This window comes from Ammospiza caudacuta, chromosome 5, assembly GCF_027887145.1.
Source record: "Ammospiza caudacuta isolate bAmmCau1 chromosome 5, bAmmCau1.pri, whole genome shotgun sequence".
Lineage (NCBI taxonomy): Eukaryota > Metazoa > Chordata > Aves > Passeriformes > Passerellidae > Ammospiza > Ammospiza caudacuta.
The window spans coordinates 5,758,023-6,256,426 of record NC_080597.1 but is presented as its reverse complement, the minus strand read 5'-3'; the positions used below and the strand labels follow the sequence as shown (position 1 = coordinate 6,256,426).

The window sequence follows — 498,404 nt, the reverse complement described above, 5'->3', positions numbered from 1 at the left end:
CTCCCCAGCGCACAGCAGAACTTACAGATGAAAAACCAAAAGGCGAAAAAACAAAATCCACAAAAGTTGTGTCTGCCAGTTCACTGCAGAACTTACAGATGAAAAACCAAAAGGCGAAGAAAAATCCACCAAGTTTTGCCTGCTAGTTGCTGCTGCTGCTAAGATAGTGTTACATCTCAGAGAAAATTTATTCTTTTAACAGTCCCTTCTTCTCCTTTTTCTCCCCAGCCAAAATGCCCTTCCTTTTCCCTCCCCAACATTTTTTTTTTTTAAACTTGAATTTGATATGTCTGGTTTTAGCTGAAATGAAAACTTGCTTCTCGCTGAAGTTAAAAACAACTGTGAATGACACTGGAATGGAAATGTGTGCAGCCAGAATCAAGTCACAGTGTGGAAAAACATGTTGTTATTATTATTAGGTGGGTTCCTCAGGCAGAAATATCAGCAATAATTCTCTAGATTTTAAAGAAAGTGCTACTTTGTGCTACTTGCAAATCAGGTGGGCATGTTTGGCTTTTGAAGGAGAATTTCTGTAGTTACAGTAGCATAGAAAATTTATGGTAAGGAATATATTCTGTTTAAACAGCTCAGCCAAACGTGTGTTGTAATACTCCAGCCTGCCTAAAAGTGCTGACAAGTCTGTCAGTAGATGATCCTGTTGCATTGATGCTTCCCAGCAAAAGGCCTCATTTTGCAGTGAAAATACTAGTGCTTAGTACTGCAAGTTCATTTCAAAGTGCTGATGAATGTAACCTCTCTGCATTCCTCTTATACAGCTTTTTTTTTTTTTTTTTTTTTAATGTATGGATGTATGAGCTGAAGCAGTGAGATATGTTTAGGGACTGGGCTAGTGTTACACAGGAAAACAGGGCTGGGATACAGCTCATTTCATCCTGAGGGTTTGGCCTGAGGCTGAAAGCCCAGCAGGAACCATTAGGATGATTCTATAATCAAAAGCCACCACCAAGGTTCCTATTTTTGAATGAAAATTGAGGTCCCTGCTTCTTGTTATCACTGAAGTGATTGTTTGAGTTCTGCAGGGAAGTGCAGGTGAGGGGAAAGAGATTACTCACTGCTGCTCTCCAGCACATGTTGGCTTTTGCCTTTTTATTTTTCCATGGTATAAAGAGCATTTAACCCCAAATGCAGCCATCTGCTGCTGTTGTTGACTTGCTGGCCTGCTAGGAACCTATATGTTAACTAAAATTCTCTGTGAATATACTATTGCGCAGATGCTGGTATAGATAATTACCTGCTTTAATTTACTTTTTTTAACTGTATTCTATAAAAAGATGTTATGGTTAATCAAGTTATAAATGTATGTTGTTTATTAATAGATAATTTACCCTGGGTGGGTGCCAACAGTGTACATTAAGGCATTCCTGGGAGTTAAAAGGGCTTCATCTTGTACAGGTCCTTTGTGAACAGGCTTCCAGCAAACAGCCATGAAAGCTGGCCAAAGATTTTTTGAGTTTCTATATAGCATAAAACCAACTACAAAATATTTTCTAGTGGTCAGACAGGAATGAAGTATCTATGATTTCATTTAGTAGATGAACAAATATTGCCAGTGCACAAATTTCAAGCAAGACTGCATGATATATAACAATGTGTCTTTTTGAAGCTATTTTTTCTGACTATATCTAAATGCCATGCTAAGAGCTTTTTCTTTTAACACACTTTCCACAAAGGTATTACAAAGAGCAGTAATCTTCTACTGTGCCCTCAGAATAACTACAGAAATCAATCAAAACTTATGGCAACCCTTCTAAGTCCTTCAATCAAACCAGGTCCTCACTGCCCTCTCCCAGGCCAACATGAGAGAGGCTTTCTGCCTCCCTGGAAGTCTCAGGAACCAAACACATTAAAATGAGAGAACTCCAAATAATAAAATTACTCGTGGAAATGCTTTGTCTATGTCATTGATAGCAAAGCTCAGAGCCAAAAAAAAAAAAAAAAGTGAGGAGAGAGGGGAGTTTATTTTAAATTGGGTTATAATAGCTGCCCAAGAAAGGAGTGCCTAAATGAACACAGTTATTTAGATATCCTTGTTTCTGAATGTGATTACAAAGAGCCACATTTTCCAAAATATCTTTCCAGTAACTGTTAATTATGATGCAAGAATGCACGATTGTAATGGTCCAAAAACTCAGGCACAGAACATGCAGCCCAGCTTGCAGAAGGGATTGTGTGACACGAGGAGTAGCACTCACCAGTTTTAGATTAAGCAGCCCCTGAACTCCCTTCTTTTGCATAACATAAGTGGGACACCTTTGAAACTAGGCTGTTCTAATGGGTGTTAATTGATTGATTGGTTGATTGGAGAGTTTTTCTGGTGCAGCATGCTGGAGCAGAGATGGATGGCTTGGAGAAAGAGCAGTGATCCCTGAAAGGAGGGTGGGGAGTATCTGGGGCATGACGGAAAACAAGTCCATGGTTTTCCTTGTGAGATCAGCCCAGAGCAGAGGGGAGGCTCAGAGGACCAGCCCCACTCACTTGGGAGCAGCACACAGGGCAGAGTTGCTCATTTCCATCCTCCTCCTCTCCCCTCCCTTGTGCCAGCCCGAGCGCTTGTGCAGCCACCCAAGCAACCAGACAGAACTTCTTCCAGCTGGAAGGGAAAATAAAGTTGCAGGCTATTTTTCTGGCTGGGATCAGCTCCCTGACCTGGTTCTGCACATAAGTGAGCAAACACTTCCACTGGCAGCAGGGAGGGCGTCCGGTGGGAAATGGAAAAAGCAGCTGGGAGTGGAGGAGGGTGGGGACCTGGATGTGAGAGCACAGCCCTGCATGCTGGTGCCCCTGTGGGGCTGCCTCTCACAGGCAGCATGGGGAGAAGAGCAGAAATCCGTGGGCTGCAGGTTTATCCAGCACAGACACCCAGCAGCAGAAAGCAGTCATGCTCACGAAGGCTGAGATCTCTGCAGAAATGTTCTCCTCTCCACTCTCAGATTTGTTGCAGGACTTCAGAGAGTATCCAAGATGGAACGGTTTCAGGAGGATAACTGCACTTCTCACAGGGAGACTTCTTAACTCTTCAGAGGCCCTCATCTTGTATTGCAAAAGTGGGTTTGGTTTGGTTTTGGGACACTCTTTCTCCACCCTGTAATTCTGGGTGACCTCTGCTCTGTCTCAGGAAACAGGAGTGCTGAAACAAGTGGGTGCATTCACCTGACTGCCTGGGAGGATAAGAATACAGCCTGACCTGTTCAGCTTTCAGAATGAAAACCAAGAGGGATCCTGATGCCACTTACTGAACCGGAAAACTCCAGAGAGAGGGCAATGCAGCAATAGCACAGGAACTAATTAATAAACTCGCCAAGAAAAAATGCTGGGTTAGAAAGTACAGGAAGGTTCTTGGCTGCCTAAGTGTTCATGTTCTGGAGAAACCAGTAGGGACAAACAAGTGAACCAGACTGGGATGGAGTTTGCAGAGTTTGCCACAGGGATCACCTGTGACAGCCAGGGAATGCCCCTGCCAGCCCTTCTTGTCCCAGCTCCTCTTTTATGTGTTTCAGAACACAGAAATAAAGCAAAAGCTTGAAAAGGTGGAAAAGCAAAGCTCAGCAGAACTGCAGTGCATGCTACTGTAGCGTAGGCAAATACCTAGGTAGGCAAAGGCCCGTTTTCTGTGGTTTCTTTAGGAATATTAGTCCCTTTAATTATTGGTAGGCTTACAGCTCCTGGTTGGCCAGACTAGCTTCACCTGTTGGAGGAGAGAGCCACAGAGAACAGCCCAGTGTTTGCAAGAGTAATTCATAATCTCAAGGAAGGTTCTGGAGGCAAGGAGCACACATGTGCAAGCAGTACTTCTAAAATTCTCCCAGAAGGTGAAAAATGAACATATATATCTCCAAAGAACCATTAAATTTTATGAAAGCAAGGCTAGAAAGGATATTAAAGAGCCACCCATCCCTTCTCCAGCTCCAAGAGCACAGCAGGTCAGGGGTATCTGCCCTGTTCACACAGATGTTGATCCAGCCTGCTTTGAAAGTGCTCCAGACATGTTGATTTCCAAGGCAACCTATCCCCGTGCTTCAGTAACACCATTCTGACAGCTACAAGTGGTTTTGGTAATACTTAATTTAAAAAAAAAATGTCCCTGCTGCAATTTTAGTCTGTTATTCTTATCCTCTCCACGTGGGAGAGAAGAGATAATTTCCTTCCTCTTTGCTACAGTTGTTTACATTTTTGAGGACTGTTATCATGTCTCTGTTCAGTCTTCTCTGTATTTAAGAAAACAAAAATTCTTTTGCTGTCTCCTCATAGGTTATATTTCATAGGTCTCAGAGTGCTGGTGCTGCTATCTGAACTCTTTCCTGTTAAATTATCAGAGAGTTTTGGGCTGTTGGGAGTCTGCACTAACACAGGTGAAAATGGTCATAGGGGGTGCAAGTGGGAGAAATAATAGAGGAATAATCTTCTGTGTATTTGGATTGATAATGGGAGACAGGGCAGAGACTGTAATTTTTGTGGGCTCTGACTGAGTAGTAGTTTTCTGTTTGTCCTTGAGAGAAAAATCACTATTTTTTCCTCCAGAAGGCCAGGACAGATTCCAGACAAGAAAAATTCTTTTAGCGCTCTTCAACTTTTTAAAATGTTATGGCAAACCAGAGTGAGAGTGAGGATAAAAGTGGATCAGGTTGTAAGGAGCCCAAGGTCACCTCCTGAAGCTCAGGTAACTGACTATTGATGATTCCCAGAAATCCTAGCAGCCCACACTTGCTTTGTCTGACAAAAGAAGAATGTGTCCCATTTGGAGAAGAGTTTTTAAGGGCTCAGTGTTCTTTCCTGGTTGCTAGACTATTGGATTTTTTTCTGCCTGAGTCAAAAATCTGCACCTGGAATGCAGATTAAGAATATTAATTAACTCTGGCAGAAGATATCACTCCAGAAAGAGGGAGTTTAGTTTGACTACAGCCTGACTGGAAGTTTCTTGAGCTCTTTGAGAGCTTGAGTGGACAAATAACTCCCGTGGCAGCCCTTATCTCCAACAGGGGAAGGTGTGAGAGGTTAGAGAAGGGTTATGTGCATTCCAGCACACACCCCCTCTTTTTAGCAGCTCAGCCACAGCCTACAGAAATTACAGGTTGCTTCATGCTCTCTTTTTGTCTCCTTAGCTTGAGACAGACTGGTACCTGAAACTTTTTCAGCCCCAGTGGGTCAGGAGGCACAGAGGTGTGCCCCCTCCACACAGCCCCAGTTTCATGGTCACTGCTAACATTGTCTGATCTTTTAGTGAGCCACACCACAGACTTCTGAGCTCTCCACTGATTACCAAATCATTTTCCATTTCACTTCTACCCCTAAAACTTGCTGACACCTCAACTCCCTTGTGGATATTTCTACTGACTGCAGTGCTCATGGCCTTGGTCCCTATCTGAGTTTGGCCTCAGCAGTGTTTCCCAGCCTTGCAAGCCATTTTCCAGGGTAAATCTTGGAAAACTCAGCTAATTAAGACTCCCTCTTATAACCTTCTTTAGCTTTTTTCTTTTTCTGAAAATCCCTGAATCTGGCCCTTGGGAACTGAGCAAAATAAAACTTCCTCTCTTCCCCCTTTTTTGCTTGAGTAAAGTCTTCCCTGGCTCTGACCCTGGCAGCAGATCTCCCCAGGAGCACATTCTCCGTGCTGTGAGCAAATGCTCCCTGTGTGGCATTTCACCTGGATGACATTTAACCAAGGACCTAGAATTTGAGGCTGGAACAGAGCTGGGGTGTTCACACAGACTAATTCCCATTATTCAGATCCCTCTGATGTGCTTCAGCTGGAGCTGAAAGCATTTTGAAAGCAGGAAGGGAATAAATCCTCTACAGTGAACAAATCCCAGTTCATGCTCCTTCTCTTGCACCCTCCTTCCTGGGCTCACCCCCATCTCTCCAGAGAGAACTGACCCAGCAGCCAACCAGAATCTGGAAATGGTGTTTCAATGGCATTTCCTTCTGCCACCTTTGTTTATCCCCATCCTGATGCCACACATTAAATACAAAAGAAACCCTCAGCCTTGCTTACTCTCTCCCTTCCCCCATCTCTGCCCTCCTGACAAAGTTTCCAAATAAACCTTGAAAGCCACTATCAGTTGTAAAAGGTCTAATCAATGAAAGACACCGGAGTCAGTAACATGAAACCCTTTGCCTCAAGATCTCAGAGCTCCTTGCTGAACTGCAGCCTTTAAGTTCAGGCATTTTTGCTGCTGTTTGGCTCCATGTCCATTGAATGCAAGGGGCAGCCCTGAGCAGGTTATTCCTCTGTTTACAAAGCAAGCAGCTCACTGAATTCTGGCAAGGCAGAGTTTAAAAGGCCATCCTCACCTAGAGGGACAAGGAGAAAAATAGGGAGAGGTTTTGTACAGCAGGACCTGGAGCATCATTTTCAGATCCCCTGAGTATTGATGAGCTGCAGGCAACAGAAGCAGAGTGACTGCAAGGCACTGAAATTGTAATTTGTAAATAAGTGTTTTAAAAGAAAAGCGTGTGGAGGATAAATAAAGTCATTACATCCTACAAAGCCCCTTTAAATCCACAAAAAGTCCCCTTGACTACAGTTGGCTTTACAGCAGCCCTGAAGGGAGACGGGGAGATTCCATCAGTGCTTGAAAGAGGAGGGAAGTTATTTAACAAGGTACAAATATAGGTACAGTGGGTGAAATAAAACCAGCAGCACCTGACAGTGACAAACACAAAATTTACTCATGTTTTGGCATCATGTCTCCAGGAAGAGGAAGACCCATGTTTTTACAATTGTTCTTGATATGATTTAGCTCTGAGAAGTGTACAGCAATCAGGCACAATAGGGTGGTGGAAGGTGGGATTAGGAAATTCAATGCAGTTATTGGATTTGTGTCTTGAATGTGCTTTTGGGTTTTTCCTGCGGGGTTCTGAGGGCAAACAGAATTTTTCATGCTCAGAAGTGGTTTCTGTACAGACATTTGTGCACACATTTTTCTTCCCTGCTAGGATCTCCCTACAACAAATGGGGACTGAGAGGTTTTAAAGTCGGATGTCTTCAAACAATTTTGTCAACAAGCAGCTGGGATTTGTTTACATTTTAAAGACAGTCTGTTTAGTTAAATTGCCAAGTGTTACAAGTGTTGAGGTTATGGCAATTCCTCAGGTCGGGATCAGAAATACAAAGTGCAATAATGTATATTTTTCAGAAGGTTATGTTACTGAGGAGAACCCACCCTGCAGTCAGTGGAAAGACTTTATCTTTCAAGGGCTTAAGAGGAAACAAACACATACTGATCCAATAACTACATGCAAAATATATATTTATTTGCAGTCAAACTCCATTTTTTGTGCTGCAAATTGCAAATCAAACACTTGTGCTGGTTTGATGGGTATTTTACAGTACTTGGTGCAGACACAAGTGCTACTAAAGCCTTTCTGCTGGACTTTGTCACTTCCTCAGCATTTGTGATATTTGTGAGAAGCTCTTTTAAAGATATTTTGCAGCAAATTTTCCCAGTGGAATGGAAGAATTTCAGGGCTGACAGTGAAAATCACTGGTCTGCACAGTTTTGATCCAGAATCAGACACAAGTATTTCACTGGGGTGGTTCCAAAGGCTTTGCTGGAATCCCTCTGATTTACACCCATATGAGATCAGCATTAGGCCCCAGTGTTTTCATTTTTCATTTGTTATTCTTGGCCCTAGTGTCCTTTACCACTGTTGAATACAATGTTCCTAAAACACCAGATGTGCTTGTGAGATGAGGGAATGTGGCAAAAAAAAAATGAAATTGCAGTGATTCACTAAACAACACATGATCTTCTTTTGCCCTGTGGTCTGAATCCTGGGCTTTTACATGAGCATAACTGCATTTATTTCTACAAGACTGTTTCTGATTACCATTGGGAAATGAAGTTGTAAAATCCTCCCTGGCCTAAGCACTTAACAGGATCATTGCATCATGCTCAGTATTAGCTGGTACAATGACTGATGCTTAGCATTATTTTGTAAAAATTCTGGATTTCAGATCACTCTGACAATATTTCAATCACTATATTACTGACTGGTTTGAAAGCTTTATGGGGTTTGGTGCTCTTTCATTACTTGCACTAATCAAATTAGGTGCTTGGAGATCTTAAGTAATATAGTTATTACACACAGCTCAGTTACCAGTTACCACACAGTTGATACCAGTTAAAACTGGTGGGAGATCCAAATCTGGCCCAGGACCAGATTCCTTTGATGTGGTAGGAAGAACAGGTTCAAATCTGCAGCGTGCTGGCCACTCCAGCCTCAGACAGCAGAGCATTAAACAAAGTGCTGAGCTTCAGCTGAATGAGTAATGTGACCAAAGAACCCATCTGCTCCTCAGCCTGCACAGCCAAGCCCTGGGAGCTCAGGGAAGCTGGGATCACCTGCATTATTCTGTGCTTGAGTATGAGACTTGGCTGCTGCAGCCAACTACTCACAAAGTCGTCTGCTTCCAAGGTCTGATTGTGGAAGTTACAGAGAATTGTTTTCTCATGCAGGCAGCAACAGTAAATTTTGTACTTTAGAGTAATGTTTTGTTCTCAGTTATACTGCAATATATTTGGAGCAGGGCACTTGGAGTCAGAAATTCACCTCAAATTAATGCTGGTACAAAGGATGCCAGCATCTCCTCCAGTGAGTCTCCTTCTGCTGCACCCACTAAATCACACTGAAACCCAGCAGTGGGAGCAAGGTCAAACCTTCCCCTGTGTGTGCATGAATAAAAGCATTGGTGTGTCTGAGTGTGTCCATCCTAGCTGAGCATCAAGCAGGGGCTGCCAAGACACAGGAGAGGAGTCAAAGGTGCTGTGCTTGATCCCAGCCTTGATTGCCAGGGCTCCATAATTGACTCATCCTCTGGCAGAAAGCAGAGCCCTTGTGGTAGACACCAACTGGTGGGATTACATCTGCACAGTCATCCATTATGTCTGTTTCTATGGGCACAAGTTCTTCTTACAGGGTACTCAAAATGCAGGCAGGGTCAGTCCTTTTTCTCCTAAAAATATTAGAGAATAGTGTTGGCAGCATTTTCCTCTGAGCCAATCTCCAACATGTTATTTAGCAGGCAATGTTTTATACGACTTAAAGTAAAATGAGGGATTTGGCTAATTGTGTCTGGTAAAATTCTGCATAATTTTCTTTGTAAATTTTTTTGTTTACTTCTGTCCAAAGCTTATTAAGAGCATGATATTCAGTACTTTATGCTTAGATCCCTTGTGTAATACTTGCTCTCTGCCTGTCTCTCATCCCAGGGGTGGCTGAAATGCAATGATGAGCAAAGTGCTCTCTGTGGCTGCAGTAAATAACCAGGTAGTGAGCAGCATTAGGTGCGTGGAGGTCTTTGACCAGAGGATACAGCATAAAGTCAGCTGCTCCTTGGCAGGAGTATGTGGGGGCACTGGATGATGGGTAAAGTGAGAAGGCCAGGTGTGTTGACAATCTAACAACATAAGCTGAAGATTTACAGTGATTCACGTTTTCTCCTCTTTTCATATTCAATTTTATAGGGTCACAAAAGAAATTACATTACTTAATTTTTTTTAAATGACTTTGACACCTTTATCTTAGGTAAGGGTATGTAGTAATCTCTGTGGATTGAAAAATACTTCCTATTTTCACTGTCTTACCCAGTGCATCTCACCTGTGATGTGAGGGTTTAGTTCAAGGAATAAGACACCACATCATATTTATGTTCATGCTTAAAAAAATCCTACTACTGTGATGGTTTTGTGACACAGATTTTTTTGACAGATGACCAAATACCTCTCCTCCAGAAGTGCTAAGGGCTTGATCAAAACACACTGAAAGTAATGGAAACAATTATTGTAAGATAGCCCCAGAACTTTGCTTGTGCCATTTCAAATGTCTGCTCTTTATGCTGTAAATCCTCCATTCCAGCAGGTTCATTATGTGTCAGTATTCAGTATTCCTTTATGAAGTGATTGGGATGCTCCTCAAAGCAGTAAGCAAAGGCAAAATAAATATATGTTATTTTTCAGTCCACCATCCCATGCTTAGTTCTAAGTGAATTTCATGCCTGGAAAAGTGTCAGGTTGATGGCCCAGGCTCCTTTCATCTGCAAACACTTACTCCAGCAGCAGAACAAAAGCCTTCTCCACACTGATCCCTGACAGCACATCTTCAAACTGCAGAGACTTCAAATGGCAGGCCCTTTAAGTCCTTGATCTGTCTGGCAGCCTCTGCAACAAAGGGGCAAATCTGTGATGGGGCTTTTTATGGCACACATCTCTAGCAGAAAAACTCGACTGGGAGTCTCAAATTGTCTCAGAGATCAGTGCTGCCTAATATTATTATGCACTGCTGTTCTAAAAATAGTTCTGATTAGATTGTGATAGATAAAACCCCACAGAAATGGCTTAGAATGCTAACAGTTTATTTTGGAATAAACAGAATTTTTTCCTAGTGAGATCTATCATTATGCTAGAAAAAAAAATTCCTCCCACAGGAATTTTTTTTTTCCTGTGCCCATTATATAATATGAAGTGTGGTTTAGTTTGTTGTAATTTTTACTCAAAAAACCCCATGCAGTGGAAGCCAAGAAATATGATAACAAAAGCATTTCTCACAAACTTCTCCAATCTTGTGTAAATGATGACCAGGCTACCAAATCACACCAGGCATCTGTGGCTGCCCATCATGTTGGAATACAAGTTTACCTTGATCCAAGGCAAAAGAGAATCCCAGTCTTTCCCAGTATATAATCCATAGCAAATTGAAAGCATACTGGGGATTATGAGTTAGCATGAAAATGCATCCATCTTGCTTTTGGATGCCTGAAATAGGATTCCAAAATCAACAATTTATGAGTAACTAACTTCATCCTGACTCACTTGGGGTTTTTGAAATTCTCATCATAGTAGAATTACTATTTGAAGAATAGTTCTTCTAAAAGTGGTAGAGAAAGGAATTTTTCCTGTCAGACAGCTCCTGGCCATCTGAATGAAAACAGCATCCTTGGAAATTGGTGTTTTATCCAGGTCACCTGCAGACAGAGGCTCTGAGCCTGCACTGCCTGCTCCCTGGTTTGGAACACCACCACCAGATGTTTTCCCTCAGCACTCAGGGCTGCTGGCAGTGTGCTTCCCTCAGTCAGGAAGGTGAAAATGGGGGAAGAAAGCAGAATAGCTTTACAAGCAGCTTGGATGGAAAGATGCTGATAGAGGAAAGTTCCTGTTCTTTACCATCTCAGGACAGTCTTGCCTCCTGCCAGCTTATGATAATGAACACCAAGGGCACTTGCCTGACAGCATCTCAATTTAAGACTTTTTCCCCATAATGAATCAAAGGGTAGGACCAACTCAGCCCACCAAATATGAAAAATCCCTGTCTTGCTTCTTCCCAGACAGAGGCAGCCTGTTGGATACCCTAGAGGATGGGCTGCCTTTGTGCTGGGCTGTGTCTGTGTGCATCCCCCTCTGAAGCACTGCATCTCCTCTCCCCTATTTACATCCCTCATCTGGGACCCGTGCCCTTGGGCGAATTCCCAACACCTGTGCACTTGTCATCACAGAGCTGGACCAGCTGCTCCTGGCAGCCCCTGAGAGGGCAGCACTGCCTGCTTCCAGCAGGGAAAAGGACAGCCTGTCCTTCTGCCAGCCCCTCCTCAGCCTTCACCTTTCAGAGCACACAGCGGTGGGGACTTTGCCACTGGGACATGGAGCATCTGTGTCACTGTGAGCTGTGTGCTGCCTCACAGAGTGTGCACCAGGGTGTGACAGCTATCAGCTTTTCTTTGGAAGCAATGGGAAGAAAAAGAAAAATTCCACTCACATCGCAAGGTTTTATTTTCAGGGGTTTTTTGGCCATGCCTTACTGTATCTGTCTGAGGTGTGTTCTAGCGAAACAGAGATCCAAAGGATAATAAAAACAATGAGAAAATGGAACCACAGAAAGGTAAGGAAACAATATAAAGCACAACTGAAAAAAACAATCGTGTTTTTACACTTACAAATTCCCTCTCAGACTAACAGCTAGCCGGGAGTACTTTCAAGGAATAGGCAGAAAGCAATTAAATTAATTGCTATGACCCACAAGTACACATCATGTTGTAATTGATAGGTGACTAAAAACTGGCAAACAGCATGAGGACAGCCCAATTTTCCAAGGAAGGGATATAGTAGTCAGGCCTTTGATTTTGAAAATGCTTTTTATGAGTTCTCTACCCTGTGAGCTGCATGGATTTACTTCAGAGGGTTACACCAGCCTGAAAGCCTTTGAGCTTTGAACTGTCTGTACCAGAGTTCTGAAAACTTCTGATTGTTTCAAAGATCCATTTTGTTTGAAATGTTTTGTATATTTCAACTGGTTCATACCTCTATAAAATTTCTACTCTTTGCTCAGTTCTTTCAGTAGAATTTAGGAGCAACTCCACAGAAGTCAGTGGTGCTTGTTGTAAAACCTGCCTCACTGAAACACTGGTTTTTTTTTAAAAAAAAAAAAAAGTTGTTTTTCCAGCAGCATTGGTATTTCCTCCTCCTCCCCAAACCACCTCACCTTTTTCCAGTCATCTATTCTTTGGACTATTATTTTAAGTACACCAGTAACAATATTGATGTAAGTTCAGTCCAAAGCAATTAAAATCATAGAAAACCACGGGCAAAGGCTCTGGCTCCTTCTTTGTGCTCCACGAGGAACTGTTAGCACAAAAGCTGATAGCTGATAATGAGCAACCCTATGGAGAGGGATGCTGGAACACTGAGCTGTTTTTGCAGGCTGATCCAAAGTATAAGGAAGTTAATGAATGGCTTTATACTTCGGGCTCCAAGATGATGGGCTGGTGTCAGGTTTTAAGGGGATGGATAATAAGCTAATTGTTCTGAAGAGATAACAGCAATTTGCAGCTGGATGGGTATAATAGGGCATTCATTCTAGAATGTGTTTTACGTGCAGTAAAGCTGTATTCTTTTTTTTTTACTCTTTATAAAGCTATTTACCAAGGAATTGAATACAAGAGAAAATTAATAATTTTGAAAGAACTGAATTTCTTAGCTGGGATATCCTACCTGCACACCTGACAGCAAATTCATCAGCTGATTGAAAGAGTAGGTATATTCCAAATGGCTTCAGGATGTGCTGTGGAGCATTGTGTGCTGCAGAATTATCTACAAAGATAAATACAAATTTAATCAGAATGAGGAAAGATCCCTATTTTAGTAAGAAGTATCTATGGCCATTGTATTTGTAAAATATAAAATAACTGAAAAAGAAGGTAATTTGATAGCCTTATGGAAATAAGAGGCTCAGATATTTGAGTCATTTGTGAAGCCAGAATGGCAAGCCTGAGCCCTGGCACTGGCTGCAGCCTGAGCTCCCCTGCAGGCAGCCAAAAGGGATCTCCAGCTGCAAGGCCAAGAGTCCAAGATAACAATCTCTTGGAAATGTTTGTGCCAAGAAGTGTGGCTCCATTACTGCTCTCCCACTAATGCAAAGGATAATAGAATCAGAAAGAAGCAGGTCTGGAAGGGGCCTCAGTAAGTCCTTTAATTGGTTTCCTGCCCAAAGGCGGAATGAACTCTACTTATGCTATTTCTGGTAAATGTGAGTCTAACCTGTTCTCAAAGGTCTCCTCTGATGGAGGCCTTGCAGGCTCGGGGCAGAGGGCAGGTGGTGATGATACCCAAGGTGGGAATGCAGGATGGAAAGGCAGACAGGGGTGGAGAACCAGTTAACCAGGAGGAGCTGGGTGCCAGAGCAAGGGAATGTGATAAAAAAAGCAAAAAAAAGGGGGAAAATCTCAGCTATAACATCTATAGGAAAAATTTAAAGAATGTGGAGCATAGGACACACAAAAGCCAGAGCAGGGCTGTTTGTCAGGAATTAATTGAGGAAACATGGATTTCATATAAGAGGGAGTTAGGTAAGAGGAGGAGGACTTGTGCAGCAGGAAAAGTGGACTAGTGCTGGAATCCTCACACATTTTATTATTTGAGTTTTTAAATAATTTTATTCTTCTTGTTGCTTAACCAATGATTCTATGAACATTCATGGAATTGTTACCTTGAATTCTCTGCAGACACCCAGAGCACACTTCCTGAATTGCTGTGATCTAGAGGTGATTGCAGTGTCTGCTATATCCATGAATAAGGGTCTCATTGTCAGCACTGAAGTGTTTCCATAGAAAGGTGAGAGCACATTATGGTCAAGTGTGAAAGCCTAGCTAGAGACATAAAGTTCTTTTCTGAACATCTGCAAAACAATGCTGCTGCTGAGAAGCTGCTAGATCATTAGGGAGAACTTCCTTCTAGGATAAAATATTTGATATATTCATTTTCACCAGCAATTTGCATCTGAAAGCAGCAGACCAGAGCCAGACGAGGAGAGGAATGTAGAGAGAGGAGGAGGAAATGGAGGCTGAGCATTTCATTTGATATAAATTAGCTTGCTGTCTGTACTAGATGACATGACATTCTCCTCGACAGGCTGGAGACAAGTTGTAGAGGGCCATCCTCAGGACATTGTTGAGGTGCTGAATACTTGTACAGTTCTAATTTGGATCAGCCAGCACATTTAGGAGAGGAGAACAGGTGTGATTCCACAGCAGAGGTTAAGCAGGGTGTCTGGTCAAGATCCCTTTTGGTCTGTAAGGCCATGTATCCCAGAAATATCCAGAATGGGTGACCCCATTCTCAGCCTACACCTGCAATGGAAATTTCCTCACAAGAGCAAGTGCTGCTTCAGACACTTGCATCCCACCTAAGCAGAGCCTAGGTGGCTCTGAGGAGCCATATGGCCTTTGTTAGCACAGGAGGCAGATGGAATAGGGAAGAGATTAAAGCTCCATAAAAAGAATTGGAGTTGCAGCACGCAGTATGTGGCTATTCATTATCACCAGACATACTGTCTTGACACTGATTGCAAACAGGGGTGAAAATCTCTACCAGGTAGGATAAATTAAACAGGTTTTACTTAGTAATATGCTTTTCAAGTCAGCAGAAATGGAAGCTACATTTACATTTTAGAGAAACCTCTCTAAGTCCCTTGTCTTAAAGGGACTGCAGCATTATCTGTGCAGAACTGAGATGCATTAGAGCTGCCCCAGGTGTTAGCAATGAGAGAAGCTTGATATCAATGCTTATCTTGCTTCCAAGTAAAGAACAGTACTGTGCTACATCATCAGCTCTAGACCAAATCCCAGATTCCTTCATGGAGTAATGCTTGAGCCTGGAGTGACCCTGAGGAGCCCTGAGTAAGAAAGGAGGCTCTGCAATATCCCTGTGAGGGGCTGGCTGTCTCACATGTAAGGGGCTCCCTAAAACAGAGCTGTGCTCTGCACAGACAGGATAATACTGGTGCCTTTGTGCAGTTGGGTTGTGCTACAGAAAGTCAACATCTGGCTCAGGTGTCAGGTGTTGAATACATTAAATGAGTGCAGCAGAATTACTCAGGAGAATATTGCTGAAATAATAAAAAGCTTCAGCAATGAGGCAGGAACTCGAATAACTCTGATGCAAGTATTGCTTTCCTGCCTCTTTTCTGTGCCACGCTGAAATGTCACAGCATGTTGGCCAGCAGGCAGGTACACCACCGCCGCTCGAGACCTTCTGTCCCTGTCTTTCCTAGAAAGTTTTAAATTAAATAGATGAAAAGTATAACTCTGGGTTCTCCTGGCATGAAAACAGATTTAGTGGTCATTCTGGCCACCACAAACAAGGGGTTACCTGTTTGCAGAGCAGCCAGGGCAAGCCTGCAGTCCCTGCTGGTGAAACCCTGCCTGGATTCCACCCACATGACTTCACTTGTGAGACAACTCATGGTTGCATGTGTTGCTCCGAGGCCAAGTTTGAGGCAAGAGATTCCTTCTGTGTCTCCAGTGTTATTTTGGTATATTTTATTTGGCCCGGGATTTGGGAAAACAAAGGGGAGGTTTTCCATGGGGAGTGGAATGAGGAGGCAGGAAGGGCTACCATATTTCTCCAGACGGAAACTCCTACAGTGCTCGCGTCCAGCACTGCTGCAAGTGTCAACAGATCAAATGTGATACAGGAGGCCCTCTGCCAACTCTTTGCTACTGCAGCAGCAAACTGGGAAGAAAGCAGGAGCTCATATCCAGCACCACTGAGCGAGGTTCAGTCCCTGCTGCGCAAGGATGGAGCAGGAAGAAGTTAGAAACCACCTTCTCCTTTCTGCAGTGTGACATTGGCTTGCCCAGGGCCCCAGCAGGACAGGGCTGACCCACAGAGGCTCACAGCCAGGCTCTTCATGCCATCTGCTGAGTCAGGCATGCTGGCACTGGCAGCATCTTAACATGTGCACTTCTTGTCCCAACTGCTGCCTCCCAAGGAAGACCCCAAAAATGAAGGTGCCTCCACACACAAACCGTGCCCCCTCGGTGCCAGTGGGTGTGATTCACACCAATAGCTGCTGAGGGCAACAGATTGAGCAGTAATTAGCTGCTGTTAGTCATCCTCTTCCCAAGCACGAGTGGGACAGCATTTGATTATTTCAACACAGTTGGATGTGGGAGGGAAGGTAGGCCTGGAAACATTTTCCTGACAGCATACTTCTCAGCTCTTTTAAAACACCTCTCATGTTGACACTCAGCACAGCATTTCAAATAAAATGCTATTTCCTCTTGTACAGCAGCAAGGAAAAAATGCTGTCACAGGTTTTATAACAAACATTAGGTAAGCAGCAATCATCCCCATTGTGCAATCTGGGATTCAGGTAGGAAAACAATCCATACATGGCTAAGAGAGAAGTACTGTGTGTCTCAATAATCTGAATAAGGAGTGAGCTACTTGAGGACCAGAGAGAAGGGACAGGGTTGAATGGGTTAGTGGGACAATTTCACACAGCTAAGTGTGAAGAACAAAAAGGTGTAGTTTTGAGACTGGAAGTGAAAACTGACTGAAGGAAATGTGTGTTATTTGTGTTCAGCTGACTTCTTGTTTCTCTCTCATGACATCACAAGAATGTGCTGTGGTCTGCCTACAGAAATTGCGTGTCCTTCTGTCAGGTCTGATCCAGCATGTAGCGTCACAGGAAATGTCTATTTGTGCTATAAAAAACCAAAACCCTTATGAATGAGCTTGTAACCTTTTTTTTTTCCTACCTTCTGGCTCAGTACTTCATTTTCCTCCTAAATTCACCGTGCCCCAGAAATCTGAGAGCTGCCTTTCTCCTGCTTTGCTCTTGGGCAGACATATCAGAACTTCCCACTCAATTGTACCTCTCTCTGAAGGGCTTTGTGTTGGTCCTCTCAAAATCCTGCATGCACAGAACTCCCTTTGGAGGGAAGCATTTAGTGATCCTGAGCAAGTGTAAGGTTCTCCAAATCCACAGAGCAAATCTCTGAGTGGTAACAGAAGATTTGACAAGGAAATTATACATATACAATTTCTGGCTTACTTTGGCAGAGATTAATGGGATTCAAACAAAAAGTAGTTAGGATTGTGTTAGGATCATGATATTTCTAGCATTCCTAATATCATGATATTTCTAGCATTCCTGATATCATGTGTCCAGACTAAGAGTGTTCCCTGCAAAGGTATAGCCTGTATTGTGTACCACAGGTAAATAAATACAGGTAAATTCTGTCTGTCTATGATCAGCTTTTTAAAGGCAAGAATATTTCTTTCCTACCAAGCGAACTTGAAAGAAAAAGGAATCAAGACAGCAAGCTAAACATGCACTCTGAAATTGCTTAGTCCAACATTTAGAGCATGTTGTTGTGAGCTTGCATTTTTAAAAACTCTGAACCAGCCAGCTGAGTTAGGTTGGTCATGAACCACACCACAGTGGTGGTTACTGTCCTCCCCTGCACAGAGCTCTCAACAGCATTGATAAAATGATATGAACAGATTAATATCCTGGTGCAGTGTACAGGTGCTACCAGTTTTACAGGCACTGAAGAGGGTGGATGTCTTGGTTTTGAAACAGGAGGGGTGGATGACCAAGAAAATTTCTATATTCAGGGTGGGTATTTTTTCCTCAACCAAGTGTTTCCAATGATGCATTTTACTGACAATGATGAACTCAATACTCTTCAAATCAGGGTGATGAGTTCTGTTTATAACAGTTTGCATAAGTAATCAGTTTCATGTTCTAATGCATCCCTCATTTTGCATGTTTTAACAGAGTAGATTTTGAATGCTCTTCAGGGATTGTCACTGAAACAATGTCAAGTAATACAGTACCAGCTTTGTCTTATTGGGACATTATTCCACATTCAAATATATTCAGACTTGTTCATTTTTCCATTCAACAATTCACCCAAGTAGTTCTAATGTTACTTTCCTGTGTTACATTAACCTTCTCTGGGGTTTAATGATTTAAATATTTATAGACTGCTCTAATGCCCAAATAATCACATTTCTAGTCCTGAATACCTCCTGCATGGTAATAACACCTACATTTTAACAGAAATTAGGCCTTTTAAATTAATGTAATTAAGCTAAAAGAAATTAGTCCCTTAAAGGAGATAAATCACAGCATAGTTATAAGCCTTCTTTTTCTTGGTTTTTGTTGGTTTTAGTTGACTGTCAGTACACGATCAGTCACATGGAGTGTTACATATCTGGTAGAGGGAAGGGATACAAAAGATTCAGATCCAAGGCACAGTCATAATTTTTCTGATGTGTCTAATAATATCATTGATGTTTGAATTTTGGACAAAGAAACAATTTTTTTTACAGTTAGGAAGAAAGCTCGTGCAGATGTTGAGCACAGAATTTACACAAACTCAGACATTTGTGTGATTTGTGCACTTTGTGCCTCATGCTATCTTGGGCTGCTGCCAAAAGTGTAAGCTGCTCAGAGACTGTTTGTTTCCCCTGAGATTGAATATTCCCTGTAATGCAAGATGTTTTTAAAAAGTAATTTACTCACTGTGATATTAGAAGTCCTAATGAGTGGATCTATATTTCCTTCTGTTTTTTCTTTCTGCTGGAAAATCCTGGCAAACCTTTAAATGAATGTTGTGTAATCTCTGCCACTTGTTTGTGGATCTAATTTTAGGCAATAGTGTTTGATTTGGGGGATTTTTACTACTTTAAGAGAGCCCAGAATTATTTGCCTTTGTATGACCAGCATTGTTTTGAAGCTGAAGTGACGTACCTGTAAATCACATAATCACCAAGAGCCTGATCCTGCAGACACTTAGTGCTGTGTGCAGTGTAAAATGTCAATGGACTGTTCATAGGGCTTGAGTGCTGCTTCCCAGCTGTAGTGTTTGCAGATTTGGGTCCCAACAATCCCATCTCCAGCACAGTGGAGAGGCCACTGATGGGCAGGGAGAAGGTGCTGGGAGCAAACAGCTTGTGGTTCAGGTTCCAGCACCCAGGGAAGTTCAGCACTGCGTCCCAAGTGGATGCAGTGAGCTACAGGGGATTACTCTGACTCATCCAAAAGTTTTAATAGTTTGTCCTTTATACTGGTAGTGCTGTAGAAAATTTGTCTACCTTATCTTAGTGTAGATGCAAGTTTTGATGATGACTGCATCTAAATATTTCTATTTCCTTGGGCTCTGTCCTACCTGCCTGGGGCAGTCAAGGAGCTGTCTGAGCAGAAAGACATTGCTCCTTCTATACCTCATAGTCTGGTTTTCCTGTGACCTAAACCACAATTTCTTGTGTCCCCAGCAGGCAATGTCTTTGCTTTCCAGCTATCAGTGGCAGTTAATAGTTCATGGATGAGAAGGGGAAGTTGTTCTCAGAAAATGAGAATATGAAACAGAAACATCTTAAAAGACTGACATTTCAGGATTGAAACAGCAGAGCCACTGTGCTGGTATCAGAGGAAGATAAATTTAGCAAGCTGTTTCTCAGAGAAAGACATTGAAATAGAGGTGTCTTATACACACACACATGTAATTGAAATACTTTTGAAAACATTTTGTCATATCTTAAAGGCACTATTGATTTCCATTCTGCTGTATTTGAGGTTACTTGATGTTGTCTTGGGTATCTGAATTAGTTTGGAGAGGCTGATGTTTTGGGATGGAGTCAGTCATTAACTGCAACAGATTTCTTGGAGCATTTCACTTAAGATCAAGCACAGCAGAAGATCTAGTGCTATCTGCAAGGCAGCTGCAGCTCCCTGATCCTCTTCCCAGTCTTGGGCACAGATTTGAGCAACATGAGAGCTGCTGTGACCTGTGTCATCTGGCAGTGGCCCCCAAGAGCTTGTTTACCCTGGATATTTTTTCATTGGATTATAATTACACCACTGGAACCACATGAGTGGGGAAACTCTGCACGTGTGGAGCAGGGGTCATTCAGGTACAGAACCCTGGCCCTTTTAATGTCACTGTGCTTATGTTGTCAGTAAAGCCTTTCACTCCTGACAAACCACCACAGCAGCCATGCCTCAGCTGTGTGGAGTTCCAGCTTTGTGCCTCTGCTCGTGGTGCTGGCAGGCTGCAAGAGGAGCCCAAGGCTGGGAGTGAACAGCTCTGTAATGTGCACAACTTGCCAGTCACTCCTCACACTGAGTACTTGGCAAGGAGAGAAGTGGTCTGAGGAGGGTACTCCAGGTTTTTATTGCTCCCTTCAGCCAAATGATCCCATGTTCCTTTTTCCCTTCAGGAGTCCTGCCTTGTCAGGGGCTCCATTCTACATGGTGTTGAGCCCCACTGTGAGAGGTGAGTGCTCTCTCTCTCTTCCCAATGTCAGTGGCCATGGAGAACACTCATCATCTTTTGGGAATGTCCAACACACTTCAGAAAAACCCCTTCCAGTAGTGGATCTGGCAGAAATGGCACCAGAGCAGACTAATGTTTTGCATTTGGACCAGACTGTGCATTTGAAGGACACGAGGAAGTTCATTATGCTGGATATGAGCCTGCTCCTGCTTTGACTGAAGTGAGTAGTATTTTATTTTTGTGCTTTGATGTAAAGAGGAGCAGGACTGGACCTGCTGTGAGAGTGATTGATTTTCACCAGCTTGTGAGTGGTGAGCAGAAAGCAGGGCAGGTTGACTGCTGCACAGCATCAGTCAGTTACAAACCCAGCATCACCATCTTCTTCACACTTCCCTCCACCCACCTCCATCAAACAGCTCCTCTTCATTAAAGTAGTGCCCCTGCCTCTGTGCCTGCTTTAGAAGTGTTATGACACTGCTGTGAGGCACAGAATTCCCTAAAGCCTCAGAGAGAGAAAAGATAAATGAGGCATCCTGAGCAATTGACTAAAGACACAAAAAAAGGAAGAACACGATGCTGATTTCAGCAAATATCTCTGCTTCCACAACACTCACTCGCTGTTTGACTACTCCATAAACTCCTTATATAAGGAAACATTGCAAGAATAGCCAGGAAGATGATGAAGAAAGGAGTGAGCCATGTTTTGCCTCTGCTCCCAGTAGCACCAATGTTGAATTTGGCCACAGCCATTATGGCTTGATACAGTTTGAAATATACATGAGTATGAACAATCACTGAATCTCATCTCTGATAAAATTCAGCATTTGGGTTATTTTAAATGTTCTCCTATCATGTTCTTGCTGTTCAAATTTATCTGAATGGATTCTGTTTGGAGAATGTAACATAGATACATATGCTAATAATAAACACAATGATTTATTAACTACATTCAACAGGGAGCCAGCAGCACAGCCTACAATGAATTCCAGACTAAAAGTGGTTACTAATACAGTGTAAAGTTGTGCTTTGTTCCTTCAAAAGCACAGGTATCAAACCAGTGATGCATTCCTCTGCTGGCTCTCTCACTGGTTTGTTTTCACACCCTTGGAATCCATTTGTTAATGTAGCTCAAGAGAATGGTGAAAAAAAAGGAAAGAAAAGGAGTTGTGCTTTCTATTCTAGTAGCTGGAATGGGGGTGGATGGGTGGGTGAAAGGGAAATGAATGTTTCAATCTGATGAAGAAGCACATGCTCTGCTACTGTTTTATCGTGCAGGGTTGTTGGCATTTTCTGAAGCAGTAAATAAGAAATGTCACATAGTTCATCCATCCTGGATTTAGTCCTTCTTATACAGTCTGGCTGTTTCTCCAGTCCTTTAGCTGCACCTCAGACTCTGCCCAGGTGTTTTGGCTGTGGAGTGGACCTGTCCTCCTGCAGGACTTGCAGACTCTGTAAGCCAGGACAGCATAAAGAGGGATGTTTGGTTTTAAGGCCTGTAACATTTGTAATCCTTCCTCTTTCCAATTCCCATGGGTCCTGCCTGTGGAGAGAGCACCCAGGTCCAGAGGTTTGGGCAGGACTCACCATCCAATGCCATCTGATGGACCACCTATTACAGAGCCTGAGGATTAAACTGCCTACAGGTCCCAGAGATGGTTACAATGATTTCATAACCAACCCAACCTCCAGAGCTACTTGCAAGTACAAAACCTCACGTAAAACAAATGCAACTGACTTCCTAGGGGATAAAACAAAGCCAAACAGAATATCTGGCAAGTTAAATGGTGTCATTTCTTAAGCATGAGGTCTTGAAATATTTTATTTCATTTACTTTCAAGAAACAAGAGTGAACACTGTGGCAGAGGCCTGGATTTAAGAAATGCCAAGGAAAATGAAGAAGCTGCTACAGAAAAACTTGTACTGTCACTGTTGTAATATGGCACTGAAGCTGCAATCTGGTAATGGGCAATAAAACTGAGATGAGGAGTTTGCTTTGCAGAGCACTTAGGTTATGGAATAAAATCACATGCATCAAAATTATGGCATAGCCTCCTGCATTGCATAACGTATTGCATAAGTGAAAATAGAGAATAGCTGCTTCCCATTAAGACTTTGTCACATGGACAGGTCATGGATGCCAACAGGGGATGAAATTTCATGGAGAAAGCAAAACTGAAAAAAAATTTTGATTCAGTCAACATCAAAATCACACTTCATTCAAAGTAATTTTTTAAAACTGTTATTGTTGCAACCAGGATAATTGTAACTATAAAAGGCTTGACAGAAGGATATTTTTATGATGTCAAGTGTAAGCCCTTTGGATTCTATCAAAAGATCATTTAAAATCTCTTTGCCTGTAATTTCTCAAGTGTAGTCAGGCTCCTTCTTTCTGTGGATTCTTCTTAGAGCAAAAGGCAAAAGAAATATTTTTAATTGGTTGAGGAGCTCTGGCACCAAAACTATATTAATTAATTGTTTCTAAACATAGAATACATATAGAATTTACTTTAGGCTTATTAAATCTTGCTGCAATACTGAAATTTTCCATTTAGCCTAAACAGAGTTTTACAGATTAAAAGAAATAAAACTGAAGGGAAAGCAAGCCCACACTCTTTATTACATCCATCCTTTTTTAGAATGACAAAATTAAATCAACACCCACATAAAATATAATTGCCAATATCATACCATTTCTTTTTTCAGAGCCAAAGAAGACAAAAATCCATCATTCCCACCTCCAGGTCAGCTGCTCAGCTCTTTTTTCCTGCCAAGATTGCTCTGGCTGCCTCTGCCCAGAAGAGGAGCCAGTGAGAGGAGCCGGGTGTTAGGGACCTCTCACTGAGGACCAGCCTCCCTGAATTTCAAGAGTGCTCAGGAATGTGCTGGATCAGACACCGGGGAGGTGCCTTTTTACATAATTACCACGATTTTTTAGTCAAAAACCACCTCGGGCCCCCTGTGGCTGTGCTGCAGCCTCTTCTGCAAAGTTTTTGGTTATTTAACAGAGGGAAAATACATTGAAGAAGAATGGGTGAGAGGCACTTGGGTGAGAAGGGGCTACAAGCGAGGTTCCCATGTGGTTCCCAGCTGCAGCCCACCCAGCTGAGTGGGAGATCTCAGGGATGGGGCTGGGCACACACCTGGCACTGCCTGCCAAGCCCACAGGTGGTGATGCAAGTGGAATTCACCGAGCAGCTCCGTGGCCTGGCAGCACACAGAGGGATTTATCGCGCCATTGCTTCAGGTAATGCCACAGCAGTGACATCAGGCACCCAATGCAGCAAGGGTTGCTCTCCACTCCTGCTGGTCCTGTCCAAAGGGGTGCCAAAAATCCACAGGGCAGGGGATTTTGGCAGATTCCTGAAGGCAGCCACAGCAGCAGAGGGGAGGGAATGGGGCCTGCATTGTCAACCCTGCTACTGTGTCCTGCTGCTCTTAACAGTATAAAGGCAGCATGGATACACCTGCTGCTGCTGCTGCTGCTGCTACACAGGAATTGTCTTTCTGCTGGCCACAGATACTCCCAGTCCCAGCAGAGGAGCTGCTGGTGCTGGCAGTGCAGCAGGGATGAGGCAGATTGAATTATGAGTTAATCAGTTTCGATCCAGCCACTCTGCTGCTAATCAAATTACCCTGTTCAGCCCAGCACTGGTTGGGAGCGTGTCTGCTCCTGGTGCCAATGCAGCTCAAGTGGCACCCTGATGAATACACAAACTAAATCCACCTTCTCAGTGAAGGCAAGCCCTGGAAGGCTTAAGCCACGCAGAAATCTTTACTGTGGAGCTGTACAGCAAAACACTTCTGGTCCTATTTGTGAAGACTGTACCATTATTTTGTTGATATTACCAAGGCTAAAAAGGATGTACAGAAAGGACGCACAGAAGGATGTACAGAAAACAGCAGTATGCTGATTACCGTGTCAATTTTTCAAATTTTATTTGTGAGGAGCACAAGCACGTGAGAATTGCCTAGGTTGATGATTTGTGGAACTCTGAAAAGGGCCACTTGTGCTACTTTTTGCAGAAGGAGTTAAGGCCTCGCATCAGCAACACACAGCTTCCTCTAAACTGATGGTTTAAAAGTAACTTTAAAAAAAGTATTTAAAACAACACTGTGTTTGCTGGGAACATATTACTTACTCAGGGAATTTTCTTAGTTTTCTTTTCCTTCCTCAATGTAACTTTTGCTTTGTAGCTGCCTGACAGCCATGGTACAAAATCATTTGCTCCTTCTTCAGTACATTCCAGTTGACTTCAAAAGATTGCTGCCGTAAGAAGGAAAGTGCTCGGTTTTGGTTTATTCATACAAAAGAGGAACATGACATAAATAATTTAGATGACACATCTTTGCCCAAGCCTTGTTAACCTGAAAGTTCCCAATTCATGTCAGGGTTCATGTGGGCCCTGTACAGCCAAGGTTCAGCTGCAGCAGCCACAGGCATGACTGAAGTGGCCACAAGATAACACTTGTGTTAAGGGCAGAGGCTGCAAATTCCCTTTCTTTTCAATAATGACATTTACAGAGCAGTTAATTGCATTTCAGGTTGCTTGGCCACTTAGTGCCTCTTCAAATTGCCTAAATGGAGGAAAAACCCACCCTCCTACTTGTTTGTACAGTGCTCACTACACAGAGTCATTGTGACCCATGATTTTGAAGAATTTTAGAGGCTGTTTGAAAACATGACCTGTGAAAAATGCATATTTTATTATTGGCATTTTGCAAATATTAAAATTAATATTATATGTGTTATGTTAGAAAGTTATGCTGTATTAATTTTCTTAAGTAGTGTGTTAAATATAGTTTTAGGTTATAACATAATGTTGAAATAGAAGCTATGGTATGTAAGATACTTTTTTTACAAAAGAGAGGAATGAGGCACTTGCACCGAGGTAGCAGCCACAGGACACCTAAATCTTTCACAGAAAAAGAATTTATTGCTCTCTTATCAGAAGAAATGAACTTCGTCCTGCCTTGCTCAGCCATGAAGATGCTGTCAGGATTAATAGGAAGAAGTTGACACTGACTAGACAGAATCCTGTGTTTGAATGGAATTTATGCATCATGTATGAGATGTATGAATATGCAACACGATATTGCTGTTCGGGGTTAATCCTCTGTTAATGTGTGTCCTTTTTTGGGCTTATTTTGCCCAGAAAAAGGTACCTGGACCATCCATAACTCTTTGTTTTTATTGTCTCCTATTGTCCTAAATCCTAATTGTCCAAATTTTTATTACTCTAATTATATTACTAATTTTATAACTTTTAAAATTTTAAAAACAAGTGATTGGCGTTTTTCACACGACTTCATTGCTGTTTTCAGCTTCGCAGGGGGAAATGGAGCAGCAGGCACTGATCTCCTCTACCTGGTGACCTGTGACAGGACCTGAGGAATGGCCTCAAGTTGGTGGAGTTTGGGTTGGCGATTATAAAAAGGTTTTTCCCCCAGGGGTGGTTGGGCACTGAACAGCTCCCCAGGGCACAGCACAGCCTGCCAGAGCCCAAGGCGAATTTGGACAATGCCCTCAGGGACACGGTGCCTCTTGGGGTGCCTGTGCAGGGCCAGGAGCTGCACTCTGTGATACCTGTGGGTTCCTTCCATCTCGGGATATTCTCTGAGATATATTTATCTACCTATAGACAATATCTAAATAAATACATACATCCCAAATATTAACGTGTGGGTGTAACACAAGACTTGAAGAAACGAGCAGCGCAAGCAGACCCGGTGCGTTTTGACCGGCCGGGCGTGTGGAGGAAGGGGCGGCCGTGCAGGACGAGCTTCCCCACAGCACATCGGGCCCCTGGCCCTCGGCGCACACCGAGATCCTCCTTCGTCGTTCCCTTCCTTTCCCTCCCCTCCTCCATTCCTCGCTCCTTCCCTTCCTCCCATCCCGGGAGAATCCACGGGCGGCTCCTCCGGTGCGGCTCGGCCGCTGCAAACTACAACTCCCATGGTGCCCCGCGCGCGGCGGGCGCGGCCACCTCCCCCGGCTGCGGGGGGAGGGGACGACGCGCTGCCCGGGCTCGGGAGGGGCGTGGCCGGCGTCGCGGCCACTCCTCCCCCCCGGACCGTGTGTCGGTTCGAGCTCCCGCCGTCGCCATTTAGCGCCGAGGCGTCGCCGGGCGGCCGCGCTCGGTCCTGCCCGCCGGGCGCCACCCGGACTCGGCTCGGCGGCGGCCCCGGGGAGCGGCAGCCCCGGGCAGCGGCAGCCCCGGGCAGCGGCGGCGGCTGTGGGCCGCGGGCAGCAGGAGCAGTAGCTGGAGAAGAAGAAGAGGAGGAGGAGGAGGAGGAGGGTTTCCGGCTCCGCGCGAGGCGGCCGCGGCTGTTGGAGAGAGCGCGGCCCGGCCGCGCGGGCGGTGGCTGCGCCTGCCGGGCGGTGGAGAGGCCGCGGCCGCCATGGGCGCCCCGGTGAGGCGGGGCTGAGGCCCCCCGGACCCCTTTCCCTGCCCTGGGCCTGCCCGGGCCTCTGCCGCTCGGAAGCGAGTGACTGAGCGCGGCCGCTTTCTTGGCGTGCGGGCCTGCGCCCCGCTCCCTCCTCGCGTCCCGGCCCCTTTCCCTCCCCTTCCCGCAGCCGGGCCGGCCCCGCGCTCTCTCCATCGCCGGGAGTAGCTGCGGCCGCCGAGGTACCGGCGTCTCCCCGGTGCTCGGGCTTTCCTTTCTCCCGCCGTTCCCCGCTCCAAGCCGGCGCCCCGTGTCTGCTCCCGGTGCTCCATGTCGGCCCCGCTGCCCGGCTCCCCGCTGCAGGATGGATGCATACGCTGACCGGGGATCCACCCCGCCGGCCCAGCCTCCCAGCTCCGCCGAGAGGAGCCCTTGGGACCCTCCTCTGTTGCAGCTGCAACGGCAGCCGCGGCCGGGCGCGCTCCCCGCTCAGTGAGCGGCCCTTCCCTCGCCTCCCGCCGCCGCCCCGCCACAGCCGCGCTCCCCCGGGGCACCATGTCGGGGGACGCCGCCGGCAGCGGCCCCCCGAGCCCGCGCTTCCTGGTGCCGCCGCCGCCGCCGCCCAAGAACGGTTCCAGCTCGGACAGCTCCGTCGGAGACAAGCTGGGAGCCGCCGAGCACGGAGCCTCGGGCGCCGGCGGAGCGGGCGGCGGGCCGGGCAGCGGAGGCCGCAGTGAGGAGTACCGGCGCCGCCGCCACACCATGGACAAGGACAGCCGAGGGGCGGCCGCCACCGAGCACCGCTTCTTCCGCCGGAGCGTGATCTGCGACTCCAACGCCACGGCCTTGGAGCTGCCCAGCTTGCAGCCCGCGGCGCCCTCGGCCCCCGTGTCGGGAGGCAGCGCGGCTCCCTCGGTGTTCCCCGCCTCGGCTGCCGGCCGGACCCCGTACGCCCCTGCCAGCGTCACCGAGGCCGACTCGCGGCCGCCGCCGCCCGCCCCGCTCCCGCTGGAAGGACAGGCTGCCGAGGAGCCCCCGGCCGCCAAGGATGCCGCCCCGCTGCTGCCCAAGGAGGAGGAGGAGGGGGATGAGGCGGCTGCGCTACCCCCTAGCAGTGTCGCTGGCAGCCTGTCAGCTGCCAGCCGGGAATTCGAGGAGCGGAGAGCGCAGCAGGAGGACATCGAAGAGCTGGAGACCAAGGCAGTGGGCATCTCCCCGGATGGCCGCTTCCTGAAGTTTGACATCGAGATCGGAAGAGGCTCTTTCAAAACTGTCTATAAAGGACTGGATACTGAAACCACTGTGGAAGTTGCCTGGTGCGAGCTACAGGTAAATTAAATAAATAAAAAAATGGGATTTATTACAGTACAGTCACTCTCCCAGGTGCTAGTCATTGTGCTTGAAGGGGATAAAACCCATCAGCTCGAGGTCTGCTTGATTCCAAAGGAGCTGCAAACCTTACCTGAGGCAGTCCTTTGGAAAAAAAGTGCATCCTTTCCATGGAGGCAGTTTGCCTTTTAATTATTTTAAATACTGTGCTCTCTGAAGAGTCTTTTAGCTTTATCATCACAAAACGTGCTGCAGTTCTGTTTTGTATAGCATCTTGCATTTTATGCCTCCAAAAGGTAGCTTGGAGGATTGTAAAATCACTTGTGTGCAGCTTCAGGGAGGCTGAGGGAAGATATGTAAGTGAATGTTGACTTGAGCTACCCTAAACGTTTCAGAATTTGTTGAGGTGCTTTTCTTAAGAAAAAATGTGAAAACATTGATTTCACAGACATTTCGTAGGTAGTGGCAGTGGGTTCTTGTGGGATAGAGTATACACAAGCCATGCAGCTTTAGAAAGCACCCTAAAGTTTAGCCTTTCTGGATGGCTGGTGGGTTAAACTGGGCTAAGACACTGCTCTTTTATCAAGTTTCTAGACAGGGTTCTGTAGGAGCCCAGTCTGAGGATGGCAAGAACAGCCTCAGTTCCCTGCGAGTCACAGCTTGTGTAACAGACACAGGTTGCTGTGCAACAACCTGGAAAGGAGTGGGAAGAGCTTGGAGTACCAGGAACAAATACCTGGTGTGCTGGTTTGTTTTCAAAGCCTCAGAGTTAAGTTAAAAGGTTTAGTGTTTGTTTTTTGGTGTTGGGTTTTGGTGCAGTTCATGGAAGGGCTCATGTAGTACATCTTTATTGTTGTTTGTGTTCCCATCCAATTTAGGGCAGACAAAAGAGCAATGGGTGAAAGTCCCAAAACTCTTTGTAGGGTTTTTAAGCAGTCAGTGGCTCACAAAGATTGGTTGCAGTAACTTTGTCAAAAGCACTTGTGTATCTGTTCCAGTCAAGCTGAGGGAATTTATTAAAAGATTTCTTAATTTGAATTCATATTTGCTTTTGGATGGTTACTCAAGCATTCTACCAGTACCTTGGTTCATTTTGTTATTGCCATTATTCTGTGCTTATCAACTGTGGAGGAAAGCTTCCAGTTTTCTTTGTGACCCTTCAGCATGACCTGCTCCTCCAAGCTAGCTGCATCCTTGCTGTGGTGATCTGTTTCAGCATTGATTTTTAAATTAAAAGTAAAATGATCAATTGTTGGGCTCTGAAGCTTTACTTGTGCAATTTGAGCTGTGAGGAGATTAATAACCCATCAAAATTGTATGGCTTTTATTTGAAATTTTCATCTTTCCAATTGTTGAGTTCTGTGACTTCATCTCTGGAGACTGTTTTAATCTTCACACTTACTGATCAGAAACTAACATCAGCTTGGCATCAATTGCCTTTCACTAATGTTGCCTCTTGAAGTGTCTTCATCATCATCAGTACCATGTGGACAAACTGTCTGGAGAAGCACCAACTTTGAAGGAATTTATTAAAAAAGCTCATTTTTAAGGGACATGTTGCTGGGCTTTCAATTGCTTGGTGAATTTCATGGGTAACATTGAAAATGACAAGTTGCAAAAAGCATGAATGAAAATATTTGCAAGGGGGAAATAGTTGATGTGTTGCTCAGAGGGGAAGTGCATTGCAGGAGTGCCTGGTGGGTGAAGCCAAGCCAGATTCCAAAGGCTGTGTTTTCCTCTCAGGAGTCACTTGTGACAACTTTACCAAGTGACAACTTTAAAACAGGAATGTACATTTTATAGCTGTTAAAAGTATTTGCTGAAGGAGCTAGACTCTACAGCTAATAGAATATTTTAAGATTAAATCCTGTTTTATTGTTTGTGGCTAGAAAGAAAAGGAGGAACTCGGTATTTATTGGGATGGTGGGTATGTCCTCTTATATAGGAAAATGTAGTTCTTGATGGGTTGATATTTGTTATGACTGACTTGTATCAAAATGCAATCTGCATTCACAAAGATGGACAGAAACTTAGATGTTAGTGGTTTTCCAGGATGCCATGATTTGATAATTGGTGAACCTTCAAAGCATAATTATTTTATTAGGGAAATGTGAATAATTTTTTTCCATGCTGTGTTACAGTAACCATAACTGACTGATGGTTACTTTTAATTATCTTGAAATAATGTTCCTCAGCAACAGCAGTTTTTCTCAGGCATCCGAGGTGTCCCACCTCCCCAGAGTCTTCTGAACATCACTACTGAAGATTTGTGTTGGTGTCTGGCAGAATGACTTTTTAATTCTGAATAATACAACTATGCCTAATTTTTTGTATGTGCTCTGTAGTAATGAAGATCAAAACCTGAGACTATGACTATGCTTCCTCTCAAAGGAAGTTTAGATGCTGTTTATGAAATGCAGCTTGTGTTTCCCAGTTAGTGAAACTGTGGAGGATATTGCTCATGTCCTCCAGGCTCTTGAATTGCCTTATAATTGAATAGCCCCTTCTGCTTGATAAATTGAGCTATGGAGGAAGTGGAAGGGGGAAGAGCTGAAATTCACTGGGTCACTTACTGGTGCTCTTAGAGTGTCCAAGAAGCCAAGGTCATGGCTCTTAATTTTTTCTGCATCTGTGAGTCAATTTTGTTGAATCTAACAAAACTTAACACAGGTGTGACTGATGGGCAATCCTAGTTTACTTTGTGACCTGTCCCTGTGAAGCAAATTGTTACTGAACCTACTTTAAAATATTGTGTGCAGGTGTTCAAAAGTGAAATAGCTGCCCTGCTGTGAGTGTAGTGGAGCTGTGAAGAGCTCAGCAGCTTCTGCCAGTGCTCAGCTTGAGTTGCTGCAAGGCAATTGTTGGTGTAGTGTTGGCCTTCAGACACTTTTATTCCCCTTGTGTGTATTCATCTCAGCTAGAGTTATTCTGAGTCAAGTGTGCCTCCTACTGTTGTCATTAGCACATCTCATAAATTGACTAAAATAGTAGTTAGGGTTACTAATTAAAGGGTTTTTAAGTAGGTAGACATTGACAAAAGGGATCTTTGTAAATGATGTTTGAGCAGTGAGTTTGTCTCCTCTGTACAGTTCAGGTAGTGTTGTGGCTAAAATGTGGTGCCTTCCCCTGATGCTTTAAGTTTGCAAAGTAATACTCATATGCCAGAAGTAGCAAGTCACATTGCTGGCTGCAAAAGCCAAATCTTAGTGCTATTGTGTCATCCCTCTGAGCCCTGTGTGAGTGGTTTTAAATCAAAACTGTAATTTAACTGCTGATGTACAGAACAGTCACTTGCTGGACTGCAAAATCTTCTCCCTACAATTATTGCTCTGGGTTATTCAAATTAGCAACTTTTCACTTAGGGAGGTGCTGGATGGTGTGGAGATAACTTGGGTTCTTTTGAGCTGTGTATTTGTGAGGCATTTGAAGACTTACCTTCATTTGGGCAGTGCTCTCTTAAAGGAGGGTGCACCTTCCTGCTGGTCTGTTGCTTTGCCATTCTTACTCTGGCTTCGGTGCCAGGTCAGGTTATTCTGCTTAACACCTGAGCTGCTGGAGGATTAGGAAGGAACTGGAGGGCTCTCCCTAAGCAATGCAGTGTCCAGGGGTAAGAAATGAGTTGGACAGGTGATAATGGTGCACAGAGTTTGTTGTAGTCGTTGCTGCTTTGAGGGAAAGCTGACTGGAATTTATTGCATCTGAGTAATAAATTGGTGTAGGTTACATGTGTGCACTTCTCTAGCAGATGTCTAACTACAAACCAAGTGTGGTGTGCAGACACTCCAGCTTGTAAATGGATTTTTCTTGCATAGGAAATAGCAATGAAAAACTAGCTGGAACAAGCATAATGCCAGAATTGGATGTGAACCATGATTTTCTCTAGTGCACTCTGGTAAAAATGATAATTCAAGTGACACTTTGTAGCAGGAAGCAGCGAGGTACTAAATAATATTTCCATCTGTCAGTTTTTCTGAGTCTAACAATGTTAACTTGAAACTCGCAGTGCAGGAAGTCGATTGGATGTGATGTGTAGCTTCATTTTTACTGACACTTCAGATTTAATGATGCCTATCTTTATCTTGTGGTCTTAAAGCTGTATTTAATGGTGATTTTAGGTCAGCAGACAGCGGTGGAATGCAGTTTCTGTTCTCTGAAGTATAGACTCCATTGCAGACTTATCATGACAAATATCAGCTTGTTGAGGTCAATGTATAATTCTTAAAATTCTCTATTCTTTCTGGACTGGCAGAACTGAAAATGTTTCAGAAGTTGCACATTCGAGTTTGACAACCAAAAAAGGTCTTGTATCACATAACTGTGGCATCCTGTAGTCTTTTAGTATTTTTTTTTTTTTCCTTTTTTAAAAAGGTTGCATATTGCTCACTAGGAGTCCTGATTGCAGAGATGCTGGCTCTGATGCACAAGCATGTAGCTACATTAAAGCAAAATGGAAAACCAGATCTAGACCTTTCTGCAGTGAGAGGAAGCTGAGAAGTGTGGACCTGGAATTCATCTGTCAAGCACTGTTGGAAAACAATTACGCTCTGTTAGTTCTGGAGAAATAGTCAATATCCCTAAGCAAATATGCATTCTTTGAAAGCTCTGACTGTGATTTAATTCTGATTATTTGAAAAGACATTTTCTGAAGCTTTTACTGGAAGATCAGGGCCAAGTCTAATGCTATGTGCTAGCTCCTGTGCCTACTCTGTACCTCACATCAGTACAGTGATAGTATAGACTCCACAGAATTATCACTCAGTGATAATTCTGTTCACAAGCTAGTAAAGCATTATGTGGCTGCAGCAGCAGTGTGCCTCCTGTTGGGGACTGCTTCTGGGCCAGCTGGGTCATTGTCACAAACGTAGATTAATCAAGGTATGTGACAATCTGTCAACATCATGCTGTCCTTATTATCTCTTCTGTTTTCAGCTTTACAAATTGTGAAATACAATTTGTGAGATTTTACTTTCAGTATACAGTGGGCTTATGGCACTTTCAGGATGCTGGATTTACAAGTGTGCATATGCAGGGAATTTGAAATTTAGTGCAGTAAAGTCTAAATTTTTGCTGGTTTTCTGTGTCATAGGGCAGAACAAATTACTGTCTTCAAATCTCTGATGTGAAATCTCCTTTAGCTAAAGATGACAACCCAGCCATATTCTTGAGTGTTTGTGCTGTAATTGATACAATTGACAGCTTGATAAATGGCACGGGAAAGGGGCCAGACTAATTACCTGCAGAAGTATAAACAGTGGTCAGGCTCCCTCAGACTTGACAAAGGTGACCCTGAAAGAGAGAAGGCAGCTTTTGAAGTACATTCTGGAGCTGCAGCTGTTAGGAGACCTCTACTTAAGAAAATAATCTTAGCTCAAAGGGATATCACTTTTGGAGATGGCTGTGGGTCAATTTGTAACTGTCTGGTTGTGAGGCAGTAAGTATAATCCAGCTAAGTACATTGTGAAAATGCAGCATTTCTCATGGAAATAAACAGGCTTTTATTTGTCAGTTCGTGTGGGTTTGAGAGGTGCAGAATTAAATCTCTTAAATGAGATTTGTTTTGGGCTGTTGTGGTTTAAAACACTTAGCTTCATAACAAAACTTGTGAGGGCTGAGGAAAAGTACCAGGTCTATAATCTTTCTTTGTAAGGGAAAAAAACCCCACCTGATAAAAGCTCCCTGGAGATATCCTGTACAGAGTCCTTTGAGAGCTGTCGAGCAGAGTAATAAATAAAACAAGCAGTAATAGATCTGTGCTATCTCCATGGATGCAGTGCACAGTACAGTGCAGTTTTCAATGCCTTTTGGTTAGCAACATCCCTCTAGGCCACATGTTCTTTTTCTTAGTTTGTCTTTGGTTTTGTTTCATGCAGCAGCTTGTTAAACATCACAGCTCTGACTGACACTCAGGTTCTCCACGCTGCATGTGACAAAGCTGGTGCTAAGCAGTGGCAGTCTTGGTGCTTCCTGTCATGCATTTCCTGTAAAGATTACCAACCTTTTTTTGAGACTACAGATTGGTTCTTTCAAATCGTGGTTGAGTTGAAATAAAATTTGAGTGGTTTTCTGTTTAGTTTGTCAGCGTACATAATGGATGTAACATTTAAGTTAAAGGAAAGATAATAAATATCATGTAAATTTGCAGTGCTCCTGCAGCTGGGCATAGAACTTTCTCTTGACTTAGTATGTGCCTGTGGGTTTTGGTGTTGGTGGTGTTAATTTTTAATAGCAGATGGTAGGAAGTTACTGGTTTTGACTCTTGAAACTTCAGATAATGATACTGCGGTTTTAACTAGATCATGATGTGTGTACGCCACACTTGGAAAAATGCTCTTCCAGTACACTTGGAACAGTTTCTGTTCTAAATAGCAGGATTTGTCATGCTGAAAATTGATTTTTTGGAGTAGTTAAAGGCTTTTATCTAATATGAACCATCTGCATATCTTTTAAAATCTGTTATTTAAATTCTTGTCCAAATGAACAAGACTCAGTTTTTATGGCTTCATAAATATTTTTGTGGAAGCTGCTTCCATTCCCTAGGACTGTCTTGTAGGTCATTTTGAGAATCATTTAGAGTGTGTGTTGGACCTTAAAGAGTGTTAGAATGTTTTTGGTCAAGATACTATGGCTGTCCTTCTTTCTGCTTTATTTCCAGTTTCCTCAGTATATCTACAAATTGTCATACCAACACTTCTCAATGTGAGGTTTTAGTTCCCCTCATTCCCTTTGGGAGAGCTGTGGGAAGTAGAGGAGGGATGAGGATTGAGTCTGTGCCTCACCTGAGGTCATGTTAGGGAGCTTGCTCACGTCTTGTCTTGTGGGCACAGCCTGCAGAATGCCCCTCAACTGCATGCTGCAGAGGATTAACTTTGTGTTAATCATGTTTTGTGCTCTGCTGTCCTCTTAACCCAAAAGGAGATCCATGCACCAGGTTCATCACAGGTGTTGGCAAATCTTTTTTTCTAAAAAGTCAGAATAAAGTAATGGCTGGAATGCAGTGACCAAAATTCAGATTCAGTTCTTAGGCACACTTCTGGACTTCATCCCCCTTGTCGTTTTCAGCTGGTGATGGCAGGTGCATTGCACATATCCAGATTATTCTGAAGTGCTTCAAGATTTGCTTGGGGAATTCCAAGCAGCACTGCATTACTTTGACTGGCTCAGGAATAATTTATCATGTTCTCAGGTGATTTTTTGGCAAAGGAAATGGCAGCCTGATAAAAACTGGACTGGTAGTGTTATGTTGTTATATCATAGCCTTTCAGAGGCTGTGTGAGTATTAATATGTATCTAAAGCAGTAAGCAGTTTTTACAAGGATATGGCATTCTGAATCACTCAAACTGCTACATTTGAATTTGTCATTTTAGGTCAAAGCAGAATCTTTGGGAACGCTGCCTTCACACTTAGACTCTAGAAGTCCTTTAGAAAGGATGTTGCATGCTTGATGGCCTTGTAACTAAAATATCCATGAGCTTTCAAAATGATGTGTCAATGACACCAGAATAAATGTGCTTAAATGCAGGTGATGCTATTTTTTTCCCATGATCTGTGTGCCCCAGAGCATGGTTCTGAAGTCACCTGGTTCATCTATTGGGAATCTCTGGGCAGCAGTTCTCTGGAGTCTGTTCTCAGGACAGGATCACTGTGGTGCATTTCAAGTCTTCTAATTTTGCAAGTGTTTAGCAGGCCTCCTCAGATGCTACCAGTAAGATTAAAACAAAGAGGAAGCTTTGGAGATTCCAGTAGCATCCACATCACAAGTTGTGTTTGGAGCCATAGCCCAGTGTGGTTCTGGTCCTGTTGCCTCTGTTAGACAAGCAGTCACTGACAGAACCTTTCAGCAGGTCCCTGCTGAGCTGCTCTCCTCCTGCTTTAGCAGGCACTGTGGGAAATGAGCTTTGTTAGACCTCTTAGGTGATGTAGGAGTTATATTGTTTCGATTTAGCTGTTCTGGATCATCCCTTTCATCTGCATGTTTCAGCCATTTCTAGTTTCACTGCCTGAGAAATTGAAGATAGTGGGTTCTGATAGCAGGCTTGGGGCTGGTGGCAGAAAGCAGAAAGGTCAAGGTGGAAAAACCCAATTGTGCAATTGGTAGAATGTGAAAAGCATAGGAATGGCAGTCTCTTTGTGTGTAGCTGGGGAAAATCTGAAACAGCTTTGCTGAGGTAAGTGAAGGGTAGTACAAAGCTGATGCCAACAGCCATGTGCACTTTGTCTGGTTTTGGCCAGTTATTGCAGCCTTGTGATAGTTTAAAATACCCAGTTGATGGGGTTACCCAGCTTTCCTTGGACATTTTCCTCTCTAAGGAGGACCTGTGACTTTCCTGTGCTGATTTGTTGGTGGCAAGTTTGTGACCCCAGTCTGAGTGTATTTTGACTGCTTCTATCCTGGGGGATAGACTGATGACATGCAAACAATAACACCCAAAAATTACTATTAAAAGCTTCAGCAATCCAGGCTGATTATCTTAAGGATCTGGGAATCTATGTGAGCTTATGTAATATGCATCTGTTAATGGCAATTTCTGAACAGTTAGCAGGTTTTGCTTAAATGTTACAAAATGTTACCATGTCTGTTTTCAAATCTGCCTCTTTTTAAATGAGACTTTTATTCTAACAAATATTTTCCAACATAGAACTATTTTTGGTTTCTCTTGATCTTTATTCAGCTGCTTATGGTATGCTTTCATTTGGGAAATGTAGGTTATCTATGTAAAAATGCAAGATGTTAAGTTAATGTGCTTTGTTGTAGCTAATTTGAACTTTGTCTAAGAGTCCTCCTTAAATTAAGAATGTCATTATGAGGCTAAACTTGATGTAGAGAGTTCTTGCAGCAGTCCAATCAGATAAATATCCTACTGTAAGAAATACTGTCTGAGAAGTGATTGATTTTTTTTTTTTTTATTTTTTTTTAAATATTGCCCCTCTAGATGTAGTCAAGTAGAGATTGACAGTATGTAGAATGGCTTTTGAGGGCAGGCTTTTTATTTGCATTTATCATGATTTGGGGCTTAGTCAGTCATTTGGTTTGCCAGGAAGAGTATGCTGAAAAGGGAGAAACAACAGAAGTGTCTGATACAAAACTAAGACTTGAAGTTGAGTTTTAGAATTATTTTTTTCTTCCTGTGGCTTTCTCTACTTCCTTTATGTGCAGCTTGAGCTTCTTTCTGCAGACTCAAAAGCAGAAATGAATGTTGGGTTGTGCCAGGAGGGGTGAATTGCACAGGGTGTTTGAATTTGAAATGTTTTGCCTCTTGATGGCAGCAACTGTGAGCCAGTTAAGGTGATGGTGTGATTTCTTCTGCTGATCTCTTTATACAAGCCTGAACATATCTGAGAGCTTCAGTGTTCACCCTCAGGAATAAAAAAGGAAAAAATAAGTGAAGAGCCTCAAGGTTGCTGCTGAAGACTTAAATGCTGTAGCACCCCAGTGTATTGTGTGTGTTCTGTACTTGAAGATTGGTCACAAATTGTCTTTTTTACTCAGGTTCCCTTCCAGCATTTCAGTGCAACTGAACGTGACTAACTGTGTATGATAACACTTCAGATAGAAAAACAGCCACTTGCCTTGATTTTATCTTGGGATTGTGGTTCAAAAAAAGTGGTGTTCTTCCTTCCATCCAGTATGCAATCTTATTTCTGAAAGTTGGGCCAGTCACAGAAAACCTAGCAGGACTGAAGTTTGATTTATTTGTGTTGGAGAGTCTGAAATCTGTTTTTATTATTGATCTAAGTGCCTTTTTTTCCCCCGATAAACTTTGAGAGTTAAATAGCGTTTACAAGACAGAGGTGAGGAATTCTTAGGATGTATGTGACATTTCAAAGTTTTAGGACCAGGCAAGTTTAAAACTATGAATTGATTCTGAGAGTTCCTATTGCTATGAATGGTTAATTCATGAAAGTATTATTTTAATACTTGTACTGAAGCTTGTGGATTTCTTGCCCACTTTTTGCCAAAATGCTTCCTTTTATAGTAATCTCTTATTGAGTAAGCTACCTACTGTGGATATACATCAGTTGGTGTTTTCTTTACAGATTAAATATTTGTGTAACTTTCATGAACAGGTAAAATTATTTTTTGGGTGCATTCAGGCTGTAAGCTCCACAAGCCCAGCAGCCTTTAAAGCTGAACATTTTGCTGCTATTTGTTGTGGGTTTTTTAGTATTGTGTAGTCAATTGTGAATGTGCACATTTCGTCTTTGAAAAGCTTTGTGACCATAATTTAAGTGTTTGAAGGAATTTTTTTTGGAACTGGGGAGGCATCTATCCCAAACCAGCATCGGTGGCCTAGTTGGTGGGTAGATGACTAACTGCTCTGGAAGGTCTTCTGGGTCAGTTTTCTGAGATACATAGTTGAGTTGGTCTGAAGTGTGAGAAAAACTTTATAGTCTTGCTGCTCCAAATATCGAGGTTTTGTGAAAATTCCCAGTGTACCCACGATATAAATGGTTTCTGCTTGATAAACCTGTACTGCAAAAATATGTTATTTGTTGGCCTCTGGGAGAAGGCATCCTTAGATTCTAAACCATACGAATGATTGGGTTATGAGTTGGAAATGGGTGATAAACTGATTTGGAATACAGGAAAACTAACACTAGTGTGAACAGTGATTATGTCAAATGGGAAGGAAAGAAATGGTTCAGTTTTGTGAAGAAAAGGAGCTTTAGATTAGGTTGGGCTAACCAAAGGGAGTAAGCCAGGATCAGCTGTGCTAGAGCAGTTGGCTGTACTTTCAACATGAGCAAAATAATTCCCCAAATTCTTTTGTGGAAGGCTCTGTTATTTACTATTACTGCAGATTGCTGGTTTTTGTTCTGAGTTGTTCAGCTGAAGGTTTACTTTGCTTTGCTGAAGGTTTGTAGTGGTTTGACCTCTGTCAGAAACCAGTTGTGGCTTTTAATGTGGCAGCTTATAAGATAATACCAAATTTCTGAAGTATGCTTGTGATGTGTGATTGTGCTGTTGTAGCATGTCCAAAACTGTGTATTGCTCAACTTCTGCTCTTGATAACTTTTTGCAACAAACCACATGGTTTGGGTAACCGTAGAATTTGAAGGAGTGCAGCTACTTTAAATAAAGAGCTGATAACTAGCAGGTAATGACGCAACTGATAAGTGTTAACTAAGTCGGTGTGCATGACTGCAGTTCCAAAGCAGCAGGCTGTGAATGTAGCCATGTTTTAAGTATAATTTGTCACTTAAGAGGGGTATGAAATCTGAGGAAGTTGGCATTGGAATTTAGAATGGAAAGAATGAGTTGGTTGATGATGTAGAGAGCTATTTTCCACTTTCCCTTTGACTTCTGTCCTTATCTTCTCTGGCAATAATATTCAGGGAAATGCTATCTTTTGTTTCTCTTGTTCCTGTGTGGGAATGGTAATTGTTCTTGCTTTTTACCTGTTCAGGAAATATCCTCATTTCTTCCCCCCCCTCCAACACAACAGTGTATCAGTCATTGCCAATGTCATTTTTTGCTTTATTTTCTAACCTTGGCCTTCCTGAATCCTTCTATGGTCCCAGTATAAGCCATCTGGCAAAACAAGGGTTTTATTTTCTCCCCCTGCTCCCTCTTGCACTCTGGAATGAAGCAGATTTTGTTATCTGTGTTCAGCTACCCTATGTAAAAGAAGAATATGTTTAAAACCTGCATCTAAGCTTTGACTCCTGGAACTGCCTCATCCAAACTTAGATTTTCCAGCTGGTAAGTCAATCTTATCCATGGAAATGTGCTTACTGTTCTCTTGGGAATTTGCTTTATGCTCTTGCCTTCTCCCTTCCCCCTTCTCAAGCCAGATTTCTTTCCAGGAAGGGAAGAAAAATCCATGGACTAGATTGAGCTTCAGCTGAATAGGGTGTCTCATTTCAGATATACTTTCTGCAGCTACTCAAATGAGCAAAACACAAGTGACAGCTGAGTGGTCTGTTTGCCATGGGTCAAGGGCAGTCCAGCTCAGCAGTTTCCCTTTCCTCTTCCCCAGGTTTTGTTTGGAAGCAGTAGTGATTTGCCATTTTATATAGTCATCCTCTTGTCATAAAGACCAGATGGAAATACATCAGTTGTTTCATGTATAAATATTCAGTCCAACAGCTGTGAGTTTATCAGGAGTCACTGGGATCACAAGCTGGTGACCAAATTGTTTGTTTAGAGGGCTGTGAGCATTACTCTCACTTGAAATAAACCTGTCCCATGAAAATTTTAGAAATAGTCCAAGGCCTAATTAAAGAAGAAAGAATGAATGTGAGGCATTTGAGTGCAAAATCTTTTTGTTTTTGGATGAAATTTTAACTTTTTTCTAATTACAGTTATTTTCCTAGGCTGATGAAAATGTTTCATCCAGTGGTCCTGTACTCTACTGACACTGTTTCTAAAGTAGCTAAAGGATTGCTCTGAATTCTAAATCTCCTTTTCTTTTGTAGTTTTACTAGGTAAGAACATTTATCCAGAATATCACCCCTGGTCTTTTGGCTGGTTGATAATCCTCAGTCTATGCTCCAATACCTATTTCTGGCAAAAAAGCTGTGGTACTGTGTGATTCTGGCTAGCAATGAATTGAGTGTAATGAAAGTTGTAATAAATCTACTTGACACAGATTATTAAGGGGGTTAACCTGATTTTGCAGGTTGCAGAGGGTTTTTTGTGCAAATAAGCCTATTTGTTCCAATAATATTGAGAAAGGGAAGGGTGGGGAAGTTTGCCAATGGCCATTGGCTATTTGGTTACAAAATGTCATGTGTTCCATGGGCTGCTGAGCATAATGTGAAACAAAGTGCTGTAAAAAAAAAATGTTGAGTGTTAAGTCCATGACTGAAAAAGCACTTTAATGGGAGAATGGGCATGGTCATTAACTTAAAATAGCTTCTCTGCAGAAAACTATTGTAAAGCAAGATTGTAGTTCTTGACTAATGAAGACTGCATAGGACTGAAACTGAATTAGAAAGGAAACAAAAATTTGCAGTAACTGCAGACTGTTGAAAACCATAAACAAACGGAGAAATTGACCATGATTTAGTGAAACCACCTGTTTCTCAAACCTTGAGAGGAATTCTGCCTGTTGCTCTGAAAAACCTTCTTGTTCAAAGGGGTAGCTAAGACATTTTTCATGTCTATGCTTTTAGACAACAGAACAATAAATACAATTGACCACACTGCTAGTTCCTAGTCTCTGCAGGGCTTCAAGAAATAACCCCTTGAAACAACCCACCAAAAAAAGATAAAAAGAAAAGAAAATGGTAAAACACTGTCTGGTTAAGGTGCTGCTTACATCTCACTTTTGCCTCCCAGTACATTGTGTTTCAGAAATGGTTTCCATCTTGAATTCATTAATTCAGTGCCTCTGCAGTAGAAGCCTGTGCAGCCACTCTAAAACCAGTGATTGCAGCTCTACAGATTTGGAGAGTCTAGTGGGAGTTAGGGAGGCTGAAGCTGTGTTGGAGACTTTTAATGTGGATTTTGTGGCCTTTGAAGCGCGTGCTTTCTTCAGTGGAAACCTCCTCTTGTGTTTGAATCCGTACAATTGGCCTAGACTCAAGGAACAGAAAACATGCACCTTGTAAAAACTGTGGACTTTTTCTCCAAAATCATGAGGGACTTCAGTTTTCCCTGTTCTCTGACTTTCTATGAAATAACTTGTCTGGAATAGTTCATATTCTGATAGATGTTGGTGTTTTTTCAGCTGCATATTGGCACGTGATCTCTTGCTTTGGTGACAGCAAGCTAGGAAGTCTTTTATGTGGAGCCTCATGTGAGTGGTTATTTTGTAGTTTGGTGTCAGGTTTGCAGTTTGAGAATCTGGGAGTCCTTAGTGTGTGCTCCCAAAAGCAGCAAGTGCAGCAGTGGGCCTGGCTGTGTTTTGTGGGCTTTGAGCAGTCTGTCACACATCCTGGGACAGCAAAATATCTTGAGCCTTGAATGATGGCTTGTGTCAAGCAGAGATCAAGGGTCGTGGTGCTGTGCACTTTGGCACATCCTGGGACACATTCATCAAAGATAAGAGGGGTTGACTGTCTTATTGGGGAAACAGAGCTGAATTAATTTCCCTTTTTATCAGTTTAGTTTCACTTTATTGTAGGCATCTGTGGCTGTTGCATTGTTAGATTTTTAGTTCTTCCTGAATGGTGGTAGTACAGAGATTGCTCGTATCCAGCCACATGCCCAACAGGACCATGACTGGTGATGGTGTAACTTGGAGACTCCAAATAATCACACTTGGGTTTTTTGTTTGGTTGGTTTTTTTTATCCTTTTCCTATTGAAATCCTTGTCATGAGTTTTGTTTACTTCTGTGTTCCTAGCTATTCCTGTTGTAGCATCTATGGAAAAAAGTTTGATTGGATGAGGAATCTTGATTTACCTGCTTTGTAACTCTGTTTCTAATTCAGTGTCTGACTAGCACTAATGATGGTGTAAGTTAACTCTAGGGAACTATCTGATTATTCCATGACAACTATGCCAGTTTGCCTGAAAAAGGGATGCTGAGTAAACTTAACAAGGCTTCCCAGTAGAGGCACTGCAGCCACTTTCCATAGTTATTACTGATTTGGGATAACATTAGGTTGTTATGCCTTATAGGTTATAGGCATAAAGTGTGGTTTTCTGTGATTCTGAGGGTTGAGGAGATCATATGTGTTGTCAAGTTTCCCACCTTGCTGTTTCCTCATCTTCTCCTAAGCAGTGAACTTATCTTTCTGGATCATTGTGGATCCAGTTTGGATGTTGCAGCTGTGGAGCTTTGGCTGCAAAACACCTTCTGGAGGTCCTAAAGGGTACTTAAAAACATGGAATTTTAGATGCTGTGTTTGGAGTGTTGGCCTTTAGAAAAGGCAAACTCAGTGCATCAGTAGTTTTCTGTTTTCACTCAGAAAGGGATCTGCAAGTGAAGCAATAGCTGCTGTTAGGTCTTTTCAGTAAAAGCATTAGAGGGTTGTGCTCTCATGCTGAGTAACTGGAAATGCAAGCATTGGATGCAGTGAGATGAAGCTGCCAAAAGGAAGTTGTTCTAGGGACTTCCTTGGGTCAAGTGATATGAGGTGACACCTTGCTTACTTTTGCACTCTCTGTGTGTTGCTGTCAAAAATCCTGCTACAACAATTTAATATTTCAATGTTCAGTCTGAGACTTGGTGATGATGCCTAAAATGTTGGTTAAAATTATTGATAAGCTCCATATGACTGAATTTTGTTGCATTACCACCCATCAGTTGCATAATGTATCAGTTGATACTCACTTTACTTCTTCTGAAAGTATGAAAATTACCATCTTTCTTTAATGTTCATTCTGCAGTTCAGCCCTGTAATGGTCTGTAATTTTTCAAGCTGTCTTTGGAAGAAGTGTGTTGGTAATGCTCTGCATTTACACAGTGGTCATCTGCTTTTGAGTTCTTTATTGGTACACATGGGACTAATACATGAGGCAGCCCCACTTCAGATTGAGTCCTGTCACAAGGGCCTGCTCTCAGTTCCCAGCTGGTGTGTGCCTTCACTACCTGGGCTGCAAATTTTCAAGCCAAGTGTCTGTCTTGAGCTTAACTGTTTAAAAAGCTTCAGCCAAGCTGTTACAGGTGCTTCAGAGAAAAATGCTTGCTTTATTGCATCCACTGGCACCTTAAATTTTTTGCCCTTGAGAGCTGTGAAGCAGGGATCTAAAAGTAGTGTTGAGACAGGTGTGTTGTCTCTATGCTGAGGGGATACTTCCAAGTAGAGTTTTCAGATCAAAAAACTTTGAAAGAAGTGACATTTTCTAGATTAGACTTACTTGGTAACTACCTTTTTTTTAAATTCTGAGGACTTGATCCATGTTCTAACCTGTGAATAATCTGTGTCACCATCTGTATGATGCTGTATGAAGCAGTTTGTTGAACTTACTCAATGTGTTGGCTTTGTTTCACAAATATATAATTACCTTTTGTACAGGATGTGGCAGTCAACCCCTCAGGATGGGAAATGCAGGGTACAAAGCTGTACAATGTAATTCAGTTCACTCTTTTGTGTTGCAACTGTTTAAGCTAGGAAATTTTAATATCCTCAGAAATGGCTTGCTTCATCATGTTGTGAGTTTCTCTGGAGAAATAGGAATTGAAGTTTTCAAGCAGAAAATCTTTTGTGGAACAGCAGCCTCTTTATTTGTACAAGCAGCAGACTTTGCAGCTGTTAATCTCAGCAGTCAGATATGGAGAAGCAGCTTTGGTACCAATATGTTGTAATTTGTCATAAGGAAGCATCTGTAAAAATACACTGCTCAAATTACTTTGGCTGTAGTCAATTCAGATCTTGAAAGATGAATTTTGTGTTATTTTAAAAGCAAATGCCCTAATAAAAATGTCTGCTTTCCTATGAGCTCTGAGGGGGGAAAATGGTATAAAATAATGGAATATATATCTTTGATTTTTACCAGATTTGGTAAAAATCCTTTTTTATTCTTTTTATCCAATGTGTTCTAAACTGTAGAAGTTTGTCTATTTGTACTTTGTTCTTTTAAAAGCCTTGTGGATTTTTCACCTTAAACTGGACTCTTGATGTTCAGGATTTAAGTAAAACAGCTACCAGCAAACAGTGTTGTTACACAGATGGCTGAGTTAGAGAATTGTTTGTGGTGTGTTATTTTTTCCCTTTTTTTTATGCTAGAAGTCATGATTGTACAAAAGGAGAGGAAGTTAAACTCCAAAGCAATGTATATAAATGAAAAAACTGCAAAAATCTATTAATAATCTGAACATAGCTATAATCAGAGTACTACTTGACTGCTTTTAGTTTTGTTTTAGTGTTTAGTGTCTAAAACATTGGATGGGAATTCCTTTTAAATTAGCTCAGAGCCTGGTCTGTGCTTTGTCTCATGTTGTTTGCCTTTCCTGGGAAGTGAAAACTTGAAATTGTGTTCTGGAAGGAAGGAGTTGCAGGAGGGCATAACAGGAGAAGGCAGTTATCCCCTGGGTTGCCTGAGTATTATCTTCAATTTTAAAAATGAAATTCTGGGTATAACTCTGATAATTTTGGTATGAAGCTACAATCTCTTCTATGGTCTTAAGATTTCAGTGTGTTCCTACAATACCATTCCATTCCACTGCCTGTCATGGAAAAGCATCCTGTTTCCACAAGCCTGATGATTGCCAGTAGATCTCTTGTGAAATCCTTATTTAGGCACAGGCATACTGAAGTCGTTGAGATAAGAAGAGTTCATAGTGGCATAAATTTCAGTTTCCACCTCACATCCTCACATGTGTGACTAATTGTGAGATGGAGCCATTTGCACTGAGTCAGCAGTTCAGGATGGTGAGTGTGCTCCAGCTATCTCACTTTGGTCTCCATTGAGCATTCATTTGCTCTGCAGACAGAGCCAAACCAAATGGCTGTGGGAAACTGCAGCAAAGTGCCTGGAGTATGGACCAGGTCTCTCTGAGAGAGTGTGCTTTGAAATGGGAAATTACAAGAAAGATCTGTGAGATCCAGTGTGTGTTGGAAGCACAGGAGAGATTAAAATAGCATCAAACCCTGTCAGCCTGTGTAGGCAGAGTGCTCAGGGCAAGAGCAGGCGAGGGGGGAACTGCAGCCCTTTGCAGAGCAGTCTGGATTTTATTACTTGCAGAGTGAAATCACAAGGGGAATGTCTGCTTCTGATGGACAGATATGTTGCAACTCATTCTGAAGATGCGTGTTCGTAAATTTTTCAGCCTGCTAACAGCTTTGAAGATAGGACTGTAACTCTGAGACTGTGATTCATCTATCCAGCTCCTCCTTGTTGCTTTTGTCCTTCTTTCACAATTCTATTGAAGATGGTGCTGTTAATTATAAATTTTGAGTTTTAACACTTGCTGCTCTGTACTGTAATATTATTTGCTGCCTACTGAAGCCTCTTTCCAGTAATTCTGAGGTGCTGCAAACACAGGTTCTTCCATTTGGCCCTTGCTTTTACTAAACAATTAGCAAACAAGGATTAAAAGGTCCTTGTCTTCCCTCTGTTTCCTTTGAAATAATTCAGTTTCAGGGGCCCAGACTAAGAAACAAGATATAAACAAAACCCCCTGTGGTAATAGCAAGAACATTACCTTAGAAAGGCTCTTAAGTTTTGAGGATTTTAAAACTGCTTAATGACACTTCCACCTTTCAAGCCCCTGTGAGAAGAGGCTTTAGAATTGAGCTCTCAAGAGATTTTCACACAGCTGTCCCTCCAAAGTACTGAGATCTGTGTTTGGATCACAGCCATTCTGTGGAAAAATCGTTTTATATTGATAGGGTCTTCAGGAGGAAACAATTACGAAGCTACCTGATAGTCTTTAAAAGGAATTGGTGAGGTTTTCATCAATGTCTCTAATAATAAGCATTCAAACATTAGAAATTTTTTTGAAAGTTTGTTTTGGCACTAGGATTGGTTTTGAGTTAATTGAAGAAAACGCTGGAGTAGTAACAGAACTGCAAAAGAATTATTTCTCAGGTGCTTCCAGTGTGCTGCTTATGTGGACTTGTGGTGCCTCTGTTCACATCCTGTTTGCTGGGAGTTGGACAGGAGGCTCTTATTCTGAAAATGAATATGGCTGCTGTGTGAGACATCTGTTCAGAGATCTGTGTCCTGTCTCTGCCTGTGAAAAAGGGGGTTTGTGTGGCCTTTGTTATCTCCAGACTGGGGGCTGACTCTGTGGCAAGAGCAGGCCTGTGTACTTGTTAAAGTACTGTTCAGTGGACTCAGACTCAAACCAGATCCAAGTGTCTGTTATCTTTATGATACTGTCTTGAGCTTAATTAAAATGGTTTTGGGGTTGTGTGGCAGGGCAAGGAATTTAAATTAAACAGAAATATGGACTATCTTCAATCCACTTAGCCACTCTATCCCCACAGAAATGTACTTGTTGCCATTGAAAGAAGGGATGCAGTACCAGAGCAGCTTTTCTCACAATCTGCTTCCCTTTAATTCCAGCTTCCATAGCTTTTTGTGTGTGCATACTGCCTGAACACATGGATTGTGTCTCAGAGCCATTTTACTAAAAACATTTTCATATAGCTTTTTGACTAAGGGAGCTTGTTCAATGTTAAACATGACCACTAGTTGCTAGTTTTTGTATAAGATGTACAGAATATTAGATATTTCACTGTATGGATACATTGTTTGAATATTTTGAAGGTGGTTTTTTGGATAAAGCGCTTTAGTTTACAATTAAACTGAATTCTGAACTGCATGTAGAATTCTTCAGTAGGACAAAGTAGGAGGTAAATTGAAAACAAAGAAGCCTGTTTGCAGGTTGTGATGACCCATTTAAGGCAGGCCCCTTGAACCATGGCATGCACAGGCATTATAGTTTGTCTTCAAGAAATTCCTTCCAGTGTTCCTGTTCAAACAATTGAAATGAAGTGGCACCAGACCAAGGACAGACAGTATGTGACTAAAGCACAATGTAATGAGAAACAGACTTTTTGGATAAGCTGTGGCATTTTGAATAGCTGATTCATAGATAACATGTTGAGTATCTGAGGCCTTCTAGGTCATGGTTGGTCTTCTGGCAGTGTGGGATATTCCCAGTAGTGTTCTTTGGAAAAAATGCTTGGATTAATACGGGATAGCCTTGCCAGTGGGAATACTGTGTGTGTAGTTCCCAAATCCAAAGGGAAAAGAAGTCTTAAACTTCATCTGTTCATCTTAAACTTTATCTAGTGCTTTTTCCTAGCTGTGTGTTTTGTCTCCCTTTCAGGATTACTCTCTTGATGCTTTGATCTCACCTGTTTGACAACATTGAATTTTAGTTGCCAGTGGCTTTTCTTGCAGGCCAATCCAACACTTCAAGGATTTGTGTGGATTTTTTTTCCCTTTCATCCTGTGTAAAAATAGTACTTCTGTGTCCAAGCTGTGCATGTTATTACTTCCATTCAGAACACAGCAAAAGCCTGGCTGTTTTTACGTATTGTATCCTGTATTTCATTAGATAATAGGAGCTGAGTGATCCCTTCAACTGCATTTCAATTACACCTTGTTTTCTCTTATATTTTAATGTCTTTTAAAATCGTTCAGGATTGAATTGCAAAGCAAGTTAAGCTTCTGGATGCAGAGTATGCTTCATCATGCCAGTTTACTTAGTTGTTCATCCTACCACTATTCACTGTTAAAAATTGGAGTGTTGTCTCTCTCCTGACTCAACTCTACTCAAATTCCTTGCTCTGTGAAAGATAATGATATTTTTAAATTTACATATCAGTAAATTAAAATATTAGTGGTTCATTTGGTACTGTCTGCAATATTTGTGACTTTGAGTAATTTTTTAGAGGCAGCCCTGGTGGAGTGTCTCTGATGTATATGGTGTTATTGTGGAACTCTGTAGTAAACATGCAAGTGATGCAAGAAACTGATTTCATAAGTCAACCTTTTGGGTAAGCATGGAAGAGTTATTAATGCTTCCCTTTATGAGAACCCTGAGGTGAAGATGGGCATTCTGGAGATCACAGGTGCTTCCCCAGTGTGTTTTAGGACTTTGTTTGTGAAATGCTGCTGCTAATACTGGTATTTATGGGAAGTATGTCTGAGTTCTCATCTAGGACAAATTTTGGTCACCCCTTTAAACTCATTGTTTCTGGATCTCTTTAGTCTTTCCCTACAGGAGATCCCTTTTTGATTTCTTCTGTTTTGCAAGAACATGCAGAACACCACGTTATTTGTGGTTTTTTTCTTGGATCCCTGAAGGATCTCTGAATGAGAGATCTGTCTCTGAATGAGAGATGTCTGGCATGGAGTTTTTGGTGATTGTTGTAAGGATTTTCTCTTGGCTACCAGTACTTGGCCTACACTTCATATGTCATCCTGTCATAACTGATAGTAATCCACAGTTTTGTAAATTAAATAAAGTACTTTTTTGGATGTGTTTGCAGGAAAAGGAGGGAAGCTGGGAAGAGCAACTGTTGTAGGGTAAGCAGGCTGCAAACACAGTGTGTATAGCAGTGTTAAAGCCAATGTGTACTGTAGGCTGATGAGAGTTTGGTTTACAGCTGGAGGAGTGTGGAGCCAGGGAAGGCTGATCTGATACTTGTCTCTGGGCTTTATGCTGAGATCTTTGGAAGGGAGCTGCTCAGAGGCCCCAGAACATTGCTAGTTCTTCTGAACCCTTACTGTGCTCGTTATTAGTGAATTCTTGCAGTCATCTTGATACTCCTGGGAGTTTTCCAGCCAGCATATTGATGCAACTTTCCAGCATGCTGAAAAGTGGCTGTAGCTACCTTCTCCTGTTTGCCACTAGCTTTGTGAAGAATATGAGATGACGAATTGTAATATGTGTTTGATTTTCTAAATTGAAGCAGTGAAGGGTTTACCCTAATGTTTTAGACATGGAGCTACTCATGAAAGGACTCTGAGCCATACAGAAATACATAAAACAATAAAACTACAATTGCACTTCTAATGCATTGAATTAATAAATCTGTGAGGTCACCAGAATGAACTGTAGAGAAGGCATTTTTTACTGAAGGATTGTCACCCCTGAGTGGAGAACTGGGTTTTCATAGTAAAATAAAACTGAGGTGATTTGATGTAACTTCTCACTGATAAAACCATCAGTTCAGTGCAAAATGTGAGCTGACACACACTTTGAAACTTTTAATGAGGCATCTGAGCCAAGTGACTTGATGGTCCAGCTGGTTAATAGCTCATCAAGGATTCAGTTCAGCCAACACTTCAGTTCTCTAATAAGCTGTATGTAATAAACATAAGCCTTGTTGAGAACTGCTATCAGAAAGCAAACCTATCCATTTATCTTCCATGGATCAAATAACAATTTAAAATTCCAAGTAAACAGATGAGCTCTCTGTTCTTTTACTGATTATTTTTGTATAGCCTAGCATTTTTATTACTGTCCCTTAATGTTCAGCCTCTCAGAATGGATAAATTGAATTAATCTTTTAGCCATCTTTTTTTTTTTTCCCCTCAAGACTTCTACGTAAGGAAACACAAATGCTGCCTAGAGCAACCCTAGAATAGAAATGACTGAAGCCTAAACAGTTGCTTGCCATTCTTAGTCCAGATTCTTGAGGACCTGGAACATTCCAGAAGAGGTCATGTCTAAGCTTTAGATTTCATATCTGCTGTTTAAATTTTTTTTGCTTTCTGATTTTGTGGCGAGCAAAGGAAAATATGTAATTGGTTTGGTAAAATAAGAGTATGGTATTTAATGTACTCTGATTAGATGATGTACAGCTCAGTCATTGTTTTCTTTGGAAGGGGTATTTGGCTCAGGTTTGAGTTGAGCCAACTTGTTTTACCTAAGGATAGTGCTGCTGATGTGAGAGACTGGGAGAGGAGCAGTACAGATGTTAATGTGTATATTCACATATAACACAGATCTGGAAAGCAATCATCCAATAGAGACTTTGTACAAATTATGAATGCTTCTTAAACTTTTAGGAGTAACTTAAAAATCTATACTGGCTGAGTTTTTGGAAGCTGTGTGTTTGCACCTCTCTGTCTCTGGTGAGCACTGGCCATGAGCCTTCCATCTAATCCTGCAAATGGCATCCAAGTGCAATATCCCAGCAGTGTGGTCACCTTTGGCATTGCTGAAAAGAAAAATCCCCACACTGCTGCTGTAACAAAGATAAACTTTGTTATTGGGAAGTGTACTTGCAAGACTCTGGTGACCTTATATAAAGAAGAAACGTTCTCATCTACTGTTAGTGTTTTTCTGCTGTTGTGTTTGTGATGGAGATTGTATTTGCAACCATGCCAGAACTCGGTGCGAGCAGGCAGAGAATCAGCTCTGATCCTTTTCTGTTCCCAGGAGATTGTTGCTGAGGATGTCTCTTCAAGCATAGGTCAAAAGTCCATGACATTACTGCCACCAGGTGTCTTAGATGCTGCTACTGCTACTGGTGGCACAGGGGCTACTGGAAATGTAAAAGCAGGAAAGTGAGCACAGAGGAACAGAATTCTTGGTGTTCTGTCCCCTTGGCCTGTGGTGGTGAGTCACAGCTTCATCAAAACTGAGACAATCACAGGATAAAATGGGGAGTGGTGCTGGAATCTTTTGGTCACATATGTGGGCTGGAGTTTGCAGATATTTCCCCTTCAGTGTTGAGACAAAGATGAAGTACAAGTTCCTTCAGGATATGTATAATTGACTTACTCAGACTGAATTGGTGACTGATGAAGACTTCTGTCCTCCTTTTGTTTGATCATTTAGGGTTTCATTTCCCTCCTTTCCCTCCTCCTACCATCAGTTATCTGTCAGATGATGTATAATTTGTTTCATAGTTTCTAACATTTGAGCTGCATAAGTAAAGTTGTGTACATTTGCTGTATCACTCAACTGCAACAATTCTAAAGGAAAGGACAAGAAGCACTTGTAATTTTTGTGTTTTTAACAAATTACTTCATCTTCCAATGAATTTTCTACTTAGTTACTATTGTAGTGCATTGAAATGCCAGCAGAGAGAAGAGAATTATCAAATAAATTACCCATTTTCCTTTGCCTTCCACGTAACCAGTGGTGAAAAATTTAGAAAGCAGGTGCTTTTCACCAAGAAACTGACAAGCAATGGGAATAATCCCTCAATGTCTTAGGTTGACTACTTGTGTACTTTCCTGAAACTTTAAGTGTTTTTAATACCGTATGTAAGAGGAAAGCTACAGCAAATATTTACCTTTAATCAGGAACCTTAAAATGTGTAACTGTTTCAAGCCTATTCTCTTCTATTGTGCTAGATATATATTTTACATTCAGTGTTATCTTTCTTCAGGTTATTTCCATGCTTCATGAGGATTGTCTGTAGCTTATATAAAACTGATTCTTCTTGTGGAGACTTGCCAAGGAGCAAGGTGAAATAATTCTTTCAATAAGCATTACCTTGGCCTTGCATAGTATTTTGCTACCTGTCAGAAGTTTTGTCTTCCCTCTTTAAACGAAGGAGAGCAGGAAAGTGCCTGGGAAGTTCTGTGCCTCACCAAGAGAAGAGCAGTGAGGTGCTGGAGCATGTCATGAAGAGCAGCAGAGCTGGCAGGGGCTCCAGAGCACGAGCCTTATGAGGAGTGGCTGGGGTGTTTTTTACCTTGGATATGTACTTTTGGAACAGCAGCTGCTCAGCTCTGTTTAACCAGTTTTTTGCGTTCAGTGGTTTGTAGACAGTAGAGTGATGGAAGGATCTGTGCAGATCTTTGATCAGTTTTTTTTGTCTGTTGCTGTGCAGGGATGCATTTTGAAGAGTCCCTTCCCTTTTATCTCTCTACCTAGTCTTTAATGCTGGAAAGTATTAAGTGGTTTATGTGTTGACGCAGAGAAGTAGATGCAGTGCTTGTGCACTGAGACTTCCATTTCTAGGCACCAACTGTGTGATGCTGGGTGATTTTTAAGCTCAGTGGACTCTTTGTTGATATTTTGTTAATCTAGCTCAGTGGTTACTGTGCTCTTTTTTCCTCTTAACTGCTAGATTTTTTCAGGATGAGAACACTGCAGCCCACAAAGCCTCAGTTCCATTAACAGTGCTGAATATCAGAACACAGTCTTGCTAGCTTCTCCTCTGATGACCCCTCATTAACCTTGCTTAAAGGCTTGCAAAGCCTTTCTCATATGCTGCAGAAATGCACACAGAAGAACATTTGTCTGTTCTGTATGCTACTAATTCCTCCAAATAATAGGCTGGGAGCTGCAGTGTCTTCACTCAGATTTTCAGACATTTGAATGCCTGACAAAGTGCTGCTCAGTGTAACCCCAGCAGAGATAGATAATTCACCTTGCCTGTGATTCAGACTATGTATAATTCAGCAGCACTTTGAAGTCTCTCATGGCTGTACATTTACAGATCACATCACTTGAAGACAGTTCATTGCTGCTAATTTTTCTACTGCATGTCTGGATGGAAACTACATACTGTTGCTGTAGTCTAGTTAACCCTCCCTGCAAAACAACTGTCCCTGCACTGTGTATCATTTCTGGATCTAGTGGTAGAATATGCAGAAACCTAGTAAAACCTGTAGTATATGAAATATCCAGTCTTTCTCTGTTTACTGCTTATCTTCCTAATATTTGTGGAAGATGGAAGAGTTCTAAATTGTGTAACAGCTCATCTACTGAGTTTGGTTTTTTTTTTTGAAAACCAAAACCCAAACAGTTTAAAGTTGACCTATATTGCTTATGAGTCTGCTTATTTGTAGGTGGAGATCATGGGAAGTTTTCTGAGTCTGGTTTATTCTGCTGTGCATGAAGGTTCCCCAGCACTTGAGTGATGTAAATTGTCCTTCATGTTAAGGATGGAAAATCACCTTGGAGGATGTATAGCAGGAGTAGTTCCTGTCATGTAGAGTATTTCTCTTGGTGGCCACTTGCTTGGTATCCTGTAGTGTGTGAGGGTGAGGTGCAGTGTGCCACCAGTGCAAAACTGTGTCTGTTTAATGCCAGCTGAATTGTCCCAGACTTCAGCTGAGGCCTCTTGGTGTCAGTAAAAACAGTGGGAGCCTTGCTTGAGCTTGGGCTGGCTGAAGAGATCAAGGGATGTGAGCAGAGTGCAGTGCCTGGCTGAGGAGGCTCCTCTGCTGTCTGGGCTGGCTTCTGTGACTGCTCTGGGCACTGGGATGTGCTCTGCACATGTGGCATTTCTTGTCATTTCTTGTCCTCATGTGAACAGGACAGAAGTCAGAACTCTGTCTGTGGACAGTAGAAAGGAAAATACATGGGAAATTACTCCATAGGCTCAGTGACTGTGTGAATCTCCCAGTGGAAATTTAATTTAGGTGCTAGAAATGTATTTTTTTTTTCCTTATTAAGGATGCTGAATAGATTGTAAGTCTTGGCTGAAACAAACCACCAGAGGACTATAGGCATTTTTTGCTTACTGGCTTGGTAGAATAGCTAATCTTAGGAGGGGAAAGGAGTTGTTTTGGGTTGGTTTGTTTTTTATTTACATAAAGCATGTAGGTACCGGGGTAGAAAGAGGGTAGTAGCAATACTGCATGTAATTCATGCTGCTGTACATGAAGGAAATGAGTGGAAGAGTAAACCTGTACCTGGTTTCTCATGAATGCCCAAGATCCCTGTTTTACATTGAAAAATGTAAACACCTCTGATAGCTCTTTCCTGACCAAAACAAATCTGATGGGAAGGACTTGGGTAAGTGGAAACAGCCAAGAAAAAGCTTATTGAATCCTCTGAGCTGAACAATCGTTTCATTTGCTGCTCGTCTCCTTTCAGGCCCCTGGCACTGCAGAACCACAAATCACGTGCTGGGACGCCTTGCTGTGTGTCCTGGCTTGTCAAAACAACTTAATGTAGGTGGAAAGGAATGAATGAAATGAACAGAGTAGGCTTGATGCATCTGTTTCAGTTTGTTCAAAGGGCAGCCCAGTGATTGGGATGTGACACTTAGGTCCTCCAGGGAAGCTATCAGTTTAGGAGGAACAATGCTGTCTATTTTATAAGGTAGTTAAATCCATTTTAGAAAGCAAGCTCTGCTATAGTTGGACAGCTTTGTATATTTTTAAAAATATTTGGGCTATATCTGCTCAGCATGTGCCAGCTGAGCTACTACAAGAATGTGATTTGCTAACTTCTAGATTTAGGACTTTGTCTTGTCTGCCTCAGGTTGCTTATGGTAAAAAAAGAACAAGAAAGGAGAGAGTATGTCCATTTTTAAATTTTATTAGTGGGAATTCCAAAATTATTTGGTCCTTGAAGGATAGGATATCAGGCTGTATATTACTAACTGTTCTAAAGTGCTGGCTTCTTTATAAAATTGTTTAAGTTTCCTAGGCTTATGGAAAACTACTTGTGAGTCCTTCTTCTACTTTTAGTTTTTGGCTGTTTGATTAAAAAAAAAATAAAAATCAACAAAAACCATTAAAACTGTCTAACCGATCTTGTACTTGGTGAAACTGGAATGTTAATCTGTGAAACCTATATTTCTGCTTTCACATGAAAACAACAAATACGTGTGGAAATGGTCCATCTATGTACATATTAAGACCATGAATTATAGGAAAAAGGCTGCAGGGGATAAATCTGCTTATCTGATTCACACTTGCAATAATTTAAGCAAAAGGAGGGCATATTTTGGGTGAGAGGCCACAGATTTCATTACATCTTTAGAAGTGGAGATCCAGCTGAGGGTCCTGCAGTTCTGCAGGTTCCTGCTCAGAGGCCACGATGGATCCTGAGTGCTGCCCCCAGGAGCTGCCTTGGTGGGAAAACACATCTGGGCTTGAGTCTTTTGGAGTATGCAGCTGTAACTGAGGGTGGTGGAAACTGTTCCCTTCCCAAAAGAAAGCACAAAACACTCTTTTTAATTTTCACTAAGTGGTGATGGCTTCTTTCTCTCTGCCCCAGTATGCTGTACAGCTACTTTCTGGATTCCATGTGATGCCAAGATACTCTCATTCCCCTGCTTTTCCTGAGCTATTTATACCTAACATGGCTGGTAACAGCTCAGTCTCCCAAATTACATACAGTGCTCTATTTTACTTGATTATTTCAATATTTTAGTAGCTGCAGCTGCTTAAGTTGCATTTTTTGTACAAGAACAAGCATGAGATGAAGTTGTCACTTTTGCCCATGCTAATAACTCAATGGATGCCAACATGCATTTGGAATAGGCTCTATTTTAGTCTGTGTCTATGCAGCCTGGGAGATCTTGCTGTCTAATATTTTTAATTACTCAGGTTTTGAAAATGGACTTGTCATTTTAAATTGTATTTTGGCATACAGGCCAACTGTTTGCAAGTTCCATTAGAATGTAATATGTACAGCTAAAACCAGTCATTGTGTATACAGACTTTGTTGGTATAATTGTACAGGAGACTCAGTATTTTCCTCAATGTTTGGGTTGTGGGTTCTTTTAAAGTATATTGGCAGCGTTCTGTAACCTAGCATTAGTGTTCCTTTAGGAGAAGAATATAAAAACCTGTTACAGATGAGGGTGTGGGTTGTGTGTCCAAGGAAATGAGGGCAGTAAAAGGTAGTATGCACTGCTGGGCTTAGGGAACAAGTGGCCTCTCTGTCTTTTTCTTCCAGCTCTGTTTAATGTTCCCTTTTGCTGCTGCAGTTATGTACTGAAGGGTGCAGGGTTTCCTTGGTTGCAAAAACATAGCTGTGTTCCTGGGTGAAAGTTTTTGGCCTGTGCTTTGTCCAGACTTGTCCCAGATCACTGGGGCACTGTGACTTTCAAAGCAGTGTTGTTTTACTCAGACTATTGCATGGTCTTGGTGGGGTTTTAATGCCAGCACTGAAGTGTTGAGTGTCTGTGCTGGACGTCACAGCTGTGTTTGCAGGAACATGATGCTGCCATGGATGTGAGCAGGGAGAGAAATGAGTCCAAAGGGGAGTGAGTGCCTCTTAGGACTCTGTTCATTGATAAGGGTGATTAGCACTTGGTAGTTTCTATTTGGGGACAGTAGTACAGGGGCAGGGAAAACTGAATAAAGCCCTGAAGGGAGATTGGGTTATGTGGGTTAAAATGAGACTGAAATGAAATAGCCTTGACTTGATATTAAATGTAGGTCTAAAACTGGTTAACAGTGTTTGTGGTAGATAACTTGTTAGTATGCACCCAATAAAGGAAATGTAATCCAAATGTGTATCAAAAATCTTGGATTTGGACAAAAATGAATGCAGGTTTTCACATTCACTATTTAAAAGTGATAGAAAAGTAATTATTGCAGCCTTCTTTGTATAATGACCATATACAGTAGCTGAATTTACAGCAAAGTACAGTGGCTTAGAAAAGTGAATTATGAGGGTCAAGAGCAGAGGCTGAGAATACTGCTTTATTTTTCTATAAGAAAGATGATGCTGTGATTGTGTTGTTTGAAGCACTGGTGCATGTGTGTGTGGTCAGCTGTACCTCTTGCAGCTTACTGCTTTTCTGTCTCAGCAGTTTGAATTTGTTAAAATCGAAATTTGCACCAGAACTTGTGCTGCCTTGTTCATTGTAGTGAAAGGAAGGCTATTAGAGGGGTAAGGCACCTCAAATGACAGTACTAATTACATGTAAAAGCTCCTGCAACACCTAAACAGACATGGATGCTCAATTGTTGGTGGAATGTTCCTTCAAATGTCACATCAAAACTTGTGCAAATATGCTTATGAAAGAATGGGAAGAGGTGGTAATGCTGATTTCTGCAGAGGGAAGTAGTTGTAGGATTGAATGATTTTTGATGTCTGTGGATTAAATTAGTCATACATAAGGATTTCGCATTTTCCTGAGAATTGTAAGGATGAGTAACATTCTAGGCACCAATAGGAAACTGATCCCTGAGGTGATTTCAAACCTGTTTTCAGACTTTTACCCAGGGAAATTGTATACTTCTGAAAATTGGAGCTTCACCTGAAAAAGAAGTTTGTCCACGCCTGAAGATACTCTGTGAACCTTTTAGAAAAAGTTGATGGTCTTAGTGAATGTAGGATGGTTTAGATATTACATGGCTGAATTATATTGAGAAAACATATGACCTGTAAACAAAGGAAGAGGAATTACTGTCTGGAGCACAATGGGAGTATAAGTAAATCCTGCGTGTTTTTACTGCCTCCTTTTAATGGAAAAGACAATGTGAAATCAAGTGACTTAAAATTATTACTCAGATCTGACAAATAGGTCTTCAGTTATTGCTAAATAACTTAGAAACAATGCTTCTGAAATTCTTGGCTATAAGTACATCCTGAAATATTTGGGTTTTTTAATGCAAACTGCATATGGATCCAGTTTGTGCCAGTCAGTCAGACTGGTGTGAGCAGTGCAATGGTCATGCTTTGGTAAACTGAGAACACTGCATGGTACAAGGAGACGTCTTCTCTTTGAGATGTGCTGCTCATTCAGGTAATAGCTGCTCCAAGTCCTGGTCATAGCTGCCAGCCAGCTGCAGCACAGCAGCCCAGGAATGCTGTTTTGTGTTCTGCCTCTGGCCAAAAGATGGCTTTCTGTCTCTACTGGGAGTTACAAAAGTAACTTTTTGGTTTTGTTGACATGCGATTTCAGGAAACTTGCTCAATCATGAGGTTCTGCATTTAATCAAAGAAAATCCAATTCATTCACTTGATGGTCTACAGCTACAGGAACATACTGGATGTTAACAGAGGTTTAATGCTTAACCCCTCTATGGGTGGCTAATCCCATCTGTTAACCAGTGGTCTGAGCAGACATCTAGGAATAATGAAAAGTTATTGCAATGTACAACATGAGGGGGGTTAAATGATCTGATTTCATTCTCAAACATTCAAGTGTTCAAGACATTATATCCCCTTTTCACCCCAAGTCAGGCAACAGCTAAATTTATTAGGAGTAGTAAAGCAAGAGAAAGCAGAAAGAGGAGTTAATCTGCAGCCGTGCAGCTCTTAACCCTGAGAGCACTATAATTATAAAAAGCAATATATTATAGACTGTAATAAAATGTGTTCAAAACAGAATATTTAAAGGAAATTGCAAACCAAATGGCATTTAAGACGTGATTCTTGTGTGTACCTAACTGTTTTCAAGTTGCTGCCCCTCAATAAAAAAATCAAGCAAAACTTTCTGATGCACCTTTTCTTTTTCATTAGGATCGGAAGCTGTCCAAGTCAGAGCGACAAAGATTCAAAGAGGAAGCTGGGATGCTGAAAGGGCTTCAGCACCCCAATATTGTCAGGTTCTATGATTCCTGGGAGTCTACAGTCAAAGGAAAAAAGTGTATTGTTCTTGTGACAGAACTCATGACGTCTGGAACATTAAAAACGTAAGTAAATTCAGACAAGTCACAGCATTTCAGTTTCATTAGCACAACACTAGAGCACTAGAAGTAGGAGAAATTTAGATGAGAACAGAGCCCTTCCGCTGAGGGATAACCTCCTGTAGGAACATTCTTGTTTAAGAGGAGCATTACTAGCATTGCAGGGCATGGTAGAACATCTTTTAAGTTAGCAAGCTTGTGATGTCCCATTAAACACGTGCACAAGATTTTTGGATTTTAAGAGCTCAGGAGGGCAATACTTAATTTTCACTTCTCAGAATTTCTTTGGTTTTTTTTCTCCAGCTGCTTTCCATTTAGGATGAGCCAGTTCATAAAGTTCAAAGCTCAAATTAATTCACCTCTTTTGGGAGGTTTTGGCTGTTACCGCAATACAAATAACATGTAAAAAAGAAAAAATTCACCACCTATTGGTTTATCTGAAACTTGCTGAAGCTTCAGATAAAAATCCTACAGTTTGGGCCTGTGAGGCAGCCGAGTGCACCTCGTGGTGTGCTGAAGGCCGAGTTAAAGGCAGAGTGCTGGGGCTGCAGCTGCTGTGAGGGTCTCTAGTGGTGCATGGGGCTTGTGGGGCTCTGCTCTCTGCCCCGATGGGAGCCTGTCCTGAGCTCCAGCCACCATCCCTCTGCTGGGGTAACGCTGCCAGCTCTGCAATAAAGGGGTTCTGAGCTCCAGCCACCATCCCTCTGCTGGGGTAACGCTGCCAGCTCTGCAATAAAGGGGTTCTGAGCTCCAGCCACCATCCCTCTGCTGGGGTAACGCTGCCAGCTCTGCAATAAAGGGGTTCTGAACTCCAGCCACCATCCCTCTGCTGGGGTAACGCTGCCAGCTCTGCAATAAAGGGGCTCTGCATCCCTCACTTTGTTCAGTGCCCGTTTCACTCTTGGAGAGGCATTCACACCCTACATGTGTAAGCAGGCTGCAGGAGCTGGAAACAGTTTGCCTTTGGCTGAAATAGCCTGTGAATGTCTTGTGTTTTTTACCATGCTTATTGATAGCTACAAATGGACATTCTTAAGAAGAAAAATGGCTCTCTGGGAGTCTGGGCTGCAGTTACAGCGAAGTGTTTGTCTCTTGAAATAGTACTGGATGGCTAAGGATGCAACAACATTCTTTAGGTGTGTGTTCAGTGGAGACATTTCTCAGGTTAAGATATTTCAGGTAAAATAACAGATGTGCTGCTTAATGTGCTGTTTTCAGACAAGTAATAAGTTAATGGTTTTGCACCTCTGTACTGATGCCTTTAAATAAAGTTTACCTAATTTTCTGCTAAATGGTAGTGCTAAATTTTTTTCTTCCTTTTTTACTCCTTTATCCCTCTCACAGATTTTAATATTTGGATTGGTTTACATGGTATCATAAGCAAGATGAAGAAGTAATAATAGACAATTATAATGTAGGCTGTTGGTAGGAAGAAATAGCCCAGATTTTCTGTCTGTAGGATTATTTTCTATCTTGAAATAAGAAAGTCTTTTTATTTAATCCAGAGAAAAGTAATAGGCTCTTTAATTGAGAATCCTTTAAACTTTAGAGTTCTGGCTAGAGTTTTTCTCTACTCTTGTACAGCTGGTGTTATAACTGGGATTTAGTTTATTCTAGTCCACTTTGCTTGAGACTTGAGGTGTGAACTGTATGGGAGATTTCAGGTGTGCCTTAATTAAGTACTTCATGCGCTTGTGGCATTTTCCTGGATTTACACTGTACACTTGTGTTTGCATATATTTGACATATTACTTCCATATCTTTTTTCAATGTTTACCTTACCTGCATTTGATAAAAGTGATGCTTTCTTCTTTTGGTACTTGGGACATAGACATTCTTGTCACTTGATGTAAAAAAGTGAACAGAATACAAATATGGTGGTGTCTTAAAGGAAATTTTCTCATGTTTTATTTTAGTAAGGATTCCTATAGCTCCTTCAACTCTGTGTAATTGTAATTACAGAAACTTAGACTGGAAACCTCCCAAGGTCTCTTCAAGCCCAAGTTCTTCTATGATAGTAGGAAAAGTGAAAACATACTGCCTAGAAGGCTTGTCTATTTTTGTGTATTTGTATGTGCTTCCATTTTTAAATTGTTTTCTGCACAAAGGGACATGTGACTTAATTCACTTAACGTTATGGGACAGTGACCAGCCACACTGCACAATGTTGGGTGGTGGTTGGATCCAGGTCCTTTAACAGTGAAAAGCTGGCAGTGGACTAGCATATTTGTAACCAAGAATGTAATTAGGGATTCCAGATGCTGAACTGAAGTGCCCCCTACCATGTGATCTTTGGAACAGGCTCAAGAGAGATGAATGAGGGTTGTGTCAATAGCAGGAATTCAAGTGGTCGCTGATGCGATTCAGAACCTCCTTCAGTTTGTCTCCTTCCTTGGCTTGGCTTTTTCCCTGCTTTCCTTTACATTCTGACACCTGATTTCCTTTGGAACTGACTCAATTGCTTTTACAGATTTATTTTCACAGCAGGATCATTGCTAGCAACTTGATTTTCCAGATCTTGTTTTGAACTGGAGAAATTAAAGTAAAAGGGATGAATACACTGCATTTCTGTGTTGGAGCCGATTGATTTCATCGGGACTGTATCTCCTAGTTAAGTGAATCTGCATAAGAGACTGACCACTACCATGGAATAATTGAACACAACTTGCTTTTAGTTTTAAGATTGCAGTGGCTAGACTCCATGCTGGTCACAGAATTTACTAGCAGTCTTTGTGTAGTGTGAAACTGATCTTTATCTGAGACTCTGACCGAACAAGAATAAAGTCCTTGCTCTACAGAGCATGCTAGGTCCTTTCTCTACATGCAGTCTGGCCTGTACTTTTTCAGAAGGAATAGAACAGCTCTTCACTTCAAATTGTGTTACCCAAATAGAGGTTGGGAGAAAACCCTGCTGGAAAGCACTTGAAAACTGTCAGAGGTTATTCACCTTGTGGCATCTCTAATCTGCTGAAGTTAAGTAACAGAATAAGATGTTAGTCTTTCATGCTCATTGAAAAATATTTTTGGTATGAAATTTGACTCTTCCTACATGGGGTTTCAAGGAGTGGCAAAGATAGAACAGTTAAGGTTGGATTACATCCTACCTGCAAAAGGAATACAGACTTATGTATGAACTCTTCCACCTCAGTTATTTGACTGAGCCTTTTTAAAGATTTCTCTGCCCTGTTTCCATCTGTCCATAGTACCAGTTGGATTCAGGTGATCAAACCCTGTCCTGCACCAGGGAGGGCATCTCTAAGAGTTTCTAATTATCTTGCTAACTCCACAGGGTAAATTTGAAGCAGATGTAAAATGTAATGTGGAAACCTTGAACAGAGTGCTTGGTTACTCTTGTAAATGAGAGAGAAATGATTTGATTTCAGAGCTCTTGCAGTTTTCCACAGCTCTGTACTTTGTTGGTTATTAACATTTTGGATCTAGTGACCCACCTTCCCACCTTGTTATAATTAATCAAGGTAGAGGTTGTAAGTGTTGGAGAAGTTAAATAGGTGAAGAACTGTAATTAATGAGTCTTGAGTTATTTGTCATTGAAGCAGTGCCTTGAAATTTAGCAATCCAACTGTCTAATTAATGAAGAATGATTTTCTGTGTAGAGGTGTTATCAGCTATGTACACCAAGCTTTCACATTTTTGTTTCATCATTATAGTCTGCTGGCTAGAAGAAAGGGGATAGGTTTTGTAGAGGGGAGCCATCTTTAGCTCCTCTGAAGTAATGAAATGCTCAGGTGGATTTTAAAATAGAAGTTTAAATTTATGCATGTCTTTAATTGCTGTTTCTTTGCTTCCAAACAGCAAATGGTACCATTTAATCTACTGTTTGTTAGCAGAATCTGTTTAACCTATTGCTACTTTTTTCATTAGGTATTTGAAAAGATTTAAAGTGATGAAAATTAAAGTGCTACGAAGCTGGTGCCGTCAGATACTGAAAGGCTTACAATTCCTGCACACACGTACTCCTCCCATCATTCATAGAGACTTAAAATGTGACAACATCTTCATTACTGGCCCCACTGGATCAGTCAAGATTGGAGACCTTGGTCTGGCAACCCTGAAACGAGCTTCTTTTGCCAAAAGTGTGATAGGTAAGCCTGTCCTGTTTTGGAGGCTGCTGAGCCAGTCTACCTCTTTGGAGACTTGAGTGTTTTAAGAACTTTCCTAGAAAACATGCTTACAAAAATACATGGTCAAAGCCTGAAAATATGTAGGCTTTGTCTCTTGCTTGCTGAGATCATTCTGTGTTCCTAATGCCAAGACATGTTGAAATTTTTGGTTGTCCTTTTGTTATTTATATATTTATAACTCAGAATATAGAGTTCTTGTCCTGCCCAAAAATCTAGTGCAACATTGCTGATAAAACCACTCTTCACTACATAAAAATCTTACCTTTGATGTGATGCTGCTTCAAGAAATGTACAAATGCATTTTGATGACCAAACAACATTTTGATATTTAGTGTAGCATTAGTTCATATGGCCAAATTTTTTTTCATTGTGACCAGGGGTTTATGTATGAGAAACTGAGGAATACCAAAGAAATTCAATATTATATTTAAATAATAACACAGACTGTGGTATAACACCTTACTCAGGGAGTCTGTAGAATGTGGATTTGTGTGAGTTAGGAGGGTGCATTGGGAAATAGTGCTTTATTCTGGCTCTGTCCCTGTGTATCCGTTCATAACTCTTTCAGAAATTGGTTTGGTGGAACTAGTATAATCTTTCTTGTGAATTCTGGAAAGAATTGGTTTTATCAGCTTTGTTCTTATAGTTGGGTCAGTAGACTGCAGGGAATAAAGTTTCTTTCGCTCTCAGTATTTAGAGCTTGCTAAAATTCAGGTTACTCAACAGTCCTGTGCCAGATTCCTAGCTGGGATCAATGGCATATACCTGTAAATTTTCTTGCAAGCTGTCACTGAAATATTTCCTGCTTCTTAACCAGGTCAAAATATTAATAGGGAAGAAAAGAATGGTGTTAAAAACCATAGTTTCTTAAGCATATTTGTCATATCTTCAAATTTATCACTGGAAAACTACCATCTGTTACATAGTTATTTGTTAATGATTAGCCTTTGGATAAATGACTGCAATTACATTTTTTTTGGTTTAGCCTGGTGAAAACAAGCAATGGGCTGTAGAATGATCTGTAAATTTTCTGGAATCTGGTGTCTGCAGGAAATAATTCTGTGCTTAAATTTACAAAAAGCAAACTTGCATCTCTGGCTTGAAGTAAATCTGATCTGATCATACAATGCAGTCCCTTTGTTTGCAGAGGGGATCTGTGATGCTTCACTGGGCAATAATTTTCTGCACACTATTTAAATGGGACTTGTTGAATCTCACGCTCTATGCCTGTAACTCAATCTCTCTGTATTTCTGAGTATTTTTGACTGTAGGATGTCCCTCACTAATGCCTGTATCTGCAGTAGGCCTATAAATATACTGCAGGTGGGAAGGTAAGTATATGAAGAGAAGGGCTCTGGTGAGTGGCCTTTGCAGAAAATTACCTCTTATCCTCTTTTCACGGAGATTTTTGTTTGTAACAACAGAGCTTTTCATTGCAAGGCCTTACCTGAACCATTCTACTTGAGCAAGTAGATGGAGTGCACCAGGTCAGAGACTAGCTGTGGGCTCTTACCAGTACTACTTCTTTTGCAGCAGAGGGCAGTCAGGTAATTTATGAAACAAGGTTTAATGTGCTCTTTCCTTACAGGGAGAAAAGGTAAGTGCCTTAACTCTCCTTAGTATTTGGTTTGCAGCCTATGGCTAGTCTACAGTTTTTCCCTCTTCTTATCCCCTCCCTTCCTGTTTGATTTCAGGCTAATCCAGTCTGTTCTGATATTTGTATCAACTAACATACCTAAACAGGGAAATGCATCACTTCTCACATGCCATTGTTATTCCATAAAGGCCTTGCAATGGAAGACTCACAAAGTACATTGGTGCAACAGAGTCACTAAGGGTTTCCTCCCTCTTCTTTTTGCCTCCACTTTCTCTTGTCTCACAGGTTTGCCCAGCTTGCCCCTGCGGTGAGTAACGCCAGCAGCAGCCTCTGCTCGCTTTGAGACATTTAGAGTCTGAATCGTTCTTTTAATTTAAGGTACCCCAGAGTTCATGGCCCCCGAGATGTATGAGGAGAAATATGATGAGTCCGTTGATGTTTATGCTTTTGGGATGTGTATGCTAGAGATGGCCACGTCTGAATATCCCTATTCCGAGTGCCAAAATGCCGCGCAGATCTACCGGCGAGTCACCAGTGTAAGTCCCTCCTCACTGCTGAGCCTGCAGCTGCTGCTGCTAGCAGCAAAGGACTACAGCTGGGTAGCACCAGTGCTGTGTGGGGAAAAAAGCCTGAAAAGATATTATTTTGGGATGAGTGCAAAGTTACAGGGTGGTCTAACTCGGTAGCACCAGTGCTGTGTGGGGGAAAAAAGTCTGAAAAGAGATTATTTTGGGATGAGTGCAAAGTTACAGGGTGGTTGAACTCATTGAACGTCTGTCAGAAGCTTGGAAAATATGTGAGTGGAAATAAAATTGTTTCTACCAGGGTAGCACCATCCTGGGCCTTGAAAAGAGTCATGGTACCCCTGAGAGGATGGAGTCAGGCAATGGGACTCATTTCAGGAACGGCCTTATCAACACCTGAGCTAGGGAATGTGGCATTGAGTGGGTGTACCGTATCCCCTACCATGCAGGCAAAGTGGAGAGGTACAATGGACTGTTAAAAAACACCTTAAAAGCCTTGAGTGGGGCATCTTTCAAAAACTGGGAGCAGCGTTTAGCAAAAGCCACCTGATTGTTTTAACACCTGAGGCTCTACTAACTGAGTGGGCCCTGCCCAATCTGAGTCTTTGTGTACAGTAGATGGAGATAAAGTTCCAGTGGTACATGTCAGAGGTTTGTTAGGGAAGGCAGTATGGATCAGTTCTGCCTCGAGTTCATACTCTTCTGTCAATATATAAGAAAAAAATATGAAGAAACCAGCCCTCCAAACCAACCTAGAAAAAATAAATGCACTAGAATAATAAAAGATTATTTTCTAAGCCACTTGGGGGATGGTGGAAGTAGTTCTATCTTGAAGAGGGACTGGTTCTCTGCAATAAAGCTGGATAACAGATTTGAGCACTGGCTTAGCTGCCTGCCAGTTGCCTAGAGTGATTTTAATAGTTCATTGAATCCTGAGTGGCCCTTAGCTCCTGTGTTTTGGGGGCACTTCTTATAATGATGAAGTGGAAGCACTTGATAAATAGCAGGAAGCTATTCCACCCTGGTAAGTACTGGGCAAGTGTAGTGGTGGAGGTGGGGGCATTGTGGGAGAAGATAAATAAGGCTGAGAAGGCAATCAAGGGATTAGAGCTGGCCCATCTGACCAGACTGAGAGGAACATGCAGGCCTGAGTGCAGGAGGCAGAACTGCAGTGCTAGAAATGTGCAGCATGGTGTGGCTAGATTTAATCTGTGATACCTGTTGTGAAGACTGTACCAGTACAGTGAAACAAACATGTTCAACCTTGTGACCTAAGCATTCAGAAACAATAGTGAGGTGGCTGCTTGGGGAAGTGAAAACTCATATTGGATTTCTCAGAATACCTGTGCTTATGTGCAAAGAAAAAAAAAAAAAAAAACAAAAAACCCAGACTTACCTCTTTGTCCATAAACAAATGAGTTCCTGTTAATTTTTTTGAGCATGTTATCTCAGAGAAGTTGCAGATTTAATAAACACCTTGCCTAGCTTTGAAAAAATAAAACACTCTCTTATTCCTGATGCCTCACACTGCAAAAGTCAGATAATTCCTGACTTAGAGTTGGAGAAGAGTCTTCATGTCAGAAGCAATGGATTCTGAAGAGAGACTTGGTGAAATAAGACTATCCCTTTTTTTCAGGGAAATATTGGAGGGGCACAGAAGAAGGAGGAAAAAAGGCATAAGTGGTCACTTCAGTGTTTTGCACAGATGCTAGAATAACTTTTTATATTCATTTATATGCATACAGAGTTGGGGTTTTTTGGTTTAGTTTTTGTGTGTGTGTTGGCAAACTTACCTGTAATTTTCTAAATAGACTTTAAGGACTAGACTAAAGTCTAGTTTACAGCACAATCTGTCCTGGAAGCAGTTGGGATCAGTGAAAGAAAGCTGTGTGTCTCACTAGAACAGTCTCAGTGGTGCCTTTTGCTGTGCTTATGGATGTGTCTTGGACAGAGCCAAAGCAGCAAAATTTGCATGGACATTGCCTAATGTCACTGTCCTAATGTAACTAATGTCACTGTCCTGCTTGTTCCCCAAGGACACTGCTAGGAACTGGGATGTTGCTGAGAATCAGCTGTTGAGACAACCTCAGGCTTGTAAATTCCCTGCTCTTTGAAGTACATAACTGGAAAGCTTTGTAGGGACTTGCCAGCAGCAAAAGTTACCTAGAGACTTACCAGGGTTCCACTTACCACTTGTTTTTTGTGTGTGGTGCTCCTTTGTCCCCATTGTTATTGGCTGACAGTGGAAATTCTCAGTGGATAACAAACACTGGCAATTTTTTGGCTTGTCCAATTCCACCTTCTCTTCTACTCTGCTGATGGTTCACAAATGAAGTTTATAGGTCAATTTTTTTCCCCAACTATTTAATTTACTGCTTGAGAGCTCTTAAGATACACTTTGATTTGAAATCCAGCAAATCTTATTTTATTTCAGAAGTAGCAAAGGACAGGAAGGTAAAGAAAGTGAAATGCACATTTGTGTGCTTTGGTAGTTTTGGGGTTATTAATTTCTGTGTAGTTGCAAAGCAGTTTTTTCAAAACAAAACCAACCAGAAACAAAATGTGAAGAATTTCTAAGGAAAGCTTTCAATGAAGGCAAGACAATGTTACCTGGAAATAAAGCACAATCCTGTCTTAGCTGATAATGGAGGATTGGTGTTCCATAATGTGCAAAGAGATCTATGTTATGAAGGTGAAATTAAATACTCCTGGCATTCTTTTTACCACTCCATGAAAGCTCTGTGATCCAATGTGAAAAAGAGCCTGGTAGTTTTAGATTTAGAAGATTTTAGAGATTTTAGAAGTTTAGACCATGTGTGCAGTTGTGGGGTGAACCATTTGCCAAATTCAGTGCTTGAAAGGACCGTGAGTGAACTATCAATAACAGAGTGGAGGCAGAAAACTCCCTCCTGCCAAAGTGACTTGAGCAGTACTTACCAACACATCTCTTCTAGTGCGTGTTGGAAGGTGGGTGTGCTTTGTGGAACATGTTTAGCATCTCCATTTCAACCCCTGCATTGCTACCTCCCTGTAAATGTTTAGGATGCTTTGAAGTAGCAGCTACAGTCCTGCTGTGCCTTAAACTGAAAGGATTGTTTTATCTAGGTGCATACAGAGAGCAGAATGAAGGACAATAGGAATGGTCTGCTGTGAAAGTCATGAAAGGTCATACCATGTTGGAGCTTAAAAACCACTGAAACTCCAAAGGCAATAAGATCAAAATGTGCAGCCACTCACTGTAGGCCATATGTATTTAAATTACTTAATTTCTCTCACCCTCTTTGCAGGAACTATTAGGCTTAGTAAAAGGCAAAGTTGTTCCATTTTCTCAAATCCTTGCTATTGCTTAGGACAGAATCCTGTAAAAGATCTCTTAATGCCCAGGGTGTCCTCTCAGAACCTCTTGGTAATACCAGCTTATGTTCTTTCCTACCATTTTGCTGTGCATTGGTCTCATTTTTAGGGGGCTTTCAGCTGTGTTGCATTTTGACCTGACACCTTTTGTGGTAAGGATGGCTCTAGCTGATGCCCAGATACTGCAGCTTTGCAGTCCTGCTCAGAGTGCTCAGTCCTGTCTTTCCTCATGGCTGGAAGCAGTTTTTTGTTAAATAATACACCTTGGCAAGCACAGATCTAGAATTTGGATCTAAAGGCTGAAGTTTCTCTCTGAGATGAGACATTTTTTGGCCCAGGCAGAAATTGTTGCTTCACATTTTGGACAATAGCATTGCTGCATAAGCCTGCTGTTCCTGAGATGCTCGTTTGTACTGTCTACATTCTCTCACTGCAAAGTTCCTGTAATTCCTTAAAACTGTCCTAGGATAAAGTTCTTGAATTTTCTCTGGCCCAAGAAACACAAGTGCAATTAAATTGTTATTCTGGATTACTTTATCTAGAGGAATTCTTTTAACAGGGTAACCTGGATATGTACGTGGTTTAAAAACCAAAACTGTGCAGAATTTGTAGGGCTCAAGGTGTTATGCCAAACTTTGTTTCACCATTCTGATAAGGAAACCAGCATTTTAACACAGAATAATAACCTCTGTTTGTACTTGCACCCTTTAGCATATTCAGTCCAGACCCTTTCACTAGCAGTTTCTTTAGAAAGGAAAGACATCTGCTTGGCTTGTCACTCAGGCATAAAGGAATCTAACCTTTATCTTTGTTTTCATTAAATCATAGTGTGGCAATTTTGTCTAAAAAACCCTGTTTTCTTTATTGAAGCCATCCTCTGCTGTTCTTTGGAAATGCTTCTAAATAAATTTGTAGTCAGTGCTTAAAGAATTGCAGCTCTTTGGATTTTTACCTTCCTGTGGGATGGGGAAATCTCTGAGGTTTAAGCAGTACGTCTCCTGAGCTGGGACTGAATGCATCCAGTGAGCACTTACTGATGCCTGGTTGGCCTCAGAAAAGAAATAATCTAACTCTGCAATGAATTGATAACAGGCTGTACTATAGTTAAAGTACTGATTGCCTCTCCTTTGTCATTTTTCTTCCTCTGTCCTCTCGTGCAAGCACAGTTGTCTGTGTGGAATGCTACTAGATTAGGGAATGGATCCCCCTTTTTGGTGGTTTTACTTTTCTGTTTGTTTTTTTTCCCTAATGTTTTCTATTTTTTGCAATTCTGCTGTGTATCCAAGTAATGCAGAGAGTTACAATGCAAAATGTAATCAAGATATATGATAATTTTATATACTTGCTTACATAAAAAACAAAAGAAAGTGTAAGAGCTTGGTTAAATTCAGGAGGGTTTCCCTGTCTTTGTTCTTTTCAGGAGACTGGTATATTTTCTTTGACCTGTTCCATGCATAGTGCAATTAAACACTTTGTCACAGGAGATACTTAAAATGGACTACACGTGCATTTAAATGGAAAAAGAGATATTTATAGAACAAATATCTTAAGTATGATTTCTTAATTTAGTCTGTTTGGGCATCAGTGCAGTGAAGGCATAACTAACTGCAGTAACTGCAGCTGCTTTGCCTCAGCCTCTGGTGAGACTGTGGAAACCCAGGCTGTTGCCTCAAAATCTAGATCTCTAATACTTGGATGTCCCAAAGCTTAAATTTGCTAGGGGATTGACTAGTCCCAGGACTAGTAAAAAGACAATTATTATGTTTATTACGGAGATTTTTCTCCTTCTTGCATATATATCACTAACATAAAAATCCAGATATGTTCATTGCAAAAAAGTTAATAAAACCATTCTCAGTTTCAAATCTACTAATCATCTTTGAGTATGAGCAGAAAACCCCCTTGTTCTTTCTCCCCCCTCCCATCACATAAACTTACCTTTTACATTTTCCTGATGGACTTGTGCTCTCTAGTTGATTTTCTCCATGCTTATTTTGACAAAGTGAAGTTTTGTATTTGTTCATTCTTTCACCAGAAGTCCAGTCTGTTCTCTCTAAACAAATGTCTGTTGTCTGAGCTGGCCTTAAGATGAGAAGGGGGGGGGAAAAAAAGCATTTTGCATTTTTTAAGTTTTAAAAAAAAAGGTTGTTCAGTACTAAAATGTTCCACAGCAAGCACAACATTTTTCTTCTCTGTTCTCCAGAGCTTAAAAAAGGGCCTAAGGGAACAAGGCACATAATGAGTAACCTGACCAGGCAGTGTCTAACTGGTTTAAAACTCCTTAATCTCCCTAACTGGTGGGAACTGGAATTCACTGGTTAGGGTGAAGGTCATTCTCTTTGCTGGAAACAAGGCAGCTACAAAGTGCTGTAGTTTGGTTAGTTGAGGTAAAATGAATCTTTTCTTTAGTGTCCTAAAAGTTAGGTGTCATAGCTGTCTAGACCAGTCAATTGCTTCATTTTCACTAGAGGTGCAGTGGACAAAGTATTCCAGCTCTTATTTTCTTCTTCTTCCTGAGGGATCTTAAGTAGTAAATAACAAATACTAAACCTTTAGACAGATGATTAATTTTACCTGAAGTACTTAATGAGTGGTGATTAATTTCTTCTTCTACTTCCTGGAAGCAATATCTAGCATTTTTTAGGCATGAATAAAATTGTTTTCTTTACCTTACATGACTTGGTTTCTTGACCTGGTTTAAATAGATATGGAGATCTTTCGTATCAACCTTTCTAGTGAAAAAAAACTTGGAAAAAAAATCAGTGGAAAAGTAGGGGAGGAAACCCTCCAACAGAGAAGGTGATCTTTTGTGAAAGCAGGTATTGAAAGGCTACAAACCTTCAACCAAGCACAGAAACATTAATTGGAAGAAAGGGTAAACTCTTGTATTCCTTCAAAGAAGAAACTCCTGGCAGTAAAGTGTGAAATGTAAAAACAATATTGCACATCATGTTCAGCCGTTTGAGAAGACTGAGAGGACCTTATCAGTGTCTGAGTATCTGAAAGGAGGGTGCCAGAGGATGGAGCCAGGTTTTTGGTGGTGCCAGACTATAGGACAAGAGGCCATGGGCAGAAACTGATGCACAGAAGCTCCACCTGGACATGAGGAAGAACTTCTTTCCTGTGCAGTGATCATGCACTGCACAGATTGTCCAGAGGGGGTGTGGACTCTCCCTCACTGGGGATATTCCAGACCCCTCTGGAGTCAATCCTGTGCCCTGTGCCCTGGGATGGCCCTGCTGGAGCAGGGAGGTGGGACTAATGACCACTGTGGTCCCTTCCAGCCTGACCCCAGTCTGTGATTTTGTGCTGTTTGCACAGCTAAGTCAGGTGCTGCTGAATTTGGAAGGGAAAAGGCTTATTCAACTGAATTGTTTTCTAAAAGTAGCTCACTGTTCAGCATCAAAAGCTTTAAGATCACAGCTAAATTTTTTTTTGTCAATATTGATGTGAAACAAACTTGGTTTGAACTAAAGAGAGCTGTTTCTTTCTTACCTTGCTCACTGATGGGCCTGGATTGTGTCTTGGTAGTTTTGAACAGGGTATGGTTTTAAGATCATCAGGAATTGAAAGGAGTGGAGGATTGTGAGCATTTTTTGAGCTGCATAAAATCAAGTGTAATTTAATTTCTGAAATGTAGTAGTAATGCAGAGTTTCTAGATGTATTTTTAGAAACCTAAGTAAGTTCGCGGAATGTGGGTGAAACACTGTATCTTTAAAAATTTGGAAGTTTAAAAGGTATCTTTCAACGATCAGATCTCTTAAAACTATGATCCTAGCATTTAATATTCTATCCTGTACTGACATCCATTTAGTTCTTACATTAACTGAGGTTAATTTAACAAGAGATGGGAAGGTGGCTCTTAAGAACAAGGAGGTGATAAGTGTTTTTAAAATGCCTGGCTCTGCAGTGTGGTGAGAACCATTATAATTCTGTGATTGGTGAATCACTGAAACATTCCTGTGGGGAGACTGATGGTTCAATGTTATTTGTCATAGAGTGCCACTGGTTAAAAATACTGGCACTAAGAATGCATAGGCTGCTATTTCTTGTCCTGCCAGCTGTACTGCTGTAGTTGCAAGGGGTAGGAATGGGATAACTCCAGCAAAGTCTTCACTCCTATTAGAATGAGTCTGAAAATAAAAGGCATGGTGACTTTTGGTGCATTGTTGGAATTGTGCGTTATTTTTGGTGTGTCCAACATTACCTTTAGGCCTTTTAAGTAGAAAATCCTTTCTAAAGGCTAGTTCTGGTACCAGAGGGGTTTTATGGCCCATGTTACATCATTATTTAAATTCAGTTTGAAGTCCAGTGGAACTAATCTCTGCTTTTGAGTTACTGTACATGAACTTAAAAATGAGTGCAGAACAATGATTTTCTACCAGAGCGGGAGCATATTAAAGCAGAGGGTGCAACTAATGCAATTTTATTTTTCAAAAACATGTTTTCCATACTGAAAATAGAAGACAGACACTTCTAGTATTGTGTCACTGTGGCATTTCTAAATTTATATAACTGAAATGTATGTCTAGGCATGTCTGGTTTTGGTTTTTTTGAAAGCCATTTTCAAGCTGAAGTCCCAAAAAAGCAAAGGGTCACTGAGCTAGCTCAAGGTGTTCATATTAGAGGCAGCATCTCTGCTTCTAAGGGTTAGCTGAATGAACTGTATGTGACAGGTGAAACTGGTCTTACCTTTATGCTTTTGTGCAAGAGTGAAAGAGTTAATACCCGATCTACTTGTCCAATCAGACTTTGTTTCAGAAGAACCTCTGTCCTCATACTGTGGGTTTCTTAACAAGGCTCTTTTCACTGTTGCATGCACCAATATGGTAATTGTTAGCCAGATGTGCACTGAGAAACTGTCCTAGTTACAAAATCTCCTGTTCTGGAGCTTGATTGATATATTCTATACATTAGAATTGCTGCAATTACTGTTGTAATTAATTAATAACTTTTTAAAAAACTGAAACAATATTCTTAGCTTCACATTCTTTGGACTTTTAAAATAAGCAGATACTTTATTTACCTGGTGGCTCTGAAGAGCAGTGGACTTCCATGTCTTGAGTAAAAACTGATGTTAATTTTTTTGCTGGGCTGGATCACTTGCCAGGGGGGTAGCTCTGAGCTGTAGTATATATTCTGAGTAGTATATATTCTGCAATAGTGCATAGCATTTTATTATCATCACAAATACAGTGGGTTTTGACTTTAGTAACTGTCTTTGTCTTGAGAGTGCTGGAAAGGCTTGCAGCCAGGAATTTCTAAAAGAGTTCAAAGTTAAGCATGTGAAGTAACAGAACTGTACCCTACTGGAGCAGTCTTGTAAGGCTTTGAATGCTGTAAAGTCTCTGGCTTTAGTAGATAAAAGTACAGTATTGAGACACTGACAGAGAAGTTGGTTGAGTAGGCAGTGTCAGTATTCTCCAGTTCTTAGACTAGCAGATCACCTGTAGGATATGTATGTGAAGGTGATAGTGAGCAAAGACTGCTCATGGAAATGAGGAGTCTGTTTTATCCTTTTCACCAAAACTTATCTCGTACAAATTCAACTTCAGGAAGAAGCAATTAGTTTGAGTGTGTAAATGAAGATACATCTTGTGTATATAACAACTTGAGTTCTGTACATCTGTCAATTTGTTGTTGTGATTGACCTCTAATTTTTTTGTTAATGCCTCAAAATGTTTTTGAAGTTAGGTGTTAAATGAAAGAGGAAGAGTATCTAAATTGCAGCAAGCAGGCCTGTATGAATTCTACAGCATTGCCATTGTCTTCACAGTGTGATTCTGAACTCGGGGCACACATGCTTACCTGTTGGTGTGGAAAAAGTTAAGGATCATGAGACTTAAATAACTTACACACCTGCACTGCAGAGGATGAAGGCCAGTTGGTTAAGGTGTTTCAGTGGCACAGAGCTCTGAAATAGATGAGATGGGAAATTTTGATGTGGGTGATGGTAGATCTGTCAAGTTCAAGAGGTGTTGGGTTCCAAATATGCAGTTGTTGTTTTTGATCAGAAGGGGAGAGGGCAAGGCCTGTCCTGGCCTGAACAGTGCCTCGTGAGCTGGCTCTGGCTCACTAAAGCTTTCATCTGCTCCCACTGCTTGCATTGCAGTAATGCTGTTTACTCTGCTAGGATACTGATCTGGTACGGAGTTTATTCTGCAGGATTTACCAATTTAATCCTTGGCAGAATTATCAATTGTCCAGAATTAATTGCTATGAAAACATTGACATCAGCGAAAGTAAATTTTTACTTCTGTTTAATATGTTGCATTTCTATTTCTTTAAAAAAAAAATTACTCTAGTTTGCTTTTTAACCAGAGCAAGAAAATCCATCCTCTGTAGGCAAACCATGTGTCTCTTGAGCTGAGTAAATGTTAAGCTGAAGTCTTTGTTTTCATTCTATGTATTCAGTTCAACTGGGGTGAGAATTATCAAACAGTTTCAGGTATATTCTGTGTGAAATAAGGAAAGAAATAAATCTGAAAGATTGTTCCTAGAACAGGCAGCAGGATTGAGATGAATGATTAGAGGTGGTGAAAGGGTTAAGCATGCAGGTTTTGAGGGCTGGGTAAGTAACTAATTGCAGGTAGTGAAATTTAGGAGATCACGGGGTAAACCAATTTAAAGGCTATATATACCATAGCCTGAGGGCTTCTTTGGGACTGGGGGAAAGAGGTTGTATCTTTTTTTTCCACTGCAATCATACTCTCTCTAAATTCCTGAATTAATGGTTTGTGGCAGCCTGAGACTGGCTCAAACTAGAGTGGTAACAGCTTAGCAGAAAGGAAATATAGACATTTTAATTACTTTGTTTGTGTGATTTGACTTTGCTGCTGGTGCTATTAGCTTCTGGACTGCACTGTTAGAACATTTTGTTTGAGAAGATCAATCAGTTACTGTAGAATTCTTTCCAGGCTCTTAGAATTACAGCATCTTTGAAAAGAGCCAAGCAGGGGTTATGGTTCTGCTGGGACAGGTAGACTTGACTTGTCAAAAGCTGAAATGTTGAATGTTCTTTGCAGGTCATGCTCTGTACCCCAGAAAAGTGTAGCCTTAATTGTGTGGAATGTTGCTTTTGCAACACTGATGGTGTATACTATAAAAACATCACTGGTATAATTGTGGTATACTTGAGGAACTGAATATGTTATTTTAGAGTGAAAAGTGATCTTGATAATTCTAAATTGCATTTTATAACAGTTCATCAGCACTAGCTTGTCAAAGTTCATTTGCTAAGTTCATCTTTAAAATTATATATGTGATTTTTCTTAGCATTGCTCCTTATGTCCTTACAATAAAAAAACCCAAACCCTGAAGCTATGGCCAGCTCATTTGATGAATAAACAGGTTTTACAATGGTTGCTTGGAACTGGGTATCAGAAGAAAAAAAAAATTGAACTTCAGGTTGAGGTCTGAAGTCTAGCAAGAGATACTAGAAAATACAACTCTGGATTGTTTGTGAGCATGTGGTGAAAACCAAGCAACAATGCAGCTTTCTAATGTTGTCCAGCAGTTTAAAAATCACCTTCAAATCTCTGTGCCCTTACATTAAGGACAAAAGAGAAGGAAATCAGATGTTGTTGCCACAGGTAGCAAAATGCATTATGCTGTTGTGGTTCTGACTTGTGTTTAGTTGGGCTGAGTGGCAGTCAGCTGTGTGTGTGCTGCTTGTAGCCCCATGGAAGGGAGAGGAGGAGCAGCAGCTGCCTTCATTCCCCTGCACAACACACTGACCAACTTGCTTGCCCTGGTCAAAGAGGAGCTTGTGCAGCAGCAGGAGGGAACTGCATGATGATCACACTGCCAGCCTTAAACTCCTGCAGGAAACCTGGGTGGAGAGTAGGCAGAGCAGCCAAGTGGGTGGGTGGGGACAGGCAGGAAGGAAAGGATCCCTCTGCTGTCCCTTCTTCCTCCTCTCACAGCTGGCTGGGCAGGCAGGAAGGGACCTGCTCACCTCTTGCTCTTATTGATTCTTTCTAGTCAGTATTAGAGTGACAAAAGCAGATATTGAGCTCAAATCTCTGCAGCCTCATGTACTGGACTTGGAAAATAACAAGAGATGTCAAGGAGAGAACAATGCTCCCTTCTAACCTTGATCTCTGCTTTCCTTCTGCTGTGCGTTAAGTCCACAGCCCAGCGGAGTGCCATCGGAAAATAGCACCTTGCTAACTGTGGTGTGTGTGGCTCTCTTTTCCTGATGGATTTCACAAAAAGAGAGATCTGTCCCATTTTTGTAATTGTTAATTCCCACTGTTGCTGCTCTCACAAGGATTGTGCTAAAGAGGTGAGTAAGAATTTCAGCTCTGTCAAGTGCGTGTAGCCACAGGAAAGTATTTTGGAGGTGAATCAGAGTTCTCTACAAATCTTTTGAACATTTGCTTAGCTTGGTTCTTTAGCTTTTAAACTGACTTTACTTTTCCCCTTGTAGTTTTTTAAAATGTAAATTAAAATCCTGACCATCAAGGCTGGAACATTAATTGATTCTGCTATTTTCCACCTATGGTTTTGTTCCAGATCTAAGCATTTTTTATTAAATTTAGAAGGTCTGAGGGTGTGTAATAATTCACCTGCCTTCATTTTGATTTGTTGTAGAAGTTATACAGCATTGATTGTACCTTCTCTAATGAAGAAAACTATATTTTCAGTTCTCTAATGAAGTAAAAGATATTTTCAGTATCTCTTGCATTACAGCAAGATGTTAAGCTACTGACTCAGTAATCTGGTGATCTAATTAATGCAAAATATTATGTATTTCTAGGCAAAAAATTATGCAAGAGTTCTAGATAGCTTATACTTTGGGGTTTCAAAGTTTCCTGGAAATTTAGTGTTTTTAAGAATACCTAACTTGCTTTTAGTTCATCAGGTAACTTTTGATTATGTTGAATTTTGGAACATATTTTTTCACCTGGTTAAAATCTGATAAAATCACAAACTTTCACATCTAAGATAAGTGAAACATGAAATCTCTTTTATGCTTAACATGCAAACTGTCAGTTTTTAGTTTTGTATCTTTGGCTACCTACATAAGCATCCATATTTTAGAGGTATTCTCAAAATCTAAGTGTTGAGTGATTTTTTTTTTTTTTTTTAATTGGTGCTTCTTTCAAAATAAGCAGTTGTGCCCTGACTGTTCTGTAAGCCCGAGAGTTCAAGCAGCAGTGTAGGAAACTTCAGCTCACTGGAAGCTGCTGCTACCTTTTTTGGTTGGATTTGTTTCAAGTCTGATACATGCTGTGATTTGGTTCATTATGCAGCTGTATTAATGTGTTTGCTGGCAAAATAATGGAAATTACACTGGTGTGGGACTGGGAAATGGAGAAAAGGACACTGTTGCTTTCAGCAGCACTGTCAGCTTGTGCAATTTTAGAAAGAGTAGCTTGAGAAAATGTTGATTTTTCATGTGTGCCTGTTAGACCTGTCTATTCTTTTTTTTTTCTTTTGCAAGGGCTCTTTCTGCTGTTTCTTTAGCAAACTTGTAAATAATGCTAGTGGGATTTGGCTGTTTAATTCTTAATGAACTGCCACTGGGAAATGGGACTAGTAGATTAGGATTTGAGTTGTCCTGTGGCTGTTCTAAGGGGCCCAGGACCAGCACACAGCAATGTGACCATTTTTAGTGTGGTAAATGCAGGAAACACTGCATTTCCTTGAGTGCCTTTGGGTTCAGAAACTGCTGAAGGTATGCTTGGCTGCCCAGCTCGTGCAGTCTGAAGAACACATCAAGGTTATGTGAACTTCAGGGCCTGGTCTCCTTTGAGTTTCTGTGTGATGGCAGATTAAGGTGTGGAGGCAGCTCTGGTTAGAAAAGATTTCACTGATTTATTGAGTTTTAATCATTCATAGAACCCCTGTCTTGTATAAAATAGTTTGACACTTCTGTTGGTGCTTGCAGAAGGGAACAAAAGGGTTTAAAAAGCTGATGAACTTCAGTATCTGGAGAGTGCTTGTCCAGAGCTGGAGAGGAGGCTTAGGCAGCCCTTCTCATGGACTGTGGAGCAAAGTGAGAAATAGGGAGCTTCTTGGAGGAGCAGTTGGAACATGGAAGCTCTGCTAAAGGGCTGCAGGAGCTTCACTTTTTAACTGTACTCTTGGTTTGGAATTCAGGAGTATTGTAAAATGGTCCTCATGGTAGGGCCTGAAGATTTTGGACAAGTGTTTAATTTCTTTCAGCAGTGAGAAATGCAGGGTAGCAGACTGAATTTCTTATTTTAAAATCTATCCTTAGCTTTAACTTTCCAGGCTCTGTGCAAGAACAGAGCATGTGGTACAATAATTAACAAGAAAAATCAAATCCTGGCTTTGTTATGCTGATATTTTTCTGTACCAGTTGTCTTCCTCATGTTAGCTTTTAGTTTTCTGAAATGAGATTGTCACAGATCTGACATCATCCTTCTGCTGCCACAGTGTGAATGAATGTCAGTGCAGGCTGGTATGTCTGAGGCTTGAGCTATTTAAAAGACTTAAAAGTGTTAAACTTGGGCAAATTTAGATGGGAATGTATGCAATAAGGAGTTGAATAATTAATGCATAGATTACATGTGTCATACATTTAATTATATTAAAAAAATCTATTCTTAATTATATATAGAAATATCTATATTCCATATTTAAACCTGAACTTCTGGGACTGTTTTAAGTGTGGTCATAATGAAAGGTGCCACCTTTGACAAGTCAACTGTATGAGCAGAGTTTTATTAATCCCTTTACAGTGGAGAGCTCTGTGTCCTGCTTGGAAGCTGGAGGTGTATAAGGCCTGGTTACAGTCTGAAACCTTCCCATCCAGACTTGGGTCTGATGTTTTATCACCTGGGGCATTGATTTTCTTAAGGCTTAATAATCAGCAAAGCTTCTGAAAGTGTTCAGCTAATTCATTGGCAGACTGTGTTTCAGTGCTTATTCTAGTCACAGTGTAGTCTGCAGTTCTGTGAATTTCAATTGCTAGAGTTTCACAAGGGCAAATTGTAGACCAAAGAAATAGATGACCTTCCTGTTATAACAGCATACTGGTTCTTATCAAATCAGTTGTTTTCTTTCTACAGTGTGGGGATTTTGTGTTGGCTTTTTTTTTCTTTTAAGAATTCTGACTACAGGGTCGGTAGGTGCAGAGACTGGGATTTAAACTCAAACTTTTCTGTTTCAAGGGTTGTTTCCTGCTCACAGTAGAGGAATGGGGAAAGATCATGTCTTGATGGAACCAGTGTTTTCTAGGATATTGGGAGAAGTTTCTGTTTAGGGCACGAATCACAGTGCTTGTACTGCTACTTCATTTATTTCTGTTCTTTAGAGCTGTGGTTTTCACTTTGTGTTCAGTTGTCATTCAGCAGTGACACAGGGTCAGATGTATCAGGTGTATAATTTCAGGATTGTTTAGCTTGAAAACACTAACTCTGTTCAAACATTTGAACAGCATGTCTTCATCCTCTCTCATTCTGCTGTTTTAAATACAGAGTTTGAAACTAAAGGCTGAATCAAGTAAAATTGGGTGCCAGATTTTGTTGTGGACCATTGGCCCCAAAATACCACTTTTGGCTGTGATTAAGTGATGAAGCTTGGCTCTCTGCCTGAAATGTTTTTCAGAATTCCCAGATGGTCACATCTCATGGCATGTTTTACAGCTTTGGGTGGTTAATCTCATTTAGGTATTGTTTTCCTTTCCCCCTGTAGTTTAGAGTGTATTGGAAAAAGGGTTGCTGTGTATTGTGGAAGGGCTTTTGTACAGCCTGTATTGTAAGCTCATTTTCCTGAGCTCACAACAGCAGTGATGCAGGAGTGTGGGTTGGGTGTGGTAGGGCTTTGGGGGAGAGCTAAGATGCTGGAAGGTTTTTGTTTTTTTTTTTTCTTAAACATTGGACGAGTTATTTAATGATCCAGTCAGATTATCCTGGGCTAAGGTTTTTCCTGTAAAAACCTTCTTCATATAATGGCAGATTGGAAACATTTTGGGAAGCAACAGGATGCTTTAAAGACTGTCAAATTAATGCTGTGGTTTCTGGCATTCGTGTCACATAGGAACCATTTCCTTCCATTCTCAGTCCAGTCTGTGTACTTCCCTCTAACCTGCACAACTTCCATGGAAACTAAAAGGTTTCCTTTCATACTTCATATGAAATTCCTATCATAACTTGAGCACCCAATTGCCAGTGGCTTGTGTTGCAGAAATGTAACTGGGAAATGGAAAGGGGTGTGTGTGGAACATTTGCAAAAGTCACTAACAAACAAATGAGTACTGGGGTCAGACTTTGCCTTAATTTGCCCTAGTTACTTAGGTCACTTACCTAGAGAGTAAAAATAGGTGGTTTGTCAGCACAATCAAAACTTAAATCAAATGGGCCTTGCAGTTTCTCAGTTGTTGTTTGTATGTTTCAGGGTGTCAAGCCAGCCAGCTTTGATAAAGTAGCAATCCCTGAAGTGAAGGAGATTATTGAGGGATGCATTCGGCAAAACAAAGGTGAAAGGTAAGTACTTGCTTTGCAGGTAAAGGTACCAGCTGCTGAGGCCTTTCTGTCCTTTTGATGATACCAAATCCAGTTAGTTCCTGGGGTCTTTGTTCTGGTGAAAGTTGGGATGCCAGTGTTATTTCTGCAGATTCTGATATTTGGTAGATTCCTATTCAGTGATTGTTTAAGAGGATTAAGTGTCAGGAAAAGTGCAAATGCCATAGTAACCATCCATGTCAGTTTATTCAGAAATTCTGTTGCTTTTGTTAAAACTGACCTAATCAGCAGAGTAGTGGGGGACGGTCCTTCTGGGTTTCCAGGTGTTTGGATTGGTTGGTTGTTCCGTAATCCTTTGGGGTTTTTTGTCCCTTTGATTCTTTTGGTATGATTGATCATTTTGGCGATTCCAAGTTAAAAGTTCTTGTTGCTCATTTTTATCCATATTTTCTGCAAGATGACTTCTACTTCAGGTGGCTAACTTGCACTATTATAAGAAATCTGTAACTCTGCTGATGGCTTATTTGTGGGATTTGTTTTGTTTTCTGCTTTTACATGGTTGTTGCTTACTGATTGTCAATTTCAGACTGTTTCAGCTTTGTCCACCCTTTAGTTGTCCTCTGTTCTGTTCAGAACTGGTTTTGTTCATGGATGTTTATTCATCCCATTTTACGAACTTTTGAAGTTTTACATCTGATGGTGGTGTTGTGTATTTTTAGTTTCAGTTCTTTTTCTTGTTTTTAAACAATTTAGTGGTTTTTTCTCCTTTGAAGTTAATTTTGTTGTTGCACATCACTTATTTTTTGACATTTCATTTAAGCTGTTAGCTACAATTGTTAATGATGTGTTTGTAAATCTCTTTTGTACCTTCAGGACAAAGCTTCTAATTATGCCAACAGAATGCACATAAGGTGGTTCAAAACAGCATAAAACTTAGAGAATAAATCAGGGGAGCATCTGTCAAGGTTATTCCTTAGTATTTTATGAAATCCTGAGAGCTGAATGTGCTTTCTACATTCTTTCCCAATATCTAGATATGCTATTAAGGACCTTTTGAATCATGCTTTCTTCCAAGAAGAGACCGGAGTACGGGTAGAACTTGCAGAGGAAGATGATGGAGAAAAAATTGCCATTAAACTCTGGCTCCGAATTGAAGACATCAAAAAACTCAAGGGCAAATATAAAGATAATGAGGCAATAGAGTTTTCATTTGATTTGGAAAGAGATGTCCCAGAGGATGTGGCACAGGAAATGGTAAGTGCTGGTGGTCTGACAAAGCTCTGGAAGTAGTGTTGTTCTGTGCCAGTGGGTTGTGGTCTGTCAGCCTCTGCTTTTGCTGTTCCTGTCTAGAAATAAATGAGTTCCCAGGTGTGTAGATGAGTAGTGCCAGAAAGAGCTTTGCTGTAGCACTGGGGCAGGGGCTGTCTGTGGCAGTGTGAATTCTGTGATTGTGTCCTCCCTCAGGTGGAGTCTGGCTATGTCTGTGAAGGGGATCACAAGACAATGGCGAAGGCGATCAAGGACAGGGTATCTTTGATTAAGCGCAAGCGAGAGCAGCGCCAGTCGGTGCAAGAAGAGCAGGAGAACATCCTTCAGGAAGAAGGCAGTCAGAAGCAGCAGCTGGAGCAGCAGCAGCCATCAAGTGCTTCCCATGCAGGGTCAAAGCATCCCCAGTCTGTCACTGGTACTACTCCTGTCCCTACTGCTTCAGCGTCGGTTTCCACACAAGTGGAGCCTGAAGAGCCAGAAGCTGATCAACACCAACAGCTGCAGTTCCAGCAACCCAGTATATCTGTTCTTTGTAAGTGCCTCAGTCAGTTCCTTGCACTTACAGTTTTACATTAGTTTTATGTTTTTGGTGAATTTAGCAGTAAATGCACTAAAATTATGCTGTCTGCCATTGCAGTAGGACACGAGAAAGCACAGCAACATAAGATGCATTCCTGGGGCTTAGGTGAGCCAAGGCTTGGCACAATTCACAGCTCAGTCTTAGCACAAAATGGTTTCTCTTTGTTTCAAGGCAATGTACTTAATGAACTGGGGCACCTAAAGCATGAGCAGCAGCCCTTGGTTCTGCTGCCCTCCTGCAGGGACAGTGTATTCTGGCCCTGCAGAAGGCTGTATGCTCCTGCACCAGTGCAGATCAGGGTATTAAAACCACTTGTTTGAATCCTTGTTAACTTTTAAAGTTGAAATGAGATTAATCTACAAGTAGTTCAGCTCATAATTTCCTTTCTGAAAAGTCTTGATTTTCTGTTTTACATACTGTATGTAAAAAGATGAATTTATAATCCTATCTTTTCTTCTGCCATCCCAGCATTTGAATCAGTATTTGAATCAAGATGGAAGGTGACAGCTTCTGTATTAGAATGATGAAGTTAAAAAGCAAATTACTGTCGGCTCGTAAATAAGCAGGATTTTAAATTGGCTGTTATGCCTAGTTCGCTACTGTGCCTACATGGTGCATCTGCCAGCCAGCACAGCACAACTGTTTTAAATGTCTGCATAAAGTTAAATAAAAACAATGATTAATAAACCTTGAAAGAGCATTCATAACAATGTGGAATTTAGGTTTCTATTTCTAGTCTAGACTTTTGTAGGAAATACAGTTTGTTCTTAAATATGCTCCCAAAGAACTCCTGAAATAAGTAATTTTTTCAGGGTTTTAGGGGAAGGCATAATGGAGGAAAAAAAGATTTTAAAATCAGCTTAAATATTACAAGAGGTGAAATGATAAAGGTCCATGTGACATGGCACAAAAATCAATTTAATATTTGATCAATTATAGAATATTTGAAATTTTTAATCCAGACCACAGTTCTTAACAATGCATATTTTTTCCTTAACTTTTGCAGCTGATGGAACAGTTGACAGTGGCCAGGGGTCATCTGTGTACACTGAATCTGTGGGCAGTCAGCAGGCTGTGTCCTTTGGTTCACAGCATGAGCAGTCAGTCTCAAGCACTGGAGTCCAGGGATACCCAGCTTCAGTGGGCCAAGTGCAGTCCCAGCAGCATGGAGGTTATCAGCCACCTGCAGGGGTAAGCCACACCTCACAGCACTGCAAATGCATGGGGTTACTTGGTTTTGTGTGTCTGTGAAAGGTGAGAGGAATCTGCCAGGCCATCTTCCATGTATGTTTTGTTTTGCATAGGATACAGATTCTGCATGGGAGGAGTTCAGGGGTTTTGTTTTTGCAAGATGACTGATTTTAGGGGAGGAGGGGAAAGTGCAAGAATGTCTTTGCCTTTAAAGCTTTTGTTTAAACTTGGCTGCAGTTAAGCAGAATAATGGGTTAGTCATTTTTGTGAATGGAAGTAACATCTCAGAACAAGACTACCTCTTGAAAATAAGCATTTAATCTTGCTTGGGAAGGTGGTGTGTGTATGTGTATATGAAGTTACCAGGGATCAAGCTGCTGGTTTAGTTTGAAGAAGGGATTAGAGTAATTGAAGTCACTGTATGAAATTGCTTTGTGTGTTCTGTGAGACTTTGATTACAGATTCTGCAGGTAAGACTTTTTAAACTGTTACAGAATGTTGCATGTGAGAGCTCCAGACTGAAAAGACCCTACATCCTTGTTCCCAGTTTTATTTCTAGCTTGTGTTGATTTGCTCATCATGTGTATTCCTTTTCCCTGGAAAGTCTGCACTGGGCACAAATACTTTTCCTACTATGTTCATTTGTGTTGCCCTTTTATTTTGGTATGTTTTTTCCTTGGTATGTTTTTAGATCTGAGTAAGAGAGTATGCAGAAATCTATTCTAATTCTGGAGTAGAACTTCTGCTACTTTTATATTGTCTTCAATGGTTGCCTTGTCGCTTGTTTTTTACACAAATAAAAATCCAAGATTGAGGCAGACATTATGGTATAATCCAGTAACACCAAAAAGGAGAAGATTGAGGGTCCTCACTTCTTCTGGTACCTGTGGTTGTAGGTTTTATTACAGAATCACTGGTGTAACTAGGATTTTGGCAAACAGGCTGCTATCACCCACAATCAAAGCATCTCCATCTTTTTCAAAGACACTTAACTGAGGTGTGTGGTACTGTTAGTCCTTGATGGTGAGTTCTTAATCCCTCTAAATAAGCTGCTCTTCTGGGTAAGCCATATTTTGGAGTGTGGGCACATACTGGGCCAGAAGCCATGTCACTCTCTTGGGATGGCTGGCTTCCAGGTTGAAAGACCAGAATCTTTTGGGAGGAGGAGGGAGAGCAACAAGCACATGATAAAGGAACAGCTAAGCTGTGTAGTTTGCTGCAAAAATGGGCTCAATGCTGTGTGGTGACAACAATGGCACCAGGAGGCTGGCAGACTACAGGGACTACTGACCCTTTGTTGGGAAGGGGCTGACAGGTCTAAATTACATTGACAACTGAAGAAATGGCCTTAAAAAGAAGCACAGAATTCAATTTGATCAGGACAAGAACAAGGTTGGTGCTTAAACTGGAATAATCAGCTACACAAGTACACAATGAGTAACCACTGGCTAGGCAGCCATTTTGCAAAATAAAATTTTGAAAAGTCAGGGATTACATTGGACCCATAAGCTGGACATGGTCAAAAACATCATGCTGTCATGAAAAAGGCAAACATCCCATTATACGAAATAGTAGTTCTGCTCTTGGCTATTGGTAGGTCTATCCTGGACACCTTGGTTGAGTGAATTGGAGGGTGGCTGGGGAGAAAATTCAGAGGAGACTGTTAAAAAAAACCCAGGAGAGATACAAAAAATGTGATTTATGTGGGAAGACTAAATTAATTGAGTCTATATAAGAGAAGCTTGAGGAGAGAGAAAGCTCTAAAAGGCTGCTATGAAATAAGGAGAGACTGATCAGATCACAACATAGTTGTTAGATAGAATAAGGAATGATAAGCCTAAATTGCAGCATGGAATTATTGTTTGGGAGGGGGTTTATTTAATACTTAACAAAGATAGATAAGTATTGTCATTTCCATCAATGCAGATGCTTCTGAACTATTTGGAAAAATTAGAGTCAGGAATGATAGATAACTACTCCTGCCTCGGAATAGATGAAGATGTATTTAGTTAACTATTTGAGTTCTTTTCTACCTCTCTCTCAAATTTGTAATCAATTTAGCAAGATTTCTCACAACAGAAATCTTGGAAGTCAGATCTCTACTGAATATCTTGATATTTTCTCTCTGGAGGTCTGTATTTCATTTTATTTAGTTTAAGATATTGTGGATTACCTCCATATGAAGTGTATACTGCCTCTTTGAAAATATATTTCCATTCACTTAAACCCACAGCAGAACACAATACAACCCCATGCCTGAAAAAAAAAGCAATAACCAAAGCCCCTGAACCAAAAAATGCAAATCCCACTTCAAAACTTTATTCCTTCTGATTTGCTTGGATTTTGATCTATGGCCTTCTGGATTGTGGCAAAATTACAAAATCCAGATGTTTTTATTGGCCCAGCATCTGGAAGATGCTTGTCTAAGTCTAATTTTACTGAATTTTCCACAAATTAAACTGAGTGTTTTCCACAACTCATGTTGTAGAAAGTGTAAGGTTTAAATTTTATGGTGAAGTTTCAGTTAATAAAGAGCCAGCTGCATACATTTAATTCATAATTTGGGCAGAGGGACTGCTCCAGTAGAAGAACAGGGTGACACCTGTAAACACACATTCACTCTAAAAACTAATCAGTGTTTGAAAGTCTAAGTTTTTATTTGTCAGACTATCAGGTGCTTTGAGTACACACACTAGGGCTGTCTTGTAGTCCAAGAGAAAATATTCTCTGTCTGATGTTCCTTCCATGTGTTTCTCATGAGGGTTCTAGGGAGCTTTCCACCCTGCTCAGTAACCTAAGGCAAGCTGGGCTCCTCAGAGGTGCACACAGCCTGTTCCCAGTGTGTCCTGGCATTCATTCAGCATTCTCATATCTTGTGGTACCACATATTAGTCAATATTGGGCCTTCCATTGTATGTCTTCATTTCTTTTCTACCTCATTATAGTTTTTGCTGGTTTTGTTATTACTTTTTTTTTTTAAGTGTTCAATTCTTAACTTTTGTTTTCCTCCTTTAGCCTCAACGTGGTCGTAGCATGTCAGTTTGTGTCCCCCACCTTCCTGCTCTTCCCTGTATGTCCTGCATCCCTCTCAGTGCTCCTTGCACCCCACCACCAGCGCTGTCTGCACCTCTTTCTCCTTTCTACCTTCGGACTGTCCCTGAAGAAACCTTTGCAGAAAAGCTTTCTAAAGCCCTGGAAAGTGTCCTGCCCATGCACTCTGCCTCTCCACGCAAGCATCGACGCTCCAGCCTGCCCTCCCTCTCTGTCAGTCCTGTATGTGTTACCATTTGCCTCCTGGCACAGTAAGATAAGTTATCATTAAATACATCCTGGGCTCTGGGCATTTTTAAAGGGAGAAATTGAAAAGTCAGTTCCTTATACTGTGCTGCTGGAACGTTGATTTTGTTATTTTTATTTATTTCTATGAAGCAGTACTGGTAAACATTATCAAACAGTGGCTGACTGCTTGTATCTTTTAGAACAATATAAATGTAAATTACCCAGTTGTATCACAGAAGGTAAAGGGAAGACTAATTCTTAATACCCAAAGTCAAAAGACTTTTTATTTTTAAAATTCTTAGTAAACACTGAATGTTAATTAAGCCCTTCACAAAACAACAAGCTTTTAAAGCCTGATTGCTGTGGCTGCTTATTCTTAAAGCTTTGGCTAGCTATGATAGTGATATTAGATATTTAAAGTATGAATAGTTTTGAGGTATTTTTTGTAAATTCTTATCAGAAATGCCACTTCAACTTCTTCTTAATGGGAAGGAGGAGTAGTTTCATATTTCTTAGAAAGTCAGGTGCAAAGATAATGTGCAATAGAGGAGGAAGATTCCCTTCCATTTTGAGCTTCAGTTTACACAAGATAAATTTTGAGAAGCATTTTTATGTAAATGAAGTAATTGGAACCAGGTTTAGAACATAGGAAAAGTACTTAATCTGTAGGATCTTCTCATTAGCATCAGTCAATATGGAAATTTGCTGCTGCTTTTCCGGACAAAAGAGGCTGGGGAGAAAATAAACAATGTGGAAACAGCAACTTGAAAAGCTCATAAATGCCATTTGTCTTGAACAGTACACTTACTACTGGCTCCTGCAATTTTTTTTCCATTAGGGAAGAGAATACATTGTCTCTGGGCATACTGCAGGCAGAGATGAAAAGATGCAAAATTACTAAATTGTTCGATGTTCTTACATAGGACTCTCTTTAGTGAAATATTATCTGCAACTCTTAAATAAGATGAGCCTCCTCTGAAGTAGTACCTCAGATGGAGTGGAATTGCCTGAGGACTCTGCTGTTATTAAATCTATCAATGTTTTATTGTCTGGGCAAGAGTTAAGTTTGTTTCAATGAATGCTAATTTTTTATATGAACAGGTATTATCATAAGCAATTAAATGATGGTTTTGTCATACAAAATATGGTATTAAATGATATTTTAAAATTATAAATTATGATTAATTTAACCGACTTATTATTAATTGAATAAACTTTAATGATAGTTTGTCTTACAAAACATTTCCTTTAAGCTTTTTGGATAGCATACAGGACACTAGCACTGTGGTGTTTGTATTGGAAAGTACTAACATCTAATGTCATCTTCTGAGTGCAAATTAGAGGCTTTGCATTGTTGCTGTTCTCAAGTTCTGAATTTCATATTCCACATATGGCAGTGACCTCAGGGGTTTGATTGGATTTCAAGCACTGATCACAATGGATAGTCCATGACAATAAGTCTCATTCCATTGTCAGGAGCAAAATGGGTTTCTTTTTGTGAACTATTGGAATTGACCTGGAAAAGCAGCTCTAACACCAGCAAATGTTCCCAATTGTAGCTATGCCTGCCATGGATGTATTTAATGGATATTTACAACTCACCTAAATTTCCTAAGTACTGTATGTTTTTGACCATGAATTGAGTATAAATTCTATAAAGTTACTTCACAGAACTGCCTAGTGAACTGTGCATGTTGATGTGCTTTCACTTTTAATGTATGAATTACCTGTCTTGTTCATGTCAATACAGCCTCAGCATCCTCGTGGGGGAACACCACCGTTCCCAGATTCACAGATATTTTTCCCAACCGTTCATGAACGGCCGGTGTCTTTCTCACCACCACCTGTCTGCCCGCCGAAGGTGGCAATTGCTCAGCGGCGCAAGAGCACTTCATTTTTGGAAGCCCAAACTTGCCACTTCCAGCCATTGCTGAAGACTGGCCAGAGTTTAGTTCCACCTGGTGGTAGTCCCACCAATTGGACTCCAGAGGCATTTGTTATGCTGGGCACAGCAGCTCAGAGAGTCGCTGGAGAGCCTCTGCATGTGCAAGTTAATCCCGTGTTTGAGCAAGCTCCTGTGCACAGTGACTATAGATCTGGACCAACACCTCCAGAGGATGCTCACTACAGGATGCATCCAGAAGCTGTATATTTGGTGGGCATGCACTATCCATCACAGGTATCGGAGCAGTATGATCAAGTAGCTTATAACTCTCACGTGACTGAACAGCATTTGAAGCAGGTCTCTGAGTCAAACCATGGGCAAGGTGGTCCTCCACAAAGCTCTGTGTTCGACTTTCAATCGGGGCAGACATATCTGGCACGACACGTTCAGAGCCTGAGGCTGGATTCTGGGCTGGGTCCCCTTTCTCCATTATCCAGTGTTTCAGCTCCCCTGAGCACAGAGGCAGCTCAGATGACGTTCCACCAGGTGTTTGTTCCGCACTCGGCCCCGGCCGTGCTCTCCCACAGTGCCGATGGCAGAGCCAGCTGTGTCTTTGAGTTCCATGTGCACACGCAGAGCTCTGCTCCGGCAGAGGGGGCGGCTCTGCCCCCGCGCGCCTACAGGAGTCGCCGGGGCTCCATGGAGAGCAGCCATGAGGAGCCCAGCCAAGGCGTAGGGTCGCATGGCCGGCTGCAGCCTGTGACAGAAGAGCAGTGTCACTATCTTGGCGCTGGGGTAGCGGGTCCCAGAGGGGGCCCTGCCAGGCGCAGCTGGCCAGAAGGAAGCCCAGAATACTCGAGTGATTCCTCACAGCTGACTTCCTCTGACACTGGTGATTTCCAGTCTCCTCCCCCTACAGGGGGATCATCTTCTGCTTTTGGTTCAGACTTCTCATTGCCCATTGTTCAGCTGCCTCAGAAGGTGTTGCAGGAGTCGCAGCTCTTCATCTGCTTCCCCCAGGGAGCCTCAACTCAGCAGGCCTTGTCCACCTCGCTTTCATCAGGACCACCTGCATCCTATCCTCAGGTTACAGGAGCAAACCCTTGCACAATTTCACTGCTTTTTATAAGTTATACTAAAAGGGAAACCGTGCTTTTAGACCTGCTCCATGTGGTTGTAAGAATTAGCATTCATGGGGGTGTCTTTCCACCAAGTCTATACTAGGATCTCTTTAACTTAACTGGGTTGCTATGAAGTAATGAGGTATTAGCAACCATCTGGTCTGGGTTCAGATGTGGTTGAAATATTGGTAGGGCTTTTGTGTTAAAAGTAAAAAATGGTCAGTGTTCCTACTGGGACTAGCTGTTCTTTTGATGAGAGATTGATGGAGTATCAAACTGGCTTTTAAACACTGGTTTTAATGAAATGTATCTTCTCCACACTTAGAATCAGCAGTGGTAGTACAACTTGCTTTGTGTTTCTCTTGATGGTCTTTTGCCATTTTAATGTATTGCTTGAGGTTGAACTTTGATACAAATAATGTTTCATTAGACGACAAGGTTATTTTGGTGACTGTCCAAAATGCAAGAGCTTTTTCTAGACTTGGGGAAAGAAAGTGGGAAGAGAGGAATGGAATGAGCTGTGTTATGTACGTGTACATGGATTTGGAAATGTACTTGTTGAAGAAGTATTTGAAAAAGCTAAAGAGGCTGAGTAGTTAATTAATGGCACAAACAACTGTTGCTAGTTGGTATTGCCACCCTGTAAGCCTTATGTGGTGTCCTTTTAAATAGCAAAATTTGAGGCCTGAAGCTTAGTTTGGAGATGTGTGTTGTATCAGCATATGTGGTATCTGCCTTTGCAATGGTCACTTTTCTGTACACTGTGAGGTGTGTGTCTCTATACATTGTGTCTGCACTCCTAGTCTGAAGTCTCATAACTTTCTGTGAAAAGAGAGGATTTACTTTAAGTAGACTTCTCTCTTACCTCTTTTGTCCTTGGAATTAGGGACTGTGACGTTTTAGTTACTGGAGTATTAGCAACTTTGGGATTTGTGTGAAGGGGAATCATTTTGCTGTGTGTTTTAGTTCAAGAACTAAGTATTTAAGGCTTTCTGTAAGGGATATTAAAGGTGTTTTAGTAGAGCTGGAACGGCTTTCATCACTAGTTAATAGGTAGTAATTGCAGTGCTGTAGAATTTGCTAGAGTGAATCTCCTACTCAAGAACTTTGAAAACTTTTTTCTTCATAAACGTTTGTTAAACTCAGGAGGTAAATTTGGATGGATATAAAATACATTTGGAGAACAAAAGAGGTCACTTCTTTTGCAGAATATAACTTCTGGGATCTTTTACCTAATTCTTTAGAAGATTAGAATTTGAAACCCGAATGGAGCCAGTGTGAACATATTACAGCAGTGAGGTGTAGCAATGTGTAGATCCCAGCCTGAAGCTCCTAAAACAGCAAAGAAAAAAATGTTTCTCTTCATTGGTAGTCTGCTTTCCCCAAAGTTTCCATAATTAGAGAAGTATGGAATTTTAACAGACACGTTCCTAATGAGCTTCTGCAAGCTGAATGATCACAGCATTAAGGAATTTTCATGGATATTTCTGATATGATACATATGCACCAGATGTGCTTCTTCCAAAGGCAGTTCACCCAAGTGGTGCATGCTCAGGCAACTCATCTGGAGGTCTTTGTCTAGTTCTCTCCCAGGAGCTGATAAAGAAATACACTTGTCACAAAAACAATAATGCAGATCCTGGGATCTGATAAAAAAAAATTCAGCCACAAAAACAGTAATGAAAGTCCATTCCATTTTCCTTTGCATCTTCCACATTCATTTGTATGCCACTCATCCATTTTTTTCGTTGCTTGCTCAAAAATTCTGTCTTAGCTAGAATGTTAACCCTCACATTCCTCTATATCCAGTTCTTGGTAGCCTTTGAATGGCAGTGACTCTGAAAATTATTATTAGCCTGTGTTTTGACATGCCTCTCAAAGGAAATTCATGACATTTATGTATACTGGGTACTTTGTAATTGGTCTAGAATTCTTTATATATTCTTGCTTGGTTTTTTATGGATAGTTTTATTTCCATGTAGCCTCCTTTTATTGCCCCACCTGTCTGCGTTTGGAACACATGTAAAGGTAAAACCTAATGCATCTATTTTCAGTTACCATACCAAGGCATCCTGCTCTTAAAGCATCACCAGTGGAAGAAGAAGCTGGTAGGCTGATCTGTCTCATGTTGAGGGGCATGTGGGTTGCAGAGTCCTTCTGTATTAGTTATTTTGGAAGACTTCAAATGACGTTCAGAACTCCTCCAGATTGCTCTGCTTAGTTCTGGTTGTCGTAATGGAATTTGGCCAGAAGGTCTGCTTGTCCAAAAGGACAAGCTAGAAACCTATTCCAGCCAGATAATTCCAGGCAGAAATGATTTTAACTGCCTGCAGCAGAAACCATAGAGTTTTTCTCAGCTGATTCTCATATTTTTTCCCTGCAGACACAGGTGCAAGGCCAGCCAGCCTCAAGCAATGCTGTGGTGCCATCCCAGCCTACTCAACACACTCAGCAGGTAGGATCACACCTCCTAAACTCAGGACTAAAGTACTCATAGTGTAGAATTTTGATGGCTCTTTAAAGAGCAATTGTCTACCTCTGTCATTTGACCCATAGTTTTGCAGCAAAGGAGTGCTTTAGTTCTCACCCAGTCTAACATGTTACGAGATAGACATTGTATTTCTGAGATTTATTTTAAAAATCATGTTAATGTTGTTTTCCCATGCCTGTCTTCCCCAACCTCCATCTGAGCTTGCAGTGGTGGTCCTGTTCAAGGGGAGACATGTCAGGACTTGCAGATTAGACTGTCTAGACAGGCAAACTTCATTCTCATGATTTCTTCTAATTGGAAATCTGATCTTCAATATTCTCTTAACTGCCTTGTCTTCCTTTATAGAGTCTCCATTCTTGGTTTCAAAGGAAAGAGTTCTCTTGCAAGATTTGGTGTCACTAATGGAATTTTATTAGTAATGCTAATAAGTAATTGTTAAAGCTTAACTGACTTGCCGTATTCTGAAGAACTACTGATATCACTTAGGAGGGAGTAAAAAGCAGAATTTAAGTAGGATATGCTTTAAAGAAAAACTCTGTTGGGGTGTAATAGAGCTTCTCCCTTTTTCCTGCTACAGAGTGCACAGCAGCCAGCCTCTTCCCAACAGCCTGGACAATACCAGCTGCAGCAGCCCTCAGTTTCTGCCAGCACCACTCCTGCACCACCTGTCTCTCAAACTCAGACTTCACAGATCATGCCAATGCCTCAGGCAGCAGCTGGGACACAGGTAAACAAAATTCTTTCTAGCAGAATATTTTTTTTCTTCTTCATAGCTGGTAGATTCAATACACTGCTGCTTTCACTTTTGTCATCATTTCTAATGGTTTCAAAACATTCATACAAACAAGAGTATTCTTATTGAAAACTGGCAGTTTTGTTGAAAATGTGTTGGAAACCCTTTTACACATGGCAGTCGTGAGTAATTTGAGGGAAGGAGAGCACTTCCATGCACAAAGATCTTTAAATTGTCAAAAATATCAGGAAGCATATTGATGAATGGTGAATTGCGAACAGATTTTCAGGAACATGTCATTTCTCTGTTTCCCATCCACTATTTATCTTCTGCACCATTACATGTGTAAAACATACTCACTTATTTAGGTAGTGAGCTGTAGGACTCCTTTCTTCATTCTGTCATCTTTCTTACTCAGCTCTTCTCCTTTACTTCCTGATCAAGAAGCTTCTGTTACTGAATATTGCTTCATTTTGGCTCATATCTCTGTTGAATGTGTGAGCCGCAGTTTTGTTTTTAAAATTATTGTTTTGTTGCTTGTTCATCTAAACTGCCTTTCCAGTTGCATCGTTTGCTGGCTTTAATTGACATATCCCCTGCCATTCTCTGAATGCTGGCACAGTGGATTTTAATTCTCCTTTACTTTAGTCCCCATACTCAAAGCTGACAGATTTGTTGTAGGGTTTGCACTTCTTTGCTATAAGAAGGCAGGCTTGGGTCTGGGGACTGAGTTGAGGAGAATTTGATTCTGTTTATGCACAAATCAGTGCTTCAGGGTATTCAAATGTTGCTCTTTCACCCTCTGTGGGTGTCTGTTTCAAGAGCCTGTTGAGCTCTTCAAGGGAAGTGTTGCAAAGTGAGGATGATTTGGAACTCCAGCCAGCTTCCCGGCCGCTCTGCCAACTGTGCTCCCCAGCCACTTTAACAGAGTGCTGTAACTTGAATAATGCTTTCTTTGACTAATGTGTAAAACTCTGCTTTCCGCAGCCCTGCTTTAAAAAAAAAAAATCTATCTCTATTTTTCTTTACCTCCCCAGCTTCCTGTTTCCCAACCAGTGTCGATCATCCAAGGCGAGCCTCAATTACCTGTTGCAGCATCTTCTCTCCCTCAGCCTTCAGTTGCCCCATCAGTCCCCATTGGCTCTCATTTCCTACCCATGGGCCAGGCCTTGCCAACTTCGGTGGTTCCCCAGTTCCCAGTGTCTCAGTTGCCTGTAGCAGCTCCTCATGTGACAGTGGCTCAGCCAGGTTTCCAGTCGCTGCCCATTTCAATGGCAGCTGGCATGAATCAGCCCCTGCTCACGCTGGCCACGTCTGCTGCGGCAGCTGCTGTTCCTGTAGGACCCAGCGTTGTCCCTAGCCAGCTCCCCACGCTGATGCAGCCTTTGGCTCAGCTGCCCAGCCAGGTTCTCCCGCAGCTCCTGCAGCCGCCTGTCCAGGCCGTGGGATTGCCAGTCAGCATTGGACAAGCTGCTGAAGCTTCACTTCCTGCTGGAGATGCTCTTTACCAGGTATTGTTGCAAGCCAGCAGACCTCTTCTCCACATTTTTTTGCCCGTTCCTCTAAGGTACCAGATCTGAGCTGCGTGCCCTGGCCAGCTCACTTCTCACATGAGAGCCATTAAGCCACTAGGATCAATTTTGTTATATGGTAAATAACCATTTTAAGGGGGAGAGAAGAAAAAAAGTCCTTGGACAACCATGGGTTTTGAATTTTTCATATTTGGCATTGGAGTTTGTCTAAAATGACAGAATCATAGTGCAGGGCTTTGTTCAACCACAGTATGAGAGAGGACAGCTATATATTCATGAGATCTGTCAGCCTGGGGAAAAAGAAAATAGGAAATTGTAACTTTAAAAATAGGAGATGTGTGTTGGAAAGAAAATCAATGGCAGCATATTCAACAATGTCAGTATTTCATTCCAAGTCTGGGAAGGGGTGGGACAGGGAATTCATAGAAATCAGTCAGGCAGCCGTGGATCTTGGATGTGACGTAAGTACCTGGTGCTGGTTGTGAACTGCTGGACTGGTGGGCACAGACTGCTTCAGCAACTTTATGTGATCACTCACTGTTAAAGTGGCAACCTGAATAATGATGGAAGTGTTCCTTGTTTCTGGGTCAGCTCATTATGGGAGGACAAGAAAAACACAAGAGTGTTTTTGCTATTTAATCTCAAGAATCAGCAGCAGTTGTATAACATCTGAGCCGTAGTTGTTCAGCCTGAAAATTCTTCAAGCTCATTTCTAATCTCAGGCTTTAAAATCTTAAGCTATATAGGCAGCTGCAAGAGTTGGGAAATAAAGATTGTTTTGCCTAAGATTTGGGACTGTGAGTGGGAATTTGCTTGTTTGGGCGTGGTGACTTACATGCTGGCTGCATGAGCAGTTTGCTCCACTTCTTTGGGAAGATTTTTGGGAGTGCTTGAACAAGTACAGAAGGTTGGAACGTGTCCCTGGAACTGATATTTTTTTTATCACTGTTTTGTTTCCTAATTAGCTCTCCATTCACTGACTTGGTTCCCTCATTTCTGTTCCAGAGCTTCCCATCTCGGCTGACACCTCAATACCCAGGGGACTCGAACGTTGCACCTTCCTCAGCTGTGGCCTCTGCCAGTATTCCTTCTGCTGTGCTGTCCCCTCCCTTGCCCACAGATGCAATGGCCCAGTCAGGGTACCTTGCTCCTGTCGTGCAGCCCTATGGGGAACAGAATGTTTTAGTTTCCATGGGCAGCCTGGGAGGACAGGCTCAGGTGGCCCAGCCTCCTGTGAGTTTAGCACAACAGGCCTCATCTGCCTCCTCACAGCAGGCAGTTGTGGAGGTAAATATATGGAATATAATGTAACAGTAGATTTTGGATGTTTGACTCCTGCAACAGTGTATCTCTGTGGGGAACTAATCCCTTCTGTGCTTGTCTTCAGTTGGAAGTTAATATTTCAAATTGCCTTTTTCTTACAGCAGAATGTCATGCCAATGTGGGGACCTTGTTGCCACTGGTTGTTCTGTTGGGAAGTGAGTGTGCATCCTGCAGGCAAAAAGCAGTAAAACACTTCACTTCTTGCTAGTACTGTAGAACATTTTTGCCATACCAAAGACAAGCTGCAGTCAATAGCCTTTGAGAATCTGTCATTGTGCCTATTCTCTGCAGCGTGGTTCTTGCAGGGAGAATTGGAATTGTCTCTGTTCTGCATTGGCTTGCCTTTTGCACATTCTGTTAGTAAAACTGTGACTGCATGGCCAGCTGTAGTGACATGTGGCAGTAGAAAGGATGTGTGGCTGGTTTCTTCTCCTCACCCCTCCTCAGATGACATTTTGCTTCACTGCAGTTTGCTCTAGAGTATTTTGTAAACTAAAGCTGCCCTAGATGCCAGCTGTTTAAACTTCTAAAAAGGCAGAGCTTTCAGCTTTACAACTGGTTTGGGTGAAAACACTGAAGATACTGGGTTGCTTGAAGAGGAGCTGTACTCTTTGAGAGGGGTTCTTGATTGTAGGTTTCCATCCATAGGGTACTCAGGGAGTCTCACAGACTGCTGCTTCAGAGACTCTTCCAGCAACACAGCCTGCTCAGTCTACCCCTCTGGCTTCTTCTATGGATAGGTGAGCACTGCTTCTTTTTTTCACTGGGAGTGTTTTTGAGGATGAGAAGGACTAAAGTTGCTAGAGGAGAACCAGGGTCGTGAAGGGTGGAGTATATTATGTGGGGTATTTTATGGAGGGAATAAGTAAGGTTGTGCATAGTGATTGACTTTGTCATGTCAAATGGATCGTAAGTGACAAGTTTTTCGTCCTTTTGGCACTTAAGCAGAATTCAAACTCGAAATAGCTTGAAAACATAAGATAGATTTGTACAACTCAGCTTTCAAGAGGTGTACCAAAATAATTACAGGTAGAATTTCTGTTTAAGCAACATGAAGTGTTGACAGGACACTTCTACTTGATTAACACACGTCTACCACTTCCCAGAAGAGAGTCTCGTGGTTGGTTAGAGTATTGTTGCACTTATGGAATGCATGGAAGCTAACAGGAAGTTGTCTTTTCTTTCTAGTGCACATTCTGATGTTGCTTCTGGGTTGAGTGATGGCAATGAGAATGTCCCAGCTTCGAGTGGAAGGCACGAGGGGAGGACAACGAAGCGTCACATGCGGAGGTCTGTCCGCAGCCGCTCCCGCCATGAGAAGACTTCTAGGCCAAAACTGAGGATTCTAAATGTGAGTATTTTTTGTTTTAGGGATAATTCAGTAGTAATGATGTATTTTTAAGCCTCTACAGGCATTCCAAATATCATCTATTAAGAGATTTTTGGACCATGAGATATGATAAAACTGACTTGCTAAGCTACCAATGGTTGCACAAACTATTCCAGAATATTCGATGTATCCTCAGACAAAGCTCATGCTCTACATGGCACCATTTATTAGACTGGAAAGATAGAACATGTTTGTGTTATACCAGTTACTGTTAGTTTGTCTCAGTGACCTTAGCTTCTTGTGCTTTTGGTTTGAAGTATATTTTCTTTGTTTTAGGTTTCCAATAAAGGTGATCGGGTAGTGGAATGCCAGCTGGAGACACACAATCGGAAAATGGTTACTTTCAAATTTGATTTGGATGGTGATAACCCTGAGGAAATAGCTACAATTATGGTAAGATATATTTTAGAGATGGAGACTCCAGGCAGCTGTATTTTTTTGTTTATGGTTTGGAATTCGTGTCCCACGTAGTATGGTGTGTGTTCACCTTATTGGTACACAACCACAGCTAGAAATTTGGCACAGAGTGGTTTAGCTGATTATTAATTTATCTTGCACACACAAGTCACATGAAAATTTGTGTCAGTTTTTTACCTTAGAATTGAGGTTTTTATCAAGTGAAAAAACTCCTTTTGGTTTTTTGATTTTTTTTTGTTTTTTTTTTTTTAATCTGATATTTTCAAAACTGCAAGCAATCATCTGGAAGTGCCAGGTTAAAGAAATTGTTTGCTTCTCTAAGAGCATGCATTGATAAATCTTCTTATTCTTCAAGCATTTTACCATCATTGTCCATTAAAATGGAAAGATTCTGCCTTTAAAATAAGAAAGGATAATTGTATTTTGGTTTTTGAAAGTACATAGTGAGTGATGCTGTTCTTGCCTTTTACTAAAAGAAAAAACTTTTCCATTCAGTGTATGATGGCTAGGCACAGGAAGGAATTTGTCCTATGAAGATACATTTAAATAAGAGTATTGAGTAGCATAGAATAGAATCCCCATTTCTTTTTTTTAAATTTAAACTCTTATTTATGGTCTGGTACAGTCTAAATGAGTCTGAGATGGTTTTAATGTTACTGAAGCTGGGGGTTGTGACAGAACACAGTATCTTTTGACACCTTCTTGGGCACTTGTGCAGTGATTATCTTCTGCTTAGAGAGGTGGCAGCATCTGAATTGGTGTGTGCTTGGGTTTGTACTTGTCAAAAGGAACCAAACCAGTCATATCGGAGAAATTCTCTGCCACTAATGGCTTTCTGAGAAAGAAGAAGAAGTTGGTTCTTGCCTAAGTACAGATATTAGCAAAGTCAATAACATGAGGTTGTGTGCCAGGGAATACAGAGAGTACACAGATGTCTTTCTTCACCTTAAACCTGAAGTGATCATACGAAGAAATAAGAGTATGTTTGATGAAAACTAAACAAGCAAAGTCAAAACTAAGACACACTCTCCAAGCAACAAAAACCAAAAATATTTGAAGATGAGTAGAAGCAAAATAAGTGAACTTTGCATCCAGAATGCAGTCACACAGTTAAAAGTGTGCAACCTAATTTAAACATCTGAATCTGGAACATTGTGCTCATTGATTCCTTGTTGAATATTGAGCAAACTTTAGATTGCAGGACTTTGTTTCCTTTAAATCATGAGACTGTTAGGCATACCCCATATAGTTGCCTGTTGGTCCTAAACTGAAAGTACTGAAGATTTCTTGAACTAGTATTCTGCATTGCAGAGGCTGATATAAGCACATCATGGCTGGCTTTCCTTTTCTTGACCCAGCATCCCAGGAATTTGATGTAAAGCTCAAGCTTTTCCTCTAAGGCACTTTATTTCTCTTTTCCAGCAGAGACTCCATGACTGGCAGCTTTACTTCTGTTTCATGGGCTGTCTCTGTGAGTTTTTCCATGCATAATTTCAGGAGACAGAATGCTCTCATGGATCAGACCAAATCAAGAATATGATTTGGTCTTTCTAACTACCGAGTATGCTTGTTTAAACCAGTTTTATCCAACATAAGCAAGACAAGTTATTTTCATAAAGCAATACAATATATTTGAACTAGACAGGCTGAGCTACCTTTCTTTCCCTGTATTTGGAACATAATTCATACTGGCTTTTATGTACCACAGCCAGACTTTAATCAGTGATGTGCAACCTGCATAGAGGAGAAATTGTGTATGGCATGGAAAGAGAGAAACACAGAAGACATCTTGCAATACAGAATTTTCAATTTCTTTGATGTTATAGTTCTCTTTAAATGTGTCTCTTAATGCACATTGCGTTCATTAGACAGGAGGAATTGAAGTAAGATAAGACTGCTAATTTTAAATTTCCCTGTGCTAAGCAAAGATTGAGGTGACAATTTATGAAGAAGTGAGATTGAATGTTCTCCACAGCAAGGATTAAACCAGGGCACACACTTCCATGCTGGAGATGGTTTGAGAAACAATTGTTTTTCTCTATGGTGTCACCACTTTCATCTTATTCAGAAGAACAGGAAAGGGAAGACAGACATCAGCACCAAGAGTAAATTCTGGTTATTCAATATATTGCTTTGAAGTTGTTTGTGCAAAATCAATGTTGCTTTGTTCTTTTGCAGGTGCAGAATGAGTTTATTTTATCAACAGAGCGAGACTCATTTGTAGAACAGGTACGAGAGATTATTGAGAAAGCAGATGAAATGCTGAGTGAGGATGCCAGCGTGGAGCCTGAGGGCGATCAGGGCTTGGAGAGCATGCGGACAAAAGACGACGGCTTCTTCCCGGGGTCACAGGTATGTGAAGGACAGACTGCCTCAGCTCTTGCTATCTGTCTTCCATTCTGGGTGGTATGGCTTTGTGAGTAGGGTAGCTAGAAATAGAATCTTCCTGTCATGAGAGATATCAAAGATCAATAATTATAAGATAAAAAGAGAAAGCTTCATATCTGAGTGCCTAAAATGAAGTTAGAAAGCTAAATAACAGACCTCTTTTTGATGTGTTTGAAGACTTCCGAAGCTGCTGAATCTCCTAACAGTCCACTAAACAGACAGTCTTAAATGCTGATGCTTCTTGGATTTGAGATTATTGTGAGGTAGGACAGTGAAACCCCAACCCTGTGCTGCTCACTAAACACTGAGAGCCTGGTCTCAGGCCTTCCACCCAGTGAAGCTCTAAGAGATTGGATAGCTTGGTTAGGAAACACATGGTTTGAAACTGTTTGCTGGGTGCTGAAAGTAGAGACTTTGCCTGAATCTCTGCCTTAATTACACCCAGAACTAGTTTGGAACATCCATTTATTTGTTGGATGTTTAAGGAAATCAGTTGGATTTCCAGAAGAATTTTTAGATCAGTCTGTTACATTGACGGTCACTAAGCTGAGAGTCTCTAAGAACACTGTAGCTGACATTTATATGGGCAGAATTCCTCTAGATTGGTGATGGTGCTTGGGTCCCACATACTGCTTCCCTTAAATGCCCACGTTTCAGTAAGCTAGCGTTTTAAGAACTATCTTGTGGGATTCTGTTTCAGAATAGAAGTTTAAATTTTATCTTACTTTACAGAAATTAGAGTTCAAACAGCCAGATCCTACATCTTCCTTGCCACAAAGAATAGGTAAGTCTTTTGTGATTTTTTTCAACAGTTACCTTTTTCTGTTTCAGCGGATGGGTGCAGCCAAGTTTTTTATTTTGTATGATGGAGTGCACATTCCATATTGCAGGTTATGTATTTAATTGCAGCCCTGTGTCACTCAACATCCACCTTCTTTTTGTTTAGGGGTTCCCTCTAGCTCCTTTACCCAGGTTGTTCATTCTGCTGGAAGACGGTTCATTGTCAGCCCCGTCCCCGAGAACCGACTGAAAGAACAGGGCTTTTTCACATCTGCTGTTCTTGGAGGAAACGAAACTTCAGATATGGGTGAGTTCTCCAAAATCTTCAAAGCTGATGCCTAAGACATGTTCTTCAAAACTGTGAAGTTAGTGAACTGAGCTGTTCCTGAAGACCTCTCAAAGTATGTGGGGAAGTAGGGAGCTGTCTGTGCTGATAAGAGATGACCATAATTTGGGTCATACCATGCAGGATTCTTGGAGGAAAACTGCTCATGTGCTGTCTGCAAGACTCTGAAACCTTAATTCTGTATTTTAATGTAAGCCTGGATTTGTCTGTTTTGTTTTGGTATGGGGTTGTTTTTGTTTGTTTGTTGTTTTTTTTAATGCTAGGAAGTAAATGTAGTCTTAGTCTAGCCGTAGACAATAATACCGTAATGAGCTTTTTCAGATGGACTGATAATTTTCTTTTCTTCCAGTTGCAGCATCTCCTGTACATGGTCCTGGAATGAATCTCTCCCACTCAGCATCGTCACTGAGCTTGCAGCAAGCTTTCTCTGAGATGGGGCACGCTCAGATGTCAGAAGGACCTAGCACAGCTCCTCCAGTGTTCAATCAAACAATACCACCATTTCCACCTGCACTTTCTACCATGGCGGGCAGTGGTGCAACTCCTGCATCCGTGGCTACTTCTTCAGTATCTGTTTCCTCCAGCACTGGTGTTTCTGTTCCAGGATCTGTTACTTTGCCTTCAGAAAGTGCAGCTGTTGGAGTTGCACCAAGCACAAGCGTGCCAAGCTCTATTTCTCCACCTCCAGCCTCACAATCTGCACAGCAATCGACCGGTGTCACTTCCAGCGTGAGCGCCCCTGCTTCTTTCTCCTTATCTGCCACATCCCAGCCTGCTCAGCCAGTGACTGCAGACATTGCTGCCAGTGCCAGCACACCATCATCTTCAGCACTGCCACCTGCCCAGGTTCCTGGGGTCACTGCTCTCGGTGCTGCTGCACCAGCTGTGACATCTCAATCTACTCCTCAGACTGTGAGTAGTATGGCAGCAGCACAGACATCTGTTGCCCTGTCTGTGGCTCAGAACGTGGCTTTGCAGCTTCCCCAGCTCAGCAGCAGTGGCTCAGTGTCCAGTCTGGCAGAAACAACAGTCGTAAGTGCTCCACAGTCACTGCCTGAGAGCGGGCACTCTCTGGACAAGTCGCATTCCTGCAGCGCAGCTGGCTTATCTCTGCCCATTGGTGCACCTTTATCATCCTCAGTAGCATCAAGCATATGTGGATCAGTCTCTCAGCCAGTGATCCATCCCTTACTTGTTCCATCAGGAATTACATCAACGCCTGTCCTACCCCAGATTTCAGGTGCAACACCCATGTTACCCCAGGTTCCCTTACCTGGTGTCTTGCCACAACCAGTCACTAACTTGCCTGCAGTACAGCAGACTTTGATCCACAGCCAGCCTCAACCAGCTCCATTGCCCAACCAGCCTCATGTTCACTGTCTGGAGGCTGATGCTGATGCTCAGTCTAAAGCCCCTGGTATTGATGATATCAAGACCTTGGAAGAAAAGCTGCGATCTCTGTTCAGCGAGCACGGCAACGTGGGAACGGTGCATCCGTCAGTGTCTCTGGACACCTCTCTGGTAATGGAAACCACAGTTGTTCCTGGCATCCCAACCACTGCTGTTGCACCAAGCAAACCCCTGACATCCATTAGCACTTGTATACCTCCAAGCAGTTTGCCTCTTGGACCAACTGGCTTGCCAGCGCTGACTCCAGTTGCCACTCCTGGGCAGGTGATCACCCCGGTGAGCTACATCTCTGCCTCGAGCAGCATGGCCACAGCAGCAGTGAAAGCAGGGACCTCTCCTTCCAAGCCCCCCCTCAGCAGGGTACCGGTAAGAGATGCAGCATCAGTGTCCATGGTCAGCTCTGGCTGGAACACCTTCTTGGGCAGCATCCTTTTTGTAAAGCAAAATAGTTATTCAGGAAGAAATTTCTTCATTTAATGCAGTATTGAAGGTTTATTCTCTGATTGTTTTTATGTGTCCCAATAGGTGTTCTGTTTTGTCCCTAATGGGTAAAAAATGTTCAGTTCTCTTTTATGCTTCTGAGAGATGTCTCTTATGTCACTGTTAGTTTTTCTTCTTAAAGAGTGAGGCAACTGTGGTTTGCTTTTTGTGTTTGTTTAGTTTTTTTTATTGATACTGATTTTTTAAAAAAGAATTTGGATGTCTTGCTTTAAATAGCTTTTTATCTTGTACTTGACCACTAGGCTGAGATGGTTGGCTGTATATTTCACAAAGTAGTAGATTTGAGATGGAGGAATTTTGCTTCCTGTCATAAACCTGTTCCTTGCAGTCAAGGGTGAACCTGACTGGAAGGGTTTGGGTTTTTCTAAGTTCTCTGCTACTTATTTGATACCTGGATACTGTTTTCTTTTTAAATGTTAGATTTATGAGAGGAGGATTTTGAGAGATTTAGAAGATGCCTGAAAACAAACTTTTTTTTTTTTTTTGTTTACTGACTCATGTTCTACAAGCAAAACACTCTTTCACAAAGAAATAATGACTCACAGTAACAACTTGAAAGGTGCTGTGGATGTTGTTACCTGCTCACCAACCAGATATACCAATACGTGACATTTTCTTTTAAATGTCTGCCTGTGTGGGGGCACAGCACTTTTCAGTATTTTAAATATTTTGGTAGTCCTTTCCTTAAATGGAAATAAATTGAAGAAACTTGCAGGTATTTAACAAACCAAAAACTTTAATATTCTCTTCTTTTTGTTTCTGTCAAGTTTTTTTATACTCATCAACACTTTGTGTTGGCTGTCTTTAACCAGCCTTCCTATTAACCAGTTTCAGGCCAATTCAGGCTGAGCCAATGCTCTCAGCATCTCCATTCATTAGTAGTCTTTCCCATGTACTCTTTGTTGTCAAAGACAGTAGAAAATCTCTGCTATGGAAGAGTGGGAATATGTGCCAGAAAAGTTGATAATGAAATCTAGACACAAAGACATCCATTAATATTTCAGTGAAATTGAAAACTGGAAAAGAAATATTGGAAAAATGGAAACTGGTATTTTTTCAGCAACAGTCAGAGCAGTTAGAAATTTGCTAATTGCAAACCTGTAATTACAGAGACTTGGGTTTAAATGTAATAAATGTTATAGGAGATTGATTGTCAGTTGTAGAAATCCTACCTCCTCTTTGAAGTTTTCCTTTATAAATTAGTTTTTTTACAAGGTTTAATTTTAGTTTCACTTTGTGCTGTTGCTGAGCATTAAGGAGCTTATTGCTTTAGTCTTCTGGGGTTTGCTAGACTCTGTGTCTGTGTATTCATTTTGTTTATGGCCAGACAGTTAAATGTGTTTCAGCTTGTCTTAGCAATGTATTTAAAGTATGTTTTGCCTCTTATTGATAAACTAAATGATGAAGTTACTACACCTTAAAAATTCATCATGCCTCAGAACAGGTAACAACCTCACACGTGTTCCTGCTGCACAGAGAAGTTGAGCTAACACAACTCAGCCAGTTCCTGCTGAAGTGTTATTGGCAGGATAGATAACTCTGGGGAGAGCATCTTCACTGGGCAGCTGCTCCTGCAATTTAAAGCTTTACTTTGAGCTGTGGTGACACACTGCAGGCCAGAACTGGTTCTGGAGCAGGCTGTGGCCTGTGCCCCTGTCCTGCAGAGCTCACGGCCCTACGGGGCACTGTGCTGTAGCTCATGGGCTGTGTGTGTGCTCAGACTTCATGGGCACTGTCAAACCTCAAGATGACAGCTGAGAATAAAAACTGCAAATTGTGCAATGGGTTGCCTAGTTCCTAGAACTTGCCACTTCCCTAACAATGGAAATGACTAACTGGAATGTGCTGTCTGACCTGGTGAGGAGGCTTTGATGACTCCTTCTAACCCCTCTCTAACCTCCTCTGCATAACCTGGATACTTCCCCCTACCCAGTTGCATGGCCTAATCACCTTCTGTGGGTCATCAACACCTTTCAGGCTCAAAAAGAAGTGATGGATCAAAACATTGGTGTGAGAGCTCTACAAATCTGTTTCTCAACAAGTGGAGACATCCTCAGGCACTGACAGTTCCTGTTCTCAAGTCAAGTTGCTTGGAACAATTTGCTGGAAGCATGCAGCTTGCAGTTTCTAATGGACAGTTAACATAGAGCTATTGTAAGGAGACTGAGTACATTCTTGCACCATTTTAGAAATTAAGCTTCTTGGATTAATTATTTTAGCATTTCTTCCAGACTTGAAAATAATATCCCCAAGATACTCTGTTTCTGGATACTCCAGTTTGTTTAAACTGGTAATTGTGGCTGCTCAGGGATAATCTGGATTATAAAATAAAAACACATCCAACTTTCCCCAATTTGGTTGTAAAAGTCCCTAAAGACTCTATGCTAACTGTCCAGGAAGGAATTCTCTACAAAAAAAGAAAGTTAAGGCTCCTGTTGTATGACATGAGTGACTGTAGCTGGTACCTGATGCTGCTGTTGTTCCATGTCTGACGGACGCGCGTTTCCTCTCCGTTGTCCATAGGTGCTCCCAGTAGGTTCTGACCTCCCGGCTGGCACTCCATCCAGTGAGCAGCTGCCTCCTTTGCCAGGACCTTCACTAACTCAGGTGCTACACAACTTGGCAGATTCTATCTGGTTCTTTTCCCTTCAGAGAGCATGTTTCAATTAAACCCTCCGTTGCATGTTATTAATGTTCTTGGTTTTCTTCTCTTTTGACTGAGTAACCTCTTTTGTGTAGCTGTAGCAGTAGCCTGAGTGGCTTCAGCACTGGCTGTGAGTGACCTTTTCTAGTGGAAGGTGTCCCTGCCCATGGCAGGGCATTGGAACTGGATGGTCTTTAAAGTCTTTTCCATCCCAAACCATTCTGTGGTTCTCGTCCTTTGGGGTGCTGTACCCAGTGCCTAATCAGGCTTAGGGGTTTTAGTGTGTTAATCTGAACATGAAATGTTTTTTTTTTTTATATAATGCAGTGGAGTGTGTGCATAAAGCTTGAACCTGTTTTCTTCTTGAAAAGAGTATAGTAGCAAAATAATATGAAAAATTATATATTGCCTTGAAATGTTTATAAAAATTTGTGAATTCCTTATGAGGTTTTGGGGTTTAGTTTTTTTTGATGATTGCTGTTTTGTGTTGGTTTGGTTTTGGGTTTTTTTTTTGTTTTGTTTATTTTGTGATTATTACTGCATTCTGATTTCACTAGACTTCAAGATTTTCAAAAGGTATTTGAAGTTCTTTATCATAAACACGACTTGAAATGCAGCAGTGGCTTCCCCTGCTTAGTTTCTGTCCTTGTATGCAGTAGTTAGCTGGGATATCTTGTGTTTAAATGGTGGTGCCAAGCAATAGAACAAGAGGTTATTGGCAGAAACTGATGGCCAGAAGCTCCACCTAAACATGAGGAAGAACTTCTTTGCTGTGCAGGTGACCAAGCACTGGAACAGTTTGTCCAGAGAGGGTGTGGACAAAAGGGTATCTCCTTTTTTGGAGATAGCCAGGAACCAGCTGGGTGCAATCCTGTGCCCTGTGCTCTGGGCTGGCCCTGCTTGAGCAGGGAGGTGGGAGCAGGTGACCCACTGTGATCCCTTCCAGCCTGACCCCAGTCTGTGATTCTGTGTGGTTTGTACAGCTAAGGCACATGGCATCTGAAATTGGAAGAAAAAAAGCTTCTTCAGCTGAAATATTTTCTAAAAGTAGCTCGTTTTTACATCTTGATCTTAGAACTATAAGCCATATTCCTGCCCTGTGAGTAGCAAGGCATCTTCTTCCTCCAAACTGAGGAAGAAAAAAACACTTTTTATCCCCCAACTTCAGAGGCAGAAGCTGTTTTTTCTTTTTTAGTTAGTTCTTTCTGAAGCATGGTTTTACTGAAGACTAGAATAACTTGGTGATAATTGTTACCTGCACTCTTCCCATGGTCAGGTATCAGATGGATCAGGAGACAGCTGGTGAAAATCAGTCCTATGGAGTTCATAGTCCTTTTCATTGCTGGAAACTCAGTATATTAGTAGTATTTTCCCCTAACCTCAAAAGCATTTGTAGCCACTTCTATGACTCAAGCCACAGTACCACTGCAAAAGGCTGCTTCCTGTTTGTCATAGGTATTTCTGGCAGGATCTGTAGCATGGAAGAGTCACAAATATAGATCCCTTGCTTCTTGTCCTTTGCAAACAACTTAGTGAATTTCACTTCTCATTTGAACTCAGAAGGATTGTCTAGGAGTGAAACAAAGTTGGAGGAAACCAACTGAATCAAATCTAATTGACTGTTCAGAGCATTTGCTGCTATCACATAATACTATCTGGAAAATTACTGGCTTGTCTTAAAGTAGACAGGCTTGCCTTCTGGGCTGCTTCTGTCACCAGTAGGTGATTACACAACTTTTCCCCTTCCCTTAGTAGCACACTTGTAATTTGCAGACAGAATACACGTCATCTCAAGACCAGTTTTGAACAGTCTGTTCTATACTCTTAAATACCTGTTCTATTTATTCCTTAATTGCTTTTTAAAGTGTATTTAGGTTAATCTCTCAAGCTTCATTTTGGTCCCCTTGTTCCATAAGGAAATCTTTTATTTCCTGATCATTCTGGTGGCCATTTGTTTACTTGAAGCAAATATCTTCTTGAGAGCATAAGTGATGAGAATTTTTTAGTATTTCAGGTAACATGTCCCCTCTATTTTACAGTGTTGGATTAAATTACCTCACTTGTCACTAAGCAGTTGGGTTTCTAAATGGAGCCATACAAGTCTGCATCTTCTGCCTTTTTTTTTTTTTGTACAATGGAATTGATACAGGCTTTATGGTTCCTAGGGCTTTGGTTTTGTTTTGAAATCCACATGTCAGGAAGAATGTTATCCTGGCAACCTTTTGAAAGCATCTTTATGCTATTATGTACCTCTAACTTTGAGTGGAAAGTAGTATTATTTTTATGTTGTCATGATCCCTGCTTCAGTTTTAAAAACAGATACAGCTTTTCTTTTTGTACTTGGGAAAGATTAATGATGTTCAAGTGTGGATGAAAATTTCTTTTCTGTAGGGTCAGAATTGCAGCTTAATGGTATCTGACAATACATTCTTCTTTCAGTGTATCTTATGGGCATGGCCCTCATTTAGTCATTTTGAGACTTTGGGACTTTTTTTATCTTCAAGATATTTTTAGGTAAAATATTCTTCTCTTCCTTTCTCCAATCCAATTGGCCAAGTTTAAAAACATCTTGTATTCTAACTGAAATAGCTGAAATCTAAGTAATAAGCATACTTGAGAGATTCTGCCCCTCTCCATCCTTTCCAAGTCAATCCATCTATATAGCCTCTCTGAGGGAACTTGAGGGTTTTTTCTTGCTTCATTGGTTTTGAGTGGTATTGTAGAGTTTATTTTTCTTTAAGTTCCAGTTAATTTTTGTGTTTTGTTGTTTTTAAACAAGTATGTTGCGTGAGTTGTTTCCAGTCTTACCATGCTATACATGTTAAATCTAAATGTGTAGGAAGGAAGCTAGACAGAAATATGCAAGCTGGAATGATTGCTTTAAATTTTAGTATTGAATATGTCTGTTTCTCAACAATGCTTTTGTTTTTCCTGAGCTGGGACACTGTTTTACTCTTTTCTTTCTCAGTCCCAACAGCCACTGGAAGATCTGGATGCTCAGCTGAGAAGAACCCTTAGTCCAGAGACTGTGCCAGTGACATCTGCTCCTGCCTGTGTATGTTTGCAATGTTGGCAGTTCAGTAGTCTTGGAAAACCTCAGTGTTTTTCCAAAGTCATACTCTTAGGTCACTGCCTTTAATATCACTACACCAGTATTTAGACCTTTAAAAATAAAAATTCAGAGTCATCTTCCAGTTTTTGGGACTGAGTCAACCAAAATCGGGAAAGTCTGTATATTGCAATAGATTATGTCATTTCCTGAGGCTGTTTTTTGGTATTAGTTGTTATTCCAACTTTCCTGGTGATGTCAGCAAACTAGAAATGGATGTGACAGAGGAATAAAGGGAAAGAGAACTAAAAAGCAATATGTGATATGTCAGTCTTAATTTGGGAGGGCTGTTTCCAGTGTGGATCTGAAATTTTAAAAGCCTCTGTTAAAGAGCTTTGGATACTGAATGCAGACAATGACTGACAATACAAGTGGCTATTTATGCCACTTGTATTATTTCTGCACAGGCCAAGGGGTGGTCTGCTCACAGCCTCAGGGTTATAAGGCCTGTAAAATCTCTTGTCTTGCATTTGTCTTTTCATGTATCATACTTTGTTGGAAGCAAAAAAATTACGTAATATGGAGTATGTTGGGTTTGTTGGCATTCAATGAAACTGCTAAGTATTTTAATTTATTTTCTTTTCCTCCCTGAACCTGCAGTCTGTGCCCTCAGTAGCATCAACAGTGGTTACTGGGCCGGTGTCCACAGCAACACAGAGTCTGAAGGATGGTAAGACAGCCATGATTACTTTAGGTGATTCCTCAGCACGGAGATAGAAATCAAAATGGAACAGAATAACCACTTGGAAGGTTACAGCCTTTTCTACTGAGTTATGGAATGGCAGTTCCTTCAGGGCATTTTATTAGTTTTTAGTAGCCAGACTGAAGTTTTCCCCTGTGGGCCATGAGGAGGGGGACTGATAGATACTTGTGTATTGTAGTGACTCATTTAGGAGTTAAAGCTTTCCAAAATGCTAAATTAAGAGTCAAAAAGAATCTCTACTCTGCTGCTAGGGTACAGTATCAGGACTTGAAGGAACTGTTTTCTGTCATGTGCTATGTTCCTGGCAACAGCAATAGGACCCATTTTGTGTCATTACACTGTGTTCTGCATGTAGGATACCTCTCCCTTACCCTAAGGGTGTTTCATTTCTGTTTCAACAGAGAAGCCAAGCTTAAACTAGTAAAAATTTAAGTAAGGTAGTAAGAGACCCAGACTTCTTTCTGCTTTAGAACAACTGAAGGTTGGCTGGCTGATCACCAGTTCAAGTCTGGATGATCAATGATTTTCAAATCTGTATGGATTGAGTTACTGCGGGGGGAATACAAACACTTGAAAAATAATCTGAGATTTTCCTATCATTATTCATCTATTTGTTTTCATTTTTTTAAATATTCTATTTTTAAAAGAAGCTGTTAATATGGTGCTGAAATTTTTTCTTGAGCTGTCTAGTAAACACTATTTAACATGTGTGGGCTTCTGAAGTTGAATAACAAACCTTCAGAAGCCAATAAAACTGTGAAGGAAAATAAATTATATACTCTAATTTTGGGACATTGGTGAACTATAATGTGGAATGCATTAGTCTGCTATAGAGTTAGTTGGATTTTGTCTTTTAAATTTAGAAAGTAAAGGTAAACATACTGGGAAGTTGCTTAATAAACAGAGCAAGCTGTCCAATAGAACTGATTTAAAAATAGAATGTTATTTCTCAGCTTTGTAACTTTATACTGCCAGTGCACAGAGCAACAAAATTAGGAGCTGACACCTAAAAATCCAACTTGGAGAGCTTCAGATAGACTGCTTTGAGTAAATGTGGCTTATAGCATTTCTTCAACTTGCCCCTTTTTGGTGAATAATTTGTCCCCAGTGTTGTGAAATTTAGGTAGTCACTCTGGGTATTGAATCAAAATAAGTTTTTTCTTTCATAAAGCTCTATTTTTATTAGTTGTCTATTTCACATCTCTGAAATGAGTGTGCTTTTTTTTGTTGCCTGAAAGTGTAGTTTTGCCAAATACACTGTGCAGGGAAGGTTTGTAGAAAAATGCTTCGACTTAACAATAATTAACATTTTAATGTGGTGCTTTGAGTCTAGAAGCCTCTTTGGAGTTAACAGCTACTTGAATTTGAAGTACATAAAAAGAAATGGTTGGAGTTGAAATAATATGTTGCTCATTGTTGTTTTAATCCCATTTTCCTTTTCCTCAGCTTTGGCAGCAGGTGATGGAGAGGGCAATGCTGTGTGTGCTGCAGGAGCCAGTGTGCTGAAGATGGGGCGGTTTCAGGTACCAGCTGCTAAACTCACTTGGCTCTTGGTGCAGCTTCTTTGGGTGCTTCCTGGCAGTGCCAGCTCAGTGTGCCATGTGCAGCACTTTGCTGTCCTCGTAGAGATTGTGAAAGCAGGTCTGCAGATGCTGTTTCCATTCAGGGCAGAGATTGCACAGTCTGTGCAGGCCTGGAGTTGTGAACATGGGGTTTCATCAGGTGTTGGCCTTGGTCTTTAATGTTGGGCTGCTCTTTCACTATCAGGGCTGGGATGTTCACTGTGTTCTGTCCTGCTGGTGAAGGAGGCCCCATCTGAGGCTGCTGTTTCTTGGAGTTAATCCTCCAGATTACAAGAATGCTGCTTTGTGGCAGTGTTTTGCCTGGTGGGAAGCAGTGGCTTGCTTTGTGGCATACCTAGGAAATGAGTTATTTTCCCCTCTCAGATGCGTCTTACCATTAAGGGAAATAAAAGCAGCACGTTAAGGAAAAACTAAGGAAGTCTGCATGATTGTATTTCTATTATAGGTCTCGGTGGCAGTGGATGATGTGCTAAAAGAGGGTGACAAACCTGACGCGAAGCCAGTGCAATTTGAAACCACCTCCAGTGATTCTTCAAGCCTTTCTGGCAGTAGCCCAGAGAGCACGCTGGTGAAGCAGGCTGGGAAGAGCGGGGCTGTGGCTGCCACCCCCTTGGATGTGGTGGATGGCATTCCTGGGGCAGCTCCCGCGCTGGCAGACGCTGCTCAGGCCACCAAGGTTGGGCGCTTCCAGGTGACCACGGCCACGGACCAAGTGGGGCGCTTCTCCGTGTCCAAGGCTCGGGATGAGGTCAGCTGTGCGGAGAAAGAGCCGGTGACTCTTCCTCTCTCTGTGGGCTTGGAACAAGTTGCTTCTTCAGCTGCAGCTCCGAAGAAAGAGTTGGAGTCCAGGCAGTCCCCACAAATGAATGGTCCATCCTCTGATCCGGAGGTCGCTTTCCTCAGTGGCATGGCTAAGGATTTGGATGATGGCTCAGGGAGCCCAGACTCTGTCCAGCACCTGGGATCAAAGATCAGCCTCCCTGTTCAGAGCCTCAGCAACTCCTTCAACTCCTCCTACATGAGCAGTGACAATGAGTCGGATATTGAAGATGAAGACTTGAAGTTGGAACTCCGTCGGTTGCGGGAGAAGTAAGGGTGGTTTTTCTTTGGGTGGTTGTAATGGTTGGATGGAAGTAAGGCTTCTCCTTTGGGTGGCTGTGTATGGAATAGATGTAACAGCATTAAAATGAATTTCACCTGTTCTTCCCTTACGCTTTGCTAAGTGTCAGGAGCCGTTGTCAGCATTTATGTGGGAAGCAAGGTTCTTTAGTGGGAAAGCAGTATAACTTATAACAAAAGAGCCCACTTGTTTGTTGGGCTGAATTTTCTACCCTGTGACCTTATTGTGTGTAGATTGCCAGCTGTACTATGGATAAGACTGTAGATCTAAGAAAGATTTGCATATCACTGGAGTTAGTGGGAAAAACCTAGTGTTGTTTGAAAATGACACACAAGTCTCTGCATTTCTGGCATTTCTAATGGTTCTTTTCCTGAAGAGACCTTGTTGGCTCAGAAGAAGAATTTAGAAGTGAAGCAATGTGACCTACTAATTTATTTATACTGAAAGTTGTACTATTTCTTAGAGTAGCTGGCAGTTTTAAATCCTGTGTATGCAACTGCTCTGAAACAAATTGTAAGGCAATACTAGTGTAGAAGTCTCCAAGGCCATATGTTTGAGAAAATGAGTAATCTAGCTATTCCTGTAGCATTTGAATGCTTTTTTTGTACTTCTGTTTATTCTGGTTTTGTGATTGCAGTGTTGGGAACATAGTTTTGGAATTCTAGCCAGGGCTAGAGCACACTGGAAAATGGCGAGTGTTCTGTGGTTATTATTTAGTGGAAAAGATTTATTTACTTCTTTCTTAAATATTTGAGAGTTTGACCAAAGAAGCAGCTCTGGCTCGACTGGAGGGGAGGAATTGTTTGCAGCTCTGTGTATACATAGAATTCCTGTAAATCCCACTGTTTTGTAACTTGTTAGGCACCTTAAAGAGATCCAGGAGCTGCAGAGCCGCCAGAAGCAGGAGATTGAGTCACTCTATGTGAAGCTGGGCAAGGCTCCACCTGCAGTCATTATTCCCCCAGCTGCACCCCTGTCAGGAAGGAGGAGACGACCGACGAAAGGAAAAGGCAGCAAGTCCAGTCGAAGCAGCTCCCAGGGACATAAAAGCCCTCAGCTATCAGGTGAGGCTTCCTTCAATATTGTTAGCAGATAAAACAGACCAAGTACCATCTCTCATTCTCATTCTATCTTTGTCTTTTCTTTTGAGGAAAGTGTGTGTGTGTCTGTGTAACAGTTCCTCCCTGAATTTCTTTCATAATTTTTGAAATTACTTTTGCCGTTTGGTAGTCTTGCTTGAGACTTTTTCAGTCCACTGAAAGAGCAGTTTTAAAGTTGTGGTTTGTGTTTTTTTATGTCAGTCATTGGGCTCTGACTAGGAAGAAAAGTGTAAATTTACAGTATGGCAGAAAAGTTTGGTTTTTAAAGATAAACTGTGCTTGTTCCCTCCTGCAACTGATTTTGCAGAATGGGTCTGGTCTCTTTAGTCATCTGCAGAGAATTTTTTTCTAATTTAGTACCACTTAAGCATGATATTACTGGTGTCCTTACACTGCAGCAACTCCCAGTGGATGTGAGTTAATATAGTGGTGTTTTTTCATGGAATTGAAGATTTGTTGTACTTACAAACGGAGAACCAGTTTCAATTGTCAAGGCTTCCTTTCTTACTAAGACCATTTTTCTGATAAACAGAACTCAGGAACTAATTCTGTTTACTGATTGAGTGATGTGGGTGACGGATACTCTCTGGGTAATTGGAGATTCTCCAGTCCTGCAGCAGGAGCAGTGTTGGAGGGCCAGCAGTGCCAGCAGAAATATTTGATACTGCTTCTTGTGTATTCACTTTGGTAATTCCACGTCATGCTGAGATTTCTGTATCCACTCACCCTGCTCATTTCTGCTTTGCTGTGTGATAGAGAAGCTCTGTGAGCACATAAACCACAACAGAGTTGTCTTAAAACTGGGGATTTTTTCTCATCTCACTGCTTTCTCAGGAATTGGAGTAGTTCTCTCCCCCTGCCTCTCCTACTCTTGCCTGGATTGTCATGCTTGATCAGGTTCAGAAATATATGCAAACCAAAACTTTTTGCCTTCCTTCTTCCTCTAGGCAACCTGTCAGCTCAAAGTGCACCATCAGTCTTGCCCCCTCAGCAGACCCTTCATCCTCCTGGCAGTGTGCCAGAGACTGGGCAGAACCATTTGTTACAGCCCCTGAAACCTTCACCTTCCAGTGAAAATCTCTACTCTGCCTTCACCAGTGATGGTGCCCTCTCGGTACCGAGCCTCTCGGCGCCAGGCCAAGGTAAGACTCCAATTGCAATTGGTGTCATTAGCAGTGAAATTTAATTGTAGACTTTATGACACTTGATTTTTAATTCCTGGAGTAAAGTGGCTCTGGGGTCCCCAGCTTTTGTTGGAGGCTGATAAGGATGTTGTTGGCTAGTTTGTAGCTTCTCACTCAGGTCAAGTGTGAGGTGGTTGAAGGTCTGACAGCACAAGGGAGGGCAGTGGGGTGGTGGCAGCAGCCAATTCTGCTGACCTGGGAAAGGTGTTGGCTCAGAGACCAATGAGACTGGGGGGTTGGAAATCAGACCAAGGAAGGGGCAGGACAGGCTTGAAGTCAACAGATAACTGAAATGGTTGGAGTTTGCAAAGACTCAGAGTCATAGTCCTTTTAGACTTCCTAGCTGGTTTGGCTGTTGCTGTCAATGGAGTTTTTAACAGTAAAAGGTAAAAAAAGGCTCATGTTCTTTAATTGTGCGTTATCCTGGAAAGAAGAGTCAGTGTAGGAGCATGAAATGGTGGGAGTAGTAAATTGGTCATGTAGTCAGGTTTCTCAGGTAGTGGGTAGCTTGTTATTAGTATGTTATCAAATAATTTCTCAGGCACAGCTCTGATTTAGTCAGTAAAGGAGGGGTTTTTTTTCTTGTCGTTAGGGGATGATTCCTTTACTTATCTGAACTTAGCTGTTGTAGGTTTTTTTTCCTCTCTGCACATCTTTTTGAAAAGCTTTGCCATAGACAGTTTGAATACATCAATTCTAATGTGTGTTTTTGCTGAAACTGAAGAAGTGCATACAGAAAATGGAAACAGACTTTAAGGAAGAAGTTTTTATAGAGTTTTTTATTAGGAAATATTTCAGGCCTTTTGGAGCTACTTGAATCATCTCCCTGCATCCAGAGTTGTGCAGTACCATTTAAAAACTGGGTACTTTTGCCAGGATTTGGCTTTCCTATAGATTGCAAGTTTAGAGTTGGGTTATGTCCTGGAGAGGAGCAGTGCAGCCCTGGCCTCGTGTCTGGAGGTGCTGGAGGGAGTCTCTTCACTCCGTATATTGTCTCTGTACTCCTTGGTCTGCACTTTGAGACTTATTCTTGTGTGTCGTGATTGCATTTCATCCTTCCAACTTCAAGTTGCTAACATCTTGTAGTGGTGTTGTGTCTCCTCTCCTCTCCTTTCTCTGTTCTCCCTGTTCTTGTTTTCTCACAGGCTGTGCGAAGTTTAACTGTGCATCTGAGAGAGTGACCTTCAAGCCTGGTGGCAGGAGGACCCGATTTCTGAGTACGCCCTGCTTGGCTCTTTGTGTGTAACACCTTTACTCCTTCCTTGTCTGGTTTTTGTTTTGTCTTTTTGGTTTTTGTTTCTGCTGCTTGGATCTGTTTCATGCAGCCCATCTTCATCTGCCACCTTGTATTCCCTCCCATCCCATGGCTCAGCTCAGCTGCTCTTAGCACACCTTTGGAAGTTTGGGTTCTCATGTTTGGTGTTCTCTGCTGTTAAACTCACTATAGCAAGCACTGATTTTCTCTAAACCTTGAGAGGAAACTTTCAGGATAGGTCAGTGAAATGACACAAACTGGGGAGACTTAGCAAGGCCCATTGGTAATTTTGCTTCAGCAAAATTAAATGACGTGAGACTTGTAGGGGGGATAATCTTTGTAGTGGAAGATGGAGGAAGATTTGTTTTCCAGGTTATCCCTTAGCTGGACAGTTCAGCAGTGGTGGGGGGATTGTTGCCCTCCCTGGCAGTGTGCTTGCAGCACAAGTTGGATGTGTGTCCCCAAAGCTGGTGGCAGTGGAGAGCTTTGATGCCACCTGTAGGCAGCTTGCAGTGATGACTTGTGTTCATTACCAGATGGCTGGCTAAAGATCCAAGTGTTAGAGGGGTTTTAAAATAATTAGAGAATAAATCCAGGCAAAATCAAAAGAACCTTACCTACTAATGGGCTCAGGTTTAGAAGTTTTTCCTGTGAGTTGGAGATAAATTAAATATAAAACAAGTAGCATTAAAAATGGGTAAATAGACATTTCTAGACATCCTGTCAGCCCTCACAAGCTAGCTTGCAGCTCTTTTCAGAATCCTCTCATTTGTACTTAGATTAGTCCAGACTTACAAGAGAGCCTCAAACTTCTGATGTGGCTGAAATAACAAAATGCTTGAGCCAAGGCTGCTGGTGTGACGCTTTTTATTGGGAGTGCTGCAATATCTCCCATGCTGGACCCTTTAAATGTCCTACCTTTGTTTCCCACCCTCTGGAATGACTCGGTGTGAGGAAGTTTGGGGTGCTGTCAGGAGCCCCCTGGCTGCTGCACTGCATGGCAGTGCCACACATCTGCATCCTGTGTCTTGCTGTGCTTGGCAGGGCTGTGTGTGGGAGCTGGGCCTGCCCTTCTGCAGAGACAGCTGCAATGAACAGCCCTGTCCTCTGAGAAAGGAAAGGAGGGAAACCTCTTCCTGGCTGTTCAGTTTTGCACTAACCAACCCACTTCACTGGGTTTGGGATCTAAGCACTGAAATGATTTAATTTTTCAAATTTAGCAACTTTAAATGTTTTTGCTGTGTATATTAAAGTGCAAATGTGCACTGACATCTGCACTATCCAGATTTAACGTTCCTTTCTTGGAAGAAGTTAAATTCTTACCAAAGCTAACTTAAAATTCTTTTTTGGGGGAAGGGAACATGAAGAACAGCCAGTCTGTTTCTAGAATTGACATTGAATTGAATAAATGAGAGTATAATTTACTTCCAAGGCCTAGGCTTGCTGTAAATTGGCTCTCATCTGGCTATAAGAGTCCTTTGGCATGTGTGTCTCGTGCTTCTGGGACTGATGCTAAGGGAAGCAGATTCCTTTTGAAAAGGGTGTTGTAGCTGTCCTGTAAAAGCAGGTAGTACTTGGCATGGCTCAGCTTGGCCTGGCCCCTGGCTGGCTGCAGGCTGCTTGCTTCCTGGAGCCCTGTCCTTGAGGTGCTGTTGCTGCTGTGGAGAGTGACAGCTGGAGAAGATACTGGCTTGGAATCAGTGCTGTTGAGGAAACAGTGCAGTGATTGATGCTTTTAACTGTGCAGCTGGAGAAACAGAGTGGTACAGCTTGGCAGGGAATGCCTGAACTGTTTTCACACATCTGAGAAAAGAGGGTGACAAACTAAAAGCACTTGACCTATCAAATAAATCTGTTGCTGGTTGAAATTTGATAGTTCTAAAATGCTTCCTAGGTCCTGGCAAAAATTGAGTATGTCCTTGCTTTTCCTTCTGTGATAACAGCCACAGTTGTGACTGTTTGATAACAGTTGTGACCTCAGTGTCTCCTGCCATTCTTCACAATGGTTTGGGAATTAGGAAGAATAAATGTAGGAGGCTGGGCCTCTTCTCTTTGTGATTAAACTGTCACACGAGTCTTTGGGTTTGTCTGGATTGTCCCAGTAGTGACTGTTAAAGCCCTGCTGTGCTGTGTCCTCTGTTTCTCACCAAGCTTTTTGTAATGTTTCCTGATACTAAACATTTCTCACTGTTTCTCTTATCTTTAACAAATTACTCTCTCTTTGTGCTTCAGGGAAGATGGTGAAAAAAGTCTGTCCTTGCAACCAGCTCTGTAGTAATTATCTTATTTCTGTTATCTCCAATTCCTGATTGTAAATCTATTCATCAGCTTTTCCTGGTCACTGAAGCCTTATGTCCCTGACTCTGTCTCCAGCACAGCATCTGTCTGTCTGTGTTATGCCCTCTAATGTGTGCTCTGTCCTTAGAATATTGGCTAGGCTGGTGCTGCCTTTGCAGCCAGGTGGAGGCAGGCAGAGCCTCCCCTTCCCTGTGGAGCTCTGCTCTCACTGGTGACAGTGACATCAGGGTCAGTTGCTCATTGTAACCCGCTGGAGCTGTACTCAGAGCAGCTGCTTGGGTTGGGATTTGATGGGGCTTATCACCTCAGTGATGGATCCAATTGCAGACACCCCTCCAATGTTTTAAAAGCCTCAGAGAAAGCCATCAGAGATCTCCAGTGTGTCTCCCAAAGCAAGAGATGTTCAGAAAAGCCTGTGTGTGCACATGTCATATAAGACTGTTTTAAAGGTGTCATTTGACTGTGGTTTATGGGGAAAAAATCCAAGAGCAGAATGAAGGCATTATAGGTAGTGGGCTGGAGAGAGAGAGCCTGTTTCACTTGAGATGCCTCATGTCAGAGCAGAACTGGGGATGGCTGCTGTGACCGAGCAGGAATGTGGGGGTTGTTTCCATGAATGCCACAAGTTGAAGCACTTGCTTTTCAGCCTCTTCTGGATGGCACTTTCTGCAAGCACTGAGTGTCAGAGCTCAAATGTAAAATTCCTGACAAGTCAGTTGTAAATGAACCTTAGGTGAGAGCTCTGCTGGAGGCCATTGTGTCTTTGACTTGAGACTGGAGCTCTCTGACTAAGCCACTCTGGGAGGCAAAGCTCTGGCAGCCTTTGTCACCCTGAACCAATCTAGTTCTTTGGAAAACTCTTGAATTCCCCTAAGGGATCTTTCATCTCTTCAGCTGAAAGTGCTGTAGTCTATGCCTTGATTGACTTTCCCCCTTCTGTAAGCTGAGGAAACTCTGGTGTAGGTCCAGGATCCAGAGTACCTAGTGATTAAAGTGGAAATGTGAAATGGCACAAGTGGATTCTGGCCATCCTGAAGAGGATGAGAGCAAGTGTGTCAATTCCTGCATGCACCTCATGGTGGAGTGTGGTTATTACTGGTTTTGGCAGTGTTCCCCCTCCCACAAGTAACCTCTTCCTTGCTTTTGCCTCATTTGTATTTAACTTTACCTTTCACATCATTGTTCTTATCAAATGGTTGTATCCAGAGCCCTTCCCACACGGTGCATGCCTGAGGTTCTTGTTATTTCACAGCACTTTCCTTGCAGCACCCAGTGTGTCCCTGCTCCTCTCACTCTCTGCTCAGGGAACCTTTCTCCTCCCTTGCCCTGTGTTCTTGCATGTCTGCCCCCACTAACAACTCCTGTGGGCACCAGCCCAGGAGCCACTTCCATGCTTGAGCTGGAGCTGGTGGGATCAGTGTCCTTCCCTCCTCAGCACTACTAGAGGCAGTAACACTTTATTTGTCCTGCATAGTAAGTATGTCACCTTCCTAATCCACTCCTCAGTACGAAACATTCCTGCAGGGCTTTGGAACCAGTTCTTTCTTTGATACAGTGGTGGCAAGGAATGTGGCTGATGGCCAGGGAAAGTGGGACAGATGAAGGAACTGCCAGGCAAGAGACAGGGATTCTGTCATTGGGCCTTTGCAGTAGAGATGTGATGTTCATTGCTGGCATTTCTGTGATCCCCCTCAATGGCTTCCCTTCAGAAATGCCTGCCATCAACTCAGGTGTTCATGGATTTCCCAGGTGCAGTCTCCTCAGGGAGCAAGTAGAAATATTTGAGGAACTTGAGGAATAGGTCAGGGTGAGTGCAAGCAGTGCTGTCTTTAGCCCTGCTGATGCTGATTTTGTTGCTGGGTCTGCTGTAGTGATAAACTGGCACTTGCACAGCTGTGAATGAGGATACTTTGCAGTACTGCTGGGAATTTAGGATCCTAGGTGATACACCACTTCTTTGCTTTGTGTTATGAGCTCTGCCTTTTAAAAACCTAGATTGGAGTGTAGTTACTTCTTTATAAATGAGTGGCATAGGAAATCTATGCAAAACAAACCTTCTAGGTTGGTTTTCCCCCCCCACAGGATAATGTTCAGCAAGCTTTCTAGCAGAACTGAAACCTGGCATTTATATGAAGGGGTTTTGTGTTCTTGCAGTGAAAAGAGAAACCTGTCAGCTTGTCTGAGGAATACCCTCACTTCAGCCTTCTTTAAGCTGTATTAGTTGTTTGGACCTCAAATGCTTATTCTTCTGACTTAGGAAATCTGAACATAATGGCAAAAAAATGCTTTTAGAGGCAAAAAGCAAACTTTAATGCAGTGCAGAACTTTCCTGCAGATCCTGGCTGTTTGGTGGATGAAGACAGTCCCATTTGGTTATCCTCAAGAACATAAGTATGGCAGCTGTGGGAAACAGCAGTTGCTGTTTGGCTTTTTTCTTTTTTTTTTTTGTAAACTGGGTGAATTTTTCTCTTAATTTCACAAAGTGGAGATAATTTGCTACAGAGCAGCTGGTGATGCTGATTTTACTGCTCCTTATTCAGCATCCAGCATTGTCCTCCAAGATGGAACTGACCTGTACCAGTAGTGGTTGCTGCTGGTTAAAGGTGTAGGATGAGAGAGCGACGTGCCTGTACCATCACTCAGTGCTGAAATCTAATGTCCTTTTTCTCCTACAAACACCTGTAGGCTGCTGCCGCTCCCCTCTTAGGATGACCACTTGCAGCCCTTCTTGCAAAGTAAACCCATCTGTGAAACATTCTGAGAAAATGCCTGTAGGAGCCCTTGCAGTTCCCACTTCAGTGTGTCCTGGAATTGAAGCTCAGAATTAATTTGCATGGCATTTTAACTCCTGGTGTGCCATTTCCACAGCTGCTGAATGCACTAGAGGCAGGCCAGCGCCGAGCCCAGTGTGATGGCTGTGTTTGTGTTTGTAGGGACCAGCAGCACCAACACCGTGGGGGCTGCAGTGAACAGCCAGGCTCCCCAGAGCCAGCCCCCGGCCATCGCCTCCAGCCGCAAGGGCACCTTCACCGACGACCTGCACAAGCTGGTGGACAACTGGGCTCGCGACGCCATGAACCTCTCTGGCAAGAAAGTTGGCAAAGGGCACAGCAACTACGAGGTGAGCTGGGACCCTGAGGGGTGTGGTGGGGGTCCTTCTGTCTCCCTGGGGTTTCAAACATAGCTGGGACAGCAACAACAGCCCTATTCAGCAGCAACCAAACTGCCCTGACCTTGTGCCTATGCCTAGGGGCCCTATCCACGCTATTTGCGGCCACATGCGCTCTTACCCAAAACGACATCAAAAAAATCATTGCCTTCTCCCCTTCAAACCAATGAGGACTAATAATAGCCACTGCTGGCTGGCTCTTCTTGTGGAGGATGTACTGCCTGCTCTGGAAGGGAAGGGGAAATCTCAAGGGGAGGGTCATGACCTGGCCTGTGAATACCCATTGTAGACCAAGGGGTGGACTGATGGTTTTTAAAGTTCCACAGTTAAAGTTTTCTTGGTTGTTGGATTCCCTTTCAGGGCCCTGGAATGGCAAGGAAGTTCTCGGCACCAGGTCAGCTCTGTATCTCTATGACATCTTCCCTGGGTGCTACACCCATCCCTGCAGCATCAGCTACCTCTTTAGGTCCCTTCAGCAAGGCCATGTGCCCCCCGCAGCAGTACGGTTACCCGGCAGCGTCCTTCCCCCCGCCCTGGAGCGGGCCGGGGACGCCGGCGCCGCCGCAGCTCGGCCAGTTCCAGCCCGTGGGGGCCGCGTCTTTGCAAAGCTTCAACATCAGCAACTTGCAAAAGTCTGTCAGCAACCCTCCAGGCTCCAACCTGCGGACCACTTAGCCGTGCCCAGAGACCCTGCTGGCTACACCTCGGGACAGGACATGGGGAGGGAGATGGGGCTCTGTATCACTACTAGTGCTGCAATGAACTGGTAGCTTGCCAGACTGGGAATGAATTTCTCTTTTCCAACCATTGCTGTCGACTCTCTGTAGCGGGAGTTTCCCCACACATTTGGAAGGGGGAGGAGGATGATCGGCATCCTTGTGATGGGACAGTGCTTTCCACCGAGGGGGGCTGCTCTTGTGTGCCACGAGGGCTGGGAGCAGAAGCCAGGGGGTCAGTCCATACAGTCTTGCTGTTAAATATTTCTGGTTGGAGGCTGAATCCACACGTGTGGAGGTGGGAGAGCTGAACCCTAGCATGAGGCTTTAGCATGCTTCTCGCCTCTTCCTGAAGAACCAAGATCCAGAAAAAGCTGTCCAAATTCCCCTCCTCTCCCTCTCCCCAGTCAATAGTATCTGGCTCTGAAATGATGGGGCACACGAATGGACTTGTGGTGCAGCCCGTGCTTGATAGGTCATTACTGCTTTAAGTAAGATATTAACAGCTTTGACTGCAGCATTAGAGCAATTTAAATTGTTAAAAAAAATTTTTAAAGTTCCCTGCGGACATGTACTTACCATCAGTTTTGATGTGGAAACACTGTGATTATATAAATGTTGTTGGACAACAGTAGTTTAAAAATGAGTGGAATATAGAGGGTTAAAAAAGTTAAAAAGAAAAAATGGGAAAAAAAGCTAGCTATATCCTTATACTTATTGGAGACACTTTAACTTTTTCCTTTGTATTTTCATTGTATTAGATAAATAAATGTGAATGTAAAATTGTATAAATTAATGTACTTGAATACTTGTCTGTTCTCCCAGTATGCTTGCTGGATATTTTAGTGCCTTGGACTTCTCTTGCTTCTGCAGTTTAGCGTCGTCTTCCCAGCAGAGCCCAGGCGGGCAGAGGGCCAGGCGAGGGCAGGATGTGTGTGCCCAGCGCCCGGGACGTGTGAGCAGGAGCGCGCGAGGAAGGGAGGTCACCGAGGCCGCGGGGCCGAGCAGTTCTGTGTGGGGGAACGCTGATCCAGGTGGGCAGAGCTGAAGGTGAGGGGTGACAGGGGCCAGGTGGGCTGGGACGGAGGGATGCAGGTGAGGCTACAACGAGACTTAACCAATATTGGCTCTGGAGGCAGGAGGGCTGGGTCAGGAGCGGAGAGAGGATGGGGAGAACGTGTATCTTTGGGAAAGGCCCAACTTAAGATGCAGTTTGACTCCAGCTGTGAAGTGGAAAAGGTGTTTGGTCAGGATGTGACTTGAGGGAGAGGTGCCATTGCTCGTTGGCTTGGGCTTGTCTGCTGGGATTGCTTTTCTTACCTTTTTTTTTGGTAAAATTCATTTAAGCCAGGAACATACTGTCCTGGTGCAACGTCCATTGCCGGCAATGGATGTACTTGAAGCAGCCGGCATCAAGAAGTTTCCTCTGTCTGTCTTGGAGGATTTACAATTTTGTTCACTTAACAAATTTCAAGCTGGTACCAGGACTGTCACTGTCTGTCACTTGTCACCTCTTAGTACCCGTACTGTATCTTCTGCTTTGGTCATTCTCCCTTTTTGCATTTAAGAAATACTGGTTTCCTCTTCAAAGTCAAAATAATACCAGCCAGTATTTATGTAGTGCTGCGAGAAGCTGTGATGGATGAGGGTGTGGCTTCCTGGTGCTTGGCAGGATGTCACCGGTGTCCTGGAGGCTGCTGCATCACAGGGCTGTTACTTGTCCACGTTTGTTTTAATCTCTGTTCCCTGCTGGGGCCTTAGTGGGGAGTTTTGGTGTCTGCAGCTGTTCTCATGCTGTTGTTTTCACAAAGAAACGTGCGGGATGCTTTCGGTCCCTGTCCCCTGTTCAGCAGCAAGGTGGGCACAGGCTGAGGGGGACAGGGCAGGCTCCGGGGGAGCAGGAGAGCAGCGGCCCCGGGGCTGAGGCCAGGTGGGAACCCCTGAGAGGATGGATGCAGGGGGAGGCTCCTGAGCACACCCAGGGAAGCAGGACCGGGACAGAGCTGAGGCAGCAATGAGACAAGGGCAACACTCGTGGCAGAGGAACTGGTCAGCTGGATGCAGCACATGGTTATTTAAATTTGATCTAATAAGTTTGAGGTCGTTTTTTCACTTAATGTTATGCAAGAATTGGTTTTATTTACCATTGATTTTTTTTTCTCCCTCCCTCTCCTCCTGTGGATGAATAACTGAAGTCTAGAGGAATAAACTAATGCTACTGAACTGTTAAATTATTTTGTTTAATATTACACTTTGAGTATCTTTTTCCACATAAAATCTGTTTCTGAATTACAAGCGTTTTCTTTACATTATTTAACAATGTACACTGTAAAAAAATAAAAATAAAAAAAATAAAATTAATTGAAACTTTGGGCTTCCCTGGCCGTAGTTAGTTGTGTTTTGCACTGAAACCTTCTCCTATGACTGTGCCCCGTGCTGCAGTTTGTTACCTTTGTAGAATATTGAATGAAGCCATTCAAATAAACCAAACCTGCTTTGGTTGAGCTGTGGGTGTCCTTGTGGAACATCAGGTTCCAGCCCCTCTGTCCTGGTCCTGCAGTGATGGAACTGTTACCCAATTTACCAGTTTGTCACAGGAAATACAAGAAACCCAATTTAATGAGAATTTTAACTGCTCAAAAGCAGTGACCAGCCTTTGGCCTTGAACAGGATACTCCGAAACAAGGTACTGCAAAGAGTAATTCCTAAATGGATCTTGGGGAGTGGCCTGAGGGGGGGAGAAGGGATCAGCTGTCACTGCTTTCGTGGCTGAGACTGTCACCAAGTTGCCAATGCACACAGCTGTGGCGCACAGGACGTGGTGGCTGTCCCCGTGGAAGCAGAGGTTGAGGGAGGGCGTGCCATGGTGGGTCCTGGGCTTGCTTTTGGCACTGAGGGATGAGCACGGTGTCCTGAGGGCCCTTCCCGGCTCTTGTGCTGTCCCGTGCCTGCTCCTTGGGGCTCCCATCCTGCAGGGCCGGGAGAAGGAACCGCAATAACAGCACCTCAAAGCTCCTCCTCAGAGAAGGACTGACTGACGAAACTATGGGAGGGGCTGAGAGTATAACAGGCAGAACACCCAGAACATCCATTTTGCAGGAGGGCACGTGGCTGCTGGTCACAGAAACTCTCAGCGCTGTAATTTTTCCTTTTTCAGTAATTTGTTGTGTTTTTGTTAAGGTTTAATAAATCTTTGAAATTTTAAAAGTGAGCGTCATTTCTCGCAAGGAGGAATTTGGAATTTCTAAACACTAATTGCTGCTGCATTTCTTTCCATTTTAAGAACGGCTTCTGTTATGAGTCATGCTGCGCAAGGCTCGAAGAGCAAAAAAAGCTCCCAGTGTAAGTTTTCCTGCCCTTTTCAAAGGGACCAATCCCAGGAGACTCATTGCAGGGACTGTCAGAGGAGGCACAGCCTTATCTGCTCTGTTTCCAGAGCCAAGGAAGCTGAGGCTGTTACATTTCTGTTACAGACTTTTGAATTTTTTTCCTTGTAAAAGTTTGGAACAGTTTTGAATTCGGTAATTTGGAAGGCTGCACGCTCCCTTCCTAGCAGGTATATGGTTTCAACAGCGAGGGCATGACTCAAACATGTGGAATGTGCTGCTTCCCTGAGCTGTCCTGAAGGCAGCACATCTGAACTGGCCAGAAACAAGGAGGGTGAAATGTGGAACTGTTTTCTAGATGTAATCTATAACCGTTAGTTACAGCTTGTCCTGTCTTTCCACACTGAAGTCAATTCCTGTCCTTTGTCCTGTTCAGGAGGTAAGAGGATAGTAAAGGATCTTTTAAGGGAAAAGGACTGATTAAGTGATGAAGGCAGAGTAGGGGGAAGAGGAATAAATGCTGAATATTCCAAATGTCTTTACAGTTAGAGCAGTGAGGCAAACCATGGGAGTAAGGTCCTGTTTGAAGCCTGAAATTGATTCCAGGGTTGGATTAATCCCAGAGTCTGTGTAAATTTTCCTGGTTCAGTCCTGTGGCATCATTGTGCTTGCCTCCAGCACTGCAGCACCAGGCTGCCCCCACGGACACCTGGGGACGGTGGCACGGCAGGAGCAGCGCTGCCAGCACGGGCCCGAGCCCTGCGGGCCGTGCCTGGAACTGCAGCCGCACCCAGGGAACAGACCCGGCCGGCCCGGCAGAATCCTCCCTGTGCTGCGCGGAGCTGCTCGAAATGGGTAAGGGAGTGTTCTTCCAGTACTGCTTACAAATTCTTCTTTGGCCTGATAATTGGACAGACTAATCTGCGTTTGGCTTTGCCATGACCTCTGAACCCCAGTGAGGTTTCTGTTTGCCCATCCTAAAGCAAAGGAGCTGTGCAGGTGCAGCACTGACAGCTTTAGGACACGGTGCCTCCTGTGAGGCTGCTCAGCAGGGCAGAGAGGCACCAACAGCTCCCAGCAGGGTTTATTAAATTCATGTTTATTTAAAATTAAATTCATGTTTTATTAAAATTCATGTTTTATTAAAAGGGGTTGAAAGCTTATTTAAAAACAGCAGTGCAGCACCTCAGACACCACCAGTGCCACCCCGGGTGTGCAGCCACAGCTTGCAGCTTCTGTCCCCTGCCCACAGCCCCCTGCTCCCCCTTGCACTGGAAATCTCTGTGCTGGAATGCAGCACTGAGGGAGAGACAAGCTGTGAGCTGCATCTCATTTTCAAAATCCATTCTGTTACTGCTTAAGGCAATTCACAGGTAATACCCAATGTAATATGGCCACAAGTCTCGTGCTGCAGAAGCACAAATAATGGTGTGGTTATAGGGAAAGGCATCTGAAGTACATAATAACCTGAGAGTACATGAAGTTCTTTTCTGTTGCTTCACTATAATGTGCAGCAGAGTCCATGTGACACAATTTGGAAAGGCAGCTGCAGCCTTGTGCTGTAATCCATGACAGAGGCACAGATCCCTCACGTGGGTTCCAGTCTCCTTTTCTTCAAGCTCTGACTTCTCCTGATGGGGCTGCACCCTGCCACACAGGGAGAAAGTGAGAAATGGACATTTTTTCTGACTCTAAGTAGGTTCCTCAATTCTTTTTCTAACTCTTGATTGATAGGACAGTAGGATGGAAAAAAGCAGTTTTCCAAGAGCACTGTCCATGTTCTGCAGCCAGGTCCAAAAGAAAGGAATGTTTCTCCCACTGAATTTTCCCAATCTCCCAAGAGCCCCAATAGTGAACCAGAGCTCAGTCCCTGGTGGCAGCACGTACCTGGGGTGTGCTGGGGGGCACAGCTGGTGCAGGGGGCTGCAGCAGGGCCCTGCAGCTGTGCCAGCCTGGCAGCAGCTCTGTGCTGGTTCCCCCTGTGGGGTGTCCTCTGCTGCTGGCCACGGGGTGTCCCAGGTGCCAGCTGTGCAGCCCCTGAGGGCTCTGACATCTTGGCACCCGTCACCTTCAGGACAGTGCTCTCCAAGGAGATGTCCCAGAGTTCAGGATCATCTGGAAGGAATGAGAAGGAGATCCATGACACAGTAGTGTACTGCAGGAATGGCAGTAGCTCTAAGACCAGCACATTCTTCTCCTACAAGCAGTGACCACTATAAAATTTAAACTGCAAAGCATCTCTTATGTCAGTGTATTTGCAGGGACCTCCATGGCAGGAAGGAACAATGAATCTGACTCCATGTTCTCAGCAGGCTAATTTATTGTTTTATGATACTATATTATATTAAAGAATACTAAACTAAACTATACTAAAGAATACAGAAAGGATACTTACAGAATGCTAAAAAGATAATAATGAAAACTTGTGACTCTTCCCAGAGTCTTGACACAGCTTAACCCGGATTGGCCAATGACTCAAAACAACTCACACCAGAAACCAATGAAACAATCACCTGTGGGTGAACAATCTCCAAACACATTCCAAAGCAGCAAAACACAGGAGAGGCAAATGAGATAATTACTTTTTCCCTTTTCTCTGAGGCTTCTCAGCTTCCCAGGAGAAAAATCCTGGGCGAAGGAATTTTTCAGAAAATATGAATGTGACATCAGTGTGCAGCAGGGTCCTGCCCCTGGTGCCCTTCAGCAAAGTGCAGGCACCACAATGTGTACCAAAATATCCATGGTTATACTGAGAAAAGACACATCCCCCAGGTTCTGTATTGTGCAGTATCACCTCAGGAAAAGGATTTATCAAACAGGAGTACAACTCTACTGAGGAGCCTGCGTGAAACCCCAATACAGATGGACATCATCTCCCTGCCACTCAGGCAAAGTTTGTGTTGTTAAGGTCAGAATCACACTCACACTTCTGTTATTCCAGTTCTTCAGAGCTTTTACCCTTCCACTGTACTCTGAATTAACCTGGTTTAAATGCCAATGATTTAACACTTTAATGCTCATCACTCTTTGGCTGACCTGCAAAGAACTCCTCTTCTATGGCCAGCTCCTGTTGCACTTCTGTTGGAGTGCTGTGCTTCACAGGAGCATCACATTTTGCTGCAAGGAGGCAACAGAGGAAGAGATTAATACCAGAAACAGACACACACCCTTTGACTCCTTCTTAGCAGAGCACAAGTCTGAAATGACAGCCAGCACCACCACCAGGTACCCTCTTTTGTCCTAGAGCTAAGGCCTGGAATGTGGGAAGTAACATTGTGTAGCTGATGACATGAGGAGCAACTGTGCTACTTCAACATGGCTTTAAGCTTATCACCATGTTCCTGCTACTTCAACATGGCTTTTAGCCTATCACCATGTTCCTGCTACTTCAACGTGGTTTTTAGCCTGTCTATCACCGTGATCCTGCCACCACACGGCCCCAGATTCCCCATGAGCCAAGGGCAGTGTATCAGTAGCTTGGGCAATATCTGTTTGCTTGCAGCCACCACAGCCAGTGCTGCAGCCTCTGCTGGGATGCACCAGGTTAATGGTGCTGGCAGCAGCTGCTTTAGGGTGGCTGGAAAGTTGCAGATTTAATGATGTAGGTTTAGAGCTGACATTCCTGACACTTTTGGAGCACAGAGGGGGAAGATATGATAATGCTCCTGCCTTTGGCCTCAGAGGTGTGTTGATGGCACAGCACATGAAGCTGGCCAGGCTCCTGTGCTGTGGGTAACCTTGCCTGCTCTCTCTAGCAGCTCTGATGGAAAGTGCCAGGTCTGAATGCCACTACTCACCCTGTTTGCTGCTGGCAGTGACTCCTGGGACCTGCTGCTTTTTCTCCATCTGCTCCCGGAACTGCTGCTGCAGCCGCTTCTGGCGCAGCTTCCTCTGGTAAGTGGCATCACACTCCATGGCCAAGGAGTCTGTGCTCCTGCTCCCACCCACAAACACAAAGTTAAACAGCACCTCAGCAATTGCATCTTGTGAGGAAAAAAGTCATTAAGAAATAACAGCAAAGAAAATCCACTCAGCTAGTGCTTTATGGCATCTTTGGAATCAAGCTGTCTCAGTAATTTCTAATACAGCTTAAAAAATACATTTATAGCAGCAGTCTCACCTGGGAGCATTGGGCTGTTTCTGATCTGCTGTCACAACAGCAGCCTCTGTCTGGCCAGGCTTGCAGCCAGGTGTCACCTCACAGGGCTGTCTCCCTGCTGCACTCTGCCTTTCCACATAGCTGCTGTATCTTGCTTGCTCTATTTCAGGCTCATAGTCCTGCATTTTAGCTTTGACCAAGTCTAACTCAGGGGGTACCTGGTCAAGGAGAAAGAAGAAAAGGTTCAGAAATTTCTGTCATCAACCTAATGAAATAAGCACTGGTTAAAAATCTATTTTGTTTGCTCTAAGCTCAAGTAAGTTAGAAACCTGAAATGCTCTTTCAGTACCCAGTAATTCAGTCAGTTAATCATTGAGTTCCTGTGACTTTGTGTTGGTTTAATTGTTCAGTGCTGCAGGGCAGATGGTGAGGTCTCCCCACATGCTCTGCAAACGAGAACAGGATTTTACAGCTTCTCACAGCCCCACAAGGCTGTTGCTGAGTGAGTTTGTTTTACCAGTCCATTTTTGTGCTTGTGCTATAGGGCAAGGCCAACCTTTACTGAGTTCTGAGGAAGGTACACCATTCCTGTTTATTAAAGATGGGATGTTTTGGCTCTGTCACCTTACAAATTTGTGGCAGTGCCTCTAATAGATGATGTCCCTGGCAAACCAGAGACCTAGGCCATCTTTACCTTGTGAGGTGTCACTTTGTATCTGCTCCTACAGTGTTTGACAGGCCTGCCTTGCAGCTCTAGGCCTCTAGCAGAGCTTGACAAGTCCTACTGTGACTGAAGGCAGCTTTGCTATGGAAGTCCATGGATCAGCTGCTGCAGAAGGCTTCCTTTTCCCTCCTTCCACTGCCTGGAAGCCTCCTGCCCCCAGCTGGTGCACAGCAGGAGCAGGCAGGATCCATGGAGGTGCCACTTGAGGAACAGCCTGCCCTGTGTGTGGTGAGCTGTTTGCTAGGAAGGTCTGAGGAACCCTCAGGAATGAGAGGCACTGCCAGCAGCACTGACAGCAGCAGTGACTGACAGCAGCACTGCCAGCCCTGTGCCTGCAGCACTGCCAGCCCTGTGCCAGCAGCAGTGACAGCAGCAGTGACAGCCCTGTGCCAGCAGCAGTGCCAGCCCTGTGCCAGCAGCAGTGCCAGCAGCAGTGCCAGCCCTGTGCCTGCAGCAGTGCCAGCAGCAGTGCCAGCCCTGTGCCTGCAGCAGTGACTGCAGCAGTGCCAGCCCTGTGCCTGCAGCAGTGCCAGCCCTGTGCCTGCAGCAGTGCCAGCAGCAGTGCCAGCCCTGTGCCTGCAGCAGTGACTGCAGCAGTGCCAGCCCTGTGCCTGCAGCAGTGCCAGCAGCAGTGCCAGCCCTGTGCCTGCAGCAGTGCCAGCAGCAGTGCCAGCCCTGTGCCTGCAGCAGTGACTGCAGCAGTGCCAGCCCTGTGCCAGCAGCAGTGCCAGCAGCAGTGCCAGCCCTGTGCCAGCAGCAGTGCCAGCAGCAGTGCCAGCCCTGTGCCTGCAGCAGTGACTGCAGCAGTGCCAGCCCTGTGCCAGCCCTGTGCCAGCAGCAGTGCCAGCCCTGTGCCTGCAGCAGTGCCAGCCCTGTGCCAGCCCTGTGCCAGCAGCAGTGCCAGCCCTGTGCCTGCAGCAGTGCCAGCCCCTGTCCTGCACCTGCCGGGGCAGCTTGTTGACGGCTCGCAGGTAGTCCTTGTCCAGGATGCAGTTCCCAAGGGCATTGCCAAAGCACCTGAGAAACAAGAGGGCTCACTGAGACTGGAAACTCTTCATCCCACAGAGCTTCTGAACATGAGCAAGTGCCCATCTTCACTTACTTGAGGGCTCTCTTCAGTCCATCTGTTACTGCCTCCTTCCTTGCCTTTTCTAAGGATAAGGCTTTAGACTTCAGGCCTTCACTGACTCCATACCCCACATCTTCGTGGTATGACCCATCCTGCAGTACAATTTCAAATACAAGAGGATTTTATACATGCAGTGCTGTGCTTTCCCAGGCCTGGGTGCCTGCTCTGGGCTGTTTGTTCCACAGCAAGGTCAATGTTTAGGACACCAGCAGGTTCCCTAATGCAGGGCAGCACCTGAGGACTGTGCTCTGACCCATGCAAGGACTTTCATCCACAGCTTCAGGCAATTGCTCAGCTACAGTCAGAGCCAACAAAAAAACCCATTTACCTTAAGCTGAACTCTCACAAAAGCACAGACACCCACGTAGAACCTGCCATTGTTGAGGTCAACGAAGTCTGGAAGGAGATATTTGAAGTGTTAATGTATAGAATCAATAGTGGAAAAGCAACTGTTGTCTATGAAAGAAACTTCTTTTTTACCATCTAGTAGAAGTCTGCAGAAAGCCTGAATTTCTAAGGAATAACTAGTTATGGCATTATCTGAGAAAGGCTGAAGTTTGAAGGATGTCAGTCCTTTCTTCACTGAAAAGGGGGAAAGAAAACCATGGTGCAGAATAGATGGAAAGCAATGAAGTAAGTTGTTCTATTTCTAGAATCTACCAGCCTGGGTTAAGAAAAGATTTCTGAAGGTGGGGGAGAAGGAAGAAGGTAATTTGAGCTGCTGCTTTGACCTACTTCAACAACCAGTCTTCAGCATAAGCACAGCAGATCTGCAAACAAGGACAACACTCCTCTGGCAGGCACCATTTCAGCCATCAGCCATCAGCGGCTGAAGCTTTAAGATCACCTGAACATGTTATAGTTGAAAAATTGTCCCAAACTTTTCTGTTGTAAAAACCTCAGTACTGGGTATTAGCTAGAAGAGAAATCTGCAGAAAAAGATGGGTCCCTAAAGATTAGGGGAATATTAACTAAGAGTATCAACTGGTGAGAGTCTAAAAATTACAGGTGAGTATGAAAGTTGGCTTAGGACTGCTGAGTGTTAAATGTTTAATTGTAATTACTCTTGACTGAGTGTACTCATAGAGATCAGAGACTTGATTAGAATAGCTCAAGAATAACCATAAACACACTCAGAATAATGACTATGACAGAGCTAAAATGAAAACAGAAGCTCCATTATTATTCAATTTCTCTCATTTTTACTAACTGTTAAGACACCTGGAAGTTGCTCATGGCTGTGCCCAGCTGCTCTGATGTGATGAAGTTGTAGCAGCTGAGGGTACTTGGTCTGTTCAGCCTGGAGGAGGCTGAGGGGAGACTTCAGTGCAGTTACAGCTTCTCTGAGAGAGGGAGAGGAGGGGCAGGCACTGATCTCCTCTCTGTGGTGACAGTGACAGGACTCAGGGAATGGCCTGAAGCTGTGCCAGGGCAGGTTTAGGTTGGGTATCAGGAAAAGGTTTTACCCACAGAGGGTGGTTGGGCTCTGGAACAGCTCCCCAGGGCAGTGGGCACAGCACAGGCTGCCAGAGCTCAAGGAGTGTTTGGACAATGCTCTCAGGCGCAGGGTGTGACTCTTGGGGTGTCCTGTGCAGGGCCAGGAGCTGGACTCTGTGGTCCCTGTGGATGCCTGTCCCTTCCAATCATGTTCTGTGATGGAAACTATGAAGCAAAGACTTCTTTGCCCCTAAGAGACCCTTACCAACATTCTGCTGAGTGACTGAGTGAGCCCAGCCATTGAAGCCAAACATTTCATTGGCCAGACTGATGACCTTGTGACCCTCAATGTAACAGACCTGGAAAGAAGAGCACATGCACATAAATATATATATATAAACACATAGCCTTGTGCACACATCTGTGCACACTTTATTTTTAACAGAGATTTAACTCATACCATCTTACACTGAGGAAGCCCAGCTAAATTCAAGGTTCAGATAATGTGAATAAAAGGCTGATGGTGCAGCTACAGGTGCACTCTCTTCCAGGAAATGTGGTGGGGATTAATATAACAACAAATATGACTTAATCAACAGAAGGCAGAGTGGGCACTAAAGATGGTAAATGTAGCCACTATTATATAATGTTTCATATATTCCAATTCTGGGAAAAAATAGGGATAACATCTCAGTGTTGCACAAGTAGATAAATATTCCATTGTAAAAGATGAAGCACTGAAAAATTAAGTCTCTTTTTAAGTGCAAAAGGAAAATCTGTGGCTGAATAGAAGCCAGAACTTATGCCATGCTCACTTTGCATCCATATCTGCGTATTAAACTACTAGAGGGAAATTAACTTAAAAAGAAAATAAGGACTATTGTAACATTAATCCCTGGTTTTCCTGGGAAGAATGGAGTTGAAGATCACGTTTGCTCCTACCTTCTGCCCTCCTCCTGCCTGCCTGCTGCTGATGTAGTCGGGGCCCAGCCTCTGGCGCAGCGCGTGCTGGATGGCTCGGTACTCGCTGGCCGTGTACTGGTACTGGCAAGAACAGGACAGCAACATCTCTGTCACCTCCTGTTTCAGCTCCCCTCCTCTGCCAACGGCACTGCTGCGTCCCACTCCCTCCCACATGGGCATGAGCCAGTGCTTGAGTTGGTGTAACAGGCCAGGAAACACCTCAGGGTGTGTACATGCCTTAGACTGGTCTTTTTTCAATTTACTCTTCATAGATACAAGCATTAATTACTGAGCTGCAGCAATTATTTTTCATTAATAATCCTAACCACAAACACACATAGAAATTTCTATATTACTGCTCAAAACCAAACACAGTATCTCTGTGACCAACAAGAAACTTGTATTTAAAGACTCCAACAGAACTGAAGATGAACCATATTCCACTGCCACGTGTCACCAGGGCAGGGAGGACAGCAGCTCAGGAAAGCTGAGCTAAATATAGTTTAAATAGGAGTTTCTTGAGTTATCCAATTTCTTTGGATAACTCCAGCATCACTGGTATCATTGGAGAACACCACAGGAAGCCTGAAGTGTTGTAAGTTTAGGTTTGTCTTAGAAATCCAATTTACAAAATGTAGCGAAGCCCAAATGTATATTTAAGGATTTGAGAAATAAAAAGCTTGTGTTGTTATGGTCTGAAATGGGACAGAACAGAGGTTTCACCACTTAAATCATATATATTGTGTATGCATGTACTGGCTGCCCTAACAATTCAGCAGAACACAGGATTTTATAGTGTGTGTACCATATAAAATCCAACTCCTGCCAAACTGCTCTAATTTGTATTTAGTTCTATTTAAACTTAACAGTAAAAACTATATCTTTTTCTGACTCTCTAGAGTGCAAGCCTGTAACCAAAAAGCATAAGGAAAAAGGCAAAATACACAAGCTTGTGCCACATTCAGGAACTATGGAGAAATGCCTGTCATGGAGAAGAGAATTCACCACCAAAAGCTCTGCTCAGTCCAGATACAGTTTTCCTCTTTCAAATTATTTTACAACATTTCAAAATTATTTTTTAATAGCTGAAAGCAGTTGGCTTTTCTGAACCTGTGAATATGTGTAAGCATGACTCAGGCCATCTGGGAATAAGAGAGAATAAAATGAGACCCACTTTTAAGGTACAAGATGTAAAAACCTTTTGAGAAGAATCCAGACCAACTCATTATAACTGGGGGCATGCCAAGACTATTGCAGAGAAAAAATGTGAATTACAGTAGGGTGCAGCACAATTCCAGCCTTTCTGTACCCAAGTTAAAAAGGAATAAACATGCAGAGCAGATTTCCAGGAGTGTGAGCATGCAACTTGCATTTCCCTCAGGGGCAAAAGGAACTGACCTGTCCAAAGGAAGCCACTGAGTCCCCAGTGTTGGAGCTGCTGCTGCTGCAGCTCTCACTGTCCTTCCCCTGGCTCTCAGGCATCCCTGGAGGTGAGAGAAAATAAAATCACTGAAGAGGACACGACTGACAGTCCACATGAACACATGGCACAAAGCTTATTCTAAATATCACACTGGTAAAAAATTATAAATGTGGGTTTTTTTTCCTTTTAGGTAAACGTGAAGGCACTGTACCATGCCAGGGTAGAAAAAGAATTCCATCTTTCAGATTCTTCAGCACTGTCTTTCTGGACCACTTTCAATATCCATTCATACTTTGATAAAAAAGTAGGGACAGCTTTACTCAGCCATACCCTGACTTATCAGTTTTATTTCAGATTGCTGTTTTGACTGTAATCACTCTGTCTGGTGCCACACAAATCAACCATGCAGAGCTGAGAAGCACAGAACCTGTCAGAGCTGTCAGAAGTGGAACCAATAACTCAGTAGATGGCACCCTCTTCTAAGCCAGCATCCAGCACAGCATCCAACACCTCCCAGCACTGCACAAACACTCCCCTGCTCTGGAGCCCTGGGCCTGGGGAGATTGTGGATCCAGCTGTGCCAGGGGCTGCAGCAGCACTCCCAAACAACCCACAGAGAAAATCTTTTATTGTGTTTGCACTAATGCTGAGCACAACTGATAGCCCAGCACTCAGACTTCTGTAGGCAATACAAATACAAGAAAAAATTGGAGATGTCAAAAGTTTGAGAAAGCCTAAAATCCTCAGCAGATAGCATGATTTGCCAGTCAGTCAGCACCTGGCTAGTACTCTGCTTTGTTAATGCATTCCAGGTGTGGCACTTTTTAAATTAAGTTGTTTTTCCAGTCTCTAAACAAGAAATCCAAAGTTCATTGAGGACTTGGCAAACGATTTTCAGAAAAAGGATACTGATTGTTTCCTTGGCAAATGTGAGCACTGGTAATTATGGCAAGTGTAGCTAAAATTCTCCTTAATTTTGGTTGGCTAGAATTATTCCTTTGTGGTCCCAAACTTTATAATTGTACAGAGTTCATACACCTGAATGCATTTCCATCAGAAGTTAGCAGCAATTTGTAAATACATTTGGCTTTGGAAAAGAGCAAATAGAAAGCAACATTACCAGGAGAAACCCTTGTGATTTAAGCAGGCTATTTCCTCTGCTCAGCAAAGAGAGTTCACTGCATTGGGAGGGAGACAATTAGAGAGACATAAATAGTGTGTGTGGCCAAGGGAACTGAAATTTGAACAATGCTGTTGCCTCCACTCACACCCCCAAGCTGCCTCAATCAGATCTTAATCACTCTGAGCCCTTGGGAAGAAACAATGACCAAAATGTCACTTGCCTACAAACACTATGACCGATTTATGCAAAGTAGGTGGGTGGCATTTTGATGCAAAATTGCTTAATACCAGTTTTAGTTAAAAATCCTTCAAGCTTTTACATGGTGTGCACCATGATCAGTCTAAATTCAGTTGTCAGTGGTTTGTATTCAAATTATGTGTGGATCCAGTGTGAGTGAAGGAGACAAGATTAGTTTAGTTTAGTTTAGTTTAATCAGTTTAGTTTCAGGTTTTACCTGCAGGAGCAGCTTCAGCTGAGCCTTGTTTAAACCAAACCCTCTATCAGGGCAATGTGGGGGGTTTTGCAGGTGGGGAAGTGCAGCAAAAGCCAAGCTCTGTATCTCAAAGCAATTGTCGGAGCATTTCAGAGTGACAGAAGTTTGACTGAATATGGGGGGATAAAATGTCAGAGAATAGAGATAATGCAGAAGGCAGTCTCACCCCTGAGGAGTTGCAGCTGTAGCAATCACCAAGGATTGGGAATAGCCCTGCCCCTAACAGGCCACAGCTGTGCCCAATAAGGGTGAGTGCTATAAAAGAGTGGGTTAGCTAAGTGAGGAGAGCTGGAGTTTGCTGGTTGTGTGGTGAGGAGGATGGAGTCAGTGCTATGAGGAGCTACTCATGAGACATCACTCAGAAGGTATGGAAGTTTTGCAATAAGATAACAACAATATAAAATATTATTAGAGTAGGGGCTGGGAAGAGAGAGAAGTTAGTTCTGCACATGGAGCTATAAATCTATCTTGGTGCCAGAGCCAGGGAAGGCAAGGTGCTTCCATTCCTCACTGGAGTCTTGTTTCCTCACTGCCCTGCCCTCCCCACAACATTTTAACTCACATGAAACATTAATGCTGAAGTAGATAATGAACCATTCACTGGGGTGCCCAAGAGCCTTGGACATTCTCTGAGGCCAGGGCTGTGGTAGGAGGCTGCATGACTCATTAATCAGTGTTAAAATATCTGCTATTTTTAAACCAGAAAGACTAAAAATTAAAGTTGAAGTATGTGTTTGAATATGCAGGATGATACAAGCAGTTAATCAGTTTAAAGGTGCCCAGGAATTATAATTTGCTATCTCTGTGGCAATGGAACCATTGTTTATTATTTACAGGGAATTCTTTTGAGTTTAGCTGGTAATGTTCTCAGGAAGTTTTCTTGTCACTGAGGAGTAGTCCACATAAGAGGTGCTGCACTGTGCTCCAAAATGTTGCCTTGACACAATGGAACAGGTAAAGAAACTCAGCAGCTTTTACTATTACTTATTTTGGTCTTGTCTTTCCCAATTTGAACACATCAGGTATATAATCAGGAAAGAACAATCTCTGTTTTGGGAAACTGGCTATGAAATAGTAATTTTCAACAGCACTCTACAAGTAGGTGTATTTGCATGGTAGTGAAATTGAACACTGCTGAGAAAAACGTGTGTGTACACAAATTCCTGTGCAGGAAATAAATCAATCTTCCAGAAGTGATAATCCCGAAGCTAATCTCTTCAAGTGTATCTACCACTGTGGGGCTGCAGCAGCAGCAACACCTTTACCTGCCATGAATGTGTGGACAGAACTTCTAATTTTCTGACTTCCTCACACACATTTCTATCCCACTGTCTGTTACCCCCCACAAATTCATTTATTAAATCATGTCTTTTCCTACCAGTTCCACTCTGCCTTGACAGACTAGGTTTTGAACCATGCTCTGGGCTCTAACTCTGTGGTAGGAGTGCCAGTTCCCAGCTCCCCTCACCTGTGAGGGGGAAGCAGCACTTTTCCATTGCTTCAGAATAGTTTGCATACCAAGCATTGTGCAAGCACCACAGCCTGGGCAATGCTCAGCTGGAACATGGATGTTCCAAGGAATTCATCCCAGCATCCACAAGCTAAAGCAGGGCTTCAGCACAGATTGAACATCCAGAGGGCTTTTCATTCATCCCTGCCCTCCCTATCTGGTAAGCTTCCCTCACAGAGAGGCTGAGTAACAATCTTCAGCATTCTTTCAATAAATGCAATTCCACTGAGCCCAGCAAGAGCAAACAGCTCCACAGGCAGCAAGTGGGAATCAGCAAGCACTAAAGATAATGCCACATACTCAACCTAAGGTATTGCTCTAAGAAAACATTCAAAAAAACTTTACAAATTTTATTTTTCTGTGGAGTTTTCTTTGCTCTGAGAACCCCAAAGTATTTTACAAGCTGATTTACCTGTTTTTAACAGAGCTGAGGTGTCTCTTTCAAGTGTAATGGGGCAGATGTTCCTAATCAAGACAGGCCTGTGCCACTCCACAGTTTAAAAGGAGTGGAAAAGAGATGATGCAATTGCTTGTGGACATGCTGCACACAATAGAGCTCCCCAGTTTAATTTCTGATGTCTCGAGGTAAACAACCTTGATGGCTTGAGAAAAGTGAAGTAATGTCCTGCTAACTTCAGCAGGAGGAAAAGATACTCACTGAGGGGTTAAACATGGGAATGTTTAGCTCAGCTCAGGAGACTGATCTGCTGCACACCACAGCTGCCTCAGGTGCTGACAGTGCCTTCCTCATGCCCCCCTCTCACTCAGGCCACCTTCTGTAACAAGAGAAAAAAGGTAAAATTCATATAGCATGGTTGAGCTCCCTGCAGTAGTTCAAATATCTTTGCTTTTTTCACTGAGACAATTCCTGCTCAGCTCCAGCACAGCTGGGCACCTCCATGCAGTGCCACTGATCCCACTGGAATCTGTGTGCTTCCAAAAGCACAGCTGAACTCTCTCATTTGTCAGGCACTGCTGGGTTTACTCTTGGCATGTCTAGGCTCATGATCCTCCCTGCACTGAACAGAAAATGCTATTTCTGATTTTACTTTTTAACATTTTAATGAACACAGGGTAAAGCTCTTTCGTCCTTTTTTTTATACAATTTTGGAAGAGCAACAGTGCATTTGTGGGGGTGTGTTTCTATTTCAGAATTTTTGGATACACCTAACATCTGAAACAAAGCTTACCTGGTCAATTCCAGGATGAGAAACTCGCCTCCCTGTGCTGTTCCCTGCCATGGCAGCCTTTCCACAGCTGCACAAGTTCACTGAACATCAGTGACTGCTGCAAGGGGCCTCCTTTCCCAATAATTGCAAATCCAGCCCAAACTGCTTGGTTTAGCAGTGTTTGCTGTGTTTTAGCCTGCATATTTTTCAAATTTTTTTTTGCTGGTCATGGCTCCAAACATTTTCTTTAATTAGCAGTGTGTCAATTGCTTCTTTGCTGTTTCACTGCCTGCTGCAATTTTTGCCTTAAAAAGGGTCCAAAAAAGTTTAATTATTTAAAAATTCACCAACAGCATCCTAGGAAACAGGTCATCCCAAACAGTTCTAAATTTGAAATACATTTGTTTTCCAAAAATAGAAATCCTGTTGAATTTCTCACATTACTTAATTCCTTTGCTTTTACTCACTACCTGTTTAAAAAATATTTCATTAAAGGGATTGACTGGTACCCCTGCACAAATCATTTTTGATATTATAAAAAAAAATTCCTTATAACAATAAACAGTGACCAAGGGGTAGAACTGAAAGATAAGAGAAATAATTCTGTCGTTCTAGTTTTTTTTCCAGGTGTGAAACAGTAACACCTCACAGTCACAAAACCCAAAGTGAACCATCTGCTCTTCAAGAGGTTTCACATCCATGCAGGCAGAGTAAAAGATCTTGTTCTGGAGACCAGAGCAGGCAGGAATATTACTCAAATGTCATCAATTATTTACATGGGTACTCCTTTCTAAAAGCCTCTGAGGTTGATTTATCAGCACATCGTTTATGTACCAGTCCCTCCAGTCCTTGCAAGGCAAAGGCAGCAGGGTTTTTAACCCAGGAGTGATGGTTTGGGGCTTGCAAGGAGAAGCAGCCTGTCCAGCTGTGAGCAGGGAGCCTGCAGCTCTCCCAGATACAATTAGCAGGCAAGGAATTAATTAATCCAGCCTGGAAATGAAACCTCTGTGAGTAATGTGGGAGCTCTGTCAGACTGTGCAGCACAAACCCACGCTGATCACAGGCACGGGTGACACCTCTGGCAGCAACACCCCATTAACATGACACACTAATTAAGCTGGGATGAAAAACTAAAGCTCTTAGGCTCTGTTTTGCTCCAGGTTGACACTTATTGGAAAATGGAAAATCATTTATGCTTGAAATTGGCAGGATAACTGGGGCATGGGCAAGCCTGTGTCTATTTCCATCCTTCTGCCTTCTTAGCCAGCAAGATAAGTATAAATTATCTCTTTTTTGGGGGATACCTTAGGCCTGACAGAAGGCATTAGGTACTGTAGCATGCACTACATGAGTCTACAGAAATTAATTTAAAACGGACTCTGCTTCCACAGTAGGAAGGGAAGTTCAGGTTATTGAGATCTCAGTGGATATCAGGCTGCCAGAGGTCTGAATTGTAATCTAAATGGCAATTAAATAGAATAATACATCAAATATAGGTAATATATACTCTGATGAAATAATAGAACATAATTACAATATTACCAGTATTCAGCAAGAAGGTACTAATTTAAACAGTGATAGTTTACACGTCAGTAAATGTCATTCCTTGTGTAGTCTGACAGACCTAACCCATTTGCCAAAATCTCTCAGTTTAGTGTCCCCTGGGAGTGGGGGCTAAGGAGGTCAGCGCTGTTGGCTCCTCACGCCCTGAAATCACAGCAAACCCAACCTGGGAGGATTCTGGATGGGCTCTGTTGCTCTCTGCCCGGGGCTCCCTCAGGGCCCGCCGGGCGGGGCCGCTCAGCAGCCGCTCGTAGGGGCGTGCCCGGTTCGGTTCCCGGTGCTGGTTTCGGTGTCGGGTTCGGTTCTCGGTGCTGGTTTCGGCGTCGGGCTCGGTTCCCTGTGCCCGGTTCGGCTCCCGGTGCTGGTTTCGGTGTCGGGCTCGGTTCCCTGCGCCCGGTTCGGCTCCCGGTCCGCAGCCCCGGCCGCACCTCGGCCCCGCCGCGGCCTGTTCGCACTTCCCGCCCGGAGCGGCGGCTACGGTGCCGGAGAGCGGCCAAACTTCCCCGGTGGGCGCGCGCGGGCGGTGACGTTCGCCGGGGGCGGGGAGGGCCGGGCCGAGGGAAGCCCCGCGCGGCGAGCGCGCGCGCCGGGGGGCGGGGCCTGCGCGTGTCTCGCGCCGGGGGCGCGGGCGGGAGCGGCGGAGCCGAACCGAGCGGAGCCGAACGCGGGCAGCGCCGCCCCTGCCCTGCCGTGCCGTGCCGTGCCGTGCCGTGCCGTGCCGTCCCCTCCCCGCGGGCTGACAGGCAGGTGAGGGGCCGCGCTCGGGGCGGGAGGGGTCGGGTTAACGCGCCTTGCCGTCCGCTGGGGGGAGCCCGGGGCGGGGCGGGGCCTGCGGGCGCCGGTAGCTGCGGGAGCAGCCGCCGCGCTGGGCAGGGGCTGCGGCGGCGGCCGGGCAGGGAGCGGCGGTGGCGGCGGGGGCTGTGGGCGCGGAGCCGCAGCGCAGGTGGGTGCGGGCCCGCGGGGGTGCGCGGGCTGTGGCCGGGCGGACGGAGGGAGGGGGCGGCCGGGGGGGTCGGGGCCTCTCCCCGCCGGGCCCCTCACGCTGTCACCGCCCGGGGCGGGGCGGCCCCGGTCCGGCCCCGGCAGCGCGGCCGCATCGCCCCGCGGGCCCGCGTCCTGCCGGGCACTGCCGGCGCCCGGACGGGGTTCGGCCGTGCCTCGCACGGGCGGTCATTCCTGCTCTGCCCATTCGCCTTCCCGGCCGGGCTTTTCCGCCCCTCCGCAGTCAGCCTGTCCTTGGGAAGCGCACGCTTTTGTTATCGCGGTCACCTCACCGAGGTAACGGGGAGCCGTGTCTGCTGCCCAGACCTTGTGCCGTGCTGGGTTTTTGGTGTTTTCTCTGCGAGCGCTGCCTGGTCAGTTTCATGTATTTTATTGCATCTACTACGAGGCGGCGTCAGCTGACACGGTGCTTTGTTTCTGAGCGTGCTGCCATCCTGGAGCCCGTGTCAGGAATTGCTGCCCTTCCACATCTGTCTCGTTGGGAGTGTGGGCTCTGAGGGTTGGTTAGGAAGCACACGATTTGTTGAACCTGGAATGTTACATGCTCTGTGTGAGTTTCATGTTATGGTTGGTGCTGATACCCTGTGAAATGGTTTAAAGGGAAGCCCCGGTGGAAATGGGAGATGCAAAGATGTGAAGAAACACCTATGGAGGTGCTGCTGGTGGTGGGAAGCAGTGCACAAGCCGAAAGAATGAAAGCAAACGGATAAAAATAGAATTGTTCTGAAGAGCAGTGTGTGTTTTGCATTTTGTCCCAGCACATTTTGGGGGCCACGCTCGATCGTGGAGCCTGTTAGCTCAGATCCAACAGGCTGTAACCACAGAAAGTTGTCTGCTTTTGGTTGTGATTCTCGAACAATGGCCAGGGGTGTCTGCAGCAGTCACCTCCACCAGCTGCCTGCCCTCCTTTGCTCCCTGAGATTATTGCGTCTGCAGCCGTAGGAGGCTGCACACACATCCATCCCCTCCTGAGCCACTGCCTGACACGGTCCCGGAGTTTGTGTTGGAGCCTGCAGCAGCTCGGGTGTGAGCCCCAGTTCAGGGTCAGCTGTGAGTCAGCACCCTCAGAGCCATTCCAAATGGAATAACATGAGAGAAATCACCACCTTGCCTCTGGTACTGTGATTAGAATTGGTAGTAAAATAAGGGATTTTTTTAGTGATTATTTAGTTAACAGCTGTACTGAACGTAGTTCAGTTCTGGAAGCACAGTTCAGAACTTTTATCACAGAACAGCAGTTCCCAGAACAGTCAATCTGTGCCCACTGTATCATCCAGAAATTTGGAGTTCTCTGAATCCATCAGCCAGTAAAAGGTTGGGATCTGCTGAATGAAATGTGAGTTCATAATAATCTTTGAATAATTTGAACTTCTTCCACCACTTCTGGGAAACCAGTTGAAGTGTAATTAAATCACTGTTGGGATGTTAGCAGAAGCCTGAACTGTAGAAAACCTGCTCTCTGGACTATATTAAAGCATCATGTTTTTCGTAATTTTTAGCATTCTTTTTGATCCTGTCATGAGCTTTTTTTTGAGATTCCGTTCACGTAACTTTTCATCTGTAATATGTGGCTAATGGACTGATTAGCAAAAAAGGCAAGTTTGGGATTTATGTGGCCTATTCCCTTTTACTGAATTGCAGATCTTGGTGATGAGAGAAATCCTGACTGGTTTTTGAGGGGTCTTTGGTATTTAGTGGGTTCTTACTTTCTTTTTTTTTCCCCTTTCTTCCTTTGAATCTGCCGCTTTCTTGTTCCTGGTAGCAGTTGTATGCTGCTGCATGAATAGAAATATTTCACCGTGCTATTGTCACCAGTGCTGGAATTCCTTGCCTCTATTCCTTACTTTGTGAAGCAGGATACCCTCCCATTGTTATCTCTCATCCCCTCACCCCCTCCCTCTTTTCAAGCCTGAAAAGCTCTTTAGAGAGAGAGTTTTGTTCCAACTCTCACCTGGCTAAACCACTGGAGAATTTAAGTTATATTTGGAAGATCTGGCTTGTTTTAGCTGAGTATGGTTTGGATAGAAATATAAGTGTGGAGGGATGCATGTGGCTTTTAAAATAATAGAACTGAACCCACAGTGAGGGTTTTTGACCCTTGCTGCAAGAGGCTGCTCAGTGAGGTGAGGAGGGTTTTACCCATTGCTCTTTAAGCCAAAAGTTTAAACTCTGGCATGCAGGAGTAGAGCAGGAGATCGCAGGAAATGCAGTGCTGGTGTAGCAGTAGTGGTGTTCTGCAGCACGTGGGTTATGTCAATATGGTTGTTGTCAGGGTGAGATTATGGTGGAATTTCTGGAGCTGGAGCATGCTTTGCCTTGCACTGTGGTGTTGCCCATGGTGACTTTGGGCTGGCTGGCTGCACGTGCTTCTAGGCACTTCTGAAATATCTGTAGTGCTTTGAACATTTTGTTTCTGCTGTTAAGAAGAGGGTTGTTTGTTGCATGCCACCCGTGGGAAAGAGAGAAACAGCCATGGATAAAAACACAAAGTATTTACTGACTTTGTACCCTACAATGAGCCTATAAACTCTTTAGCCATACAGTGACCGAAAATCAACATCCACAGGACTTCAGTCTTTTACATAATTTGAGGAGTTGGGGTTAATTTAATCAGTTTATCCCTAGGAAGTGATATGTGTGATATAAATGATATGTTGGAGTTCTGATACCTGTTGCTTTTTGTGTTTTGCCTTTAAAAAGGGCACATGATGGTTTTGTTTTCTTCACATCTGCTTTAAATTTAGAGACTTATAATTACATCCCAGCCATTGCACAAAAGAAATCCTGGTACACCTAGCCAGACTCCTTACACATGAGTAAATAAAGGTTTAACTGAAATATATGTATTTATTATAATACATATATACAAGCCTTTTTTGTGGTCTTGTTTGTTTGGGAAAGGAGATAGAAAGAAAACTGGGATGGTGACAGCAGACCCTTTATGCTGCTATCCAGACCTATGGGTATTATAAGAAACAAAATTTGATTTTAAATTTTAAAATTTGAAAGTTAAAAGTGCTTTTGCAGAGAAAGTGCTGCAGAGTAGGACAGAGCATGTGCTGTGTTAGGTCTTCTTTGCTGAGTAAGTAGATGCCCTGAAAGGAATTGTGTACGTGTGGGAAAGAAATTAACTAGGAAACTGATGAAAATGAATGAATGAATGAATATTTCTGGCTCTCATTTACAGACTTGCAGGTGTTTTTTGCTGAATGGGATATCTTGTAGGTGTCTAAAAAGGCCAGGGAATCAGGATGTTTCATGTTCTGTGGTGCCATTCCTGCCACCCTTTCAGGTGTAAGAAGTGTTTAACAGGAATGTCACTTCCTGTTTAGAAATAAAACGCTCCCTTGACAAATGAATGCTGGTTTTTTTTGTTTTTTTTTTTTTTTCCCTAAAACTGTTTGGGTCAGGTTGATGACCTGCCTTTTACAAAACATATTTTTAAAATGTCAGAGTCACCTGAAGAATTTCAGGGGTTTCTGAGATGCTTTTCTGGGAAGATTTCTCTGTATGTGTGGGGGAGAGTGTATCAATTCACATCTCGTGTTGGGTGAGACAGAACAAAGGCTCTGTTACACCTGGCAGATGTGGAAGTAGGTGAATTTAATATAAAAAATCTAAAACAAGCACCACCACCACCATCCCCCCAGCTTTTTAAAAGGATTGGATATAAACAGATGGCAGTGCTTTAACATTTATTTATGTGCTCTTTAGGAATGAGAGACAGTTCTAATATAAACAGTTACTTTTTGTCTTATTTCTGTCTTAATTTAATAAATCATTATTGCTTTCTGGCTGTCAAGGCCACAAGGATATTTTGATAAACAACCCTGAATTCCATGGGTTCAATGCCTTGTGTCCTGCATTGGCTGGATTGCTGCTTCCAAAGTAAACTTGCTTCTGTCCTTTTTGTGTGTAATAGTAATTAATTTAACATGAAAAGTAGTGAGCCTTTTTACCTTCCAAAACTAGGCAAACCTAAAATCTACAAGATAGCCTTGAAAGACAGGGGCTTCACACTTTTTATATAAAGTAATGTAGCAGACAAAGGTTTTTAAAGTGTGAGGTGGGCTAGGAAATAACAGGAATTCATTTTTTCTTGATTGGTACACCTCTAAGTTGTTGTGAATCATGTCAGTTCTCTCATTATACCCTCTGTTTGTACTCCTGGCAGGGTTTTACTGGAATGTAAGCTTTTCTTTGTTTGGAATGCCATCTTTTCTACCTGCCCTCCCCTCTGCTCTGTCTACTCTGCAGTCTCTGTCCTACTGTGTAATCTAGATGTAGTTACTTGCCATGAACTATTCGGGTGTGAATTATGTAAATGGGAACAATTACTACCTCTGTTAATGAAGTCTAATGAAGTCTGCTACAGCCCTTTACCAGATTAAGATGTTTCTTGTAAAGGCTGACTTTGCTTTTATTGTGAAACTGGCATTCAGAGCTTTCCTTGTGCACGCAGCAATCGGTGTGGCAAGGAAATTCTGTGTTCTGGAAGTTGGATGTGTGGGGTCCCTGGGCTGTGAGATGCCCTTGCCTGCTCTGTGATCCCACTGCCCCACTCCTGACCATCAGGCAGTGATGTATTAATTAATTGTCTCCATAGATGTTGCAGTTTGTCAGCTGGTGTCAGTCCTGAACAGAAATTGCAGCAAAGAAATTCACAGGACTTGCTGGAGGCTGCAGGAGTTACTCTGAAATTCTCTGTGTTTTGAAAAATGTAGGCTGGATTTTCCCTGTGTTTCTGCAGCATGTTTGTGTGTGTTTGGTTGCTTGCTTACCTGGGGGTAGCTAATGGGCTATTAGTGTTTGTCTTGGAGTGGTGGGAGACATGAAAGGCATTATTAATTTATGTGACAGAGAGATCTTCCAGAAGGTAGCAGAACTTTTTTTTAAATGAATCTTCTGTGTTCTGTCAGCTGCAGACAGGAGCACCTGCCCTGTGACCCATTGGTTCACACGGAATAATAGGTGTAGGGGCTGAGTGTGACAGCACTGCTGAACACATCTCATTTGATTTGGATTCTTCATACTGAACTTTGATATTCAAGTGATCCTCCCAGAATTTCTTACATTTCTACTATGTCCCAATATAGCTTTTATTGGAACCACAAGACCTTTTGACAAGACTCATGTTCCTGTTCCTGCCCTCTCTCATGCCACAACTGCCTTCAAGTAAATCTCCATGAAGTTGTGCAGGTGGCTTTTTCTTGTTCTTTTAGCATGCCAGCTCCCGATCCTGGCATGTTCTGAGGGAAGCTGGGTTCTCCAGTGCTTTTCACTGCCTAGGACTAGGTTGTTGTAATGAAACAGGTGGATTTTAGTTGCTACAGGTTGCACTGCAGTACATTTAAATGTCTGCTGCGAGATTATAAACATTTTCCATGTTAATGATGTCTGTCTCTGAGTGTTTTTGGACAGTCACCTGAAAAGACATTTTTCTTAGCTGGCACTTCAAGCAGGATGTGCTGGTACCTGTTTTAAAATTTTTATACAGAAAATGTGTTCATAACTGTCCTTTTCTAAACCTTTTTATGCAATATTGTGTAATTCTTGCCTGTTCTTTTTCTGATAGTCTTTCTTACAAGTCTTTCCATAATCACTAGATAGCATTTTCAGCTCATGTGAAAGCAGGTCAGGTCTTTGTGTCTGCAAAGGTGCTCTGCCAATTTAAATACATATAAAGTTTTACTTGGGCTGATATGACACTTTAAAAATTTTTTTTAAATTGGTTTGCATATGGGATGCTCTTTGAAGTTTTTCTATTCTATTAATGAACAGTGAACAAGAGAATTTTCTTTCATAATTGTAAAGTTCTGCGAGCTATCTTGAGGAAAAATGGTTTAGCACTTGCTTTAGTGCAAAACCAAAACCAGTGCTAAACCAAAACAAAAACTGTTTTGTTTTTTAAGCTTTTGATGTTGAGAGTCTTTTTTGTTTTTTGTAATCCTGGGTAAGGGCTCCTATATTGGCAGAAAAACCAAAGTTTTTTGAAATCAACAGGAGAATTTGCCAGGGGAAGAGGGTTAATACATTTAATCCATCCACAGTTGGACATTGTTCCTTGTGGTTATCACATCTTGTACAGTTAAGGGATTATTTATTTGTGACTAAATTTAGGCTCAGTAGAAGAGGAAAATAGTAACAGTGCTGCATGTTGGTCCCATGGAAGATAAGAGGCCATACTTGTGAGACTCCCAGTAAAATACTAGTGTGAGTCAGAATATTGAAAAACTAACTTTTCTGGTTGTGATGTTACCTGAAAGAAATCTTCCATTTACCTTTGCTGAGGCTCTGGGAGGGAAAATGAAATTCTTTCTTCTTCCTGATTAGTTGGTTTTGCAAAAAAGAAAATATTGGTTTTTTTATTTCCCTCACTTTGCTGGTTTCATGGTGAAAGATTTTTTCCTAGTGTGAACTGTAATATCTGTGAAGTGTAATATCTGCTTTTACAACAAAGTGATATGGCCAGTGATAAATGCTACTGGGAAAAGATAGGGGGAAAATAAAAGAGTTAGATTTATCTTGTAATTTCTTTTTGATCTTGAACTGTGACAAATCTGTGTCAACGGAAAAACTGAAACTGCATGTGCGGAAAAATGTATTTAGTTAATATTGGAATATTCACAGTTTTAAGGTCTGGCAATGGTGTGGTGAAAGTTGTCATTTCAAGGAGAATACTGGAGGGTTATGTTTGCTTGTTTCCAAAGACAACTTTTCATCTCAATCTGCTGCTTTTGAGTGAAAAGTGAGTGCAGTGTAATGCATGGCAGCAACAGCAGAGTTCTTCTCCCTGAGTTTTGGCTGTGCCAGCTCTGGGAATCCTTCCCATTACCCTGATCAACAGCTAATTCTGGCCCTTGGCTTTCATGGCTTGGGTTATTTGATGTTTTGGAGTGGCAGAGGGGATGGTGCCTGCCTGTGAATAATCAAAGCTCAGAGCTGGGTGAGCACAGGGCTGGAGTTTGCAGCTGAGGTGGTGAGAGCTCCTGAGAGCTCCCCTGCCTGCCCAGGATGGCTGGGGATGGTTCCTGCACAGGTATCAGCTCCTCTCTGCTCCCTGGAGCTGCTTTAGCCCAAGGACAGCAGCCACTCCCATTTAACAAAATGTTTGCTGATGCAAGGAGAAGGCAGCTCTGCGTGGCACTTTTTCATGGCATTGTCCATGTTGAGGGTGAGGAGCTCTTTAGAAATTATCAAACACCTTTTGAGCTCCTCTGGTGTCTTGCTAAGGACTTCACCAGGTGATTCTTCTGTGTGCAGCAGTGAAACTTAGTGGTTTTGGGGTGAAGTCCTTTAACTGAAACACACATCAGTTTAATATTTTGGTTTGATGTAAACTCATCTAAAGCTATTAATGAGTGTTTGCCCTGATTTACTGTGGTGAGTTTCCAGCAAGTGAATTAAGTGTTGTGATTTGAATCAAAGCTCAGAGCTGGGTGAGCACAGGGCTGGAGTTTGCAGCTGAGGTGGTGAGAGCTCCTGAGAGCTCCCCTGCCTGCCCAGGATGGCTGGGGATGGTAACTGCACAGGTATCAGCTCCTCTCTGCTGCCTGGAGCTGCTTTAGCCCAAGGACAGCAGCCACTCCCATTCATTGGAAAGTATTCAGAGTTTAACAAAATGTTTGCTGATGCAAGGAGAAGGCAGCTCTGCGTGGCACTTTTTCATGGCATTGTCCATGTTGAGGGTGAGGAGCTCTTTAGAAATTATCAAACACCTTTTGAACTCCTCTGGTGTCTTGCTAAGGACTTCACCAGGTGATTGTTCTGTGTGCAACAGTGATGTAGATTTTAAACTTAGTGGTTTTGGGGTGAAGTTCTTCAATGGAAACACACGTAAGTTTAATATTTTGGTTTGATGTAAACTCATCTAAAGCTGTTAATGAGTGTTTGCCCTGATTTACTGTGGTGAGCTTCCAGCAAGTGAATTAAGTGCTGTGATTTGGATGAGTTTTCAGGAGGATCCTAATGAATGCAAGCTCTCAGTGGAATGTACTTTATGCAGTGTCTAAGAAATCATATCTGACTTGTTTTGAGTGCTCAAGTGGTGTCACAGCAGCATTTTTAGCATTTTGATATCTCAAAGAGTGAGGCTGGTCTGAAATAGCCTTTCTGTTTGGAAGAAGTGTTTTTCTTCTAGATCTGGGGCACAGTGTCTTGCTTATTGAAGCAACTTCAGTGTAACACTGTGCACTTTGTTGCAGAGTTTATATTTCTGTACTGTTTTGCATAAGGATATGTAGTTGAAATAGAAGAAATGTAACTTGGATTAAAAAATGCATCTGTAGGTGTTACTTTGGCAGATAATTTCAGTCAATGCTGGTGGCTGTTTTTCCTTGGCCAGTTCTTTATAGATGTGCTCTAAAATATTCTGTAGCAATATTGTTGCTAGCTTTTCTTGTAATTTTAAAAAAACAGAGTGAGCACTTGAACATCTTGAGAACTGCTCATAAAGCAGTATCAATTTCCATAAGCTTTGTAAAATTCCTCATGCCATTCTATCTTCTACGAAATTGTGTGAAACTGATGAAATGCTGGCTTACCCTGGCCTTCTTTTCCATTTAAAGTTCAAGATTAAGCTAAACATTTTGGAGCTATTTCTTGTTGCATCTTTTCCTATACTGACTTATTCAGAAAGGTAAAAAATACTCTGTCTTTTCTTCCTGGATTTTACTTGTTTTTCTTTCTACCCTTTTCCAGTATTTTTTGCACTATTTATTTTTTGATCACTTCCTTCCACCCACTTGCATTGTTTCTACAATTTCTTTTGGAAGTGTATTCCTGTTTTAAACTTAATCTTTACCCTTTTTGCCCAGTTATTATCTCCCAAACATGCTGGTTTGGAGAAATTAATTCCTAATATCTGGCAAACCTGACTTCTGAGCTGAAGGGCAGGTAGATGAGAGTTGGTGGTAAAGGCAAGATGCTGGGATATATTAGGTGCTGCTGCTCCTTGGACACTGGCTGGTATTCCATCATCAGTAATGTTTCAGTGTTCTAATTTTGATTTCAGTTGAGCCCAGCAGTAACATGGAATAGTTTACAATGGGAAAAAACAGTGGAGAAAAAAAAGTGAGAACTGTATAGTGGGATAATTTTACATTTTAGTTACATTTTTTGCTTCTCTGCTAGATCTTGGCTATTGACTTGATCCCAGCCCAGAGTCCCTGTCCTGAAGAGTTTCCTGCCAGTGCTGATGTATTACAGCATCATATTGCACTGCTGAAATAAGGAATTGTCTTGCATATGCCAGCAGAGTCTGTATTTAAAGAAAAAGCAGAGGGGAGAAGGAACAGCAACAGGATGATGTCAAACTGTTCTGTGTTTTAAAAGGTCCCTGCTGTTGAAATATTATTTGATGGAAATAATCTCAACTGGTTAATGAGAAGTACATTTCAATCAAAATCTTTTCTTAACCTGAACAAAGATATAAGTTACATTTAGTTTGGGGGAAAATAAGAGTGTAGAACCAGTTTTCAGTGGAGCTGTGATTCTTTTGTTCCTCTTAACCTCATTGGTCTCATTGCTGGGTCATTGCTCCTATTTCAGATTTGCATCTGTGCTTGCTGAAGTTGTGTGGTCAGTAATGATTTCATGATTATTCTTAGTTTTGGTTCTGATTTCTGCATTTGAAGTGGGGCTGACAGCAGTGCTAAGGAACCTTCTGGTTGAGGTCATGGTCAGAGTCACTTCAGTCTGTCCTGCCTTCCCATGTGCAGGGTGATTTCACAACACAAGGGTTTAGAAACTGTGTCCTATGGAAGCTGGCAGTGCTTGAAGCAAAGATATACTACTGAGTGGTTTTAGAATTTTGATTCTCTCACTCAAGTAACAGGTAAAGCATTAGGGCCAGTTAGAAATAGGAAGAAAGATGAGATGGCATCTGAAGGTTTTGTCATCACCAACAAAATTATGGCTTGAAGATTGATGGATTCTCTTTTCGTTTCCTCTTTGTTGTGATAATATAGCAATAGAAAAGCAAGAATAGAGGTTTCTTTTTGAGTTTAAAGGTTTAAATAAAACATTTCTTTTTTTATTAAGAGGAATTGAAAAATACTGGAGAACTGTAAATATAGGGGAATAGATACTAATGTGGAACAAATATGTGGTGATAAACTAGGTATTTAATGCGTTATTTTTATTGATGTAGATTTTAATATGTCATTCTCATTGACACAGATATGGTCCTGAACACCGTGCGCACGTGACTTCAGAGATGGACAACCAGCTCTGTTCCAAGTTGTGATTGGCCTTAAGTTGACTTATAACCATTGAATAGCTTACCAGGAATTCAGTCATTCCTGCGTTTTGCCTATCAGATTGCCTGGCAGCACCAGCTAACCATGTACGGGAGCGCTCGTTCCGTGGGCAAGGCGGAGCCCAGCGCGCAGAGCCCGGGGCGCTCGCCGCGGCTGCCGCGCTCGCCGCGCCTGGGCCACCGCAGAACCAACAGCACAGGGGGCAGCTCGGGGAGCAGCGCTGGCGCTGGCAGCGGCAAAACCCTTTCCATGGAGAACATTCAGTCCTTAAACGCCGCCTACGCCACGTCCGGCCCTATGTACCTGAGCGACCACGAGAACGTGGGCGCCGACACCCCGAAGAGCACCATGACCTTGGGCCGCTCGGGAGGGCGGCTGCCTTACGGCGTTCGCATGACTGCCATGGGCAGCAGCCCCAACATTGCCACCAGCGGAGTTGCCAGTGACACCATCGCGTTTGGAGAGCACCACCTGCCCCCGGTGAGCATGGCCTCCACCGTGCCTCACTCGCTGCGCCAGGCCAGGGACAACACCATCATGGACCTGCAGACGCAGCTCAAGGAGGTGCTGAGGGAGAACGATCTGCTCCGCAAGGACGTGGAGGTGAAGGAGAGCAAGCTGAGTTCTTCCATGAACAGCATCAAGACCTTCTGGAGTCCTGAGCTCAAAAAGGAGAGAGCTCTGAGGAAGGATGAAGCTTCAAAAATCACCATTTGGAAGGAGCAGTATAGGGTTTTGCAAGAAGAAAACCAGGTATGTCATCTAACGTCACTGCTGTGGTAGTGTGGTAGCATGATTAAATGACTTTAATAAGCTTGCATGCTACACTTAAGCAGCTAAATTAGATTGGTGCTTTTCTTGGGTAATTGATGTGGGTAAGATGTGTTTTCAGCTTGCAAGCCTGTTTGTAGATGTTTCTTGCCACGCTTGTAAACTACCTTGAGTGCTCATTTTTCCTTGGGTGTCGTGTGTATTTTTCCCCCTAGGACTGATGGTAACCACTTGGTTTGCTTTTGGGAGTATTTATTCTGTTCATAATTAATATTTTTGTGCTGTTTACCTCTTGAAGTGTTCTCTTAGATGCAGAATGTACTAACTGCTGACCCCCAGGATAACTGCACTGTTGCTGAATGCTGACAGACTGCCATTAAAAAAAAAGTTAATGTTACACTCACTGGTATTTAGAGCTAAAACGTCCAGACCTGCAGTTTTCACAAACAGATATAAATTCTGTTCTTGGCTACATTTAAATAGCACTGTTTAATACATGCTTGCTATTCTTTTTTTCATAAACTGTGCATATTTTGTTATGCAACTATCCTAAAGCACCCTACAGTTTTGGGGCTTTTTTTGTAGTGGTCTGGCCAGTTACAGAACAGGGAGAAGAACAGATTCTCAGGTGTCTAGGTCTTAGGTCTTGTGCAACTTGAAAGCATCTCCAAATGAAAATAAAACTCAGAGGCTGATTAAAATTGAGGTGTCTTTGTAGTCAGTTCTACTGATTAAAAGCTTTGTAAAAGTTCTCCCACCTAGAGCTCCTTTGTCCTGAAGTAAATATTTGTCTTTGAGTGCCCTCCTGGTTAGTTGTTTCTGGCCAAATGTGGGTTCAGCACCTCTCTGGACTGTCAGGTAAAAAAACCTCATTATTCTTATGGAAAATAGACCCAGTCCAACTCCAAAAGTTCCCTGAAATCTAAGTCAGCTTCCATCATGACAAAATTACTTTCCCTGTTGAGCTTTTAAAGTATCCAAGCACGTTTAATGAAAGTTTCCATAATTCAAATGTGACCATGTTCTTGTAGCTTTTAAGGTATAGGTGCTATTTTAGGCAATGCTTTTTGTAAGATTTCTTTAGAAGGTGAAGGAGAGAAGGAAATGCAAGAAGAAAAGGCTACAGCTTGTTGTACTCTGCTTTCAGGTAGCCTGTCCTAAGTAGTAAATTATTTTTGGTTAGTGATTAGTCTACTACACTGATCCTGTCTGCAATTTTCTTTTCACTTTTTAAAGAGCTTGAGTTGAAGAAAATAAGTTGCTTTTCCTGAGATAGTATGAAATAATTTAATGAACTTGTCATTTAGCTTTACAGCTGTATTCTTACCAAATGGCAAGAATCACAACATTAACTTGTTAAGGTGTGTGACACTTTGTCTTCATTTACTTATGTCATCTTGGAATGCAGAAAGCCTGAAGTAAAATAATTTTTATTGCAAAGGCAGGATTTCTTTAAAAGCAGTAATGTTATAAAAATTTTAGTTATAATGTTGCAGTACCAGGGTAGCAAATATCTGGAATACCAGTCACTCAACTTTTCTGGTGTTCTTTGTATTTCAGTTGCAGGTAAGTCTTTTAATTCTTAAATTCTTCTCATTTTTTGGCCCTGTTTTCATGTTGAAGAGACTGTCTTGGAATACAATAATATTTTTTCTGAAATCAATTTTGACATTTGAGGATGCTTTGGAAATCTTGCAAGAAAAATGCCATGGATATATGGTTTAAAATTGATTAAGCAATTACTAAATATGAATACAGTTGAGAATAGTGATATCTCTATCTTAGATTGTTTTTTCTTTGTCTTTCCTTTATCCCCTAATTAAACATTTACAGATATTTCTAGGCTGCTGTTCTCAAGGCAATCACAGTAATTACTACCACACTGGTAGAATTGTATAACTTTGGTCCAAAAGTAAGAAGGGTGCAATTTAAAAGTAAATGGATATTATTGCATTGAGCTGTAAAAATTAAGAATGCTAATTAATAGATTATAGTTAGCTAGCAGTGTGTTCTAATTAAATTCTGAATTCAGTGTGTCTTTTATACCCTTTTGGAGTTGGTCACTTCAGCCCTTCATGTGGAAGATCAGTTTAATAGGATTTTCTCTAATTAAACAGACGTCTCTGTTTAGACTCTGAACAAGGAATTTCCCAGATGTGTTGGGGGAGCAGCAAATATCTTCATTACCTCCTCAGCCTCCTTCTGAAATGAGTTCCAGTATAATTGCAGGAACAGGAGTTTTAGACTTAGTTATGAGTATTTCAGCACATCACTTTTTAAAAAAGATTTCTTGCACGTGTAGTACTTGTGCTTTATATAAAGTTTATCTCACACCAGTTGTATTGTTTAAAATCGACTCAACTCATGGAGCCAAGATGCTGGCTGACTCATACCATTATCTGATAGGCATCTCAATCTCTTTCCTGTGGTCATGGCTCTTTATTCTGCTGCACACACTTGATTGTCCCTGATTGTATTGCTGTTCTTGTCACCTCAGCTTGAGTGACTGAATTGCCCCTTGGGTTTGGGAGTTGGTAAAAGTACCTGGAGATGTGAGCCCTGGTTGGTTGCTACCTCAGCCTTCTATGCGTAAATGCATCAGTGTCTTTGAGTTTTGTTTCCTGTCTCAGTAATTGTATTGCTTATTGATTTCCAGGACATTTTCCAGGTTCATTAAAGCTCAGAAAATGAGTGGGGAGATTAAAGAGCATGCTGCCTGTCCTGAGGCAGTCGCAGCCTTTTGGTTGTCCTCTGGGCGCACTAGGCAGGAGGGTTATCCTGGATATAATCCTGGGAATGCCATGCACATGCTCTCTGGAGCTCTCACCTGGGTGGGCATCCTTGCCCAGCTGTGTTGCAGCACATCTGGATTTATCAGATGCTCTGAGCAAATGCTGCAGCTGGCAAGTGGAGCTTTATTTCCATCCTTTGTTGCTGATCCTGAAGAGAAATCCTTTCTTTACATAAATGGGGAATGCCATTGAAAGCTCACTTTGAAGAGCTCAAAAGTAAACGTGGGAAAAACACGACAGTTTTCAGTGCAGTGTGGATGACTTAACCAGTCATTCTTCACAAGAAACCCAGAGGAAAGTGCAAATGATTGCTCAGTTATGCAAACCCATGCATATTCAAGGAGAAATTGATGAAACCACTAAACAGGAGCTTGGTTTTGGCATGGTGTCACTCTCCTCTAAATGCTTTAGTGGGAGCTGTATTTTTCTGAGTTGAAAAATATTTTTTTTTTAGTGTGTGTGGTTTAAAGGTTCCCTGGAAACCTCTTCATCAGAGGAAAGGAAAGACAGTCAGTATGTTTTGCACCACAGCAGAAACAATTTGCCTAGAACCTGGGCAGTGGTGGGGTGATGTGAAACTCAAGGACAGAGGAGTTCTTCTCAGTTGAGACTTGCTTATGACAAGGTTGATTGTGCCTTATAATAAGTAGTGCAATGCAAATTTGATGTCTAACGCCCTGCACTGAAATTTCCACATTTAACTGATCTACTTTTAAGATCAGATTTATGTTTCAGCTAAAATAGCGTGGTATTGCTGAAAACATCTTTTTACTTTGATGCATTTCTGTGGCCTTTTTGTGGTTAGAGGCCTTGGATGTCTGAGTCAGAGAGTTTAACCAAGAAAATATTTCTGAAAGGAGTTTCACCTGGCTTGGGGTAAGTACTTGAAGAAGATTGTACTTTATTGTGATGGATATATTCCAGCATCTCACCAGCATTCCCCAGAGTCAGAAGTATTTTCCATTTCTTGGTAGTCTGTAATGAGCATCTCACTTTCAAAAATGTGGTTGTCCATGTGTTAACCTCTTAAATGCATTGGGTGCTACTGTTATGAGACTGAGCTTCTAATGGGTACATTCTGTCTCTGAAAATCAGATTGATTCTCATTTCTTCATTGGTTTATTTTTTTAAATTATGTATTAAAAAATTGGTATGTCTTAGTGCTGTGTCATTCTATTACTGTCCCCATTCCTGAGCTGGTTATTCATTGATAGAAAACGAAGATTTTTCTTCCATTCTGGGTGTTTAATTGTGCAATATATGGTTCCATAGGCATTGCTTAAAGGCATTCTCTGCATCCCAGAGCATTGCATTTAAATAATTCCTTCCATGGCAGATTGAAGGAATTGGCTCTCTAGATTTCTGCCAGCTTTAAGGTTCCTTCTGTCACTCCCCAGCTGCAGCTTGAAATTATAATTCAGTTCTCTTTCAGAATAACTCAAATCTCCATCCTCAAGAGTACTTGGTATCTGAAGCATTTATCAGGTCACAGTACTTCATAATGACCTCAGAAATTGTCATGTGGCCACCCAAGAGAGCACCCTGTGTTCTGTCTTTTTTTTTCAATTCTGTAAGGAAATAAAACTAGACATTTTGTGGTTATCTATATTCCCCAAGGCTCCCTTTGTCCCATGTTTCCTCTTCAGGTAGGATCTAATACCCTGGCTTGCTTTGAGCTGTAGCATAGGCTGAACAGCTGCTCTCTACTTGATCCATTAAACGTACAAGGGGAGTACTACCAACTTAACAGCAGCTTGGAATAAAACAGGTGACATCAGTGGTGCTGTTGAATTTAGTAGTTTAACTGTGCTTTTGTTCAGCTGGAGCAGGGATTACTCAGAATTCTGCAGAACTTAGAGCAGATGCTTTCTGCTATAATTCTTTCTCTAATATGTATTGAGTCTGTTCAGATATTAGGCCCCTAACTAGGGTGGCAGTGTGTTATTCCACCATTTGGTGTTTATATTCCTGGAAAGTCTTGTCTGTAATGCTGTGTTTCTCTAGAAGCCTTTGTTCCTTCCAGCACTGTTCTATTTATGGTGTTTGAGTTAGTAATTTTTTCCCTTAAGTGTTCTTGCTTTCTAAAATATGAACTAAGTATCTTGAAACTGTGTAAGGCTTCCTCTTTCTTAGTCACCGAGTGAACATTTAACAGTGACAGATGATGGCAATAGTGCAGAGGTGCTCCTCCATTACAGTAATTTCTGCTGATGTTACAGCTTTACCCTGCCAAATCCACCATTCTCATGTGCCTCATACTCTGCCTGGTATTGATTTGAGTAGAAAGGAGAGGAGCACTTTGGGTGGAACTGCCAGGCCATGGAAAAAAGGTTGTAGTTGTGCTGGTGTTGTGTCCATCTTTTAGGTGTGCCTCAGGAGCAAAAACTGAAATAGAGCTTTTTAAAACTCTTGATTCTAGGAAGCCTCAGAGATATAAAGATGGTCAGCAGAGTGGTGCACCCTGACTAAACTGTTAGTTGGAAAGAATAGGTTTCATTTCAGCAGAGTAGATTTCTAGGATACAGTTAACAGTCCATTTAATCTTCGGACATTAGTAAGGCAGAGGGACTTTTGTATTTAGGATAGATATTTGTGTATACGTATGCTCTGAGATGAAAGCTAGAGAACCTTTGTTCTCTGGTTAAGAGGGGACATTTCTGTACTCTGAAAGTAGTAAGTGTGTTTGATAACTTGTAAAGAGCAGTCATGCCAGCTATCTGAACTAGTAATTAAAGAAAACAACATTGTGAAATGACAATTTAGGCTCAACTGGTAGGAGAGGAATAAGGGAATAAACTTGGTCATGCTTGAGATATTCCAGTATAGAACTCCTTTGAATATATTTTCTGTATACACTTGTGTTTAGGGGACACAATAAAACAACAGTGTTTTCAGTAGTGATTTGTGGTGATTTGAGATTTTGACAGAAATCAGATTACAACTGCTTGCCAGCAGGTAGCATAGCTGTTGAGGATTACACTTTTTTTTTTCCTTGATTGGACAATGCTTTGTAGTTCTTCTGTATAATTTTTTGACATAATCTATTGAACACATGGAAAAATGGCTGCATCTGTTAAATTCAGTGGATCATAACTATATCTCCATTTTTTGTCTGAGGATAACAAGCAGTAGACCTTGAAAAGAAAGTCTTTTCAGCAAAACTTGGTTTCATAACCCACAAGGTCTACATAATTACGTTTTGCATGGTATTTTCAGATTGATACTGGTTCTCTTGGAAAGGTCAGAGTCACCATCTGTAGTGGAAAAAAATACAAGGACAAAGTGTATTTAGCTTCCTTCTGTGGTGATACCAGTTGTTCTAAGTGATTTGCTTTGTGCTTGCAGTAGCATCCCCTTGGACTGTGAAGCAGGAGGGGGTGTTTGGTTCTATTGGCAGCCTTGAGAAGCAGGTAGCAAATCAAGGTTTTGCAAATTGCCATTGGAACTGAGAGATCTTTGTAAATCACAAAAAAACCTCCTTGATTTAGTGATGATTTTGCTTCCAAAGAATATTAAATATCCTAAGAGAACTCTACTTCTTTTACCTATTAATAAACCTTGGACTAAATACTAAAACTTTCTGTACTGTTTGGGGGAGATTGAGGCATTCCAATATATGTCATGTTTTGCAATTGCTAAGGCAGTATTGACATTTACACCATAAAGAAAAGAAAGGAAGGATCTTCTATCAATATCTAGATCGGTATTTGAGATCTTGTGATAATTCAGATTTTTATCAGTTGGCCTTCATTAAGAAAGCCTTCTTAGGGATTCACCCTAGGAAGAGATTTTGTTCTTTAAAGAAAGAACAACCCACAACACCCCAAACAAACTACCCCCCAAAAAATCCCCAACTCAAACCCCAAAACCAACCAGTCAAAAAAAAAGAACCCCCAGCCCCCCAAAAGCAGGAAATAGTCCTGTTATGCATGTGTGCTCCCCAAAATGAGCATGATCAGATGCCAGAATTCTGGCACAGAACACCATGATGGCTTTTTCTAGAGATCATTGCTTTAGAAATCAGAGGAGTTCAACTTGTATATAACAGTGACAGGAATAAATACCATGTGACTGCCTTCTTCCGTTTAATTTTAGCAACTTGGTTTGTAAACTGGAATGCTAAGTAATGTACAATCATCAGTAAACCTAAAGAACTTGTTGCTTTTAAGCTGTTTGTTGAGCTGTGTACAAGATTTTAAAATTAATTTTTGTATTACTTCTTAATCCTGTTGCTGTTTAAATGATGAAAGTGTGTGAGGAGTGGGCTGCTTTTGCTTGTCCCTGGGGTGGGAGCTAGAGGGCCAGGATCCCCTTAAAACAGGGAAAAATTAAGTCCTGGCTGCTTTGTGCTGCATGCAATTCCTGTTAAGGACTGCTTTCAAAATCTAATGATTGTTATCACTGTTTTGGAAAATCAATAGTATAAGCAACAAGGGTGAGCAACTGGCTGGAGGCAGTTAGGTTCTTCCAGAATTTGATTTCACAACATCAAAATTAATTTGAAGGCAATGTGTAAATTTCTAACCATCCTGGGCAGTTCATTGCAAGCACGCAAAATAACACCAGGTCATGGGGTGATGACTTTTTCAATCTCAGGTGTAACACAAAATACACTTTTATTGAGGGAGGAAGGAAGTGATGGAGATCAGCTGCTTGGGAATAAGATATTTTTCAGTGCTTTGGGGATAAATTTTACTTTGGGTGCTTTGTTTAATGCCTGTTCCTCTATGATATCTGCATTGTAATCAGGTTCTGAAGTGTGTTGTTACACGTTTCTGTTTCTGCACTGGTACCCCCTCCTGCTTCTTCCATTCTCCTCCCCCTTCCCCTGCTTTAGTGGGCTGGAAAGAGAAGCAGGATGACAGCAAGCAAGTAATAAATGGTAATCCAAAATTAAGCCTCACTGGTATCTGTATCAATTGCATGTTTTCTTGGCCAATACATTAAGTGTCCTCGAGTTCTCATGAGCAGCACTGTGCAGGAGCAGGCACTTCACTGAAGAGTTTTCCACTGCCTAAAACATTTCACTGTGCAGCCTTGCACACCAGACAGTAGACTTGGCATTGACTTTATGGGTTTGTTTGATCCTCCTTATCAAATGATCAGGTACCAGCTACCTTGGGTGGTTAAACTTTGTGAACAGATGGTCTTCTAATTATATGTGGATTCCAAAGAATGCAAGGCCATGCACTCCTTCTGATGCTTCTTGTCACTTGTTTCTGAACTTGTTTCTGAGATTACAACAAAGCAGCACATGAAGTGCCATAATTCAGAAATTAAAATCCTATTTCTTCAGGTACTTTGTACAGGATCTGTTTCTTCCATAGTAGTTGTTTGTTCCTTGTAGGGGGATAGAATATAAAATAAAGAAAATAAAGATAGTGTAGAAAGTAATCTCACCCCTAAGGAGTTGCAGCTGGGCCAATTATCAAAGATTAGAACAGGCCTGACTTTAACAGGCCACAGGTGTAACCAATGAGAAGATGATGCTATAAAAGAGGGGTTGGGAAGCAGAGTCAGTTGGCTGCTGTGTGAAGAAGGAAGAGTCAGTGCTCTGAGGAGCTGCCTGGGAGAAACACCAACAAGGTATGAAACTTTTATGATGAGGAGACAACAGTATGGAATGCCTGCAATAAGATGATGACAGCTACTAATATATGAAATATGTATGTATGTACACCCCCACACAAATCCTACCCTTTTTAATGCAGTGAGATGAGAGATGAGGTGTATATACCTTTTTTCCTTACAGGAATAATGAAATTGTCTGAGTAGTGGTCTGATTTTTAGTGGAATTGTGTCTCAAATGACAAATACTTGGCTTTTCCCTCCCCTCAGTCAAAACTTCCTAAACATTTGTGTTGTAGCATATTGTCTTTGAGCAACTTACAGCTTCTTGTCTCAGGCTTAACCTGTTGTTAGACTTGTTCTTTTAAATTTTTTTTTAATTTTACTATTGGCATAATTCATTAGACTCCATTAGACATGTTATAAGTGGGTATTAGTTCTTGCATGAACAGAAATAAACCATGAGGCAACAAAAGTAACTTGAGATAAGTGGAGCTTTCTTTGTTAGCGCTTCCCACGCAGCCCATTGCAGCATCTGATCTCACAGCCAGGAGCTTCCACGAGGCTGATCTTGTGTCTCTGTCTCTTTGGAGACATGGGAACGTTTAAAAGTAAACATTTGATTTGCTAAAGGATTCAGGGCATCATACCCAAGCTCTTAAAAATGCTATAAATGTCAAAATCAACACAGCTAAGAAACACCAACCTGTTTGGAAAATAAAATGTCCCTGTGGAAGATGCTATTCCTCCATAGTGGATTAATGCCTTGGATCTGATCTACAGAAGCCTTTGATTGATGAGAAAGATGCATGCTCTTAAAGGGTGGTCATAGTTTTGTATTTGACTAAAAATTTACATGGCATGGACTAAAAATTTTCATGAAGTTCTGAAAGTGTTTTTGGCCTCTGTGGCAAGAGGTTTCAGTGTTTCTTTGTTGGATGGGAGAAGGACATCCATGAAGAGGATGACAAAAGCTTTAGGCTGAGAATTGGTGCTGATAGGTGAAATGATGGATCTCAGAATTATCCTGGAAAAAGGAAATGGGCACAAAAAACAAGCAGAATAAAGGCTTCTAATAGGTTGTTAGGAAATGTTGTGCCCTGCCCTGGAGACTTAGGAAGTAACTGCCTTATTTCTCTCAGTTGGGTAAATGTGGAGAATAAGGTTCTTCAGTGATTCATTATTCATCTCTGTTCAGTTTGGGAGTGCAAATGACAGTGTTTTGGTTACTAGGTACAGCTTAGTTAAATTCCAATATTCCAGTGTTTTTCTGATTGTGCAGCTCAGTAACTCTGATGAGAACAGAGGGAACAATTTTGGGAGAGGACAAAGGTAAAAATCTAGATATTTTTTTGATCTCATCAACTGTGGCATATTTGTGTGGCTTCCATTAGCATAACACATTTATGTACTTTTCTGAAATCTTCCTTTGGTTTGCACATAAGTTAATTTTAACAGATGTTGCTTGTGATGATTAATAATTTATCCAAAGTAATTGCACAGAAGACCTACAACCATAGGTGTGCTTTTTTTTTTTTTTGAGGGTAGAGGGATTTTCCAGTCTTCATCAGCCTGTGCATCTGTTGAGTAAAGTTGAATTATTCTGTTCACGGAAGCTTTGATTTGGAGGACAGCATTTAATATTTTTTTTCCCTCAGCTGGTGTCTGATGGGTCAGGTTTGGCCATGCAGTTGTGAGCCTGTTAATGTGTAACCATTTTAATAGATCTGAGAGCTTGGTTACTCAACAAGGGACCTCTCTAAGAAACCATAGGTATACTTTAATATGAGAAGGTAAATAGTGTGCTCTATATGTGCAGTCAACAGCACTTTTTATGGGTGAAGGAAAATTAACTCAGCCATTTTATGGCCCTCTTTGCAGGGATGTGTTTAGACTTTCTCATCACTTCACTATGACTGGAATGTTCCAAAATATGGAATTATCTGCAGTAACTTATCTTGAGTGAGGGAAACTGAAAAATCACCTTGCAATAAAATGAGTAATATAGGTTTTTCTTAACATGGATTTAGTTTTGGTATGAACTAGCAGATGGTTTTGAGAGAATGACAGAAAAATTTTAAGAATAATGCTTTGGCCAGGATTTGTGAGGAGGTCTGTGCACGTGCTTGACCAAAGAGTTGAAGTAGGTGTGGGTACTGCTGTGTGCACTCAGGTTATGATTTATAATGCTGTTTTTGCTGTTGTGTAACATCCTAGTGGATTATTATACTAGTTCCTCTGCTAATTACTTCTTTGTAAGCTATTTTAGTTGGAAATTGTATACCTTCAAATTGCTTTTACAAAATCCATCTCAGTTTGTTTGGTTCTTGGTTGTAAAGCCCTAAATATTTTTACAACTTACTTTAAAGCTGTGCTTTGCACTTAACATACAACTGTTGAGCAAGTGGTTGTACTGCTGTTACATTCTCTCTCCTCCATCTTCCACGAGTAAGATTCAAAATCCAATGTTTGTGACTTAAAGAGAGTTCCAAGTTATGGTTTCTATCCAGGAAAAGCTTTTTCCTTTATTTTTCTGCTAAAGCTGGGAATGCATTCAAGACTTGCCTTCTAAAACTACATGCTGTGTTTTCTCAGTGCAGAATCCGTTTCATGTGTAAATATTTCAAAAATTATTCCTTTCCTCCTTTCCGTTTGGTTGAATTAGCTCAGTTCTGTGTTCCTTTGAGAGGCCTAAGGTCTGTCTCCTTTCTGTGTGAGAATTGTCATTCGTTTATATTTAGCATTGCTTTTTTGTTAATTAACTTTTTCTAGTGTTTTATGTTGAGCTTCTTTAATTTGAAAGTCTGGGAATTTGTGGACGAAATCATTAATTCACTTTCTTTTATACTTAATACAGTTGTTAATGTTTCTTTGCGAGTTGCTGAATGCTAGAGAGTCTTTGAAGATTGATCTGGGACAAGTGGAGCTGTACTTCACAGGTTGAGCTTGTTAGCAGGTGATTTGGTGCAGAAAGACCTGATTATTAAATACAGTAGTCGATGCTGTGACACCTTCATATGCACTGCATATAATTGTGCTCATCAACACTGGAGTGAAGGCACTAATTTTAGTAGTGTACCAGCAATAAGAGGGTCAGTATGCTATGAGGCTTATACATAGCTGAAACTGAGGGTTTGCTACCGAGCACTTAATTTTCTGAAATTCTACTCTGTCCAGTAGAACTTAATGAATAGCAGACTTCACTACAAAAATGCAGAAGTAATTTTTTTTCATGAAAATGGGTTATTTTAGCTCAATGTTCTTATATTGTCACTGCTTTTTCATTTTAAGGGGGAAGATGCTATATTTTTCTTCTGTTTTTTTTTTTTTTTTTTCATTCTCACTGGATATTTTTGCCCTTAATCTTCCATTCAGCCAGGCTTCTTTTGTTGTTGAAGCTGTGAAAATCAGTGGTGCCTACCTTTTTATTCATATTTATATATATAGCAAACAGCAGTGGTATTTAACTTGCAAAACTTGTTACCATGTGAATGATTTCATTTTAGTCTTCACGTTTTTGGAGTTATGGAGGGCCTGGTAAAAAGGCTGCCCTTAATTTATAGAAGTCACTTTCTGGACTGGATTGGGCAGATTTGCACGCAGCAGAGTGACTGTTGAGGTGTTTTGTAATTGAAAAGGCAGAAGATTTTGGCTACATGAATTTGGTGGTTTATGATCTCAGCTCCAGAGTAACTGGAGGTTCTGGCTGAGGTTCTGCCAGGTATAACCAATACTTTGCATCCCTTGTGCACTGCATGATAAACCTGAATTACAAGTAATGAAGGACATGTCTTTGTGCTTCCAAGTTGCAAAACTGCTGTAAATGCCATCAAGAGATTTAGTTTCCAGTAGGAAACATCCTCCATTTTAACCTGTGTTAACATGCTCTGCATTAACATCTCGGTTATTTTCAGAACTTTTGCCTATCACATTAGGATTTTTATCATTAAGAGGTGCTATTAACCAATACCTGAATAACTTTTAACATGTGCTATTACATCAAGATGATAGGAGCTTATCTAAAACATGAACTATAATGTATTAAAGAAGTATTGTACATGATAGTACAATAATTTACTTCTAATTAAAATATTTAATTTGTAGCTAAAATGGTTACTTTATCTCTTGTATTCTTTTGTGCTGGTTTCCTCTTGCTTAAGCACATTTCCTTTCTTTTTGCCCTTCAGCACTGGCTGGCTGTTGGGAGATGAGTAGCATAATTGTTTTTGTCATTTTTGATGTTGGAATCATTTAAATTGCACAAGTTCAGTTTTGTGCAACAGGTTGTGCCCTAAGGCACAAGCTGATTATGTATCCAAGCTACTTGTTTGCATGGCTAACATGGAAACAAGAAGGGCCCTGTTTTTTGTGGAGTTCCTATAATACCTCATATTCAAAACACAGTTTTATATTGCCTTCATTGTAACAAATTATTTGTGCATCTTCTGAATGCCCAACAGGCAGAGCAGCAACAAGAGAGTGTGGATATCATAAGCTGTAGGGAAATAAACCAAACTGACAATCAACACCTGACAGAAACTCTCGGTGGAAAAAACATTTAGCTGTTGTCTTAATTGTTTTTCCCCATTAATCTCAGTTTTCTGCTCATTACTGATGTATCATTCTTTTCTGCAGTGAAATTCCAGATCCATTGAGAAGTATCAGTAACATACCCACAGGTTTTTTTCACCATCAGTGTGTGCACCAAAGGAGTTGCAGTTGGTGTTGTAATAATGCAAGCACACAGCATATGGCAGAGTCAATTCAGTATGAGTCAACCCAAATATTAGGAAGTCCTGAACTGTACAAATGTTTTTTTAATGTAGTTCTTGGATGGAATTTCTTTTAAAAATGCTGTATTTCCACTGTCATTAATCTCAGATAATTTGTCACTGCCCCCTTTTGCTGGTGCTGCTTTTAGAGAGTTGAGTGAAATCTTTGGGGGAACTGAGTGTCAGGGCACTGTTCTAACTGAGGAGTGACTTGGCAAGAGGTTGATTTTCACATGACGTGTTCCTTAAGCAGCAGAGCTGAGGGAAACAAGATTAAAATGTATATCCTTAGAACTGTAAATGTATTTTTATTACATAGAACATGTTTTTTAATGTACTCTAGAATGAAATCAGTCTTGCTTATGCCAACACTTGTGAATCATTTACTCTTTGCTCACAATATCTGTGTTCAGAACAGAGTTTGGCTGGAAGTAATAAATGAGTATTGAATTTTCCTTTTGATTTTATAAACTCATTAATTTATGCTTTGGGTTCTGAAGGTTCCCATTCTTGGGCATTAAGGAAAGGCATAAAGAAGGCTGGTTTTGGTTTGTTTGTTGTTTTTTTTTTTCCCCAACTCCTGCTTGTGGAACTCGAGAAATTTCACTGTGAAATATAGACTACTGTTGATCCCCCAGACAGATTACTCAGTTTCTTTATCCTTCCCACTTGGCTTGCCACAGTCTCCCACAGTATGCAAATAGAGAGAACACATTTGAACAAAATGTTGCATCTTTCTGTGCTATGCCCGTCTGCTCGGGTACCAGAGATTTCCCAGGCCTCTGTGATCAGAGATGAGGTTCAGGGAGAGCAGCTATCAACCATGAATTGAATGAGGGTAAATTATTGTATGCCATGAATTGAATGAGGGTTGTCTCAGGGCTTCCTTGGGAAGACTTGATCCCTGCAAGACCACAGGATGGATGTGAGGGTGAGGAGATGGCTTATTTCTACCATTCTTAAAAGACTAAAGAAACTGGGGTGGGGTCTCCTTTGTGGAAATATGAATGCTCCACAATCTTCAAAATCCTCCTAAGGACAAGCCATGGGGTTAGAGGATGGTGCTGCCTGCCTCAGTCCTTGTGGAATGAGTCCTTTTGGAACAAATTTCTGAGCATGTCAATAACAGGATCGTGGTTGGGCACAGTCAGGATGGATTTGTCAAGGATTAATCATGCCTGATCTCACTGCCTTCTGTGATAAAATGTCAGGATCTGTGGGTGAGGAAGGAGCAGTGGCTGTCCTTTACCTTGCCTTTAGTCAGGCTTTCATCACAGTTTCCCACAGCACTCTTGTCATTCCTAGTTAGGGTGCCTTCCACAGTCTAGGTGGCAGCCAGGTGGGTGAGAAGCTGCTTGTAGGATCAGGCTCAGGGTGTGATTTAGGGTTTGATCACTCCCAGTTGCCTGTAAGAACCTGAGTTGTGTTTGCTAGGAATGCCTCGATGAAGGCCGGAATGATGAATCTGACTCCATGTTCTCAGAAGGCTGATTTATTACTTTATAATACTATATTACATTAAAGAATGCTATATTATACTAAAGAATACAGAAAGGATAGTTACAGAATGCTAAAAAGATAATAATGAGAACCTGTTAGAGTCTTGTCACAGCTTGGCCCTAGTTGGCCAATGAGTGAAAACAACTCACACCAGAATCCAATGAAACAATCACCTGTGGGTGAACAGTCTCCAAACACATTCTACATGTGAGCACAACACAGGAAAAGCAAATGAGATAATTGTTTCTTATTCTCTGAGACTTCTCAGCTTCCCAGGAGAAAAATCTTGGGTGCAGGGATTTTTTCAGAGAATGTGAATGTCACAGGCATCTTTCTCAGGGACCTGGGTGGAGGTGGCAAGGTCCCATGCATTGAGATGGCACCACCCTGAGTTGTTCTGCTGAAGGACAGAGCTGCTGTGCACAGGGACTCAGTCTGCAGGAATGAAGGAGCAGGAGGCTCATGAGATTCAGCAAGGATGATGGGGATAAAAAGCTCTTAGGAAAGATAAAGGTTAGGGTGTGACTGGGTGGGAGCAGCTCTGTGGGGCCTGGTGGGCAGCAAGGTGAGCATGAGGCAGGGATGATGCATTGTGGCAGCAGAGAAGGTTGTGCAGTGATTATTTCCCTCAGCTTCACACTTACTCAGCCACATGCAGAATACTCTGTCCAGCTTTGTCTGCCCAGTGCAGAAGATGTCACTTGGTGGCACCTTGTAGGAGGGTGCCAGAGTGACTGGTGGGCTGAAGCACGGGCCCTGTGAGAAGAGGCTGATGGAATGGGTTAATTTGGTGAAGGGAGAGGATTAATAGCAGCCTTCCCAAACAAGAAGGTTGTTTTTGAGAAGAGGAACTGCACTGGATGCTGCATAGTGGGAGGAATAATGGACATAAACAGAAGATTTTCAAGATGTGACTGAATAAATTGCTTGGCAAATTGATTTGATCTCATAGAGAACTATGCCTTGAGTAAGAGGTTAAATGAGATGACCTTGTGCTGTCCTTTTCAATCTGAATTATTGTATAACTCTGTTTTCATAGATTGGCATAATGTATTGTGTGTGTATAATGTATTAATGTATTATGTGTGCCTGGGTTTCCAGTCTAAATAATATAGCCCAGGTTTTCCAGTCTAAGCCTTGATAGCAACCCAGGATTTTGTTCTTCCACAGTGACTGGACTTGCCCTGTATGTTCAGCTGCATAAAATGCAGTAATGCAGAGTGGGCTTTGAGACAGCCAAGGCACTGCCCCCCAAGCTACACTGAGGACATTGGCAGTGCTGAAGCTGGAACCTCTCTGTGTTTGTTTCCAGTGTTTCTGACATCTCCTTGCTTGAGGTGCTGCAGAGTGTCAGCAGCTGAGCTCTTCTCTCCTGCCTGCCAGTGCAAGGCACCAAGAGCTCACCTTGTCTGCTAGAGATGGATGGAAATGTCAGGGATGGCAACTGCTCTTGTTCCCTTGCCAGCACTCTGTTCTTTTCTTCATGAAGCATGCAGGCTTTACAGTGAACAGTTGCATTCAATTGCATTGGATCCAGATGACTTCCAGGCTCATGACTTCAAGGCTTATGTTTGACAGTATTCCCACAAATTCAAGGTTATTTATAAAATTCTAACTGTTATTTTTCCAAATACTGTGTTCAGGGTATAGATCTTTATTTGCTTTGCCTCCTACCTTTTCTTTAGCTTTGATTCTATTGCAGATTTATTTTTAAATATTTGTTGGTTTCTGTACTAGACGTATTTTCCTTTTCTGTAAGTTTAATGTAAATTTCTATGAACAGAGTTTTCTGTTTCAAAGCAACTCAACTAATGGTCATGACTATCATTTATTTTTAAATATGTCTCTGAGAGAGGAAGTTACTATGTTACAGATGGTATTTGGTGCATTTGAAATATTAATCAACATGTAGGCATATCTGTATGAGAGTTTTGTGGTGAGCCTTATGTTGTCACTTGATCTTTTTTTAACTTCAAGAACTGTTTAGTCTTTATGACAGTTCTGTAGCTGCTCTGCCTTTGGCTCACTGTTCTGTTTCAATTCAGGTCAGACCATTTTAGTTTTTTCAGTAATCTTGCCATCCAGGTCTCCTGAGGGTTTTCTCTAGCCTTACAGTTTAGTTTTTCGGAGTATAGTTAGCCATTTTATTCTGTTCTACACTTTAATTCTTTGTGCACTGTCTGTTTAACCAATTTGTAAAATGCATGCCTACAATCAGTTTTTAGAAGTTAAAGACCTGATTTAAAAAAAAAATCTGGTTTATATCAGATATAAATGTTACATGCAAAAGAATCCATTACATATAGTTAAACATGTAATTTTTAATTCAGGATTTGTATTTTTTCTTTTGCAATAAATTGATTTAGTTGAGTTATCACTAACTTAAATTGAGTTATCGCTACATTCTTCCTAGGTGTTAGGACTAAGTCTTTCTCAGTGCCCCTGAATGTACCCATTATGTACATTATGATGTATGGTTATGATTACATTATGATTATGATGTATGATTTAGCTTGTCCAGTGACACAAGCACTTCACAGCTTTTTTGGGGCTGACCCTGACCAGCTGGCAGATGCTCACGAAGCCCTCTTCCTCAACAGAACCAGGAAGAGAAAATAAATAAAAACTTTCTGAGATAAGGGCAGAGAGATTAGTTATCAATTACTGCCACAGGCATAACAGGCTCACCTTGGAAAATTAATCTAGATTTTTTTCCAGTTAAAAACAGTAGGCTGATGAAGACAAACCTAAAAAACACCTTCCTGGCCCCCATCTTCCCAGGCTGGCCTTCACTCCTTATTTCCTGGCTCTTCCACCTCTCTGGCAGGGCTGCAAGTGCTGATTTCTCCTCACAGAGGCCACCCTGCAGCTCTGAGTGCCAAACCCTCCCCTTGTACACACAGAACACCTCCACGTACCTGGGAGTGAGTGCTGGCAATGACTTTGGAGGGTGCAAGTTCATTACAGAATATTTGTGTAATGCCTCATTACAGATTTCAGCAGCCTCCTATTACTTTCCAGATTGAGCATTCATGTTATCATAAGCTCTTCCAAGGTTTGTGAAGTGAACATGCAGCAAAAGCAATCTGACTTTTTCATCTTTCACCACTAGTTTAGATTCCCCATTGGTTCATCTTCCTTATTGCACTCTTTTAAAATGCTAGTTTGTGTGAGTACCTGGCAAATGTTATACCTTTTGTCATTTTAGGCTGTGAAAGATCTTTATTTGGTCACTTACTTTCATTTATTTATATGGGTATCTTCAGCTATTCAAGTCTAGCATTCACTTGGATCTGGAAATCCTGATGTTGATCAGGAGCTGCTGTCCTGATAATTTTTCCCCCTTCTGTTTTATTTTCAGGCTTTAAAGGTATTTAATAGGACTTTTTCACTTCCCTTATAAGTCTGAATCTCAGAATCTGTTTTTTCTTTGGGATGTGTCAGGACATTCCTTTCTGTTTATCTTCTATTAAATATGTTTATATGTGAGTTTGTATATGCCCATGTGTATATATAAAAACATACTTTTATTTAAAATACTTTGAATCTCTTCACCATGTCTCTGTTGAAAACACACAACTGATTTACCACTGTCTGGCTGGCTCATTTTGGATTTTCCCCTCTGTAGTTTCACTGTCTGCTGGTGAAATTGCTTTTTTCTCACAAGTTTTGTTGTTCTTTCCTGCATGCCTGAATTCAGTGTTTGATTTGTTCAGGTGATCTCTCACACCTGTGTTGTTGATATCCATCTGCACTCAGGTGCAGAAACACTGTTGCAATCACACCCTGCACGGTGTGTATTATTGCCTGTACCTGTCTGCACCTGCTGAAATGGTTACAGCTCTGGGTCCAGCTCAGTGGATCTCTTCAGAGAGCCTTCCTCCCCCCTCACTTCACTGCTGAGATCATCATGCACCCAGAAACTTGGCTTGTTCCTGACCAGAATTTAATTTTTAGTGCCAGGGATTCTTACGGTGGAGATGCTCGGTCTTCTAAGCTCTCTGTGTGGAAGCATTAATTATATATATTTTTTCCCCTTTTCAAATTTATTATCTCTGTTTGGGAAATAAACTTTTGTTTCAAGAAACTAGACAGTTTTTTAAAGAATTTGCTCAATAGAGGGAGTGTTTTTGTAAGGATTTGACACTCCTGTGTAGTTTCAGGCCCTTCAGTTCTCCACCTCCAGGGACTTTTCTCAAGAGATGAGATGGGATTTGAAAGTCTTCCTTTCTTAACCATTTCTTGAGAAATTAAAATTTGTTCTTTCACAACTGTTTCTAAGGGAAGTGTCATTTTTATTATTTCAAATACCACAAAGAGAATCAGTGGTGGATTTCTGTTGCTGTTTTAAGAGGATTTAGTCCATCTTGCTTGAATTTCAAGTTCTTAATGATAATATTGTTACCTCCAATGCAAGTATTGATTCATCTCTCTTAGCTTGCAGGTAATTTATTCATGCAATCATAGAGTGGTTTGGGTTGGAAGGGACCTTAAAGGCGATGTGGTTCCAAGCCCCTTGCCACGGCAGGGACACCTTCCACTACACCAAGCTGCTCTAAAGCCCCATCCAGCCTGGCCTTGGACTCTTCCAGTGATGTGGCATCCACAGCTTCTCTGGGCACCCTGTGCCAGTGCCCTACCACCCTCACAGTGAAGAATTTCTTCCTAATATATAATCTAAATCTGCCCTCTTCCAGTTTAAATCTGTCCCCACTTGTCCCCTCACTATATGCCCTTGCAAAAAATTCCCTCTCTGGTTTTCATGCAGTCCCTTTAGGTTCTGGAATATACTGCAAGGTCTCCCTGGAGCCTCATCTCCAGCATAATGGCCAAAGTTGTGCTAAGAAAATATTGGCAGTTGTTCAAGATTGCTACTTATCAACTCAAAGTATTTTCCTCCATCCACTCTGTAACAAGAAATGTCTACACTAGGACTGCTGAGTTGCCAACCTGTCTTCTTAGGGGATGATACCTAAATTGTATGAATTGTAATTGTATGAATTCCAAAAAGGGAAACAGCTGATTTTATTCTGCCTTTTGCTTTGCTGTTGTTTTATCTACTAGGCCTCACAGTCAAAAGTCAGTGCCATAATAATATTTTGCATATAATTTATGCTTGATTACTGCTTTATGTTAACCTGTCTGATGTTAAATATAAACACTGCTACCACCATGTTGTGTGTCAACAACTGTAGAATCCCAGTCTCCTCTGTGGAGAGAGCATCTATGTTGAATATAGTGTTTCTGAAGTGTTTAAATTCAGATGTCTATCTGCCAAGACTTCAGAGTATCTTGTATTACTCAAAAAGAAATGATCAGTGCCACATGAAAGACACTGGTGGATATTTTGACATTTTATGTTTATTTTATCAGTGTGAGTATATGTGAGTTATTCAAAGCAGAAGAGACATTCACTCTGTAAGTAGATGATGTGTATGTAGCTATTAACTTCCCTTTGATCTTGGTTTGCAACCTTAAAATTCTGAAATTTGGCTTTGAGGGCTATCTTGTACCTTATACCACTTTCTGAATAATTGTATTGTATTTGCTTAGCGTTATTCTACCAACTGTATCCTACCTTGCTATCCCCTTTTGTGCACTTTGAAAAGAATGAGTGGGACAACTGGGACAGTCTGACAACTGCAGAAGGGCCAATGTGTGGCTGCACTGGCAGGTTCCAAGGGTGCATTAATTATTTGCTTACTGATAATTTTGATGGGCCTTACATATGTGAACACATCCAGAGTACCGTGCCCAGTCTCCAGCTCTGCAGTACTCTGGTGTTCTGGCATGAGTCTGTAGGTAATGAAATTATGGGGGGACTGGATATATGGCAGATAAGGAGGGGCTGTCCGAGCTGTTTTGGCTTAGTCTGATGAAAATGAGTTTCAGGGCATTTTAGTGTGGTTCCCACCTGCCTCATGGGGAGGTGTGAAGATGATGCAGTTGGACTTCTCAGAGATGGGCAGTGGAAGAGACGTGGCAGTGATCACAAGTTGTAACATGAGAAATTCATTCTTACCAGGCACAAGGAGCATAATTTTCATCATTAGAGTAATTAAAACTCTGCAAGGTTTATCAGCATCTCTGATCCTGGAGATCTTCAGAGCTTGGCTGTGGAAGCTGCTGAGCAAACTGATTCCACTGCCCCTGCTTTGAGCAGGACACTATTAGAATAATTCCAGTTGTCTCAGCCTATGTTGTTCTATGGCTTCTCATATCTGTATTTCCAAAATATGTGGGTGTCCTTTCTAGATAAACTATGGTAAATTCTGACTTCCAGTTTCCATACCCACAGTGTGCCTGGACATAAATACCATTTTTCTCAAAAGAAACTAGTGGTAAACAATATCTTTATTTGACTCTGTGTTAAAGTTGAATTCATTCTTACATTCACAGTATTTTATGTAAGTGTTTATTAGGTGACACTTAAGTTTGTTGGAATTTTCCTCTTTTGGCCTTTTTTATGGCTTGTTATAGCCGATACCATAAAACTCTTGAAGAAATTGTGAAACAAGATACTTGTGTGTTTATGTCACTGGTTGAAGTCAATGGCCAACTGGTGAAAATGTGGAGCTGCCCAGTGAGTTATTATAATTATTTATTTATACTAACAATAAGGTTAGACTGGTTGACAGATTTCATTCATTATGGATAGGTATCTTGTAGGATTTTTTTTGGAGATATTTGTCATAGGCACTTGTCCACATGCAGATCTTTTCTGTGCCTCTGATACTCTGTACTTCCTGGGAAGAAATAAGTGTTTAAATGTACAGGCCCTTGGAGATGTGGCTCAGGGAAACAAAGATTTCTTACTGAGTACAAGCATGCCTGGTTATCTGCTCTTCAGCTTCCCTGCTGAAGAATATCTCCTCTTTAATGACACTACTTTTGGTAATGAATTAACACAATTCTAAGGATAGTAAATGAAAATTGGGTCAAGTGTAATGATGTTACTGTTATATTTTACCATGATAATGCTGTTACATCCCTGTGGTGGGATGGCCCAGGCACTCATACAGCTTCTTCATTCCCTGCTGCAGTGGGATGGGGAGAAAAAAGGGAGAACAAGGCTGAGAATGCTCCAGGGTTGAAATAAAGCCAGGGAAATCACTACCCAATTGCTGTCATGGGTAAAGCCAACCGAACTCAGGGAATTCAACTTAATTTACTGCAGATTAACATAAATATTGAATTACTGGGTAACAAAAAAGATAAACATTAGAACACTTGGGGGAATTCATCCCTCCTCCTTTCCCAGCCTCAGCTTCACTCCAGACACTTCTCTTCTCTGCCTTGTAAGCACCACAGGGTGCACTGGGTGTGTTCAGTGAGGCAGGATGTGATTCAGGGGTTGGAGGCAAGCTGTGTCAGTTTTGCTGCTACTCTGGTTTTGTTTTCCTTGGCTGTGGTGTGGGTCCTCCATGGGCTGCTGTCCCTTTGGGTCACCTGCTCCAGGGCAGAGCATCTTCCCTTCTCCTACTCTTGTCTTCTTTCCCCGACTTTGTGCTCTCATGCCCTCTGTTGGTTCCCCCTTTTCTGGTGTTCTTTCTTTTCTTCTCTGCCCTTCCTCATACTTCCATTAAAGCACCCACACATGGCTGAGAGCTCCAGTTGTGCCCTGTGGTGGATCTGCTGTGAAGCTGCTGGAGCAGAGACCCCCCTGCCAACACCTGAACAACACCTGCAGAAATACACTTAGAGCTAGAACTTCATGTGTTAGTTAAAAATGTTCTGGAAATGTGCAGAAGGAAGTGCTGGGCTAAATATTCCTACTAACTGCTGATGAGTACTTTATTATTAGATGCTCATGTTGTCTCCTGTTTTGTTGCAATTCCATGTGAGACTGGATTGCTTCCTCAATCAAACGTGGTTTTGGTGAGCTCCTTAGTGGCTGAACTTGTAAATGTTCTGTTTCTAAATAGAACATTTCTATTTCTAAAATACTTTTGATGGTTTTTGTCTACCTGACTCAGAAACATAGGAGTAATTTCATTGCAGTCAATATTGTTGTGGTAAAATCATGGAATAAAGTGATACATCCAAGCAAATGTGAAAAGACAGAATTTGGATCTTTCTGTAAGCAGTTAATTGACCAGTCTGGAGCTGAACAAGATTAAGGATTTTTAAGGGGTGGTATGAGTATACTGAGAAACTGCTGTACAGTATCTTCTGGTCTAGATGTTATATTCTACAGAAATAGCGACCTTTTTGTAGTTAATTTTTGACAGTTTAGCAGTATAAATAAAATGAATGATATATTTAGCTAGGATGGGCAGGTTTTTGGTTTAAATTCAGAGATACTTTTGAAATTTTAAAGGAGAAAAAAATTCCTTAGTAATAATAGAGTATCCTGAAAAATATCCGTATACTACAGAACATTGCTTTGAAATTATACTTTAGAATTCTGAAATTATAATGTAAGAAGAAAAACATTTCTAGCAAATATTTTTCAGTTATTTTTTTAATTCTCAGATATACAGAGAACTTAGTTCATTGTTTAACCTCCTCAGAGGCATATATGATCTCTTAAAAGTAACAGTTGTATCTTACTCACTGAATGTTTCACAGCATTCAAGATACTTATTAAAAATTTGAAGGTAAAGATATATTTACTCTCCTATTGAGAATATTCAGATATCTCTGTGGAGGTCCATCAGAGCATCTTTGTGGATATACACTTCCCTTTGTCTAGGTCCTGCTGACTTGCTAATTCTGTATTTCTTTAGCTTTAAGTACAATTTCTGCTCTTCAAGTTCTTAAAAATTTAAGATGTATGTTAGGTTAAGCAGAAATGAAGATTTCCTGATCTCTAGTCTCAATTTACTGCATAAGGACATGAAACTTGAAGGGGTAGAATATTGTGCCAATTTATGCTCAAGGTGTCAGAAGAAGTATATGTGTGAGCTTCAAATGCCTGAAGTGTTTACCAGCTAATTTACAAAGCAACAATAAAATTCCAGTATTTATATAGTCAGAGCAGAGGCTTTTTGAAAGGTATTTGTTCTTTAGAGTCTAGGCAATAGATTGATCCATTAGCCTGATGCTGGTGCTTATTTGGGAAGGAGGGCTTCTTTCAGCAGTTGCCTCTGTAATTATGTTTCATTGCTGTCAAATAATGCTGCATGCTGAAAGTCAATTTGCATTTTTAGCAGACATCCTTTTACCTCTGTGAATGTCTTTCTGGGGGAGGAACTCATGGTCAAGAGGCAGAATCTTAAGTTTTTGTAACAGCTAAGTCAGAGTGTGTTCCGGAGATGTAGCTGAGTCAGAGTCCTCTCCAGGTCTCAATAAATGCACCTAAAACCCAGTGAAAATTGACTTATTCATGTCAGGGGTCTGTGCTATTTCCACTTCTTACTGTTCACACCAGTACTTTGAACTGCTAAATATGTCTTACTGAATTAAAAGTTAATGTTTCTTTCATGTACCCCTTGCTCTACCAACTTAGTGGAAAAGGAGAGCAAGAGGTGGCAGTAATTACCAAAAATCCACAAAAATTAATGATTAATTGATAGGTAGGTAATTAAAGGTGTTTACTTTGAGGATTTCAATGCTAAATACAGTTTATGAATTATACAGATTTCAGAATATCCATGTGAATTTTAAATAAATATGTAATCCCATTAGTGGTGTGACACTATGAATTCTATTACAAAACTAAATGTTAAACAAAATGTACAGACTTTTCAGTTGTTACCTTCTGTCTCTGGCAAATTAGAGATAAACTGAGCACATGTTAAAGTTTAGCTGCTGAGGGGCAAATGATCAAAAGCTTCGTGTCCTCTTCTGACTTTTGTGTGTCTAACCCAGTTAGAAAACAGAGACCTGCGCTGAGTTGTGTGACTTTTGGATAAGGTCTTTAGGGCATGTGTCTCCCCTGAGTTTGTGTGATTTGACTCTGAATGGCATTTTAAATTCATGAACAAATCAAATTTTGTTCTGCTTTTTGATGTAAAGGCGTTTTCCTAGCATGTAGAGGCATTTCCTACTGAGTGCTAGTCTGAGTGGTGGGCTTTTCAGCTGGCACCTGGGATCCCTGGCAGCCTTGGGAGCTGGATGTTCCAGAAGATCCATATGCAAAGAAATGGATTATGCCCTGCTTTGTGGTTGTGGGTTGGGAGTATGCAGCTGCTGCAATTCAGGCACTAGCTTGCTAGGGTTAGAATTGAAGCTATGAGGGCTTTTTCCCCCCAAAACATAAAAAATAATGCTAAAAAAATCCTATCAGCTGAGTACTTAATCTCACAGAATCAGCTTGACTCAGAAATACCACAGGCAGTAATTCTAAGTTAGTGCTTATAAGCAAATGAGCCCCAGCAAAGGTTTCTTGTCATATCTGTTAGTGGAAGAAATAGAATATTTCTGTAGCTACTACTTCCTTTGCATAAGCTGTGGAAGAAAGAAAACTTCCTGCTTTATGGATAAGGTTAGAAGAAATTAAGGTTTTCAGTTTCTGTCTCTGCATGAAATAAAAAGCGTGTGAGATACTACTTGCCTAATGGCAGCACTGAAAACTTAATGTGCTTTGGAAGATAATTTTCTTAGTAATAAAACTTCTCAAATTATATTGTTAGTAAGCGTTCTTTAAACTTTTACTTCATATATATATGTGTGAATTTTTATATATATGTATGTCTGTGAAACTGGCATAGAGATAAAGAACTCTTAGAAGGGATATTCAGGACAAGCAATAGATGGTGTAAAAAGACTAGGGAAGCAATAACAAATGCCTTCACTGCATAGACCAGCTTCCTTCAGTACCATGTGTCTCAGAACAAATGTTCTGAATTTGGAAAAACCAGTTTTTCTTCAGGATCACAGTGGTAGCGAGAGTCAGACCCTTCTCAGGATGGAACAATATTTTTAATGTGTTTTTAATTGCTTATTGCTTCCTAATCAGTTTCTCCCTGGTGGAATTTAGGCAGAGGATATTTACCTTCCATAGATGAGCAGCTGCTTTGAGATCAGTTTTATTGCACTCAGTGTGGGCTGAAAGATTTTTTTTAAAGAAGTCAGTTGTATGAAATGTGTTGTCCTCAATAGCTGCTGGAAATAGCTGTGCATAGCCTGGCCTGCTGAATTTCAAGTCAGTCTGTCATGCCATAATACAAACTCAGTTACTTGCTGTATGAAAACACTTCTTGAAAACCAGTTTGGGCTGAGAGAAAGGGAGCAGCCAAGTCTTAGGCACATTATATTAATCTGTAACAAGATGCCTAAAATATTAGTTGAAGGAAAGCAAAGGTCCCTTCTGATTTCTGTGCAAATTACTTGATTTACCGTATTGAGGCTTGTGTGATTTTCCTTTTGCACTGTCTGATTTATGGGCAGGTACTTTCCTACAGATCCCAATGCTGCTGATCCTTATTCTAGTAAATTAATGATTTTTTTTTTCTTTCAGGTCCTCTTGCCTGTTAGGTTGGTTAAACCTGTCTTTTGCTAAGCTGGTTCCTGTTTTCCATTGCATAGAAGTTGGCTGTGTTCAGAACAGATAAAGAGAAAAGGAAATGAGGATGCCTGAGGGTGTGCAGAGGCATTTGCAAAAGTAGGAGATGGTGCATTGAAACATGTTGTACTATTGATCTTTGGTGAAAACTGCAGAATTGTTGTGGTCTAGGAAGCATAAATATTTATTCACTGATTTTTTTTCCTAGCTTTTTATTTTTACTTGGAAACTGCTGTTGTGAGAGCTTGAACATTTTTACATGTAGTAACTTTGCTCCTTTTGCACAGGTTTGGTTTTGGTCAAGGTAGATTGTGAAAAACACTGAGGTAGAAAAGCAGCTGAATCTGAATACTCAGTATTCTTATGTTTTGCCACTTTCATACTCTCTATCATCTGTGAGAATTCTCATTTTTTTTTTTTAAAGATGAAGGCACTTTTGCCATGTAATACAGATCTGTAGGCTAAAACTTTACTTTATTACAATTAACTTGAACAGTTCCAGCCAAACAGAGATGCTCTGTGGTTAATATTAATACATATATGCAGTACAGGCTTTGGAATTCTAGCTTGAAGTACTGCATGTGTGTATGAGTGAGCCTGAAATATTTGACTGTCTCTGCACAAATGCAGTCCCAAGTTATTTCCAATTTAAACAAACTAAAAGGAAAGTTCTGCTAGTGTATGTTAGGCTTGAAATATATATGAAGTTGCTAACCCATGGGTTCTGGCACAAGGATAAATATTTGGGAGGAGCTGAGCTGATCTAGTGGTTCCACTAGCCCTGCTTGAAGTGAGAGGTTGTACTAGGTTCCAACCATTTTTTTTATGAATCTGTAAATTGTAAAAGAACCATGTAGTGCACCTCTCAAGCACACAGCTGGCATGGTACCGTCAGTGGCACAGGGCTGAGCAATAGCTTGCATTGCACAGACCTTGTTTTTATGCTGTTTAGCTGGTTTTAAGTCATTCTTTCTCTTTGCTTTCATGTGTCTGTCTCATTTCCTGAAGCTGACTTATTTTAAATGGCAGCCATTATGCCTTTGCCCAGCAGGAGTGCTAAATACTTATGTTTTCTTGGAGGACCAGATCCCTGAAGAAATATTTGGTTTACAAAGACTTCCAGTCTAATGCCTTTCAAGTAAGGGAAGGGACACTACTTAATTATTTTCTGGACACATCCATCAGCTTTGGCCTTGAATCAGAGTCATCTTTAATGTTTCAGATTGTGTAAACATTCAACTCGTGATCCCTCCTCCAGCTTGTAGGCAGTGAATCTAGCATGAAGTGTAGTCTCTCCATATGCTCCTGTTTCCAAGACTTGCTTCAGGGCATGAGGGGAAGATCCTTCCATCTTGAAATCTTGAGCTCCATCCTGTAGGTGAGCAAGCGCAAGAGCTGGATCAGAGAACAATAATCTGTGGCTATATCACCTTTCCTACCTGGTGTGATGACCTTGTTAAATGGCTGAGACCATTTTTCTTCTGTCCTAGACTTGGGAGATGCCTGCGTCTCTTATGCAAGATTAGACTACTTGATGGGCCTGTCATGACAGGGGAACTCTAGTTACATCAGAGCCTGTGCAGAACCCTTCCTTTGCTCCCTCCATTGTGCTCTGGCCTGTTCCATTGGTTTTCTTTAAATTGGCTGCTTTAACAGATGATGCTGGATGGAGCTGGCTTTTTTTTTTCCTGTGGGATATTGTTGCTTCTCTACAACCTTAAGTGGGATCAGTGTGTTTAAATCTTGACATGGAAGCAAAATTCCTTTTTTTCACATCTGCCCTTGAATTAATTTGTTGCAGTGCTGAGATTAGAGGGAGCTCACCAGCTTTTACAAGTCTTGTTAGTATAAACCATAGGAGGATTGGATGGATGGATGGATGGATGGATGGATGGATGGATGGATGGATGGATGGATGGATGGATGGATGGATGGATGGAGAAGCCTCTCTCCTAGGGATATTCTGTGCAGGACTGTAAAACATATGAAGCTCTTCACACCTGTTTATATTTACTTTCAACTGCATCAACTCAAAGCACTCCTGGATGATTCCCCTGCCTAGAAAGCTCCTCATAAATAAGCCCAAGCTGAAGGCTTGCTCTCATGAAGGGTTTTGATGAGCTTGCTGCATAGAGGAGTCCATCATATCTCATACTCTAAATATTGGGCAGACATCATGGTTTACCTGAGTGTCATCTGTTGATGATCTTTATATGCAGACTACCAGTTACACACAATCACTTGCTCAGTTTGTGTTCTCTCACTGGTGTGTTTTGAGTGTTCTTTGGGAAGCATATGACTCATTTTGCCTCAGTCTCTTTCCCCTTCAGCTGTCACTTTTGGTTAGTCATGTTCCTGGCTGAAATGCCTTTATCTTGAATTTCTGTCTGCAGGATACCAAGAGTCATTAATGTAACATCCTGCTTCTTGCTCACCCTCCTTTTGGTGGCCCCCTCGTGTCAGTCTGCAGGAGTACCAGACAGGCAAGCTCACACTGTACATCTGGTAAAAGGATTCCACATTTTGCTGATGTCCAAGGTCAGGGTTTAGGTCATGCTACTTGGGACTCTTGGTCTGCTCAAGATGCCTGTCTTGCATAAATGTTCTCAAGGCACAGGGCATTCAGAAAACATGTGATGGATTTGTCTTACTGTAAGATATCAATTGCAGGTGATAACTTGACCAAAGCAGTTTCAGTAAATAAAGAGACTGTAAAATTTCCCTTCTTATAACACTTGGAAGTTCATAGTTACTGACTTAGCTGTGATTGGAACCAGTGGCCAGCACCCTGCTTGCAGGAGACACTGGTGATCCTTGTTGTACAAGACATTTTAGTTGCTCTGTCATGACTGAAGACTCAAGGGTGCAGGGTACTGGCTTTTTGCCTTTTGTTTGTTTTTGTTGTTGGGTTGTTTTGTTTTTTTTTTTTTTTTTTTGTTTGGCATTTAGGAAGGACCTGAAATCAGCCTCTTTAAAATCCAGAATAATCTTGTCCTCTTCCACATCAAGTCTGTTTTCAGGGCTGCCTGGAGTTTTTGTTCTGTTGTGCTGCCCAGCTGATGTGTCTGTCTTCTGCTCACAGGGTTTTGCAGAAGGTAATGCATGGTTTCAGCTATATTGGCATGACTGAGATACTCATGGATTTGGAACCTTCATCTCTTCATGCAGATGTCTTGACTATAGTTTTTATGAGGAGCTTGGAGTGCAGGAAATATTTCCAAAGGTAGAACATCTTTATCTTATAGTGTATTTACTTATAGTAGGACTGTCTCAGAATCCCAGAGAGCCGCCTCCTTTCTTTATGAACAACAGGAAAGCTTACATGGGTGTAATATGAAGTGGTAAGGTTTTCTTTAAGCTTTTAGGCAGGTCTGTTGCTCTTCAGAAAGTTCCTCTCTGTATGATTTCAAAGTTAGTCTCAAGAACGTTAGCCTGTTAGCTTCATCCAGGTTATGTTAACAGCCTTTTTAGGACTTCAGTTTTCTTTCATTCTTGTGTCCAAATGTTCTTTCACAGTGTTTCTGACTAGAACTTAGGAAATTTCAGTGGTTGTTAGTTAGGTTTTGCTGTGCTGTGCCTTGTGCTGAAGAGCCTTCATTGTTCCCACTGCTGGTTGGAAGACTTTTCTTCCAACCCTCTGCCTTGTGTGTGCATGTTCTGTGGATGCTCAGAGCAGTGTGCTGAGGGCTGAGCATACTTCAGTTTCCACACAAAATAGTGTTTTGTTCATCAGTTTGTTACAGCTTAAGTGGGAATGATCTGTAACTAAGCTCCCTCTGAGACTCACTTCACAAATCCTTTGTTAAAAGTAAATAAACACTGTGACTAAACATGAAATAACACCATTATAAATGGCTTATGAAAGAGCAGTGCACAGAATTAGAAGAGAAACCTCCTTAATCCATTTATGCCCAAACTGAATCTCAGAGCATTTCCACCCCACATCTCCTTGGCAGGAGATGCAGCTGGTACCCCGAAGAGCTGCCTCCAGGTGACATGTGCTGCTTTGGGTGGTTTGTCTCTGCATCCCCCATGCCTCAGTTTGTGTGCACTAAAGAGAAATTCATCCTGGTGTAGCACTGGTATTTATAATTGAGAGTCTTGTTGAAGTCTTTTGTGCTGTCCAGACAAATTGAAATTTTCCTCTTGCTGATTTTCATTCAGAAATTTAATTAGAATGTCTAAAGAAGTTCTGCTGCTCCAACTGAAATAAGCACCTTCCTGAGGATGTAAGTGCTGCATTTCAGACCAGATGTTGTCTCTTGTTCTGGGTTGGTTGATCAACTGATTGACTCAGTAGGAGTCCTACATGTATTTTTGAGATTTAGCATCTGGTAAATGTCTCCATGCCCTGAACTTTTTAAAATTTTAATCTATTCATTAGCAAATGTATTTGCTGCAAATATCTAAATTGTGCTAAACGAGTGTAGCTGATTACTAACTCTTAATTACTATCTGGATGAAATGCCAACGGGCTTGGAGTAAATAAATAACCTTTGATATTTGTCTTCTTCAGAGTTGAACTTGTATATACCTGAAGCCTGAAACACAGGTAGTTTGAGTTGTACTTTTTGTGAAGGATTTTTCTTTGCCTCTATCAAAATATCCTGTTTATCCTTACCAGACACAGCATTGCATGAGCTACCTTCTAATGAGTTTCATCATCATATTTATATAAAACTTGATCTTTTTAAAAACATGCCCCCCTTTTTTATAAATTATTATTGTTGGTTTTTGCCCCAGTGGGAACACTCTGGGTTAGACAATTCCTCCTCAAGTCAGTTCTTCTGGGTCACTGGGGCATGTTGTAATAGAGCAGAGAGAAATTTGTAGTTTGGGGACATTTCAGAAAAATTACCCTTTGGGAGACCTGCAGAGCTGCGAGTACTTTCATTCATACATTTGTTAAGCATGGCAATAAAGGAAGTGTCCCCAGTCTTAGGAGTTTCTGGTAATCCATAGAATATTCAGGTACTGCATGCAGCCACCTCTAGTGTGATGATACACGTGGACAATCATTTAAAGAAAAGAGGAACTATGAATTGAGAGTATCTGAAATGTTCATTCTGTATTTACGTTCACCTCCTGGAGCTCTTGTTCTCACAGTATCCCTTTAAAATGAGGATATCCACATTATTGAGGGGAAAGTGGTGACTGGGAGAACTGTGAAAGCTTTTCATGAGCAAGTGGTGGAAATTGAGTTTTTGGGGAGTACTTGGAGGTTCCCTTAGGGTTAGCAGTGTGTGCCTTGAGTGCTTCAGACAAAATGTTGCTAATAGGGATTAGTCATCTCTTTAACTTCACATGCAGAGCTGTGTTGGCAAGGAGAATAAGAAAGCTCCCACTACTAGAAAGAAGGCGTAGCTATTAAATAAAAATTTTAGTGTTGATACGTTTTCCTGGCAGAGGAGTGGCGCAGTGTTTTAGCTTTTGCCTCTTCCCTGACAAAGCAGAATCAGGCAGGGAAGTACTGAACTCTCTGTGTCTTTACCCTCCTGGGACACTGCACGGGAGTTCAGCTTTGAGAACTGAGCTGTTTCTTCTCTTACACTGCCTGTGGGCAGTTTCCTTGCATCATTCTCCTGTGAATAGATGCAAACACGTGGTCTGGGATGGCTCTGCTCTGACTGACCATGCTGTGCAGTTAGTAAACTCACTGTGAGTAAAAGGGGGGTGACTGGAGTCGCCCATGCAAGACTGGGAGGTGATTCTTTCAGGAAAGCCAGCCAGAAAGCCTAATTCCAGTGTGAGGCTGATATTTCTTGTTGGTTTTCCAATATAATCAGAATCCATGAAAAATGAGCTAACTGGGAAATTCTGTTTTCATACTTTCTTGACCTGTGTAGGAAGTCTTCTCATTATTTCCCGTAAGAGAATCCTGTTCTTTCAGGAGCTTTACTTGTGATTTCTAGAGTAGATTTTAATACTGACATCAAGAAATTGACTCCTCAACACTTTGGTATTTTCTCTAGATTTTTGTTCCTCTCAGTTATAGCCAGTCTTGCCAGTGAGGAGTACTGCTTATACATGGGCAATGTGCTTTAGAAGTATTACAAATACTTCTGAACTATATGGTGAGACTCAAATACATTTTTTAAGATTTGGTAGGTAAGCAGGAACTGAGGATATTGAAGCACCTTTTCCCATGTAGTAGAGATGCTTCCAGATTTTCACAGTCTTGCAGCACATCTATTATTATTTTTAATTTTTTTAAATAGGTCATGTTTTGCCAATGTATTTTTACAGTAACTTGTAGTGTAGTTTTGATTTAATTTTACTGTAATTGGTAATTAAATTTATTTTAAAGTTATTTCTAGCTTAATTATTTCTGTCTTGGGAAAGGAAATGCTTTATTCATAAATTTTAGAGTTCACTTTTGTAGCAATATTCAGAAGGTAATAAATGCATTGAATGGATCAGTGCAGTCATTGGCTCAGCTTTGGCTTCGTTACTCAGCTGTTACCTATTGATATTGTATATTTAAGTCGACCTGTTTGTTTTGAAGGGGTCAAGGTTCTTGTGTTACTTTTTTCTAAGTAATAAAAGAAATTTTTCTGTCAGACTAATTTAACATAACAGTGTTTTTTTCTATTAAAATAGCTTATGAAGAATACTTCATTTTTCATTTAAGACACTGTGTCAGCACTGTTGTTTATTTTTAGTTGACTTACTGTTTGTGCTATTCTCCTTCACTGAAAATGCTTTTAGAGCAGACATGATGATGCAAAATTGAAGGTCTTTGAAACTTCTCATTAGGAACCTTAAATGTGGTTGGTTAAAACAAGTGTTTTGTCTTTTGAACTAAGGTCCCTAATGCAGATTCTGCTTGTGAGGAGGGAGAGAAATAAGAGGATCCATAAATATCTTCGTTGTAAGATTTAATCCCAAGTTGTGTTTATTTTAGTAGTGTCAGAATGTGCCCAGGGCTTTGGTTTGGGTGGAGTACAGTCTCTTTTAGGGCAGGATGTGGGGTACCATGGCTGTTACCTGGGGATGCTGCTCTCTGCTGGGCACAGAAGCTGCATCCCAGGAATTCTTGGCCTGAGTGGAGCCTCTGGTGAGTCACTGCCAGTGCCAGCAGCAGAGAGGCACAGGAAGGTTATTGTGTGGCAATTGGTGACAGCAGTGACTCACTGCTGCTAGGAGAGTGGTGCACAGAGATTTGGAGGGTTAAATTCTTCCTCCAGATAAATTATCAAGTTTTCCAGTAAGGCTATCTGTCTGTCTTCTGGGAAGATTAAGGTATGTAGTGTCTAGGCTCCATTGTGTCCAAGTGCTGTTCATTATTATATCAGTAATGCACAGATTTGTTTCAAGGAAATTATTTGTGTTCTGGAAGACAATTCAGATAGAAACCTCGTATTAGCAACAGGCTTGACCTGTTTTATTTTCTTTGTTACAACTAGAGGTTGTTAGCAAGTTGTACCAGTCCTGTCCTACCTAGCACAGCTTTTTCAGGATACAGTTAAATATCCTGATTATCCATGTGGCAATACCTACTCCTTTTTGGGAGGGACGAATCATCTCCAAGGAGAAGCTGGTGACCACAGCAGGGCTTGTAGAAAAGTAAAACATTAGAAAAAGGACATAAGCAGCAACTTTCAAGCTGAGAGCAGAATAAGAAATTTTGCTCTGACAGTTTCAATAGGAAATAAACCTGGCTGGCAGCTGTAGGTAAGGGGGATATTATGGAAGGACTTTATTCCACCAACTGGCTCCTGTGAGTCAGAGTTGTCTGTGGGATACTGAGCAGAGCTCTGGGTGTGGACGGGGAAAAATATAATATGCAGTAAACCAGTACTGAATTATAAAAATCACAGACTAGATAAAATACATAACCACTATTGATGCACTGTAGTTGTTATTTGCTGCTTGATAGTTTCAGATATTTAATACAAAACCAGCAAAGCCTAATGAAGGACAAGTGTGCTCTGAGAGGTGTTTCCTGTTTATCAGCTGGTAGAATTACCACCTCTCCATACAAATCTTGTGCTCAGACCTTTTAGACCATGGGAATGGTAATGGTTTCTTGAAAGCTTTTATTCATTCATTATTTATTGCTCTCAGTCCTTTTCTGCTGAAACAGTTGGATTCACTGTTGTGGTTGTGTTTCAGGGTTGATGGTGTATTATTCTGGTTGTCCTTGCACATGCATAAACATGACAGTTGCTGTCCAAAGGATTTGAGGGAAACAGTAGTTAGAAAGTGATAGGATGGTGATTTTTGACTCAAAGAAATGCAATTGCATTATTTGCTTGGCTGTTCTCCAGAGCTTTTAAAAAATTATTTTAATCTTGACCAAGGAAAGATGCAATTTTTAATGTTTTTAGTCCCCATTATATCTTCTCCTCTGACAGTGGTTGAGGTTTGAGTTTATAAATCACTCTTTACTAGCTCAAGTAGTGATTTTCTTTTTTAAGAATGCTTTTTTCCACCTATTCTATGTTAGATTTAAAATAATTTAATAACTAGCTGTTTTTTCCAACTGCTTTTACTTAAATTAAAACAGTTGAATTGCTGCTTCATTTTCTCAACTTCATTTTTTCATTTCTTGAAGTGTTTGTGGTAGTTTAATCAAAAGGATTGGCTCTGTCCTTTTCTGGTAAAAATAACCAAATAATGGGGTTTTATTTTTAGCAGAGTATATTATGATACCAGTTGTCCTTTATTGAACATGGTATATTAAGATTTTTAATGAGGTTTTCCTCAGAAAAACAAAATCTGAATAAAAAAGCAAACAAATTACTGACTGTGACTACAAAACCCGTAACCCAGCACTGCCAAGCCCAGCTCTAAGCCATGTCCCCAAATGCCACATCTATACATCTTGTAACCTCCTCCAGAGATGGTGACCCAGCCCCTGGCTTGGGGCACCCCATTGCAATGTGTGACAGCGTTCCAGTGAAGAAGTTTTTGTAATATCCACCCACAGGACTTGTTCTCAGACCCTTCATCATCCCCACTGCTCCTCCCTGGACAGCGCCGTCTCTGTTTCTGGTGTGACCATTCTCAGATGCTTCATCATGTGGTTTCTAGCACATCAGGAGCCTGCATCTTTGCTCCTGTGTGGATCTCCATCCCATCCCTGCGCCGACAGCAGACAGAACCTCACCAGTGCTGCCCCTGGCTCATTTCTAGTGAGCTGCTTTGTTTTCCCTTCCCCCTTCTAATGTGTTTTGGAGCTCTCAATGAGCCCTGCTGGCTCCTGTGCAGAGATCCTGTTTCCCCTTTGAGACAGGTGTACCCTGGCTCTTGCCAGCAGGCCTGCTGTCATGTAAACTGATCTATAATTAAAAAAGGCAAAATGCTGCCAGTGACAGCAGGCTCGCAGCCAGGTATTGATCTGCTGGCTCTTCCTGTTTCGTCCTCCTCATTCCCTGAAAATGAAAGGAGAGAGAAGAACACTTCATGTGCTTCTTATCCTTTAACCAGTCATGAATCTGTACAGCAAAAGTATCTCAAAAAAGCCTTGCCAAGAGAGTGTTTTAATGATGAGTAAAACATATGTTAATGTTAAATGCAATCTAAAAGGAGTGCAGGGATTATGAAATCCAGGATTGCGGAGTGGTTTCTTAGTAATGCATTCAGGGTTTCTGTGTTAATTAGGTGTATGAATCTTCTCTCTAGTAAACCTAATCTACGCATCCATTTGAGTGATAAAAAAAAGCTCTGCTTTTAATTGACGTATGGGTTTATTTCTCTGGGAAAGGACAGCCAAGTGCCTTAAGCTTAGCATTTAAGTAAGAACCACCATTGTTTCTTTGGCCTTGCATTGAGATGGATGAAGAAGAGAGTCCTTTCCCTAATTCTTTCTAGGTCCCAGAAAATACCCAAGAGTTGAGTAGAATTTGGGTCTTCAGAGCCAGCTTGTTGTGTTGCCCTGAAATGAAATGTCTAACACTAGACAAGTGAGTGTTCCAGATTTTCAGTGTTACAAGCCCTTTTCAGTTTTTATTTTTAGTTCTGAATTACCAGACTCTTACAAAGCCTGTAGCTCTGAGAGGACTGCCTCTGTTCAGACAAGGGTGAGCTCTTGCTACAGTTGATGGATTGATGCCTTGAACTCAACACAGGAATTCCATTCTCCTTTCTGTCTTGACAGTTGCTCATACAGATCTATCAGCAGATTGAAATATTTCTCTGAACAGTATTTAAATGCAGAGCAGTTGGTTACAGGATGACCTGCATAAAGAACCAAAAAGACACTACTGCCCAGCATTTCTATCCATTTTTGCAGATCTTTATTATCTATTATCTGTCTCTGTTATTGCAGACCTTGAATATTTATGTATTCTCCACCTGGTCTATAAAGAAGCAAGAGTTCAGTCATTGCTCTGCAAGAAGCCTGACAGCATGACAAACTGCTTGAGTGGCCATGTAGTACTAATTCATGAATAAGCAGCTTCTGAAAAGATTTATTAAGAGCCACTATTTGTTCAGTGAGAAATTCACCCTAAATGATTTTATCTACGCTGTCTGTACCAGCTGTCCATTTTGATTCATGGGCAATGCAAGAATATTCAGTGTTGGATAGTTTTATGTTTATTGCCATGAAGTCAGATCTCCTTTATGTTCTTCTCTATTCCCTCAATTCCTGGAGTGATGTGCAGGGTTAGACAGGACAGTACGAAAGCTTTTCACTGACAAAAGTAGTTTTAGCTGTCAGTCCTGTTGTAGGTACTCATTTTAGCTTTTCTAGCTCACATTGTGAACAGATGGATTTCTGGTGCCTACTAGGAGTTTGAGCTTACTGCACCTGATGTCTGCAGTGGTGGGTGACTGAGCACTGCTGCCAGAGGGAATTGCCTCCTGCTCTGAGAATCCTTGTACCTAGCAGGAAGATGTCTGTGGCAAAGAACCAATCTCCTGAATGCAAAAACTTTTCTGTTTGGGTATTTTCCATCACATTGTAGCATTTAGTGCAGATCTCAATAATGAAGATCCTTGAATTTGTACTTGCAAAGCTGCATCCATCACTGCATCTACCACTTCTGTTGAGGTGGGTTGTGCTAGGCCTTCCCATTTCCAGAGCTACTCAAGTTATTAATGCTTTTCTGTTGCTTATCTCTTAAAGCTGCTTAGCCTCCTAAAAGTCACACAAAGCTCCTTTAGATCTCAGTGTAATGTGCTGTGTTCTGCTTTGCTGTCAGAGGTGCTGCTGTCATTTCAACATGAGGGTAAGTGCCAGAACATTTTGATCAGAGGGTTTTTTGCTTGTTCTTTCACAGGGACAGTGATTGCTGCAGCCATATTCTAAATTTATCCTGAAATTCTAGTAATTCATTTGAGCTGCCTGTCTTCCCAGAATGGTACTTGGTGAGACTTGACATATCCAGAAAATATGATTTCAAATCTGTTCCTTTGTGAATGTAGCCAGTAGTTCATGGCAGAGGGCTAAAATACCATGTATCATGTCAAAAGCCACAGGTTTAGTTGAGTTTTATCCATGATTGTTGCTTCTGTAAATTTTGTTGAAGAGATTCCTTAGTTTCTTCCTCCTTACATTTCAAAGAAAATGAAAAGAAGGTGCAGAGGTGGAAGGGATGCATATCTTCTGTCTGGCAAGAACAGGCCTTGCAATGTTGCCATCCAATCATCTCAAGGAAAATTGTAAGTAAGGTGGCAAAGCTTCATTGCACCCATGGGCAGTGCAGCTGTTTTGGCTGGGTTCTCTCTGTCTTGGTTGAACATTGGGCAAAGACTCCACTGGCAAGAACTTTACATGTGTCTCAGTACAGCCAAATGTTGTTTATGAGACCCTGAATATCAGGTGCTCTCTTGCTTCAAGTCCTGTGTGCAGTATTCTCACATTTATGGCCGTATCTGATCATCTGAACTCTTCCCTTCTCAAGAAAATGCATTAAAATAGCCAGCAAACAAACCATCAGTCAATTTCAGTGTTTGCAGATTGGTGGTGAGCTGCTGCCCAGGTTTGATAGTTCAGTGTGATGGGGCTTACAAATACTTAATTTTTGCTGAGAACTCAATTTCTGGAGGCACAGTGTGGAAAGAACACTTTCTGCTCTAGTCACCACTCCACAGTCTCTGAGCATTGGGTGGCTCAGGTCTCCCACTGTTGCTTGCAGGTGAAGGGCACATTCCAAATTGACAGGAAGAACAAGATATTGTATTGCTGTGGGCAAGCAGAAGTTCAAAATCTGCTGTTTTACATAGAAACTAGTTATTTTAAATATTCAGTCCTAAGTCAAACTATTATTTGAAATGCAGCAGTCACAATCTTGAACTGCTCAACAAGCTTTAAAGATCCAGCCTACTCCCAGCTTTATATTCTTAGATGAGAGGTAGTTAACCTATGCATGCAAATGCAGTTATTCCAGGTATTTTGGTCAAAATATCTTTGTGTAGCACATGGATATGTACATTGAGATTTATACTGTTACCTCTCCAAACCAACTAGTGTAGAAGGTGGTTTAAGTCTGGGTGTGATGGGTGAGGTGGGTAAAGTAATCAGCAGCTTTCTTATGCATTGATTTTTCATATAGTGCTCTCTGACTAGAAATCAGCAGCTATTTTTCCTTTTTAGAGCATGTTGTTGATGTATGCTGCTATGTTGGAAAGTACTGAGCACAAAATCAAAGGTTGTGTAGCAGAGCACCTTTTATCTTGGATTGATTCCTTGCATCAGCTAATGGAGAGATGGATTTGCTGACCTCCCTAATTGAGGTGACTAATAATACATTTGTGCAGAAAAGCTCCTAATCTATTAACAAATGAGTCATCTTTCATATAGATGCTATTAATTTGAAAATATTAGACTTTCATACATATGTAAATGTTAAAATTCTCTTTCCCATAAGTGCCATAATAATTTATAATTACTTTCATGGGGTGAGAGGTTCAGAGAAGCTGAATTTGGCACTTTAGCACCTATTTAACAGATGCAATTTAGAAGTAATCTGTACTCTGGGTGAAATTGGTTGTGTTTTATACACATGGAAAATGGGATGAGATTGAACTCCTTAAGTTCTGTCATGGCTGGCCTGAATATAGATTAGTTTGATGTTTGGGTATTGGCTTTTTATTTTTTTAACAGAAACCTCATGCACCAAGATCCATTTTATCCACACAGTTTGTGACAAAAGAAACTTATGCTTGCCAGGCAGGGGAGACAGAATCTGCAAAAAGTTATCTTATTGCAGTGTATGAAACTGCAAATATGCAAATATGCTGTTTCTTTAGCAGCATAAGAATAAAAAAATCAAAGCTCATATTTGTAAATAAATAAAACATGGTGTTTAAGTAATGTAATACTAACCCAATTTGGACAGCCTGGTGGGAAACAGAGGTTAAAGTCAGTATATAAATTGTCAATTCAGTGAGAAATTCCAGACATTTGCCCAAATCCCAAAATGCCTATTCTCAAGAAAGATGAGGGGCACTTAAAAAGAATCCAGTTTCTTAGTTCCAGGATCATAGCATGCTGACATTCAAACAGTGTGAAATGTAGATTCTTGGAAGATTTGCATGAGCAAAAGCTTTTGAAGCACAGTAAACTACTGATGTAGAAGTACCTAGCTTTGGAAATGTAAACACAGAGTAGCTGGGGCTTACTGATATGACTTCAAAAATAATTTTCCTTTGAGTTCTAGTTGCCTACTAGACCATTTCTGGTGTCTGACAGCTCAAATTCCCTTAGGAAGTCAGAGAACTGTCAGAATTATATTTATAGCTAAAAAACTGATAAATGTGTGGTTTTTAGGATTTTACAGGTTTGCCTATGCCTAATCAGAATTTTGATTCTTACCACACAGGTGTGTGCACAAATTTCTTTAGAATATTTAGAATGTGCACAAAATTCTTTTTAGGGTAAATCTTGTTTTTATTGTGCATGAGTTATTTTATAGAAACTGGCCACATCTATACTTTGACCATAGAAACAGCCTATCTTTATCCTTGGAAAGCTGCTTCATGTTTACCACAGATAAAATCTTGCATGTGGACATTTAGCACTGAGAGCTGTGTACTGCACTTACTCTGTTTTACCTTGCAGCCTTTTCATGGATGTGCTTGTACACTGTGTATGGGCTGGTTGCATTGCAGGTTGTTTCTGATCTGCTTCCTTTAGGACTCTAAATTCATTCCTGCAGGCTTGTTTGGGGTTTGTTGGGGTTTTTTTGGTACAAACAGGACTAAAGGAATTAGGCTGCTGCACGCTGCCCCCTTAAATGGGTCATTTTGTGTGAGTCTAGTTCAGCTGACAAATGTATTACTGACAACTTAAACTCTTTATCTGTAGCACTTTTTTACCATCGTGCCCTTGTGCTGTCTCAGAGATAATGCAACATAAGGTTGTCTTTAAAATACAGGTCCCTTTCTTTGACTCTCACAAATACGAAATCCTATTAAAATCATAGCAGTATTTTGTACCTAAGCTCAACACTATAAAAATCACCCGCTCATTTCCATTTAAATTGGGTTCTGAAGCCCCTGATCCATCTTAGAGGGAATATGTAGCATTTCTGGACTCAGCAAGTTGTGTTTGTTCACAGCCCTGCTGGACACCTGACATTAGCCCTTTTCCCAATGCCTTTGCGTGGGCTGCAGCTGAATGTCAGCAGGGACTCCCTCAGACAGCCAGGCCTTTGCTTCTGCAGGGCATTCAGCAGAACCCATTTCCCAGAAATGCTGCCAGAACTTTAACTCTTTGGGCATGGGAGGGAGTCATTTCACACAGTGACCAAATCCTCTCCTCTACCATCTTCCATGTGGTCTCTTTTGAGCTGAGTGTGTTTCATCCTCCTAGAAATGTTTGAAATGCCTTTGTTGTAAGAAGTATGAGAGTTATTGTCATAATGCAAAAGCTTGTGCATGTGGATTTGCTGGCAAGAAAAACACCGTTTTTTTTTAATTTACATTCTCATTTTTGGTGATGTGTATTTGATAAACAGACCTTACAGAATTTTCCTTCTGAAATAAAATATATCATCATTATTGTACCTTTCCTTTCTACAGAAATAGCATTTTACTCATGGTGAACTAAAAACAAAAATAAGGCAGTGCTTATAGGTACTACAAGTACATTTCAGACCTGCAATGCCTTTTGTAGCTAAAAGCTTGTGTACCTTGTCTTTCTTTGCAAGAAATAAAAATAATTGGCTTAAGGACAGTAGCTGTAAACTGGCATCTTCCAAAATTTAGTTTTTGTTTCATTAACAAATTACATTTGTCTGTTTTAAAACAATTCGTGTTTTTTTATTCCTGGGTTGGATCCTGAAAAAGAAATACAGAACTATGTGATATATAATAAAAAAGGAAACGTGTTGTTGCGGTTTAACCACAGCCAGCAATTAACTACCACACAGACACTCATCTTTCCCTGGTGGGTAAAAGTGGGACAGCTTGTGGGTTGAGATAAAGACAGTTTATTAGGTAAAGGGAAAGCATGAGGAATCAATTTCCTCGTTCCCATCATCAGGCAGGTGTCCAGCCCATTCCTGGAAAGCAAGGGCTCCATCCTGAAGCGATGGTAACTTGGGCTGTCAGGTGCCATAAATCCAGTATCCCATGCTCCTCTTCCTCACCCCAGCTTGTACTGCTGAGCACAGCATCGCCTGGTCTGGGGTGTCCCTTGGGTGGGTTGGGATCAGCTCTCCTGGCTTTAATCCCCCCCAAATCCCTGAGCTCCCCCAGCCCACTCGTGGCAGGGTGGGGTGAGAGGCAGGAAAGGCCTTGACTCTGAGCAAGCCCTGCTCTGCAATAACCAAAATATCCCGGAGTTATCAACGCTGTTTTCAGCACAGATCCAAAACACAGCCCCACACCAGCTGCCAGCAAGAGAAATAACTCTGCCCCAGCCAAAAGCAGCACACCTATCCTGTGTGTGTCCAAGCACACAATGTTTAATACATGAGGAACAGCCTCATGGCTGAGCAGAATGGCAGTAAACTGCCAAATACATGTGCATCAGAAAGTACAGGATGCACTGAATGTACTGGCTTTGTGGGTTAACAGTAGAAGTGACCAAGAAGTTTTCAGGAATATCCTAAGTTTCAGTAATATTTTTATAAGAAGCTTTTATTAAATCTGCTGATTTCAGCAAAACTCTTGTTAGGGTGTTTGTTGTTTGTTTGTTTTTTTTTTTCCTGTGGAGTGGAATTTCTGATTAAGAATTTGGTAAGAGTGAGATGAGATTACCCTAAGCAGGAAATAGAGTGTGAGAGTTGCTGAGGGGTCTCTTGGCTAATTTGAACAAAGTCCCTGACAGTCTTCCCTTTATGACACAGACGTGTGAGGAATGCAAGCTTGAATTTTGAAGTCAGTCAATATTTGTGCAAAGCAGAAACTGTCTTAGTCCTTTCTGTAAGAATAACTTGTTAGACATCCACCCAAGAACATCTTTTTTGCTTCCTGACTGGAGCCTCCTTTGAGTCATGTGAAGATGAGTAAGAGCTTGAACCTCTCTCTTCCAGGTGGAAGCTTTCACACCACTAAATATTTTAGTAGGACCCCTCTTTTTCTCCCTGTCCTTATCACTTTCCTACATTCATTTGCTCATGATTGAGTCTTCAGTGTTCTCCCAGTGTCAGAGAAATTTTTTTTTAAGTGGTTGAGTTTTGGAGAATGTAAAAATAGTTCCCCACCTCATTGTGACACATTTCTGTGACATTGTCATATAATTGCATGTTATGTTTTTCCCTTGTTTCTGGGAAAGAGTACATTCTGTTTCTTTTTGCTGATTTTTTTCAGGCTTCTCTTGAATGTACTGTATTTTTTCTTGGTGTTCAAAAATGAAAGGAATTTTCTTGGTTTAACCTACTTAGAATTTAAATAGAGGAGATTAAGAGGAACTTAACTATGGAAGTGTTTGGTGACTAGGTGCTTTGCAGAACCCAGAAGTCTAATTTAGGCATTTAGACTTCTTGAATAAAATATGGGATAAGTTGTATGTCTGATTACAGTAGCTACACAGACATATCTGCAGTATGAATAATCTAAATCAGGCACCTAAACCCAAATGAACAGATGCATATTGGAATATTAAAGTCTGTAGCTTGGTAGGTCAAGCTCTGTCTTGCAAAGATGAGTTTAGAAATCCTTTTTTTTAAAAGCATATAACAATTTAATCCTTTCTTTCAAAATCATGGTAGTAGCAGTGGCTGCCTCCTTTTGATCTAAAATGTAGGGTTAGAATACAGGTCTTGGCTGTAGAATATCAATTAAATTTCTTTGTCTGACTGAAAATGTTAAAATGCACATCCCCCATTTCCTTTGGAACGGTGAGATGATAAACATTTAAGTTAGTTGGAAGTATTGTTATTCAGGTCTTTCTGTTCTTATGTGTTCTACCAATTAGAATAAGAAGCTGTGCTCCCTTTAATACTTTCTGTCAGGCCTACTGAATCTTTAAATATTTTATGCAAAAAAAGAAAAGCTTCAACAGAGAGAGATGAAAGGAGCTGCCTGCAGCTCTCACCAGTACAGCTGTAGGTGCAGTCCTGGCACTGATTACCCCGAGACTGCAGCAGCAGGACAGCTTTGGGAGCCAAACACCAAGAACTTCTCCATCATGGGCTGTACCCACCCTGCAGGCTGGGAGCTCACCCATCTGCCAGGGTGTGGGAAAGGTGAATTTGAGTCCTGGTGGCTGGAGGCAAAGATTGAATCGTGTTCTGCTACTTAGAGATGTAAATTTTGGGCTGCTGGATAAAAGTCAAACTCTCTCTGGTTGGTAAATTGACCCGTGGAAGTAATAGAGGCAGAGGAGCACCTGGTGCAAGAGGTTATGTGTACACCTTGTCCTTTTAGGACTTCTGTTTGAGATGATCCTCTAGGTGCTTAGCTCTGTTAAGAGAAAAATTCATTGGATATAACCATAACTAGACAACTGTGCTCACAAAAATGCCTTTGTGATTTTTACTGGTAGTTATAATTTCTAGTGAGGCTTAAAGACTAGTTTTCATTACTTGAAAAAAACAGGGAATCCTCAAGATCTGAGATGAGAGCAATAAATTTCAAGCAAAATACAGGTTCACAGTAACTGCTTTTACTATAATTACGTTGCCAGCATTAAACTGTTTCCCAAAAGCTTGATTGTTACTTAGTAGAGTATGGCATAATGAAGCTCAGTGGTATTAAACGTATTTTTACATGTTTATTTCTAGGTAAGACTATTTCAAACAGTATTTTTCAATTTTCTCTAGTCAGATCTTAGAAATTAATTATCAGTGGCTAGTGTTGCATAAACTTGGAAAATATTTTGCCTTTCTAGGATAGTTGCTGATATAAAAGTAAAGTCTAAAAAATGGATGAGATGCTCGTAATGCTTGCCTGCACCTTCAGGAGGAAAATTGTTTTCTTTAAAATTATATAGAAGACAAATTTTAACTGAAGTAGTAATTTAGTTATGATACCAGCTAGTAAAGAATATTGTTTTATTATTCTGAGAATCATAAAAAAATTTGCAAAGCAGAGAAAAGAACCCATTTTGCATGTTGGAAAAGAGTGGGTGTCAGAAGCACAGAATAATTTTCTGTAGTGTGCTTTCCAGATACCTTTAATAATCAAGTTTGTTCTAGACTGAGCAGCAGTTCAGAGAACAGTGGTAGTTACTCCTAAGCTCAAATCTAACTTGTCTGCTAAATCCACCTCCTAATTTTTCCTGGGAAACTGAATCACAGGCAAGTGCTGACCAATTGTCAGGCATTCCAAACTGCCTTGTCTTTATTTCACAGACTGATGGACATCAGTAAATCCTGTTTGTCACTGGTATTAAAATTTATTTTTCCACATCATATATTTGAATCATGTAATAGATTTTGGTTCAGTGACCCAAAAGTTCCAGGGAGGCATTTCCATGTTTAGGGGAAATAATTTCTGTGGGTCCGAGACACAATTTTTGTCTATGTAACCTGAAATGACATTTCACAGCAGATCAGATGGTAGAAATGTAAGAATTTGGTTGGGTGATTTAGGCCATTGATGTTTATAAATAACCCAAGTTTGGTTCCGAGACAGCATTGAGTAGAGGAAATAATTTCATTGAATCGATGATGTGGTTGTTCAGAAGAAGCTCTTTCCTCCCTGGGAGAAAGGAAATGCTGAAGTGGCAGAGTGTGGAGAGCCAGGTGGGAGCATGTGGGAATTTGTTTGTTAGCTGGAGGAACAACACACAGCTGGGCTGTGGATAAGTAGGGCTTCTCAAATACAAATGGAATTAACTCGTGTATGGAATTGTAAATTTACATCTAGTGAGGTTACTGTTTAATTGTAACAAAAATTGAGGGCATTTTCTCACTACTGCTGTTTTAGTCCTGCTGACTTTATTGGTGGGGTATAGGTACAGAGTAGGCAGATGTTTTAATGAGTTAAGCAGGTTTTCTCTTACAGCTCAACCAACATGCATTAATTGAACATAGTGGTTAGTTATAGTAGATATAGTGGTTTTGGTTGCCTACCTGTAGTGCCTCAGTTTCAAGGTTTGGTTGTGGTTCTGGCATTCTCACTTTGTAATTTCTCCAAACCACAGTCAATAGCTGAAAGTTGAGATCTTTAATTAAAAAGAAGGTGATTTCTGAAAACATTTTTAAGTCCATGTTTATTCCCTTCAGATATATTTTCATCTCTTACTTGAAAATAAATCTCTAAGTTACTCAAACAGAGTAATGACTTGTTCTCTCACCTAATATACCTGTGCTATGTTGTCACAGATTCTATAACCTGAAGTGTATTTGTAGATTAACCAAATTACTGACTTCCAGATACTGTGTTAGTGAAGTAGAAGAAAAGGCAATTACAGCACCTTAAACCAAACACATTTAAGCTGATTTCAGTTTACGCTGACGCTGTAAAGGATGTTTCCATTTTCTTCTCTGCCAGCTCCTTGGCAGCACCTGCCACCCCTGCCTTGCACCAGAGTCAACTCAGTTGGAGATGTGTCTGCTAAGGCCTTTTGTTTGGTGTTTGCTGGGGCTGATTTTCAGCCATCAGGTGAAGTTTTGATCCTGCTGTCAGTGCCAACCACCTTAAGGAAGGACAAATAGCAAGACTGTTTCCTTTAGTGGCCTTAGGTGAGCTGACAGCAATTTTGGTTGTGAAAAGCTCCTCTTAGGCCAGAACACAAATAGAGGGAAAGCACTTGTCTAAAATACTGACTTCTGCAAATAAAATGGGTCTGAATTACTTTTATGCACCATTCTGTGCAACCAAACTAACTCTTTGTGTTTCTAAAATAGATGAAAGTTAAGTAACTCTGCTGTAAATGCTGTCTGCTGTCTCTTCATAGAATCACAGTGTGCTTGAGGTTGGTGGGAGGTCAGCTGGTCCAATCCCCCTGCTCAGGCAAGGCCACTTAGAGCCTGTTGCCCAGGGCCATGTCCAGACAGCTTTTTAACATCTTCAAGGCATTTCACATAAGAATTGTGATAAACATAATATTGGAGTAATGCTTAAACCCAATCCTCTTAGTTTCTCCTTTTACAAATACTTGTAAAATGAAATAAAATGAAGTACTTTGATTTATAGAAAGCATGAATTTTGCACCATCTTTACATTTTAGACCTCACCACTGTGTGTCTGCATCAGGTTTGATCATAGAATATAACTTATTCTAGTACTTTAGCCTAGTGAATACTGGAAATAGCAGTATTGCAGACACTGGTTTTTGTAATAGAAATGTAGACCCCAGGGATCAGTGCATCTGACTTATTCACACTCAGACTAAATTGCAAGAATTCCTCATTTAAGGGAGATGTATCACTCAGTGTGCATCTCATTTCTGGTAATCAAATTTTGTGCAGTGTTTGTACTTCTCTCTTAATGGCGTGATACTTCTGTCTTACTGAGAAGAAAAACATATTTATTGAAATATAAATGAAGACACTTGTGGGCAAACTGTGCTTCTCCTGTATTGTCCCATTACATTAACCCACTGTATTCAGTCACTGAGACAGGATTTATTGTCTTGCACAACAACAAATTGCTGCTGATAATTTGATTGATTTCATATTCCTGTTTGTGAGGTGGTAACTTCTCTTCTGTGCTAAGATCCTCATGCATTACATTTTGTGGCCCTTTTCCCTATGCAGCATTTATCCAGATTTCTGTAGTTGTGTTTCTTCATTACAAGCTGAAGTTTCTTTTCTGAGTCAAAGGGGAAATCTGTGCTAGGTGTAGAGTTACTGCTGAAGAGCTTGGGAGCCTTCACAGGTGATTAGGTTTTGTGGCTGAAATGTAAATTCTAATAGCACTGTGCCCCTCTGCTCTGCCAAGATAGTAATTCTGTAGTAGTTCTGGGTCTTCCTCTGCATAATTGTTCTGTAGGGGAGGTGAACATTTGGAAGGGTAATGATATAAGTTGCTGAAAGCTGCTGACATTTTCCTGTTTGAAATTGTCGCTCTTTCAAGTTGATGCAAGTGGAAGAGTCACTCAAGCAAGAGTCTTCTAAGTGTCAAGCAACCTCTGCCAAGCATAGGAGGAGGAACTTGAACCTTCTGTAGAATAACCCAGCTCCACCTCAATTCTGCTTTAAAAAACCCATTGTTGGTCTCTTGACACGGTGGTTTCCTCTTGGCTGGTGGTTCAGGAGGTCTGATGTGGCTCATACTGTTTTCTTTCTTTCTCCAGTGGAGGGAATCCTCTGATTTCATTTATTTGTTCTTTCAGCATATGCAGATGACTATCCAGGCTCTCCAGGATGAGCTGAGGATCCAGAGGGACCTGAACCAGTTGTTCCAGCAGGACAGCAGCAGCAGGACCAGTGAGCCCTTGGTGGCAGAGCTGACAGAGGAGAACTTCCAGCGGCTGCACGCGGAGCACGAGCGCCAGGCCAAGGAGCTGTTCCTGCTAAGGAAAACCTTGGAGGAGATGGAACTGCGTATTGAGACACAGAAACAGACCTTGAATGCACGTGATGAGTCCATCAAAAAGCTGCTGGAGATGCTGCAGAGTAAAGGTCTGTCAGCAAAAGCCACTGAGGAGGACCACGAGCGGACACGACGGTTGGCTGAGGCGGAGATGCACGTGCACCACTTGGAAAGCCTTCTTGAACAGAAGGAAAAGGAAAACAACATGCTGAGAGAGGTGAGTGATCATCTCCAATCTTAAACTCCTCTCTGTCTCCTATCCATTTGACAGTTCTAAGGAAAGAATCTTCCATTCTCTCTATAAGCTGTATTTTACATTAGATTTGATTTGCACACATTTTAAAATTTCTTTGTGGCTTCCTTGCACGTACCTTTTGGGGTTTTGTGCTGTGGGCCCCACTTTCCCTGTAGGCCCCATAGGAAACTCTGGAGGTGAATTGTCCTAAAGCCTGTAAAATGAATTATGAATTCTTCTGTTCTATTGTTGTTAGAGAGGAAGTAGCTACCTGTATTTAGGTGAGAGCAGAGAGAGAAATCTTTGCACGAGTAATGGATGATTGCTCAACAGTTTCCATGGAAACAGTCATCTTGCTGTGAAGGGTATTTGATAACACTATTAGCTGCCCTGGATGCACAACCAAAAAAGAGATTTCTTAAAGGGACACTGCTGCACACATAGTAATGCCTTCTCATCGTCTTTGTGAAAAGAGAAAAACTATTGTTAAGTCTGTATTGTACCTTAAAAGAGTACAGTGGCAGACATTCTTCACTATTAATAATTTTAGACTAATTATAACAAAATATAGTCTATATAGAATACAAATATTTTAGTAAAACAAAAAAAATGCGATACTGTGTAGCCAGTACATTTTTTGTTATTATTAAATGCATTTTCCTGTTGTCAACTGGCCTCCTAAAGTAATTAAATATTAACTTCTAAAAGGCTGGTAAATCAGCATGGATTGTGTAGATGCACAGATAAATATGTGTATGCATGGATTCATGAGTGCCAAGATTCTGTTTAAAGATTATTTTACATCTGTCAACTGAAGGCATGAATTCTTAGCTATCCATGTCTACCATGTGTATGAATGTAATGACCTGTTCTGCACATTGGTATCTATCTCATGGTTCAGCATTTTTTGGGAAGCTCTGTGGGTATACAAGATTTAAGGCCCCTCTTTAAGAAGTCAAGAAAGCAAGGCCTGGAAGAGTTTTTTTGAGATGAGTGTATGCAGCACATAAATACCTCTTAATACCTCTTATTCATATGTTTCCAGGGCCTGACCCATAGGGCTTGTGTTCTTGCAAGCATTTATATAAGAAAGCTGGAGCCCATTGCATTTTTGAGCCAGATTTAGGCCAGATTTATTTTTTTAGAGCAGTAATCTCTTGAGTGTCTGGAGTGAAGATAATATGATTCCAGAGTTTCTGCACTACAGTTTTTCCTTTATTTAGCAACCAATGATAATTCTGTTCCAATTCTTGTAACTATTTCAGGAAGAGCCTCAAATGGCTTCCATTTGTTTCTGCTCTAAGTCCAGCAACATAAATGAAAAGCTGGCAGGAGCTGTGCAATTTTGGAGGAGTGCGGTTGCGTTTGTTCCTGCTGAAGATGAGTAGATGTTGCAAGATAAGAATTCTTGTTCCATTCATACATATTTGGAAATCATCAGTCATTTAAATGCTAGTCTTTATGGTAAGGTACTTCCTAGAGGAGGTGGAGATGACCTACTGACTTGAAAGGCCAAATGTGATTTATCAAATGTTTTAAAATTAATTACTTCTTGCTGCTTACCTGGCCGTGATTAATTGAGAAGTGTAAGCTGGGTATAATGTAATTTGTAGCTCAAACCACGGATATGATGTGGGATCCAGCTGTGAAGCTGAGCACCCTTGTAGCCTCAAAAATGTGGTGCCATTTTATCTCCTTATGGAACTGGGTGACAACAGGAATGGTTCTGTTTGTACCTGTGTGTCCTTGAGCTCTGAGCAAGGCTGAGCTAAGTGACCTCAGACTTACCTGCATCAAACTCAAGTCTCATGCCTGGGGCTCTGGCAGGCTGGAGGAAATCAGAGGAACTTGCAGCTTACTGCATGTGGCTGCCTGAGCACCCAGATGCTCTGCAGGACGTGGTTCACAGCTGCTGTCCATGTTTCACATGTGGAAATTCTCTCTTAGGTGTGTCACCTGCTAAGTGTGTCTGCATCACCCTCCTCAGCTGACCTTCTGTTATGTCCATCTGTATTTCCATAGTTGTAGGTTATTTTAGCCCTTTGCTGTCCCAAATACTAATGATGGAATTTTTGAGCTGCTTTGAAGAAATGAATCTACTTTCTTGATGGTTCTATATCTAGCATTCCCAGTATCTGGAAAGGCATGCTAGACTCTTCTTTAAATACTGCTGTTAAAGGAAGCTTTAGTATCTCAAAGGGATTCTTAAGAGTGTGGAAGGTCAGTTTATATTTCATTTCCTGACAGAGTAGAAAATTTTAATAGCAGTCCTGACCATCTTAGCAAAAGAAGTTCTGAGATGTCAGAATCCACTGTTTCTGACTCTGCAAGGGTGTTAGATTTCTGATAGAATATTTGCTGGAAATTAATATTAAAGATCTGCATTTTGAAGCAAAAAGGTATCCCTCGTTGTCCAACTTTAAAACCTACATGTAATTCAAAGTGTGATGTTGAGACTCAAGATCATCAGACAGTTTTTTGGGCAGGCAGTGTGGTTACAGTGGTCAGCAGTATGACCTTGAAAATTAAACCTTGAGAATTAATTTATTTCTTCAGCTTTTGCTATTAACAATAATAGCAAAAAGATTGCATGAATTTCCTAAGGAAAATAAATTCTAAGAGAGGTCCAAGTTGTGGTTCTGATAAGATTACAACTGTGTGCCACCATTTTAGGTTGTTATATCCATTCTGAGTTATCCCTTTTTCTAGTCTGAAAAATCCAGTGCTGCTTAATTTTTCCTCATATAAAAGACATCAGATATTTTTGATCACCTCCCAGGGCACTGTCTCAGAGTCTCCCAAAGCCAGATTATAAAATGGATTCTCTAGCAGCTGCTGAGAGGTATTTCCATAAGCAGTTTGACTCTCTTGGGCTTTTCCCAATTGCCCTGACTTCTGAGAGTCTCAAGAAATTATTCATCCGAGTCCATGGGAAAGTTACTATATCCAGCAGAGGAGGTATTCAGCAACTGATACAGAGGACATTCTCTCATTAACACAAATAATTAAATATCTCATTGAACATCAGAATGCCCTGACTTCAGCAGATAGCAGTGTGGCTGCATCACATTCCTCTACCCTGGAAAACAAGCTTAAGCCTCATAGCTTATTAAAAGACAGCTGCTATTTTGAATACCCCTTCTTCAGTCTTTGTGACAATTATTGTTGTTGGTATTCTAGACTTAACTTTCAAAAACAAAATGATTTTCATACCAGGAGGAAATACTTGATGAAATCCAGCAGCTGAACTACAGCTTCCAGAATAGCTCCCAAGCTGCCTCTGTGTTCCAGACTTGCCTGTTGCAGAATTATCAGTGGTGGTCCATAGCTCCAAAGATAACCAAGCTTGCTGTGCTCTTTTTGACAGCCTCCCCACTCCCCAAAGTGCTGGATGCACTGGTTAGAAATGGATTTTTCTCAGTTACATAGATCAATAGCCCAGATATCAGAGCAGAATATGATGTGATCCACACTTGAAGTACTATGGACAGACTAAGGTTTGTAAGGACAGTCCAACAAGGACTGTAAGTATAGATGGCTGACTACAACCATTTATTTGAAAACAGAAAGAAGGCTGTTTATCCTGAAGGTTTTTTTCTTCAGAATGTAGTTCTAGAGTCAAGGCTTGCATGTTACAGCAGTGTGGAATGAGGGAAGAACTGACAGGAGCTTTATACTTTGTGTCCAGAAACTGTTTGGTAGTAAATTACAGTTTTGACTGTAATTTATTAATTTATTTTTTAGTAATTGGGCCCATTCAAACAAGATGGATTTTTATTCTAGCTGAGTACAAAACTGAATGAAGGAGTTAGGGATGGAGTGCTTAACAAATAAAGGAGGTTTTGTATGTAAAACAGGCACTGAAATGGGTGATTCATGAGGACACTCATCCACAATGAGCTTAAGGAAAGAGGCTGTGGCAGAAAAAGCTATTATTTCTTCCCTTTTTTGAGTGTTTGCTGAAATGGCAACCCCACAAAGTGCTGTTTGTGAACCTAGGATGGCTTTGTTGCAAGGACTGACCCCTCTTTGTGGCTGTTTGGAGTCAAGCTGCCCACTCCATCCCAGGAATCAGCACTCATTGTCTGGGAGCACTCCCTGCTCTGTCTCCCATGGGCAGAGGTCTGGCACAGCACACCAGCCTATCTCACAGGTGTGTTTAAACTGAGATTAGCCAAACGTGATGCTCTGGTGGCCAGAGAGCAGCAGCAGGGAGCTCAGTGAGGAAGGAGGGATGTGGCATCCACGTGTCCCATCCCTGCTGAGCTGTGCCCAGCGCAGAGAGCTTGGTTCTCTTGTCTGACTGGATTTTAATGAGCTGTGACAAGTTTTGCAAACAAGTTATTTTTCCAAGGGTGTGTTAAAATTCTTACCATTTTCTGCTCCGGGCTCAGAGGAGGATTTAGAAATTTTAATTGGAGCAATTTGAGTTAACTCAAAGAACACTTTTGTTCCGTGCCAAGATTTTGCAACATAAATAAGATACTTCAGGAGAGAAGTTTTGTTTTTCAGGAGTAGATAGATTCAGTAACTGGAACTCTTACTACCATCAAATCTTTCTGATGAGGTAAAAAATGAAGTTTCTGCTTTTTTATTGCTGCTTCATGCTTTTGACCTTTTAGAAGCAAATGGCAAGGGGAGAAGTGATTTCAATCAAGATATTTTAAATAATTATGTCTTTATTAGAATTGCTTTCTTGGTCTGCAGGTCATTTTAAAACATAGGTTTTATAGGTCAAAATTTGAGAAAATGGGCTATTGCAACTTGAATGCATGCATAATGTATTTTTTATGCATTTAAATTTTTTTAAATACCATTTTAGTTTGGAATATTCTGTACATCACCTTCGGTGAGAATGACAATTAAAAATGTTCAAACATATATGAAATTGTTTTCAGCTTTCTCCAGTGCAGAGATTGGTAAATTCATAATTCTTCGAAAGTTGAAAAATTAGGTTGGAACAGAATGTATTTGTTTTCTGTTTTTCCAGACGACAAAAAAATCTGAAGCACCTTATTCTAGCATGGCAAATTTCTGATTTTTATACAGTAGTTAAATAATGTGTGGGTATTAAGTAAATGGAAAAAAAGTAGAACTCCAGTCATCTGTCTGGATGCTTTTTCTGTATTATAATTATGGTCTCATCAAAGTGAAATAATTAATAAAATTTCAGTAGGTTTCCTCATATGCTTTTTCTAGCATGGGGGGGTAAATTAATTAATTAATTCTTGTGCTTATTGCAAAACAATTTTTTTTCTATATGAATGGGCTGTTCATCAACATACAGGAGGATTTCTTACTATTTCATTTTAGCACTTTCATACCTTTCAAATAGGATTTTTAAAACTATGTGAAACAATGCATAAATCTCTCTGGGGATTAAGGGTTTAAAATGCTTAAACTTCAATGTCTTTTGATGTTTTGTTATATTAGAAGATTTTCTTTGTCAATACATGTTACATGCTTTGCTTTGTTTACAAATTATCTCCTAGGTATGCTTTCCTTGGAGATGTTCACATTGTCCTGCACTTTTATTCAGAAGTGAGATTTGTCGAAGTTTGTTTCCACAAATGTCAAACTTTGTAGTGGAAGGACAAAAACCTAAGTTGGAAGCTAATTTAAGTACAAAATGAGTGCTTTTGCACCTTAAATAAGAGGAAAGAGAAAATATAAATTACAGCACACATGTAAATGAAGTTCTACAAGACTAAGATATAATTTTTAATTGACTTTTCTTCAGCTTTTGAATTCACACTTCTGTAGTCAGATTTCATCACAATGCCTTGCTGCTTACAGCTAATTGGATGGTTTGAATTAGTTCTCATCTTACCTTGCTTTTACTCTAATTCCCAAGTTTCGAGGGATTTTGCTTTTGTTTCCTGCTGATTGAAATGCTGAGATGAGCAGGAAGCTGTGCTTTAATTTTCACTTTAGTTGATGCCTTAGTTAACAAACTTAAGTGTCCTAATATCTGAGGTTTTAATTGGATTAAGAAATAATCGTCTCAATGGATTAATACAATTGCAAAAGAGAGATGACTTTCTTTAGCCAGGGGTAGCTGAGCTTCAAAGCACCTGGCACCCTCCATTATCAGTGTGTGTGCAATTGCCAGCACGTCTTTCAAAGTTATGTTCTTTGTGAATACAATCACTTTGTTTTTTTCAGGGAATTATGTTGATTGGGTTTGCAAATGCAGGAAATGACAAGTGGAAAAATGCAGAAATAATTTCCAAAGGAACTGCCATGATTACTGCTTCCAGACTTGTATAACTATATAATTTTAGTAGCAAAAACTCTAATAGCAATGAAATAAATTCTACAGGACTCTTACATGTTCTTTTTTCAGTTTGTTTTTACATCTTGCTTAAATAGAGGTTAAAATTACTGGTATGGAGCACTTTTTGAAAAAAATGCGTAACAAAATCCTGAAACTAAACAACTGTGGTACTATCCAGTCACCTTCTGGCACCAGGTAGTAAAGATATTTATATAAATGAGTCATGCAGATTGAAGGGCTCTCCCACAGGTTATTTCATGCAACCTTCTGCTCAAACCAGCAATTTCAAGCGGCGGGGGATTCCACAGCCTCCCTGGGCACCTGCTCCAGCATTTGGTTGTTCTCCTGGTAAAATCTTTTTCATGTTAGCAGTGAACTCTACATTTTCAGTGCTGGAAATTCTTCCTGTTGCCTGTCATCCTTCCACTTCTGAGAAGACTTTTGTTTTCATCATCTCTACAAGCTCCAGTTAGTTCTAGCAGGCGTCAAGTTTCTCCCCAAGCCTTTTCTTTTCAGCTGAACAAACACTTTTCTCTCGCTCTCTCCCCTTGCATCTTGTGCCTGTCAGATTCTGTTCAGGTTTTCAGTGCCTTTCTTGTACTGGGGAGCCCAAAATTGGGCACAGTGGTCGCAAGGGCTGCACAAAGGGGAGCACCTTCTTCCCACCTCCTGCTCCTGCACGCCTGCTCACTCTCGCTCAGCCCAGGGTGCAGTTGGGCTGCTTGGGGGCTTTTTTCCACCTCAAGCACACATAGCTTGGTCCAGTTATTGTTTCCCCAAATTCCATAGATCTGTAAGCTGCTGGGAGTGCTCTCTGTCCCATTGCTCCGATCATGAAGGCACTGAGGGTTGTCAGGGGGAAGCTGCTGCCCTCAGTGCTCATCAGCACCAGGCTTGGAGCCTGAGAGCCCAGCTCGTTTGCTCCCTGCTTTTTTAACCACTTACCCAGCCTATGGCTCACAGGTTTGTCTGCAGGCATGTTTGGAGGCCCTGGGACATGGAACACCCATTGTCCCTCACTTAGTCACACAGACAAGTAGAAGGAAATCAGGTTAGTCAGGTATCATTTGTCCTTCTACACAACCGAAGACCTATTTTATCTTATATAGCTACTAAATAATTTTTTTAATTAACAATGATCATTAATACTGAGCTGATGGGTGCTCCTGAAATTTTCCTTTTGTTGGAACATTTGCATTTTATTGTAATTAATTGGAACTAGGTTGCTGAAATCTAGGTAGGCAGAAAAGCCATCTGGGAGACTAAACTTTAAGTACAAAAGATATAACATTCATTTAATAATGAGGTCTGGAGGATAAGGTTGGAGAATTAAACCAGTTTTTAGTAAAAACTCTCCAGTGAGTGTTGCAAAGATCCAGCACAGGACATCATGATTGATTACTCAAAGATAGGAATGGTACAGTTAAAATTAAAAAAAAAAAAAAACAGAATCATGACTATGCTTTTAATTATACATAATATTTTTTAGTGATTTTTTTTTAAATTAATGTATGAAATGGTATGTTTTTGTTACTCTGTGTGGAATGTGCTGCCTGATAATGCAAGTTTGGCAGGAGATGGAAGGCATGTCCTCTATGGCTTGGGAAACTGCTTGTTTGTGGCTACTGAGAGATAAATTGCTGTATTTTTAAGCATATAGCCTCCCCCACTATAAAAACATAATTGTTTGCAAGTGCACCTTCACATTTGTCCTGAATCCTGTGCAAAATCAGACACAGGAGCAACTGAGGAGATAACAATGGCCAGGTTATGAAGGAGGAAAAGGTTTGGACTAAATTCAACCCTCATTATTATGCACTTGTGTATAATTCATAGTGGTAATACTGCTCAGTATTGAGGACTCATTCAATTCTAAACTATATTCTCTAATTTTGAATTATTTAAAAAAAAAATCCCATGGACTTTGTAACTATTTATGGTGTGTTCAAATCACTTTATCACAGCTATTCTTTACATATTCAGTGTTCTCAGTGTGTTTAATCAGCTATTCTATGTAATTATGCTGACCAGAAAATTAGAGTATTGTTCCTCGTAGGGACACTGTGCTGCCTTGCAGGACTGCTTGGCAGATGTAATTATGATACACACCTTTAGTTCCTATCTTCATATGTGGTAGATTTTCTTGAAAAGGAAGATAGATATTCTTAATTAAAAATGAAGATGAAATATAAACCCCAACTCTGGAGAAGGTGCCCACCTTGTTTAGAACTTCTGACTATTTCTGGCCTTCAGTTTCTAGTTATTGAATCTTAAAGATTTTTTTGGACAGCGCAACCCATTTTGGAATTTTTTCCTATGAATGTACTTTGGTGCAAGTTGATTGCAACGCTATAATTTCGTTTTTCCTTTTTGCTATTACTTTTAAATGGAGTTATTGAACATATGAAAGCAATCAAAACATAAAAAGTGATTTATATGAGCCACCCTCTTTTATAATAATTTAATATGCACTCAAAGGTGCAATGATGCTAAATTTTACTAACCTGTTAGGAAACAATAGTAGTTACATAATAAAGTTCCTAATGTGTTAAAGTAAAGGAGAATTCCTGTATTACTTTATCAGAATGGATAACTTGCAAGGAGTGAAAGACTGGGTTTCTGTTTTTCTGATCCTGATATTTTTGTGGCCCTGTGTTTTTAACTATTGTGCAAAATCCTGTTTCACTGGTTCAAATCTTTATTTTCATCCATCTATGGGAGGTGTGTCCACAACAGAATCTGAACACATCAGAGATATGATAGATTAGTATTTTTCCATTCTGCCACATGGATGCAGCCTGTATTTCCTAATTAAGAAGGGGATGTGTGCAGTGCCTTCCTTCAGTCTGTGTTCCAGAGAGGCTCCGTCTGCCTGTAGCTTTTTTTTCCAGGCTCTTCAGGATCACAGGCATGTTGCCAAAATTAAGCCCTTCCTGTGCAGTCAGGGGCTGGGAGGTGTTATTTTTCAGCAGGTTATGTCATCCAAATCACAGTGGAATTACTTCAGGCAATAGAAGTAGGACATTTCCTTTGCTGAAGTGCAGAGCATCACTTCACACAGAGGGGATAGAGGCATTTCTCAAGAAGGAGCTTAGGAGAATTTTCTCTTTGGGAAAACACTGAGCAGTGGTGGAAGCAGGCACTGTTGTGTCAGCATCCCTTTACAGACATGCAGTTCTCCTGCTGTGTATTCCACCTATCCCATTTCCATTGCAGCAGCTGATTTTATATTCACAGGTCAGAAACAGTGCCTCTGCACAAGTGGAAATTACCTAACCACTAAAATAAAAATAATGCAGTGTCCAAAATACATTTATGACATGTTAATTTTTGACCTCCTTATCCTTTTTTTTCTCAGTTGCTAAAAGCTCACAAGAGTTTGCTTTAATTTCTTTGAGTAAATCTATTTTGGCAATGTAGGTACAAGTAAGTAGAGTAATAATGGTATTGCTCCACTCTGGTGCCAGTAATAGTTGTGCAGAGGCTCTCAAGTTTTCTGTTGACTCGAGGAAAAACAAATATGTTTAGAGGGATTTTCAAGTTTATTTTTTCAGGAGGATTTTTTTTTTTAAATTTCAGAGAATACCAATGTACACTGCAAACATGCTTGTAAAAATAGCTTCTCAGAAAATACACAAATATAATATTTACAACCAGAGAAACCTTCTATTGGATTCTCTTATTCCATTCACGGGCATCAACTTATGCCAATGGTCTTATGCCAGACTTATGCAAGGTTCTTGTGGCCCTTGGCATGTTGCAACACATTTCAATCTTGCTCACTTTAAAGCTTGTAGGAACTTCACAATCTTACAAGCAGTGTTCTCAGTATTTTTAAAAAGCACTGTGCAACTCTACCCTTTTTCATTCAAATAATTAATCTTCTGGACCTAGTTGGCATGGATGACTGCCATACAAAATTTTAACTCTTCACAATTTCTGTTGAAAATACCAATTTGTGAATGGCTCTTGGTATTTGTTTTTCAGGTATTTGAGGGGAGTGGATGGATAAACTGTGTGTGTGGGCACATGACACAATTCATTGTTAGGTTAACTGGCATCACAGTTTGTGCTCTGTGGGCACTAAAGTATTTCTCTGGTGTATAAGATGAACATTCCAACAGAATTCACATTCCTGCAGTTAACATGAGAGTGTGCTGTAAGGACAACTCTGTTTGAAGGCAAAGAGTCAAAGAGTGTTAATAGTTTCTCTGTTGCTTCTCTTTTTACATGTGCTGGCTTGAAACCCCAGCTTTATACGGTAGTACAAGTTGTTTCAGCTTTCTGTAATTTTATCCCTTAGCAAGCAGTTTGATGCATGATATTGATGTGAATTTACATCAACAGAAATATCACTGGACTTTGTTTCCTCCTGTCTGCATCCCCTGAGCCTCCTAGAGCAGTGTGCTGTACAGTCCTGTATTTTCAGCTGTGCTCAAGGCCAAGAGCCTTGAGAAAGATTTTTCATCCTCTGTAGTTAAATGTTGCCACTGTGGGGTAAAAAATGCTGGGAAAAGAGAGTTAACAACAGCTGTGCCTTATAACTTGCTGAAATAGAAACCTAAGTGTTGCTGTTTTCAGTAAGCCTCCAGTGAAGTGCATTATGTGTATGTCTTCCATGAGAAACTATCAAGAATTCAGATAAGTTTAGCAGGGAGATGATGGAGCTTTGTAGTAGACCCAGCTGTCATTTCAAGCCTATGTTGAGTAAGAGGGGAGTCAAAGGTGCAGAGCCTTTTTACCCGTGGCTGGGATTCTGCTGAATGAGCTTTTGGCAATCCTTTCTGTGATATGACAAGTGATAAAATGCGTGGACTGGCAACATCAGAAAGCAGCATTGAGTTATGCTGTGTATTAGAAAGAGAAGCTTCTAGTAATTATGTTTTTATTGGGGCCCTGCCATTAGTCTAACTCCTGCTTTCATTTCTGCTGGCACAGGAAATCCATCGTCGATTTGAGAACGCTCCCGACACGGCCAAGACAAAGGCTCTCCAAACTGTTATTGAGATGAAGGTAAATGGTTGTGTGTATGGGCAGCAGGAGAGTTTGTTCTCTGGAAAATGGGTTTTCATCTGAAAGGTGACTCTACCAAATACCATATGCTTCTACTATTTTATTCTCCCTTATTATTGTTTTATTTGTTGCTATTGATCACTGAAGAGACAGACACAGTAAAAACTTGTCTTCTGTCTGCCTGCAGCAGCAGATACAGATTTCTTGCAGTTAACCCAAAGTTCATTATATTACAAGAATGAGAATGATAGGTTAATATGAAAGATTTGTGGGATTTTATGATGTGGGTTCTTTTCTTTTTATGTTATCAACGTTTGAAGTACTGCTCTGCATTCTGTGTATTAGCAAACTCGACACCCACTTAAAGAATGGGTCATATAGCTAGAAATATATCTGTATGCCATCATGAATCTAACTTTTCTAGATGAATTTGTGATTGAATTCTTAAGCCATTAGTGTAAGTATTTAATGGACTGATGGCAATTGGCCAAGAGCTCAGGAGCCATAATCAAGTGTGTGGTTTACACAGCTTTATGCAGTCATATTTCATATTGAATTGCTCATAAAGTACATCAGACAGGGTTTGGACAAATGGAGTTGAAAAATTGGAAACTGTCTTTGCAAGCTGTTCTTTTCCATTTTGCATCCCTCCTTTTTATTTTCCTTTTTTTTTTTTCCTCCTGCAACTTTTTCCATTCTATATCAGTGTTTTCCGTATTTATATCCCATTTTTCATTTGCTATCACTCTTTTATTAGTCATCTTTGTGGTCCATAGTAATGGAAACTAGTTGACTATGTGGTAACATTAGGTGTCTTTGCTATCAAAAGAGAAACACAGGGACATTTCTGGGAAATGATGTGAGCACTGAAGATAAATACTGTTATCAATTTCAGCATATCATTTTGCCTTACTAGCTCTAATTTTTTGCTGCAAAAATCCATTTTATCAATTTTAATATAAGTATCAAACATTAATCAGGAAATCCAGTTAGATCTTCATAATGATGCTTTTAAAAATATCATCTCATGAATGAAAACATATATTTAAAAAAAAAATAGTTCCTGAATGCATATCCATGATCATAAGAGTATGCATGGAGCTCTGTGTGCTGTATGAATCTGTTCTTGCTGTTCTAACACAAAGACTTCTAAAGAAACAGTAAACCAGGTACGCAGAATGAATAGCTCTGATCATCCTGTATGAGGATAATGATTAGATTGACTTTGTTTTTCCACATGGCTATTTTTAACCCACTGAAATGTTTTATACATTGTACATATGAGCCAGAATTCTTTACTGCTTTATCCAGTCAATAATGGATTGTTGCATGTTTTCCTTGCTTATGGGGCTTTGCTGTTCCCCATTTGTGACCTCACTTAATTAACTAGTGGCACAAACCCAATTTCTTACCATTCTTGCAGTCACATTTTGCTGTCCATTCAATTAGAATTAAATTTCTCTTTGAAAAGGCAACATTTCCTCATGTTCCTTTATTTATTAATTTATTTCTTTCTTTCATCATACATGGGGTTTCTGCCCTGAACCAGGTTTTATTTCAGTACTATACTCTTGCTTTCCTTGAAAAGTAAAAAGTAAATTGAAAAATGAGTATCTGAACTCTCATATGTAAAGACTTGAACACTCATTTCTCTAAGAACTTCCTAAGTAAATTTCAAGGGCAGGTAATTTATTGGACACGTATCTCCTTTTGTTTTGCCACAACAGTATGTTAACAAAAATCACCTGTGTGTGTCTTTACCCATCTCCTCTAATCACTTTCAGGATTCAAAAATCTCTTCCATGGAGCGTGGCCTCCGGGATTTGGAGGAGGAGATTCAGATGCTGAAGTCCAACGGAGCCCTGAGCACAGAGGAGCGCGAGGAGGAGATGAAGCAAATGGAGGTGTACAGGAGCCATTCCAAATTCATGAAAAACAAGGTACTGGGCAACAGCTGACAGCCCTGTGTTAAACTGAGCTGGGGGAACAGGGGAGAGAAATGGGCATGCTTTAGTTAAGAGTTATGGTCTGGTTCCCAGTCAAATGCTGGGAAACAATTGATTTAGTACCTGGCCATGAGGCCACTAAAATAACTTCAAAATATGTAAGAAAAGTTTGAATTGAAATATTTTGAGAATTTGAAAAAAATAATTGAAAATATTATAATGGTTTTTCAGTAAGATCAGTGCCCCAAGTTTTCCTTTTATTGTCACACTGATTTTTCCCCCCTTTTTCCCCCCTTTTTCCCCCCTTTTTCCCCCCCTTTTTCCCCCCCTTTTCCCCCCCCTTTTTCCCCCCCTTTTTCCCCCCCTTTTTCCCCCCCTTTTTCCCCCCCTTTTTCCCCCCCTTTTTCCCCCCCTTTTTCCCCCCCTTTTTCCCCCCCTTTTTCCCCCCCTTTTTCCCCCCCTTTTTCCCCCCCTTTTTCCCCCCCTTTTTCCCCCCCTTTTTCCCCCCCTTTTTCCCCCCCTTTTTCCCCCCCTTTTTCCCCCCCTTTTTCCCCCCCTTTTTCCCCCCCTTTTTCCCCCCCTTTTTCCCCCCCTTTTTCCCCCCCTTTTTCCCCCCCTTTTTCCCCCCCTTTTTCCCCCCCTTTTTCCCCCCCTTTGTGTGGAATACAGGACAAATACAGCACTGAGAGAGGTTGATCCTCAGGTGTAAAGATGGACAGTGGCTATTGAATTGTCTATAGGCAGAATTCAATCCATTCTCAGTCTTTTAGTGGGTCCTAACATTCTTTAGTGAAGGTTCAGGCCCTCTTGTGCAGTAAATTTAAGTATATTGTAAACAGTCCTGCCTTTCTTAATTAGCTTATGTGCACTCCCTGCAAGCAGTATACAAACCCTGGAACAGAGGTTGAAAATTACTAGGTCCTGAACAATTGTAACCCACTGCATTTGTTCTACTTGAAGTTATTGGTAAAAAAAAAAAGAATGCTGGGTGAAATGTGGAAGCAGAGTTACTTGCACTGAAATGGATATGAGTACTAAGTGAGGGTTCCTTCCTCTTGCCTCACACCAGTTCACTGAAACACCTCGAGATAACCACATCTGTTGTTACTTTTGCTCCTTATCCCACTGGGTTGCTTCTAGGAACTGAAGGGCACCTTGTTCAAATTAGGAATGGAGGAGGAGATTAGAGCACCACTTCCTTCTTTCCTGCCTTCCTTTCCTGCCTTCCTTTCCTGCCTTCCTTTCCTTCTTTCCGCCTCTTCAATTTCCCCTTGTCCTCTCCCTCTGTGAATCTATAGATCTACTCAGCTACTTGATTTCTCTTCTGTCTCCTGGTCTGCTCACTTACTTTCCTGCAAAAAATCTGTTTCTTTTTGGTATCTGTTTGCTCATGACTCATGGCCATCTTCAATCCTCACATTTTGTTCTGTAATTGCACAGCATTTATTTTTTCAGCATTGTATTGTGTAAGTAATTTGTGGCTGTAGCTTGAAATTAACATTATTTCTCTTAAGCTGAAGTATGTATTTTCCTGTTGTAATTTCCTTATGAGCTGCAGTTTCAAAACCCTTGGGATAAGTGTCACATACTTGACATATGTAAACATAACCATAACTGTATATCTTCTGTTTCATAATCAAATTCTTGTCAGGCAGCTTATATGAAATTACACAGACATTAAACCTTTGAGAGGATTCACTGAAGAATGGAAGAGAAAATGAGTGACCAGTGTTGATCCTTCTGTTCAGTTCTTTGTCACTTTCAGTCAGCTGGACTGCAACAGGCTGACTGGGAGCTGACAAATAATAAATATTTAAAAGCGTAACGATGTCGTGACAGGTAGAGCAACTGAAGGAAGAGCTAAGTGCCAAAGAGGCTCAAGGGGAGGACCTGAAAAAGAGAGTGGCTGGTCTCCAGACTGAGGTCTCTGCAGTAAGATCTCTCTTTTGTGTGCAGTGGCCATTCACTGGGGCTTGCTAGCTCTTCTGGCTTTCTTCTCCTACCTCCTTCATGGCTTGATATAACAAGTAGAACTAACAGCCTGCTCAGCCTTGTAGCTGCCTTTTTGTTCACATGGGTTTGGTGTCCATAAATAACATCACTCTCCAGCTGAATATCTGTATTTGTTTTATTGCTGTTTTTTAATGGTATGAGCCGTTTGAGCAATAACCTACTCTTCTCTACTGAAGCAGATTTTCAAAAGCATTCAGCATCCATTTTGGGGACAGACTTTGAAAGAGATTTCCTTTTCCTAGTTAAAAAAAACTGATTTGGAAACTTGTGTTGAACCCTCTTAACATTTTTTCACAAAAAAATAATGAAATCTGGATGCTGAACGCTTTTAAAACTGATTGCTGGATTTTAGCAGCATGAATTTAGTTTATTTGCTGTGAAGTTGGAGTTTCAGTCAAAAGAAGTGAGTATGGTTTCTCATCAAGAAGGAAGATGTGAGCACTTGATGCTGTTTTTACTTCTCTTGCAAATGTGGATGGTGTGTGCTGCATTCTTACTAAAGAGCTCTGGCACATTGGCAGGGTGGGCTTGCAGCTCTGAAATGGGAGACAAGAATCTTGTCAAGAGACAGGAATCTCACAGGGCTGCTTGGGAATCTTTACCTAATAAAATGCTGTAAGCATCTCTTCTGAGATGTGCCCAAAAACAATCTGTCTTTTTGACAAAGTTTTACTCTGATTCATCTACTTACTAATTGAAAAAGTTTGTGTCATCTGAGATTTTTTAAGGAGGCTTTTTTTGTTTAGATACTCTAGAAAAGATAACCAGTAAATAATTCAGCTCTTTGCAGCAGTTCTGTGCCTGGCAATATTGTGCAACTGGTGGCTGACAGCAGAAATAGTGCAGCTGACATCAGTACCTCTGTGGTGAATTGAAATAGGTGGCAGAATCATCCTCTGGGCATATTTGCTTTTAGTAAAATATTAAAAAAAACAACCTAGCAGGTTTGAATTAGTGAACAACAAACTATTGAATCGTTCTATAAATTCTTATATACCCTCTCAGTGTTACATTTAATAAAAGGAGTTTGAGAGGTTTTTAAGAGATGGATGTTCTCCTGCACTGTTTCACACTGGAACACGGGAGTCCTGGGTTATCTATTTTGATACTATTTTAATACTTTTTGGTAAAGAGTTTTCTTCCTTTAATTGCCCATTTTTGAAACAATGTTGTCAATATAAAAGTGCATTTACCCAAGCTTCTTTTTTCTCAGTTATTTCTACAAGTACATGCATATATTCTAATAAAAAACTTTAAAAAAATTACAAACTATACTATTATTTTGTTCATGTGCCATGTTTCCAAATATGGACAGTGATTTGGACATTTTTTTTAATCTTGTGGTGTCCTTTAATTTCTGTTTTGAAGCACTGGACAATGCACTTTTGAGGCTAAGGAATTTTTTTTTAATGTCACAAACAGAATTGTTCAAGTTTAGAAAGACTGTGAAGTTTTTAGAAATGCATCCACCTGTACTATATAATATGTAGCAGTAAAATATTGCTATTTTGTGAGACAGGAAGCAAACCAGAAAGTTGGTTACAAACTTGGACTTAAAACTACATTTAGCTTTCTCTGTCATCTTTTATTTTTTTTTCTGAGAGTTAAAAAAATTGTGTTGAGTGATGATTGCACTTAAATTAGGATTTTAGATAACATATTTTTTAAAAAACATTTACTGTTTTTTTCTTAATAAAAATCTAACAGTCATTTGTTGAAATAAATTCGCATTTTTGTACTGATACAATTCACTACAATAAATTTAGGAAATTGTTCTCAACAAAATGCAGTTCCACAAGCAGTTTTCATGTTGTTTTGATGAATATTTGCATCTGCCTTTAGAAGCTTCCACAAACTAAACTATGTTTCATAGAATAAAATACTGATTTTGTAAATAGAAGGAAAGGTAAAGGTATCTTCCAGTCCTCTGTAAGCATGAGGCTGGATTGATAGGCGAGGAGCTGGAGGGCAGCTTACTGATTTGACATTTCAAAGCAAATGTTGTGCTGCTGAGAGCCCTGCAGGTGTCTCATCTGCCCTGATGTTACAGGCCTGGGGTCCTTTGTCATTACACTTCTGCTTCATCTTCATTAAAACCTTGTCCCTGTTACCTGTCTGGGTTTGGTCAGTCCTTTGGAAGATGAATAACAGCAGACCGCCACTATTAAAAAGAACCTCCCTTGAAAAATGGATGACATTGCTCCCCTTTCTTTTTCCTTGTATCCTTTGCTCATGACACAAATTTTTTGCCAGCCTTTCACTCAAGGTAACTGAAGGCTTCATAGTTCTGTGGGATAATTTCAGAGTTGGTTGATAGTTGTGTGTATTTATAGTAATTTTTGTAAGGAAGGCACGAATGATTTGTCCCTTTGCCCATCCTTGCTGTGTGTTGCAGATTGGGCAGGTGAAGCAGGAGCTGTCACGCAAGGACACGGAGCTGCTGGCCCTGCAGACCAAGCTGGAGACCCTCACCAATCAGTTCTCTGACAGCAAGCAGCACATCGAGGTTCTCAAGGAGTCTCTGACAGCTAAAGAGCAGAGAGCTGCCATCCTGCAGACAGAGGTGAAGTGGGCAATCCTGTACTTGCTGAGTGTGCACAAAGAGAGAAAACCCGTGGTCTTTGCTGAGTGTGCGCACAGAAAGAGAAAACTCATGTTCTCTTTAGTTCTTAGGTTGTACAGCCCCACAGCTGCCATCCAGTGCTGCTTTATCTTTGATTATATGTTTGGTTCTCCAGGCCAGGGGATTGATTTAAAGGCAAATATGTGTGCATAAGTGCTTGGCTGAGTTAAAATTTGCAATGTCAGAGCTGGGAGGATTTATTTTCAGTGAGGAGAGAAGGGAAAGGAAGATGATTCCAATAACAAACGCTCTGCAGAGGCTTCACCATTACTGTCAGAATGTCCAGGAACTCTTGCTTTGCTTACACCTAAAATATGGACTTTCATGGTTTATGATGCTTATTCCAAGGTAAAGGAAAAATATTTTTAAACTGTGTTTTGATGACAAATGCTTAATAAATTCCCATATTGCATAAGACCCAGATGTATAGCTGAACATCACACAGATAATGAATGCAGCAGAAATGGGTTGCTTCTGGACATTCTTGAAGAGCAAGCATGAAATGTCATGTGCAGACAGCACGCACTTCAGTCCCTGGCTTGGAAAATTGTAGTGTTAGTGGAAGTCCAAAAGATGGCAGTGATGCATCAAAAACTTTGTGTTGCAGCTGAGAGTCAAAGCCAAAGGAGCTGAGAAAAAGGCATGCAAGAAAATTGTGGGTCACACTGCTGGAACATTCCATATTGTCAGAGCATAAGAGAATTAGTCTGAACTTTTTACCCTTATTTAGCTTCCCTTTAGCCAAAATTGAATCTGTGAATCTGTGGGTGCTCATGGCCTTGTTGACATGCAGTAATGAAGCTACATAGTAATTTTTGGATGTTCCAGGATGGCTTTTCTGATTATTCTCAGATTTATGTAGAGGTTGAGATTGCGTTAGTGGGTATAACTGGGAAAGTGTTAACATTTACATTCATAAACCTCCTGTTAAATTTGTTCATTCCTTTTTGCTAGTTCATGGATGTACCTTGGATTAGTACATGTCTATTTAAAAGAAATATTTAAATTTCAAAATATCATTAAAGCAGGTGTTAGGTGAATAAACATTTTCAAAGGTAAAATGCAGGCTTTGATCCATTGCAGTGATTGCAAAGAATATAGATATATTAAATGTGCAGTACGGTGACAAACCTACAAAACTAGAAACACATTTCTCACTGCTAAGTAATAATTAGTAGTACTTTTCTACCCATGAGAAGTGAAGTTCTTGAACAAATTTATTAACAAGCTAAAAGACTTCAGTAGAGGATCATATTTTCAGCTGGTACAGTAGATAAACATATTTATTCAATTAAAATGTCCAGAACTGAAACACAGTATTTAAAACCATGAAGACTTGATTATATACCATTGATAGATACTCTTGACAGTTATTCAGAACATCTTGGTTTTAGTTTACCTAAAGACCAAAATACTTTAATACAGAGAATTATTCTACTCTCTAACTTGTAATATTACTAAATAATCATTGAGTATATTTGTTCTTCATTGGCTGCTTCCAAATGAAATTCTCATGTAGCACCACAAAACCAAACTGGATTCCTCCTTCCAAGAAGATAGTTATACTTTTTGAAAGGTAATCTCATCTTTTTCAGCCTTGTTGGAATTCTTGTCAGAAAGCTCAACAATTAAATTATCACAGAGTCACCTTTTTTCTGTGTTCACAGGTGATCCTCTTAAGTAGAGGATTGAAACATGCTGAGAACATACAGCTGAGATGTTTGTTTTTGCATCCTGTGATGATTTGGGGTTTTTAAAGCAAATTATAGCTTTCCATACAAGGGTTTTCTTTGGGAATGAGGTAGGAATGTGAGATCCTGCTTGGCCTCACTTCTTGGCACTGGTCAATGTTAGAACCCAATTAGCTTCTCTCAAGACACCTAGAGAGAGTGTGAGGAGGAAGAGAGCTGCAGTTTCTGACATGCATTGTCAGACATCCTCATAGGGGATCAGTTTTTTAAAGTCAGATTTAAATAAACATTTTAAAAGCAAAGAGTATACCTCTGCAAGCCTCTACCTCTTATTTAGTCTTCTGTTAAAGAGCCTGCTCACAGGTGGGGAAAAGTGTTGATAGAACATCTCAAAAATGGATGTGCCACCTGCCACACTAGAGCTACAAGCAGCAGTGAGCTGTTTGTGGGGTGTTTGTCTTGAGGGCTGTTGGGTGGAGAGGATTTTGTGGTTAACTTTTCAATTGGTGAAGAAACCTTTAAAAATAGCTCTAAAATTGTAGAGTCACTTTGTAAACAAAACAAAAAATAAGTCAGTATTTATGTTGGAATTAAGGCTTTATCCATATAAAGTTTTCACCCAGTGAGCCCTTCAGCTTAGATCAGTGCCAGAAGTTCTGTGGCTTCAGTGGGAAGTTGCATTAACCAGTGAGAATGCTCTCCTTTATTTTTGTACACTGCCCAAGCTGGCATGGGTCTGTAATTGGTCTGTTCCTATGGTAAATTCAGATTAATACTCAGTAGAAAAATGAATCTAATCATGTGGAAGTTTTTATTTGCTTTGAATATCTCATTAGAACATAAAATTTTCTGAGGATTTTTCTCTATTGAGGCTTATGCTGGCATTTTGAAACTGCAGTAGATTCTGCCAAATCAGAGACAGAGGAGTGGATTATATTTAGTGAAGAATGTCCAAATGGGAGCTGGGTGTTTCTCACTACACTTAGCAGCAGCAGCCACCTGAGCACCCAGTGCTGGCACCTGCAAACACTCAGAACTGACTTCACTGGATTCAGGTGTTTGATGTCCTGTGCTAGAGCTTGTGGAAGAGCATTTGAACTCTTCTAACTAACTCCTGACACAAGCAGGCCTTGGGAGCTGCACATCTGTCCTGCACTGAGTTTGTAACCCTGGCAGGAGCTCAACACCCTCTGCACAAAGCCAGGTGTGAGCACCTCTGCTCCATGGCGTCATTGTGTAATCTAAGTTTTCTGGAAAACTGGGAGCTGAATTTTCAGGAAGAATTCACTCTCATCTACTGACCATCCTGGATATGCTGCAGTTGGTATAAGGAGGTGAAGAGTCAACTCTAATCTAGTTAAAAAGAAAAATCTGTGTCAAAAATAGAGAATTAAAATCAAGTCAGTCAATAAACATAGCTTTAAAGTCTTAATTACAGATATGCTATCAGTAAAAAGGCTTAACTCCTTCTTTAGATTTATATGTTTGGATTTATATATGTTTGCCAGTTAGTAATGGAATGTCACAAAACTGATCCTTTTAAAAATGTACTCATACTTGGAAACTTCACCTAACAATAGCTACAGTAGGTAAAAAGCAACTCTCACCTCGCATACCAATTTTAATTTCATGTCTCTGTGCATTTCTCAATTATTTTTAAATCCTGAATGCTGACATAGAATTTCTTCAACATCTGTTTTAAGAAGTGGCTGGCTCCTGTTAGAAACTTTGCAGACTTTTGAATGCACATTTCAGGATTGGTGTTCCACCTGTTCCTTCTGCTGTCTCTACTGTAGTCACACCTACAGAGAATTAAACTTTAGATTTTTGCTGTTACAGAGCAATTGGGGCTTGGATACAGCATAGGGGAGGTTTTACTTTCTGATACCACTGGGTAAAGTATGGTTTTGTTCACTGATCCAAATTATGGTTCAGCCAGGGTTTGAACAGGTATCAGGTAGATGTGAAGAATCACTCAGGAAAAGTGAGTGCTGTTTTTTCTAGGTGTCCCTGACATCTTCTTAAACCTGAATGGGAATCACCAAGGTTGGAATAAACTGCTTGCCTCTGTACAGTGGAGATGGTGATAAAATTCAGAAAAAAACTCATGTTTTCAATCTTAGTCCTAGTAATGCAAGCTCCTGAAACTCAGGAGCACAGTGAGGTTCTGAAACTCACTGCGGACTTCTGAAAATTTAAATGATTTCTCTGTAGTTTGAAAATATTCTGAAAGATAAAACTGTCTTTACAGAATTCAATATTCTAAAAAAGGCTGAAGATGAGATTTATATTAAATGTAATTTCATTTATTGTGCTTATTCTGGTAGTAATTGGAGCTACTAATGGATCAATTTTCCTTTGAAATTTGGATTTCTACATGTTTAATACATGGCTAGACACATTAAGAATAGAGACATAAAATGTTGTTTACAGCTACTGGAAAACTCTTTGAAGTCAAATCAGTGGTCCCAGCACAGTTTTTCATATATATCACCCTTAGAGCGAAGAAATGTAAGTGTTGTGTGTGGTATCCACCTGAAGAGAGATCCCCTGTGCCTGGGAGGGTTAAAGGTGTGCTTGTTTTGCTGCAAGCCCCTTGTGACAGGAAGGACTGGCCTGAGCTGCACTGTAGGGTTTAATTAAAGAATTAAATGACATGGCAGTCCATTACTGGGAAAGCAGTTAGGTTAACACAGGGTTAAGACAAAACCATCCGAGACGCAGAGTTCAGGAGAAGGGGTGTCAGCACCTCAGTAGTGTTTGCCTGATTGTTTCCGTGTGCTGAGAAAATCCTGAGCTGACTCTGCTGGAGCTGGCATCATCTGTCTCCCACACACCTCAGTTCTTGTCACTGTGGGAGGATGCCGTGCATAAACTGAGCTGACATGGATAAACAAGTGCAGTGTTCTGCCAGGAGTAGTGCTAAGGTGATGATTGTGTGTCCTGCCAGCCTTTGAAAATACTTCTGAAAGTGTATTTTATGGTTTCCTAGGCAAAGACCTCACACAAATAAAACCAGGAATGCAATTTACCCCAAACCATAAGCTAATATAGAGTTCAAAGAGAATAATCAATCAGAAAATGGAAAGCGTTCTGTGGATAAATTTCTGTTTGCAGATGTTCTCTGTTCACTTACTGCTGTGCTGTAGGCATCTGGACTGTCTCAAATATTTTGCAACACAACTGTTGAGAGTATTATCTATTTTCTTGTGAGGGAGATTTTCGGTTTCCCTTGAAGAATTAATGAAAGTGACTCTTAGCTTTGATATCAAAGATTCCCAGGGAAGAACATACCTAATCAATCTATGGAACTGTATGTTTTTAAAAAGAAGACAAAGCGTGATCCACCTGCTAAACCTTTCATTGCAAATACTATCCCATCCTCTAAATCATATTTGGGTAAGACCGGGTACTCTAATATCCCTGCAGATCCCATTATATGCCCCATTTGCTGGGTGAGCAGTGAGGAATGTGATTTTAATAATGTATGTGTAAATGAGAGGGCTCCAGACACAGGTGGCAGTGGGATTGCAGTGCTGATGGGGAGAGCAGGGCAGCTCTTTCCCTGCAAAAGAGGAAAAGTCCTTTCTGTCTGTGTGAAAAAAGGCAGACAAAGCACCAAAGGGTTTTGAGGGTGGAACCCTGGAAATGCAGAGCCTCAGAGACAACTTTTCCATTAGCAATGCAAAGTAAAATGGAATTAGAATAATAGGTTAAAACTAAATGTTGCACAAAATACCATAAACAGAGTAAATTCCTAAATTCTTACCCTAGCTGGGGCTGTCCAGTGGTTGTCATCCTTTCACTTCACATCTCTGCTAGTCTGTGCTGTGCAGAATGACCAAGAAATTCATTGATCCGCCTGTTTACTCTGTGTGACTGATGTCCTGTAATGGATTCAGCTAACAGGAACCAAATCTGATACTGTCAAATGAGATTAGCAGCCAAGCTGGCAGATTTGAGCTCTGGCTGAATGCGGAGTGGATAAGGGTCAGTGGGTTTCTTTTGGATTGTGAACAGGTTGGTGGTGTTGGATTTCTTATTCCACAATAGCCTTTGAGATTAGTCTGTGCTCTGTGGTGACCTTACTCTTCTCAGTGAATTTATATTCAGGTAGCTCTGATTCCTTCTCCCATTTCCTTTGTCTTGGGAGCTCTGTTTCACATATGGAAGAGAAACGCAGAAGGAAAAGCAAAAGATGCTCAACATGCAGTTTTCAAGTTTGAGGTCACCACAGAGTTCCCAGAGTGTGTTTCTAAATTCACTCAGGCCCTGGGAGCTCTAAGTGTGTTTGTGTGTCCAAATTGCACCCACAATATCCTTTACTGTGTCATTTGTTCAATTTTGCCTTTAATATAAAACCATATGCTGTGGAAAACTTGTTATATTTAAACAATTACTTTGCTTTTTAAGCCAAAATATTCTTAGCCATCCTAAGGTAACCTCTTTCCAGTTGTGATCTGCAGTAGCTACAAAGAGCTCTGCTTTAATTACCGTCAGGCTCAGCTACTATTGTGATTAAAATTTACAATATAAAGTGACTGTCTGGTACAACAAGTCTGTGTTTATTCTCTGATTATTAGTAATGTTTCAAATAAAGGGCTCAGTTTTTCTGTATGTGAGAGAACTTCTACACAACACATTATGTTGGCTTCTACTTGGAGGAAAAAAATTCTAGCATTGTGTGACACAAGCCTGAGTTATATGAGAAATATGATTTGAGGTTTTCCAAGAAGGAGCGTTATTCACATATTGTTGGGAATAACATGGCTGGTTATTTTTAGTATTTAGTCTCCTGTCACTTATGATAACTGTTTTATCCCAATCTCATGTATGCTGAATTCATAAAGAAATTCAGAATTCTTAAAGAAAGGGGTGTTCAGTTTCTGAATCTATTTAATATTTCCCCTGTGGAAGTGCAGTTTCACTTCCCTGAGGTTTCTCTCCTTGTGCTAAACAAAGCTTGTTCTGCGTTTCTGAACCCAGGTGGATGCGCTGCGGTTGCGTCTGGAGGAGAAGGAGACCATGCTGAACAAGAAGACCAAGCAGATCCAGGAGATGGCAGAGGAGAAGGGCACTCAGGCAGGAGAGATCCACGACCTCAAGGACATGCTGGAGGTGAAGGAACGCAAAGTCAACGTTCTTCAGAAGAAGGTAAGGTTGGAGAGCTCCAAGTCACATAAACACCTCTGGTGCATCCCAGTTTCCAAGGCTGTCAGAAAGTCTGAACTAGAATGTACGTTCTGGAGATTAATGTTCCAGTCCATTGATGTAATGGGAATGTTATGGATGAATTTTTTTGAATTTTTGACAAAAAATTGGAATTCACAACAGAGATTGTTGCCTTGCTGTGATTGCATGTGCTGCTTCTGCTTCCATTTTAATATTACCAGTGGCTGAGGCATTTTTATAAGGGCATATCATCTGAAAAATCAATCCTTTTCCCACCCAGCACCTTACCAAAACCACACTGATTTGAAGCACAGGCTGATCATGACTTCAGCATGTGACTGAATGAATGAGAGGTTAGATCAGTAGAAGCAATTAGGATGGTTTCTCTGTAACTGATCTTGTGAAGAATTTTGTGTAACTTTTGTTAGAAATGCTGTGTTCTCATACTTAATATTTCTTGGGAAGTGCTAGAATAGGATAATCAGACTATCCTTCATATCTTTTTAGATAAGAAAATGTAGACCTTATCAGTGAACTGGGTGAGGTCTGGGTCAAAAAAACATGTAGACTGTGTCAGACAAATTAGAGAGGCATCCCAAAGGGCATTGAGGCCTAGGGCAAGACATGTCATTATGGATGATTGGTGGCAAATTGCACACACAGTATATCTCAGTTTATATCCCAGTTTTCCTATGCACAGGGTAAAAAGAGAGAAATGCATGTACTGCAATAAATTTTAATTTGAAGAACATTTTTTTTTCCTTAATCTTTAGAGAAGCTATTCTTGGAGCTCTTATTCACTGTATTAGGCTGAGGATGTGGGGGTTAGTTCTATTTCTTTTTTTCTTGGACCTTTAAACAATTTTACAGAATTCTTGTGATATAAATAGTTCAGAATATTGATTAATTTTTGATGCCTGGCCAATGCCTTTTCTTCTTGCCTGTAACCATAAATCATGAGGGTTTAGGTCATGTTCAGTTCTGTTACAGCAAATGTCATGCAGGAATGGAAGTTCAGGCATGGACTTCAGCCATAAATAAGTAATTAATAATTCTAAAGCAGACCCCTAATTCCCAGTCTTCATGGTCTCATTTTTTTGGCTGTTCATATTTTTAGAAACACAGATTTCTGATTTTTTGTGCTGTGTTGTTTTGTTTTACAAAACTGGTCGTGCACCCTCCAGACACAGCTTGAGATCCCAGCTGAATGTTTAACCAAGGGGTGGGGAGTCTGACATTTGTGTAAGTGTTAAATGTCACTGAGGTTGTTTTATTTCCATTCACTCTTACACTGCTTTTTCACACAGTTTTTTGCTCTACTTGACACTTGAGAAGGATCTTTCATTAGATCATTTATAGGCAGCTCTAAAGGCTCTTTTTTTTAATACTTGTTTTTTTTGAGACCGCTGTAATCCATATTGAGACAGTTGCATTTTGTGTCTTCATGCATCTGACCTGGTTTTTCAGGACTGTTCCTTCAAGTGAATGTACCTGGTCTTTTCAGGTTGGAAAGAAAGGACCCAGGCTTTTAAGAGTGAAAGTTTTGAGGTCCTGTTCTCTTGGATAGCTCCACTGAGAATAACACTGTGATTTGTGGTGTTCTGTAAACCTGTCTATGAACTTCTTAAACAAGAACAAGACAAAACCCACTGAAACAAAGCACCATAAAATGCTTTGGGCTGAAATGGACTTACTTTAAAGATCATCCAGGTCCACTTCCCCCTGCCATGGGCAGGGATTCCTTCCACTAGACCAGGGTGCTCCAAGCCCTGTGCAGCCTGGCATTGAATGCTTCCAGGGATGGAGCATCCTCAGCTTCTCTGTATAAAATACAAAAACCTGTCTGTAGAAAAATGTCTATTTCCTGCTGCTAACTGGAATGTCATACAGAGATTTGAATTTGCTTTAGCCTTGAAGTTGCTGGAGGCATTTTCTTTAACATCAACAGTTAAATTGTGAGAGTTGTAAATTCAAAGTGTAACTAGCTAACCTAGAATATTCTTGTGGAGAATCCAGGTGACAATTCTTTTATCTGAGGTTTGTGGTGCAATATGGAATTCCTTTTTGGTTTTTGTGTAGCCCAGGATAAAAAAACTGGAAGTTCAGGCCTTTAAAGTTCAAGGATTGATGTCTTCAACTCAGATTTTTAATTACTTGTCCAGACCTGGAATTGAAGACTAGGTGTGGGATTTTCTATAGAAAGGGATTTGCATTTTCTTGTTCTCTTTAACATTTTTCCAGAAAAGCAGAGCTTGAGAAAATATCTAAGGGCGGACTTGTCTGATTTTTTAATATGTATTATTGTGGAAGGTATGAGAACTTGCATAAAATCTGTTTCAGGTGCTAGGGAAAAATTATGAAGCCTCATTTTTATCTGGTATATATGGCTGTTCTTTTTTGACTGCACAGATAGCTATCTCTGCCCTCTGCCTGGAAACTCAGAAGCCTGTAGCTCCTTTCATATAAATATTTTTCTCTTAATTCTTGTAAACTGGGATTTGGTTTTTTTAGTTGTGCATTTCTAGAGTGCATCTTATTAAAGTGCACATCTTGTTTTCTGCTTTATCCAAGTGCTATCTTTCAGTTCTTCCAGGACATTCAGAATTTTATTGCAATTTGAAAAAAAAAAAGGCAATTTTAAAACTTTTACCTCCATGCATAATTGTATTTTTATTCCTTCCTCTGATTACAAATTGCTATGTTCACACAGATCAGGTTTTAGTCTTAGATTCTAGTTGAAGATCTAAAGTGTAGCTTAAAGTATCTTCATAGGTCATAGGTATTATAGATAGCAATTTGTCTGGGTTTTTCTCTTTCTGGCTTAGTTATCTGATAGTAAATGTTTGTTTTGAGTTTATTGACATGGTTTAAGTGCTACTCAGGCATTTCAACTGAATAGAGTGGAAGATCAGCGAAAGGCACGTGGTACAAAAAGTGCTTTTCTTGTATACTGTTAATTACTATTTTTGTATGGAAATAATATGTATTTGGAAGCAGCAGTTATGAGAAGGAACAGGGTAAAGATGTGGCAAGTTGAAGGAATTTACCAAATCAAGAATTGGATTAGTATTCAATCAGTTTTCACCAAGTACTCTTCCTTCAGCATTTACTCAGACATTTTTGAAGTTAGATATTTTTGAAGTTGTATTCTAATCAACTCAATTTTGCACACTAATATTTTTTAATGCTAGGTACAAAGAAAATTTGCAACAAAAAGCTAAAGTGATAAAGATCTGAAAATAACAGAATTTATTAAAAATTAGTTACTTGAATAACTTGGCCATTTAAGAAGAGTTGCTTACTTCTTTTGGAATTTAGAGATTGCCTGTACTAGAATGTAGCCATAGTTGAATGGGTATTTGGACCTGATGATTTTTTTGTTTTCTGTGAGTGTTTTAGATGTGCAATCTCCTTTTCTGATGACACTGGCAAGGAATTGTTTGGCATGGTGCCCATTTCTGCTATCCTAAATTGCTTCTGTTGAAACAAAAAATTATTTAAAATGCACCCTTTTTTTGGGGTTTCTATTTGGATTAATTGACACAGACCACCTCTTTCTTTGCTTTACGAACCATTATTTTTTTTGTATTGAATGAAGCTGGTGAGCTTCAAAGTCTACTTTTTAGTCATCCAAAAATCAAGGTGAAGAAAGTAATGGAAGTTTACTGGCTGATCAGAGATCAGTTAAATGACACAGAAGAAGATTATGAACAGCAAAGATCTGAAAAATTAACATGACAATTGGCATCATCACTGATACTCAGTAGGCACCAAAATAGATGTTCTGGGTTGCTGAGGAAACCAGATGCTTCACATTTTAAATCCTGGAGTTTTTTTCCAGTTCTAACCTCATACAGTGATGCTGCTTGATAGTACCTTTATTTTAGACAAAAGAATTAGGGCATATGCTAGAAATTTGGAAACTTTGGCTTTATGTCTGAAAATGTAATGCAAAAACTAAGTTTTATAGAGCTTTGGGATTATTTTTTTTCTCATTTCATTTAAAATGGATATTGCATAAAATCTCATTTTAAACTGTTAGAACTGAAGGCCGGGGAGAACATCTTTGAAAATAAAATAGGGACCATGCTGAGCAAATTTGAATTCTGAACCTGAAAAACATTAAATGGTGCTTCATTACTCTTTTTGATATATCTGTATATCTGTGCTGGTAAACAAGGATGAAAAGAAATGAGAAAAAAAATCAATATTTTGCAATCAAAGCATTTTAGGGAAATGGCATTTGGGACAAAAGATAAGTAATAATACACTGAAAGAAAAAAAATCCAACAGGGAATCAATCACCTCTTGTTTTGGGGGTAGGCCGTGTTTTGTCTTGGGGAGGGGGGTTAACACTCCCTTCTTTGTGCAATGCAGCTGCAGGCAAATAAAATGCAAGTTTTAGTGTCTGAACATAGCAGTGTTTTCGGCAGCTTCCCATGCTCTGTGTGATAATTGACCTGTGAGAAAGGAAGAACACAGATTTTTTTTCTTTGGTGGCTGTGCTGACTTGTTCAGCTAGAATTTGGGAAGGTTTCAAATGTTCCTGCACTTTTGAATAAGAAGCGTTGCCTTTCTCCACAGAAGATTAATGTCCTCTGCTTCCCAGAAATCGTGGAAATCAGAATAAATATCTTCTGCTTAATGATTAGAAATACTGTGTGGCAGGAGAGGAGGACAGCAAACAAAATGTGTAACTCAGTTGTTTAAAATCAGTGGTGCTTATATTTGGTTTAGTATTCCTGACTTTGAAGTGCAGTGTTTGTAGTTTAAAGTTTATTTTCCTTCTATTCCCTCGTCTCTGAAGTAGGTTTACCTTCTCAGACACCTCCTCTCCCACAACCCTGAGGAGATGAGAGAGCTCAGAGAAGGAACTGCATTTTCAAAGATCTGATTCAGTTTATGGCAGTTTCACCCAAGGTGTGACCTTGAACTTGCCAACCAAGCTAATGAATATCTGGTTTTCTAAGAATTCATGAAATCCAGGCTGGACTTTGAGACATGCCTTTGAGCTCTCCCAGCGATGGCATTTAGTGCTTAAAAGTGCCACAGTGTCCACACTGTGGGCAATGGCTTGGTGATACCTGCAGTGTGCCCGAGTTTCCATTTGTGTGAACTCAACAGAGAATAACTCAGCAGAAAGGGCAAATGCTGGCACAGCAGAGATGGGCTCATGTTCATTTACAAAGTGGGTGTGCATGTGCCCTCCTGTTTCAGTCTGGATGGTTTTTTGCCTCTGTAAAACTCCTGTGGGCGAGCTTATCTATTGCTTTTGAGTTAGAAATGATACAAATTCACTTGAAGGCTGGTTTGTAGGAGGAGTGTGTTAAATACAAAAAATTCTCTCTTTTATAGACAGATTTGACACATTCTGCTTGATTGGTTAACTAACAAAAACATCTTCCTTACAGTCTTTATGAAGAACAGAAAAACAGTAAGAAAACAGATTGTACTAACTAGTTATTATTGTTTCTACAACTCCTTAAAAAGTCTTTAAGTCTTACCAGTCTACTGTGAGAAAACACAACCTGTTTTTTCGCTCTCTGACCAGGCTGTTGTAACCACATTTATCCTCTGTTTTTAATGTGCTTGAATCATGGGCATTTAAGGAGGAGCAGCACACAGGCTCAGCTCATCAGCCCAGACCCTGGAGGGAGGGCCAGGTGGATGTGCTGCACTTTCTGCCCAGCTGGAGTTGATGAAATAGTTCCTGTTTGTTCAGGAGCTCAGGGCCTTACCCAGCCCAATTAGGGGAGTGTTTCTGTACGTCTCTCTCAGAGCTCTACTTCTGCTCTTTTTACTCCAGGTCTCAGGTCATGCCACTGAGCTGGTTCTAAACCCAGTTCAGAGATTTCAAATGCCACAAAAAAGACCAAACGTCCCCACAGGGTTTGTGTCAGCTTCTTTATTAAATCTGACAGATGTGACCTCAAAGATGTGTCCTGGGGGGCCGTGGGGAACTTGTTTCTCTGTGTCCCTGAAGGGATATCAAACCTCTTGTGCTGCTGCTTTTTGTTTCATTCAGACCTTCCTGTCACAGGCCTGCTGATGACCACTGGACAAGACAAAATTGAAATTTTTGCCTTTTAGAAATTTCTAGAAGTTATTCTGGTTTATTGGTTACCCTTTGTGTCCAAGATGCTAAGTAGCTTCTCTTTTCACCAGTATACTTTTAGAATTGCTTTACCATGGGGGGTGGGATTTTTATTGACATTCATAATGTCAATAGTATTATCTTCAGTTAGAAGAATAATAAGAAAAATTAGGCAGGCTTTTAATCCCTCATTTCTCTCAAAATACTACTTGTGGTAGCAATGAAAGTACCAAAGAAGACTGAAAAGGCTTCATTAAGTAAGTTCAAATTCAGCACAATTTTCCTGTGAGATTTTCATTCCTGACATCCAGGTAGATTAGTTGTTTAATTTCCAAGTGGAAAATTAGGACACGACAGAGAATTTATTTTCATTTTACAGTGAGCCATGACCACATTCAGAGTAGGATTCTTACCCCCCCATTTTGACTTTCCAGTTCTCTGACATTCCATTAAGACCTTTCAGAGTAATTGCAGCCCAGCTCAGGTGACATGGTGTGTTGTGGATTTTTTTTTTTCTTCCATGAATATGCAACTAACAAGATTATATTAGGGCAGGAGAATAGCACAGTTTCTTCATATCACTTTTAAGCTCTTTGCTAGTTCAGTTTTAAAGGTGGCTTATTACCATACAGAGTTTGTTACAGCAGCTTCAGGAACATCCCAAAGATTTGGTGTCTTTGATTCCTTTGAGTCATTTAATAACATACATTTTTCGGATTAGAATATGGATCCTAAAAGGTCTACAAGCTTATCTTGAGACAGCATTTTCCAGATAGTCCATAGTTTGCAGGTGCTGGTAGAGATGGCAGTGTGTTCTCCAGGAATTTACCCGAGGAAAATACTACTTATGCTGTTATTTTTAATTTTTAGTGCTACTGCAGCATCTATGGCAGAAAAACCTACTGGGTTCAAAATAAGGTTTTGTGTCTGCCTATGTTATAATTTAGAATTTTTAAAGGGAGAATGTGCTTCTTTATTTCTATATTACTTTTTTTTTTTTTGTTGAGCATTTTGTGGTGCCACAGTAAAAATAAAAACATCTGTATTATATATGTACCTATATTTCCAGATGTATGCTAATGCTCTTTTAGAAAATCAGATGTTGCTCTGTGTGAAAGATAACAAGTCAGTTTCTTATTTTGAGAACTAATATAAGGAATACTCTCTCCATTTACATTGATGCTATTAGAGAATCTTGCCTGTTGACTTTAGTAGCTGAAGTGCTTGTTTTTTTTTTCTGAAGTAACCCTTGTAGATGAGTCGGCTCACACAAAGAAGGCAAGCAGGTCTATGAGGTTGGTTAATGAGGTAGTTCAGCTATTGCATCTGGGTTTTAAACTGATGTACGCTGCTCTAACAGTGTCACACAAGATTGATAGCAACAGCTCAGTTACAAGAAACCTCAACTGCAGGGTCTGGTATTATCTGAAACCACAACTGAGCAAATTTGGCAAATCTGTCGTGTATATGGAAGGAACTTTTCTAGTATCCTTCAAGGAGAAGAAGTCACTTAATACTAAGTTCTTCTTGGGCCTAGAGATAACCTCTTGATTGGTGAGACAGGGCATTACTCATAGGTAATTCTGGTTTCTTGGAGGGATCTGGGAAGCCAGCCAGCTCTGGGGCCCCTTGCCTTCATTATGAGTTAAAAGTGTAGTTTTTCTGGCAAGATAAAGCTAATAAGCTTTGTTGGTGCATTCACTGTTGTGCAAGACAAACACAAACTTCCCCGTGATTGAAGAGGCAGGAAAAGCAAGGGCATGTGCCACTTTTGAGGTTGCTTACTTCATTCATCCTCACGTGGCTTTTCACTGCTCTCTGGGTTGTGAGGCTTCACAATTTCCAGGGCTTTGGTCACCAGGCGTTTTGTGCCCCTGGGAGTTTGGTCTGAGCTGTGTCTGGAACAGACATTAGTGATTGTGTTAGTCAGCTTAGGAATCTGCACTAGAGCAGGGAAAGAGTAATTTGGCAGTTTAAGTCAATAGTTTCCTGGATTCAGGAGTGAATTTTGAACCCATTGTGCTAAACAGTCTGCAAAGTTAGGTCTCTACACAAATTTATACATTCTTTAGGACTATCATAAGGCACAAATATATTAACATCTTTCTAATCTGTGATTTCACCCAAAGGGTAAGAAAGCTGCTCAGCAAGGAGTAGAGTCAGCAGAGAAACTAAGTTCCCTTTGTCTCAGGACAGCATGCATTTGCTGCTTAGGATGCTCCTCTGCATGATGAAGAGGTCCCAGCAAATAATGGTACTAATTTAGTACATTAGGTTTTAAAAAATTTTAGGGGTTTATGAGTATGGAGCACTAACTAATGTAGAGTTTGATATTTAGTCACCTATCATTGTGTTCTGAAGTAATTCTGTAAGAGCAGTGATAGCTAAATACTGAAAAATACACACACACATACACATACTCATATTTACTATTTACAGTATGAATTCCTAATCCCTTGCTATTCATCAGTCCATATCCTTTCCAAGAGAATGAAGCAGGACAATCACAGCTGACTGGCCGTGTTGTACACTGGGATTAGAAGCATCCCTCCTTTCCAGAGGTCTTTCCTCACTTTTACCCTACAGTGTATCTTTGATCATAATAAATCAGTGATTTGGGCAAAGTAATTCAGTGGCTGAATCATAATTTAATTTAAAGTCTTTGTTCAAGTTGTATAGCCTTCTGCTTGAGTGAGCCTAAATGATAATGTAAATGGAGTTTAGTTTGCTGTGAGGATTTCCTTTATAATCAGCATTAAATCCCATGTTCCCAACCTATCCATTGCTCTGCCTCAGTGGTTGGTCTTTTCTGCTCCCTGATTTCCATTCTTGGCTCTCTCAGTGCTCTGAGGAGTTCAGCCTTTCCTCTCTTTGTGTCTTTTCTTGATCTTTTTTCCTGCTGTGAGTTGATATGTAGCACTGTACTGTGTGTCTCTAACCAGGAGATATCAGTGTTGCAGTGTCCTTACTCTGTGTAGAACCAAAATCTCAAACAAGTCAGGAAAACATCATCAGTATTGCTGAGTAACAGAGATCAAGTTGCCAGAGGGTGAGGACTGTTTGTTTCACACTAATTATCAGTGAAATATGGCACATGGGTTATCCAAGCAAAGAAGTTTAATTGTTAGTGTAAAAACTTTTTCACTTTACACTTCTAAAATGTTACTTTAAGTGTAAACCTTATGAACCTTGAGATGTTCTAAAAGTAATGTCACAACTTGTTAGTTTTATTCTGCTTCTTACAAAATCAGCTCTATCTATTACAAAATCTTCTTACAATATCAACTCTAACTCAATGATTACTAGGTTCAATTTTCCCACTTGTTTATCAGCCTTGCACAATAAAGTACTTCTGATTTTTCTGTCTTTGAACATTTGGGATCCATCAATATGAAATTATTCCAATTTGTACTATTTATGTTTTCTCTGTAATGAGCTTTCCTAAGTCAAATCTGTGCACATTTTTGTCAAAGCCTATTCAGAGACTTGGAACAGGAGTGAGTAAATGTCCCCAGAATAGTTGGGTTTTTAATCCTTTTGTGTTTGGTAGGTCGTAGGAGTAAAACTTTGGTAAACACAGCCTTAGAGATTGCTTCATAATGTCAGGACACAGCTGAAATTAGCATGATGTTATTCTGTGTGATCAGGCCAGGATTTCAGCAAAATGGATGTTATTCATAATTAGATTTAAAAATTAAATATTAGATTGGGAAATTAATTACCAGATTATTTCAATTATGATTCTCAGTATAATGACATTTTAATAAATATGAAATAAATGAGTAATATCTAAATTTCATTGAAGAGGAACAGCAGAGTTTAAACTGTTTTGTTTTGGTGCATGTGATAGCAGTGTTTTGTTTTGAATTACTTGTGGAATGAAAGTATCAGACTCAAGTTGGAACCAACAAATTGCCTTGATGAACAGCTGAGGTTGAAATCTTGGTGGTGGATAATGGCTGCAGTCTCTTACCTGATGAATACCAACAAAAGGGGTCGCTCAGAGGAGCTCTAAGATAAACAAATTATACAGAATTTTAAATGGATTATGTAATTAACCGTATGTAAACAATCAACTGGCCAAAATATTGCCAAGTCAAATCTCTTATGATCAGGCTTTATACTTCTGTTATTTGATGGCATTTTACATAAAGTGTTGTCCATTCATACTGATATCTGTATGAGACACAGGCAGTGTCAGTGGGCTGCAAAGACCTGCTTTGCTTTCCCTCTTAGCTCAAACCCTGCCTTGGACTGACCAGAGCCCATGGTGGGATTTTGATTCAAACACTCTGCTTTTAACTGGGTCAGGCTATTGGTATTATTGAACCTCCTCAGGATGATGCAGTGCCACTACTAAATTTAACTGGTTTACAGCTGTCTGAGGATGTGAGTCATTGCTAATGCATAATATTTTCTAGGCAGTGCTTTGGAACTGAGACAGTGCTTAAGAACAACATATACATTGGCTCCCCTGACAATATGAATTTCAGTACATTTACCAGCTCAAAAATCAGTTGTAACTCTTGGGTTCCTAATTTTTTTCCCCTGGTTTGAATTGTACTGAAGTATCTTTAGAAGCTTGTAAGAAAAACTTCTCTTAGTTTTCAGAAGAAGCAAACTTTAATGACAGGATTGTGCTAGGTTTGAAGGAAATTCAAGGTATTTATTAGCAGAAGAGAAGGTTTGCGAACATGGTAGTAACATTTTGACAACATGATTTGAAAGATCTGCTTTAAATACTGCTTGTTATAGGGATTGTGACAGTACAGTAAAAACCTTTACTGTTTAGAAGATAGTAGAATTATAATTCACTTTATGCTGACTGTTTTTCTTAGTTCTGCTTTGCAGTGATCTGTCAGCAAACTGGTGCTACTAGAGGTTGGCTGGGCATGCAGAAGAATGGAGGACAAAGGAAAACAAATAGGAATAGAGATTATTTACATAAACATAGATTAACTGTTGTTCTGGCTGGTATAAATATACTTAAAAAACACCCTTGTGCAAAAAGGCAATGGAAAGAGAATAGTCTGTTTGATCATTGTCAATTCTTTGTTGCAGGTACAAAAAATTAACTGTCTGTACAAGTTAATATTTCTTGAATCAGCACAGCACTTCTTCCTTTTCTCAAGTCAACCTGATTGTGAGGTCAAGAATAAGGCATTAATCTTATGAAGTGTCCTTCTAGTGAATTCCTAGATTTTTTTTTCCTCTGCCTTCAAGTTGCTTCCTTTTGAAGCAGTAGCAAGGTGTCTGTTTGTGAACCATTTATTTATTTGACAATTAAGGTTTTGCTTTTAAGTAGACATCACAAACCTTAATTTGTTGTCCTTTCTAAGCTGCATAGCAATGAAGTATTTTATTTGTAAGCTAAACTCTGTAGAATTTTATGCTAATTTCAAAGACTTTGAAATGTTACAATATCCCTCCATTTTCAAGTCAGCAACATCAGGACATTTCCAAAGTGCACAAGATTCCGCTGTGATGCTGCAAAGGCAGTAATGTTCCAGGAAAGCATTGAAGTAGAAGAGGAGTAAAAAGAAAAGTTTAGTGGGAAGCAAAATAAAAATTAATCCAATGTTCCCTGAAATGGCTTTTAGTATGATAGTTCAAGAACAAGAATCTCTGAATATAAATTGACAACAATGTGATTATATTCATATAAATTGGTTGGATCTAAAAGTTAAAAAAAAAACCAACATACTGAGTGCAGCTGAACTTTGGAAGAAACTCTCATTTGCATTTGCCAAAATCTTTTGAAAAAAAGGGAAATTGTTTGATCTGTCCTGAACTTCAAAACAACTTAAAAATCTCACCCTTGCAAGGAGACATGCTTTGCCTAAAGCTTCACATTATTGCTAGTCTTGGGAATTTAACCTTTAAAATTAATAGCAGGAATGTTACTTTCAGTGAAATCATTCAGTGAAGTGCTGTGAGTGCTATTCACTCATGTGACAGACCTTGTTTCTCACACTCACAGAATCTGTTATTGCTAAATTAAATACACACTTTTGTAGTTCATGCAGGACTGTTCTAATGGTACTTTTGCAGGATTTGCAATAGTAAGACAATTATAATGGTGAGGTTTTCAGTGTGACATGGACAAAACTGGAGCTTAATCTGAGAAAACTCCCCAGTAATATCTGCTTATATACTTCCATTATGTTCTCCAAAACATGACTTTCAGAAATACAGTAACAATTTTAAATCCAGTAATGGAGCTTTCTTGAACAGTCTCTGAGTACTTAGGGTGATCTCTCACCAACCTCTTTCCTTTTTCCCCTCAGCAGTATTTTTTAAAATATTTTTTTATGCAGTCTTGTCTGTTTTAACTGTTATGTTGTCATTTTGATTTTGATGTGAGCCCATCTTTTTCAGCTTCTCACATACTGTGGGAATCCAGCAGTTCAAGTATGACTGTAGTCTCTCAAATTTTTATTATTATATTAGTAATTTTACATTAAAGGGAGTGGCTTGCTTGACCTAGACAGAGCTGTAGCTGTTCTATCCTCACATGCCTGCTTACTCACCCACTCTCCCTTCCAAAAATGCATCTTTCATCCCCATGTTAGTATTCCTGATGTGAAAGAAACATTTCTGCCTGTGGTTGGTGATAATCCATCATCTCCTTGTGGTCATTTGCCCTGGAGCTGAGGAGACCAATAGTGCCTTTACAAAACCAAGGAAGAGCTGTTTGGAAAAGTAACAGCTTATGTGAAGTTGTTGTTTATTTGGATGGCTGTGCCACAGGAATGGGAGCAGAAACCCTCTGAAACCCCTCTGATTATTGAGATCCTGTTTGCATTGCTGCTCCCCTAGGGGAAAGCTGTGATCAAAAGAGTGGAAGGCTGAAGAGAGCTCTGAGATGCTCCTCTGCACATCTGTGCTACTCTGCAGGAATACTATCAAGTGTTAAGTTGATTGTGGAAGGGCTTTAATGACCAGTTCACAAACCCACCTCATTTATTCAGAAGTCACTGATAGAATAGAAATTGGTTTTGAAGAGTTCAATTTCCTCATGCCCCAGGGCATGGCAGGAGGGTGGACACTGTCTCCATGGAAGAATTTCTTGGCTGGAGCATGATCCACAGTATCTTGTAACCTCTAACTAGAGGAATCTGGAAATGCAGTGGCCTTGATGGATATTTAGCTAGATGTATTTCCTTTGAACCCCTGGGCTGTTTTTAATTTCATCTGCATGGGCTTTTCACTGAGTCTGCATTTGCAGGAAGTAAAATGCTTCCTTGCCTTTGGAGCAGAATGCCAGAGGAAGCTTCTCTTGCCTCTACTCTGTGCTTCAGGGCTCAAAGGCAAAATAATTAGTTCCACACAACTAAGAATAAATCACCCAAGCTGAAACATGATAGTGCCTGACAACTGGTAATGTTGGAAAAAATATTCCAGTAAATCATTATTGATGGGAAAATCGGTGTGCAGAGCAGATGATGCCAGTGTAGCCTTGTGTACCTTTACACTGAGGATAATGTTGCTAACTTAGCCATAGATTGCTGGCTTTACGCTGCAAAATAAGTAAATATGGCAAGAAAAAAAAGATTGTTTAATTATTAAAAATAGTATATACTTTTCATTTTTATTTTTTGGGTTTTTTAGAAATATGATACCGTTATATATATATATATATATATATATATATATATATATATATATATATATATATATATATATGTATATATGAAAGGAATGTATAAGGAATATATATCCTTAGGTTTTTGGAACATTTCTGAGGAGGTTTATCAATCCTTGTGCCTCTGTGTGTTCCACAAGCCTTGGAGATTCCATTAAGGTCTATTTCATCTTTCTTGGGTAGAAAAAAGACCCTGTTCTGGTTACCTGTTTCATTTTCATCAGTTACTTGAGAATTTGTTCAGAATTGCTTTTTTTGTTATTGTTTTTAGGAATGCAATGTCTATTCTTATTTGGAAGGATTCTCAAACTACTTGCAAGGACATAAGAGCAAATTTCTTCATTAATTAACTGTATGGACAGAGTGGAGACTATTTGCTTTCTTCTTCAAGTTCTTCAAGTTATATCATTGTGGAGGGCCTCTACTTATTATTTGTTATAGTACTGCACATTTAGGAGAAAAACTGAATAAAGGCGATTTAATGTTGAGTGTGCTTTCATAGGGAAATTTTGCATCTATTATTACAAAAATATTTCAGTTTTGACCCATAATGCCAGTTGCAATCTTCTGTAGTGTAAGGGCCAGGTCCTTCAGTTACCTGACCCTGCAAAAGGCACAGCTGGAGCTACAGTGGGATTTTTAGGCAGTGCCTAGATATGACTGGGAATATTTTGGAATACCTGCTGTTCCCTCAGTGATAACAAACCCCACCATTCATTGCTCCAGATTGAAAAATTTGCATGTAGACTGAAGGAAAAGACAGGTTCACACTTTATAAACATCACAGTTTTTGTTTGGGTGTTTAATACCAGAGGGTGCAGCTGCAATGGGGAGGTGCAGCAATCATAAACAGTGCTGTCACCTTACTCTGGCCCCAGCAAACTGTGCCATTGAAGCATTGAAATGCACACTAGGCTCGTGCAACCTTGGTAAGCACGTTAATGTGTGCTAAAGCAGAATTATTTAGCTGCCCCTGGTGTGTGGTTTGCTCCCAGCAGAAAGTCTCTCTGCACTGTCCCCTCTTCAGCCAGCCAGAGCCTTTGGTGAGTGCTTCTCCTCCAGAAGTAAACAGGAGTCCAAGAATAACTCAGCCTCCTTTGTAGAGTATTTTCATGGTTAGCTCTCCAAACAGCCAGCCTGTCTAGACAGCTGATGGCTCTGGGAGCTGCTGAAGTCAAAAGCAGCCTCTCTTGGGCATGCTGTTCCCTGGGCAGCCCTGCGTGTGGGCACCAGAACCTTTCAGAACTAGGAGGGTTCTTTTTGAAGCTCTAAGTGTGTGCTAATAAGGCATTAAACAACTGAGATGAGTGTATAAGAAATGAATTTTCAATTCTTGCAGTTATTGCTGACTGCCATGATATGTCTGTGGTTGTGTTTTTTTGGTCGCCTTAAATTTTGTTTTGTAGTGTTGTGCCCAAATTCAGTTTTGAGCATAACTTTGAGGTCTGATACTTTTTTCCTAATAGAAACAAATGATGAATCTAAATCAATCCCCACATTCTACTGTGTTCCAGATGTAATTTCAATACAGATAGCAAAGGTAGTGGTGCATGTGTCACAGAGCCATTTGCTCTGTAATCACAGAAACTGATTTCCAGGGTTGAAGAGTAAAACCTGATATAGTTGCTGTATTTCTAGTAACCAAGCAGCTGCTAACTGTTGTCCAACAGGTGAAACCAAAGGCTAGTTAGTGCTTTAGTTTATCAATATGAACATGGTGCTAGGTAGCCTTTGGGGTTGTCTGGTTGCAGCATTTCTTGCAAATGTCTTTGAAAGTGTATTGCTGCAAGTGTTTTGGAGTTGGGTACCTTACAGGTCATTCATTAGTTTATAATGTGCATTTGCTGATGCAAGAAGAACTTGTCAGAATAACACAAGAAGGAGGCAACTGAGAAATCTGTGTACACTTTACTCCTTTGTTGATAAATTTGTTTTTGATATGTTATCATCATGTTAATGTGTCTGTTTCTTTTGATGTGTATATATGCATGAAAGGAGGTTGGCATTAGGTCTTCTGAGTGTATCAAAAGATGTATTCAGAACTCCTAAACAGATGAAATCCTATATCCACAGAAAACAAGGCTGATACATTTTCCACCCAGGGAATGGCACTTTGTGATACTCCATCACAAAGCAAGCCACCATTTAAGATGAACACACAACTTGCCAGTGTAGCAAAAAATGTGATGATACCAAAGAAAATACCTAAAATAATACTTCTTCACCAGTTTTTAATTATCAAGTGCCTTTCTTAGTTTACATATGCAGTAAGGTTTTTGTCTATTTCTTTCCTTCCTTAATGTGTTTCTTTGTTAATGTGTTGGTCATCGTTCTATGACACAGTGCCCAACATTCTCAGAAGTTTGGAATAATAGCTTTTCTTTATGCTCTTCTTGTGAATACTGTTCAGACTTGCTTGCTCTGAATTTACTGCTGACTCTTGGGAAGTTTACTTATTTCTTGTTGTTATTTGATGGGTCTGGTGTTTTGAGGCAGGATTCTAAGAACTAGGCTTCATTTGCTTTAAGAATAATTTTAATCATTTGATATACCCTAAGATGATTATGGATGGTTTCCCTTGCTGTTGTCTGAAAATTGATTTGTTTTATTCAAGATCGAGAACCTTCAAGAGCAGCTGCGAGACAAGGAGAAGCAGATGAGCAGCTTAAAGGATCGGGTGAAATCCCTGCAGGCTGACACCACCAACACGGACACTGCCCTGACCACGCTGGAAGAGGCGCTGGCAGAAAAGGTGAGCGTGGGGAGCGCTGCGGGTTCCCTGGGGAGATCCGGCCGCTGCTGCGCTGCGCAAAGGCGCGGTTCCCGATCCAGTTACTGTTCCTGATCTCAGTCCCATTCCTGTGCCAGATCCAGTGCCCAATCCCAATCCCGTTCCTGTGCTTGTTCCTCGTCCTGTGCCCATTCTTGATCCTGCGCCATTTTTGGATCCATTTCCCGGATGCTGCCCATTCCTGTTCCCAATCCCTATCCAGTTCCCAATCCCGTGCCCAGTCCTGATCCAGGTCTCGATCCCGTGCCTGATCCTGATCCTGATCCAGTTCCCAGTCCCGTGCCCAGTCCTGATCCAGGTCTCGATCCCTTGCCTGATCCTGATCCAGTTCCCGTTCCTCATCCCATGCCTTTCCCTGATCCCGTGCCACTGCCCAATCCCAATCCTGTTCCCCATCCCATGCCTGATCCCAATCCAGTTCCTGTGCCCAATCCCTGTCCCAATCCCCATCCAATTCCCAATCCAGTTCCTGTGCCCAATCCCTGTCCCAATCCCCATCCAATTCCCAATCCAGTTCCTGTGCCCAATCCTGATCCCGTTCCCCATCCCTTGCCCTGATCCCGATCCAGTTCCTGTGCCCGTTCCCATTTCCTATCCCGTTCCCGTTTCCAGTCCTGTTCCCGTTTCCAATCCCGGTCTTGTTCCCCATCCCGTTCTCCATCCCGATCCCGTTCGCCTGCGCGTCCCCGCTAGAGGGCGCTGCAGGACGCGCCGGTGGGGCGGGCGCGGCGGCGCTCCCGGCGTGGGACCGCAGCGATGATCCCGAAAATCGGAGTTTTTAATGCTCCGTTTTCGGGAGGTAACCGCCTCAGAGACAGACTGCCCCATTCTCTTTGGTGGCACAACTTCTTGGGATAACTATATACGTTTTTGCATGATTCCCAGGGGAGCTCCTTTAGGCTATCAGACTCTATGAAATATGGTTAAACTTTCCCTGAGGTTGGGGAATTGGCTTGCATCCTTTTAGAATCCAAGATATCTAAAACTCCACTGATATCTAGTGTACCAAAAAGTTATTTTGTTGCCTTTTCTTACTGTGTATAAATCCCAGTGTCACATAGGCACTAACACCCCTTCTTCTCTGAAGAAGCCCTGATTTAACTGTACATTTTAGAAAAATAAGATTTCAGTGAATCAGGAAGCAATATGTAATACATCCTAGTTTAGATTAATTCTGATGATCAGAATCAGATTAATTGGATTGCATTGAAACAGCACTGTGAGCATTCAGATATCCAGACATTCACAGTATTGAATCCAGTATTAACAGTGCTGGTATTTCGCAGCAATGATTCCACAGATTTCCCAAGTTCTCTCTTTCTTGAGGATCTTTACAACCGCAAAGAAAAGAAATGGCAATACACTCCTTCTCCTCGTTTCAAGTGTATCAGAATTGTTGTGATAGGCACCTCAGAAGCTGGATTGACTGAGAGGGATTTCCTTCACAGAGTGCTTTCTTTTGTCAGGAAAAGACCATTGAGCGTTTAAAGGAGCAGCGTGACAGAGATGAACGAGAAAAACAGGAAGAGATCGACAACTACAAGAAAGACATTAAGGACCTGAAAGAGAGAGTCAGCATTTTACAAGGAGATCTCACAGAGAAAGAGGTTGACCAGCAGCACGAATCTATTGTGATGGAATTATTTGTTGTCTCTGTTTGTGTTACGTTTGAGTTGAAGGAAACTGTTCCTTTATAGTAATTGTCTTCCGACAAAGCTGATCTGGTGCATCACTGGAGAATTTGCAAAGCATCGGTGTTTCAGAACCACCTTTTGAGGGATAGCAGCCATCCCCTTGTTTGCAGCAGTTAATCTTGTTAGTGGTGGCTGGCTGCTGGTCAGTGTGGCACTGACTGAGCTGTGCTGACAGACAGGGAAGGCTGGGATCAAGCTTGGCCCTGTCTCAGTGTAGGGAGGAAGGAGCAGAATTGATCAAAGCTGTGGGTGCCAAAGCATGAGGATAATGTTTGTTCCTTTATGCAAGCAACACAGCCAGTTCTTTAGACTCTCAAGTATTTTTTTGATTAATTAGGTTGATTGTTGGTAATGAGCCAGTTGGCTAGACAAATTACCTTAATTATATTGGAGAAATATAAATGTTCTCTGTTCCTCTCTTGTGTATTTGCAATCTTTTTTCAAAACTCAGTCAAAGTAAAGCAACACAAAAATATGTACCCAGAAAGAATACTAAGGGTTTGTCTACATGGAAATCAGCATTTGACAGCAAAAAAAAAAAAAAAAAAGCAAGCACAAAAATAATATAGAAAGAAAAGTTGAGATATCTTTTGTAGTAAGGTGGCATGAATCAGTTTCACCCTGTGGAAACCATATACAGAAATGCTTTCAACTGTCTCAGTGGCTAAATGTTCTAACCACAAGATTTTAATCTTAAATACAGTTTTAAGAGTTTAAACTGATTTTAAATACGGTTTTATTGAAAACCAGTTTTTCTTTAACATGACTCTCACTGGAGCACAAGTTCCAGTTTACAGAATTGTCCATCTTTAAAAACAATTTTGAAATTAATTTAGACAAGGTTTTATTTTTATCCTGAAAGCCTGAATTAATTCAAGCTGTCTTAAGTCAGAGACACAAACAACCTGAAAAAATGGTTTTAAATTAGATCCTGAACACAGTGTGAAAAAATAGGAGGAAAATAAAGACAGAAAAGAAACTAACTATTGCACTTACTTGATAATTATTTCACATCTTTTAATTTAGACATCATTACTGGATCTTAAGGAACATGCTTCATCATTAGCTTCATCAGGACTGAAAAAAGATTCAAGACTCAAGACACTGGAGATTGCATTAGAACAGAAAAAGGAAGAATGTTTGAAGATGGAAACACAATTGAAGAAGGTAATCTTAGTGCATGTTTATGTATGTGTTGTAAGCATACAGTTCTAAACACATTGCCCATGTGTGCAAAGAGAACTTGGGGTCTTAAGAGCAAATTCTTTGAATTTCTTTTCAGCAGTAACCATGAAGATGTGTCCATGCAAATCATATTGCAGGCTAAGCCTATCAGAAAGTAACTTTCAGACACTTGTGCTAAATTTGGATTTCACTTACATGCAGTAGCAGTGCAGTTGGCTTTTTTATTTACAGGTACTAAGAGTTTGGGGCTTAGTCTGCTTCAGTGCAGCTTGTAGCAGCTTGTGGTATTAAATTGATGTGACAGCTGAAAAAAACAACAGCTAAACATTTCACATACCAATTATCAATGCTTATAGGAGTTAATGTGATAAATTCAGGTGCAGGGTTGGCCCTGCAAAAAAGCAAAAGACAAATGAAAAGAAGATGCCACCTGTGAAGTGTGTGATTTTGAGTCATCAGTTCAGACCTGTTTAGAGTTCCTGTTGTGTTGGTGTTACTGCACCTGAGAACAGTGTAAATGAGACTCTGTGCATGCATATATATAGACCCATGTTTGTCCTGCTTCATTCTGTCTATTTCTGAAGGATCTTTCAATTCTCTGCCATGAATTGCAGTTTCACCCTGTGTTGCTGGTAATGAGTTGACAAATCTATTGTAGCTAAGTTTTGCCAGAGATGGTTAGAGCATCTCCTCATCCAAAGAATCTACCTAAGTCATGGTCAGGATGGTTTCAGTTCTACAACCAAAATAATAACTGGTAGCCTACCAATACCTATGTGGAGTAACTTCAGTTACTTGAGAAAAATAGTTAACATTCATTTAAATATGTTTTATACCTATAGTAAGTTTACATATTTCTTTAATAACCTCTTTTCCAGCTGTTTCCAATTCTTTTGTGGGTTTTATTGTAGCTTGCACAGAAGCAAAAAAATTATTTTTAAAGGCTTTCACTTTTTAAATGCATTGCAGATATTTATTCAGGCAGTTTGACATTTTCAAGACGAAATAAGAAATAATTATGACAGATAATCCAGCTCCATTTTAAGCTTCTAAAATCTTGTTTTTACACCTCTGCACTGTTACCGATTGCAAATAATTTTCAAATTGTCATAATTAACCTTAAAACTAATGGCTACATAAGAGCATTCAGTATAAAACTAAATTAGAGGTTCATTCTGTTGAGGTTTATTACATTATCTTAGTGCAGATTTGCATGAGACACATGCAAGAAGGAAGCTCTCCTGTAGCTCCTTAGGAGTAAATGACTAAAAACCTTTTTTTTTTGGGTTCTTCCCTCACAGTTTGAATGGAGATGTGTCTAACATCAGTCTTGCTTCCCTTGCTTCCTATTCCCAGTGAGCACTTTGAGTACTTCCAGTCAGATCTATGAGCCCCAGAAGTGAAGAAGCTGCAGGAGAGGCTGATCTGGACTACTGTTGAGCCATTAAATAAAAAAGACTTTGGTAGTCCTTGCAAAAAACTCTTTCTAACCTGCAAACAGTGACCCTCAAAGGAATCATGAACCATGCAAGCTTCCCTTTCTTCTGTAAAAGGGAATTAACTTTACACTAAACAAAAATATTAACCGAGCAGAGTGCAAGAGTGCTGAAAAGTTGTTGATAATTTATTTTAGTTCCATGTTACTCTCATGTGTCTCCCTTGAAGTACTCACTTCTTGCTGCTGTTCCTCTTTTCAGCAATAAGGGTTTTACATTGATCTTTGGCTTAGCATCTAAAACTGCAGTGTTTTTCATATTGGGGTTGTTTTTTTCAAATAATAATACAATGGTTATGCAAATTTGTGTGCTTAATGTTCTGATTATTCTGTATTCACTGCCTCTGTGCTCAGTTGTTCATCCTGCTGCCAGCAGGAGATGCAGTGGGAGATTTTGAAGGCTGAAAGCAGCTCATAAATCCCCGTTGAGTTTACATGGTGTCCTGTCTTCATTTTGGCTCAGATGGAATCATTCGAGGCAAATAACACACAGGAGGTTCTTTCTGTGAAGTGCTGTTATGCTCTGTGGTGCTTTTTCTTTTCTTTAGGAAAATCTTTGTCCAAGCTACTATTTTAATGTATTATTTTTATAGTGAGAAAGTTTTCCTTTAGTTGTTCTTCAGGAGACTCTTTTCCCAGCATTTTCTGTCTTGTCTTTCCCAGCCAGTATACTTTGTTTCATTTTGTTTTTTCTGATCTGGGAGAGACCAGCTAATATTAGAATTTTTTTCCAGGAAAGATGAGTGGACTTTTGTCCGTCTTCATTTCCAGTGCATAGTTTTTCTCCCTATAGATATACTCCTTATTTTTAGGGAGGAAAGTCAAAACCATTTAATAAACTTCCCCTTGCTGCAGTTCTAGGAACTTTTCACCAGAAAAAGTTAGCAGTGATTCCCTGCCAGGAAAATACCTCTACCTTCAACAGGCATACTCAGAGGTTGTTTTTTGGGGTTTTTTTTCTGCTGTGGTGTTCTTTCTTCAAATTCAGGAGGATAGTATCTTTCAAAAAACAGGAAGAAAAGACTTAATGAAGTGTTGATCCAAATTCTGTCTTTCCCAAGAGTTAGCCTGGCTAGTCTAATACAGACTCTGCTGCTTTTTATTTTGTGAACATGGATTTTCTCCCACAGCTCAAAATATTACTGATAATATTGATAGATAAGGCTGGCTTTTGTTCTCAACTGATATTTTTTTTTTCCAAGAAGGGACAATAAATGATGCATTCCACACAGAAAGAAAAAGGCTGCCAGGGAAATCAGGATTTCTTGTTACAATAAAAGCAAAAAGGAAAATTGTGTTCAGCATTCAGATAGTGTCAGTTACTGAATTAGTTTTCTAAACCATTCAGTTGACTTGAAATTGATACAAAGGAAGCACTAGGAATTGAAGTCCTTCTCAATCTGTGGAACTCATCTGTAAACCCAAACAAAGAACTGCATCAAATATGTGGGGGCTGGACAAATCTGTTAAACTGAAAAATTCAGGATAAAATTTGGGACTTGCATGAGGGTAACTCTCCATGTTTCTCATGTTCCAGAAGCTGGTTAGTAATGCATGCTAAAACCACTAATTAAGATTCTGTCATCTTAGTAAATTAATGTTGCAGTTATTATTTTAAATTCTTTTCTTGTTACATCTTTTCTTTTTCTCTCTCACACTGTTCCTATCCCAAATTTTCTCCATCTTTTCCTATCTTTTCTCCCTTTAGCACCCTGAAGTTTTATTGAGTCATCCATCCAAGCTAGTAAGTTCCCTGGCAATCTGAGGGGCTGTTGCCAGCACATTTAATTTTTTGTGTTGCATGTGTATTCACCTCTGCTTTTATAGTTGGGCCAACACAGAGTGTATTGGTGAATTCCTTTAGTATAGTGGGTATGGACAGCATGGATGCAAACAAAAAGCAGTGGGATGTCAGACCAGTCATGTTCCAAAAAAGCTTTCTGAGATGTTTTCACTGTTTGACTGCCTTGGCCTAACTGCATTTTTGTTTGGACAGCTTAATATCATGTCTTGTGTTTTGTTTCCCTTTGCTGCTGGTGCTTGAAGTGTCCTGTAGCTTTTCTGTCATCTCCATTGTCTGTGCATTTTCAGAGCAAGAAGGTGGAATTTCCATGCGAATCAAGCTTCTTGTGTGAACGCGTTCTGTAACACTGGGCACAGCAGCACAGTAGAAATAACAACTGAGTTGCAGCGACTGAAAGATTGCTTCAAATCTTGTGTAACCATTCAGCTCACTGGTACTATGTCAGTTTAATTTTGGATCCTATTTCCAGCCTCCTGTTTGATGTCAAAGAGCACTCCTGTCAAGGAGTGTTTGTGTAATATCTTGACACTGTAAATTACGTAATCCAAGGTGGTTTTCATCAGAGATTTCTTTTGTGGCTCTGTGCATAAAAAATGGTGTTACAGAACTTTTCTGATACCTGTGTTACTCTTGGCAATGTTCAGGGTAAATGGAGTTGTCTATCCTGACAATCATTGTCTGAGAGTCAGAAAATTTCTGGGCTTGCAATTGTTCCATTTTTGTGGCATCCCATATCAGAAATTCTTTTAACCTGGCTAAATAGTGTCAATAAGGAGTTGAGAAAATGAGATATAATACAAATAGATTGTACTTGGTGCAAATAGGTAGAAGAATTCGTGTCAGGAGAGCATATTCTCTACAAAATCTTTAATAGCATGCAAACTCATTACTCTGAAGTCAGAACACAGAAGATATTGAAGAGACTTTGTATTTTATCCTCCAGTATGATATAGCAAACACACAGGATCAGGTACAAGAGGTTTTATGAAGACCAGGTTGGATGGGGTTTTAGTGGGAGGTGTCCCTGCCCACAGTAGGGAGGTTGGAATGAGATGCTCTTGAAGGACCCTTCCAACCCAAACCATCCTGCAATTCTGTGGTGGCTTTTAAAGTTCCTTTCTGATTACCTCACCTCATTTCATTTCAGCGTACCTCAGTAGTGGAAAGTTGGAGATGCTTTCTCCTTGATACTCTTATAGCTGAAAAAAAATTACCTATTCTACCCCTCCCAGAAAAACTTTTGAAGGTAGCACTCATTTTGAAAAATGGAATATTCAAAATTCAGGAAATGGCCAATGTCACACTGTGTGGTCTTTCTCATTTTTCCTTGTGAGGTAATTTGTATAGCATTTCATAACTAAATTATTGTCTGCTAGAGTCTTGCTGTTTTCAATATTGCATGACAAATGCTCCAAGATTGAGCCAGATATACACGAGAGATGATAATCATCCAGAGAAATAAGCTAGTAAAATGCTTTTTTAATAGCAGGAAAGCATTGAGTGAATAAGGCAGGATACATTTCCATTTTGCTTTTTCCCCTGCACAACAGGTTTAATAATGCATCCTCATTTCCCACTGGTGGTGTTAAGGAGTGATTAGTTGTGATTAGCATGACAGAAAGTGTCGTGGTGGGGGAGACAGAAACACAACAGGACACCAGGGTTTCATGGAGCAGGGAGAGTTTTTTGGTACCCACAGCTCTTTATATGGGCTGTTCCAAAGACTCCACATCCAAAATTGGTTGGCTGTGATCGGTTACCACCCAGCTCACCTGGCCAGTGGATACCTGCTCATGTTCATGGTAGGGGTTGGTTCTCTGTAGCCAAACCCCTCCTCCTCTTATGAGGCATACAGACCATCTGTGTGCTGTCATAAGAAAGAAAATTGGGGAATTATTTCTTTTAATGTCATGTTGCAGACAAGAATAAGCAGCTTATAGAGCCGTACATTGAATATCCAAAAACTGGTACTAAATGTCTGTTCATTGCTTGTGAACTGATTTTGTAAAGCAGTGGTCAGGTGAGTAAGGGCCAAATCAGAGGAGGCAGGTGGGGGGGTTAAAAGGGATTTACAAAGAGAAATGTTCTGTGGGCATTTCCCTCCTGGCTTTGCCCACTCTGTGCTGGGCTGAATCCAAAGAGAGCAAGTGGTTTGTGTTTAATGACATCTCTGGGAACTTGTATATCTCTGAAGAAATCACTTTTTAAAGTAATGGAAATTGGCTCTCTTGAGTTGTCTTCCTGTCTTTGTGATTCTTCATAAAGAAAATAATTTCTTTATGAATCAATTCCAACTGAACACTTGCTTATTCAGTGTCGAAAATTTGCAGATCCATTAACAAAGACCAACCATGTAGAGATGGTTAAAAGACAGCAAATAACTCTCTGTGACAGTCTCAAGTTTACAGTACATAGTATATCACAGAATTTCCTGAGCCTTTTACTTCCACTACTGCCTTTTCAAAAAGCTTTTTTACAGTTTGGGGTGTGTAAAGCCTTGGAACTAAAGGAGGAAAAAGCCTGATGGTTTTTTAAATTTACAATTCTGTTAAAACTAATAAAGGCATGATAGAAGACAGCACAAATGTTTTATCAGTTGAATTTCTGCCTTTAGTACAGAAGATGGGTAAAGTGTTTGTCTTTTGCAGTAAATAATCATAATATATTTTTGTATTTGTGTGTGCATTTACTATTTTTAGGAGACATGAGGCTCCCTTGGAGGTAGGAGAGTGGATTAAAATGGGATTTCAGGTTCTTGGGAACTTTTACTTCATGGCCAAAAGTTCTTGGCAACACTTGTATGTGAAATGTTAAACTGAATTTACTGTCTCAATTCATAGGTAAAAGTAGAAAGTGTTTGCTGTGAGTTATTTGCTGTTTGATTTAGTTAATATTTTAGGAATATTGATTTGGAGTCTTGGTCATAATGTTTGGAATTTTTATTTACATTTTAGAACCTTTAAATTAGGTCTGTGCTATTGTTATGTTCCCTGTCTCTGGCACACTTTAAGCTGTGTAAGATTATCTTACCTCTTAAAAAAGAGGGTTTTGGCATGACAAATATCAACTTAGAAAATTCTTTTTAATGTGTTTTGTCTTCCACTCCTCTCCATCTGTAAATATTGGTTATTTCTATGAAACATTGGTCATCTTTGTTTTAGCTGTAGAAGTTGGCTTTGTCAGCTGATTTTCTGTGGAAGCAAGAGAAGTTGGAGTACATTTATTTTGTTGAGGAACAATCACTCTTTTTTATGTTCTGTAGGTACCTGAAGCAGTCACCCTATCACTTAGCACTTTCCAGATGGGAAATGAGAGCAGGGAAGCAGAAAGCTGTTAAACCACCTCTTCCTTTATAGTCCCTCTTAAAAACTGGGAGGACATAGCCAGAGTAGTAAACTTAAACTATTCTCTGCCCTGAGCCACTTAGAATTTGAAACTGAATTCACACTGGCAAAGATTAATACTGATCAGATGAGCTTTGCTAATAAAAGCAGAGCTCAAGAGGGTGCTGCTTTCCAGAAATGTGTCTGTTTCTTATGCATCAGTGCAGAGTGAAATGTGTGAGTTTGGCTGTGCTCTTTAATTCACCTGTTTGATACCACACAGGAGCACAGAGAGCTAATGCCAGGGTCAGGAGTAAAAGCTGAAGGGTTTAAATAGCTTCTGATCAGGTAATCTCAGTGATCTGCAGAGATGAGAAAGTGCACTGTTTCCTTCACCCTCAGCAGGCTGCTTTCTACATTTATTTAATTTTTGTCGTACTTCTTTTATACACTATCACATTTGTTTGTAACTATATTAAAATTACAGATTTACAAATCCTGTGCCAGGCAGAGATGGAAGTCAAACCTATGAAGTAGACTTCTTATAGTCTCTTAATGCAGGAGAAACTATTGGTGCATTTGTCACTTTAGATGTTGATTCTGCTTCCAAAATGAAATTACTACTTATTTTGGAATTTCTCTACACCTTTGATGGGTGGGGCAAGTTGTATATGTATTTTTTTTACTGTGAATGTAGGAATTCATTATTTGTGTTTTGCTTTTTGGTTAAAGGAAAAAAACCCAAGATTAATTATTTTGCACAGGGAAGGTAGCCAGTTTCATCTGTTCCAGATCTTGATGTGAGTTTGTGGGAAAGCTCTGAATGCATTGGTTTTCTCTCTTATACAATAAATGAATCCAGTAGGATTTTAGATACAGTCATGAAACACGTATTTTGTACAAAACCCACAAAATGGACCAAAGTCACTCAGTCAGTAACTCACAGTGCAGGAAGTGGTCTCCAGTTTACAGCATATCACATAACATTCTCTTTGTGTTAGGTGAAAGTATCCATACTTATGTGCATTATATACAAATAACATGTGTTACATGTCTTAACCAATAATTTATGTCCTGTAAATAGCCCTTTGGTTCTATAAGAACCAGACACACTGACGTGTTGGCTAATTCTCTAGAAAAGAAAATTTATTTCCTCTTCTCAGTAGTGTCTCTTGGGTTGTTGTGGAGATGCTTTTATTAACAGAGTGAAATAAATCAGGACTGTTCTGACAGTCAAATTGCATTAGGTCTTATAACTTCTTTTGAATTAGTGAGTTTAATAAGCCAGGCTAACAGCCTAACTTTGTTTTCTTTGAAAAGAAGTTTCTTGATTATCTGATCATGTATTTTGGATGACTTTAAAGAGCCTGGAGGAGTATTTGTTAAACAATTTGAGATGTTGGAAACATACCTAAGTCCAGTACAGAAGAACTCAGGCTCTGTCTAGTGAAAACCAGACTTGACTTAACTTATACTCAGTGTCTCTTAGGAGAATACTGATGCCCTCAGTTGATGGATAGGTGACCCCAAAAACAGTATTCCCAATTCCCTGTATTTGGGAAGGAAAGACTGGAGGAGGTTTTTGAAATTTAAGGTGTAGTTGAAAAGGAAATGAAATAAAATATTTCAGATTTCCTCAGGCTGGAAATCCCAAAAAAAGCATTTCAGAAACAGCCAGCAATGCTGGTTGCAAAGCTAAGTGTGTCCCCTGGTGCTCCCAGCTGCTCGTGGGGCTGACACACTTGTCAGTCTCCCTGCTGCCACCTCCTCCTGGAGTCTGCATCCTCCTGGCAGGGCATTAATTGCACTTCCACTTGCTGTGGGGAGCCCTTTCCAAGGGTGTATGATTTGGGGTGCTCATGGGGCAGCAAGGAATCTGGAAGCAGTGACAGCCCTAACTCCAAAAGGCTTTGCGAAGCCTCACAGGGATGCACTTGTAGCCAGAAGCCCAAATGCAGGGTTTTCTGTTTCACAGTTCAGTGGCACAGGAGTGTCAGATTTTTCTAGAAAGTCACTCAAAAGTAGGGAGCCTTGTTAGTGTTCCTAAATGCATTACCTCAGGAAAGGGTTGGTTCTACTCTTCCATGATTTTTGGTTATTGGGCACCCTTGCTGACATCTGCCTGGGAGGCCCGGGGCATTTTTTTCTAGGATAAAATACTGTCCAGCCGAATCAGCTTTCTGGAATTGTTGTTTTTAAACAAAAGAAAGCCACAACAGCTTATTATTGACCCTCAGACAAGAGCTGCAGGGCTAAGGCCCTGGAACATAAACCTTTCCTTTGTTTGGGAAAACCAGATCCATCCCAAGGTCAGTCCCATTAAAGACAGGCATCAAGACTTTCCACAGTCCCATAATATTCTGCTCCACAAGTCTCCTGGATTCTACTAGAATGTGGCCTTGGCTCTAAAGAAACTAATTAAAAACTAGACACTTCAAGGCAAAAATGTTGGAGTCAATGAATGGATATTTTCCTCCAGTCTTGTTTTACTGAATAACTAAACAGATTTAGCCAAATATAATTTTGCTATTTGGTTCTTTGGAAGCAGCAGCTTTCTGCCCTGAGTTTTTTACTGCTGTAGTACTCTCCAATTACCTTTAAAAGCAACAGAGTCCCATACTATCAGATCTAGACTTAGTGTGCTTTGGAGCAGAACATTGGCAGCTTGTAAAACGACTTTCCACAGCTGCACACAGAGAGGAGAAAAGTCTGTAGTCTTATTTTCTGGTGTAGGTTTGTTTTGAGAAGAGCAAGGCCTGCAGGCAATCCTGATGAGCTCCATCAAACTTGCCATTCACTGAAGCAATTTTGAGCAATTCTGAAATAGCTTTAATTGATATCAAATTGCAGTTCAAGATCCAAGAACAGAGGAGCAGCGTGAGAGAAAAAGGATAGTCCTTAGTCTGCTGGTTTAACTTCCAGCACTAAAACTGCATTCTTCCTGTCTCTTACATGCATGGGAACTATTGAATTAGGTTTGCTAATAAATTTGTGATTTTTGTAACAAATCAAGCCATTAAAAAACCTCCCCAAACAATCAATTCATTGGGATCATTTCGTCCTCAGTCCAGAGGTACTTTTTGTCCCAACAGCCTGACTTGAAAAATGTATTTCCTAGGTAACTAAGCAAAGATAATTTCAGTAGCCATGCTCGTAAACCCTGGTCTGTGTGGCTCACAGAACTGGCAAGGGCTTGAGCACATCAGCACCATTTGTGCAAAGGTCTGACACTTTGCAGAGTGATGTAGTTATTGAAGGCTGTTACCTGTGATTTATTTTTCTGTTTCAGATTAAAAGTCATGTGTTCTTTTAAGCTGAATTTAAAAAACTATATTTGTTTTCCTGCAGAGTATTTCCCCATACTTAAAGATAGCATAGGCCTTTCTTATTCCCGTGTAACAGTTAATCTTGCTATTTTGAAATAGCGATCTAGATAGCACTTTGGAACTGTGACAGCTGACATTTTGGGGTTGTCAGAGCTGCATGTGGATGAAGTGGTGTTTCTTGCCCCTTTTTCCCCCAGGCTCACGAGGCCACCCTGGAGGCCAGGGCCAGCCCCGAGCTGGGCGAGCGCCTGCAGCAGCTGGAGCGGGAGGTTGCGCGCCACCGCGAGGAGTCCGGCAAGGCCCAGGCCGAGGTGGACCGGCTCCTGGAGATCCTCAAGGAGATGGAAAACGAGAAGAATGACAAGGATAAGAAGATAGCAGAGCTGGAAAGGTGAGGATGGTGTAAAAGTTAAAAGAGGAGCAAAAAAACCCACATTAGTATGTTAGCGATAAGTTGTTTTTCTTGACTTAAAAACATTAAGGTGCCTGTTTTGGAAAAGTCTTTTAGAGGCTTTTAGTCTATTTAAAATTTTTCTTTCTTTGGTCCTTTATTTTGCTACATTGTTAGGAAAAGGGTGTCTTACCATCTGCTTTTTCTTACCTGGCTTCTCAAAAATAGGGCTGATAGATAGAGCTAGAAGGGTAGATAGAGATATAAAGGAATGGCGAGCGTAGGAAATGCTGCAGAAATTTTGGTGTGTTTGCAAAAGAGTTTTTTGTTTTGATACAATAAATTCCTCAGGCTTGGCTTTCACAGAAACAAATAAGAAAAATGCCTTTTGAAAGCTTGTGTTACTATTTACTGACATTCTTCAGGCATTGCTTTCACAGAAACAAATAAGAAAAATGCCTTTTCAGAGCTTTTGTTACTGTTTACTCAGATTCTTCTGACAAGTGGCCTCATAACTCAGTGCTGGTAGGGATACAGGTAAACCTCGGCCCAAGTGAAGCCTGATGAGCAGATTTGCTTTTGTCCAAGCAAAATTTGATTCACCACTTTTCAGCATTTTCCATCTTTCTCTGGGAGCCAGGAGGCTGAAGACTATGTCCCTAGAAAAAAAAATGAAATTTATTGTGATTCCATGATGTTTGAATCACAAATATAAGTAATAGATCTTGTGAAAAACCTGAGTTAGATTCTATGTTCTGTCATTTTCTCATCTTACTGTGGGCCAAGAACAAATTTCTGGGCAGTAATACCTGTTTGGGGTTTTTTGTTTACTTTACCACTCCCAACTTGGAGCAGCAAAATGGAAATTTGATTATTCCCACTTGCCTTGTGCCAGAATAGTCCTTCTGTCTTTTCTCTACTTAATTACTCTACAATTTAGTGTCAGGAAGATTAGGGCAACTAAGTGGAGGACATTTCAGGTTCTGCAATCAGTGGTTGTTTTTCATGGCTTGCTGATTGTCAAATTATAGGTCCCTCTGAATGATGTGAAAAACTCTTTTCTAAGGAGTCCATTCTCTTTTCCTTGACACGTACAGAGCTCTGGAACAGTTCAGTTTGCTAGCTGGGCTTCTTCTCTCTTTGTGACTGTAAGCAGCATCCTGATGGTTTTCTTTAAGTTGTTTTATGTAACCAAAATTCCTCATACCTGTGGCATAAGCTCAAACACCCAGGAGTGAGGATATATTCTTTTTTAATGTCTTCCCGTTTTCCCTAAGTGATGCGTTGTTCAGCCCATTGGTATATAATGTAATCAGCAGAACATTTAGGTAATAAGTTGATATTGTTGAGTGAGTATAGACATGAAAAAGCTAAAAGTCATTTGTTTGTCTGATTTTTTTTTTCAGTCCTCTTTGGGTCCCCATCTCTGGTGTGATATTTCCCGTGTCATCCTCTTTAGGACAAGCAGGTTGACTAGGGAACAGGTACAAGCAGCAAACTTCTATCAGAACTAAGATAGGGGGAAGGAATATATTCATTGTGTGCCTTAATTGGTTTTTTTTCTTTGTGGACAAGTAACTACTGTTTAGGAAAAGAAAGTCAGAAATAAGCATCATTCCTCAGCCTGATTCCTAGAGGAGATTAAAATGGCAGGAAGAGAATTCTCTTAAATATGCTTTTAATGCAAGCTGACTTTTTTATTACATTAGCATTCAGGAAGTAATCATGATTTGACTTGCAGCATCAAAAATTGAATAGTCACAAGTGTCCTATAAACAAAAAAGTTTATAGTCTATGAAGGAACAATAACAAAGAAAAAAATTAGGATGGATCTCTTTTTATTGATAGAGGCAATTGCACCATCGTCAAAGAGTTAGAAAGTTAGTTTTTTCTTGGAAAATATGCACTTCTAGACATCTGCAAAGCAGTTATTGTTTTTCCTGTTACATGATAGTTTCTTGATGTTTCAGTCACAGACTAAAGTCCTACCATGAAAATGTAGAACCCCCAAATGAGTAGACATCATTCTGTAACAATTGGGTAAATGCTTTGTCTATTCAGTTTTATCCATTCCTTCTTACCACATGATTGTCAGTCTTACAAAAAATCAAGTGGTCCTCTTCTCTTTTTAACTTATCTTTTCTTCCAATACTGAGATAAGATAGAATATGTTTTCTCTTATTTCTGTTAATTAGAATAGGTATTTTGACTATGTAAAAGAAAAGACATCTTTTGTTATCACGTGACTGCCAGCAGCCAAATAAATCAAGGGGAGGAGAAAAATCTAAGAATATTCATTAAGTGGAAATAGAAAAAGTCTTCATGATCTAGAGATCTAATGGTGAATTAGCCAAGTATCAGCACCTGAAAGGATTTTTCAGGTGGAACTGTAATATAAACACAGGGCTGGAGAAAGAGATAGAAACTTCCAGATACTTTATGGTGAGGTTTTACTGATAATTTCTCTTTCTGAGTAATTGTATTTGACCTTTGTTGTTTTCAAGTGCTCCCCCAAAGAACTATTCCCTGAAAGCTTGCTTTCTTTTTGGGAGTTTTTGCACAAAGCAGAGGTTTTTTCATGCCTATTTCATGTATAGGTTGGTCCTGTTTTTATCTACAATGCTTGTTTATAAAATATTCTTTCGTGACTGAACCTATATATCGAGGCATGTTACATGCATGTTTTAGAGCTAGAAGAGTCCTGGTTTTAAGGGGAGAAAAATAGATAATTTTGCCGTTTAAAAGACTTTCCTGAACTGTGGTCCATGCAGAGTGAGGTAGAAATTTTCTTGTCTTTTAATGCTTGTACAGCTGATCAAGCTGTGTTGTGCAAAGAAGAGCCTTAGTGCCTGCAGAAGCAATTGTCAGCAAGCTAAACAGCAAATATTGCTGTGCCTGTCAGGAACAGTCAGTGTTCCATGTGTAGCAAGGTGAGAAGAAAAAAGTCCCATACAGAGAATAATTGTACTAAAAAAATGGGATTTTTTCAAAAGAGAGTTTCTCCTCCCTGTAGTTTTCCCTCTTGCTGGTTCTATGTGACAGCTAGACCATATGCTGTCAGGGAGAGAGAAAAGGTATCACAGCTTCATCCACAGAAGAGATGTGTCACCTGTTAGGGAGGTGTGCACAGAGGAACAGAGAAAGAGAAAGGACAGTAAGGAGAAGAAGATGAAATTAAAAGCAGAAAACTGTTCTTTTCAATGCAAGCAAAGCTGCCTTGTGCTTAAGGTAACATAATGAGGAAAATGCTTCCACTCTTCAGTAGCTGTTGCAATTACTGACTGGAGACATTGCTTTTCAGATGAAAGATGTTAAAAGAAGTGTGTTAATTATGGTGCATGCTATACATATATTTTGATATGAGCTCATATATGAGCTCGTGGAAAGCACAAGCTCATTGGTGTATATACTCTGTGGGGAGGATTTTGCTTTTTCTTATGGGAAGGTGGGCCCTAAGTCCACATTTCTTCTGTGGGTGTACAGCCCCATAAGTTTTATTTGTGCCCCCTATTGTGGTGGCGTAGAGGTTTTGTAGCTGTCTGGTTATTCACTTCCTTTGTAACTAACTGTTTGCTTTTTGTACTGCCATCCCATAACCTGCTGTCTCTCTGTAACTTTTCGTTTTGTGTTCTGTTTCCTCCCTTGCTTCTTCCTCCCCTGTCCCCCCTGCTCCCCGAGTTGTGTTGTTTGTTCTGTTTTGTTCCCGGGGGTGTTTGTGACTGCGCCTTTCCTCAGAAAGCGCGGCTCCCGCACTCCGCACCCTCCCTGCCAGGTGTCGGTCCCCGCACCGCAACACCTGGGGGGGTTTGTGTGGGACTTCCTGGGAAAGTGAGTGCCCTCAAGGCTTCTGTTTCCTCCTCTGGGCTGCAGTGTGGCCTCTGCTGCTGCTGTTTGGGGCTGCTGCAATGCTGCTTCTTTCCCTAGGTCAAACAGCACCTGCTTATGTCCAGTGCAAGCGCTGCTCGTGACCGCAGTCCTAAGGAAGTTTGCTGCTGTTCTCCCTGATTTAAACTTGACAGAAGCTGTTGCTTTTTAATTGTTTTTCTTGCTGTGTTTTGGCTTTGGTTCTAATCTCTGCTACCTACCTACCAGCCTGAACCAGCTAAAAGTCAGTGTTCTTCAAGTATTCTAAAATGTGTCATTGATAGAGGTCAGTATTTATCGGTTTCTCTGGGTCTGGGTTGAAGGCACTTGAGACATTTATTCATGTTCAGACTCAGGTGTTGATTATTTCTTATCAGTAAAACAGTCTGTGAGTTCAGCAGCAAGGCACAAAATGGCCAACAATCTCTTGTTACAAGGTCTTTTAAGACTGAACTATCCAATGAAGAACTGACACTGAGATTATTTTCCCTTTTAACCCAACAACTGGTCCCAAAGAGCACACAATGCAGAATTTCTGCCCAATTACAAAATGCCAACCCAACTGAAGAAGAAGGATGAAGAGGAAACCCAGGACAAAACCCTGTGCCCTCCACCTTGCTTCCATCCACAACATACTAAAAATCCCAAACCCTAAATTTCTCACCAAGTGATCACCTACACTACTCTCTATAATCTATTTCACACTTTAGTGGATTCCAGTCTATCTTGAAGTCTGGGAAACTTTCTCCATGAATGAGGGTCAGAGTCAGTGCTGCCCTGGGGGTCAGGGCACCCCAGAGCAGACAGAGAAATATTCCCTGTGCCCTGGGTTTATACAAGTATTGACTTATTATTGAGTTTTATTGTGATGATAATTCATACAGAGAATAATTTATACACAGCCTATACAGTAACACATCTCTATTGGTGTGCACATATTGTGCAAATGAGAAATTTGTCCTTGAAAGGTGGCAAGAAGTATATCTGTATATGTTTTTTCAGAAGAGAGCACTGAGTGAATATATATGGAAGTGCTAGTTCCAGTTGTAGGCTTAAAATTGATTTTCATTTGACACACTCACTAGATAAGATGGGTAGTTCTTGCAAGGACACAGGGCTTGTTTTTATTCCTGAAGGAGATTTTGCTTTGGGAGCAAAGGAAGACAGCACTCAGCTGTGGAATACCAGCAGTCCTGCTAAGGACAGCTGGAATTAGTGGCTATTTTAAGAAAGAGAATTTGGAGAGTTTTCCTGAAAAGAATTTAAGGATGCCCTTTTGAAGAAGAAACCTTCCAACTTTTGATTTGTAGCAGCCAAAAGGTATAGTCCTCATCTTAACTATTTCTTCCCAACAGTAAATAAAAGATTAAAAAACATAGGGGGATCTCAAAGGAGTGCTGAAAAATGTGAACAGTAGAATGCAGAATATCTTATTTTGTCTGTCTTTAAGACAGATATGTTTGTGTAGTGTTCTATGAAGGATAGATGGAGAGAGAAATTAGCTGTATTTTCCATCAACTTTACAGTTTCCTAGAATAGTGTAAAGGAAACTGCTAGTAAATTATGCCCTAAGCTTAAGTCAACAGTTTGAAGGTGAAATACTTCTTTTCAAACTGCTACTCATACCTTGGAATAATTGTCCTTGGTTTTCAGGTTTGTTGTTTCTGTGAATTTTTAAATAGTTTTTTATAGCATTCCTAAGCAAGAACCACATCAAGGCATATAAATAATTTAAAGTAAGAGATACGGTGTAAAATTAAAGAAAGGTGTTTATAAAGTCATAATCATCACCATTAAAGTTAGCCTTGAGAGATGGTGTGGCTATAATTCTTTATGTGTCTTAACTGATTATAGCCCTCCAAAAATAAATTGAACTCTGATTCAGGCATTAGAAAACCTGAAACAATTAAATATTATTTTTAAATGCTTCAATCTATTTTGTTGCCATAAAACATAAAATCAAATGTATTTATCTTAAAATTGCATGGTATTATTACAAGGCAGAATCTGTAGAATTTCATCTACTTCGCTCAAAAATCTGTAGCTTAAGTGAACATTAAAATTCTAAGGTAAATCATTCAAAACTTAGGATATTCTGAGATTGCCTTATAATTTTAATTCACATTTTATGTGAAATGATACACGCTTTACCATATATGAACAATTTTTTTCTATAAAAATGCTGCTTTTTGTGAAGGACACAGCTGAAATTTTCCACAAAAATCCCTGGTTAAGTTGAACCTGTCATGGGAAATAGCAGCACAGCTTCTTCATATTTGGCAAGCAACTGAGAACTGGGTTTTGTAATGGAAAGAAGTGGTCAGGCCCATAGTTAGTCCAGCTCCACCTCTGAGCACACAGATCTGTTGAATATTAAGATTTTCATAATCTCCCAGCTAGGAAAGGAAGAAGTAATTTCTTTCTTCTCAGTCTTGCTTTATCTTCATACAAGATCAGTGTTACACCTGAAGTCCTGTATCAAGTTTCAGAGGAGGAAAACACAAAACATTTCATATCAGCATAACTTCTTTAAACAGATTAGAATAAAAGATGCAGGCACATTTGCTTACAGGTATTTAACTTAAGGCATTTGAAAGCATGCTGGTTTTCAGAAAGTGTCTGCCCTCTGGAAGTCAAGCTTTGTTACCAGACTCCCTAATCACTTTTGAAACCTACATCTAAGCAAGGAAAAGAAAGGCACAGGGACGCTGCCAGTAATTGCAAATCCATCTGTAGAGAGCAGCAGATAAAAACCCCATCACAGTGATTTTACGGTGACTCCTCAATCCATCCTCACCTTTTTCTTATAATGGGATATTCTTCTTCAATTTCTTCTTTGTTTAGCTGTCCTTTATTTCCCATTCTTTCCCCCTTCCTGTATCATTAAATCAAGATGGTTTTCAAGCACTCCCTCTCATGCCTGTTATCTGTAATGAGTATAGGAGTTGTCATCTGCCTTATATTGTAGCAATAATGGATTTTATTTAGCAGGTATCTCCTAATCCAGCTGCTAGATCATTAGACTGTAAGAGCTGTGATATAATTAAAATAATTATAAATGTGAGGAGGAAGAGCATCGTGGAAATAATGAGCCAAATCTGCATATCAGTTTCATTGTTACCTGCCTTTACTACATCTCTTCCAAAGCTGTTTTGTAGCTTTGTTTCAGTCAATATATTTGAGCAATATGGGAGTATCTATACTCACAACCTGGTGTGGAAGGAGTCAAAAAAAAAAAAACCAAACCACCAAAACTGTCTTTTATACAACTAATATAGTAGAACTAAAAGTGTCAGATCCTAAGCATTGTCTTGGAGTACTGAAAGAGCAAAAGGAATATGCAGTAATTGCCAGTAATTCAGTGAAATCGTAATTTTAGTGCTCCATTGTGGCCATCTGTGGCTGGGTTTGTGCTCTTAGATCCATGCACACAAACCTTCTGTCTGTGCCTCTCCATCTCTTCCCCATCCCTCTAAATACCAACCTAAGAAAAAGACCAGCCATCATTCTTTTATCAAGAAAATCTGTCAAAAGGGGTAAATAAATAGCCTCTCTGCTTTGACAGACACAAGGAAGATCAAATGCCTATTGTTCCCTGTCAGACTGCTTTGAAGGGATGACAGGGTAATAAATATACACAATTACTCACTGTCAAACAAGGGGAATTCAAAGGTTGACTGAAAATCATTACATAAACTACATCCTAAGTACATCTGAGACAAATGTTGCAGGCTCATCCCACTCCCTATAATACACAAGCATGTGGAAAAAATTGTAGCTGGAATAACCAACAGCTTTTAAAATAGAGATTTCTTAATTAAAATGGTTGAGCATTCACATCTCATTTTTTTGATATGCACCCAGTGATCAGATTAAAGTCAGCTCTACCTTTACAATTACCAGGATGGTATTTTAAGAGCAAGTGGGGGGTTTCTCTGGGGCTGCCAGCTGGCATTACAATTGTCTTGTCTCCCTGTGTGACTGTTGCACCGGAGCACACAGTAAATGGGGCTGGGCAGGAGCGCTGCTGCTGGATCTTGTAAGGAATGCTGCAAGTGTGTGTTCTGGCTTGAAGGGAAGGAGTGCAAACTGAAACTTGTGGTTCTGCTCTGTAACGAGTCTGTCTCGGTGTGTATCTGGTCCTGCTTGCTTGGGGCTGCTGCCTGGGGCAGATGCTTGCTGTGCTCCTCTGTTCAATTTCACTGATAGAGCCCCTGCACTGAGGCTTCAGCTCCAGTCCATGGCACGTCTCCGTTGGCTTCCCAACAGCTGGCAGATTGAGGTGTCTGCCTTGGTTTTAGTTTGAGTGACAGCACACTTATAGATTTTCTCTAATGTTAATGTGCTTTCATACATAGTCCTTATTTTCATTCAGCTAAACATTGATTATTCTAAAAATCCACACTTCTAAAAAATACTTTCTGCCTCTGTAACAAAAACTTGGAAAAGGGGCTAGCGATTACAGAAAATGTATTTTTCTTTGGGAGAAAGAATTATTCCATAACAAAATGGAGATGTAGCAATAATTATTATTCTCTGTTTAAAACCCATGCAGCTGGTTAAGTAATACTTCTGTAGCACACAGAAAATTGCAAGTGACCTCAGCATAGTGTTGTACATGCTGGTTTGCCTTCATCCTGTGCCAGCAAAAGATGCTACCTTTAATAGCAGATGGAAGAACTGTGTGGTTCATTTAAATTCCTCTGGACTCTTCTGAGTTGTAGCCTGTATGCTTTTCACTGTTAAAATGAAGAAACAATATCACATAATTACAACACAACCAAAGGATCCCTGAAACACAAAATGAGAATCTTAAATTTTTCACCTTTACTGTATTTATTCCCATATTTAACCAACTGTTTATTTTCAAATTTTTGTTCCCTTTTGTTAAATTTGTTTGTAGTCTTGGATATCAGTCAGAATTGTTACTTACATGTTTTTCAGTATGAATTAATCAAGGCTTTTGGAACTTTGTAAGTTACTTCAAGATCAAAGACTGAGATGTGGTGTTTGGCACTTTACAAGTCTCATATTTCCCCAAATCCCCAGATAATACAGTCTTTACAACAGCTGTCCTTGAAGAGCTTGATTTGAAGAATGTTGGTTGAGAAGCCAAAGAAAAGTAATTTTGCATTAGTTAAATCTGTTACAGACCAATAACAGCTGCTTGTACAAATTCAATACTCAGCACAATTGATAGTAAAATTTATGTCATAAATAAGGACTTCAAATTTTATTTACGTGCCTCCATATACCAAGAGTAATAAAGAATATAGCAGTTAGCAAAAAATATAAAAAATGGAAAATATAGAAATATTTTTATCCAGCCCATATCCTGCCTTTTTAGAGTGAAATTTTGCCACGGGAGAAGTACAACAAATGTTGTCAAAGCCAAATTGCTACTTTGGACAGAAGGACATTTCCTTTGCCTCTTTTCTATTGACTGAAAATCATCAAATTTAAAATCAGTTTGAAAATATCTATATTTATGATACCTTGGACTTACCTTGCTGTTATCAGTGAAATTGACAGCAGATGCCTATGAAAGATACTGGAGACATTTGAAAAAAAAAAAAGGCAATAATGAACCTATGGGACCTCATGTTACAAAGGGGACTCCAGCATTTTGTCTTGGTCGTTCTGCTGTTGAGCAATGTTGGAGAGAACTGTCAAAAAAATACCTGTTTGGTCATTATTGTTCTTAGATTGCACCTTATACAGGAGAATTCTATGGCAGGAGGAAGAGGCAGCTGCTTTTTTTGTTTCTCTTTGGAAGGGGTGACTTCACTGTCAAAATTAAGAAAGATGACCTTTTAGCTTTGACAAATCTTCAGGTCTCAAGGATTTCACTCAGTGGTTGGGGGTTTTTTCCTTTCTATTTAGTCCCTTTATACAAGTTGACATCATCTGCAGGAAAAGTGAAAAAATTGCATGTCTTGCTCATGGGGAGAAAATAAGCCCTTAGAAGATGTCATAAAGGAAACATTAAGTTTCATCTCAGATAGTCAAACTGTATTTTCAAAATATTTGTTAGAATTCTGGAAGAAGGACACTTGATAATGATGTGATATAAATCCAGAGTTTTCTTAAAAAATGGCTTATTTTCTTTTTCCAAGAACTGTTACATATTGGAGACTATTTTCTCTACAGCAAGTTGCCTCTAATTGAAATGGTGTAATCTAATCTAAAGGTCCTTTTTTTCTCTTATTTCTTTTTCTTGGTTTTTGGTTTGGTTATTTTTTTTTTTAATTAGATGTCTATAAAACATGCAGCTCTGTGTTTGTGAATGATTGTGTGTCTGTGTGTCATTACCTGATTTATATCTGCTTGTTTTGTCCTTTATTCTTGAACTGCTTTATCTCTGGACTCTGTTTTCACAAACTCTAACTCTTTCTCTTTCGCATCTCCTACTGGATTTGCTGCTTCCTTCAGCCTCACCTCAAGGTCAGTATCTGCTTTTAAAAGGGTGTTTATGAGACTGTCTATTCAGCTAAAATTGAGATCTTACGGAAGATTGCCCATCAAATTACATGATTGCAAAATAAAAGATCGGAGATTTGGTTAAGTCTGTGTAGGAGGATGGGTTGAAGAGGGTGCATGTTTAGAAGGAAAGAATTTGTATCAAACCATTGTAAATCAATGCTGTTGTGCACTGGGAAGAAGAGGGACGACTAACCAATGCAAGTTTTAAAGGGAAAAAACTTCAGGAACAGGAAGCTGAAGGAAGACAGTTGAAATATTTCTGGTTTTATCTGTTACTTTAAGAGAAGAGATTGGCCATTAGCCATGTTCCACAATACATACACATGCTGTGGAGTGCAGAAGTGGTTCCCTTGAAATACTGGTGGTACAAACTTTAACTGCTGGATCTTTATCATTGCCTCTGTGCCTGAAACCTTACAGGGATGTTGCAGAAACAGTTTTGGTGCAGCTTGAATGTGCTGTGCTGTCAGAAAGAACCAAGGGCTGTGGGTTAAAGAGAAGTGAATTAGCAGGAGGATGAATTTGTTGAAAACACAGTGATAAACCACTGAAGAAAGCGTACTAAGAAACAATATGTTTAATTTGGAGTCTTGCAGCCACGGCTTATTTTTCTGGTTTTATATTTTAAAAGCTGTTGCTAACCTTAGATTTTGGGATTTCAGTAGAGTAACTCGGAGCAAACATCTGTGGCCTAAATAACTCAAGTAAGAGTACATTACCTAATGACTCTCATTTCCCTTTGAAAGCTCTGCAGCCATGTTGGATTTTAGTCTTTGCTGATAAATTCTGTTGCTAGAAACCATCTGTGACTCCTGAAGAAGGAATGATCATAATTGTTCCAGGCAGTGTCTTTGCCCAGAAAGCCACTACTTAATGACTAAAATTCTGAGTTATCATGGACCAACATCCAACTTTGCTGTTCATGGTTAGCACTGAAAAATGTGGTGGTGGCTGGAATCCCTCAGAGCTGTGGTGCTGCTGACGCCTTTAAATTGTGTCAGTGCTGTGACCTTGGTTTGGCACAGGCCCTGCACTTGTGGCCTCGGGTGAGTGTTTTTCTTCCTCCCACAAACTGGAAAAAGATTGGAAGTTAATCGCGTTGTTGTCATCCATCAATACCTTCCATGCTCAGTGTGTCATACTGGCATATTTGTAATTACTGGGGAGAGGAGGTCTGGCCTGGAATGACCCCTTCATGTCCCAAAAAATGTAACTGCCAGGAAGCTTTTCCTGCCCTGTGAACGTTCTCCTCTGAAATATCCACTCTGCCTTTTGCTGCAGGAGCAGGGCTCTGTGGGCCAGGCTCTATTTGCCTGCTACCACCATCAAATACTTGTTTGCTTGGTGTGCTTTGGCTGATGGAGTCCTAGATGCTATGGAATTCAGCTGTCAAAGCTGCTTTGACTTCAATCCATATGGCTATAGGTTTTTTAAATACCTGTGCCTATGCTGGAATTAATGATAAGAGGGGAAACAATTTTAGGGTGCTGTTTGGTTGTGGTCTTTCTAAGACCTGGAGTGATTTCTCTTTTCACAAGCAATGTAACCATAACTTTTGTTTCTCACATTTAGAGCACACTGTAAAATTTGGCCAGATAAGATATGGCTGTGATTTGAGGTGACCAAGTGTTAGGATTAGGAACTTGGAGGAATTTTCTAAGATGTTAAAGACATTGCCCATTCTGTCCTCACAGTTTCTTAGTTGGTTTATTGATTATTTTGGATTACTTTTTTTCCATTTTTTAAATTATTGTGGCTAGTCGCTGAGTTTTTAATTTATTTGTTAAAATAAATCAAGAGTGTAAGGAAGTAGATGGAATGACTGCTCTTGGAACTACAAAATCTGCTGGCCAGAAACAAAATAAAAAGCTTCTCCTCAGGGCAAACAGGAAAATTAGTGGTTGAAATATTAGTTTCTTTCCTAAGCATTTCAGAGTTTGCTAATTACCATTGACTGCAATATATGAAGAAATATCTGCTCTGTGAGGTAACATTCTACCTTGGAAGCTACTATAGGAAGCATAACTTTATATATCTCTGAATGATGTAAAGCAATTTTTTCAGACATCAGAGCAAATGTGTCTCCTGGAAAAGAACTCAGTATGGGAAAAGTGTGTTAGGTATGTCTGTATCCTAACAGGAAGAAATTCTCTGATTATTTCTGTTCTCATCTAGAACAGCTTTACTTACATTAATCAGTACCTCTGAATTTTCTGATCTATCCATGAAACTTTCATCATCTCTCTCCTGTTGACAAACTCAGTGAATCAGAATAGAACCATGTAATCCACATCACTGTTGCTGTGACCTGTATTTGCTGCTCAGAAGTCTTAAGGATCTGGAGTGCATGTCATGCTGATTCATAGTAAATAAAATTGCCTTGGAAAGCACGAGGATTAGAGCAGTTTTCTGTAAGGATTTCTTTTGCTAAGCATCTCTGCTGATGACAGCTTCCCATAAAGAACTCCCCAATGCTGGCTGAGTTCAAGAGTAATAAACCAAATAACACTATACTGATGTCATTACCTGCAGCAGTGAAAAAAAATAGAAAAAATACCATAAATTCATATGCTCCAGTTTTTCTAAGCTGTTCTTTTGAATATGTGTCACAAAAGTTGAGACAGATAAAGATAAAAAGACAATCAGGTGCTGTAACAAGCAACTGCAGGTTTTTTGAGGGAAGAATGAGCAATATTGATAATGCAGAAATAAGATTTCCAGCCTCAAACTAGATAACAAACAGCTTAACTGGACAGGAGATATCCCACAGAAAGTGCTCTGGTTTTAGTGCTCTGCTTTCTACTGTCAGATTTTCTGCTAGTTTAGATCACATAATTGATTGTACTGTCTGCCATGTTTTAAAGCAAGTAATCCACTTCTAAGAATAAATTTTTCCAGGTTATTTTGCTGTACCAAAGAGAATTTGATGCTCTAGGAAGTAATAATGAAATTCTGTAAACCTTATTTCCCCAAGCAAGGTGGCTTGGTGATTAGATGAGTACAGGCTGGTGGCATGAATCCAGGTAAAAGTCTGCTGAGAGTGTATCCATGTAAAATTAAATGTCAGTGTAGCAACTCAAGTGTAGCCTTATAAAATAAAAGTAAAAACAAAATACTAAATCTGAGAGGATTATTTCAATCCTTCTTCCAGAGTCCTAAATGTATATTAAACAGAGCATGTCTAACCACTGAAGAAATATTTAAAATGCCATCCTTTTGTAAGAAAATAGAAGATAATACTGTATAAAATGTTCAGAGTGCAGGAAACTCAGGGTGCTATTCAATAATTATTTTTAAAAGCCAAAACAGCAGAGTACTTAGTGGCAGGCATGTAGTCTGTGGTACCTGTGGGCTTTTCACTGTGCTGGAAATGCCTTTGCACACTGCTGGACCTCCAGGTAGCCATGGATCTGAGCACTGACAGCATGCCAGGGCACTCAGGAGAAATTTTACTGCAAGTGTGGCTGGCTCTTCAGTTTTATACCTTCAGGAGACTCCAGGTCTTCACTCTGCCATAATGTTGGTCATTAACCATGTCAGGAAGTGATGGAAATTTGAAGTGTGTTGAGTTAGCAGTGGTTTTAGCTCAGCAGAGACAGAAATGTTATCTTCAAAGAAGTTTACATTTATATTTCCTTGCCTGTCTCCAAAAGACAGCAATCTGTAGTAGTTGTTTTCTATGCAATATATGTTTCCTGTAGTTCTACTTAGAGCAAAAATGGCTTTGGAATTTTTTACACTAAGAAGTACTCTTTTTTAAAGAGTTATCTGATCCTTTTGAGTGAGGAGAAATATGGCTTCTTAGGGATGATAGTGGGGAAGGAAAAAAATTAAGGCAGTGTAGGTCTCAGAACTGTGGTTTTCCTTAAAAGAAGTTGTTGGCATAGCCTTTCAAATTTGCTTTAGATATAGTGATTATCAGAGCTTTTCTCCTCTGTTGGAAGTGGAATCTTTACCTACTCTATGTTTTAGAAGGTTGAACAATTGTTTTATTAAAACTATACCATATAATAGTAATATTATATTTAAGAGATAGTGAACTATACCAAACAAAGAGACTAAAGAATATTGAAGAAAAACTCATGGCTGTTTGAGATAGGACACAGTTTTGACTTAATTGGCTGAGGAATCAAAACAATCTCAGTAGAATCTAATTACGAAATCCCTTCAGGTTAACAATCTTGCTAACATAGTACACACGTGTAAAAACAACAGGAGTAGCAAGTAGAGATAAGAATTTTTTTCTCTTTTTCTCTCTGTGCTTCTCTAGGAAAAATCTGGGGAGAGAGAATGATCTCTCTCTCTCTCTCTGTTCAGAGAGTGTGAGTGCCACAGTGTGTTGAGGCAGCATTTTTCTGCTGTGAGATTCTCAGCTGCCTGGGAAGTCACTGGTTGCACGTTGAGTCTGTGCCAGTGCCTGAAGTGGAACCTTTTGTTCTCGTGCTGCTTGTGGAGTTCAGGTTGCACTGCTGACCTGCACACAAGGTGTGCCTCAGATGGGAGCCTTTGAGCCCTGGTGTTTCAGATGTGCCTTTCACTGCCTCACCAATTGACAGCATTACTTCACTGCTCGCTGAGCTCATGTTTTCCATCCTCATTCCTGTGAAACCAGCTTCCCTGACAGGCCTATGCATCATCTCTGCAAATAATTCCTCATCTTTTGCATGAAAAATATGTTAGATAAGCAGAGATATTTATTACAGTCATACAGCTTATAGATTCTGTGAATATTTCTGTTGCTATCAGTCAGTTAATTGGAAATCATTCCTAATCATTTTACTGAAAAATGAAAACAAAATTTCTTGTCCATGAAATCCCAAGTAGGCTATTAGAGATACTGCAAGATAAAGACATGCTTAACATTCTTAGACTAAAATTAAATTAGAAAGCTCTTTTTCCTCCCTTTCTCTTCTATGGCTCTCTTCCATTTCATTGTTCTTGCAGGGTGGTGTATTCAAGCATTCCCTCCTTCTGCATAATGTGTTCTTCATCTGCAAACAATAGAGGGCTCTTTCATACTGGAATATGTCAGCTTTTCTAGATAGTCTTCTTGAAGTACCCCAGGCAATTCAGACAGATTTAATCAAGCTCTCAGTAACTTACTTAATTTCCTGCTTATCCAGCAGATAGGCCACTCTTCTTAATTAAGAGAAATGGGGTTTTTTTCACTTCCTTGGAGAACAAAATATTTCCAGTTGTCACTTTCTGTTCATGGCTGAGTAATTAACTCCCATCTCCAAGGGGTAAGGTGCCTCCTCTCCCTTTAGTGACCCAGCACACTCCTCCCAATGTAAAGTGCTTTTACATGGAGCATTCCTATGTATCTGTTTACAACACTGAACAGATTTGATAGAAATTGGGATCAAGCATGTTGATAGTTTTGGGGTGGCCATGGGGTTGGAATGATTCAGTTCCAGCTTCCTTCCTCCAAGCACTTTGGAATGAACTTTACAGGTAAATCTCCTTTTTTTTACCTATTTCTTTTTATACAAAACCAGAAGTGATCAAGAATTACAAACCTGAGTTGCAGAATGCTCTCTGTAAATGCACAAAAGCCTCATTTCAGCCTAGAAATTACAGCTGCCAGCAAGTGGCAATTGCCAAGCTGGAGTGCCCAGGGCCAGCCTTGACAAAGAAAGGAAAGGGTGCCAACCCAGCAGAAAAGTGAGGCTGCTTTCCTTCCAGTTCCTCCTCTCCTGGGAACTAAAAGAGAGGTGACATAATGCAACTTTACCCCATAAATATCTGTAAGGATAGAACTCTTATTATAGTGGGGATGCTGTACCTTTGAAAATGCATTCCTTTGGGAGCACCACTATTGTGTTCATCCCTGGATCTTTCCTTAAGCTTATCCTGTTCTGTAATTGTCTGCATTTTATTTTCAATTTAGTTCCTTGAGTCTGCAGAGTTTTAATAAAACAAGTGTATTCCTGGTTTTCAGGTGGTAGCATTCTTGGTTTTGTGGGATGCCCCTGATTTCGTATGTTATTGTCCCAAATTTTTAAATGTTGTTAACTTAAAATCAGCTACTAGATACATTCGTTTCACTTTTCAGTGTGTGATTTTTCACTTTCACAAATCAATCAGAATATGTTAGCAATTTCAATTAGTAATAAATAGCTTAGAAATAGGTTTTTAAATTACTTACTCCTAGCAATACATGTAAAATACATGAGAGCAAACACATTTTCAGTATTTAGGATATCAGCATATTTTAAAGGATTGATACCTCAAATCAGTGTAAATTGTCATTTCTTTCAGCACTTGCTCCTCTTGCTCAATTTTTTTTTTTCATCATTTACTTTAAGGACATCATGTATGAAAAAAAACAGGAGCGTTAAATGAAATTAATTATCAAAATTTTAGTAGGTATACTGCTTAAATGTGTAAGACATATCTTGCTTTTTTAACACACACCTATCAAGAGGACAGAATAATAATGTTCAACTGTTATCCCAAATTCCTGCAAATTTTTGGAAAGGAGTTTTCTCTCTTCATACCTTGTTTACATACATATAGATGTTTAAGCTACTCTACTATGGTTTTTAAATGCCTAGTTTTAAAATTTCCTTCTCCTTACAATAATTTTTTGTTTGGTTGCAATGGCTAATTTTTATGTTTGATTTTTATTTTTGTTTGTATGGGTGTTGTTCTAGAAGGAATTAAAAATATTTGCCCATCTGAAAGAAAACAACTGCTGCATGGGGTTTTGTTTTGTGTTCTGGCTGGTGGGATTGCAGTTAAAAAAGACTTGTGTTGTCTTGGATCACAAAATACCCTCTGAAATGTCAATAAAATGCCGTTCAACACTTTTTTCAGCCAAGTGGGGCAGGTCTCTTGAGCAGAGAGTGGCTGGGTGTGTGTGATCTGTTCACAGGGCAGTTGGTTTGTGAGCTGGAATTGAAGGTGAAGAGAACAGCACCTGTGGGACTTCTTCCCACACTGTTAGGGCCAAATTCAACTAACCCAGCATGTTGCAGGGCAAAGGAATCCACACCAAAGCCTAATCAGCCATTTTATAAATGTCATTTTTGGCTTTGCATCTGTTTGCTCAATTAACAAAAGCAGGAAAAAAATACAACAGAACAAACTTATTTTTGAACGACTGAATGCTTTTATTAAGGTCCTTAAAGTATTAGTATTTTTCTTAACAAAGGAACACCCATACCACTATGTTACAGGTTTATTTCAGAATACACCTGAAGTTTGTGTTTTTAATTTCCTAGCAACAATCAAAACTAAAAGTTGCAAGATTTTACAATTAAGGTTTCTTTTTTAGTTCAATTGCTGTCAGCTTACAAAAATAGTTATCAAATGTATGATTAATTTGCTATTTAATCTCTGAAGTTTGAGTTAAAATTTTACACCAGTTATGAAATTATGGTAATGTATTCATTATTTTCATCACAGAATTTGCTTCCAGAAAATAGGTGATGAGAATTTAAGTAGTTGGGAAGCTGTATATTCATTTATTAGTCTTTTTTTTTTTTAGCTGCACATTGGCTGGACAAATAGGTGCAAAGGATTCTATCTACAAAACTGTAATTAGAGATTAATGAAAACATGAGTTGCTATAGATGTTTACCAGAAATATTTAGTGCCTTATTGTATTTGGCCCTGTCTAAAAGCAAACCTTTGGTTTGCTTGATGTGATATGGACTTGTTGCACTAAAACAAAGACACTTTGTTTAATCTCTGCTGATAATCCATCAATTTCAGCCAGTTGATTGGAGCAATTTTTCTTTTCTTACTTTTTTTTTGATAATACTTAGAGAGCAGCATTTGACTTTGCTATTGTATGTAGCTGGGCTTCTGTCTTGTGACTGGAGAGCACCCTGGTTAATTCTGGTTTTGTTTTTTTTAATTCCCTCATGAAATATTCCATCTAGCATTAATACTAATTTATGCCACCTTATTACTTGGTAGCCCTCATCTGTTGCTAATGAGTCAGGTGATAGATTTCTTTTCCAAGGTGTTTCTAAATTATAGGAGGGTTGGGCTAACATTTTTTTATTATATTGAGTTTCTAGATTCATGTGGCGTGTGCTCCCCTATCTTGTATCTTCCCATCACCTGTTTCTAGAAGAAAAATCTTTGTGTTGTTTCAGCTACAGGGAGAGGTGTGCTGACTGCATCAAGAAATGTGCATTATATTATGTAAATAATTCTTATCACTCAAGAAAGTCAGTGGTCAGTGTAAAGTCGATATGTGCTTGAAGGCTTGACTTTAACACCTCTTGATTCAGACATTGTTGAGCTCCTGTCCCTAAAATCTGGGGCAAGTGAGTTTCCCACAGCCTTCACCCCTTGCCTCCTCCAGTGCTGACCTGAACACACACTTTGTTTTCAGAAATCAAAGTTTCCTAGCCTCAGGAAATGAAGTGCACCCCTCATCTCTTAAAGCCACCATGGGACAATTTGACTCACATGCAGCAGCCCAGTCACATTTTCAGGATCTGCTAATATTTTCATTGGCACTCCTTACCTTGTCATAGAAGTGGTGCAGAACAGCAAGGAGCAGTGTAACAAAATGATGAGAGGTTTTGGGAGAAGTTCACAGGCAGGAGAGGTGGCTGAGTGCTGTGCAGTTGAACAGGAACAGTTCAAGTGTGATGTTTGGTCTTTTAGCTTGGATGCAATGACCAACAGAAGTGGTAATATTAAACCAAGTTTCTGAAGCATAGTGAAATTATTGTTTCTTTTAGGTAGTAATTTAATGCACCATTTTTGATGTTGGAATAACATTGAAGGGCAGTCACAAACTAGTTGAGAAGCTGGAACTGCTGTGTACAGCCAAAGCCCAGGAAAAGGCCCAGATAACACTTAAAAAACCCAACCCAGCAATACAAAATTCCACATAGATCTTCAGCAGTAACTCCCCTAAGCCTAATTTTTTGAATGTGTAAATTGAAGAACTTTGTTCAATCCTTGGCAGCTGTCAGTCACACTCCCAGTTGTGGTGGTGGGGCTGTGTGGTGTGGTCAGTCCTGTTTCCTTCGTTGCTGATGTATCTTCCCTTTATCACTTGGCTTTTTTGTGAGGTTAAGCAATTAGGCTTTCCAAACACTGCCATTATTCTTCATGATTTGGTGACTAACCCTAACTAAGGTAAAGTGAGTTTTGAGCAACTAAAAGCCAAATCAAAACTTTTAAAACAGTTTTTTTTCCTTATTTTCAAAATATTTTTGGGAAGAGTTTTTCCTTGGTTTCCTTCTGCTGCATGCCCCAGAATGTAAATATTTTTCTTTGTGTACCAAAACTACAAAAAAAACCCACAAAACAAAGCAAGAAAAGCCAAACAACTCACCTATATATCGCTGTATTCGTGATCTTTTAAATTCAGAAGTTATGGTTAAGGATATGGCCAGCTAAAATATTTTGCAGGGGCAGACCTTAAAAACAAAAAAGTGACAAAGGAAATTTTTGGGGTAAATATTGTAATTTGGACATTTAGGACTACAAAAGTGTTTGGAGATCTTAGGCAATGATAGCACCACCCTCAAGGAGGGCAATGGAAGGTGCTGATCTGTCTCTGGGACCAGTGATGGGACACAAGGAAAAGCAATGAAGTTGCATCAGAGGAAGTTCAGGCTGGATGTGAGGAGCAGACTCCTCACCATGAGGGAGCAGAGAAGTGATCACAGCTCTAAGACAGAGTTCAAGCAGTGTCTGACAGTGCTCTCAGTGGTGTGGTTTAGGTTTAGGTAGTCATGCAACAAGCAGGGAGCTGGTCTGAATGATCCTTATGGGTCCCTGCCAACTTGAAATATTCAATAATTCTACACTATGTATTGTAGAACCTAATATTTCATAACACAAGACACTGTGACAATACAAAACTAAATAACACAGTAAGTCACTGCATCCAGTTTTCAGTGTAGGCTTTTTCAGTCATGTTGACTATTTTATCAATATAAGTCATGTTGAGGAGCAAAGTGTTCTTTAAAGCATCTGAAGTTCATCTGTCCATCAGGATTAGCAGCTGCAGCAGCAGTGGAGTGTCCTGTGGGTGGTGGTAATGCTGCAGCAATGAAAGCTTGAGCTCAGCAATCCTTCTGACATGGCTGACAGACACATGGAAATATTCCTGAGTGCCTAAGTCAGATGAGTAAAACAAGCTGTTTCTATAGCAGTGCACAAGATGTGCATGTTTGTTCCTGGTGTTTTAACCATTGTGTGAAATGCAGCATGTATGTGTACACTTTGTATTGCAGGGAAGCTTTTGTGATGGTTCAAAAGCATTCTAAATGTTTGCTTAACCTGCATTGTTCTCAAAACACTGCTGTGTGTTAGCCACATAACTGTGAAGGAAAAGTATGTTAAAATATAATATTAAAATCAAATTAACTTATTCATATTTTCAGTTAACATTTTATCAACTTCTGTCTTACAAGAATAACATCTGAAATTATGTCAGAAAAGATAACCAGATGCAGATAATAGCTTACATTACATTAATGTGTAGCATGAAAATCCATGTGAGGAGAGAATTAGCAGCTGTATGTATGCTGATGTGCATTACAGTAAAAGATAATGAGATCAGTGTCAAAATGAAAAAAATATTGACATTAACGCAGAAAAAATAATTTCATAAAAGCCTTTAAGAAATGGCCTTTGTAGCAATTGGTCTTCTTAGTGAGGAAAGGTTTTCCCAATGGCTGATGGGTAACAAAGGGATTTGCCACTTTTCAGGAATGCCTGATGCTCCACTGATCTTCTGTTGTTTATAATTGTCTTCCTGTTTTCAAATAATTTTAAAATGTAAAATCTTCTAATTTGAAATTTTTTATTGCTTATTGTGATTGTTTGACTTTATTCCTCATGGTGTTGGGCTATATTTCATCACTGGAAATGCAAGAATTTCATAGAGAAGTGGAAAGGTGGAAAGACTTCTCTGGAGAGCTTTACTCTTTCATTAAAAAAAGAGTAAAGCCATTGATATGAACAGTTGGTTTCAGTGTCCACATTAGGAAATCTTAGGGGATTTTTTCGTCAGCCACATGGACTAAATTGGGCACCCAAAATGAAAGGATGTGAAATGTTTTATTCTGAAAATCTTGGCCTGTCTTTAGTTGAAAGACTTTGGGATTTGCATTTTTAAATCAGAAGCCTGAATTTGATTCTACCTCCTTTTATCTAATTCATTAGTCTGTAACAGTACTTGGCATACTGTGAAATGGAGAAAAATTCAAAATAATGGATTATTCAAAAAATTCAAAATAATGCCCTCAAAACTTTTGAGGGCAAAATGTTGTAGGAGATGGACTTTCAAAAAAGATAGTTATCTTAAAATTGCTGTTAAAAGTGCTAAAGAAATTGTTATTTCCAAAATGAGTGGGATTCTTCATTGTAATTCAACATAAACATTCTCAATGGGTTTTTCTTCTTTTATATATGACTGTAATATTTTTAGTATTTGATTTGAGGTGACTTTGAGGATAAACATCTTTTGAGAGGAGGTACTTATGCTTTTGTTAGTTTTGTTGTTTCTGCTGGTTGCAGTTGGTATCTTCTTCAAAGTTTTATCTCAGTGAACATGACCTGACTCTCTAGCTTTAATTAGAACCACCAGAATTCTTTCTCTCTTTTGTAGCCCTGTTTTGCAAAGATATTTCTGTAGGAATGTGTGTTTATGGTAATATTTAATGCACTGCATCTCTCAGAAGTTCATCAGCTCTTTATTTTGTGATGAAAGCCCACATGCACGTAGCAAGTTGCTGTTTGCTGTTGCTGTACATGCCGACAGTGGTGCTTTCTAGAAAACATTCTTAAACCTCTAAGGTCTTGCCATCATTACACAAAACTCATTCTCTTTTTACTATCTTTAATCTCATGCAAGTTTTTGCAGTTTTAATCAAAATACTCTTAGAGATTAAGGATTTTATTTTAAACTTTGCTGTCCCTTTGATAGGATATGTGCTCTACATATGTGCAATTCATCCAAAATAGTTAAAATAACATCAACCTTACAAAATTAAGCTCTGAAACTGAGGGAGTTGCAGAGCTTTGTTTGTTTCTTTGTGTTTCTTTTTTCCTAATAAGCTTCCTTGTGCACATATATTATGAAAAAAATTCCTCTTGACTGTCTGCTCATAAAATGTACCAGTTGCAGTGTGCTCACTTAAGTCATATTCTTTCTGTAATTTTATTTTATTGTTCCAGTTCAGTATGTGGTCCAGTTCTGCACATTGTTCAGTGGTGGTGTGAAGATGAAATTGAAATCATCAGTAGTACTGCAGTGTTTAAAATAGCAACAGAACTGACTTATTGAGCAGTGAATGGGGTGATACCTAATGAGCAAGCTTTTGAGGTCTGTTGATATTAAAAATATGAGTACATATTTAAATATTTTAAAAGATGATTCTCTGACTGGCTTTGAAGACTGAAAGTTATTTGGCAGAGAAGGAAGATCATTCTTTACAGAACCACAGTATGAAGTCTTCAGAGCTTCACAGAACTTTCATGGTATAAATGTCAAAGGGCTGTGGACTTGTAAATGCTGAACCTTTTGCATGATTATCTGCATGAGGTATTGCAAAAGTGAGAATTTTCATTTGGTACCATGGGCATTAAGATGAGATGAAATGTGTATTCATCTATCAAATGACTCCAAGCCTTGTTGGGTTTATAGATTTGGAGTTTCATGTAACCTTCCCAGATTTATACAATTAAACAGTTGGGGAAATTCTAGTTACTGCCACAGATGCCTGTATCATTTGAAAACTTTATAGCCCAACTTTTGTTCCTTTTTCACATCAGAGATATGGAGGGATAGTTGTGTCTTGTACGTGATTCAAAGCCAGGTTAAATGAAGCTTTGAGCAACCTGGTCTAGTAGAAAATTTTATGGAGATTGATCTCTGGATTACAAGCACTAGGTAATTTCAATTTAACTTTAATAAAGCTTGTCTTTGTCTCAAAGCATCTACCTAATATATTAGAATGTCATTGATTTTGGTTCACACCAAAATTAATGTCAATAGTACATGTCCTTGTAATTGCCCATCTCTTTGAAATACATATTTTGTTTGAGAACACTTTGGACCATGTAGGAGATTATCTATTTCAGATAGATAATCTATTTTGAAGAGGGTTGGGGCTTTATTAATATTGTTGTCTCTTATCTAACTAGTTGGTTATAATAATAAAGATCAGTTTCTCAATATGTGAATCTAGCTTTGCACATTTATTTTAAAAAAACTTAATTCCTCTAATTTTAATTTTAAAATTGAGTAAAAATTCTCATGTGGAATTGAATGTGTTGGGCTGACATATTTTCATTTTCTGCATCGCCTTAGCTGTACTTTCTGTGTTTATTTTATTGGACAGATAGAACCGTGTATTGTACAAGCTGAGCTGGTGCCAGCATAATATTTCCAATAAGTTGTTTAATCACTGAGCAAGTCTGCTTTCAAACTGGGCAATGAGCCCATTGCCAGTGTGCAGCATTGGGTTAGAATAACTCAACAATTACACTGGTGGTGTTTAAAAAGCATCCTGACTCAAATCAGCTGTAACTCTTGGACAGGGTAGTTAAGTACACCAATAATTTTTTAACATCATCAGAAAAGAACTTTCATTTTTTATTGGTCTCCAGAGGCCATCAGCACTTTTTCACCCTAAGAGTTTGTTTTAGCACCAAGGAAAATGTGCTGTTTTCACAATTTTCCCAGCCTCAGTTGGCTTACATAGGAAAAAAGCAGAGCTCAGAGTTGAACCTCAGAGCTCAGAGTGTTTTTGGAGGAACTCAAAACACTGACTGGTCATATGCCACGTAATTTGAACATAAATATATCACAAAGAGATGCGTTCTTGATCATACTTTTGTTAGGAGTTCTGAAGAAAATATTAAAGAAGGGTTGTTTGTGATCTGTTCTAAAAGTATTTCTGAAATACAGAAGAAACATTCTTCCCTGTCTGTGTGGATAACATACCAGATCTGAAGCTGGTATATCATTCTGTTTTCTAAACAGTAAATTAAAGAGCCGCCTCTACTACTTGCATGATGTTTTGGGGAAATCTTGCAACCAAAGAATCTTTTATTCCAAAATCCAAACTCCAGATATAATTATGGAGAAAAGGGCTGAGGAAGCAAAGCTAGCCTGTTTTGTTTTGATTGGACTAGAAGTTTAGACTTAAGTTCTCTGTGGTCAGGAGGCTGAGATTAAAGGGTCTGTAATTAGATTCAATACTCCATGTGTCTTAATGCCCTGAAAGGCCAAACCCTGTCTGCAGGCAGTGGTAGCTGCCAGGATCATCAAAAATAGTCTATAAATGCAAGTGAAAAGGAAATGATGCACACTTTCTCAAATAGTTTGTTCTTACTTGTTGTGTCTTGTTTGTGTAAAAAGAAAGGATAGGAAATTCCTCAAAATATCAAGAAAACAGGTAGATTTTGAGGTTGAAAAGAAATTGTTTTACCTCTGGAAACAGTTTGCTGAATTCTTGTAGGTAATCTTCTATGTTCAAGTCATGTTTCAGTAGTTTTCCTGTTTTTCTCACATTAGATACAGTGGTACCCAAAGCAAAATGGGTTATTAGGTTTCTGTGCTTTTATATCTACGTTTGTGTGTGTGAAGAGAGAAGAGTTTTCTTCCCCAAAGTCAGAAGAAGACAGGTGCATCTTTTGATTAATAGTTTATTAATCAAATTATAATTACCAAATGCTTTTGTTTCAGGAATTTTCTAGGTCAGGTTAATAGTAATGAGCAAAATGAAGTCTTCTTTTGGCTGAATTAATGGAGGGTAATGCTTGAGGATGAGTTTGGTGACCTTGTGCAAAGGAAGTGGTGGCACTTGATGGTGCCACTGTTCCCTGGCCCAGCTCCTCACTGATGGAAACTGCTCTGGACCACGCTCTGAGTGCTCCTCTCTTTTGCAGGCAAGTTAAAGATCAAAACAAGAAAGTAGCAAATCTGAAGCACAAAGAACAAGTGGAGAAAAAGAAGAGTGCACAGATGCTGGAGGAGGCCAGGAGACGAGAGGATAACCTTAATGACAGCTCCCAGCAGCTTCAGGTAACGTGGGAATTGGTTAATGCAGCTGGGGTAATGAGCCAGGCTGAGCTGCCTGGCTCTCTGCTCTACCTCCTGGTCTGTTCTCATAGCTTTTACCTAACAATTTTGTCCCTGATTGTTTAAAAAGACACATCTATCCTACAGCATTTCAAAGAAAGCAGCCTCTCTCAATTGCCTTCATATCTTCCTCAATTTTCATAAGAGGAAAATGTACTTTTAATTGTCAACTTGGTTATGAAGTGCATCGTTGAAGTAATTATATCAATTCCATATTGAGATTGGGTGTGACATTTCTTTCTTCTCTGCTCTTCTAACAGCCTTTTTCTTTAGCTGTTTTGTCTGTTTTCACCTTATATGGGTGTCCTTTCTTCAGCAAATGAAAGATAACCAAGTAAGTATTCCTAGAGAAAGCTGGAGTTACTGTAGGGTGACTGGAGGACCACATTTTGTATCGTAGTCATCCTTGTTTACCTCATGAATTCCTGGTGTGCTTTCTGGTCAGTTGGCTTTATTTATGAAATGATCATGCTGCTGCCCCACAGAGTTATCTGGTTACCTCAAATCTGCCCAGGCATAAGAAAGTCACTGGTATAAAAGCAAGTCAAATATTTCTCAGTGTGCTGTGTATTGAGATTAGCTGCAGAAGGTTTATCAAAAGGTAAGTTTTCAATTGCTGTCATAAAAATATTAAACTAGTGGCATGGGGTACAACAAAGATACCATGATGCTAAGTGTGGAGATAATAGACGTTTTGACTGTGTTTTCTTTAATTTACAAAAATAACTTTCTTTTTGGTGAGTGAAAATAAACATGGAAACTGCACCCTACCTTGTAGCCTTTCACTCTGTTAATCTTTAAAGAGCAAGCCTTTCTTTGTTTTCCTTTGTTATTCTTTTTATCAACCACATATCTTAATACATCTACAATGAAGACACAGAATACATCCTAAAGGTTTCCTAGTAAAGATAAATTCTTTCCTTATGGGATGATGGGGGGATGTTTTCAGCTAAAACTTTAAAAGAACCACTGAAACCTGTGTCCATGGAATGCTCTCAGATGCACCATTTTGTGGTTTTCTCCATCAACTCCAGTCCTGCATGTACTGGGCAATGAAATAGTTAAGTTCCACGTGTATGAGAATGATTTCATAACTGCAGACCTTTATAAAAGGCGGGAATGTGGGATTTCTACATCTGCTAATGGGTTTTGTGGCTGTAGTGCTATGGCAATTCACAAGGCTCTCGTTATGTGGCAGCTATGTTTGAATAACACAGTCCTCCTGGTATTGGTGAAATGTCTTTAAAAATTCCTGAAACTACTACAATATTTGGTTAGATTCCTAATTTGCATTTGAGTAAATCTATATTTCAAGTGTGAAAAGACAGCTGGTGCTTCACATTTTCCTTGCAATTACATGGGAGGTATATTTATTGAATGACACCATTCCATCAGACCTTCATCTTTATTTTTATGTAGCAGTTCAAGATTTTAAAAGGAATGGCTTCCTTTTCTGGCTCTCCCTCCCCAGTTGTTCTTTTCTTTCCCTTTTCATTTTTCTATCTTTTTCACATATGTAATGCACTGAAAAAAACCTGAAATTTGTTTTCTCTCAGCTTCTATTTGTATACTGAAACCACTTTTTTTTTTCTTTTAAGAAACAATAATATATGTGAAATATTTGTACTATATAGCAGTGAACAGAAAGTGATACTACAGTTGCTAAGAACTTTAAGTTCTGCTGAAACTATTTAACACCAGTTTCTGGTACATCAAGGAGATGGTACAGCTTTGGTGGTAGCAGTGAAGCAGCTTTTACTCAGAAAAAAATGGTGTTGCTTTACATCAGAGTTCTTTAAGAATGTATAGCTTCCCTTACAATTTCTTACCCAACTCTTTACTTATAAAGTGTTTTAAGCAGGTGAGAGATCATAGATATAAAAATATTACCTTTTCCCATTCAGATTTTCCAACTAGAGATCTCTGTAGGGCAGTACATACTTTTTTGCAGTTTGCTTATGTTTTGGTTTATTCTGCACTGGTGTCTTTGTTTCTCTGTAGTTATATGCAAGTTTTTTTGACACTAAAAATTGACGTTATTAAATGCATTATTAAATTAAATAAGATTGAAGTGTGAGGTGATAGTCAACATTGAAGTGTGCAGGTTATCATGGTATTAATGTAACTTGATTTTCCCTAGTGCTTTTCCTGCTTTTGAGAACATAATTGTCCTGTTTGGGTGGGCTCTGTTTTAGAGAGCCTTTCCCCATATTCAGCACAAGGCTGAAGGGAATGCTTTTATTCACAGATGAAAAAGGTCTGTATGCTCTAATGAAAATATCAGGTTAAGGTAAAATATGGAGTGTTTAATGACAAGTGACAAGTTCAATAAAAGCTCCTTCCTTTAGAAGAGCCCTCTGCTTACAGCCTCCCTCTCTCAAGGACTGCAACATTTTGGTTTCCTGGAAGTAAAATTTACCCAGAACCACATTTCAGTTTGTTAGTTGTGGAGACCTGTCTTCTCTCTAGGCTCTTAAAGGGCACTGCCTTGTAATTGATTTTTAAAAAGTTAAACCTGAGAGGACTGTAGATATTTAACTACTTTTTTTTTTTTTTTTTTATGCAACCATTGTTGGCTTTGGGGTCAGGACACACAAGCACCAATTTCAGATAATTTTGGTCTTGGTGGTTTTGGCTGGAATTAATAATAAGCCATTATGAAATGCTTAAAAATATATGATCTGCATGTTCTTGGGTTGACTGTCTGCAATCTAGTCAAATAAACAGGGTCCCAAGCACACAGTGCCCTGCTCTCCTCTCTGTCCCTACCAGGCCTGTGGTTTCTTTCTTCCTGAGGCCAGTCACAAAATGTTCGTTTATTCACAGAGCTCTGATGATGGAAATTTGGTATTTTTGGGAGTGGGGGAAGAATGAAAACCATAATGTCTCAATTCTAGTGAGATGGATAAATGGCTTTCCAAATTTGTCTTTTCCTCCTGGGTTCCCTTAAACCACAACTCTCCAGAGATCTGAGAGGCTGATGAGTGTCTGGTCTATAAGCAGGATAAAAAAAACAAACAAACTGTTGGGTTGGAGTAGAAATTTTTTGCTTGAAGTGACTAAAGCTTGGCTATTGTGAAAAATAATTGATCTGCTGTTAAGTCCAAGAAAGGTAACATTTACTGAAATTTCATTGTATTTGAATGGATACTTCAAGCTGGCTTCTTAAAGAGAGTATGCATATTTTCTTGGTTTATCACTCTAGCATCTTCTGAAGTTTTCCCCTAACTTTCAGAATATCCATGCTGGGGATTTGTGTGCTGGTGAATCTGTGTTGCAGCAGGTGTCCATCAGTCTCCAATTGCTGCTGACAAACTCTGTGTCCAGATGATGTGTAAGATGTGTTTGAGTGCTTTAATGAGCAACTGTAGAGAGCAAGTAAACTTATTAGTTCTTTTTTTTCTTTTTCCACACCCAAGTTTAGATTATGTAATGTATATTCCTAATCCATGAACTGTAGATGCAAGCATATGCTGTTTGTTTCTTGTGATAGTGTATTTCTTTTACCATATTGGAAAAACCTATCATTCCAGGAAAGAGCTCTACTTTTAATATAGACAAATATGCAGTTTTATGTTCAGTAATGTTTTTACTGTGATCCAGATGAAGCTCAGTGAACTGGACAGATAAGCAAATACCTTCTAATCAAATGAACTTTATAAATTCATTAAATGTCAGCCACAATGCCCCAAGGCTGCCAAGGGTATTAGAGGCATTTGGACAATACCCCCAACAGCATGCTTTAACTTTGGCCAGCCCTGGGCTGGGTGGCTGCTGGAGTAGCTTCCAGTTGAAGTAGTCCTTTGTGGTTAACTCTTTGTTATGAGACATCCCTGCATGTGCACACAGTCAGTGCCAGCACTCAAAAACCTGAAAACCCCAGTGGAGCCCAGTCCATCTGAGCTTAAATCACTGAAAAATTTCCTCTTGATATGCTATGATGGGATCTTGAAAGGGGGGGGGGGGGGGGTGGATGAAGTTTTTTTCATCTTATCTCTTTATAGTAATATTATACCATAATGAAAATTATGTTGTGTTCTCTTTTGGCTGTTACTAAAGCCAGATTATGCTTTCATAATTAATCTTTGAACTTGCTTTTGGATAGTGAGTACAAAATTTCTGAATAAATGGTTAAAGGAAAACTTTCCAAGCTTAAAGTTCAAGATCTTCTCGAAAACTTGCATCAGATTTGAAGCAAATTGGTTATGCTGGTTAAATATGTTAGGTGCTTTCCTGGGATAAGTGACTTTCAAGTGTGGAGCTCCTGGCGAATTTCTCTTCCATAAAAACCATTGCTATATCAGATTCCAGACTTGCCTGCCAGATGAGTGCAGCTCAGCATGTTACAGCCCAGAGAACACTCAGCTGCTCTATTTCAGCCTGGCAGAAATCTGTTCTTTAAAGCCATCTTGCATCTGCAGGGTTTGTTCCAGAGCACAGTCTGACATACCAAACATGTGTCTGCTCACTGAGCTCAGATGCACCTTTGGGAATTACTCAGATCTAAATGTTCTTTTCCTCTCACTTCCTCTCCCAGTGCTTTTTAGACATTAATTACATCATGGAGAGGTTTTGGCCTCCCTGTCCTGGGTAATTCCCTGTGCTGCCCAGCCTTGGGGTGTCAGTGTTCCTTGGGCCTGACTGGTGCCATCAGCACTTAGGCAAATGGCTGTAATTTCACTTAAGGCTGCATTCAGGTCTAGGTCATTCTCATCCTGTCCTCCAGGACAGAGCTCATGGCATCAATTGCTGAAAGGATACCAATTCACTTTGCAATTCATTTTTCAGTATTTTTTGAAAGGATGAGTTTTCTTGTCAGTTAACAAATAGGATGAAATTTAATATTGTTACATGTTCTCAATAATTTAGCTAAAGATGGTTCTGAGGTAATGTGAATCAGTATTTTACTGTCTGCTTCAGTGTTATGTGGGACTTTTGTTAGTGAAAATACAGCAAGTATGAACAAATACAGGCTCTAAAGATCAATTTTACCTCACAAAAATGTAACTGAAATAATTGTATGCAAATGTTTCCCCCTATTTTCTTGGTCAGTGGTAGCCAATAGGTGGTTTTGGGATCAACTTACCCTCCAGCTCTTTCTCTCAGAGATTCTGTGACAGCTGGCTTCTCATTACAAAACAGGACATACATATGCAGTAGAGACATCAGTATGCATCATGAGTCATTAGTGATGTAATATTCCAGTAGGAATTTTCGTTTCCATCAGCTTTTACAATACATTACAGCAAATACAGTGTTCACAAACTTTTCAAACTGTGTGTATTTGGAGGGTTGTGATTTTCAGCACAGTGTGTTGCAGTTAGTGTAAAAACAGGCACATCTTTAACCCTGGCAGATGCTTTGAGAAAAGCTAGCTCTTGTTCTGATCATGTCATAGCCCTCTGTCAAGAGAGCTTTTTCTTATCTTTCCTGGATGTCTGGGAGAAGTTCCAAAAATGTTGACCTTTTAGCTACACATTTCATCACTTAGAGTAAGGGGAGATTTCTTGAGGGGAGGTGAGGAAGAATTAATTTGAATTGTAGCCCTTTTTTGGGAATTAAAAATCATATTTAAGCCCTTCTGGATGCATCTACTTTTACAGCATAGATATGATGTAGAAGATAATGCATGAATGAAAAATAGCCTCACTTCACTATACATGTGTGAAATAATGCAGTAATTGTAGGCAAGACTCAGTTATTGTTCATTTGTAATGCTCTTTAACTGAAGAAAGGCTTAGATATTTTTACAGAGTTCATGCCTTAATGATTTTTATCATTCAGCTACACAGAAACAGGACTGAAAAGTTCACTGGACAGTGGAGGAATATTGTACAGTGCTAGAAATCAGTGCATGATATGAAATAGCACTATTGTGACGTTATATTTTCATGTAAAAGTTGCACTGTTTGATTTCCATCCCAGCAAGACAGTAGAGCACATAAAAATGAGCTTCTGTCTTACAAAAAAGGTTTCTCCTCTTTTCTGTATTGAAATGATAAAGTACAATGTGGATTTCAAAGAAGGGCATGAAGATTTGCTAACAGATTGCCAGAAAATAAGCTCAACAAGGTGAGAAAAGTGTCTTGACAAACAAGAAGCCCCATAGCATCTGCTCAGATGAGATCCTGTTCCTGGAGAGATCAGTCCTTTTTATCTCTTATGCTTTCACATAAGTGTGCCTGGCTGACTCTGCAGGACAGTAATTCTCCTTTTGCTTAGAGTAAGCTCATCAATACAAGCTTTCATGCACATTGAAACTTAGGAATATTTACCTGGTCCAACTTCCTATAGAAATGTGATACCTATTTCTCCAAACAATTGCATACAAAGTATATGGTAGTAGGGATTGTTATTGGAAAAGTTTATATTTACCTCTCTCATTTCTTAGGTTTTTTTTATTTGTTAAGTTTTGGTGCATTAACATTTTTAAATGTGATCTGTGATCAACAGGCAGACTGTGGGGACAGTCATGTCTCCAGTTTTATTGAAGCCATTTTTCTGATGAAGATTTACAAGGTCTAACTAACTTGATTTTTGCTTTGTGTGAAATATTGCACGCTGAAGAACCAATGAAAAATATACACTTTTTAACATGGAGAACTATTTGTCTCAAAAATTAATTGTAGAAAGAAGGTGCAGCTTTTTTCTCTGTCTAAAATAGAGTATCAGAATAAATACATGATCTTATTCTTAATTTGATGTGGCAGTTCTGACAGAGTCTGTCATTCTACATAATTGACGTTTATGACATTAAATCTGTTGTTAAGGAACTATCTTCTCTTGTGTCTGACCAGGAGAGAGTGCTGCATTCAGAATCCTTGTTACCATAACATTTACAGAAAGGAAGTTTGAAGGGCCCTGGCAATTGTAATGGAGAAGCATTTCCCTGGGTAGACATTTAGCCATCTGCTCTATCAGTTTTCACTTTATGGTTCGCTTTAGTTTACCCTACATTTATTATTCTCAGGTTAGATGAATTCATTGCTTTCACATCTTTAGAAAAGATGAACCATTTGACTTTGTCTTCCTATGTAAAGTAAATTTGGACAGGTCTACAGTTTTGAAGAGACAGCTGGAAAAGTTTTGTGGAAATCACTATTTACAGCTAACATTAGGCAGTCTCCCAGTTATCCCAGTATTTCCCTTAACTGCAAATTGAGATTTGTAGTGAAAGAAAGCCATTATATGGCCTGAGAGTTTTTAACAGAGGAAAGAAGACTCCCTGCATCCTAAGATTTTTTTGGTGATCCATCAGGAATATTATTCCCCAGGCACACTTTCACCCAGTGTTTTCTGGCGAAACACGATGTGTCAGTGGAAGATGAAACCTGCTATTTGTGCTCTTTCCTGTTTGGCAGAGGGAAGGCTTGGTACCCTTCATGATATGCCAGAAACTGAGTGCAGTGAGGGCTGCACAGCTGAGTGTGTGCCAGCAGCCTCAACCACTGCATGTTTTTTGCATAGGCTTTTTTCCCCAAGATTAGTATCTGAGTTCAGACTGCTTTCCTAAAAGCTGTCAGGGAGATTAATGTATCTGTTGACAACATGGTGTGGTTCCTGTGAGGAGGTCTCTCCTGAGAGTAGGAAACATTGAAGGCCAGATTTAAGCAAAACAATAGGAGCACATTGGAGGGGAAGAACAGCTCTCTTTTCATTTTGGTGTCTTATTTCATGAGCCTGAGAAATGGTAATAAATTTGCATTTTTTCCTCCTTCTTGGTTTTTTTCTCTGTCTCTCTCATAAGGTTTGTTTTTTTTGTTTTTTTTTTACTTGCTGTGTTGAAAGTGGTTTCTAACTCATCTCTCCCCAAGAATAAGAATGCCCAATTGCCATGGCTCATTTCATAGTCTCATTGTTTAATAAAATTGCTATTCTCTTTTCTTCTTCTTTTGCACAATAGAAAAAGAAAGGGAGATGGGGTGATGATGGGGACCTCAGAAAGAATTCAGAACTTATTTATAAAAAATAATACATGTGGATTTTTTTTTTTTTTTTTTTTTTTTTTTTTTTTTTTTTTTTTTTTTTTTTTTTTTTTTTGTTCTATACTGTGGGGACAAATATTCAAGCATTTCCTTAAAAATATTTCCTCTAATTCATTTCAAATAATACTAAAACTAATTAAATTCATTCTAAATCAGTATTATTCTTAAATCTTGCTTACTGAAGTGCCCAAATTGCTGTCACCCTTACTTTTTTTCTATATAGAAATCAATGTAGTCTGTCTTAAATTCTTCTCTTTGTCTAAAATTTACACATCTTAGCAGGTATCAGAGCAATTGCTCTTACTGTGATGTGCAAATATTAACTGGAATTGAGACTTAGGCTGCAAACTGTGTTCAGAACTGGCAGAAGGTTGTAACACACTAAAAGTCAGCACCAGTCCTTTCATCTCCTTAGTTTGGTTTGATGTGCACTCAGATCTCAATGCAGGCATGGGAAAAACTTAACTATATTGGTATCACTTAGTCTGTGACTGAGGATTAAAGGAGGATGATATTAACATTCTAGAAGATGTCTGTAGTCAGTTAAAATTCATCAACAAATTCACTTAGACCATTATGTTGCTTTCCTTGCTTGTGTTTGAATTCGTCCTAAAGTTTAGTAATTTTGGGGTCAGCTGATTTTCCAAAGCAGGGCATGAAAAGTAAGGAAATAAAAGCTGAAGGAAAACGGTGTCTCAACTACAGTGATGTCCCATGTCCTTCTAGAGCAGAGCTAAAAAATGGCAGATACAATATTTTCTGTAAATGAGACTAAATTTTTTTGCAATTCCAAATTATATTTACTGATTTATTCAGGATATTTAAATGAAAGATAACTTATATAGCTCCACAAATACCTCATAAGTGGAACCCATGGATAAAAGAGCAGGTGAAATTCAGCATAAGTAGATATTTATATATTTTCTCCTGACATATCTATGTCAGGAGAAGCAATCTTAAATATATGTGCACAATGGTGGGTTCTGATTTGTTCTATTACCATAGGAGAGCAGTCTCAGAATTAGAATAAGTAGTGTTATGAAAATATTATTGGTTAGGAGGACTATTAAAAAGCCATTTGAGAGGTACCAAACAGCAAACCAGAGAATGCTGCTGTGCAGTGATGCCAACCATCCACCACAGAAAGGATGTGGCAAACACAGGAGAGGTAAAGGCAAGGAAGGAAATAGTAAACACAAGGACAGGCTTCTCTTCAAACAGATATTAAATAAAATTAAATTCTTGAATGTGGAAAAGAATGAGTGAAGACAAGAGCCAGGGAATGCTTTTCCCCACTTTGCAGACTGAGAATAACAGCGGATCATTTTGGAATATTTGGGGCTAAAGGGAAACAATAACTGGTTTTCCCATTCCTTTGGACTAGTTCAGGCTTTTATAGAAACAATTGGAATTTTCATACAAAGAAGTGAAAATCTCTCAGAATGTGAAATGTTTCCATCTTCTCATTCTTTTGGCTTTTAAGACAGTTAATTTTAATGGTGACTTTTATGAATGTTATATGCTAAGTTGCCTGTTTAAAGCTACTGTCAGTGTAATGCTGCAAATACCCAAATGAGTATCATTCATAAATGAGTCTCAAATCATCTTCAACCACCTTAATTCAGTATTTTTAAGCTCACTGTTTTCTGATTATGTTACTATTTAATTGTCAAATTTTTACATTTTCTGTACTGTATTCTAATAATCTTTGAATGTATCCTTATTCTCTGGATACAGTGGAACAGCAGATCAGGCATTTACTAGTAAAGATATTGAGAACAACTTTTAATATTTTAAGTCAAGCTTTTGCCTAAATTAATATGTTTTTTTTCTGGTTTGTAGCTGAATCCATGTTGTACCAAGGCAGATCTTCTCCTTGAAATTACCTTCATTTGGTGCATCTGACTGTCAGGGGGATTGTGGGTGCATTGGGGTGTTCCTGAATGGCATGAAAAAACTGTGATAATTTATTTCTGATGGGAAATTGTCTTACTGATCTCTAGTTTGAAGATGGGGAGAAAGGGGAGTATCTACATGGAGTGAAAGGGATTTTTTTTTAATTTGTGTTAAAATGTTTTGTGTTTAGGAGTAGGATCTTGATAGATGGCTGCTTTAAAGGAAGCAGTTCATAGCACAAATACAAAAGCTGCTCTGCTAAGATGCCCATCAAGGAAGAAGCATCAAAGGCAAAAATCAAAAGCCAGAGATGATGATTGCAGGAATTCCCTTTAAAATTGAGGGAGTGGATGAGATTCAATGTGCTAACTGCTCAGTAGGCATTTCCTCAGTTGTGTTCTTATCAGTAGCAATTTTTGTCCTATGAAAAAGAGGGAAAACAAGAGAAGTGTTCTTTTATGGCTGTCCATGCTTGGTGCTCTGATGGTTTTGTCTGCTGAAGGATTAAAAATGAGCAAAGAAAGGTAGATCTTTTGACTTGTGATATATTAGTGCAATGATGATGACAGGACTGACATTTACAAAGAGCGCTCAGGCAAATAAGGCTGTATCAAGGGAATAGCATGAGTTTGAACTTCATGTTAATAGTGCAGTTAGTTAGAACTGCTGCTGGCTTTTTCTCTAATTCCCTATCAGTTTAGGAGCCTTGAGTCATTGTATTGATACATGAGAGAAGAACAAATCTTGTTACAGTAGCATTTCTCCAATTAGCCACCCCAAAAAACACGACATGTCCCCAAAAAAAGAAAGACAAACCAAATAAACAAACAAACAAAAAAAAAAAAACCACAAAGCCCCATAACAATTAGAGATATCTATTGCTTTTGCTCACTTCAGATCGTTTTCTCAGCTGTATTGTCAGCTTTGGGTCTCATTTCAATAGTCCATGCAGTGACCTGCTGTGGTTTGATAGAAACATTGTCCCTCTAGGTTTTAAAAACTACAAATGTGGTAATTTGCAACAGCCAGAGCAAAATGTTAGAACTGCTGGCACCCCGTGCAGCTGCTAAATGGTAAACCTGGTTGTTAGTGTTGGCAAGGTGCTTGAGCCTGTCTGGGCTGCTGCTAATGAAAAGTGTCTGTGCAAGCCCCAGATTTATAACTGATTGCTGTGCTGGGAGCACCGAGCTTGCAGCAACAGGAAAAAAGCGTCAAAGAGATGGCAACTGTCAGGAAAGGACATTGCCTGTTTCCCACAGGAATAACCACTGCTGCCTTTCCCTTTCTGGGCCTGTAACAGTGTCTGGAGCTGTCCTTTTTCTCCTCCTTCTTTCTGTCCTCCTTCAGCTAGTATTGATTAGGATCCTTTCTTACCATTATCACAGAGTCTGTGTTTCACTTTGCTCCTGATGTTGAGCAAAAGTGCTGCCTGTTCTGGAAATGCTTTTTGAAAGTAGCACACCTAGGTGGTAAGATGTTGTATCTTGGAAGGAAAAGTGCGAATGGCTGGAGTTATTCACACATTTTTGTATACAATTCAGCAGTTTTCAGGCAATAATAATAATATGCATGACTTTTATTAAGGCTTTTGTATGTATATAAGAAAAAGACAATGTGAAATATTAAGCCTTTCTTTTCATTAAGTTTTCACTAGGGTTTTTTTCCCCTCCTGTTTCACTTCCCTTACATTTAAATTAGATCAACTTGTGGTAATTTGTATCTATCTGGTTATTTTCTATTGCACTCTATCACTAGAGTTGATACATTTCTTTTCCAACTTGCATGGGTTTGGGTGGGTTTTTTACCATGTAAATGTATTTTTGTGTGTCCTTCCCGTGTGCAGAAAAGCATGTAGTTTTTTGTCTTGCATCGCTCCTGGGTATTTTCAAGGGACAGTGTAGTCGGAACTATACTCCAGGGACAGTGTAGTTGAAACATCACTGCATTTTCTACCTTTCTATTTAAAAAGAAAATTTTCCCTGGCCATTTCTCGTGAAGTGTTGGCTTCCATACAGTTTTTTTCACCATGCTAATTTTAATGGGTTGGTTATATTAAACCTATCATGTCTAGAAATAATATTTATCCATTTGTTCTTTTCACTGTAAATATATTTTTGTTCTTCCTGCAAGTGGTGATCCACAAGTGTATACAGACTCTGGATGTACACATATCCTCTTTTTCCACTGTGGTATTCTCAGAAAAATGTGCTCATAACCTTCTGCCATTGCTCATCTTTTCAGTACAGCATATGCAGTGCTGTGGCCAGCTTTGGTTGCACTTCCCTCTCAACTCCTACTGGAATTAAATTCTTCTACTGCAGTCTTTCTCCTTTTGTCTCTTGTAGTTATTTTTCTGTATTTATGTAACTTGTCAGGCTTGAGTTGCAACCCATGTGTCTCACTTGGCAGATACAACCTTCCAGATGCTGACACATGTTGTTCTAATGACATAATCGTCGTGTATCTCAGGTCTGATCTCCAGAGATGAGGAAATGTTGATCAAGGAGCTCCTGCTTGGCAGTTTGTGCCTTGCAGCTCTCAGACTGCTCCTTTCATTCAGCAGCTCTTGATAATTACATCTGCTGTTGCTGTGCTTACAAAAATCCCTCTTCATCTCACTCTGTGAGAAACAGGGACTTTATATAAACCTAATACTTGGATATACTCAGCTTCTGCCCAAGAGCCAGAGATTTCCTCATCACAGATAACCCAAATACATGAGGTCTTTAATTTTACCAATTGAGAGCACCAAGACAGCATTAGCATCCATGGTTATTGTAACTCCACTGCTCGTTCATGCCCAGCAATATATCTTTTAGCAGCTTTACATGGTTGTCTCTCTGTTACTTTATTTTCAGAGTCTTTAGTGTTGGATCTGTGTTCATTTGGGGTTTATGCTACATCTTAGTACCAAGCTATACTCTATCCTAAAGGCATTTCCTTCTTCAGGAGTTTATAAACTCTTCTTTCCTTCCACTTTTCAGGCAAATATGTTTGTAGAGGTTTGGGGTTTTTTTTATATTGCCACTTTCTTCAGGAAATGGTAATGAATGAAATTATTTTTTGTGGAGATCTGTTACTTTGGACGAGTTGCAGGAGGACCCCAAACACTCCTTTTGAGCTAGATTCTGTCATAACTACCATTTGGGTTTTGTACCATGGGGTTCTGGCCCTCAGCATTACCTCATGTATATTCTTGAAAACTCCAATTAGAGGTATTTCCCCATTTGTGAGTGACAATTTTGTGTGCTTTTCTTGTTCAGAGACGTGAAGTAGTTGATCAGCATGTGGAACTGAATGAGGGAGACCCACCATGCTCACCTGAGCTTTAAGGCTCTATGTTTGCTCCTGAAATCAGATAAAACTGTAATACCTCCTTTTGGAGCACCACATATTCCCTTAGGACCTTCTTAGGAAAACATGCAGGTTTTTACAGATCTCTTTCAGAGAAAAGAAAACATTATTTAACTGATTTATTTTCACCAATTGTCCTTTTGTGAAGAGTAGGTATTTGGCATATTTCCTTCTAGGTTCAGTAGTTCAACCAACACTGCAGAAACTCACCTTCAATAATTTTGTGAGTCTTTTGGTATATTTTGGTAGATTCCTGTGATTGCAAACCAGAAGTCTTCAGTAATGGGTTGACTATAAGTAGAAGCAATTTTTCTTCTTCATATTTGGTTCTGATTATGGCCAAAAAGAGGAAGCAAGGGAATTTTATGGAAGATTTTGAGAAGTCTTTGAAGAAGATTTCAATTTTTCATATTAGTTAATAATCAGCATGCACTTTAGAGTTACAGTTAATGAGGCCCTCATATTTTAAACTAGGAAAAAACCTTAACATTTGTGGATGGACTGTCTCCAACTGTTGTTGAAGAATTTGTTATCTCAAGATCTAAATGACTGCCTCCATGAGGAAGCTTTAAGTAGCTGACAGTCCTGAGTTCCCTCGTTCCACTTACTCCATGGAAGGTCAGTTCACAAGGAGGGGTTTTGCTAGGGAGAGTTTTATTCCATCTAGGATGGACTGAGGTCATTGAGTTCTTTATCTGGGTCATGTCTTCTAGAGGAAATACATGATAAGCAAAAGCAATAGTTCAAAGGAGTAAGGGCTTGTAATGATGGAATGATGGTTTAAAAATTGATTCCTAGTGCAAAGCATATCCAGTATTCATTCTTCTCATCTGGTCTATGCAAGTGCACAGGTAAAATGTCCTATTGCATTATTTACAGGGTTCTATGATAAAATTCTTTCCCTGCCTAGGTGATTCTCTACTCCTAGAAATACTTTCAGCAGTTGAAAGAATCATTTCATTGCTTTCTCAAACTGTTAACTAATCTTTCCCAAGAGCTTACTAGAGAAATCTACCTTAATTCCAAGAGTGAAATTAGGCCATAAAGATCTTTATGAGTGTAGTTCAAGGCAGGGTTATGAAGTTTGCCAGGATACCTCAGATTTAATTGAACCTAAATGTCTTGGTGAAAGCATGTATCTTATTTCATGCACTTGCATAAAACTTGATGGCAGATTACACATCACATGAATGCAGGATAGATTAAATTGATACATCATTTTAACATACATCACTTGGCCATCCCACCACTTCCTGAAGTGAAAGGAAAATTCCAGAAATGTGTATTGGTCACACCACCTTTTCCTTTCAGGCTTTGGAATTAGTTTTGCATGTGAATCAGCAACTGGATCACAGCTTAGGTAGCAAAAATTGTGCCTGAACTCTTGGCACTCCCACAGTGTCAAATGGGTTTTCCATTTTCTGTGTGCTGCCACCAGTGAGCATAAAGGCAGAGCTGCCTCCTGTACCCCAGTCTGATTCCATCTCTGCTGTGCAATCTCCTGCACATGGGATGCAGCAGGGCAGGGGAAGGAGGGTCATGGAGGTATTTGGGTAGATAATACACCTTGAAGAATGCAGCTGCTGCACAGGTAAGTAATTTTTTCTTTCTGAGTATAAGATTCCTGAAAAGAAGATGTCACTGTTTATCATTCTGGTATTTTATCAAAATACAGGAAGATTTGCCATTGGTGTCATGCTCAGAGATATGATTGCTTCAGAGGAACAGTCACTGTAGGAAACATGTTTTAACTGCAGTTAAAATTAATAGAAGATTTTTTCCAGAGTTTAAATCTTATCACAATAAAGGTAGAATACTTCATGTAATTAAATGGAGGAAAGCAGCAGCACAGGTCAGCGTGAGCCTGTCATGTTTTAGAGTTCAGAGCCAAACAGTTGGAAGAACATGCTGCTGTGTCAAAAGGTTCACTTCAATTTTATCTACTAATACAAGACAGCAGCTTATATTTTTTTAAAGTCTTTCAAATACTAGTCAGTCACAAATCAATGAGCTAGAAACAAAATCATTCTTTAAGAGTGTTTTGAAACTATGCTGCACTAATGGATGTGCTACCTGACTGATCTGCTGCTCCTGCCAGTCATTTGTGTGGTTTTGTCAGGTGGTTACACACATCATGACACTGTTAGAAGAGTAAAGTTGCACATCTTTTAAATAGGTTTGACTGAGACAGAAAGGAAAAACTCATGCTTTTCTTACTGGGTGGGTTGTGTTAAGGTTCACCATTTCTAGGCAATTCATTCTAAGCCTGGATTTTTAACTTGTGACCCTCTATCATATATGTATAAGTTTATGTATTATTTCAGGAAAAGTAATGATATATGAATATAGATTTTTCAAATGCAGGTAATGTGGCTCTGTATTTTTGGTATCACCAGTTTTTCTTCCTCCTGTCCCTCAAGCATTCACCTGTCTTCTGAATAGAGCACTATGTAGTGTCATGTTTAATACAGTGTTGAATTCACTCTGAAATGTTTGCCTGGAATGAAGAGTGGATATACCTATGTGTTAGAATGTTTTATTCTGCATTCTTATTTTAAAGGAGTTTCCATTTTAAATGCTGCTGTTCAAATGTACAATTCCCACTTCTGTTAATTGACACAGAAAACTACACATTCACCTGGCTGCCCATGAATGATATATCAAGGAGTAAAGTTCATAATTACTCTGTAATGCAGATAGTCAAATAAATATTTCCTATATCTGAAATGGGTACTATTCCTTGCACAACTTTTTGTAACCTTGTTATTCATCTTTTTGATGAGACTTCATTTACGCTTATCATAACCATAAAGTAGTTTTGGAAGATGTTATCAGTGTTCCTAAAAGATTCTGAAAATGTGGAAACATGTTTCCACTCCTGTTTTTGAAATGCAGATCTCTCAGTTTGTTTCTTTAGAAAACAGCAATTACTTGCCCTGTGAATCCATCTTGCAATGTAACCATCAGCAGGAAGCTGCTCTCCTTGCAAACCTAACAGCTCCTGCTGCCTGTGCTGGTGCTGAGCACCAGCTTTGCTCTCTACCTGGGCACTGGTGCCACATGTCCTGCACAAGTCTGGTGAAAAGCTTTGCATCTCTGCTTGAGCACTCTCATTGAAAGTGGCAGTTCTGAGACTGCCAGAAATGGTTTTCATACAACTGTCTTTGGGGATATGGTCCTTGGTCCTAGAAAGCAGCAATCAAGGAATAAGTCAGATTCATTTGTTAAACTCCAATGAGTGTGTTTTTTCATTATGGAGGTTGCAAGGACAATTTTTTCCCAAGTCAGTCTTCTTTTTCCTTATTCTTTATATGGTACAAAACCTTTTCAGTGTAAGTGGAAAATTACAATCCTAAATACAAAAGGACAGAAGCCAAAGGGGTACATCTGACAAAGAGGAAAATGCCAACAAATAAAAGCATTTTTGATTCTTCCACTGCTACTGAGATGGCTAAAAAGCCATATATTAACTTCAGTGTGCATTAATATCTCATTGGAACCCTGTGACCTAAACCAATCTGCAAGACAAGAAATGCAGAAATCTTCCATCCAGCTGCTCCCTTGTGGTGGATTTGTTAAGCAGCTGTGGTCCAGGGCATTCATGTATGTACAGCCTGCTTTGAAGCTTTCCGTGAAGCTGCTTCTGCAGAAGCAGGAGAGACATATTTATTTTCCTTGCAAGAGTAAAGTTAGGAGAGTCTCCTTTAGAAATAACAATACCATTATTGTGTATAGATATATATATATTAAGTTATGCTGCTTGTAGAAACCAATAAAACATATTTTTTGAGGAGCAGTAAGTTTTCTTCAGTGTTCTGAACATATGAGGCACATCTGAACTCACAGCTGTGAAGATGCTCTTAATCAAAGAATAAGTTTTTAGGGAGTCTTAATACTTGAATGTCTGAGATTCAGACAACCCAGATGAATCCTTCATATTTCCTAGCAGGCCTTGGGTGTAAAACTTTTTTAAGACTTAACTGAACAGTGGAAGACTCTGTTGGGTCAATGTTTGCTTTTCTCCCCCTTAACCTGGAAATGCAAATTCCAAAGTGCAGTGCTCTGTTTCCCTTCTCACCACTCCTGCTGCTGAATGTGCGAGCCAACGGGCAATTCTGAATGCCTGCTACTTTCCTGCCACTTCTGGCTTCTCTGCTTCTTCAGAGCTGCTTACTAATCCTTCTTTTCCAACAATCCTTGCTTCTCTGTGCTGTATAATCTGACAGGGCTGTGGCACAGCCACACCAGACAAGCAATCTTGCTTTGATGTCCTGCTTTGCTGCCTTTCTCCTTCTCTTTACTGCCATCTTCCTCTTACTCCTGCATCCCTTCGTCATTCTTTCCTTTGCCTGAAGATTATTTGCCTGCAAATTGCACCTTGGGAGGGAGAAACACAATTTTGGTTGGCTTAAAAACTTGGTTGGTTAAGAGGCTGTACTTCCAAACAAGTGGTCTTCACCTCATCTCCCATCGTTTTCCAGGACAATCTGCGTAAAAAGGATGATCGGATTGAAGAGTTGGAAGAGGCACTCAGAGAAAGTGTTCAGATAACTGCAGAGCGAGAAATGGTGCTAGCACAAGAGGAGTCAGCCAGGATCAATGCTGAGAAACAGGTCTGCAATCTTGTAAAGTCACTGGTAGCCCTCCTAGGGAAGTAACCAGACACTAAAGTACTAATTTCCCTGCTTTCCTGCCTGAAACACAGCTGGCTTTCTTTGATCCTCTGTGTCTGTTCCACTGTTAGGTAACAGAACTCATAAAATCTGCAAAACCTTCATTTTAAGTTGTATTCCATAGGTAAGATTTTCTTGAAATTAAAATCAAAATCTAAGGTATCCTGAGCTTTTGAAACATTGGTTTAAGCAGTAACTCTTCTGATCTCTCTTGCCTGTCAAAGCTGCCTTCCTGTGTGTAAGGTATACTTAGATTTACTATCTTGTTCATTGAATTTATTTGAAAGACAATGGTTTTTATTAGCCTGCTTGTGTTTATGGACCACAGTCTCCTTGCACTTGCAAAACAACTGGTTAAAAACACAAATCCCTTGGCTTGAGCCAAGCATGCGCACAGAAAATACACACTTGTGTACTGAAGCCACAAGAAAGTTTCATGCATTAATTGATTTTGTGCCACTGATACTCTGAAGAATCATGGACATGCCTGATTTTAGCTCAGGTAAGTAATCATTGAGAAAGCATACCCTAAGTTATGAATAAATCCATGAGATTTTGATAAAGCTTGTGAAGCAGTAGCTGGAACTGGCACTCTTAATTTTGTGAGCACTCTTAATTTTTTGTGAGTTTTTCACTGTTCCTGAGGACAGTAATTAACAAACAGGAGCCTTTGGTCAGTTGCATTTCAATGGAGAAATCTCCTTGTCTGTTGTTTACTTAACAACATTTCTGATCAAGTGCGCTTTAAAACATTTTAAGAGGTTTTTCTTATCATGTATTCTTGTATCACAGATGTTAATGAGAAAGAAGTAGAAACAGAAGTTTTTACTTTTTACAACAATTGAAAATAGCAATTGTTTCTCTATGAGCTAGAGTCAAGCTCAGCTGTTTGCTGATAGATGTATTGAGGGTAATTCTGGTTGCTTTATTTTAGGATTGTACACAGTGAGATGGAACTCACTTTCAGGAATGCATTCTTTCCAAGCTTCTTGTAGCCTTTAAAAAATTGCATGAAATAGAAATGTTAACTGGTTAGTGAATGCCACTTTGACGATTAGATCTCCTTGAAAGAAAAAGATACTTCACAAAGCATTGGGTTCAATGATGAGGCACAAAAGTAAAAAAAATGGTATATGATTTGATGCCCAGGATGTTGTTACAATGTTTTAATTAATTAGTTACAAGACAATGTGACAATTTTTATATTCTTTGAGCTGGTGCTCAAAGAATATAAAAATATATCATTATAAAAATATATTATATACATATAAATATAAAAAATAGATTGTTGGAATTGGGTGTAACATCTTAAAAATGAGGCAAGCGGGGAAATGCACAGCCAGAAGATCAATGAACCATCAGGGTCAAGAGAGAGAATGAGAAGAGAGGAAGAGAGCCAAGATGAGTAAGATTTGTGGGTAACAGCATAAAAAAGGAATATGGTAGGTAACAGCATAAAAAAGAAATTAATTTGGATGTAGCAGTGCATGCAGAAGTGAGGAGGAGAAAGGAGAATGGAATGAGAGCAGCAATATTGGAAGAAAAGGAAGTTGACACCTATGACAGCAGTGGCTTACTGCAACAGAGCTAAGCTGCCACCTCAGACCAATTATGGTTTTTAAAATATGAGCAACAAATCAGCACAAGGGAAAAGGATCTGCAGAGTCGTGTTCTAGTCCGCACTGGGAGACCTGACAAACACAGGTAATATTAGAGTTTTAAAATGCAAGGCTCCATGTTCCATATACTATCAGTGGCAAATCCATTGAATTTCACAAACCATATGGTAGGTTATTAATATTCTTAAGCCAAGTGTGAGTGATGTGTGTGATTTTTAAAATGTTGATGTTGTTCAAACTGTCTGTAATTTGCTTTTAATTGCATGCTTTTTCTTTCCTCTCTTGTTTATCTTGTTTTCTACCATTCTGCCACTTCACTGCCTGTCTGAAGCTTTTTAATGAATCAGTGCATGAAGTCAACCATTTTGGCTTTAGGTGGTTCAAGGTATGAGGATATCTCGCCTGTGTGTGCCTCTGCCCCAATATTTTGTGTTGTTACTGTAGCCTTGTCTTGTGCAATCCTGCCCTCCATCATCTCATGTGTGGTGTTGTGCTATTTTATAGGCTTTACATTTGAATTACAGTGTCCACAAAGCCACCCTGGATTTCATGGTTCTCATATATCCTAAAATGTTGCTCTCTTTAATCCAGTGTTTGAAAATATCCTGTCAGTGTGTATCAACTGCAACAGTGTTAATACACAGTGTATGCAAGACATCTCCTGCTGACTAAAAACTTTCTGTTTATTTCACCATTTCAGACCTGGTCTTTCTTTCATCTTTCTCAAAAATAAAATCAGGCATTTCCTGCTGGGAGCAGAGCCCCCACTGAATTGGGCAGAGTTTTATTATCCCCACTGATCTGTATAGCAGGAACCCTGCCATACAGAGAGCAGATGAAGCAGTCTTGCATAGATGGGAAGGCTTGAAAGTTCTTCAAGCCTTTCTTTTTACTAATAGTCACCTGGTTTTGATGGTGCACCTGCTGAATCCTCTGTGTAGATGCTGTTGTGAATTCCTCACAGCTGTGGGGTTATTTATTTAGTACTGTGGCTGGGCCCAGTAGTTCAGCCCTATGTGGAAGGTCAGAGGATGTATGCAAACTTCCTTCTCAGTGCTCCCATAAGGCTGAAGGTAGGATTTCTCAGATAAACTTCAATCATAAAGTTTTTTTTTTTTATTAGACATGGTAAGTGTAGATTCAGACACTATTTCTGCAATAACCAAATCTGAGTTTATTTTAGAAAAGCTGTCATTATGTTCCTCAGGGGAGAAAAATAGAACTGCATAGAAGTTTTTCCCTGCTCAGAAATACAGCAGTAGTTTTACTCCCTAAGAAAAACTGTTGGAGGTTTTATTTGAAAAGAGGCCCTGTGTTGTTCACAAACCCTTTCACAGTCCTGGTGCATCTTACCTTCCTTTCTCCTGCAGCAGGAAGCAGCAGGTTATCCTTTGTATGAATTGAGTCCTGATCAGCACCATTCCCAGGACAGTGCTGGAAATGGGCTTTGATCTTCATGAGAGAGTGGGATCCTTTTTGTGAAATAAAGTGAAATACAAGTTTAAGTTCTGTGACTCAGTGTTGATCAGTAATTAGTGGCAGGTTCTTGTCTCCAGGAGCACAGTAGCAGGATTACTGGCATTTTTAGCCTTCCTTATTGAAGGGCACAGTTCACAAATGTTTTCTCACCTGAAATACTTCATGCTCTCCCTTTCCTTGTTCACTTTCATGCCCAATCTTGAGTGCACATCCCAGCCATTTCCCCAGCTGAGGTTGTTCTGGGGCTGTGTTGTGAAATGGAGCAGACCTGGAGCAGTTCATGGTGACATCTGTCTTACTTTTTGAAGGGATTTTTTCATTTGAAGCTCTTCACTGCCCTGGTTCATGAATCCCCATGCACAAATTGAGGTTCATCTGAGGAAGTGTTGACCTGTGTGGGCAGGACTGAGAAGTGAAGGCAGGAGGTGCTTAGTATTATTACTAAAAATGTTTTTACCAGAAACTTACTGCAGCCTTTGCAATGGGCTCCTATTTCTTTGAGTGAGATGGTGCATTACCTGACCACAACATACATTTCTCTAGGTTATTTTATTTCCTTCGAATTTAAAAAGCAGAAGAGTTTAGAAATTTAAATAGCATTCCTGCTGATAGTAGTGCAGCTCTGTTCTCTCATGAATACCAACTCCTGCTTAAATGCACTCTGTGTATAGTATCAGCTAACATTTAACTCCTTACTCTAAAATGTAATGGCAAAAAAGCACATTAAATAATGGCCATTACATCATCATTGCTTCCTTCCTTAAGTAGGTATTTAAACTGAAATTTTTAAGTTGGCATTGTGATCTTGACACCTTCCATAAACTTTTTTTGAAGTTATGGTTCACAGTGGGACACTTTAAATGAGGTTAAGTATGTCAACCTATAAATAGCTGTATCTTTGTTCATACACTGTCTTTTTATCCTACATAGGGCAGATTTTTCTGTTTTCTTTTTTTTATGGAAAATATAAAAGATTGAATATTGTAAAAGTAATGTATTGATTAAATCAATTTTCTTACACTCATTCCTTTCTCCCACTGTCTCTATAAATTATTTTAGAAGGATTTAATATTATTTCAGGTACACATTACATGTAAAATATGTTGATAACAAGGCTCCTGAAATTCTACATCACATATGCCTACTTCAAAATTGTTATCTGTTTGTTAAGGAAAAATAAAGATGAAATAGGTTAATAACTCAACCAGAACCTCCTTCACAGTTCTCTGCCATTTCCCTGCTGTAAATACAAGGTCTGCAAGAGTTTGAATGTAGAGTAGAGCCTCCAAGAGTGTTTTGTCTTATCTATAAGTTACTGTGCTGAAATTCTCAGCAAGTTTTGAATTGTATCTGTCATTTGCACTTCTGTCAGAACACCATTCTGGTTTTAACTTTCAAGGAAATTATTTAGACTATAATTCATTGTAAGAATAGAATAGAAACTACATTTACAACAGATTTATCATACATTGGATGCTACCCTATCAAATACCTTCTAAAAATGCAAGCTAAATTAAAACATGTCTTTTTTGCTGAGCGTTTTGTTACTGAAATAGATCTGAAATATTTTCTCACATACGTTGAGAAATAATTGGAATTATTTCACAGCACAAATTCTGACACACTAAGTTACTTTCTGCAGGTCCCTGTAAATGACAGATATGAAGTGGAATTTCTCAGGAACCAACTATCTGTAGATGTTTTCTGAGCAGAAGTGTCAGAGTTCTGACTGCTCTGTGATACATGCTGGACACTTTGCTTTTAATGAATGTTTTTGTCTCTTCTTCTGTATCTCCTGGTGAGAAATTTGATAAACTTAGAGATAGGGGATCAAGGCAGTCCAAGGTATGGCTTGGGGGTGAAGGTGCTGGAGGTTTTCTTAAAGATTTTTCTTGGGAGTTTACATTTTTTTGGCTGAACTTCCCTTGAATATCTGCTGAAAAGCTTTTTTCTGTAAAAGTCTGCCAAAATCATTTTGGCTTTTGAGTGTGTGTTTATATGTACGCGTGCAAAGTAATTTGAGTACTTAGTTCATATCAAGTAAATTTCTGTGCTAAAAATTTGTATTTTACTTTGTTTTACTGATAAAAAAATTTAAGAGCTTTTTAAGTCAGTGTCATCCCAAAGTATAATCTTACCATTGTTTTCCAAGAGATTTACTTTATTCTTTTGTCTGATTGTTCTGCTTTGGTAGGAGAAAGCATTTTGGGTAACTGAAGTTCACTGGGCCCTGTCAGTGAATATGTTTGCAGTCATTTTTAGGAGCACTGCATCTCCCTAATGTTACTTCTTTTCCCCAGATATTTTAATGGATTACATAACCTTTTCCTTTAAAAATACACAGATTTGCACTGAGTCACTCTCCCTGCAAGGGAGATGTAATTTGGTGTGTAATTCCCTCTGCATTCAGTAATGTACCTTTTAAGAGGTGGAAGAGTGGAATTTTTTCTGTCTTAGTTGTGCTCAGCTGTGCTGAGCTGGGGGCTTGGGAGGGTTTTTTTATCTCCAGATGGGAAAAATGAATAGAGAGAGAAATGAATAGGAAATCATGCCTAACAACTTTGAGGCAGAGATCTTTTTCTATCATTATAGACAAAAATCTTTAAAATCTTTTAGAATCATGGAAGTGTTTAGGTTGGAGAAGACCTCTAAGATCGTTGTGTCCAGCCATTAACCTGATAGTGCCAAGCCCACCACTAAACCATGTCCCTAAGCACACATCTACCTGTCTTTTACATTCCTCCCGGGATGATTACTTTGTTTTTGTTTAATTTGTTGCTCTCATTTAAGATTGCAAAGTAGTCAAAATTTGATGACTTTCAGGAGAACTGGGGACACTGAAAGCATAATTAACCTCTGTGCAAAATATGCATTGAGCATTTCTCCATGTAACTCACCTTTTCATGTAATGAAATGAGAAATACTGATGGAAAATGTTATCTAGAAATTTGGTGCAAGTGCTGATTTTAAGATCATTTTGTCTGGATTTTTATCTCTTTTTATTGTTTAATAGATAAATCCTGATTTCATGTTATGCCTTTTGCTAAGCCAGGTATCCCAGACAAAGCTCTATCTTGGCATCTTTCTGCCTGTTGTATTATTTTCTTAAACACCTACTTCTGGACAGCATTTTATTTGTTGTGGCTCAAGAGAAAATCAAATTCTTGCAGACTTGGTTACATTAATGGTTGCTTGTAATTGTGAGGACCCACACAAAAGCTTGTGTTAATATTTGTTTAAGCTAGTCCTGTGCTTTTTTCATTTTAACTTCCTCTTCTAGTTGCATTCCCTGTGGTCTTAAATGATGGTGTAATACAATAAGATGTAAGTTAAAGCATTAGAAATACTCATTAGACTTGAACATTAGATTCAAATATGTTCTTTTTCTGGCATAATTGATTTTTCCTCCAAATCCATGAAGTACAAGAAAATAAATTGTTTTCCTTTCCATAGCATTCTCCTGTATAGAAAAGGAGAAGCCTGACAAGCTTGAGGTTCATTAAATTGAGGATGCCTCTTCATTTGAATCATTTCCTACTCATAAAAACTTTCTGACTTCCCTGTACTGCTGCTTCCCATTGGATTCCTTCACACCCTTCACTGAATTTCAGCCTGAATTCAGTTGGCTCCGAATAGTGGAAGTTCTTTTTATTTTTTGTAGTTAGGTTCTGCTACTTGCTTTCTGTTACCTACAATGCTGAACATCTGCTTCCACCAGTTTGTAGAGGTGGAAACTTTGCTGAGTTTGCCAGTGAGACTGTGCTTCTTCAGTTGCCACATGTTCAGCCTTCACATGGCAGTGCATGTGCTTTCATTTATTTATGTTCATGATCCTTAATGTCTTTTGGGAAAAGAGTGTTAAAGTTGTATATGGAATCAGCATAACATTTTTCACTGCTTGTAGTGAGTTAATCCATCATACCAGAGTTTTTCTCTTTGGAAAATCAATCTGTGCTATATAAATTGACAGTCTCTGCTGTGTAGCACAGCATTAAATATTTACTTTGAATATTGTTCAGTTAGGTCTGAACTGTCTGCCATGGTGACATATCCTAGTTAACCTGAAACTGTCTAAAATGCAGCAAAATGGAAATCAGCATGGTCTGCAGAAATCTGGTTAAAACCTGCTGAAATCCTTGGGCAATTAGTCTCACTTCTACCTTAGCAGCAGTAGATGTAACCTAAGAAAGGGCAATTTATTTTGAAGATGGCCATGTTTAGAGTTCTGGCTGCAGTATCATGATTTAATCATAGATCTAGAGAATTTTGTTTGGATGTGATAAATTGTGCCAAATGAGCCCAACATGTGCAGCACTGCACAGGATGTGCTTCTAGGGTCTCTTCAGGGTGTCTGCCTCTGAAGAGATTTTTAAAAGATGATCAAAATCCAAGTTTTTTCAAGGTAGATTATTGTTCCTAGTGATTGCTGCTGTATTTCCAAGGGTTGGGAATTGCAAGTCCTGGAGGATGAATGCAAGACAGTTTCCTGAGACTATAGATCCATGTAAAGTAGAATAGGACAGCTTCCTTTGGTATGATGATATGGATTAAAAAACATGAGAATGTTTCGTTGGATAATGATTTTGCTTGAGGAAAGTGTGGAAATAGAATTGTAACTTGTTACACTCTTCAGATACCAGTGACTAAAACAGATTTCTTTTCCTCAGTAGAAATCAGAATTCAGTTTTCACTTACTTTTATTCAAGGCCTGACTCAAACATTTTGTTTGTGTTGAGCAGAGGCAATTATTGTTTCCTTCTCAAGAGCTCTTGTCCCAGCAGTAAGCTGTTGCTTATTTGTGTAGGTTATAGCCCACATTTAGGAGATAAAACTGTCAAAGCTACCTCCAAACATCCTAACAGGACACAGCTGTGACTCACTGAGTCCTGAAGACTTTTCCAAACATCTGTGAATCCTGATTCCTCCTTCTTCGTACAAAAACTCAGCCCTCTCAGAGTATGAGTGTAAAAAAATTCATGAATACTCAAGTAACAAAACCCTTGACAGAGACTTCTTTGTTGATGTTTGTGTGGCTTCTGCAGGAGGAACATGGTAATGTCTGATGTCTGGTAAATCTCATAAGTGCTCTTCCTTGCCTAGAGCCATCAGTGGAGACAGCGAGGAGCAATACAGAGCATTAACTCCTTTTTATTATCAGATGCTCTTTTTATAATGAAGTTTTTGTGGAGAGACCAGCTCATGGAAATAAGAGACATCAGCTGTCTAAATATCTCAGTTTCACAGTGATAAGAAAAATTGCAGTATCCTGCAGTATCCTGCAGATTTTCTGACCATGGGCTTTTGTTCTCTTTATCTTGCTCCTCTCCTTTTTCCCATTTAATAAAGTAAGAATGGAACAGTGGCACCAGTTCTGTTAAGCCACCAAGACACTCTATTTTATCAGGGATGCTGAATGTACAAAATCCAAACAAGCAAAAAAACAAAGGCACAAAGACTTAAGAAAGCCACACAGTAATGTCAAGAAAGACAAAGTTTATCCCTAAGATGACTGCTGTATATTACAGATGATGAAAAGACCCTGCCTTTCTCTGGAGAGCTGGTAATCCACCAGCCATTTTCAGAGTTCTAGTGCTCACTCCCCTCTTTACTGCAAACAGAACTCCTCCTCCATGTGCAGTCTGCCACAGTCCTCCAATGCTGCACACAGCTGACTTTGGCAGAAGGGTGCTGCAAGTCTGGCACCCCCTTTGAGATGCAGGTAGGAGTGATAGAAACATCTTAATTACTGCATGCTGTGCCCTGGTGCTGAGTAAGAGGGGCTTGAACTGAAGCCAGAGCTCCAGCCTGAGTGGTGGGACAGAGCCATCCTGCTTTACCCTCCTGTGCTGTCAGTGGGGCAGAGCTTTCTGCTGTTCTGTGGATGAGGGCTGTCCTTACCTTACAAATCAGACATTACAATATAATTTTAATGAGGGACAGGAAAAGTTTTTTTGTTATTGTTTACTGATTTCTCCCCTTTTCCTAATGATAGTTTTAGCTCTAAAGAGGCTATACCTAACAGTTTTCCCAGTATCTATAGGAATTTGAAGTTCCCTTAATTCAGAATAGCCAAGAGTTTAGTTAAGTGTCTTGGATATAATCTTTAAGAGTACCTTAAAGCTACCCTACTGCTTTAACAAAAATGGGGCTATGATGAAACCATAACTCATTTCCCTCTTATTTTGTGTAAAGGTTTATTAGCTTGTGATTTAAGCAAACCATCTGGTCCTGCTGGCAATCCAAGTTATGTCAGACTCAGTGCTTTCTCCCTGTAATATGTTACTGGAGGCAGTTAAATTACATGCCTAAGTCCCAAGTCTGGCCTGTGCTTTTTCCATGTCTTAACATCTGTTCTAGGAATTTTTTCTGGGACCCAAACAAGTTTACACGGAGCCAGATCTCTTGTCTTTGTGTTTCTTTTCATGTCTATTTCTTTTCCTTCTCTGCAGTCCTATCAGTTCAACTGAGTAAAAGATAATGCAGAAATTTGCAGACTCTTTATCATTTCAGCAGTGTACATAGTGATATAAAAACATACTTTAAAAACTCAAGAGTTGTAGATAAATGAAAGACTGTCATCTGAGAGTGACACTTTTAGAAATGTTAATTACTTTTTCAGTCCCTCTGATATTCTTTCTACTGACTTTTAACTGCAAGACTTTTTGTTTTGCTTGCCTAATTAATTTTGGGTAAAATGACAGATTTTTATTACATTTTGTCTTGCAAAGCTAATTTCTTGTTTATACAAAACAGGTCTGTTTAGAAAATAAATAATTTTTAATATACTTGTTAACCTGCTGAGATGGTTTTGAAAAGATCTCTAGTGATTGATTTATACACAGGTCATGGAAAATGACTTTGTGTTGGTATTTGTACTTGTGTGCTCTGAAATGCCATCATTTTGTATTCTGTCTGGAACTTTTGAGACACAATAATGAGTATTAACAGCTGTCCCATGGCCTGCTGTGTCTGTATGTATATTGAAAGAACTAGAATTTCTTTCCTTCAGTCAGAAGCATAAAACCAACTCTGATTCCAAGTATGTAATTAAACATTGAACTGTTTGACCTAAAAATACTGTATCTCCAGCTTAGGAGTAAGGATCTTAGTGTAACAGTCAAGTACCCTTGTCATGCCCTTTGAGACTTTTTATTACAGACTGGCAAGGTTGAGGGAGGGGATTCTCCCCTCTTTTTAGTTCTGGAGAAATCCCACCTGGAGCATCCAGCTCTGGGGTCCCAGCACAGGAAGGACACAAACCTGCTGGAGCAGGTCCTGAGGAGGCCAAGGTAATCAGAGGGCTGGAGCACCTCTCCTGTGAGGAAACCCTGGAAATTTGAATTGTTCAGTGTGGGGAAGGCTCTGGAGAGACCTCATGGCAACCTTGAGGTATAAAAAGGGGACTTGGAAGAGAGAGAGACTCTTCACCAAGGTCTTTATTACAAGACAAGAGTCAATGGCTTTAAACTGAAAGAGAATAAGTTTGGACTGGAGATGGGGAAGAAGTTCTGTATAATAAGCATGGTCAGACACTGGAACAGGCTGCCTTGAGAAGTTGTGCATGTCCCATCACTGGAAGTGTGTTCAGGGCTGTGTTGGATGGGGTTTTGAGGGGCCTAATGTGGTTAAGGGCATGGCAGGAGGATGGTACTTGAAGGTCTCTTCCAACCCAAACCATTCTGTGAAAAAATTAAAAACAAAAGACGATACACAAAGTGTTCTGTAAAGATTGATAATCTACAGGTGAGAAAAAGCCTTACCTAACATAAAATATTTTTTATATAGTGTACCAGTGATTTGCTAGTTTTAATGCCAGTCATATACATCTGAATTTGGATACATTAATAGCCTATCACTTAAGACTAGAACATTTTCCTTTTTGGTGTCTGTCTAGGGCATTCTTTAGCCTTTTCCTCATTCTTGGTATGCACATAGCCTATAAACATGGGTTATGTGGGTCACCATGTCAGAACAGAGCCTCTGCCCCTGCAGGTGATTTTTCAAGTGTATGGCATTGTGCTCTTTTTTCCCCCCAGACTGATGACTCTGCCATTGCCTCTCTAGAGTTGCACAGTCCCACTGTAGTGAATTTCATTGTGTTACCAGCATTCATGATGCATCTGTGGCTCTGAATTTGTGCCTCTCAGAATTGCTCTGCTTCTCTGAAAAGGTGCAAGCAGAAAATTAAGCTCTAGAGCTATCTTCCTGAGAGGGCTCGAGAAGCCTTTTCCAATGTTCTGTGCAGTAGAAAAGTTATCTTCAGGTGATGCTTTATCACTGACGAGAGCTCACAATGGGAAGAAAAAGGGGTAACTGCCACTACATTGTAATGTAAACAATCTGAAGTGTTTGGGGATGCTGAGGTTCTGTCAGTGAGTTGTCTGTCTGGATTGACCTCAGGTGTTGGAGTCTTTGGGCTCTGATTTTTCGAGGCAAACAATAACAACCACATCAGGTGATGTGAGCGTTCTTCCTGGCCTGAAGTATCAGTTGTGTCTCAGGAATTCTTAGCAGTGCGTAAGTTCTCATGTAACAGGTGAGGAACTGGAGCTTCCCTATCCTGATCATCTGAAATCATTCCAAGAGTAGTACAAAGGTTGGAAGGATTTCCAGACTCAGTAATATTTTGTGTATACAGTCCCTTTCTCAATTTTTGTGTCTTTTTACTGGCTTTTGGGGAACTTGACCAAGCTCTTTGCAAGTCCCTGGCTTCACATTACCCAATGGCCAGAAAGGTTCACTGGAACCACTTAATATTTGGAGGTGATGTGGTATCTCTGTCTGTGCAAAAGCCTTTTGGGTTTTGATTTGCAGTTGCAGGAGGCTGAAATAACAGTCTGTAGGAGCAGGGAGGTTAGAATGGTAGATAGGCTCCTGAAAAGAGCCTCAGGTTTTTTTGTTATTAAATCATTTCTTTACAGGCTGTCATTGACATAAATAAACTTCTCCTGTTGCATTGCCATTTCTCTCCACCTTGCTTTCATGTTTCTTAAGGAAATGCAATACTATGCAAAGTATTTGTCCTGTCTTGACATTTCCCTTTTCTGCTGCTGTGAATCTCATCCTGATCTAATTGACATTCTTTGCCTTCTTTGTTCAGTCTCTCAGGAAATCTCTCCTCTAATGGAAACTTATTTCAGCTTCATATTCTTCCTTAAAGATAAGCTGTCACTTGAGCAGGTCACTTAAGGCCTGAGAACAATGAACAAATAAGTCTCCATTTAAGTTCTCTGCTCAGAATACATGAAGATTTTCTGGCCTGTCTACAGATAACTGAATTGGAGCTATGTCCTAGACAGTCAAAGATACATCTTACTTTATATACTGTCATTGGAGCAAAGAGTAGCAGGAGTTCACTCTGCATCTTCTGAAATGGGTGGAAACTTTCTAGTACAGCTCACAGGGCACGAGCTTACCCACAGCTAAATTGAAAATGTCAACAGCATGTCTGAAAATGTCTCAATGTGCCAAGAGCTCTGGTTTTGGCAAATATTTTTTCTTTATTATGTAATTAGCTGCTCTCAGGGGACAGAAATCAAGGGCAGATGTGAAGGTTTTGTGTAAGCTAAATTAGATGTGCATTGTAATTAGTTTACTTCCCGTGAATATTCTGTCGTTTCTCGCGGGACTGCTTACTGAGATAGGTCTGCATTAAGATTCAGAAGCTGCCAAATAAAATGTTTTGTTTTGTAGAAGTTTAATTGTAATAGACCCACGGACTATCTACAACCTGATGAATCTGAACAACAAAGTCTTTACTGTGAATACAATCATCACTATTTTGGTGAACTTTGTGTGACAAATGGCCCTTGCTGGGGAGCTTGGAAGGTAATGACAGTTCTGTAAACCAAGCTGTTGGCACCGTTTAAAAGCTGCTCACATTCCAGCCATTCCTAATACATGATTAGGTCAATTTTCTGTTGACCTGCAAAAATCCAAAATATAACTTTAGAATTAAAAAGTTAGCAAACAGAGCAATGAGAAAAGATAAAGTACCTGCAATAAGCACTAGTAGGAGATACTCTTGCAGAGTTAGCCCTTGCCACCTCTCCCTAGGAGAGGTATCAGGCTCCAGTTTCCTCTTGTCTTCCAAAGAGCTCAGAGTTGTCACACTGCAGATCTACACCAGGCAAACCAGTCCTTCAGTGTCAGCATCACAGACCCTGATGGCTGGCAGGGGGAGGAAGCCTGTCAGAAACATTTCAAACCTGATTATGGAGGAGATGTTGCTTCAGAGCTTGTTTTATCTTGGCAGCTGACAAATTGACACAGGCCCTTTAACTGCTGCAGTTGGCTGGGGGCTTGCTGATTCCAGGTGCTTTTCTGTTCAAGCCCAGGGGTTTATAGCTGGAGTGCCTCTCTTCAGTTGAAAGGAAAATGTGCACGAAGGTATTTTTGATCCACCCACAGGAAGCAGAGACTGATATCCTATAGCAGCTGATGCACAAGTGCACCTTCATTACTCCACCATTTTTCTAAGAATCAGTTTCCATCCTAGTAGTATTATTTCTGCTGTTCTTTGCATTCTTTTCTGATATATTTTCTCTATTTCACTTTATGGAGTTTTCTCTTAGTTTTAAAAAATGACAGATTTCCTGATCTTGTTTTGCGTGCTAAACACTAATAAAACAAGGAAAGTTTTGCTTTTATATTCATGCTTTCCAGTTCGGACTACTTGTCACTGAGGTTCTCCTTTGGCCTGTTAAATACTAGATGAATTCTTGGCTGTACATTTTGAATAGTTTATGATAATTGGATATTTTAATTTTTTTTATTTAGTTAGCTAAGCATAAGAATACCACCTTTTGGCAGCTGCATTTGAATGGGAGTAGAAAGATTTTCTGCAGTAAACACTGCACAATGTCTGTGCTGGATTTTATAAATCTCCTAATTCTCAATTACAATGTTTCTTGCTCTGTCACCATTGAGGATGAACACCAGTCTTATTACCCATGTTTGTCGTGAGTCATTAGCTCTACCTTTAGCAGTACAGGACTTATTAATGCATCTTACTTCCTTCCCTCCTACAGCACCTATATAGCAAATTACATACTCAACTCTCCTTGTAAAAACATGTAAGCAGAAATTGAGCTTGTTGTAAATTGAATAATTCACTTCCAGGATGGATCGCAAGTTGACTGTTATGGAGGGATATAAAGGCAATGTATTGCTGTGATTGCATACTAAATTTATACAAATGTTTGATTTTGTGCAGCAGTAGCATCTGAGTTTCTCCCTTTGAAAGCACATTATAAAATCATTTATGAACACTTGGTTTGTGATGGAAAGAGAGAGCCTACATGGAAGAAGTCAGTGAAAGTAGTGTGTGCCTGTGGTATTTTCTGAGACCCCGACAAAGGGAGGAAATGATGAATCTGACTTCATGTTCTTAGAAGGTTAATTTATTATTTTAAGATACTGTAATATATTAAAGAATGCTATACTAAAACTATAATAAACTATACTAAAAAATAAAAATATATACAGACAGAGAACTAAAAAAAGGAAATTAAAAACTTGTGACTCTCCAGAGTCCTGACACAGCTGGACAGTGATTGGTCATCAAGTAAAAAGAATTTACTTGAAACCAATGAACATGAATCATTGTTTACTGATGGTAAACAATGTCTAAATACATTCCAAAGTAGCAAAACACAGAAGAAACAAATAATTATTGTTTTCCTTTTTCTTTGAGACTTCTCAGCTTCCCAGGAGAAAATCCTGGGCAAAGAGATTTTTCAGAAAATATAACAGTAACAATGCGCCATTGAGCTTTATTATAAAATTATTAAAGCACGTCCAGAGGGTTTTGAATGCTATATGTAGCTAAATTTAAGCATGTATTGTGATTTTGAATGTTAAATAGTGACAAATTTTACCTAAGACAGAACCTGTTCCGAGTGCAAAATAAAGTTACTCTTAATTTGTGTAAAATATATGGCAGAATTTATAATTATGTTGTTTCTGAATCTTTCCAGTTTGCTGAAGATAAGAGCATTGTTCTGCTGTACTTCTCTGCCGTCAGCAACTCTTTGAATGTCTTACATTGCTAAATCCCAACATGTGCCTAAAAGCATTATTCAAATGGTGTTTTGAGGGAAGTAGCCTCACATCTTCATGGGAACCCATTCCTCTCCCTGCTTCAGAAATGATACCTTTGTTCCTAAAGTGCACGTGTAGTTTCTCTTTAGGCATCATTTCCAGTGAAAGTGTTTTATCCTTTGGTATATTATCAATGTGTTTCCTTTAATACCTTGCATTTTTGTGGGCCAGTGTTAACATATGCAAGCCATCCTCTTATCCCTGTGGTACACTCTCTGAAACAGAAATACAGAACAGTTGAAGGTTTGTATTGTAATGATTATGTGACCAAACTAAGTTAACTCACAAGCTGTAATGCTGCTTTGGTCAAGTGTAGGCATCCTTTGCACAGCACTGGATGGTGCCTCCAGCCTGCAGAAGTGCTGAGTATTCTATTCCCTGGTAACATTGGTACTCCAGTTCAGTTGTGGCATTTAATAAGTTCCAGCTGGTCACACTGCATAATTTTTCTCTCCTCCTGTCTTCTCCAAAAATGTTTTAGGTAGAGGAGCTGATGATGGCTATGGAGAAGGTCAAACAGGAGCTGGAGTCAATGAAAGCAAAATTGTCCTCTACACAACAGTCTCTGGCTGAGAAGGAAACCCATTTGACCAACCTACGAGCTGAAAGAAGGAAACATTTGGAGGAGGTCCTGGAAATGAAGTAAGTGTCTTTTATTATTTGTAGGCTTGTTTTATTGATTGTCTCTGCATTCCTTTGTGATCCTTGTTGTTCTGAAGACAGCCCTGCCTGGATAGGTCTCTGCAGATAGCAGTTATCTGTAATCAGTCGAGCCTTCAGAGGTGACTTCTGACCAGGGATTACTTGCATCACTTTCACACTTCCTCTAGAGCTCAAAAACATTTCTTCCTTTTGATTGTTTGCCATAGACTTCTATTATTTGCACAATAGCATCTTCAAAGATCCTAAGCAACTATTGAGACTCAGTTGTTCTATGTCCAATGAATGTACCAAATCTTGCTTTGAGCAGCCTATAACTACTTCAAGGTAAGATGCAAGGCAGTGTAGCAAATGACCAAAAAAAAGAGGGAGAAGATAAACATAATGTGAGTTGTTTGTAATGGTAAAGTCACACTGCAGATTTCTGGTCTGCTCAAGTATTTTTCAAACTCATTCAGATGATTCATTAGCACTGCAGCAGTTTGAAGTTCTCTATCAGTCAAACTTTTCTAATCATCCTTAAACAAGGAAGCCTGGATAAAACCAGGCTTTGAGGAGGTGGGGAGAAGAGAGGGATTAGACTTCCCAGGCTTAAATACTTCCTAATTTCTGACTGTGCATTACAGATAAATAGTTATCCTTGGTTTAGGGAGACATGAGTCCATTTAGTGCAATGATGGATAGTGCTGCCAGCAGTTCATTAGAAGCACTTTCAGTTGTTTAGCCAGCCCTGAAGAGAAGGAACATTTTTATTGGCAGGACTAGCAGTGGTTCCTCCACTGTGGTTTTGTGAGCCATTATTTATTTATTTAACTGTTCTACACTGGCCTCTTTCCTTTCCTTTTTTTTTTTTTTAATGAAAGGATAGAAAAACAGCTGTTACAAAATGGAAAGAGGTGGCTTAGATCTTGAAACTGTAACTTAGAACTGCTGTATAAAGCAGGCCAAGCCTCCCCAGCTTCATATTCAGCTACAACAGTTTGATCTAGACCTGGCATAAGGATGTTGGAAGACTGCAGTACTTAAAAGCCACACTTTTTATTTTTAATAAAAAAATTTATTGAGCTATAAATTTGACTGCCTTGAGAGTTGCTGTATGGGGGGATGGGAAGAATAGCTCTTTAGGTGATGTGGGAATCCAAAGCAACTGGAGATGTATCCCATTTCCAATCACTTGAGAGTGCTTTCTTCTGCCAAACTGCTCTGCCAAACCTTCTCATTAAAATCCACACGCAGTGTAGTCTATATCCTGAAATGTATTTGGAATTGTGTAGATCCTTTAATATAACTACTCACTTCTGAATGATGACCTCTCTTACCTGTGTAAGTTATTGTTGGAACGTTTTTGTACTGAAATGTGGTATCAGGTACTGCATGAACTGGTAGATCCATTGTGCCTCAGAAGGAAGAAGAACACTGGAGAGAATGGTAATGCTGTCAGCACATGGAGAGAAAGATGGAAAAAGCATTACATTTGTATAGTTAACTAGCTGAGCATGTTTTAGTCATACCTGGTCTGTCTTAAAGTTCTATAAAGCTGCCAAAGGCATCCAAACTTCAAAACCTCGCCCTCACCATGAGGCTCTGTTGCAAACAAGTCTCTACTGAGGACTCCCAGTCAATTAATATCTTATTTTATATACAGAAACTCCAGTATATTCTTTGTTGCCCTGCTTTCCCTATGTCTTTTATGAAAAGCACTCATTTGTTTTCTAGTTTTGCGAAAAATTTCTCATGTTGTTGGAGTATTTACTACTATTTCAACTGAGAAATGTCAGTAATTGAATGAGTGGCCAGTTTTGTGAAGCAATTAGCTGCTTTTGGAGTTCTTATGGAGGAAAAATAGTTGTTGTACAGGTAGTGTTCAGAGGGATGCTGAAGCAATATTGTTTCCTATGTTCTAGGGCATGCTTCAGTGGGAAAAGTTTGAGGTGCTCAGAAGCAGCACTGATTAAATTTGAGATTTGTTAGGGGTGTAGATTTAACAACCTAGGCCCTGCAGTCAGCTGATGGGGCTGGGGAGCAGACAAGAAAAATATCTTAGGAAATGCTGCTTTAGGAGATTCCAGATATGGAGTGAAAGAGAGTGTTAAAGCAACAAGGGGACTCCAGAAAGTTACCTCTGGGTTTTAATAGGAAGTTGTTAGATATAATACTAGTGAAAATACATGTTTAAAATACTGGTTTTTAGAGTAGAACTTGTGTTTACTACTGACTCTGTAACCCTGAGAAGATCATTTCACACTCCTTAGGGAATAGTGTGGCACTAGAATAGCTCAAGTGTGAAATATTCCAAGAAAGAAATTTCACTCCTTGAAGAAATGCTATGTATTTTGAAGCTCTCTTCCTTTAAGTCTAATATTTTCATTTTCTTTAAAAAAACTTTATTGCGAATAATTATGAGAGAGGCAGATAATGGTCTCTATTTATATCACCAAACCTGATCTACTGTAGAGAAATACTAGTGAACTGCTAGGATTTTTGTTTTGTTATGTTTTCTTTAAGAACTTCTAATGTTTCCATCATTCACAGCAAATCTTTTAAATTAGGCAGGAATAAAGTGCTGTCTACAGAGAAATCTCTGTTCTTTGTCCCATAAAAACCTGCTTAGGCTGAGCTGAGTTATAGACTGTTGAAAATCACCAGTTTTACTTTCTTTTTTTTTTTTTTCCCCTGGTGTTGTCAGCAAATTTTGGCAGTGTGTGAAAATAACCAAGCACAAACAGTCTAATCTGAGGCCGAGCTCCTGTAGTTGCCAAATCTGCAGCAGAGGACGCTGCACTCACAGGGGAGGGGAACAGACACTCTGTCTGCATGTTTGTTTTCTGTTTTTTTTTACTAGACAGGCCTTTTGTTGTGGTCAGAAGGACCAGAAAGGTCTATCCAATCATGTGCTCCAGGGTTGAAAAGTCCCAGTTGGGGCATTTCTCAAGGTGTTCTTTCAGACCTGGAGAAGGATCCAATAGCCCTTTCCTGAGTTATGCCTTCTCCTGCTAATTGCAATTGCTGCTAGCCCTATAATTCAAGGTATGCAGACTTACATAACATAGTTGGCCCTTCAGAGTTGGATCTTTCATCCTGCTGGCTCACAACAGAAGGATTATTACTTCTCTGAGAATAATTTACTATGCTCTTGTTTCTTGAAAACTAATCAAAGATCTTGCAGATGAATTGTTAGCACAGAAAATAATTTATGTTTCAAAATCAAGCTGTCAGAAAGCATATTTGGATTTCTTGTCTGACTGTACATGAGTAGTAATGTACAAAAGCAATACTTTTGAGTATCTATCACAGTAGTTTTTAATGTCATGAATTCATCCCACAGATAGTGTTTCTTTCATACAGAGTGGAGGCAGTGATCAGGAATGAACCAGGCCTGGGTAGCTCAGTGTTTATTGTGTACTTTCCTTTCTTCATCTCAGAGCTGGAAAACTTCAGAGAGCTACAGAGGATCATTTATAAAAATGAGATGCCAGCCTAGGCAGGGCTGTGCAGGAAGACTGTTCACCCATATCTCTGCTTCAGTTTTCCAGCATGGTATGACTGAGAAATATTTGGTAGATGGAGAAGTCCACATCTTCATTTTCTGGCTCTCAGATAAGAAAAAATACAAAGGCCTTCACATGACCACTCCCAAATAAAAATTAAGTCAGTGGAAGATGAGGTTGTTCATCTTGTGAAAAGTTCATCTTCCCAGCAATAAAGCAGCATTGTCTGGAGATATGAGTATGAAGCTGAAGTTGAAAGTAATCCAAAAGAAACTGATTAATTGACACAGTTTATTTGCCAGAAAACAAAAATCAGTTGATCCAAAATGAGGTGTGAGGTGATTTGAAGGCCTGCAAACAGTTTAACCAAACAAAAATACTTTAGGTTGTGTACACCCATGGTGAACAGAGCTAAAACAAAAAGAAAGTATCAATATCCATTCAACAGTAGCTTGTTGGCTCATCTACACCTGTCTTCTTGGAAATTCAGGAATTTCCTGGTCTTTAAAGAAGTTACGGTTTATGCCTATGGAATAACAACATCCTCCAGAGCAGATGAACAGCTGTCTCCATAGTTTAGAATCCCTTTGGGTTTGTTGTCAGTGCCCCAAAGCAGAAGCAGCATGTTACTGTCACATCAGCAAGGTGTGGCTTCCCAGGCCACATCACACTGAGCTGGGCTTACAGGCTTGGGGGCGTTGGTGTGTCAGACATCACCTGATGCAGCAGTGGCACCTGAACTTCTCCTGTGATTGCTTCGTGTGCGCTGAAATAAGCTGCAGTCCCACAGGGGGCACTCTGTGTCTGTAGGATTCACAGTCTGGGGCTAAACTGAGCAAGTGCATCCCTGTCAGTCCCTCTTTCCCTTCTGTTAGCTTTGGAATTTTCTTTTTGATTTTAATTTTCAGGGCACACAGGGAAAATTAACATGCTAATGTCCTGTTACCATTGTTTTGTCCTTTTCAATTTTAACCCATTTTTGGGCAGCACTACTAAACTGGTCAATCAAATGTCAAATCTTGAATCTCAAAGTATTACCAAGTGATAAAACTGCAAAGCAAAGACATGAAGCTTTAGCAAAGCCTATGTAGACAAAATGCTCCATGTGAGTACACACAGAATTGGATTGTTCTGGTCTACTCTGTTTCTTTAAGTATTTGGAAGTTGTATTTACCTTTTCTAACTGGTTTGTTGTTACCCTTCACTTGTCTTGAAAGTCTTTTCCTTCTGTAGCTTTTCAGATACTAAAACCTTGGCATGATATGTCACAGTCATGTTCTGTCTTGTGATAAAACCTTCTGTATCTCATTTTATCTCAAATTCTATGGTCCCTGAGAACAATCTTGCAGACAGAGAGTATTGTACTATCTTAATGAGCCATGACAGGCCTGGAAGCAAAACCAGCTGCTGGAAACTACACCAGGTGGTGTTAAAGTATTTTGCTCCACTCAGTAATTTCTAAGACTGTTGATGTTGTAGGGAGGAGTTGGGAAAAGAGGTCCAGTCATTAATTTCTGGAGAATTTAGCTACACTGTGCTCTTGTTGCTATGCCTTTCCATGGGAGGTTATTTTTCTGGATATATTTATTCAGGGAATGGGTTTGGTGAAAGTGATCCCTTCAGTGTCATAGTTTTTGAGAGGGGGAAAGAAGATTAAATCTCTTTCAAATGAGAATGTGAAAAATTCAGCATACAGGCTCAGTGTTAAAAATGTAGACGTTTTGTCATGCTTTCATTTTCTGTTAAGATATTGCAACATTCCTACAGAAACTGCTCTGAAAGATCTCATCAGTAGAGATCCTGGCATATATATACAATGCAAAATGTATGATTTTTTTAGGCTTACACAATCCTGACTCTAGAGGATGAATACCCTTTTTGTCTTTTCTCAGTTTTGCTAGTCATGATTGCAAACCATCTTAGGGAACAGGTGCAGCACAAGAAAATTTCATGTTCTTTACTGCCCAGAGGGCATTGCTTTGGTAAAAGTCTGTATCATAACCTGTTTGCAGATCATGTTATCTAAGAGAATTTTTTTTCTAGATAACTGAGTGTTACATTGGTAGAGGAATAGGGAGAGTGATGGTTTTATGTTGACTAATATAGAGAACAGATTGTTTGTAAGATAGCTCTAAGGGCACCAACATACTGCCTTCTCTGTATGACTTTATTTTGTATAATTAAATATACTCAGGAGTTCTGTCACAATTAAAAGTTTATCTGTGTAATTTTCCCTTGGAAGTATGAATCCTCCACGTCACTTAGTTCTAGAACAATACCTAACAAAAGTTCATTTCCAAGTTTCCTGCATGCAAAGACATTGTTTGTGTATAATTCTATACAGAATGAGCATAAATATGACTGTGATTTTTGTTCTAAAATATGCAGGGGTGTTTTGGCTCAGGGTTGATAGCAGAAGTAGATTTCCTATGCTGGCTGTTTCAGCTCCATCAGTGATTCCTGTCTCCATCCCTAATCCAGTATAAGATTCTGGGGCTTCCAGGGGTGTTACTGAGCTAAACTAAATCAGGCACTTTTTACTCTCTGTTAAAGTCAAAAGAACCATGAGTTCCTTAGGGTGCTTTTTCCTCTTTTATAAATGTGAATTGTAAATAGTAATGCATATAAATCAACTCTGTGAGCACTACATATTTCATTAAATACAGTCAGGCTGTGGGTTAATAGAAGTTCCAAGTGAAAATATTATGGTATCTCATTGCATATATTGTAGATTTAATGTAGTGTGAACAATAGTAGCTTTGAGCAATTGTAAATCCCATCCGGACATCGTCAGCATAGTTCAAAACACAAGGAGGGAACTCTCCAAGGGTGCATGTGCTTCCATGGTCACTGTGCATGTGCAAGTCACTCTTTTATTTGCTTTAAAATAACATGGAACTTTGCAGGGTGTAGGTAAGGCAGTGTCTAACTCCAGGCTGGTTTCTGGAGTGGAACAGAAATTCCTTTTTTTTTAAAAAAAAGTGAGGTCAGTTTGCTTTAATTACAGAAATAACCTCTGAAGCAAGTAATTGCTTCCCTGCAATCCTAGAGGACAACAAGTGGGAATTGAGCAAGAAAAATTGGAGAACTGAGTTAAGTTGTTGGCAGTACATACAATCTTTGTCTTTATACTGTATGGGAATATCCATTATGTGTTTTTTGTTTTGTTCCCATCCCAAACAATACTTTTGTCTTCTTTTTGGCAAAATAAGAAGCATCATCTGCAGGTCTGTAGAATTTCTGAGAAAGCTCCACAGTGATAGAATGTGAGAAATGTTGGTTGTGTTTGTCTGGTGATACCTTGTGCGCAATGAAAGTGGGAAAGTGGTTCCATGTAACTGCAGTCAAAAACATGAAAATTGACCAGAACTGTTCATTCAGAAATCCTAAAAGATGACACTGAAAGTGTCTTTCTTTGAGGTATGATGCTGTCACTGCTATTAAGTCAGTTCTCCCCAGTTCAGTAGTTTTATAATGGTTTTCTGCAGATTGCAGGACGAAGAGAACTCTTCCTGTACTAGAAAGCTGATACATATAGAAACATAGGAAATTCTAAAAAAATCATTTAACACAGTGTTATATTTGGTGTTGACCTTTTTCATTCCTGCCTCAAGCACTAAATAGATACGGCTGTAGCTTTCTCTATACCTGTAACTCCTTTTCAGTCTGCTGACATTCTACGGCTTTAAAGTTCATGTTGACTTGAAAACTACAGGGTAACATTAGTTTATTTCCAATATATAATCTAGGAATCAAGCTTTGCATGTGAGGTTGAACTAAATTATATTGTTTGTATTTGCTATACAATCAACTAGTTTGATCATTTGGTTTAATTTCATGAATAAAGATTTTAGTCCACCAAGACTGTTGTGAAAAGATGACAACTGCAAGTTGCTTTGAGCAGGGAGGGATTTCATCAGAAAATTATTGGAGTCAATGGTCAAAGGTAGATGTAAATGTTCAGAAAATAAAGTGTTCAATAGCAGGGAAATTAACTTGTTGAGACTAAATCATGACAAATCAACCAGGTGTCCCCATATGCCAAGTCATAGTTTTGGTAATATAGCAGTTTTGGTCTCAGGAGAATTTGTGTCATTGTCTTATAGAACTGTCTCATCAAGAAGTAGAGATTGTATTCCTTATTAAACTATTATGAAGTGAGTAAGTAGGTAACTGGAAAAGAATTAATTTTAATTGTTTTTAATTCCATTTAAGCAGTAGTTTACTGTTGAAATGGAAACCTCTGTTATGTGATGTCCTTAGAGGTCTCTCTCAAGCCTTCTGCTATTCAAACTCTCCATAATGAAGTGGCTGACAAGCCAAAGCCAGAGGGTGTGTATTGCTAAAATCCCCTGGTTGGGTGTTCAGGTGATCTGGGAAACAAGATGAGAATTCAAACTGATCTCAATAAAGTGAAGAGGGGTTTTAGCAAGGTTTTTACATCAGCATATCACAAACAGCTTAAATACAGCTGAATGTGCTTTGGGGTCGTTTAGGTGAGGATGAAGATGGAGACTGTTATCTTGCAGTTTTTGGGACTCTTCAGCACAAATCATACACTTTCCTTACTGAATATCTCTAAGGATGAAAAATGTGTCCTGTAAAAATGTATTATGTGCCTGAGCTTGTTCCTCATGTGATGTGGGCTCGGTTCTTTCTGTTAAATTATCTTTGGCTTCCAGGTTCAATTCCTAAAGAGAAACTTTGCTTTTGTAGGTAATTCATGTTGAATATTCTCCATGCAAAGGAAACTTATTTATTTATTGGAAAGAATAGAAATTAATTCAATTTGTTGGTTCAAGTTGGCTGCAAAATTTTTGCTGTCCTTCAAGCCCTCATTAGGCAGGAAACCTGAAAGGGTTAGGACTTGCTAGGTTATAAAGAATGCCAGGGATATCTTCTTATATTTGGAAAAAGCCTTTGTCTCATCTAGCCACACTTTCATCAAAAAGTGGCTATAAATAATAGTATTTTTCAGTTTAGTTCTTTTCACTAAAGGATTTTACATTTCAAAGTAATTTTTTTAAATAAAAACAGAGAAATGCCATTGTTGTTCCTCAAAGGAGTCAACTGAAAAGCTAAACCTGAAGTGGCTTGTTCACCCATGGCCACAGAGCTTCAGTGATGTCAGGAATTAAAATCTGAAGATAGTGAGTTTGTAGATTTTTCTGATGTCTTAACAGTTTGAGACACAAGCATTTCATGGGAAATGTTGTGCATGTGCGATATGGAGTTCTTCATGTGTTTCTCTCTTCTAGCATGTTCTCATGCAGATGCTTTGTACATCTTTATTTTTGGTTTTATTTGTCTGTACCTGAAGTTGAGTATGCATTTCTTCCCACTTCAGTGCTGTAATTGGAGAGAAGCAATCTCTTCTGTTGTGCTGAGCTGATCTTTGGATTTATCTTGCTTACTAGAGTCTCATTGTTAATGAGGACCCTGGTTTTGAGTTTGAAAAACTAGGTTAATTTAGCCAGGAGATGTTAATTTAGAAGAAAAACAAATACATTTCTGCCTTGCCTTTAAAAATATGAAGCTGGCTTTGGACTGCAGTTTCATAGATTTTGTGACAAATGAGGCAAGAAATAAATTGGCAAACTCCTTATGTCCAAAGTAATATAATGGTACAGTGTGCTCTCTAATTCTCAGCCCCAAAAATCTCAGCAAAGGCCTCAAATTGAACAAAGCCAAAACTAATCAACTTTACAATCAAAATACAATTATTAAGGCTTTCATTTTACTACAAAGAAGCAGTTGTGAAAGAGGCACTGGAGCAAGTTCTTTTGTGCAGTAATGGAAAATCAACAGCAAGGTGTCAAAGAGAAAAAAATGAAATGCTGCAGGTGAGGTGTTTGGAGCCAAAAGAAACCAGCATTTATGCAGAAATGCAAGTAAACTGTTGGAGAATGGAAAAGGTGTTTGGTGCTGAGCTGCAGAGGGTGTCAGAGTGCACTTGGCCCAGGCAGAAGAGCCCTGTGGACTAAAGCAATGCTCTGGGGGATATTACCGCACCTGAGTGGGCGCAGCTGGTGAGAGAGAGACGGTGAATCTTGTTTCTTGAATCAGAAGGCTTATTTATTAAGATATTATATATAATACATTAAGACTATACTAATTAGAATATAGAGAGAGGTTTGCAGAGCAGCTAGCTAAGCTAAGAATAGATAGAAAAGAATCTACAACAAAGCTGTGGCCAAGGACTCAGTCCCCTGGCTTGCACTGGTGATTGGCCCTTAATTATAAACATAAAACATGAACCAATCACCAATCAAAGTAGGTGCCCCTGTTGCATTCCCCAGCAGCTGATAATAATTGTTTACCTTGTCTTCGGAGGCCTCTGGCCTCCCGAAGACACAGAAATCCGAAAGAAAGGATTTCTGTGGAGAAATGTCTGCGACAGGGGTCAGCCCTTGGAATGACATCCTGTGGGGCTGCCCTGCAGGACACACCACACCTGACAGGACCTCTGTTTATACATTTTCTGCCCTTGCTTTGGGAGACAGGCTGCTCCACCCTGCTTCATGTCACACATGGATACATCCTCATTGTCTGTGTTTAAACAGATACTGAATTTCTTGTTCTGTGTGATGGGGAAATACAATCTCAGTGCAACTTAAATGCAGCTAAGTGTAAGAACTTCATCTTTAGTTGCCTGTTCCTGAAAGAGAACTTGTAGGGTTTTAATGAAAGTAGTTTTAGAGGGACACAAATTGCTTTGGGCAGCTATATGGTTTTCATGTCAGGGCTACAAATAGCATAAAAACTTTATTCCCATACATGGAAGATGCACTTTTATTAGATCTCTTTTATTAGATGGGCGATGTCTTTTATTAGATCTCTATTCTACTTTCATTTTACTAACTCTCAGAGTAGTATTAATATGCAAGTGGTGTAGTAAGTTATGTCTAATATTTTGTAGAGTACACCTGCCTCAGTCCAGCTGTGGTTACACATTTTTGTGCTGCAGACACTCCCGTGGCTGGAAATGCATCACTTGTGTTTTGTTTGTCTTGCCTAGTGTATGGGTCATTTTTATTTTATAAATAAGTGTATTTAATTTTCTGTAGACTCTGATAAGCTCTGTAAGTTTCTTGGCAGATTAATGATTTAATGAAAATAGGATGTATTTTCAAGGTAGGAATACTTTTTAAGAGCTGTCAAGTTGTAGTCTGAGGCATGGAATAAAACCCTCAGCTCTTCAGAGTTGCTTTACTCCCTGTTCCCAGTGCCATGCCAGTTTGGAAGCAATTGTACATCAATCAGCAGACAATCATAATGAAATTCCTGCTTGGTAAAGATGGAAAATTTAACTCCTTATGACCAACAGTCTCAGATTTTCAGTTAAACTTTCATTCCCATTCTGTATACTGATATGACTGGTTTGGAACATATATAGTAAAGGACAAAATCTCCCTTCAGGTGCTCTATTCCCAAGGAAATCTTACAAGTCTTAGAAAAAACCTTTAAAAATATTAACTGTAGGAATGCACAAAAAAAGAAAAAGCTGTCATTCCTCTTTGGAATTCATGCACTGCCCATTTTTCTAGTTTATGTCTTTACTATGTGTTTTGATTTGAGGTAAGAGTTAGGACAGCCTAGAGGAAGTATTTCATTACCAAACTTCCCAGCCCCTCAGCTGAGGTTGGTGGCAGTCTGCTGGGGCTTGGAAATGCACACCTACACCTTTAATGGGCAAGAGGAGTTTGCTGATCAAAATGGGTTACAATGACTTGTCTCCACATTCTAGAAATAGACTTTTTTTTAATTGTGCAGCCTTCTATAATTTCAGTTTATGCTGTGGCCCTCAGTTCTCATGATGATACTTGATAAGAACTTTGGAATGATCAGTCCCAAAACACAGTCTAGCTACTTCCACACTATAGGGTAGTCACCTCACTGAGGCTGAAAGGGTCTTTTAATGTTTTTTCTTCATACTCTGGAAGACTATTTTATTCCTAAAACTTTGCTCGTAGCTGACTCTCCCTGTCTCCTTTGAGGATGCTACAGTGTATTTGATAGCTCATTGAATGGCTGAACTATGTACTTTAAAAAATAAACCCAACCAAATCTACATCAATATTTTTTGCTTGTGTAATTTTAGCACGTTATTATTTAACAAAGAACAATAGCTTCTCAATGTCATTCTAACATTTTTGTCTGGTTTTGCCAGATAATTTTTCTGTCCTCAGCTGTCTTTTCACTGAAAATTCACAGAATTGTGACAGCCACATGCACAAACATTTCCCCAGTCTGTTTCACAGTTACACCAAACTCAGCTATGTTTTTGTCTTTTGGATTGTTACAGTAATCATCCTTAAGGAAAAGCTAGCTTTGAATGTGTTTTTCTGTAGTTACTAAGCTTTTCAGTGGTCCTTCAACTTTTTTGGGATTTCTGGTTTCATTGGCCAGTTGCCAGAACAGTTTTTCTCTTGCACATGGCTGGGTGTTCTTCTATTCTATACCACTGTGTAATCCTGAAAATATTGGTCTGTGTTAGCTAAAGAGCAAAATTTATAAATTTTAACAAAATGATACGTGGAAAGCCAAGTCTGTGATTGGAGATGTTCACTAAGTGCATTGTATTAGTTAATAATTGGGATGTTATGTATGCCTCATTCATAACTTTTCAAGTTGTCAGTCATAAAAGTAAATGCAAAATCTGGCGGAGATTTTGATTAAAATCTGTGGGTATGGCTTATAATTGAAAAAATGCTAAGAGAAGGGCACACTTTTCTTCTAAAAGATGCAAGAGCTGCATGGTTTAATCAAGCATATTTGTAAAAATGATAAAACAAATCTATTTTTTTAAAAAAGCGTTATTTTTCTTATTGTGCCTGTCAACCTCTCCTGGTTTCAGGAAAGTGGTTTCACTTAGGCCCTGGGGTAGACAGGAGTCCTTGTTTACATGGTACAGGGCAAGAGGCTAATTAACTCTTTCATTTCTCTTCTTGTATTTCATACACATTTAGGGAAGGTAAAACAGAGAGAAGCTGCAATTACACAACTTCTGAAGTTAAAATAGCCTGATTGGGAGGACAATTAAGCTGCATTTATGCTCCTAATAACTCATGCCATGTGCTGATCTGTATTCAGAGCCACCACTTTGGGATGTTTTCCAGGCCTGGACTTTGGGTTTGCAGATATGCTGTCATTTTGTTACTACCCTTTGAATTTGTTCCTATGTGTCTTTCCTTCTTTATACCTAAGGTGCTACAGAATGGCAAGACTGAAGGTGGTTGTTCGAAATGGCTTTCAAACTTCTTCTAGGTGTGTAGTTTTGCCCTAGCCAAGACCATTTTTAGGTTTCCAAGCTCTAAAATGAATATATAGCTACTTTTTCTTGCTTTTTTTTCATAACTCAGTGCAGGTTTTCTTGAAGCCTCTAAGTGTATAAAACTATTTGAGATGCCAGAGCACTGTAATGCTGGTTTTTTCATTTGTGTCTTCTGTAGCTGGCCAAGGAATACAAAATCATACATAAAATCTTTAAAAAAAATAATTCATTCTTTCTGAATATTATACTTAGCCACATTCTCCACAGTTGTTTAGGTCTTATTGAAATATATGAGTATGAAAATAAACAGAGTTCCTCTTGATGTTACGATGCAGTAAAATCCCTTTAAGAAGCATTTTAAGCTTCATATGTAATTTCTGGTTCTGCCTTGCTGTGTGAATGAAGCTGTGCTCTGCAGGCCAAGCAAATACGTTTTTGGGAGCATGAGGATCTGTGGTCTGAGCTACAGACCCATCTGCTCCTGCTCCCCTCTCCCAGGTCCTCCTTTGAGCTGTGTCTGCAACTCACAAACTCCACTGCACTATTTTAGAACACTAACATAGCAATAAAACATCCACATTTTTCTGATGTTAGTTTTCTGCTGGCTTAGTGCACTGAAATGGCAATCCATAAGTCTCAGACAACACAAGGCAAGGTTTGAAACTTGTGTTGTGGGAAGGAGATGACTGACAGCGAGCTGCTAGAGAGGCCTGAGCTGCAACTTCAGTTGCAAAACCAAAATCCACCCCTTGCCTTCTGGTCTTCATTCATAGCTTGGGTAATGGGCTGAGATCTCTGTGTGTAATAAACTTTTGCCCTGCTTTATTATCCATTCCTTTTTAGCTTTTCCTCTTGATGGAAGGCTTGTCCTGCTCCTGACCTGGGAGGCCTCCAGCCTTTGGCCAGCTGCCTCCCTTATCAGCAGAGTTTCCAAGATGCAGGCTGGTGTTTTCTGTTAAGGATCTGGGCGGCAGCAGTTCCGTCCCACCATCCTGCATCTGTCACTCATTCCTCCTTCTGAGTGGGGTGGCTTGATTAGGCTGATTAAAGTAAGTGTCTGGATTGAGAGGGTTAAAGCACATCCATCTGTTCTGGATTTACTGCTCCTTCAGTGGAGGCAGGAGGGCCAGGAATTAGTGAGTGGCTTAGTCCAGTTCTCACTGCTGGCAACTGACAGGAGCGCTGATGAGGTGATAATGAACTAAAAAGTCTGCCCTGTTGGCTGGGTGGGAAAGGGACCCAGACAGTGGGCAAGTCTCACCCCAGTCCTTGCCAAGATTTTCACGTTTTAATAGAATCCATCTAAAGCAAAATTAACAAGTATACATTCCTGGACAAGCTTCAGTGTTGTAACTTATCACGGTGGATGCGACAGAAATCCCTGTGGTGGCGTTGGCAGCTCTGCGGGGCTCGGGCACCAGGCAGCCCAACCCAACAGGGCTGGTGGCACCAGCAAGAGTGTTTATCAAATGCACAATGACTCCTTTTAAAATGCCATCTGAGGTTGGGCAAAGCACACGCCTTTCATTTTAGTTCTGACCTTTGGTGGCACTAAGTAACATTTTTGACTGTAACAATTGATCCTTGAACTATTCCAGTCAGGATTTGAGATACATCCTGAAGGCATTGCTTTGTGTTTTCCCTTCATTGCTTTAAATGCTGAAAAGCATTTGTTTTTCTTACTTTTTCTTTAAACCTCTGTCTTTCATTAGAACATATTCCAGATTGCCTGTAACCTCACAGTATTTTACGTTTGACATGAGTCCAGCTAATGCCAAGCATGAGTGTTCATTATATGTCTGTGCTAACACAGTGTGGATATACTGCCCTGTCAAGGTGTAAGGAGCACTTCAAGCTGGTTGGGTAGCTGAGGAATACAGTGTAGGCACTCACCAGGCTTCTTACATGGACTTTAGGTGTTCTTCTCAGCTTACTTGTTGCTGACAGACTTAATAAAGGTTCAAGATTTTACAGGCCTTCAATTTGTAAAGAGTCTGCGGAGAGTACAAATATGAAATATCTTAGCAAGAGTTTGTCTTTTTCTGTAGACAACAATGCTGAGTTTTTCAGGCTGGGTTAGAAGCTGTTTGTTCCGTAGCTAAAGTTTCAAAGTTTATTCCAGAGCTGAAGCTTTGGAAGGCAACTTCATTCATAGAGGGAAAACCTCTGTGACCTTTGTGCAGAACACTGAGGGGGAAGATCGTGACCCCAGAGTCTCCGGTGGCTGTTGATTGAAGCCTTGTGTTTCAAGAAATAAATGTTTAAAAACACTTCCTTATAAGGCCCAGGCTGCACAGACTGACTTTTTTTTATAGCATTTTAACTATTTTGGTAGAAGGTGTTTCTTCCCCTACCCCCCTTCTGATCCTACCAGAAAGGGCTAACTCAGCGGAATCGTTACCGTGACCCTTAGACTGAATGCAATTTTGTCATTATAAATATGACTTAAATTGATACAGCTTCTTTTCCCAAGCCCATGGGCCCAAGCTGTCTCTGCATAAGTGTGTCTATATGACTGTAACAATGTCTGCATTCATGGGCTTGCCCATGCCAATTGCAGGGATCTATTTTGTAGGTACAAAGCAATCCAAGAAGGAAAAAATAGTAAGTTGAGCCTTGAGAAAAGACAGCAAGTATAATGGGTGGGATTGGATGTGAGGGATGTTGGGAGCCATGTCAAATCCTTATAAAAACTTAATTTGTGTGTTTAATTGTTACCACTCAGAAAGACTGAAGTAAATATTTTCATGCAACTTATTTGGTGTCTCCATATGCCTTTCTATTCTGAGGCAGAAATTCAGGAATTTCAGAATTTCTTACTTCGTCTGCCTTGTTCACATAGACTTTCAGCAGTGTTTGGAAACATGGGACTGACTGCAAATAGTTCTGCTTATAGTCAAAATACCTAACCACTTTCAGATTAGATGTGTCCCTTGTTAATTGGCAAACTGCTTTGTTAGCCATACCAGTGCCCATCATCTGGTATAATCAGGGCTCCAACAACTTTCTTTGCTACTGAAGGAATTGCTCCTTATGTGGTGCCTCATCTGTAGCATAAATGTTGTGATTTGTGAGAGGAGGGAATTATTTTTAACCTGATTTTTGTGGAAGAGGGACCAAGGAGTTGGCACATGGACTGTTACTTATGACTAACAAAAAGCAGTCTCTTTTATGTGCATTATGGTTGTAGTTTGTTGTTTTCAAATTAGTTGGAATTGATGCATGTTTTCTCATTTTTTTAATTTGAGGGGAAAGGGTATTTGTTCAAAATCAAAATTTTAGGATAAAATGACATGTTAAGTGCTCACTGAGCTCAAAAAGTAATCTGTCCCATGAACCCTTTTCTCAAGAGTCTTCCTCAAATAAGGCCTGCAGTGACATTGAGCAGAGCTGCTAAGAATCTTGTAGCCATTCTATCTTAAAATGTTCCTTTTCTTCTAATAGAAAGGGTGGAAGGTTACCAAATGGCATTCTTGAATCTGACACAGGAAGGGGCTTTTTCTTGTTTTGATCAGATCACCATTGTCAGAATTTCTCCTAAAATGTCTTAGAGGAACAGGTTCAAGCATTCTTGTCTGAACAGATGAAAATTCAGTCATCTGTTCTGTAATTATATAGTAAGGACATACTACTGCTGATTTATTTGGTATTACATTCACTTGTTGGTGGTATGTGTTTGCTATTCATGTCTAAAATAGAAACCATTTTGATACAGAGAACACAAAAGAATTTTTTGTTATAGAAAAACAACTATTGTATGCATTTCAGAATGATACTGATGTCATCCTGATCACATTATCTTTATGAGTCTTGTCTTCTCCCTCTTCTTGCTTTGTTTGTGGAGGAGCAGACTCTGGAAACTGAAGCCACTACATAAAAAATCAAAAGTCATCTCCAAATTTCTTCTATGCAAGACTTGGGCGTAAAGGCAATCAGTTTTATCTTCTATCTAAAGTCTCTTGGGTTTCAGTATTTTGTAGTAGTCTCCAGGTAAGGTGTTCTAATTCTTGGGATAATTAGGACACCTGTGTAATATAACTAAAAATCAAGCAGAAAAACAGCTGTATGTTGATTAGAAGTACCTCTTAGCAACTTCTGTTGATGAATATAGGTAGCTTATTGCTTAGGTAGCAGCTTATATTGATGAATACCATCAAACTTCTAAATTCAGATTTAGCTTCCCATATTTTTACTTTCTGGGTGACCAGAATGCCCTGTTTTTAAACTTGATTGTGGGTTAAATGCCAAGTAATTTTCTACCCAGAAATCATTTTTCCTTCAGTCCTTCTGTATTCCCCCCTTCTCTTTTCTGTTGACTGTACTCAAAAGTCAGGGTGTGTCAGAGTTGCTGATGCTGCATGGTCACCATTCCAATCTGCTTTAGTTTCTTATTGATGTTTAATGATCTTCCATGTAAGGTTATTATCCTCAGAAACCCACGTGGCTGCTTCCCACAGGAAGTTTGGGAATGGAGTTGAGAGCATGTTTGATGCCATCCTGTAGAGCCAAAGGGAAGCACTTCAGCCTAGGAAACGTTTCCTTTTGAATAAGGTTGTACAGAATCTTTGGCTTCTTCCAGGGCTTTATTGACACTGCTGCCATTGTGATTAAGCTTCTTGGTATTGCTGATTATTGTGGTGTCCTAGAGCCAAAATCACTGTTGCTTTTGACTGAGTAGGAAAAAAGACAGCATGACAATGTATTCAGCAGGAAAAAAAAGGAGTACTTGTTAAAACTGAAGAGTTGATTTTTGTATCCTTGTATCATGCAAGAATTGAAGCTGATTTTTAACACCACAATATTCAGTATAGTTCATGGCAGAGGTGCTGGGTGAGGCAACATTTAAGAAATAACATTTCCTTGCTGAATACATGGAACAGGTAAAAAGTAAACTGTTTGAGTGCACTTCCCTGCTGTGGTTCATTGCTTTTGGGAATTTCATTTTGAAGAGCCGGTGCCCCTTATCTTCCCTACTGGCTCAGCTGAGTCTTCCTTCATCCAGCAGAGTCTTCCTTCTGTGCAGGGTGCATGGTGACAGTTCTTTCATTTCTTCACATTCCATGATGCCCATGACTGCCATCAGTCTCTTTATAAAAGCTGATCTTTTCCAGCCTGAAGAGTTAAGGAAGTCCACTTCTGAGCCCCAGTTCATACCTAGAACTTTACCAACAGCTTTGAAAGCCACCTCTGGCATGGGAATGTACAGACTTACTTCAATGAGACTTTTCCTTCTCATGTTACAAGTAAGCTGGTCTTGGAACATTAAAATATGTCTGTGGTGGGTTAACTTTGGCTAAGGGCCAAACTCCCACCCAGTCTCTCATTCTCTCACCCTCCTCAATACAACAGGAGTAGAAAATAGGATGAGAAGGCTCATGCATCATGGTAAAGACAGGGAGATGCTGATTGCTGTCATGGGCAAAACAAAGTCACCTCAGAGAAAATGAATGTATTGCCAATTAAAGGTTTGGGTAGTGAGAAACCAAGGCAAACAATAAAACAGCATCTTTCCATCCTATTTCCTACACTTCCCTTCAGTCCAGCACTCCAGACTCCTCTGCTCTCTCAGTGCAGGGAGGGATGGGGTGGATATAGCCAGTACACAGTTTCTCTAAAGTGTTTTTGTTTGGAAGGGACCTTCAAGGCCATTGAGTTCCAAGCCCCTGCCATAAGCAAGGATAATTTCCACTAGACCGGGTTCCTCCAAGCCACATCCAGCCTGGCCTTGAACAGTTCCAGGGGCTGGGCATCCACAGCTTCTCTGAGAAACCTGTTCCAGTGTCTGACCAAATCCTGGCTTTTGACCCAAATCTAGCAGGGCAAGCAAAGTAGCCTCACAGTATTTCATCCATTGCCTCTGAGAGCCTTCTCCAGCCACACAGCTCCTTCCTTTCACCAGTGTGGGCTCTCCCCCCGGGGCTGCAGTCCTTCAGGAAAAGATCTGTTCTAAGAGGGCAGCAGTGACCATCGGCTCCACCATGGGCTGTCCGTGGGCATCAGCAGTTCTGTACTTTGTACCTGGAGCACCTGTTTCCCATCCTCCTTCTTTGATCTTGTTCTTCCCAGTGCTGTTTCTCACCCTTTTCCCCCCACGCCCTTCTTTTGTAGGTTTTGCACTTTCTAAAATATGTTTTCCTAGAGATGGCACCAGCTGGGCTTGAGGGGCTGAGCAGGGTCCTGCAGTGGATTCATCAGGAGCTGGCTGTGTCCAGCACACAGCAGCCCTGGTCTCTTCTCCCAGAGGCTCCTGCAATCTCTGCTGCCAGCACCTCGTCATTGACACCCAATAGAGAATCAAATGTTAAAATTTTTGTTACAGGGAAATTAGGAGAGTGTAACAATGCTTACTGATGCACTACCATGCCACTTGCTGAGTGACAAAGAATATTTTCTTCATGGGAAGAAGGAATTTGTTTTCCCTGTTGGGTTTTAACTCTTGCACGGATGTAGACAAGGCTGCTGGTACAGGAGATCCTCTACACAGGGAGGCTCTGCTCTTCTGCCATGTGTCAAATATGCTTAAAACATGGCAAAACACTTTATGCAGCAGGTCCTGAGGCTTTGTGGCCACAGAGAAGTCTGCACTGGGGAGACAGTGTCTGCAGGATCAAATGGGGCTTAAATTCCTGGACAACAGGTCCATAAGTGGATATTGGAATGAGCTTAGCTAGGGATGTGCTGTATAAAATCCTTAATGCTCAATGCTGGCAAAATATGAGTGACTGGGCCAATAGGCTGTGTTGCAGTTTATAACAGAACTGAAGAAATGCAACCAAGAGAAAAGCATGGCAGCGAGGTCTGAAAGGCTGAAATTACAAAATGTATTCTGTAGAATAGAAAGTACTGAAATTAAGGAGACGACATTAAGCCCAAATTACTTTGGAATCATTCAAGTAAGATGCTAAGAAAATCATGGACTTTTGCCTAAAAAGACAAACAGCAGAATTCTGTTTGTTGCATAGGTGGATGTGGTATAACACTAAGAATCTTCAGATATTTTTGTCATATGGTTTTAATCCTGTTTCTCTTAAGAATGCCTCTTTCTGCAGTGTTTCTGTATATTATCAAGTGTCGAAGTGGATCAGATCTAAGTGGTTAGTTGGAGTTGTGGTCACCTCAATTACCCTGATTGCTGGTGAAAACAGCAAGACTTGATCGGAGGAAGCAGATTTGGAGTTCTTTCAGAAGTGCCTACAAACAGTTTTTAAGAAGTTTGATCACACAGGGATTCTTTGAAACCTAAGAATTAAGTTTGCTTTAGGTTTCCCTATAATGGAAATATCTATCTGATTGCCTTTTGCTACAATTGCAATCACGTTTTTATTCCTCCTTATTGTAACTTTATCTTCCTTTACCTCAGATTTTTCCATTAATTTCAGGAAATAAGAGCCTGACACAGTAATGGTTGTGAGTGAAGCCTGGTCCTTGGCATCCTGATGTTTGAACTTTATGGATTAGAATTGTTGACTCACAGCAATCAGGTTCACTCTTGTTGTGTCTGACAGGGAACAGAAGGGACCAAGCCAAAACCAGAGCCCCCAGAGTAAGTGCATTAGACCTGTCTTTGCCAAAGTGAATGGTTTCCCTTCTAAATAGTCTCTGGAAAGAAGCTTAGTAATTCCTTAGGGAGGCAAGTTATAAAACTTGAGATGCAGATATTTAAATCCTATGAGCCAGCCAGCAGCAGTGGAGTTGGCTGTCAGAACTTGTAAAAATCTCAACCAATCTCTTTTATTGTCTTGTGGCTGCAGCAGTGAGGCGTCTCAGCTTGTGCAGGGTGAACTTTCCCCACCATATCCTGTTTGCTACTGTGCGAATGAGATGGCAATGCAAGTTATGTCAGGGGAAGCATCTTTAGGGTGTGAAAGGTTATCACAGAAATCCTTTCATCTGCTGAAATGTAACAACATGGGAGTTTATAACCATCATACCAGAGGGGCTACAGAAATTACTGGAGCCCAATATTGCATCTGTTTGAATTTATTAAGTAAGTCATGCTGCCTGCAGTATTTCAGATTCTTGTGTATGATATTTTGAGCTGTGTAATTTTCACTAGAAGTTGTTGAACATATGGAGGAACTTCCATTTGCATGCCAGTTAAAGAGTTCTAGGGTGTTTGGGAGGTTATTACCTCTCCACTGCAAATTAATCCAGATTATTCAAGGAAATTAATGAGAAAAGGTCTCCTACCTGCTGTTCCCATGTTGTACATTATGCTACAACAACCTCCAGCATAATGTGACTCTAACTGGGAATGTCCTTCCTAACTACAAATTCAAACTTGGTGGAGTCGTTCTGAATCCCTGTCTTGTGCATCAAGCCACAGAAAATCTTTTTACATTCAAGAATCTGGTTCTGGTTAGAATTCTGCTGTATTATACAGCAGACCAGTGTAATTTATGGAAATTTTCTGGTAGCTAGTGGTTAAAGAGGGAGCTGTACTGCACTTGAAAGTGGTTATATGGTATGGTTGTCTTTTTTTGCAGGGGAATGAACTTGGTGACCCTACTAAAACAGGATTAGACAGAAAGATCAGTGTGGATGGCAGCCATTTAGATGATAAGAAATTATTTCAATAATTCATGTTGTCCACCTTTTTATGCCCTAAGCTGTGATTAAAAGGATATCTGTAAAGAGCCGCATGAAGTCTGTTATTTGTCTCTTTTGTGTGACACAAAAATCCTGAACATTATAGCTTCTTGGCAGGTAGCATAAGGTTCGGACCTAACAGTATGTCTGTGTCCTAGAAATGTATTTGATTCTGGATCATTGCTGTGCTAAATCTGGAGCCCTCAGGTCCTGTGCCTGTTTAGGAATCAGGTGTAGGCTCAATTTCAGACATATTGGTATTGTCATGGAATGTGCAACCCTGGTAACCTTGGTTGATTTGGGAACTTGATATAAAAGGAGACAGAATGATAATTTTTAGTAGTGTGGTTGCCCCTTGATTCAAAAAGAGGAATGTCTGCATGCAACTTAGCTGGAGGAAAAACAAATTCTAGCACAGAAATCAACAAGTTAGACTATTGTTCTTCAGCATGGGCTAGAAACTATCTAATAAAATTCTGTATTTTTAATTGGATCCAGTTTTTCCATTGAGTTGCATTTGCATTGCATAATCTCCTACCCTGTTGGAAAAATTCCCTTTGGCCCTTACAAAGCCCACTGTACTGGCTGATAACTTGACTGCTCTTCATGTTTTCCATCTTTAGAGTGGCATTAGCTCCAAATTTTGGCAGTGCCTGGTTTTGGTCTCCACAGCAGTCCAGGCTCAGCTATGTGGTATTTCAGAGACCATTCCTGATCCTTCTGGAGCAGGAGCAGCTGGATATTCTGGGTGGAACAGCTGCTGTTATGCAGTTGTGGTCACTATGGTTTGAAGCAAAATGGGGAAGTTGAGGGCTTAATCCTTAAGAATCAATCAATAAGCCAATGGTTATTCTGGAAAATAACCCTGAAGAACAGAATATTTCCTGTGGCAATTTCTCATATCTGATGTATTTGTTTTCGGAGTGCAGAGGACTAACTTTTAAGCACCACCTTTGGTTGGATATGCGAAGGAGACTTTGCAGAGTCCACCTGCTCTGCCTTTTTTAAATGCAAAACTGTCTTTACACTTCCTGAAAGTGGAAAGCATTTTGTGGGCATGGTATGACCTTGTTTAATGACATCATGATTATAAGTGTAACATCAAGACAACAAATAAAGAAAATACTTAAAATAGCTTAAGATGAAGTGAGGACCTTGGTGAGTACTGTTAGTAAAGAGCCCCCCCAGTTTTGTATTTCCTTCTGCACAGGAAATGAAAAGTCACCCTAAAATATATCATACTGCCTGGTTTCTGCACTGGCACCTACAGTGTGGGTTTGAAATTGTGAGACAAAATCTCCCAGTTCCCAGATAATGTTCCAGAACAAGCTGCCAATAAGCAGCTGTCACTGAGGGGATCAGCACTCTGTCCCCACTCTGTCGTCATTCAGTTTTCACTTACAGTGTACAGCCTGGGACAGTCAGTGGTGTGCCATTGCCTTGGTTAGATGTGTCTCTGAAGCTCCTGTGGGCTGTGGTCCCACTTTTACAGGTAGATCCTCTCACAGCAGCAGTTTTGACTCCCAGAACTGGGTACAAAACAGGTATTCTCTTGTTCTCCTCTTGATTCATGTGTTCTTCATTTTGTTGCCCAACTCTGATTCCACTGCGAGGTGTGTGGCTCAGAAGCTGTGCGTGTCATTCTGGGTGGTGAATTCTACTTGTGCAGCCAGTGCCTGCTTTGAGGCAATGCTGAGAGTGATAACATTTATAAATGCCTTTTCAAGTGGGCCAGAGAGCTTGCTGAAGGCCTTTTGGCATGATGTCTGCTTCACAGGTGCATTCCCAGACTGCTCTATAATGACCAGTAGTTTGGAAAAAATAGAGTAATGATAGGTTTGTATTCCTCAGGGTGTTCTTAAAAATCATTAAATTAGTTAATCAGTATTAAATCTCAGAAATTGTTATATCAGTCCATTGCATCATTAGAATTTCAAATTACTGCAGTGCTTAAGCTTTGTTATCAATTCAACATTTTTTCCTAAATGATTATGAAATGTTAGTATGTTTTGTTTTTACTATTTGAGCTATCCCTGTAACTACCCATTGTCATGCCCTCTGTAGTCAGCTAATACTAAAATAGAGGTGCAATCTAATAGGAGCTTGTGCTACACTGAATTTAACAGTGTTGCATTTTAGTTGTATCATTTAATGTACATTTTGAGACTTCACAATTAACCCTTGTCAAATATAATAACAGTGGTAATAATCAAAGACATTTCTAGTTGGAGAAAAACAAAAACATCTTAAATGCTTGCAGAGGGATTTTTGTAAAAATCCTTCTGTGAAGGTGCCTGGGAAATGAGGGCAGGCAGAGCCCCACTTTGCCATGCCTGAGGGGAAGTTTGATGGCAAAATTCCAAAGCCCTGAAACCCAAGGACTTGGAGTGAGTGTTGACACTGATGTAACCTGAGCAGTACAAATGACGTTGCTTTAATACTGTGGATGTTCAGGAGCAGTGATTACTAATGGAAAACACAGGAGTACAGATAAATGTACAGGAAGAGCCATTATGAGCTTGCTGCACCAAGCCCTTCCTGAAGGGGTCTGTAAGGGGCTGCTGTGGTTGTGGATGAGTTCCATCTGTGCTGCCTTCTCAGCCAGCCTGGTGAGGTGGGAAGCTGTAAGTCATGGCCTGAGCACACCCCTAATGCCTTCTGCCACTTTAAGGGTCTGTGAAGAGTTTCTTTAATTGCAAAGGTGGCTGAAGCCTTGCTGTGCTGTACGCCCCTCATTTCCTTCCTTTTTCCCTCGTGCCAGTTCCTCCTGCTGTCCCACTCTTCCAGCCCTGAGGTCCCCATGAGCAGCTTCATGCCAGAAGTGGCCTTTTGGAATTCCAGGCTCAGGTGTCCGGGCCCTGCACAGGCTCAGCCTGTCCAGATAAACCAGATGAGCTCATGTGGTGCTTTCCATGGGCTCTGTGTGGTCACTGCTGCTGAAAGCCGAGGGAGCCAGGTCTGCCTTTCCCCATGACCAGCCCAGAGCAGTCTAGATGTGGAGTCAGCACACTCTGAAGGTAGAAGTGCCCCTCAGAGCTCCTGTGTTCCAGAGAAGCCTCAGAAGCTCATTGGGTGTACTGAAAGGGAGACATCTCTGGCATGGGAATGGTGTCTCCATAGGAGCAGCCGTGCTCAAGGGTCAGCTGAGCCAGATTCTGAACTGATAACACCCCTCTGTTTGGTTCTTGAACTGATCAATGTTCCTTGCAGTGGAAATTAGACATTATTGGTAATAACTCCTTCCTAGTACCCGCTTCCCTTCCAATGGCAGGAATTCTCTTTGAGAAATTAAACGCTCTCTGGAGAGTTTTAATGAAATCCAGGTTTTGTCTCCGAGTCATCAATTTTGCTCTGTCTCTCAGCCATCGTCCTTCTGTTCCTCCCCAGAAACCCACTAACTAATCAACTTAGCACTGGGCATCCTGAAATGTTTGCTGAGAAAACAGCTCTGTTTTGACAGACAGCAATTATAGCACCTGGGCTATAGGCAGACTTTACAGCCCTTCTGGGGATCTCTTATGAATAGGCACCATGAGGCCAGCACAGCCCTGTGCAAACAAGCTTTGTAACCAAATTGCAGTGAAAACCCCCTTCTCTTCCACCCACACCCTCCCCTCCCAAAATTACTGAGTAGCATGGATGTACCTCCTGTACTTTTACTCTGAACCTGCAAAAGTTCTCATGTTTTGTAAGAAAATGCCATTTAGATGTAGGGAGAGTTACTGTCTTGTTCAGATGTGCTTGTTTGGAGTCCCATGCATGGCTGGGTGTGTGTCATACACATTCATTTGAAGTTGTTGGACTTTAATTTGTTTTTTCATAATTGGAGAACTGCAGAATATTTGAGGGCTTGGAGTGATTCAAGTATGTGGGAAATTAAGGAGAGTATGTTAATCTAAACACAGTTTTTGTCTTTGTCCTTTGGGGAGGCATATTGTCTGATACTGGTTACATTGCTCATCAGTCATAAATCACATTTTTTGAGGAAGCAGTGTGCTGTCTGAGGTCACACAGTCATCCTTTGCTACCCATTTGAGACTGTCTTGGAGAGTCTGGGATCTCTTCTCAGTTGTAATTTTATTTCTTCAAACTGCTTTGGTCTATGCCAACATCACTTCTTGCTCTGAAAGGGTTTAATAGAAACTAAAAATTCTTCTGTAGGTAGCATTCTTTCACTCTTTTCAGCAGTCTCAGCTAGAGGAAAAGGAAAAGAAAATGTCTACAGCTAGGCAGCTAATTCAGGACATCAAAAATATGTGAAATGCTAATTTAAACAAAATAATATTGACCAGCCGTATTAATGAAAAACAGCCATTGACTTGAAAGCTGTAAAGCTGTTATGGTGTGATAGCCTCCTTGTTCTAAAACATTCTTTTTCCCAGACAGTCTTTTTGGCCATTACTCTCAGAAGTATTTTCTGTAGGCTGAAATAGGTTACATTTGGTGTGTGTACTTTATTTCTCCTTCTAGAGCTGACTGTCCTACTCTATTTTTAAATTAATTACTTCAAAATCTTTCACAGTGAGGTGTGCGAGACCGAAAACATAAATGAGTGGCTTTTCCCTGAAGAAGGTGTGTGTTCCAGCCAGGTTGTTATTGCTTTCCTCCCCTCAGAGTGACCTCTGCTGGGAGCCTGATCCCATCCTGCTGGCGAGAGGGGCTCTCACCGCTGCCTGGGCACACGCTGCCCTCCCAGCCACATGAAAGGCAGAGGTGTAAATCCCCTGGCCAGGCTTGTGCTGGGCTGTGCCTGCCACGGGTAAGGCTTTCCTGGGATGGGCTTGTCTGCAGGGCAGGAAAACTGGCTTCCCTGGGTGTTTGCTGTGACCAAAGAGCATCACCCGGAGCAGCCAGAGGGTTTGGCACTTCCCTCAGCTTTTCATGGCATCCCTGGCACGTTGCACAAATGAGCTTTCAGGTTGAGGGACTGCAAAGGGATCTTGATGGTCACAGTTCTGATTAGGTCACCTTTAAATAGAAGATTATAAATGGTACTGCCTTCAAGGGGAGATGTTTCTCATTTCTACATTTATTCTACTTAAGTCACCTTTACCTTTCCCCTGTTCCTCTTGCACCAGTAAGTAAAAAAGCAAGATGTGTGAGAGAAAAAATAAACAATTTGCATTTCCTTTTGCTTCCTTACTTTGTTTTGCAGTGAAATCACGTTAATAATAGAATATTATGCTGTTCTATAATAGAATGTCAGATTTTTTGAAATGACACATTGACAACAAAACCTAAACATCAAAACTTTGTTTTCCACTCCACCCTTGAACCCTCTCTATGTCACAGTTAAACACTTTGCTGCAAATGATTAGCCAAAAAATTCCTAGGGTTCTGCCAGTGTTAATCTCTGTTCTGCCTGATGATGATTTTGCTAAGCAATTTAAGGTGCTTTCCTGTCACAGTCCCTGAATGTGTTACTATCTTATGTAAATAAGGTCTTGAAGATGAAATGAAAGACAAGTCCTTTGGCCAAACCTGTATACATTCATTTAACAGAAGGCTGAGACAGCATAAAGCATCCCCACAAGCACATAGAACTAAAATTACCTTTCTCAATGTCTGCAAATTTCACTTTGCAGCATTAAAATGTTTGGAGCTTTTTATTAATTATGATTTTATGTGTGTTTTTAAGTAGATAGATGAAATGCTGAGAGTTTTTTGGGAACTTGTATTGAAAATTTGAAGCCATTTGAAAGGAAGTGTGAGTCTGGTCCCATAATACAGCTCTTACTATATGAAGTCAGTGGTAATTCTGTCTTTGGTTTCAGAGGGGAAACCATTTGTATTTGCTATAGTGATGAAAGACCTCTGGTTTTTTCCTCATGCCAGCATTCAGAAAACCCTGTTCAATTATAAAAAAATGTTCTTTTCTATTGATAGTAAAATAGCCAGCATAATTAGAATTACTGAAAAAAAACCAAAATCAAGTAAGATTTTTTTTTCACTTTATTAGGCCACTTGAGGTATTTGTAGTATGCCTAAAATGTTGCTTTTCTGGTTTGTAACATTCTTTATTGTTAATTTGGATCGCATAGGACTTGAGCAGGAATGTTTTTGCCTCTTCTTAGAAAGGCACTGTGGCATTCCATATTTCTCTTTCCAGCATAAGAAACCGTGAAGTTACACATGTTGGGGGTAGCATACTACTGGTTTTGGAATCTCAGAACACTAGAGAAGCTGGCAAAAGGGAATTTTGGCTCCTTGAAAGTTTAATAAATACTGGAATTCTGGTGAAATTCTAGAAGTTACGGAAATGCTGAAGTCCTGGAAGTGTTGCAGAATAGCAGGCAGAGGGTGGCTAACGTGCTATGAATTGATTAACTGTTACAATTCACGAGCAGAGTGATGAATAAGCTGATAAAATATCCTGATAATATAAAGAATAGGCCTTTAATTAATACCAGTCAAATTACTTTGTTTAAGATGCCTAATGCCAAAAAAATGTGATATGGTTCCTTGATTATCTCTAAAGTTTGGTTAAAAAAACCCAACCTTGTTTAGTATAAGTAACTTTTTTCATTAAGTGTAATTAATCTTCTGTAGAAGACCAATTCCCAACATTGTCAGAGAATCATGGAACACTTTGGTTTGGAAAGGACCTTAAAGATCATCCAGTTCCAAACCTTCCACTGGACCAGGCTCCATCCTGGTCCCATCCAGCCTGGCCTTGGGCATTTCCGGTGATGTGGCATCCACAGCTTCTCTGGGCAACCTGTGCCCGTGCCTCAGCACCCTCACAGAGAAGAATTTCTTTCTGTTATCTAATTTAATTCCATGTTCTGTGAGATTGAAGGCATCACCCCTTGTGCTATCACTGCATGCCCTTGAAAAGAGTCCCTTACAACATGCTTAAAGTGAGCATTAGCTGTCAGCATTTTCCCATTACAGTTAAAACTGAATAGTGAACTTCATTTTTGGGCTTAACAGATTTTGTGCTGGGCTTGATGCTGATAATCAATTGATCAGTGAGCTGGAAGCAAGTCTAAAATGACAGTGCAGGTGATACAGGAAATAGTGTAGTGTTCCCTAATGGTGACAGCAGACATCTAGGGCCATTTAAATTGCTTCTTAATGCAAGATCATTTATACAAAGTGCATCTGAACATGAGGCATTTAAATCAGAACAATATGAAGTCTACTGTGCATTATTTGGAAAAGAGTGACTTGGAAAAGATTTGGCCATGTTGTGGAAAAAAGTGTGGTCTTGGCAGCAGAAGGACTTCGGCTACATGAAAATAGGATTAATGAGTATGAACAGAATGAAGATTTTGGTTCTGTTTTACAGGTCAGTTGATACAGTTGTCACAAGACTCTGTATAGTCCTAATATCTAGAAAATCAAATAATAATAATATTAAAACACTTTATTCAAGCAGAGACAGTCAAAACAAGGATCATTATCCAGAAACTGAGAACAGAAGGGTTGGAAATAGAATGACATAAGACTATGACACTGAAAATTAATAACCACTGGGACAAACTCACAAGGGCAGCAGCCTTGGCTTCCTCATGGCTTTCAGCCCCAAGTACATGTTTTTTTATTAAGCCCTCCCAGAATAAATGATTGGGAGCAACTGGGTATGATGTAAATATTTATTCTGTACAGGAAAGCAGACTGGATAAAATCAATAAGCCTTAATTCTGCCTACTGGAAGCTCTGAAACAATCCACTGAAGTCAAGGAGATCCTTTAAGTAGCATAAAACAAAATAAAATAAGCAGGTGGAAGAAGTTATTTTCCACACAACTGTTTTCACTTGTAGGAAAAGTAATTGTGAAACAAATAGCTTCAGGAGGCTCAGTCTTGGATAAATCAGATGGGTTTATTGCTGCTTACATCTGTTTTATCGATCCTTTCCTTCTCCTCTTTCCTTACCTAGATTTTTTTTTTTTTTGTTTGACCCGTTCAATAGCATTCTTAACTTACAGTATTGGATGAATTGTCATCTAAATATTCCCAAAACTTCCTCTGCTCTGTCACTTTCTCTTATGTTTTTGTCCTCTGAACATCTTTCAGGTGTGTCTGTTTTCCATGAAGCAGCTTCCCAGGGACATGTTACTTTGTTATGGCTGTAGTTTTAAGATCCAAAGGAACTTTGAAGAGTAAAATTATCAGGATTTTTTCCCCTGTTTGTAGTGATTGTACAGAATGACTTACTGTCATCAAACTGCAGGAAAATCTTGCTCTTAAATGCTCAAAGGGAAGCTTCCCTTCCCATTTCTTAATCATGAATGATGCATACTGAAAAGAAATAGACCCTAGTTTAGCTCTGATTTTGGTGATCCATTATGGACCTGAAGGAGGCAGAGCAAGTTTTTCCTCTGTCCTGTTTTGTGTGAACATGGGAAGCTCCCATTTGAAGAAGAAAGGCTCCACAGCATATTGAGAGTGGAAAATAGCCCCTGCTTTGTTTCATGGCTTAAAATGAGTTCTCTTTCCTTTCTCCTGGAAACGTAACCTGTGGTGTAAGAGCAGCATTACTCTTAGCTGGGAGGGAGATTTCTCAGGAGTCCAACAATACCATCATCTGTGTCACCACCTCAGATTCTTTCCAGATGCCAAACCCAAAACTTAGATCACAGCCCTTGATCACAGTGAGAACATCCATATTACAGCCTAAATTGCATGTCAGATTCTTCAGCTTGCAAAGAAGAAAAAAACCCTTCCAGTGCAGAGTCTGCCTGCAAACAGAGAAAGCAATGATTCCCCTTTCAGTTCCTCTGTTGCCTTAACGTTTTGAATCCAATCTTTACAGTGCAGAATAGACCTAAAACTGAAAATGGAGCGAAAAAACAACATATGGAGAGTATTTATTTCTTGGGTGGGGAGCTGTGTCTGAAGAATAGGATTATTATCAGTGTGTTGCCTGCATGGTGTTGTCACCACAGTAGTGTCCAGCAAGAGGAGGAGGAGGAGGCTCTGTGAAGGTGGTGTTGGGTGAAGGCAGCAGGGCCAGCAGGAGAGGCAGCAGCAGGAGGAGGAGGAAGAGGAGGCTCTCTGGAGGTGGTTTTGGGTGAAGGCAGCAGGGCCAGCAGCAGAGGCGGCGGTGGGGCTCAGCCCCGTTGTTCCGCAAGCGGCTGCGGGGCTGTCCAGGTGTCCTGATTTAAAGGCTGCTCCGTGAGACAGGAAATTGTATCTTGTTCTGAGGTTTACTGTAATAAAGTACATAGTCCTGGGGGAATGTGCTGCTGGGCCCATGAATCACTTTATGGGCTGGCTGTTCTGACCTCAGCCCTGTGATTTATTCACGCCGTACCGCAGCAGGAATGGCAAAAATGTGAGCGGTGCATGGTCCTCCCAGCCTCCCCCTTCCCAGCCAGATGGGCCTTGAACTGGGAGCCTGCCATAAATCCATAAAGGCAGGTTTGCTGCTGGCTGCCAGTTCCACTTGTCCTGCCCGCTCTGCCATGTGTCTGCTGGGGAATCCTCTCGCTGCTCAGGTGTTTCCTTCGTAGTTCTGTCGCCTTGTAGTTTCTCGTGTGAAAAGATGAAAAATCTCAGTGCAGTCATGGTGCTCCTAGCAGAAATAAGTGTGCAAGTTTTTGGTAATCCCCTTTTTCCTTTCAGTTAGCAATAAGCAACAAAAAGAAAGAGACCTGACTGTTTTCAGCTGAGAATGTCACTGTTTTACAGATGGACCAGATGTGCTCTTTAGTAAATAGCAGCATTTGCATTTACAGAGGTAGTTAAATGATGTGCTTTTGGTCAAATCACAAATGACAGCAGTGAAGAGTAGCTCCTGACTCTCAGCTCCACTAAGCTATGTTTCTATTACAAATGACACTGTTTGTTTACATGTTTTGCATTTAGCAGTTGTTAGTTTTAAAATCTAGCACTTTCCTTTGGTGCTGGTCTTTTAGTTTTGGAAATACTTCTTTTACATGAAGCATCCTCATATTTTCTTGTAAATTCATTACAGGAAGAATCTGTACTCTTCAGAAAATGCTCAGAATTTTTATTGATGTCCAAAATAATACCTATTTCTTAAGGATAGTTTCAGGATTAAAAGTTGTCCATGTCACACATGTTCACCCTGCCTTGCAGTTATTTTCTGCTCCTTTATTTTTTTTTATTTACTTTCTTTTTCTTTAATAAATTAGATAAAATAGACACATTTTCAAATTCATCAAGATTTTTCTTGGAAGAAATTAACCTTGCCACATATGTTAACTAAGTAGATACCAAATGATAATTCCTAAAAATTTTACAACCAATTAAATTGTACAACCAGTTTTACCAAAATAAACTTGATGTTTCTTAGAAGAAGATAGGGGAACTTTCATTTATCTATAGTATAGGCAGGTTTTCATGAGAGCCAATTTCTTGTGTGATACAATCTGTTTTAATTCTGCTTTTCTCTATTTCATAGTCTTGAAATTTGCAGGTTTATTACTTTTTCTAAGATGCTAAGAGCTACATTTGTAAATTTGTCTGTGATTGTGTTTCTTCAATAAAGGACTTTAGGAGGGATTTTTGTTCAAACTACAGCATGAACACAGCTTCAGATTTGTTCACTTGAAAAGGTGTTGGTTGCTAGAACGTGATAAATTGAGGTTTTTCCAATGTCCTCACATATGAATTACTTGCTCTCTCACTTTGTGTGTGTTGCTTGAGGTTCACGTATTTGTGTCTCATTACAAAACAGGCAGTAACAGCTTACTTTGAGATGGCTGAGCTTCACTTTATTTCAATAAAACTCTTTAGATCTGTACATGAAAAAAGGCTTTGAGTTGGAGAGTATCATTGCTGTGCTTAGCAGGGATCTGATAAAGGATTGTCAAAGGTCTGTTTGCATGGTTTAGGTCAAGCTTAACAGTGCTTGTTCTGGAGCAGAGTAGACATGCTCAGTCTCCTAAACTTTTTACTGCATGCAGCTCTGGTTTCATCTCGTGGAGAACAGGCACTGGATAGAGGTAAAAACAGAAGGGAAGGTGGTAGGATGCTCCCTAGTTACTGTAGGATGCCAGTTGCTTCAAGCATCTGGGAAGTTATCCTCAAAACTCATCAGAAAATGCTGCAGTGCCCATTCAAACAAATCTGCACTCAGGGACTGCAAGTAGCTACACCTGCTTTCAGACCCAGATCTAAAAAAGGAAATTAAATGAAACCTCTCAGGCCCCTTCTGCTGCAATTACAGAACTAAATATATCCAAATTTTATCCATAGCCCCTGACACCTGCTCCATTTCTGTCCTCAACCCTTTCAACAACTCCTGCTTGCTTAGAAACACTTTTTTTTGGCACTACTTAAGCAGCAGCCATTGGAGCTACCAGGAGCAGGAGGCAAAGTGATGCCTCAGTGTTTAATGAAACTGCTTCCAGCCTCTTTTTCCCCTGATGCTGCCATTCCTGTCCTTATCCAGACACTTGGCATTTCTTGTGCTCCTTTTTTAATCCCTTTCCTGGGCAGCAGCAGCAGCCAGAAAAGACTGAAATACAGGTATAGTTAGGGTTAGGAGGGAACAGAGATCAGCATTAGTGCTGCTGTTTTTCTACCACCAAAGCCCAAATACATCATTTGCAGAATTAATATAAAAAGGTCTGACCTTGAAGAAAATATTTCTTTTTAGAAATCAGACAAAGTGTTTTTGGAAGGGAAGCTTGAACAAATGTACAAAAGAACCCTCAGAGAAGAAGGAGTAGGAAGTTAGGCAAGGCACATCCAGGTTGGTACTCAGATAGGCAATAAATAATGAAAGCAATCCATAGCTCTGTCAGGAAAATTTGTTGAAATGCTACATGTGGAAGAATATTTAGATGTTTGTAAAAGAACAACAAAAAATAGCTCTACACATCTGGTACACGAACCTGGATGTCACAGGGATAACAGCAATTAGTGAAAAATAGACTAATATTCAGGGCTGAAATGTGGGTACAAGTTGTTCCGGAAAGCTAAAAATGAAAATAATGGTGTTGTGTATTAATTATAATGGAGGTTTTGAGGAAATAAAAAAGAGTATAAGTTATAGCAGTACTTTGAGTCAAAATAATGTAAGGATCATAAAAGTTACACATAGAGTGGATGGTATCCTGCTATGGATTTTAGGTATAGTGTTGTGCTAAATGTAAGTAATAATGGAGAAATGTGGTTTTGTCAGATGTATCTATTTGGATACAAATCAGAGAAACTGCCAGGCTTGTTAACTTAATAAATAATGACTAGATCACCAAGGTATAATGGTGTGAGACTGTGAGGATTTAATAAGTAGTGATGACACTAGAGAAGAAATCATCACTAAAACTGATTTCAGCTGTAGTGATCACAAATTGATGAAACCTATATTCAAAGAAAAAAAAACTATTCTAGAAAAGTGAAGTACTCAATTTCAAATTAATAGACTGAAAAATGGAAACTACTAGATAGCAAGTGAATTGGTCAGAAGAACGCAGAGGAGGTTCATGTAGAGGAAGCAGAACATTTATTTAAATCAAAAGTCCAAAACTATAAGGTCTTTGCATCCCAAACAAAAGGAGAAAAGTTTAAGAAAGTTACAAAGCTGTGTATCTGTGTCCAAAAAGAGAATTGGCAGCAGAGAGACATTTAGGGAAAGCAGAAGTTGTAGGAATAAAGTGAGAATTGTGGAAACTCATGCTGAATGAGACTTCCCAAAAGAAATAAAAATAAGTAATAAATATTCTTTAGCCACTCCTACAAAAGGACCAGGAAAAAAAGTGGAACCACAATGCACTGAGAATAGGTGTAGTGTGAATATGGCTCCAAAACTAAGTTAATGCCTTTGCCTTGTTTTCCAGTGAGCTGATAAAATATAGAGGAAGGCAGGTATGATCACCTGTCAGAATGTCTGGAAATGAGAGAGATGCAGAAGTGAGATAAATTATACTCACCAGAAATGACATGGTAGTCATTTAGCAAGGAGGTAGATGCTCTGTTTGATTTGAGTATAAAGACTGGATAATTTCCTTAAAACAACTGTATTATAAATCATGAGAGTTTTTCACTAAAATGAAATGAAATAAATAATGAATATTTCACTAAATGAAATAACTAAATCATGACTAGAGTTTTTTACTTCTGTGGATCAGAAGCCACGGTAAGATTGCAGTATTGCTGTCAAAGTTTGATAAAGCAAAAATTTCTTTCTACCATCTTTCAAGCCGGGCCAGATTCACAAAGACGTCAAGACAATTGTTTTCACTGTAGTACTTGTGGTTGTTTGATATGTTATAATCAGCGTGAATTCCATGATTCATTTTCCATTCTCATGTTTTGGCAGTGCTGGCTGTGGCAGCGGAGGGTTTGACACTGTCACAGTGTCAGGAGGAGCTGCAGCTGGGCAGTTCCTGCAGGGATGAGGAACCTGCGGTCAGATCTGGGTTCCTCATGTTTATCCAGGGTTTAACTAAAGGCTCCTCAGGCTGCAGGGATACACAGCCAGTGGAGGGGCAGGAACCTGGAAATGGGAGGGCAGAACCATCTCTTGCCACAAGAGCCTGTCGTGTGTCAGCTTAAGCCGATTGTGAAACCACATGCTAAGCTAGAGCTCAACCTGAACTTGACCATGTCCCAGGAAAAGAAATTGGAGCTGCCTTTCTTATAAGGTCAGTTTTCAAAAGCTGGTGGATGTATTCTGGTGGCCTCTGTTGCCTGGATGAAAAATATGCCTTGAGTTTGTGCTGTCTGCACTGCTGTTAAACTGCGGATGAAGAAAGAACGCCAATTTCAGGAGTTCCTTCTCAGAAAAGCCAAATCTGGGGAGCTCAAGAGCCTTGTAAGTACTGCTGTCTCTCATCCACATTCTGCACTGAAGGCTGCTAAAGCAAGGAAGGTTATTTTCAAAAAAATTCTACCTTTCACAGGGGACAAATCTCCCATACCATCAGGTGACAGGGTTGAAAGTTCCTTCTGCAATGTGCCATCTTGGGGAACTTCCACTCTTCACAGGCACCCAGGGAAGGCTGATGGGCTCTCAGTTTAGCAGCTGGGACATGCAGCAGCCAGCTTTTCACTGAGCTATTCATCAATAAAAATAGTTCAGGAAATTAGGAGTGGGTTTGAAGCTTCTCTGTGAAAGTGTTAGATTTTTCTCTAGATATGCTGGCAGACAGTCTAAGGCTGAGCTGCAGTTGTGAGTGCTCAGAGCTGAGACATGAGCAGGACTAGCAATTGCAAATTTTTACCTCTGGTGCCAAAGTGATAAAATTAAGATGGAAAGCTTAAGTACAAGAAAGGCTAAAACATTGATGGAAAAGGTAATATAAAATATTTATTGGACTTCTTGTGACTTTATCAAACATGTTGAGGGAAAGGACTTTTAAAAGCACTTCTTATCAATTCTAGTAAGGAGTTCTGTGATTCTGGACAATTGGGATGTTAGAGAAGATATGTGTAGGAGAGTCTAAATATATTATCAGTGTCTTTTTTTTTTTAAACAAGGACAGTACAAGTGGTAATGCTTCCTGTGTCATGGAATTCACATTGATTATTGTCACACCATTCTTATAATGGAATATTAAAGGGACATCACTTTTGTGACCACACAACTGTATTCACCAAGATTTTTATTTTGTATTTTTATCTTGTTTTCCAGTTGTGGTCACATGTATGCAATGACATTGAAGAGACCAGTGGAAAGGTGGTCATTCAGAAAGCTCCAATTTGCTCATGACAAAAACCTCTTGTTTTCGTCTCACTTGGTTTGCTTGAATTCTCAATTTCTGTTTTGGTAGCTGTAAGAGCATAGACCAGAGATTAGAAATGCTGCTGATGTGCCAGCCAGGCCAGGCAAAGGTGATGTGCTGATTCAGGAAACAAGGACTGGAATGGAAGGAGTGTAGTATTATCCCTTTTGACTGAAGATTTAAGGCTGTGCTTTGGAAATTAATTTGCAGCCTGAAGTTTGATTATTCCCAGCTGTAATTAAAAAAAGCAGGTAGTACCTATTGCCAAGTTAAATTTTTTTCCCACTCTCTTGCAGTAAGAGGTAGCTACTGTTTCTTTTGGACAAAAGTTTGCTCACTTTGGGATACTTTGAGCTGCATCTTAAATGCTGCAGAAATTACAGCCAATGCAGAATTTGGCAGCTTGCATATTTGAGTTATTCATCTGTTAGCATCATGAAATGTCATTCACTGGTATAATTGCCTTTTTCAAAGTTATTTTTAAAAACCAAATCTTGATACCCAGAGCTCTGCAATGACTGTCCGTTCCCTGTGCGGTACTGGAAGTCAGAGTTTCGTGATTTTCTGAAGATGTTCTATAACCAGCAAAACCAAAAAAAAGGGGAAGAATGTGGAGTTCAGAAGTACTGCTGCAGTGGTAGACAGTTTATGATGGAGCCAGGGCTTCTGGCCCATTGAATTTGCAGTTTGGTGTGTTGTACTCCTAGTTACTTTTTAAGAGTTTATTGAGTGTGACCCACCCAAACCCTGCCATTCTGCTAAACTCATGAAATTACTGAAGGCCATATCCCAATGCTTTTATGCTCTATGTTGCTGCCTGTCTGTCTAGCTCTCATAACACTGCAGTGCTCAGTGCTCTATCTGAATCTCTCTGCCTTGAGTTCTCTCTGTTGTTGTCACATCTTGGGAGGGTTTTTAATTCATATGCAAATAATACAGTTCTTATTGTGATGGTGATTCACCAGGGTAAGTCTTACAAATGTCTCTCATAGGAAAGCACTAAAAGCTTTTAGCAGAATTTTCTGTAGGCTTGGAGTAAATGCAGTGGACAAAAATCAGACAACCAAAACAGTTTTTGTACAAATTGCACCTCTGTCATTCTTTGGTTTGTGATGCCCTTACCATGAGTAAACATCTCATGGAACAGGGGAATCTTTGCTTGTGTACTAAAGGCACAACAGCCATAATTCCAGTTCATCTTAATATGCAAGGATGAAAATGCTGGCAGCTCAATCCTTGTTCATGGAAGTGCAACAGTCTCTGTTGAAAGAACTGACTGGAGTGCTATGAGCTTGTGGCTACCTGAGCTCCTCAAATTTGTGTCACTCTTTTAAATGCTTTAGTTTAATGCCAGTCAGAAGGAAAAGTGATTTGATCTTATAATGCAGCTAGAGCTGATGGAATATTCCCAGTTCTTCCATGACATTGAAATCAAAGCTTCTGCTGATACCAATATTGCTTTCATATTATCTCATACACAAGTTCAGAAATACTCCAGATAGGAAGAAATGTCATAATTTGGAATAAAATTTTATGGAACAATATATTTATAACATCTCTATATGGAATAAGTGTTCTCCCTGACATATGTAATCATATTCTTTAAATGAATATGTCTAGTTTTCATGTTTTGAAGCATCATTAATTCAGCACTGGTTGCAGCCTGTTATTCTTTCTAATTATACAACTGATAAATATTCCAGTGCTATGACCCTGGGAACAGTACTGCAAAGTACAAAACTGCTTTTTAAAGTTCACCTCCTCTTGTGCTTTACCAAAAGAATTCTTCTCCTTTATTGGGAAAGGGCTGTGATGGAATTATGTAGTCTTCTGAAAACAAGTGCCATAGAAACCCATTTGAAGACAGCTTGATTCTATTAATATTTGTAATTAGTAGCAGTGTAATAGTTAACTGTTGCCCAGTTATCTTCCCCAAATCAGACATTTCTATTCAAGAGTTGAAGGAGACATGCATTTGCACAGTATTCTTTGTGTTTGTTGTCAAATCTCTCTGCTCTACTGGCCTGTAACTATTCTGTGGTCATCTATTTTAAAAAGGCATCTTTCTTTGCATTATTTCTTGAAGACTGCAAACAGAGCAAATAATGATATTGATCTTGAGATTATATCTGCCATTAAGAATTAAACCTACTGTTCTTGATAGCACTCCAGTCTGTATTGATGATGATCTACATTCAGTGAAAGGCTTCAGTGCAAATAGAAGGAAAAAATTAATCTTCTTCTTTTTGTCCAATTTGGAGTAAATCTTGAACCTGTTTTAAGTAGATTTTTCTACACTGTTGCTATTGCCATTTCAGGTTTCCTTTGGTAGTGTTCAGTCTGTCACAGAGTCTGATCACTCTTGTGAGGTTTGTTCAGCTCAGTTCAGGCTGCAGACCCTGCTGCAGTGCAGAGATAAATGGGCAGTTTGCCCCTGCTGAGTTGATGTTGGCACAGCTACACCAGTACCAGCATCTGAAATACCTGAATTAACTTAAGTGACCTGTGTCTGCTCAGTGACTCTGGCCCTAGCCAGCATTTGAAAAGATCACCGTCCTTGTGTCGTGCAGCATGTTTTGCCTGCTTGTGAGAATTTTTCAGGACCTCCAGTGTTGTGAGGAGAAGCATTTTGCTGAAGAAGCCAAGCCTGTGGCAGTGCCTGAGCCTCCAGGACTGACTGCAGCACTCCTGATGGATAGGTTTGTTCATGTGCTGCCACCACCACGCACAGAGCAGCTCATTTTCTTCTTCTTGCCACATCCCCTGTCTCACAGCAAGTTCCTCTGGCCTCCCTGGGGATAAAGCTCTCAGGAAGGGAAATAAATCACTTTTGCAGTGCTCTTCAATCAGAAACCTTGTCTTTTGCTTGGTAGTATGCCCTTTTTATTGTCTTGGAATCATCTGGCAGTTACAAGTTCACTGAGAGCAATGACTTGGCACTACGGACATGTCCCTTCCAGCAGAGCTGACAGCGACACCTGCACTTCTCCCACATGGAGCAGTTTCTGTTTGCCTTGCTAAAGTAAAAACTGCAGCTACAATGCACTTATCACTGGGTATTTTTCTTACTTTTGTACAAACTTCACTTTGTTTCAATTCCAGAAAACAGTCAGAAAGCCACAATGGCTTTCACTGCACGTCTTGACCAACACCCTCATCTCACAGCACATCACTGAATTTTTGGCCAGTAGGAAATTCTTTTCTAAGACATGGTTGTGGTATTTTTCAGGGTCCCCCATGGCAGGAAGGAAATTATGAATCTGACTCTATGTTCTTAGAAGGCTAATTTATTATTTTTGATATTATATAATATATAATAATTATATTAAATAATATACTCTATATTGTATAGAATATGTATTATAATATCATGTAGAATATGTTATAATACATTAAAATATATTATAATATTATATATTTTATTAAATATAATATATATTCTATTAAAGAATGCTATACTAAAACTATACTACAGAATAGAGAAAGGATATTTACAGAAGGCTTAGAAAGATGTTAATAAAAGACTCATGACTGCTTCTAGAGTCCCAACACAGCTGGATGGTGATTGGTTATTAAGATAAAACAATTCACATTAAACCAATCAAACAACCACCTGTTGGATAAACAATGTCCAAACTACATTCCAAAGCAGCAAAACACAGGAGAAGCAAAATGAGATAATTGTTGTTTTTATTTTTCTCTGAGGTTTCTCAGCTACCCAGGAAAAGAAATCCTGGCAAAGGGATTTTTCAGAAAATATGACAGTGACACATGATAGCAAAGATTTTTCAGGAAAAAAACAAAACAAAAAAATGTACTGCTATCCATATCTCATTTTCCTGGCCTTGGGGTTTTCAGTTTAGAAGCAGAGATGGGCAGAAAGGATTTGATTGCAGAAGGTGTATGGCTTACATGCTATTTGAGGCACCTCCAATTTCCATACCAGAGTAATGGCTCCACAGATAGAGTTACGGAGATATTCTTGGCTCTGGTCCTGAATCATCAGCGAGGATTGTGGGCTTACTATTAAAAGAATAAGTGTTTCTTTATAATCAAAACAGATTACTCTAAAGAAAGTGAAAATGACCAGAGCTCCAAGCCAGCCTGTCTTTCCCAGGATACCGATAGCTGGAAAAAAGCAGAGGTCATGGATCATGTTCTGTCACTTCACCCTATTGGTATTTTTCATGTTTCAGGCAGACATCCAAAACTGGATACTTTTCCATAAAGCAAAAGCAGCAGAAACAAAATGGCAATAATAACATGCCCATTATCCATTGTTCCCACACCCACAATATTGACACTGCATCTGGGAATCTGATGTGCACCTTTTCCTTTCCTATACTCTGCCTCCATTAAGTCACCAGAATATTTGTATTTCTTCATAGCACAAATGTATTTAGAATACTTTATGATTATCCTAATGTATCTTTAAAAATTTGCTTTACTTCATGATATTACATTTTGAAAGGGAAGCAATAATGTTTTTCTAGATATGATCTAGGCAGAACCCAAGTACTCTCTACACTGGATCTGTGAGATTTTTTGATATGCTGGTATTTCATTTAAAGCAAGCTAACTCTTTTGGACTGTACAAGAAACACCTGTGTAAACCCAGAGAGAAATTCCACCTACAGAAAGTCCATTGTGTAGTCCACTGTCCTGTCAGATGGTGAACAATTTTGTCTGTTGCAATACACCTTTTCCTCTTAAAATACATGGGGTTTTTCCACATTTTTGAGACAGTGGCTTAAATTGAGATTCTGATAATAAACTTCTTGATATTGAGTGCTGCAGCAAAGCTTGAAGTGCATTTGCAACTTTATTTTTAGATGAAATGTAGATAAGAAATGTGTTGTATTCAGTTGGTCTTTCATCATCACTCCTGCATGATGCCTTCTTTCACACCACCACACGTTCAGGACCTCATTTTATGCCTTCTTTGCAAGGTGATGAGAGGTGAGACAAGCCAACACTACTGGGCAAGAAGTACAAGATTTTCTTTGAAATCCTGTTGCACATCACCAGCTAAAGATGAGAATTAAGGTGGAAGGACAGAAAAGGTTGCTTTCCCTAACATAATCAATCCTTTGGCTTCCTTTGAGAACTCTGTTTAACTGTTAGGGTGATTATCTTTCTCTCCTTTCTTCCCAGTATTAAAAATGTTACTGAATTCTATTTGTAAGAGTTTTCTGCTACAGGGAAGGAGTATGGGAAAATGTTCAGCCAAAGTAATAATAAATAGTAGTTATTAAAAACTGAGAAGGTGAGTGTAGAAGAAGAATATAATGTATTTTTCTTACCCTGTAAGCTGGAGTTTGGGATCAGCACAGTTGTTTATAGGGAGGTTTGTGTGTCTTGACTTCTGTCCCACCAACAGACATGTAGCCCAGACAAAAATATTTATTACTGCTTTTCAGAGTTGCACACTGGTACAGCATTTATGGTATGCTCAAATCTTTGTAGAGGAGTCCTCTAAGTTTTGCTGGATAATAATGTAATTCATTTGGGTTTTTTTCAGACAAGAAGCCCTTCTTGCTGCCATTAGTGAAAAAGATGCCAATATAGCTCTGCTAGAGCTTTCATCCTCTAAGAAGAAGACTCAGGATGAAGTGGCTGCACTGAAACGGGAGAAGGACCGTCTTGTGCAGCAGCTCAAGCAGCAGGTGGGTACAGGAGGGCTAGGGAAAATCCACTTAATAATCTGGTGTGGGATTATTATCTTGATTTATGGAACTAATAATGTATAATCCTGTCATATGTTAGGATGGAAAGTGCATAAATAACCATTTCAAACTAGCTTCTGTACTCAGCATTGAGGGGAGTTTCTTTGTGTCACTTCCTGAGTAGTAAATGGGTGATAGGATGTATGGGAAGTTGTGAATGAAGAGGACATTGGTTATTATCCTTTACAGGCACAAATAGTCACAAATTCAGGGAAAAGTAGTGATATTTCTCTTGGGGGTTTGTATTTGCCTTTTTGGGGAATAACCCTGTTTGGAAGAATAGGCTGTAGATCTCAAACATGGATGTTACACCGCACAGTCTCTCCTGTGATTTCTGATTGCGTGTGTTAGCTTCTAGAACAGACTCTGGGAGGTCCTGTGCTTATGAAGAGATTGGTCCTTTCCTATTTCTGGCCTCTCACCATTTCTGAGATTTTTCTGTGTGGGCATAACAATTAGAAAAAGTGTGTTTCTGTTAAAGTATTTATGTTCCAGTACTGAATGCAATGTGAAAAGTATATTGCCAGTAAAACACAGAGGAAGCAAAAGGCATCCCTGGCAATAAGAGATTTAGGATCTGAAAAAATCTGTGCAGATTTTTCACTTCAGCACTTCTGGTAGGTTTTCCTGAGTTATTCCCTTGCCACATTCCTCTCAATAGCACATATGCTGCTGCCAATCCAGTATCAACTTCTTCAGTGCCACCATTTCCATCTTCATAAAGTTTTATGTGCAATATTTCATCTGTCAACCAGATTATTTCTGTTGCTGTCAGAGAATGTAAGACAAAACCAGGTCAACATTGTGATAAGGGATTTCTGTGCTTCTTCCTTCGCAAACACAAGTAGGTTATTGGCCATGTTGTTCAAGATAATTATTTATAGCTTCATTTAAGAACAGTACTTTTGGGAGTTTTATGTACCAGCTTCAGAATGAGCAAGAAGTATAAATTGCAGTCTTGTATTATTTACTTTTGAGCAACAGTTGTAATTGCTGTCACTGGCCAGCAAGGTCATCTGCTAAAACAGGAATCAGAAGTGGTCACAGCATTGACAAGTACTTGTTTTGTTCCTGTAAATGTTGATGCAGCAGCTGTAATTTAGGGTATCACTCATTCCAAGAGAAATTAACACCACTTCTTAGTTCTTGTCCTAAGCTTAAATTCAGGTGCTTTCATGCCCCTTGCCCTTCCCAGTTTCCTTCTGGTTATCTTTTGTGAGTAGCTAGAACAACCTGTAGTATTTTGTGGTGAGTTTTTTTCTGCTGAAAATCTGTGTATACTTAATTAACATATTAACATTGGCCCTGTCTCTAATGACTGAGATTTCAGGTAAACAATTTTTAAAACATTGTAGTTCCTGTTGTTATCTTTCAGTGCTGGTAAATCTTACAGTATCATAAACTCTTCCTAAAAAGACATGGCCATTTCCCTTAAGGATACCAGTTCTACAATGCTTTTTCTGTGTATTTGTGGGATACTTTCCCAAATAAATGAAAATTAAAAAGGAGATTAATTTGAAATTGTTCTTGGTATGTAGTGAGACCAATTATGATTTGATTTTGGAGCAATAGTTCTTTTTCAACAATTTGTTGGACTGTTGAAATGCCAGAAAGATTCTGGTTCCAAAACTGCAGTCAGCTACAAAGACTTGTCACTGTTTAAGGTTATTTAAGATTTTAATCTTAAAAATTATGAAGAAAGCAGAAAGTAATCTCCTCAACACATCTGTGCTGTGGGTAGTATAAATAAAAGTTTTATGTGTAGTATAAGTAAAAAATCACAGGTATTCTCCAGTACATCCACAATCCCCAAGGCAGAATGAATGTTTACATATAAACAATCTAAACTATATTTAAAATATACCTGAGAAATATTTATGCAACCATACAGGGATTTGACACATCCTCCCTAAATTCTATCCTGTGTTTTAAGGATGTGTCATCTTATATTCGGTTTTTTTTGTGTGCAGCTTTCAACACATTGATAGAAAAACTCCTCATTGCTTATTATAGGAGAGTATTACTCACCACCTCTGTGAGTTGCAGAGAATCTAAAATTCCTTTTTTTTTTTTTCAGTGCCAGTAGTTTTGGTATGTACTCTTTCTGAATAAATTCAAATCACACCAACTTTGACAGCTCCAGAAATAGGAGATGGGTCAGGAGAGATGGCTGTGAGATTTTACAAGATCTTCATTACTGATGTAGTCAAGGGAAATCTCATTTTTCCACATGCTTTGCAAATATTCTGTGTACTTGGCCCTTGCACTCCTCTTCAGTTGTTCCAGGTCACCAGCCTCATATTTTCCAACAAAACAACTAAACTGCTTCCTCAGTTTAAGCCTTCTCCACATGGACCCTTTTCTGCAGAACAAGGGTCCATCTGTGTTTGCCAGCTCCACAGAACCATGTCACCTTTCAGGAACTTCCTAAAAGTTCAGCTGTAATTCTTAAATTCACAGTAAAAACTGTAAGTGAAAAAATCTTTCAAGCTTGCAGATGTGTTGAACACAGCTGTTCAAGGAAGGCAAGTGATGCCACAAATCAAGATATTCTGGAAGACTTTGAAAAGCAAAAAACCCAAAAAGTTTATTCAACCCTTCAGATTCAGAGCTGGGATCCTGACCTCAGTCATTCGTGTTTGAGAGCTGTTGAGCTCCCTGATAAGTATTTGGTATTTCAGTCCATGCCATTCTTAGGAAATGCTTAGGCTTTGTGGTGGGAAAGCAGCTCTTTCAGTTGGTGGTCAGACAGAGCTGAATAAAAGATTCCCATTTCCACGTGCGTGGGATGCTCACAGAAATGCTGAGCAATGTGGGAAGGGCTGTTTGTGGGAAGAGCTGTGCATGCTGTGTACCAGCATGGCTGAATCTCTCTGCAGGCTGGGAAGAGCAGCAGTGTCCTGACCATGCTGCACTAGTGAGTGTGAGTGGATCCAAGGATGTAGGATGAGATTTGGATCGTGACTTTTCTTGTGCTGGTTACCATTGGCTGACTTGCTGTTGAAGTGTTGAGGTACAACACTGACAAAACAAAAACTTGTTCCAACAAATGCCTGTGATTTTTATTTATTTAAAAGTATCAGTGAGGACACAAAGGTTCATCAAGGGAAGGGAATCCAGCATCTGGAGGGCTCTGCTGTCATTCCTTGTGCTCTGTCCTTTCCCAACACTGATCACTCACGCAGGAATGATGCTGCTGCACAAGAGAGGGAAGGAGTCCTGCCAAAGACATTTTACTTCTTTAATTTATCTAAGTATGTGCATTAAAGTTAGGATGAAGAGAAGCATTTTGGAAAGAGGATATGGCATCAATGTTGTTTTAATTTAGAGTTTCTAGGCTCTGAATTGCAGGAATGTGCCTCAATACAGAGCCCATTTCCTAATCAGGCGCTCAGCATTTACCAGGCTCTCCGGTAAACGCAGCTGCCTGTTTCATATTGCTTGTCAGCTTGGATGAGGGACTTCCTCTGTCATCAGACAGGCAGGGCCATTGCAGGGCGAGGGTCACAGCTAATGTGGTCCCAATTTATTCCTCCCAGGGCACTGTGTTCTGTGGGCAGCTGAGGCAGGGGCTGGGAGGCTGCTCTGGAGGGGCTGGGCTGATGCAGGAGCTGCAGTTGTGTAACCAGATCCAGATGTGGTGTGGAGAGGGCCCTGCTGGGTGTCACACCGGGCTGACAGGGACCCAGGGAGCTGTGGCCTGCTTGGTGGAGCACAGACACTGCTCAGCTGTTGGGAAATAGCCTGCTTGCCATTTATCCCTTTCCTCGTCGAGCTAAGTTTTAATATCAGCTTCTATTTATTGTAACAGAGCAAAGCATCACTCCACAGTTTCAGTGGTAAAGGGAAGGCATATCTGAAGGGGCTGAGGTTTCCTGTCTGTGGGCTTTGAGTCTTAAACAGCTGGGATTTTCTGCTAGGAGCTGTTTGTAGCAAAGGTTGTAATTTTCTGTATTTGTACAGTGTGCAGCAGAGTGGGTGCCTGACTTGACCAGCATCTCTGTCACTGCCATGCCATAAATGTGAGGTAATAAGTGTTAAAATTTTTAGGAGGCTCTGAACAATATTAGTGTTTTCTGACAGCTTGGAGTATTACTCAGATTAATTGTCTGTAAATAGCTATATTCACTTGTGTTATTATATAATGTTTCATAATTATTATTATTATTATAGCAGAAGTTTGCTTGACTCGACATTGACTCAACATAGGATCTCAACATTTTCCTTTGAAATTGTATGACTTCAGGTTAGATTAATATTACTTATATTTTATTATGCTTATACTTATTACTTTTATTATGCTTATACTTATCGCTTTTATTATGCTTATACTTTTATTACTCATATTTTATTATGTCTAAATCAAAGTTATTTTCAGATCAGCTCCTCAGTCTTTTAAGAATATGCTGAGTTTTCATTCTATACTTCAGCATGCTCAGAGAATCACCCTGAGAGCTTAAGCTTTCTCCATGTATTTCATAAATATACATTTTCTTTTGTCATGCAAACTGTTAAGGAAAAATAATGAATAATATGGGATCAGGAGAGAGCTCTCTGCAACTGAGTTGATTCATCCAGTTACCTGAAATCTCTTCCTAAAGACTAAGTGAAGGAGATCTTCAGTCCTGGGAAGTCCTTTTTATACCTTATCTGTGTTTATTATTATATGCAATATCCCTTACTGCAATTTAAGGTGATTGCTACTTTTTTCTCTGAAAGGAATAGAAAAAAAATATTTACTCCTTGTCGTTCTTACCATAGACACTCTTGCTGTTCACTCAAACAGAGTATTTCTATTTTAATAAAGGGAGATGAGGAGCCCCATGCTATTTGTAAGTGTGGGTTTTGTAGTCAGCCTTGCCATTCAGAGGAATCTTTAATATCTGTTGTTTCCTTCTGCTTCTAAATCCTCATTCAAGATTGTGCCTTCCTCTGTGGGCCAGCATGAATTTGAGGGGCTTTTATTTAACGTTCCCACAAAAGGAGAGGAATTATTTGGCAATGGTCAAATAGCTGATAATTGACTGGTAATAATGGTATTTATGCAATATTAAATGTTCATTTAATCTAAACAAGCAAGTACCAAAGCTGTTTTTTCTGTGCTGCTTTGTGCCTCTTCCCTGTAAGATTTTGACTGGTTTTCTTCAGGAGGCCAAGTTACTGCACAGACTGGTTTCCCAAGTAAATGTGGTTCATGGGATCATGAGGAACTGTAGATTCCAGAGTAGCTTCTCACACCAAAAATCATATTTTTCCTCTGTTACTTGTTTCCCTGGAAACCCTGCGCACTGACACCTGACACTCCTCTGCTGTGAACTTTTCCAGGCTGGAGTAATTTCTGTTTATAACAAGAGAATGTAAAACAGGTCAAAGGAGACTGACAGGCCAATGTTTTCCTCTTGCTGCTGTGGAGCTGTATCAGCACGACCACACTTCTGGCAGCCTTAGTTACCACCCTGCCCAATGAAATAATACAGATTGGGAGGGTGTGCAGTCAGTCTCTGCTTCACCTTAGCTGCCCTGGTTTGAAACCATGTCTGGTGAGAGTGATTACTGCTAGCAAGGGAATTTCTTCTTCTGGTGACATGGATACAATCACTGCAGATAATTGCTGAATGTGGTGCTGGTTTGTGACAGAACCCCTGTTGTTCTCTGAAAGGTTCCAGCAGTCTGGATTTCCCTGAGGGGAGGCATCTCTCAAACCAAACTTCCTTCCAAACTGTTGGAAAGGAGCTTAGGAAGTCTAAGAATATCTGTGAGAGTTGTCTGAGTGTGGTGGTGGTGGCTTCTTTATAGCTGAGGAAGAAAAATGAATATTTTAAATGAGTGATGAGATTGAGGGCACTTGGATCCATCTGTGTTTATTGATCTCCTTACCACAGTACCCATGTAATTGCACTGGCAAGAGTGCAAATAGATATAAAAGTGGGGACAGAAAATTTTTGTGATAACAAAGTTAAGAACAGGCAGAGTAATTTGAATGTGCTGTGCCAGAGGTTTCTTTATGAACTGGGCAGAACAGAAGGTACTCTGAGTTCTGGTATTCTCTGAATGCCAGGTTAACCAATTTAAAGCAGGAACAAACAGATAAATGTACTTTGCCAGAAATTTTTCAAGGACTAGTGAAGCATTTCAATAATTATGGTCACTTGCAGTGGACTTGTTACATATCAGTGCAGTCTCAGTCTCACCTCTCCACTGCATGGTCTGTAGAGTCAAAGTAAAATCACCTTTCTTCAGGTTCTTGTACCACCAGTGTCCGGAGGGTCACTTGCAGCTTTTCAATTACTGGTTTTAATATACAAAGGTGCCAAAATATGTAGTTTTTATAGTATATTCTTAGCTGTGCTGCCAGTGTAGCTGGCATGTGAGCAGGCAGAACTGGGCAAAATCACTCTGTACACTTCCTATTCAGGAAGCTGTTGGACTAGAGACAGCAGAAACTTCTGGCTAAGTGAATATATATCCACTAATTGGCTCTCATCAGGCATTGCCAGCTGTCAAATTTAGGCATCGTGGCTTTTGTTGAAGGCCTGTAATGCACCCAGATCATCAATCACAGCTCTGCTTGCTCTGCCAGGCTTTGCTCCTCAGTAATTGTTTCTGTCAAGGGGGGAGTCTCTGCCAGGGCAGACCCCAGCACCCTGGCAGAGGCTTTGTCATGCCCTTGAGCACAGCACTTGGAGCCCTCACAGATTAAAGAAAGCACCTTCTCCCTGCCATGTGCTCCAGACTTTTTTCCCATCATTTTTAATCATCTGTTAGCACAGTAACAGCACTCAGTGCAGCATCAGCAGTCTTTTCTGGGGCAGCATTTCATCTCTCCCTGGTTTTTCTTATGTTCTTTCTGCTCTCCCTCCTCCTTTACCTTCACCCTTTGCCTCTTGCATGACTAAATAAAAATGTATGTTCAGGGGAGCCCTGCATGGTGCCAGGGAAGGGAGCTGCCTGCTGGATCCATGGGAGTGCCTCTTGTTGTGCCTGGTGGAACTGCTGCAAACAGCCCTGGCTGCTTTCTGCTTGTGCCTTCAGCCTTGCACAGCCTGCAGGGTTTAGGGTGTAGCTCTGTAGGGTTGCTGGAAGAGGAAGATGCTTTGCCTCACTGAAAAAGAGGGCTTTAAGATTTATAGAGGTATTGAGGAACCCAGATGACAATACAGTACTTGGTTCCTTTTCTTTCTAGACATTTATAATATTTTTTAAAATGCTATAAGGACTAATATTTCCTAAGTTTGAAGTCAGATTTCAAAAACATGTTTCACTCCATTAGAAATTCTCCTCCATTTAGTGAATGTATTAAGATTTTCTTCCTCCAGTTTTACAGCTGACTAAAAATTCACACAAATAAATTTAAATTAATTGGATAATTGCCAACAACATTTACACCAGTTCTATTCAGGGCTTATGAATTTCTATAGGAGGTTATTTAAGCAAGGTTGCCTCTCTCTAGAAAATCAGGATTGCTGGACTAGTTAGGTTAGCAGTTCAGAGACTCTGTATCCCATTCCTGTAAGTGACCAACTTGATGGTGCTGGATATCAGGAAAGATTGTTACGCCTCCCCTTGGAGAACCAGGCTTGTTAGCATTGTTAAAGAGGTGAGAATGCTCACTGAGCTTGGGCTTGCTCAGACTGCACTAGAAGATCTGATTTGGGCTTGAAAAATAATCATTCCCTGGTCTGTGAATAGTACTGCTGGACATTGGTGCAGTGTGAAAACAGTCTCTGTCATTTGGCATCACAGTTGTAGCACACAGTGGTTTCCTGTGGTTGTTGTGGCCCAAACCACTGATCTGGTACACAGTGGTTTTCAGTTAAATAAAGAGAATATATTAGAACAGCTCTCTGTGATACATACATTCAACAGAGTATTTATGGAATTCATTCTCTCTCTTTGCTACAAATATTATGTTGAGTATAGTTCCTGACAATATTTGTCTTAGCTGAGGAGCCATGAGATAGATGCAAAATCTCAAAGAGAGTCATTTAGAGCAGCTCAGGGTTGCCCATGGTTCATTCAAGGAACGCAATTATGGGTACATCTTCTTTTGCTTAACTCCCTTGGTCTGTGGGGTAGCTGGAAGGACCCATGCATGACTGCTGCTGATTCTCTTGCAGTGGCAGGATGTGCCTCAGGGGTAAAATATTTGAGACTTTCCAACCATTGGTCCTTGTGGCTGGGCTGGTTTGGCATCACCCTTGGTATTTGAATTGATGATGTCTGAAGGATGACCAGAAAATACAGTGAGTTTATGATTACATTTAAATTGTATCTTTTAGACCCATTGTTTAGGGAACTCTGAAGTGTTGGTGGCAGAAAAATTCCACTTAAACATATAAAATGTCTTGATCACATAAATCCACAAATAGATTTTCTTTTGTGAAGAAATAGAAATTTCACACTGAAATTTCAAGTTCAGGAAGATTTTTAATTACTTGCTTGAAGATTTTGAATCTTGAAGATGGGCGTGAATGCATCCTTACACGTATTTCATTGATTGGATACAGATTTTTCTGTACTAAATTATTCCTGTTCATCTGGCCTGTTTTACCTGACAATGACAATTATTTAGGAGACACGTGTGTCCCTTTACCAAATATCCATTCAAAATGTGCTGACTTGGTATATTGTGCTTATCTCTTGCTGTATTTAAAGATATTATTCCTCAGGGAGCACACAACACATGGAACACTTTCATATTAAACCTGTACAGTAAAACTTTATTTGTGGCTACTTGTAATTGGATGAAAAGCTGTGACATTACCAACCATCATAGATAAAAACCAATTCTCACATTGATAGTCAGTTAAAAAGTAGTAGCAGAAAGGTGAAAGGCATTCTTCCAGTTTTAGTATTGGTTTTAGTTTGTGTAAGACTTGTAACTGGTGAGGTGATAGATGATTCAAGGTGTTTTCCAAAAACATGTAAGGAGGAGGTGAAGTCAGAGATATGAGGTGACTGATTGGGTTCATAAACGAAATATGTAGAAGGTTTCAAGTAGATTACAGATTAACAGTTGTATGACTTAATGTGTTAGTGATGTGTTCTTTACTTGAAGAAGGAATGAATGATGGAAAGAATTGTACACCTAGAATATGTAATGAAAATTAATGATCTATAAGATAGAATATATTGCATATTTGTGATTTTGCTGTGTTATTTTGGGAGTAACATAATAAATCACTACTTCTTTTTTTTTGCTTGAAAAGAGAGAAATGCATAGTCTGCAAAAGAGAATTTTAATCCCCACCATCTTAAAAATTGATAATGGAAAAAAATTTAGTCTTAACTGCATGGAATGAACTTCAGTAAACAGTGAAGTGTTGATGAACAGTGTTCTCAGGTAGTTTTTGAGCTTATGCACTGAAATATCTCTCAGTCTACAGATTTTTTATTTTTCTCATCTGCAGGATTAAGCTCATTAAATTTTGAAAATAATTTCCTTTTTTGTAACTGTCTCATTGGGCCTAGTCCAGTACACCATATCTCAGGCAAACGGATAGGTGAGGCAGGGAAAAATAGAGGTTTCATCTTGCAGTTGGAAATCTAAGATGCTGTCAGTGAGGAGTAATTTCTTTATAATAATCCTTCATTAATTTACATAACACGTTGTGGAAATTGCAGGTTTGTCAAAATGAGGCACATATTTATGAAATTAGGCATCAGTTACTTGTGATAGCTTCTGCAAATGGCCAGGTGCTGGTGGCTGCAGCTTCCCCTCAGTTCTGTTAAATTCATGGCACTATGTTCTGAAGAATCTAAGCATCAAAAAATTACTATTCATGTTTATATGCAGAACAAATTATGCCTTTACTCCTTCATAAGTACATGCTGTTTTCTACAGCCCCTTTTTAAGATGAAGAAATACACCCAAAGAAAAGGTGTGCAGATTTACCCTAGAGGTCACATGTTTGCCACTTGGGATTTGTGAATGCAGGGAGGGGATGGAGATTTTTCTGCTGTCTCCTGACTGTGAGGAGTCTGGGAAGAGCTGCCAGGAGGTACAAGATGAGAAAGTTGATACTGATGGAGATTTGTGCTTCCAGTCCCTCCCTGAATGGCAGTCTGGAGACAGTGCTGTCAAACATGAGTTAGTGATTTTGGCAGGTCCTCTTTAGGGCTGTTGTGTCCAGCTGTCCCTGAGCAGACCTGTATGGAACACAAAATAAAGGCACAGTTTCTGTGTGCCTTCTTTTGCCTTGAGTATGTTGCCAAAGGTTTTTGAGTCTTTGCAGTAGCAAGAAGTGCTTTTAGGGATTAGTCCAAGATTTTGCATGAAGACAAAATAAATCTCAAACTCAGCTATCAAAAGATTGCTGTCTGATTTTACTTGGCATAATCAAACATTTATCATGTGGATATAAGAAAAATTTGCTGATTATGTACCCTGAATTTCAAATACAAGTCATTTACCTTTGCAATTCCATGTTGTAGAATTTTAGCTTATCAATAGTATAGGTGAATGTTACTCTCTCAACTTTTGTGAAGCTTTACTTCCCAAATATATGTGAATATATATGTATATAAACTCTCATCCCAGGACTGGTGTCTGGAGGAAGCAGTGGTCTTTTATACTGAATACAGCCCTGATTAAGGGGTAATAATTTTATTAGAGCTTTTGTTCTGTTTATTTGAGTACAATTTTACAGTCACAGAACCCAGTCCTTTGTTCTCTTTCTGTTTGTTTACCACCAATGCCTGTCTGTCTTAGTGTGAAAACAAATATTTCCTGTAGTTGGATAAACAAAAAATAAATGGAGGTCTCACAGCTAACTCCAGGCAGGATTTGAACAACCTAGGTATCTCTTGTTGTTACAGTGAATTTTTGTCTGGAGTGGGAAACTTAACATTTTTAAACATTCTGTTTCACCACTGTACCACCCTTAATCCTTTTAATAGTCCAGAAGTTGCTCTTCTCACTGTTGTCATCTCCACATGAACCATGACCATAATTTATGACACCAAGCCAGTGTTCTCTCCATCTCCTAAACACCAGTAGATGCAGCCTTGGCTTTGCCTCCTTTATTCCAGCTAGCAACCCAAACCTTTGCCAACTGCTGACAGTAATGATGCTGAAAAAATAATAAAAGCAATATAATGATCCTTAAAAACACACACACTCACGGGTTGTTTAAAACTTGGAAGCCTGCACGAGTTTATGTGTTCTCTGTAAGTATTAAGGGCTGTACCTTCTCATTTTAGTTTTTCCCTGATTTTTTTTCCTAAAGGGAAACATATTTACTTGTATATGCAGATCTTCAATCATCTTTCAGATGTCTTCTCTATCTCATATGGAGGCATGCAAGATGTGTGTTCTTCTGCACTAAAAAATGAAAAATTCACAGATTAGGTGGGAAGGATCCACAGAGTAGAAAGTGCAGACTAAGACTAATTCCTTATTTTCATCACTATCAGATCACAAAAAGATTTTTCTCTTCCCCCCTTTCCTGATTACCAAAACCACCTAATCCTTCTCCATTGTCTGTCTTTTATATCACAAAGCTGGTTTGTGATATTAAAAGGCCTTAAAAATATGAGGGCTTCCTTGTTTCCTCCTAGGTCTTCTTAATTGCAAATCAATCAGTCAAGGTTGCTCTTGTCCTTCTATTCATCCTTTTCTGTTTTTTCCTCTGCATTGTCAGGGCTCTTTAGCAAGTGGAATCACCTATCTTAAGTTTAATGACTTAGCCGTAAAAGGATTGTTAAGAAAAACTCACCAGAGGTATGACTGGCTTTTTTGTCATCTTGTCCCACAGATCTTTTTCTTTCAGTGGTCCTGCAGCAGAGAGAATTCTCTGAGATTTTTTTTCTGAGCTTTACAGAGTGCTTTATGGTGCCCATTGGGTGGGCCTCTGCTCATTTGTAATGGCATCATATGATGTAAATCACAGAGAGAAAACAGATTAGGAATAGAGCAGGCAAAGACAGGAATACTGGAATGAAAACACCTTAGAGAAATTCATCTGGCCAAACTGGCACATCTCTACACATAGTGTGCCATGGATTTTGTAGAGAATTAAGAGAATTTCTTTCCTTGGTGAGAATAAATTTGGCACAAATACAGCAGAGAAACTGAATGTTTTTTCAGTCTCTGCAGCTTAGTACCTAAGCTTTGATGCAGACTTAATAGGAAAAATCAACCTCTGCTGGAGCAGCAAGCAAAAAAAAAAAAAAAGTGTTGGTTTATTGTGGTTCTCCTTGGCTGCGTGCAAGAGCAGAGGAAGGGACAGGAACCATCTGCCCAGCTCTGCAGTGCACGTGTGCTGCTGTGTGCTGGGGCAGAATCCCCTCTCTGTGCTGCAGACAGGGACAGTGAGGCTGGGCAGGAATCCTGGGTGTGCAGACCACACGCACACACGTGTGCACAGACAGGAATGTGATGTCTGTCTGTCTGTGTGCCTCTTGGGGCAGGGCACTTCTAGGTGGATGTCAAAGCCAATAATTGGCCATACAGAAAAAATTCTTAACTTTTATTTAGTTTGGGGTAGCAAAGCTCTGGTGGTTGTCAAAGGAAATGCCCTTTCAACTCTTCCCTCAAGCAGTTACCATGCAGGATTTTGATGGATTCAAAGATGAAAGCAAGGCACAAAAAGAATAATACCGGGTTTCTTTTTCTTTTATATGCAACAGCTTTTAAAATTAATTTCAGAACGAGCACAAATAGTCTTGAGGTTTCGTTGTGTGTGTTTTTTTGAAGTTGCTATCAACACTGTTTATATCATGTAGACACAGATCCATTCATGTATACACCCAGAGCTGGGTTCTGGGCAGGCACAGACAGTTTGTGCTGGGATGATACTGAGCAGCTCACATCACTTTAGCATCTAGGAATTTGTATCTGTACATAACTCCTTTTTTTGCCAAGAGCAGCGTGTATGGAGGGGAGGGGGGTTTGCTATTAACAACTCTTTGAAGCTGCAGGCAAATGCAGTCGAAGTGGTGAGTCACAGAACAATAAAAATATGTAACAATAAAAGGTCTGTGGTCAAAACACTGGCATATACTTTCCAAAATTCAAAAATGCTGGATAAAAGAATGCTTTTACTATATTTATTGTAACAACACAGTCACAACACACAAAGATTGGAAGACTTCCAAATCACTTCAGCCAGGAAAGGTGTATGTAGACACACATGAGCAGATGGCCTACAAATTATTTTGTTGATCCAGGGGATCATGACTAGCTTTTAAGATTTTGCAGTAGGATGCATCTTGTATGTAAATTCCTATATGAGACTTTGCCAATCAGGGTTCATAGATACCACTGGACTGAGAAACTTTTCTTGTTTCAGAGCAGGAGAAAGACTGAGGCAAAAGCAGAGTAACTGAAGTGCTTGTCTTATTCAGCTTTGTGAAGCTGAGCATATGCAAGTGGATTTATTTTGGAAAGGAGAATCAAATAGAATAACAAAGGAAAGGGGGACAGAATAAGGTAGTTGAGGGTAAGATGAGCAGGGTGTGGAGTGAAGCAGAAGTGAAAAGGGAAGGAGAAATTTCAGGCAAATAGTCACAACAAAACAAGAGTCCCATCAATGATGTCAAGCAAAGATTGTTCCTTATTTGATAGCAATATTTGCCTGTTCTGTAGGATATAACATAGGTAATTTAGGGGCTTTAGGGCCTTCAGATTTCATATAGATTTTGTGAGACTAACCTTACCTGTAGTGCTCAGTGCTGATGCTTAAATTGTACAAGTTTAAAGTAACCACAGGATCAATGAAATGCTGATATGTATTTCAAGCTTAGCATAACCTGAGATACCTTTTAGATTTTGCTTTGTAAAAGATGTTACCAAACTATCAAAGTTTTTAGGAAGAGTTTATGCTCCAAAGTACATTTCAACTTGTTTCTCTCATCCTTTTTTTTGTCTTTGCTTTTCAATTATTTTGTAAAGCATAAAATCAAATTTTTTAGTTTGGACCCATAAATACACAGTGAGAAGGAAAAAATGAGCAAGGGGGAAAGTACAATGAGAAATTTTCAACAGTTTGATTAATGAGGACTGTGGCAAAGACTGGTCTTTCCTTTTGTGTTGCTATAGAAGTAGCATTTCACTTTTTTCTTAAAATAAATTGTCTTTGGTAATAAGTGTCAAAGTAGATTAAAGAGACAATAGACTGTATCTATTAAACATTCAGGAGACACATGAGAGGCTGATCATGAGAGGCTTGCTTGCTGCTGATCACTTGAGAATTTGTAGCAGGTCAGTCTCCTAGAATCCCAAATAAAGGCATGTACCAAAAAAATTAGTTTTAGTGCAAGGATATCTTGAGAGTCTACATCCAGACTCTTACAATTCCAACAAAATGTGTTAGTTTGGACTCCAGAGAAGAAGAGCTTTAATGTCAGTGCCATCCATCTGCTTAGCTGAGCTGTACTTCCTATCCATAACTTTTCAATTTGTTGACCATTTTCAACCAAATTTGACAGAGGAAAAGGAGTCTCAAAGATTTTGTAGATTTATAGGAACTTAATTAACATGCACAGCTGGGTAGAGGCACAAAGAGCCCAAAGTGGAGCTCCCACACAGGGGAAGGCAAGGAGGATTGAGCTGTGTTTTGTTTGGCTCTAGCACACACACATGGCTGGCCATTCTGACTTTCACTCTGCTCCCAGCTGAATCTTGCCTGGAGACACCTTGGGGGAGGCAGGCTGCAGAAAGAGATTGTTACAAGGGCTGAAGGCCATGCTTAGGAGATGGAGAACACAAATCCAAAGCACTCAGATCTCATCAGTCAATATAGAAGGGTAGTAAAGTGGACTCACGTGCTCTTCAAGGGTAGCCATGCTCTCTGCAAAAGAAATTGCTTCTTTACTCATTAAAGAAGCAGTGGAGACCTCACAATAGCAGCATACTTTAACAAAAAAACCCCAGTTATTAAGCTAATTTAAATCAATTAGTCTTTTCTGTTTTAAGGGTGTGTGGCAGCAAAAGATATTGATCTTATATTCTCTTCTGCAGCAAGACCTTTCTCTTCCATAGTGTGGAATCAGCATGAAATTTGCCTTAACAAACTGCACCACAGAGCAGGCTCATAACCCAAAAAATACCTGCTTATTTTAAACCTAGAGGTTTTATCTGCTCAAAACTGGAACGTGAACATAAACAGTTCTCATACTTTACCTTAGGAATTAAAATAGCAGCTTATTTTGTTTGGGTGAGAGATCCAGGATTCTTTGGGGATGCTGTTGTGGGTTACCATTTGTCCTGCTGATGCTGCTTGAATGTAGTTTCTTGATGCATAGACCACCCATTCTCTAAAAATTAATTTTACTCTATGGTTGTAAATGCAGCACTCCCTCAGACATCTTTGAGATACAGGAAGACACACCTTAGTGATATTTCTGCCTAAGACCCTCACATGCAGTGGGAAGATGCCAAAGAAGTAACATACTTGGCTTGCTCCTGAGTAGTTAACCATGAGAAGAGGTATTTTTTATTTTTAGTTCCCTTTCAAACCTGTGACTGGGCAGGTTCCAGCCTTTATGGAACAGGTAATTGAGAAAGGCAGTTCTGTTACCACTGATCTTAAACACGTCTTGAGGTATCTCTAAAAAGAGTAAAAGAGAGCTAAAGAAACATATAATGATTATGTGGTGTAGCACAAAAAGGAATCCCAAATACAGATCTGATTTGGATTTTTTTGTGTGTCACTGGTTTTCTTCATACAGGAATCAGAGCAATAGATTTCAGTAAACTTTGTCACTGGGTAATTCCATGGTTTCATAGTTATTCCATCTCCTAAGGAGCTGAGTTCCAAGAGACACATTCCTGTACAGGGAAAATTTCAGTTCCAAGTTTATTTTTAATCCCATCTACATCTGTCTACAGATGTCAAGTCTCACAGAGCATGCCCTATCTAGATGATCTGCCTCCTTTAGTTTAGTTCAAAGGCTTGTAGAGTATGAATTCTTCAGGATGAAGCATCTCAGTAATTATCACATGTGGGGAGATGAAGAGGAGAATGACATCTTTAGACTCAGAAATTAGCTGGGCTGATAAAGTCGCTTTATAAAGTAATATTGTTGGAACACTGCCAGCAGCCAGTGCAGAAGGCAGCATCTCAGGTAGAGCTGTGTTAAATCCTGCAGGCTTTGACAAACCCCAGCAGCTGCACAGGCTCTTTGCTGGGCTCACAAAAACACAGGCTCCAGCATGTGCAGAAATGTAGTAATAGGAATGGGTTTCGTGTCTGTGCAGCTGAAATTTGTGCTGGTTTGCTGCTAATAGAGAAATCTCAGTTGCCAGTCTTAAACATAGCCAAAAGGAAAGCCAAACCTCACCAAGGATGTGTCTTTTAAACTTTACAAAGAAAGATGGCAACTCTGTGTGTGCCATCTTATTACAAATTAGAGAAATGTTCATAAAATATGAGTGGGAAGGGGGCACAGAGTTAAATACTTGAACAGTCTTTCAGAGTCCTAATGTTCTAGGTAAGTATAGACTCAAGGTAGTATATTTAAGGTAAGTGTAGATAAACTCAAGGCAGACCTTCATATTCAAATAACAGGGATTATTCTTTCTCTGTTTTTCACAGCCAGATTCCAGCAGGGAGCTGGTTGGACATTAACAGGGATTATGGCTCACCGCAGGTTTTTAACAAGTAGAAAAGAACTATCTGAAAGCCTTCACCAGTGCATAATTCTCAGAGATAGTGAATTCAGCCCACACTTTGTAAGAACAATCACCTGAGTTTTTCCATTCTATTTCCATGTTATTAGTGACCAAAATGTTCCTGAACTGTTGCTTTTGCATGTGCTTCCAGTGCAACATTCTACTCAGATTAAAATGAGATAACTCCTTTAATGCACGAACACACTGCCTCCACCACATGCTCATTTGTCACAAATACAGTCATTACATTAATATTTACTTGATGTGGGGTTTTTTAAACTCTACATTAAAGAATTAATACAGCTTGTTTAGACTGGTTAGCAAAACCAAAATTACCCCACGCAAATATTCTACAAAAAATGAGAAAGGAGCCACTGATGTCATAGTTTATGCTGTGTTTCATGGTGGAGGAGCAGACTTGATGCAAACTCTTTGAGTAAGTTACTACAATGAGCATGTGAAGCAGACTGGACTAATAGAGAGAATGCCCAGCTCATGAGCTGTTTCTTAGAGAGCTTCTCTAGAGATACAGAAATGTGTGATCCCCATGAATAAAACATGGTTCCAAAGCTTTCCAGGCTAATGGTTACCAGAGCACTCTGTCCTGCAGAAATGCTTAAGAAAGGTATGTACTCTCATTAGAACACACAACTTCGTGCAGGCTTTCAAATGAAAACATTCTGTAAAATATATTATAAACAATGTCTGCAGTTATATCTGTGGCTTTCAAATTTATGTGTGGGATTCCACAATAAAGAGTTTGTCAGATCTGGGCAGCACTCCTCTAGGCTTTACCAGCTGCAGTGCAGAGTATGTCTCTGACTTCCCCCTAAACTTTATGGATCAGCATCAGTTCTGGTTTTTCTCATGTAATAATTTAAGTGTGATAAAATCTATTAATTTGATTTTTAATGTTGAGGGGCACAAGCAAGCTACCAGTGTGCCCTTCAGTGAACATCAGTGAGCATAAAATAATGTACTTTTAAGAACCTACAGATGAGAGAGTGCTTTCAAGCAGTACTTCCATGAATGAGGAACTGAATGATTCTTTAAAAATTAACTATGGCTACAGTTTTGGCAAGTAAAAGAGTGTACATGTGCAGTTTGCAATGAAAGTTTTCAGGTGTTGGTTATGTTAGTTTAACCGTGGTAATTTCCTTGTTTTTACAAACATTTAGTGATTATAGAATACAGGCAGAAGTGAACTATATGGTACCCAGGGGAAAAAAGTAATGAAAATACAGTGAAATCATGGCAGGGCCATGAAACAACCAAAGAGAGCATGTTTAAAGAAGTTCTGATGCTGATTGTTCACATTCATGATTAAAACAGGTTTATCTCATGTTTTCTGCTGGTGCTTTTCTCTTTTAATATAACTGCCTGCTGCAGCAAGGGATAAGGAAGAAGAAAGACTTAAATAATGGCAGGAAGTAAAAAAGGCATTAACAGTAACTGTATCAAAGAGACAAAAGGAAAATTGCAGAAATTCTGGGGTGCAAAAAGGGAAGGGTGGATATTTCTGATATTTCTAGAGTAAAGTCTAGTCTGTAGAAGTTGAGGATTTTTAGATGCAGTAGCCTTGCAAATGTGGTGTTTTAGACCTGCAGTTCACAGACTCTGGTCTGCAGAGCCAGTCACTCCTGGCTTTCAGATGGGAGCTGGAGAGTGTGTGCTGGCTCTTGAGTAATTTTGAGAATTTACACCAATGTGAAGGGTTTGGGACTGTTCTTTGCATGGTGACTCTTGGAAGAAAAGAAGAGCATTGTTAAGGGCTGTGGGGGCTTTGGGGAAGGTATAAGTGGAGGGCCAGGAATAATTTTATGAAATCTGTCCAAAAAAAAGTGAAATGAAGGTACCTTCTGGAAAAAAATCACAAAACCTATTGGGTTGTGGTGTTTTGTGCAGTTTTCTTCATTCCAGCATTTTTTCTGCACATGCCTGAAGGACATACCTGTCAGGGCACATGGTATTTTTTATAAGCAAAATTTGAACCTGACATCTAGTTCCTATCACTGCTAGTTCTTTGCTTGCAGCTCTGGAGGTTTTAGACAAAAGCACTCCTGACGCAACTGATTTGTCTGCACTGCTCATTTATTTTCTCACAGGACCCTGTGGTTAAACCACTTTGTTGTTCATACTTTTTACAGTGATGTAGAAATGCTTGCCCTAGGATCTGAGCCATAACCTCATGAGGTGGGAGAGGATTGTATAATAGCACCATGACAAACCAGCTCAGGACTGCAGGATGTTGGAGTGGTTCCCCACAGAAAAGTAAACGGTTTGTTTTTAAATCGTTACAACAGCCATTTGGTCTAGAAATTTCCATCCTTTCGGACATTTTTTTTTTCTTGTGGAGGAGCAATAGGAGAGAAACTCAGTTCATATATTTATAGTTATTTTTAAATTTTTAAAGTAAAAGTTTGTCATTAGTAGTCCAGTCTTAGCAGAAATTTTTTTATTCCTATGTTTTATATAAAAATAATTGTAAAAATATTATAATATTATATATTTTATTTGCAACCCTGCTTGGTCTTTAAATTTTGGAAAATAAGCTACTTTTCTTCCATCTTTTGATTTTTGCCTAATTCCAATCCAATATATATGCATAAATTAGTTCCTTTAATGGAATCACAATGCTAATTTTGGCATTTTCTTGCCAAGACTTGCCACAAACACACTAAAATGAAGAGCAGCTGCAGTGGGGAGGTCAGGTTGAATTAAAGGGGGAACATAGAAGGACATTTTCTAGGTGAACTGTTCCCTTATCATCAGGACGCTGCAGAGATTGTTCTGGGTTTAAATGTTCAAAGGGCTCTAATGGAGCTAAGCAACTAAACCATATTTTCAAGTAGGAGGAATTTTGGAACTTATCTCCCTGTTCTTCTGAAAACTTGAGCTTTGAAACTCCAAAATGATCTGATGAAAATTCCGAATAATAAGAATTGCAGCATATTTTAGGTTGGAGTAGCCTTCTTTGTCTGGCCACCTGCTGAGAGCATCCCTAATTAGAGCAGCTTGCTCAAGGCCTTGTCCAGCTGCATTTTCAGCATCTTCAAGGATGGAGATGCTACTGTGTCATGGCAGCCTGTTCTGGCATTTGATGCACCTCATTATGAAAAGAATTTCCCTGATCTCTAATCAGAATTTTCCATGTTCCATTTTACATCTATCCTTTCCTGACCTATCCCCTCCAATGGCTTCATGTCCTCTATTTCCTCCTATCAAGTACTTTTAAGAAGTCTCCTCTTTTTCAGTCTAAACCAGCCCAATTCCATCAGCCACTTTCTCAATAGCTGCTGCCCAGTATTAATAGTACATTCTACTTGAATTGAAGTGACAGAAGCACATAACCTCTTCAATTTGACTTCAAAATTCTCTCTTGGGGACTCTGTGCTTTTTGCTGACCAGACCCAGCCCAGAGGGAGGTGTGTGGCTTCCCTGAGGCCTGGGTAAGGGACTTCACCAGGAAACTTCCCAGCCTGGTGCAGCCCACTCATTGTTACCCTCTTATGGTTTTCTGAGTGGGCAGTAACAAAGTCCCAGCAAAAAGGAAAAGGAAAATGAGGAGAGGCCTCAGAACCTTGGGAAAACTGGCCAAGGGATCTGGAGCACACATTGTGTTCTCTTCTGTGCTGCCATTGCAGGGAATGATGGAGCAAGAAACAGGAAAGTCATGCAGATGCACACCTGCTTCGAGAGTGGTGTAAACAGCAGCATTTTGTGGTTTTTGATCCTGGGTGAATTTATACAACTCTGAGCTTCCTGGCAGCAAATGGGGTCCACCTGTATCAGAAGGGAAAAGGGATCTTGGCTCAGGACTCAGCTTGGCTCATTGAGAGAGCTTTAAAATAGATTTGAAGTGGGATGAAGGCATAGCCAGGCTCAACAGAGATAAGGTGTGGGGCCAACCTGCTGGAAAGCAGCTCTGAGGAGAGGGTCCTGGGGGTCCTGGAGGACAACAAGCTCTGCATGAGCCAGCAGTGTGTCCTGAGAGCCAGGAAGGCCAGGGCTGTCCTGGGGTACATGAGGAAGAGCACTGCCAGCAGCATGGGTGAGGGCTGTGTCCTGTTCTGGGCTCCTCAGGACAAGAGGGACACAGAGCTCCTGGAGTGGGTCCAGTGGAGAGTGACAGAGATGATGAAAGGACTGGAGCATCTCCCTTGGAAGGACAGGCAGAGGGAGCTGGGCCTGTTCAGCCTCAAGAGGAGACAAAGGAGAGGGGACCTCAGCAATGTCTGTCAGTGTCTGCAGGGAGGGCTCAAGGGATGGACCCAGCTCTCCTGGTGGTGCTGAGCAATAGGACAAGAGGCCATGGGCAGAAACTGATGCACAGAAGCTCCACCTGAACATGAGGAAGAACTTCTTTCCTGTGCAGTGATCATGCACTGAACAGACTGTCCAGAGGGGGTGTGGAGTCTCCTTCACTGGGAATATTCCAGACCCCTCTGGAGTCAATCCTGTGCCCTGTGCTCTGCTTGAGCAGGGAGGTGGGACCTGATAACCCATTGTGACCCTTCCAGCCTGACCCAGTCTGTGATCTCTGCAATGTTTATATTCTTCTCTACCTGTACCAGCTAACATAGTTTGTTTGGGTTTGTTTTATTTTTTAATATAAAACATGCTGCCTCTATCTGAGAAGAGCTGTGTTTTCTCTCAGGACAGTTAATGTGCTGTACCATCATTCTGCTAAACATCTGGGTTTCAATAGCTTTTCTTCACACACACACACTCTGAAAGTCATGTAAGAATTTTTTATTTATTATCAAAACAGTAAATTTCCCAGGAAATGTGAAATTGTTTAGAATCAATTGTTCTCATTGCAAAGAAGAAACTGTTGAAGAGGCAACCTTAAATATAATGAAATAATAAATATTAAGAAGTGCCTTTATGATAAACTGGTTGTTTAAGGATTAATGTAGCATGTTTCAAGTAGTGATTTATGAAAGATGAGTCAGACTTGGAATTCAAAACTTGCTTGACAAAGCAGAGCAAACAATATGAAAATTTTACATGATGACATTGCTTATTGCTTAAGCTCAATTTACTATTAGCTTTTGTTAAATTATTCCAAAATAAAATCAAATCCAGATTCAAAGCCTGGACCTTCTCTCATGATCTGAATAGAGAGAAGTAGAATGTGCATTCTCTAGCTTCGAGATGCTCATTAAACTCAGAGTTTTCAGTGAGAAACCATGGAGTTATGAAGGGATTGACTCCACAGCTGGCATTTCTGTCAGCTTTGAGCTTTCATTTAAGACATTTCATTTTAGTGCATGTCTGATGATTTTGTATGTCTAGTTGTAGATAATTTGCTCTGTATCATATCCAGTGTAGGTCAGGGTAGCCTTTTGATTTCCTTAGAATACAAAATTTCCCAAAGCTCAAAGTGGGGCTCTTTGTGCCTTCTGAGCTGGGAGCAGAAATGCCATCAGTCCCTTCTGGGGCTGCTCCATGTGTGAGTTCCCAATGCCCCTGGTACCCAGAAAATGCCAAGGGAGGCAGCACTTGGCTGTGCAGGACGCTCACCCAGCCCCTTGGGCTGCCCACAGGGTGTCCCTGCTGCCTGGATGGGGAGCTGGGACACTCTGCCAGGTGCATTTCTTTCCTGATTTGTGTCTGTGGGTGTTCAGGGACCTCATTCCAGGGTAGTCTGTTAAAAGGGCTTTCTAATGTTCTTTGCAATTGCTCACCTAGAATGGTATCGTTAAGTTCCATTTATTCTTACACAGTTTATTTTCTGCAGTGTGTTTTTCAGAATCCTATTTCTTCCGGAACTGCAGATGTCCTAAGAAGTTGAAGAAAAACAAAAACATTTGTTTCATACTTTGCTAATCCTTTACTTGACTGTGTCCAGTTTTTAATCTTATAAGCCTTCATTATGACACTTTTTCTTCTCAATGTCTATTTATTAACTTTTTAATTTCCTCACAGGATGGCTTTTATAATTATATATATTATAATTATTATATGTTATATATTATTTTATATATAGACATTATATTATTATATAATTATTACATTATTAATTATTATATGTTATATAATTATAAATGTTATCATTAACATTTTTCTGACCAGTCTCAGAATTTTTTTGTTCTTTGATATATCAGTTGAAAACTGATTTGCATATTGAAACTGGATGGACTTCTTAAGTAATAACCTATTTTCAGCTTGTGCACTTTTTGGTTTTTAAATACTTTCTGAGGGCTTCATTGTTTGTTTTTTTTTTAATTGACTTAGGGACACCTAACTCATGTTTTCATTGAATTACTCTCCAAGTTGGTGTCTGAATCTTAATCCCAAGAATCTCTTAAGAAGAAATTAATTTCTTGTACAGCACAATTTTAATAGATACAAGTCAGATTATCCACCTAATTGCACAACTAATTTAGCCTTAAAGGGAACGGGCTGGAATGTGTCTCCACAGTTTTTACCAATTCTCTGTGGTAATACCAACTGATGTTTAGGCATGTGTCTTGTTTATTCCCATGTATGGATTTTGGATATGCACTTGTGTAAGTGCCCTGTTCCCTTTAGTCTCCATGATAACATTAGAAAGTAGACTGAGATTCTTTTTTCTTGCTTTTTTGAACAGACTCAGAACCGTATGAAGCTGATGGCTGACAACTATGAGGATGACCACCTGAAATCCTCATCCCATTCCAACCAAACCAACCACAAGCCCTCCCCTGACCAGGTAATGTCTCTCTCTTTTTTGTTTGTAAAGTAATTTTTGCTGTGAGGGCTGATGATTTTGTGTCATAAGTAGTTTCCCATGACATGCTTGCAGTGCTTTGGAACAAAAGTAGCATTCCAGAATGGAGTTATAAACCAGAACTGGGTGTTGCTGTTGTGTTGGCTTTGTGCAAACTCCTGAATGCTCCTGAATGAACAATTCCTGGTACCAAGCTGTTGTTAGGTGGGTGGAGAGGAGGAGGTACATTGAAAAGGAGCAAAAGGGAACAAAAACTTTACTCTCCTAAAATGCAAGACTCGAATCCTGTGTGACATACTCAGATTTTAGTAGCTTGAGTGTGTGGAGTGTCCAGGACTGTTTCTTGTCTTCAGTAGCAGGAAATCCTGCTCCAGGATCAGCTTTCTGATCTGTGGATTGCATACAAGCAATTCCCTCAATTTCCCACGAGGAAATCCCTGCCCTGGTGCCAAATGAGCACAGACTGCTCCCTCACAAACTCAATGGGCCATGAACTGAAGGAAAATCAATTTACCATCTCCAAAGCAGTGAGGAGCCTCCTGTGGCATTTACAAAGCACAGGAGCCGTGTGCTTGATAACTATTAGAGAGATTAACCATCCCTTGGGTAGCACAGAAAATGCCAACATAATTGCACATCCCATGTTGTAATCTCATCCACTGCAGTTTAATTAAAATATTAGCCATCATTAATCACTGCCTCAACGGAGGGAAGGAATGCTTCTCCTTGCCCTCTGACTCATGTAGAAATTGGTGAGATATGAAGGAAAGCATATCTCTCTAGACCTTTAAGTGCCAGCTTAGTGAAACACAGAAATAATGAGTAAGGTACAAGAGGAAAATGGCAAAAGCCAATTACTTATTCACCCTGCAAAAATAGATCTTGAGAAATCTCCTTTCATGTCTGCATCAGAAAACAAGAAGGGGTATATACAACCAAATAAACAGAAAAACTCTGATTTTCAAGGAAACTTCTCTTTACATCTTAATTTAATACCTTCCTCAACTGTATGTTGACTGGCTTGAATTTTCTGCAGTGTTTTTGGAAGATGTTGGTGTTTCACTCTCCTTTTTCAGGAGAGTGAAATTGTTAATAGTGAAAATTAAATGGATTTCCTAATCTTAATTTGGTGCAAGTGTTAGAATATCTGTTGCTTCTACTCTGAAGTTTACAGAGAGCTGAAACCATTTCTAGCATGAAACTTTAGTACATGCTTGCAAATAAAGGCAGCGTAGCATTCACGGATGAAATAAAATTTAGACATTTATAGAAATTCTTGCAAAGACCCCACAGGGAAGGGCAGTAGGGAGGAGAGGGGGTGGGAGGAGGCTCTGATTGCCCTTCCCCTTTGCAAAGGGGCATTTTGAAAGCTGACAAAGCCTCCAAGGGAGCAGAGAAGGCTGTACCTCAAGGAGGCTCAGGATACTGCATAAGGAATAGAAACGCTTTGTACTACTGTTTGTACTTTATGTGCTTTAAATACTAACCAACTCTTTATTTCATTCCCATGCTGCTCTGGGGCTTTCCTGTGCACCTCTAGGATGAGGAGGAGGGTATTTGGGCATAACCAGTCAGATGCTCTTAGCTCAGCCATTTTGTTCAGAACGGTGAGAACCAACCTCTCCTGCCAACAGAAGAGTTTCCGACAGTCACTCCCACCCTCACTGCTGTGCTTTGTGTCAAACCTGCCTGTGCTCCCTCCCCTTGCTCCCATGTCCCTGCATGAGGGTGTTTCTCGTGTGTTTTTGTGCAGTTTGTGATTTTCCTCTTCCAATCATCCTCTCCTTGTTTCACCATGTTGTGGGGAGAGCTTCCCAGGGCATGTAATTGAGTTTCTGTGCAAGTACGAAAGAGCAGGAAATGTCTTTCGTGTCGTTTATCATTGGCTTCATGGAGGAAATGTTTTCAGTGGGATTCTTTTTCAAAGCAGTTTGCGCCCTAGCCAAACCTATGTGTGCTTTTTCGATTCTGGTTTGTAAAGAATGTGCTCCAGGATAATGTTCCTCCTGAAGATAATGTTCCTTCTGAAGGTTTTGAGCATGTGGAGATCTGCTGCAGAGATTGCTGCCGTGCACGCTGACCTAACTAGTCACAGATATTTATCAACTCACAGTACAGCATTCTCTAGATGGACTAGGAGTATGAATTGTCTATAAATGTGAAGGCACAGAGGAATATCCCCTGAACCTTCCTCTCTCCCTTCCATCTCCTTCATTCTTGCAAAACAGTGGGGGAGGAATTAGGAGCTGTTTTTCATTCAAAGTATGTTTTGTTTCTCTGTGTCCACGTCCACAATTTTTTCTTTTGTGCTGTCAAATTGTCCCCACAACAATGCCCATTTCCAAAAGGGAAGGCAGTGCACAGAACAGAGCCTGCTCCCCAAGCCTGTTCTTTAGAAAAAAAACCTCTTACTGGCCAGGAGTCAGGTTCTGATTATTACCCTACAGTACACAGGATTAATTTATGCCTTGGAGTATCAGTTTTAAAGCAGAATATGTTTCTCTGAAGTACTTTAAGTATTTTAAAGGACTGATGACAGTATTTTAAAATCTATATGAAACTTTTTCCTTCTTCACTTATCCTTTTAAGAAAAAAATATTTCACGTCATTTTGTGTGCACTTTTTTCTAAGAAGTTGATTTTTTCATATTAGTTACTTGAAAGAAAACTGAAAATTTCTGTGGAAATCCTGGACCCTTGCATTTCTGAAAATTATTGCTTTGTATTAGATTTGTAAAACATTCATGAGAGAATAAGGCACTCTCATCTCTTGCACTTGCTCAATTAACTACAGACTTACAGTCTGTCTGCATAGATCAAATCCCTCTTTTCAAGCCAACCATCTGAAAATTTTAATCCAACTGTGGCAGTGTCAAACTTGAATTTCATGCCTTGGGGTCTGAGCTGAGAAAATCTCTTCAGTGGACAAATTGATAAAGTGCTTCATTAATTTGCACTCACTGTTGATTTCACATTCTTTTTGAATCACCGCTCCCGCAATGGTTGTACGCTCGTGTGTGTTGTTAAAAGTTTTAGAGGTGATGCTTGTAAAGATCAGCTGCAGCACAGAAATTACACAGGGGAGAGCAGGTAAGTGAATGATGAAAAGGAAGAGGACACTCACTGTGAAGGTAGGAATAATTCTGATTTTCCTTCTGGAGCAAGCATGGAGTTTGTGTAGAAAACACTGAGAAAGATCTCTTCTCTTTCCTCTCCCATGTGCTGATGCATTTAAGAATGCAACTGTGCTAAGAGTATGGTTTTTCATAGTTTTCTGAATTAATGGGTGGTTGACATTAAAAACTGCTTATGTCTCCAGTTTGAGGCACTTTCCTGAAGAAAGCTGTTACAGAGTATCCCAGTCAAAATAATGAGTCGGCCTGCAGCCTTGCCTTCCCCTCATCTCATCAGAGAAACTTGTCAGCCTCGACATTGTCATGCATACATCAGCAGGGAAGGTATAAAGGTGATGGATGCTTCCCAAGCCAGTTATTCCCAACAGAGTACATGTTTTTACTGTGATATTCCATGTTCATTAAAAAAAAATAAAGTCCTTATTCTCTTTGTAAAAGCTAAGATGATGTAAGTTACAGAGTCCCTAACCTCCATGTGTTAAATTAAATTTATGTATTACAATGATAAAGTGTAATTAATAGCATAGGACTTGGCAATAAGTTTGTTTTTTAAAGTTCCTTCAGGTCTGTGGATGCCATTACCTCTGGTCAATACTGAAGATTAAATGGAGACAAAAAACTGTGTACAATAGTTAACTACATTCTTTTATTTTTATGGTTTAGGTCTTAAGGCTTTTCCCCTCCAGCATTCTGGAATTGTCTGAATTTAATATTTAATTATGCCAAGTCTGTACATGACAGCATTATCAGATAGAGCTCCCCTGAAATGGATCACTGTTCATAAACATCTGCACCCTCCCTGTAATTTCTGAGGATGGTAGTTTACATTTCAGTTTATAGTTCAATGTAAATACCATCTTTCATCCTGAAATAGTTTTTCCTAGCATTTTTCCCTCAGCTCATTTCCTTGCTGTGTGAATTTCTTATGACTCCTTTTATTCCCCAGATGGAGCTCCATCCTCCTCTACAGCCCAGTCCATTCCAGTGTGATTTCACACGAGGATGCTCTTTGTCCTTTCTCAAATGCTAAACTGCTCAGGCCAACGGTTTAATTAGTTATCACTCACTTTTATCAAGAATAATATGAATTTACACCTTAGGAGGTCTAATACATGCAAAAGGATAGGGGTGTGGGTGTTTATTCTTGTAAATCTGTGCCAGATGTGTGCTATGTGAGGGAGGTAAAGCAAAGCTTCCATACAGAGATTCCCAAAGCTGCTCAATTCATCCAGTTGTCTTGTGAAGCACAGCCTAAAATGGGAGAAAATGTGTGTGTGGTTCAGAAATCTGCTTCATCCATTCGTTAACTGAAAATAATTATAATACTTATTAGAGCAATGGTGGAATGATCAAAAGCATGGAACTAGAATGCATAAAAATGGGGATATTTCAAAACAATGAAAATATTGGCAATTCCTATTACCCTAAAAATATTACAAGACAAAAAGGCTCTTTGTGACATTTTTCTTCAATATTTGAGTTTGACAGATTTTAACTCAGAAGCACTGAGTATTGTGAGTTGAGTACTGAAGGCACTCACAAAATTTAACACTTCAGATTTCAGTGGTGATGTCTGTGGTGGAAAGAGGAGTAAGTCATTACAGGAAAATATTTGGGTCATCTCAAGGTTTAATGTAATCTTTACCAGAGCAAACAAACTACTGGAAGTTTTCATTGGGATCACTACAACACTAAAAGTGCCTATACTTTATGAAGTTTGAGGAGAACATTGAAAATTTTTTTCTACATTATTTATTTCTGATTTCTTTTAGTGAAGTAAATAGTTTTTCATGGTGAGTTCCATGTTTAAATTCCACAGGGCATTAATTCACTACATAAATGTGAGCTTCCCTCCACAATCCACATTTTGTACAGAACTGCTTGTCCTGCTGTCACACTTCTGAGGTTCTCAGTATTGTCACTCACTACACTGTGACCTCATAAGCCTTTTGACTGGATTTATTTTCAGTCTGGTCTTTTTCATTGTTAGATCATGCAAAATGGTCAAAACCACCAGGCCTTCATGCCTGACTCATATTACATTGTAATTTACTGGACACAGTACTAGACCACGATTCAGAAGATAAATTCTTTCCTGGCATCATCTCCAACCACTCACTTGTTCTCTTTCTCCCTGTCTCAAATTCTCTAATTGTAAAATGAGCTGAAATTTTTGTAAAAGTGCAAGTTCTGCTTGGGAAAAGTGCTGTATAAGTGCTAGGTATTATTACTGCGTGAGATTTGGAAATTGCCTTGTTAAAATGATATGATGGAGATTCTAATACCTCATTTTGAAATTGTTCCTGAAATTGTGTTAGATTGGTAGCTGACTCTTTTACTGCATCTTACTTTTTTTCCAAGATCCTCTTCCTTCCCAAGAAAAGGGAAAATAACCTATATTTTCAAGGAGCTGCCATTCCAGCACACTGGACAAAGCTCTTTAGACCACTGTCTCTTGTTCTTTACTGTCATCTCTTCTCTTCTGAAGAGCCATTTCTTCCCCTCTCTAAAAATCTACAAACTAATTGTGTAGTATAATAATGACATTGTTACAATTCTTTATCGAGGTCTGTAAAAGCATTGTGAAAGTGTCTTGTGCTTGCCTTGGAGACATACCCTGTGCAAAATTTGAAGGCAGCCACATGAGATAATCTTGCATTGCTTAAACATGTCCTGACAGAGAGAGAGAGAGGGGCTGGATTTGTTTGGGTGTATTAGTGACATTCAGGGTTCTTCACTCCCCCATTTTGGATGGGCAGCCTTTTAGTAAGAACCCTAATGTGATGAACTCAAATAAGATGATGTAACTAATTTATCCTTAGGAGGGATAGAGAAGAATGCTTTCCTTGAGACAAAGTCAGCTTCCACTCTGGTCCTTTTCTTTTTGTGGGGAACAATTCTTCTGCTAGCTTGTTTTTTTTTTTTAAACCTATTATTTTGCTGTTAATAACTAATTTCTGTTAGAAGAATGTATTCTCTGTCCAAGAATGTTATATCTATGAGCACAAAAGAACTGATCTTGATACACTGTTCATCTTCTTTCTGATCCCAGAATGATAAAACTGAAATTTCCAGATGGAATTTTGTAATCTGCAGCTCTGGGATGAATTAAACACTCACAACAGAGGTGCAACTGGACTGTATCACTGTCTTCCTATTATTCTTACAGATCAAAGAAGAACACAAGTAGATACTTACAGTCTAAAACATTCAAAACAGATGGCTGGCTTCTTTTTGTAGAGATTTGTGCTTTTCAGCAAAACAATTGCAACAAGGCCATCATTCATTTCTGCCAGATGAGATTATGCCAGGTCTGTGTCTTATTTTCTCTTTTGATTTGCAGCTGAACATAATCTTCCACTAGTGGCTTGGTCTTTGTAGCAAGTAGGAATTCTGCACTCAGACATTCTTGTTTCTGGCCACTTCTAGGAGAGTTATTCCTTGCAGTTTGTGTGATATTCTCTACTATTTCCCAGTGATTCTGGCACTCCTAGACAGGACACTCAGAGACACAGGAACAGCAGCTGCAGCCAAACCCTTTCAGTTGTCATTTAGGAGGAAAAAAACTGAGGGAGAGGGGAGATGGACAATGTTAGAAAAAGAATCAAGCCCAAACCTGCTTTCCAGTGCATTAACTATGAAAATAAGCTCCAGAGAATGGTAACTAAAATAAAAACAGTAAGGGCATGTAGCCAATCTAGACACTGCATTTTCCTGTCTGTTGAAGTTCATAATGACTGATGGACATGTCAAGATTTACAGTTCCATCTCACAGAGTGCTCACTATGGGCTCTCCAACTACATCTGATTGTTCTTTAGATAAGAACTACTATATATACTTATACCATAGGTGTATTTATTCGTGGGATTTTGTGTTTGAATGTAGAGTAAGCAACTCCAAAAATACTTCCTGAAGATAGATAAACCTTCATAAACCTTTCAAAGTGTCTTTAAGCAGGTAGAGAGCTGCAAGAGCAGAATGAAGAGCCAGAGTTAGAGAAGGACAAGACCAAGATTCCTGTCACCTGCAGACAGGGAGGTTATAGTTCATCTGAACAGGAAAAGCCCTGATTGTGTTCTCTGATAGACTACTTAGGAAATGCCTTCTGGTTTGCATTGGCAGTGGGACAGAGAGCAGAGCACAGCCCTGACCCATCAGCATTGCCAGTGCCCTGCTGCCATGCTCTGCTTTCAGAGCAGTGTGAGACACTCTTTGCCTTTATCCCTTATAACAGGGAGAGGGAATAGACAAAATACAGCCCAGCAAGAAATGTGGGTACTTGCTGCTTCACTCTTCAAGTGCTGGAAAGCTTGAATGCATTAAAAGCAGAGGCAGGTTGTTCTTACTTATTCTCAAGCTGCTGTATTTTTGTAGAGAAGGAATCAGTATAAAATCTGACTCTGTGAAAATAAATCAGATTGATTTCACAGAATCATAAAATCTAATTCTGTGAAATCAAAACTTTCCTAGTTGCACCTACAAAAGTTTGGTCAGGAGAATCCTGTTTAAATCCACGGTGTCATGTACAAGATGCAAACAGTTGTTAAACTAATTTTGCTTTGTGGGAATAATTTTTTCCCCTTAATGATAATTGTCAGTATCATCAGTCTGACTACCCAGTTTCACAGTTTTCTATAACTTAATTTATTATTCAAATATTTAACCTGGTAACTAACACAACTTACAGGGGTGAAGTGCTCAAGTGAAGGAGATTTTAATTACAAAGAGGTGTGAGATGTGCACAGTGCAATGAGTTTATTTAGGGGTAAGAGATTGAGTGACTGCCCTTGCTTTGGAAAGGAAGGGAATGAGAAAACAAGTAAAATTCAAGCAGTGTGCAAACACTCCCTTCAGCTCTGCTGAGGTATCTCATTCCTGAAGGTTCATTTTCCCCTTGGTCCAGTTACAGGCCCCTCTCATGAGGATTTCAGTTCTGATCTCCAGCAGTCCCTGCTGTTCCTCTCGTGGTTCCCTGCCAACTTTGCTCCACGGCCCACAGAAGTGAAAGTTGCCAGTGTCATGGAAAGCACTTCTGGATTTGTTATGTATAAAAATATTTTAGAACCACTTGCTCTTTTTGAGTGCTCTAGGAACCCTACCAACCCACTGCAATTCTCTGCCTCACCTACATGATGGGGAAAGGATTTTATTTAAACAGAGGGAGCTAATGACAAAACTCCTTTCCCTGGGTTGTTTTTTCTGTTATTTTTTTCTGGTCTGGATTTTTCCCAAGGTGAAGAGGGTGAACTCTGGAAATCATTAATCCATGGGATTTGTTCATGGTGTATAAAAATTTCAAAAATCATTTGCTATATAAAAATGATTTCCTCATTGATTTTGTCAGAAAGGAACTGAGTAAGACAGCTCTGTCAGAATAGCCAGAATCTCTTTTAGCTCCTCACGTACATTGTTCTGGTTTATGGGGAGAAAATTATGAAGGTTAGAGTTAAACCTTTCTTCTTTTTTTTTTTTTTTTTTGTCTTTAAAACAAATCTAAAGCATACTGAGCCTGTCCTTGAGCTTTAGTGTGGGGGTCTTCTGAAGAAACCAAGTATCTCTGTGTATCTGTGAACTGAGCTGAACTGAACTGAGGTCAAGATGTGTCTTTTTTAGAACTTTCTTCTGTTTCCATTTAAAATAATGAAGGGAAGACATCAGTGATAAATTGCTCTGAATTTGGGAAGGCTTTGCACATTCTGAGCCAAATTCATGCCTCATAAAACTCCACTGCATTCAGTGGTTACAATATTATTGTTGAACCCTTGTGTTTGTTGCCAAACAAAAACAAATGGTCTGAGCAAGAAGGGAGAATTCAATTTACCATGCAAATACTTCCAGACTGTGTCACTCACTATCTTAGCTTATTTTCATATCTCCCAGCATAAGATTCTTAGCTATAAAGGCAAAATATCCCTGTCTGGCAATATCTATAATGAAACCCAGATACAGGGAGGTATACAGAGATTTGTCAGGTCCTTTTGAAATAATTGCTTTTTAACAAACATATGTGCTTACACAATCTTTGGCCCCATCTTCTCCTGTGCAGTGGTAGTTTGGGAAGTAGCTTTTGTTGGGTAGCTTAGTTGCAACTGTATGTAACAAAGTTTGAAAATAATTTTCCACACTCACATGGCAGAGATGTGGTTGGTAGGAGATAAAGGACTACCTGCACTGTTTTTCCAAACATATTTGCTATGTCCAATCTGAAGTTTTGAGGATGTGTTTGGTGGTACTTTGGGTTTCTGCTTGGATTTTTTTCAGCATTCCTTCTTTATTTGTGCTGTGCAGGATTTACAATGAACACTCATGGTGTGTATACCAGGCTGGCAAGCTTGATAATTTCTCAAATTTCTTAATTCCTTGGAAGCTTTCAGATTTATTCCACCTACACTTTTAATACGAAAGCACTGTAATTTTTACCTCACTTTGTTTACTCTGACCCCTGAAATTACTTGTCACTTCTATTTAATTTTCTTCTTGATGTAGCTGTACTTTCATGGAGGTTTGTTTTTTCTTTCTCAGATATTTAGAGATTTGGGGGTAAATTAAGAAAAATTACTGAATTATTTGATTGCAAAATGAAGAGCACTCACCAGCATCACTCTGCCCTTTAGGGGTCTGTAGTGGAAATCTGCAAACAAGGCACTCAGGCTAATAGGGGGTATGACAGCAGTCCTGCCAGTGCCAAATGTATATATGGCACTTTATATTGCCCTTGCTGTATGAAAAAATGTTATTTTCTCCCTTTTGCTTAAAGATAGCTGCTGTTGATCCATGATCAACCTCCACATTGATGCATTATTCTGATGAGTAAGGCAAGTTGTGTAAGGAACTTTGACAAGGATGACTGATGCAGTTGCAAAAACAGGCAGCTTTTAGGGGTGTCTGTAAGACTTTATTTCAAAATGGCAGCTGCAGGTTTTTAAAGTAGAGATTTAGAAGGTATTCTCTGAAATTAGTAAAGTATTTGGTTCTGAAAAAGAAAAGTGGTAGCTTCCTTCCGAGAAAAAGGGATTGTTAGCAGGGAGAAAGGTGACCAGGTCATTAACCCTTCTGCCTGGAGAAGGCATAATTTAAAGCTCCTGGTTGTGGTGAATTGCACATTGATTAAACTCACTCTTTATTCTGCAGATGTCTGTGGACATTGGTGGTTTTCTTTTCCAAATAAACACCTATGTATTTTTTGCATATTTCCAGTAGACACTGCTGTGTACATAGAGATATTTAAAAGCAGAGACTTAGCATATAAAATTTGAAATTCACTTACCCATATTTCCGTTGATCATTGTGCAGTGACAGTAGGACCACCATTGAAGAAGCAGTATCATTTCATTCTAAAGCTTTTTTGGCCTAATGACTTGTACAACTACAGTTAGATTCACATTTATCATAGTCACAGACTTTTTTTAAATTTACAAAATCTCAAGTTGAATTTGGACTATGTTCACAAGTATCTTTATTAGTTGGTTGAATTGGTTTGGGTTTGCATGAGAGGTTTGTCAGGCATTTCACATTTCTGCCTCAGAAATGTGCCTCAGTTGTAGTGATTGCCTTTTTTAGTGAAATGCTGTCAAACTTAGCTGGCCATTAGCAATATTCTGAGGTTGAGGGTGCATTAAGCAGACTTCATTCCATGCATTGATGAGGATGGCCTAAACCTATCAGGGCAATGAATGAATGAGGGCTGCTTCAGAAGATATTCCTGGGTTTGCTGTGTTTACCCACTGTTTTCCTAGAAAGCTCTGCAGCTCTGAGCTGAGCATGAGAACACGGTGTGGGCTGTGAACCCAGCCCTGCCATGCTTTTCCACTTAGCAAATGCTCTTACACCCTCTTGAGATAAGGCAGGGGCAGCTCTGCTGTGTGGGAAGCACAGTGCCTCTTGCTAAGTGGCCAGTTCAAATTAGATAGGGCAGGAACACAGATATAAGGGCACTTCCTACTTGACTGGCAGCTTTTAATGGATCCCAAGTGAGGGGAATGATTGCTCTGTGAACAGCGTTAGGGGGATGCTGGTTAAGAACTTTCACACGCCTCATTTGGCCTCTTTCCAGCTCGAGGTAAAAGGGGGAAGGGTGCAGGAGGAATGTGCTTGGAAAGGGGATTTATCCCTGAGCAGTTGTATGAACTGTTGTATGAAAATCTTCCATTCTTACTTGCTAGATAGCTCTGCTTTCTCTTCATCAAGGAGGGTTTCTGTTCACTAAGAATAGCCAGGAAAGTTATCCAGACAGATTGTTTTCAGACTGGAATCTGCACATCTGATGGATGTTGAAGAGACTGTGGTATCTGAAAAGAATGCAAGGCAGCTACATTGATTGGACTATGATAGTCCAAGTTATGATAGTCCAATAACTCCCATAGTGACTATTGACTATTGGAACTTCTGCGCATCAGTTTCTGCCCATGGTCTCTTGTTCTGTTACCTGGTACAACCAAAAACCTGGCTCCATCCTCTGACACCTTCCCTTTAGATGCTCAGACATTGATAAGGTCCCCTTCTCAAGGCTGAACAGGCCCAGCTCCCTGAGCCTGTCCTTGTAAGAGAGATGCTCCAGTCCCCTCACCATTTTTGTTGCCCTTCACTGGCTCCTCTCCCAGATCTCCATGTCCCTTTTGTCCTGAGGAGCCCAGAACAGGACACAGCACTCCAGGTGTGGCCTCACCAGGGCAGAACAGAGCAGAGGGGCAGGATCACTTCCCTTGACGTGCTGTAAATGCTCTTCCTAATCCACCCCAGGATACTCTTGGCCACAAGGACACACTGCCAGCTCATGGGCAGCTTGTTCCCAGCAGGTCAGCCCCAGCCTGTGGTGGTACATGGGGTTGTTCCTCTCCAGGTGCAGTACCCTGCACTCGCCTTTGTGGAATTTCCAACTACTTCCTGCCCATCTCTCCAACCTGTCGAGGTCCCTCTGAAGGGACACAGCTCTCTGGGGTATTGGCCACTCCTGCCAGCTCTGTGTCATCAGTGAACTTGCTGGGGAGACATCTGCCCCTTCATCCAAGTCATTGGTGAATAAGTTAAACAACACTGGGCCCAGTACTGACCCTTGGAGAATACCACTAGTGACAAGCCTCCAGCTAGACCCAGTGCCACTAATTACAGGGATCTGGGACCCTCTGGGGTCTGCCCTTCAGCCAGGGTTCCATCCACCTCCTTGTCCCCTCATCCTGTCCTGATATAACAAAGCATTATTTTTGTATGTGTGTTTATATATGCATATACAGCAGAGGTTGCCCCAAGGCTGTACAGGTTTTTACTAAAGCACATGACCTTACACTCTCTCCTGTGCAGGTTTCTTGCCTGAATCCTCTCCCTGTTTGCCTGTGGGTGGGGCAGCACCCTGATGTGCTGCTGTGGGCTGCTGAGCTCAGCAGGACACAGAGCCTGACATTAGTTAGCTGCTCAGCCGTGCCTCTCAGATCCTCACACTCTACAGCAACTAATCCATGTAAAACAGTGTTAGAAACAAAACAAGTGAGCCCTGACAGCCTTATTAAAAGGGGTCAAAGCCAGAATCTTTGTTGAAAGTCATGCCAGCACCCTGTTTTGTTGACTCAGAGATTATCTCACTCCTTATTCATTAGCAGGGTCGGAGGCGCCCTATTGGAAAGATATCCCCAGCCCAGTAACAAACAGCAGGTGCAGCCTCTGCCTGGGAACACCAAAAGAAATTGCTGGGACTTTGGCAGGGCTTCCCCGCTCTCCCTGCCCAGCACCTCATTTTATGGAAAGGAGGCCCTAAGCCCAGTTCTTCCCTAATTTTTCATCAGCAGCAAACCTTTAGAGGTTTGCATTACTGCAGTTTTGAATATGTGCCCAAAAACATCTACAAAAATGAAGCAGTATTCTTCTGGAAGGTCACAGCAAAGGGTGCCCAGTAGGCATTTATGCACTTGAGCTCTATATTTTTGTAAAGAATTGAGAAGTGGTTCTTCAGATACTTTTTATGGGAGCTGGATAACTCTGGTTTGGATTGCATTAAGGAACAGTGATTATATTCAGATTGGGTAAAGTATAATGAAATAAAATAGTACTTTATTAAAGTCTTTTGATTTCACTTTTTTAGTTTGTTATATAGAGTCTGGCCTATTTAATAAAAGTCATTGCCATTTCGAAACTATAGAAGACTATACCTTAACTATCTAAAGCATTATAAAAAATTAAATTTTAACTTTCTGGTGAAGATATATCTCTATCCAATTTCTGCAGTAGAGATGCAATCATCTTAGATTTGTTGTGTTTTGGCATAATTTGAAGCTATTCTCTTTAGAACGTGTTTATTGCCTACTTAATTTACAATGAAATATTTGTTGGCAAAACAAGCTAAAAATCTATATTGACATTGCTTTTGGACAAGTATTGGACAGACACCTATTATCAGAATTTTTTTTAAGTACTTTACCAAAGTACTGTTGGATAATCTGTAGAGTTAATGCATTCAGTTTAATATGGTTTCATTTTTCATCCATATCATCATTATTTCCCAGTCTAATCACACAGCTGTCACCATTGGATCCTCTCCCCAGTGTCCTTGGTTTCCTTCTGGATAATTGGTACATTATGGACCAGGAGTACAAAGGAAAGAGTGTTCAGGCTTCTTCCACTGTGGAGCTGGACAAGATTGTAACTTAGAGGCTGATCTTTGCCTTCATCACTGCTTGGGTCTCAGGCTGTTTGTGACATTCATATTTTCTGAAAAATCCCTTCACCCAGGATTTTTCCCCAGGGAAGCTGAGAAGCCTCAGAGAAAAAGGAAAACAATAATTGTCTCATTTGCTTCTGCTCTGTTTTGCTCATGTGGAATGTGTCTGGAGATTGTTTACCAAAGGGTGGTTGTTTAATTGGATTTCTGGTGTGAGGTGTTTTCACTCTTTGGCCAATCAGGGCCAAGCTGTGTTGAGACTCTGGAAAGAGTCGCGAGAATTCATTATTAGCTTTTTAGCCTTCTGTAAGCATCCTTTCTGTATTCTTTAGTATAGCATTCTTTAATATAGTATCATAAAATAATAAATTAGCCTTCTGAGAACATGGAGTCAGGTTCATCACTCCTTCCTTCATCTGGGGGGAATGCAAATACAATACCAGTGTCCTTGGTTTCCTTCTGGATGGTTGGTACATTATGGACCAGAAGTACAAGGGAAAGAGTGTTCAGGTTTCTTCCACTGTGAAGCTGGACAAGATTGTAACTTAGAGGCTGATCTTTGCCTTCATCACTGCTTGGGTGTTCTCACTGTCTGTGCTCTCTTATTTTCAGATAATTCAGCCCCTCTTAGAACTTGACCAGAACCGCAGCAAGTTGAAGTTGTACATCGGCCATCTGACAGCGCTGTGCCACGAGCGCGACCCCCTGATCCTGCGTGGGCTCACCCCGCCGGCCTCCTACCACCTGGATGATGACCAGGCAGCCTGGGAGAAGGAGCTGCACAAGATGACCCAGGAGCAGGTGAGTTTGTGGGTTCAGCTCTGAACAAGGCCCTGAACTTGCTGGTTGGGGCTTTACTGGTGTGCCGCATCAAAACGTGGTGAAACCATGTTGTGAGTGGTGAAAGCAGGTAGCAAAGATGAACTCTTCAGCTGATAAAAGCAGTCAGTAATTTTTTAAATTTATGATTATATTATTATTCATTATGGAATTCCATCTGCTCTTTTATCTGTACTTGGGGCCATGCATTTCCACACTCATGGGAAATCAAATTGCAAGGTACCAAGATATCAAAAAATATTCGCTTTTGCCATGTTTTAACTGTTAACAAATTTTAGCTGCTCTCTATAATTCAATGTAGTCTACAAGATCTTAAATCTTTAATTATATAAACCATATATATTTTAATTGACACATTTTTATTAGTCTCTTTATATAAGTGAATGCAGTGTCCTTACCTGCTGCTACAGACTATTCTTCCAGTAATTTCTGCTGCTTACCCACCTTACCTTACCATGAGTATGTGCCCACAAACATCGAGAAAAAATGAAGCGGTATTCTTCTGGAAGGTCACAGCAAAGGGTGTCCAGTAGGCATTTATGCACTTGAGCTCTATATTTTTGTAAAAAAATGAGAAATGGTTTTTCAGATACTTTTTGTGGGAACTGGATAACTCTAGTTTGGATTGCATTGAGTCAAGATTGGACTCAGTGTGCTGGATGTGATACAGTGTGCTTATCTACACACACACACACAGTGACTTTAGAAACCCAACTGTATACTTCCAGGAGTTTTGGAATACAGAACTGAAAGAATTTAATAAGAGTTTGTCAGAGGATGTCTCCACAAGAGGCTGTCAGTCTAGTTATAAATCATCTTCTGAAATAATCTTCCTTTCACCCAGCTCTGGTAATGTCTTGACTTCCTTAGTCCCTTCATTGGCAGTTTTTTATCTCTTGTTTGTGGATTATAATTCACCATTCCCTACAACCTTTTTTCTAACTCATTCCTAGTTCTCTTTTCAATTTCTTTACTGTTCTAATCCTATATTACTGAATTACTTTTTTTTTTTTTGTAATTAAAGTACTGCAAGAAACTTGTACCAGAACTAAATGTGACAAGTTTTGTCTTTTTAACCCTGACTTTGAATTACTGTGCCAAATCTTTAACTATTCACTTCCATATGTTTTATACCAAACTCTATCCAGTGCATGCAAGCTAGTGTAAGGCCTATAGAGTTAAAAGGGGATTTGTGGGTCAGTGAACATATGTTGAGCCTGTCTTGAACACTTCACCTTTGGTTTTCTTCCTTTGTGATTTTAAAACTAATTTCCTTGAACTTTCTAATCAAGACTGAATTTTGATTCAAAAATTGGAGAGAGCAGTGAAATTGCAGGAAACCAGCAAAAGCATGTCTGAAAATTCAAAAAGAGCAGACCTCTGGGGATAAATATGCCTGTAACAGGGCCAAGATGGTACACAACAGTCATGCTCTCTTTTTGTACCTGTCTTCATCCTTTCACTGATTCAGCATGTACTGTGTGCCTCCCTCAATATCTACATTTGCCTCTATAGGCATGACACATTCCTTTTCCCTTCAGAGCCTCCTGGCTTCTGTAATCACTGGTACAGGATTAAAATGTCTTCATTTTTATGCATGCCATCCTCCTCTGTTAAAGCCTTACAGCTCCTATGGTATAAATCAAAACATGAGGCAAATTATTTTGAACCACCTTGTCTGTCAGATTAGGATGAAGCAGTGGGTGACAAAACCTATAGGTATGTATGGGAGGCACCTGTTAAAATGAGAGTGGATATGGGCAAAGTTTGGATATCACTGAAATAAATTTCCTCATTAGTTATAGCTGTGGGGTCTTCATATATAATCAGAATCTGTGGGGACAGGCAGTATTTGCTATTGATCAAGAAATGTGAGTAAAGAAAATAGGAAAAGATTTCTTTGTCAAGTTCTTCTGAATAGTAAGCCCAAAAAAAATATTTCCCATTAAAACTTTGCTAGTCCATGAGCAACATTTATGGGTCACACAGTAAAAAAAGCACTGTGAGAAATTGTGAGAAAAGGGAATTACCTAAGTTGTTCTGGAGAGAGAAAAGAATTCTTTTTCTGTCCTTTCACATTATTGTCTTAATTCTGCACTGCTGTCACCACAGTTGTTTAAAGTTACTTCTCCATTCACGATTCTCAAGCATAAATAATGTCAGCTGAAATAAAATGTAGCTGTCTCTTCTGCTTTCCCATAGTCACTCAGATGGTATTTAAGAAGCTTCAGCTGCAAAACACAAACTAATGATATATGTCAATTTACAAAGCAGACTTTTCATTTAAGCCATGGAGCTTTTCTGTTTCTAGCTGCAGAGTTTCCTTTGTGCTTAAAGTATTCCCATGGGGAGTGGGAATCAGTTCTCCAGATATGCAGAAACCCATCACAGAATACCCATTTTGCATCTTTGGAATTTTAATGAGTTTCATAAATTACCTCAAATCCAGTGCATTAAATTCACTCCTGTCCCTTCTAATATGATCTTCTGTGGATAATGCTTTACAAGCCTCAGTGGGAAAAAATTAATCCCCTTGAATGTTAAGAAGTGCTAACATGATTAGGGAGGATACATTTAACCAACACCAATAATATTTAAGCATGATGGCAACGTAGCCACTTCTCACCAATGAGATTACCTAGTTTGGTTTGGTTGCTTTGAATTTTTTTTATAAATAGTTAAGAATTTTTCATACTGCTGCTTTTGGAGTTGTTATTTCCCTCTGCAGCAATTTCTGTTGGCAAAAGTTGGTTTGCTGTTTCATCATAACCAATATACTTGGTAGGTCTTTCATCCCTGCTGGGGAGGTTCAGGTACAAAAATCAGGAGTTTTCTGTGGCTTCTTTGGTGGATACAACTGGTAAATGAAGTAGATTTAACCTTCTCACTCTTGTGGTACACCCACAATAATTAATGTACAAATAGTTGTTGGAAAAGTATCTGCCAGCATCAACACCATGGATCTAAGGGGAATTTGTTGCCACATAAATAATTTTGTAGTCTCAAAGTTTGACTGGTAATTGGTGCCTCTCATCCATAATAGTGTCTCAACACTACCATTAAGTTCAGTGATAGTCCTTAGTGACTTGAGCTGATTACAGAATATGCTGAGTTGGAAAGGACCCACAAGCATCATTGAATCCAGCTCTTACCCCTGCACAAAACATTCCCAGGAATCCCAGCAGGTGCCTGAGAGCATTATCCAAACACTTCTTGAACTCTGTCAGGCCTGGGGCTGTGACCACATCCCTGGGGAAGATTGATTGTAATCAAGCTGTGGGGCCAAGGTACTAAATCATTCTTTGTTGGCATTTTATCAAAGATGTTGTGTAGGCTGACTTACTGTAGTAAAATTTTGGTCCATTAGTAATGAAGAATTGAAGCCAGCGCTTATGAGTATATGGTGTCTCAAAACCTAATCTAAAATAATATATTAGACTAAGCTGTGGACAGTAAATTATCTATACAGCTCAGAACCATGTCATTAAATTATTCCTGTGGTGGAAAATGTCCCTTTGAGTCAGTTCTGACCAAATGTCCCCAAATAAGCTGCCCACTACTGTTTCTGGAACTGTCATCCTTCAACCAATTCATGTCCTATTTGACTTTCCTTATTAAAAAACAAAGTTACCAGAAGGAAAGAGGAATGTTCAAAGTCTTGACACTCAGAAATAAAAATTCCATTCATTCATTATAAATAATTGCATTATCCTAGCAATTTCTATTAAATACCATATTTTCTTTCACTTTGTCCTAGAGGTATCATTATGTTAATATCCTTGAGCTCTGTAGAATGACTGCTCTGTCTCACATTTCAGACAGTTGCCTGTAAGTGTGGGATTTTAGTCCTTTATGAAAGGAAATGGCATTAAGAACATAATTATATGGTCCACACTTTTATTTCTAGTTTGGGTTTTGTTTTGCTCTTATCTGTACAAAAAAAAAAAAAAAAAGGATTGAGTAGAAAAAAAATGGAGTAGAATAAAAAAATGAAAAAAATGGAGTAGAAACTGGAATTTGCTGAAAATCCTCACTTCAGTGTGTTAGAGGTGGTGCACTGCACTGGGGTTGAGAGGTAGCAGTGTGAGAAAATAAAAAGAGCCAAAAAAATCAGAGCAACCAGATATTAGGAGTAGGCAGCAGTGTTAGGTTTGTTGATAGCTTAAGGACTATCAGCAATGTTTCTTAGCACCTCAAATCCAGCTGTAAATGTGCAGAACCTTGTATTACATAGAATTTCTTATTTTCAATAGGTCCTGCGCTGATATTTGGAAAAAACTATTTCTTCCAGCAGAAGATCTATACAATTAAAATAATTTTCTTAACCCTAGGAGTAGGAGGCATTTTTCCCCCTGGCTCCCTGCCATCAGAGGCTCTTTCCAGCCATGCCCAGCATGTCCTGGCTTCCTCAGGCTCTGGGGGTCCTGCCAGTTCCTGCTGGCCCTGAAGCACCATTTGTTCCCTGCACACTCATCCTCTCCCTCCTCCTCCCCTGGTGTTTCTGGCGGTGTTTGCGTTGTGACCTGGGCATCAGCAGCAGTCTGGGGCACCTGGGCAGGTGCATTTCCACCTGAGGCCCTCTCACAAGTGACCTGCTTAATCTTAATGATCTTACTGATCATCCAAGAGCCTTTGTTGTGCAGGAAGGTTGTCTTCCCTTTCCCTGTGCACCAGCTTCAGCCAAGCACAGCCCTTCTAGGGATTCCTGCTTGCTGATCCTCTCCCAGGAAATCAGGAATGCCTTTTCTGCTCAGCTGCCCGAACAGAGAGAGGAGAAAGGTGATAATGTCACTTCACTGCAGCACTCACAACCTGCTGTGTCAGCTGAAGAGGCATGGCTTGGTTCCAAGGAACAACATTTACCTTGAAATTCACATTTCAGCCTCCACACAGCAATGGTAAGCTTTCTGTACAAAAGGACATCAAACCTCATACCTGTAGCTGTCAAATTTCATTTTAAACCTGCATATTTGATTGGTAAATCCTGAAAATATTCAACACATATTTTGATTTGTTATACAAACAATATTGCAAGTGGGATAAACTTTACTCTAAAGTACAAATAGTTATTTTATAAACATCCTGTGTACTTCTTTGTTCAGATTCTGCTGGTGTTCTTGTGTCATCTGTGAGGAATTACTCAACTTACTTAGTTTCTGTAAAGAAATTACTCTGCTATGATTTGCATTTAGTAATTCTAAATTACTCTGTTACTTCAGAGTTACTTCAACTACCCTTGTCTTCCTTCTCTGACTGCTCTTCTATTAGCTTGTTATCTTCCCCCACTTGATTTATGTCATTTATTTTTAATTTGTAATGTTATGGGAATGCATAATGTATTTTAAAGTTAAACAGTCCACTTCTGGTCTCTGTTAGAAATTAGAAGTAATAATTGCAACAATTTATATCCTTCTTCATGTGCAAATCTATTTCCTGAGTTTGGTTGAGAAAGCAATGGATATGGGAATTCTCTAAAATTGTTACATTTTAAAGTGTTTTAAACTTTCATATTTAATGGTTTGGGTGAGGATGAGAACAGTGTCATAGTTCTTAAATACTGGTTAAAATCACAAGTGTTATCTGTGAGTTAGCCTCAATGCCATGACATCACTCATTTTTATTTGTCCATGAAATTGCTAATATTAATTACAATGCATACTATCAATCAGGAACATTAATAACTCCTAACTTGAAAAGAGATATAAAAGGGAAAACACTGATTTCAGGACATCATCAAGCATTTTGTGTGTGTGTGTGGTGTGTCAGAAAATGAGAGTGGTCTCATTGGAAGCAGTCCCTACAAGCAGAAGGTACAACCCTGAGCTGTTCCCTTGTTTTCTCAAGGCCAGCTCACCTCTCCTCATGTTTTGCTCCTAGTAGTAAATTCTGTTACTCTGGCCCTTGCTCAGACACCCTGGTCCTTGTTGACAGCTTTGTGCAGCATCTCCTGATGCTGAGCTACTGCTGTGGATTCTGCTTGGCTTTAGATCTCTTTTCAAGTTAGGAATAGTTAATATTTTAGTCAAAATTAGTAATTCCATGCACAAATAAAAATGGCCAATGTGCATTGTAGATATTATTTAAAAAGACAAGACTGTTTCATTTGAAATCTTACTTTAATTTTTAAATGCATGCTTTTTAAGTATTTTGAAAGAGCTAACATAAACCCCAAATTTCCAGATGGAGCAGAAATATTCAAGGGTTTACATTAAAAACTTTTCTTCTTTTGTTTTTAAAATTTGTCAGACTGGATTTCCATACTTGTAGCCCTTTCTTTGGGCTCTTTTATAGGTACATAGTTGAGAAATAAAGGTTTTTATGTAATTAGCTCTCACTGCATCAAACACATGTATTTCCACTGGTTTATCTGGGTAGATGCAAAAGCTCTTGACCATTTGCCTGAGCTGCAGTGAAATTTAACCGGAGACAAAACAAAGGCTTAGATTAAATCAGTGTAATCTCTTATTGGTGCTTACTTGTGTTACTTTAAGCTCTAAATGTGTTTTTCAGACTAGCCATAACCTGATCCAGAAAGACTTGAACTTTGGAAAAACATAATTTTATATCCTGGTATCGTATCCTTAGAGGAGTTCTCCACTAACTTTCTTTTTGTGCTGCTCTACAAGCTCCTCATATTCTGTATTCACGTTTACTGTCCATAGCCCAAGATTAGACACCAGTTTATCTGTGTTTGCCCTTTTTCATCAGTGTTTCTGTGGAATTGTTAATGAGGCAAAAATCACACTGGGGAGTATAAATAAGTTTTAAAGAATCTTAGTTTGATTACGCCTTGTTTGCATTATGGGAAAAGCAGAGGCCACAAAGGTTCTGCAGAGCAGCAGCACAGTTCACCCAGTTTGCATATAAAACCATAGCATCCTATTTCTTAACCATGAAGTTATCTTCTAATGAATCATTCATATGACTCTGAGTGTCTACTAATCTTTAAGTAAGTTCTGAAATATCTTGGAACAGAGAAGCTAAATTCATGGTGAATCGTTAGGGATTTTTTTAACTCTAAATGGAAAATTATTCCTATCATGACTTGCTCTAAACACAGGAAGGAAGGCAGCAGTGCTGAAAAGTGTCTGAATCTATTGCAGATTATCTGCAAGCTTTCTCTCCCCTGCCCTGAGATGTTGAAGGCCATTTCTGTTGTTCTGTCTAAAGATAAATACTATTAAGCACTTCTGGGGTCCTTGCTGTCCTTTTCTTTCTGAGCTGTCTATTCTTACGTGTCATCAACTAGACAAAAAACATATCTGCCTTTGCCTTCTCGTTTTTGGTCATTTCTTTGAGGCAAGTATGTGAATGTCCTCATATCCTCAACTGCTGGAAATGCCAACAAAAAAAGAATTGTTCACATTTCTTTATTTCCATAGAAAAATGGGAGGGGGAGGATAACACCATGTCATCTTGCATTTGGAAAAAAAAAAAAAAAACCTAGGAAACCAGGAGCAGAAGTGGAAAAATCTAGGAAACCAGGAGCAGATATTAATACTTTCAGCGAAGCTTCCCTAAAATTTGGACATGCAGGTGAATGCAGTGATGGCACTGGGAACTGGATGTTGCCCTTGGTGGATGGAGGGCTGGCGTGTGCTGCTCCGGCTGCTGCCGAGAGCAGTGACATCAATGGAGATGATATCCCTGCTCTAGAAATGCCCAAACCAGCCCTAGACTCACTTCAGATGTCTTTGTTGAAGCAGGAATCACATTATGAAATCTTGCTGTTCTGAAGCTAGCAAACTCAACTCAAGGCTATCATTGCTATTTTTCCAAAGATGTTTCATCACAGACATCTGCCAGCCAGCTGTGTAGACTTTCTGTCTGTGCTAATTTGTAAAGTATTGTTGCTGGCCTTCAGCATTCAGAGCCATCTCCTTTTGGGCTCTGGTGGTCAAAAACTCTCTTCTTGGAAATATTTTCTTCCTCTGGTTAAGTTGGTTGCTTTTGTTTGGTTGCATTTGATTTATTAGCTTTGGCATCAGCTTCTTTTGTTGGGCTTATCTTGATTTTATAAGGCATCTTATTAAATACATAAATGCTGACTAGTAGAGCAAGAAACTGAGACTTCACTGATGTTGCAGTATTGCCCCACTGAAGACAACATCCTGCAGGATTCTCCTTTTTCCACCAACCCTCTTTCAGTTTTGAGGTTCAGTCTCTTTCAGGTGCTTTAATGTTTCATTAATTTAATTGCTTTGTCCTTCACCTGGAGGATTTGGCTGAAAGGCCAGTAAGAGGGGTGCTGGCTGGGCAGGTGGTGGTGGTGCAGGACCTCTGCTTTCCCTGCTAACACTGCCCTCTCCTGGTTTTCCTGCCGTGGACTGAGAGCTCAGGACCCTTGCAGGTGCCAGATAAGGACAATGATAACGCTGGGTGATTCTCCTGTTGCTTGTTCTCTCCCAGCTCCATGGCCTCCCATCCATCTGATGGGTGGCACCATGCAATCTCTGTGCCGGCCCAAGAAGGCACAGGGCAGCCCTGTCTCAGAGTTGTAGGCTCAGAGCATTCCCAGGAATGCACCAGGGATGGTTTGCTGTACCTGGGGCCTCCTGGGATCTCACCAGGCTTACAAAACCTCAGTCCCTGAATCCCAGTCCCCTGGCTTTTAACATCCAGCACCACTCCTGGCTGCTTGTTCTGCCTCTCCCAATGCTGCTTTGCTGACTGGACCTTCCCACCCATGGTAAGTTCCTGGCTAATTCCTCTGCCAGGCTGATCACCCATGCACAGCCTGCCATTCCTGAGCCACTGTGGGTTAGTGCTGAGCCCCCCCTTCTCCCCCAGAGCCTCCCCAAGCCCAGAGTGCTCCCTCCCTCTCCTTTCCCCACTCCCAGCTCATGTCACTCCACAGAGCAGGGTCAGGTTGCCTTTGCATTGTGATTCTTGGCAGGAGCCCCTCTCGGGTTCCTATGGCTGTTCTGGGAGTGCAGCAGCCAGCAGGAACAAAGCACATAAGGACACATTAAACCAACATTCAGCATGCAAAGCCCCAATAATTTACTATATGCTACCCTGCCTAGTAAAGGGAACAGTGTAGCACTGTTTAATTTCCTTTCTCACACTTTTGTCTACAGAAGCCTGCACCATAACTTTCTTGAAAAGCATTTTTATTTATTCCATGGTTGTTCTTAGGCTGTTTGTTTTAAAGCAGTGTTTCTTGCAGAAACAATCTGCTGTGCTTTGCTTGATACCATCACTAAGCAGAGACATGCTGTTGTATCTGATTAAAATTTTAATTATAGAAATCTAACCTTTGCCACTGCATTGTGCTCTTAAAGTGGTAAAATGATCCCTGCTGTGCTGCTGCCTTGTAGTTCTCTCCTTTTAAAACCTACATTGAGCAGTGTTACACAAGTGCCAAACACAGATCAACAAATTTGTGTACTGATGAACAGTTATCCCTTCAGGCATGAAAAATGCCAGTTTGACATTCTTTCCATGTCTTGTATTAACATAGTAGAGTTCCAATAAAAATACTAATCACTTAGAAATAAGAAATGTTACAGAACTGACAGATAATATTAATTTCTTTTAAACCATGCAAGATTTAAAAGAAGGTTCAAATAAGATAAGATGGTTGCTCACAGCAGCTCAAAGTGACAAAGAACTTTGGCTTCAGAAGCTGGAAATAAGCTTCAGAATCCATCATAAGTGTATGTACCTGCTGCATATATGCATATATTCATAGGGAATACTTCATTAGAAGAAAATCCTGTCACTAAACAAATAAAATAACTTTTTTGGTATATAGCACAGGGCGGGGCTGTCTGCTTCAAAGCTTATCCAGCCTATCTACCCATATCATCTGACCTAGTAAGGGATGCTGCTTCTCCTTGTTCTCTGAGGTCCCTAGACCACTGTGAGTACAGTAATCCCTAAAATGCTTGCACAAATTACAGCCTTCCTTGGGATTTTGCACAGTTCACAGGCCAGCATGGACTTTATCAATTGCTGGGCAGCTAAGCAGGTTACTGAAGGCAGATGTTTCCTGCTCTTTATTAAGACTCTGTGGGCCCCTAAATCTGGCAATGGCATTAGGCTCAAAGCTAAAAGCTGTGTTTGCATATGTTGTGTGAAATGGTTTGGGACACCACTTGTTGGAGAAACTGTTTATAAACTGTAGACAGAGTGAATAATATAAAGTTTTAAATTCTGTGTCCTGTTCTGAGCCAATTATAGGGATCTGAAGAACGAATGACCCAACAGGAAATGCAGAGTTAGTAAACAAAAATCGTGTATGTTCCACTGCAATTGTGTGTAGTCATCTTCTGGCTGAGTTAGGAAAGAGAGTTTCTGAAAATTAGTAATTCCTTGGGGAAAAATGGAATTCCGGTTAACTTTGGGTGCATTATGTATAATTATGTGACATTCCTATTGATTTCATACCAGGAATAATTCTCAAGTAATGACCTATGAAACATCCCATTGTTCATGAATAGAAGTCAAACTATTTAAAGCAGTACACTAGCAAGCTGCTGTATTGCTCCATATTGCTGCAATATGGTTGCCTTCAGAGAAACATTTTACAGGGGAAGTTTTTCTTATATTTATCATAGAACAATGTATTCAGGCTGGGAAGGTGACAAAAACCTGGTCCTGTAGAATGAAAAAGTGGAAATAAATGTATTCAGGAGTAGTTAAGTCATGTGGACATGGTCTTTACCGGGAAGGTGACAAACCTGGTCCTGTAGAATGAAAAAGTGAAATAAAGAGGATGGAGAGCATTCAGTTCCAGGTAAGGGGGTCACCAAGGGAAGATGCAGGTGCTGGAAGTGCCCAGCATGTGTCACCTTCTTGTATTTGCATTTCCCCCAGACGAAGGAAGGAATGATGAATCTGACTCCATGTTCTCAGCAGGCTAATTTATTTTTTTATGATACTATATTATATTAAAGAATACTAAACTAAACTATACTAAAGAATACAGAAAGGATATTTACAGAAGGCTAAAAAGATAATAATGAAAACTTTTGACTCTCTCCAGAGTCCTGACACAGCTTGGCCGTAATTGGCCAATGAGTCAAAACAATTACCTGTTGGTAAACAATCTCCAAACACATTGCAAAGGAGCAAAACAGAGGAGAAGCAAATGAGATAATAATTGTTTTCCTTTTCTCTGAGGCTTCTCAGCTTCCCAGGAGAAAAACCCTGGGCAAAGGGATTTTTCAGAACACGTGAATGCCACATCACCTCTGTTAGCTCCCTTCCCAAAGTGATGGTGCGGCCGAGCCTGCTGGGCAGGGCTGTCACACAGTGAGCACAGTCCAGAGCAGGGGCTGACCATGTTTCTGTGTCCTTGCAGCTGCACAAGGAGCTGGAGAAGGGGGAGAGGGAGAGCGTGGAGCTGCAGGAGTTTGCCAACGCCATCCTGCAGCAGATCGCGGATCACTGCCCCGACATCCTGGAGCAGGTCGTCAACGCCCTCGAGGAGTCCTCGTGACCCCGGCCACCAGCCCAGGAGCAGCACACCAGGGGCCAGGCCCAGGCAGCCCACGGAGCTGTGGCAGTGGAGAGCAGTGTGAAACACAGAACAAGGAATAGAAAATTCTGGTGCACCTTTGACAGAGAAAACAAAGGCAAAAAAAAAAAAAAAAGCCCCTTCTAAGAACTACATCCTCTCTAGGTTCTTCCAGTCTGTGATTAATCAGCCGTTTTTGTATTCATCTTCTCACTGCCTTTCTACTTTAGAATCCAATTCCCCGCTGACTTTGTTGGTGGTGACTTTTGGATACAGCTAAGCAGAGCTCTTCCAAGTCTACTGAGCAAAGAAGAGGGGATCCACTGAACACAAGCAGCTCTAGCTCTCCATGAGGTTGCAGAAGAGTAGCCCTCACCTTTCATTAATATATTGCTTTTTCCTTCTTGTCTTCTTTCCTCCTTCCTGTTTTTTATTTTCATGAAAGCTGAAAGCCTGAATTTCACAGTGCTAAAACCAAACCTGAGTGTGCTCTGATCATGGCTCATGGCTGGCCAGCATCAGCTAGCTCAGGTCTTGCTGCCTGTCTCAATGCTTCTTATGTTCTTAAATAACAGAGTGAGGAAAGGAAAGTTTCCCTCCTTGCTCCTGTTAGTCATTTCATCTAGCAGCTGGGAGAAAGGTAGGCATACTGGTACTTTCTGTTTACTTAACTTGGAATTTTATTGTTCACTGCTCTGACTCTGAATTGCTAGGTGGGCCATTTTTTGAGGTAACTGTTTTCATCTTTTGATTTTTGGGGGGTTTTAGATGAGGTTTCTCATCATAGGTCTGTGTCTCCTGTGTCCTTACTCTATAGAGAGCTCTCTCCCTTCAAGCAGGTGTGGTCAACAGGTCAGTTCCCAGCTTTAACTTGTACAGTTTGTCCAGTTTTTCAGGCTATGACTTTGTGAACACTGACTGTCATCAGAATAGTGTTAAGCATTCTGTAAATGAGAAATTTGCATCATTTAGCTTAAAAGTATAATTTTAAAGCTAAGGTAGGTAAACCAGTAGCGTATTTCTTACTATAATTATAATTTAATTTATTTTGGTTTAGCTTACATTGAGGAGGAGTGAGTTTGAGTTCAGAGCAATAACCCTTATGAAGAGGAGCATCTCTGCTGGAGTTGGCACCCAGCTGAGTAGATAGGTGTAAAATCACAGCTTTACTTAAACCAGTGCAATTCTTCTGTGTATATGAGAGGCCTTAGTTTTATTTCCCACCCACCTTTGACACTCGTTACAGCTCCTGCTGATAGGTAATATGACCTGAAATCCCAGATCAGTTTGTCTGCAGTTTGGTAGCAAGTCAGAAATCCTATTTTATGGGTAGGACTTGGGTGTTCATTCTTGGACTATGCATTAATGGGGAGACAGGTTTTTTCCTGGCTGCCAGTGGTTGTGTGTGTCTGGGGGCATCTGCAGGACAGAGCCCTGTAACATGTCCCCATGTGCTCCTTAAAGGAGCTGCTCCCTTTGGCTGGCTTATGTTACCTCAGAGAGCGAGGGGAAGGCAAAAGGAGACTAAATAACACAGCAGTAGAAGATATCTTGGTTTTCTAGTTAATAGCTAATTATGGATCTTCTCAGTAAACCTCCCATTCAGAGCCTGCAGTTTAATTCCATATAGCTTACTTCATTTTGAGGTTAATCACTAAGCTGTTATGCTAAGGAAAATGTTCCAGGCCTTTTCAAGAAAGCTGCATTTCTTACATCTCTCAGCACAGCTCGCCTGTTGGTCCTTCACTCCTTGTTTTTATCTTTAGAAGTGACCAATTGCTTCTAACAGATCAGGAGATCAGAAGTTTAAGTAAGGGAAGAGGTACCTTGTAGTTTTTTCCCAGACAAGCACTGAAAATTGGGCAGAACTGAAACCTTATGTACCTATTGAAAACTAGCAGACTCTATTGAAAACTAGCTAATTTGAAATAAATCACATCCCATTGATTCTGCTGTAATAATTCAGCAAAAGGAGCCGCATTCATAGCCAGGGTGTCTAGGAAGAAGTAAGTCTCAAAAGAAGAGGCAAATCACTCCTTTTCCAATTCATTTGGAATTACCAGTGCTTTGCAAATCAGGAGAGCTAACTTTAGTTCTTCCTGTAATAGCAGCCTGTGCTGTTTTTTGTGTGTGGTGTGTGAGGGGAGCAGTGGGAACCTGGATGTGTGGAAGGGGGGAATGCCGGAAGGGCAGCAGACAGTGACTGTGCCACTGCTGGGCCCTGCCCCATCCCAGAGCCACCCCTCTGGTCCCATTCTTTGAGTCAGCACCTTTCCATAGGAGCTGTTGTTTTGAAATCTTCCCTCTTGCATTTTCCTCATCACCCCTAATTACTCACTCCAGGAATTTAATGCCGCCTGTAAAAGCATCAGAGCCATCAGCCCGGCATCACCGGCCACCGCCGCCCCTCCTGACTCTCTCATTAACTTATATGGTCAAATCTCCAGCTGCCCTGGTTCCCTGCTGTAAAACAATCCTTCCTCTGTGAGAAGCTGTGGAATTTCCCTTATTGATGGTTCAAATGGCTCCTGCTTGTAAACCTCTTACTGAGATGTTCCTTGATAGCGTTTCTGCTGGAGGCAGGGGCAGGGGGAGGGGATGGAGTGAGGGGTGATCACTTCAGGCTGTTATTTCAATTCCCTGGCGTTACTGCGTTGCCCACACATCGCAGGGAAGTGCTGCTGCGTCTTCAGCATCTCTAGCTCAGCTTGTGGCTGCATTTCTATGGCCCAAAGTGCCCCAGCCAAAGGCCTGGTGCTGTCAGGGCGGCGTGTGCAGGATCTGTGCACCAGCAGCCGGGTGAAGCTCACTGTTTACACATCTCCTGGCCTCTTCCTAGGGAGGATTTGTCAAGCCTGGCTGGTTTTCACGCTGGCCATTTGGTCCTTTATCTGCCAGCCACACACCTGCTGTTCCTTCCATCTGAATTGTTGTTGGGCCCTGGTGATTTTTCTCGTTAACCACTGTTATCTCCTAGGTCTTGTAGGCTCCCATCTTAAAGGTTGATCTTAGACCTCTGTGAAGTGCTCTCAGGGAGGGAGCAGATCTCATTTAGGAACAGTCTTGATCCGACTTGATCTCCATTGAACTATTTCAGGTAACCTCTCTGATCCTGTGTCGACAGAGATCCTGTGAATAGCTTGAGGAACTTTGGGGTTTGGGAGGTACTGCTGGCCACCATTCAGTGCTGAATGTGACCACTGAAAGCTTTTTCTTTTCACTCTCATGGAGTGCCACACCATTGGCCTTAAGGCAACAAAGGGATTTTATTCTCATAACCCATCATGAAATTGCATATGAGGCACATGGGAGAAGGGCCATATGTGGCATACCCTGCAATGCTCATCCAGTTGCCTAACCCACCACTGCTCTTTTAAGATCTTATTCCCAAGTGTCAGCAGCCAGGCAGATGCAGACAGTTTCCTACCACAGTGGTCCTGCAGTGCAGCAGCTCTAGGAAATCAGGGCCCCTTCCCAGGGACCCTGGGGAAATTTGCTTTTTCTTCTCCTGTTGAATGAAGTTCCATTTGCTACAGGAGCTGTGAAAGTTTTAACTGCTTTAATATTACCTTCTTTTCTTCTGAGCTGTCATTTGCAGAGAAACTGAGAGATGTAAGGGCTCAGGAGCTGTTTGTAGAAAATTAAGTAGGTCATTTTGGCAGGGTTTGGGCTAAAAAGTAACTGAAGCCTCTGAAGCCCACGTACCCTGTAAAAGCTGACACTGCAACCACACTTGCTCATGATAGCCACAAGTCCAAGTCCATACTTTCCTCTGAATCCAACCTCATGTGAAACACTACAAGGACATAACACTAGGATTGCAGGGTGAGGACAGGAGCACTGTTTGCCATTGGAAGCAGAATTACCTGGCGTGCTCCCAAATGAAGCTCCAAGCTTCTCTAAGTATTCTCTCTCGTTTTGACTGCCTTTAACCAGCTTTCACTCCAGAAAATGCCAAACCCTCTGTGGAGTATCCAGATTTTGCCAAGTCCTGGGGACGGAAGGTGAAGGTCTGGTGTGATGCGCGGAACCGCGTGCGCCGTTCCTCGTTGCACGGCTGGAAAATGCCTTCTCTGGAAAACTTCCTGGCACTTCAGGGCTCTGAAATTTGCACAAGGGAGCATAAATGTCATAAATCTTGCAGAGATAACCCTGGTTGTTGAACCAAAGGGGCACCTCTGTTTCATTTGCCCTGTAAATCCCATCCATCCTGCTGCTAGTGCTCAATTTGTTGGGAAATTTTTACATCTGATGAGGGTTGACAGGGTTGAGTCCCCACTCCTGTACTAATTGCCAATTGCTGCCACTGCAGGGGTCTTTACAAAGGATGTGGAGTCATGCACTGATACCATTTTAAAGCAAAAATGTCACTACATACAAAAATGTGTATATCCCTGAAATTACTCCAGTGAAATGCTAAAGGGAAAGAGTACAACCAAGGCATCTGATACTGAAAGGAAGCTTCTCCTCAGCTCAACATCCCCACAGGAAGAGGGACCTGAAGAGGCCGTGGAAGGCTCTGGAAAACCAACACTGCCCCAGCAGAGCCGTGGTAGGAGGGCTGGGCACGGGGCATCGGGGGCATCGTGCCTGGCAAGGCCAACTCTGCTGACCCCTCTCATCTGCGTGGTGAGGAAGAGGAGTGTCAGGGGTTGTTTTAAAACAAAACGATGTTTTTAAGTGTTTTTTCCACATAAATGGAAGGAACCTTACGCAACAGCAGATCCTTCTGAACAAAATGGCTGTATCCGCTGACTATTTTTAAAACGAAAGAAAAAAAGAGAAAAACTGTTTCAAAACTTTTTAGTGTCAAAAGCATAAACTCAGAAATCCTGACTTTTTCCAGTGTGTGTGGTGAGTGCTGTAACCCTGTCATCAGTATCTCCCCTGACTTTTTCAGGGGTGTTTTTTTCCTGTTTTGTTTTCTGCTTGTCGATATTGTCTGTGTGGTCCTAAGGCTGGGGCAGTTACCAACAATGTGTGTCTATTGTCGGTTTGAAACAAAAGATAGTAGTAGAACTGAAAAAAGATGTGTTTTTAAAAATATATAAAAATAAATTTCATTAAAAGGAATTCAAGTAAAGAAGCAACAAAGCCATGACTCCTCCTCTCAGGATTGTACAGGAAAGGATTTGTGGGCTTATAATTATAACCAGTTGCCTTTCACAGGCTTTTGAGGTCCAAGGCAACTTGGCCTCCTAGGAGATGTTACAAACCCTGTATAAATTGCTGCTTTCCCAGGTTTATACTGTACATGTGTAAGACAGAAATGGGCAGAATGAAACAGTGTTTTGGAAGTCAATCTTTTCTGGTAACAGTTATCAACACCAGGTGTCCCCTAAGATGGGAGCCACTGATGTGAGTGGGCCAAATGCTTTGGCCAAATTTTCTGTTTTCTCCATCCCACCCCTTGATGCCAGGGACATGAGCAAGTGCAGATCAGCTAGTGCAGTTATTTTTGTGTAGGTTCATTTTTATTAAAGTTGTATTTCCTTGCCTCTGGTGTTGGTCACATACTCAAGCACATTTATGGGGCAGCCACTTTCTGCTCTGGTTGCATCACAGACTTGCATTGCTTGAAAGGAACAACATGAGGCTAAACTGGTGTGTAAGGTTAACAAAACAAACCCTGACAAATCGCTTTACCTATGAACACAGGTAAAGAATTTCATTAAGTGAATGTATTTTTATTATCAAACTCAACCATATGCTGTTTGTCCCCATTTTGCAAGCTTAGTTCAGATCTTGAAAATCAAGTCAGTGTGATTTGCTTTTAAGTAGGTATTCCCATTAGGTTCTTGGTGCTTTGGTAGGACTTTTTGTTCAAAACATTGGTTTCTTTCACTTGGAAACTGGCAAAAAATTGATCTATTGGTCACGTGTATTCTTATTTGTTATAAAATGTGCTTATCTTAAAAAACAAATTTGAAGCCAAATTTTAGAAGTAGACATTGTTCCTTTTATCTGCCCCATCTTCCCAGCTCTCTGTGGACAGGGCCAAGTCCTCCTTCCCTCCCTGCCCAGGGGTGGCTGCATTTGGCCCCTCATTTCACACTCATTACAGTATAACTGGGGAGGCTTTAGTGTGAGATGCCTTTATTTGTCCAGATGCTGGAGGAGGACGAATCCAATGGGACCACAAACAGGGGAATAACTTCTGTGCTAGCCCAACATGCTGCTCCAAGCCCACTAGAACAGAATATTGCCGTTTCCTTCCGAGGCAGTGCATGAGGAGAGCTGCACACCAAGCTCACAAACCGTCTGTGGAGTGGAATTCTGTGGGATGCCCCATCCCCTCCACAGACACAGATCCCTCATTGGCTTTGGAAGAGACGTGTTGCACTTTAGTGGAGGGGGAGGCAGGCTTTAGGGATGGGATCTAGTGCTTGAATTCCTTTTGGAAGTGACAGCAGCGGGAGACATCGGTGTCCGTGATGCAAAGCGCGCACGCTGCCTTCAACTCGTATGTGTTTTATTGCTGGAGTCATGTTACTGACAGGATAATGAAATTGCAAAGAAAATGTGTTCTATTCAACTTTGCCTTGATAATATAAACACTTTGTTCATTTTTTTTCTTCTTTTTTTATTCACAGACTAAGTTCATCAGGAAATTATAAAATTATTTAAAAACTCCGGGCCCTGTCTTTATTTCGGTGTGTGTTGCTTGGTGTCCTCTCCTGTGTGCCCAGGATGGGAGGGCAGGTAGGCTGCAGGGCTGTTCCCTGACACCGGGCTTGAGGTTCCAGTTGTTGCCCACCTGCACCAGTGGGACAAACCTGCTGGGGTTTGGCTACACACCATGGCTGGGAATGCTCATGGATGCAGCTGGGGCTGCCTACAAGGTGAAGGTGAGCAACTGGCAGTCACAGGGGTGTCCCAGATAACCTCACAGTTCAGATGAGTGGAGATAAAATAGCTGCTGTTACAGTCAGCTGTCCCCTTTGTCTCTCCTGCCTGTTCCCCAAGTCAGTGACTTAACTGTTGCTAATGGGTGACTGAATTCCACATGCGCATCCCGTGTTATGTCAGTGTCAGGATCACATCTCCCAGAGCAATGTGCCTGGAAAGCCTTGCTGTGAGTAGGCCAGCAAGACTGTCCTATTGAACATGTTCCTGGTGAAACCTGGACGTGGCTCCTGTCCCTCAGGAGCAGAGGAGAGTCATGGCTTTGTGACATGGGATGAGCTGTGCTCTCTGCAGCCCCGGTGGAAATGGGCTCTACCCAGTGTCCTCTCCAGACATGGTCTGATGACATGAGAAATGCCTGAGTAATGTCAGTATAAAAATCTCATTTTTCTGGGGTTTTTTGACTGTTCTAAAGAGAATAGCATTGCAACACTGGTAGAACAATGTCCATGCTAAACACACTCCACCAGATTCTCCGCAGCTATCCCGAAGCCCTGACAGCACAGACCTCCCCAAGTTGGGACACTTTCTAACCAATTTCTCTCCGTTTCTTTCTCCTTTTGTCTGTCTGTAGAGTCGGTTTTTCTCTGTGCTTTCTTGCTGGCCTTGTCCCTTCTGATTTTCCTCAATTCATCATTCATGAGGCTCTTGGGGTCCTGACTTGTTTCAGTACAAGTGACTGCATGCGTAACAGGAACAGGCATCCTGATCTCAGTGCCTGGACATTCCCTTCCCTTCGCTGATTGGATTTCAATCACTTGGGCTTCAATCAGGCATGTAAAGCAGTGTGTGGAAAAAGGATGCTTGGGGATTAAGGGTCTCAGGAGCTTTGACAGAGAGAGTCCATCAGCCCCTTGGTTCCCAGTCTGGTTTATGTTTGCTCAGGCGTCTTTGGCTGAGAAGGGGATTCGTGATTCCTGTCAGGCCAGGGTGTGCCTGGCTTCTGCAGCACAGTCCAGATCATCTGAATGAAACCACATGCCACGTAAATTTAACCAGTTACTGCACCACAAGGTACCCATCAGTCTGATAAATGGCACAAACACCGCTCCTGGAGGGCTTGTCCTTCTTGAAGGAGCAGTGGAAGGGCAGGAGTCCGAGTGAGCAGCAGCAGGGAGGGCAGCACATCTGCAGGGAGAGCTGAGCTGAGGTCTGCAGCCCTGGCTCTGCTGCTGGGTGAATTGCAGGGCTGTGTCCCCTCAGGCTGACTCATGTTTTGGATGGCCCATAAGAATAACACTGTTCGTGCTGAAAAGAGAAGATGCAAACGCCTTTTGTGCCTTATCAGGTTACATTTCATGCATTGTGCCGTAAAACACGAGGCATCTGAACAGAATTGTCTGTGTTGACTGCAGCTACTGTGACACTGAACAGGCAAGGCGGCAGTGGAAACAGCAAATTGTCAGCCCTGGGATCAAGCACACACAGATTTGAAACATTTTCCCTTGCAGATAGGTTTGTAGGGGTGTGCACAGCCCCTGTGTTGCCCAGGCTCCTGATTAAACATGGGCCTTCTGCAGTGCTCTAGCCAGGATGGCTTGGGAAAACCTGCTTTTCTAAATCACACCAGTCAGGGAAACTGCTGAAACCACATCTGCAATCCACTGGGAGAAGCTACATATTTAGGATCTCCTATTTCTGACAGGATCTGCTGTGCTTGTGCTGCAGATGCCTTTTGCTTGTGTGGATTGAAGCTGTAGGGGGGCATCAGCCACTCCAAAGATTACCCCAAAACAATAATTAAAGCAAATTGCCCATGCTAATGATCTGTATGTGACTAGTGACCTTTAGACTGGGATTTTGAGACATCAAGTAGGTCTTCTCACTGGGCTTCAGGATGTTTAGAAATCTCAGGCAAATAGCCAAAGTCCTCTTTCTTTAATGTCTTTAAAAACCCTCAAGCTCAAGTAGGGCATATAACCTGGGAAACTAAATGTTTTGTAGGTGGATGTACTAAAATTAGGTGCAACCAACTTTTTTGCATATCAAGCAAGCAGAGCCACCATGCACATTGTGTTGGTAGACCTTATTTCTGAATATCCTGGTGATGTATCATAAAACATAAGTGGAACAGCTGGGACCAGCTTGGGTGTAGCTGTGGGGTTATAGCAAGTGATTCTCAGGGCGTGGGCTTTGTGTCCATCTGGTTTTAAGTACATGAGCGGTAGCTTTTTCCCACTGTTTACAATTGCAAGCATTAAAGCTGTTCTAGAAGGTTGACTAAGAAGTTAAATATTTAGGCCCAGGTACCGCAGCCCATTTGTGTGAAGCTGTCGCTTACTTCAGTGAGAATTCAGCTCCAAAAATGGCTATGGACTCAAATCTCATGACAAGGCAAGTTAAAAGTTTGGCTTCTTTATGTATTGCTAAAAAGGATGGGTGGCTGCTGTAGCTGAAAACCCATCCTAGAAGGATTTTTGTTCAGCTTGAGTAAACCCTTCATTTTCTGTAAGGGCACACCATTTTGGGGAACCACAAGTCTTGGAATGTATCTGAACGCTCTTAACCTGTCTTATATAATGCACAGAAGCTGGTTTTAGCTCTAAGCAGTGCATCCTCTTGTAGCCCAGTGCACTGAAGTGCACATACGGATATAGGTGTCTGTGCCCATCTGTGTGATCGTACATAAATACACTGGAAACCACGCTTCAAGAATGCCAAACCTGCCATGGCAAAGGTCTGGAAATCAGAAAATCTATGTGACTTCATGGCTAATGTGCCCATGATGCAATTTTCAGTAAGGTATTTATGTAACTATTTTTTTGCTAGATGCTTGCTTCATTAAGTGTGCAGGATGAATTGATTTATTTGAACTGGTAATTGTCCAAACCCTACCACTGCTGCCATCCAAGACCACCAGTTCTCTGTCTCAAGCCTCTCATTACTTTGGTTCTTTAAATTATCCCTCATGCTAGTGGTAGCTGAGACATTAGGAGGGCTGCTCCTGTCGGTGCTGTTGTTCCCTGAGCATTCCAGCACTTGCCTATGCCCATATCTCTGACCTGTAATTGCCCCCACTTATTTCTGGTGGGTTTGATAACCCAACTCTTCCCCTAGCAAAGAGGAGTTCTGTTTCTTCAGCCACAGAGCTGAGCTTTCACTGTGATCACACACCGTGGACTGCCTGAGGCTTGTCAGGAATTCAGAGATATGATTTGCTATTAAAGTGGAGGTAAATGGATGTTCTTCCTCTGTTATTCCTTATTGTCTACAAAGCACATTGACTTTCCCAGCCAGGTCATTCCTGGCAGCAACACAAGCCCTTCTCAAAGTCCCATATGAAATATTTGAGACTGCCTGGCAGCTGAAGTGACTGGCACATCACAGGAGGGGCACATCTTTGCAGACACTTGTAGGCTGCAGCTGCAAAGAGCTCCAAAATGCTGCATCAGATACTCAGTGACCAGGGAACGTGCAGTACATGCACATGGGATTTACAGGCTGAGTGCAAAGTGCAGAAGGAGGTAAATTTAATGTCAGCATCTCATTTTTTTAGTCCCCACATGACTTCAATCAGCAGTTCATGCCATTCATCTATGATTTAATTAATTTAGCGTTAATAGTTACTACAAGAGTGGTGTTAGTCATCAAAGTTTGAGAAAGCCCCTTCTATGGATATTTTGAATTGTTGCCACTTTTGCTGATGTCCTTCATTATAAAGTAGCATATTTTGGATTCATGTCTGTTTTCCCAATCCAGGTGGTGACTGTGCAAGGTGGTTTTCAGAGAGAGCCGGGGCTCAGCAGCAGGAGCAGCCAGGGAGCTCCCACTGAGGCTCCTGGCACGCACCAAAGCCAGGGAGGGTCAGCTGTAGCACAGCATCACAAGTGAGTGTCTGCACTGCTGCGCTCTCACCCAGTCTGATGCCTGACTCCTCAATAATTTTGACTCTACCAAGGAGTTTATTTGGGGAGCTACTCTCTTGTGTGTAAATCCATGAGGATGACACTTTGCCAGATGGTGGATATGGAGATGTTGGAGATGTGGTGCACCCAATGCAATGGCAGCCCTTGCAGTCTGCCCCAGCAGCCCAAGCCAAGCTCAGTAACTTCAAGGTGCCAGGGAAAAAATGGAGTAGATGAAGAAGAAGCTCAAGATCCTCCATCTTGTCTCCTATCTACCTCTATACTAAAATCCCAAAACTCTAAATTTCTCACCCTGTGACAAACCACACTATTCTCTATTATCTACTTCACACACTTGTAGACTCCAATCATTCCCAAAGTCTTGGAAGCTTTCTCCATGGGCAAAGGTTAAAGGCAGTGCTTCCCTGGGACTCAGGACCCCTCAGAGAAATATTCCCTGTTCCCAGGTTCCAGCATTTAGTTAATGTTGGAAGTCTCATTTGGTTAATGAAGTGAATGGAACATAGTTAATGAAGGGATGACTCCTGACAACAGGAGTGGTAATACAATGGTTTGTGCTCCTCTGTCGGAGGAGCAGATCAAAGCCACCTGTGGAGCTGCAGACTAATATCACCAGAGGCTTCCTCTGTGTGAGTGACAGACAGACAGACAGGCAGGACCATGACTTCATGGTGAAACCAGTCCTGGGTCTGTGCAGCAAGGTGAGCCAGCCCAGCGCTGAGCCAGAGCTTTCCTGTGCTGTGACAGGGGCTCAGAGGGTGACAAAGCCAGCTCTGCCTGCTTTGTTTTCCTGTGAGAGCCCTTGTTCAGCACAGCTCCGCTGCTGGTGCTCGTGGCTGGGTGTGCAGTCTCCAGATGGGATCTGGGCAAGTCCAGGCAGGATGGATGGGGCTGTGTGGCTGTGGGTGTGCTGCAGCCTGGCACTGCACAGCACAGAGGGTGTCACAGGTCACTTGGGAGGGTGTTGGATGTGTGAAGAGTCAGTGACAGCCACCACTTCGTGCCCACCTTGGAGCCAAGCCTGATCTGGGCTGGGCTGGCCAGGTGTCCTGAAGCACACCCACACTGCAGCCCCAACTCCATTAACTGCTAACACCTTCTCAACGTGGAAGAGCTGAGGAAATATAAGAAAATACAGAGCAAATCAGCCAAAGATGTGCCAAAGGCCAGCTCCCCCTGCTCTGTCAGCGTGTGCCAGCTGCAGTTCAGGCCTCTCAATGGAGCTCTGATGCCTCTGATGAGGGGGTTTAGGTGCCGTGTGCTTGGGAAGGTTCCCATAACTCACCACAGTGATGTGGTCCCCCCTAAAACCCAATTTTATATCCTCATGAAGGTCCACAAGAGGCAGATCTGGGCCCTCTGAACCTCACAAAAGCTTATTTGCTCTCCACAGATCTCTGTGCCTGATGTTATTCAAGTGATTCTATACAAAATGTGTCTTGAAGGGTGTCAAAACACAAGGTTACAATCTTCCATGGCATTTCGTTCTTCCAAGCACAGCCCCTGAAGCCCTGTGATGGAAAGGGGGTCCTCATCTGAATTTACCTAAAAAAGAAATCCAAAAAAGAGAATTCCAGCAGATTGCTGGAGGGAAATATAGAAAAATGTAGCTTCGGTGAACAGCAAATGCTCAGAAACAAGAATCAAATCCACAAAAAAGATCCTCCCAGACAGCACCTTTGGAAGCTGAGACGAGACAGGAATCCCCCTGAGTGAAAACCAAGATATTAAGCACATGAGCAAATACGTTTTGGGCATGAATCATGGTGCCTTCCATTTTTGTGGGATTCTCTGGGTTTGGGGATTTTTTTGCTTTGGGTTTTTTGGGGAGTTTTTCTCTGGTTTTTTGCAGGTGTGTATAATTACAGCCCCAGGATGTGATGAAACATTTAGTGATTTGCTGTAACTTCAGATGCCACAAGCGGTGTTAGCAGGTAGGTGCTGTGCACATCCTGGAAAATCTGTGTCTCCAGCTGAAAATTCCAAGTCATCACTTCAGGATGTCAACCACAGAAAATACAGAATGCATAGACAATTGCACTTAAATTACGTGGGGGAACTCTGATGTTTTTAATTTTACCTTTGCAAGAGTACATGACAGGATTCTGAGCTAGAACCCATTGGTTTCTACATCTTTAGTTTCTAGCATGTGTAAATACATACAGACACACAGACACACACTTTTTCCATGAACAAGCCCTTGAGATATGCCATGGGAGCATCAGTGTCCATGCGCAGCCCTTTGGCTGGTGGCTGGACCCCAGGACCATGTTCATGGCAACATCTGAGTGCCTTGGAAGAAAAACATCTGTTGCCATGTGGCTTCTTCCTTCTTTGTGTCTTGTGACTGCACTGGTGCCTTGGTTATTGTAGCTTCCACCTCTGCCTCCTTTAGTGCTGGTGTTTGTGTAAGCCCATATGTTACCCATGCTATTTTTCTATTTATTCATTTATTTAGAAGCTTCAGTGTCAAAGGATTGTATTTGTGTTCCCTTGTGAAGGTGAGACTATGAAGCCAAGGCATTTGTCATCAAAGGGCACTCTGGAGCCTACAAAACACGGTGGTTTTCACACAAAGGCTTTATTGTCACCAGGTTGGTTTTCAGGAGGACTGAGAGCAGCCCAGCCAGGAGCTGCAGAGCCTCGCTGACACTCTCCAGTTTGTCCCTGGGATTTGTGGGACCCAGAAATAAAAACAGGAAATGTGCTGTGGCTTCACTGGCTGTAAATAGTGCCCGTCCCTAGGCTGTGTGACATCCCTCCCAGGCACAAACAGCAATCACAGCCCTGGCAGACACATTATATCCCTGCCTGCTGCCCTCATCCTCCCTCTGCAGCCTCACCGTCAGTCCTGACACCTCCTAACACTGTCCTTGGCACTGGTGGCAGGGCGGCACTGGCGGCACTGGTGGCACTGGTGGCAGGGTGGCACTGGTCGCACCCTCCTGGCTTGGTGTCTCAGCACATTTCATTTCCTTCCCTTGCACCTGCCAGGCCACAGAGAACGTGCCACCCTCCCCAGAGCCAGCTGCGTCACCTGTGTGTCCCCAGGGCCACCAGGGTGCCAGGCTGGCCCTGCAGCCGGGAGTGCCCAAGCCAGCAGGGACGCAGAGGCACCAGGCAAGCCCAGGGAGTGGCTCTCACCCCGGGCTTGGGGTTTGTGGGGTTCTGCCCTCCACAAACCTCCACGTGACCCCAAGCATCTCCATGCTCCATGGGAAAGCTGGATGTAATATCTGAATGGTGTTGGTTTCCTCCTTTAGCTGAAGCTGCTGTGTGGTAAAAATCCCAGTGATTATCAGGAGAATAATCCCCTTCCCTCTCATCAGCCAGAGGCCTGCCTGCCTTTCAAAGGAAAAAATTATGGAAGATTGTTTGAGCAAGGGAAGAAGGAAATTTCAAGGAAAGGAAAGGAAATTTCAAGGAAAGCAAAGGAAAGGAAATTTCAAGGAAAGGGAAGGAAATTTCAAGGAAAGGAAATTTCAAGGAAAGGGAAGGAAATTTCAAGGAAAGGAAATTTCAAGGAAATTTCAAGGAAAGGAAAGGAAAGGAAATTTCAAGGAAAGGAAATTTCAAGGAAAGAAAGGAAAGGAAATTTCAAGGAAAGGAAAGGAAATTTCAAGGAAAGGAAATTTCAAGGAAAGGAAAGGAAAGGAAATTTCAAGGAAAGAAAGGAAAGGAAATTTCAAGGAAAGGAAAGGAAATTTCAAGGAAAGGAAATTTCAAGGAAAGGAAAGGAAATTTCAAGGAAAGGAAAGGAAAGGAAATTTCAAGGAAAGGAAATTTCAAGGAAATTTCAAGGAAATTTCAAGGAAATTTCAAGGAAAGGAAAGGAAAGGAAAGGAAAGGAAAGGAAAGGAAAGGAAAGGAAAGGAAAGGAAAGGAAAGGAAAGGAAAGGAAAGGAAAGGAAAGGAAAGGAACAGGAGAAGGGGATGCTGGGGCTCATCTCTCTCTGACAGATCCCAGCTAGACCCTCATGTGCACTTCCCCCAAACCATCTGTGGATGCTCAGCCATTGGGAGACATCTTCTTGCCAGATTTGTGGGACTTCAGCATCGCTAATCTGGAGGGAGAGGGCTGGCAGGACAACCATTCCCTTCTGAGTGGGACAGGGAGGAGTTTGTGTTTCCTCACTCCCTGACAGTCGGGCACTGAGGGGGCCCCGGGTGCCAGCCACAGCTCTGGCTGTGCCCTGGGGCTGGGGGCATGCAGGGGGGCACTGGCACCTCTCTGCACACACACACACAGAGCTGTGGCCCTGCTGAAGGGGCCCGGGTTACCAGCACAGCACAGGTTTAATTGCACTGCAGAGCTCGTTACCACAGGAAGCAGGGGAGGCCAAGAAGGAAGAGTTTAGAACAGGATCAGCCATTCACAGGGACAATAAGAATATCCAGAGATTTCATCACTCATGCCGATAAAGATTTTGGAAAGGATGCACAACTCTTCACCTCGGGGTTTAAGCCAAGTGGAAGAGGCTGAGGGCCTTGGTCTGAGAGGAGGGGAGTTCAGGGGCAGATTACCTCACTGTCTGGCTATGGCTGTGGCCCTGTGCCTCCCCACACCACGGAGCTGTGCCAAGGCTTGGGACCCTGGGCTGCGCCAGGGCCATCTCCTGTCCCCTTGCCCAGCAGTGCCCTGGGACAGGTGATGCTTGTCTGTCCATAGCAGGGAGGGAGGGATGGGGGAGCTCTCCCAGCTCCATGGAACAAACCCTAGGAGGGCCCTGTCCATGCCTGTGCTCGGGCTGTCCCTGCCAGCCCCCAGTGAGCGCTGGTGGCACTTGGGGGGAGCCTGGAGCTGCCCTGGTCCCTGGAGCCAGGGATCCTGGCGGGGCCGCCGAGGGGGGCAGTTACACTTTAACCCAGCCAGCCCACAGAACCTGCTGCTGGGAGTGCCTGTCTAATGATTAAAGGGCTAAATGAGGAGACCTGAACTCCCTGTGCTCTCCCCAGCCTTGCTACCAGCACTCATGGAGACAGGCAAGCCAGGGCTTCACCTCACAGCAGCCAAGCCAGCCTGGTCACTGCTGGGTCCTTCAAACCCCAGAGTCTTCACAAGGGCTTCTTACTCATCTCTTGGTTTTCTAAACCCAGTGAATGGCTTGGCTCACCCCTTTGCACCAGGACTGTGGAGGAAGAGCAAGGAGGAGAGCTGCAGTGGGAGAGCCATTCCCTGGCCTGCTCTCCACCCCATGGACCTCGGCATTCAGGAATGCAGCTCCAGACACTGAACCCCTTGATCTGCATGTTGGAGGACCAGGGAGGCCAGGGGCAAACTGGACAGAGGGTAAAGTGTAGCCACTGGATGTGGAGAGGTAGCCTGGCTCTGGCAGGGCTGCACAGGTCAGCCAGCATTGCAGGCTGTCTGTCTTCATCTGACCTCTGGAGCAGCCCCCAGCCAGCAGGACCATCCAGATGGGGACATCAATCCCAGGGACCCTACCAGTGCATCACTCAGGTGAGGAAAGGTGTTTGCACATCACACACTTGCTGCATTCCCTCTGTGTCCTGTGCTGGCAGAAGGGAATACTTGGAGATGTCCAGGAGCTTCTGCCTATGCCACAGGATGACCAGTGACCAGCCCCAGCCTGGCTTCTCTCTTTTCTCAGCAGGGTGTCCCTGAGTCCAGGATGGATTTTTCTTGGTGATGTCAAGCCAGATGAATCCTGGTTTAATTGACCGTGAGTGAAGCCGTGCTTTGATGGTTAATGTTATACTTGGGGCTGGGAAAACTACTGCAAAATCATAGCAATTAGAGCTGGAAATTATTCAAGTCATCTAATTCATTTCCTCTCCCCCCCTTGCTGTCTCTCCCTGGTCCAGGAGCAGCGAGGTTCCCAACAATACCTCTCCCATCCCCTGCACTGTCGGCTCCTGGAGCTCTGACTCGAGTGCAGCATCCACGTGTCCCTGGGGAGACAATTCCATCATCTGAAAGACGTCAACATTGGAAAATGTTTCAGATGTTTAGCCTATATTTCCTTTTGTGGAGTGCCACAGATGCTCAGGTCGTGAGCTCTGCGCCCCAAGGAAAACTGGCTGCTTCCCACGAGGACAGCGCCTGGAATGAGGTGCTGCTTTCCTCTGGGGTTTGCAAGGGCAGGTAGGGAATGTGGGGCTGGGTCAATGAAGGTTTTCACACCTGCAAGGCAGGTCAGATCAGGTAGCTTGTCTGGAACGAGCTCTCCTTTGGCAGGAGCTCAAGATTTTATTTTTTTTTTCCATTTCCAGATTTTTATTCTGCGAATTCCACCTTGACTCATAACAATCTGCTGGAAACGTGTCCACTTCCTCACAAATCCACTTCCTTAGACTTGCTTCTACTGCTGGTAGTAATCCCACTGCAGGCATTGCCCCCACCAGGGGCAAGTGGCAAAGGACAAAACACCACAATATTCACTGTGCTTCTTTCATGTCAATGAAAGAAGCACAGTGAATATTCCTTCTCCTTGAAAGCTGTCCCAGGATAGGCATCATCTGTGCCTCAGCTCCACCCTGGATGCAGGATTGGCTGACCAGGGGGAAGATGACTTTGCAGGGATGGAAGAAACTTCTCAAGAGATGAGAGGTTATGGACACCACAGACTGGGCTACAGCTGCTTTAAGAGAAGTTGTAGCCCCATGACTGAGTTTCTAGTGATAAGGTCTCCTGCTTTTCCATATATTCTGCAGGGTCCTGCCCTTAACTGAGAGGGATTTATATCCCTTAATACATTTTAAATTGCTCTTCTCCTCTGCAGAGTGAGCTTAGGATTTCCACATCTCAAATAGTTGGAGCACTTCCCCACCCTCTTCCTGCTCACAGGTAGCAGAGACCAGGAGGGGACAGACATGAGATGTAGCAGAAGAGAAGGAGGAGCATGAGGACAATTGGAGCCATAGGAATGCTGCAGTGAGGTGAAGAGAAATAAAACAGCTTTCCAGGGGGCTGAGCTGCATAGGTTAAGCTGCTTTTTGCAAGCTTTTTTTGGTGGAGGATAAAGCAATCCTGTGGGGAAGACTAGGATAAAAGAAGGAAGAAAACAAAGACAATTCAGCAGAGAGGGCACAGTAATGTAAAGGTGCTCTCCTGCCATCACCCACCCACACCAGCTCCGTGACCAACTCATTCTGTGGGGTTCTTGTCCTCAGCAGAGGCAGCACTGCCAAGGTGAGACACAGACCTCTGAGATGGGCCATGCCCCTCGTTCCTGCTGGTTCCTCATTTCTCAGGACACTTCACCTCTTCTCAAGCCCTCCAAGTGGTCAGCTAGGAAATCACTCCCACACAGTTTGGGGATGCACACCCCAGCTGTCCCTCCTGCCCCTCCTGGCACCCAGCACACACTGACACACATGTATCTGTCCCCAGTGGCCCTTCTCATCCCACCACAGCAGGATGGATTAAAGCTGCAGGAATTCCCATCTTCCTCATGGACTGTGCTGAGGCCAGAATGGTATTTCAATAACCTGGTCTCTTTTTGGAGTGATCCACATGGCCATAGCTGAAGGTTTTAAGGAACACATGTATCCAGTGCTGCCCAACCACCTCTGCTGGTGCTCCAGTGTTTCTGCCTTCCCTGTCTGCTCCCTCTGACCCTGATTTAAGGCACCATCCCGAGGTGTAAGCAGAGCCAGCCCCAAGAGGATTCTGGTGAGGATGGACCCTGCCTCTCCTCTGTGCAGCCTCAATGTGCAAGTTGAAATTTGACAGACAAGCAGGGAACAGCAGCCCATGTGGTAAACAGGCTTTACCTCTGAGCAAAAAAAGCTGGCACCTCAAAGTTCCTGCAGCCAGCTGCAATTTCAAGACTTCCTTTGCCCTCTAATTAGTTGGCATTTGCTGTACCAACTATTATCTTTCTAGCTAGACAGCGCTGGGGACAATGGCTCCTTATTTCCTGCCACAAACACTGGGTTACTATTTACCTCTAGCTGTACCTCCTCTATCTCCCATTCCCATTAAAAGAAAGTATCACTAATGACTGCAGTGATGGGAAACACTGGTGCAGTTGGTCATAAATTAAGACAGTTGGAGCCTTCAATTACTTGTAGTGTGCAGCCTGTACTCAGACACTTACCTGCTCCTCTAAAAATGCTCATGTATTTCCACCCTGAGCCCAAATGGATGCTCAGAGCTGCTTGAAACAAGATGCTCATGTCCGTGTGTGTCTCAAGCTGCATTTTGTCCCAAGCCAGTACAAATTTGAGGAATTCCGGGGGGCCAAATGCCTCCCTGATGTAATTCCAATTGGATCCTTACATGCGTAAGTCTGTGTACGTGTAGGAGCAGCAAGGTACTCCTTGCACTGCGTTATGAGGCTCTGCAGCTCCTGCTGTGTGGGGACTTTGGATGCCTGACGCTGTGGGGCCCAGAGATGGGGACCTGGACACAACAAGTGTAACTCCTGGCTGCTGCAGAGCTGCCACCAAGCTCGGAGACCAGGCGTGCAAATCCTGTCTCCGTGCACGGAGCTGCCCAGCAGTCCCGGGGGTAGGCACCGCTCGCAGCTACACCAACATAAATTCACAGTGATCCTGCTAATGCCTCTGCAGCTACTCCTGCTTCTGCCAGGAAAAGTGAGAACGGGATCTGGCTGCGAATCTGTGAAGTTTTATGGGAAGGAGGGTGGGGGACAGCCCCCAGTGTGATTCCTGGTGTTGCACGCAAGGGATAGATGTGCCTGTTGAGTGCCAGCCCCATCGAAAGCTTCATGCTCTGTCTCCTCTGCCAAACTTTGCCAGTCAATTTCAACAGCATCCCCGAGCCGGGCTCTGCCTCATTCGCACCTTCACTGCAACCCAGCCTCCCACCCGCACTGGGAGGCAGATGCCAGAACTCCCTGCTGAGATGAAGCAGTGGGTCACCAGGTCAGCAGCCCTGCGCTGGCGGGGCCAGGAACCCGCTGCCCGCACCGGCGGGGTTTTGGCTCCCAGCACGTTCGTGTCCCGGGCCGGGAGCCCCATGAGCGGGGTGCCCGTGAGCCCCACAGCGAGAAGCGGCGGGCACGGAGCCCGGCAGCCAGGGAGGGAGCCCGGCAGGATGCGCTGGGAGCGAGCGGCACCCGAGTGTCCCTGCGGGGGCTGCCGGGGGAAGGAGCCAGCCCGGTGGCCTCCAGCGCTCGGCCCCGCCGCGTTCCGTCCCCGCCGCGTTCCGTCCCCGCCGCTGCCCCGCTCCCCAGCACGGCCCCCCGACGGCGGCGGCCCCGCAGCTCGGCCCCCGCCCGCTCCGGCCGGGGAAGCCGCCCGGGCCCCCCAGCGAGCCCCATCCCGCTGGCGGCGGCGGCGGTGCCCGCGGCGGGGCGGGCGCAGGGCGCGGGGGGCGGTGCGGGGCGGGGGGAGGCGGGGCGGAGGCGGCCGGAGCCCCCGGGATCCGCCGGCACCTCCCGGGCCCGGCACTCGCCGCTGCCGCCAACTTCGGCCGGGAGTCGCGCTCGGTGCCGCCGCTGCCGGAGCCCAGCGCCGCCGCGGGCACGGCGAGGGCAGCGCCCGCAGCGTCCCCCCGCTCCCCTCACGCAGCCGGCGGGGGGCTCGGCCCGGCGCGGCGACGGGGCGGCGGCCCCCGGGGCAGGTGCGTCCCCTCGCGGTCTCCGGCCGCCGCGACGCCGCCGAGCGGGACGCGGAGCCCCGTGCCCGCCGCGGGCGCCCGCTCACCTGCCGCTGCCGCCGGCGGCGCCCGGGAGATGCAGGTAGGAGGCGGCCCCGGCCCGGCGGCAGGAGGGCGGCGGCGGGAGGAGGAGGAGGCCGGGGGCCGGGAGGGGTTCGGCCGCGCCGGGCGCCGCGGACCCCCGGGCTCGGCTCGTCCCGGGGCCGGGCGCCTCCCTGCGCGGCCCCCGAAGGGGCGGGAGGCGGCGCGGGCGGTACCGGGGGTTCGCCGCTTCCCCAGCCCGGGAGACGCGTCCGCGCTTTGCCGCCGACCCCGGGAGGCGCCCCCGGCCCGCGGCGGAGCGGGGGCTGCGGGGATCGGGCTGCCCGGAGCGGAGCCCCCGCGGCGCCGGCCCCTACCGCGGGCTGGGACCGTCGGGCCGAGCCGCCACCGGCAGCAGCCCCCGGGCCAGCGGAGGGGCCAGCGGAGCGCGGGGCTGGGGCCGATTGGGGGTGGCCTTGGTGGTGTTAGTGCGGTGGGAGAGACCCGCGGTGTCGTGAGGGGCGCTGCCGGGGTGTGAGGGGCGACCCCGGTGTGAGGGCCGGCCCCGGTGTGAGGGATGGTGCTGGGGCTCGAGGGATGCTCCTGCGGGGTGGCAGACGCTGAGCTGGTGAAACAGATGTTCCTCAGGCATGACAGACATGAGTTCACAAAACAGATGTTACTCCAGTGAGGTGAGTAGTGTGAGCACAGGGATTTTACTGTTTTACTGTCAGAGGAGGATCCTTTCCCTGGGTATGAGCACAGCAGCTTTCCTGTGAGTGCTCACAGTGTCCTTCTCACCCGTGTGCTGTGGTGTGGCTGCATGTGCTAACAGGAGCCATGGCATCTGTGCTCTTGGAAGCACAGAGAAGTGAAAGTGTGCCCGGTTTCACAGGACCAGGGCATCAGCATCCCAGTTACGTCTGTGACAGCCACGCTCTTTTGTGAAACTTGGTTTTTCTTCTGGGAATTGTGGTGTAATGCTTCCCTTAATGGTGTGGGTAAAACAACTTCCCCGAACATATTTTTGTGTGCTCTGATGCACTTTATTGCTCTGCTTTTGATAGTTTTCCTCTGCCATCAGTGAGTGTCCCTCTCACTATCCAACTTTCACCTATCTCTTAATGCATTCCTGGCTGCCCTACAGTGCATCATCATCATCATCATCACTCTTGCCCTGCTGCCTGCACCCACATACTCACCTGTTCACCTTTGGGATCGGGGTTTTTTGTGACAGAGCTTTTCCATGTACTGACACATGTACTGACACATGTACTGACACTTAAGCTCTTCAATTTCTTCTCCCAAAATCTTGGGTGCCTGTGCGTGGTGTTCTTTGTGTGCCCCTGCACAATTCCACTGCAGTCTGCTCTGCTCCACTCCCCTGCACATCAGGACTGTGTGCATCAGTGCTTGCTTACCTGCCTAGGTGTTGGGGGCTCTTTCTTGGTGCCCTTTTTGAGAGCTTCTGTGCCCACACAGCATCGGGCACACACAAGGTCTGTCTCCTTTACACTCATCTTTGTCCATCTGTCCCTTTGGAGCCTGCCTGGTGCATGCACATCTCCAGAGTGTCCCCAGCTTTCCCCACACCACACCAGTGCTCAGGTGTGAGCCTGTCATGGCACTTCCTTCCCACATTTGCTGCTGGGCATCGACACATGAGTTGAAGGGACCACTTTTTCTGATGGTGGCACTTTCACCTGCAGGTGCCTGTCTTCTGCCAGGTGCAGTTGTACATGGAGACCCAAGCTAGGAAGAAGAACCACGCTCTTCTTCCCAAAAGAGAAAGAGGTGGGCTTTCTCAAGGTTGGCAAGAGAGAGACAGACTCCTCTTAAGCCTGTGCATGGACACCTGGGTTTAGCCAGGGGAAAGGTTGGGCTCTGCAAGAATTCAGGTGGAGTGTTTTTCACCCCAAACATCCAGGGAATGGGATGAGTTGCCACGTGTGCAGAGAAGCTAGCCCAACTACTTGGGGTTTTTATCCTTCTTTAAAGAAAACAGCTGAGTCTGTGAGGAGAGAAGCATGAGGATGAGCTGCCAGTGTGAGCTGGGGAAGTGAGCTGGCCCCATCCCAGCCTTGGGTTTCCCATGCTCACATCTCCGTGGCTCATTCATTTCTGTGCCCAGGAGTGTCTGCAGCAGATCCCTTCCCTTTGGAAAGGAGTTCCTCCCAGGCTCCTGCAGTGTTGGCACACCTCTCCTCTCAGGAGCTGTCAGCAGCCCCCGTGTCCTTTCCCTTGTCTCTGGTGCATGGACATTGAAAATGTCCTTCCACGTGTGACTGATCTCAGTTCAGGAAAGCTGAAACTGAAGTTGTGGCTGCAGGCTCCCAGCCCTGAGAAATCTTCTTTCTCAGCCCTTTCCCTCCCAGTCTGCCAGAGTTCATTACATCAGTTGAAAGAAAATAGAAATTTGGAAAGAGCTGGGTCTAGAAAGTCAGGGGTCCTGTGTTTTAAAGAAAAATTAGCATTCTTGTATAGCAAAGTCTCCAGGAGCTTGTTCTTTTAGGAAGAGATCAAATACTGTGAAATTTAAGGTTACCTTTAAGCTATTTGTCCCTTTCTCTAGCCCAGTAGGCCCCTTTGTTTCTGGACTGCTTCACATCTTGAGCCTTTTGTCCTGAAGTTGTTGGGTTTGGGTTTCAAGGCACACAGGGAAATAGCTCTTTTCTGAAAACTGCACGATTGCTCATTTAAATGAATATAAACTGTTTCTATTCATAAGATCTTTTTTTTTTTTTTCTAGCAGCTGATCAAAGTTCGAGTGAAAAACCATTTCATCATTTCCAAATAAATTGGACACACATGCACACACACACACACACACACTGAGCATTTCAGAGAGACTTTTAAACACAGTACTTGTAAAATCAGAATATGGACAGCCAAGGCATGCTATGTAAGACAGGCAAGTCTGTGATTTGATCCCACTTTTGCATAGGAAGGGATCTTCACTTCCTGGGAGAAGGCACACAGACTTTATTAAAACTGAAGGCAGCGCAGAGAGAGCTCAGGGGAATTTCTCCCAGACTACAAAAAATCCTTTTCTAATGGGAGATGTAAGGAATGAGGACATGTGTAGCATTTGAGAACAAACATTAAGATGTGGAATGGTGGGATACCTGACTGCTTTCAGCAGCTCTGAAAGGAGCTGGTGCTTGGAGAGCTTTCCAATTCAAGAGGACTTAAGGCATGTGGTTGGGCATTTAGGATCTGTTAGAACCAGGCAGTGTTTTAACAGCAGGGTGATCAACCTTCAGAACAAACCAAAGGCAGCATTTGCTCCTCCACCTCCTAAAATCTTCCAGTGGAGAGGGGGTGTCTCTGTGGAAGGGACATTCCACCAAAGTGCAAGTTCTTGGGCTCAAGAGACAACTGGCTGCGACCATATGGGCAGAATTACAGAGCCTGTGATCCACCACCTCCTTCCAGGCTTTGGTTTAGGACTTGGTGGAGCTCAGGCAGGTCTTGCCCTGCCCTGTGAGAGGTGGGGCTGGGGGTCCCTGGGGCTGATGCTCACTCCTGGCACAGCAGCTCCCCAGCGTGGGCATGCTCTCCCTGCCTTGGAACTGCAGGCTGCTGGCAGCCCTCTGCAGTGGCTGTGGTGTGTGTGCCTGTGGGGATCCTTCCCTTCCATTGGAGCTGTGAGACAGGCTGGGATGCCTGTGGGGATCCTTCCCTTCCATTGGAGCTGTGAGACAGGCTGGGATGCCTCTGGGGATCCTTCCCTTCCATTGGAGCTGTGCAACAGGCTGGGATGCCTGTGGGGATCCTTCCCTTCCATTGGAGCTGTGCAACAGGCTGGGATGCCTGTGGGGATCCTTCCCTTCCCCTGGGAGCTGTGCAACAGGCTGGGATGCCTGTGGGGATCCTTCCCTTCCATTGGAGCTGTGAGACAGCCTGGGATGCCTGTGGGGATCCTTCCCTTCCCCTGGGAGCTGTGAAACAGGCTGGGAGCTCTCAGGGCTGCAGGCAGGGCAGGGCAGAGCAGGGAGTGCTGTGTGTCCCCTCCACAGAGTCTGGATAACTTGAGCTCTAGAGGCTTGCCGAGTTTGCAAGACTAACTCCTTGGTTTTGGTTCTTTTACTCTTTTTTCCCTCTGAAAGGGAGCTCAGAAAGGCTCTGACACAAAATGGCCACAGCCATACTGCTGGTTGGGTTTCCCCTGGCACGTTTCCTTTGCAAGGTCCCTTTGGACCCTGCACACTCAGGATTTGCACCTTTCCTTGTGCTGCAGTGTCCTCCATGCTTCTCTCAGCAGCTTTCCTGCTGGCTGGGGATGCTGCCAGGCAGGAAGATGCTTGGAGCAAATGCTGGGGTAAAGATGCCCCACAGAGCTCTGTGCTCCCAACCCATGGCCCCAACAGCCCCACTCCGAGGTGCCTCAGCCCCCGAGCAGTTCTTTGAAGGGCTGTCCCCGGGGGCTCCAGTGGCAAACATGAGGCTTGTGTGAACCCCATCTCTTCCCCTCGGAATGTTTACCTGTCTAAATTTAACTGCCCAGCCAGCCCCATCCCTCCCAAGCCGACCTGTTCTCTTGTGGCTGGGCTGTGGCTCTGGCTGCTGCTGCCGCGTTTCCTGGCTGCCTTGGCCCCGTGGTTTGCTGCTTGCTCCCTCTTCTCGCTGCGTGCTGGCTCTTTCAAGCTCCTGGGCAAGCCAGTTCTCCCTCTCCTAGGTTTTATTTTTAAATCTGGTTGCACAGCCCTCAGGACTGGAGGGTCCCTTGTCCTCTCATCTCGGAGTGTTTATTCTGCAGCGGGCTTCAGGAAATCTCTCCTTGTCCCACTGTAGCCCACAGTTTTCCTCCCTGGCTGTGGTTGCTCCCAGAGAGACCAGGCATGCTGAGTTGCTCCCTGGCCAGCTCTAAAGGGACAGTGCCTCTTTCTGCTCCCATAGGGATCCAGTAGGTGCTTCCCTGCAAAGGCATCTTCCTTATTTCACTTTGTTGAGCTGGGCTTCCCCAAGCTGGCTTTTGGTTTGTTTGAGAAGTGAGTGATGTGCCCCTCATCTTCAGAAAAGCTGGAGAGAGGGTCAAGCAGAGGAAAGGAATGCTCCTCTTTCTGTCAGGCTGGGTAGAATTTGCTTTCTTTAGGATTTCAGAGTTTGGGACAGTAAATACGACCCAACCTTCTCCATCTAAATAAAACCATCAGGATGAAACCTTTCGTGTCCTGCATAACCCTGCAGGAGACCCCTGACTGCTCTCCCTTTCCAGGCATGCCTGCAGCTAATGCTGTGGTCTGCCACATGAGAGGGGTGGTTTGAGCCCTGGCCTCCTCTGCCCCTCTTTGAGCTAACCCGGTGGCCTGGGGTTTAATGCTCACACATTCAGAGCAAAGGTAATGCAGGCCAGGGCTGTCATGACTGCTGATGTGGAGTATCCAGCTCCAAATGCTGTCAAAGGTCCCGTTTTTCCCTGAGGTTCAGCTATTTCAGATACTTGGGCATTCTTGAGTAGTCTGGCCTTGATTATTCAGAGTGACTAGTTCATTTTGCAAAGCTTCATCTCAGCCTCTGGAGCAAAACAGAATGAGATGAATTAATGCAGAATGCACCACTCAGATCAGTGAATTTTCCTGGGAATGGGTCTGTGGCCGGAGAGCTCATGGCACTGTTGCGTGCAGGGATGGGTAAAGAGCTCCTGGTTTTGATTAATTTATGGTTTTAAGTAGCAGCTCGTGGGAAAGGCTCAAAGGGTTTGATAGTTTTTGTCTTAGGGGAAGAAAAGCAGAGCAGCATTTTGTCTTTGTATAGAGAGAGATTTGTGAACACACATTGAAGGATTTGAGGGAAAATATGTTTTCTGTCAGCTCTCCCATCTCGATTGGAGGTGAGGGAGCCTGAAGTGATTGGGTGGAACATGTGTTTTGGATTTGTTTTTGTCCATCATTAAGGACACAAGGTTAACAAAAGTCACAGGAATACTAATATTTCAGTGGTCTCTCTAAATTTCTCTTCCTTTTCCAGTTCTGTATTTAGCTTTTTGGCTGGTTTGCTGCCATTGTTTAACTGAGTCCTGAAGCATTGTAGCACCTCTGTTATGGACAAGTTGGAGCTGTAAAGCAAATTAAATGAGAATCTCCCTTGCCTAGCTGGAAAACCTTTCTGAGCTTTGTTATGTATCACAGAGTGTTGAGAGAGACATATGAGCCCAAGCATGTCTTCATTAATGGAACATTTTTCAGAAAAAATAATTTTGTGACTGTCAGGTTCATTACTCCCTGAGGTGTTCCTGAGCACTTCGAAATTGTCTCCAATCATAAAAAATTGATACTGTACAAAGGCAAATTGAGTTCCTTTTTTTTCCCTCCTCTGTTTTTACAGCTCAAGAAATTCTACAGGTTCCTTTATTATATTCTGTGGCTCAGATTTGTTAATAATTACTGTAAATACTGGTTCTGGCAGCACGTCAGTGTTTTGTTTAGTAAATATTTTGCCATTATCATTTCTGTGTCACAGCTGGGAAGGTTTGTAGTGTCCTGTCAATTTTCCTGTCACTGTCAATTTTGCCCAGTTTTGCATCTCTGAAAACTGACTGAAGCTTTACAGTCTTACACTGAGATTATGCAGATATTTATGGGGTAGCCCCATCATTCTTTACACTGCAGTGGACGTTTCTGGTTTTAGACCAAAATGTCAGCTCTTGCTCCCATGTGTGGTGTGCACAAACCAGGTTTCACAGCAACGTGTGCAGCCTTGTGGGTGGCTGCAGCTGTTATTCCACCTGTGGAGTGGGGTACAGGTAGAGTGGGGTGAGTGCTCCTGTGAATTATGACCAATTGCCTGTCCTGGTTTCTCTTCTGGTTTTTTTAACTATTCCCCATTTCCACCTATTCTTAACTAGCTGTTTGGGAGTTTTGCCAGTGTTCAAAATGAACATCTCATAATTTTTTTATGAATGGCAAGGAGGTTTTTCAGCTGGGAAAGCTTGGTAAGTGCAGCACTGGCTTTGTTCAGTTTTTACTGAAGCTTCACAGGCTCTTTCAGCATCTCTGCTGTTTTCCAAGGAGCCTGCTGGAAGGCTCAAAAGCTCTCCTCCACAGCATGCTGAGAAGATGTAAGGCTCTGTATTTCTGCACAACAACAGCCGCACCCCAGTGGTATAAAACCCCACTGCAGGTGACAACCCAAACTTTTATCTACAAGACACGTAAAACTTCTTTATCTTCCAGGAAAATGGTGCCAATTAGGTCAGACTCGCACACCAGGAACAATTTTCTGTCTGAGTTTGGCTGCTTGTGTTAGACTGTGTCTCTGCCACAGCCTGTGAAAGAAGGGGAGCCACAGCATTTTCTGTGGGCACAGCTGTGACCATGGAGGCATCTTTGTCAGCACAGCTGACACTGGTGTGTTGGCAGGAGTGTGTATATTTTATTTTTTTTTTTCCCATTTCTTGAACTAAAAAAATTTTAGTGGGGTAACTTGAAAGTCTGGACCAGGCCCTGCTTAGAGAGGCCAGGTAATGCTTTCAAGTCAAGCATAAAACCAAGCTGGAAGCAATAGGAATAACAGTTAAGTTTAGACATAGTTAGTCTGTGCTACCTAAGCCTTACTTTACCTTATGGACAGGGCTGAGCTGGGAAATGTGTTTTAAATACATTAGAGAGAAAGTTCTGTCCATTTATTGCTGCTATTAAGAAAGTTCTGTCGGTTTGTTGCTGCTTTTGGTAAACCTGAGTGAGATGTGAGTTGGCAAACCTGGTGCTCCATGCAGTCCATCCCCAGCTGGTCAGATGGAAGCTGGCCACCACAGGATGCCTCAGAGCAGGCATGGAAAGCTTTGCTGGTTACCTCTACCAATTCCTGCAGCTCCCTGAGGCAACAGGGAATGTTATCTCTTACTTCCCAGCTGATAAAAGAGGTGGTGATCTTCACAAAGCTGAAAAACTTTGTCCACAGCCAGGATAGGGTTCAGTCCTGTGGAAATTGTGGCTCATTGACACCTTGGGACAGGTGTCAGAGGCTGCCTGGGATGGTCAGAGCTTCCTAAACTCAACACCCTTTCCCAAGTTGTAGAGTGACATCCAGAAATCCATCAGCTCGCAGGTGCTGGTCTGATGTTAAAAGCTCCAGAGTTGCTTGAACATAATCTGTTCTCCATTTGGTTTCAGGCAAATGCTGCTGGTTTGCTCAGTCACCAGTTGTGACTCCACCTAAATACATTTTACTTTTCCCTTCAGCTGCTCTGTCCACATGTACAGAATCCTTTGGCTTTCAACACCAGCATCATCACATCAAATTCATCCCCTGGTCCTGTCACTCCTGCCTTGGCAAGGCTTTCCCTTGGCCTACCTCAGCATTGTGCTGGCTGGATCTGCCAGGCTGTCCTGATGAGTGGCAATCTGAGGCCTTGCATCTGTGACTAGTCCCTGTGAATTGTGCTGTGCCCTTGTCCCATGGGTGTGAAGCAGCAGGTGTTGGGGAAATGCTGCTTTCTGTCATTGTCCCTGCCTCCACAGCAGCCTTTGGATGGTGGGTCCTGCACAGAGGGTGCTCATAGTTACACATCTGCCTAAAGGTGTCTGCACAGAAATTTTGTGGGTTACTGAGGTTGGAGTTAGGGTTTTTGTATGTAGGGTTTGTTTCTGCAAAGGAATAATATCAAATAAATAATGAGATTTTAGAGATAGTTTAGTGCTTCCAGAGGCACACTTGCCTTTTCCTCTCCAAAGTGTTGCAAAGCCAGCCTTTGGAGAGAGATGTGTAATCTTGTGTGATGCTTTGGATGCACTTTCTGCATCCAGAAGTATCTGCAGACCCCACTCCTCCTCTGTGTGCAAAGTGAGTTTGTTTGTTACTCATCTGACACCTCGGACCATTTCCCTAAATTTTAACAGCTAATTACTCTGTAACAGTTCAGGTTCCTAAGAAACTCTGGGTGCCGGTGTGTTCCTGGACTTCTGTAAGCAATCTCCAGTGTGGATAACCTCAGTGCAGACATCTGTATGCCTGCAGCCAATGTCCAGTCCTCAGGCAGCACAACAAACAAACACAGAGCTGGTAAAATGAAAAAAAAGCTCCCAGAAGAAAACATGGTTTGATCTAAATTGAAATTTCCAGAAGAAAAACATGCTTTTCTGTAGTGATGTTTCAAAACCTAATGATTTCTGTTTCCAATTGACATTTAAATGTCATTTTATGTTGATATCCAGAACAAGAGTTTAAATTTCACGTCAACACCCAAAATTTCTCCTTTTGGATCAACCTTTCATTTTCACAGAATCACAGGATAGCAGGTTGGAAGGGACATAAAGGATCATCTGATCCAGCCCTTCTTGGCAAAAGCACAGTCTGAACAGGATGGCCCAGCACAGTGTCCAGCAAATCCTGGAGGTGTCCAATGTTGGGGAATCCATTTCCCTAGGCAGATTATTCCAAAGGCTGATGGTTTCCATTGTGTGAAATTTTCCATTTCTGTCCAGTTGGAATCTCCCCAGGAGTAACCCATCACCCTGTATCTTTTCCATGTGGCTCCTTGTAAGAAGGGAGTCTCCATTTTCTTTGTAGCCACTGTTTAAATACTAGAAGAATGGTGATAAGATCTCCCTTAAGCTTCTTTTCTCAAGGCCCTCTTCTCTCAGCCTTTTCCTCTCTGGCAGGCTTCCCATCCTTTTGCCATCTTTGTGGCCCTTCTCTGGACCCTCTCCAGCCTGTCCATGTCTTGTTTTGTTTTGTTTCTATCAATAATATCTTCCTTCCCACCCCTGCATTTTCAAATCAAGAGCATTTGGAATTGTTCATAGTATGAAACAGAGTAATGTTTTGACCTTTCATCCCTGTTTGGGATGCAGGCAAATGCTGAAATCCCAGCCCTTCTTGGGGAACTGAGATTCTGTGCTCTGACCAAATCCACAAAAGTGTATTTCCACTGGTTTTGCTGGCTGGCTACTTCAGTGCTTTGTCAGTGATGAGTTGTAATTCAGTGCAGATTGAACCCGTGGTGTATCCACATGGCTGGAGAGGCTGAGGGCAGTGAATCTTTCTTGCTCTGTGTTGTGCTTTCAAATTAATACCCAGATTTCTTTCCAAAGATAAATTTTCCTTCTGAACCAGCGTTTGGTAGTGCACAGCTGCCTGCTACATGTTCCATGCACAAATGAGGATCCTGGTGCTCTCCCAGTCTAGCTACAAGCTGTTATATGAAATCAGGGTGTTTTAAAATTTAAGACAGTTTCTGGTTCATCTATTGTTTGCAGTCCCACAGTTTGCCATATATCTTTCTCCTCAGAAGTTCCTTTTGCCCCTTCCCACCATTGTGGGGAGGTTTTTCCTGCTGGGCTCTGTGCACTGTGTCTCTGAAGCAGTTTTATGGTGTGCCCCAGAAGCAAGCTTTTGTCAGGCTGCCTCAAAGTGTCATCCAGAGAAAAGCCTCTGAAGCAAGAAATGTCCTTTTCTGTCTGGCTTTGAGGTGTTATCTCCCCTCTTCCCAGATGCAGTTGGCTCCATCTACATCCCTAAGCTGTTTTGTTTGGAGTGAGGAGAGCTCAGAAAATCAAGGGAGGCCACACACATAAACAACTATGTGTGAAATCAATTAATCTAAACGAGGGGGAGATTTGTTCTTGCAGGGGAAAAGCCTGGTTCCCTCAGAAACCTCTCCTGTGCATGGCAGGACTGTTACAAACCTTACATCACTGGAACAGTGATGAGCTAGGTGAGTATTTTAACCTTTTTGGCCAGTATTTAGAGGAACAGTGGTGTTTGAAGAGCTTACTGTGCTCTTTGTACTTTAACAAGTGATTTTCATTATGGATACAGTGGTAGTGTGCTAAAGCAGGAACTACTGAAGGGAACTGAATTTTGAATCTTAACTTCAAATATTTTTATTATAAATTTGGTTCCAGGCATTGCACTCACCCAGTCAGGGATAAGAAGCTATGCCTGTCATTCCTCTGTGTTTGGGTAATAGACATTGTCAGTGACACAAACACAACCTGTAGGATAGGAATGACTTGCAGGAGTTTTGAAAAACAATATTTCAACCTCTAATTAGAGACAAATCTTTTATTGTTTTTTTAAAAAAGTCTGATAAGGAAAAGAGGTTTCTTCAGCTCTCCTGCAGGAGGAGGGTTATTCACCTCTCAGCACATTGTGGTCTCTGCTGCAGGGTGCCCAGGGGTCAGTAACTACAATCATACCCCAGTCTCACTCTGCACATCTTTAAATAATTGGCTCCTCTCCTGGCTGTCTGGGGCAGCAGTAACATGAGCAAAAGCTGTGCTTGGCCTCTCTTGGCTGAGGGAAGGACATGGATCTAAGGCCTGAAGAGAGCACACTTTAGGGGAAAGGAGGGAAAGTCTAGGAGACAGCCACTCCACTCGGCCCCTTAAATCGTCACAGGAGAGGGTGAGGTAGTGCAAGGCTGAGAAATCAAAAGTCTCTGTGCTTGGAGTGTTACTCAGACATTAAAGTCTTATCATGGCCACAAATCTTCCCTGACTCCACCTTGCCTCCCTTTTGGGATGAGGAAGATGATAACAGAAGTGGGTTTGTGTTTTGCACTGAGGGCTCCTTAAGGAATCGCGCTCTGCTTGGGCCAGCTCGGAGCTGAAGGTTCGTCCTTTGGAGTGAGAGTTTCCCAGAGCCTTGAACTAAAGCCAGCCCGGTTAGGCAAAGCTGCAGTCAGGGGTCTTGACAGGATACTCCTGTTCACACAGCTTTGTTATGTTTTGCTGTGATTTCTTGATTCATTTCCAGCATGCAATGGATCGTCTTTCTGATTTGAGAAGTCTTTTATGCAAAGACTTCAGTGTGTAATTTCTCCAGCTGAGGCCAGGAGATTGCCCCACATGGAAGCCAGAAGATGCCCCATGTTCCTGTGTGGCAGAGAGCCCTTCTGGAGAAGGCAGACAGCCCTGTTGTAGCTTTCTGGCTGGAAACATCTCTGGTTCATCACCTTGTACAACCAGCTGGTGCCAAAACCCTGCCTGGTGGGTGCTTCTGAGCAGCTACTGCCTTCTGTCATTCTAATCACAATAATTTGGCTTGTTTTTATCTGATTTGATGGAGGCTGAGGAGGAGATCACTTCCCAGGGCCCTGAGGGTAGAAACTCAGCTTCCTAGAGCTACATTTTAATTTCTAACCCTCCCACAGCCCTGGGGTGATCTCCTGGAAAGATCTTGCAGGAGAGGTGTCTTCTGAAATACACCAAGACATTTGCAAGTTAGTTGTCTATACACTACTGAAATTCCTCTCCCCTGGGCACTTTTCTAGATCCAGTGTGCTCCTTCAGGCACCCAAGTATCACTGTTCAGGTGGCTGGTTTTCCTAATTTCAAATCCATGGAAGGAGATTTCATGTTCACATGGACTGATGCTTGTGTGATGTTTGCACCATTTTCTCTCACAAGGATAGATGCTGGTTTTGTCTGACTCTGGGATGGAAATGCAAAGAACACCCAACAACACAACTAAGTTGCACTGCTGATTTCCAGGACATAATTCCAACTGTTGGATTTGCTGCCTGACCTGAAAATAAAACTCCTCTTTTGAGGTTTCCTTGTTTTGAGGCTTTATTTGTTTTTTTATATTAAAACAAAGCAAGTGAACAAGAGCTGTGCTGCTAACTAGGAGAGGATGGTTTGCCTGGTTTGTTTCCCTGTGTCCTGCCTGGATTCTGCTCAGCCAGTTGTGCCCCGCACTGTGCCTTGGGAGGGGCACGCTGGGCTAAATATATCTGTGCTGCCTGTGAAATGTAGTATGGGGAGCTGCGTCACTTGGTGCAGTTTACTTGGAAACTAAGGTGGGAAGCCAGCTTTTATTTTCAGCCTTGGGTCAGATGCATTGGTCAGTCGTCTCACCCAGTTTGTCCTTGCGAGGCAGACATACAACCTGCTCTCTAAATAAAAAGCCAAGCTCGTTGCAGTGACTCTGTCACATTGGGGCAACCATATTTTTCTTGCTCAGCAGCCAGATTTACAGTGTGAGAGGTTGCTCAGATAGATTACCTTGAAAGCAGCAATGAAAGTCATAGCTCAAATATCATGGCTTAATGAGCAGAGGAGCTGGTGTGGTGCTGTGGGCTCTAAATATATCAGAGCCCCAGTGCTGGCAGCACAGTGACAGCTGGAGACCTTGGGCTCTCACTGCTGGTGGAGCAGACGTGTATCCTTCCACAAAATGTGGGAGCAACAGATGCAGCTTGGTGACTAAAGAGGGCTTGGGTTTTGCAGTGTCTGGTTCTGCTTTTTGGCTTGTCTTCCCCTGCTGTTCCTGCTAGAGCAGTGGGAGTGATTTCAGGAGAAATGAAGATATTCTTGGGGTGTGCCAAGGGGTGGACACAGCCCACCTGAGCTCGCTGTGGTCTCTGCCACATCTAAATAACAGCAGCAGGGCACTGTGACTGCAGTGATGACATAAATCTGCTGGGGCTCTGGGGAACATACTCAGGCAAACAAGTGGGTGGGAACCCCTGCTCTTTCTCCATGAGCTCTCCAGGGTCACCTGCCTGCACATCTGACATGCTGCAGTCACATCTCTGGCAGCTCAATATGTTTTTCAGTCTTCTCCCTTATGCCTAAGTGAGAGGAATACCAGTATTGCTGTATGATTGTCCTGCTGAAAAAGGAGGTGAGAAAACTCTTCAGTATAAGGTTTTACATTTATCTAGGAGGACAGTAACTATGGGAATTAATTTCTGTCTGTGTAGTGCCTAGCACATTGGGGCCCCTGAATATTGCTGCTGCACAAGCCACATGTTACAGACCAAAGCCACCCAGCTTTGCTGGCAGAGAGCTTGTGGCACACTGGGGTCCTGGTCTAAAGTGAGAGATCCAAAGGCTCTGGGACATGTACTTCATGCTAATGGCAATAAAGGCTTCCAGATTTAACGTGGAGGGTTCAGTTGTGAGGGCGAGGGCTGGGAGATGAGGTTTATGGGGTTAACCCAGCCTCTGTGACTTCTGTTAAGCCTGATTGGCTCCTTTCCTTAGTGGGCTTTACCTGGGCACTGATAGCTGTGAGCAGCTGAGAGTGCAAATGATTGCAATTGCCATTTAAACCCAGGTTTAAAGCCCAGGTGTAGTTTATCCTCTCTGGTACTCAGGAGTGTGAGAGAGCAGAGAAGTGCTCCTCTTTAGCTCTGTGTCTGGTCCTGCTTTTTGGCTGTCCATGGTTCAAAGGAAGGGGGTGAGTAATTGATCAATACTGGCAATATTGTAGAAGTTTGGTAGCTTTCAATCTCCTTGAGTTTCTTGTACTTTATTGCTTTGTGCCTTACAGTGTGTTCCAGCTGCTGTTTCAGATGCTGTGGGTGCAGACTTAATATTCATGGCTTTTAATATTCATAGCTTTTATTCAAACATTATGTGACAGTGGCAGTCTGCATGGTGTGTCAAAAAGATGCCTCTGTTAGGTGAAGAGGTGCTGCATGGCAGTGTGTGTCTCACTTCAGGTTATTAACTAAACCACCAAAGCATACAATTAACCATTCAAAAATCAGCGTTGCTTCTGTGTGAAGTTTGCTTCTCTCCTACTTTCTCCTCAAGCCCATTTCCCTGTGGCTGTCATTGCTGTGGATCTGCTCCTGGCCAGGCATTTTGGCTGTCCCAGGTCAGTGGGCAGGCTGCAGCCCAAGTGGGTTTTGGAGAGCATCTGTGGCCTTGCCCTAAGTCTGGGGAAGGTGAAATTTGCTGAATCAGTCACTGTCCCTGCACACAGGGCAGGCTGTGTGAAACCCAGCGATAGTGCTGGGCTCATGAGGACAGTGCACGGTTTTTGCCCTTCAGCAGTGCTGTTGATGCTCAAGCTGGAGTTTCTGAGTTCCTCTGGGAATACTACAGGGATGTGGTGTGTATTTCAGTCTGTTAATGTCCTTAGATCCTGCCTGCAAAGGGCAGCTGATCTTGGGGTGCTGGGTTCCTGGTTCTCTCTGCAAGGCACTGTGAGGTGGTGGGCAGGAAAAACCTGCACCCTCCACTAGTTCTGCCCCTCGTTCCAAGTGAGAGCATAAAGCTCTGTCCTGGCAGCCCCTGCTGTCCCTTTGGCTTCCACGTGGACCTCTCATTTTGGTGTGTAAGAGAACATCAGATGGTTCAGGGCTGCAGGTTTGGGGAGCAATTGATTCAGCCATCCCAGCTGACCATGGTCTTCCCTGACCTCGGTGGGCATGGATTCAAGGGGATGGGGCAAGAACAGAAAAGCAGCTTTGAGTCTGGAAAAAAGCAGGGACAGAAAAGGAAATGAGTAGGGATGTGGTAACCCAGATGGGATATGGCACAAGAGAAGGAAGGTTTGGTCACCCACCCCAGTGTTGACACTGCTACCCTGGCGAGCCTGGCACAAAATCTCACATAACCAGTGGGCAGTGGTGTGTGTGGAAGAGATGGGGAAGGAGGGGATGTGGTGGCACAGAAAATTAACTAGACTCCTTTAAGTTTTTCTGTGCTTTTTCTCACCCTGCAGAAAACAAAGTGTGGCATAACTTTTTTTATTCTTCAGTCATTAATGAGCCATTGTTCCAGGGGGAAAAAAAAAAAGTAGGGAGTATTATCATGGGAGAAATTATCTTTCTCATGGGATATAAAACTTTGTGGTGTGTAAATGGATCATCCTGGCACTGATGCTAATCCTGTCCAGGTCTGACTGTACAGTACTTAATGTAAAACACGTGATAATTCCTTCTGTAGTTTCAGTAGAAATCTCTCATTTCCTAAACAAGCGTGCTGTGTTCCTGTGCCCTGCCAAGCTGCTGCCCTGCCCGAGCAGCCTGCCTGCTCTGCTGGGTGGTTTGCAGCCCTTTGATGGCAGGCGCTATTTAATTATCAGTGGTGTTATGTTCCCAGAGCTCGCTACATGAAAGCAAAGCACCGGCAGCCTGTAATTAATCTGAGCTAATGTGCCACTGTTTACACTCCAGCTCGGAAACCAGACAGATGTAAGAAGACACCCAGCCTTCATCTGGGATCCTCCCAGGTTATTTCTGAGCTATCTTGGGAGAGCTGTGCTGTGTCTGCCCTCCCCGCAAGTCCCTCAGAAATGAGTACCTTTAACTTTTCTCGGGAATGAGTGGGACACTTTGTTTCCTAGCAGGGAGCAGGGTTAATGCCTTCTTGCTGCCTTACCACGGCTGAGGCCGGCTGGCATGGGCTGGGGGCGCAGAACTGCTCCAGGAGTCCTGAGTTCTGCAGTGTGACAGGGTGAAACAAGCCCAGCTTCCTCCCTTTTTCCCTGGCTTTGGCTGAGGAGGAGCCTGCTGGCATTGGGGATATGTGGGATCTCCTTGGTGGAAAGGCAAGCAATTCTCTGGATCTTAAAAATAAAATATCATATATTCATTTCTGATCCACTCTACAAGCGATTCTCTGGGACTCCAGTCTTAAACATAAAATATCATGCGTTCATTTCTGATCACCCTACAGACAATTCTGTGGAACTCCAGTCTTAAAAACAAAATATCATGGATTCATTTCTGATCACCCTACAAGCGATTCTCTGGGACTCCAATCTTAAACATAAAATATCATGAGCTCATTTCTGATCATCCTGCTACAAATATTTAACAGAACAAGGTGATGAAAATGCCTGCAGGTGTGGAAAGAATGAAAGAGACTATGCATCCTTCATTAGGGTGAAGAGTAATAAAAAGCAACATGACAGAAGTATATAAATGTAGAAGTACAGAGAAGTAAACCAGGCATTCCTGTGTGTATACTTTTATGTAATGCAAGGTTTCCAATGAAATTGAAATTAAACATCTGACACACGTGAGGCTTATTTTTTTGTTACAGCACATAAATAATTGAGACTGAGAACATAGTAGAATGCAAAAAGGATTAGATACATGGATAAAAATCTTGCACAGTTTATTAATTTTATTCTAGCTCATTTAGAAGGTGTGTGGGGCTTCCTTCTCCTGGACAGTCTTCCAGCTGTAGCCATTTACAAGCTGTTCCTGGCCCTATAAACCTGCAATGCCTTCCTGGGAGACCCCTGACAGTGGACACTAGCTTAGAGGAGTCACTGCCTAAGCCTTGCATTCCAGAACATCTCTGCATTGAATGATTACTGGGATCAGAGGTGGCCACAACTTCCTAACCACCTGAAGGCTGAAATGTAGGGTATGAAGCTGCTGTTTTTTCCTCATGGACTGTAGATTGAAGGTGACAATTGCCCATCTTGTCTCACCTGTCTCAGTTGCTCTTTGCCAGTCATTCACTCCAGCGTTGTGGTGGACAGGTGACCTCTGCAGGCTGGAGCTGCAGGAGGAAATGTTACATCCTCAGAGCCTGTGCAGCCCCATCCTCTTGGGGAACAATGCATTTTAGGTGTTCTCCTAGGCATCATTTTCAGCAGAGTGTTTCATTCAGATTCAGTGAGTTTAAGCAGCTCAGTCCTGTGGGGAAGGCTGATGCTGAGTTTGACTTTTCTTGGTGGTGGGTGTCTCTGTGGGCTCTGATTGTTTTCAGTGGACACTGTGGTGCCCTCACACAGTACATGGCACATTGTATGCCAGGGCATCCCGGGGTACCTGGGACAGGCTCCCTGCTCCCACACCCCAGCATCTTGCTGGGTGATCACAGGTAGCCTCCCAGCATCTCTGGTCTGGAGGGGATCAAGAGTTGTAATATCCTGCAGATGGTGTTCAAAAGCAGATATCCCAAATAACTGGGTACTGCTGTACCTCTGCACTCCAGCTCTTGGGCAGCAGAGTCCCAGCTCTTGGTGGCTGTGGCAGAGAGGGCCAGGAGGAGCAGGCCCAAATTCTGTGCTCCAGGGAGCACATTTCTCTTGTGCCATTCAGGTGCTGAAGAGCTGGCACCCATGCAAGAGCACTGTGGGATGGGGCAGTGTCATTTTGGACTGGTTTTTTTCTGATCCCATGGATGCACAGAGTATCATCCTCAAGCATGGTCTGCTGTGCAGTTTCGTCCAGAGAGAATCGCATTTGCAAGCTCTAAGGCTGCTCAAAGTTGCAAACCACTTGCATGGATGGTGGAATTGCTTCAGAATTGGCTGCCTGTTTGACCCACAGTGCTGGTGTTCCCTTGGCTGTGTCTGTGCTGGCAGTGGCCAGGTCTGCTGTGAGTCCCTGTCACCTGTGCTGAGCTGAGCCCTATGCCATATAGGTGAGTGCAGATCCTTTGTGTGCTCTGTTCCAGCCTGTGAGTTTGGAACTGAGCTTATACCTAAACTGAACTGAAAGTGCATCTTGGTCAAAGCTTCCAAGACTGATCACATTTTTTACTTGCCCAAGCTGCAAGATACAGTGCTTGTAATTTGCTCCCATTGTGCTGAGAAGAGTCACAAACCTTTGGGGAACCTTTCAGTGAACCCTCAGCAAGCTTTGCCAAATCTCAGATCCAGGGTTTTCCCTCAGTGTTTTTCAGACTGTGTGTTGTAAATGTCACATGGCTCCAAAATGGAGTGCCCAGCACAAATGTAGAATGTGATCAGAGCCCTGGGATTAGGGAAGGAGAGGATGAATTTTTCTTTAGGTAATTATAGACAGTAGAGTTGCCTGTGGAAAAAACCTCCTGTTAATGCTCAGCACCTTTTGACAATTTCCTGTAGAGTAGGCATCACTGCACTCCCTCACATCAAAGGGGGAAACACCTGTCTGGTCCTTAATCCAAGGCTCTCTTGGATTCAAGAAAGATCATAGGTCTTGATTATATCAAATCCAGAAACTTCATTTCTTTCTTTACAAATCTTCCTTATTTTCCCTAATGCCTTTTCTACTGAAAAAAGTCCCAGAATGTTTAACAAGGATACCTAATTAATAATGCTGTCTCACAAGATTCACCTTTATGGTGCTCTCTGACATTGGGTTTTCCACCAGTGTCTTTCAGTGCATTTTACAGAAGAGATTCTTTTCATGATCTCCCTTTGCAGGTGGGGAAAACAAGGGAGAGGAAAAGGTGGGAGAGACCTGCTTAGGTCATGCAGCCAACCAAAGTTGGGATCAGCAATAAAATTCCAGATTCTTAGTTTTGGGCAGTTCTGGGGCTGTTCCTCCAAGCCTCAGATGGCATTTAGGGCTGGGTGAAACACAGCAGCCATTGAAGCAATCCAGGACAGAGCAGAAATGTAATTACACACACGGGCAGCAGTCACGTAGCCAAATGCCAGTGTTTGTGCCAAGCTTGGTGTTGGCTTCACCAGCCACCAGTGTGGTCAGGTACCCATTTATTTCCTCTGAGAGACAACAGGTCAGCTCCCTCGGAGTGGTGCTGGGGCAGCATTGACTCAGAGGAAGGAGCTGACTGCCTGAGTCACCCATGTGGCTTCCTGGAGCACCCTGGTGTCCCTGGAAAACCCTGAAAACCCAGGGCTGCCATCCTGCTGAGGTCAGGTGAAAGCATGACTTGAAGTGTCCTGGCTGCAGTTACATGAAAAGAGATACTGAAAAAACCACATCTCACTCTAAGGGCTAGAAAGGTGATGGGGTTTTGTTTTGGGGTGGTCTTTTTTCAGTTTGGTTTTCTTTTGTGAGCTTCTTTATGCTTTTATATTGAAGTCTAGATTTTCCCCTTCCTTCCCCCCTCAAAAAAAAAAAAAAAAAAAAAAAAAGAAAAAGAATCCTTCTTTAACTAATTTGGTAATAATAGTACAGTTTCAAAAGTACTTGTTTAGCTAGTGCTGACTATATGCTTACACAGCTACCTCTGGCCTGGGAAAGATAGAAACCACAATGGCTAAGTATAGAGGCCTCTAAAATATCTTCATGTATGCAGTGCCTGAGTACACAAACAGAACTGGTCTCTCTGCTGTCTACAGGAGCAATATTTTCCATAGGATTTGTATTGAGAGAGGTTTTCCCCCTGCATATTTATTAAAATAAAGATCCTTCAGAAATGCATCCATGTGCTGAATCCTATTCCATGACCACCTTCAGCCTGATATAAGAAATATAATCTGAGTAAGAGTAAGCACTTTTTCATTCTGTGCTGCAGCTGACTCTTGATTTGGGATGTTTTTTTAATTATTTTTCTTTGTTGCATTGGGTGGGATTTTTTCTTTTACTTTTAAAGAAAGTGGGGAACTTTTGCCAGGATTTCAGCTTTAGCTTTTGAGAGCAGCTCATGCATAAAGGTGAGGTGCTCCCATCCTTGAAGTGTGTAGGATCTGTGGACTGAGTGACCAGAGCTGTTTTAGGTGCATCTGTGTGCAGAGTGACACTTGCTGCTGGGATGAATTCCTCTCTGCAGCCTCTTTTCTGGACTCTGAATCTGTGCCCCTCTTGGAGCCTGACCCCAACTTCTCTGTGTGCCTCCTTTTAAGCCTTTTGACTTAAGCTGCCTGCAGTTTTTGGGTGGTTGTGGGCAAAGCAGTTTTTCTGTTCCTGCTCTGTGAGTGTGATACCTCAAGCGTGTGCTGCCAGTTCCCAGCTGTGGGCTGGGTTTGCACTGACACCACATATTCCTGGTAAATGACAGATTTCTCTGGGCTGGGCTGGCTCCTCGCTCTGCACGTCGCTGTGTGTGACAGTGACGTTGTTCTGGTGCAAGCCAGGAGCTGGGAGGGGTGGCACACTGAGTGCATGCCCAAATTCTGTGCTCCAGGGAGCAGCACCTGGTGCATGAGACATGGAGATGTTGCATAGGTGGTCCTCAGGCACTTGGAGATTCTTCTGTTGTGATTATCTGCCCTGGCTCTGGATCCTCTGCTGGCACACCAGCGACCCTGGAAGCTCCCCAGCTTTTATAATAGGAATAACTTATCCTTCATTTCTGGAAACTGCAGCTTCTTTAAATGTTTGTAAATTTGCAGCTGAACATATAGACAGTGCTTTCAACACCAAGCCTCTGACAGAACACAGCTCCAGAGCAGTAACTGCAGACATGTTTTGAAACCCTTCTGTCTGCAGGGCTTGTTCTTTAGGGAAGTGGCAGGGATGGGACAAAAATGAAGATGTGACAAGTTGTACCTTCATTATAATATGTACCTTAACAATACTATAATATTGAAACCTGAGAAATCTTTGTAACATCCCAGTGAGATAAAATCTCTTTACATTATCAGGATTCTTGTTTCAACTCTTGAGGGACACAAACACTCGTGAGGATAGTAATAGTTTCCTGACATGTTTATCATACATCTAGAAACCCACTTGTACAATGCAGCTTGGTAAGTGGGCTCTTCACAAGGCTGACTGAAGCACCTGAGGTGCATCTGCAGGGAAAGGAGTGTGAGGACTCAGGGAGAGGAGTATTCATCCAGGATGGAAGAGGCTGTCTGAAACAGAAAACTCCTCAACTTTTTTTCTGTTGCTAGTTGTGGAGAGCATTAAAAACACAGCTTAATCTGGAGAAAAAAATAAAATATTTGAGGTGGATAGGGAGAAAAAATATTAGAAGTAAACTAGAAGTGGTTGAGTAAGGTGGCTGCAGGCTATGTACTGCTAGGATAAACCTTTTTCAGAAATGATCCAAGTATGTGCAATCCTGCCCCTGTGCAGAATTTGGATGCTGATCTCTGGAAGTCCATGGTGTTTCAGTGATAATGATTTTCAAGGTTATTTGTGGACAGCAGATTTGTATAAGCAGAAGGACTTATGGCTCCAACAGCAAGGCTCACCAGTGGTGCTCGAGAAGAGCAGGCTGGAGGAAGATCTGTTTCCTTGGAGGTAGCAAAGGATGGCTCTTCTGTGGCACTGTGCACAATGCTCCATTTGTTTGGGTGAGAAGTTGGGGCTGGAGCTGCTCTTACACTTCCAGTGCCACTGGTGAATCACACAGTCACATCCTGTGCTGCTCCTTGCTGGTGGCTGTGCATTCCTTACCTTGGGATGCTGGATTTCACAAGCTCTCCTGGAGAGCAGACTCAGAGTATCTCAAAGCATATCAGCCTTAATGGGCAATTTTGAGCAGGATTGGCCATTTGTCTTTTTATCTTACTGTCTTTAAATCCTGCAAAAACAGTGTCCATGTGGGTGGAGATGATAAGGTAGAGAGGGATAAAAAAAAAATTGATCCAAGAAAAAACCAAAGAAAGCCAAATGACATTTAGGCAGCATTCTTCAAAACTGCAAAATCAAAATCCCCAGTTTAGGCACCACCTAGCTCCTGGGGGCATCATAATTCCACAAATGCCTCATTTGACTTTTTCTCTGTGTTTGTCTAGGATTTTAAAATTATTTCGTTTTTAACACCCCTCGGGTGCTGAGTTTTTTACTTAAATGCCTGCCCCAAGTGCTTGAGTCTGACCACCATCCAGAAGGCAGGCAGCCTGCCCAGGTGCTTTTAGAGCACACCCAGCACACCCAGCAGGCACAGTAAGATCAAAAAGCCCCAGTGGCAGCTGCCACTTAGTTTTGAACCATCTTGGGAAAGCTCAGGCATCACAGCCTGCTTCCCCTTTTTAGCCAGCTGCTGCTTTATGCCACCTGCTGAGAGGTCTTCAGCCATTGCTTCCTTCACATGTTTCATTTCTTGCTCCAAGTCTGGAATTACCATCCACACTGTGGTGTGGCTGATATGGGAGCAGTGAAGAGCAGCCCTTTTTCCTGTGGTTAGTTTGTACCTTCTCCACACGGGATGAGTTAGAAGTGAAGGGAGACAGGGATTGAAGCAGGTCTCCTGCTTCCTTAGGCTGCTGTTGGGAAGCAGGGAACACCGCTGCTCCCTCTGGCTATGGCTCACCTGCTCTTAAGCAAGCAGGAATGTGGCAATTTGATGGAAGAGGAGCTGATTTTGGGCCAGGTGTGAGTGCAGGCAGCTCCTGGGAGCTCTGAGCAAGGTACAGAGCCCCTTGGACAGGAGGGCCAGCAGTGCCTCTCTGTGGAAACCCAGGGCACTGGGAATATTTCTCTGTCTGCTCTGGGGTGCCCTGACCCCCAGCGCAGCACTGACTCTGACCCTCATCCATGGAGAAAGTTTCCTGGACTTGAAGATAGACTGGAATCCACAAAAGTGTAAAATAGATTATAGAGAGTAGTGTAGGTGATCACTTGGTGAGAAATTGAGGTTTTGGGATTTTTAGTGTGTTGTGGATGGGAGCAAGATGGAGGGCACAGGGTGTCATCCTGGGTTTCTTCTTCATGCTGCTTCTTCTTCATGGGTTTGGGTGGCATTTTGTAATTAGACAGGAAAGTCCACATTGCAGCTCTTTGGGATCAGTTATTGAGTTAAAAGGGAAAATAATCTAGGTGTCAGTTCTTGGATAGTTTAAACTAATTGGATAGTTTAGTCTTAAAAGACCTTGTATCAAGAGATTGTTGGCCATTTTGTGCCTTGCTGCAGAATTCACAGTAGTGAGACTGTTTTACTGATAAGAAATAATCAACACCTGAGTCCAAAACATGAATTATTGTCTCAAGTGCCTTCAATCCAGACCCAGAGACACCAACAACTGGTACCTCCACACCTCTCCTCTGGCCTGCCTCTGCTCAGTGTGCTGACATTGTGTTGTTTTGGACCCTCAGTGGTGTAGGACTGTTCTCAGAGGCCACTAAAGCACCGAGGTCCCCGATGCCAGGACCCACCCTTGGAGCAGAGCCCTCAAAAGCTGGGTGTTACAGTGTGCACATCTTCCCTGCCAAGGCTTTTTTGGAGCCAGCTGCAAGTAACTTGTGTAAGACCTCCTACATAATGGCTTTGCAGAGCCAAAGCCCAGCCTGTCCAATGAACCTCATCCCTCCTGGCTCCTTGGTTTCTCACTGAGGCTCACGGGGCTGGAATAGTTTGCTTTTTCTCAAGCTTTTCTTTAAAAAAAAAATAAACCTGAGAGTGTTGCTTCTGTGGAAAAGCACTTCTGTTCGTTGCATGGGGACTCATCTAACCTGGAGTCTGGGATCTGTCCTGTGAGACAGAGAGGAGGCAAGCTGCCCAGCCAAGCCCTGGTTTTGCTGGATCCAGCTGCGGTGGTTTAGGTTTCTGGCTGAGTCCATCTGAAAGCAGCACAGAGCAGAGCACAAAGAGAGGGAGGGTCGTAAGTGCCGCCATTCTCTCCTGATAATCCCTTAAAAAATAATTGCAGGCCTAAACCTCTGGCCTCCAGCAAATTTTCCACTCGATTAGAGGCTTTTGTGAAGCTGGGGAAAGGGACACGCAGACTTGCACATTGTGCCGCTGCCCGAAACTTCCAGCTGGGATTTTTTCCATCAAAAGGGGATTTTAGTAAAACCATTATAAGGGGCTTAGTCACAGAAAAGCAGTTGAGCTGAGACAGGGGTAGATTAGCTTTAACATGCTTGTTTTTGGCACTAGGGACAGGGTGGAAGTTACACCCGGCCGCTCACATGCAGCCTCCCCTGTCCTGCTGAGTCCCTGGCAGGTGTGGGTGGGAGATGACATTTCCCCATGTTCCCCCGATGTCCCCGTGGCATTTGAGCCCAGGGGAGGTGAGGGGAAGGCAGTGCAGCCCTGGTGCAGTGGGGTCTGGGTGTGAGGGCAGAAGTTGCTGTCACTTGCTTGGCCTTCAGTGTGGTCTGGGCAGGTCTGTGCTAATGGACAGGTGACCCTGGGGAAGGGACACCATGAGAGGAGACAGCATGGGCAGCCCTAGAGAGCCTGTGGTGCCTTTGATCCACGTGGGTGGTCCCTGCTGAGGGACAGTCCTGGTGGAGATGTCCAGGGAGCAGCCACAGAGCAGTACCTGTGGTTGTGCTGGGACATTCCCTGCAGGGCTGTCAGCTCTGCTTTTGTTGGGGCAGACTGGCCACTGCCTGCAGTAAAAGCTGTGACCAGCATTTGGTTTCTCTGGGCTGAAGAGTTTGCACAGAGACAGAGACAGAGAGATGGCTTCTTGGAGGGGCTCTTGCACAGCCCACACTTGCACACCAGCACTTCCAGGCTGCTCAGTGAGTCTGGTGTGGAAGACAGGAAGATGTTTTTTGTCCTGACCCTCCCTCTCCAGGCCTACCTTAGGCTGGAAAACTCATTTCCATTTTTGCTGCTGCAAGAGGCAGAAACCAGCAGGACTGGAGATGGAAGGGGTGGACGCCAGGCGCTGTTTGGTGACACATGGATCTGGGACATCACCTTAGTCAAGTTGTTTCCACTTCTCTTCCCCCATTAGTGCTGATTTTCCCTTTTTGATGTGTGTATGTAATGAGTCTGCAGAAGCTAATTATTGAAATTCTGTAAATTATAAGGTGCAGTTGCTTCTGAAAAAGACACCTTCACTGTACCTGTAGCAGCAGTGTGAGAGCTGGATAAGAAAGACTTTATAAATTTATGTGCCAAAAAGGACACACACATACAGCTCCAGATACGTTTATCACTGCAGAGGTATCCAGTGGAGTGACTGTGCCAACAACACAGCAAAACCCTGCACAACAAAACTGAAATAAAATAATCTAAGCATTACTTTAAGTTTGGTCCTGCTCCATTAACACTCTCACACTTGCATGCTTAAAAAAAAAAAAAGTTGTTGTCAAGCTATAGATGTCAATAGATGGAGTTTTAGGTCTGAAGTGCTAAGTTGAGGATAGACAGTTTCCAGGAGGCAGCTCTTCAGGCTGGGGTATGGAGTTCTTTCATGATGGGGAGCATTGATGCACATTCCAACATGAGATGAACCTGTTGGAGCGAGTCCAGAGGAAAGCCATGGAAGTGATCAGAGGGCTGGAGCATTTCTGTGGAGACAGCCTGAGAGAGCTGGGGTTGTTCAGCCAGGAGAAGGGCAAGCTCTGGGGAGGCCTTGAGGCACTTTGCAGTGCCCAGATGGGCTGCAAGAAAGCTGGAAAGGGAGTTCTGACCAGGGCATGTAGTGATGGGACAAGGGAGCATGGCTTTAAACTGAAAGAGGTTGGTTTAGATTGCTTGCCAGGAAGAAAGTCTTTATTGTGAGGGTGGTGAGGCCCTGGAACGGGTTACCTAGAGGAGCTGTGGATGCTCTATCCCTGGAGGTGTTCAGGGCCAGGCTGGATTGAGCTTTAAGCAGCTGTTTCATAGCAGAAGGTGTTCCCGCCCATGACAGGGGGATTGGAACTGGATGATCATTAAGATCCCTTCCAACCCAAACCATTCACCGGTTCTATGCCTGACTCCCAGTTCAGCCATGCCAAGTGTGCCTTTCCAGCTTGGCTTATGGTGCAGGGCCAAATGCTGATAGCGGTGGTGATGACGAGCAGTTCCCCATCCCTTTGCACCGCCTGTCGTGCTGCTTCGTGTCCAGGGCTGAACGGGCGAGCCCTTCAGTCCGTCCGATCTCTCGCCGCCGCCATTCGGTGCCACGGGTGACCGGAGCGGGCTCGGTGCGGCACCGGAGCGGAGCCGCTCGTCGGCGGCCGTGAGCGCCCGCGGCACTCGGCGGGCAATGCTGCCGCCTGGGGGATCGCCGTGGCAATGGCATCGGGATGAGGGTGAGGATGAGGATGCGCCACCCAGCCCGTGCGACTGCCAGCACCCCGGGCAGCAGCGCGCTCTCCGTCTGTTTCTCTGGTTGTCCTGGGTGTTATAGGTAGGCGAGCGACCCGAGGGGTCTCGTTAACGCCGTCACCTCGGGTCAGTTCGCATAGGGCGGATGGAGATGTGCCAGAGCCAAGTGAGGCACGGCATCCCTGGCAGCTCCAGGAGCCCGGGGGAGCACAGGGAACCGGCTCACCTGTGGTATGAATGCCTCGCAAGGCTTCTAGCCAGCGTGTGGCAGGAGGCTTTATGGCACTGAACGATGCACCTGGCTCACGCTGAAGCTGGGGAGCCAGGAGTGCCGCCGCAGCTGTCACCAAGGGAGATAGTGGCAGGGATTTCTTGGCATTTCAGCTCACTGAACACAGAAAGAGGCTGCAGAGCTGGGATTTGTGTGCCCCTGTGATGCTCTGTGCCCCTGTGATGCTGTGTGCCAACTGCCAAGCCCCTTAAGATATTTAAGGGTAGTAAAGCTGGGACGTTTGAGGGGAGAAAGGGGCAAAGATAATGGCAGGGATTTCTTGGCATTTCAGCTCAGTGAACAAGGAGAGAGGCTGCAGAGCTGCGGTGCTCTGTGCCCCTGTGATGTTATGTGCCAACTGCCAAGCCCCTAAAGACATCCAAGGGTTGTAAAGCTGGGATGTTTGGGGAGAGAAAGAGGCAAAGGAGAGGGAGGAACAGGACCAAGCTCAGATAAAATTTGTTAGGGATTTTTGATTTTTTTTTCCCAGAGCTGGGAGGGGAAATTGCTTCATCATGAAATCATTAGACTGTGCCCAGAGAAACAAGACTCAGAGGAAGGAAAATAACTAGGAGGAGGTTCCCGTTTCTAGATCTGGGTTAGTTTCTGTAGCAGAATAGGAGTTTGGTTTATGTCTCAGTAACCTTCTCATGTGGAAACACTTGCTCAGGGCATGTGTCCAGTCACTGGTACTAAACTTTTGACACCTTGTCTAAGAAACACCACAGATTTAAGGAAAGTTTTTAGGAAAATCCCATTTCCATTCATCTTGCAAGGACAAATCAGATGCGGATCTTTCAAAATCTCCATCATGCGATTTCAGTTTGGGCTGTCATTGAGCTAGTGCATATGGTAAATGTAATTAAGTAAGGGGGAGAAGCACTAGCATCCCTGCCAAATGTGGCTGGAGGCTTAAGTTCTGGCACAGGAGCCTGATGAACCCTCTCCAGCTCTTTCTTTCGTGCAGCTTGGGGCTGGGGAATTGAGCAGGACGGCCTGGCTGGCTGGCCATGGTGGGGAGTGTCGCTGCAGCCCAGCCAGCAGCGCTGGCGCGGGGCCTCGCTGGCGTCCTGAGGGGTCCAGCCCGCACCACCCAGTCAAATTTATCCATTTCTGTTTTTCCTCCACAGAAGGCACTGTTAAAGAGCTGCTGGCTAAAAGAGTGGCATTTAAGGTAGAGGAGGGAGAGAGAGAGAGAACAAAAAAAGAGTTCACTTTGCCAGGAGCATCCCACACGTGTACATAGCGAGGCTGCCAGATCCAGGGACATGTCCCCTTGAGCTGTTAATGGTAGCCTGTGCTGACTTCTAGCTTTGGATCCAAAATCCGTGAGCCTCTTGGCCACCCAAGTCTCATTTTAACCCTTCGCTGACCCCCAAAGGGCAGGTTCAGTGGTGAGCTCTGTGCTGTCTAGCAGGCAGATCACCTCTGGCCATAGCAGAGGCCCCAGGTGGTTTGGCTGACAGCTGCCCCGTGACCCCGTTATTTATTAGCGCCAAACAAAGGCCCCCAGAGCCACCGTGACAAACCGATTCAGCCCAACCCGCAGCGTGCAGGGGAAGGTATCAAATGTGTAAATCTGTCATGCATGGACCTCCCATGTGCTAGTCCAAGGGCAGTAGGACCCAGGTGGAGCCTGCTTTTCATCCCAGCTCCCAGGGAGCGGAGCCATCCCTGGGTCTGGCGAGGGGAGCAGCTGCTGCAGCAGACCAGGGACCCCATGCACACGCAGGACTGCACTGCAGCTTGGAGCTGGCGTCCCCAGCTGCTGCCTCCTCTCCTGCTCAGTCACTTCATCCCTCCTCCACATCATTGCTCTGCTCTTTCTGCCATCATTTCCTTAGCGTGGCCCCTCTGCTCCTCAGAGCTGTCCACAAAGCAGGTCCCTGGGCCACCCTCCTGCCCTTGTGCCCTGCTGCCCCAGCACTTCTGCTGGCACCAAAGCCACTGCTGGGGCACTGTGGGCTCACAGACAGGAGACTTCCAGCTCATTTCCAAGTAGTGGAGTGTTTTTTATGGTTTTCTACCCCGGTTTCCAACTGAGTCATGTTCAAAAATTCAAGAGTGGTTGGTTATGCTGAGAAGTTATGTGGTAATTGGTCTATGGTTGTTGGCCTGTGTCTGGGTACGAGGAGGTGCTGTCACGGTGGAGCATGAGAGGAAGGTATGAGGAGCACTTGCTCCATCTACGGGAACAGTCCAGGGTGTCTAAGAACTGGGGTTCAGGGAGGCTTTGGTTTTGGCAACTTCCTTTGGCTTGTGTTCCTCTTAAAAGGGGATGTTGGGCCATGTGGGCAATGCTTTTGGTTTGGGTTTTTTTTTTGTAAGTTGAGAGAAGAAGTTCAGGGGATTTTTTAGGGAAAAAAAATATCGTGTCCTGGTTCTGATTACGGAGCTTGCAAGCACACACATTATATTGAAACAGTTGGACATCTATGTTATCCATGTGAACATGGGGCTTAACAAGGAGATGCCATTTTCACCCAAACCCAGCAGAAACAAACCTAGTTTATGAGAGGTTTATCATTCCCCATCCTTGGCTGGGACTGCTGCTTGACCCCTGGAGCAATTACGTTTTCAGCTGTTCTGGGAACCTGATCTGGAATTCCTGTTGTTTATGACACTCATACATACATGCTCTTTTTCCATCAAGAAGTTACTGTAAACTCGGAAAGACAGACCCCAACACCTCCCTCCAAGTAGGGGAAGATGGATATAGTGTCAGGCTCAATTAGATCCAATTGTGGTGGCTTTCCCTAAAGCGAACAATGCAGCTTTTGTCAATGGACTCCCAGCAGAAAGCTTGGAAGTCTTGGAAAGGAGGGAATAGAACAACACACGCCCCAAAGCCCAGACCCTGAGATAGTCCAGGTCCTTAGGATGTGGAGGAGATGGCGTTTCTTTTTAAGAGGGCCGGAGTCAGGCACTGCTTTCCCTTTGAAATGCAGCACGGCATTAAGAGCTGAGCTGGGCAGAGCTGGCAGTGCGTGTGCCCAGTGCAGCCTCAGCCAGAGCAGCTGTGGAGGCAGGGGCTGGGCAGGGCAGGCAGGTGTGGGCACCGAGGGCACCTCCTGTGGCAGGGCATCCCACCTGGAGCAGCACCCGGCCAGGCTGCCGGAGCGGGGAACAAAGTGGCCTGCTCAGCGCTGCAAGTGCTTAAAATGCAAATGTACAGGAACTTCAGACCATCCCCCTCCCTCCTCCTCGGCGCGGAGGAAAGCAGCTTAAATACAGCCAGGCCTGGAGAGGAATGTTAAAAAGAGGGGAAGAATCGCCCTCCTCCTTTCCATAGGGACTCGGGCCCGGCCAGATTGAGTATGCATGACTGAGCAAGCAAGCAAGGACAGCTCCTCTTTTAACTTTCCTGAACAATGGCTCTGCCTTCTTCCACCATTTCGCATTCCCCCTCCTTGGAGGCAGGAAGGGGGCAGCGGGCGAGGAGCCCCGCCGCCGGGCTGGGGAGACGGACGGCCTTTGTGGCTGCCCTACAAACACCGCTCACCCCGCAACAATGCAACACCCCGCGTCGGGGAGGCCAGCAAGGGACGCAGCGGGTTAAAAGTCATAACGTCGAGGAGAAAGATTATGGTAGAGGACAAAGGACACCTTAGATTATTCAAACTTTTTTTTTTTTTTTTTGAACACGGTTCCACTTTTTACTTTCTCTTTAATCTTCGGCTACGTAGTGGAAATCAACCAAGATGTTTCAGATTTTCCAGGTCTGTGAGGGCGCAGGTTTTTGGTGATTGTCAGTGCTGGGAAATGTTTTTATTTGATGGCTCTTCCATCCGGGGAGGGCCGCAATTTAAATTACTAAAAAATCTTCCACGAAGCAATTCATCTGAAGCTTAAAAAAATTAAGAAATACAGGCCTTCTTCCCCCCCTCCCAAATCCTCTATCACCAAGCAGTGGATTCAGCTGCAAGTTTCAGCACTTTAGGTTTGTGTGACCTCAGGCTCAGCAGTCTGAGCGGGGATTGTCCCCAGGATGCTGCAGCACCCTCACGGCCATGGCTGGTGCTGCCGAGCCCCCTCCTCACCAGCTCCTGCTGCTGATGGTACCCAGCATCTGCACAGGAGGAGGCTCCTGGCCTTCCTCAGCAGAGCAGCCCCAACCCCACCATCAGCCACAAGGCTGTTCTGACCAAGCCCAACAGACACACACGGCTTCAATAAGTACAGACAACACAGATACGGCTTTTTTTTTTTTTTTTTCAAAAACATACTTCATATTTCCTCTTTTATTATATAAATATGTTTAACCTTTTACTGTAAGAATATAAAATGTTTTAAGAGGATCTTTGTTATTTTTTTATACAAATTCACAAACAGTACAATTAATCCATAGGGGTCTCCGGGTTTGTGTTAACTCTGTGGTCTGGCCTGTTACTGTGGAGGATTTGAGATTTTGAACAGATAAGCAAAAAAAAAGCCAAGATATTTAAAAACAAAAAAAAAATCAAAACAAAACCCAAACTTACTCTTCCTCTTTCAGATAATAATTAAAAAATAATCTAAAGACCCAGATCCATTTTATTGACAGAACAGAGATAAGACAGATGAACTTCAGTCTCCTCCCCTTCACATGGCAGCCCTGGGGCCTGCAGGCCAGCTCTGCTCCTCTCCACCTACAAACAGGAAGCCTGGCATAGTGACCTTTTGTAGGTGGCTTAGGAGGGGAGGGGAAAGCACTTGCATATATCCATATATATAATTTTTCTTTTTTTAAACAAACTTGCATTTTACACATTTCTGTTAACAGTAGCCCAATCCGCAGTGTGGATTCTCACGTTACATATTTGTGCCAGAAGAGTAAAAATGCAGAAGCACAGTTTGGGTCCCCAGTTCCCAGTGAAGAGGGAGGGAGAGGCACAACCAGAATGTGGAGGTGGGACACAGTAGGGTAAGCCTAAAAACAAAAATTTAAAATTAAAAAAAAAATTTAAAAAGGGGTGGGGGTGGAGGAGAGGATAAAATAAGAACAAACCCAAGGGGCATTATTCCAGTCTAGGCACAAAAATGTTTCAGTCTCAAAATCTCTTTCCTGTAAGAATTCCAGGGCTTTTGAGGAGGGGAAAAAAAAAAAGTAACAAATTAAAACGAGGTAGCCAGACATCATATATATATTTATATATATAGAATATATTCAGCAGAAAAAAAAGTACTTAAAAATCCACAAGAACAGCAACTTCATATGTCTTTAAAAATAAAACCATGTAAGAAAATGAATACTGTAAAGGGGAGAATGAGTGAGGAAAACTGGGATCAATTACAGGATGTAAGCAAGGGATAGATGGGAGAGTAAGAGGCTGTTTTTGTAGCAGTAATTTTTTTTATGCATTTCAAAATAAAAACAGGTCACAGTATCTCAAATGAAGCAGAAATGAAGCTGGAGATTCTTCCTCATGTCCCCCAGGTAGAGAGGAGTGAAAACCCCTTTCTACCTGCTCACCCCCAACCCAGAGAGGAATGGATATGTGGCTGGATATGTCTATCCCTGTTGCCAAGGAGGAGGAGGGGAGAAAAGGAGAGAACGATGAAAGGGAAGACAAGTCTCAGTAACTCTCAGGGTCCCCCAGTGCACGGGAAGGATTAAGAGAGTGGGCTCTGTGTCCAGTCCCCACAGAGACAGGAGGAGGAGGAAATGGTGTGTTCATGTCCAGTGGAGAGATGGGGAGGGAGAATGGAGTGCCTGGACTTTTCCATTACCCATAGTGCAGGATGACATGGAAACATACTGACAAAAGGGGAGGCTGTAGCTATCGCTAGTCTCAGTGCAGTGGAGAACTGGAACAGTGGGAGGTTGTATCCACCCACAGCAGAGAATAACATGAAACTGGAGACTGAAGAGAGATTTAAAAGGGAAAAAAAAATCAATGTACCTAGGGAGCAGTATTTCTGTCACACATGTGTTGACAGGGGAGGGGCAAGCACAGAGGTGGAATGGTTGTTTTATCAAGAGCTCTGTCTGTGCCCAGCTCAGGATGACTGAGTGGCTGGGCGCACAAGTGTAGCTAGGAAGCCTTTGCTGCTGTTAACTTATTTTTTGTTCCCATCTCCACTCTCCTTTATATAAAACAAAAATAATCTATTCTGAATACATGGCAGAACAAGGGTCTTTCTTTATCCATCCTTAGTGCTTGAGGGGATGGAATGTGGGAGTGGGGATAAAGAGGGGTGTCTCTAGCCCCAGTGCATAAGTGTGGGTTTCTACCTCTTCTGCAGGGAAGGATGCTGTGGGAAGGGAGAGGGCTCTGTATCCCTAGCATGGAACTTGAGGCATGACCTGGAAAATGGATAGGTGCTTTCTCTCTGTCCTCCTGGTCCCCCTTCCTTCTCCTCCTCCTCCACAGCAATGATAGGTAGGCAGCACAGAAGGGTCGAGGATAGACCCTCTATGTTCCTCCCTGCGGTGCCAGAGTGCGTGGGCATGTCTCTGTGCATGCCCCTCTCTCTTTCTCTCCTCCTCTGCAGCAGTCAGTCAGTCAGTCAGTGAGTCCCTCCAGAGGAGATGGAGGTCTCGGGGCACCCTCCTCCTCCTCTCACCTGACCTTCTCACTCTCAGTCATTTCCCAAAGTCCCAGGTTGAGCACCTTGAGGCAGGGCAGCTGGGTGATGCGCTCCAGGCCCCGCTTGGTGATGCGGGTGCAGCCGTAGAGGTCGATGCCCGTGAGCTGGCTGAGGTGTTCGGCGATGAGCTCCAGGCCCTTGTCGGTGATGCGGACGCACTGGCCGATGTTGAGGGTGCGCAGCCCGTGCATCTGCCGCACCATGCGGTTGATGCCCTCGTCGCTGATGTGGCAGGAGCAGAGCGACAGCGAGCGCAGCCCGTCGAGGCCCTGTGCGATGTAGGCCAGGCTCTGGTCCCCCACCTTGTCGCAGAAGGAGACGTCGAGGCCCGACAGCCGCAGGCTGCCCATGGCCAGGTGCATGATGCCCGTGTCGCTGATGTTGTCGCAGGAGCGCAGGTTGAGGCTCCGCAGGCTGCTCATGTGCGACAGGTGCAGCAGCCCCGCGTCCGAGATGCCCCCGCAGAAGCTGAGGTTGAGCTGGCGGAGGCGGCCCAGCCCGCGGGCCAGGTGCTTGAGCGAGAGGTCGCTGAGCTTCTGGCAGTCCTGCAGCGTGAGCTGCTCCAGGCCCAGGCAGCCCTCGGCCGCGCTGCGGGTCATGCCCGCCAGGTGCCCGATGCCCACGTCGGAGAGGTGCCGGCAGGAGCGCAGGTTGAGGCTCTTGAGGCGCTGCAGGCCCCAGGCGATGAGCAGCAGGCCGGTGTTGGTGATGTTGCTGCAGCCTCCGAGCTCGAGCACCTCCAGGCCCTTGAGGTACTGGGCGATGCGGCCCAGGCTGCTGTCCGTGATCTGCTTGCAGAGGCTCAGGTTGAGCGAGCGCAGGGAGCTGATCTCCGCCACGAAGGCGTGGCTCAGCCCGTTGTCGGTGAGGTTGTAGCAGCCGCTGAGGTTGAGGCTCTCGATGTCCGCCATGCCCTGGACCACGTAGCTCAGGCTGCGCCGCAGCGACAGGATCTGCACCCGCCGGATGCCCCGCGCCGCCAGGCTGGGGAAGAGCGAGGGGTTGGCGCGGCGCAGGTGCAGCTTGGCCTCCACGCCCCGCCACACCGAGCGGTGGTAGGCGGCGTCCCGCCAGGCCGTGCACACCTGCGCCGCGCGGCCCTTGTCGCGCACCTCCAGGTACCCGAAGATCATGGCGAGCAGCTCGGGGAACAAGCACGAGATGTGCGTTTCCATCGCACGCACGCCCGCCCGCGCCCGGCCGCCCCCGCCGGCGCCGCGCTGCTGCCCCTCGCCGCCGGGCCCGGCCCGCTTCCGCCCGGGGCCCGCCCGCCTTCCGCTCCGCGCCGCGCTCCTCCTGCCGCCGCCGCCGCCCTCACATCGCCGGCGCGGGCGGCGCGGGAGACGCTACTGCGCGACCGCCGGCCCGGCCCCGCCGCCTCTACCGCCGCGCCGGGCGGGCCGCGCCGCTGCCGCCGCCGCGCTGCTGCCGCGGCCGCGCCGCCCCGCGCCGCATCCCGGCGGGCGCGCCCCGGCGGCGGCCCCCGCGCCCCGTGCCCAGCGCCGGCCGCCGAGCCCCGCCGCCGCCGCCTCCCTTTGTCTCCGCGCTGCCGCCGCTCACAGCCCGCGGCCCCGCGCCGCCCGCATCCCGCGCCGGCGGTGAGGCAGCGAGGGCAGGGGGTGGCGCGGCCCGGCCCGGCCCGGCCCGCCCGCCGCCGGTACCGACTCCGCCGCTCCGGGCCCGCCCGCTCCGCTCCGCGCCGCGCGCTGCTGGGCCCGGCGCCGCTCCGGCCCGCGGGAGGGGGGGAGGCGCGGCCAGGCGCGGGGGGAGGAGGCAGCCGGGGAGGAGGCGGCGCCGGGCCGGGCCTGTTTCCCCTCCCGCCCCCACCCGCGCCGCTTGCGCAATGGTACGGTCCGGAACACGGCGAGCCGTCGCCCTGGAAACAGCGCGGGCCGCGCGGCGCCCCGCCGCTCCCGCCGTGCTGCGCTGCCCCGCCCCGCCGCCGGGGGCGCCACCGCCGCTCCGGGCCCGGCCCCAGCAGCCTCGGCCGTCACCGCGGCCCGGCCCGAGGCACCTCAGCGGTCACCGGGACCCGGCCCGAGCGGCCTCAGAGGTCACCGGGACCCGGCCCGGCCCCAGCACATGGCACACGGTGGCATCCATACGGCTCTAGATTGTACAGAGAGGGAGACACCACAACCTCTGTGGGCAGTCTGGTGCAGTGCATGGGCACCCACACAGGAAAGAAGTTGTTCCTTGTGGTCAGGAGGAACTTTCTGTTTATCAGTTTGTACCTGTCGGCTCTTGTCCTATTGCTTGGTGTCACCGAGACGAGCCCGGCTATATCCTCTTGACTCATCCTTAAGATACTTACATTGATGAGGTCTTTTCTCAGTCATCCAATTTTCTCAGCCTTTTCTCTCAATAGCAATGTTCCAGTCCCCTCATCCTTTGTGTCACTCTTCACTGGACCCTCTCCAGGACTCTCTAGTACAAGCGAGCCCAGAACTGGATGCAGTGCGCCAGGGCTGAGTAAAAAGGCAGGATCACCTCCCTTGACCCGCTGACCATGCTTCCCTTGATGCATTACTAATCCTAATTCTTGCCCTGTCAGTGCAGAGAAGCCATGGTGGGTGCTGTGCTGTCACCCATGGATGACAGGTCCCTACCAGGGCAGGGGTGGCAAGGCTGTAGAAAGCAGCACTGCTGCACAGAATCACATACCCAGTTAGGTGGGAAAAGACCTCTGAGATCATCGAGTCCAGCCTATGACCAGACACCACCAGGCCAACCAGACCATGGCACTGAGTGCCACATCCAGTCTTCCTTAAACACCTCCAGGGACGGTGACTCCACCACCTCCCTGAGCACTCCCTTCCAATGTCTAATCACCTTTCTGTGAAGTAATTCCTCCTAATGTCCAACCTAAATGTGCCCTGGCACAGCTGGAGACTCCAGCTCAGTACAGAAGCCAGCCCCCTCGCTTCACCCCATATCTGCCACTGGGCCACCTCTGCACTGAGGTTTGCCAAGGCCATGCTGGGCTGGCCGGTAACTCCTCGAGCTCTCTGGGAGCCCCAGGCCCCATGAGGAGGGACAGGGGTCTGTGCAGCTGTGGAAGGTAGCAAGGAGAAGGTGGATGGTGCCTCACCCCTGCCTGCTGGAGCACTGGCTGCTGTGGTGGCAGCATGGCCATGAGGCAGTGTGACAGCCTTGAGGAGCAAAGTTTGGGAACTCCCTGTCCAGGCATGCCTGCAGGAGCGATAGGACAGGGCTGTAAACAACTCAGAGCTCTGGGTAGCTGTCAAGGTTGCTGTACATCTCTGCATGGATTGTTTTAGGGCCTCTGTAATGGGAAATAGAAAATAATCTGAAAATGGCTTTCAGCTGATGGCCTCCTTGAAGTAGCTCTGAAAATGGTTGAGATACTCCCATAAACCAAGCAATTTCCAGTGACTTCCAATAATTTCAAGAAAGAATGTTTGAAAACCATGTTTCCTATTTGTCTATAGCCTTGTGTAATGGTAGCCATGTACATCTCAACACTAGGCAATATTGCAGCAGTGTTAAAAATGGCTTAAGTTCTACCAGAGATCAGGTAAGGCTTTTCAAAACAGTTTCAGAAGAGCAGGACTACCCTTTCTTTGTCAAGAAAAAGTTAAGTTTGCTCAACATGACAGGGTGTCTTTTTAACACTGTCTGGATTGCTAAAATACTGCACAAATCAGCCTAGTTACTGATGTGTTTGCTGTACTGATGCCTTCACTGACCTGAAGGAATAGGCTCCATTTTAATTATCATTTAAATTTATCTGCTACAGAAGCAGTCATGGCTCCACCTTCACATACAGATTCCATATTAGTGGATTCTGTTGACTACTTAGAGGTTAAACATTTAGGTTTCACTCTGCTTTTTTCCTTCCTTTTTGCTTTAAGTTGGAGGCAAGGCGAGTTGAAGGACTCTGAGGCCCTGATCCTGCACTGAGTTCCCCATGCATATAAACATCACTATCAACATTTGGCTGTGGTTTGGCAGAGCAAGAACAGCCAGCAGTGCAGCTCCTATTATTGGCTCCAAAATGGGGTGGCCACATGATGTGAAGCTCTGACCTGGTATTCATTCACCCTGCCTGCTCGAGTTAATTCAAGAAGTTTTTGACAGGTTAACTTTTTACCAGCAGACTTTATGCCGGCTCAGGTGTCAGTGTGCTGAGCTCCAGCCAGATCAGGTGTCGTCTGCACCCCTGTGCCTGGCTCCTGGCCAGAGCAGGATTGGGCTTGGCCCTGCATCCTGAGCTCTGGCTCATTCAGCAGCAGCCTGATCACATGCCTTGGCCTGATCCCGATGAAATTTGTGCTCCTGGGGGATCCAGCAATGCACAGACCTGGATTTAGTGATTGTGGAGCTGCAGTCACACACAGGAGCTATACCTTTGTGGTATTATTTTTGCAGTTTGTGCTATTGAGACTTTGGTTAATAAGCAAAAGATTGGGGGCAATAGATTTTTTTTTCTCTGCAGGTAGGCTGTGTTCAGATCAGCTGTAGAGCATCTCAACAGACATGGAGGATTTCCGTGGAGTAAAGATAAAGGTGGGGCATCTCACAGGCCTGTCGTGGCAGGGATTCCCTGTCTGGAGGCAGTGGGATCCCTCACAGGAAGGCTGAGTCCAGCAGACATCAGGCAATGTGTGAAGGAAATGTGGCACAGAAGTGTCTCAGGGATTGTTGCATTACTCATAACTGGCAAAGCTACAAGCAAGTTCTACAAGTCATTCTCAAGGAGTGCTAATGAAGGCTTTCACAGAGTTACCCCAAACTCAGCTGCAGAATCTTAGCATGGAAATAATGTGGAATTTCCTCTCCCTAAGCCTTTCAAACCACATTTGAAGGGGAGCAGGAAAAGGTGTGCTCTTCAAGGCAGAACAGCTTACCTGAAATACTTTTTTCTTTATATCTTGGCACATTGTGTCTGTAGTGTCTCTTGTGTGGAGCCAGCAGAAGTTAGAAATAGATGAAGCATTTCCTGGAGACTCTAAAGTTCTCTTTCTTACTTCTTATATACTTAGATCATCTGTCCTTCCTTGTGAACAGTTAAGATTTACATGTTGAGTGGAACAGCCTGGAATTTGGATTCGTAATCCTAATCTACTGTAGTGTTGATCTGGGGGAGAGGAAGGCACAGAAGTTACTCTTCCAGCAGATTTTTATTTGCCAGCCTAAGTGACTGATGTTTGGAAATAGAGGTTTGGAAAGACAAAGTACAAAGTGCATGAAAAGGGCCAATTTATCACATGGTTGTTGGGTTGACTTTGTGTTTCCAGGAGTAAAGGAATATGTGCCATGTTTTTCATGATCTCATGTGGTATAAATAGGAGGTGGTAATCACCATGTGATAAACTGCATTTTATTAAAAATCCCTGCCTGTCTCTTAGGCACTCATGGCTGCTCCATCCCCCTGGAACCATCCCTAGCATTCCAGCTCCTCAAGCAGCTCCTGACAGCCATGCTCTCTTTCAGAAAGCACTTGCCAGATAAATGCTTCATTTTTTTCCTCCTGTTACACCACTATTCAGTGGAGGCTGTACAGTTTTGCTTGGCAGGGGTTCAGGAGGATTCACATAACTCACTCGTGGCCTCTGTGATTGGAAGCAGCTCGTGCTGATAAAGCTGCGCTGTTGTCCATCCTGCATGGTTGGGTGTAACATCCACCAGGTCTCTCTCTAGCTCCCATCTCAGCCTGGCCTTGTGTGTTACTTTTGTCTGTCAGTTTGCAGGGTAACTTCTGGCTCAAATTAGTCATTTAAGAGATAACAGAGTCCTTTATCCTTACTTTTCTTCTGCCACCCTACTCCATGTGCTTTCTGCATTTTCACAGCTTCAGCTGCAGAATGAAAAACTTGTCAATTTACCCACAGGAATCTTTGTAGCCTTTGGCTTTGCTTTTGCCTCTGGGCAGTGGCCATTGGCACTGCAGGACAGAAGTGATGCAAAACCACTTGGACAGTAAAGCCCATGCCCAGCTAACCCTTCTCTCTCTTTTGATCCATTTAAACTTAGATGCAGCCACAGTTGTCCTTCACAAGTTGGCTTCCAGACCTTCTTCATCAGATTTGAAGAAAATCTGACCACAAAAATCAACTAAGTTTGATACAACCCATGGTCTTAAAGTGGGTTTAAAGTTGGTTTAGTGGAGCTTCTTCAAATTCAATTTGGGGAATGTTTTTTTATGTATAAATGAAACCAAAAGAGTCTTTTTGGGACTGTTGCAATAGGACAGTAGTTTATGGTTTTAAACTAAAGGAGAGTCAATTTAGACAGGATACAAGTTTTTTACTGAGAGATGGTGGCTGCTGCATTCCTGAAAACATTAAAGGTCAGGTTGGACAGGACTCTGAGCACCCTGGTCCAGGTGAAGATGTCCCTGGTCATTGCAGGAGGTTGGACTAGGTGACCTTTCAAAATCCCTTCCAAACCAAACTTTTCAATGATTCTGTGATTCTGTGTTGCATATGTGCATATCTATGCATGTACACACACATATATAAATCAGCAGAGGGTGTTCAGTGAGTGGATTCCCTTTGGAATTCATGCTTGTTTTTCATTTTCATGATCTTTCATTTTTTGATCAGAGAATATAAAGAAAATGTAACTGATCAGAGGGTTTTTTGAAAATTGTAATACTGGGATCCTTTTGCCTATTGAGCTTTGTTGTGAAGACTAGGTCACTATGAAGCTTTCCTTAAAAAAACAAAGTGGGTTTTTTTACTTTGCAGGCTTCATGTCTCGAATAGGTGCTACATGAGGATGTATTTTAGGATTACATGGTTTGTCCCAAAGTAATTCTCATATGCCATGTATTTACTGGAATTGGGTGATTAATTCAAAATACAATGTAGTGTGGATATGTGGTTATCTAAAGCTGGGGCAAAATTCAGAGCTAATGTCTCAGTGCAGACTCCAGCTATAGATTAGAGCCTTTTGGCTTTGGCTATTTCCTTCAGGTCTTGTTTTTACTTCAGTCAGTAGCTGACAAGAACACAACTCTGCTGATGTGAGGGGCAATGGGCAGAGGGTGTGACGTGTGGGAGGACAGGATTATATTCCCAGTTTTGCTGGTAAATTGTCCAGCAATTGTTGCTGCTGTAACAGACTGAACCAAGCGTAAATGAAAGGATTGCTTGAAGAATCAAAACAATTTGTGACTGTCCAGACAACTCCCTCGAATGCCATGTGCCTTTCATGTCTGTCTGTCTGTCTGCTTCTGTGGGACAGGACTGTCTGGTGCTCGGAGCAGGTGACCCACGGGCAATTCCCTGGTTTGGCCATGCATGTCCCACCCTTCAGGGCTCACATGGAGCTTGGTACTCAATGGTTAAAATCATCAGAGGGAAAGTGCTTTGGGAGGGCAGGATGTAAAACCTCAAACCTGAAGTGTTTGCAGTTCATTGTATTGGGTGCTATTTTAAGTCTTGGGTGCTATTTTAACTGTTGGGCTTTGTCAGTTCTTCCTCAGCAGCACCAAAGAAGATGGAGATGGCAGAAAATATCTGATGCAATCATTATTATTAAAAGCAGTGGCACAAAAACAAAGAGACCTTTCAGGTGGTAATTGCTTTCATAAGCCATTCCTGGGGATTGAACTCTGAGACCTCTACAACTTGATCTAATAGGGACAGCCCCTGCAGTCACAGCAGAAACATGTGTGTCTGACATGCTGTGTGGTACCTGTTACAGCAGCAGGTCTGTGAAATCTGCCTTTGTAACAGCTGTTTAGTGCAAAAGCCATCAGAGGTGGATGAATGCTCTCTGTGTGCAGCTCCACTGACAGCCAGCACGTTCACCCTGGGATGGGGAGATGCTCTGGGCAGAGCATCTCTCTCTGCAGTCAGGGCAGGTGTAGCATTACTGGCCTGTGAGTAAGGGGAGTTTGGCTGTCAGGGAAGCTGCTCCCTGTGCTCTCTGTCAGAAGCTGCAAGGAAGAAAAGACATCAGGCTCTGGGCTTTCCAGTCAAGCCTTGCCTGGGCCCCCCAGAGTGAGGGCCAGGGACAAGTAATTCAAATATTCTTGCCACAGTGCAAGTGGAAGGTAACCTCACAAGAGGGTGAGCTCAGCTTGGGGAGGGTACTGATGTAGCTGTGTGGCTCTCAAAACACAAGATTTTTGTACCCATGGATTACTGCAGCATTGTTTTGACTCCTCCCTCTCTGGACTGTGGCCACCAGCACATTTTCAGGTAGTAAATGGCATTCTGAAATTGGCAATTCACTTGAATTGGACCAAGTTATGTCACCTGCCTTCTGAGCACCGGCTCTGAAGTAAGTTCTTGGAGGGAAACTGAAAAATAGGGCAATACTGTTTTGGAAACATGCTGTGAAAATGAGATTCACAGTTAGAGCTTGGCACAAAGGTGAGAGTTAGAAAATACAGTTTTATAAGGAAGGCAGGCTAAAGACACAAAATAGAATGTTGTATTTAATGGAAGATTTGGATTGCATTAGCCAAAGGAAGGTTACTGTAACATTTTAATCCTGGAAGTACCAGTGCAGAGATTGTTTGTGCTAAATTCCCCTGATTTTCTGAAAGTTATCTGGTACAACCATAATGGGTACACAAAAAAATGGTTGCAAAGGGACATCCCTTTCAGAAACTTCTTTTGTTCTTGCTTCTGTTCTTGGGTTCATGTGGAAGCTCTAAAACCCCATTAAGGAAATTAAATTCACCAGCATGTGTTACCTATCTGTGCACGACAAAAATCTTGGAAATGCTCTCTGGAAATGTGGGGGTAAAATTAAGGGCAGGCACAAACAGGGCAGGAAGAAAGTACAGAGTTCACCATGCTAGAGGTGGAAATATAAATGAGTAGAACAAGATCTGTTTTACACTAGTTCTTTCAACTTGTGTCTACACTTTTAATTTAAAAAAAAACATAATAAACCTTTGCCTACAGTATAATGTAAATTAATGTGTGACCAGACCCCCCTCAGGTACAATGAGAATTCAACTTTCTCTAGTTCTGATCGTTCCAAATTTTTTAAAATGTGTGCATACGGAAAAGTATAAGCTAGAAATATGGGTTTTACTTCTGTTTTTTATTCCCCCAGCATGCATGCTGACTAAATTATGTGGAAAAGCCTCTTTCTTTCCACTGTTTCACCCTTGAGATCCAGTATTTTCCTGGTCTTGTCAGCGTTGTTGTTCCACGCTTTTTGCCAGCAATCCTGATCTGTGTTCTTTAGGTTTCTTTTGGAACAGTGAATCCTTTTGTGAGGAGATTACTCCTTGATGCCCTGAAGTAGGAAACATAAACAAAAAGTCTTGAAAATATTTATAGAATGGCAATAATTGCCACAGGATGTGGGAAGCACCAGGTAACTCATTAATAGTCCTTTGCATATCCATGTGGCAAAAGATGTCTAATCATGTCATACCTACTTGGAGCTCTGTAGCATTCCAGGTTCCTTTGCAGGTTTTAGCCCTGCTCCATCCATGATGAAACTGAGCCCCAAAGTGTGTGATCCTCATGGATGGGCAGTGAGTACCTGCAGCTTAGCCCTGTTTGAGGTCTGGGGTGTTTGGGCTCTCGCTGTCTCACTCTAGGTGCCCAGAAGCGCAGGCATGGAATCAGGTTTTGGAAGCTGAGAGCTGAATGACTTCCCAGCGTCACATGCTGGGTTTGTTGCAGGGCCAGGATCCAGCCCAAATCTCCTGGCTCCCTACCCACTCCCTGAGCAGCCGGGCCAGTCCTCAGCTCTGTTTCAAGGGATCCTAGAGAGCACTGGCATTTTAGCAAGTCAGCTGGCAACTCCACTCTGTTTTGTTTAGAATGGTTCACATTCTTCCATCTAATTCCCACACTGAAAATTTCCAGCTTCCTAATTGCTGTCCCAGCAAGACATATTGAATATGCAGATATGGTGGCACACACGTGCTTTTCCTGAGGCAACCCCTCAAAGTTTCTTCTGGATGTTTGTTTTACTCCAGTTCCTGTCATCCCCAAAGTGACATTAAACAGATTTTTTTGTTTAACCTTTGTATGAAACTCTCTCTCTTTCTCTGTCCCTTTATTTGTGAGGATATGTGGTTTTAGTTACATTTTGCTGCATTCCATTGTGTGTGGAGGAGACACTGTGTAAATGAAAACACATTATAATTATTACACACCACGCACAAATGTCTCCTCAGACATCTCCCAGGCATGCCTTCCCTAGAACATATTTTTGAATGTGCACATCACTGTGTTTTCAAACCCATTCGTGTAGTAAATAACTTCTTTCTCTCTACAAGTGTTCACTCAAAGTCTTGCAAGTGTATTGGAATATGGCTCCAGCACACCACAACACAAGTGCATCTCAGAGGCAAATGAAATTGTGCCTGGGAGCAGGAGCAGGAGCCTTGCTAGCCCATTTCCTGATGCTGAATCTCTCAGTACAAAGTTGGCACTGGGCTTGACTGAAGAACTGCATGCTGTCAGCACGAGCAAAGTCAAGACAGTGAAAAAGCTGGCTTCTGCTTCAAGAGAGGAAGTTATTTTGCTGGAACAGCATAAATCCTTAATAGGATTTCTTGCTTCCCCTGCAGTGTAGAGACTCAGGCAATTCCCTCTTTCATCCTACACCTTGTCTGCTGCAAGGATGGTGCACATAGCCTCAGACAGCAGCTTTCTGAGGTCCACACCTGCAGGCAAACCTCTAACCCCTGTGTGAAATGCAGCCTGCTTCCCTCTCCTGCAAGATGAGCAATTCCTATCTTCTCTGTGGATACACTGGGGTGGTTTTTGGGTTTTTTTGGTTTTTTTTTTTTTGCAGGACAAACATATTTTTCTTTGTAGTTGTCCAGTAAAGCAGAGGTTGCATTCCAGATGTACAGCTGTTCCACCTACAGAAATTCCCTATCCCTGTCTAGTCCACTTACTCAATAGCATATTGCCAGAGAGAATAAATGCGTTCAAGAGGTTGGGGAAAGAATTCCAGGACTTTGGATTGTAGTGTAAAATAGATAATTGTAATTTTCTCTATTTGAGTGGCAGTTGGAAGAACTTAACCTGCTGGATTTCTCCCACTGAGTATGTGTTTTCCCTATAGTTTCAGGGGGAAAATAAACACTTTTTTTTCTTTTAGAAAAAGCCACCTCCTGTAGACTGTTCAGTTGTGTGTGGTAAGTTCTGCACAAGGTTTAGTGTGAGCATGGGCTAAATAATAACAATATTTAATTATTTACACATATTATTTAGTGTGAATAATTAACAATTATATACACTAATATCAAAATATCCAAATACCTTTCTGAAATTTGCAGGACCGTAGTGATCAGAACTGGGCAGGCTTATCCAGCCTAGCTGCACCTGCTGTGGGAACAGGGACTTTTAAATCCATATTTGAAGGGCTGCAAAATGTGGGTGTTGCAATCTGGACTCTCAGAACAACTCTGAGCCAAATTCTCTGGTGCCAGTCACTCATGGGCTTGTACACTGCTTTCTGAGTAGATGAGGTGTTAGATAAGCACCTACTTTTTCCAGATAATTTAACCCCTTGGAGTTACATTTCTGGTAGCTACAACATTTTTCATGTCCAAAGCAGGAAAGGAAAAACAGAGTTTTCCACAGGCACCTCTGAAATCTGATTCCTTGTTTTGAAGCCTAGGTGTGGGCTGAGCTATTTGGAGGATGAAATTTTCACTGGTTGAGTGCAGGATGTGCTCAGAAAGCCTCCCCATGGGTGGAAAGCCAGGCTGGTGACACCTTGCACTGGCTGTGTTGATGTAAAGCAAGTTTTGATTTTGGTTAGCCCTGCTGGGCAGGCAGAGCTGTGGGAGGAGGAGATGGATGCTATTCTGGTGTCTGCACCAAAATGTCACATTATAGTTCGTGTTGGCGAGAGGAGCAGGAAAAAAGCACAGCTTTTTTTGGAAAGCTTTTGGATAGCTTTGGCAGTTAAAATATCTATATAATATGCTTTGAAAACTGAGGCAAAGTCCATGAAAATGGACAAATTTGTATAAAGTGCACTAGCAGCTTCAGTTACTTTTCCAGTTTTCTTTTTTTCCTTTTTGGGAAGGATTTACAAAGCAGCAAATGATAGCACAAATACTGGAAGCTTCATCTTTTACAAATCAGGTAATTTTAGAGCCATCTTTCAAGCTAATGCTTTGTTATCAGCTTTTTAACACACTGATTTTTTTCTTTTCCCTTTTTTGCTATCATGTTCTTGCACTTCAGGGCCTTGACCTGATAACACAGAGGCTTTGGCAGCATCTTAGCTTTGTGTAGTTCCTGTCCAGAGGCTGATGTTCATTCTCTGTGCAGTTGTGCCCTGGGCCTGTGGCAGTGAACTTACAAACAAGATCTGTAACAGGATACCTTTATGTTCTGCAGTTCAAATTGCATGTAAGTGATTGGTGCTAGCATGAAGCTGAGATATAAAATAATCTCCTTTTTGGTACAAATGTATATGCAGTCTATTCCCCAGACACTTTGAATAGGTTTAGCTTAAATCTCTTGCACCCAGAATTAACAGGAAATTCCTTCATTGAAGTGTGACAGTATAGAAGATAAGTTCTGAAATTGGTTAAATTGGTGTAATCTCCTGATACAGACAGGGCTTTATTTATGGTGCTTCAACCTTTAATAAATTTATTTTTAATATAAAACACAGTAAGCATGCTTGAAAAAAAAAAAGCTTTTTCTCTTTTTTATTTGTGAAAACTATGAAGATGATGCAGTTATACACTTGGGCATTATTCCCAAAATGTTCTGTATTTGAATCCACTGCATCTGAGCAGGAGCAACCTTTAATTGACAGCAGAAGTATTTGATGGTTGAAAGAACGGAGAAAGCAAACAGATTTTAATTTTGATCCCAATTCAGCAAAAATGAGTAGGGATATTCTTACTTTCAGGCACCTGGTTTAATGCTTTACTGAATGGATTAAATCTGCACCACGGTTTTACTGTTCCAACCTGTCACTCAGCCCCTCCTGCCCCTCTCTTTCTCTTTCTGCAAGGAAAAATAGTGGCTGTTGGGGTTGTGGGGTTTAAGGGATGGGTGTATGTGCTTGCTTTCCAAGTCTAGAGTTGAGGAAAAGCTGACCATTATTATTTTTATTAGACTAGACTTTATAAGAACCTCTTTGAAGAGTCTGTTAGGAAGGGTAAAAATTATAATGAATTTGGATTTATTCCAATGGTTTACTGTTTCCTTTGGCAATGTACATGTCAAGCTTTGTTGGCAGTGATTTACTGACAGGAGGGTCTTGGTCTGACCCAGTCTGAGGCTGGTCCCTGTGACCTTCACTGAGGTGCAGAATGTGCAACACACAGCAGTAATCAGTGCATCTCCATTTCCTCCAGTCATCCACTCCTGGAGAATGAAGAACCACTGCAGCAACAGTTCAACTGTACTTTGAATGTTTGATTTCCTTTGGCAGTTGATGTAATGATTACAGAGTGCGGAACAAGCTAAAAGGAATCTCTATCCAGAGCAAAAATGAGGTCCAGGCCTGTGAGATGTGGGACATAAATCTTGGTTTGGGATGGCTCCACTGGGATGGGAGTAGCTGGACAGCCCTTTAGGGAGGATGAAGGTGCTCTGTGCTTTCCAAGATGAGAGTGAGGAAGAGAACACTTAAAGTCATCCAACTGTTTCCATCCCCTGGCCTGTCCCAAAATCTCTGCAGAGGAGTTGCTTTGACTTGGATTGCCTTGCTCTGCCTCCTTGCTCATGTTGTCACAGAACTTTGTGTTCTTACGCTTCCTAACCTCCAAGGAGGGCTGATGGCTGTGCTCATCACCACCATAGTCTGAGCATGGAGTTCTCACACAAATCCTGCAGGCAGCATCAGCTCCCAGCAGGGCCAGGGCTGCCCTCCTGTCACTGTCATTGAGGGGTCTGTGCTGTGGTCAGATAGAGCAGATAGCAAACCTGCTCCCAGGACTGGCCTCTGGAAAAAAAAAGAAGTGATGTATGTTCTTCTTTTCACTGTTCTCATGTCTTACTCTCCTCTAGGGTTTGTTAACTTTGTGTAAATTTAACATTTGGGACATTAGCTAGATGGCCTAAAGGGATGGAGTCCTTCATTCTTGGAAATAATATTGAAGACCAGCAGCGTGGGCTTCCTAATCCTGCCTGGGCTTGTGTTTCAACCTGACCCCCACGGCTCCTTTGAGGGGGCCTGGGGAACATTTTCTGAAGATGAAATTGTTAGTGCAATTGAAAGAGATGGGGTGCTTGTCTGGCAAGGAAGCTGTGGCTCCGTGGGCAACTTAAATAAGCTGCTGGTCGGGCAGCAGAGGATAATGCTTGGTACTTCTTTCAAATACATGTATCTAGATTTGTTAGGTTTATAATTATACATAGTAGAACTGGTCTAATTTCTTATGGGACTTTCCCATATGAATAGAGGATGCTAAGAAGGTTTCAGTTTGTGATGATGGATGATTGCTGAAGCCCCAGAAACCCTGGTATTATAGTAGTCGTGGGAACAAGAAGTGCAGAATTTGGGCTAGACATGTCCTGGTTTAGGACTCTGGCTCTCAGCTGAGGCTGCCAACATGCAAATAGATTTCCCATGTAAAATGGAACTGGATGGCTTGGATCTGTCCATGGGAATATCACAAATGTGGAGAGTTTCCAGACAGCTATATACCTGCAGGGATGGGTCTGTGTTGCTTCTTTCTCGATTTCAAAAAATTGAAATCAGCTTTGTTTCAGCATATGCAGTTTCTGCTGAATCTCTTTCACTTTTCTTTGGGACATCTTGTGCTGGTCTCAGTGGACCAGGTTGGCTCAACACTAGGATTTAATCTGCTGTAAGAGTGAGTATGAGTACCACTGAATCCCCTTGAGAGGAAGGAGGATCATGTCCTGATTAATCTTTGGAGTTTGCTTCTTTTCTTGTAGCGGGTGAGATGGTCTTGCTCCAAGTGAGCTCATTGCCTGTCATGAAATACTGTGTTGAAAATGACAATGTTCATTAGGCTATACATATATTTTGTATGTTTCACAAATGAGAAATTGTTTTATTCATAGAGTCATTATCCTTTGTAAATATTCTGGTTTTAAATGGCGAAAATGTTTAGTATCTGGCCACTTTTGTTGTCTGATTTATTTGCAAGCTTCCTCCATTCTTGCTCTCCCTCGTGAGGCACTTCAGGGACAGCTGTCACTGAGTCTGCTGAGACTGGCAGGTATATCTTGGCATTTGCTGCACTACATGCCCTGGTGACAGTGAGGCTGGATGTCATTGGCCAGCGGAGTCATGGAAAAATGAAAGGGCAAGGTAGTGGTGAAAGGAAATCTGGATCTGTCAGCAGGGGTGACAGGTGATGAGATGCAGAAAAAGGTACTGCATGAGCACATCAGGAGATAAAACCGAGCCTGTAAGTACCAAAAGAAACAAGCAGGATATAAGCAGGAATAATCTGCCTTTCCAGCAGAGGCAGACAGCGCGTAACAATTCAGTGAGGCGAGGCAATGTCAAGACAAAAGGGCAGACATGATACACTGGGATACTTTAAGAAGGTTTTATTACACCTTCTGTAACACCCCAGCTGTGTCTGGACCCATGGAGGTGGCTCCAGTTGCTGCTTAAGTAATAATTGCAATACAAATAAATGAATGCATTTAGTTCTGGGAAGGGTGACACCAGCACAGCAATGTGGTGGTGCAGTGCTGAGAGAGGACAGGCTGGAGCAGGGGAGCAGCACAGAACCAGACTAGTCAGGGTGTGGTGAGATAAAAGATGATTGACTACAATTTACCTTCAAGTGATTTGGGCTTTTTTTTTTTTTTTTTTTTTTTTTAATCTACACTCCCTCTAAAACTGGTTCAGCTGAATGGGCAAGTATGTGACTTTAATGAGATTCCTGAAGTCTTAGTAAGAGCTGTGGTTAAGGCCTGTCTGCCAGAAGCAGATGGATAGCAGGACGTTATGATACATCTCTTGATGCTGTCAGCAGCAGGTCCATGGCACAGAACCAGAGGGCAGGGATTCCCCTTGGAGCAGCACATGGAAAGCCTCCTTCCTGGGTGTGCTGGTTTTGGCTGGAGTAAAGGTAATTTTCGTCACAGTGGCTGGTGTGGAGCTGTGTTTTGGATTTGTGCTGAAAACAGCGTTGATAACTCCAGGATATTTTGGTTATTGCAGAGCAGGGCTTGCTAAGAGTCAAGGCCTTTCCTGCCTCTCACCCCACCCTGCCACTGAGTGGGCTGGGGGAGCTCAGGGATTTGGGAATGAACACAGCTGGGACAGCTGATCCCAACTGGCCAAAGGGATACCCCAGACCATAGGAAGTTGTGCTCAGCAATACAAACTGGGGTGAGGAGGAGGAAGAGGAGTTAAACCATGACACTGGGCAGTGCATCTCTACTAGCTCCTAAAGCAGAGGAGACTCTACTCCAGTGAATATCTTTCACATCTGGAGAAGTGTCTTGTGTCAGAAAAGCAGAAAGCGTTCCTGGATGCACTGGACATTGCGAGGCATTAAAAGCAAGCCTTGAACTCCAGTCAAGCTGCAAGAATAAACAGCAACTCAAGCTCTTGGTCATTACAGCAAGAATGTATGTCCAGCATTCCCCAGATCAGAAGAAATCAGACAAATTGCAGAAATGAGGAACGCTGGAGTTACGTGGAAGTGATGTTTTCTTTCAGCACTCCTTATAGTACTCAGTAAAGATCTGTGTCACATTTGGGGGACATCTTGAATTTTTAAGAAACAATAATGGTAGGACAAGGAATTTGCATGAGTAACCCTCCCTTTCTCATTTATCAGGGCTGTCTTCCAGCAAGGGTTCAACTCTTTTCACGTCTGCCAAATCTTTGCAAATGATCTCATGGACGTGACCTCCCCTTCTTGGAGTCTTGCAGCTTCCCTCCAGCAAACATGGCAGGGACAGTGTTGGGAAAGCAGTGATAGCTCTCCAACTGCTTCTCTGTGACTTTGGAAGCTGGATGTGTGAATTTATGCTTCATGCACAGTTGTCACCTCTGAAGAGTGAACAAAGGCAAACACAGGTACAAATTTCAGGCAGGCAGCCAACACAGGAGACAGTTGCCTAGGGCAGCAGACTGTTGAATGCAGCAGAATGCCAAGGCTTACAAAGATGAAGGCTTGCTGCCACTGTTCTGCCCTCTTAGAAGCATTAAACATTTAAGGGTTGAGATTCATGTCCTGTTTTCAGACAACAGCTCCTTACTTGGCCCAGGTGATCCCTAGTGCTCTGGGTGCAAGCATCAGACCTGCAGTGCTCAAGCAGGTTCGCTTCTGCTGTTTGAGTGATCCATGCCCAATGGAAGGGGTGGGATGGGACCTTTTACCATAGAAGTAAGAGCAACCCGTGGTTTTGGAGTTCTTCCTCCTGCTCTTCTTCCTCCTCCTAGTGCAGCAGGAGTGGTCTGAGTTGGTGTAAGTAGGCTCCTGCTGGTTTGGAGTCACTTGGATGGGGAAGGATGGACAGGGATGATGGCCAGGAGGGTGGTGTGCCTGCAGTGAGGTTGGTCCTACGTAATGCTTCACTGACTCTGTTCATCCCAGCCCAGAGCAGCCCTGCTTCACCCCACCTCTCATCCTCACAAAATTTCACTGATATCTCCCACCCAGCCCTGCTTGAGCTAACAGCTTCTCAAAGCTGTTTGAACCTGTCCTGCAGTTGGGCTTAAAAAATAACCCAAGCTTTTTATTTACAAAATCAAAGTCTTGCATTCAGGATTTTGGTGGCAAGTAGAAACCAACACAGAAGAGGAAGATCCTATTCTTCAGACCACCAGGCAAGTGCTCTTCAGCTTTTGCTGTGGAAGTTGCTGGCTGAGCCTAAATCCCTGCAGCAATGCCTCACCTGCTATTATCACTGTTTCTGAAGTCATAAACACAGCCACTGAAGAAATTATTTCCAGCACCTTAAAAATTACTCACTTGCATAATTCACATATTAGCTCAATAGCAGTTGCTTTCACCAGCAGCAGATTTTAGGTAGAATTCAGAGTTTGAGGCCTCTCCTGCTGAAGGAACTCCTTTAGTTGCCACCTTTGACAGGGTATTAGGCTGGCTGCATAAGCCATCTCATCCCATACAGCAATACTTATGTCTTGTGTTTCCAAACAAGATGACAAGCACTTGCTTGTGCTCGTTGGCAGTCAGGTTGCTGCCAGCAGTATTCATAACACTTTACTGTTATTAATCATCGTCTGCCTGTGCGTATTAATATTTAAAACGAGATATGCCATTAATGCCATGTGTTTCTGGACCAAGGTTCACGTGAGCATCTCCCAGGCTTTCCCAGCTGGGAAGGTTTTATTTTCCACCACGCCATGGTGCTGTCGGTGGGACACCAGTGCAGGGCTGCCTGGTGCTGTGTCCTGGCTGTGCACATGTGCTCAGGGAAGCTCACATGGACATTGACATCACCTGTGTTTGTGGAACTGCCTCATCAGCTGCTGCCGTCTCACATTCCTGGCTGGGAGAGGCACCCGGGCGGCTCGCCATGGTTTACTCCTTTCTCAGAATCCGCAGGGTGAGGGCAAAGCCTGGAGATACACTTCTCCCATCATGTCATCTATTTACACGGCACATGCCTTGTGTGTGTGTGAGACACTGAGGGCTTTTATTTTTTTCCCCTTGCCCTAGTTCTTCTTTCTGGCTGTGGCGAGATGGAAAGGTGGCACACTCTCATCTCTGCCAGCAAAAAGGTTTTCTGTATCTGAGGCTGGCTTGGAAATTCCTTAGGTGACATCACACCATGTCTGTGCAGACTCATTGTTTGTCATGGAAAAGCCATTCATCCATACATAACTTCCTTCCTCCCCAGACTCAGGGAGATAAACTTTCCATTCTGTCTATTCCCTATAGAAACAGACCCAAAACATGTATGCGTGGCTATACACACATACACCTCGTCACGCTTGTGGCTGTGGGAGGAGGAAAAGGGAGGATATAGAAGATGTGAATAAAGTCACCCTGTTTTCTTCAGACATGGATCCTGCTGTGCCCAAGCAGTAAAACTCCCCTCCCACCGAGGTGCTGGGTCACACAAGGCTTTTTTTGTCCTGAGGCTAATTCTGGCACTTGCAGCCCCGCATCTGCCTGCCAGGTGAGATGGGCCACCAGCTGCAGGTACAGCACATCTGGATGGGGGAGGAAGCGAAGCGTGCTGCAAACAAACACAGCAAGTCCACCGTGGCGGGTGCGAGGAATTTGATAAAAAATATACTTCAGCAGTCTGGGCTGCCGAGGCTGGTGATTCATGTCTCGGGTGCTGCTCCCGAGGCAGACGGCAGGGCTGGGTACTCGTGTGCCCTGCAGCCCGGGGGGACTCACACATCCAGCCGGCCTTTGGGGACCCACAGGGGCAGGGCTGGGGGGACAGCAGGCCTGGTGAGGAGGCTGGGGCAAGAGGGGCATTTTTCCGTGGAAAAGAGGAGGGAAGCGTGTGGTGCAAGGTAGGACAGGACAGTGAGAAGCCTTGAGGAGATGGAGGCAGCAGCGGCAGCGTCGATGGTTTGATAAGGTGGCTGTGTCCCTAGGACATGAAGGAGGCAGGGTGTGAGGAGCACGTTAGAAGTACCTGCACGGTGCAGGACGCCTGCATTTGCTTTCGGCCGGTGTCCGGGACAGGCAGGGCTGGGGAGCTGCCGGACTGCCCTGCCTTTGAGGTTCGCGGTGATTCCAGTGGAGAAGGGAGAGGGTGTTTGGACAAGAGGAGCCTTTGAAGCTTTTCTCCTGTCCACCTCCCCTGCCCATGAAGCCATCAGGCTCCGGTGCCTGCCCTATCCGCGCCCGTCGCTGGCGGCCCGGCCGAACCTCGCAGACCCCCGCCCGGAGCACGGGGCTGGGGCCGTGGCGTGGGGCCCTTCTGAGGCCCTTTTGGGGAGGGGGCCGCTCCTTTCCGAGCCGCCCGTGCATGACAGAGGCAGCGGGGCCAGCGCGGTGCTTTGACGTGCCCCGCCGGCTCCCGCACACCTGCGGCCGCGGGGCTCCCGGCACCGCCGGGCCGGGCCGCGCTTCAAAGGCGGCCGAACCGGGGGCTGCCCGGCGGCTCCGGGAGACCCTCCCGACGGGCGAGAACAGCCCCGCCGTCCGTGCGCTCCCCCGGGCCGCTCGGGGAGGCTCCGGCAGCGCGGCCCCTGCCCCGGGGCCGGGGGAGGGCGGGAGGGAGGCAGGGCCGCCGCCGGAGCCCCCGGGAGGCGGTGGCCGGGGGAGGGTCCTGCGGGGTGGGAGGGGGCGGCAGCCGGGCTGAGCTCGCCGCGCCCCCGCCGCACGCAGGCCCCGCTCCAGGGCTTCTCTCGGCGTTTCTCCGCAGGGCGCCCCGTCCCGGCGGCCGGCTCGGCGGGGGCTGCCCCCGCAGCCCACCATGACCGGGCCGAGGCTGGCCCTCGCCGCCGCGCTCCTCTGCAGCTGCACCTCGCCGGTGGCCGACGCCAACTCCTGGTGGTAAGTGAGGGGAACCGGCGGCGCCTTTGTCCGCCGCGGGCCGGGGACCGGGACCGTCCGACTGCTCCTGCCCTGCGCCCTCCGCGGCAACTTCCCTGCCCCCCGGGCTTCTTTCGCAGCTTCTCTCCGGGTTTCCCCCCTCCCGCTGTCTCTGCCCGGTTTCGGCAGCGGTGGGACGCAGCCCCTCTTCTCCAGGCATTTCTGGGCTCCTTTTGTACGGGCTCGCTGAAATGCCGTCCGGGCTTTAGGATGTAGGGAATGCGTAGGGAGTGGATGGGTAAGGTTTCCTAGCCGCTGCCAAAAGCCCCGGGAGCAGCCGCGGAGCCCCTTCCCCCGAAGAGCGGAAAATAGCCTGGCTCCAAGGCAGCAGGCATCGCTCGCTGGCGCTGTGTAAAATAGCTGCTGGCTTTCTTCTGCGGGGAAAGTGCTGAGCTTTCTCTCTGCCCCCTCCCCATCCCGGGTGTCCTCTGTGTTTAAACTCGGGTTACAAACGAGCAGTGTTACTCCCGCTAGAGCCCTGGAAAAGCCTCGCATCTGGCAGAGCTGCGGAGGGAGGCAGCTGACATGAGAAATGCGCCCGGGCTCCCGGAGCGGGGCTGGGCTGGGCTGGTGGGGAGAGGTGTCGGGCGCTTCGCAGAGGGGGCCGCTCCCTCCACACTGCCTGGGATGTTTTTCTCATCGTAGGTCTTTGGCCATGAACCCCATCCAGAGGCCTGAGATGTACATCATCGGCGCCCAGCCGGTGTGCAGCCAGCTGCCGGGACTGTCCCCCGGGCAGCGCAAGCTCTGCCAGCTCTACCAGGAGCACATGGTGTTCATCGGGGAAGGCGCCCGCAGCGCCATCAAGGAGTGCCAGTACCAGTTTCGGCAGCGGCGGTGGAACTGCAGCACGGTGGATAACACTTCCGTCTTTGGCAGGGTCATGAAAATAGGTAGGAGCACCTGGAAGCACAGAAGTACACCCAGCAGTACAGTGCTGGGCCACTCTGTCCCTCTGTCCTTCAGATGCACACGCAGCACTGATGAGCCCCATTAGCGCGGCTCCTAAAGCTGCCTCTAACGAGCTCTCCCCATTCCCTGGTGTGCAGGCGCTGCCCGAGCGCTGCCTGTGCCTGGCTGGTGGCACCGATGCCCCTCGGCCACAGCAGGAGCCAGCAGGGGGGCGAGGGGGACGCAGCTTCTTTTGGGGAGCATGGGAAGGTCAGGAAGAGGGGGCTGCCTCTGTTTGGTGGGCTTCTTTAAAGGTAACGAGGGAAGAACCCGCAGGCAGGAACAATGGCCCCGTGTTATCGTTCCCAACATCTCCGACGGGGAATGCAGCCCTGAGATGTGGGAAATATGGACTCTCCGGGCATGGAAATTCCCCCACTTCCCCGCACTGCCACTTTCTGTGTAAACCTAAGAGATTTTTATAATTCCTGCCCTGCTGGCCGTAAAAGGCACATTGACAGGCCATTGCTGCACTTGAATTGAGGTGTGACCTAGCTACATTGTCCCATCTCCTTTTGAAATGCAGTCATCTGATGGCAAGAAACTGAGAAATCCGGGCTCGGTTTGATATGTCCGACAGCCAGGCCAATAAAGAAAAGGTGTTAAAACAGCCACACACACACACACACACTCTCCCTCACTCTCCACAACCCCTGTCTGAAGGTTTTGTTTCCCACCCACAAAGCCAATCATTTACACAGAAGAATCAGAACTATTTCTCGCTCGTGAGCTCGAGGGATGGAAAAAGACCTTCAGCTCCTGTACCCCCAGTATTGCTCACACTGGTTTTGGCTTCACTCTCAAAAGAACTGCAAAAGCAGCAGGACACAGAGAGACAATGCATCTTTAATACCTCTGGGGCGTTTGAGAGATAGGGCACAAAGTCCTGTGATCTCTTCTGTTTGATCCTGAAATTCATGTGTCACCCTAGAGAATTCTAGGGATATTTCTGCACGTGTTACTCAATCTTGCAGAATTCCTAATTCAGCACACCAGAGCTGCTCTAATTCCTCCCTTTCTGCCCAGCTCATACCCCAACAGTTCTTCTCTGGGGTGCTCCCCTGGGAAATGGCGTTTCCTGGAAATTCCTCCAGTTCTGACACACATCCAAGGCATCTGTGCATCCTTGATCTCTCACTTTCTGATAGCAAGGGTGGTGGCCAGATGGGGCTGCATGCAATCCCAGATTGTTAAAACTTGTGCTTTGGGGGATGAAAACTGAAATTTCATCCACTAAAGGACAAAAATACACTTCCATCTCTCCTTTCTGATGTCACTCCCTTCTCCTAAAAATGGTGTAAATTTCAAATCGCCAGAGAAATACTTGTGACTCCACAAGGATGCAATAAAGTAGGAGTCTTCCCTTTTGGAGCAATCCTCATTCTCCAGTGGCTTCCTTCAACTCTGGGTTAGTGCAGTGAGAGAAGTAGGGTGAAGTAGGAGAGAGCAAAGATCAGAGCTGAAGGATGAAAAGCTCTGGAAGAATCAGAATGTGTAGAGGAAGAAGGAACTAGAGTGGATAGTGGAAGTGGGAGGATTTCTCCTCACTAAAACGAATTTGATCCTATGAGTTAAGATTGGGAGTAGATTTCTTTGTGTTTTGGTGAAGGCAGAAGTGTTGTAGGTGTGTGATGGGTCTGGCCACTAGTCCTGCTGCTGCCATTTGGTTTGTGTGTGCATGCATTTTTGCAAACCTGTCCCAACAGAGTTTTGGAACCATTCTCTGCTCAGTTAGAGCACATTCAGGTGTTTATGCTCCAGCGCCAGGCTGCACAAAAGAAAGATGTCACTAAAGGTGTGCAGGGGTATTCCAGGATCTTTGGTGATTCATGGCTGTTATCTGTGTCAGTGATAAGCTGCTGTGGAGGGAGATGCTGCCTCTCCTCTTTTTTATAGCTTCACCTTCCGCTTTTACATTTTCCTACACTGTAATGAGTCATTGCTTATCATTGCAGCAAATAGATTTTCCACACTGGGGAAGAAGACAAAGCCTTTCAATCTCTTAGGTTATGCCAGATATAAAGTCATTCTTCCCTGGGTTCACACTGTGTGTCTGTCTCTTGTTTTCAACCTCTGAGCCCCAAATCTGGACCACAGCCCTTTTTCTGTACTCAGTGCCAATGGCACGAGAAAGGTCTGGAGACCAGAATATCTGCAAGAGTGCACAGACATGCCAGATTGCTGTGGGGAGGGAGAGGAAGGGAGATAAGAAGGACCCAGAAGGTGCACAGTGTGCCAACAACCCTTGCTGCCCACCCACCGATGTGAGCATGGCACATATTATGGGATTTCTGGAGCTGCACTGGATTGTGAGAGGGGAGGAGAACCTGACTTGGCCAAAGCCTGGGAGATCCGTGTGAGAGCACTTAGAAACCTGGAAGATCAGTTTCCTTTCCCCTTCACAGAACTTGACTCTGCTCAGGAAAGGAGAGCTGGTTGGTCTGTGTTTAATCATTACACCTTCATTTTGTGCTTTTCATGGGAGTGAGGCAGTCCAGTGACACCAAGCTTTTGGAGGGGCACCCATAGCACTGAACTAGGCTGCTTTGGAGCATTGTTTTCTCCTAGTGTTTGTGTTGTTTTGAGACTTGCTCTTAGCTTTTAAATGGGGTTTATTCAGTAACAATATATAATGTAAAAAAATTATCCTTCCAAAGTTGCTTCCTCTTCTGTCAATACAGATTTTAGGCTGCACGTGTGTGTATATATAGCTCATTTTATACATTATATACAGACATTCCTTACCGCTGCATTTATGAGGGGGAGAGGACAGAGCACCCCAAAAGGTCACGTTAGAATTTCCTCAGGGGAGGAGAGAACATATCTCCTCCAGAGGAATCCTAAATGCAAGGCTGGGGTTTCCAGGTTAGTCCAGTCATTTCTGGAGCCAAAGATCTTATCTCTTCTGCCCTTTCAAATGCTAAAAGGGGAAAAAAAAAAAAAAGACAGTCATAAAAGCAGAGAACAAAGAGAAAATTTTTTCCCTTGTTTTTCTTCGAGATCTACAAACTTTAGGGTAATGCTTTTAAAAACAACGGGCTGAAAGGAAAACTTTTTCATTTGAAAAGTTAAAGGGACACACTTTTGTGTCCCCTTCTCCCATTTCCTTCTCGAGCAGCTGCAGAGAGGCGATGCTCAGGAGCTCCGGATGCCGGAGCCGCAGCCCCGGCGGTGCCCCGGGAGCGGCTCCATCCCCGCTCCCGGCGGGCGGGCACGGGAGGGCAGCAGAGCTCCGCCGAGCTCCCGCCGCCGGGCGCAGCTCCCGGGGCCCGCAGCCCTGTGGATAATATTCGGGAATAACGCCCCAGTTCTTGGAGACGGCAGCACGGAGGTGCGGAGCTGGGCTGAGTTTGAGAGGACAAACGAAAAGCCAAACGCTTTTCCAAGCGTTTGCTTTGGGAGGGAGAACCCCACCCTGCTGTGACTTGTTCCAGCCTCTTGTCCCACCACCGTCCTCAGCAGCCTGAACGACTCGTGCAGATGCAGGGGCTGCACACTGAGTTGTGCTGCTGCATCTGACAGGTGGAGATTATTAAAATGTGGACAGTGAAAGTGTAAATCTCAATGTCTTTTCAGGGGTCTCAGTCAGGCTGTAAGGATGCTAAGCCCCTGGAGTCATGCAGTCTCTGTTGCACGGGCTGTCACAGTGTGAGGTCCTTTTCTGTGCATGTATTTTGATCTTTATAGACAGGGAAGCACTCTTCTTTAAAAGGGTGATTGGTGTTTCCTCAGCGCTTTCTCCATACAGGTAGGGGCAAAACTCCACATTGGACTGTTACCTTAGAAGACTCATAACATGGAAAACAAACTAGATGAGTAAAAGCTTGATTTTAGTTACTGAAGAATTACCCTAACTCCCTTACACATCAGTCTCACCTGAGCTGCCTTAACTAGGAGTCACTCCTGTGTATCTCTTGGACCAGGGAGTTTTGGTGAGCACAGATCTCTTCTAATTACCTATGGTGAGCATAGATCTCTTCTAATTACCTGAAAGTAAAGACCTCCTTTCTGTGTTATGTAGCATTTTATCAGCTGTGTTCCAGAGCAGAAACCCTTAGTGTTCATCTCTCATTTAGGTGGGGTGAAAAAATCCAAAGTTTTTCTGCCAGGTGGGTGCCATTTACAGCCTTGCCTTTGTCTTGGGTCATTACCACTAAGCTGGTGATAAGCTGCTATTAATTAGGGATTGTCAGCACGTGCAAATTGGAACAAGAGCACACCAAATGTGTCAGCTCAGCCCTGCTGAGGGAGCTGGCATTGAGAGCCTCCTGAGATGGTGATAAACCATGCTTTGAGGATCTGCCCTTTGAAGGCAGCAAAATTTGCTTGAGAGCATCTTGCTGGGGTTTGGTGTAAGTAGCCCTTCACAATTAGATTGCTTATTCTAATGAAGCTTTGCCAGTTGTTCTCTTTATCACCTGCAGGTTTGGTGATGAGCACAATGGCTCTGAAGGTGTTGGTTCAGCTATTTATTAGACATGTGGTGAGAGTGCAGGTGTGGATTGCCTCCTGGTCCCTCTCCCTCTCTGCAGACACTCAGCACTCGTGGTGCTTTGGCCTCATGCAGTGCTCTGGCTGTGCTGGTGCCCCGGTCACACTGGGGCTGAATCCCTGCCAGGAAAACCGAGCTGGAGACCTGATCCAGCTGTGTAGGGCATGCATGCCAAGCAGGCCAGTCCCTAGTAAATCTGCTAATGGAAAAGTCTTTTCATTTATTATGGTCTACATGGGAGTTTTACTTCTTCCAGCACCGTGGTTCTGCAGGCAGTGGAAGAGCCCCTGCCTGGATGTTGCAGTGTAAAAATGAGTTTCTTTCACTTTGTTTACAAATAATTTTACGTAATCGTACATAATCTTACGTAAACTACAGTCAGTCCAATGAAGAGGAGCCCACAAAGACTGATGTCCCAATTAAATGAAAACCATTCCAGAGCAGCAGTTGGCTTAAGCAGAGTACTCCTTTTGCACAGACCCAACCTTGTTACTTGTTCTTAATGGCAAATGCAGTGGCTAAGTCAGCAAGTGTATTTTCACCCTCCTGCTGGTTGAGAGTTTCCTCCAGGCTAGCATTAAAGGATAAGAGGGTCTACACATGGAGAAGTAAGAGTGAAGTAGGATAAAGAAGAAAGGATAAATGAAGGGGAAAGAAGCTGGAGTTGCTATCCAGGACGAGATGGATCCCTTGCACTTGACCATCACATCCTTTAGTTCCAGTAGATTCTGTGCACCTTCTTAGGAGCCTGTTTGCATGCTCCTGGCTGTGTGTAGCCCACAAAACGAGACCCGTGTGGGGTTAATTTGCTGTCCCCTCTCTCGCAGGCAGCCGAGAGACGGCCTTCACGTACGCGGTGAGCGCGGCCGGCGTGGTGAACGCCATCAGCCGCGCGTGCCGCGAGGGCGAGCTGTCCAGCTGCGGCTGCAGCCGCACGGCGCGGCCCAAGGACCTGCCCCGCGACTGGCTCTGGGGCGGCTGCGGCGACAACGTGGAGTACGGCTACCGCTTCGCCAAGGAGTTCGTGGACGCCAAGGAGAGGGAGAAGAACTACGTGCGCGGCTCCGAGGAGCAGGCGCGCATGCTGATGAACCTGCAGAACAACGAGGCTGGCCGCAGGGTAAGGGCGCTGCTGGACCTTTCCTTTTTGTCAGGGGGGCAGTCAGAAGGGTGGGGGTAGCTGGATAGCAGATTCCATGAGGGTTTGATGGGGGATAATCCCGTGATGCCCCAGTAAAAGCATACAGTTGTGTTTTCTGCATTCTTGTGACTATTACAATGTTGACAGTATTCCGGTTTTAATGTCAGGTTTCCATTTCCAGTGAATTCTGGGGTCTCTTGAGATACTGTATGGCACGCATTTGTAGGCATTTAGGCCCTTTCCAAATAAACTAGGTGCTGTTATGGCCCATTTTTAAGGTTTATGTCTAAAATTTGCTTCCCAGAGCTCTGAGAGTAACAGGCTGGTGGTGGAAAGAAGAACCTTTTGGCACATAGTGTTACAGAATCACAGAATAATGAGGTTGGAAGAGACCTCTAAGATATTGAGTCCAACCTATGCCTAGTTCTTTTCTACTGCCATCATTTAGATTTTTGGGAATATAAGGCCAGGAGCCTGGCTATCTCTGAAACTCAGGCCTTGTTCAGTTACCTTGGCACTGGGCACAATAATAAATAGTTTGCTTTTAGGTGGCAAACATTTTCTGAGAAGATTCACACTTGTGATCTGAGGACCCCTAGGGATGGAGAATCCATGACTTCCCTTTGTAGTATGATGTCAGCATTTATGACTGTTTCAACTCTGAACCTGATGATCATTTGAATTTATCTGACACCAGCTTCCAGTCAGTTCTTTTTCTGACTTTTACAGCTAAATCCAAAACCCTCTTAGTAATCAGAATTTCCTTGGCATACAAGTATTTATCTACCGTAATTTATTCACCATTCTTTCTTGACAAACTAGATGGAGCACTGAAGACTCTCTCACTTTCAGAGGTTCTCATCAGCCATCAAATCATTTTCCTGTCACTTTAGTGTACCCTTTCCAGTTTCCCATACCCCTTTTGCATGCATTCAGTGTATGCACTTTTGCTTTTCACACAATTCCTCTGTCTGTGATTAATAGCCTGGAAGGTGTAGCATCATTCATATGCACTGCAGCTGAGTAATCCTGCCTCTTTCCAAAAGTAGAACAGGAATACTAACTTGAACATTTCTGCATTTTCCCCAGGGTGTTTTAAATTTTTATCATTCTTCCCTAGAAGTAAGCTTTTCAAAGGTTAATTTTACTTCTAATTCATGTTAAAAAATCCCATTAAGTGTACTTAGTCTTGCTCTTCTGCACATTTCTAACTAATATCCTTATTTTCCTTATCAATTTTCTGCCCTTTCTTCCTTCTAATTGTTACTGAATTATCTTTCCCTTTCCCTTGGATGTCTGTCTTTTCTGCATGTAATTTCAGCTTCATTTTGACACCAAAGATTATTTGCTCCATTTTTTTTTTTGTTGTGAAATTGGTGTGTCAGGTTGAAGCATTGCAAGTATTTCATGGTTCTTTTGCAAAACCAAATTGGGGTAAATTTGCAGTAGGTGAAAAACTGGACTTGAAAGCTGAGTTTTGGTTTGGGATTGGGTTTTTTTTTTTTGCCTTGGGTGGGCAGAGGCTTTGCATTTGCTTAGGAAATGGGGAGAGTGTGTGGTGGGACAGTAGCCTGAATGTGACATTTTTTTCTGAATTACTTGCTTTGGGCATCCCACATGTCTGGAACATGAACTTGTCCTACAGATAAATTCCCTGCCTAAAGCAAGGAGTGAACCTGAGACTCCAAGGCAGAGTGTGGTCCCTAGGCTGGGGTGCCAGGTGAACTGCAGTAACATAGATTAAATGATTATTTTAGATTAGATTAAATTAAAGGGAAGACTAACCAGTGTGTAATTAAGCTCATAGATTTTAAAAAAACCCAAACAAACAAAAAATATTATAAACTAAGGGAGCTGGTTAATAAGCTCAGCTGAGGAACCTGGATGTGGAGGAGGTCTGGAAGTTTTTCAAGTCCAGGATGCTAAAGCCATTACAACTCTGCATGCCAACAAGAGTAAAAAGGTTGTAGGAAGAATATCCAGACCTCACTGAATGAATAACTGCCACAGAGAAGCTGTTAGGAATAGATCAAGAGCCTGCTAACAGTGGAGGGAAAAAAAAAAAAAAGATAGCAAATAAATAATGGAAAGCTCTGTCTTAGAGGTCAAGAAGTGTAAAGAGGAGGTGAGAACAGTAAAACTCACGCTGAGTCAGACCTTGAAAAGGCTAATAAAATAAACAGCAAAAGTTTTCTAAACTTTGCACACTGGAGGAGATTGGAATAAAGGAGACAGCCAGTGAGGACAGGGCTGAGTCTAAGGGCAGAGAAGTTTTGGTACCCAAAGTGAGTGAGTGCTTTGCCTAGGTCTTCCAAGTTGGGGTGGGGGACACTGGATATCTCAGAGGAAAGTAGGAAATAATTTGAGAAGACTTTTTCAAAGCTTGGTCACACAATCATTTAGAACATCTGATTTAGAGCACTGATTTTCTAGAAGCAGACTAGATCTGATAGGTCACATTTATATATGAACTTCTGTGAAACATTTGAGGTATTTCCCTCATGGGAAATTCTTGGTAAAACTGGAAAATGTAAGGAAATTTGCAGTAGCTATGAGATGGACAAAAAACTGGTTCAAGGAAACATGTCAGTAAGTTGTGTGAAAGAATGTAGCTTGATTTTAGTGAAGCTTAATTAGCAGAGCTCATCAAGGACTTGCCCTTAGGATTTTTATTTCTGAGCCTCAACACAAGTGCTAGCAATGGGCTGATGAACTTTGCTGTTGATGCAAAGGTGGCAGGTATTATGACCACAGAGGACAATCTGAATTTTGTACAGCAGCTAATGGCACTCAGTAAAACAACATTCAGACCATCATTTGAGGCCTTGCATGAAATACATCTTTAGTCATTAGGAAAAGAGCAGGAAAGAATTGGTTGCAGCAGTTGGCTGCAAATGGCTGCAGATGTAATATGGCTTGGAAGGTGGTAAATATCCTGTAACACACTAGACATAAGTCTTTTTATACAACATGGGGGAATACTAATGCCATGTATTAAGCTCTCGTGAGGCCCCACAGTATTGTGTCTTCTCATATTCCCAAGTAAAATGACCTCAGACTAGAAAAGGCTTGTTAGGGCTGACCCAAGGGATAGGAATCTTTTCTTAAGAACGTGTGCTAGAGCAGCTTGCCATATTCAGGCTAGTAAAGTGAAAGTGGAGAGAGGATATGACTGATGTCTTTGTTCGTGGGAGAAATACTAGGGAAGGAAAAGTACTTTTTAAGCAAAAAGCCAATTTGGCACAATAGCAAATGGGCATAAAGTAAATACATATAGGCTGGAAATCAGAAAAAGATATTTTATTGTTGAAATGGCAATCAGAATAATGGTGGCTGAAAACCTAATTGCTCTTAAAAGGGTATCCTATGCATTTAGGGAAAATGTTACTTGAAACAGTGCCTACAATAGCAAGAATCACACTTTATAACCCAGGAGGTCCTGTCTAGTCCTGCATTCCTAAACTTCTGAGATACTGGTTTTGTAAGTAGGAAGGTGCATATGAGTGAAGTCCTCATTCCCAGAAGTTTATTCTGGAAGCAAAGGACTGCTGGAGACCCAGCAGTGAGCACTGCAGAGTGACCACCAGCTGCCACCCCACTGCAGCCTTGCCCTGCTTTCACAGCCAGGGTTTCAGCTCATACTTTCTGATTTATAGGCAGATTTTTGGCACGTCCCTTCACTCAGTTTCCTATGAATGAGAAAGTTCTCCTTGAATCCTGAGGAGCTCTGGTGGCAGGAGAGAGGATTGTCCCTTCTCTCTGTGCCTCTCAGGAGCTGAGGGGGGACAGGAGGGAATCAGATGTCTTTTATCTCTCAGGCAGTCCTGACCCCATCACCCCTTCACTCCACATCGTAGTCCTTGTGGTGGTGGCTTCTGGCTTTATTGCTGCTGTTTGTTTGTCTTTGGCTGTTATCTCAATATGGGCTTTCCTTCCATCTGTCTTTTCGTCCAACTGGTCTGCATTACCCTCTCTTACTGCCCCCCTCCTTATCTGTGGCTCTGTCTGGCAGGCTGTGGCAGTCAGTCCTCCCCTGTGTTTACCCACTGAGCATATGGCAGCCCTCAGTCATCAGTCACTCCAGCCACTGCCTCAAGAGCCTGCAAGGGGGTCTGGCTAATTGACCACTGAGGAATTATCCATTAATTCTCCTCCTGCTCCCATTCCTGCACAAGGAGAATTGGAAGAGAACTTGGGCTTATGGAAAGGGGCTTTAAGCCCTTCCATTAGAGGCATTTTCAGCCTGCTTAAGTGGCATGGCCATCGGTCAGGCCCTGCCCTCAGAACTGCTTGTGGGGTCTGTTATTCTCTACCTTGACCTGAGCTCTGTCAGAGAGGAATTCTCCAATTTCCTCTGCCCTCTCCTCCTCTGGGCCAGTGAAGGGGGACAGTGGGAGAGTCATTCAGCAGCTGAAGCTGTGTTGGCTCCACAGCACATGGAGGGTGGGAGCTGTGGGGGCTGAGTGGCACCGTGCTCACCTGTGAGCTCTGGTGGCACTCTCCTTCCCCAGAACGGCTCCTGCCCACAGGGGCCAGATGTTTTGAGCATCAGTTGTCTAAAGCCAAGTCAGAGTGAACTCGTTCCCATGACATTAACTGAAGGGGATTGAGTTGCAGTGTTTTTCTAAAGGAACAAAGCCCAGGATTAGGAAGAATCATAATACTTTATAAAAACACATGCGAGGGCAAGGGAGGCATGAGTGGCCTGGGATTTGACAGAACCATAACCAAAAAGTGCTAACACAGGCTTATAACAAGCAAGCTGGCAGTGTAGTGAGGATATAGTTAGTAAGTGTCTGGGGCTCAGGAAATTTAGCTGTAGCCTGTCTGGTCATAGTACAGCAGGAATCCTTAAGTAACAGTGTGGTTGGTCCTCTGCAGTTGTAGTTTGATCCAAGACAAGTGCTTAACTCCCAGCTTGGAGCTGTTACGTTGCACTGTGAGGGATTGCCTTGGTAAATTGAGCTCTGAGGAGCAGAACTAAAGCTTTTCTGTTTTAAGGGCTCACTCCATTGACTTTCTCAGGAGCTGGATTGGCCTCCATGTGATTTAGCCATTAAGGCAAATTGAATCTTCACTAGCTGTCAAAAGCACTAGACATTAGCTGGGCAAGGAGCAACCAGTTGTTGTGGGAGAACTCTGACCTCTCCCTGCTGGTCCAGAACGTTGTTGTAGGCAGAAGGTTTTGCTTGCATTATGCTCAATTGCCTTAATCATCTTGGCACGTGAAAGCAGAAAGCTGGGAAGCTTTCTTCTGTGTCAGTGAGTGAGGCAAAAAAGAAACCTCTGCGTTTGGCTGCTTTTTTTTCAGCAGAAAACCTGGCTGGAAGACACATGGCCATCTCTTTCAGAGCACCCTGTTTTGTTCTCGTGTTCCTCGCTCTCCCCCTCCAGATACAGCTGGTGGTAATTTTGCAGCTGATGCCAAACATCTCTGCTTGGCATGCAGGGTCTGGCAAAAGCACTGCAGGATGCAGGATGGTCTTGGGAGAGCAGATGTGAGCCTGATGGTGAGGGGATGATGAGCCAAGGGCTGGGGGTTAAGCTGCTGTAACACAGAGCAGCTCTGACAGTGAGGGAATGCCCATCTCTCTGTCAGTGCCTGAGAGCTGACAGAGCTCACGTGGCATTGCACTTTTGTACCTGTCTCTGAAATGAATGGGAAGAGCAAACCCAACCTGGGTTTTTTATTTCTCAGTATTTCCCTCACCTCCCAGCTAGCGTGGGGAGGAGGAGAGTAAACAGGAGAGTTTCCCTTCACATCCTGAGCTTGCTCTGATGAGGGTTTTACACTCTGAATTTTCAAGACTCTCTGTGCTGACTTTGATGCTGGATTTCCAGGGGTGTGATGCATCTGCAGCCCCCGCAGGCTCCTGAAAATGTAGCTGGAAGTGTCTGGGAGAAGACAGCACGGGAAGCTGGCGTGTGCTGTTGAAATCCTGGCAGTTCTGCCTGGCGACAGCCGTGCTAGTGGAGGGAGCCGGGCACGAGATGGCGCAGGAACGCAGCCAGGGATGCCTGGGGAGCAGCGCCTCTGGGAGGGCAGGGATAAAATGTTTCTGAAATCATGGAGTGTTCAGGGAAGTTAGAAGGGAAAGATAGGCCTGGTAGGCCCTGAGAAAATGTTAGGCTGCACCTGTATAATCATTTAATGACTGTGATAAATGGTATGATTGTTAGATGTGATGATTGTTTGGTAATTGGGTATAATTATTGTTTAATCGTGACAAGAATTGTGAGAAACTGTGTTGGGGGGTTTGATAGAAATTACAAAAATCCATGCTTAGATGAAATCACAATGTAAGTTTAATAATTAATATGTAGTTATGGAACGATAAAGGTATAAAAACACGTTCATCCTGCACCCATGACAGAGTCAGATTTGGATCTGTACCCCTGACACCCAGAGCTCTTCAATAAAAGCACCTGTATATAATCATTAGCTATTCCTGAATGCTAGCACCTTGAGCTGCCTTCCAGGGAGATGTGTCCCTTTGTGCACCACCACCCCTGCCTGCCTCTCTCTGGGCACTGCCCCTGGATGAGCTCCTGTCAGGGCAGATGACAGGAAAGGGTGTGGGCCCATGGATTTGTTTCCAAAGGATGCAGATGTATCCCTGTAATGATAGTGCTGGTTCCTGGCGCGGGCAGTAGGAAATGGGCTGGTTCCCAGGTGTTCCCTTTCTGCAGCACTGAATGGGAAAAACATGCCACACCGTGGAGGTCCAGCTCAGAGCTTCCTAATATCTCACTAGATTTAATATCTCACTAGATACGCTTTTCTGCAGCTTAGGGAGTTAGTCTAGACAAGCGTTAATACACAGAGCATTGTTCTATTTGTCTTTTCTACTTTTTATGTAATTTTTCTGCTATCTCACGGCTACTGCTTAGCTCTAATCACAGTTCTGCTGTCTCTGAAGCCTCTTTTTGCAGCTTTCCCAAAACCCTCTGATTTTATAGATTCCCACAGTCTGTGAGGTGGGGAGTTTCCAGATTCCACGCAAAGAGGGCTCCTTCCCTTTTTCTGCTGCTCTTGACCCTGCTCTCGAGCCAGAAAGAAGGTGGGGTGAGGAGGTCATGTTTGCAGGCAGTGTAACCAGAAATAGAAATTCTTAGGGAGCAGGAACACAGCAGTCGCACCAGGGGGAGGAGAAGACCTTTGTCTGCTCTGAAGGGCGAAACAACAGCAATTGCGGGATAATCAAAGCGGTTCTGAGAGCGCCGTGAATGCGCTGTAATTAAGCCAGCTGCCAGTGCAGCGGGAACAAGCACGGCCCTGCCTGATCGCATTTCTCTCCCCACAGGCCGTGTACAAGCTGGCAGACGTGGCCTGCAAGTGCCACGGCGTGTCGGGCTCGTGCAGCCTCAAGACCTGCTGGCTGCAGCTGGCCGACTTCCGCAAGGTGGGCGACCTGCTCAAGGAGAAGTACGACAGCGCCGCCGCCATGCGCATCAGCCGCAAGGGCAAGCTGGAGCTGGTCAACAACCGCTTCAACATGCCCACCCAGGAGGACCTGGTGTACGTGGACCCCAGCCCGGACTATTGCCTGCGCAACGAGACCACGGGCTCGCTGGGCACCCAGGGCAGGCTGTGCAACAAGACCTCGGAGGGCATGGACGGCTGCGAGCTGATGTGCTGCGGCCGGGGCTACGACCAGTTCAAGAGCGTGCAGGTGGAGCGCTGCCACTGCAAGTTCCACTGGTGCTGTTATGTCAAGTGTAAAAAGTGCACAGAGATCGTTGACCAGTACGTCTGTAAATGAAAGGAGCTGCCAAAGCGACAAATCTATATTATATAAATCTATATAAATATATTTTATATTTGTATAAATAAACAGATTATAATAATTAAAGAAGCTTATTTAAGAGACATTTTGGTTTTGAAGTCTCCCCCCCCCCCCCACATCCGGCCAGCTAATTTGATGTTCCTTCAGTTCTGCCAGGGAATCTGTCTTTGGGTGCATCTCCCCTCGGATGCTTCAGTCAAAGCATACCAGCATGTGCTCGTGCTCTTTCATTACAGAAAGAAAGCCAGTGAGAGAACCCACTCCTCTTTTCTTCTCTCTGATCAGTAAATCTCAGCATTTTGGAACACTTACTGCACATTGGAAGTTACAGCCAGTCATGGGTGAGTCCTAGTTATTCAGATTTCAAATCCTGCACTGGGAAATTTGGAACTGGCTCTTGGTGCCTCTAAAGGGCTTTGTCACATTTAGAGGGAAGGTTAGCTAAGGCTACGTGAGTATGGCTTAAAATCCAGAGTCTTGTAAACCATTCCTGGATGCTCCCCAGACCACAGTGGGGTAGAGGAAAGTTCACAGCCTGCTGTTGTGAGGAAGGAAGGTTCAACCTGTGGCTGACCAGTGCACAGCCTGGCAGTGCCCATGAAGCCAGCACCTGGCTCTTCTGCACCACCTGGGCCAAGGGAAATCTGCCCAGCTCAAACCACGTGGCTGTGTGTGTGAGGGATTTTTCCTTTAAATCCCATGCTGAAACTTCATTTTTCAATAGAGAGGAAAAGCTGCTGGTGCCAGGGGTGTTTGCAGAGTATATTTGTCAGTGGAAAGAAGTGCTGCACACACACACATGCTCATAGCTGCACTCCCCATCCTGCTGCCAGTTCTCTCTGAAGTGGCTGCAGGTGGTCACCTTGTTCAGCTCTGTTAAATCCTCCTCACCACCAGCCCAGTTGTATAGTTCCTCTTTAACATAAAATGCCCTTCAATGACATTTCTTTCCCTCTGTTACTTGTGTATATGCCTGTTTTGTTTTATTCTTTTGGTGAGGTTCTTTTATTTTGCTGCTCTGTTTCAGAGGGCAGGGGCTGTGCTCTTCCCTGGCATAAGCTAACCACAGGAATGTTTGCTCCCAGGGTGTGGGTGTGTGTTCACTGTGGAAGTCTTCTCTGTTTTATTTCCTTGGTAATGAAGCTGTACCAGGGCAGAAGGCATTACCAAAGTCTGCTAATCAGTCTTGCCACATTGGGATTTTAGTTCAATCCAATTCATAAAGCAGGGAGCAAATGCTGTTTCTAGCACAAGACATTTCCTGTACCTCTCAGCATCTGCAGAGTTCATTTGCAGTCAGAACAATCAAGAGAAGCCAATTCCCAAAATATAAGGGTTTGCTAATATGCATCCGCTTTGTTACTGACACCACAAGGGTGTTGGGGTTTTTTTTCCCTGTAAATTTTAAAATGCTTAAAATATGCCAATAAGCAAGGAGCCAGTCATGAAGATTATTGTTTTTATATTAAACCTCTGTTTCTTATAAAACATTGCAGTTTTACAAATTCCACCATTTCAACCACCAGAGAACAATTTATATGTACCTTTCATATTTCAAATATTTGAGGACTCCAGAAAAGCACAAGGAAGAGAAATTATGCTTAATAATTAGGAGCTGTTGTTTTTTAAAACCAATGTGTCCAGTTTTTATTTTATTATTTTTTTAAATCCAACAGGCAATATATTTGCTGGCATCCCAGAAGGCAGTTTTTTGGAATATAAACAGTGGTCTAGATTTACTTTATTATATAAAATCCAAAGCCAGTGGTATTGTAATTCAAAGTAACGGAAATAGTTTTCCATGCATGGAAAAAATGTGAATGCAGTGGCCTGATCCAACTTCCATTAAACTTCAGTGGGAGTTGGACTGAGCCCAAGATGGGATCAAATGTGTGAGCTATTCACTCCTGGGATACTCTGTTTCTAGCCCAGTAATAAAATTTGCTCTACCTTGGATACATCTGAAAAAGACCTTTCCTCCCACCACCCTCACCTCGTGTTCTTGTCCGTCCTTCTTGCATCAGTGCTTCAAGGTGTCAGCTCTTTGTGTATGACACCCTCAGGCATTGTTAATGTGTCTAATAGCTCAAAATTACTTCATCTGGCCTTTCTGATAAAGACCACACATTTTAGGGAGTCACAACTCTCCTTGTGGTTTGGCACCACAAATAATTTTGTGGGTGTAAACAACTCTGGGAGCGGAAAAGCTGGCATTGTTAGGGCTGCTATTCATCTGGGTGTCCCTGGATATGTCCTTTTTCCACCTAAAATGTTGTCTGGATGGAAAAAAATATGTTTTTTGGCCTTTTGTCCCAGCATTCCAGACCTCTGGCAGGCTGGTTGGAGCCAGCAGTTCCTATTGGACTAGAACCATGTAGTTGATAGGAGAGAAGTGACCATTAGATTTCTTCATTAGATTTCTTTCCTCTCTCTTTTTTTTTTTTTTTTTTTTTTTTTTTTTTCAGGTTTCAGTATTATAGATTTTCTGGGAATTTTGTATCCAAAAATTTGATCCCAGTGAACTCTAGCTTTAAACTTAATTTCAATGGCACTCACACATAAAAGAACCTCCATAGGGTGGTGGTAAGTATAAAATAAGAGCACAGCCAGACTGGTTTGATGCAATCCGAAGGAAGTCAAAGAGAAAGCTGCAGCAGAACTTCTTATTTCCCATGGAAGATAAAAAGTGGTGGATTTTAAGTTGTGCCTTATTTGATGTACAGAGTGATAGAAAGGGGTGTGGTGGGGCTGGGAGCTGAGCTGAATTCTGAGCTCTGCTGATAACCTGCTTTGTAATTTTCACACAGTTACTTAATTTCTTTTGGCCTCCAGCCTCCTTCTGTATAAAACAAGGAGCGGGATACCTCCTTTTTTTCTGTAAAGATCTTTCAGAAACATGGCTGAAAAAAAGTTTAATTGAAGCCTGAGATTCTCTGCTCATTAACTCTGGCAGGCAGGCAGCTGTATCCTCATTGTGTGGGGACACTCAATTTGGCACAGCAGCACCTTGCAGGGTTGGAGGGGGTTGCTGGGGGGCTCAGCAGGAGCCTCAGAGGGTCTGCAGCAGCAAAACATTGCCCTGGCACAATGCTGGAGGCAGGGCTGTGCTACAAAAGAGAGGTCAGCTCAGGGCTTGTTTATTTATGGGTATTGAAGATCTTGTAGCTAAAGTAAGGCTTAGGGAGGTCAGCCTGGTTTCTGCCTGCTCAAATTCTGTTTGCAGTTTCATGTGGATAAGATACAGTACTCTGTTATGTGCTGTGGTCTGGTAACTGGCTGCCACATTCCTGAAGTTGCTGCACTTCAAGGCTGATAGAAATGGCCACCCTTAAGTCATGTAAAATTACAACATTTTGGGCTTAAAGGCACTGTGCAAATATACTGTTACTGCCAGGCAGTGAGCATGGGCTCCTAAACAGAGCAGAACAGGATGCAAATCTGTCATCATTTTCCAGCTGGCAACTACTGCCTGAGTTAGAGTGGGAATGAATGAGGCCTCAGTGTGCTCTGCTGCAAGGTAAGCTAAGCAATAGCTGATCCCAGAACAGAAACGTTCAGTTGATATTAATCATGCTACAAAGAACCTCTGAGAGGTTTGTGAGAAAATTTAAATGAGCCTTTTAACACTGCTGAGCTTCAGGCCACTTGAACCATTTGGAGGCTCCCATTCTTTGTCCCCAAACAGTCTGTGCCTGCTCAGGGCTCA

The 498,404-nt window shown here is 41.9% G+C and overlaps 5 protein-coding genes across 9 annotated transcripts; 3 read left to right on the top strand and 2 right to left on the bottom strand.

The window, feature by feature from the left end:
* The first annotated feature begins 26,797 nt into the window (after window positions 1–26,797).
* WNK1 (WNK lysine deficient protein kinase 1) lies at window positions 26,798–123,301 on the top strand. Of its 4 annotated transcripts, XM_058806043.1 has the most exons (30): window positions 26,798–28,291; window positions 58,767–58,939; window positions 62,816–63,036; window positions 65,051–65,208; window positions 80,921–81,009; window positions 82,023–82,242; window positions 82,453–82,789; window positions 83,844–84,028; window positions 87,044–87,301; window positions 89,058–89,486; window positions 92,697–92,768; window positions 93,382–93,531; window positions 94,575–95,048; window positions 96,075–96,356; window positions 97,041–97,132; window positions 97,581–97,743; window positions 98,059–98,175; window positions 100,378–100,551; window positions 101,320–101,371; window positions 101,534–101,674; window positions 102,063–103,489; window positions 106,148–106,231; window positions 109,237–109,323; window positions 109,978–110,047; window positions 111,527–111,603; window positions 112,109–112,752; window positions 113,645–113,847; window positions 114,831–115,025; window positions 121,554–121,741; window positions 122,150–123,301. In XM_058806043.1, the coding sequence occupies exons 1-30, from the start codon at window positions 27,518–27,520 to the stop codon at window positions 122,462–122,464; spliced, it is 7,851 nt and encodes a 2,616-aa protein (XP_058662026.1). In that variant the 5' UTR covers window positions 26,798–27,517; the 3' UTR covers window positions 122,465–123,301. The 4 variants fall into 4 exon arrangements, with proteins under 4 accessions (XP_058662026.1, XP_058662022.1, XP_058662023.1 ...); XM_058806039.1 differs by lacking the exons at window positions 87,044–87,301; window positions 89,058–89,486; XM_058806040.1 differs by lacking the exons at window positions 87,044–87,301; window positions 89,058–89,486; window positions 106,148–106,231.
* A 3,742-nt stretch (window positions 123,302–127,043) lies between these two features.
* RAD52 (RAD52 homolog, DNA repair protein) lies at window positions 127,044–141,860 on the bottom strand. Its single transcript, XM_058805359.1, has 13 exons — window positions 141,631–141,860; window positions 139,391–139,508; window positions 135,582–135,667; window positions 134,163–134,264; window positions 133,486–133,579; window positions 132,112–132,179; window positions 131,757–131,875; window positions 131,596–131,671; window positions 129,952–130,148; window positions 129,629–129,765; window positions 128,868–128,948; window positions 127,719–127,946; window positions 127,044–127,478 (listed from the first exon to the last, which is right to left on the bottom strand). Exons 3-13 carry the CDS (start codon window positions 135,663–135,665, stop codon window positions 127,420–127,422), a joined length of 1,245 nt encoding a protein of 414 aa, XP_058661342.1. The 5' UTR covers window positions 135,666–135,667; window positions 139,391–139,508; window positions 141,631–141,860; the 3' UTR covers window positions 127,044–127,419.
* A 451-nt stretch (window positions 141,861–142,311) lies between these two features.
* Window positions 142,312–409,720, top strand: ERC1 (ELKS/RAB6-interacting/CAST family member 1). The gene is made up of 20 exons (XM_058804547.1): window positions 142,312–142,407; window positions 152,646–153,478; window positions 201,200–201,616; window positions 212,850–212,924; window positions 214,709–214,864; window positions 216,710–216,793; window positions 219,279–219,446; window positions 226,184–226,351; window positions 242,723–242,860; window positions 244,366–244,506; window positions 245,620–245,760; window positions 248,982–249,017; window positions 255,924–256,117; window positions 281,345–281,480; window positions 299,254–299,385; window positions 315,127–315,287; window positions 356,822–356,966; window positions 380,237–380,338; window positions 394,751–394,939; window positions 406,287–409,720. The coding sequence occupies exons 2-20, from the start codon at window positions 152,810–152,812 to the stop codon at window positions 406,422–406,424; spliced, it is 3,390 nt and encodes a 1,129-aa protein (XP_058660530.1). The 5' UTR covers window positions 142,312–142,407; window positions 152,646–152,809; the 3' UTR covers window positions 406,425–409,720.
* Window positions 409,721–426,806: 17,086 nt separating this feature from the next.
* On the top strand, window positions 426,807–494,728 carry WNT5B (Wnt family member 5B). 2 transcript variants are annotated; one of them, XM_058804556.1, is made up of 5 exons: window positions 426,807–426,885; window positions 480,158–480,288; window positions 480,973–481,220; window positions 486,598–486,890; window positions 494,216–494,727. In XM_058804556.1, the coding sequence occupies exons 1-5, from the start codon at window positions 426,880–426,882 to the stop codon at window positions 494,672–494,674; spliced, it is 1,137 nt and encodes a 378-aa protein (XP_058660539.1). In that variant the 5' UTR covers window positions 426,807–426,879; the 3' UTR covers window positions 494,675–494,727. The 2 variants fall into 2 exon arrangements, with proteins under 2 accessions (XP_058660539.1, XP_058660538.1); XM_058804555.1 differs by lacking the exon at window positions 426,807–426,885 and adding an exon at window positions 440,776–440,954 and having other exon boundaries at window positions 494,216–494,728.
* FBXL14 (F-box and leucine rich repeat protein 14) lies at window positions 458,465–461,104 on the bottom strand. The gene has a single exon (XM_058804554.1). It carries the CDS (start codon window positions 461,102–461,104, stop codon window positions 459,902–459,904), a length of 1,203 nt encoding a protein of 400 aa, XP_058660537.1. The 3' UTR covers window positions 458,465–459,901.
* Window positions 494,729–498,404: the final 3,676 nt, after the last annotated feature.

Coding starts and splice junctions, on each gene's coding strand:
- FBXL14 (XM_058804554.1), bottom strand. CDS start 461,104: ATGGAAACGCACATCTCGTGCTTGTTCCCCGAGCTGCTCGCCATGATC.
- WNT5B (XM_058804555.1), top strand. Junction 481,221..486,597: donor TGGCAGGGTCATGAAAATAG/GTAGGAGCACCT, acceptor CCTCTCTCGCAG/GCAGCCGAGAGACGGCCTTC. Junction 486,891..494,215: donor ACAACGAGGCTGGCCGCAGG/GTAAGGGCGCTG, acceptor CTCTCCCCACAG/GCCGTGTACAAGCTGGCAGA.
- RAD52 (XM_058805359.1), bottom strand. CDS start 135,665: ATGCCTGAGAGCCAGGGGAAGGACAGTGAGAGCTGCAGCAGCAGCAGC. Junction 131,672..131,756: donor GGACTGAAGAGAGCCCTCAA/GTAAGTGAAGAT, acceptor CTTGTTTCTCAG/GTGCTTTGGCAATGCCCTTG. Junction 127,479..127,718: donor TGCCCCCCAGCACACCCCAG/GTACGTGCTGCC, acceptor CCTGTGTGGCAG/GGTGCAGCCCCATCAGGAGA.
- ERC1 (XM_058804547.1), top strand. CDS start 152,810: ATGTACGGGAGCGCTCGTTCCGTGGGCAAGGCGGAGCCCAGCGCGCAG. Junction 216,794..219,278: donor TGGCTGGTCTCCAGACTGAG/GTCTCTGCAGTA, acceptor TGTGTGTTGCAG/ATTGGGCAGGTGAAGCAGGA. Junction 315,288..356,821: donor GAGGAGGTCCTGGAAATGAA/GTAAGTGTCTTT, acceptor GGTTTTTTTCAG/ACAAGAAGCCCTTCTTGCTG.
- WNK1 (XM_058806043.1), top strand. CDS start 27,518: ATGTCGGGGGACGCCGCCGGCAGCGGCCCCCCGAGCCCGCGCTTCCTG. Junction 82,243..82,452: donor AGGATGTGGCACAGGAAATG/GTAAGTGCTGGT, acceptor GTCCTCCCTCAG/GTGGAGTCTGGCTATGTCTG. Junction 110,048..111,526: donor AACACAGAGTCTGAAGGATG/GTAAGACAGCCA, acceptor CCTTTTCCTCAG/CTTTGGCAGCAGGTGATGGA.